A 565,408-nucleotide genomic window follows, 5' to 3' on the forward strand; every position below is an offset into this window, starting at 1 on the left:
CAAGCTGCCAACAGCCTTGCCGGGTGGCTCCGCATTTGATGCTGAGGAGAGGCTCATCTGCATGATTCCCAGGCTCCTCTGCTGCTGCTTATTTTCTTAGAAAGAGAAGCCTTTGAACATCACCACCTAAGGGCGTCTTTTCCTCTTGACCTTGGGCCGACATTGCCCTTAAACAGAAGAGCCTGCAGCACAGACGGCCGGCCGGCGGGAGCTGAGATCCCGGAGCGGCCTGTCCCAAAGCTGGTGGCTCTCCGCCTGGGATGGAGCCATACCCACGTGGTCTGACCTCATGGGGTGACCTCATGGTGATTCAGTGGCGTCCACATATTTCTCTGTTTTGCCTTTGCTCCTGTTGGGTGAGGTTCAATTTGTTTGCTTAGACGAGAAGAATCCAACCCGCATCTCATCTGTATCAGAACTGTTCTGGCGGCAGGTGGAGGGGGGAAGGGCACGGGGAGGGGCTGAGGGAGAGAAACCACCACTGGTTCATGGTCCCCCAGTCCAGCACTGGAGACAGCCCCCTGCTTCTTTTTAAATTTTATTAAAAAAATTTTTTTTTTATTGATTTCAGAGAGGAATGGAGAGGGGGAGAGAGAGAAATATCAGTGATGAGAATCATTGATCAGCTGCCTCCTGCACACCCTACACTGGGGATCGGGCCTACAACCCAGCATGTGCCTTTGGCCGGAATCGAACCCGGGACCCTTCAGTCCCCGGGCTGATGCTCTCTCCACTGAGCCACACCGGCGAGGGCTGCCTTTTTCTTTCTTAAGGCCCCACTTGAGACCGTTGGCAACCCCAGGCCGTGGAGAGATTGCTGTCGCTCTTAAACCAAGTGTCAAGTGCGCATTAATATTTAACGCCTGCGGTTTGGAAGAGCTGGAAACTGCAATTAGATAGCAGTGCCCATCTGCCGCCCGCCCGCCCGATGGCCCGCGCGCTCTTCCGGAAGGTTCCTTAACCGCGGCCACAGTCCCTGCGGAGCGAGCTCCGGCTGGTGAAGGAGACCCTGCAGGCCATGGTCCTGCAGCTCCAGCCCCCCAGGGAGGCGGGGGAGAGCGAGGCGGCCTCCTGGGCCACAGCCGGTGTGCGGGAAGCGCAGGCCTGAGGCGTGCGGGACGCGACAAGGGAAAGAGGTGAGTGACCGAGTCATGCATGCCAAGGCTCAGGGGCAGGGGCCGCTCTCACCTCCCTGCGTCCCCCCTGGGCCTGGGTCGATGGCGGAGACCCAGAGCCTCGAGGTCCCCAGGACAGAGGTGGCCAGGCCGGCTCTCCCGAGGCTGAGAGGGGTCCCCAGGTGGGAATGTGCAGGGAGGGGGGGGCATCGGCTGAATTTCCTCCTAAATGTCACTCGGAGGCAATGGGCGCATCCTGCCCAGGATGTGGAAGTCTTTTCACCGGAGCCCCTTTCGGCAGAAGTCGGGGTGAGCTCTCCCCGAGACGGGGCGCTCTCCCTGTGCCGCCTGGCTTTCTGCGGCGATTGAAGTATCTCCTGACCCGAGAGCCTGTGAAAAGGAAACGAAGCGTAGATGTGTCTCCCGCTATTCCGTCCCTCCCTCCCGCAGACGCGCAATCGACGGAGCTGATGGACCCCAGGTCCGGGATGAGCAGCTTTTCGCCGTCCGTCCGTCTGTGCTTCATGCGCATCTCCGAGCGCAGATGAAAACCCCTGAAGATTTCCAGGGAGCAGCGTTTCCGCTTTCTCCTTTTTTAAAAATATATTTTTATTGATTTCAGAGAGGAAGGGAAAGGGAGAGAGAGAAACATCCATGATGAGAGAGAATCATTGATCGGCTGCCTCTTGCACGCCCCCTACTGGGGATCAAGGCTGCAACCTGGGCATGTGCCCTGACCGGGAATCGAACCCTGACCTCCTGGTTCATATGTTGATGCTCCACCACTGAGCCACGCCGGCCTGGCAGCATTTCTGTTTTCTACGTGGCAACGCCTGGCTCCTGGCACCTCCTCGGGGCCCTGAAATCCCCCCACAGTGGGCACGGGAAGGGAGCAGTTAGCCTGTTGCCCACCCCAGGACCATGGACGGCCTCGAAGGTAGGCATGGGATTGGCCTAAGACCTGGGTGATCAGGATGCCCGTTAATTCTCGTGTCAGCCTCAGCGGGTAGGAGTCACAGATGATGAAACTGGGCCGGAGGAGACCGATGGGCTTTGTCCGAGACACAGCGCTGGTCAGCGAGGGGCAGGAGGGACAGGGACCGGTGGGCGCTCTTAGCGGGTGCTCCTCACCAAGTGCCTTCCGTGACTTTGGGGGACCGTGCGCCATGGGCTTGTTTTGTTCGCCTAAGAATGAGGGGTCACCTTGGGACCTGCCTCATGAGCCAGAGAAAAGGAGCCTGGGAACCTGGGCTTCCCACCCGCCTGTGGACCCCCTGTTCTGTAGTCATGGCTCTCGGGTTTCAACACACCTGCCCACCGCCCGCCCTAACCAGCCGTCCATTCCGCGTCCACCACGAAAGCCACGCCAGCAACAACCACTACTGCTTGACACTGGACAGATTTTCTTTTCTTTTTTAATAAGTTTTTTTTTTTTTTTAAATTGATGTCAGAGAGAGGAAGGGAGAGGGAGAGAGAGAGAAACATCAGTGATGAGAGAGAATCATGGATCGGCTGCCCCCTGCACGCCCCACACTGGGGATTGAGCCTGCATCCCGGGCATGTGTCCTGACCGGGAATCGAACCGTGGCCCCCTGGTTCATAGGTCGACGCCCAACCACTGAGCCACACCGGCCGGTCCTGGACAGATTTCCTTGAAAATCCCCATCCAATTGGTGTTTCGAGAAAGCAACGCTGTACTCCTTGGTCAATGAGTGCGTGTTTGTCTAAGCAATTTAATACTTGATTGTGAATACCCTCACCTTACCCAATCTTTGGGTTTTTGTCAATAATTTATTGCCCCATGAAGATGACTCTTTCGTTATGTGAAATTAAAGCGGATATCCAAGTCCTAGTGCACTGTTAACTTTTTTTTGTGTTTTGTTTTCTGGAGGAAAATAGAAAAAAATGTATCAGGTTAATTCATCTCATCTTTCTGTAACAGGATGATTAATTGGACAGGACCATCTCATCTCACACAAAACCTCTCTAATAAAGCAACGCTTTACAATGGTGTCTATGCTTATTTTCCGATATCAGCCAATCACAGAACAATGTGTTTATCTATTCCTGACCCCTGGATTGAGGACCTTGAAAATGACATTACCAGTTATGTGGGGGAGAGCCCAAGTGGCCCACTCACACCACTGGAAGCATTTTTACTGGAGATACTGGCTAAGTCAATTAGGCAAGAAAAAGAAATGAAGGTTACAATTTGGAAAGGAGGAGACACATCCATATTGACGCAACTGTAGGCTAGAAACCCCAGGAGAACCAGCAGAAAACTTTTTACACAATGAACACGCTGAGTAGAACAAAAATCAACCGGTTCTACCTCTGCAGACCGTAACCAGAAGATACAATACGAGAAAACACCCCATCGGAAATAACACAGATAAAAAGCGGACAGCTAGGAATAAGATGACATGGAAAATGTGTATGCCTCAGATGAAGAAAAGACAGACGAGGTGTTTGGGTGGGAAGTCACCCTTAATTGTCCAATCTCTATACATCCTATAGAATAAAAGCCCAATATGCAAATCAACCGAACGGCGGAACGACCGGTCGCTATGATGCGCACTGACCACCAGGGGGCAGACGCTCAACGCAGGACTTGAACGTTGTGTTTACGACGGATCCGTGGAGAAAGGACGTCCTCTGTCAGCTCCCGGCCAGGGTCCTCGGGGTGGCTTCCTTCCACCGAACGTTCCCCCGAAGCTGCTGCAGAGCCCCTCGCCGGGGGCGGGGTGCAGACGCGTTCCCGGGGCGAGGGCTGGGAGGAAGGCAGTGGCGGGTCCAGATGGCACCAATTCGCTCTCTGAGAGGGGCGTTTGCAGGGAATGTGCTCACAAGGGAGGAAAATGAAGGAGTCCCTGGGGACTTTAAACAATCTGGGGCCTCGGATGGGAAACGGAGGCGGCCACCGGAGAAGGAAGCTGGCGGCAGGGAGGTCGTGGGGGCAGGGACAGGAGCAGGCAAGGGACAGCTGGACTCTCGGCTGGTAGAGCTCCTCGACGCCAGATCCGCCCATAGCCCACTCGCACCTACTCCCGGCCAGTCTCTTCGCCAGACAACCCACATCAGTGTGATTCAAAGTGACCATCACTCCTGATCGTTTACACCGGAATCTGACTGCCTTTACTATTATAACACGGGCTGGCCGGTGTGGCTCAGTGGTGGAGCACTGACCTATGAACTAGGCAATCACAGTTCGATTCCTGGTCGGGGCACATGCCCCTGTGGGGGGCGTGCAGGAGGCAGCCGATCAGTGATTCTCTCTCATCATGGATGCTTCTATCTCTCTCTCCCTCTCCCTTCCTCTCTCTGAAATCAATAAAAAAAAAATTAATTTAAAAAATCGTTAGGAATCTTAGAACGGGGCTGAGGACAAAGTCCTTGACTAGAGACCGCCCGCCTATGGCGTGTGATTCATTGCTAATGGGAGGTATAGATAGCCTTGCTCCCTGGGGTCACTGGGGGTGCCCGGGGTAGTGCTCTTTGGGTTCACTGTGCCGTCCGGACCCCCAGCCCTTTGAACAAATCGAATGGAGCGAGCTCAGGGCAAGGACTGGGGGCACATTCCCCATCCGGGCGACTCACTGTGCCTGGGCACATACGTCCCTTTCTTTCCCCTTAAGGAGTCCGCCCGCCGCCAGGGGTGCTGGTGAGGCCCTCGGGGATCGCGGGCCGGGAGCAGGTGTGACCCGATCAGGTGTCGCTCTGCACCTGCCCCCACGCCCTCGGCCCCTCCTGCCCTTCCGTGCCCTCTTCAGCCTGCTCCTGGGCTGGTGTCTGCTCCATGCTGTTCTCCCGCGCCCTCCCGAGAGCCAGCCAGCCGTCTGTGCCAGGTGAGTCCTGGGGCGGACACACAGCCTGAAAGTGCACGCGCGCGTGTGTGCGTGTGTGTGTGTGTGTGTGTGTGAGTCCGTGTGTGTCTTTGGAAGGGGGCAAAGCGAAGAGGAGGGTGTAAGGGGACTCCCGCTGGCCTGGTTTGCACAAAGCATATCCTTGCACAATCGGCAGGTTCCCAGTCAGTGCCATTGGCGTCCGTCCTTGAGGAGGCGGGCCGGCCCCTGCGCCTGCACCTTCTGGGAAGTTCCATGTGGCACCTCCTGCCTCTTGTGCCGTCAGCGGCGTCCCCCGGCCTGTCCTGCCCCTCCTGGCGCCGAAATTCGGTCCCATCCTCAGCAGCCCTGCGGGGAAGGGCTGGGGCTGCAGTGGATTGTGGGAAAATCAGCAGGAGGAGAGGGCCCGGGTCTGATGGGCATGTCCAAGGAGACTCGATTCCCTTGGCCTGAGACCTCAGCTCCCCGTGTCCCCGTCCCCAGTCCTGCAGGCTAAGGTGTGCGTCCAAAATGCACAATTACTCAAGGCCACCAAGAAAGTGCTTAGAAAATGTTAAAGCTTTGGCCCTGGCCGGTGTAGCTCAGCGGACAGAGCGTCGGCCTGTGGACCAAAGGGCCCCGGGTTCGATTCCAGTCAAGGGCACCTACCTTGGTTGCAGGCTCCTCCCCAGCCCCGGCCCTGGTCAGGGCACGAGCAGGAGGCAGCTCATCGCTGTGTTTCTCTCACATCGATGTTTCTCTCCGTCTTGCCTCTCTCTTCCACTCTCTCTGAAAATCAGTGGGGAAATATCCCGGGGGGAGGATTGCCAACAAGAAGAAAATGTTAAAGCTTTGTCTTCATGCTGCCATGATTTTCCAAGGGGAACAATCACTTGGTTTCAGCCGCATGAAATATTCGAGCGCTGTCCAGAGGGCTTCTCGCACTGTCCCGCCTCCCGTGGTCACAGGATGAGATGGGACGGTCGAGCCGAGAGCAATACTGCGATTCTGATACCAGCGGCCGCGTGCCTGTGGCTCTCCCCCCCCCCCCCCCGGCCCCCCGAGGCCTGGCTTTCCTCCGGGGGAGTTTTCTGAAAGATTCCACGGGTGGAGGTATTGCTTGTCACGGTTCGGGGATTATCTGTCTGTCGGGCAGTCTTGCTGGTTTGCTGATTGCGGCGACTCAGGGGCGCAGCTCGCCGGGCTCTAAGGGACAGACTGCGTGTAGTCGCGGCCGCGCGGCGACCGGATGCGATGGCCGGGGTGTCATGCGTCGCTAATTGAAAGATGCTCGTTCCACGGGACTGATACCGGGATATCAGAGGGCCGCCGGGCCACCTTTCGAGGCTGGTTTTCAGCGGAGGCGAGGGGATTACCGGGGCTCTGGAGCCCGATAACCTGTTATCTCAAAGGAATATGTCTGGCGGGCAGGACAGCGCCGTGCTATCCGGGTTTAATTTTTTCACACAAAGGGCGTTCTGCAAAGTCGTCTTTGTCACCAGGAGACAGATCAGGGCCCTAATGCTGGAGACGGTTGGACTCCTTTATCGCCATTTTTCAATTATCTGCTCCCCCCTCCCCCCCCGCCACCCCCAACTCTCTCCTCACCATTTTCTCCATTCTGTCCTGTTATTCGGTTTCTCCCTGCCAAGTCTCTTTCCCTCCATTCTTTCGTTTAATCCTGTTTCCAATTCTCTTTGTATTTTCCATTTCCTCTTTGATGTCTGTCCTCGCTCAGAGCCCCAGGCTGCCGATAGGAGCCCGGCGTTCAGGATCCGCATAGAGTGGGATCTGAAATAATGAGGTCGGGCTAACAATCACGTTTACTTCTGTTGTCGGGCGCTGCGCCCGGGTGCGTGTCTGGGTAGGAAATATTTCTAGCAAGATCCGAGTTAAAACTCTAAGAACAGAGAAGCCAAGCGTTGTCAAGCACCTAATATTTACAAGTTGAAGGGAAAGGCCTACCCGTTCGGAGAACCAACGTCAAGAAAACGGAACCTGAACAAACCAGAGGCGGGCTGGTTACCTCGTACTCGTCCTTTTCAGGAAAGCAAATCTCCTGAGAACATTTTCTAGCTGAGTGATAATTTTCATTGAAAAAAAAACGTAGCACATTAAACTAGGGGAATTCCTTATAATTTAGTATTTGGACGGTATGATACTGTATTTCTTCTAAAATGGTACAAATAGCCTGGCCGGTGTGGCTCAGGGGTTGAGCATTGACCTAGGAACCAGGAGGTCACGGTTCGATTCCCGGTCAGGACACATGCCCGGGTTGCAGGCTCCATCCCCAGTGTGGGGCGTGCAGGAGGCAGCTGACCCATGATTCTCTCTCATCATTCATGTTTCTCTCTCTCTCCCTCTCCTTTCCTCTCTGACATCAATAAAAATATATATATATAGTTTTAAAAAAGAATAACATGGCTCCGGGACAGCATTCGACTCAACACCAACCCCCACCACCCACGTGCCTTGAGTAAGAGAACCGCCCGCAGCTGTGGTTCGTCCCCTTGGGTGTCAGTACCCCCGGCGTCTCTCCTAAGAGGAGATGCCAGAACCCTTCGCCGTCACCCGCCAGCTGTCCCCGCGCTGCTGCACCTCCTCCTCCGGGCAGCTGGCCGGCGGGGTCACCCATCGGCAGTGCCTGCTGACTCTGGAGTCCGGGGTTGGCACCGGGGCCCGGAGGAGTGGGCAGGAGGAGTGGGCTGGGAAAAGGCCACTTGGGAGCCCTGCCCAGACACTCCCCTCTCTGTCACCTCTTGGCCATCTGAGCAATTTGTCACCCCAGGCCCCAGCCACGCAACACTCCATCTGCTGCAGAGCACTGTGGGTAAAGAGCCAGAACCTAGCGGGGCGGGGGGTGGGGTGGGGAGTGGGGGGAAAGATACCGTCATCGGTGCCACACCAGCTGTCTGTGCCCGCGAGAGGGGAGAAGCACCGACACAGGGTGGCCTGATGACCTGGGGCCGGCACTCCGTCCCACGCTTCTGCTGATCCAGCTCAAGACTGTCACCCGGGAGACACACATACACGCCTCCAATTTATTCGGTTGTCGCCCTCGCCGGTTTGGCTCAGTGGATAGAGCACCGGCCTGTCCCTTCCTCCACTGAGCACTGGGTTCTCTGCTCACCCCGACCGTCGATATAAAAATGGTAAGTGGGCCCGGCCAGCGTGGCCCAGTGGTTGAGCATCAACCTAGGAACCAGGAGGTCACGGTTCGATTCCCGGTCAAGGGCACATGCCCGGGTTGCGGGCTCCATCCCCAGGGTGCGACTTGCAGGAGGCAGCTGACCCGTGATGCTCTCTCATCGTTGCTGTTTCTCTCTCTCTCTCCCTCTCCCTGCCTCTCTGAAATCAATACAAATACATTAAAACAACAACTGGTACATGGCAGTGAGACAGGACGCTGTGATGGGCTGTGCCGTCCCCGGAGGGCACTGCCCTCTCCGCCAAGTATTGGCACCGACAGCCAGCCGTCGGCCGCGTGTGATGTCATGATGTTGGAAGCGCTTCAGGCAGATGGCGAGATGTTTCTGTTTTACAATGTAGCTCCCCCCCGCCCCCCGCCCCCGATAGATGTTTATTTGGTATCAGGCTGAGCACATTGAGATGAAGAGCCTGCTCATCTTGTTTTTTTCTTTGCAGAACCTTTTTATTAACTGCCCCGTTTCCCCCGCTCCCCCCCGTCCCGCCCGCCCCCCGAGTTGCTAAGACAAGAACACCTAGAGATGAAAAGGCCGAAAGTTCGCTTTTAAACTTGCCGGTAAACCCTGGGGGCACCGGGGCGTTGCCAACTGGGACGCGATTATCTCAGAAACGGATCCCGGCCGAGTTCAAGTCCAACGCCGGCAGAGGTTTTAAAAATACAGTGCGGCCGTGGGGAGGCGAAGGATCTCGCCTGACCTCACTCCAGCGCGGGAGATAGGATCTGGCCCGAGTGGTAAGGATAGACGGCTGTCCAAGAATAATAACAGTGTCCTGCTGGGAAGCTCTTTTCATCTTGGCTTCGTCGCAAAAATAGAACGGAGCGCTCTGCCCAGTCCGTCCGGCCCCACACCAGGGGCCCCAGGCCTTTCCGTGGCCCTTCCCCACCCACGAACAGATAGGAATGGCCGTGCGGAAGCTACGCCCGGGAGGGAGGCGCGGATGCGGGGGAGGGCCGGGGGCCATGGAGGGCCAGGGGTGGGTTTGGACCTCGGGGATGGGCTCCTGAACAGCCTGCTGTGTTTCAGCGCTGTGTCCTTTTTTGTTTGTTTGTTTGTTTGTTTGAAATATATTTTATTGATTTTTTACAGAGAGGAAGGGAGAGAGATAGAGAGCTAGAAACATCGATGAGAGAGAAACATCGATCAGCTGCCTCCTGCACACTCCCCCACTGGGGATGTGCCCGCAACCCAGGTACATGCCCTTGACCGGAATCAAACCTGGGACCATTGAGTCCGCAGGCCGACGCTCTATCCACTGAGCCAAACCGGTTTCGGCTTGTTTGTTTTTTAAAATATGTTTTTATTGATTTTTTTCAGAGAGAGGAAGGGAGAGGGAACGAGAGGAACATCAATGATGAGAGAGAATCATGGACCGGCTGCCTCCTGCACACCCCACACTGGGGATCAAGCCCCAAATTCGGGCACGTGCCCTGACCGGGGATCGAACCGTGACCTCTCAGGTCACAGTGGTTGATGCTCAACCACTGAGCCACACTGGCCGGGCCCTTCCTCTCTTTCTTAAGAAATAAAAATTTTAAGAAATTACACATGCTTTATTACTTTAAACTGTATACACATCATAAAAAATAGAAAAAAAATGCAAACCAATGTGAAAACATGTCAATGACAGAAAACAACCCTTGAAGATGTGATTCTGCCCAGACCTCCAGGCGCCGACTCCGTGAGCTCGGGGCTCCCGTCGCCGGCGTCTGGATTCCACGGGACGCGGGTCACACGGGGCTGCGGGCCCGGCACCCACTGAACGCTGCCTCTTGTCTCAGTCGGCGTGGCATTGGCCGATGTGCGCATGAAAAGCGACATTTAAGGCTTCGCTGGAATTCTCTGCCCCCAGGACCCTGCCCAGGGCGGGGTCGCGGCCTCCTGGGACTGTGGGAGCCGTGTCCCCAACAGCTGCGTGACCAGCCCCTGGGAAAGCGCTCTCGGGCCCCACAAAAGGAGCCGCTTATGTTACGAAGACAAGAGTGGCTCGGATCGGTCTTGAGCTTTTCATCTACTGGGCTCCGTGCCCGTGGGCCCGAGAAAGCCCTGCTTGTCCGATGGGAGGACCAGCTGCGCGTGCGGACGGTGCCCCGCCCAGGCGAGAGGCTGGCATTTCTGGGCAGGGCTGAGGGGGGTCAAGTCTGAGTCACCCCCTATGGAATCCACCTACGAGGTGGGGACTGTGGGGCAGGAATGTTAACTCAGCCTCCTTCATGGAAGCGGCCCCCAAAAGTGTGGTGTGTGCACGGGGGGTGGGCGGGAGGCACTGGAGTGCAGAAGGAAAGTGCTAGAAGGTCATCACATTGATTTAAAAAAAAAACCCATATTTTTACTGACTTCAGAGAGGAAGGGAGAGGGAGAGAGAGAAACATCCGTGATGAGAGAGAATCATGGATCGGCTGCCTCCTGCACGCCCCACACTGGGGATCGAGCCCACAACCCGGGCATGTGCCCTTGACTGGAATCGAACCTGGGACCCTTCAGTCCACAGTCTGATGCTTCTATCCACTGAACCAAACCGGCCAGGGCTCATCCAAATCTTAAACTCTTGTGTTTTTTTTTTTTTTTTTTTTTTAAATATATTTTATTGATTTTTTACAGAGAGGAAGGGAGAGAGATAGAGAGTTAGAAACATCGATGAGAGAGAAACATCGATCAGCTGCCTCCTGCACATCTCCCACTGGGGAAGTGCCCGCAACCCAGGTACATGCCCTTGACCGGAATCGAACCTGGGACTTTTCAGTCCGTAGGCCGACGCTCCATCCACTGAGCCAAACCGGTTTCGGCTTAAAGAAGAGTTTATCTGCCAAGAAGTTACCGCCTTCGATAAACTATAGGAAAGATGGGGAAGAGGAGAATTCACAGACACAATGAGATGTGTTCCACGAGATATTTGGCTTTTTCTTTTTTAGAACATCCGTTCCTTGGCCAGGAGGAAGGAACGCGAAGGGAAGTCTGCTTTTCTAGAGTCAGCAGCAGACAATCGTTTTCTCCTTGGCCCTACCCTTTTTTTTAATTGAACAGATATTTAAAGGGCTCTACCTTGAAGGCGCGCCAAGTTCCCAGCCTGCCTGGGGTGTCCACATGTCTGTCTGGCCCTGGTTTCTGATAAGAATTGGAACCAGCACCACCGATCTGGCTGGGAGAACAGAGAGAAGGTCGGCAAAGGTCAGCGAGGGCCACGGCGGGTTCTGGGCAACAGCCAAGCCTCTTTCTAGAGGCCTGGGTGCCAGGGTGGAGTCTCACGGCTTCCGGTCACGTCTCCGGACGGCTCGGTGTCCCCAGGTGGCCCTGCCCTGGGCGCTTAAACTAAATGTGTCCTTTGGTTTTCGTTTGTTTGTTTTAAAATATTTTTATTGATTTCAGAGAGGAAGGGAGAGGGAGAGAAACATGAATGATGAGAGAGAATCACGGATCGGCTGCCTCCTGCACGCCCCCCACTGGGGATGGAGCCTGCAACCCGGGCCTGTGCCCTGACCTGGAAGCGAACCGTGACCCATAGGTTCATTCGTTGATGCTCAACCCTTGAGCCACACCGGCCTGGCTGACCGTGTCCTTTGTAACGTCAAGCTCTGCTTTCTCCCCACAAGGGAGGGGTGCACCAGGGAGCCCCCCTGCAGAGATGGGGTGGCAGAAGAGACAATGGCCACTGCTTAGCTGGTGGAACACGGACACGCAGCTGATGTGCTAGGTGAGCCGTGGGGAGGAGGTGGGGTCAAAGGGCAGGGCAGGCAGGAGGCATGGGCGGGGCAGCCAGTGCTCCCGTGATGGGCAGGGCAGAGAGTGTGGGGTCCCCTCTCCAGCGTCCCCAGGAGAGCTGGCACCTGCCCCCTGGCCACTCAGGTGAGGCATCCTCACCGGAGAGGGCGCACCTGCCAGGCGTGAGCAGCGGGACTGAACGTGGCTGCCATGCGATGCAAGCGGCCCCGAAGGCCATTGTGATGGGGAAGCGTCGGTGGCGGGAGGGGGGGGGGTAAGGGGGGGCGGGGGGATGAGGAAAACGAGAAGCATCTCTCACGTGAATTCATCCTGCATTCAGACAGTTCAAGGAGTGTGTCTGGCCGGTGTGGCTCAGTGGTTGAGCATCACGGTTCAACTCCCGGTCAGGGCACAGGCCCGGGGTTGCGGGCTCCATCCCCAGTGTGGGGCGTGCAGGAGGCAGCCGGTCTGTGATTCTCTCTCATCATGGATGCTTCTCTCTCTCTCTCCCTCTGCCTTCCTCTCTGAAATCAATAAAAATCTATTTAAAAAAGAAGGAAAGAAAAGACTGGCTACCCATGTGGTACAGGCCTGGTGGCTGCGGGCAGTGCTCTCTCTGGGCACGATTAGAGGGACGGCTGGGAGGGCCGGGGACACCTGAGCAGCGAACTCACAGCCAAAGCCAGTGGGCACTTGGTGGCTAGAGAGTCCGAGGGGACGGAGATGGAGGGAGGGCGAGGTGCCCTGGGGGAGGGGGGTGAAGGGCCTGAGTGGGAACCCGGACCCGTTAGCGCTGTCAGCTGATCGTGGCATTGGCCTCGGGCAGGGCCAGGCGGGGGTGCCGCAGGGAGACCCAACTCCCCGACAGTCTCGCCTCCGTGACGTCAGACCCCGCACTGCCCAGCTTGGCACGGAGCGGGCGCCGTGGAGGACAGCCAGTGCCATCTGGACCCGCTCGGTGGGCAGCCCTTCCTGAGGGCACCTCAGGGTGTCGGTGAGGCAGGCCATGCGCCAGCAGGTCTTGGAAGGTGTCATTCATAAAACCTGAGACTCAGAGGTGTGTGTGTGTGGAGGGCGGGCGCTGGAGCCAGTTTCCATTCACTCCCGATGCTCAGTGCTCGTCCGGCTCAGCCTGGGCACCTCCCGGGCGCCGGTGTGTGTGGCCTCGAGCAGGGCAGCTGCCCCCGTGGCTCTGGAACTGGCAGAAGCCAGCACCGGCCATCGATGTCTCCCTGGAGGGGAACCTCATGCAGCCCTAAACCATTGCTTTATGTTTCTGTGTTTAAAAATGTGTTACAGCCCGGCTGGTGTGGCTCAGTGGTTGAGCACCCACCTACGAACCAGGACACGGTTGATTCCCGGTCAGGGCACACGCCCGGGTTGCAGGCTCCATCCCCAGTAGGGGGCACGCAGGAGGCAGCCATGATTCTCTCTCATCACTGATGTTTCTATCTCTATCTCTCTCTCTTCCTCTCTGAAATAAATTAAAAAATATTATATATGTAATATTTGACCAGGGGGCACAGGCCTTCTCGCTTCACTGCCACTGTCCACACCCCCAGCGTCTGTGGTGGCCGCATCCCACGGGGGGAAGTGAGCTGGGAGGGGGGTGGAAAGGGCAACCACAGCCCTTGATGAGCTTCTCTCGGGAGCAGGTGGGTTTGACGAGAGCCAGGCTGCGCTCATTAGCTTCCCCGCACGCGAGGGCGGAGGAGGGAGCCTGGCGGGCTCCTGGGGTTGTCCACGGGCGCAGCACAGCCACCCCACCCCGCCCTGGGGCTCGCCCTGTGCACCCCTGCGTGGCCGTGGCCTGGACCGCGGAAAGGAGACGGATCCACCCAGGGCTGTGGCTTGAGACCCGCCTGCCCCGACAGGAACTTCTTGTCCCGGGACCCCACCCCCGGAGCTTCCAGGGCGAGCCGTGGGCTGGATTCGCGCGTCCGATGAGGATTTGGTGGTTCCGAGGGCGCGGCCACACTTGCAGGTAGAGTCCTGCGTTTCCCGGGCCTTAACATGAGGCCAGAAAGAGGCACCGGTTCCAATGTTCGGTTCCTGGGGTGCAAGCGCAGGTTCCGGTCCCCCTCATTCTCAGCCGCTGAAGGAGCAGCTAGCTGCAGGTGCGGGCCCGGCCCACGCCTGCGCCCTCTGGGCTACTCCTCTGGGGGAGCCTCCTATTCTCCCCCGGCTCTGGGGTCTAGAGGCGACGGGCAGCCCACACCCGCTCCTGCCTGGCCCGGGGGTCTGGGGGTGCTCGGGGGGTGACAGGAGCTGCCACAGGCACCTGGCTGCCCGGATCCTGCCTCCCCAGCCCTTTCCCAGCTGCGGCCGGGATCACGGCCTCAGCGCAGCCGCGGGTGGGCGACCCACCCCACCTGCATTTTGCTTCTGGGCCTTTTCGTTTTTGGTTGTTTAATTGATTCCAGAGAGGAAGGGAGAGGGAGAGAGAGAGAGAAACATCCATGATGAGAGAGGATCATGGATCGGCTGCCTCCTGCACGCCCCACACTGGGGATGGAGCCCGCAACCCGGGCCTGTGCCCTGACCGGGAATCGAACCCTGACCTCCTGGGTCTCAGGTAAACGGTCAACCACCGAGCCACGCCGGCCGGGCCCGACTCAGGACATTTCTGAAGAGCCAGGCCGGCTTCGGAAATCCCCACGGCCCCGGTTGGCATTTCAGAGCCCCCGGATGCTTCCGAGAGCAACTTGCCCCCCTGCGGGTTCCTGCGGCCGGCGCCCTCCCACAGGTGTAGACCCTACATGCCCTTCTGGGAAGGACCCAGCCTGCGGCAAGGTCAAGGTCAGGCGGTTGGAGGAAGCAGAGGCCAAGATGGGATGCGAGAGCCGGACCACCCTCCGGCCAGCTCACGGTAGGACCCCATCATCACTGTGGGCAGGTGACCCCTGATTTAGCCCCTGTAGCCCCTGGTGGCCGTGCGATCATTAAACATGTCTTTGCCGGGGAACTAACTAATGTATCCGCAGGAGAAAATCCCTTACGTCGTATCATGTTTTAAGTGTTTGACAAATATGTTGGGGGGGGGGGGCGTAGAAATGACAGGAACCATGGAATTGAAGCTTTGAGGAGAGATCGTAAGAGGTCAATAGTGACTCATCCATGAAAGGCTCGGAATGAAAGCCGGTGGCATGGAAGGTGGCCGTCACCTCCGTAGCTGGGGGTCACGGGCAGATGAGAACCCGGTCCAGGTGTTAGTCATAAGAATGGCGGGTTCCAGCCCAGCCGGCGTGGAGTATATTAAAAAAACAAACAAAAAACTCCAGCAGTGCGGGCGTCTGGGCGGCAGGCGTCTGTGAAACTCATAGCTCAGTGGTTCTCAACCTCCTGGCCCTTTCAATACAGTTCCTCATGTTGTGACCCAACCATACAATTATTCTCGTTGCTACTTCATCACTGTCATGTTGCGACTGTGATGAATCGTCATGGAAATATCTGATCTGCAGGATGGTCTTAGGCGGCCCCCGTGAAAGGGTCGTGCGACCGCCGAAGGGGTCGCGACCCACAGGTTGAGAACCGCTGTCATGGGCACTAAGGTTTGGGTGGAGGCTCCCCTCCCTCTGGACGAGCGCGTGGACTTGGACCCGCAGAGACGACAAACCCGTGTGGACAGGAGCGTCTGTGACCGGGGCTTCCTGCTCCGTCCCTCTCTCTGCCACCGGCGCCGCTCTCAGAAGGAACCCCAGGCCCACAGGAGGGAGGCATAGGCCTCGCTGGGTTTTCAGGGCAGAACGGGACCCCAGAGGGGCCTGGAGCCCCAGGCAGTTCCTCTCAGGCGGCAGGAGCTCCTCTCGGGGTGGGTAGCAGGAGTCGGCCAGGGGAGGGTTGGGAGGCCTTGGGACGAAGACTGCCGAGGACAGACGTGACGTCCAGGGGAGCGGAACCACCGCAGCCTCGCCGGAAGCCGGCGCCTGGGACCTGGCCAACCTTCTGCCACGCGGGCCCTGCCAGACGGAGCAGCAGGCACAGCCACCCAGGCAGAAGACAGGCCGGTGAGCAGGAAGGGCAGATGCCAGATGGCAGAGCCGAGCAGAGGCCAGGCCAGCACCAGCTGTGTGCCAACTGTCAGCAGAGGCCAAGGAGACCAGGCTCCTGGCGAGCCCGGAAGGTTCAGCACAGGGAGCACTGCCCGGCCCACGTGGCTCAGCGGCTGAGCGTCACCCTGCGAACCAGGAGGTCACGGTTCGATCCCCAGTTGTGGGCTGGATCCCCAGTGTGGGGCGTGCGTGCGGGAGGCAGCCGATCCATGGTTCTCTCTGCCCATTGCTGTTTCTAGCTCTCTCCCCCTCTCCCTTCCTCTCTGAGGTTAAAATATATACCTGTCCTGGGGGCATAGACATGAGTTCACAGTCGAGGACATCCTGGCCATGGGACCTTGAGCCAATGACGGGAGCTTTACTGCTCTAAGCAGGGGCTGTCGGGGATACATGAAGTCACGTGTGCGGGGAGGACTTGCAAAATGCACGTGTAAATCTATGCCCACAGCCGTGTGCTGATGCCTCACACGCTGCCTCCACTGCTGGAGGTTAGAGTTCACCTTGAACATGAGGAACCTGGGCTCACTCAAAGGGGCCGGCCGGCCCTCAGCTGTGGCTCATGCGGAAGAGCAGCCTGGAGTGACCTCGCCTCTAACCTTTCGAAAGACGGCAGCAATTCAGCTTTTGTACGAATTTTTTATTTTCAATTGTTGATAACTAATTAAAAAAAAGACTGGATGCTAGGGTGCCTGCCCAGGCTCCCCCCACACCCAGCGGCTCTCTTGCTGGCCACGGGATCTCTACGAGTTAAGGCAATAGTTACCCGGGCTCCACTGGCCCAAAGACAGGCAGGAGCCGAAGTCTGCAGAATTGACAGAAAAAATGGTTTAATATTGAACCGGCCAATCCGGCGAGACGGGGAGCACGTGCCAAAGACCATTTGACGCGGGACAAACTCGCAAGAACCGGGTTAGGAGCTCAGGGGTGTGCGGGGAGCTGGCTGGTCGGGGCGGAGGAAGGGTAATCGGTCGTTTCTTCAGGTCTGAGGACAGCGCTGAGGTCTGCCCGGGGCCCCTCCGTCCGGTCTCACGGGGAATAGCCAGGAGGTCGGTGCGCCTTAGGGCTCAGGAGCTGAAACCCAACTGGGGCCAAGTCGTTACCTTCAGCTGCCAGCGGTCCCGGCCTGTGAGCATGCGTCAGGCCCAGCTGCTGCCTGCTGCTGCCTTGGGGGTTAATGATGATAATATAAATATAAATGTACATGAAAGTGTAAAATAAGTGTAAGTGTCAAGCGAGCAGAGGATCCCGGGACCGATTCCCTGTGGATACTGACAAGTCCATCCCTAGTCTGGGCACCCTAGTCGGAGAGCCTTATGCGCTGTCAGGGAGGGAGACGTCTCGGGGGTGAGAGGAGGTGAGGCTCAGCTGTCCTAAAAGACAGAAGGGAAGACGAGGGAGGCGCTAGCCCAGTGGTTCTCAACCTCCTGGCCCTTTAAATACAGCTCCTCATGTGGTGACCCAACCATAAAACTATTTTCGTGGCTACTTCATCACTGTCATGTTGCTCCTGTGATGAATCGTCATGTAAATATCTGATATGCAGGATGGTCTTAGGCAACGACCCCTGTGAAAGGGTCGTTCGACCGCCAAAGGGGTCGCGACCCACAGGTTGAGAACCGCAGAGCTACAGGCTGGAGCATCTACTCTCTAAACTCCTCCCACCTGGTTCCTGCTGCCACCTGCTTCGGGCAAGACAGGGGTTTCTCCTGCTCAGCTCATTGGCTCACGGTCAAAGGCGGTTTCCTTTCGGAGGAACAGATGCTTCCAGAATGGATGCTACACAGACACGGCCTCCGGGGGGGATGGCCTTGACGGTCACGTTTGAAATCAAAATGGACAGAAAAGATCTGAGCCCTGGCTGAGCGATGAGTGGAGGGGACAAGCATCCCAATTAACCAGCCTTCCCCAGGGCTGTTAGGGATCCCTCTGCCCCTCCCCCATCGCCCCCTCCCTCTCCCCCATTCTCCCCCTCCTCCCTGCCTCCCCTCTTCCTTCCCTCCCTCCTTCGAACCCTTAAGGGACAGTCACTGTTTGCAAGCCCAGTGCTGGGTGTGGCAACACCTTTTCGAAACGATGGTCTTGATATAGCCTGACTCATATGGACGCTTGCAAAATGATCCGTACGGAATACACAGTCACAAACCCAAACGGGCAGCCAAAACGGGGAGACCGAAAACAACCCCCACAGGAGAGAACAAGCGAATTCTCCAGAAGAAGAGGTGAATGAAGTGGAGATGAGGAGTTTACCTGATAGAGAGCTCAGAATAATGATGGTAAAACAGCATGAGAAAAGATACAGTAACGATGAGAAAAGAAGCATCCGAAATAAAGAATGACATGGCACGAATAACGCATTGGGCCCTGCCAGTGTGGCTCAGTGGTCGAGCCTCAACCTAGGAACCAGGAGGTCACCGTTCGATTCCCGGTCAGGGCACATGCCCGGGTTGCGGGCTCCATCCCCAGTGTGGGGCCTGCAGGAGGCAGCCGATCCATGATCCTCTCTCATCATGGATGTTGCTCTCTCTCCCTCTCCCTTCCTCTCTGAAACCAGTAAAAATAATTTTTTTTTTAAAAGACCACATTGGAAGGAATACACAGCAGATTGGAGGAAGCGGAGGATCAGATCAGGGAATTACAACTATTCCTATCTCCCCAAATAGACGGCAATCTGCGACCCAATAAACAATCCTGCCAACGTCGGGAACTTTCAAAGAAGCCAGTTTCCTGCGCAGGCAGCGGGAGGAGAGCATTTGCAGCGCTTATCTGAGCCCCTGGAGGAATCAGCGAGCTTTTCTGTGGGGGGAAATGATGTAGATCCTGGGAAACCCACACCATACAGTTTATGTTTTATTTAGCGGCAGCAAGGAGGCCCCCAGGCCCCCCGACGGATCCCGGGGGGCTCTGGCTTCGGGCCTTGACGGGGGTAGGAGACTCATCTCAGCCATCAGCGTGACACTTGCCCCCTTCCCCGCGGGATCGCTTCCTTTTGGCTTCGGGGACTTTGCGATCGCGGCTGTCAAAACACTCTGCAAAATTTAGTGCCGCCGAAACTCTGCACAGAGATGCTGATTGCTGAGAGCAGGGAGCTGTCTGTCTGTGCGCGCGGCCTGACACCTGGGCACAGGCAGCCGCCCCTTTCTTTGTCCCTAAAGGCGCCTCTTTCCTTCCGGTTGTGTTTACGTGTGTCCAGGCCGGAGAGAGAGCTATTAGGGCTGTAAATGGTGCCCGGTACTGAGATGAACAGCGATAAAAATGGTGCAGGAGGGAGTCAGGGGCCTGGGGTACCCATGTCAGTGGGGTTCCTACGCCAAGGGCGGATTTCAGGGCTGTGGTGACATTGATGAGCCTGTAGCCACGAGGTCTGCGCTCCCACCAGGCAAGACCGGAAGGTTCGTCCCAGCATCCAGTGCCCCACGCAGGCTGCCCTCACCCCGCCGGGCGTCGCAGGAAACAGTGTCAGGCATGGCTCAGGGGTTGAGCGTCCACCTAGGAACCAGGAGGTCAGGGTTTGATTCTCAGTCAGGGCACATGCCTGGGTTGCAGGCTCGATTCTCAGTGTGGGGCGTGCAGGAGGCAGCCGATCCATGATTCTCTGTCATCATGGATGTTTCTATCTCTCTCTCCCTTCCTCTCTGACATCAATAAAAATATATTTGAAAAATAAATAAAAATTAATAAAAAAGAATTGCCCCCAGTGGATATCAGATGACAAAGCAACGCATTTCTCTACCTCCTCTACCTCTCTCTTCCGGTCCCCAAGGGTGGAGTGCAGGCAGAGGCAGGCCAGAAAGCACCGAGGACCCCCCCTCCCCACTCCTCCCCTCACCCCGCTGTCAGCCGAGACAAGAAATGAAATCAGGAAATGCTCACCCGACAGGCATTCTCTCTGTGAGCCGGGCTCGTCTAACTAAACAGCTGGCTGAGGGCAGTCACCCATGTCTCCTACGGTGGCGTTGAAATTTAAGCTAAATCCTGGTGCTTGAGGGATTGAGGGAGGGAGAGCTTTATAAAAAAATACATATTTTTTTTATTGATTTCAGAGGAAGAGAGAGAGGAGAGAGAGAGAAACATCAATGATGAGAGCCATTGATCAGTTGCCAGCTGTACACCCCACACTGGGGATCGAGCCCACAACCCGGGCGTGTGTCCTTGACCGGGAATCGAACCGTGACCTCCTGGTTCATAAGTTGACACTCAGCCACTGAGCCACGCCGGCCGGGCAGCCCCACCTCCTGATGCTAACAGCCGGCGTGTAAGTGAAATACCACTTCCGTGTCCTCTGGCCTTCGAGGACCCCGTGCTCATTGACCTACAAGCTCTCCGAGGACTCCAGGCCAGAGGAGGCCTGGGAAGTGAAAATTACAAACCCAGCACATCCCACTCCGCCCGGCCGCCAGCGTGGAGCGCAGGCCCTCTCCCCGCCGTGTTCATAACCGAATGTGAAATATTTAAATGGCTGTGAATTGCATCAATTAAAATTGTTTCCATTCCAAGTGAGCTCAGACGGCTTGCATGCTTTGACCCAACGTCTTTTTCATGTTTGAGATGCTTTAATTAAAAAGTGCGCCATGATCAGAAGCGTGAGGAAATGGAACATAGATGTTCCTTAAAGTGAAAAATAAATTAGAAAGGTTGAGGTAGAATTCTTTTTAAATTTATTTTCTTAAGATATGTTTTTATTGATTTCAGAGAGGAAAGGAGAGGGAGAGAGAGAGAGAGAAACATCAGTGATGAGAGAGAATCATGGACCGGCTGCCTCCTGCACGCCCCACACTGGGGATCAAGCCCACAACCTGGGCATGTGCCCTGACCGGGAATTGAACCGTGATCTCCTGGTTCATAGGTCAGTGCTCAACCACTGAGCCACGCCAGCCGGGCAGGTAAGATGTAGACGTCTAACATGCACCAGCTTCTTAGGGGTGTTGGGAGGAGTAAGTGAATAAATATCGTGAGCACTTAGACCACGTAGGACAGTGCCTGGCACATAGTAAGTGCCGTGTCACCTATCACGCCTGCCCTTTCAGAATTTGCTTTCTGGGCAGAAAAACACAGGACATGCAGAGGGAAAGGTAACTACTGCTGACATGTGATAAATGCCAAAGGACTCCAGTGACCAGAAATACCGCGAGACCACAGAGAAAGGGGCAGTTGCTCTGGCCTGGGTGTTTAAGAAGGACCCTCGCTAAGCTCCCTTTAAGCTCAAGTCTTGAGGCGTGAACACTCGGCAGCCCCACTTTTGGGGACAATTGATTGGGTTGTAATCCTCTCTTGAGACCTTGGATTCTAAGGTACCTGCCTGACACTTGTGATCCCTTCAGATATGATTATTTTTAAATATATATTTTTATTGATTTCAGAGAGAGCAAGGGAGAGGGGGAGAGAGAGATAGAAACATCAGTGATGAGAGAGAATCATGGATCGGCTGCCTCCTGCACGCCCTACACTGGAGATCGAGCCCCCAACCCAGGCACGTGCCCTGACTGGGAATCGAACCGTGACCTCCTGGTTCATAGGTCCACGCTCAACTACTGAGCCACACCGGCCGGGTGATCCCTTTTGCTATTAAAATGAGGTTGAGCAGATAGCCCCCCTCAGAATGGCGGCAGCAGCAGCTCATCCCTGTCCTCATTTCATCACCATCATCATCATCACCATCATCATCATCACCACCCACAGAGCCTGAGAGGCAAGGTCTCATGGATAACATTGCTTCGATGAAGATGTTAAATCTGTTTGTTTCCAGCTCCAGGTGGGACAGAGAAGAGCCCTTTGGAGAGGAAGGTGACCTCTTCCTGACTCACAGCTTGCCTGGCGGTCTGACAGTTCGGGTTGTGTTGTCACAACGCCCAGGATGCATTGGTGTTGGCTTTTGTGAAACAGGTGAGCAAATTCAACGTGTGCGCTCTCCACCAGGAAAGGACCAGGAAGGGGATGGCTTGAAGGCGGGCCCTCAAGCATGCGCGCAATCCCATGTGGAACTGTGGGGTCTCCTCGCCTCCAGCCCCGTCCTGACCGCCTCTCCCTGGCTCTGGGCAGGACCCCCCCGCCCCTGCAGCTCCCTCCCGCCTGGGATTCCCATACCAAATGCCCAGTCAGAGGCTGGCCGGGGCCACATCTTCTGAATTCCCTTCCGTTGTCAGTAGAGTTGACCTCCGCTGTTGGCTTCCACTGTTGGGCGTGGCGGCGGTCTGAGTCATCACATGAGTGACTGGTGAGGTGCTGAGGACCGTCCCTTTGCCGCTTGGACACAAGAGCCACGGGAGATGGTGCTGTGAGATGGTGGCAGCTTTGCGAAGGACGGCTTATTAACTCTGCCATGGGCATGCAGACACCCATCCATGGAGGTGCACAGGTGAGGAGATATATATGTATGTATTGTCTACATGTGAAATGTTCTGTTAAGGCATCAGATGAGATGGTACCTCCAAGAGCAAGGGAAAGATTGGCCCTTATTATGGGCTGTTTCCATGGTAGCTGACTACCCCCAGGCACTACCCTAATGACGAGTTATTGCTTTTCAGCTGAGACGCGTTGTAGGGAACCGATTAATAATATAACGGGCCTGGCAAAACAACAGGTTAATTTTTCTTTCTTTCGTTCTCCGATGGGAACACACACTGATATTATGTGATCATTTATCTCCACGGCTGAATCACTCCGTTAGCTCTTCCTTCACGGAGTTGACAGAGGAAGGGAAAAGGAGGGTATAGGGACCCTCAGGCAAAATACACTAGTAGGTGGCAGTGTAACCGGACAATCCATGGGCCCGTGTTACCTGTCACGACTTGAGCCAGTGCAGCAGAGACAGGGTTGAGTCCTAGATGAGCGTCTCTTCCTGTCCTGCCGGCAGCGTGGGAGAGTGGCGGGGCACCCACAAACATCTGCTCTGCCCCCCACCATCAGCCAGCTGCTTCCATAGGGTAGGAGGAGGAAGATGACATGGGGAAGTAGGGAAAAGGGTTACGCCAAACGGGCAGTTCACAGGTAATGGGGGCTGGAGATTTGCAAAGGCCTGTGGGTATGCAAAGGGCTGGCGGCTCTGGTCTGCAACAAGGTTGTCGATCTTTCCGTGATCACAGGCAGCTCCCGGAAGGGGAGGAGGGGCCGCGTGTCTGGGTGAGCGCCCAGGCCCACAGGCTGCTCCCAGGCAGGTTAGGCTGTGCCTTCTCCGATCAGAACAACACCATCGTGGCCAACAGAGCGTGATGCCTGTCCTTACCGTCCTCGCTGGTCCCCAACAGCCTGTTTCTGCCCCATCAGCATCTCAGATGCTGCCCTGAGAACCAGGGTTGTAATCAGCGAAGTCCCTTTTAGAAACGCCACACCGAGCGTCCAGCAGCTCTCAGGGCCTGGCCTGGCCCTGCCTGTGGGGCAGAGGTGGGGACGGGCGTTGCTACAGACCGGAACCCAGGCAAGACCATGGCCGCTGCACAGCTAAGATGCTGATGGAATTCTCTCTGAGGAATTAGGGGTACGTTTAGTAGCTTAAGTGGTTAAATCCCCAGATTTCTTGGTGTTTCCACATTCCTAGGATTCCTTCCTCTCCCTCCTTCAGAATCCCACTCCCCAGGCAAGTCTTGACATAAGGTAAGACGTCCAACTTAAACATCATCAACCCAGAAAAATCATCGGGAGATCGATTCCACATGCGTATGTGGGGATAAAACTGTTAATTCCCCAAATGTATACAAATCAGATTATCATCTTTGAAGTGAAGATTTTTCGGGCCACATATTCATTAGGTATAAAGACTGTATAAGGGCCTGGCCGGCGTGGCTCAGTGGTTGAGCATCAGTCTGTGAACCAGGAGGTCAGGGTTCGATTCCAGGTCAGGGCACATGCCCGGGTTGCAGGCTTGATCCCCAGCAGGCAGGAGGCAGTGGATCAATGGTTCTCTCTCATCACTGATGTTTCTCTCTTTCCCTTCTTCTCTGAAATCAATTATATATATGTGTGTGTGTGTGGGGGGTGTATATATATATATATATATACTGGCCAGATTATTATGTCCACCCCATCAGTACTGCATTGACACTTCCAAAAATACTGACTATTGAAAACTTCCTAAGCAAATACTCTCAAGGATTTATTATTATTATTTACATAACTAATTCACTTCATTGTACTGATGATGGGGTGGTCATAATAATCTGGCCACTCAGTGTGTGTGTGTGTGTGTGTGTATAACAAATGGCAGATAAAATTATAATAACTATTTTCCATCCACCCCAGCACTGCTCATATGTGGAGATTGAAAATCAAGCAAATGGAAGCCTGCCACTATTTTCTTAGTTACCAACGATGTATCTTCCAAAGTGGCCATGTCTGTATGTTACGCAGCTGGTAAAGTCGGAGAGTGGAGAATGTCCAATTCTATCAGTAGGTTTGTTAATGTCATAATCCAAGTCAGTTTAAAGTTCAACAGTGAACCAATAGAGACTTTTGTCAACAAGTCCTGTTTTCGTTGGACCAAAGGATGCTCACGATTTTATTAAAATGGAACGGAGGATTGTTTTTATAACAGCCTGTAAAGGAAGACGTGCCAAGGTAAGTGATGTAGAAATCGCTTCAAGTAGATCATAAAAAAGAAAAAGTAGTGACATGTCTGCGAGAAGGGAAGGGAGCGATGTGTTTAGAGTAGCGAGAAGCACAGCTCTTTTTTATGGCGCTGTAATGGACATCGATCACCTTAGCTCCAGGGGTACAGCACGATTCACTGTGATTTCTCACGCACTGAGAAGGGATCACCTCAGTCAGCCTAGTAGCATCCGTCATCACAAATAGTTACACGTCTGTGTGTGTGATGAGAACTGTCAAGATTTACTCTCTCAGTAACTTTCAAGTATATGATACAGTCTTGATAACTGTAGTCACCATGTTGTACATTCCATTGCAGGACTTACTTATGTTATAACTGGAAATCTGTACTTTTTAAAAATATATTTTATTGATTTTTTACAGAGAGGAAGGGAGAGAGTTAGAAACATCGATGAGAGAGAAACATCGATCAGCTGCCTCCAGCACACCCCCTACTGGGGATGTGCCCGCAACCCAGGTACATGTCCTTGACCGGAATCGAACCTGGGACCCTTCAGTCCGCAGGCTGACACTCTATCCACTGAGCCAAACCGGCCAGGGCTGTACTTTTTGACCATATTTACCCATTCATCTACCCCCCTCTTCCTGTCTCTGGCAGCCACCAATCTATTCTCTGTATCTATGAGCTCAGAATTTTTGTTTGCTTTGTAGACTCCACATATGAGTGAGATTCTGTGATACTTGTCTTTCTGTCTGACTTATTTCACTTAGCATAAGGCCCTCAAAAGCCATCCGTCCATGTTATCGCAAATGCCCTTGAACGGTTAAGGGAGACTGGGTCGCCTTCTCAGTTTACCTGGGACACACCCTGCAGTGGGAGTCGTGTGTCCCCGGAAACACTCATTCCTGGGTGAACCAGGACTGTTATCCTAAGTGAAATAGATCAGAGAGGGGGTAGCTGGGGGTTTGGGAGTGACAGGGTGGAAATAGTTACCCTGGCCCGGCTGGTGTGGCTCAGTGGTTGAGCATCAACCTGTGAACCAGGAGGTCAATTCCCAGTCAGGGCACATACCAGGGTGGCGGGCTCAATCCCCAGTGTGGGGGGTGCAGCAGGCAGCTGATCCATGATCCTCTCGTCATTGATGTTTCTATCTCTCTCTCCCTCTCCCTTCCTCTCTGAGAAGAATAAAAATATATTTAAAAAATCGTTTTCCTGGCCGTGGCCCTGGGACGCACCACGGGCTGAGCCAGACAAGCCACCCAATTCCAGGCTCGCAGGAAAGAAGGCAGAGAGGGTGACTTTTCATCACAGTTTCTGCAGAAAACAATCAGTGATGATAGAAAATCTTTAGCCACAAAGGCTCAGGGAAGACAGAGGAATCTGACTCGTGTCCCCAAAGAAATAAACAGCCTTTGCCAATAGGCAGCGGAAAGAGAAAACATTCACACCGTTGCCCACACCACACACCCTATCTCCGCCGCTCATCGCAAGTCTCTGGTCGGTGAGCTTTTTGGAAAGAGGTTGAGGAGATAAGATCGTTTGGGGGGAAAAAACCTTACACGGAGAATTACTGGCCGTCCGTTGGTTTCTCTGCTGGCCTCGCTGCGACTGTAAACTGTGCTTCCTTGCTAAGTGCCCTTCGGACGAAGGGGCCGGGATTCTGTCCTCACGGTGCCTGGCTCCCGCTCCGCCGATAAGTCATGTCAAGATAAGGAAATCCTGTCTCTTTCAAGTTGAAAAGCTGTGATTAAGCATGTCATTCGGGGGCCATATGAAAAGGTTTTCCAATAATCGGTTACCCCAAATAAGCCGTATTACTTAGCGCCGGATATCTGCAGGGAGACAAACAGATGTTGGAGACAAGGAAGAAACGAGGCTGGAAATATCGCAAACACTTAAGTGCTTTAAAAAAAATGCATTTGACTTGGGAGTGAGGGAGGGAGAGATATATGTTTATTTTTTTTAATGATAGCCTGAGATTGCTTTGATAGGGCAGACTCTTTCCACATAACATAGACATGAGCGCTGTGAAATTATTTGCAAGTCTTTGAGGGAAACGATGAGATAGATCTGTGCTAATCAGGGCGTGTGACTCGCACAGAAAACAGCACCTTGAAATCCTCAAAGCCTCAGATTAGAAGCCACAGGTAAGCTGTGTCCTGTCCGGGGAGGTGTGAAGGAGAAAGGAGAACAGAGCCCATTTGAGTCACAATGATTATTGGTATTTTTTTGTTGTTGTTAATCCTCGCCCGAGGATATCTTTCCACTGATTTTTAGGGAGCGTGGAGGAGAGAGGGAAAGACAGAAACACCGATGTGAGAGAAACACATCAATGGGTTGCTTCCTGCATGAGCCCCAACCAGGGCCCAGGCTGGGAGGAGCCTGCAACCAAGGTATGTGCCCTTAACCGGAATCGAACCCGGGACCCTTTGGTCCGCAGGCTGACGCTCTATCCACTGAGCCAAACTGGCCAGGATGGGAACTCAGCCCATTTAGAGTCACGATTATTTTGTTGCACATTCCCCCTGTCCTTCCTGCTGCTCTTCTCGGTGGGATATGGGGGTCTCCCTGGCGTGATGCCCTCACCGCGGCTCCATCCGGGGCCCTGGCAGGGATGGGACTCAGGGTCCCTCCAGCCTCAGCCACGTGTGGGGTCTCCTGCCAGGTCACAGCCCTGAGTGGGTAGCTCCGTCCTGAGCCCGGCCTCCGGACCCCACCACGGATGGAGGTCCGTCCTGCCCCGTGGGGCCGGCCTGGCTCTCCCCCAGTCCCCTGTTGGGATGCGGGGCACCCCGCGCCCATGGTGAGGGGCGGGCCTCTTCCTGCCGCTGTGGATGAGGGAGACGGCTGGCTCTTGTCCACAGAGGTTTCCTCCCCCTGTTTCTGGGATGGCTGTGAGCTTCTAAGTGGGTTATTAATCTCTTTCCTCTGTGTTGGGGGGAAGGGAAGTGACAGCCCGGGCTCCATCCAGCACCTGGAAGCTGCTATCTAGTTGGCTTTCTCAGAAGAGGCACGGAAGACAGACAGGCGGTCCTCCCTGTCTCCTTACACTCCCACCACGCGCCCTGGCCGGTTTGCTCAGTGGATAGAGCGTCGGCCTGCGGACTGAAGGGTCCCGGGTCCCATTCCGGTCAAGGGCACATGCCCGGGTTGTGGGCTCGATCTCCAGTGTGAGGCGTGCAGGAGGCAGCCGATCAAGGATTCTCTCTCATCGTGGATGTTTCTATCTCTCTCTCCCTCTCTTCTCTCTGAAATCAATAAAAATATATATTTCTTAAAAAGAGGGTTAAAGCAAAAGTTCTGTTCTTAAAAACACGAAATAAAACATGAACATCAAACCACCTACCCAGCAAAGCTGGGTCATAACAGCAGTGGCATCGCCTCAATGGAAAAGGGTGCAGGGGGTCTGATGGACACCTTCTGCAGAGCCCTGGGTGGCAGGCCGGGCCCAGAGGCTGGCGACCCGCCCTTCTCCCCCGTGTTTACCTGGTAGCCACCCACGACTGTCCCACGTCACAGCCACACGACCACTCACGCCCTCTGAGAGGCGTCCCTGGTGTCTGCCCAGCCCTGGCCGTGAGCTGTGTTGCTTCACTGGGTCGCGGAGCCAGCTCGTGGGGCGGTTGGAAAAACCACACCGAGTTCCCTCCAAACCAACGCCCGCCCTGCGAGTCTGTGCAGGTTCCCCTCCGGCCCTGCCATGGGCGGGGGCGCCAAGAACCCGGCCGAGAAGATGCGCGACGCGTCTCCTCAAACGGGAAATGTCCGTCAGAGGCATCGTCCGAGGGCAGGGTCGTTGGATGCCATTTACGGTTCACAGGAGGGAGGTCTCCCCTGACAGCCACCTGCCCCAGGCCCTTTGCACTGGCTCTGCGCACCAGAGAGCCGGCTCCCTCCCCCAGAGCAGTGGTCGGCAAACTGCGGCCCCTCGAGTGTGGCTCTTCCACAAAATACCACGTGCGGGCGCGTACCTACAGTGCGATTGGAACTTCGTGGCCACACTCAAGGGGCCAAAGAGCCGCATGTGGCTCGCGAGCCGCAGTTTGCCGACCACTGCCCCAGAGAGAAGGGGGGCAAGCCGTGAACCCCCAAGCTGGCCTGTGGCGGTCAGGGCTGTCACTGGGTGTCTCTGGACAGTCTGTGGCAGGGACGTGCATGCCCAGCGCCAGGCGGTGCCCACCTGTGCCATCACACCCAACAGGAAAGCACGCGGCCTACCGTGTCGCCTGTGATCCTCGAGATACGCTCGCGGCCTGCTGTTTGCACACTCCCCGTGGCTCAGGTGCGGGCGCTAGAGCTGAAATAAACAGGCTCCGTGAGCAGAGGGCCCAGCCTGGGGAGGAAGGTGGGGGAGGTAGGAAGGAGGAACCCCGAAAACATAAGGCATGCCAAGCCACAGGGAAGGCGTGCTCTCATCAGTGTCTGATTTCGGCTGAGGGCGGTGTGCACCCGCCCAAGAGGCCCACGCAGCCTCTCCAACACGCGGATGCAGGGCCCTTCAAAAGCCCCGGCTTGGGATCGCTCCAGCTCAGCACCCCCGGTTCGATTCCGGGTCAGGGCACGTGTCCAGGTTTGGGGCTCGATCCCCAGTAGGGGGCGTGCAGGAGGCAGCTGATCCATGGTTCTCGCTCATCATTGATGTTTCCTTCTCTCCCTTCCTCTCTGAAATCAATAAAAATATTTTAAATATATTTTTATTGATTAAAGAGAGGAAAGAAGAGGGGGAGAGAGAGAGAGAAACATCAATGATGAGAGAGAACCAGGGATCAGTTGCCTCCTGCAGGCCCCCCTCTGGGGATTGAGCCCCAGCAACTCAGGCAAGTGCCCTTGACCGGAATCGAACCCAGGACCCTTCAGTCCGCCGGCCAATGCTCTAGTTACTGAGCCAAACCGGCCAGGGCAATAAAAATATATTTTAAAAAACCACACACACACCAGACTTGGAGGAAAAAGAAGATACAATAAAAAAAAAAAACAACAACGACAAGAAATGAAGGTTCCTTTTCTTTGCCCAGGAATGAGTTAATCGCAGACCGTGGGCGATGGGGAAAGGAAATGAAAATGAAGGGAGAGCAGTAAGGCTGACAAAGGGTTGGCTGAAAAAAAAGAAAGAAAGCCTGGATGGAGGGGAATCTGGGGCTGGAAGCATGGAAATGAGCATGTCTCCAGCAACCCAGCCCTGGGAAATGCTACCGGGCAGCAAACAAATGAGATTATTGTGTTTTTATTTTGCCACAATATGCAAATGACTCCATTTAGCCGCTAACGGGTTGTTACCAAATTCTGAGAAATCCCTCTGTAAAATGTAATATTTTTGTGACAGAATTGTCAGCGGTGCCAGATTGCTTTTCTATTTTGGTTGAGCTCTTATTGGAGCCTCGTCCCTGTCACCGACGCCCAGGTTCCCGGTGACGGCTTTCCTGTCATTTTTGTGTAAGCGAGAAATAACAACGTGCTTAGAAATGTGAGAAATGTGTTAACCTTCCTATTATTTTTCGGTGGCCCAAGAGAATGGGAGGGTGGGCCGCGGTGGGGGATGTCATTATTTCCTGTGATGAATTCTTATTTGTGCTAATATCCCGGAGGGCCCGCATATCTGTTATGAACCACATCTGTTTGTGTGGCTCCCGTCTCCGTAGCCCCTGCCTCGAACCCTTCCACTTTGAGAAGCGTTTGGCCATAACCGACAAAGACTTTGAAGGCCCATGGACAAAGGATTGTGAAGTCACTGTCTACGACATATTGCTCCTCCTTGCTGGTCTCATTCCAGCCATCGTTAATAAAGGAACCCGGAATCTCGGTTGCCTACCATCTCTACCAGGACTCCGTCAAAATGGAATTATGTTTCCTGTGATTTCCCTACATTTCTCTTTTAAAAAAAAATTTTTTTTTATTTTTATTGATTTCAGAGACAAAGGGAGAGGGAGGGAGAGAGAGAGAGAAACATCAATGATGAGAGAGCATCATGGATCAGCTGCCTCCTGCAGGCCCCACACTGGGGATCGAGCCCACAACCCCGGGCCCGTGCCCCAACCGGGAATCGAACCGTGACCTCCTGGTTCCTAGGTCGATGAACCTTAACCGATGAACCACACCAGCTGGGCTCTTTGTTCCATGTTAAAGGTGAATGTTATCTCCCTGAATGGCCCTGGTTTCATAACAGACAAAAGTCAAGCTGGATGAACACAGGGATTTTACGAAGCCGGGCAGAACCGGGCTCGCCTTTGCTGGGACGGGAGCCCAATGGAATACAGGTCCCAGTTCAATTCAAACGAAAGAGCAACAACAACTACCTTTTTGGTGTCAGTATACGGGGCAGGGTTGGGGGCACACGGACGCTGAAATGACCCATCGCCGATCTGAAACTCGAGGTTCGCCTGGCACCCTGCTGGCTCTCTTTGCTCCGTCGTCGGGCAGCTGGGCCTGGACGCCGGGGCAGGGAGCACAGGGGAGACGCCCTGCCGGGGCCACCCCCAGCCGCGCGGGTGGCCCTTGCGCGTTACTCCGACCGGCGGTGCTTCCCCTCATCGACTGAGCAATGGGACAGAGTGGGCAGGCGGCCGCGGGCGCAGACACGTCCAGGGTTTGTTTTCAAAACAAACGAGTCATGAAGGAGGAGGTGTGAGGCCGGAGACACCCGTTTTGGAGGCAGGATAGGAGGCAAATGAGTCCACGTGATCCTAAGGTCGTGATCAGCCCCAGGTGCCTCTCGGCTAAGGAGCCCCCGCGGCCTCCCAGACCAGCACCACCTCTCTCGTCGGGGGGAGGGGCGGGGGCTTTCCAAGGAGTCCTCCTCACCAGGCAAACCTTGAACTTACTGAACTGGTGCCCAGGGGACAGGCCTCGTCTCTGTCTGTCTGCAGGGAGAGGAGCTCATTTTAAAAAAATATATATTTTTATTGATTTCCGAGAGAAAGGGAGAGGGAAAGCATCAATGATGAGAGAGAGTCATGGATCGGCTGCCTCCTGCACACCCCCTCGTGGGGATCGAGCCTGCAACCTGGGCGTGTGCCCTTGACCGGGAATCGAACCCGGGACCCTTCAGTCCGCAGGCCCACGCTCTATCCACTGAGCCAAGCCGGCCAGGGCTCAAGGGGTTTCTTAGGGGATGGAATGGTTCTTTCACCATTGGCAATAGCCTCACAACTTGACAACACAAAGGACCAACCTTAACGAATTCAAATTTAAAAAAAGGAAATGTCGGGAGAGAGATTAAAAGTGGCGGCGGGATAAGGGGGAGCTGCACAGACACGCTCCCAGGACCCAACTGGAGTGACAATTAAACACACACTCGCAGAACCCCCGCCCCGAGTCACCCACGGAGGACTCGCCGGAGAGAACCCGGTCCCCGGGGATGGACAGTGGCCGTCACTACGGTTGGAGACGTCTCCTTTTCAGAGGAGAAGCCAACCCTTTAACGGATGCACATTGAGAGAGTAAACAAGGAGCTGAAGGCAGGGGCCAGAGTCAATGATTTCCAGGGATTCATTTCCTAATAAAAAGCCAAGACTCAGCCCGGCCGGCCGGCGTGACTCAGACCTAGAAGCCAGGAGGTCAGGGTTCGATTCCCGATCAGGGCACATGCCCCAGTTGCAGGCTCCATCCCCAGTGTGGGGCGTGCAGGAGGCAGCCGATCCCTGATTCTCTCATCATGGATGTTTCTCTCTCTCTCTCTCCCTCTCCCTTCCTCTCTGAAATCAATAAAAAAAAAAATATTTTTTAAAAAGCTAAGACTAATCACCCAACTTGTTCCTGAAAAGACTTGGGTATGAGGGAGGGGTGCTGTGCTGTACATTCACTGCTTACAAACACTTCCTTCTCAAAGAATTCTGTCTCTCACTGTCTCCTCTAGGCCGCCTCCACCCTGACCCGCACCTACTAGCTTCAGACGGGTCATATAGCTCAGCTCCGGGTGCCTACCTGCACCCTGAGCCCTCCGCCCAGCCTCCCCGCCCCAGCGCACACTGCAGAGGGGCAGCTGATCTCGGGGTTCCCGACAGACACCAGGAAAGTGCTCCTCCCCCCAGTTCCATCCAACAGAATGACACCTGAGGTTGGGGGCGGGTTGGAAACACTACAAAAAACCCAGGAATTCCGACGGTTCCCCACTTTGCTATCCTTTCTGAAACCCTCCCACTCAGATCGGGGGCCGAACGCTGTTTCTGCGGCCCGCAGCCCGGCGCGGGGATGATGAATGGTTCGGTGCCAGGACACGAGACAGGAAGGACAATGCGGGTACACACAGCCGGCGGTGATTTATGGGCTCCTCTCTCGGGGCCTTTTCTCTCCTCCCAACACCGTTTCCACCTCTCACTTGTCTGCAGTCACCGTTCCCACCCTGAGCATTGGTTCCAGGCCTACCTTTCCAAAGTTTGTTTTATAAGAAACAACTTTCCCTCGCCCGCCGGGCTGGCGTGGCTCAGGGGTTGAGCGTCGACCTGTGAACCAGGAGGTAACGGTTCGATTCCCGGTCGGGGCACAGGCCCGGGCTGCGGGCTCGATCCCCAGGGTGGGGCGTGCAGGAGGCAGCCGATCCATGATTCTCTCATTGAGCTGTCTCATTAGGCAACTGGGCTCAGCCATGGAGCCACAGAGCCACGAAACCACGCCGGGCGGGGGCGGAGGCACCTGGATACAGGGAAGAGGCTGTCTCATCAGGGAAACCTGGGTCCTCCAGGCTCAGCAGGGACGCGCCCAGGGGCAGGCAGGGCGAAGGCCAGGAGTGGGGACCACCTGGGCGAGTGCCAGGAACAGCCGGAAGTCACCCCCACCCCCCGAGCCACGCAGACCACGCCTCCATCTCCCCAGGAAGGAGGCAGGCTGGCCACGGAGACAGCTCCGGGAGCGGGGAGCCACCTGGCACCCCACACGCTCTGATCCGTGTTAAAGGGGCAGCGCTGGTCCCCTGCCTCCCGGGCCATCACCGCGGCTGTCCCCCATCTGTCTGCACCTTAGAAACGGCCATGAATCAAGCCCAAAAGATGAACGCCGTGGGCCTGGGTATTTATAGACGCGCCTTCCATGGAGACCCAGCAGGGAGTCAATCTGCCAGGACCCGTATTTAACAACTCCCAGGAACGCCCAGCCGACTCACCTGCCAGGCCCGGAAAAGGGGGTCGCTTGTCAGAGGAACCCCACGCCTCGCAGACCGTCGTCACCGCCCTAGACATCAGCAATCCGTTTCCCTTTTGTGGGTAAACACGGTCCGTGGAATATGAGCCATGCCCTGGCCGGTGCGGCTCAGTGGATAGAGCGCCGGCCTGCGCACCAAAGGGTCCCGGGTTCGATTCTGGTCAAGGGCACGTACCTCGGCGGCAGGCTCCTCCCTGGCCCGGGCCCTGAAGCGTGTGCAGGAGGCAACCCATCGACGGGTTTCTCTCACATCCGTCTCTCTCTCTGTCTTTTCCTCTGTCTCCCACTCTCCCTAAAAATCAATGGAAAAAACCCTCGGGTGAGGATTTAAAAAAAAAAAAAAAAGGAAAATGAGCCGTGACATCGCTAGGAGCCACACGCCTGCTGGTAATAACAGGGCTCCATTCCTCTATTTGTCATCGGCCCGGATCTGTCTACCTCGGTAGCTGGCACCGCTCCTGGGTTCTTAACAAGAGCGCTTGTAGGGCAGAGGGAGGAGGCAGAGGGAGGAGGCAGAGGGAGGAGGCAGAGGGAGGAGGCGAGTCACACGGGCGCGTAAACGAAGCCGCCAAGTCCCTCCTGGCCCCCAGCCCCGGGGGAAGGTACCGGCTCTCTGACGTGCCCTGTCCCCGAGTGACCGGACGGAGACTTCCTGGGCCCTTTCCGCTTCCGGACCTTGGAGCCGAGTGACTGGCTGATCCGATTGTAAGGATGGGGAGGCGTTATCCCACCTCGTTGATCGCAGCTGTCTGGCGTTGGCTGGCCATTTTCTCCAACAACGAGCAGCTGGTTCCCAATTGGAAAATTCCAGAAGCTGGCTAGTGGCTTTCTGGGAGCAGGTGCACTATGTTTTTTTAAAAAAATATATTTTTATTGATTTCAGAGAGAAAGGAAGAAGGAGAGGGAGAGAGAGATAGAAACATTACTGATGAGAGAGAATCACGGATCGGCTGCCTCCTGCACGCCCCACACTGGGGATCGAGCCTGCAACCTGGGCGTGTGCCCTGACCGGGAATTGAACCGTGACCTCCTAGTTCATAGGTCAACGCTCAACCACTGAGTCACGCTGGCTGGGCCTGAGTCTCTATTTTTATCTCTAAAATGAGAGAACTTGAGTAGATGAGTGATTTTAATTTTTTTTTTTTTAGACACAGAACTCTTTCATTAATAAAAGGGTATTAGTTTCGAATGAGACCCAAACTTAAGCCCCCAAAGCGAATTAGCATGATAATCCGACCAATTCCTAGTGGCTGTCTGGGACGGAACAGAGAGATGAATTCTGTGGCGCGAGAGACGTCTGTGATGAATTAGCGATGTCTGCCGGGGCGCAGAGGGCAGGCGGGCCTCCTGGTGAGTGCCATCCTGTCTGGAAGGTAAATATGATGAACAGATGAAGAGGGGGGACCTTGCAGGCTCCCCCAGGCAGAGACGCCCGGCCCGGGGCCGCTCTCTTTAGCAAACCCTCCTTCTGTAAGATTTTGGAGTTCCACCCTAACCGGTTTGGCTCAGTGGATAGAGCGTCGGCCTGTGGACTGAAGGGTCCCAGGTTCGATTCCGGTCAAGGGCATGTACCTGGGTAGCGGGCACATCCCCAGTGGGGGGTGTGCAGGAGGCGGCTGATTGATGTTTCTCTCTCATTGATGTTTCTAACTCTCTATCCCTCTCCCTTCCTCTCTGTAAAAAAATCAATAAAACATATTAAAAAAAAAAGATTTTGGAGTTCCTCCCAGCCGTGCTCAGCCACTAGGATGCTCAATCTTGCAGGCGAAACAGTAACAACCCTATGCAATAGTTAAGGCTCCGAAAAGAATTCTATGATGAATGACACAGAAATGGTCCCCACCGAACTCCCCGCAGATAGAACGAGACGAACAACTTTGCACTGAAACATCAACAGCCGCCGCAATGTCATTTTTGCCCGAAATCTCGCTCCACCCGAGAGGCGAGAAGTAAACTGGCTTCCAGGAAACCGGTGGGTGCCCGATCGCCGCATTTGGCGGTGGAGCGCCTGGTCCCTCTCGCAGGCACCTGCTTCGTGTAATTGACCGTCTCGGGGGAGGCGGTAAGAGCCGCTTTCCGAGGGATGAAGGCGTAACGTCCCCCCGCAGAGCCCCGGGGCAAAACAAGACGCAGCTGGGCGAGGCGCTGAGCACCGTTCACTGTGCGAAGGGATTTGCCAAACTCGGCGATCGGAGGCCGCGGGAACCCATCGGTGTGCTCACGAGGTGCCTGGGGACCAAGAGGATGGGGGCTCCCCTGTGAAGAGGGTTGGGGGAGACAGCTGCTGGGATGCTCGCCAGGCCTCCAGCACGCGGCTCTCAGAACTCGGTCCCAGTTCCTCGCCTCGCGAACGTTTGCTTAAGAAAACCTGCCAAGCCCGGCCGGTGTGGCTCAGTGGTTGAGCATCGACCTCTGAACCAGGAGGTCACGGTTCGATTCCAGGTCAGGGCGCATGCCCAGGTTGTGGGCTTGATCCCCAGTGGGGGGCGTGCAGGAGGCAGCCGATCCATGATTCTCTCTCATCATGGATGTTTCTCTCTCTCTCTTTCTCTCTCCCTCCCTTCCTCTCTGAAACGAATACAGACATATTAAAAAAAGGAAATAAAAAGACAATACCCCTATATTTCTCCATCCCCACCCCCACTTTGAAGGGAAGCGTTGTTATCTCCGTTCACAACGAAACGCTACTGGACGGCTGGCATATGTGGAGCACTCTGGGCACAGTGATGGACAGGAACCACATCCTCCAGCCGGAGGGAGGTGTCCTCCCACTAAGGGTCCAGCACCTGCGATCAAACCCAGACACATTCCCACGGCCCTGCCAGCGCCCGGGAGGCGGTCTCCACGCCCCGGGAAGGGCTCAGAGCGGGTTCCCAGGCGGGATGCTGCAGACAGGAGCTGGGCTGGCAGCGCACGTGGCTGGCTCGGCTGTTTGCAGAGTTGCCTTGGAAAGCTGTCTGGGCGCTGGTTCTGCCCAGAGCTGCCTGGTGGAGAAATGCCCTGCCCGTGCCTGAGCAGTGTCCTCCTGCCCAGGGCAGGGGCAGCCTGCAGGGAGGAGGGAGGGAGGGAGGGAGGGAAGGAGGGGGGGGGAGGGGAGGGGCCCGCCCGGAGCTCAGGCCTCACCCAGGGCCTGCTGCTCCCTGAACCTGAGTCAAGTATGACGTCTAAGGCCTGGGAGCTATAACCTCCCAGCGGCTCAAATCAAAAAGATTCCTTCTTGTGCCCGGCCGGTGTGGCTCAGGGGTTGAGCATTGACTTATGAACCAGGGGTCACGGTTCGATTCCCGGTCGGGGCACGTGCCCGGGTTACGGGCTCCATCCCCAGTGTGGGGCGTGCAGGGGGCAGTCGATCCATGATTCTCTCTCATCATGGATGTTTCTCTCTCTCCCTCTCCCTTCCTCTCTGAAATCAATAATAAAAAAAAAAGATTCCTTTTTGCTCTAGACCCAGGCCCAGCCCTTGAGGGACAGGGGGCGGGGCAGCTTGCCCAGGAGGCGATCCCCCATTCCCAGGGCCTCCAGGCCGGACCTGGTTGGTTGGGGAGGGGGGGGGTGGGGATGGGACAGTATTTGCGTAGTTGCTCTTTTAGATGTTTCCCACCGCTCCCCACTTTACCCAGGGAGCTGCTGTACAGAACAAATAGCAACGGGTCTGGCCCGTGAGGTGGGGCAGGCGATGGAGGAGGAGGTCTGGGCCGGGATCCTAACTCACAGGATTACCCTGGAGGCGCCGGCGGCCTGTTGTCAGGCTGTTTGATGGAGCCCGAGACGCTGTTGCTAGGTGGTCGGCGACGCGGAGCTTCACCCCCTCCTCCCGCCTGTGCCTCCATGCAGGGGGGTGAGCGGGGAGGGGGCCGTTCTCATGACCCTGAGCCCTGGGAGTTGGCCCGCCAGCTGGGGGTGAGCCCCAGGGGGCGGGTGGCGGGAAGTGGGAGTCGGGGACCTCGATCCCTGCTCCCGCTTTGCTTCCTGGACTGGGGTGTCCTTCTGGATGATTCCTCAGTGTCCTCAACCCTAGGGTTTGCCTCCCTGTCTCCTGGACCTCCTCTCCGGGGGCTCAGGGCTTGCCTGTTGGGGACACATCTCCTGGGCACTGAGCCCCGCTGTCTGCTGGGGGTTGCAGGCACCGGGCTGTGACCACCAATTCTTTTAAAATATGACATCAATATTTCTTTATTGATGTCAGAGAGGAAGGGAGAGGGAGACAGAGAAACATCCATGATGAGAGAGAATCATGGATCGGCTGCCTCCTGCACGCCCCACGCTGGGGATGGAGCCCGCAACCCGGGCGTGTGCCCTGACCGGGAATCGAACCCTGACCTCCCGGTTCGCAGGTCACTGAGCCACGGGGCCGGGCCCTTTTCCCCTTGGGCAGCATTTTCTTGCCCCTGGTTCCCAGGCCCCTCCCTCCCCTGCTCCCTGGCGTCGGGCGTGTGAGCGCATCCAGCCTCGCGCTCCGACCAGCTGCCGCCTCGCAGAGCTGTGAACACGCAGGGCCTGGAGCAAACATTTCAGAGCCGCTCTTCCCCTTCTCTGCATTAATTACCAAATTAATCATCCTTCAGAGGCCTCCGTCCCCCGCTGGTCCCCCGCCGCTCACAGCGGCCTCCTGAGCAGAGCTTCCTGGGATGACGTCGCTTCTCTCCGAATCGGCCGCCAACCATCACCGCCTGGCTGCCCTTTAGCATCCAGAGGGCACTTCGGTGTGTTCGCTACTTCCCTGCACTGAGTCCCACAAGTCTCTGAGTTTGGGGAGATGAAGCTTATCCATCTCAAGTGCCCACAACTGGACTCATTCAGGTCCCCATCCCTACCCCTTTCTTTAATTTTTTTTTTTATTTCAGAGAGGAAGAGAGAGAGAAATAGAAACATCAATGCTGACAGAGAATCATGGATCGGCTGCCTCCTGCACGCCCCACGCTGGGGATCGAGCCCGCAACCCGGGCCTGTGCCCTGGCGGGGAATCGAACTGTGACCTCTTGGTTCACAGGTCGACACTCAACCCCTGAGCCACCCTGGCTGGGCTGCGTCCTCTGATTCTTGACACGGTTTCTGCTCTCAGAACGGGGAGAACCCTGCACCGTGTCGTGTTCCCCTTCCCACCATGGCCTGTGCTCTGCCTCCTTTCTGTCTTATGTTCGATTTGAAGTTATGGTTCCCCCCTTCCTGGTGATTTTTCAAATCCCTACAATTTTATTACTTGTGTTTTCTTGTAAGAACACCACATTCTTTACTGATATCAGATTCTAATTAACACACACACACAAGGTAAATACTTACCTGGAGCCTCAGTTTACCAAGCTGTAAAATGGGGATCCCACGCTGTCCGTGAGGACACCGTTAGGGTTACATGAGGGGACGGAAGTGCAGGGAGCAGTGTCTGGCGCGGGGCAGCTGCAGTAGGAACCCGTCACTGAGCAGCATTCAACGGAGACCCACGTGCCCGAAAGACACTCCCAGCCACTCACGCTGTTGCCCTCCCATCTGCATTCACCCGACAACACCGCTGCTCGTGTGGACTCTTTCAAACGTTTATTAAAAAAGCAAAGTGGACGTTGATCTCGAAAGGAACCGTTAAAAACCAGAAAGCAATACGAAGGTCTCTAGCAGCATCCGGTGGTGAGCCTGCGGCTGGTGTCCGGCCGGCCGGCCGGGCGAGCCCCGCGCCTCGGAGCTGGCGGCCTCCCGCACGCCCTCTCAGGGCGCGGGCCACACCGCGTCCATAACATTAACAATTTCAGGTTAAATAAGCTTAAATAAGGGTGTTAAATACAGGACACTTCATCGAAGCCTCTGTACAAAGACGATGGGGCCTAGTCCGTGTGACCGCCGGCCCAGCGCGCGGGCGGTTCTGGCACACGGGCAGGCGGCCCGCGTCTGACGGCGCCCGCTGCACGCGGCTGAGCTAAGGTCGGGGTGACTACCGAGCGAGCCATTTACAAGGCGGCCGCCTCTTTTGATCAAAACATCAGAACACTGCCAAGACCCAGGCACCGTTTGCTCCTGCAAATAAATGAGCCTCAGTCACTGCGTCCGAGCGAGTGTTCAGCATCAAGCGCACTTGACTCGGCTCCCCGACGGCTGGCCACGCCTGACTTATTGCTATGAGAGTGGCTGTGCGGATAAAACTACTGTACATCCAAAAAAATAGACCACCTTTCCATAGAGTATACGTCTGAGTATCTGCTCCGGGCTTACCTGGCCGTCTACAGCCCGGACTACGGAGCCTTTAACATCTTAGCAGGTCACCTGGCACCCAGGAGGCTAGACTATATACACACCACGTGGTAGCGTCTACAGGGAACGTCTAAGCTGACACCATTCATCTTCAGACCCGCCTGCCCGCTCGCGACGGCCGCGGAGAGAGCCCGGGCCCTCTGCTGGGGCGCGCGGGCCCCACGGACGGGTCAGCGGGGAGGGCAGCACCGGCTGGAGGCACGGCTAAGCCCCCGCGTCTGCCTGCGACGGCCCAGACCCCGGGCGTGTCCCTGGCCCCTGGAGGGGGGGCGGGCTAGGACTTCTTGTCGATGGTGCTGAAGAACCACTCGGTGAAGGTGCGCAGCTGGGCAGCGGCCGTCTGCGACTCCTCCTGCAGCCGCCGGTTGTCCTGGCGCAGGTGCCGCACCTCGGCCTGCAGGACCGCCTTGTCCTGCTTCTCCTGCGGGAGAGACACCGTCAGGCCGCCCGTCCGAGCCGCCGCACCAGCCTGCCCCTTACTCTTCGCTCTTTTTTTTTATTTTAAACAATTATCTTTTTAAAAAAATTGATTTCAGACAGGAAGGGAGAGGGAGAGGGAGAGAAACATCCACGATGAGAGAGGATCATGGATCGACTGCCTCCTACACGCCCCCCACTGGGGATCGAGCCTGCAACCCGGGCATGTGCCCTGACTGGGAATTGAACTGTGACCTCCTGGTTCCTAGGTCGACGCTCAACCACGGAGGTTAAGGCAAGTCCCCTGGACGAAGGCACAGCTGAGCGAACGTCCTCCCAGCACCAAGGTCGGTGCTAATGCTGCTGCTGACCCGGGCATGTCTGTAATCAAGCAAGCACGCCGGCCTCTCCCTGTGCCTACAGCTCTCCCTCACAGCGTAGTCCCCAGTCCCCGAATGACCTTCACAATGACCTTCCAAGGTTGCCATTAAAAGCTAGCAATAACCGAGAGCTTTAGAAGAATCACTGGCGTTTCTAATACACAGCGACAAGCGTGTACAAGGCAGGCGCAGTCCCGGCTGCGGGGTGACGGGCCCCAGGCGGAGAAGGCTCCCCCCCTTGCAGATGACAACAGCGGCGTTTCTAACGGGACCTAACCTGATGGCTGCAGCCTCACGCTGTGGGTGGGGGTGGGGGGCTGCACTTGCTGCTGCGGACACCTCAGTACCTTCTAATGCTTCGAGCTCCCGCTCCCCGACCACCACCTCTTCTTTAAAAAGTATAATCCCTCCGTATCCCCTCCTCCAACAACCCAGTCCTTGTCTGACACACCCACCCTGCCTTCCCTTCCCTGCCCGTCACCCCGTGGGCCGTCTGTCCTCACCGCCTGGACGCGGCCCCTCCCTTTAACCCTCATTTCACGCTCACCCGGGCCCTGCTTCTCGCTCCCGTCTCAGTTTCCTGTCTGGACCCTGAGCTGGCTAAGCGGACGCTCCACCACCTGCACCCGCTCCACCACCTGCACCCGCGGCCGGTGGGGATCAGAGTGCTTCTCTCCAGCCCCTTCCTCTTCCTCCCGCGGTGGGAGGGGCACTGTGTGCGGAGAGGTCTGATCAGGGACTGAGAGCCATGAGAGCGAGCGCCCAGGCGTTACCTTGCGGAGGTCGGTCTGCAGCTGCCGCAGGACCAGCTCCAGCTGGTTCACCTTGCCCGTCAGCGTGGCTGGGGACGGCTCCCTGGCAGAGAGGACAGAGTTAGAGACCCGCCCGCCCCGAGTCAGGCACCGCTCAGGGCGCTGCTCCTTGCTCCCTCTGCCAGCGGTCCTCAACCTGTGGGTTGCGAACAATGAAAATACATCCTGCAGATCAGATACTTACATTATGATTCATAACAGTAGCAAAATTACAGTTATGAAGTAGCAACGAAAATAATTTGATGGTTGGGGGTCACCACAACATGAGGAACTGTATGAAAGGGTCGCAGCGTTAGGAAGGTTGAGAATGGCTGCATCTAAACCATCCCCTGGGGCTGGGGCCCGGCCAGGGTGGGCAGCATGGCACCAGCTCCATAGAGGGGACGTGGTGCTGCTTCGCTGGAACACCTACCCCGCCCATCTCCACGGATCTGAACACTTTCAGAACCTCCCAGGGCACCTACGTTGGTAAGAAAACAAACACGGATGATCCCAATGAATGTCGGGAGACTAGACAGACCCCGTGAAGGAGGCCTGGGAACTAATGGATTCAGTTCCTCCCTCGGCCCTCCTTGGTCATTACCAAGTTCATGGTCACTCGGGCTCATATAAAAGCAGGAATTAGGGTCCGGCCGGCACGGCTCAGTGGTTGAGCGTCGACCTGTGAGCCAGGAGGTCACAGTTCAATTCCCGGTGTGGGGCGTGCAGGAGGCAGCCGATCCATGATTCTCTCTCATCATGGGTGTTTCTCTCTCTGTCCCTTCCTCTTTGACATCAATTAAAGTCTATTATTTTTTAAAAAGCAGGCGTTGGGAATGGATGGCACAGGCGAAGGACACACAGTCCTCAGGCCACAAGCACGGCAAGAACCCGGGAGGAGCTGGTGCATCCCCGACGCCCTTCCTGGAAGGCGTGGGGCCTGGCGGGGCCGGGCCGGGGGGACAGGGTCCTCGGGGTCAGCACTCAGCCTGGCCGCGGAGGCCCCCCGTGAGGTGTCCCGTCTGCACCGTCAGTGACTGGCAGGCACCGACCCGGCCCACAGCCTCCCTTGCCGTGGGGGAGCCTCACACCACGGGCGCCGGCTGCACATCTGGGTGGGCAAGACCCGCCACGGAGCAGAGCGGGAGCCGGTCAGTCCCACCCCGTCCCTTCTCTGGGTCTGAGGGAAGGGGTGACACCGTGGCAGGGGCTCCCGCTGCCCTGGGTCTGAGGGACGGGGTGACACTGTGGCAGGGGCTCCAGCTGCCCTGGGTCTGAGGGAAGGGGTGACACTGTGGCAGGGGCTCCCGCTGCCCTGGGTCTGAGGGACGGGGTGACACTGTGGCAGGGGCTCCAGCTGCCCTGGGTCTGAGGGACGGGGTGACACTGTGGCAGGGGCTCCTGCTGCCCTGGGTCTGAGGGACGGGGTGACACTGTGGCAGGGGCTCCAGCTGCCCTGGGTCTGAGGGACGGGGTGACACTGTGGCAGGGGCTCCCGCTGCCCTGGGTCTGAGGGACGGGGTGACACTGTGGCAGGGGCTCCAGCTGCCCTGGGTCTGAGGGACGGGGTGACACTGTGGCAGGGGCTCCTGCTGCCCTGGGTCGGAGGGAAGGGGTGACACTGTGGCAGGGGCTCCAGCTGCCTGCAGTTATCGGATCCCCGCTGATGACTGGGCTGGGACAGCGGGGGCGGGGCCCGCGGACTCACATACCCCGTGGCGTCCAGGAACTCTTGGCCGCCGGGTTCCATGCACAGAGGCAGCTCCGGGGTGCCCTCCAGGCCCTGCGCGCGCTGCATGTCCGTCAGGGTGCAGAAGGCGGCCACCCTCTGGTCTGGGAGGGACGGAGGGAGGGGGTTAGCTATAGCCCCACCGTTCCGTGCGGAAAGGAACTTAAAACCTCCCTTCACCCCCATCAGTTCACAAAACAAAGCAAACAAACTCAGGCAAGCTGACCACCAGGAAGCACTCGGACCGGCTGCACGGTCCACGCACACAGCCCGACGCCAGCAGGCACAGGCGGAGCCGACGGCTTCCGCTTTCTGCACCCGACAGATGCCGACGGCGCTGGACCCGGGACCCAGGAGACCACGCTCCGCAGCCCCCAGCCCCGTGAGCACAGTGGGGCGCAGCCAGGCCCCGTCACCCAGGCGGCCCGGCCCTCGACGGGCCCATGCAGACGTGCACACGGGGATGCAAGGACAGGTCACGGACCCGGAGCCCGCCCCGCCAGTCACCTAGGTAGGGCGCGTGGTGATAGAGCAGCGCGAGCTCCTCGTCCGCGTCCAGGCCTGAAACAAGATCCAGAGTTTTCCCGTGAGGAGGCCGCTCCGCCTCTGGGCCCTGAGCCTCGGGCCCCCGTCAGGTCCCAGCGACAGGGGCTGCGAGGTACAGCCGTGTGCGTGTGTGTGTGTGTGTGTGTGGTACATGTGCATGCTCTCCTACACCGGGACTAGCTGAGAGCTGGCCTCATGCAGTGCCCAACAGTGTGGTCAGGGCACACATTTCTCAGAAGCTCCTGGGTTTGCTTACATACCCGTCCATGACCCTGGGCAATGCTGCTCAATGGTTAGAGTGCTGACCCGCGGACTGAAGAGTCCCGGGTTCGTTCCGGTCAAGGGCACGTACCTCAGTTGCAGGCTTGATCCCCAGCCCCGGCTGGGGTGCCTGCGGGAGGCAACCAGTTGATGTGTCTCTCACATTGATGTTTCTCTCTCTCTCCCTCCCTTCCACTCTTTCTAGAAAAATAAAGTAAAATGACTCGCTCCATGAAGGCAGACAGCGGAGGTGACGGATGAGCTGCATCATCCCCCCAGGTACCCGCGGAGGGAGCAGCGAGGGCGCAGCCGCCACCTGGCCAGCAGTGCCACCTGTCTCGCCCGGGCCCAGGGCCACTTCTCTTCTGGGCACCAGCAGCTTCCCAGTCAGCGATGCCACCAGGCAGGAAGGCGAACACAACATCCTCCTGCACTGGCCCCCGCTGGCCCAGCTCCGGGGGCTGAGCACCGGCCGGAGGTGCTGACGGCAGGTCCTGCTTCCCGGCAAGGCGAGTGAGAGTCCCCCGTCCTCCCCGCCTCTGTCCTCGGTGCCAGCAGGCGCGCGCCTCGACAGCGGGCATCGGGGACACGGCAGGTGTGGGCGGCGGTGGCGGCGGCGTTTTCAGGATGTGATTAATGGCTGAAGAATGGCACCGGGGTTCCCGTCGGGTGGGCTCTGTGCTTAATTGATCCCATGTCTCTCTCTGGCTGTGGGACGCGTCTTCTAATGAGCTACCTGCTTGCCTGGCTTATGGGGGGGCACGCACTTCCCGCTAATTGGGAAGGATGGTGGAGGCGGAGGCCGCCAGGGGCAAAGGAGGGAGAGGGGGCTGGGGGCGCCCATGGAGGCCGGGCCTCCCGGGAGCTGTGCTGAGAGTAAGGAGGGACGGGTCTCGCAGGCCTCCAGCCTGGCATCTGCTTCCCCGCATCACACCTGGGGCAGGCGCGCTGCTGTCCTGCAGCCAACACTTCCCGTCTTCTAGGAGGTGAGCGCGTTCCGTGACCACGCTGCCCCTGGATGGTCCGCGGGATTGTGCCCAGGATGAGATAAGTCGTGATGGGGTCCAGATGAACGGCATCATGTGGGCACTGCCCACTTCCGCACGGGACAGGAGCGCCAGCAGAGGCGGGCGGGCACGGGGGGGGGGGTGGGCAGGTCTGGCTGCCTAGCGTCCAAGATGACCCTCCGCTCTGTCATGGCCCGAATAAGGGCACGGTCCACACGAAGAAAAAAGATGTCAAGACCAGATACAGGTTTCCTCCCTCGTAGAGAGCCCCATCGCGGACCTGTATGCTACGCAACCCCGTGGTGAGTCGCTCGGCGTCTGTCTTTCTCGTACGTGAGGCTGAGGGTCCAGCCTAAACATCCGAGTGACGATGTCTTCGCTGACTTCATCTGTGTTCACCTTCATTTACACCAGAGCCACGTCCCTGCCACGAACAGAACTGGCTCTGGTGCCACCGCCTCCCCCGGGAGAGCGGGGCGGCGGGAGCCGCGGGAGCCGGAGCCAGAGCTCGGCCGGCCACCAGCCTCACAGGGAGGCTCCCCTTCGGATCTGAAAGGCTGGGGAGTTGGAAGCGAACAGAATGGGACCTGACGGGGCACAGGCGCCGAGCCGCTCTGTGAAGTCGCTCACCCAGCACAGCTCCCAGCGGAGGCTGCACCCCCACAGCTGCCTTCCCGCCGGGAACACTCAGGAGCGAAGCCATGACTGACACGCAACCAAACGGCACAGACACAACCGTGAGGAGAGAGAGGCGTGGGCGGATGGAGTCCCCTAGACAGCTCGTAGGACACAGAGACAGCCGCCCGCACTACACACACACACCACACACACACATACACACACTACACATACACACACACTACACCCACACACACTACACCCACCCACACACACTACACACACCCCAACACACCACACGCTACACACACTACACATACACACAGTCAGCAGGCAATTCCACAGCCACCGAGAGCTGAGGGGGCGAAGAGTTCCCGGACCCAGCGGGGCTCGGGCGCTGCGGGGAACGGCAAGGTGAGCCAGGACCCGTGGGCGGAGTGCGCTGAGCAACGGGTCACTCTCGCCCCAGGGACCCGAGATCCCTCTCCCACCACCAGCTTGTCACTGCACCTTCCAAGCCTGTTTTCATTCAAAACAGCTCATCCCTTCAACCGATGCTCAAGGACACACCTACGTCCTCTTGTGACCTCCTGAGTAGGGCTCCACATCCCCCGCCCTCGCTTCCCTGTGGGCCCACAGCCTGTTCCCTTGACCGGCTGGAGGCGGGACCCAGTGCGCGGATTACTCACAACACCCACACCTGACATCTGTCCACCTGACAGATGCCAATGGGCTCCCCGAGGGTGACGGAGTGATGACTGCGTCATGGGACAGTCGGCCGGCTGCATTTAGGAGTCTGGACGGGCAAAGGGCCATGTCTCGCCCCCACCAGACAAAAGAACCGCGCGCGTAAAACAGACCTGAACTGCTACCGGATAGTTCTGCTCACAGGACGGGGGGCCAGGAGGCCCAGGCCCCACGGGAGGCGCGCAGGGCAGGGCAGGGGCACCTTCCCTCTTAGACCTGGACGGCGGCCTTAGCCTTTACCAGCCGTGGGCAAACTACGGCCCGTTTGCAATGAATAAAACTATTGAAAAAAAAGACCGTACCCTTTTATGTCATGATGTTTACTTTGAATTTATATTAGTTCACACAAACACTCCATCCGTGCTTTTGTTTCGGCCCTCCGGTCCAGTTTAAGAACCCACTGTGGCCCTCGAGTCAGAAAGTTTGCCCGCCCCTGGGTCAGACGGTAGTTCTCATGGTAGAGTGTGGTCATGTACTCACTTATTCATCACATTGTAATGGTGCCGTGCAGTATTTCTCTCCTTGAAGCTTGTTTTTTTTCTTCTTTTGCATAATTTCCAGTAAGCAAGTTTTCAGGAATTAATTAGGTTTCTGGTCAAAGGGTGGGTACATTTTTTGTCATCTTGCCTGAACCGAAACATGAATCATTTTGTAATCTCTGTAACGACACCGGTGGCGGGCATTCTTCATAGCTTCCCGGAGCAGCTGAATCATTTCGATGTTCGCAAGGTGTGAGCTGGCGGCTCCTGAGCGTGGACACTGACACGTGTGGTTGAACGTTTCTCGAGGAGTTACTCATTCTTCTTCCGTGGACTGCGTGTGCATGCACCTAGACCAGTGGTTTTCTATGTTCTAGGTATGGAAGCATAGCCATACATGTTTATTTACCTCCAAAATGTATTCCTTTCTTCTTTGCTTCCTTTAATGTCAAGGATTCCAGTACACAATTACAGGACGTCGTCTCAAATGATACCTTTGGTTTCTGGATTTATCCTATTTTCTTATTAATTCTCATGGAGCTATTTGGAATAGAGTAGATTTCTTTGTTAAGCTTTGAGGGCATCTCTCAAATCTTTTTATTAGAAACTAGACGCCTGATGGACGAAATTCGTGCAAGGGGCTCGGCCTTCACAGCCCCGTATGTTAAAGTAACATTGAAGACTTACAGTAACCTTTAAAATTTTCCAAATGGTTGGAGCTTTGTGCTTGAGTTTAGCTTCTATTTTCCTTACTTAGGCCTCTCCCCGTGGCCTTGAGCTCAGAAACAAGGTATAGGAACGCCGAGGTGTGTGGCCTCGGTGAGGCTGATCCGTGGGGGAGGCACGTCTGCTCGGGGTGAAGCTGGACTTCGGGGTCCCGATCTCAACCCAATGGGTAAGGAAATGGAGGTCAAAGAGGAAAACTAACTTTCCCTGTCACAGCCGGTGCCTGACCTGTGACGCGGGGCGGGACCCTGTGCCCATCTAAGTGACCTGGCTCTCCGAGGAGGGGTTGTTAGCCACAGCGCCAGCCCCTCCTGCTCAGTTCCATCCTCACAGATGTGTGAGCATCCACAACGTTAGCCCAGACCCCCCGGGAACAGAGGCGGTCCCCAAGTTGCCACCCTGGAGGCCGCGAGTCCTTACCTTCAAACGCCCGAGCAGCGTCCACGAGGTGGGACCAGTCCAGTCCCGTGCCCGCGTCCGGGAGGGGCATCAGGCCGGGGTCTGCGCACTTGGACTTATCTGACAGGGACCCGTCGGAGAACCAGAACTCGTCTAAACGAAACAAAGCCAGAGTCAGGCAGATGGCAGCTCGGGGCACGCCCGCCCCGTCGAGGGGCTGAGGCAACTTCTTGTTAAAGATCTCCCGCCCTCCCCCCACCCCACAAAGACACAGCTGGACAATCAGGGGCCTGCAGAAACGTCCCGACCTCCGGACTCGCTCAGAGGTCAGCAGCAGAGACCTGGTGCAGGGGCCTGGCACTGGGCCTCGCACAGATGGGCACCTCACGGAGGTTTCTCCCGGGACCTCCCTCGAGCTCACCAGGACCAGCTCCTGCTTTCGTCTCTCTAACCGGGGAGTTTAAAAGCGTCCTGGAGTCGCCTAAGCTGCTCACCACAAATCTAGCTGCCCGGGGTGCAGCCATTGAAAGGCAGGGAGACGCACTGCGTGTCCCTTAGCAACAGGCGAGGAGGAGAAGGGACAGCATTCTGCCTGCACGGCAGGTCCCGGGGTCGGTCTCCCTTTATCTGCACATACTGGCCTTTGACGTTTAAACTTCTTCTCCTGAAACTCTCACCGCAGGACTGAGTGGCACTGACGGAGGCCAGGGGCCAGGTGCCCGTGGTCAGGGAGGGAAGGGCACCCTGTCCTGTTGGTGTCACTGGTTACTGGCCTGGGAACCGTGTGCCCGAACGGCCACTGAAGAGGTTTACACTGAAACCCCCAGCAACGGGCGCCGAGGCTCTGCCCGCCCGGCTTTGCTTTCATGTCTCCAACCTGATGCGTCCGCCTCAGTGACTTCGCAGGAAACGCACACGAGTCCTGGCATGAATCGCCCGGAACCCGCTGGCGAGGTATCTGTCTCCGAGGTTAGATTAGGATCTTGATCTCCGGAGAGCAAAGATCCTGAACAGGTTCAAGGCTGGAGCGTCGAAAAGCTAAAAATACCCGCCCCGGAGGCCGGGGCTGTAACAGCTCCGCCTGGAGGTGCGGGGGGAGGCCTTCTGATCGCACTGGGGGAGACGGGCTTGCTCCCCTGTAATCTGCACTCTCCTAACTCCAAACCGGGGGCCAGACCCGGACGAGTCCCCACTAGTGAAAGGTTCTCTCTCTGAAGGTCAGACGCTGCCTGGGAAGGCGCAGGTTTTAAAGTGGAAAAGGCTCGGCCCGTGTGGCTCAGTGGTTGAGCGTCGACCTAGGAGCCAGGAGGTCAGGGTTCGATTCCTGGTCGGGACACATGGCCAGGTTGCGGCTCGATCCCCAGCAGGGGGCGTGCAGGGCATATAGCTGGGTTGTGGGTTGGATTCCCATTTGGGGCACGCACAGGAGGCAACTGCAACTGATCGATGTTTCTCTCTCTCTCAACATATCTTCGAGTGAGGATTTAAAAAACAGGTTTAATACAGGTTTTCAAGTTTTCTTCAAAATGGATAGCACTATATTGCTTAACTTTTTTACAGTGTCCACTCTGGGGATTTTATCATATTATAAGGAAACAAACACACCAGCCAATGCTACAGAGTTTAAGAAGTGACCTCCTCACAACCTCACAAGGAGATTATCCGAGGGCCCGTCCAGGCCCCGGGCCCAAGCCCCCCAGCCCCCACTCACTGCGCAGGCTGCCCAGGCCGGGCGCGGGCTGCGTGCGGGGCGGCAGGGTGCTGCGCTGGGGCGGGGTGCTGCTGAACAGGATGTCGCTGGGCAGGGCGTGGTCCAGGGCGGAGCTGCGGGAGCTGGCGAGGGAGGCGCCCCTCCGGTGGCCGCACAGGCTCTCGTCCGAGAGGGTGCGGTACAGCGACCGGCGCGGGGACAGGTTCCCGTAGAAGGAGAACTAGGGTTCAAACACAGGGCGGGAGAACACAGAGTCAGGCAGCTGGAAGCACAGATGAGGTGACAGTAAGTGGGGTCACAGCGTGGAGCCAGCCCGGAGTCGCCCCCAGCACGTGGGTTCCCGGGGCAAAGGCAGGAGGCCTCTGGGCTCTATGGGATTTGGGTACAGGAGGCAGCCGATCGATGATTCTCTCTCACCCATTGATGTTTCTCTCTCTCCCTTCCTCCCTGAAATCAATACAAAAAATATTTATTAAAAATCACTGGTACAGCCCTAGCCGGTTTGGGTCAGTGGATAGAGCATCGGCCTGCGGACTGAAGGGTCCCGGGTTCGAATCCAGTCAAGGGCATATGCCCGGATTGCGGGCTCGATCCCTGTGGGGGGGCATGCAGTGCAGGAGGCAGCTGATCAATGATTCTCCCTCATCATGGATGTTTCTATCTCTCTCCCTCTCCTTTCCTCTCTGAAATAAATAAAAATATATTTTTAAAAAACCACTGGCATAATGTCATTCTGTGAGATAGTGCCGTTAGACACGCACAGCTTTCTCACTCTGAAACGCTAAATGGGACCTCCCTGACCTCGGGAGCGGAGGGACTGTCATTTCAGGCAAGATATCCGAGCCCTCAGGGAACGCTTGGCTTGATGCTAATCAGAAATGACTCCATGTTGATATCAGGCCAATTCTGTGCCAATCAGCGGCCGGTGAGGTTCAATCTAATCTAAACAGTGATACACTGATTGTGAACGCTCGCCTTCCAGGCCACGCAACAGGCTACGAGAAATGGAGTCGGTGAAGTGACACACTGCTGTCCACCTTACAGTATCACTCGCAGGAGACAGTCAGTGGCTGAAAACTTAATCTTAGTCGTTGATCATCACCAGCGGTAAAGGGACCATTACGATGACTGTGCATTAAAGCACAGATAGGGTAAGGAAAGTTCTTCCTAAAGAAGCAAGTAGTCAAATACTAAAAAAATAAATAAAAATAAAAATAAATAAAATCTGGATTTCCAGCTACTTCAGCACACTGACCCACACTCCTCTGACATGAACAACAGCAAGAGCCAGAATGTTTGCATGAAACAAATATAGAAATGCTACTGACACGTGTGGATGCAGCCAGGCGGCTAAAAATACCCCTATTGTACGTGTCCCACTGAGGCACCGGCTGAATGTGTGTGACTAGAGTTCAATTTACACCATGAAAAGGAGGTGGTCTGCCTCAGAGGAAAAACCCACACGTGTCGAGGAGACGTTCATGCCTATGAATAGAAAAGGGACTGGACTTTGCCTACGGCAGTTTGCACCAGCTCACGGCCCCGCATAAGCGACTGGACGCAAGTTAGAAAGAAAAGGCTCAGCCCGGCCGGCGTGGCTCAGTGGTTGAGCGTTAACCTGTGAACCAGGAGGTCAGGGTTCGATTCCCAGTCAGGGCACAGGCCCAAGTTGCGGGCTGGATCCGCAGTAGAGGGTGTGCAGGAGGCAGCCGATCCATGATTCTCTCCCATCACTGATGTTTCCACCTCTCCCTCCCTCTCCCTTCCTCTCTGAAACCAATAAAAATAAGTGTTTTTTTAAAAAAATCACTGGTACGAAGTCACGTAGCGGAGGTTGTCGGAGCCGGGATCTGAGGCCGGGCCCTCGGATTCCAGGACCCCTGTCCATGCGTGAAGCTGCCCTTCCCGGCCTCCAGGCTCGCTCTGCTCACTGACAGAGCGAACGGGGAATGGCCAGCCGGCCCGGAGCTGCTGGTAGGATGGTGAGAGGTAACGCACGCGGAGGCACTCCGGGCATCCCCAAGTCCCCAACGTGGAGTTCCCTTTCGTTTCCAGAAACTCAGCCCCCCAGAGCCGCCGACCTTTCTCCTCCCCTCCTCCGCGAAGGGGCTGTCGGGGAGCATCAGCTTCACAAAGTCCTCCTTCGACAGAACGTGCTGAGTCTCCGAGCCGGCTTCTCCCGCCGCCGTCGGGTGCTGAGCGGCCGGGGACATGAGCTCCATCTCGGCGAACAGCCTGTCGGCGCAAAGGAGAGGGAGGTGAGAAGCGGTGCCCCGCCGTCTGCAAAGCGCCCGCAGCGGGCGTGAGAACGGACATCCTGTAACCAGACTCAACCACTACGCACGCACCACGCACGGCCCTGGACTGCTCAGTCCCGTGGCGTCTGCTACACCCGCTGTGCACCCCCCGTCTGCGTGTGAAAGGAGTCAACTGCAGAGTCAGGCTCCTGCATCATTCAGAGACGAATCCCATCCCCAAGCCCCGGATAAGAAGAAACGCAGCCAGCTTTTACAGGAAGGCTGCGCTTCTCCTCCCCTGCCCGGCTGGTGTGGCTCAGTGGTGAGCATCGACCTATGAGCCAGGAGGTCACGGTTAGATTCCTGGTCAGGGCACATGCCCAGGTTGTGGGCTCCATCCCCAGTGGGGGGGCGTGCAGGAGGCAGCCAATCGATGGATGATTCTCTCTCATCACTGATGTTTCCATGTCTCTCTCCCTCTCCCTTCCTCTCTGAAATCAATACAAATGTTTTTTACAAAAATAAGGTTGCGCCCCTCCTTCCCTAATCTGTGTCAGAAAACACAGTTTCAATCGTTCACCGGAGATCCTCGTGCTCCTGGGAGGACACCCCTGTGCTTCCCAGAAGCCCGAGCCAGCCGGCCACACCCCGGATCTCGGGGACGCAGGGAGGGGCCCAGGGAGCCCGGAGTTTGGGAGTAATCAATCCTGTCGCGTGCCAAGCAGGTTTTATCACCAGCCATTCCGCAGAGCTGCCGGGATAACTAAGGCAGCTGTCTCCCTTCATTATCAGCACATAAAAATGCATTTATGTGCAACAAAAGGCTGTCTGGCTGAGTTACTGCCTCAGCTCTTTTCCAGGGAGGAAGTCCGTTTGAAGAGGTTTGCTCTGGAGACGCAATCTGAGCAACAGAACTCCCTGCGGACGGAGTGAATGAACGGGGTCAGCGAGGTGACCGCCCGTCAGCCCCAGGACCGGAGACATGGCTCCGGGAGGCCAGGGTCGTGTCACGGGGACTAGTTCCAACGCGAGGTGCCGTCAGTGCGACCGCTCCCTGGGAAATGATCGGATGAGAGACTCGCAGACTCGCTCGGTGGAACGGTGATGCCTCTGGGGATCTCTAGGCTTTGGCTCGGTTCCGAGGCGCTCGGGGGTCCTGCAGCCTCGGACCCTGGAGCCACAGCCACACGGACGTGAGCAGACAGCGGTGTGAAAAGCAGCCGTTAAAATGTTTGAAATGTGTTTGGAGACGTGGTTGGCAGGGCATGAAAAAGGGGCCACAAGACGCGCCCTGGCTCTGGGGGGCTCTGCACGAAGCCTCAGAGGGACCCACGGGGGTGTGATGATGAGGCTTCCGGGCAGCGCCCAGCTTCTGACCGAGACGTGGCGCTGGGAGGCACTCCGGGCGCCAGGCCCAGGTGCCGCCAGTAACTGCCGCATGGACATCTAACACCTAGACGGCGGCCCTTGAATAGCACACGGGTCAGGGGAGCCGACCCTCCATGCAATCGAAAATCATGCCTAACTTTAGACTCCGCCCCCAATTGACTAATAGCCTGCTGTTGACTTAAGTAGTCAAGTAACGTAGGTTTTGTATGTTATATGTATTCCATATTGTTTTCTTAGAGTAAAGTAAGCTAGGGAAAAGAAAATGTTACTAAGGAGATCGTAAGAGAAAATTCGTGTCTGATACTGTACACATTTATTGAAAACATCTGCGTGGAGTGGACATGCGCAGCTGAAACCCATATTGTCCAGGGTCAACTGTAACTCCTAATAAAATGCGCTATTCCAGTTTTCCTAGGTGCTGGCATGAAAATCAGTAGCCCCTCCTGCTAAATTAGTAATTTTACTAAAACTGCCAGGTGATGCGACAGTAAACAGGCCCTCCAGGGGCCTACTTCGTGGCCGTGACTAGAGGTGAGCACGGCGGATGCTCCGGAGGGGCCGGTCTGGGGTATGCGCGTGCGTGCGTGTTTGTTCATGTGTGTGTGTGTGTGCGTGCGTGTGTGTGTGTGTGTGTGTGTAGGACCACAGAGGAAGAGTCCCCCCTCCCTGCCCCCCAAACCTAATCACTGAAGGGAAGTCACAGTCCGGCTGAAACTGGGTCATGTGAACAGCAACTCTAATGAACGCACTCGGACTCTGTGGGAACTCAAAATTGTCCTTGAACTTGTTTATTCCCAGAGTCGATGCTGATGCCACCGACAGCATATCACCGATATGTCTCCACTGCGGGCAGCTTTTTGACTAGAAGTACAGAGAGCAGGGGCTGCTTTTAAATTGAGATGCAAAAATCAAGAAAAGAGAAGACTTTTAAAGAGAAATATAAATGCCGACATTTAGAGAGTTTTACAAAGATGTTTCTAGATTGTTCTTTATTTTTTTAAGTATATTTTTATTGATTTCAGAGAGGACGGGAGAGGGAGAGAGAGATGGAAACGTCAATGATGAGAGAGCATCACTGCATGCCCCACACTGAGGATCGAGCCTGAAACTGGGCATGTGCCCTGACCAGGAATCGAACTGGGACCTCCTGGTTCCTAGGTCGATGCTCAACCCCTGAGCCACGCCGCTCGGGCTAGGTTATTCTTTTTTTAGAAAATACGTTCTGTTGGGGGGATACATGCGCTCAGCCCCGGCTGCCTGGAGTCCCCGCAGCCACCTTACCCTGGGCACTCAGGCACCTCGGGCTCCTCGGGCGGGGGGCTGCCTTCCGACTTCTTCCAGCCGATGACGTACTTGCTCACTGCCCCTTGGCGGTGGTAGGCCTTGGACATGGACCCGGGCACCGGCGGGCCGCCGCTGTGAGCCACGATGTAGACTTTGGACGTGTCCAGGGACCCAGTGCTTTTGGAACAGTGAGCGGAAGGGCTGCCTGAGTGGTGTGAGCCGCTGAGGAGAGGACAGACAAAAGGTGCCATGCAAGCGGAGTTCAGTGGTGCTGGCTCGTCCCCAGGCTCACAGCCGCCCGCGGCAGAAGCCTCCGTTTACATCTGCTGCCTGTTGTCCTGTTCCATGTCCCCTGCGTGCGTGCAGCATCCTCCTGCCCCAGGCACGCAACTTGCACTTGAGCATCCTTAGCCTGGGGAGGTCGGGCGCTCTGACACGTCCCTGCCTCCTGCTGCCCTCCTTGCTCTCAGAGGCGGACAGGCGTGAGCACGTAGCTGTGAGCTCGGGACATGCCTGGTCTTGCTCTCGGAGGTGGGCAGCAGTGAGCACAAACACATGGTTTGTTCGTGTGCAAATCTCACAATTCGAGACATAGCTCACCTAAACCCTGCTCCTCTTTCAGGCCCCATTCCCACCCCACCCCACAGGGGAGGCGCGGGGCCCAGGTGACCTCGCAGGTGTGGGCAGCGGGCGGCAGGCACTCACCTGGAGTGAGAGGAGATCTCGCTGAGGTCGCCCGTGCTGCCATCGGCAGCGCCGCTGGTGGGGGCGGGCGCATAGCCGTGGGCCGCGTACAGCTTCGCCTGCTCGTCCTCGGGCCCCGAGATGTCTCCGGAGCCCGCCCACGGCTCGGCCCGGCTGTGGATCATGGACCTGCTGCCCGGCAGGTGCCCGGGGCCCAGGCCCGAGGGGGGCAGGCAGGGCGCCGTGTCGATGCCGCTGTCGGTGGACGCTCCCTTCAGGTAGGTCAGGCCCAGCAGCTCAGGGTCCAGGTCCCCGGAGCCAAAGTGCTTGTCGTCGCTGGTGCTGGAGGCGCTGCTGGACAGCGTGGCGCTGCTCGAGGGGCTGGGGCAGCCCTTGTCCGCCATCTGCGGGGAGAGGAGCGAGGGTGTCGGGGGGCACGGGCCACGCTGGGGGCACACGCATCCTTGCGCCTGAGCCCAGCCAGGCTCCCAGGGCCCAAGGCTCGGCATTTAGCAATAAAGGACATTTTATTATTTTATTATTTATTTATTTATTTATTGTTAATCATCACCCGAGGGTATTTTTCCATTGACTTTTAGCGAGAGTGGGAGAGAGAGGGAGAGACAGAGAGAAACATGGATGTGAGAGAAACACAGCGATTGGTTGCCTCCTACAGTTGCCTCCGCAGCCGTAGGAACCGGACAGCACGGGAAGATGAGTGACAGGAGGAGAGCGGGCTTTTACCAAGAAATTGCCTCGATGACAAATCACAGTGCCAGCCTGGGTCTGAGCGGGAGGGCGGGGGGGCGGGGGTGAGCCTCAGCGGGGTGCCGCCGTCACTGCCCTGCCTGTGCTGAGATGCGGGGATCACAGGGTTAACTGGGGGCAGCCTGAGACCGTCTAGAGCAGTGGTCGCTAACCTTTCGGACCTCACGGACCAGTGGTCTGTGGACACCGGCTGGTGACCGCTGGTCTCGAGTGTAAGGGATGCTGTAGTCACAGGCCAGTGGAGGCCCGAGCGAGCTAACGGGGCAGGTGCTCTGGCGGGGAAGCTGTGGGGTCCCTGGGAGACAGAACAGTGATGTCCCCGTCTGTCTGGCGTGGCCACGCAGGCCCCTTGCACAGCTGGGAACACAAGCAAGACCTGGGCACCGGCCACGGGCTGACCCTGCAACGCGGTCTGTCACTCACAGCCATCGATCCCTCAGCGCGTCCGATGTTCCTGTCACACAGCGATGCCCTCATGACTACACCCACCCGCCTCCCTCTGCTGAGACCGCTCAGATCTGGAGGCGGGATCGAGCAGCTACCGCAGAGCTGCCCAGACAAGGTCAGCCAAGGTCAGGCTCGGCCGAGGGAGGACGGTCCATGTGCTAACGCTCAGCAACAGAGCTCGCCAATGACAGGGAGGGAGGAGGAAAGACAACTCAAGCCGGGAGCTGATCAAATTTCTACACCTTCCAGCTTTAAAAAATAAGCTACTTCAACCCTAGCCTGTTTGGCTCAGTGGATAGAGTGTCGGCCTGCAGAGCAAAGGGTCCTGGGTTCGATTCCAGTCAAGGGCATGTACCTCGGTTGCAGGATCTGGCCCGGGCCCTGGTCGGGGCATGTGCAGGAGGCAACCAATCGATGTGTTTCTCTCACATCGATGTTTCTGTCTTGGCAACAACCAACAATTCATGTTTTCGCGTTTAACTGGAAGTGTTCCCGGAGCTAGTCACCTGTGAGCTCAGCCTCAGGGCCGGGCGGACAGTGAATGAAACCCGCTGTCATCCTGACCCATCAGGGCCGGTCCCACTGACCGACTGGTGACCGGCGGCGGCAGGGCGCCCGACCACACGGCTGCACAGACCCCGTCAGTCCGGTGCCCACAGTGGAGACACCTCACAGGTCACGAGAGGAACACGATTTAGTGACTATCAGCGCTGGGGAGCAGGGTGAGAGGCTGACGGTGCCCTCGTGGCCTCACCAGTAACGACTGTGACCTTTCTCCGAGGTTCTTCATGAATCAAGGAGAGAAAAAAAACCTTGACTTTTATTTATTTTTTTCACCTCGGCTCTGAGAGGCCTGCGGGGTCAAGGACACGCCGTGGAGAAGCCCTGGCGACAAGCTAATGTGACGTGCACAGAGGCGTCTGTGAGGCTGCACGTGACCCGTGTGCGGGGGAGGACTCACGCGGGGAAGGACTCACGCGGGGGAGGACTCACGCGGGGGAGGACTCACGTGGGACAGCTTGCTGGGAGACTCTTTGCAGCTCCCGTCCTTCTGCAGGCCTCGGTCCTTGTAGGCGCCCAGGACTTTGGAGGGTGGGCCGTGCCATTTGGTTTCTGTCACACGGAGAGAGAAGAGGTGAGCACCCGATTTCTGGCGTTAACAGAAGAGCCAAGAACACAGGGGCCCAGCACGTTCTGGTAAAAGTAAACAGGATGGTGGCTCTAGGACTTTCTGGTCTTACCAGCGGACATGCCCCAGGGGTGGCAGGACACGCACCATAAAGGCAATGGGCCGGCCCGGCCGGCGTGGCTCAGTGGTTGAGCATCGACCTATGAACCAGGAGGTCAGGGTTCGATTCCCGGTCAGGGCACGTGCCCAGGTTGCCGGCTTGATCCCCAGTGTGGGGTGTGCAGGAGGCAGCTGATCATGATTCTCTCTCCTCATTGATGTTTCGATCTCTCTCTCCCTCTCTCTTCCTCTCTGAAATCAATAAAAATATATATTTTTAAAATTGTATATAAAAAAAAATAAAGGCAATGTTCCATTTCTATAGGCACCACCAGCCTGACCCGGTCCGATGACCTCGGAGATCGAGCTGACACCCACCAGCCGTGTGCGGAATAAACGAAGGGGGGGGGCGGCGGGACCGGAGCTCCTTATTACCTGGGTGCCTGCCTCCATCCATGGCGTCCTCCCGGTCCCTGGCTCCTTCACACTCCATAGGGCCCGGGCCCTGGTGCTCGAGCAGCAGGGGGGACTGGCACCTGGAGAGCGCACAGAGCTGAGCCACCGTCGCCATGTTCCCAGGCGCCCTGGAGCTCACCCGACCTGCGGGCACCTGGGCACCAGGTGAGCCCACGCTGCAAGAGTGGTCCTCAGCCCACTCGGGAGGCAGCCGTCCGCTCCTCTCTAGCAGGAGGCAGGCAAAGGGTGTCGAAGGCGGGCCCTGCCCAGAGAGCCCCCAATTCCCTCATGTCCACCTGCTCACAAAGACCTTATTATAAGAAAAAGCAGCCCGGCCAGCAGGACTCAGGGGTGAGCGTCGACCTATGAACCAGGAGGTCAGGGTTCGATTCCCGGTCAGGGCGCATGCCTGGGTTGCAGGCTCGATCCCCAGTGTGGGGTGTAGGAGGCAGCCGATTCATGTTTCTCTCTCATCATGGATGTTTCTCTCTCTCTCTCTCCCTCTCCCTCTTCCTTCCTTTCTGAAATCAATAAAAATACATTAAAAAAAGAAAAAGCAGGCAAGCTCGGAATACAGACAAATCAGCACTAGCTGCCTAGATAGAAACCAGGAGCCTCTGGCTGGACAGGCTCAGCAGGGACCGCCTGGCATCTTCACACCCCCTGAGGGCTGCGTATGCTGCGCAGTCCCTGAAACAGGCCCCCCCCCCGGCTCCCGGGCCCTCCTGGGCCCTCCCAGGCCCTCCCCATGCGCACTAGCTCCTTCCAGGCCCTCCCCAGGCCCCCCCAGCCCCTCCCAGCCCCTCCCCATGCGCACTAGCTCCTTCCAGGCCCTCCCCAGGCGCCCCAGCTCCTCCCAGGCCCTCCCCAGGCCCCCCCCAGCCCCTCCCAGGCCCAGCGGAGGGTGGAGATGAGCATACCCATCATAGCCCACTTGCGGTCTCCAGGGCCCACTCCCACCGGGTCCGGGGTCGCTGGAGGATGACTGGTTGCTGGGCGAACTTCTGAAACGGGGACCAGAATCATTAGCCGGGCACCGAGGTCTCTGTGCAGCCAGCACCTGGCCTGGCTTGCGTTCCCAACAAGCCACTGTCACCGGGAAGGAGTACACGTGTCAGGTGGGGCAGGGTCAGTGTGGACACAGAGCGAGACCTCGGGTGCTCACGGCTGGCGCTGCGTCACAGGAGAGACGTGGCCGGAGCACGTAACGTCCCGTGCAGACCGTGTTTCCGTGACACATGGAAACACAGCCATGCGACCCCAGAGGCCGGCGTTATGAACACATCACCATGATGGGTGTGTGAGACTTCACACAAGACATTTTGGTTCTGTGCAGAGAGAAAACCCTCAACTCCACAAAAGTAATTTTAAATGCAACTCACTTGGCTTAAAAGGAGGAAAGCCAGGAAAAGCTCATGATGTGGGCCCCCCCGAACACACAGCCACGGGGAAGATGGGGTTCATCCCTGACGGGGCAGCCTTGTTTCTACTCAGCGCTGCTCGCATGGACCTAGCCCAGTGATGGCGAACCTTTTGAGCTCGGCGTGTCAGCATTTTGAAAAACCCTAACTTAACTCTGGTGCCCTGTCACATATAGAAATTTTTTGATCTTTGCAACCATAGTAAAACCAAGACTTATATTTTTGATATTTATTTTATATATTTAAATGCCATTTAACAAAAATCAACCAAAAAAATGAGTTCATAGGTTCGCCATCACTGACCGAGAGGGTCTGAGCTGACCCGGAGGACCGCAAAGGGAGGGGTGAGCGGGGCCGTGGTGGTGGAATCTGTGATTAGGACCCTCATTTTTTTCCTATTTATTTTCCAACTACAGTTGGCATATGGTATTATATTAGTTTCAGGTGTACAGCCGTGATTGGCCATATGCACTTTACCGGGGGATGCCCTGAGGTTCCCAGGATGCACCTGGCACCGTGCAGTCCCTACAATACTGCGGACTCTGTCCCCTACGCTGCACGTTACGTCCCGTGACTGTCTTACACTCAGTCCCTCGCAAGGACCAGCGTGTCATCTGCTCCATCACAGGGCCAGGGCCAGGGCCAGGGGGCTCCCGCATCCCTGCACCCCAGGCCTGCCTGCCCACCTGTCCGGACAAGCCGACTCAGCACCCCGCAGCCCCATGGGCAGGCCCCCCACAGCTGGCTGCGCCCGACAGGACACCGCGGCCTTCGGAGCTGGCGCCACGGTACCTGGTGCCGTCGGGCAGCTTGCGGTCGAAGGAGGTGCTGCGCGGGATGGCGCCCGGGGCCTGCGGGAGCAGCTGCTGGCACGGCAGCCGGTCGGGCGTGCCGGGGGCGGGCGAGGCTCTGGGCAGGGGCTGCAGGGCCGGGGTGGGCACCCGGTGCCACGTGGTGTTCCTCCGGAAGGGGGTCTTGTACTCGCAGGGGGTGCCCTCGCTGTCCAGCTTGTACTCCACCATGGGGATGCGGCAGAGCTCCGAGCAGCCCCTGCGGGGCGAGAAGAGAGAGAGAGAGAGAGAGAGAGAGAGAGAGAGAGAGAGAGAGAGAGAGAGAGGCTCAGGCATCGGCTTGGCTTCCTCACAGCCCCGTGTGCTCGTCGGGCCCTCAGACCAGGGGCAGGGCCATTGCGTCTGAGAAGCAAGTCGCGGGGGTTCAGGGGACCCCGGGCTGCCGCTGCCTGAACGGGGCGGGTCAGGGAATTTTCCCTGGAACCCACCAAGGTTAAAGGTCGCAGAGTCACATTCTGAATGGAAGGAACGTGAACCTTGCATCTGGGGAAGCAAAGGGCCCCTGCCATCGCTTGTCTGGGTTTCCAGTTGGTTAGGTTTTAGCGTAAGAGGAAGAATAAACAGAGGAGACAGATGGCTGAGTGGTGCGGGCCCTTAATTTGTGCTCAGGCTGGAGTCCTCAGGAAGTGGCTGTAGGTCAGCTGGAGTCCGGGAGGAGGAAGGCGCTGCCAGTGCAGAGTCGGGAGGAGTGGCTGAGAGGAGTGCGTGCGGCTGGAGGGGGCGAGGGTGGGAGATTCCGTTTCCAGCCTCTGCACAGCCATATGCAAATGATTTTTAAATTAAAAAAACTGGCATTCTTCGACCCTAATAAAAATCAGCTATTCTCAAAAGAAGGGCTTTTTATTTAAAATATTTTTTAAAAAAATAATTGTTATTGATTTTTAGAGAGAGAGGAAGGGGGGAGGGAGAGAGAGAAACATCAATGTGAGAGCAGAAAATCAGATAGGCTACCTCTTCCAGGTCCCCTACCGGAGATCGAACCCACAACCTTTTGGTGCACAGAACGAACTTCCAGGTCCCCTACCGGGGATTGAACCCACAACCTTTTGGTGCACAGGACGAAGTCCAACCAACTGAGCCACATGGGCCAGGGCCAAAGAAGGGCTTTATTTTTAAATCTAAATTAATTTCGTTATAATGTGACACTTTTACAGCAACTACTCTTATAAACCGAATATTTCCTTCTTTATTTCTGTGACGGAGACATCATAAAAACACTACTAATTATAATATGTCATCAAACCTGGGCAGCCTTAGTTCTGCTCCGTATGTATGAGAAATTCCTTTAAACAATGGGAAGATGCCTGGCTGGCGTGGCTCAGCGGTTGAGCGTTGAACTATGAACCAGGAGGTCAGGGTTCTGGCTTCCCCCACCGGTTTTCAGTTTTCTTGCCGGGGGACACTTGGAGACAATAGACAAGGCTGCGGGGTGGCTTCCAAGGAAGCTCTCTAACAAATGAATATGTCATCTACTTAGGCTCCCAATTAGCATGCGAGATAGACATCAATAAACACTCAGCTGCAGGGTTAGAAATAAATGTGATTGTTAACTCGGCAGCAGCCTCGAGCCAGCAACTGTCTGAGTCTAATGTGTCTGGGTGTATCCTGCGAGGCAAGCCATCTTGTCAACCGGGGTCACAGCAAACGTGCTGGTTGAAGATGCAACACGACGGGACTGTGAGAGCGACACGCAGCTCCGCTGGCTGGAGCCCTCGGAGGATCTCACATTCACTGCTTCACTCGGACAACCTGCCCGGCCGGCGTGGCTCTGTGGTTGAGCACCGACCTAGGAGCCAGGAGGTCATGGTTCGATTCCCGGTCAGGGCACAGGCCTGGGCTGCGGGCTCGATCCCCAGTGGGAGGCGTGCAGGAGGCAGCCGGTCCCTGATTTTCTCTCATCATGGATGTTTCTCTCTCTCTTGCGTGTACTCAGCGGCCTCCTCCTGCCCCAGGAAGCAGCTCCCACCCTCGCATCCTCGGGCCACAGCTGCTGCCCCTTCTGGCAAGGCCAGCGCCCAGGGGTGTCCGCTCCGCCTCACAGCTGACAGCACCCACACTCGCTGCCAGCCCAGCACGGCACCTGGGCCCCTGAACCTCGGACACCCAGCGCGAGATGCCGGCAAGAAGGCAACAGGCTGCCCCCGAGGCCCCTTCCCGGGCGGTGGCATGTTGTTTCCTGGGAGAACCTCCATTCACCATCACTAACTTGAGCGCTTGCAGGAGAGGCTGTGGGCTCCCCCTCCGAGCCTGACGCCGGAAGGCCCTGCGGGCCCAGCGGGCTGAGCAGTTTCCTCTCCCCTCCCAGCAGGCCGCTCCACACCAACCACCTGCTCTCCATGAAGGAGAGTTTGCGCTCAGGGCTCCAACCAGACCCCCCATGTGTGGCCCAGAAACGGAACAGCCTCTTGGAGTTCTTTTTTACATAGATTTCTATCGATTTCAGAGAGGAAGGGAGAGGGACAGAGAAAAACAACCATGATGGGAGAGAATCATGGATCGGCTGCCTCCTGCACGCCTCACACTGGGGATGGAGCCCGCCACCCGGGCATGTGCCCTGACCGGGAATCGAACCGTGGCCTCCTGGTTCATAGATCGATGCTCAACCACTAAGCCATGCTGGCCAGGCCAGGCTTATTCTTAAAAAAAGAAAAGAAGAAACAAAAGGCATTTGAACAAATTAGCAGGGCCTGGACCGCACGGCCACAGCCTGACCACGTAATTACCCCTTGCGTCTGCTGCACTCTGAGGGGCCCGCTGGTTTCACTTCACTTGGCTGCATCGCAGAGACTCTTGAACGAAACCCAGCCATCAGAGGGCAGGCCTACAACACTCTTCAATGCCACCCGATTCCAACCCGCCACCCACCTCGTCCAGCCCTTGACCGAGTCCCACAGACACCACGCCACTGCCACTCCCACAGATGTCTGAGGTGCTACAGCTCCAATTCTCAGAGAAGGCTCGGAGAGGGCGGACAGGTGACACAGCTCATCAGAGACAGGGTCACCCTCGGACCTGGGGCCTCTGACTCCTGGCTATGTGCCCTTTCCAAAACCCGTGGCCACCTCCTTAGGAAACCACCAAAGAGCCCAGCCAGCATGGCTCAGTCGTTGAGCCCCGGCCTATAACCACGGTTCGATTCCTGGTCAGGGCATATGCGCAGGTTGTGAGCTCGATCCCCGGTAGGGGGCGTGCAGGAGGCAGCCGATCCGTGCTTCTCTCTCATCATTGATGTTTCTCTCTCTCCCTCTCCCTTCCTCTCTGAAATCAATAAAAATATAGTTTTAAAAAAAGAGAGAAAACCACCAAAGAACAGGTAATGTGCCCCACGTGTGCCGTGTTTTTCAGCAGGAGCTAAAAAAAAATAAAATCTTGGAAACAAAGGCGGACAGATCCCTGGAAAGAACTGCCTGCTTCTTCTCTATTATTCACTTTGCAAAAGAATCCTTCCTACCCGTGGGGGTTAAGGCAATGGCTGATATTTTAATGTTCTTTACATCTGTTATGCTAATAGCCTGCTAATAGCTAAATGACTCTTCCCAAGTCATCCAACAAGGTGACAGGGGGAATTGAAGCTCAGTCACTAGACTCTCCAACTCTTTCTTCCTGATGCATAAAAAAATCAAAAGCCTGCGACGGGGAGATACCACACAGGGCGGCTTCCTGGGAAGACTGGGGCGGTGTCGCGCTGGAAGGAGGCACTAAATGAAAGATTAACTCACTTCCCTACAAATGCCCTTGGTTCACAGACATTGAAAGACAGCGAGACTATAGAGCAGCGGTTCTCAACCTGTGGGTCGAGGCCCCTTTGGGGGTCGAACGACCCTTTCACAGGGGTCGCCCAAGACCATCGGAAAACACATGTATAACTACATATTGTTTTTGTGATTCATCACTACGCTTTCATGATGTTCAATTTGTAACAATGACATTGGGGGTCACCACAACATGAGGAACTGTATGAAAGGGTCGCGGCGTTAGGAAGGTTGAGAACCGCTGCTATAGATAGAAAAAGAGACATCAGCTCTGGGCGGTGGCTCAGTTGGTGGGAGTGTAGTCCCATCCAACAGAAGGTTGTGGGTTCGATTCCTGGTCAGGGCACATACCCAGGTTGTGGGTTCGATCCCTGGACGGGGCACGCGCAGGAGGCCACCGATAGATGTATCTTACATCGATGTTTCACTCTCTCTAAAAATCAATCCATCTCCTCTGGGGAGGATAAGAAAAAAGAGAGACAGCAGACCATAAACCCTTTTGAATGAGGACCTGAACCGAAGGTGTCAGATGAAAGCAGCAACCGGCTGCCTGGACCCGAACAGTTCCTCAGCCTCCAGCCCTTCCTTCCTCTCCAAGCACACGGGCCGGCTGGTCTACCCACTGGGCGGTACCCAGCACAGCATCTGACTCAAGGCTCAGCAAGTTCTCCACGAAGCCAGCCATGCCCCTTTCTCCCCGAGAAAGCCCGAGAGCAGGAATAACATTTCATTGCGTGCGATCCTTCAGAGTTAACCAGGAGCCGTCTGATGCCTGAGCTATGATGAAGACATCCCCACCAGGAGAGCACCGCTGGCTGTCCGTCCTCACGGCGTGGGGAGCCTGTCAGGCTGGAGACAGTTCTACGTGCCCAACTAACAGAGAGGCCGAGCTTCGCTGTCACCCCCTGCGTCCTTGTCCCAGGGTCAGTGACAGGACCACATCCCCCACTGCAGAACAGCGTGGACACGGAGACACAGAGCGGGCTTTCTGCCCAAGGGGAGACATGCTGTCAGGCAGTTGGTTGTTGCTACGGTTGGAGAAAAAAAAATTTTTTTTTTTATAAATATATTTTCTTGATTTTTTACAGAGAGGAAGGGAGAGGGATAGAGAGCCAGAAACATCAATGAGAGAGAAACATTGATCAGCTGCCTCCTGCATGCCCCCCACTGGGGACGCGCCCGCAACCAAGGTACATGCCCCTGACCGGAATCGAACCCGGGACCCTTGAGTCCGCAGGCCGACGCTCTATCCACTGAGCCAAACCGGTTCTGGCTGGAGAAAAATTTTTAAGCAGCGAAAATATGAATGGGAAGTCCTGTACTGGAGAACGCTAGGGAGACAAACAGGAGCCCATAAGCGTCAAGATTAGGTCTGTCCTATCTAGTGTGATAAGCCCAGACCCAGCAGTTTCTGGCACAAACTCTTGAAGAGCGTGAACAAGTGAATGAGTGAGTAAATGTGAGGCAAGCTACCTAACATTCCTTCGTAACCCAATGCGTTTACCTCAAGCAGTGAGAGAACATTCTATACATTCCTTTGCAGGGACTCAGAATAGTGAGTGTAGTTCAGTTACTTTGAGAACCTAAGTTCTGTTTTTTGTTTTTTTTTTTCAGGGGCCATACAACACCAAATGTAACTAATCTTTCTTCCCCATACGAATAAATTGGACCTCTAATCTGAAACCTCACTTTAGTCCAGCCCGGCCGGCGTGGCCCAGTGGTTGAACGTCAGCCTATGAACCAGGAGGTCGTGGTTCGATTCCCGGTCAGGGCACATGCCCAGGTTGTGGACTGGATCCCCAGTGTGGGGCGTGCAGGAGGCAGCCGATCCGTGATTCTCTCTCAGCATTGATGTTTCTCTCTCTCCCTTCCTCTCCCTTCCTCTCTGAAGTCAATAAAGATATATTAAAACGTAGCCATGCCCTAGCTGGTTTGGCTCAGTGGATAGAGTGTCAGCCTGCGGAGTGAAGGGTCCCGGGTTCGATTTTGGTCAAGGGCATATGCCTGGTTTGCAGGCTCAATCCCCAGGAGGGGGCATGCAGGAGGCAGCCAATCAATGATTCTCTCTCATCATTGATGTTTCTATCTCTTCCTTCCTCTTTGAATTTAATAAAAATATATTTTAAAAAGTAGTAATAAAAAAAACCCATCACTCTAGTCCAGATTTCCACTCACCATCTGCGTGCGCACGCACATGCGCACACACACACACACTCTCACTACTCATCTAACAGAAGTGAGCTCCCCTTCCTGCTTTGATTCCCACCCTCCCCTGTGCACTTGAGGGAGTTGAATGGCCAGGCCACAGGCAGCAAAATAGCCGACAAGTACAGAAAGCTCCACTCTTACAGAATGATGGGAGAACCACAATTTGGATGCAGGACAACATGAGATAATTTCCACTGTTTTGCATTATATAGAAAAATATGTCATGTCAACAGAGGAGGAGAAATCACACAAAACAGATGCACCCCACCAAGGAACTCCATTTCCATTTTTATTGGACATAGTGGCTAAATCACTCGCCTTGCATAACAACTCATGCGTGATTCTGCTGAGCTGTGACTTCCTTTCTATCCTCCTTTTTGAATGGATTTGCTTTCCTGGAGATGACACTGGCAGAATGTCAGTCCCCTGGGCAGGCCGGGGGCGGGGCCCCACCAGCCGCCCCAAAGCCAAGGTTAATGAAGCGGCTTCCGCAACTCTTCACCTTGGCCCAGACGCTGCCTGCTGGGGGCCTCCTCCCTCTAACCTCGCATCCATGTGGAGAGCGCTATTCCCAAGCCGCTTCCTGCCACTCCTTCCCAACCCGTGTGAATCCACTCAGATCCAATCCCAGCAGGAATTCACTTAATAAGCTCCCCCTAAGGAGACCCGCCCTGCCCTGGGGTTCCCTGGAGCTCAAGCTGAGGGGGGGGCGGGGGGGGCTGAAGGATCATCACCCCGAGACCTAAGAAGGAGCCTGCAAAATGCAGCGTACCTTTTGACTCCACGGTGAATACTTTCCCAGCCAGAGACTTCATCACATCCGCAGCTTCTGAGTCATAACAAACATCTGAGCTCAGGCAGCCGGGATTGGGGGTGGGGTGGGAGGGGGGGGGGGGGGCTGTGAGTGACAGGCCTCGCCCACTGCCGGCAGGAGCAGATGGGCTCCCAGGCGAGTCATCTCTCCCTGGTGCCCTCTGGACAAGCATCAAGCTGACGAAGGGCAGAAACGAACTGACGCGTTTTCACTTCCTCGTCGCCGTGTTTATGGCGAACGAAATCTCTTGCAATCCATTCATGGGGCCATTTTGGTCATCCTTGTGGCTCTTACATTAAATTAAAGACAATTTTAAAAAATCACACACACACACACACACACACACACACGTAAGTGCATGTTTTCCTCGTGCCCCTCCCCGACAAGCACCAAGAGCCAATTTGTAAAGAAAGACGGGCCAGTTTTCATGCCACAAGTGAAAGGTGTAGCTTTAGCTTGAAGCCTATGTTCGCACATGTTGCCGTAGGGCGGATGGAGCTGAGCTATGTTTCCTTTAAAAGATCTGTATTTTGATTTTTCAAATGAGTCCCAGGCTGCCCATTTCCCCTTTAAGGCCCTCCCTACAGTTTCTTTAAAAAAAAAAAAAAAAAAAAATCTAACCACGCAGAGGCTGAACTCCGGCCCGGGTGACATTGAAATGACCTTGCACACGGCTCGCGAGGATGGTTTCTGTTCTGGAAGCTGCCTGACAACAGTGCTTTATCGGGCTCCCAGGCAGCCGCAGGCAGAGCGAGAGTCCCAAACCAACAAACACGTAGATTTAAAAATCTACAAAGTCAAATTCAAGAAGACTGAATCGAAAGAATTTTAAATGGTCCAGGCTGGGCTTAAAACCTTCAAGATGCCGAAATGTGGATGGAGAGGCGGGCCACTCTGGGAGGGCTACTGCTAGGCAAACGGCTAATTCTCGTCCTGGCTACAGTTAAAATACAGAAAGCACTTATTCCAGATTCATCCAGAGGAAAATCTGTCTCTTCAGGGAGAAGCATTACCAGGAAACAAAGGAAAAGCTCTCAATATCCTCAATAGCTTTAATCAGAGACTTTGCATTTGACACAAAGGATTAATTATGCACAGACCAAGGCAGTTAAACAAGTCCTTGGCTTACACAACAATAACAACAACAAAAACAGCCTAAACTTGTAAATGGTAGTTTTTGTTTATTTGTTTTAGTTAACGATATTCAGTACTTCTTAGGAGATTCTACTTTTTTAAATCATAGGTTTTAAATAGCAAACATAATGATAACTTTAACATATTTATTAACTGGATCTCTTGAATGCTTTAAGGAGTCTTACTGCAGGCCAAGGTGAAACATAGGAGAAACATGTTTTGAACCTGAAGGGAGAGCCGGGTAACATTTCTGTCTAATGTTATGGTAGTACTCGACCTCTGGGACAGATAAAAGGACTTGATTTTCCCCATAAAATTTATAGATCTTGAACTCTACCAAAGGAAGAAAGAAATCTTACTGTCTGGAAAAATGTCCTAATAACCGGCTTAAACTTTATTTTAAAAGACTTTCACTTATACACTATCTTGGCTTCCCGGGAATGTGCCCTTGTTCGGAATCGAACCTGGGACTCTTCGGTCTGCAGGTTGACACTCTACCCACTGAGCCAAACTGGCCAGGGCTGAACGCCTGTCCGTATCACCTGCAATGGCCTTTGCACTCCCAGGGCCACTACCTGGTCCCCAGCTCAGCATGTCTCCCACACCTCAAAGCCCCTTCTCTCTCTGACTCGCTCATGCACGCGGGGTTCCCACACATACGTGTATTAAATTTAGTCATTTTCTCTTGCTCATCTGTCCCGTGTCTGAGTATCAGACCAGCCAGAAGAACCTTGAGGGTAGGGGGAAATCTGTTCTTCCCGCACATGGGTCATTACATCTTAAGTAATTACAATGAAAAAGTCATCTCCTCAGTCACACCGGCCACGTTTCAAATGTGCCAGTCACGTGAGGCTGGTGGCTACTGCGGTGGGCGATACAGACAAGGGACGTGGCATCGTGGAAAGTGCTGGGGACAGTGCTAGCTTCTCAGGTGGACGGCAGGGGCTGGAGAAACGGTAAGCAAAGTCCTGGCGCCACAGATAGAAATTTAGCCAGTGGCAGCGGCATCTCGTGATCGCTGAGTGAGAAGCGTTTCTTTAGAGCAGGAGAAATCCAGTGAGAAAGAATCTTAGTGATCTCAACAAGACTCGGGTGGTGGTGAGGCCCGGGGGTGCTCCTGAACCCTCATTTCATTCGCCCTTCACAGCACAGCAGGAGCTGGCGAGGTGATGACCCCATCTTCCAGGCACTGAACGAGGCTCAGAGAGGCTGTGCCTCACACCCAGGGTCACACAGCGCAGGCCCGGATCCCTGAGCCCATTTTCTCTCTCACCACCAGAGCAGGGACTTCTGGGACGGAGCGGGAATGTGACCCGGGCACCACCAGACACGGCAGAAAGCCTACCAGAGCCAGAGGCAGCTTGTCCTTAAGTAGCATTCCTTGCCCGGCCGGTGTGGCTCAGTGGTTGAGTGTCCACCTATGAACCAGGAGGTCAGGGTTCGATTCCCGGTCAGGGCACATGCCCCGATTGTGGGCTCGATCCCCACTGTGGGGTGTGCGGGAGTCAGCCGATCCGTGATTCTCTCTCATCAAGGATGTTTCTATCTCTCTCTCCCTCTCCCTTCCTCTCTGAAATCAATAAAAATATATTAAAACAAACGAGAACGCACAGTCATGCCTCCGTGTGAGGGAAGGGAAGCGCACAAACACGGCATTCACGAAGGCGGAGCAGTGACACAGCCTGCCGTCCAGGGGAGCCAGGGCCGCTCTGCAGCTCGGCGTGCGGCGTGATAGCTCAGCTTTTACGTGGTCACTGTCCCGTTAAATTGCTTAGAAAATGACGCTTTATCGTGTACTTTACACCGAGAGCTGTCAGAGCCCCTTTTAAATCGCTCTGAGGGCTGACAGCCAGGCGACGTGGCGGGGGAGCCCTGCGCCCGTGTTTTCCCAGGACCCCCCGGGGCAGCAGCCCCGCCGGGCTTACCTCCGGGGAGAGCCATCACCGTGCGGCTGGATGATGACCACCTTCACGGTCATGGACGTGCGCAGCAGGTCGATCATCTGCTCGTGGGTCAGCGTGGCCACGGCCACCTTGCAGATCTCCACCAGGCGGCTGCCCTGGCGCAGGCCCGCCTTCCAGGCAAAGCCGAAAGGCTCCACGTCCGCGACGATGCCTTCGAAGTTCACGTGGAAGCCGAGCTGGCCCAGCCCGTTCCTCCTCAGGGTCATTTCCACGGTCTCGCAGCCTCTGGTCACTATCTGAGGGGACAGGGGACGGTCAGAGACGCGGCTGCGGGGTCCCCATGTCAGAGGTGCACACACGGGCCTCGTGCCCGCCCCTCCTCAGCCTCACAGCCTTGCCCTCGAACTGTCCACGTGACAGGGACACACCTCAATCCAAGTTCAGCATCGTTAACCATATGGGCATCAGGCTCAAAATAACAAGAGTTACGCAATGGTTTCATTCTTCTTTTTTGTTTTGGTTAATCCTCACGCAAGGCTATTTTTCCATTGATTTTTAGGGAGAGTGGGAGAGAGAGGGAAAGACAGAGAGAGACATCGAGGTGAGAGAAACACATCGACTGGTTGCCTCCAACCAGGGCCAGGGCCCAAGGAGCCTGCAACCAAGGTACGTGCCCTTGACCGGAATCGAACCCGGGGCCCTTTGGTTTTCAGGCTGACACTCTATCCACTGAGCCACACTGGCCAGGGCAACGGTTCATTCTTTAAAGGCAAATCCACCTTGTCACAGGTGTCCTGCCTTTTCTCAGAAGCCCTGACCTTAGGGCTTGTGACCTTAAGACGGTCTCTGATGATCCCCCCCTTTCTTGTGTCACCTGATTTGGCTCTTAAGCATAGGAATTGCATTGCTCCAGATGGACTATCCTGGTGCAAGAAGGACTCTTTTTAAAATATATTTTTATTGAATCAGAGAGGAAGGGAGAGGGAGAGATAGAAACATCAATGAGGAGAGAGAATCATCGATCATCGACCGGCTGCCTCCTGCACGCCCCCCACTGGGGGTCGAGCCCGCAACCTGGGCATGTGCCCTGACTGGAAATTGAACCAGTGACCTCCTGGCTCATGGGTCACCGCTCAACCACTGAGCCATACCGGCCGGCCGAAACAATGACACGTCTCACCCGTCAAACCCGAAAGCCTGTCAGACAACTTCATTCAACTTTAAAATGGCCCAGAGCACTTCCCAGCTAACGCTGAGCGACTTGCCCCCGGATGGGCAGCAGCAGCGGCAGATGCCAGGGAAGCGGGGGGTGCTGGCCCTGCACCAGCCTGGGGGCACCTGTTCCTGCCCGAGGACCCTCCCCTGTGGACGGATGCCCTCGCTCGCCTGGGCACTGAGGCCTCAGCTCTCATGTGCCCGGCCAGCCAGGCTCCCGGCACCTGCCACCGGGGCGGTGTGGGGTGGCGCTCCTCCAGCGGGCCATCTCTTGGGGGGCACGGGCAACCCCAGGCCGCAGCCCGCGGGCTCTGACACCCCAAGAGGATGCAGCAGCATCACAGAAATGAAACGAAAGAAGCGGTTGCACCCCACTCCGTGCACTACAGCACCAAGGACTGGTCAGGGCCACCCGCAAAGGCCTTCCTGAGAACGGCAGGCCTGCCTTCTTGCCAATAGGAACGCAACTTCTAGTTCAAATCTAACCTGCTCTTGAGGATGGAGGTGAAGGGCAAGCTTTTCCCGGGTCCCCACTCTGCCTGCTGCTGTCTCCTCCTGCCCTGCCACCTGCCACGCCCCACCTGTCACCTCCGACCTTTGTTCAGCCGCTATTTCTTGCTTCTCAACATTCGCAAAGGTGGAAGGATCCTGTTCCCCATTGATCTGGAGTCCCTCACATCCTGACGTGGACTCCATCATTACACGACATAGCCATTCATTCCCTGGGTACCATTCATTCCCTGGGTGCCATTCATTCCCTGGGTGCCATTCATTTCCTGGGCGCCATTCATTCCCTGGGCACCATTCATTCTCTAGGTGCCATAACCACAGTGGACCGTGCCAGTGGAAGCCAATAGGAACCGGGACTGAAGGCCTCCGGACGTAGGGAATGCAAAAGCCGGGAGCACTTACCCCCAGGCGCTGGACCATTTCCCGAATGTCCTCGGGGCAGCCGTCCACCGAGGAGAGGAGGATGCACTCGCCTCTCTCGTAAAACACCTTGATGCTCGTGAGCCCCGACGTCCAGCCGATGACGTCCCGGCAGGAGCAGTTGAAGACCACGTTCTTGGACTCCTTCTCGATCAGCATGATGAACTCGTTGGAGATGCCCAGCAGACACTCGATGTCGGCGGCCTGGCCGAAGTCCCGGGCCACCACGTGCCACATGACGGCCCCCACGCTGAACAGGTGGGCATCCTTCCGCGGCTTGACCTTCTCCTTCTTCTTGGCCCCCAGCGTGATGAAGCTGAACTTGGCCGAGGTGTCCACGGTGGCCGTGGTGACGAAGTTCTCCGCCAGGTCCTTCAGGTACTCCTGCCGCGTCCGGGTGGCCATGGCGCGGAACTTCTCCGATTTGTGGGCCGCGTTCTCCGCGTTGATGACTTTGGCTAAAAGGAAGTCCCGGAACACGGCGGACTTTGGGAATGTGACGCCTTTGGGGATGGGGGGGCCGAACGGGGGCACGTCTTTTGATCTAGAAACGCCAACGCTGAGGAGGAAAGAGAAGCGAGATGAGCGGGGATGCCGAAACCCCTCCCTTCAGGAACCCTTTCAGCTGAGCCAGCTATTTGTAGCTTCCTGTCTTCCTCATTTCTGGATAAGTTTTTTTTAATGTATATATTTTTATTGATGTCCGAGAGGAAAGGAGAGAGAGAGAAACATCAATGATAAGAGAGAATCATGGATCGGCTGCCTGCTGCACACCCCACTGGGGATCGAGCCCCCAACCTGGGCATGTACCCTGACTGGGAATTGAACTATGACCTCCTGGTTGATAGGTTGACGCTTAACCACTGAGCATCCCTGGCCGGGCTGGATACGTTTTTATTTATTTGAGTGGTTTGCACAGCCCTCCTCTGTCACAGAAAGCATAATGCAGTCCACTCTGCTTATAAGATTTATATTTATACCCCAAAAATGCCTCCCGGGTGATTTAATTAAAATAAAAACCTGGGAAAAAATAGGTATTATGTCTGTTTAGGGTTTTTTTGTGTGCTAATGAACCCCCTTATGATAGAAGCAATAAACTAAAGATAGAAAGTAACTGAAAAGACTTGTTTGACCTAAAAAATGGCAGCCAATAAAAATCAAACCAAATACAGCACAGCCCTCGGCTGAAGGTTCCAATCCATTAGGATGGTTCAGATTATTTTTCATAATTACCATTCTGAGGGAGAGATCACGGAAGAATCAGCAATTTACCATGTTTGCACCAACACTGTCTAGTCAAGTAGAAAGTTTATACAGAACAGATACTACACTTCCTTTTCCTTTTTTTTTTTAGCATTAGTGAGTGGATCTGAGCATTAGGCCAGCGGTGTTTCGCTCGGATATGTATAAAAATCGCCGCGGCAGGAAGACCAGCAGGTGGCAGGTATGCTGAGGTAGCACACCGCACAGTAGGACCAGAGAATCGCCGGCTCTGACAAGCTGACTGGGAGCATGGGCATGGGCTGGGGATGTCAACTGGCAACACCTAACGCACAGGTGGGGTTCTCTGCCTTCAGGAGTCCTCACAGGGCCCCCAGGCTCCACCCACACTGTGCCCCGCCTCGGCCCGTCGGCTGTGAACTGGCAGCAACTGTGTTCAGATGATTAAGGGCAGAGCCTTGGAGGGGTGCCAGGCCTCGGACAGTTGTTCTGCATCATTTCTGCTCTTTATCCTTCATAGGTACACATGTGTCCTGAAGTACATATGATTAATCCCACGTTTAAGAGAAGGAAGCAAAGGCTCTGAGAAATAAATAATTCATACCACGCACCTCAACCTCAGGTCAAAGGCCCACTCTTTTCCCAGAACCCCATGGAAGATCAGCTGTTTCTTAGGAAAGAGTTGCCCAGCCCGGCCGGCGTGGCTCAGTGGTTAAGTGTTGCCCTATGAACCATGAGGTCCTGGTTCGATTCCCGGTCAGGGCACATACACGGGGTGTGGGCTCAATCCCCAGTGTGGGGCGTGCAGGAGGCAGTCGATCCATGATTCTCTCTCCTCATTGATGTTTCTCTCTCTCCCCCTTCGTCTCTGAAATCCATAAAAATATATTTAAAAAAAAAAAATAACTGCCCCTTACTTAGGAGGTAAGAAGAAAAGCAGGCCTGGCTGGAAACAGCTGGGGATTCTGGCCCGTGGACGGCTGAGCGAAGCCACCCGGGCCAGGGCAGCTCCAGGTTCCAGCCTGCGGGAGCGCGTGTTCCCAGGAGCCGGCTGACAGGCAGAGTTTTGCCCCTGTGATAATTTCTCCTGCTCAAGCAGCACTGACTCGGCCACACTCCCCCCCGCCCCCCCGCCCCCACCATCCCCCAGGCAGTTACGTTATGGTGCTGGAGGAAGTTTTTAGGAGGGGGAAAAAAAATCAAGGGAATGTATCATGTATGATTCTGATCTGCTAGGCATTTCATTTTCTTCAAAAATGGGAAGGTAATTATTTCTTACAGAAGAAAGCGCCCGCGTGAAGACACTGGGGAATATAATTAGACAACAGGGATAATTATGGGGTTAAAAATAGTAATTGGGAAATAAAACGATCCGGGGGGAGACGCTGTGGAAGTGAGCCGGGGGCGGGAGCCGTCGGGGAGCCGGCTCACCTGTAGCACACATTCTCGGTGCACGGGCTGTGCACCCTGACGATGACGAAGACGTGTTGAAAGTGGGACCGGATGCTCTTTGGAGTGAACGGAAGTGCTCCGGGCTCTTGGAAGACAATGGTCACGATGTCATTTCCTATATGCCTTTTCCTCAGGAGCTGCGGGCGGGACAGAGAACACACAGGCAGTTAGTTACACACGAGGTTTCTGTACAAACAGACTCTCAGTGGCACAATGAGCCCGTCTTTCAGCAAAGGGAAGTCATTGAGAAGCAGGGTCCTCTGGGGTAGCCGGTTCCTGCCCGGGCCACAGGACAGGACCTGGGAGAAGAAATCCCACGCTATGTCCTGCTCCTTCAGCTTGCACACTCTCTCCTTTTACCTTTTATTGATGTCAGAGAAGAAGGAAGAGAGAGAAACATCAATGATGAGACAGAATCATGGATCGGCTGCCTCCTGCACGCCCCACACTGGGGATCGAGCTCACAGTCTGGGCATGTGCCCTGACCGGGAATCGAACCCTGACCTCCTGGTTCACAGGTCGACGCTAACCGCTGAGCCATGCAGGCCGGGCTCCTTTTATCTTTTTACCCTAAAACAATACACGTGAGAGATCAATATGCTTTAAGGAATTCCAAAGCTCGTTAATTCAGAGGAGACAGAATCCTCACTGTGGCCTCGCTCGCCTGCTCCCACAGTAAGGTAAGTTTCTGCAACAAAAGTGCACCACCCTGCTACTGTGGCGCTAATATAGTCAAACTAGCCAACTTCAATTTGGTGTTTTAAGTCTGATTCAGAAACACACAATTCCATCACATGAACAGCTGGAAACCCAATAGTATAGAATCTTAAAAAGCACAGGCGTAGCAGGAGAGGAGGAACCCCAACATTTCAACATGGAACACCTTTACATCCCACCCCAAGCTTCTCCCAGACAGCTCAGGTCTCTGCTTAGCTATCAGCTCCTCTGCAAGGACCAGCCTCCGCAAGCCCAGGCCGGCCTCCCCGCACACACCCGGGCCTGTCTCGGAACACGCTACGAGCTGGCCGACTTCTACATCAGGTGAGGATCCCGTGAGGCCGGGGGGCGTCTCAGGGCCTTCTGATTTCCCAGCTCCTAATGGCCTGCCCAGCCCCAGCAGACTCCCACCACACATTGCTAAATGAATGCACAAAGGAGAGGACTAGCCTGGCTGGTGTGGCTCAGTGGTTGGGAGTCAACCTATGAACCAGGGGGTCACAGTTCGATTCCCGGTCAGGGCCCATGCCCGGGTTGTGGGCTCGATCCCCAGTGTGGGGCATGCAGGAGGCAGCCGATCCATGATTCTCTCTCATCATTGATGTTTCTCTCTCTCTCTCCCCCTCTCCCAACCTTTCTAAAAATCAATAAAAAATATATATTTAAAAAAATTCATAAGCACAGCCCTAACACTGTGTTGTGACGCTGTGACCACCTCGCTCACAGACCCATGCACGGGACCTCGATAGTTCAGGCAAGAAATGCCCCTGACTGCGTGCTCACCGTGTGTGATCTGCAGTTTTAACAGACCCAGTGAGCCTTCCCAAGGTGATGACGTCAGCTCGGGGCCCGGAGGATCCCAGGCAGTAAAGCTCTTTATTAGCAAAAACAAAGCACCGAGCTCGCTCTTCCATTTATTTCTTTGGCTCCACAGAGCAGACATCACTCACTGTGAAGAGCATTCAGTGCAACTTGTAAAACCTTTAAGCCCAGACACACACAGCTCTCACCGCCGGGCCCCTGACTTGAGAGTTCACACAATGAAGGCCTGGGACGGTGGGAGGAGGTGTTCCCCTTCGCCAGGCTGAGTCACACCTGGGAAAATGCCGATTGAAGTCCCCGCGGTCAAGTTACAAACCTGCGAAAGCCATCTCACCGTCAGTGAAGATTTGAAACATATATGAACCTATATTCATACAAACCCAATGAGTCACCTGTATTTTTTTTTTTTAAATGTTGGCTAGATACTGAAGGAAAATGCGTCACTTCAGATGCAGGTAAAAAGTCAGTGACAAACTAGGTCATGTCCACTGTGCCGCCCTCTAGCCATACGACAGCGGACACAGACGGTAATCACAAAGAACAGTTCACGCAGAGAGAAGAAAACGGAAGCAAAAGGTAAGTACCTAAAACAAATTTCCATAGGAAAGCTGAGCCCTGGCCGGTTTGGCTCAGTGGATAGAGCGTAGGCCTGTGCAGACTGAAGGGTCCCGGGTTCAAATCCTGTCAAGGGCACATGCCCAGGTTGCAGGCTTGGTTCCCAGTAGGGGGCGTGCAGGAGGCAGCCGATCAATGATTCTCTCTCATTGTTGATGTTTCTGTATCTCTCTCCCTTCTGTTTTGAAATCAATGAAAATATACTTTAAAAAAAAGCTGAAAACCTTCACTGGGCTACGGTTCTCTTCCCTCGTTTCCCCAGTAACTGAAATACATGATTCCTATGTGCAGTGATAGGACAAGGGATGTTCAGGAACAAACAAAAAGTTTTAAAAAATAGCTAACACATGTCACATTGTGTGCAACGTATCTGGTGAGCAGGGGACCCAAAAGCGAACACGTACCTCACTCAATATCCTTCAAACACAGAAATTCTCAGATTCACGAACAGAAGGCGGAGGTCACGGTGGCCTTGGCAGACGCCCGCCACCCCCAGTGCCCACTGGGCCACACTTCCGCTCTCCAGCCCTCCCAGGGAAGGCGCAGGGAGGCGTGGCCTCATCAGCCCGGGGCCTCCTGGCTGTGCCAGCAATCAGAACAGCTCCCGGCCATCCCTTCCTTCCGGGGAAAGATGGGTCACAGCATACTTCACCACAGCAACATTTAAAGCAGAGGCTAAGGGCCCGGCCGGTGCGGCTCAGTGGTTGAGCATCGACCTATGAACCAAGAGGTCAGGGTTCTATTCCCGGTCAAGGCACCTGCCTGGGTTGTGGCTGGATCCCCAGTGTGGGGTGTGCAGGAGGCAGCCGATCCATGATGCTCTCTCATCATTGATGTTTCTCTCTCTCTCCCTTCCTCTCGGAAATCAATAAACATATATTTAAAAAAAAAAAAAGCAGAGGCTAAGGGGAACTTTAAGGCTAGTTACCTTAACACAGTCAAATGGCTCTGTCCCTTTCGAAGCGCATTCTTTGGCTTTGTAAAGTGGGCCCAACATGTTTTTAAAAGTCAAGTGAGTTTTTAACCATGGTCACAAAATGCACTTTGTAGAAAAAGTCAAGTGTGTGTGTATGGGGGGCAGGGGTGGGGGTAGGGGGGAGAGTCAAGGAGAGTCATTTGGAAGAATAAAATCTAAAACTCTTTGTAGGAGAATAAATTCAGAAAAATGAACTCCCTGTCCATTAGCAGGAAGCTTGAATTTGATTAGAGACTCAAGCGATATAACATCTGGGAAGCTAAGCAACACATTTCTCACTGCTGGCTAGACCTTATCAGACATTGGAGAAGGAATTTCTTGGACTTCTTACAAAAGGTAAGTGGCTTCCCTTGTGATCGGTGCTGGTTTTTTTTTTTAACTGATCAGTGATATTCCGGATAATCAGTCTGGAAGGGGAAGGGGAAAGGTGTGACCGCCCATAAACAAATGTGGCCCCGCAAACCCGGGGGAGGGCAGGCCCCGATCGCCAGGCACTGTTTGCTCGGGAGTCAGGAACAGGAAGTGACACCCACTAGGGCTAACGTCTCCCTCCTCCACGTGACGCTCTTCAGTGCCAAGAGAACCACTCGGGCCCGGCCGGTGTGGCTCAGTGGTTGAGTGTCGACCCAGGAACGGAGAGGTCAGGGTTTGATTCCTGGTCAGGGCACATGACTGGGTTGCGGGCTCCATCCCCAGTGTGGAGCGTGCAGGAGGCAGCCAATTGATGATTCTCTCTCCTCATTGATGTTTCTATCCCTCTCCCTTCCTCTCTCTGAAAATCAATAAAAACATACTTTATAAGATTTTTGTAAAGAGGTTACCCGTGCCAGGCCCCACGCTTCCTGCATCTGTTTTAGACACTTAGCTTAGGGGAGAGGTTTCCCTGCTGAAGTGAAGCTTAGAGCTAATTTGTGGGGCTCTTTCCACGGATGACACCCTGACTGCTCCGCTGAGATCTGTCTGCGGGACCAGCAGAAGGGAAACACCCCGGGGAGACGGGCCTGTGAAAGGGCCTGACCGCCAACCAGGCCTGGAGACTCCAGGACCCAGGAGGAGGGCAGCGCCCCAAGAAGGGCCCCTTAGCACGCCCCGGCCTGGCCAGCTTTTCTTTGTGGGCGTCAGACATTCCAAACACTGAACTCGTTTGCTGTGGTGAGTTCTCTAAAGACTTTTACTGCGTCTCAGAAGCAGCTCTCAGCTTGGTTTATTACAAGAACAAACATGGGGAATTCTATCTGATCTGGACGAGTCGGGACCAGTTACGCAGTCACAGATGCCATGGCGCTAATGAGACCGGAGTCATGGGCACAGCTCATGTGGAGGCCAGTGGACTGGGCCAAGTCGGGGGCCTCCAAATGCAGGCAGCAGCCCAGCTGCTCATTTCAGACACGGATGCCCTTGGTATTCACGCAATGTGTGGGCATGGGAGGGGTGGGTAAGGGATATGGGAAGAGTCAGCAGAATCCTTGATAAATTAGGGAAGCACATGTTCCATGATTGGATATGGCATCATTTACCTATGAACAGGATATTCTTTTTTAAAAAAATATATTTTTATTGATGTCAGAGAGGAAGGGGGAGAGAGAGAGAGAGAGAGAGAGAGAGAGAGAGGGAGAGAGAGAGAGAGAGAGAGAGAAACATTAACAATGAGAGAGAATCATCAATTGGCTGCCTCCTGCATGCGCTCACTGGGGATCGAGCCCGAAACCCAGGTAAATGCCCTGACTGGGAACTGAACCAGCGACCTCTTGGTTCCTGAGTTGACCCTCAACCACTGAGCCACACCCGGCTGGGCCAGAATATTCTGATGACAACTCATGATTGGCAAAATATTCAATGTCAAACTAAAAGTAATTTTACAAAATTATTAATAAAAGAGCCCCTTACTTTAACCATTCAGGCCTTGGTTTTTCATAACATCTTTGGGGTTGGGAACAGGAAAATAAAATGCAAATTAATTCATTTAAATACCAGGCTTTGTATCTAGTCCATTATAAAATAAGTTACTACTGAAACTTGCTGAGCACACTGCACCAGGCATACTTCACGTGCTTAGATGTATTAACTCATCTAATTCTAATTATCACTGAGAAAGGTTTCATGATTAACTCAACAGATGTTTAGAGACCCCTTACAATGGTTTGGGTACCATTCTAGGTGCTTAGGGACCCTTCGGTGAAAAAAAGAGCCCCAGCCGGTGTTGCTCAGTGGATAGAGCGTCGGCCTGTGGACCAAAGGGTCCCAGGTTCGATCCTGGTCAAGGGCATGAACCTCAGTTGCAGGCTTTTCCCAGCTCAGGCCCTGGTTGGGGCTCATGCAGGAGGCAACCAATCACTGTGTTTCTCTCCCATTCATGTGTCTCTGTCTTTCCCTCTCCTACTCTCACTAAAAACCAATGGAAAGATATCCTCAAGGTAAGGATTAACAAAAAAAGAGAGATAAACATCTGTCTTGGGGAGAGGGAGGGTGGAGAGGAAAAGCCTGGAAAAGCTGGCCCAAGGTCATGAGCTAGTAGCCTGAACTCCTACCCAGGAAGTCTGGCTCCGGAGTTCTTGCTCTGAACAACTCCATTCTTCTGCCCGAGCCTTTTCTTGGCGGAGAAGGAAGCCACAAAGAGGAACCGAAAGTCACAGAGTCCTGACGCTAAGCGGCTGTGTACCATCTCGTCCACACAGGCTCACAGGCCCCACACCGCGATCCAAACCCATGGGTGGGGTCTCAGAGACTCAGCCTTCTTCCCCTCCGAGCCTGGGGCTACCCTCCAATCCTTCCCAACCCAGCATTCCTGGGCTGGAAACCCAGACCACGTCCTCATCCCCTAATAATCACCAGCTCTCGCCACCGCCCACGCCTCACTCATGCCCTCCGCCTTAAGCGGGTTTGCCCCCGGGGTGTAGAGTACACAGGGGTCCCCCTGATCCGAAGTCTGCTTTCCATGGCTTCCGTCACCCGCAGTCAACCACAGTCTGAAAATACTAAATGGAAAATTCCAGAAATAAACAATTCATAAGTTATCAATGCGCCCTGTTCTGGGTAGCGTGATGAAATCTCACGCTGTCCCGTTCTGTCCCCCGAGATGTAAATAGTGTCTTTGTCCGGCATCTGCACGCGATGCATACAGCACAGCTCTGAGGGCCACAGTCACATACCTTCCATCACAGCCGATGGTTATAACCGGGCTATTTCATTACTAGGCATTGTTCGTCTCTTACGGCCCTGAATTTATAACTTAAACTTTATCTTAGGTATGTAAGTGGAGGGGAAAAACGTAGCATACATAGGGTTTGGTACTATCCGTGGTTTCAGGCATCCACTGGGGGTCTTGGAATGTACCCCCCTCGGATAAGGGGGGACTACTATAGACGCCCAGGGATCCACATACAGGATCATACATATTCCATGTGTGGGAAGAGCAATTTAAAAAACAAAGCAGTTTTGACAGTTTCCCACCTCTACTTCATCAGCATAAGTTATCCTGTGTCACAGATTCTCACTCAAGTTTCAAAAAAAGGTAACCAAACAGGCCTTTAGGCTATGGAATTGCTAATGTATTATCTAACACACAGGGATATATACGTCTATTTTTATTCTATTTATTTATTTTAAATCTCCAGTCTGGGAAGTTTAAAACACCCATCCACCGCACCATCTCCCATCCCCCATCCCTCCATACACATTTTCTATGTGTAGGACTTTTTAAGGATAGTTTCACCGAAAAAAAAAGGAAAAAAGAGGGGCAGGTCCCGGGAACTCATAAACCGCAGGTGTGAATGGCTGTACAACACGGGGGGGGGGGGTGAGTTCCGGGAACAGTCAAGCCAAGCAGACTTCACACGCAGAGGCGGCCCGATGAGCGTGACAGGCTGATCCAGTTTGGAGCCCAAGGACCCCAGCGAGGACAGAGTGGAGGGCTCGGTGGCTGAACGCGACGGCCGGGCTCAAAGGCCCTGGCTCCCTGCATGATGGCGCTGACGTGCGGACAGATGGCCGTGGCCTGAGGAAGCCCCATGGGAGCGACCACTCACCCTGTTTATCACTAAGTGATTCAGCGGCACCTGGGACAGTGCGCTGATCTGAGTCAGCGTCTTCCCATCCAGTGAATCCTCTTTATGCAAATAAACCACCTAGCCCGGCTGGTGTGGCTCAGTGGTTGAGCGTCGACCTAGGAACCAGGAGGCCATGGTGCGATTCCCGGTCAGGGCACAGGCCCAGGTTGCGGGCTCGATCCCCAGGGTGGGGCGTGCAGGAGGCGGCCGATCCATGATCCTCTCTCATCACTGATGATTCTCTCTCTCTCCCTCCCTCTCCCTTCCTCTCTGAAATCAACAAAAATATATTAAAAACAAACAAAACATGTGCGATAATAATCCCTTTAAAGCCCAAATGATTCAAGAGTCAACGATTCTGAATGCCTTTCAAGAAAAACCTAATAATTCTCTGCAGATTCCATGGTGTGAAATCTGGGCGGGGCGGGCTGGGCTGGCGGTGTGAGCGGCGAAGGGGCACGTACCTGCTGTCTGTTCTTGGGCATGTGCGGCAGCATGGTGGACACGTGGAACATGAGCTCGTAGTCTTTGTACGTGGTGTAGAGGGAGTGCGTCCCTGTAGAGTCGGCTAGAGACAGACAATTACAGAAACAAGTCAGGCAACTGGCCAGTGAGCGCTCGGACACTGAGAACATCATCCTGGCAGAAGGCGATTCCACTGGAGAAACAAACCACTCAACTACGCACAACGGCGTCTTGATGGTCTCCCTTCTGCTCGCACCTCCTGTGTCTGCTGCTCTCCCACCAGGTCTGCAGCCCCCACTGCTCTCACCACGTGCCTCTGAGCCCTCGGCTCCCCCTTCTGCACTCTCGCCACCTGACTCAGGGGACCCCCCTGCAGGGGTGAGGTGCTTCCGCCCCGAGGAGCAGTCATTCTTGCCCAACCTTGTGAGTGTGTGCGTGTTTCCAGCCAATTCTTAGCTAGAACCCGGGAAAACCAAGGACATCTCAAGGCAGCAGGCCAGCGCCTCAGGCGTGGGTGGTGGTTTGTGGGTAAGAGGAGTTTGCCAAGAAAGAAAGAAAGAAAATCAGAAAAGGCCTCACTGAACTTCATTAAAACATGTGGATATGCACAGTGGGGGTCTAAATGATTTCCTTATCTTCATGTATCTGAGGCGAGAGCAACACACATTCAACGTCACAGCCCAACCCCAACTCCGGTGAGTGTGGAGGCCACACAGGGGCCCACACGTGAGCTAACACGTCTCCAGGTCCTGTGATCTGTCCTCTCCGTGACCTTCAAACCCAGACCTGGTGACAGGGGTATGAAGACCTGGCACCACCCTGAGGTAGGCGGGTCCCGGTGGTGACAGCCCCATGAGTGGACGCCGGGGGCGGGGAGCTAGAGGCCCCAGGCCACCTGAGTCCCAGTGCCAGCTTGCTGCCACCCCCACTCATCCCACTGCAGCGGGCTGGCTGCCTTCCCAGACCCTGCCCTTCAGACTCTACTTGCTCCTCTCTCATGAAAAGGACAAGCAATCCACTGCTTGATAAGAAGCAGAATTTTCCAGAATATACCCAAATCCCCTGCCTGGTATGGTAGCTGCACAGCAACCCAACAGCAGCACAAGCACGCGGCCGGAATATTTAGAATATTCTACATCGGATGACCTCAGTGGTTCTCAACCTTCCTCATGCCGCGACCCTTTAATACAGCTCCTCATGTTGTGGGGACCCCCAACCATAAAATTATTTTCGTGGCTACTTCATCACTGTCATGTTGCTACTGTTATGAATCGTCATGTAAATATCTGATATGCAGGATGTATTTTCATTGTTACAAATTGAACATAATGAAAGCATCGTGATGAATCACAAAAACAATATGTAATTATAGATGTGTTTTCCGATGGTCTTAGGCGACCCCTGTGAAAGGGTCGTTCGGCCCCCAAAGGGGTCATGACCCACAGGTTGAGAACCGCTGATCTAACTGAGGCTTCGAGACAAATCTCACATTAGTGGCCAGAAACCCGAGTTTTCAATCGGCCCGTCCACCTGGCACCCGAGGGCCTGATGAAGGTCCCTGAAGGATCATTGGCTTTTCCACTGCAGCTCTGACTCCCGAGTTAACATCGTGAAACCAGAACGGGACCGTGTTCACATTCCAACTGTTAGGAACGAGTGGAGCGCTCGTCCTTGGTGAGCCAGAGCAGGGAGTCGGTTAAAAGGAAGAAGAAAACAGTAAAAGGCTCTCCCTGCTGGTGTGACAGAGGAAGAGCTGGCCCCCGAGCACGTGAGAAACATACACCTGGAGGAAGGTGCGTCCCACGCACGTCGGAGGAAATCTACACTTGACCCCAAACCAGCTGGCCCGGCAGCTCCTGGGGGCCAGGCCGGGGGGCACGTGACCGCTGGCGTAGGTTTCCGGGGCGGCCCCCCTGGGAGAACGGGACGCCCGCCGACACGAAGCTTACTTTTATTGTCCAGCTGAGCCCGGTACTTGCTGAACCCTTTGAGCCGCACGCGCTGGCCCAGCAGGTCGAGGAACTCCTCGAAGGCCGGGCCGGCCGTCTCGTTGTTGTACATCTCCTCCTCCGTGCCCTGGCCGGCCCTGCAGTACAGGATCCCGATCTTGTGCTGGAAGCTCAGCTGAAAGGGGGAAGCACTGCGGTTACTCATCACGGAGCTCAGACATGCTGACTCCCAGGAAGACGAAAACGGTAGAGGCTGAGCGGTCAGCCCCCAGGGAGCCTGCGGGGCGGGGCCCTTGAGCAAATGAGCAAAAGAAGTAACTGTGCAGCCCTGGCCGGCGTGGCTCAGTGGTTGAGAGTCGACCTAGGAACCAGGAGGTCACGGTTCCATTCCCGGTCAGGGCACATGCCCGGGTTGCAGGCTCGATCCCCAGTGTGGGGTGTACAGGAGGCAGTCGATCCATGATTCTCTCTCATCACTGACGTTTCTATCTCTCTCTCCCTCTCCTTCATCTCTGAAATCAATAAAAATATATATATATTTTTTAAAAAGCAGCAGCAGCAAATGTGATTGTATAAACGGCCCCAAGCCCAGGAACCCCCAAATACCATGGAAGAAAAGGCAGCTACCCTGAGAAATTATGTAAGGCATGGCCGGTGGGGTCCGCCAAGTTTCCAAAATGAACGGAATTAACTACTCAAGCATCTACTCCAAACTGTAACTGGGAATCCTTCATCCTGCACTCGCCACAGATTAACGAGCGTTATCTTCCCAGTCGGGAGGAAAAAAGGCCACAGACTTTTAAAAGCTTTCCGTCGCTGGCTCCTAACGTTCCCTTTTTGTTGTGATTTGAGCCATCATAAAAATATGAAATATGAAAGGCTGCAGTAAGAAAACAAATCAAACGAAGGCTGGGGAAGGCCAGCGTCCCAGTGGGCACTGTGATATATGCATATAAACAGAAAACTGTTTGGTTTCCATGAAAGTGACTCTGCCCGCGCAATTAAAGTCATTTCTACATTTCGACTATCTTGCAAAGAAAACATCTGTTAAGTATACAAAGGCCGCGAGGAATGTTAATAGCGATTGAAGAGTTCCGGCTGTAACCCTATCCCGGGCGCTCCCGCGGGTGGGAGCACAGGGCGGCTTTCTCCCAGGCTGGGGGGGAAACGGATCCGTCTTTAGAGCCTCTGATTCTCCCCAAAGAGGGACCCCTTCTCCCTGGCGGTATCAGAGCACTCAATCTCCCTCGCAGCAACCTGAGCCTCAGAAACTGACAGATCAGCAGACGCGACGATTCTCTCCAGCCGTCACTCCGTAACGCTCTCGCTTTTATTCCCTCGCTGGACAAGAGAGCGGCGGATCGGAATTCATAGCTGACTCGATCAGTGAAACGAGGCAAAATGAGACCCGACTCCGTTACCTAACGGCGACAGACAAACCGGGAGAGTGGGGGGGACACTCCGGGGTGGTGAAGGCCGGGAGGAGGGGGGGCGATGCGGGCTGGAGGGGGCCGATGGGGGGAAAAAGGGGACATCTGTAATACTTTCAATAATAAGATTAAAAAAATAAAAATCCCAGGTCAGACGTGCACACACCTGACCTGGTAGAAGCCCCGCAGGGCACGGCTCAGCAGGTGCTACACGACGAAGCCAGCATGTGTTGGGACCCAGAGAGAGGCATTCTGGGAAAAAGCAGCAAGAAAAGGAGTCCAGGCGCCAAAGAGAAACGATCCGAAAGGAAAGGTGGATGGGAAACGCCAAAGCATTGAGAGACAGACCCCCCTCGGCCTCAGGACACGCACCCCCCGGCCTCACAGGACACGCACCCCCCGGGCTCACAGGACACGCACCCCCAGGCCTCACAGGACACGCACCCCCCGGCCTCACAGGATACGCACCCCCCCGGCCTCACAGGACACGCACCCCCAGGCTCACAGGACACGCACCCTCCGGCCTCACAGGACACGCACCCCCCGGCCTCACAGGATACGCACCCCCCCGGCCTCACAGGACACGCACCCCCAGGCTCCCAGGATACGCACCCCCCGGCCTCACAGGACACGCACCCCCAGGCCTCACAGGACACGCACCCCCAGGCTCACAGGACACGCACCCCCCGGCCTCACAGGACACGCACCCCCAGGCCTCACAGGACACGCACCCCCCCGGCCTCACAGGACACGCACCCCCAGGCTCACAGGACACGCACCCTCCGGCCTCACAGGACACGCACCCCCCGGCCTCACAGGATACGCACCCCCCCGGCCTCACAGGACACGCACCCCCAGGCTCCCAGGATACGCACCCCCCGGCCTCACAGGACACGCACCCCCAGGCTCCCAGGACACGCACCCCCCGGCCTCACAGGACACGCACCCCCGGCCTCCCAGGATACGCACCCCTTGCTCGTCGAGCTTGAGCAGCTGCTCGGGGACCCTGGGGGAGCTGGCGGCCTGCCGCAGGCACTGGATGTTCAGCTCGGGGATGACGTACTCCAGCACCTCCTTGAGGGGCAGGCCCCGCGCCGTGCCGTGCCGGGCCGTGGAGGGGACCGCGTCTTCCAAAATCGCTCCTCTCAGCGTTGTGAGCTGCAGGGGCGACACACGAGACCTCAGTGAATCTTTTTTTAAAATACATTTCTATGGATTTCAGAGAGGAAGGGAGAGGGAGAGGGAGAGAAACATCCATGATGAGAGAGAATCATGGATCGGCTGCCTCCTGCACGTCCCACACTTGGGATGGAGCCCACAACCCGGGCGTGTGCGCTCTCCGGGAATCGAACCATGATCTCCTGGTGCATGGGTCGATGCTCAACTACAGAGCCAGGCCGGCCAGGCAGGTTTTCAATTTTATTTTTTTAAATAAAAAGGTGCGGACACTCCCTTTCAATGATCTGAAAGGTTGTAACAGTTCTCATTAAGAAACCAAGGCGATGCTTTTCTGAAACAACCGGACGTGTGGCATCCCAGGCTCGGCCCAGGACTGTGGCCACGGGGCACCGTTACCTCGCTCGTCCTGAACGCCACCCGGTAGTTGAACTGCGACGCCTCCTTCTCCTTGGCGTCCTCCACCTTCTCCCTCCGGATGCTGACGGCCACGGGGCCCAGGTGCTCGTCGATCCCGAAGTAGTTCTGGTGCTCTGCGAGGGGGGGACAGCGCGTGGTCAGAGGGCGGGGCGGGGCGCCTCGCGGCTGGAGCGCCCACTCTGAGAGACCACAGGCCTCGGGGACACCGCTCCCCAAATGAGTGATCACACCTGGATCCAAACCCGATGTGCTTCACATGTCATTTTCTTTTCTTTCTTTTTTCTTTTTTTTTAATATATTTTGATTGATTTCAGAGAGGAAGGGAGAGGGAGAAACATCAATGAGAGACAGAATCATGGATCGGCTGCCTCCTGCACACCCCACACTGGAGATTGAACCCACAACCCAGGCATGTGCTCTGACCAGGAATCGAACCGTGACCTCCTGGTTCGTAGGTCGATGCTCAACCACTGAGCTATGCTGGCTGGACTCATTTTATTTCTTTACTGGGACAAACAGTGAAATCAGTGTGGGGTCTCACAAAGACAAGGGAGGCAGGTTCTGAAAAGCTGCTGGGCGCCCTGCGAGACCAGCTTATTTGACCAGCAGCGAAACACAGGACGTTTCTCGGTGAACGGCCACATCAAGCGTGAATTCCTCTTCCCAGGGAAGCCCAGCGCTCAGGCTCCTAGAGGGTACAGTCCTGGGCATGTTCCTAGAAGGCTGTGGGGTGGGAACCGTGGCCTCCCCATCATAGGAGGTTGGAGGGGGGGCAACCCACCAGCCCGAGCGTTTCCCACGGTGGTCACAGGGATCGGACGACAAGTCACCAGGCTGCTGGTTGCGTGTGGCTGGGCAGGGCCTCCCTGCTAAGGGCCCTGGACATCAATGGGGCTCTGCTTATGGAGGCGAGATGGCCGGGCGGAGGGGTAGGCCTGAGTCGATGTGTCCGCTGGGGGAGGAACTTGCGTCTTAGGACAGTCCTCCCGTTAGGAATAGCACTCAGTTCCCCCCACTGAATGTAATAGGGTCCAATGCCCTATTAATGTTCTTCAGTGACTGTATGAAACCAGGAGGAGGAAAAAGAAGCCACCAGGCGTGAAATCGAAAGCAAGGCAGCCTGCACCCGCCGCAGGGGGGTCCCTGGGTCTGTGAGGTGCACCCCGCCCACGGTGGCCCGTTAGTGAGACTTAAGTGAGCGGGAAACCCTTCTCCAGGCTGCTTTCCCTGGGCCCACCCGCCATATGGTTCGCTCAGCTTTGCCTCTTTTCATCGGTGATCCATTAGAATAAAGTGGCACCTTCCCGCCCTGCACCAGCGGCGTGCGCAATGGTTTCTTGGGAGAGAAGTTTACTTAAGAGCCCCCTGGCGCCCGGATGATGCGTGCTCTGTGCCGGGCACTCGCTGTGCTGGGTCCCCTAGACGAGGTATTTTTACTCTGATCCCATTTGACAGGTAATGAACTGAGGCCCAGAGCCAGGACCTGTCTCCGACTGAGCTGGCACGTGAATCCAGGAGCCGGACTTTTCAGAACAGCCTGCACGTTTCCTCGAGTGAGGCCGCCTCGCCTGCCAGCCACAGGCCCCGACCACCGTGAGGGTGAGGGACGCTCCTGCCGACTGCAGCCAGCAGCGCCCCAGCCACAAGCAGAACGTGGGTGCCAATAAGGGTGATAGGAAAGCCCGGCTGGCGTGGCTCAGTGGTTGAGCTTTGACCTGTGAACCAGGAAGTCGGGGCTCCATTCCCGGTCAGGGCACATGCCCGGGTTGCGGGCTCGATCCCTAGTGTGGGGCGTGCAGGAGGCAGCCGATCCATGATTCTCTCCCATCACTGATGTTTCTCTCTCTCTCTCCCTCTCTCTTCCTCTCTGAAATCAATACAAATATATTTAAAAAAACAAGAATTTCAACCTGCCTGCATCCCTGAAATCTTGTGGGAAGAGGATGGGAAGGAGGAATCAACGTTCTCGCGCTGGCATAGCTTTGTAAGAAACAGAGAAGAAAGCCAACGACAGGAGCAGGAGAGAACCACAGCACAGGCCTCTGAAGCAGCGGGCGGCGGGGGGAGAGGTGGCTAAACCACGGCCGCCGCGACACGCGCACGCCCCGATCTGCCCCGGGAAACCAATTCGGCTCCCCTACAAAGGATTCTGAAAGATCCGCACTTCTTTTCTCAGGCTCGTGAATAGAAAATCCCAAGAAAGAGATGAGTCAGGCACTGGGCCTTCTGCAGGGCGCGCAGGGGACCCAGGGCACCGCGGCATGTCACAGCCGCCACGGCTTAGCCAGCAGGTTTCGGGGGAATTCCACGGGATGTCTGTGCATTTCCGGGAGGAGAAGACAGAGGGGAGATTGGAAAGCGTAACAATTCCCCCGCCTCGAGGTGCTGAGGGCAACTCTCACGGCGGAGCAGGAGGGGGACGGACAGGACCGTGCGAAATGGACGCTGTCTGTCACGCTGATCATACGGTTCTTTCAACAACGGTTTAACTCTCCCAGTGCATCCCACAGCCCAGGAGGGGCTGTGAACGCATACAACTGGAAAGGTGAAGCAGAGGTGCGGGGAAAAGCACAGGAAAGGCTAGAGGAAAAACCGGACAACTACCTACTGGAAACAGCGGGAGAGACTGCCCTGAGGAATCGGAGAGGGACAGAGTGAATTGGGAAGTCGTCTTACAAAGCGTAAATCTCGCCCGGCTGGCGGGGCTCAGTGGTTCAGGGTTGACCTATGAACCGGGAGGTCACGGTTCAATTCCCGGTCAGGGCACAGGCCTGGGTTGCGGGCTCGATCCCCAGTGTGGGGCGTGCCGATCAATGATCCCCTCTCGTCACTGATGTTTCTCTCCCTCTCCCTTCCTCTCTGAAATCACTGAAAATATATTTACCAAAAGAAAGCGTAAATCTCCCTCAAGTCTAACACTGCGATGCTCACAAACTGGCCGAGAAGAAGAAAGGGGCCTTTGCACATGGGGGAGCACAAATCAGCAAAGGCAGGAGACGGGGGTGTCTGGAGAGGGGACTGGTCTAGAGCGACGGGAACCAGCCGTGGACAGCGGCCCTGGAGGGAGGTGCTGCCTCCCTTGTCCCTCCCAAGCGGCCCTGAAGGATGCTCGCTGGGACGTACCCTCGCCCGCTCGCCCGCACGCCGGCCCCTCACCTTTCCCGTAGAAGAACTTGCGGTAATAGTAGGCCCCGAGGTCAATGTGCTCGATGATGTAGCGCTTGACCTTCTCCCTGTGGATGGGCTGGTTCTCTCGGGGCACCTCCAGGACCGACACGCCCGCGTTCGTGCAGTGAGAGCTGAGGGAGGACTCGAAGGAGCAGTTCTCCCCGGCGCCGAGCGCGGACGAGCTGGCCCGGCACAGCGCGATCCTCCGGTCCCCCTCCCCGCCCGTCTCGTTCCTGAAGTGCGGGCAGCTCAGGACCAGGTCGTTGCTCTTCCCGTCGCCCTCGTCGGCGTCCAGGTTCTCTTTGGAGTTGAGGTCCTCCTTGCTGCCCAGCGGGGACTCGCAGGCGCCCGTCGGGCCCGCGGGCGCCTGCGTCTGGGAGGCCGCGGAGGCCCCGGTGGTCATGTTCTTCCTCTTCCCCACGTTCGCCCGCGTGGCCATGGCTTCGTTGATGTTAAACAAAATGCTCTGGACGTCGTAGTGTGCAAAACAGCGCTGGCAGCTCCACGGGCGGACGCCCCGCTCCGGACGGCCGTCGTCCAGGTCTGGCGTGAACTTGAACGTCTCGTGCTCACTTCTCACCGTGCGCAGCTTGCGGAAGAGGGACGTTTCCACGGACTCCGACTTCAGCCTCCGCTTGAAAGGCTTGTCCCGGTCCCTGCCCCTGAGGAAGGCGCCGTCCACGCCATCGAATCCTGAGATGCGGACGAACTCTCCGCGGGAGATCTGCGCGGCGGCGTGCAGGCTGGGCGACACGCCCGGGTCGCAGGAGAAGAAGCCAGGGAGCCCGAAAGGGGCCGCGGCCTTGTGGTCGTAGTTCTCTACCCGGTACCCGCGGAGCATTGCGAAGAAGTTCTCCCCGGACAGGCCCTGCCGGTCAATGGAGGAGGTGCTCCCGTACTCCCGGTGCAGCGCCGCGCCCGTGTTGGGGTTCACCGCGTGCTGGTCTAAGACGTCCTCGGCGTCGATGTCGCTGATGGTGACGTCACTGTTGCTCCTCTGTCTTATGGGGTGCAGTCCCCTGTGCGGGGAGTGGACGAAGACGTCCCCGGCGGTGTACTTGGCCTCCGCAAAGTCCAGCTCGAGCGGGTCCTCGGGGTGACCGTTGCCCTGGCCATTCTGCCCGACGGAGGCGACGCTGTCGTAGCTGCTCTGGGACTGGCCGCCCCACAGCGCCTTGCAGGCCAGCTCCTTGGGGCAGTCCTTCTTCGGGGGCCACTCCGACACCCTGGCCCGCACGCCCATCTTGGGCACCGCGGGGGCGCCGTTGGCCGGGCCGCCACCCTCACTGGCGCTGGAGACGCCGAAGGGGGCGGCGGGCGCCAGGCTCCCGTTGATGGCTTTGAACTTCCGAGCGAAGTAATCGTCGGACTGCATGGTTCTGGGCGGGTCCTTGAACTTGGAAGGGGCCCTGCCCAGCTTGTGCTTCTCCTCCTGCGGCTGCCGCAGGTCACTCATGGCGGCGGGCAGAGCGCCGCGTCTCAGCGGGAAGACGGCCAGGGAGCCAGTCACATGGCTACTGGGCCTCGCCACGCAACGCAGAGACGCAGAGACGAGGCTTCTCCTAGAGCCGCCCTGGCTCTTGCTCCCCAGAAGCAAACAGCATCCTCAGAGCGCAGTTTCTCGGGCCCCGACGTGCGTCTCAGGGATATTTTCTACGGCCCCGCGCTTTTCAAAAGGATCCCTCAGACATCCGGCCGGGAGTACTTCCTTCACCTGAATGACAGAACAGGAAACAGCGTTAACAATGCCAGCTCAAGCCCAACACGTGCTACATGCGGTTTCTCACCTGTCCTGCTCCCCGCCTCCCGCCCACCTCCGATTCCTCCAACGTCATGAAGTTGCGTCTCCCTGCCCCGCTGCCCATCCGCTCCTCCTGCGGGCACGCTGCCCGCACCGCCGACCTGGCTGATGGACGGCACAGCACATAGTCGGCAGGAGCGTCTCAGGGCCTGCCCGGGGCATCTGCAGCCCCAGCCGCCCCTGGGCAGAGCTCGCCCTCTGCTCCCACAGCCCCTGTCTGCACCGACCAGCACAGTGTCCTCATCTTCCGAATGTCTCGTTTACCCAGCAGCCTCCTCCACGGCTAATTTCAAGCTCCGCTCCCCCGGAACTATGCCTTGAATCTCTGTGTCACGTTACCGACTGATGTAGCCTGGCTTAAACCGGGTCAGCAAGCAACATTTCAATCAGGTATCTTGAGAGTAAGGCGATGGGCGAGCAACTGCTAGAGTATTACCAGCGAGTCTTTGAGACCAGTGTCACAGTGAGTTATAACTGAGCCGCTGGTCAGGACTGCACCTGCAGCAAAACCACAAAAGGCACCCATTATGAGCCCCATTCGAGAAAAAAAACACCGGTTAAAATTACATGGCAGACTTATCATAAAGCATAACTACCGTAAAAATGCTTCTTTTCCATATCACAGCCCATCAGCTCTAATACTAACATGCACAATTGGGCAGGGAATAAAAAAGAGGAACAAGCCATCCCACAGTCGCTGTCTCGGGGCCAGGGAGGTGAGCGAGGAGCTGAGGAGTGCTCCCCCGAAGGCCTGATCACCTGAAATGCACTCCCCATAAAATCCAGGTATATTCAGCCTGGTACTGAGTGAAGCCCTGGCTGTATAACTATAAAACAATCCATTAACTCCCACTCGCCTCGCAGCAGACGACTAAATATGAGACAGTTTGATAAGTGGGCTATTATTAAGTAACAATGGCCATAAATGGATATAGATGTTCAATAATAATCACACTGCTGACTGCTTTTGGCAGATTCGGACATGAAAATCAGTTCTTAGGCATTTATCACGGACTAAACATTGGAGCAGTACCAAAGATAAATATTTGGGGGCGTGGGAATATTAAGAAAGAGCAAAATCCTCTTCCTTGGACTTTTATCACACAGGGGTAACCTATGACTTGTGAAAGAACATAAAGTATTTTCTTGGTGCCCTAGCTGGTTTGGCTCAGTGGCTAGAGCATCTGCCTGCGGACTGAAGGGTCCCAGGTTCTATTCCAGAGAGGAAGGGCGAGGGAGAGAGAGATAGAAACATCAGTGATGAGAGAGAATCATGGGTCGGCTGCCTCCTGCACGCCCCACTCTGGAGATCGAGCCTGAAACCCGGGCATGTGCCCTGACTGGGAATGGAACCATGACCTCCTGGTTCATAGGTCGATTGTCAACCACAGAGCCGTGGCGGCCGGGCTAATTGCTCATTTTTAAGTCAATTCGTTTGTCAGTAAATATTCATTCATATATATGAAAATGTTATAAAATTCATAAATCCGATTTTTCAGCTAATATTTTTAGAACTTTCGCTACAGAAAACAGAGAGGTAAACACATTGCATCCAGATCTCACTGGATCTTTACAATGACCTATTGAAGTAGGTATAATGGTTGCCCTTTCACAGCTGGGAACTGAGGCCCAGGAGGAGAGTAACTCTGCCATGGTCTCACCTGGCAGGTGGCAGAGCCAGGAGCCCTGCCCAGGGCCCAGGTGCAGAGACGCGGCTCTGCCTTCACGGCGCTCGGGGCGTGGAGGTTGGTGACCAGCGAACAGGCTGCTGTAAGTGCGTGTATTTCTCCTACAGCAGATGGTCAGAGAAAAGGTGCATATGCCTAGGGGCCTAAATTAAGATACCTCAGGGCCCACGCTAAGGTTTGAGAAGAGCCCAATATATGAGTTGAGATCTGTCTAAAAACTCCGTCATTGCCCGGCCAATGTGGCTCAGTGGTTGAGCATCGACCTCTGAACCAGGAGGTCACGGTTCCATTCCCGGTCAGGGCACATGCCTGGGTTTTGGGCTTGATCCCTAGTAGGGGGCGTACAGGAGACAGCCGATCGGTGATTCTCTCTCATCATTGATGTCTCTATCCTTCTCTCCCTCTCCCTTCCTCTCTGAAATCCACAGAGATATCTTTTTAAAAAATGAGCAGTTAAAGTGAGTAAGAGACATAACAGCTCTCTGCAAGGAGCACAGTCATGTTTGGAAAATAAACTGTGGTAACTGCTGATGTGTGTGAGAAGCAGAATGGCAACACAGAGCGGTAGTAACTGACTCGCAGCAGTTAAGCTGATTCTGCAGGAGGTCCACAGAAGCTTCCAGAAGGTGAAAGCGATGCCCAAAACAATCACCCGGCAGGCACTGGTTCTTCCCAGCGAGAACTTCTATTTAAAATCTTTTAGGACCGTCACTGTATTATAATGAGATTATCATGGAGCTTGTAACTTTCCCGAGTGTCAATAAAAAACAGAAGCCCATTCCTGCTGGGAAGTCACTTTCCCTCATCCATCCATCCATCCATCCATCCACTTGGGGGTCAAAAGCAGAATAAACGAGGAGCTGCTTTGTTTAATGGGATATTTTGATCGTGGAATTTCTCAAGTAGACAGAAGAGCAGCTGTGGGTACAGAGTATTCCCGGGACACCCTCTAAACCAGAAAGAGATAAAAAGGGAGGGCCCTGCCCCCCATTCCCTCAGGAGATTATTAGTTCTATTTTTTAGCAACATGGCCCTGAATTACAGATAACACAGTGGGAAGGCATGCCTCCCAATGAATAATTTAAGCCGAGGCATTTGCGTCTTAGGAACACTCAGCAAGAGAAAAAAAAAGAATTTCTATGACGCGCCAACCGACCGGGGCTGTACTTGTGTTGTTTTCATTTTGAAATCACAGGAAATAGGCTGTTCTATTATTTGGATGAAGGTGTGGTGACATCCGGTGACCAGGAAGGTTGGGACCTGAGCATTTTATAATAAAAACCTGGTAGGCTCAGGGCCTATAAAGCCATCTTCTCGGGGCCACACAGGGTAGAATCCTCTTACTGGCTTCTCACTCACCCTATTGAGCACTAAATCCACAGCGAAAACACAAAACTAAAACCGATCAATAGTATTGGAAACGGAACTGAACATCTGCAGCCACTGCCTTCAACGAGCTCTTTGTGGAAACGCACCCACAAGCCATCAACTCGGAAGACGCTTCCTTTCTGCTCGGCACAAAGGCATGAAAGCGAACCTGCCCACCCACACAACAGTCTAGTGTCTGATTCCTGAAAAATAGTAATTTTAGCCGCAAATACCGAACGAGCCCCATTCACTCACCACGCACTCAAAGCCATCGCCGCATTGTTGGCGTGTTTATCGGAATTGCAGGGTGGCGACTTGTTGAGCAGCGTTATGGGGTTTATTATCTGATACAAAACCTTTTCTGGGTCCGGTATTCAGTTCCACTCCGCACTGTACTGGATGGTGGGCCTGGGGCCGCGAACGATGAATGACAGAGCCTCCTAATCCTCACAGCTTAGAAGAGAGGCACACGCATAGCAAGGAAGGAAGAAACGGAGTTAAAGGAACAGGCCTCCACCGTGACCAGCACATGATGAAAGTGGTCCACGTGCATGTGCCCACACGTGTACGTGCTCCACGCTGCTGAGTCTGGGGATGGGCTCCCGCGTGGCCAACAGGAGGCAAGAAAGCAGATCGTCAGAGGCCTGTGTGCCACGGCGCAGGCCCTGGCCGGGGGCAGGCGATGTATCATTAGCAACGTGTGAAGCCGTGTTTCACCCCCGACCTGGGACTTGGGAGAGGAGTGCTGGTTCCCAGATCTCAGCCTCAGTCTCACTGTGATGAGGCAGAAGCCCTCTGACCCTGACACTGGGGTGACCCAGCCTGCTTTTCCTGTCTGCTCCCCTGTGGAACCAGAACTGGCATCCGGCTGGGGGGAGGAACCCCATTCACTGTGCCTGCATTCACAGTGCCCATTTGCAAGGCCCCAGTGGCAGGCAGGTCTGCCTGGCTATGTCCGAATCTGCAGTCCGGCCACCTAGGAGTACATAACTATTCCACAAATAAATGGAAAGACATCCCATGTTCATGGACTGGAAGACTTCGTGTTGTTAAGATCGCTCTACACAAAGCGATCTACAGACACAATCGCTACCAAAATCCCAATGACTCACTTTCCAAAAACAAAAAAAACCCACCCTAAAATTCATAGACCCTCAAGGGACATCAACCAGTGCAAACCATCTTGAAATCGAGGATCGAAGGTGGAGGTCTCTCACGAGATCTGGTTTCACAAGCTTCTACACCAGCGGTTCTCAACCTGTGGGTCGCGACCCCTTTGGCGGTCGAACGACCCTTTCACGGTGGTCGCCTAAGACCACCCTGCCTATCAGACATTTACATGACGAGTCATCACAGTAGCAACATGACAGTGATGAAGTAGCCACGAAAATAATTTTATAGTTGGATCGCCACATGAGGAACTGTATTTAAAGGGCCAGAAGGTTGAGAACCGCTGTTCTACACAGACCCAGCGATGAGAACAGTGTGGTTCTGGTCTAAAGAGCCGTGCAGACCAGCCTGTTAGACGAGAGAATGAAAGGATCCTCGACGTGGGTGCCAAGACTCTTAGGCAGGGACAGGACAATCTGCTCAACAAATGGCACCGGGGCCACCGGTGCCCACACGCGGAAGAATCGAGGTGGGCCCTTCCCTCTCCCCAGACACGAAAATCCACTTCACACGGAGCACGTGGATCTCAATGTGAGAGCTACACGGAAACACGGGGCAAAAGCTACATGACAGCACGGCAATGCACTTGGCGATGGTCATTGGCTATGACACTAAAAGCACAGGGAACAGAAGCAGGGGTAAGCTGGACTTCACCCCAACCAAAAACTCTTGTGCATCAAGGGACACTCTCAGCAGAGTGATGTGAAAGGCAACTTGGGGGGTGGGCGAATGTGTGTGCAAGTGACATGTCTGATGAGGGAACTCCTACGGGACACAGCGTCCCACTGAGCCCAGCTGCTGCCTCCGGCGTGGACCCCATCACCGGAGACCCCATCACCGGAGACCCCACTGTGCACAGGTCCTGCTCCAGCCAGCAAGGGTCCCAGTTAGGGGCTTCGGGGAGACTCCCCATCCCAGCCACCCAATCGGCCCCCCATGACCACACCCCCCGAACACGGGAGGTTCCGTTTCTCACAGCTCAATTATTGCCCTCCTGGATTTGAACGGGGCATGACGCAGATCGCTCGCACAGACCCCTGCAGGCTTTGACGAATGGAAGACATCAGCTGTAACTGGCAGCTTTAGACGCGGCCGAAAGTGGCCATCGGCACTCATCAGTCTAATACGAGACGACAGCGCGGAATTACTTCCGCTGACAACTCAGGTTTGACCCCACGGGACTGTGTGAGATCCATCCGTCCAGAGAAAGATAAAGGGGGGGCTGAACAGGTGGCTGGAGCATCAAAGGGGCGAGGCTCCAGTCGGCCAGCGTCCACAAAGCTGGGAAACACCTGCCACGCGTGTGATTTTGAAGCGGTCACAATTCCACGTCTCTCTAAACATCTACTGTTTAATCTGCCTCTCCCTCATGAATGTCTGGCTTCAGCTCAAATTGAGTCAACGCTGTCATTAGAAATTTCTATTTGCACATTCCCACGGTGACCCCCACGCTGCCAAACTCGAACCCTAAGAGCGAGGAGAGAGCCAGTTTTCTGGAGAAGTAATTACAGAACCCACTTGTTGCGGACAAGCTGCTCTCCCCCGTGACGACTCCAGCAAAAGGAAAATGAATGCGAGCGGGTACATCACTGCCGTGATCACAATCATGCTGGTCACGAGGCTCCTGGCGGGCTTTGCGCACGGACCCCGGAGTGGGCGGTTGAGACGCAGTGGCTGCTGCATTCTCAGGCTCACAGGTGAGGGCTCAGAAAGAAATGAGACCCAGCTGAGGGCGACCATCCACCCCAGGGACCATTCCCAGAGACTACACACCACCCCATTCGCCTCCGCATCACCTCCTCCCCCCCAGCCCCTCCCTCAGCTCATAATTCGTGTGGAGCCCAGAATAGCTGTATTGTTTGGCATCCACCCTCCCACGATATTAAGGCTCAGAGCAGCCAAAACATTTGTGTGATAACCCCAAACAATGATCAGCTCAACCAATTCACTCATTTATTATTTCAACAAACACTTACTATACATGTCCTGTAAGGCAGGCGACTCAGTGCCACAGGGGTGCCCTGAAGAGGGACACATCGGCCCCCCTGTCTGGTGAGAGTGGACGCGCACCCCCCCACCAAGGTCCCAGCTCTGACCAGGGCAGTGGGGACACGTCACTGGCCTTCCAGCCAAGTCCTGGTCATGGTTCGATTCCCAATCAGGACACATGCCCGTGTTTTGGGCTCGATCCCCAGTGTGGGCCGTGCAGGAGGCAGCCAACCCATGATTCTCATCATTGATGTTTCTATCTCCCTCTCCCTTCCTCTCTGAAATCAATAAAAAGATATATATTTTTAAAAAAACTATGATATGATTGCAACTGGCATGACATTTGGTGAAAGCTTCCGTTACCTGGAAAATTCACGTCAGTGGGCCACGCTTTTCCTAATGATTGCAAATCTATGAGGGCCTGCGCAGGGCCTACATGCTGGGGCCTGAGGTCCAGACGTGGGCACAAATACAGAAGGAAAGGCTAATAAACCTTTTTTTTAAAACTGAAAATCTACTAATCAAACATGCATTTCTTTTTTTTTTTTTCAATCCTCACCCAAGGATATGGTTTTATTGATTTTGGGGGGGGGAGGGGGCGGGAGACTTCAGTTGGTTGCATCCTGAATGCTCCCCAACCAGGGCTCGAACTCCCCACCTTCCGGTGTACAGAACGACACTCCAGCCGAGCCACCGGCCAGGGCGAACGTACATTTCAAGGTCAAACACACAAAAGCCATGACCACTAGCATGTCTCTTCTTGCTCACATGTCCACTTTTGTTTCTCTACGTCCTAACTCGCCACATCACTGCTGCCTCGGGTGACAGTGACCAGCAGACCCCGGGCCCTGTGACGCCCGGACGCACAGGGAAAGAGACGCCCAGGCAACACGCTTTGGCGGTGAGCACGGTGACAGCGACTCCCCCTTCGCTGCTGGGCAGGAGCAGGGACTACGCCGAAATGCCCGAGGAGGCACCACGCTCCTAGCTCCCCGTGACATGGAGTTCGCGACTGTTCTCATCTGCAGCTGCCTCCTCTCACTCTGGACTCTTGTTGTCGCATAAAACGTGTATCAGTGACGCCACTGCATCGCGGCACCGAATGGCATCTTGCGGAGCCGAGGGGGTGCGCGTCCCTCACGGGCCCATCTGCCTGAGCTCAGCAGAAGGTGGAATCATCTCGATGGTGGAGAATATGTGGTCACATGACAGCCAGTAAATACTGACACTGATCAGGGTTTTACATAGGAGTGTCCTTCTCCAGCCGGGTCCCCAGAAGTCAGACTTCACCACCAAGCCGGGGTGGGGGTGCTCTTACCTCCTGCATTTTCAGACCAACACAGGAGCTACAATACGAGGGCAGCTTTGACTTCATCGACCAGAGGCCGTGCGGAAATATTTAGGCGGGAAGTCCTGCTGACGGCAGCAGTATTTTCAACCAGGAAGGCAGATACGTAGCCTCACAGGAACCAGGCCAATGTTTGAAAAAACAGCCCGTCCTGCCGTTCCGAGCACTAAAAATTGCGGCCGTTGTTGTTGCCGCCGCTCGGGTCAGGAGCAGTGGCGGCTCTGACAGGCCCATTTCAGGGTACCACCCCCATCTTCCTACCCAGACAACAGGACCCAGGGCTGGGAAACCCTCCTCCAACCTCCACCAGGGATGAAAACGCTGTTCCCAAAAGTTATTTCAAATATTCAAGAATAGCCCTGGCTTGTTTGGCTCAGCGGATAGAGCGTCAGCCTGCAGACTAAAGGGTCCCGGGTTCGATTCCGGCCAAGGGCACATGCCTGGGTTGCGGGCTCAATCCCGTGTGGGGTGTGCAGGAGACAGAAGATCCACGATTCTCTCTCATCACTGATGTTTCTCTCTCTCTCTCACCCTCTCCCTTCCTCTTGGAAATCAATAAAAATATAAAAAGAAAAGAAAGTAAATGGAAACCACAGGTAGTGCTCAGGCAAGAGCGCCAGGAACTAGGGGAGGGGAAAGCTCTCGGGGAGCAGGCGAGGGGTGTGCAGGGCCCCAGGGATGGTGCCACGGTGTCTCTGTGGAGAGAAAGGGCGCATCCCTCCGGCTGTGCTCCGCCCGACATGGGGTGAGGGACACCTGGGTGTGGTTGGAGCAAATGATTCATCGCAGAGTGAACAGGAAAAAGTGAAAGCTGGAAAGACTAGTTATTTCGGCTGAAGAGTGGAGAGTGAGAAGCCGGGCCAAGGCATTTTAACTCTATCTTTTTTTAAAATATATTTTTATTGATGTCAGAGAGGAAGGGAGAGGGGGAGAGAGAGAGAGAAACATCAATGATAAGAGAGAATCATTGATGGGCTGCCTCCTGCACGCCCCACACTGGAGATGGAGCCCACAACCCGGGCATGTGCCCTGACAGGAATGGAACTATGACCTTCTGATTCACAGGTCTACGCTCAACTTAGAGCTTAACTTTACCTTGAAATCAACAGGTTTTAAAGTCAGAGAGAGGTTTCATTTATATCAAGCACTTAGCCCGGTGCCTGAGGAGTAAACAGTGATTACATGTGAGCTTTTATTAAAACGTTAACAACACACGTATCATGCATTTACACCGCATCACGCTCCCCTGGACTCTTTTAGGCATAAACTTGACCCTGAGCTTGGCGGCTCTCGCTGACCTCTGGCACTGGTGTCTGACACCGCCCAGGGAACCAGGACGTCCTTGCTGAATAACGGGGTGCACAGTGAATGGACTGTCGCGGTGGGGAAGCGGGGGGGGCACTCCCACAGGGCCCATGGCATGGAGAGCGGGTCCCCGGGTTTGATACCACCTCCCGGGCACCACGGTGCGTCCTGCCCCGGGCCAGCTACACGTGGGCACTGGCCAGGCAGCCGGGGAAGAGCCAGCGCCCAGGGTGCAGAGGGCGGAGCTGTCCCACAGCCTAGAATATTTATACTCCTTCCCCTCTGGGCATCTACTTAACGTTCTCCTCCTCTTACAAAATGTAGGCTTAACTCCTCTTCTGCCACGAAACTCCTTTTAAATATTAACCTTTTCTGTGCTTTGTGGGCGCTTCCTGCCGCGGCTATCAGACTGCGAATTCTTCGAACAGAACACATTTCTGTTCACTAAGAGCGGGCGCCATCAACGAGCCCATGAAAACCTTCTGGATAACAACGAAAGTCAAACTTGCGGCAAGCCGTGTTCATTCATTCATCCGAGCACCCACTGCCCACCTCCTACCTGGCAAGGCCCCCGCCCTGACTTCAGGGAGCTTAGGGTCTACCCGAGGAGGCGAGGTTAAGCACAAGTCTTCCCACAACACTGGGGTCAAGTTCATCGCCAGGAAAAGATTTGTTTTTCCCACAGGATGACGATGAAGGACCAAAATGGATGCGTTCTATTTTAAATTTCTATCTTGATCCCTGTCTGTGGCCCTTGGAGACAGATGTGAAGAGGCACTAAAATCATGTGTGCATCAGAGGAGGGAGCCACAGTCAGATATAAGCCCCAGCACCCAGCAGCAGGAGGGTCTGGGACTCCTGACGGGACCTGGACGCCCGCCACGCGGAGAGGGGCTCACCCTGGAAAAGATCTGGGAAGCGGCCGGCTCAAAGAGGCCTATGGAGTCAAATATTCACATTTAAAGAGTTATTTTTAATAGGCAGACTCCCTCCCCAATGCTTCCCCCTGAAGAGTTTCCTCCTTATCCCAGGAGACGGCCCTGCCACGTGCTGTCTGCTGAAGCCCAGACGATCCTCCTTCTAACTGGGCGCTACATGAACGCACATCCTGACACCCGGGTGCGCGTGGGGTGTCTGCCTCCAAGAAATGCAATCTGTGCCCAGCGCGTCTGCTGTGCGCCCGGCCTGGCAGCTGTCGCTGCTGAGCGGGGTGCTGTCCCCAGGCATCCCCGCAGTCCGGCGGCTTAATTTTATCGACAGACTGAAAAGGCCCAGCTATTTTTATTACAACCACAAGGAGGAAGTGATGTCCAGCAGCGCAGGTCTCGGTGAGAGCACGTCTGCACACCACCGAGCCCGACGCACAGCAACGGCTGATGTGTAACCCACCTTCCCTGCGGCTGAATGTAAGCTAGTCCTTCGCACATGGGAGGCTAAAGGGCCGGACCGGGGTCGCGGCTTCACCGAAAATGGGCAGATGCGAAAAAGAGCCAACCTGCCCACTCAGCCTTTGGAAATTCCAAATAAACTGGCGAGGCCTGGCCGGCGAGGCTCCGTGGTTGAGCGTCTACCTATGAACCAGGAGGTCGCGGTTCGATTCCCGGTCAGGGCACGTGCCCGGGTGGCGGGCTCCATCCCCAGTGTGGGGCGTGCAGGAGGCAGCCGATGCATGATTCTCTCTCACATCATGGATGTTTCTCTCTCACCCTCCCTTCCCCTCCGACATCAATAAAAATAGATTAAAAAATAAAAAAGATGTTATGCACTGAAACAGCCAGGCGGAATATCTTTAAATACATTATTATGTTGACGGCCACACAGCACCGCTGGCGTGGACCACAAGCCAAAACAAAGCAGCAGCTTCGTGGGAAAGGTGAGTCCGGGCAGCATCGATCCAGCAGGGCTCTCCTGGGAGCCGATCCTGGCATCCAGGGAGAGGGGCCCTGGGCCACTGGACTCGCTCCTGAGTCCAGGGATGGCCCGCATCACTCAGCCCCTGTGCCGCCTGCACATGTGCCCGGCAGCCTCCAGCCCCTGCCCTCCAGCAGGCAGAGCGCGTGGGGCTGAGAGGAGGCCGGCACTCAGGTTCCCACGGCGGTTATGTTTGTTTTTGTGAATGACGAGGCAGACCTGCTCGTCACACACCCAGGCTAGTGAGCCCGGCTCATGGGATGATGGTCCGAGAGATGGATGCACTGGTAGCGCACTGGAAAAAACAAAAAAAAAGGAACTTTTTTGAAAGCCACATGATCATCAGTGGTTTTGACCAAACAGGCAACGAACAATTGACTGAGCAAGACTGGACACAGTTGGGCTTCACCAGTGCGGCAGCCTTGGCAGGGCCGGGCCAGATCTCTGCAAAATGTAATTTGCAAAACCCAGCCCAAGGCTACCATGACCTAAGATTCACTTGATGTGTTAATTTCACACTCTAGAGTCCTCATCCCACCAGTGGGCGGGTGACCTGCAGGGTGGGAGGGAGGGGTGGGCCTGGATTTACCCAGCAACCCAGACCTCAGCCTCCAGCCTCCAGCGAGGCGGGCGCGGCCTCCCTGCTGCCAGCCAGCGGGACAGCGAGGAACATTCTGGAAGCCGGCCAGCTGCGCCAATTATTTTCCCCATGCAGCGCTCCATCACTGGCACCAGTGTCTCCTGTAATAGGCTCTTTTCCCCACATCTTTATACAGAGAGGATGCTTTCAATACGGGAAACAGCAGAAACTCAACACCCCAGCTCCATTGACCATCCACAGGGCTCTGGGCTCCCCGGGGCAGGGGGGGGACCGGGGGAGGGACCAGGCCTGTGCCCCTGAAAAGAACTGTGCCAGCATCTATAAAGTAAGTGCATTAAATGTTCTAGCGCAACGATACTGTTTATAGCCCTGGCCAGTTTTGGCTCAGTGGATAGAGCATCGGCCCTCGGACTGAAGGGTCCTGGGTTCGATTTCGGTCAAGGGCACGGCCTTGGTTGCAAGCTAAATCCCCGGCCCTGGTTGGGGCATGTGCAGGAGGCAACCAATCGATGTGTCTCTCTCACACTGATGTTTCTCTCTCTCCGTCTCTCCCCCTCCCCTCCACTTCCACTTCCTCTAAAAACAAAATCAATGGAAAAATATCCTCGGGTGAGGATTAGAAAACAAAACAAACAAAAAAAGATTCTGCTTATAAAGACATCATGAAAATAATCTGAAATAATGAGATGTTAGGATGCTTTAATAGAAGTGCACCACAAGAGAATATATAGAGAAGGCTCACAACTACCAGTATATAACGAACCACACACGGGCACACAGACAAATCTATTCATAAAAAAGGATGAAGGAGCCGTGACCAGTTTGGCTCAGTGGATAGAGCATCGGCCTGTGGACTGAAAGGTCCCGGGTTCGATTCCGGTCAAGGGCATGTACCTTGGTTGCGGGCACCTCCCCAGTAGGGAGTGTGCAGGAGGCAGCTGATCGATGTTTCTCTCTCATCGATGTTTCTAACTCTCTAGCCCTCTCCTTTCCTCTCTGTAAAAAAATCAATAAAATATATTAAGAGGGAAAAAAAGGGATGAAGCAAAAATGCTACTGATTATTACCTTTCAGTTTGGGCACTTGGGGTGATTTTATGTCCTTATTCCTCACCAAGTGTTATGCATGGAGTACACGTCACTTTTAATGGGGATCCCCCCTATTACACAAACATCCATATCCTTCGACTTCGCAATAAACAAAGGGGAACACTGCCCAGAAGACACGGGAGACGTGGAATCCAGCATCTTCCTGCGACAGGGCGGGTGAGGCTGTTCCTACAGGGTGACAGGCCCAACAGTTCTTGCCAAGGAGAAACCTGAATCTGTAACACCAATAGGAAGGGGTTCAATACTGTCAGTATTTCTTTAAATATATATTTGTTGATTTCAGAGAGAAGAAGGGAGAAGGAGAGAGAGATAGAAACATCCATGATGAGAGAGAATCGTTGACCGGCTGCCTCCTGCACGCCCCACACTGGGGATCCAGCCCGCAACCTGGGCATGTGCCCTGACCGGGAATCGAACCGCGACCTCTTGGTTCCTAGGTCGACGCTCAACCCCTGAGCCACACCGGCCGGGCACAACACGTCTTTTTAGACAGAGGGGCGTTTTCCCAGCACCGCTCTCTGCGCATATCTTAGCACATTTCCAAAGGCACAGGAGACGGGATGAAAATTAACAACCTAGCAAACACCTGCGAGGCCATGTGTGTGGAGAGCGGGGCCATCGAGAGCCGCAGACATCTGGCATCACCCGCCAGACTGCCAACCGCTGCATCTCTAAGCGAGTCGGCCGCTTTCTAAGGAAGAAACCAACCCGACAGGGCTGGCTGCGAGGCGGAGCGCCTCCGTGGAAGGCAGACAGAACCAGGCAGCCTCAGAGGCTCACAGCCTTTTATAAACCTATTGTGTAGTTAGTGCCTAAAAATAGCATGGCTGGTGGTGGGGGGAGAAGGGGGGGGGCAGATCCCACTGAGGAGTAATTCCTGCACACTACGCCGCCAAACAATAGGCTGGGAGTGGGAAAGGATGGCAACCATCACAGCGGCTGCGCCCAAGCCCTTGTGACCGCCTCCTGCCCTGGATTCACCCAGGCCCCTCATGGACACAGCAAACCGGACAGCCCAGAGGGAGAGGGGGAGGGGCAGAGGGACCTGAGCCTTGGGGTCCTGCCCCCTGTACCCTCCCGCCCCACTGAAATAGACATGGAGGTGATGATCACACCCTAATAATCGAACGCAGACCCTTCCGAATTTCCCGGACGGCAAAGCGTGGTTCTCGGCCCTCGCTGGCTCATGTCCAAGGAAAGTGCTGTTATCGAGGAAAACCAGTTATTTCACTTCCGAATCAAAATCGCTCCGCGGCCCATTGTTCCTCGCTGAATGCTTCCTTTATGAAATCTTCCGCTGATGTCTCCCCCGGAGAAATGTTTAATAAAACAAACAGAGGAACGAAAACAAGAGCGCGCTGAGGCTCCAGCTACGAAATTGCATTGTGCTTTGTGAGCGCCCTGCTGGCTCCCAGGTTCCCGGGCGGAGGGTGTAGCTGCTCTCCCCCACGGGGATGTGCAGAACTGCGGCTCTGTAATGCGGGCCATGAGCGTTGTTCACCTAACAACACTGTCGGAGACACAAAACACTTGGCCTTGTATCTTAAACACTCTGTGAGGGCGATTCCCAATATACCGGCTTCCACATTAGTCACAGGCCCCTTTCCAAGGTCAGGCGGCATCACCACTTCAACTCAGAAGCTGCTGCCCGTCCGGCGTGGCTCCGTGGTTGAACGTTGACCTATGAATCAGGAGGTCACGGTTCGCTTCCGGTCAAGGGCACATGCCCGGGTTGTGGGCTCGATCCCCAGGAGGCAGCCAATCAAGGGTTCTCTCTCATCATGGATGTTTCTATCTCTCTCTCCCTCCCCCTCTGAAACCAAAAAGCATAATATTTAAAATAAATAAATAAGCCAACCAAGAAGCTGCTTACATTGAAGATTCAACTCATCAGGTAAAGATCCGGCCTCCATGACCCTCAGGGCCAATCACTGTACATACTGAGTGCACCGCTCCCATGGCCAAGTGCGCTCTGAGGGGCTGGTACTTCCCGTGGGGCTTCGGGCCACGGGTAGGTCAGTCACCCAGCATCCACTTGAGTATGAGAACTGTCTCCTATGGTTCTTGCCCACATTCTTAAAGCTCTGTGAGGATTCTGTCTGGTCTTACAGAATAGCAGTACGTTCAACTTTATGAATGGTCAAAACACGGGTATGCAGATGCTATCGATGTAATTGTACAAACCCGTCTTTCTGGTTCTTCTCTTATCTGCCTGCAGAAAGTGGAATGGCATGCTCAAGTCTCGGTGAGATAAGACTACCCCATGACCTAACCTTCTCCTGATGTCACCAGCCCTTGGGGCGCAGGGTGAGGTCTGACAGTCTGGCTTCTCCGGGCCCCACAACTATGTAACCGTGAGCAAGTCAGTTAATCTCCCTGGGTCTCCATTTCCTTATTTGTAAAACGTGGCCAGCAATACCTACCTCAAGACCTGCTGGGAGATTAACCAGGTAGGCGAAGCACTAAAATATTCTGCACCATCTCGTGAACAACCAAGGCTGTGGAAATAAAGACGATCAAGAGGCCTAAGGACTAGACCCTGAATGGCAGGGGAACAACATAGCAAGACACTCTGGGTCAGGTGACAATGCCGGAATGCAAATTACAGGTTAGGTAGAAGTGATGAATCCACATTCCAGTACCCTAACTTGGTCACTGCACTATTGTTAACTAAGTGAATATCAGTATTTTTGAGAAATGCACACTGAAGTAGGTACTTAAAGGGCCATGATGCATATAACTCATCCTTCAACGGTGCAAAAGCGTGCGTGTGCGTGTATGTGCGCGCATGTGTGCGCAACAGACAGACAGACTGAGAGGAGGATGGAGCTGTGCTTTGGAGAATCTGAGGCCAGAAACGAACTGCGGCAGGGATGTGGCTTCCTCGGGCTCCTTCCCAAGCCCTCCCACCTCCTGTATTACAGCAAAGGCAGTGTCTGTGAGCACGGCAATCGGGGAGCAGTGGCTCTGCCTTTGTTCTATGTCGGGGGAAGGTATTTAAGGTGACACCACTGGCCCCAAGCAGAGGCAGCTGAGTAGCACCCAGCAGCCTCGGCCTCCTGCACCCCTCCGTCCACCACCTTCAGAACGAGCCACCCCGTGCCTCTGGCCTGCGGACTATTTTGAGCCAAAGGCCACTGAGACCCTGAGGCCCCAAGGGAAACGTCCGCCTCCTCTTCAAGACCTGGGAGGATTTAAATTAGGAGCCCTGTCCGTTACGATAAGAGCCATCACCAGAAATAACACGTCTGACCTCTCCACAGGACACGGCACACTGCTCAATATCTGACTGAGCATCTGCTCTTCTGCTGCCACGCCCCCGCCCCTCTGCGGCCCAAGGTGACCCTGGGCCTTAGCTCAGCAAGTCACATACGCATCACTTCCCCTGTCTGTCTCGAACCTCCACGTAGGTGCGGCTCCCCAACATACACAGAGAACGAAGCTTTGTCCTTTTCTCTGGTTCATCCGTCTCACGTAGGTCTCATGGTTAGACCAGCCGAGAGGGCTCTGAAGGGAGCGGCCAGTGTGTTCCTGCCCCGCACTCTCCTGGCCGCTCTCAGGGCGGGCACCCCAGCCACGCCCACTCCTCCGCCAGGGCAGCAGCCTGGGCACCGACCTATGAACCAGGAGGTCACGGTTTGATTCCCGCCAAGGGCACCTGCCCGGGTTGCAGGCTGGATCCTCAGTAGGGGACGTGCAGGAGGCAGCCGATCAGTGGTTCTCTCTCATCCCTCTCTCTCTAAAAATCCATAGAAACATATCTAAAAAATAAAAAAATACGAGTTCAAGTCCACTAAAGCATCAAAATTTTAGAGCCCACTTTTTTCTCTAAAGAGGCTGTTTTTCTACCGTTTTATGCTGATGTATTAGAAAACCCTGGATGAATTTACACAGGGAGCCTTTACAAGTCCTGATTCCACAGTCTGTTTCCGTGGGTGACCTGGTCCCTTTCTCTGCTGCCGCTGGAACCTTGAAGGATGCTTAAAGGATGCTTAAAGGATGCGGTAGCCGCACCAAGCACAGGACCTTTCCTTCCTCCCAGGCAGCAAACATCCTCCAAACAATGGCTGCCCCGGCTCCCGGCTGCTTTGTTTGCCCACAGGAAAGGGAACCACAAATTCTCCCAGTGGCTTTGCCCCACTTCCTACAGAGCAGGTGGTTACATGAGGCCCCGGGCTATTGTCTTGCGCCTTGTTTTGGCTTCAGAGAGAAAACTGAGTGAGCTTTGGGCAGCCCAAGGTCTTCTCCAGCCAGGAAGCTGGGCCCTGGGGTGGGGTGGGGGGAGGGCTATCCCTGGTCCCCGCCCCCTGATGAGGGGCCGCCTCACACTCCAAGGGCAGATGGGGGTCTGGCCCCTCTTCTCACCAGCAGGTTCCTTAGCTGTTTTCCCAGCGAAGCACAGGGTTCGGAGCAAGTGAAGGCAAATATTTACTTTCCACTGAGGATAGAAACATTCCACCAGCTCAAAAGACTGCTTCTCTCTTTTTCGTTTTAATATATTTTTATTGATTTAAGAGAGGAAGGGAGAGGGAGAGAGAGAGAGAGAAACATCACTGATGAGAGAGAATCATGGATCGGCCGCCTCCTGCACGCCCGCCGCACTGGGGATCGAGCCCGCAACCCGGGCAGGTCCCCTTGACCGGAATCAAACCCGGGACCCTTCAGTCCGCAGGCCAACGCCCTATCCACTGAGCCAAACGAGCTAGGGCTGTAAAGAACTAAGCTACTGTGACTCCTGGGATGGCCTTGATGGGGTGCAGGAAAGTACTTCCCACACATGAGATAAATCAGGAGGGCTCCCAGGAGGCAACGTCCCCTGCTGAACTGGGACGAAAAGGCTGCGACCGCCAGCAAGGACTGCAAAGCCCAAACTTTCCGCCAAGCCAGCCTCGCCAGCCGCTCCCTCCTGCCACTCGCTCACACCCAAGGGTGGTTTCTCCGCCTGCTTGGGTAGCGGGCGGAGCAGCAAAAGGCTGAGGTTGTCTGAGATTGCACCCCTCCCCTCTCCCCAGTGTGTGAAACACGATGGATGACACACTTTCATCGTGGGAAGCAGGAACACTGTCACGGGCAGAAGGATGCGCGTGGTGAACTCATGGGCATCGCCCCGAGCAAACCCCTCTGGGAAAGGAGAGGACATTGCACTTGGCATGCACCGCTGACTCCCTCCTCCCATCATTATTTACCATCTCCGTGGAGACTGGCAAAACATTCCAAATAGGAAAACAGCGTCCCTGTAAGGGTGCACGGCATTTGCTATGCTAAGGGCGGACCACTGATCCAGCCTGAGGCGCACTCCGGATCGGACACGCGTCCTGGAAGCGCTGGTACCTGCACTGTCCGCGCAGGTGGAACCAAGTTCTAACACAATGGCGCCACGATGCCATTTTAAGACTGGGGACCTGTTGTACACCTGCAACAGTATTCATCAAGTCAACGAAAGGAAAGAATAAAATATATTTGTGGCCCAGCCAACATGGCGCAGGGGTCGAGCGTCGACCTATGAAGCAGGAGGTCACAGTTCGATTCCCGGTCAGGGCACAGGCCCGGGTTGCAGACTCCATCCCCAGCGTGGGGCGTGCAGGAGGCAGCCGATCCATGATGCTCTCTCACCGTGGATGTTTCTATCTCTCTCCTTCTCTTTCCTCTCTGAAGTCAATAAAAATCTTTTTCTTTTAAAAAGATCTTAGTGACACTGAGCAGATTCTGGATTTCAAAGGTAAGTACTAATAGCAACCGTGATGAAGTAGGAAAGTCTAAAGGCAAACAAGTGACTACAGGTGTCCGCCAAAGTTAGAAACGCCAGCTGGTCATGTGGCTACCTGCGCTGTGTCCGTTTTCTGCCACTGAGTGGGGCAGAACCCTGGGTGAATTTCTTGGATCACACTTACATATCATTTAGGCGAAACACAGATGAACATCTGTGATGAGCTGGCAAACAGACAGGAGGAAAACGAGAAGGGGAAAATGAACTGGTAAAGATTTTCCTATTCCGGGCCTGACCACAGTGAGGAAAGAAGAAAGCTCTACAATCACTCTGCTCGCTGTCTGTGTGCGGAAGAGGACGCATGCGCTGATGCGAGGTTAGCATTCAGTGAACGGTGAGGCACGTTTCCATTTCGGCTCAGATTTTAGACAATCGCGCATCTACTCCACTGCCAAGTGCATCTTCACGTCATAGACACAAAGGTAGAAAGGTAAAGCCAACTTATAGGGCTGATACACAATTGGGGGCGGAATACAACGAAACCATTTGAAATGGAATAGAAGAGAATAAATGACCATCCATTGCGATTACCTGCTGTACTGGAGAAGCGTCTCGGTGTCCTCAGTGCCTGTATAGTGACTTTTAGCGACAATTCCATAAATGTAGGCAGCAAGGTACAGTTTTCCAGAGGATAATGCTCATTCTAGCTGAGACCCCTTTTCCCCCCATAAAAAGAAGATACTTTACAAGCTCACCCATGGACTCGGTCATCCTATCGCCAAGGAACTATGTGGGCCTGGTTACACCCGCACACAAGGAGCTTCAGTTTCGAAGTGAGTGGGGGAAGGAGCGGACAGGCCGAGGGTTAGGGATGACTTTGCATAAACGGACACTGATCAAAGACGGTCCTTCTCGGTCATCCTCTCTCCGCCTCCCCCTTCCTTCCTGTTTCACTGCCTCCAAAACTCTTCCCACTCCAAGGGCACCAACAGCGTGACGCCCGAAGCTCTTTGCACACAGAGAAGATAAAGAAATACAACCACCAGCCCGGCCAGCGTGGCTCAGTGGCTGAGCGTCGACCTATGAACCAGGAGGTCAGGGTTTGATTCCCGGTCAGGGCACATGGCCGGGGTTGCGGGCTCGATCCCCAGCAGGGTGCGTGCAGGAGGCAGCCGATTCATGATTCTCTCTCATCATTGATGATTCTCTCCCTCTCCCTTCCTCTCTGAGATCAATAGAAATATATTTTAAAAAATACAACAATGAAACACACATGGAGAATAAAGGAGCAGGTACCCCTTACTCTTAACAACCCAACGAGGAGGAGAGGCAAAAGGCAGGCTCTGAGCATGCACATCGCAGCTCCCGCAGACACGGCGGGGGGCGGGGGCAGGAAGGCAGGTTTGGTGATGATACAGCTGCTCAGGCGCTGGAACGGAATGAAACCCTTCCCAGGCCTGAAGCAGGAAAAGTGTGACGAGCGAGAGCCTGGGAAAGGAGGCGCCTCTAACACAACAGCCATGAAAGGACACCGGGCGGGGGGACAGGGCTGGGTTCGTATTTCAAAACAAAGGCGGCAGGAAGAGGAGGCAGTGGTGGCTGCGCGTGGCTTCCTCGCTCATCCAGGAAAATCCCGCGTGGGCGCGGGGCCCGGCCCCGGCTCTCCGCTCCGAGCTGTTCGCTGAGCGCGTGACAAGGCAGGGACCTGGGGCCCACTCGGGTCCTGCCCACACCACGCGGTCCTGATGGTTCTATCACAGCGAAGTCGATTAGAAAGACACTCATAAAATAGATGTCTAGGCTGCTCCCGTCCCCAACGCGGGAGCAGACATCCAATAAAGTACTTATTAATATTTAATCAGACATTTTCATTTTACCCAGACAAGCCCTTCATCTCCACGATGTCTCTGCGACTGGGGGTTTCTGAGGAAAAGAGCAGTTGATGGAAACCCGACCTCCTCAGAGGCTCCATCCAACCTGTGTGTTTGTTCTAAGTTCCCAGAAGAGCCCGCATAGCAGCACACACAACCAGAAAAGCGGCCCGGCCGGGTGGCTCGGGGATTGAGTGTTGACCTATGAACCAGGCGGTCACGGTTCGATTCCCGGTCAAGGGCACATGCCCGGGTCGCGGGCTCAATCCCCAGTGGGGGGCGTGCAGGAGGCAGCGGATCCATGATTCTCTCTCATCATGGATGTTTCTCTCTCTCTCTCCCTCTCCTTTCCTCTCTGATATCAACAAAAATGTATTTTAAAATATATTTTTTTAAATCAGAAGACTGAAGAGAAAAATAAAATGGGGCAAAATACCCACTCCAGCTATCCTGAATACCTTAAATTTATAACCAACAAACCAAAAAGACAAAGGCGGCAGTCCTGACCCAGAAGCGTGTACCGGAGTCCGCACTACCCCCGAGATCAATTTATTTTAAGAACGAAGATACCCATTGACAGAAACGACAAGGTATTCTTTTAGGCACCAACACCTTTCCAGGCGGAACACATGTTCGGCACTTCACACAGAAAACAAAATAAACTGCAATGCAAAAAAAAACAAAAAAAACATTGGGAAAACGGGAGCTAGTGACACCAACAGCCCAGTCAATTTCATACCCAGCCTAGCTCTGTCCTTAAACCGGGCACATCTCCCAAACAGGGAATCACAGGTCAGCGCTCTGAGCTAAAATCAGCCCAGGCTGCAGCGGTAACTGTCGGAGTAGCTCTGCCCGGTGACAGGGGCCTTGATGGGACGGGCAACAGGCCAACAGGGGCCAGGGGAGCTAAGGACGATCCCGGGCTCACGGGATAGCGCGGGGAGGGGCTGCGCGGCTACGTTTCACGCCTCTTTATTACGTTCCTAACACAAGAAAAAAAAATTACCTTGATAAATCTGGCTTTTAAGAACCTACTAGATTTATAATACAAGCGCTTCGCTCTCACTCGAATTATTCCGACTGCTACATCTATTTCTTGAGTGACGTGCCAGGCGCCGATTCAGGTGATGGGGACGCAGCCGCCGACACCCCCTGGAAGTTCCTCACTCGGTCCCTCCCCATCTCACCGGCCCTCCCCAATTTGTAAGAGTGTCAAGGAGCCCGAAGAGAAGGATTGGAGAGTCGGGACCTTCGTGGACCATCCTGAAGGCAACTCCCACAGGAAGTGAACGTTAAGAAAGAGGGCAGCGGGTGAGCTGAAGTTTCTGAGCCGTCGAATGACTGCAGACAGCAGCCCCATCTTGAATTCCTGAAGCCACACGCGCCGTGACCGTGGCTTCTCTTTCGGGACAGACACACGGCGAAAGCATTTACACGCGGGGGGCTCCATTCATCTGTAAGTGTCCCGGACGACGAGCCTTGGGGGGCAGGGCAGTCACACTGTATGTAAGTTCACCCCATTAGCTCACACACGCTCCCGCATTCACTGCTCTGTCTTTGCCACCATCGGCTGGGCGACTTCTCACTGAATTATTGATTACCTGCCAATTAATTACCGGAGTGACATTCAGCTGGCTTAGCTCTGCGGGGTTTTTTTTTTTTTTTTTTTCCAGCTTCACTTTTCCGTACCCTTCCGAGTACAGTTACAATAATTAGAAACCTAAGAGGAGCGACTAAATTCTAAAAATATCCCAGGAAAAATCTACAAATAAACCGGCTGTCAGACACGTCAATGGGCGAAGACCTGTCTTCCCCTGGATTTCGGACACGGATGCTTTGCGTCCCTCAGTTCCCTGTGAGGCCCACAGCCGCCCTGTGCGGATCTCAGAACACACCGGCCGCAATGAACCCAGGAGGTGGCGAAGCAGGCAGGCGACCTCTCACTCCCAGGGGCTTGAGGCCCGGGGACAATTTTAAGTCTCATTAGCCACAGGAGAGCACCCGAGCACATCACCCCTTCTCCCCGTCCCCACTCTCCCTCCTCTAGCTCAGGGGTCTACTGGGCAGACTAGCAAGGGTTTATATATCAAGGCTACCCAGGGGGTTGTGGGCTCGATCCCCAGTGGGGGGCGTGCAGGAGGCAGCCGATCGGTGATTCTCTCTCATCATTGATGTTTCTATCTCTCCCTCCCTCTCCCTTCCTCTCTGACATCAATAAAAATATTTTTTAGAGAAAAAACAACAGCCCATAGGAGCGGGAAGGACTAGTCGTGTGTGTCCTCAGTACAGTTTAGGACAAACAAAGGTATGAAAATGTTGACCAAGTTAGCGGTCCGCTCAGAGGACAAGCCACTAAGAGTCAGAACAGGTTCCTATGGGGGGAGGTTTGTTTGGGGGGGTGTGGGGGGCAGAGTGCTCACCACCTCTCCTGCCCTGCCCGCCCTCCCTCCAACGCCCTGCGTGTGAAGCATCAGCCCCAATGAGAAAACAGTCAAGTGTGTTTGTGTGGAAAGACTTCGCAAGCCTGAAATGAGTAACTGCCTGTTACAAAAATATTCCCCATGTGACCCTCTACTTCCTTGGCCAAACTGGAAAATAATTCAGCTTTTTTTATTTCAGGGAGGGGGTTTAACGAGAGCACAGAGATTTTCCACAGCGGGCAGCGGGGACCGGGACCAGTCCTGTCGCATGTGACTGACTAGGCCGGTGCTGTCGCTGCTCTTCCTCGCCCCTCTGTGCTGCTCCTAGTTGGGGGGTAGGAGGGTGGAGTCTGGGTGGGTGCTGGGAGGTCCTGGGTGCAGGGCAGCAGCCAGGCCAGGTGGGCACTGGGAGGTCCTGGGTGCAGAGCAGCCGGGCCAGGTGGGCACTGGGAGGTCCTGGGTGCAGAGCAGCCGGGCCAGGTGGGCGCTAGGGGGTCCTGGGTGCAGAGCAGCTGGGCCAGGTGGGTGCTGGGGGGGTCCTGGGTGCAGAGCAGCCAGGCCAGGTGGGTGCTGGGGGGTCCTGGGTGCAGAGCAGCTGGGCCAGGTGGATGCTGGAGGGTCCTGGGTGCAGAGCAGCCGGGCCAGGTGGGTGCTGGAGGGTCCTGGGTACAGAGCAGCTGGGCCAGGTGGGCACTGGGAGGTCCTGGGTGCAGAGGAGCAGGGCCAGGTGGGCGCTGGAGGGTCCTGGGTGCAGAGCAGCCGGGCCAGGTGGGCGTTGGGGGGTCCTGGGTGCAGAGCAGCCGGGCCAGGTGGGCGTTGGGGGGTCCTGGGTGCAGAGCAGCCGGGCCAGGTGGGTGCTAGGGGGGTCCTGGGTGCAGAGCAGCCGGGCCAGGTGGGTGCTGGGTGGGGATGGAGCTCAGTGCTCCAAGTGGACCCCACAGGACAGCAGGGAGCCTGGGACCTGCCCAGAAGGCCCTCCCAGGCCAGCGGTCCCCGTCGGGGCACAGGGACGGGCTGTGTCCAGCTGTGACTTCAGGCCAAGCTGGCTTACCCTGTGACCTGTGGGACTGCCTGCCCAGCACGCCTGCCTCTGGCTTTTGTCTGGAAGCTCCTCCCCCTTTCGGCTCCTGCTGCCCTTCACCCCTGCCGTGGCTCTCTTTCCGCTTTCCGCTCCCACCAGGAGCCACGAGAGGAGGAAGCGCTGGCCCTCACGGGAACGAGGGAAATCCTCCCGGGCCCTGGCGCCAAACCACTGCCGCCCAGCTGCCAACAAACAGGCTATTTCTACCCGAGCGATTGACAGGAGAGAGCTGAGCCAACTGGGCCCCAGACAGCACCCAAAGTCAGTTCTCATGGCTTTGTTGTTGTTGCTTGTTTGTTTTTAAATATGTTTTTATGGATTTCAGAGAGGAAGGGAGGAGAGAGAGAGAAACATCAATGATGAGAGAGAATCGTTGATTAGCTGCCTCCTGCACGCCCCCTACTGGGGGTCGAGCCCACAACCTGGGCATGTGCCCTGACCGGGAATCGAACCGTGACCTCCTGGGTCATAGGTCGACGCTCAACCACTGAGCCACACCAGCCGGGCCATCTCTCATGTTTTCATGTTTAATGTACTAGGAATATATTAAGAAATAAAACAACTAAGATGGTAACAGCCTGGGTCTCTAGGCACCACCTGCCACCAAGGGCCACTCCCAAGGGTGCTGTCGGGGTCCGGCCCTCTGAGTCAGTGACCTGGGCCCTGTCTCTTCTCTCCCATGAATCCCTGCGGGAAAGGGGCCGCCAGGATCAGGCACAAAGAGGGCTGCGTTCTATTTCCAGTCACTCACTCCTGAAAATAAACCGCCCGAGCAAGGGAAGGAGCGAGGAATGCGGAATCATCCGTCCCCGGGCACGCGCGCACGCGGTCTGATAGCAGGAGGAATGTTTAGCGCAGACATTCGCAGACACTTACTGTCTGAATTAAAACGGGGAGCGGCACGGATAGGAGCCGCTGAGGGATCGGCCGGGCGAGATGCTACTCCCCGATCTGCCAGCCACAATCGCTCCCCCTCATCTCCGGAGGTAAACACGGCTCCCCGGCCCAGCTGGAGAGGGTGGGGGGGTGCTGCCACTTGTTTGTAAAGGGTCTTTATTTGGGGAGAGGATTGTGCCCACCGCAAGTTCACATCTCAACAATAACCGTCATATTCTCTCCGAAAGGAAGACAATGCACCTGCTGGTTGGAAATCAGAACCATTTCTGGTTTGTAAGTGACAGGCGACAAAAGCTGAGTTAGCACACGGTCCCTGGGCCGCTGGCCGCCAGCATCGGGAGACTGAGGAGCTCTGAGTCATCAACACAAGGAATGTTCATTGTTAACCAAAACCTTGGTCACTGATAAGGTTCCTGGAATTGAAAAAAACAAAACAAAAAAACTATTTTTTTTTCAGAACCTTTTTATTCTGTCCTCAGAAAACTGGCAACAAGACTAATTTCTTAACATGAAATAAAAATGAGCACTAATATTTCCCACTTCAGTTTGTGCTTCTCACAGGCTCACCAAAAAAAGGACAAATGAAAATTCCATTCTCTCCTTAAACCCTACATTTCATCCTTTTCTGTCTTAGCACAGGGGAAGTGGAAGAGGGAGCAAGTTGGTCGTAAGTAATGAAGAAATCAATAAACATATCCTTAGATGAGGATTAAAAAAAAGAAAATAGCCTGGCCAGTGTCGCTCGGTGATTAAGTATTGTCCTATGGATCAGGAGGTCACGGTTCGATTCCCGGTCAGGGCACATGCCTGGGTTGTGGGCTCAATCCCCAGTGTGAGGCGTGCAGGAGGCAGCAGTCAATGATTCTCTCTCATCACTGATGTTTCTCTCTCTCTCCCTCTCCCTTCTGCTCTGAAATCAATACACACACACACACACACACACACACACACACACACACACACACATATATATAAATTTATTAAATTACTAGTTAAACTCCTGTCTTACAGTCAAAAAATGTTCCTTTGCCTCCTGGGAGGCCTGGTGCTGGGCCGTGTCTATGAGTCCTTGTGTGGCTGGGACAGGGCCGAGGCAGGGAGACAGCCCCCCACTGCGCGCACGTGACCTGTGGGCTGGGCTAACGTCAACCCAGACCCTCGTGCACATAAGCTGGACAGTATCTGGGGCGTTCCTGTTACGGCCTGACCTAGAGGACATCTTCCATTAAAAATGTAGCTCTGCAGCCCTGGCCGGTTTGGCTCAGTGGATAGAGCGTTGGCCTGGGGACTCAAGGGTCCTGGGTTCGATTATAATCAGGGGCACATGCCCGGGTCGGGGACTCAATCCCCGAGTGGAGGGCGTGCAGGAGGCAGCCAATCAATGATTCTCTCTCATCATTGATGTTTCTACCTCTCTCTCCCTCTCCCTTCCTCTCTGAAATCGATTTAAAAAAATATATTTAAATTAAAAAAAAAAGTAGCTCTGTAGAATAAGGAATTTCAAAATAACTCTTAGAGCTGATTTCCTGTCTCTAGGGTGCTTTTCATAAAATGATGTATTACGGTTTCGCTGAAATAATGAGAGGGAAGCGCTGCAAACAATCTGGAACACGTTGCCAGGCATCTCGAACGTTCGCAAAGTGGCAAGGATTTCCCAACAAGTTGTCAAAATAAAACGAGAAGACAGAAATTCTCAGCAACACAGAACAGAATAAAGACATCCCATCAGAAACACAAACCTTCGCGGGAAACGAGCAACGCGCACGGGGCTGGATGAGGGTCTGTAGAAAGCTGGCTTTCAGCGAGCCAACAGCGGGACCCCCTGACGAAGGGGTGCTCATTCTCTGTGGGCACGGCGAGGGCAGGGACCCTGCCTGGGCGGCACCGTCTAGTTCATCTGATGGTCAATGCCAACCGCCAGGCAAGCTCAGGCCCTCAGAAGGCCCTGCAGCTGCTTTCCTGACCTCCAACCCTCTAGTGATCTCTGGCCCCTGGCATCCAGGACTGGGCCGGCCCCCCTGTTTCTCAAGGCCCAGCCCCTCCCATCTGTCAATGACCTCATCGCATCCCGATAAGAGCAGACGCACAGGGCCTGCCTCTCACTTCCCCACGCGCTGATAACAGAAAAAGGGAAGATAAAACAGACCCAAGGAGGGGGGAAGGCAGCCAGGCGACCACGTGCTCGGCGGGGGAGGGGCTGCGTGGCGAGAGTGAGAATAAAAATGAGCAGCTGGTGCTGGGGGAGGTGAAGGCACAGGGCCCTGGAGCCAGCCCGGGGCTGGGGTCCCCCTGAGGAGCCTGACAGGGGTCCTCACCCGAACCTCACTCCTCATCACGCGTCGAAGAGCTCGGTCTGCAGCGACGGTGCCCCTCTCCTTTTTGTTCCCGAAAGTTCCGTCCTCATTCTCGTCCTGGGACGAGCACTAGGAGGAGCCACGTCCCAGCCTGCCTCCCAGCCTCCTTCTCCCCACCCCTCTGAGGTCTCAGGAGCGTCCACAGGCCTCAGAGTTCTCACCACAGTCTCGGCCGGGTCTCCCGAGTTAAAGACACTCTTCCCGAGATGCAGTCAGAATCCCTCCTGAAGTCACCTAATGCCACTGAACCGCTGCAAAGTTCAAGTCCCCGAAATCCTGGATAACCAGCTGCTCAGAGGACAGGGGCACCCGCCTCCCGCCTACCGCAGGTGGCCTGTGGGCAGGTGGCCTGTGGGCAGGTGGTCCTCCCGTAAGTGGCCCTGCTCGCAGGTGAGGCACTCAGCCCAGGCTCCAGGTCAGAACCACTGAAGGGCTCTGGGAAGCGCCGGCCGCACGCATTCCACCTAAATCAGACTCTCTGGGCCGGGCCACCCCATCTGTGGCTTTTCAAATGCACCCCCGTCTCCCGTGACGATGACGCCAAAGCACGGCCACGTCTGGGAAGACACAAAAGAGACACCAGGCAGGTGCGAGTTCTGAGGGAGGGACGGGCCGGCTGACCTTGGCCATGGCTGGTTCCCATTGACTGTGGGAGTGTCTGCCCTCCCCAAGCATCACCTGGCCGCCCAGTTCCAAGGGCCCTGTCCCTCAGCACAAAGCCGCCCTGTCCCTCAGCACAAAGCCGCCCTGCTGGTGGGAGCCCTGGTGGCGGCTAGCGAGGGGTCAGGCTGGGTCCCCTGTCTTCCCTGTCACTGCCCCTTTCATTCACACAAAGAGCCCTCGCCCCATCTCATTCAATTTCCAGTCCGAAGAGCACAAAGCCGGGGGCAGAGAGGGCCGGCCTAACTCTTAGGAACTGGCTACAAAGGCTAAACCATAAAGGACAAAAGGGGCTGGGTCCGTAAGGACAAGTGAAGATGTAGCAAAAAGTGTCACCCCAAAATAACATCCCCTCCAGCCTCCCACCCGCTCCACGGGGAGGGGCGCAAGCACAAGGACAGGTGGAGGTCAGAGCACACGGCTCCCCGCTCCGTCACTGCTGCCACTGGCGCACCTGACTCTTTTCAGCTGTCACCTTCCCCAGGGAGGAGAGAAGGCGGGCCTGGACACTTTCTCCAGCGCACAAAGCTCGCCCCACACTCCCCTGGGCTGAGGTCTCGAAACCGCCTCCCTTTCCCTGCAGAATCCCCACGTTCAGATAAACCATCTAAACCAACTCCCAGTGGGGCAGGGACTACGTTTAGACTTAACGTACCCTCAGAATGAGAGCTGTGCAGGGAATGACCGTTTTCTTCCAATCAGTATGCTTAAAAAACAAACAAAAAAAAGGAGCCCGGCCGGTGTGGCTCAGTGGTTGAGCATCCACCTCTGAACCAGGCGGTCACGGTTCGATTCCTGGTCAGGGCACATGCCCGGGTTGCGGTCTCAATCCCTAGTGTGGGACGTGCAGGAGGCAGCCGATCCATGATTCTCTCTCATCATGGATGTTTCTCTCTCTCCCTCTCTTCCTTCCTCTCTGAATAAAAATATATTAAGAAAGAAAACCTGGCATGGAACAGCATGGAGTGGGGGGGGTCCTGGATTCGGATTACACACTCTGTTTGAAGTAAGAAACAGAGTTGCTGGTGGTCACCTGGAGCAGAGCCTCTGCGGGCAGGCCACCTACCGCGAAGCAGGTGACAGCCCAAGGAGTCTCACGCTCTCTTCTCTCCCCGACTATCGCACCGCTTGGCAGGAGGACTGGGACAGCAGAACGCTGACAACTTTCCAGGAAGCTCTGCCAGTGAGAATTTTGGCCCCAGGTGCATGGATACCTGCTGCAGGAAGCTGCATCGTCCTCTGTGCACGGTCAGATCCAACGTGTTCCCAACCCTGGGAACCCCACCGGCCATGCTGTGCGCCCCTCTGTGCCTGCCCCCGCGGGAAGCAGCCGTGCCGGCTTCGGAGAGGCTGGCGAGGGTGCGCAGCCTGGAGCGGGGCTGCCTCCCCGGGGGTTGAGACCACCCCTCCGTGCCCAGCTGCAGCGCTGAGCAGAGCCGCGTATCCGAGTTGTGCCAGGCCTGCCTGAGCCTCCCGCCGAAGGGACTGTCACCACAGGACACAATGACAGGGCTCTGCAGAGGCGCCGGGCCGGAGGAACCCCACACACCATTCATTACGCCCGTATCTACCTCGGCATCTCCTGTCCGAGATAAGCAGCAGCTTCCAGAATGTGTGTGACTCACGCTTATCAGATGGAAAAGTATAACAAGGAAAGTTCGAGTGATTGGAAAGGAAACCTTTGCATGTACGCAGGGCTCTTGCCAGAATCCTGGGCACGAATCCACGACGGCGTTTACCGCCTTCCGAGCGGCACCCTGGCCCTGAACTAAACCTCGGGCCCAGGGGGAGCGGAAGCTGCGCTCTAAACATGATACCCACTCTGAGTTTTTAAAGGAAGGGGCAGCGCTGGTGACAAGAGTTAAAAAGAATTAAAAAGCATTTGTTTGCCCGGCCAGTGTGGCTCAGTGGTTGAACATCAACCTATGAGCCAGGAGGTGACAGTTCAATTCCTGGTCAGGGTACATAACGGGGTTGTGGGCTCGATCCCCAGTAGGGGGCGTGCAGGAGGCAGCTGATCCATGATTCTCTCTCATCATTGATGTCTCTTTCTCTTCCCTCTCCCTTCTTCTTGAAATCAATAAAAATATATTTAAAAAATAAGATAAAAAGCATTTGTTTGCACATCTGTGCTGAGCTATATTAAGCAGAATAATAAAGTACGTCCTGAAAACAGAAATTTTGAAATCAACTGTTTTTTTGCCAGTTCCCCTCCCTAATAGGTTAGGGCCAAGACACATACTCCCTTTTAGGTTCAATCAAGTATTTCCAGCTTCTTCTGGTGACTCCACACTATGAGGGCAGGATTGCCTCATCTGGGCAAAGGCCGTGCCGGCTGTACCCAAGGGCTGAGTGTGACCTGGTGAGACAACTAGGATGGCTGAGAACCAACTCCTCACTGTCTGGAGCTGGGGTTTTTGTTGGTTTTCATTGTGCGCCGTTTTTTGCCTGAGGGTCTCTGTTTATGTAATTGCCTAAAAGAGATGACAACCTCCATTTCCCCCCCAATATTCTTTTATTGATTTCAGAGAGGAAGAGAGAGGGGGAGAGAGAGAGAAACATCAGTGATGAGAGAGCATCATGGATCGGCTGCCTCCTGCACGCCCCCTACTGGGGACCAGGAGTCGAACCGTGACCTCCTGGTTCACAGGTTGATGCTCAACCACTGAGCCATGCTGGCCAGGCACAACCTACATTTAAGAGACGCCTGCTGGATGACACAGTGTGGCCGTCTCTGAGGTCCCCGTGCAGTCAGCAGAGGCTGGTCCGACGGCGCACAAGGCGCCCAGTTCCCGAGCAGGCGGCCCGGAAACTCGGGGAATAAAGGGCCTCAGGACACCCGGGCCACAGCCACTGAGCCGGCAAGTGACGGCGGTCCCGTCCGTGTCCTAGAAAACCGGTTACATAAGGCGTGATGAAACCCTGCAGGCCTCTATAAACAGTTATTGTTTTTCATGACAGAAATACTTCCACTCCTCCCTAAGGCCTAACTCCAGCAGCCCGCTTCCTGTGACCAGGGGGGCCCGAGACTAACCTACTAAAGGGGAGGTGGCTTCAGCAGCAGCCCGCACTGCACCCCTAAAGCAGGGAGGAAAACCATGGGGGAGGGGTGCCATGGGGAGCCCACCCTAGCCCAGCCCCAGACCAGGCCTCCCCCAGGCCAGACCTGGGTCAGCCAGCGATGAAGGCAGCGCAGGCTTAACCTGAGGCCCAGGGCCCTGTGCAGGGGCCAGGTAAAAGGTGCAGGGCGTCTCAGGAAGCAAATTCTAGGTCCTCACCTACCTGCCCCGCTCCTGGAAATGATGGGCACCCCGTCTTCCCCCGTCTCCTCTCCCATTGAACCCTCACATGGCGCCTTGTTCCCAAGTTTAAAACTTATTCTAAGTGCCCGGCCGGTGTGGCTCGGTGGTTGAGCGTCCATCTACGAACCAGGAGGTCACAGTTCGATTCCCGGTCGGGGCACATGCCCGGGTTGTGGGCTCGATCCCCAGTGGGGGGCGTGCAGGAGGCAGCCAGTCAATGATTCTTTCTCATCATTGATGTTTTTTTCTCTCTCTCCCTCTCTGAAATCAATAAAAAATATATTTAAAAAAATATTTTTTAATAAAAAAAAATAAGAAGAGAAAATACGGGATTCTGATTCTCCAACAATGCACTCCATCTTCTTACACAATGGCACGTGGGCACTGCTGTCCCACCATCGGACTCGGTCACTGCTGTCCGACGCCGCAGGCAGAGCTCAGGGGACAGGGCCCGTTCAGGCCACGCACCTGGCCTCGGACGTGTGATGGGAACAAGTAACGTCAAGGACGTAACACTGAATCTGTTTTACAGGCAGCTCTGTGACAGCAGGAGGATGGCCCGCCTGGTCTAATACTTCTCATCTACACGCACTGCAACTTGATGGATAGTAAGAGCTGACTTCAGGGCTGCTAAGCAGACATAATTCTGAAGTCGCGCTTCCATAAGTCACATAGACGGACTCACACAGAGACAGCCAGCCTTTGACACTGCACTTAATTTAATCAGCCACTTTGGCATCTTAATAGAGCCATTAACAGGTGCGAAAGAAGAATGAGCTGTCTTTTCGAGACCTTATAGCTTACAAATTAGCTAATTTTTATTTTTAATGTAAATGTCAAAAAGCATAATATCGAAGGCTAGCAATTATACTGCTAAAGAGATGGGGATGTTATGGAAGGCCAGGGCCTCTGCCCTCACACATAAAAAGAGCATTCATGGTGTTTTTAAAGTAAATGCCCAGGTCTGTAATTTAACGCATGCCAACTGAGAAGGACGCCCCATTGAAAAGGATTGGTAGCTGTGAAGATTAAATAAAATAATGTATGTAAAAGGAAGTCATTCAGTGTCTTACCAATAAATTAGATTCATAATAAAAAATAAATTCCTGCCCAGCTGGCGTGGCTCAGTGGTTGAGTATTGATCTACGAACCAGGAGGTCACAATTCAATTCCCAGTCAGGGCACATGCCCAGGTTGCGGACTCTAATCCCCAGTAGGGGGCGTGCAGGAGGCAGCTGATGCATGATTCTCTCTCATCATTGATGTTTCTCTCTCTCTCCCTCTCTGAAATCAATACAAATATATTTTAAAAAACAAATTCCTGAAATTAAATTATAAATATATATGTATTTTTCCTATGTAACAAGTTTAAACGTTAAAAGGTTTAAAAAAACTATAGTGTTTAAAATCTAACATTCAAGATCGGCAAATAATTTTCAAAGGAGTTCTACCTACATGACAACTAGCTTAGATTATAAATGCTTTCATGGTAAAGAACATGTACCAAAAATGTATTTATCAGACATAATAGGTACCTAACGTATGTTTGCTAATTACTTGCCTTGAAAACTTCTGTTAAATATAATCAAAAGAACAAATCAGGAAGATTACATAATAAAATAACCTAAACTATATTGAGCCAGGAAACTATACTAATAGTTTTTATTGATTTTTAGAGAGAGAAGAAGGGAGAGAGAGAAACATCAATAGGTTGCCTCCTGTACTAGTACATGCCCCAACTGGGGATCAAACCCAAAACCCAGGCATGTGCCCTGACCAGGAATCGAACCCTCAACCTTTTGATGTACAGACGTCGCTCCAGCCAACCGAGCCACCGGGCCAGGGCAGACTGACACTATTTAAAGGATATATATAACTGCATCATATAACTCAAATATTTTAATGCCACACTTTTCCTATCACAAAATTCATACGTTCATTTTAAAAACACAGCAAAAGAAATGCAAAAAGAAAAGAAAATGGTAATTACACATAACACCACCACAAGCAATAACCACTGTAATTTTTTACTGTATCCCTGTTCTGTTGATGCATATGCACATTTAATTTCCCCGTGAAATTGGGATCTATTATATATGCTACTTAGCGAGAAAATGTCTTCATTTAATATTCTGTGAACATTTTCCCCTGTCATTAAATGGCCTTATAAAACAAGACACTTAATTGACTTAAATGACTTGATCATATGGAGAATCATAATTTAATATCTTACTGCCAATATTTTTCCAGTTTCTCACATTATAATTAATACTGCATTGAGCGCGCTCACACATGCATACATCTTTGGGGCCAAATGTGCTTATTTCTCTGGGGTGAGTGCCTCACCCCAAGTCCCCACGCAATTACTAACCTTCTCCTTTCTTAAAATTCAAGGAGCTTAACCTGGGAGAGGTGGAGTGCTGAGGGCAGAGGTCAGGAAGGTGCTGGAACCTTTCTTTCCCCGCCCATCTATTAACCTTTGACCCCGTGTCACTGAAGAGCTGCATGGTTCCAAGTCTTCAGGGGCAGGTGTAGGCTCAGCTGGTAATCTCCCCACTTCCCCCCCACACCCACCCTTCACCTCTGGAGGGAAACGGACACAGAACCCGAAGGCAGTTTCTCACAAGAGCCCCAGTGTCGGGGGCGGGGAGGGGGGGGCCCTACTGCACGGAGGACTGACCACCTGCAAGACTGAAATAACAGAAAACAGCCTTGCCGGTGTGGCTCAGTGGTTGAGCGCCGACCTATGAACCAGGAGGTCACAGTTCGATTCCCGCTCAGGGCACATGCCCGGGTTGCGGGCTAGATCCCCAGTGTGGGGCGTGCAGGAGGCAGCCGATCCATGATTCTCTCTCATCACTGATGTTTCTATCTTTTCCTCTCCCTTCCTCTCTGAAATCAATACCAAAAGAAATTGTTTTTTAATAAGAAACGGGCAGCTGCTAAGAAAAAAAAAATTTCTTTTCTAATGGTCTGTGTTCCACAGTGTTCATCTCCTTTCTCTGAAAGCTCCGGGGCAGGACACCCACCCCCAGGAAACCGGGGAGACCGGTTTGGCAGCTGCCGAACTGGAATGGTGACTCAGGGCCCATCATGCCCTTCAGCGCTGGAACTCAACCGTGATGTTTTATGGGCAGTTGTCAACGGTAACACAAAAGTACACACATTCCAGACAGACCCCTTTTGCTCATCAAAAGACAACTACGCGACGGTTACAGAATAAATTGTTGGGCCTGGCCTCCAACGGCAGATCAAAGAGACATTCTGAATGACATCACTGAGTTCCTTCTGATAAACGTTTAAAATGAATGCACTGAACTGGAGAGAGTGTTTTAAAATCCCTGCTTCCATTTCCAGCGCCTCATCAAACAAAACACAGAAACTACTGCGATGCGCGCTGGCCCCTGCAAACAGCATGCCAGCCTCCTGGGCCTGACTGGGTAAGTCCGTGTCACTTACCACCTTAGAGTCTTGTCTGCCACAGGTAGTATTCGTTCAAACTGCATTATTAGCGTGTAATGTGGGGAGCTGCTCTTTCACGCCCGGAATAAAAAGTTACGCATGTAAAGGTGACTCATGACATTAATCTCCTACCCGCACCATTTCTGTGAGCTAGCTGCACACTTCCTTAAGCGCTGGCCTTTCTTCCTATATTTCTTGTGATTATGCATAGGAATGCAATCTTATGTGTTAACGCTAACAATAAAACTTTGGGCTTTGGTGTTGTTAATCCTCACCTGAGGATATTTTCCCACTGACTTTTAGAGAGAAGGGAAGGGAAGGGGAGAGACAGAGAGAGAGAGAGAGAGAGAGAGAGAGAGAGAGAGAGAGAGAGAGAGAGAACATTGATGTGAGAGAAACACGTCGATTGGTTGCCTCCCACATGCCCCAATTGAGCCTGCAACGGAGGTACATGACCTTGACCAGAATCGAATCCAGGACCCTTCAAGTCCAAGGGCCAGTGCCCTACCCACTGCACCAGCCCGGCTAGGGTGGGGCGTTTTTATTTTGTGTTATTTTAGCACTGAGAGTACTCACACCCAAAGAAAGTCAACTCAGTTACAGGTGTCAGGAAGCAACATCCTTGGTTATTTTTATAGTTTTATTAATAAAATACATTTAAAAAAATACTACTGACCAGATGAACTTCACAATGTCTCACTCAGAGAAATGACTGCAAACACGATTCTTTTGAGTCTCTTAGGACAATGTTTTAAAGCCCCTCGCCTGATGGTCAAGCTGCAGAAATCCCAGACAGGAAGTCACAAGCAGTCACGGGGGGCCTCCAGCAAGCCCCCACTTTTGCCAGGGAGCCAAGGGGTTCGCAAGGTTCTACACATCCTCTGAAACACCGACGGTCTTCCAGCCATTCTGGAGATCAGTTGGAATCTAAACATTCAGAAGAATGCAGCAAGGACTAAAAACTCTGAACAAGCGAGAGAGAGAGCTAGAAAGCCAAGGTCAGGAGGGTCGGGCTTTTAGAAAGGAGCCAGTTATAATTCCAGAACCAAGAAGACACAATGGCAGAAAATTCTAGATGGAGGTCAACTTGGTTCACATCTCCATTCAGGGAGCAACAGAATATGAACTTTCAGGGGCCAAGTGCCTTTTTTTTTTTAATATATTTTTATTGATTTCAGAGAGGAAGGGAGAGGGAGAGAGAGAGAGAAACATCAATGATGGGCTGCCTCCTGCACCCTCTACACTGGAGATCGAACCCACAACCCAGGCATGTACCCTGACCGGGAATCGAACCTGGGACCTCCTGGTTCCTGGGTTGACACTCAACTACTGAGCCACGCCGGCCAGGCGCCAAGTGCCTTTGAATCCAGAGAACACACCCAGCACCTGAGCGACAAGAAGCCAGCAGGGCTGGAGCACAACCTTGGACGAATCGCCCACAGGATTACAGGCTCGACCCAGAGCCTTTATTCTGAGTCCAGCAATAACAGAGACCCTGGGTGGGAGGGGCTGTGGGAACACCACTTCCAGGAGGATTTCTAGAATATTTGAAATTCTGCCCTCGCCAGTTTGGTTCAGTGGATAGAGCATCGGCCTGGGGACCAAAAGGTCCTGGGTTCGATTCCGGTCAAGGGCAGGTACCTCGGTTGCAGGGTCCTCCCGGGCCTGGGCCCTGGTCGGGGCAAGTGCAGGAGGCAACCAATCAATTATTTCTCTCACATCGATGTTTCTCTCTTGTTTTTCCCTCTTTCTCCCACTCTCCCTAAAGATCAAAGGGAAAATATCCTCTGGTGAGGATTAACAACAACAACAAAAAGAGTATTCCAAACTCTCCGGCATCTCCTCCCCCTCTTCCCGTGAAGACCTGCCCCCTGAGAAAACTTCCTCCTCTGCAAACATCCCCGTCTGCCTCCCAGCTACCCAGCCAACAAACTTCGTATGGGGAGAATCAGGAGAACCAGGCTGCCCGCAGGGCTGCCGATCCTTCTCATCACAGTGAACGCAGGCTGGAATAGCGCTGTCCCAGGGCAAAGGTCAGTGTCAATGTTTACCCATTGATGGAAAATCAGTGCGCACACACGGAGAGGCATGTTAACACCGGGCCGCGTCCACCCAGCACATCACAGGCCGGTCTCCCTCCCTACACGGGAGCGCGATGTTTCAGCTGAGCCGCCCGTCCCCAGCACGGATGTAAACTTGACCTCGCTGATTAAGCTCAGCGCTGCTTTTGTTCACGACAAAGAAAAAGATGTAAAAAACTCCCCCACGGCCACGGTGGGAGTCGCAGGCACCCCGTCTGCAGCTGCTCGGCCCCAGCTTCTGCCCCCAAATCAAGGGAAGGCCCGCGACAGGTCCCCCTGCTCCCCGCCGCCCTCAGCAGCTGTGTTCTTATTGCTCCGGAGGGCCCCTGCATCCCTCCACGCTTAAATTATTGGCAACAATCAGCAATGTCAGCATAACCCGTCTGTAACGGATCCTGAGCAGACGACAGCAAAGGGAGGAAATGAAGGCAGCATCCAGCTCACCCCGATGCCGCGAGGCACCGAATACCACGCACACCGGGCAGCCTTCCCATCCTCAGAAAACGTACGGCTCGTTTCTCCCCACCAGGCGTTGGTTCCGGCCTTGCATTTGTTCGTGGAAAGTGACAAGCCTATCGCTAAGTTTTACTCCCTGGCAGATCTTCATTGAAGAACATGGACACTCTGCCCAGCCGGTGTGGCTCAGTGGTTGAGCGCTGACCTATGAACCAGGAGGTCATGGGTTCGATTCCCGGTCAGGGCACATGCCCGGGTTGCGGGCTTGGCCCCCCAGTGTGTGGCGTGCAGGAGAAAGCCAGTCAATGATACTCTCATCATTGATGTTTCTCTCTCTCTCTCCCTCTCCCTTCCTCTCTGAAAGCAATAAAAATATTTAAAAAACTAAATAAATCATCAACTGAGAAAAGCTCTATTAGAAGATTCACTCTGTTGCCAGAATGAAAGCGCCAGAAGAGCAACACCCCTGCGTGTCCTCACCCCCATACCCTGCGTCCTTCCTACAATGGGCGGGGCACCCAAGAGCACGCAGTCAGCATCGGACACCCGAATGCCCACGCGCACCTGAGCGCCCACAACCCACCAGGCAACCCAACGCCACAATGCAAAATAGTCTTTCCTTTAGGTTTACGACACACTCTATACAGCCTTAAGCAAATCACAGTGGGGTGGGGGAGTGGAATAGAACTTATCAGATAGACAAGTTCATCGCCACTTTGACAATACTGCCCATCACGTCTCCTTAATGTTGCTTTTGCTGATAAAGCCCATGTTTTGAGTTGCAAAACCTAAACCAGTCAAGGAAGTAAGTTTGGTTTTAGGCAGAGCTGGTTGACGGGGGCAGTACTGCCAGCAGAAAGGTCACTGCACACGAGGGCCGCTCAACAAAAATGCAAATCCTCATCCTTTCCAAGGCCTAACCCTGCCCCCACCGGCCCTCCGCCCATTCCTGGCCGCGCGAACCCACCTTACACTCAGGGACCAGGGAGCCCTTCCCTGAGGGAGTCAGTGCCATCCACCCGGGTCTCACTGCCACCGGGGTCTTTTGCTAACACACCGGACACACGGCCATCCGCCCGCCGGGACACTGACAGTTCACGGGAAGTGAGCTCACCCCCCCAGGAGCAGCCGTCCAGCCTACAGGGCCTGGCTGTGCAAATGTTTCCGAATCCGCACAGTCTGACCGCAGGGTAACTGGGAGGCACCTCGGAGGCCTGCAAGGCTGCGCGCTGGTAGATTTGCTGACTGTGCCAGACGCTTCCTGGGGGAGCGGATGGGGGGGCAGGTGACAAGGTCCCTGCCCGCAGGGGTCTCACACCCTGGGGCGCCCTGACTCACTTGGGAACTCAGGATGCCAGAGGTGAAAGAGAGATCTCATTTCAGCCTGGATTACCCTCCCAGCCCGCCAAACAGGCCTCAGGCCACTCCATCTCCTGCAACAGCAAGGAGATCCTACTTCTGTGCTCCCAGGAGTTTGGAGAAGTTATCGCCTCTCCCCTCAGGTTTCATGTCCCAGGAAAGGAGGAGGTGAAAGTTCAGTCTGCAAGTGGCTGAGGCTAGCTGGACGGCACAGAGAGCAAGTCCCCGCTATGGTTACGCTGCTCCACAGGCTGGGAGCCTGAGTCACACGCTCCGTCCCCGCCTCGCCTCCCAGGTGCTGCAGCGTGGGAAGGACACGCAGGGCCGGTATCGGCTGATGGGATGACAAGGAACAGGAAGATCAAAGGCAGCGTCCCCTGGGACCGTGCCTCCCATGACACCCACATACCCAGTGCCCACCGTGCCCCCCGAGACCCCGCTCCTGCAGGAGGGGCGGAGCGCCAGGGGCCCGGGCTGAGGATGCATTTAGAAAGCTCCCAGCCCCAGACGCGCGGCGACAGCAGCCATCAGACATCACCCGGATCTGCCGGCCCTAAAATTAGCAGAGCAGTTACTGCCACGCCTGCGTCAGAGCCTTCCCATGGCCCGCCGCCAGCTTTAAACAAGTCGCCCACTTACTCCACCAGGGACACGATATCCTGGAGCAGCGCCAGCAGAGCAGGTCAATGGCTGCTCCGCTCCCAGCCTGGCTGCTGAGGTTTTATAATTCACTGCCAGGTGAGCAAAGTCCTGATGGGCTACACCTGCAACGGCAGGGGGGTTGGGGGGGGTCGGAGGGTGGGGGCCAGGGGGGTTGCAAGCACTTATTCTTTGGGTGAGTAAAGTACTGTGTGTGATAAACCCTTCTGAGTACTTTTTTTCTTTTTTTATATATATTTTTATTGATGTCAGAGGGGAAGGGAGAGGGAGAGAGAGAGAGAAACATCAATGATGAGAGAGAATCATGGATCAGCTGCCTCCTGGAGGCCCCCAACTAGGGATCGAGCCCCTCCCCGACCCCCAACTGGGGACCAAGCCCCCAACCCGGGCATGTACCCTGACCAGGAATCAAACCATGACCTCCTGGTTCATGGGTCAATGCTCAACCACTGAGCCACGCCAGCTGGGCCCTTCTGAGTATTTAAATGGCTGAAAGTTATTTAAGGGCTCCCGTTCCACTGGCTTAAACGCAAGTCTAGCAAAGTTTAAATGCAAAACAAAACCCGTTTTCCGCGGGTGGCGCTTCTTCTCATCTTGACAAAGACTCGGGAGCTAAAGGAAAGTTGTCTGCGCCATCACAGGGGAGCCCCCCGCTCCCCAAGGAAGAACCGCTAACCCGAGTCAACCAGCTGGCCGCCTACCCGGCTGCAAAGTACAAAATTTCCCATGGACGGCAGACGGCCCACTGACAGAACAGGCATGTTTCAGATCAGGCGACACGCGCACTAGCCCAGCCCTGGGCCACCGTGGCCCCTTTCCGGGCAGTTGGGTGGGAAGGCCACCATTCCCACATGCTGGCACCTTCTCTCCTCCCTCCCTCTCGCTCCCTCCTTTCATTCATTCCTTTCATGATTCAGGGAGACCAGCCATTCCTCACAAGGCAGCTGTGGGCCGGAGGGAAGAGCCTTGAAAACTAAGATTCAGAAAACCACGTGTTCTCTCTCATTACACCTAGCTTCTGCATCAGTAAAGGGAAATTCCCATCAGCCTTATAAGGTTCTCTCTTATCAGAGCATCCATGAAAGTCAATACAATAGCTGCTTTTAAATTTACCTTTAGCGGTATCTCTCCCAAGTTCTTTATTCTGTGCCTAAGTCAAAAACATCAGCACCCCTCACTCACTCTTCTCATCATTTAAAACTTTTTAAACAGGAAAACAGATCAATTATTCCATGAAAATGACTTACAATAACTCTTAAACAATTAGGCGATTTTAATGTTATTTAGGCTAATCTCTCAGCCTTCCCTACAGCTTTCACCATAGCAGTCCTTAATACCCAAATTTCAACAAACAGGAGTTAGAATGAAATCCCCCTAAATTCACATAACATAGGAATTGGTACGTCAGAGCAGCAAGAAGAAAAGACTTCTATCTGCAAGATGAAAACTAGGGTTTACTGAGCACCTACTATATTTAAGGCATAAGGAATATTCTAATGTCCTTGGCTGTCCTTGAAAGTACAGACTCACTGAAGGTACATGACACACCACTGATGGGTTTTTAAAAACCATCATTTCCTGTAGAAATTATCGCGGCTCATGGGCAGGGAGATAAACGCCGGGTAATCATTGACAGTCGCCTCGAGTAACGAGCCCACAGCTGGGCTTTTTGGTTCCTGATTCCAACAGGGCAGCACTTGTCAGTTGGGACTAGACTTTGGAAGCTGGGAAGGTGCAACCCACACCTTCCCGTGAACGTCAGGTCCCCCTTCCGCTCAGGGCACCCAGTCTCCCGGACCCACCCCGTCCGATGGCCGTGCTGGTTCTGATGGAACCTGGAACCCGGGGATCCCTGCTGTCACCTTCCGCAGAGCTGACTCACAGGCCATTTCAAATAACCCAGAAAAGACCTAACATGAGGTATAAAAGGTCCTCGAGTTAGATCCTTTACAACAGAGACAGGACTTTAAAGCGACACTACTTAGGTCAACAAAAGCCAGGTACCCGGCTCTCGCATGTGCAAACCACGGCTCTCAATCATTCCCTAAACAAATATTTGTCTGCCAAGAGCCTGTTCTGTGGCCAGAACCGCTGGAGAGCAGGGAACAGGAGTAAACCAGAAACATCCCTGCCCAGACAGCACTGTGCCCCATGGAGCAGAGACAGAAGGTAAACACGCAAAATCAATATGCAACAGAAAGCCAGGCAATGGTGAGTGCGATGGGTTAGAATCAGGCCGCACACGGGGGCGGGGGGCTGGTTTCGTTTGCAGCTCTGTGCACAGAGGCGGTGGCTTGGCCTCCCCAGAGAGGGGGGGACCCCTCACCTCCCTCACACTGGGGGAGGCTGCGGGCTCCAGTCCTAGCCAATAATACACAAGCAGGAGTATACTATTACTTTTGTACTTTCCACGTTATACTTAACTTTTTAAAATATATCTTCATTGATATCAGAGAGGAAGGGAGAGGGAAGAGAGAGAGAGAAACATCAATGATGAGAGAGAATCATGGATTGGCTGCCTCCTGCACACCCCACACTGGGGATCGAGCCTGCAACCCGGGCCTGTGTCCTGACCGGGACTCAAACCCTGACCTCCTAGTTCAGAGGCCGACACTCAACCACTGGGCCATGCCAGCCAGTCTGTACTTTCCTTTCAGAAGCTCCTGGATGAGCAAATGATTGGTTAGGTCTTCCACGGTGACCCTGGGTCTGCTGTCAGCTCTGGACGATAGCACAGCGCTTCCTAAACAGCTGAGTTCAACCAGAAGCATTCCAAGAATAGCATCCCCCATTCCACTGCCCACCCCTCCCCGCCCCCAAATGAAACCTCAAGCTCAGCAACCCACAACCCGTTCTGGAAGAGAACGGGCCAACATAGTCACGTCCTCGGGAAAAACACACACACAGCAAATGCTGGGCCCATTAAGGGAAGAGGGTGTCTGGAGCCGCCCCTACAAGAACCCCCCCCACCCCCCCAGGAGCCTAGAAATTGCTTCCAGGTAGCCAGGAATGCCCACCAGAGAGGGTGAAGAGCCGTGGTCTCCAGGCTGGGCCCACCCATTTCCAAGGGTAACTCAGGTGCCCTTGAGGCCCAAAAGAAAATGCTCCGACTTCTGTTTGTTTATTGATTGAGTGATTGATTAGTTCAGTTTTTTGGTTTTTTTTTTTTGTCGAGGGAGAGTGAGAGAGAGAAAAACGTCGATGTGCGAGTGCACATCAATCAGCCGCCTCGCGCACACGCCTCACCGGGGAATCGAACCAAGGGCAACCCCTCAGGGCACAGGACCACAGCCAACCAACTGAGGCACACAAAGTACCACCCTTCTTAAAATGTCTAATTTCATGTTTTATCCGCACTTTAGCACGGTAGAGTTATATGCATACATATATGTAATGTGTTGTACACATACACAAGCAGATGTATGGACACAGACATCCGTAAGGGTGCTGAGCTGGGTGACTTTGTACAGTGAGGATGCACATTGAGAAAAGTTCCAAAACCGCACTACAAAGAAACAACTGCTCTTTGGATTAAGGCCTTACGCACGTGCAACAACAGCATTTGTCCTGAAGGAAGAATCAAAAGTCTTCCTTACCATTATTTATCAGACACGTTAATGCAAGAGCTAGGCCTGAGCCACGAGAATATGCACCATTCAACAGGGAACCCAGTGCGTTACCACAGCATTGCGAGAGGACAGGGCACCCCCCACCGTGCTGTGCTGCCCCTACTGCGCGCGGGCTATTCAGAGCTGAAGACAGTGGAGACTTCCCTGCAGGCTCCAGGGAGGCCTTCACCGCGCCCTTGAAGGATTTAAATTAGGGGCCTTGCCCAAAGTAAGAGTTATCTCCAGAAATCACTTTTTATGGCCTATGGATAGGGCAGGACAAGCTTCTAATTACTGGAAACCTGTTCTTTTTATCACCCTGAGAATGACCTCCCTCCCAACTGAAGTCCCAAGCTGCCTCGCCTCACCCTTAGCTCAGAATGTCATGGGTCCCCCGCTTTCCCTTTCTGTCTCGGACTCCCCCACCTACCTGGGGTTCCCCTATGTACATAAGTAATTACATTTTGTTATTTTTTTTTCTCTCGTTCATCCGATGTGTCTCCTGTAGACTGAATGATCAGACCAGCTGGAAGAACCTTAAAGGCAAGCCTCTCCCTCCCCCACATGGACCAGGACGCAGGCTACGCTGCCCTAACCATCTGTGGGAAATCTTCAAAGGCAACCAAAGAGCCTACTTTGCACGACTTTCACGACTTTCACGTCAGACAGCTTCTTCCAGCAGGTGTAGCTGCGATGCGAAAGTGGGAAATTTGGAGTGAACCAATGGGCATAGCTGGAGAGGCCCCTAGAACTGTTTATTTGTGCAACAGGAAGAAGAAAGTACCAACTAATTAAAACACGGGGGGGGGGATGGGGAGAGATTATGGTTCTCTCCCCACCCCCCATATCTGCAAGCAACTCAAAAGCCATACCAAGCCACCAAAACTAGTTTAAGAAAGTCCAACATCCTGATATTTTTTTTTTTTTTGCAATCTTTTCAGTGCCTAAGATCACAGATAACAAGGTGGCCCTAGTCATTCAGACAGTCGTTAAATATTTCTTCATCACCAATACTGTGCACAGTATGGTTCGGGTTACTAGAAACACGAAATCTGACATTTCTTTCTTAGAATAACTTGGCCAGAAGAACCAGCAGAAGAGGTATGACATGGTCTTGGAGGATAATTATGTGGAAGAGGTGGAGCGATAGACTAGTTATAAGATATTATTAAGTGCATGAATACTTAACTGTAACCAAAGACGTGTGACTCCCTTGTAAACCTAGAAGGAAGTTTCTAGAGATACAATTCACGGTTTGGCCAGTTTAACAATTTATCACTGATCAGCCAGTTTAACGAAGATTTAAAAAAACAATCTGATCGCCTTAGCTGGTTTGGCTCAGGGATAGAGTGTCAGTTCGAGGACTGAAGGGTCCTGGGTTCGTTTCCAGTCAAGGGCACATACCTGGGTTGCATGACCCCTGGCCCTGGTCAGGGCACGTGCAGGAGGCAACCAATCAATGTTGTCTTTCTCACATCAAGGATTCTCTCTCTCTGTCTCTCCCCCTCCCTTCCACTCTCTCTAAAAACCAATGGGACACCATCCTGGGGTGAGGATTAAGGACAACAACAGAAAACAGTCTGATCTAATGTGCAAGCAGCATTTCTTGGGGAGGGCAGACAAAGGTGCTAAATATTAGAATCGATCTCCAACAGGCACCATAGGAAGAACACGCTAAAATAAGGTAAAACGAAGCACAGTGATGTTGGGCTGCAATGACATTCACACGCGAGGAGAAGGCGTGGCTTCATGGGGGCACGTGACTAAGGACCCAGGGGCTGCAGTGAAGAGCAAACCAGAGCCTGAGCAGCAGGACCATGAGAAAATGAATGCAAACTTGGACTCCACCAGTACACGCAGGACACGCAAGGGAGGAAGGGCACCCTACCCCACAAGGTCAAGTTGTAGAACGCGTCAGAGCCCCACGCAACCTTGACAGGTTTTGTTCCGTGGGAAACTAAAATACCTCGAGGAGATGCCTCTGTGTGCTGCTGACCACCAAGTGTGAAGAAGTGGGTAGACTGAGACTCAGTGCTACGGGCAAAAGAACCTTCTGGTCATCAAATCATCAGAAAGGCCCACCAGGCGTGGCTCAGGGGTTAAGCATCGACCTAGGAACCAGGAGGTCACAGTTCGATTCCCAGCCAGGGCACATGTGCAGGTTGCAGGGGTGCATGCGCATGCGCATGTGCATATGGGGGTGCATACATGCCCACGCGTGGAGGTAATTCCCACAAATGTCTTCTCTGGATGGGAAGACCTTCTGGCCTCTCATTTCCACTGAGTGGCGATATATCTCGATGACATGCATGGACGGTAGACAGTAATTGCTGTTGTTACTTTTCCATGCAGGAGCGTCAAATACTGACAAATACGATGATCACTACAATTTGCTCTCTGTGCTACAGGTGGATGAAAAGAAAACGAGGAACAACACAGCACTAAGGCCTGTCTGGTTACAGAGACGCTAGGACTCGACGCCACTTCTCTCAACTGCACCTTTTTTTCTTTCCTGTCACGGAACGTGGCTATACAGTGTTCTACAGGGACATCAAGAAGCAAACTGGGTGACAACAAACATGAAATCGCTGTGAACCAAGTTCAGAAAGTATCCAGACAATTTTTCTCAAGTGTGAAGCATTTAAATGCCTATCACACTCTTATCCTGCCTTTCAAAGGAGTCGGGTTTTTTTTTGTTTGTTTTTTTAAGGAGTAAAAGGTTTGGAACAGAAAAGCTATTTCTGAGTCATTGACTTCAAGGTAAACCAAGCATGAATGTTCACATACAAACTTACCACAGAAGCCAAAGAAAGAAAAGACACCATCGTGAAAAATATGTCCTATCTCAATCAGTAGTCAGAATGACTCTAAGACGTTTACTTTAAGTGTTAAAGAAACATAGAATTTGGGTGCTTAAAGAGATCATTGGAAATCCTCCATTCCAGACTCATTTGCAACAGGCAAACTGATACTCCTTGTCCCTCGTGCCCAGTGCTCTATCCGATCACCTGCAGAGGAATTAGGTACCTAAATAGAAGTAGAAATCTGGAATATGGTTCCTGTACTCTTTAGGGCTGCACAGCCTTTTTCATTCAAGTTCAAACAGATGGGGGTGGGGGGGGAGGTGAAGGGGGGGGAAACACTTTGCTTTTCAGTTAACAATGCCTGAATTTCCTTCACATTCAGCATATCTATGAAAGGATTTTAATCCTAAATCCTACATTCAAAGACTCGATGTCTTTCCCAGACTAAAAATAAACAACAAAAAAACACAACTTTGCACTGACCGTTATGGCGGGGGGAGGGTAGCCATAAACACAGAAGGGGCCTTTGCAAAGTAGGCAGAAAATATGCAACCCCTTTTAAGCTACTTTTGATGACCCAGCTCAGCACTTTTTAAACCAGCTTCAATTACCAGACAATTGCCCTTCAGGACAGCTCACCAGTATTTCTTCACTTTCAAGAATAGATTTTTGAGATGAGTAACCCATTACCCCTTCGCCTCAGGTAAAAAGATCCCCCGCTGGCAGACAGGTGTTTTACTGAGCTCAGGTCTCAAAAATTCTTCAAAATACCATTGTAGTCCTGGGGTGGGGGAGGGGGGGTGAGGGATGGGGGGTGGGGGTGGGAGGACTGACAAACCCATATCACACAGCTCTAACTGCCAAATCAAGATGCTCTGATAATCCCCCTATGACATTCCATAAAAGTAAAGCTCTCGGAGAAAGCCTAAAATTTGAAAACAGAAGAAGCATTTGAGCTCAGCTGGCCTAGCTCAGGCGTTGAGCATTGACCTATGAACCAGGAGGTCACGGTTTGATTGCGGGCTCGATTCTCAGTGTGGGGCCTGCAGGAGGCAGCCGATCCATGATTCCCTCTCATCATTAATGTTTCTCTCTCTCTCTCTCCCCCTCTCCCTAAAATTTATATATGTATATATTAAAAAGCATCTGATTAAAAATATACACGTAGCCCTAACCGGTTTGGCTCAGTGGATAGAGTGTTGGCCTGGCCTGAAGGGTCCCAGGTTCGATTCCGGTCAAGGGCATGTACCTTGGTTGTGGGCACATCCCCAGTGGGCGGGTGTGCAGGAGGCAGCTGATCAATGTTTCTCTCTCATGATGGTTCTCTCTCATCGATGCTTCTAATTCTCTATCCCTCTCTCTTCCTCTCTGTAAAAAATCAATAAAATATATTTTTTAAAAAATAAAAATAAATAAAATGATAAAAATATACACTTAGACCAGCTGGAGAAAACCGGGCAGCTTCGCCTCCATACCTGCAATTTATCTCCTGCTTTCTTTTCAGGCCCAAACGCTTACGCTCGTTATCCGAATTGGCGTCGCCCCATCTATAGGTAGCATGTGGGTACTGATAAAAGCTGTTTCTGATTCCATTTCCCATTTCCCAGATGTTTGCTAGCGAGTTCTTTTTTTTTTTCTTCCCCCTTCAGCTATTTATGAATACGCTCTGATTTAGAACAAACAAACTCAACATGTTATATTTTAAGCTGAGCGAGACACACAATAAATGACAGCTACCAAGATAATTGCAAAATATCTCTCCTGCTTATATAAATACGTTTGCCTACCTAGGCAAGATTTGGGCAGGTTGCCGTGGTCTTGCTTTAGGTAAAAAAAAAGCACTTATGACAGGTAACAGAAGCGGCTGCTGAAATGGCCAAGTGCAGGCTATTGTACGTCTCATAAAAGGGATTGTGCTTAAAGGCGAAAAACCAAATATTAATTATCAGCTGGGGGGGGGGGGGAAGAAAGCTGTTCCGTAATTCTTGGTATAAAATCATGCACACCTACGTCGACTACATCCCTTCCCCAAATGCATCCGTGGTGGAGATTTTAGCCTGAATCAATTCCATTACCGATGGTATCCAAAACTCAAGAGGGTTCCTGCCTCCCCGTGAATACATTCTCATCCACCTCTCCGAATCCAGCAGTGAACTCTGAAACCCGGGGGTCAAACCTCAGTGGAACTGTCTGAACAGAATTACAGATCTCGCTGGAGAACTCCGAATCCTTCCCATGAAGTCACAACCTGACACGGACATCCTTAAACCCTGGGAGGTAGAGGCAGGACCCGAGCTGCCTCTTCACATTCATCATCCTAGGCCGCCTCTTGGGGATCTCCATAAATCCTGGTTTCACAGGGAAGTAACACAGTTCTTAGAAAGTGACGCTACTGGAGTTTTTGCCCCCCCTCTCCCATTATTAATTATAAAACTGGAAGGAAAAAAAAAAAACCTGATTGCAGAGACTAGGCAACTCGAAAGCTCAGTTGCCTCCACGCCTGTCATAAGAAAGCCATCTAGTGTTAACATTTAGCAATGAGCGCTGCAGACAAAAGAGGCAGGAAAGACGTCTCTGAGCGACTCATTTGGAACTTACTGAGCAGACCTAGGAGAACCGGCCAAGCCTCTTTGTTTTTTTAGAAAATAAAAATAAAAAAAGGCCACGCTTCTCAAAACCAAGTCGAAACCTGAGCAAAAATCCAAAATCTCTGCCATTGCATGTCTGTGCGCCCAGCGCACTGGAGGGAGGTTTGCAGCCCGCGCGCCGGAGCCGGAGCCGGAGCCGGAGCCGGGCGGCGGCGGCTGGATTCATTGCACCGGAGCCGGTTAATGATGACATATCCCTCCCCGGGGGGCGATGCCAACTTGTGTCCCTCCCCGCGGAGCCCGGGCTCCCGCTCCCGGAGGATGCACCGAAATGGATCGCGCGGGTTTGCCGCCCGCTTGCAAATTCATTGGAGGTGCCCGTGGGGACCCGACCCGGGGGCCGGGCGCGGAGGGCGCCGCGAACCTGGGCGCCCGGGCGGCGGCGGGGCGTCCGACTCCCAGGGAAGGTCGCGCGCAGTCCGAGGGTCGCCGGCCACTCGGGGTCCCGCAAAGGGGGGCACGGGGGGGGGGGGGACCGGCGCGGCGGGGGCTCGGGCACCGGCTCCCAGGGAGGGAATCGCCGCGGCAAGTTCGGCAACAACCCCGCCCGGGCGCCCTTTCCCCTTCCCTCCGGGGTCAGTCACCGAGGAGGCGCCGGGCACCCCGAGGGGGTCCCCCTTCGTGCGCGGGTCAGAGACGGAAATAACCTTCCAGCCGATCGATCGGCAACTTTGGGAGATCGGAGCGGCGGCGGCTCCGCTTGCACCGGCGGGACCCCAGCGAGCCGGACCCCAGCGCCCAAGCCCCCCAAAAGCGCCCCGCCGCCAGCCCCCCGAGGCGCCCAGGGGCAGCCCCTCCCCGCGGAGCAGTCCCCGCCGAGCCCGGCCCGAGACGCCACCCGCGGGCTCCCGTCCGCTCGCCCCAACACGCACCTCAGCGACGCGGCCGCCGGGACCTACCGGGGCCGCAGCCTGGCCGCCCGCCGCCGCGCTCTGCCCATCGGCCCGCGGGCTCCGCGAGAGGCGGCCGGACCCTCCGGGAGGCGGCGCCGGAGCTGTCGGCCTGCGATCGGGCGGCCGGGCGGCCGGGCAGCCGGGCAGGGCGCGCGCGCTGCTCCTCCCGCGCCGCCGCCGCCGTCCGCGTCCTCCTCGCGCTCCGCCGGCTCTGCCCCGACTCCAGACGCCGCCGCCGCCCGCCCGCCCGCAGTCCCGCCCCCCGCCCGCGCCGCGGCCTCTCATTGGCCGCCGCTTGCAGGCCCCCTCGGCCCCGCCCTGCCATTGGGCGCTGGCGCAGTCCGTCCCGCGGGGTCTGGGGCATCGGGAGCAGCTGGTGCGCGGTTCCCAGACCCCGGAGCCGGCGGGAGGGGAGGGCACCGGAGCGGCTCGGCCCCTGCCCCGGGCCGGGGCTGCGGTCTCGGGGAGAGGGTGCAGCCACCCTGGGCCTGAACCCCAGAAAGCCGTCGCCGTCCTCCTCCGGACCCCTTCGCCTCTCCCGCAGGGAGACGTGAACCCCGAAGCGGGCCCCGAACTGGCCCCTGCGCAGTCGCGACCCCGCTCGCACCCTCGGGTCGCTCAGGTCCCCGCGCCTCGAAGCTCTGGGTGTCGCCGCCCATGAGACCCAGGCAGCCGCGGGCGCTGCGCGGGGACCTGCCGTGGACGCCGCAGGGTCACCGGTGACCCCAAGAAGAACTGCACCACCGTGTTCACCAGACCGCAGAAGGGCAGTCCTACTGTGTGCCAGCCCCTACACTGTGCCAGCCCCTACTGTGTGCCAGCTCCTACTGTGTGCCAGGCCCTACACTGTGCCAGCCCCGAGGACCAGGCGGGGAGCGCTCTGGACCTCCCAGGCAATGCCCCTGCTCACCGTGGCTGGGGTGGGAGGTTGCACTGAGAAACCCATAAATAAATAGAACTTAAGAATGAGGTTCTGTAGGTGGCCGAGCTCAGAGATGCTAGGAACAGGAGACCTTTCGGGGTCAGGAGGGAGGCTGGGAGAAGCACACAGTCCGCCCCCCCCTCCCCCGACCGCCGGGCCCCTGCCGCCAACCCCAGGAAGCAATGCTCCTGAATCTTTATTCCCACCAGGAAATGGACGATTTATACCCGTCCTCTCTATCTTTTAAAAGTATATTTTTAGCCCTGACCGGTTTGGCTCAGTGGATAGAGCGTCCGCCTGCTGACTCAAGGGTCCCAGGTTCGATTCCAGTCGGGGGCATGTGCTTTGGTTGCGGGCACGTCCCCAGTAGGGAGTGTTCAGGAGGCAGCTGATCGACGTTTCTCTCTCATCGATGTTTCTAACTCTCTATCCCTCTCCCTTCCTCTCTGTAAAAAATCAATAAAATATATTTTTTTAAAAAAGTATATTTTTACTGATTTCAGAGAGGAAGGGAGAGGGAGAGATAGAAACATGTAATGAGAATCATGGATTGGCTGCCTCCTGCTCGCCCCACACTGGGGATTGAACCCACAACCCGGACATGTGCCCTGATGGGGAATCGAACTGTGAGCTCCTGGTTCATACATCGGTGCTCAACCACTGAGCCAACCCACCTAAGGTTCCGTCTTCTCCATTTTCCTTGAAGATGTCGCTCACCCAGGGGGAAGCAGGGCCTGAAAGGATTCGTTGTAGGTGGTTTCACACTTGCTTTGGTTGCGGAAACGTTAGAGGATCTCTGGAGATTTTTTTTTTTAAATATATTTTATTGATTTTTTACAGAGAGGAAGGGAGAGAGATAGAGAGTTAGAAACATCGATGAGAGAGAAACATCGATCAGCTGCCTCCTGCACATCTCCTACTGGGGATGTGCACGCAACCCAGGTACATGCCCTTGACCGGAATCGAACCTGGGACCTTTCAGTCCGCAGGCTGACGCTCTATCCACTGAGCCAAACCGGTTTCGGCAATCTCTGGAGATTTATGTAAGCTAGACTGGAGCTGACTCCGCCTACATGGTACAGGGGGGTCCCAGCCCCCCAGCAGGAGTGGCCTGGTATGGATAGCTCTCACTTACCTTCCAGCCCCACCTTAGGGGTTCCTGAGCCGGGTTTAGGGGGCGCTGAGCTTCCTGAGACTGGATTGGGGTTTCCAGATCCTCCCTTTCCAGAGGCAGACTTCTTCCTGCAGATGTAACGTCCGTGCCTGTCACCCACACGCCCAGAACATAACCTGAGAAACGTTAGAGGCGGCCCCTCCCACCTGTATTTCTCCCTGACCTAACGCGTGGACAGATTGTCCAATCTTCTCGTCTCTTTATAAAATATGGGTACAATCCGTGGGAAGGGGAATAATAAAAACCTGCCACAGAGCAAGGCGACGACCTGGGGAAATTCCTGCATTCTCCGGGTTTGGATGGGCACCCAACTGTCCCCCATCATTCTCAGCATCTACAAGATTGTCATTTCCTCGTTCAACAGTTGTGGAGACCGGGGGACGTTCCAGAAAGTGCTCGGCACAGCGGATATAAAGCTACCTAGGACGTAGACCCCGGGCTCCAGGAGCTCACAACGGGTGGGAACAAAATCCCGCAGGGGCAGCCATGGAGGGACCTACTTCGCGCCATGGCCGATATCACCCGCACATCTCACACTGCATGTAATTGCACGTGTGGCATTGTCTCTCCCACTGTTCTGTCTCAAGGGCCACCAGAATAGAACTTCAGCCCTGGCCGGTGTGGCTCAGTGGATAGAGCGTCCGCCTGTGGACCAAAGGGTCCCGGGTTCCATTCCGGTCAAGGGCACGTACCTCGGTTGCAGGCTCCTCCCAGGCCCGGGCCTTGGTCGGGCACGTGCAGGAGGCAACCCATCGATGTGTTTCTCTCACCTCGATGTTTCTCTCTGTCTTTCCCTCTCTCTTCCACTGTCTCTGAAAATCAATGGGAACATATCCTCGGGTGAGGATTTTAAAAAAGAAAAAGATGACATGTCCCACAGGGCGCTAACTCCTGAGGCAGTGACTGCCTGACTCCGTGGCTTGTCCCTGTGGTGGCAGCTACCATTGTCCATTGTCTGAGAAGCACATTCGGCGTGTCCCCCGATGTCCCACACAGAATGAGCCGATCAGGAGGTCCCGCCAGACACTCTCAACGACCGTGTTGCCCGCAATTCTCTTCCTCTCCCCGCTTCCCACTCGCCTCCTGGGGTTTGCAAACTCCAGTGGAAATATCCTAAGTTCTTTGGCCACTAGCAACTTTGGTGGCATTTTATAAAAGTCCATGAGGGTTTCTCAGAACTCAGGACCCATGCTACCCTCCATCATCAGAATATTCCCCCAGGCCGGTGTGGCTCAGTGGTTGAGCATCGACCTATGAACCAGGAGGGCACAGTTTGAATCCCAGTCAGGGCAGGTGCCCGGTTGCAGGCTTGATCACCAGTGTGGGGCGTGCAGGAGGCAGCCGATCCGTGATTCTCTCTCATCATTGATGTTTCTATCCCTCTCACCCTCTCCCTCCCTCTCTGAAATCAATAATAAAAAATGAAAATAAAAAGGAGCGGAGAGGAGGTGCCCAGGACCACCAATCAGTGGTGCCCACAGGGAGAGCAGGGAGGCCAAGATGCACCCCGCATCTCAAACCTGCCTGGCGAGGAAGGGAAAAGAGGGCAGAGCTGGCAAGAGGAGGCGCAGTGGCCAAGGAGCAGGAACCAACCGAGCCAGGCATGCGTGGAAACAGCCGTGCCCTTTAGCCAAACACAGGTTTGTTTGCTTACGGAACCAGCACTTCCATGGTGCTGGGTCCACGCTGGTCCGGTGTCCTGCTTAGAGGGGTGCTCCTCCCACATGGATGAGCCCACAGGCCCGGCCGCATCCTTCTTTCAAAACAGAAACCTCTCGCCCGGATGGCGTGGCTCAGTGGCTGAGCGTGGACCTATGAACCAGGAGGTCACGGTTCGATTCCCGGTCCGGGCACATGCCCGGGTTGTGGGCTCGATCCCCAGTGTGGGGTGTGCGGGAGGCAGCCAATTCCATGATTCTCTCTCATCATGGATGTTTCTATCTCTCTCTCCTCTCCCTTCCTCTCGGACATCAATAAAAAATATATTTTAAAAAAACCAGAAACAGAAACCTCTCACCATAGAAACATGTTAAGATATGATCTTGTGCAGTAAAATAGGTAGCCAGTTCTGCTGCAATTTTATTGCTTTAAATATAATTTTAAAAAATATGTGTGTGTGTGTGTGTTTTTTAAATATAATCAACCACTGAACCACTCTGGCCAGGCATCTGCTACAACTTTAAAAACTGGTTGAGCTGCAGCGGAGAAAGCCGGCTGCTGGGCCTGGTATAGCAGCAGCCCTGATGGACAGTTTCTTCTCCATGCAGCCCCGTGGACTCATGTAGGAGTCGCTACACAATGTACTAAATATCACACCGTCTCCGCAGGAGCCCAAGAAGAAACCCATCTAATAAAAAAATCAGTGCTGCCATTATATGTGGAGGACCACTGAGTGCTCAGTTCTGCTTGGGGATGCGGAAGATTATTCCGTCTAAATATCGAGACCATCCTCAAGGAAGCACAGTGCAGCTGAGCTGGCACCTTTCCATCGGAGATGATGCTAAGGACAGCGCAGCCCTCGCCGGTGTGGCTCAGTGGATAGAGCCGAAGGGTCCCGGGTTCGATTCCGGTCAAGGGCATGTACCTCGGTTGCAGGCTCCTCCCCGGCCAGGCCCTGGTCAGGGCGCATGCAGGAGGCAACCAATTGATGTGTTTCTCTCACATCCATATTTCTCTCTGTCTTTCCTTCTCTCTTCCACTCTCTCTCTCTCTCTCTAAAAATCAATGGGAAAAATGTCCTCGGGTGAGGATTAAAAAAATAAATAAATAAGAACAGTGCAAAGGTGGTGCATTCACATTTTAATTTTGTCCAGATGAGTGCCGTGGACATCTGGAAAGACAGTGTTGATGGAGGGGTCAGAGGTCAATGACTGATACCTTTCAGATAAAAATGGTTTCTTATTTTCTTTTTTTAAAAAATATACATTTCTATTGATTATTGATTTCAGAGAGGAGAGGGGGGGAGGAGAGAGAGAAACATCAGTGATGAGAGAGAATCATGGATTGGCTGCCTCTTGCACGCCCCCTACTGGGGATGGAGCCCACAACCCAGGCATGTGCCCCGACTGGCAATCGAACCGTGACCTCCTGGTTCATAGGTCGATGCTCAACCACCGAGCCACGCCAGCTGGCCTCACCTCACCTCACTTTAAAAAAACAACAACACCTCAACTGCATGTGATTCAAATGCATCTCCCCCCCCCCTCTGTCTTTCCCTCTCTCTTCCACTCTCTCTAAAAGTCAATGGAAAAATACCTTAGGATTTTCTCAGGAGCCCTCTGGTGTCAGCCACTCCTGGCTTGTTTGGAAGCTCCTTAGATGCACGGTTTCATTTTCCTCGTCTGAAAATGGGGTTTCCTTCCCTGAGGGCGGCAGTGACAATTCCACGTGACTTGGCCTGCAGGGCCTGGCACAGTAGCTGGCACACCGTGGTCCTCACTGCGAGTCACCATCTCTCCCCCTTCCACGCGGGACCCGTAGGGAACCTGACATGGGGGAGGGCTTGCTAAGCAACTGGTGAAAGAATGAAGGAGCAGGTGGAGGCGGTGCGCTGAGATAAAGCCCAGCATTTCCTTTCTTTCTGCCAGAGGAGATTTATACCTGAGTCCTCCACATTTTTTATATTTTTGTTTTATCCTCACCGGAGGATATTTTTCCATTGATTTTTTTTTTAGCGAGAGTGGAAGGGAGGGGGAGAGACACAGAGAGAGAAACATCGATGTGAGAGAGACACATCCACTGGTTGCCTCCCATGACCGGAATCGAACCCGGGACACTTCAGTCCGCAGGCAGACGCTCTCTCTACTACTGAGTCCTCCAGATTTTATTCCTGCTACTTGGGACTTAGAGTATCCTTTGATCAGCGGTTTCGGCTCTACTTTCAAGAAATAAAACAAGGTGGTAACATGTAAATTGAATTGATCTGTGAGCGCTGCTAGTCTATACCACTAGGTGGCATCTATTAATAATAACTCAAAACTACCGCATCCTAAGCTGGGTAACAATTCTAAAGAAATTAATACAGAAAAGGCCAGGGATCGAGCCTGCAACCAAGGTCCGTGCCCTTGACCGGAATCGAACCTGAGACCCTTCAGACCGAAGGCCGATGCTGTACCCACTGAGGCACACCGGCCAGGGTCCCCTTGAGTGTTTTTCTCTTCGAGTGTGGACCACGGTCCTAAAGAGCTCTGTGTTTTCTGTGTCCAAACCACCGTGGCACACACTACTCCAAACACACTTCCGGTTCAAAACCCTTCCTGAGTTCCGAGCCTACATTCCCTTCCGCTGGCTGACATGTAGGCCTCCCGCCATCTGGCTCCGTCAGCTCCCTGCCTCTCTCGGTAACAGTGGCCACTGCAGGCTCAGCCCAGACCCGCCAACAGCACTGGCACATCGGTGGCCGTGCCCTGCGGGAGGTGGCAGAAGCAGCAGGGCCTGTCGGGGGCCGGGGGCAGGGGGGAGGGGGGCCAGAGAAGCTCAAGGAGGTGCTGGAATGGGACAGGTGTGGCTTTATCCAAACCCAGAACGGAAGCTGCGGTCCTACTGGCTGCAGGGGCCCAGGAGCTGCCATGCACCTGGTGGGAGCCCCAGAGACACGGGTAGAATCAGTCTTGTGCACTGAGGCCCCCCCTTGAACTTGCCCATCACGGTACATAGGTGGGGGTGAGAGCCAAAGCAAGATCTGTGAGCCTGGCTGGCGTGGCTCAGCGGATGAGCATCAACCTAGGAACCAGGAGGTCACGGTTCGATTCCCGGTCAGGGCACATGCCCAGGTTGTGGGCTCCATCCCCAGTGTGGGGCATGTAGGAGGCAGCCGATCCATGATTCTCTCTCGTCATTGATGTCCCTCTCCCTCTCCCTCTCCCCTCTCCCTTCCCCTCTGAAATCAATAAAAATACATTTAAAAAAAGAAAGGGAGACCTGTGATTATCTGAGCATGGCCCTCGGTCCCTGAAGACAGCCTGGGCATCTGTGGTCACGCTCAAGTTGAATGTCTGTGTCGCCACGTGGTACAGATACCATCTCCAGTTCCTTGTTATCACTGTAACAGGTACAATCCATGTCTCCTTTCTCTAACCACATTGGATAAGAGACGTAGATAGATCTGTCAGAGCGGCTTGGCCACGGCTCAGGAGCGCTGAGGGCTGCTATGCGGCCTGACTGGTTTTTGAGTGGACAGCCCGGAGGTGGGCCGGAAGCAGACATTTTTGAACCTCTGAGGCATCAAACCTGGAAAATGCAAATGGGCTTTAAAAAATTTTTTTAATGATATATTTTATTGATTGTCTTTTTTTTTTTACAGAGAGGAAGGGAGAGGGATAGAGAGTTAGAAACATCGATGAGAGAGAAACATCGCTCAGCTGCCTCCTGCACACCCCCTACTGGGGATGTGCCCACAACCAAGGTACATGCCCTTGACCGGAGTCGAACCTGGGACCCTTGAGTCTGCAGGCCGACGCTCTATCCACTGAGCCAAACCGGTTAGGGCACAAATGGGCTTTTTTTATTTTTTAATCCTCACCTGAGGATATCTTTCCATTGAGAGAGTGGAAGAGAGAGGGAGAGACAGAGAGAAACACTGATGTGAGAAGAACACATCGATTGGTTGCCCCCTGCACGCACCCTGACCAGGGCCTGGTCTGGGGAAAAGTCTGCAACCGAGGTCCGTGCCCTTGACCAGAATCGAACTCAGGACCCTTTGGTCTGCAGGCCGACGCTCTATCCACTGAGCCACACCAGCTAGGGTGGCCGGGAACCCTTTCTAATGTTAGTGCGTTGGCTAAGACCGCTTCTGACTGCCTAGTAGTCGCCCGGCCGGGGACCGTCTCTGTAGCTGGCGTTCTCCAGGCAGGGAACAGACGTGGCACCTGAAGTTCGCAGCAGCCCCGACGTCATCGGACATCCGACGGCCGAGGTCATCAGTCAAGTGCCCCAAACATGCAGCCTGGCCATTCATTACCAGACCCGCTGTTGACTATTACTCAATAGTCTCCCCGAGTAAAGCCCCACCCCAAAGAAGATATTATAACCATGTTTACGTCTATCTATATAGCTACACACACGTTCATGGCTCAAAGAATACACCACACGCCATTCCATCGCCCTCGTTCAGCGGTTTCTCAGCGAGGACCTATCCAGCCACGACTGACAACACACAATTATCACCGTCAGGATCCCCACTTGGAAAATTGACTGGTATTCACGTGGAACAATAAGATCAAATTTGCTGGCACTTGACTCCCAATCATGGATACAAAGAGGGAATCGGACGCAGGGCGGTCATTGTGTGGGAGATGGGGCTGAAGGGGGAGACTCCGAAGAGGGAAAGTGCTCCGTGTCAACTGTAAACATGTCTTTTAAGCGCTGAGCTCCTTTGGCCCAAACCTTCTGCTTCCCCCTTTCTGGAAAGTGACACCAGTCATCTCGGTCTCCTACGTGCTGTTTGGAGATGAGAGGATCCCTGTGGCATCATCACTCAACTCTTGGCGTGTACCAAGAGTATGTGATGGATTGGTGGATGAATGGGTGTATACTGAACTCTTTTTTAAAAATACATTTTTTTAGTGATTTCAAAGAAGAAGGGAGAGGGAGAGAGAGAGATTGAAACATCCATGATGAGAGGATCACTGATCGGCTGCCTTCTGCACGCCCCCAATTGGGGACCAAGCCCGCAACCCAGGCATGTGCCCTTGACCGGAATTGAACCCGGGACCCGTCAGTCCACAGGCTGACGCTCTATCCACTGAGCCAAACTGGCTAGGGCTATACTGAACTCTTACTGTGTGGTGGGCACCCTCTCGGGAAGGGGGCTGTCATGCCCGAGGTCCAACGCATAGTTGAAACTGGTTCACATCTAGCCCTGGCCAGTTTGGCTCAGTGGATAGAGCACCGGTCTGCAGACCCAAGGGTCCCAGGCTCCATTCCAGTCAAGGGCACGTACCTCGGTTGCAGGCTCCTCCCTGGCCCAGGTCCTGGTCAAGGCGCATGCAGGAGGCAACCCATCGATGGGTTTCTCTCACATCGATGTTTCTCTCTGTCTCTCCCTCTCCTTTCCACTCTCTCTCTCAAAAAAAAAAAAAATCAATGGAAAAATATCTTGGGGTGAGGATTAACAAAACAAAACTAAAAAAGAAACTGGTTCACATCTAGAGTCTGGGGATGTAAAATTCCAAAATAGCGCAGGGCACGTGACAAGGATGGAAAGCGAACTGGGACCCATGCCCATTCATTCATTTTCTTCCCTTCACCCAGCCACCCATTCATCCATCAATCTATCACATCCTCCTGGTACACGCCAAGCATTGTGCCAGGCCCTGTGGTTGCAAAGATAAAGGAGAGCTCAGAACATTGTGGGAGAGACAATAAGTAGACGAATTCTCCTAAAGCAAAAAAACGTTGCGGGGACTTGAATCCCTTCCAGCAGCCGGGAAGGGGTGGGGTGCTAAGTCAGCTCCCGCGTCAGCTGTAAACAGTGCCAGGTGCTAACCAGGTGGGGAAGGAGCCTGCTTTGGATTGAGCCGCCCTCCCAAGGTCCTCTCCAGCTGTCACTTTTCTCTGATTTTCACCGATTCACTCCCTGACTCTGACAAAGGCAACATTTCCCCGAATTTTAACTTTTCCACTGGCCGCGGCTCAAGGTTATTGTATAACAAGGTCATTTTTAACGAAATCCAGTGAAGTGTTTTCTAGTTTAGAGCTAACGGGAAAATAATTCTTCTACTCTTTAAGGTGAAATCTCCTTAACCTAATTTGACATGTACCACTTAAAGGTTTTAAGCTGGTCTTTTTATCTGAAATGGTTGCTTCACTAAAGGATACATCTTTTAAATATATATATTATTGATTTCAGAGAGGAAGGGAGAGGGAGAGTTAGAAACACCAGTGAGGACAGAGAATCACTGATCTGCTGCCTCCACTCCCCACACTGGGGATGGAGCCCACAAACCAGGCACGTGCCCTGACCAGGAATCAAACCGTGACCTCCTGGTTCATAGGTCGATGCCTAACCACTGAGCCATGCAGGCCAGGCAGGTTACATCTTTTTTTTGTTTTGTTTTTTATTATTTCTCCCACTTTTACATTCCGACTGCAAAGATGAGCAAGGAGCATTCAATTTAATTGACAGATACGAGGAAATGTGAAAGTTAAAGTCTCTGAATACCACATAAACCCATCTAATGTGGCATAGACATAATTTTCAATCCTCCTTAAATTCTTAAATACCATCTGATCCATTCAGTGATTTCAGTCTGAATAAGCATTTTTTTTTTTTTTTTACTGAAAAGCAACCTGAGCATAACCACTTGACCTTGAAATTTACAGTCAGCGTTTGTACTAACAGAGTCATTGAACTTTATACAGAAATTCCGTTTGAGAGAATACAGATGTTATTACCACTCTTGTGTGCAGGTTCTACTGATGTGTGCCTACAGAACTATTATAACCCGCTCTCCCGTCCCCTTTCAGAACATAAAACTTGCTAACCAAGCCTTTCTGGCTTTTTCCAAAGGAAACATGACATTCTATCAAAACATAATGCAAACCCGGCTGGTGTGGTTCAGTGGTTGAGCATCAACCTATGAACCAGGAGGTCAGGGTTCGATTCCCGGTCATAGCACATGCCCAGGTTGCAGGCTCAACCCCCGAGTAGGGGGCATGCAAGAGGCAGCTGATCCATGATTCTCTCTATTCATTGATGTTTCTCTCTCTCTCTCCCTCTCCCTTCCTCTCTGAAATCAATAAAAATACATTAAAAACAAACAAACATAATGCGGTTTGTGGCTGCTGTGAGAAATAGTTTCTTCCAGGAACATAGACACGGCTACTTTTTTAAAAAGCAGGTGAAGGAAGGAGACGGCAAATCTGAGTTCCCGCTTGGGAATGGCTTGGACACCATTTCACAGAGAATGTGACAATATTAGCCGTCTCTGTTGCCGCCCAGTGATTCACCAGCGACCATTTCCACGCCCACGATTATTGCTCTTCATAACAGAACATTCATCATTCAGGAAAGACGGGTCCTGCTGCCAAAAAGTTGACAAGGAAGACTCTCCTACACAAAGTCCCAACTTTGCCGCTGAGGGGAGATAAACCCATTCAGTCCACCTCGTGCGTAACCACCGGACTTGCCAGGCGATGCCTTTCTTCCCCCACTGAGCTGGGAGCCAGTGGTCCAGGGACTAGCTCGGCTCTGCCCCAGACCTGCTGTGGGATTTGGGACTTCACTCTATCACCCAGAACCTCAATTTGTTTTTAATATATTTTATTGCTTTCAAAAAAAAAAAATAGGGGAGAGAGAGAGAGAGAGAGAGAGAGAGAGAGAGAGAGAGAGAGAGAGAGAGAATCATGGATCGGCTGCCTCCTGCACACCCCCGACTGGGGATCGAGCCCGCAACCCGGGCAAGTGCCCTGACCGGGAATCGAACCCTGACCTCCTGGTTCATAGAGCTATGCTCAACCGCTGAGCTATGCCGGCCGGGCTCAATGCTATGATTTTATTTACTCAGCTCTTCTATAACGTAAGTGAGCACATGTGATTACTAGAATGCAACAACCAAAGTAACGATGAGCATGACCAGCTGATTTCATAAGACACCTGCTGATCGACCGTATGGCGCAAAGATGGCTGCAGCTCCTACCGGTTCCAGCTCCTGCCTGCTCCACCCCTGCTAGGAGATGCCATTTATGCCCATCCCCCCGGAGCCTGGGCAGGCGCCTGTGGCTGCCTCGATGCGTTGAGCGTGGTGGCATCGAGGCTGGGTGGTACAAATGCCACGCACCTGGCCCCGGTTCTCTTGCTAACGCTCCCCCTGGGACTCCAGCCGCCATGTTGTGAGGAAGCGCAAGCAGCTTCAGAGAGACCCACACGGAGGAGAACATAGGCCCCCCTCTTGCCCCGACAACCAGTCATGCGAGTGAGTGAACCATCTTGCAGTGTGTCCTCCCTTCCCCTCCTGAGCGTCTCAGCTGACACCAGCTGGAACAGGGACAAACCAGACCCACAGAGCCGTGTCCAGATTACAGATCTGCGAGCAGAATCGGGGGTGGCTGTGGCTGTGGGAGCCACGGTGCTTTGAGGTGGCCTGTTTGTTCCACAGCAACGGGAAACCAGAGCACAGCTTCTGGGCAGGGAACACGGGCTCGGGATGCGCGTGGAGAGCAGCCGCGGGAGACCTGACCCGGGGGGCCGGCGCGAACAGGGCTGTGCTGGCTCGCACAGCAGGAAACAGAGGCCGAGCCTGCGGTCTGGAGGCCCAGCTCCATCAGGACCATCGCCGCTGAAGACCTCTGGTCCTTTGCCCCGAGTTTGTGGTCTCGGTGGAACAGGGCAGCTGTCCCGGCTCCAGGCACCGTGTCTGTGTGCAAGGGCCGGGCAAAGGAGAAAGGGGAAGAGGCCCTGGCTGGTGTCGCTCAGTGGATAGAGCGCTGGCCTGCGGCTGAAGGATCCCAGGTTCGATTCCGGTCAAGGGCACATGCCCGGGTTGTGGGCTCGATCCCCAGTAGGGAGCGTGCAGGAGGCAGCCGATCCATGATTCTCTCTCATCATTGATTCTTCTCTCTCCTTCTCCCTCTCCTCTCTTTTTCTCTCCCTCTCCCTCTCCCTTCCTCTCTGAAATCAAAAATATATATTTTTTTAAAAGGACAAGAAACGGAGACCTTGAGAAATAATAGAACTTGCCCAAGGCACGCGGTTAGGCAAGGTCATGGCCGCCGGGCTCTTGGCTCCCTTGGCAGCCGTTAACCCGTACGGGTTCTCTCCAGCCCCAGCACATCTGGTGGCTCGGAGCTGGGCATCTGTGTGCGATCCAGCTTCTCAGAGCGTGTCGACTGGGAGCCAGTTGGATGGAAGTACAAAGAGAACAGAAAACTCTTTTTCCTGGGCAGCTGGAAAGTTTCACTGGGCATTTATTTTTAGCATCGTGTGTGCACGCGGGAGCCACCATGGCAACAGAGGCAACAGGAGAACCTGCTGGAGACACTCACAGGGACAAGGGACGAGCACAGAGCACCGGGGGAGGGGGAGGGCGTGGGGGGGGGGGCGCTGCTTTAGCTCCTCAGGGAATCGCTGGACACGTCCCGCCACTAGGAACGCCATCACCAGGGAAGAGTCCACTCAGAATCAGCAGGACTCCCCTCCATTTAGGCCAGCGGTTCTCAACCTGTGGGTCGCGACCCCTTTGGGGGTCGAACGACCCTTTCACAGGGGTCGCCTAAGACCATCGGAAAACACGTCTATAATTACATATTGTTTTTGTGATTAATCACGATGCTTTCGTTATGTTCCATTTGTCACAATGAAAATACATCCTGCATATCAGGTATTTACATGACGATTCATAACAGTAGCAACATGACAGTTATGGAGTAGCCACGAAAATAATTTTATGGTTGGGGGTCACCACAACATGAGGAACTGTATTAAAGGGTCGAGGCATTAGGAAGGTTGAGAACCGCTGATTTAGGCCGTAAGTGACTGATGAGAGCATCCATGTGAAACTACCTTCCCTCCCTCTTCCCCTCCCCCCCAGCACTAAACCATGTGGAAATAAAACTAAAACAGTGACCTCCGACCTCCAGGTCTGATCACCTGGCTTGTGTTGTTTCCTGCGGTTCCCATGCAACTTCTGGACCACGGAGCGTCAGGAGAGGCAATGAACCCTTCAGGACGGCGGCCATCCTTTGGTGAACTTGGCAAAGGCGCGCACCATCTCCCTTACCTCATCCAGGATGAGCCCTAGGCTCCCTCCCTCCCCTCAGGTCAGGTGGCGGGACGGGCTGAGGGGCTGAGAGAGGATCTGCAGCTCAAACAGACTTCGCATGTGTCTCTTTTCCCCGCGTCCAACTCTTCAGTTACTCGTGGGAAAGAACCCGGGCCCATTCGGGAAATTCTCCACTTCCTGAATTTCTCTGTCCGGGGCTCAAACATGGACAGACCCAGCCCCTGGTCTGTCAAGGTCACGGTTGGTACATTTGGGGTTAAACTCTCGCTTCCTAACCTTCATACCTAACACCCACCACCATGCCACTTCCCCACTGGGGGGTAGCCACAGTCACTGAACCCAAGCTACGCAGCTGGCGAGCTGGCTGAGCCCATGAGGTGGGATCTACGTCAGCCCGATCTTGCTCGTTTAGCATTTCCCTGCTTGGGCACTTTTTATGATGACTTTTCAGAAAACCTTGAGCCAGGCCGGGGTAGCTCAGCGGTTGAGTATCGACCCAGGAACCAAGAAGCCCACTGGTTCCATTCCCGGTCGGGGCACATGCCCGGGTTGCGGGCTTGATCCCCTGTCGGGGGCGTGCAGGAGGCAGCTGATCCATGATGCATCTCTCACCGATGTTTCTCTCTCTTTATAACCTCTCCCTCTCTCTCTAAAAAAATCAATAATAAAAATCAAAAAAATAAAAAGAAAACCTTGAGTGTTTCTAATTAAATTTGGTTCCTTTCCAAAGGAGAGAAAGATAGGAATTACGTTGAACTTGTGCTTCAGGGTTATCTTGAAACGTGATCGTGACCCATAGAATGTTCCTCATGGACACGTCTTCTATGATTTTAAACGCATTTCGGTACAAACCTAAGTGTCATGGGAAGAGCCCTGGGTGGAGGCCCCAACAGTCCTCCCATTCAGTCGCATTCAAGACCCGGGGACAGCGTTGCTCACAAAGAGCCGTTTAATAAATAATAAATAGAGCCAGCAAAGAAGCCCATCATTATAGTCACGTGGCTGGGAAACCTCTATTGATCTCGACTTCCCCACAAAAACCACATAAATATATAATGGGGTTATTGAACCAGCTTCCTGCGAGCAAATGAACTCTGGCATTTCTCAGGGGGTATCCATGGATATCATGGAACAATATCCTAAAAATAAAAGAAGGAGACATAGAAATAAAATAAGAAGTCTGTTCTTCTCTGAGCCCAGAGGCGTAGGATGGGAGGAAGAGTTTCGATGTCTTTCTACTTGCTGTTCCTAACAGATTCTAGGAAACATTGTCCATGCTCAGAAGGGGAAGAAATCCGCAAAAGGAATATTCATCATTTGTTGATCCCCCCCATAAATTTCCAGACACAGAGCATAAACCCCGTGTCCTATTAGGGCGAGTCAATTGCCAATTTAAATCTCTCGTCAACTACTGTGCTCACGAGAGGCTAAGCCGGGATCCAGAGCAAATAAAAATATATTTTTTTAAAATTGATTTCAGAGAGGAAGGGAGAGGGAGAGAGAGATAGACGCATCAAGGATGAGAGAGAATCATGGATCGGCTGCCTCCTGCACGCCCCCTACTGGGGATGGAGCCCACAACCCGGGCATGTGCCCTGACCGGGAATCGAACCGTGGCCTCTCCGTTCATAGGTCAACGCTCAACCACTGAGCCACGCCGGCTGGACTCATTCTTGAGCATGGCCAGTGTGCCTAAGTTATTACCATTCACAGCGGCTCCATCCCAGGCACAAATGTGGGACAGTAGGCCACCGGGGCAGCAGCAAAACAGAAGCATTCGGCGGAGGTTCCCCGTCAGTAGGAACGATGGTGTTAAGAGCGGAGCCTGTTGTTAATTTAAAATATTCGCAAGTGTCGGTATTAGACGGGAAAGCTGTGAAGGGAAAGCAAATTCCCCTACACATGGCAGGTTGGGAACTGGCCACCGGATACCCTCTCCACGAAGGAGATGAGACTGCATTTCAAGTCGTACGGTTCCGTCTGCCAAAAACCCAAAGCCTTCCTTGAAACAGATTGGTCTCCAAATAGATAGTGTACAACTTTGAATTCGACATAAAACAGCTGTGGAGCCCTAGCCGGTTTGGCTCAGCAGATAGAGCGCCGGCCTGTGGACTGAAGGGTCCCGGGTTTGATTCCCGGTCAAGGCACATGCTCAGGTTTTAGGCTGGATTCCCAGTGCGGGGCGTGCGGGAGGCAGCCGATCCATGATTCTCTCTCATCATGGATGTTTCTCTCTCTCTCTCCCACTCCCTTCCTCTCTGAAATCAATAAAAACTTTTTTTAAAAAGCCCTGACAGGAGACGGTGGTGTCTTCTCACCTCCAGCCGATGGAGGCCACGCTGCCGAATGCTACCAGAATTCCCCATTATTCAAGGACAAGCTAGGACCACAAGGGTTTATGTGAAATCTCGTGAGTTTTCAGCGTGAGCTGCCATTTCGTGTCTTTGCGGCGTCTGCGATGGGTAGCTCCGGTATTTTGTGGTGACTTAACGTTAACTGGGATCTCAGACCATGAACATATGTGGTTTAGTCACCGACAATGCCTCAGGCTGTAACCGAGTTGTCTGCCTGACTCAGCTCGCCCTCCAGCATCCTGGGGGGTTTCTGCGGTGCAGCTACCATTGAGTTGAAGCCGATTCTAAGTAATGAGCTGCCTGGCCAACCGCTATAACTCATTGTAATGGACAGAACCATCCCATAGATGAAATTAGAGATATTTACCTTCCTAAACTCAGGCACAAGCCAAGTCACGCGACTTTAATAATAACAAGGGAGTGGTTATCATTTCTGCCTCGAGTACAAGGCACTCGGGAGAGAAACGTGAGCTTTGAAATTGCCCGTGGGGAACTTGGCAAGCCTCTTGGAGAATGGTCAGCGCTGGGGTGCGGTAGGCAACACCATCGATTGGCGCTCCTGGTCATGAATAGTCCCTTTCCACGTCTACGTGCTGTTGCTCTAGTGCAGTGGTTCTCAACCTTCCTAACGCCGCGACCCTTTAATACAGTTCCTCATGTTGTGGTGACCCCCAATGTCATTGTTACAAATGGAACATCATGAAAGCATAGTGATGAATCACAAAAACAATATGTCATTATAGATGTGTTTCCCGATGGTCTTAGGCGACCCCTGTGAAAGGGTCGTTTGACCGCCAAAGGGGTTGCGACCCACAGGTTGATAACCACTGCTCTAGTGCTTGGCGAGACAATCAGGGACCACCCGGCCGGCGTGGCTCAGTGGGTGAGCATCAACCTATGAACCAGGAGGTCACGATTCGATTCCTGGTCAAGTGCACATGCCCGGGTTGCAGGCTCAGTCCCCAGGGTGTGGCCTGCAGGAGGCAGCCGATCCATGAATCTCTCTCCTCATTGATGTGCCTCTCTCTCTCTCCCTCTCCCTTCCTCTCTGAAATCAAGTAAAACATATTTTTAAAAAACAAAAAGACAATCAAGGACCAATAGCAAAGGTGCCCTGCTGTGTGTCCTGGGGGGCCATCCTCCCACCACGCACCGAATGACAAGCACGTCTGACATGAGGCTGGCGGACACCGAGCCCATGATGGCCTAACGGTGAAAGGTCTGATGCGAACGGCCGTCTCGCAATCAGTTCTCATTTAGATCCAGGGGTTGACCTCCCTGGAGCCAACTGGAAACGCACACGGCATGTGATTTATGTTAGGGGCAGGGAGATGGGGCGGGGGGAAGCCCATTAAAGAAGAGAATAATTGAACCCAAGTGCTGTAAGATTGGGGGCGATGGCAATTATCTCGTGTTGTCCCTTTTCTTCTAGAAGGGCCGATTACTGCCACGTAATTTATGGGCCCAGAGAGAGCCATAAAGCCACGGAGAAGAGAAAACAGATGAATCCGGGTTATTAAACAACGTGAGGTAAGGCTGCGTATAGATTCCCCATCCCCTCCTTTTGTCAAAGCTCCCTGGAACTTAAATACAGGGCAGGAGAAAACAATGGCGGCTCGTTATAAAGACTGCCCTGTCCCCTTCGCACGCATTTTTACCGATGAAGAAAAACCACGCCATCACTCCAGCCCTTTTCTTAACTGAACTCTGTGTTTCCATATCTTGGACAGTTTAATAGGGCCTGGAAAAGGGATGTTCATTTGATAGACTTGAAAACCATCAGCCAGAGAGGCAGCAGTGTTCATATTCCCGTGTCTACGTTGGGGAGCTATTAAAAGTGTTTTTGCAAACACATGTCCCGACTCTTCACCGCACCTCCCCACCCAGGGCGTGTGGGGAGGAGGGAAAGCAGGCGTCTACCAGCTGCAGCCACAGCCCGCGGAGCCAGAGAGCAAATACCAAATCGCGTCCAAGAGAGAATACCAAGAGCCGGCCAATAGGAAATAGAAGGAGGAGCCTGGGTTGGTTTGGGGAAGCTGGAGTGGGGGGGTCACGGGGTTGGAGAACCAAGACAAGGGTCTGGGAATTAAACAAGTGAGAGTGGAGGGAGTGGCCGTTCGATGCTTGAGATTGTGATTAATACTTTCCACGGGGAGGAGCCTTGGAAAGGAAACAAGATGGAAGAAGAACTGCATTGGTCATGTTTTTCTTCTACGAGGCCTGGAGCATGCCTGTCTTCTATGTTTTTTTTTTGTTTTGTTTTTGTTGCTGTTGTTAGTCCTCACCCGAGGATATTTTTCCATTGATTTTTAGAGAGAGTGGAAGGGAGAGGGAGAGACAGAGAGAAACATCCATGGGAGAGAAACACATGGATTGGTTGCTTCCTGCACGAGCCCCGACCAGGGCCCGGGCCTGGGAGGAGCCTATAACCGAAGTATGTGCCCTTGACCGGAATCAAATCCAGGACCCTTTGGTCCGCAGGCCGATGATCTGTCCATTGATCCAAACTGGCCAGGGCACATGGCTATGTTCTAGAAGAGCCTGCTCTAAAGTCATTCTCTCTAGGAGTGTTTGTCTCCTCAGCTCTCTTGCATTTGGCCTGAATATGTACATTTTGTCTCCTCAACATGAATATACCCAGCATGCATCACCTAAATTGTTGCCCAATTCAAAGTTTATCAGAGTAAGCATGAATTAGCTATCAGACATCTATATATTCTGAGCACAAATATTCTAGATTTTTCCATATTGTCTTAAGATACGCGGATGTAAAAACTAATATTCTAAATAAAAGCATAGTGAAATTAAAAAGCTAAATAAAAGCACATTATGTTTTTCCTTTCTAGAAAAGCATTCTGTTTCATTCTATTGTTTTATTTTCTTCATGCTTTTAGGATTTATCATTATTTTTCAAAGTATCATACTCTCATGTAAGCTATATACTGAATTCCTTCCTTCTTTCCTTCCATAATGAATTAAAAAATATTTTTATTGAGAAGGATAGAGAGATAGAATCATCAATGATGAGAGAGAATCATGGATTGGCTGCCTCCTGCACGCCCCACACTGGGGATCGAGCCCACAACCTGGGCATGTGCCCTGACCGGGAATCGAACCGTGATGCCCAACCACTGAGCCACACTGGCCGGGCTCCTTCCATATCTAAGTGAATATTTATTCTACTTTAACTACAGACTTGCTGTATGGGTCTGTATGAATGTATATGGTAATCTTTCTCAAGACTTATGAAGCCCTAACCGGTTTGACTCAGTGGATAGAGCGTCGGCCTGCGGACTGAAAGGTCCTGGGTTCGATTCCGGTCAAGGGCATGTACCTGGGTTGCGGGCACATCCCCAGTAAGGGGTGTGCAGGAGGCAGCTGATCGATGTTTCTCTCTCATCGATGTTTCTGGCTCTCTATCCCTCTCCCTTCCTCTCTGTAAAAAATCAATAAAATATATTTTTTAAAAAAAGACTTATGAAAGTGTGGTTGTTCTTTAAGAAAGCCAAAGTAGCATCAAGTTATTTTTTAAATAAGCAAAGCTGTGCTTCTCTACTAGGTTATAAGCTCCTGAGGACAATTAAAGGCACATTCTACACATTTTGTATTGTTGGAATCTAGTGTAGTAGGATTCTAATTCCAAATAGGAATTATGTAATAAATCAATGAGCATTTATTGGTGAATGCTTTGAATATGTGACCGTGCTCTTGCGTGTGCGGTGTCATGTGTGTGCGTGTGTGTGTGTGCGCGTGTGTGTGTGGTGTATATGTGTACATCTCCACATGCTGTAGGCCTCCCTTCTCTCCTCTGAATTCCTTATATTCCAGCCAATCAGGATTACTTATTGTCACCTAATAACCTCATACCTTCTCTATTTTTTCCTTTCTTCATTCAGAATTCCTTTTATTCAATCAGTTGTTTGCCCAAGAAAATGGTTCTATTTTCTAAGTGCTGAAAGAAAGTATCCAGTGAAAAGGTCTTCAAAAATTAAGATAATAGCCCGGCTGGCATGGCTCGGTGGTTGAGCATTGACCTATGAACCAGGAGGTCACGGTTCCATTCCTGGTCAAGGACACAGGCCCGAGTTGCAGGTGTGATCCCCAGTGTGGGGCGTGCAGGAGGCAGCTGATCCATGGTTCTCTCTCATCACGGATGTTTCTCTCTCTCTCTCCCTCTCCCTTCCTCTCTGAAATCAATAAAAATATATTTTGAAAAAAGAGAAAGAGGAGGGACAGGCTGTGGCTCCCCCAGAATGGCCCTGTACCAAGGAAATTAATGAAGTTCATTGTGAATATGGGGTAAGCTGGAAAGGCAGCACGGATAGTGGAGATAGTGTGACAACTGGTTTTGAGGATTTGGGATCTGAATCCTTATCTTAATTTGATCCCCACGGTGGCACGTGTGAGTCTCCTCGGGCCATTTCCCGGATACCATCCTGTTTTTTGCCTCTGGCCATGTCTTGCTTCTTTCTGGTTGTGATCCTTATAAAGATGGTCAAGCGATTTTTTTTTTTTTTTTTACTTCTGTAGGAATTTCTTCAAAGATTAGGCACATTATGTTTGATTGAGCCAGGAAGCGGCAGAGAAATGAGGAGCAGATGTTGACGGTTGATTTCCAGTTGGTTCATCCTCCATCAGCTGGCAACCTACGCTCACTCTCACTTCGGCTACAGTTCCCCTTTCAGCCAATACGTTGAGTTTTAAAAAAATTAGCAATGTAAATGAGACCAACACATCTGGATGTTAAGTGAATTGGCCAGATGCTTTGGTGGTTTCTCAATAAAAGCCAGAAAGGAAAAAAGGGTAAGAGTGTAGGCGGGGTAGATCCCCCCACCTCCTCCAAGTCCATGGGAAAGGACACTGTGTGAATCACTATTGACAAGGTGCAATTAAAGGGATCATCAATTCTGGAACTTAGGCCTGAGCCAAGACAAGTGGCCTTCCTTGTATTGAGGACAGAGGGAAGGTTGCGTCAGACTCTTCTGTATCTAGAAATTATTGCTCAATTACTCATAATTTTTGAATTATATTTCTATGTTTTCTTGGAGCCAAGCCAAGGTATCAGTTCTCTAAGCGAGCTGGATACTTTGCCAAATTGGAAATAGATTTGTTTTCCATGTTGGGATTACTAATGAAAATCGCAGGCATAAATTCCCGCCCCCCCCTCCTTTAAAAAAATAAAAGGGGGGGAAAAGGGGGGGTGAAATACATCTTGTTTTGTCCAATTTCTTTCTTTCTCAACACGACACATGCTATTGAGTAATTTTCGAACAGTTTTGGGGAGAGATCTCATTTGGGGATAAAATTGTGTTCCCATTCAGGCTCTTTGCTTTTTAGCTTTGGGCAACTTAACCTTTGAAAGCTTCTGTTTTTGCTTCTATGAGATAAAAACAATCATAATGACCGTGTAAAGTGATTTTGAGAAATAAATGATTTCACAAAACTCGGAGCACCTTTCCTATGAAACCTGCTCTCTACTGTCTGTGATTTGCAGGTGAGTAAGTCAGTTGGGGGTAACGACCGCCCCGCCCAGACCTAAACATCAGGTTTACCAAAAGCTGCTGTCGTGGATTTAAGCAGAAAGAAATGAGATCAGAATAGAAAATTATGCTGCAGACTTGGGGTGGTGAACACACGATATAATATACAGATGATGTGTTCTAGAATTGTACATCTGAAACCTATATAATTTTATTAACTAATGTCACCCCAAGGAATCCAAGAGAAGAAAGAAAGAAAATTATCCTGCAGATCTGTATGTGAGTTAATGTGATATATTCCACGTGTATTTTCATTCATTCATTCAACAAGTATTCACTGAATACCTATTATAGTCAGAAATGGTTCTCGCTTGCCCTAGCCAGTTTGGCTCAGCCTGCGGACTGAAGGGTCCTGGGTTCTATTCTGGTCAAGGGCCCATGCCCGGGTTGAGGGCTCGATCCCCAGTAGGGGGTGTGCAGGAGGCAGCAGATCCATGATTTTCTCTCATCATTGATGTTTCTATCTCTCTCTCCCTCTCCCTTCCTCTCTGAAATCAATAAAAATATATATGTATTTTTTAAAAATTAAGTCCCTAACCGGTTTGCCTCAGTGTATAGAGCATCAGCCTATGGACTGAGGGGTCCCAGGTTCGATTCCAGTCAAGGGCATGCACCTTGGTTGCAGGCACATCCCCAGTAGGGAGTGTGCAGGAGGCAGCTGATCGATGTTTCTCTCTCATCGACGTTTCTAACTCTCTATCCCTCTCCCTTCCTCTCTGTAAAAAAATCAATAAAAAATATTTTTAAAAAAACACATTAAGGTGCTCAATATGAATTACATTAAAATCAGCTCGATATAGTGAATACCTGGTATTGGGAGTGAAGTACAAATGCCTTTAGGCACACAGACGCCCTGCTGAGATTTGAACTCACTCCCTCACCCCTGATGCCCAGGGCGGTGCCCCAGGCTCCCACTGGTCCTGCCCAGAGCCCTCTGCTGTGCCACCTTCTGCAGGCGCAGCTATGCTCCCAGCCTTGCTCATTGCTTCTGGAACCTTCTGGGCACTCTGGCTTGCCTTGTCCAGGGCTCCCCCCGCCTGCCCACATCCGCAGAAGGTGGGGTGCCCCTCTCGCTCCCCTGAGAGCGACCCGTCTCAGCTGGGACCCAGTGACAAGGAGGCAGCCTGGTCGCCCCTCCCGGCACCTCCTCCATCAGAGCGCCCTGCACACCGCCAGGCCCCGAGGGACCCGGACAGCTCAGTTTTCTGCCAACACAGGTTGTTTCAAGAGGCCAAGCCCTTTCCTCGGAACATTTTCAAACACAAGGCACCCACAGAGCAGCCTTTACACAGAGCAGGAGAGCGGTCTCCTCACACCTCGGAGAGGCTGTGGGCCCCGGGTGAGTCATCCGCCCACCGGGAGGTGGGGAGCTCCTGTCCCCCCAGGCCCTGCGGGCTCCGCAGGCTGGGACGCTGTTCCTGCTGCCACTGCCTGTGTGCGCCTTGCGCTCCGCTCACGAGCGGGTGTGCAAATGTGGGTCCCCCGTGTGCATGCACCGATGGAGTCCCCGGCCAACCGTGTCTTCCTAGCTTGGCAATTAGCTAATTAATTGAGAGCCAGGGTAAACAGTGGAGTCCAACGTCTAAACTGCATTAATTACTGTTTATAGAATCCAGGGGAAGCCTGCAGGGCAAGGTACGATCTAACTGGAGGTCCTTGTGATTATGGCCCTGGTGGCTGCAGATGCCAGAGGAGGGGAGGGGGGCAGGGAGGGCTCCAAACAAAACTCATCAGGGGGCTGGCTTCCCAGCTGTGCCAGGAACTACACTTCTGGAAAAAAAATATACATATATTTTCTGTTGATGTCAGAGAGGAAGGGAGAGGGAGAGAGAGAGAGAAATATCCATGATGAGAGAGAATCATGGATGGGCTGCCTCCTGCACGCCCCCTACTGGGGATGGAGCCTGCAACCCAGGCATGTGCCCTGACCAGGAATCGAACCGTGACCTCCGGGTTCATAGATCGACGCTCAACCACTGAGCCACACTGGCCGGGCCCAGGGACTACACTTTAAAGAAAGTCACTTAGTGTGTAAATCTAATCCAATATGCAAAAAAACAAAACAAAACAAAAAAAAACACAATCAAAATACTTAAGATTCTTGGTCAGAGGCCTGGGGTGACCAGAAGCCAGAAGTGCGTCAGTAAGCCAGCAGTGGTGTCATCGCATTCCTGGTGTCCAGATGAGGAAGGTTTTATTTTTTATTTTTAAATATATTTTATTGATTTTTTTACAGAGAGGAAGGGAGAGGGATTGAGAGTCAGAAACATCGATGAGAGAGAAACATCGATCAGCTGCCTCCTGCACACACCCCAACTGGGGATGTGCCTGCAACCAAGGTGCATGCCCTTGGCCGGAATTGAACCCGGGACCCTTCAGTCCGCAGGCCGACGCTCTATCCACTGAGCCACACCGGCCAGGGCCAGATGAGGAAGGTTTTAAACAAACAGCGCATACACTGGCATGCACCTAAGGCTTGTCCTTCAGCCATACCAGGGGGCTTTGCCGTTATTCACGCCAACGCAGTGGACATTTATTCAACGCCAACTGCGCTCCGCACTTACAGGAAGAAAAAGATGAGAAAAACACTCGTTTGTAGGCAAGCTGCACTCTAGCGATGAAGCTGAGACATGGACACAAACAACTAGGCCCTGGGACACGTGCTAGAAAGTGCTAGAAAGTCCTAGAAAGTGCTAGAAAGTGCTAGGATTAAGGTCCAAAAAGAGACTAAGATTGGCTGAGGCATAAGCAAGGTTTTGTGAAAGAGTTGTCCATGGATAAAAGCTCTGAAGGATGGTAATACTGGTGTGTTATTTGTTTGTTTGTTTGTTTATTGTTGGGGTTTTTTTTTGGGGGGGAGGGGGGTACAGGGGGAAATGGGAAGCGATGTAAAATGCCTTCAAATCAGAGGAAGCAGAAGATACCCTGACATCCGCCAGGGACTCTGCGAGGCTTTCCCTGCTCCTCCTTCCTTCCCCCTTTCCCCTCCCGTCCGAGCCTTCCCCGCCCATGAAGTGCTGAGTGAAGTCCCGCCACTTCCTCTGTGGAAGGCGGTGTGTTTATCGGGGTGCAGACCGCGCGGCGGGCGAGCGAGGCGGGGCGGCTTGTTGGATCCAGAACTGGAAGGACTGAGATGGAGGCGGGTTTGGCAGGCGCTGACGGTGTAGGCAGACAAAGGGTCAGTGTGTGCAACCGATCCATCCACTTCTTCTTCTCATTCAACAGGCGTGTGTTTAATGCCTAATGCTTTTTTGTGTGTGTTGTTTTTGTTTATTTTTTTTTAATTGATGTCAGAGAGGAAGGGAGAGAGAGAGAGAGAGAGAGAGAGACACACATCCATGATGAGAGAGAATCATGGATCGGCTGCCTCCTGCACGCCCCGCACTGGGGATCGAGCCCGCAACCCGGGCGTGTGCCCCGACCGGGAATCGAACCGTGACCTCCTGGTTCCTAGGTCGACCTTCAAACACTGAGCCACGCCGGCTGGGCTCCGTCACGTAATTCACCTGCCGAAGAGGCGTGAGCAGATCCGCATACTTGACCTCGAGATCTGGACCTTTTTGGAGAGCAAACTTCCTTTACGTTGTCCCCGGCGGCTTTCCCTACGCCTGGGCCCGCGAGGCTGCCAAGTGGGGTGACCATGAAGTGGCCGCAGAGTAAGCCACGGAGCAGAAAAAGAAGAAACACCCCCGTTTTCGCACTTTCGGAAAAACACAACTCCGGTTTTCGCACTTTTAACAAGTTGGGAACTTGTTAAAGCTTCTTGTGATGTGGCTGGAAGTGCAAAAACTGCTTTCCATGAGAGGAGAGAGAATCACAGGCCCTGAGCTGGGAATTCTTGCTGCTGCCCCTCTAAGCCAGGCTTGGGTTTTGTTACACTCACCTTTGGTGTAGCCTGGAGGGTTGCACGTATTGTTTCCCATATAGGATGGTGGTCGGAGGGTCTTTAAATCTCCAGGCCCTGCCCTGGCCAGTTTGGCTCGGTGGATAGAACATCGGCCTGCGGACCGAAGGGTCCTGGGTTCAAGTCTGGTCAAGGACATGTACCTAGGTTGCAGGCTCCTCCCGGACCCAGGCTCTTAGTTGGGGCTCATGCAGGAGGCAGCCTTTCGATGTGTTTCTCTCACATCGATGTTTCTCTCTGTCTTTCCCTCTCTCTTCCACTCTCCCTAAAAATCAATGGGAAAATATCCTCGGGGGAGGATTAACAAAATAAATAAGTAAATACATACATAAATCTCGAGGCCCTATCGCCCCAATGGGTATCACCACAGATGTTCATGGAATTCTGCACTCCTCTCTGAGCAGGAATATATATTACACTGAACTTCTGCTCTTGGGTGAAGATGAATATTAATCAACATAAAAGAAACTGTGTTGCCTTTGGATTTCCAAGTTGTCTTATCTATAAATCTCCTATAAAAAAAATTACTGCTCAGTTGACAATTGCCAGAATTGTGTGTGTGTGTGTGTGTGTGTGTGTGTGTGTCTGTGTCAGTATATTTTTATTGGTTTCAGAGAGGGAGAGAGAAACATCAATGATGAGAGAGAATCACGGATCGGCTGCCTCCTGCACGCCCCACACTGGGGATCGAGCCCGCAACCCGGGCACGTGCCCCGACCGGGAATCGAACCTCGACCTCCTGGTTCGTAGGTCGACGCTCAACCCCTGAGCCACGCCGGCCGGCGAAACTGCGTTTACTTTGTTTAGCCTGGTGTCTTTCCAAGCGTGGTGAGCACAGATAACGTCTGATCATCCCGGGAGCGAGTCTCTCTTGGTACCCATGTTGGGAAACGTCGCCTCTCGAACATCCCCCTGGAAGTGTATGGGACCCCACACCTCTCTCTTCAGTAGGAGGCGTGCCTGTTGCCACAGGATGAGCTAATAGCTCACGACAGCTCAGCCTCCTGGGAGCAGACAGATCGATGGGTTCCCGTTCGGGCTGTTTCTCCCCTTCAGAAGGCCCCGGGCCGAGGCAGCGGCTTTCTCCAATCTGCCTCCAATTTGCACGTTCGCCCACCAATCTGGCTTTCAGGTAAAGCGGGGATGAAAACAGTCTTTTTTTCCATGGAAATCTGCCTTTTATAAATGTCTGCCATTTTCTGGCTCCGGATCAATCAGAAATGCCCCGACAAGAGCTGTCTTTGGAGCCTTTGGGGGTTTTTCATCACCGTCTCCGGAAAACAGCCTAAGATGTGACTCCCAAGTCGACAGAGCTTCAGGTTGGTTTCATCCCACCTCTTCGGTCCTCCTTCCAACAGGGAGAGGGAACTGGGGAGAACGGGAGCCTTCGGAGTCACATCTGGGGAGCAGGGAGGGGAGACAGAATCGCACTCTATCGAGGAATCTGGGCAGCCAAACCCCCAGAGGAACTGGTGCCTCTGGTCACATCTCTCAGGGGGGACTGGAGCGGGACTGGGGGTGCAGGCGGCTCCTCCTCCACTGGGCGAAGCAGGAGGAGCTATTGGCAACGTACTTTTTCTCCTGACAACCTTTCACATCCTGTAACTTCAAATTCCTCCCGTGGCCCGGCCGGCGTGGCTCAGCGGTTGAGCATCGACCTAGGAACCAGGAGGTCACGGTTGGTTCGATTCCCGCTCAGGGCACATGCCCGGGTTGCAGGCTCGATCCCCAGTGTGGGGCGTGCAGGAGGCAGCCGATCCATGATTCTTTCTCATCATGGATGTTCTCTCTCTCAGCCTCTCCCTTCCTCTCTGAAATCAATAGAAATTTATTTTAAAAAATAATGGAATAAATGTCGGCAGTCCCTAAGGTGAATGATGAACCCCCCGGGGCGGGGGGGCCAGGTCCAAGGCGAGGCACACGTGCCAGGGAGTGAGACAGGGCCCCGGCTGGGAGCATTCCCGGGGGGAGGGGAGGCACTGGTGAGCCAGCGCCGTCCTGCCTGTCCCCCTCCCTCCCTACCCCCCCCTCACCCCTGGAGAAGCTGTCTGTCACCTCGTAACTCGCAGGTGTGTGTTTGTCACGGCTCCCTGGGCGTTGGTTCTGGATGACAAAGCACAGGTGTTGGCAGCACCCTCTGCTTCTCACCTCCTCCTCCTCCAGCCCCTGGAAGACAGGTCTCACTGCCGGGCTCCCGGGAACCACCAGGTCAGGAACCAGACGAAAGAGCTCACCCAAGGGGCTGTCCTACGCTAGTGCGACGGGGTGGGGGGCCCCAGCCTCAGACCTGTGATACGGTGGATCTCCTCAACTCAGCAGGCCCCCAAGTCCAGCTGCCTTCCCCCCCCCGCCCCCGTAACTTCAGCCAGCCTGCCAGGGCCTCCCGCTCTGATCAGCCCTGTGAGACGGGACCCCTGGGAGGTGTTGGTGTGGTTTGTTAAAGAAGGTTTTTTGTTGTTGTTTTTTAATCCTCACCTGAGGATATTTTCCCATTGATTTTTAGAGAGAGTGGACGGGAGAGGGAAAGACAGAGAGAGAGAGATAACGATGTGAGAGAGACTCGTCAATGGGTTGCCTCCTGGACCGCCCTGATCAAGGTCCAGGGCCAGGGAGGAGCCTGCAACCACGGATCCATGCCCTTGACCGGAATCGAACCTGGGACCCTTCGGTCCACACACCCACGCTCTATCCGCTGAGCCACACCGGCCAGGGCTAACGTATGTGTTTATTGATTTTTCAAGAGAGAGGCAGGGAGGGAGGGCGAGAGAGAAACATCGATCAGTTGCCTCCCGCACGCACCCCAGCAGGGGACTGACCTTGAACCCAGGGCACGTACCCTTAACCGGGAATCAAACCGGCGACCGGTTGGTGCGTGGGTCGATGCTCGACCGAGCGAGCCACACTGGCCAGGGCTCCCTGGACACTTTTCATCTGCCGGCTGAGCGAGCGTGACGTCCTCGCGAGTGATGCTCTGTTAATCCTTCTCTATTTGTCAGCCCGGCACTGCTGTCGGGAAAGACTGATGTCCGTGAGCTGTCCAGTGGCCCGGGAGCACAGGGGGAGCGGGACAAATGTTGGCAGTTTTCACAAGACCGAGTTAGTTCCCAGCATCTGCCAACGGCAGCCGACAGCGGTTTTCCTGTTCGGTCTCGCGGTGCCCTCGGGAATACTAAGGTACCGGAGTCCCTTCCGTTCTTCGCAGTTCTTCTTCGTTTTTAAAACCAACCTGTCCCATCTTGGGTGAGTGATTGCCTCTGCAGGCTGGGTCCGAGCCCTCGGACCCGGGCTCGGGGGTCTGAGATGGATGTTCGCGTTGTCTGGGGTGAGACGTCCCCGGCTCACCGTGTCCATTTCCCGGACCAGCTCTGAAGCAGTGATTTCCCCCAAGAGCCGGGCAGCAGGAAATGAAACTCGGGGATGACAATATGAGCAGGGGGCGGTCCGGTCCTCCTGGCCGTCCTTGCTCTCCGGCTCTGTCAGTAGACAGAGCTGGGAAAGAGGCATTTTAAAGAGAGAAGAAGGGCCATGAGCATCATGCGATGGCCAACTGAACTGGAAGCGAGAGTCTTTTTAAAAAAATATATATTTTATTGATTTTTTACAGAGAGGAAGGGAGAGGGATAGAGAGTTGGAAACATCGATGAGAGAGAAACATCGCTCAGCCGCCTCCTGCACACCCCCCAATGGGGATGTGCCCGCAACCCAGGTACATGCCCTTGACCGGAATCGAACCTGGGACCCTTCAGTCCGCAGGCCGACGCTCTATCCACTGAGCCACACCGGCCAGGGCATGGCCTTCCTGGGTGCGTAACTGCATCATTCCAGTCTGTCGCCACGTGGCCGCCTCTTCCTGCATCCAGCACCGTCCTCGTCTCTTCTCCTGTCGTGTTGGATGGAGGAAGGTCTCCCCTGCTCCAGTGGGACCTCATAGGAATGAGTGACGCTTGCGTAACCCTGGCGGCCAGCCAGGTCCCGTTCTGAAGTGCTGGGGGTCAGGACTCCAAGCCATCATTTTGGGGGGGGGGGACACAGTTGACTCTATCACACCTTTCTTCTTCTGTGGTGGTGGCCAAGGATTCTGGCTGATTTCTGTGTTCTCACTGCCCCCTGTTGGTCATGTTGGCTCTTCCAGCACCTTCTTACCGAGTTTCGAGGATTAAATGCCTTCCCTCGAGCTCCCTGGGATGGGCCGTTGCTTGTCCTTCAGGCACGATGGAGACGGCCTCTCTGTGGGTTCACTCAGGTGATTGGAGTCCACACTGAGGTCTCTTTTGGTTCCAAAAATAAATGCCCAAGTCACTGGGTTTGAAGGGCTGGACACTTCAAATAGGACTTCAGTAGCACGAATGTGGTTCTTGAAAATAGGAAGGGTGAGAAGAGAGAGAAACTGGAAGCAGAAAGCACACTCCACTGGACACTGGCTGGGCGCCACCTCCACCTGGCTGGCCACCTTGATTACGTGTCTCTGAATGAAGGTAGATGGGACATATGCCAACTGCTGCAGTCATTAGAAATTATTCTTGTGTGTATTCTGTTAATGGTAGTTGAGAGAGTATATATATGTGTGTTTATATATGTATTATATATCATATAATAAATGGCATTTTCTATAATATGATATGTAATAACTTTTATGTATACATAATAATTTGTATATATACATATACAGTGATCAAACTTTTTTAAAAATATATTTTTATTAACTTCAGAGAGGAAGGGAGAGGGAGAGAGACAGAGAAACATCAATGAAGGTAGAGAACCATTGGTCGGCTGCCTCCTGCACGCCCCGCACTGGGGATCAAGCCTGCAACCCAGGCATGAGCCCTGACTGGGAATCGAACCGTGACCTCCTGGTTCATAGGTGGATGCTCAACCACTGAGCCACGCTGGCCGGGCTACAGTGATCAAACTTTGTATTGCCAAGGCCATTTGAAATGATTGTCCCTGTTTGTCAGGCAGACTTCTGATAAACATTCCTACCAGGAGAAAAACCCTGAGTCGCAGGAAGCAGAGCCTGGAATGGTTTACACTTCAGCGGTTCTCAACCTTCCTGATGCCGCGACCCTTTCATACAGTTCCTCATGTGGTGGTGACCCCCAATTCCATGGTTACAAATGGAACATCATGAAAGCATAGTGATTCATCACAAAAACAATATGTAATTATATGTGTGTTTTCCGATGGTCTTAGGCGACCCCTGTGAAAGGGTCGTTCGACCCCCCAAGGGGTCGCGACCCACAGGTTGCGAACCGCTGGTTGACAGAAAGCCCTTCACCAAGCACATCCCTTCTCCTCCGGCCCTCGCTCTCCAGGTCGGGGATCTACAGTGAGTACGTTTACAATGTGCTTAGCTGCGTGGTTCCCCAGCCCACAGAATATGACAAGCGGGAAGTTCGAAGAGAACAAAGGGTAGCACCAGAAGTCGGAAGCTAATAGCAGGAGAACTGCCTGCCGTGGCCAAAGACACATGGAAATCACGAAGCCAGGGCACCAGGTGACCAGCGAGAGTGACACCCACTGGGCGTGGCCTGATGCATACGGGGCTCATTAGGTGGCGTGTCTCCACTGAGAAACCAGAGACCTGAGTCAACCTGGTCCGGCCTTTATTTTTATTTATTATTATTATTTTAATCCTCACCCAAGGATAGTTTCCCATGGATCTTTAGAGAGAGTGGAAGAGAGAGGGAGAGACACGGAGAAACATCCATGTGAGAGAGACACATCGATGGGTTGCCTCCCCCATGCACCCTGACCAGGGACGGGGAGGAGCCTGCAACCAAGGTACGTGCCCTTGACCGGAATCGAACCCGGGACCCTTCAGTCCGAAGCTGACGCTCTATCCACTGAGCCACACCAGCCAGAGCTCCCGCCTTTTATTTTTGAACTAAAGGCCCAGTGCATGAATTCGTGCACGGGTGGGGTCCGGGCGGCCCTCCCCGATAGGGGCAGATCCAGTGGGGCTGACCCGGGGTAGGGGTCGCAGGCGGTTGGCCAGCCGGCCCTGCCCCCTGGTCGAACTCCTGGTCGAGGGGACAATTTGCATATTAGCCTTTTACTATACAGGCTAGAGAAGGTTTAAGTAGTTAAACAAGTGGCTGGAGGCAAAGAGCTTCTTGCCTGACTCTGCGATGGTGAGTGCAGGGCATGAGGAGGGTAGACTAAGCACAGATGTCTCCCACCCCGGACCTCCCCTCACCCCCCCCCCCAAAAATCCTTTTAAGTGACGGGAAAAAGAAATCTTTTCAAGACGAAATTCCTGACAGCACGGGGAGAACAGGGGTGGCACGGAGGGGTCCTGAACTTGTGAGGAATTCCTGGAAGACAGAAAGCAGATGGGATGAAACGGACACGGACTGAGGAGCCCACAGCCCAACACATGCACAGAACAAAACCCCACGGGGGAGGTAAGAGCAGCTGCAGAGGAACCCCAAGCTCAGTGTCGACAATTAGAGAGCAGCCCTGGCCGGTGTGGCGCAGTGGATAGGGCGTCGGCCTGCGGATCCAAGGGTCCCGGGTTTGATTCCGGTCAAGGGCATGTACCTCGGTTGCAGGCTCCTCCCCGGCCCGGGCCCTGATCAGGGCGTGCGCAGGAGGCAACCCATCGATGTGTTTCTCTCATATCGATGTTTCTCTCTGTCTCTCCCTCTCTCTCCCACTCTCCCTAAAAATCATTGGAAAAATATCCTCAGGGGAGGGTTTTAAAAAATTAATAAATAATATAAAATTCATATGGAATCTCAAGGGACCTCGAATAACCAGAACAATAAATAATAATAATAATAATAATAATAATAATAATAATAATAAAACAATGAGAGCAGAAGGGCCCTCAGCAACCACTGGGGTAATGAGAGGACCACACGTGGAAGTCGTCAGCAGCGGCTCCTCCTCAGGGAAGAACAGACCCTCACCGGCTCCTCCAGGCATTGACCAATCTCATGCTTCCCCTCCAGATGTAAGTGGACAAGCAAGGACCCCAGACATGCGGCGTGGAGACCATCACAATAAAAAGGAAGGCGGAGCCCGGCCGGCGTGGCTCAGTGGTTGAGCGTCAACCTATGAACCAGGAGGTCACAGTTCCATTCCTGGTCAAGGGCACGTGCCCGGGCTGTAGGCTCGATCCCCCGTGTGGGGCGTGCAGGAGGCAGCCGATCAGGGATTCTCTCTCCTCATGGATGTTTCTCTCTCTCTCCTGCTCCCTCTCTGAAATCAATAAAAATATACAAAAGAAAAAAAGACAGTTCCTTGGTCTCCATTGTGGTAACCATCTTGTCTTTAACCTCACACCGGGGGAAAAAGGTGGAACAAGCCATGTATGTGCCATAGTTGTCCGTCAGAGGCAGCCTCCAGCACATGGGCCAGCTGCCCTTGGATTAGAATGCCTTGGGCATCGTAGGAATTTGTGAGACCGTGCTTTCCAAGGCCGTCATTGGGAATAAGTCTGGAATCCTGAGAGAGGCGCTTCTCCTCCTGTGTTCCTGAATCCCATCGCTGCCTTCCCTTTCGGTCTGGTCTGGTTTGGTTTTGAATCTTGGCTTCCTAGACTGAACGAGGGTTTTCTTCGATGGACAGCGAGGCCAGACCTTCCCAAACCATCCCTGCTCATGTTCCACCCAGCACATATTTAGAAGCAGAACACAGTTCCTCCGAGATCCCATTCTCCGGCAGCGCTTTCCTGGGTGGATGCAAATCCTCTGAAGATGTAGGAATCCAGTTCCCCAGCCTCGCCTGGGAGTTGCTGAGCCTGAACACACACACACACACACACACACACACACACACACACACACACACACACACACCCAGCCTCCGCCTCTGTGTATCAATTGGCAAACAGACCTCTCCCGGTGACAGGCCCAACTACCTGCTGTTTTCAATTACTTCTCGCTTGATAAATGCAGGGGAAGCGGCTTGTGTCGTTTCTGCAAACCCCATGCAGGGCGGGGAGAAACCTTCAGGCGTCGCCCCGCTGTGGGGGGACTTTCAAAGGCATCTGCCCTGACCGTGGGGAGGAGGGCCTGGGAGGGATTTCGTGTTAATAAAGTTGTCTTACAAGAGGATTTGCTCCTGGGCCCCACTCCCCCCACCCAAGTTGCTTCAAAGTGGTTTCTATTTTGGGGGCATTCACTCTGGGGCGACCAAGGAGACCTATATGGGGGGGGGGTGTCTCTGGCGAGAACTTCTGTTTCTAAAGCTAATCTAGACTCTCTCAGGAAGGGGGTTCGGTGGCTGGTTGGAAGTGTCTGTTGAGGGCGTTTGCTGCTGTTAGTTTGAACTCCTTGAGTCTTAAAAAAACATGATAAAACATGTGTGTTTCCCCTTCGGAGAAGGGACTGCCAAGCGGATAGAGAAAAGGGAAAACTGGTCCGGCCGGTGTGGCTCAGTGGTTGAGCTTCGACCCATGAACCGGGAGGTCACGGTTCCATTCCAGGTCAGGGCACATGCCCGGGTTGCGGGCTGGATCCCCAGTCGGGGGTGTGCAGGAGGCAGCCGATCCAGGATTCTCTCTCATCATTGATGTTTCTCTCTCTCTCTCCCTCTCCCTTCCTCTCTGAAATCAATAAAAACATTTATATATTTTCTTAAATGGTCATCTGCATCCTGAATCATTTTTATGTACTATTTAGTCCAGTTTAATGTACTTTGTGGTGCACAACACACATGCTAAAATTTTAAATGATCCCATGAAAATATATATAATGGGATATTCTAATATCGCCCTTCCTCACCCTAGTGGGTCACCCCAAGGACACACCCGTTTTGGCATCAGCAGCCTCAAGTGTTTGACTGGCTTGTCCATGGTCACGAGAGGGAGAACAGAGCTGGCACTGTGGTCTTCCCATTCCAGGTGGCATTGTTTGTGACCTGTCTCCTTCCAAATATATGCTCTCGAGAACTGGGCCACGATCGACTGGGTTAATCGTTTCCACTCCTGTAAACTCTACCCTTTGAAATATCTGGTTACCACAAATAGCTGAACTTTAGATTTCAGGCTGACATGAAAGGCACACGTTGGCTAAACTTAGAATCCCTGGAAATGGCTTTGAGGTTATTTCAGAGGCAAAGCTTTCACTTATTAATTTGCTGCCAGGCTGGTGTCACCCTGGCTGAAACCTCTGGTGTATTCTTAGAAAGGTCCCCCACCCCTCCCGCACGGTCCTAAACCAATGTTAAAAAACCTAGAATCAGCCCAGCTGGTGTGGCTCAGTGGTTGAGCATCAACCTAGGAACCAGGAGGTCATGGTTCAATTCCCAGGCAGGGCACATGCCCGGGCTGTGGGCTCAATCCCCACTGTGTGGCATGCAGGAGGCAGCCAATCAATGATTCTCTCTCATCACTGATGTTTCTCTCTCTCTCTCTCTCTCTCTCTCTCTCTCTCTCTCTCTCTCTCTCTCTCCCCCCCCTTTCCTCTCTGAAATCAATAAAAAAAATTTTTTAAATATATTTTATTGATTTTTTACAGAGAGGAAGAGAGAGGGATAGAGAGCGAGAAACATCAATGAGAGAGAAACATTGATCAGCTGCCTCCTGCACACCCGCTACTGGGGGATGTGCCCACAACCAAGGTACATGCCCTTGACCGGAATCGAAACCTGGGACCCTTCAGTCCGCAGGCCAACGCTCTATCCACTGAGCCAAACCGATTAGGGCAATAAAAAAAATTTTTTTTTTAAAGCCTAGAATCATAACACAAAGACCCTTCTTTAGAAACATAACTTTGTCTTCTTGTTTTGGGGGGGAAGAAAAGCCGGCAGGGGAGGGCCGTTGGGGGCGACCAGGCCTGCATTGGGTTTTCCTAACCCACCATCCCCCAGTTGCAAATAACCTTACAATCCCATCAACGGAATCTCTGAAATGGATCTAACTGGATCTGACCAGAATTCTAAATGAAATGTCCTAAGCCCAGAGCGTTTATACTTTAGAAAGTGCTGAGAGGGTTCCTGGACAGTTATTCCCTTGACACTTGGGTCAGTCTGGCTCTGTCCTCATCAGAGCCCCAGGTGCAGCATGTTTTCTGTCTCATTGGCTCTGGGTTTCTCTTTATTTTAAAATATATTTTATTGATTTCAAAGAGGAAGGGAGAGGGAGAGAGAGAAACATCAGTGATGAGAGAGAATCATTGATCAGCTGCCTCCTGCACACCCCCTACTGGGAATCGAGCGTACAACCCGGGTACGTGCCCTGACGGGAATCAAACCGTGACCTCCTGGTTCACAGGTCGATGCTCCACCCCTGAGCCACGCTGGCCGGCCGTGTTTGTACCATTTTATAATCCCACCCACAGTGCACAGATTCCAATTTCTACACAACCTGGCCAACACGTCATTTTATTTTCTGTGACAGCAACAGCAGCCATCCTAATGGGTGTGAGGTGTGACCCTGCGCCTTCATGAGCGGCCTGGGGAATGAGCCGAGTGGCCAGCCCTATCTATCCAGTCTCTCTATTGATGGCAAGGAGTGCTGCCCCATCACTGGTCAGGCTTTCCAGGGCGGGGAAGCAGAGAAACAAAAGAGAAGGCTGAGGTTGCAAAGAGAGGGAGCGCTGATTCCAGAAAGTCTAGGCTACGTGAACACGGCGTCTATTTTTAGCGGGGCCGGATCCCTGCTTCCTGCTGGGGTTGCATACATTTCCAATAACTGTTGAAAAGAAGCAGAGCTCACAATCGCAGGGTATCGAGGGCAAGCCCAGCTGTGGCTGCAGCGGGGCCTGCCCACTGCCGTCGGGTGGGCCCCCCCCCGCCGCCACCATCCCTCCTCCGTGAACGTTCACACCCGCTGCTCCCCGAACAAAAGGAAACCCGCAGAGACCCCACGTCACAAAATGGCCCTGGAGAGAACAGCACTTAATCCTGTTTCCTTTAATCTAACAACTGAAGGCCACGGATCAGTCAACTGTGACCGAGCAATCTAAGGCCCATGGGACGCAGTGGGGTCTCTTTGAAAAGGCCCACAAGTTCTCTGAAGTTGTCTTCGGCTTCATAAAACTCTACTCTGGCCCTCACGGGTTTGGCTTGGTGGATAGAGCGTCGGCCTGCAGACTGAAGGGTACCGGGTTCGATTCCGGTCAAGGGCATGGACCTTGGTTGCGGGCACATCCCCAGTAGTAGGTGTGCAGGAGGCAGCTGATGGATGTTTCCCTCTCATCGATGCTTCTAACTCTCTATCCCTCTCCCTTCCTCTCTGTAAAAAAATCAATAAAATATGTTTTAAAACAAACAAACAAAAAAACTCTACTCCGCACGGAGCACGCTGCGCATGGGGAGGAATCAGAGCTTTCTTGTCAATATTCACATTGTACGTTTTTAGCTCAGATACTCCCCAATCTGTGTGTTCTACACAAGCAAGGCCCAGAGGGATTAGATTCTTCATTTACACACACACCACATATGTACACATCCCCTGGACAGAAGCAATTCGCTGTGTTCCCTGTAAGAGAGAACGTTATCAAAGAGCTTACAGAGAACCAGGGCCATGACTCACATGTGTGAGAATGATACCACAGAACAGAAAAATGGTGCACCAGGGATTGAGCGTGACAGGAAAGGTTACTCCAGCCAGGACCAGGAAATGACTTCAAAAAGACTTTGAGCCCTCGCCGTTTTGGCTCAGTGGATACAGCGTTGCCCTGCGGACTGAAGGGTCCTGAGTTTGATTCCGGTCAAGGGCACATGCCTGGGTTTCGGCTCAATCCCCAGTAGGGGGCATGCAGGAGGCAGCCGATCAATGATTCTCTCTCATCATTAATGTTTCTATCTCCCTCTCCCTTCCTCTCTGAAATCAATAAAAATATATTTTTTTAAAAAGGCTTTGAGTTGCCCAGCTGGCATGGCTCAGTGGTTATATGAAAGGGATAAAGAGGTGGTTCTGCAGAGTGACAGCAGAGGCCCCTCCCCCTCTCCTTTTGTATGTATGTATTATGCATATACTATCTTTTCAAATTTTTTTTCATGCCCTTAACTGGAATCAAACTTGGGACCCTTCAGTCCACAGGCTGACACTCTATCTACTGAGCCACACCAGCTAGACCGTATAAATATAGTACATTTTAATTGACTTCTCTAACTTTCCACCAGCTATTTGAGGGCACAGTTTACATCTAAAGGTTGTTGGGTTTTTTTTAATTAAAATATGCATGTATTTATCATGTCTTGAGAATTGGCTCTGTAGGTACCCTTGTCACCTGGTGACACCATGATATATGTACATATCATAAAATAGTGAGTACACAGTGTCCCCACGTTTAAATAATACAGGAATCTCTAAGACCAGATCCCAGCCAACTTCCTCACCCTTCTTTCTTTTTTTTTTAAAAAAATATGTTTTTATTGATTTCAGAGAAGAAGGGAGAGGGAGAGAGAGAGAAACATCCATGATGAGAGAGACTCATTGATCGGCTGCTTCTTGAACGCCCCCTACTGGGGATCGAGCCCACAACCCAGGCATGTGCCCTTGACTGGAATAAAACCTGTGACCCTTCAGTCCACAGGCCAATGCTCTATCTGCTGAGCCAAACCGGCGAGGGCCTCACCCTTGTTTCTAGCATTTATATGGAACCATGTGCTCTTTCCTCCTTCATACGTGTGGTTTCCTATTCTCAGGGCTGGATTTACAGCTGTTTTCCCTCCGCCCAGAATACTCTTCCTCCCACAGATCTCAGGCTGGAGCTCTCTCTTTAAAGTTTAACTCAAGACCTTTGCAAATTTTAAATACACACACACACACACACACACACACACACACACACAGTCGATTCCAGAGAGGAAGACAGAAACATCAACGATGAGAGATCATGATCATCTACCTCAGTGCTACCTTCATTACCCAGACGGAGGTGACTGCAGACAGTTCACTGACCCTCCGTAGCCTGGGGTCTGGAAAGGGAGCCCCTATTTCCTTTCAATATTTTTCCAGACAGGTTTGACCTGACACCAAATCTTGCACGGGGTCTGCAGTGCTAAAAGCATGACCAAAGCAAAACATAAAGCATGCATTTTTGCGGCTGCCACTCGGAGCCTTGGTATTAACATCAGCAATTGCACGAGGGCAGGTCTGCACGGACAACTACATTCAGCGGCGAAAATCCCTGCAACAGCCACAGCGCAGACCTCCGGGGGCTGCCCCGCCCGCTGAGCAGCCCGGACGCACATGCGCAGGCGCCGCTTCTCCCGCTCTCGCGAGACCCGAGATTTGCACAGCCGGCGTCAGCGTCTCCCAGGGCAACAGCAATGGCGGCCCCCTTGTCCGAGCGGCTCTTCTCGCTGGAGCTGCTGGTAGACTGGGTGCGTCTGGAAGCCGGGCCGCCGCCGCCGCCTGTAGTCGAGGCGGAGGAAGAAGAGGAAGAAGAGGAGGAGGAGGAGGCATCCTCGCGCTCCCTGTGCCCCGCGGTGGCCTTCCGCCTGCTGGACTTCCCCACGCTGCTGGTGTACCCTCCCGGGGGCCCCGCCGCCGCCGCCCCGCAACCCAGGCCCGGCCTGCTCAGCTTCGGTCGCGGCAAGTCCTGCCTCTTCCGCCTGCACCCCGCCACCCTGCGCTGCCGGCTCCTCGCCACCCCGCTGTACACCCTGCTGCTGCGGCTGCCCCCCGGGCGCCCGACTCCCGCCCCGCGGCTCCTGGGCACCTGCAGCATCTCGCTGGCCGCCGCCGCCCTCCAGGTCCTGGGGCCGGCCGCCTCCTGCTGCTCCCACGGGCATCGAGGACGCTTTCCTCTGCACAACCACGTGGGGGAGCGGGTGGGAGACATTTCGCTGGCCTACCGCCTGACCGACCTGGGCAGCAGCCTGCTGGGCCATCTGGAGCGGCCAGTCCCTTCCATGGCGGGTGGGGTGCAAGATCGGGGGGTACGGAGGGCCGTGGAGGGCAGCTCCCCAGCCCAGCAGGAGAGACAGCTACCGCAGCCAAACGCGGACCCAAGTCCAAGGGATCCTGATGGGCCTCCGAAAAGTTTTCACAGCTGGGAGGCACAGAGGGATTTGAAGAAAGTCGTTTTCCACCACGAGGCCCACGCAGGTAGCACGGGGTCTGTGGAGAACGGCAAAACCAAGTGTGTCTGTTCAAATGCCAGCGGTGTGGGCAGGATTAGCCCCCCAGACCAGGAAGTCACAGACTTGGACCTTGAGACGAACACATTTTGCCCTCCTCCCCTGTATTACACCCACGTGACCCCAGAAAAAAGGCCTCCCCAACGGGGTACGGTCACCATTAAGCCTCAAGCGAATGGATCTGAGGAACTGGATGGTACTTTTCCAGAAGCAAAACTTGTCAATCCCCCAACACATATTCATCTTCTGAACGGTACAAATTCTGCAGCACATGAGACTCCTGTGGTGCTTAATCCTCCCAGTGCTCAGGACGTAGAAGCAAGTCATCAAAGTACAGGTCACCCTCAAACGGAGCAAAATAGAATGAATACCATAAGGCAGTTGCCTTTGTTAAATGCTTTGTTGGTTGAGTTGTCCTTGTTATACAACCAACCTGTCGAAAGCCCTATGCATATCCACCCTCACTTAGCCTGGTTATATAGAACTGAGGAAAAGAAATCACCAGAATCTTCTGCCAAATCCATAGCTAAATCTGAATCAAGGAAAGAGACGTTTCCTGTGGGAAAGGATGAAAAGCCAGTGAGCCTTCAGTATAAAAAGAACCAAGATGAAAATCTTAAGTCAGGTAAATATTTTGAAAAGAACCATGGTGCTCCCTCCAAAAAGGCTCCCAGGGGTAAGCTACTCTATGGTTTAACAAATACACTTAAGCTACGTTTAAAGCAAACAAATCCCAGTATGTTGGTGGTACATGAAAAGCGAGAACAGTATAGAAAGATGCAAGTGCAAATGTTTGGTGCAAAACCTCGAATCCCATCATCCAAAGTCAAAGTACTAGGCTTTGCAGAACAACACCAGAAGCCACACCAATTGCCTAAAGATAAGTATTTAGAAGCAGATACATCTTTCACTGAAAATTGCCATTCTTCAAAGCTGGTTAGTGGAGTTGTTGACGACCCTAGCACAACCAAAGAAACGCAACTGAAATGTGCAACCGAAAAGACAGTTGACGGTGGTGAAAATCGAACCAATGATGGTTCATTGGAAGAAATTGTGAGTCCTGCAAATCCCATCGTTCCAGAAAGATTTGCTCATACAAATATTTTGGAAGGAAAAGTGGCCAGGGAAGTCCAGAGTCCATTTGCTTTCCAACAGGTCGCAGCTGTTGACAAGGTTGTAAGAGAGAAAGATACAGAAGACAAAGCCACCGATAATGACGTTCTTACAGCTGATGCGAATGAAAGTCAACCAAGTAAATATAGTTGCTCTGAAAGCATCTCAGAACTAAACTATTCAGATGACTTCACCAGCCCTTGCTACTCTGAAGATTTCTGTACCGATGATACCAGTAGAATTTTACAGGCTCATGATAGGAGGTCATCAGCAGAAAATCCAAAACATAGTCAATATAACAGTAAGTCTAGCGCAACTAGATTGTCCATAAGGAAAAACAGCCATGAACAGAGTGTTATTCCTACCCCACCTTTTTCAGCCGGATCACCAGTGCACTCATCTAAAAGATTTCACATTTCGAAGACTCGAGATGAAAGTTTGGAGGAAGCGTCTACGCTTTCTACCAGTGACTTATCTTCATGTTGGACTGAGGAAAAAGAAAACCAGCTAGACCAAAATAGCGTGAATCCTTCTAAAGTTACAAAGATGGGTGAAGACAGCGCTATGAAAACAAGAACGGATTGCAGGTCTTCAGAAAGAAGCCAGTCAATTCGGACATCCCAAGTGAGTTCTTACCTGCCATCGAATTTGTCAGAAGGCGGTAAATCCGAACGCTTTGAAGAAGACAGCGATGAAATTGCTTCACTAAATATTTCCGAGCAATGCAAAGATATTTGCGAATTACTAGTAAATAAACTTCCAGGATATACGGTGTAAAATCTGGTTTTTTTTATTTTAAAGCATTTAACTTTTATAACCTATGTGTATGGTTAGTGAAACAATTTTTAATAACTTTGTTTTTAGCCCATAAATAATGTGAATAATTCTTTTTAAGAGATATGTTTGTCATTTCTTTGATTTTTAGTGCTCTGCATTAAATCTGACAGTGTTGATCATGAACTCACCCTATAATCTGGTAAGACTTAAGTTGTTTATCTTATAAAAATAAAAGTATCTATTTTCCTAAACTATCTCTCTCTTCTTTTTTTAAGTATGTTTTTATTGATTTCAGAGAGGAAAGGAGAGAGAGAGAAAAACATCAATGATGAGAGAGAATCATTGGTCAGCTGCCTCCTGCACGCCCCCTACTGGGGATCAAGCCCACAGCCTGGGCATGTGCCCTTGGCAGGAATTGAACCCAGGACCCTTCAGTCCACAGGCTGCTGCTCTATCCACTGAGCCAAACCGGCGATGAGGCTGTATCCTCTTTGATAACAGAGACTGACAAGTGTCTCATTCCCCCTCCTGTACCCAGCTTTTCACACAGCTCCATGTATTTGGGTGCAGCTACACTTGATAAATGTCTGTTCGACACATAGATACTTAAATAGTCAAGCGGGGAAGAGCGAGTCGTGTTTGCTTAAGAGGTTCACAATAAGTGGCAATGGAAATGGAAGGAATCATCTTCTTAGAGAGGGAGAGAGAGAGAATATATATTCCTTTCCCCCGGGGAACGATCAGCATTCAGATGTTCTTACGCTGGGGAGGATCCAGGAAAAACACTTTGCTTGAGAGGAAATTTCAATTACACGGTGGAGATTAGCGTTTCAGCCCTTGGGGATAATTACAGCCATGTTTCCCATTATATATGCCCAAGTAAGACAAAAGAAAGACACGAAACCCCAACGGAAAAGCATTGCAACTGGTAATCAAATGGTTGCCTTTATTGCAGTCCCAGGAAAATCATTTCAAAGCCTCAGTGCTTTGCTCTAAGACCCGAAGACGCATCGCTTAATAATGTGGTTAAAAACTCAAGTCTTGCCTCCCAAAACACTTGGCTTGGGCAGGAATGTTTTCAGCTGTCAGGCTATTACTAGAACCATGAAACACAGGGATGATGTCTGGCTAACACACAGATGGATGTGTTATTTGTACAACTTGCCACTTGGTATTCTTAGCCTTTCGTTGCTAATTCCTCACTGCGGTGTGATACATTCTGTGGCTAGAGATGTGCTGTGCTTATTTATTAAATACTAGAGGCCCGGTGCATGAAATTTCATGCACTGGCGGGGGGGGGGGGTCCCCTCAGCCCAGCCTGCACCCTCTCTAGTCCGGGACCCCTCGCTCCTTACTGTCCACCTTCAGTGGCGGCGGGAGAGGCTCCCGCCACCGCCACTGTGCTCACCAGCCTTGAACCCGGCTCTGGCTGAGCGGCGCTCTGGGAGCGCACTGACCACCAGGGGGCAGCTCCTGTGTTGAGCGTCTGCCCCCTGGTGGTCAGTGTGCGTCATAGCGACCGGTCATCCCGCCGTTCGGTCGATTTGCATATTAGGGTTTTATTATATAGGATGTTTTTATTGATTTCAGAGAGGAAAAGGGAGGGAGTGATAAAAACATCAATGATGAGAGATAATCATTGATTGGCTGCCTCCTCCACACCCCCTACTGGGGATCGAGTCTGCAACCCGGGCATGTGTCCTGATCAAGAAGCAAACTGTGACCTGGTTCATAGGAAGATGCTCAACCACTGAGCCACACTGGCCGGGCTAGAGATGTGCTTTAAACTCCTTTTTTATTGCCTAAGTAACCTTCTAGAAGGCTGGGTTAAACATCTCTTAATCTTGCTGCTCAGACTCCATTCATTTTCTTTGGGTGACATGCTTATGGTAAAGGAAATATGTCATAATTTATACAACTGTTTTACCTAAATATTTCTGTTTCCTTCTAGGACGAAGCCGGAAGGAAATCAAATGCAGTCAGATCATCTGATGGGACAGTCCCTGTTCATTCCTGGGTTATTCCAGCGAGAGAAAGAGCCCGTTCTCACGTCAGACCCCAGCTGCCTTTATGGTGAGTCTGTGGAAGAGAGAGGGAAAGACAGAAACATGGAGGTGAGAGACACATCGATGGGTTGCCTCCTGCACAAGCCCCAACCAGGGCCCGGGCCGGGGAGAAGCCTGCAACAGAGGTACATGCCCTTGACCGGAATCGAACCCGGGACCTTTAGGTCTGCAGGCCGAAGTTCTATGCACTGAGCCAAACCCTCCAGGGCAGCTGGGGATTCATGTAAATACAGTCTTAAGTTAAATGAGGGAAAGATAGATATATACTTGCCAAAAGTTGACATGTTATTTATGATGGTATCCGTGGTATAACTAGGAGTAATAGATTAAAATGAAGAAAAGGACATTTTTCGAAGAAGTTAAGAAAAATTCCCTAGACAGCGAGACCTACTAGACTGTGAAATAGGCTTTCAAATGCAGTGATGGAAGCACAGGCCCCCGGGACATTCTAAACAAAGGACGCTGGCTGGGCAGTCCTTTGCGGAGAGAAATTCTGCCTGCAGACCTGGAGCAGGAAGCGGGCAGGGGATGGAGATAGGACACTGTGGCCACTCGCAGGCCCTGTGGTCTGCAGGGAGGGGTGGGGGGTAGGCTCAGGTCCAGGGGGGGAGAAGCAAAAACAGTGCCTCCAGGGGGAGGGGAAGTACAAGAATCAGAATGAACAGGGCCGCAGGCGACTGTGTCCAGGTCTGTGCAAAAGGCAGCTGGAACCAAACTTTGGCAGTGGAAACTGAGTTTGAGTGGAGACAGTAGATCCAGATCCAGAGGAGCTTGCTGGATTAAAAGCGTTTAACGGTGGCATGAGCCGGCCAGCATGGCTCAGAGTTTGAGCATTGACCTATGAACCAGGAGGTCATGGTTCGATTCCCGGTCAGGGCACAGGCCTGGTTTGCAGGCTCAATCCCTCTCATCATTGATGCTTCTCTCTCTCTCTCCCCCTCTCCCTTCCTCTCTGAAATTAATAAAAATATATTTTTTTAAAAAGACGATGAGCTTTGCCGTAGGCGGCAGGACAAGTCAGAGGACAGAGAGGCTAGAGTTGGGGCAACCCTGGAGGAGCCTCTGAGAGCATGACGTAGCGTACTGGCTTTCCAACATTCTATGCAAGTGGGGAATATGTGTCATGTGATCACACACACACACACTCCCCTACACATGCACATGGCTGCCACAAAACAACATACAAAATAATGTCATGTTTGATGTGGTTGAAATTACTTTTGTATTTTCTTTCTTTCTTTCTTTCTTTCTTTCTTTCTTTCTTTCTTTCTTTCTTTCTTTCTTTCTTTCTTTCTTTCTTTCTTTTTTTAGAGATAGGGAGAGGGAAAGACAGAGAGAAACAGCAATCTGAGAGACACATCGATTGGTTGCCTCCTGCACGTGCCCCGACCCGGGCTAAGGATCAAGTTTGCAACCGAGGTGTGTGCCCTTGAGAGGAATCGATCCCGGGACCCCTCAGTCTGCAGGCCGCTCTATCCACGGAGCCAGACCAGGTAGGGCTGTTTCATTCCTTTCTAATGCTGGCTGGGATGCACACGATTGATTTCATGACCGTGTGATGCTAGTAGGTCACAGCCTGGCCCAGAGGTGAATAAACGCTACAGTCAGACAAGGCAGCGAGCAGGATGCGTGCTTGAAGAAGGTGGTGGAGTACAGGAAGTTCCCCGAGGCCGACCCCCCCCCCCCCCCAGACCAGGGAGCCTCAGTCAGTCACGTGGAGCAAAGGCCCTGTGACCTCAGAGAGGCCTCGTGACCTCCGGGAAACAGTGCAAATTGCCCATTGACACCTGCCAGGGTCTTCCTTGTTCCTTCCAAACTCAGGACTCACAACGTTTTTTAGGAAAGTTGCTAGGGACACAGGGTGTGGGAATGGGTGAAACACTGGCTGGATTGTTTTGATAACTCAGAATAACGCCGGCACACTACAGAAATCTATATCTTGGGCAGGAAATATGCGGGGAGCCTTCTGATCTAGGACGCGGTCGGAGGGGTAAACATTAATCACACCGAGCTTTTCACATCCCCGACTGTTTGCTCAGTGACAGTCCGCTCTCGCGATCTTTACAGCTCCTGGTAGCCCAAGTCTCCCGGATAAATGTGTTTATAAATGGCTCTACTTTCCCATGGCTCTTCCCCCGGCAGACATTTCCCTGTCTTAGCTTCCTAATGGGCTTGTTGATCTAATTCTCCCTTCATTTCTTGATGGGTTTAGAACGATCCTCTCTGGGACTCATTCTTCTCCTGACAGTACAATAAAAGGGCATTTTCGTCCTTTTTCCCTCTGGCTGGCAATAGCATCTTCTTTCCCTTTCTGGTCCTTTAATTGGCGTTGTTTATACCCGCAGGGACCCCTCTATTCCTCTCCCTTTCCAAAAACACTGCCTCTGCTCACACCTCATTGGTCTCGGGAATTCCCCCGTGAGCCCCTGCTGGCAGCGCTCGGTCCCTTGTGCCCTGGAAGCTCATGTTCAATCTTGAACGTTGGCTTCCCCTCCGGGTCTTCATTATGCGTTTCTGAAAGTTCTTCAGCTTCCGTGCAGACGTGCGGACGGCAGCCCAGGGGTTTCACTGAGCGGACCCTCTCGGAAAGACCTTTATAAGCCTTTAAAGCAGCGGTTCTCAACCTTCTGGCCCTTTCCATACAGCTCCTCATGCTGTGACCCAACCATAACACTATTCTCGTGGCGACTTCATCACTGTCATGTGGCCGCTGTGATGAATCGTCGTGTAAACATCTGATCTGCAGGATGGTCTTAGGCGACCCCTGCGAAAGGGTCGTTCGACCGCCAAAGGGGTCGCGGCCCACAGGTTGAGAACCGCTGCTTTAAAGGGTTTGTGCTTTTTAAAAGGCAAAACGAAGCAGTTGTCCCAGGGAGCAGTGTTGGTCTGCTTTCCGGCTCAGCGGGACCCGGTGACAGTGACAGTGCTGGGTCTGTGTGGACGAGCTGGACGAGCTGGACGAGCGTGAGTTAGAGGTGGACAGGCTTGCCTTTTCTCTTCTTTTACTAGAGGCCCGGTGTACGGATTCGTGCACCGGTGGGGTCCCTCGGCCTGGCCTGCGCCCTCTCGCAATCCGGGACCCCTCCGGGGATGTCGGAGTGTCAGTTTCGACCTGATCCCCGCAGGCCAGACCAAGGGACCCCACTGGTGCGTGAATCCGTGCACCGGGCCTCTGGCATGCATATAAGATCTTCGATTAATCTCTTCCCGCCCTCCCCCCTCTCCTCTTCCCTCTGAGATTCATCAGTCTGTTCCAGGTTTCCATGCCTGTGGATTCCGCTCCTGCGTTGAGCGTCTGCCCCCTGGTGGTCAGGGCGTGTCATCGCTACCAGGTCGGATGGTTAGACAGTCACTTAGGCTTTTATATATATAGTTTTTTTTTATTTCAGAGAGGAAGGGAGAGGGAGAGAGAGAGAGAGAAACACCAGTGATGAGAGAATCATGCATCGGCTGCCTCCCGCACGCCCCTCACTGGGGATGGACCCCGCAACCCGGGCATGTGCCCTTGGCCCAAATCGAATCGTGACCTCCTGGTTCATAGTTCTTTCTGTGAGTATTTGGGGCTGTTGAAAATTATAAAACGGCCCTATATGAGAACTACTCTGTGGATTAGACAAAAAGAGAAACGAGCCTGGGAGATCATGAATTAATTTTGGCAAACCATTTTGTAGAGAAATGTTTAAAAATGGCAGAAAGAGAGTGAGGGAGAGTGAAGCACTAAATAATAGAACACAGCAGAGGGCTATGGATTGACATATGAAGACTTTGTTTTAATTAATATTTTAGGTATTTTATTTCCCGTTCTTGATTGAATATGCAAGTCAAGTCTGAAATCGGGGGGGGGGGGGTGGTGTAGCAATTGTACACAAATTGCAGTGGAATGAACTGAAACATGCTAAAGGACTGTCATTCTGTAATTTTCTGCTTTTGTTCTCTCGGGATGGATTTGAGGATGTTTGCCAATAGGGTGGGAAATCACTTGTAATGGCATCGGGGGCGGGCGATTGGCTCTCCCGTGAATGGGCGGGGTCAGCAGGCCGCCCCGGCACCTGCAGCCACTGCACCTGCCCGTCCTCCTCCTGGAAGGACGCCCTGAGGCCGGCTTTCCACGGCTTTCCACACTCCGCTGCCTGTTAGAAGCTCTGGGGAGCGGTTACAGCTGTCAGTGCCTGGGGCCCACTCGGCACCAATTACATAGCACTTGGGGGGATGCGGGCCAGGCATCCATCCCTATTTTCTCAGATCTCTCCAGGTAATTGTGATTTACAGACGGAGTGGAGAACCATTGCCCTTGGGAGAAGCCAGCCAGTAAATGAAATTGCCTGTGAGCCTGACAGGGACAAAAGAACAGAGAGCGGACCAGTGGGAAGAGGGGCCCGAGGAAATGAGTACGAGAGAGAAGAGCAGCGGAGGATGCTCACATTTGGTCCAAAGTGGGAGAGAGACCGGAGCATCGCTGTCTCTGACACTGGAAGCCCAGAGATCCAGCGAGGAGCTGGGCTGCTGGTGGAATTCCCGGAGCTGTGTGGTCCCTAAGAAGTTTTATTTTTTAAAATATATTTTTATTGATTTCAGAGAGGAAGGGAGAGGGAGAGGGAGATGGAAACATTGATGATGAGAGAGAATCATGGATCGGCTGCTTCCTGCACGCCCCACACTGGGGATTGAGCTGGCAACCCGGGCATGTGTCCTGACCAGGAGTTGAACCGTGACCTCCTGGTTCATAGGTCGACGCTCAACCACTGAGCCACGCCGGCCGGGCCCTAAGAAGCTTTAAAGCACCGTGGGCAAAGGGCCCTTCAGACAAAGCTCCTGAGTGTCTTTTTAGTTCCAAAGAACTCTAGCCAGTGGGCAGCGAAGCTTCCGAGAGCCAGGATTTCTCCAGAGGGGAGCGAGGTCCCCAGGCAGGCAGACCAGGTTTCTCCTGCAGGAGGCAGTGAGAGAGGTAGAGGAGCCAACCCCCCAGGCAAAACTCTCAGTAATAGAGACCCCAGTGATCTTCAAAAGGCATTTATGGCCCAGCCAGTGTGGCTCCGTGGTTGAGCGTTGACCTAGGAACCAGGAGGTCACAGTTCGATTCCCTGGTAAGGGCACATGCCGGGGTTGCGGGCTCCATCCCCAGTAGGGGGTGTGCAGGAGGCAGCCAATCGATGATTCTCTCTCATCATGATATTTCTATCTCTCTCTCCCTCTCCTGTCCTTTTTCTGAAATCAATAAAAATATTTTTTAAAACACACCAGGAGAGGATCGTGTCTGTCAGGAGTGAATGCTAATAACCCCTCTGGGAAGAGGCTGGTGTGTTCAGGGGAGGTGGAAGAAGGAAGCTAAATAGAAGGGGAAGGTTGACAAGACGGCCAGATAGTCATCCAATGGGATCTCTGGGGTATGGGCCGCTGTTCCTAGAATGGATTCTGCAGACCTGAGCGGCCTTGGAGCCTCCAGGAAAATGCCAGATGGCTGTCTGTGCCACTGGTGCTCCTCCCTAGGGGGCAGGCCTGTGCCCATTCCTTTTGGCAGGTAGAGGTTCTCTGATGGTGGGTGACCACACACAGGGTGGTGTTTTCTCAACCAACAAGATAATGTTGGCAGAGGGATTTTGCCTCCTAGGAGCAAAGGTGACGTGCGGACATGGGCATGCATTCCCAACCAGGGGGAGCTGATCTGATGAACTCATTAAATACCATGAGGTAACCGCTGGCTCCAAGTCCTAAGACACAGATCCCAGCTAACTCACGTAACACGCTAATTTTCTGTCCCGATGGGATCTTTGAAATGAGTTTTTAATGATTATTTTCACAAAGCACCTATGGATCTTCAGATCTCGGGACACTGCTGGCTTGATTCTGTGTGTTCGTCAGCCAGCATGATTGCACATCCCTGGCAACGAGGAGCCCTGAATTCCCAAACTTGTCAAGTCCCCCATTTTCAACACCCGCTCTGCGTTTGTTGGTATCAGCCACAGCCTGTCATTCTCCACTCAGAGCGAGTTTGCTGGTCCCCTGTCAGCACTCACACAAACAAGCATCACTCATCCTCCCGGACTCATCCATCCAGGCCTTCTCATTCGTCAGGCAGCTGTCACCGGAGGCAGCCCCGTTCACAGCCTCTCTTGGCTGATTCTGGACTTGATGCACCCACGCTCTGTCCTCGAGCCGTCACTCTGCATGAGGGGATGCTCCCGAGGTGGACATGACCACCTTTCATCCCCTGCTTCCAACGGACATTGGTCCTGTTATGAAGTCACTGGTGGATAGCATTTGTTCTTGCTGTGACCTGGTAGACAATTGTACGGTAACATTGTAAACTGACAACAATTGGCACCCAAATTGCCATCCTTCTGTTATGTCCGAAAGAGAAAAACAAGCCGGGTTGGTGTGGCTCCGTGGCTGAACATTGACCTGTGAACCAGGAGGCCATGGTTCGATTCCTGGTCCAGGGCACACGCCCAGGTTGCAGGCTCCATCTCCAGTAGGGAGTGTGCAGGAGGCAGGCGATCAATGATTCTCTCTCACCATTGTTGTTTCTATCTCTCTCTCCCTCTCCCTTCCTCTCTCTGAAATCAATACAAATATATATTTTTTTTTAAAAAAAGAGAAAAACAAAAGGCAAATGTACCAGGAAACAATAGGAACAAAGGGAAGACGTTCGTTAGTGTTGAGTGGCCAGCACCGCGCGGCTGGAATTCCAGGAGCAACAATTAGCTCTGAACTCAGCCAGTTGTACTAAATGCTTCCCTTTTGGCTCATTTTCGTGGCGGGAGTGACTGCCTCCTATGTGTTTTCTGTGCAGTTTCTCTCCAAGGCAGCTGCCTGCCGTGTTGTTTCCGTTCACGGTGCCTCTGGGACTCGGAAATAGATTGAGTCCTAAGGAGACATTGGGAGGGACGTGCCTGAATGGCAGCTGTGTTGTTTGCAAGGCCCTGAGGTGAGAGCTGGACGTGATGATCGGTCCTTCTCCCCATGAGCCTCGGGGATTCAGACACCGGCAGCACTTGCAGCTGGTGGTGCCACTTCCTGGGTCAGCAGTGTTTGCCCACAGTCAGGACGCTTCTCACAGCCACAGAGGGTCAGCCCTGGAAGAAGCTCTAAAGACCACCTATCCTAGCTGGTTATTATTATTATTGTAAATATATTCTTATTGATTTCAGAGAAGAAGGGAGCGGGAGAGAGAGAAATCAAAGATGAGAGAGAATCACTGATCGGCTGCCTCCTGCATGCCCCGCCCTGGGGATCGAGCCCGCAACCCGGGCCTGTGCCCTGACCGGGAATCGAACCGTGACCACCTGGTTCATAGGTCCACCCTCCACCGCTGAGCCACGCCGGCCGGGCTGTACCTATATTTCTTGACGAGCTCAGAGTGACTTGCCATTGAACAGCCCCCTGCGCTTTCTCCTCTCTCAGCATTTGGACGAGAGGACTGCAGCCCAGGGAGGCCTCGCAGGCACACGGAGGGGCAGGGGGCTTTCTCATGTCCCAGGTGAGGAAACCCGAGATGCATGGAGGCGACAGGATGGCCAAGGTCAGACAGGAGCCGAAGTGGAAGTGGACGAGTCAGCAAAGTCTGGGACGGGGAGGAGATGTGATGGGGGGAGGGGGGGTGATAGATACACTGTCCAAGCAGAACCACGTGAATGTGCAGTGTAAATTCTTCAAATTATTAAAAAAACACACACGCAAAAAAATTCCCCGATTGACACCTAATCAGGAATGTATTGTGCAAGCTGGGACACTGAAGGTCGAGGCTTTGGAATTAACGCTGCAAATGTCCCTTCACCTGCCTCCTAAAATACAGCCAGCCCGGCCAGTGTGGCTCAGTGGTTGAGTGTCGACCTATGAACCAGGAGGTCACAGTTCAATTCCCAGGACTCGATCTCCAGTGTGGGGCGTGCAGGAGGCAGCAGATCAATGATCCTCTCTCCTCATTGATGTTTCAATCTCTCTCTCCCTCTCCCTTCCTCTCTGAAATTAATAAAAATATATTTAAAAAAATAAAAATAAATAAAAAGCGCTCTTCTCAGTGGTGCTGTTTTGTGAATTCAATGAGATGATGCCTGCAAAGCATTAAACATTGAGCTCTACACACAGTGGACTCTGTTTCTGAACTGGTATCAGAAGCTTCCGGTTTCAAAATGGAAACCATAGTGAGTTAGAGGAAAAACACTTCATAAAAGTTATCTATCCCTTTAAAACTTCTCCCCAAATCCCAAAGGCTTTGGGGGGGAGGGGGTTGGGAAAGCAAGTCCCAGGGCTTTAAGGGAAGTGAATTCAGCAGAGGACAGTGGCTCCTCTTTGAGACATAAGAAGAAAGGGAAGATTAATTTTCTCCCCAACTTAAAACAGTGCCTTTGTTTGTGTAATTAAACTACCGCCTGTTTGTGAGACCTGGCAGACAGGCAACATGTGCACATCCCAAATTTGCAGTTGAACAAAACATGTTTTAAATAAAGCAAGGAAAGCATGAATTTTAAGTCTGCTTGTTTACATTACGGTAGGAGATTATGAGGAAGTTTCGAAAAGCTCTTCGGTTTTCTAAGGAGGACTCCTGGCTTCGAGTTCGTGAGAAGCTTGCCAGGAATTGATATCCATGGAGGCCTAGACGGGTGCTCAGAAGCTCTGAAACCCGGGCACCTCCGGCCCCATTCACCCTGGCCCAGAGGCAATGAAGTCAGCCCTGATGATGTGACGGTGGGGGGGGGGGGGGGGGCTGGGGAGCGGACATCCTGCCCAAAAGAGCACAGAGATTTAGAGCAAAAGTGCACATTTCTGCCATTTTCCTTGGCATGAAAGGAGCCTGGAGAGTCCTTTGAAAGAAACTCACAGAGCTATTGATTGCTGAGCCCTGTGTAATGTCGGTCTCCACCCCTCCTTCCCTTTGTTTTCTCCACTTTTTTCCTCTTTTTTTAAGTGGAGCTGGGATTCCAACTCAGGAAGCTTGTCTTCAGAAACTTGTTCTTTTAAAAAATATATTTTTGTTGATTTCAGAGAGGGAGGGAGAGGGGGAGAGAGAGAAAGGAGAGAGAGAAACATCAATGATGAGAGAGAATCATTAATTGGCTGCTGCTTGCATGCCCCCTACTGGGGATCGAGCCCGAAACCTGGGCATGTGCCCTGACCGGGAATCGAACCGTGACCTCCTGGTTCATAGGTGGACGCTCAACCACTGAGCCACATTGACCGGGCACATCAGCTGCTGTTGATTGCAGCTTGTATGGAAGTGAAAGATGAACCTAGGTCAGTGATGGCGAACCTATGACACGCGTGTCAGAGGTGACACAGGAACTCATTTTTTTGGTTGATTTTTCGTTGTTAAATGGCATTTAAATATATAAAATAAATATCAAAAATATAAGTCTTTGTTTTACTATGGTTGCAAAGATCAAAAAATTTCTATATGTGACAGAGCACCAGAGTTAAGTTAGGGTTTTCCAAAATGCTGACACACCGAGCTCAAAAGGTTCACCATCACTGCCCTAGGTGCAGGGCCCTACATTACCAGCAATGCCTTATCACTGTTGCAGAGATGATGGTGATGGCTACAGGGTACACGTCTAAATGTTTGTAGACGATTCCTTTTTAAACAGCAAGAGACAGAGGCCACCTGACCGGTGTACACGTCGGGCCCCGGCAGTCCCATGTGGCCACAAACCAATTAAGTCGCGCTCTCACTGAAATTGCTTTCTCAGCCAGGATGGAGAATGATTGATCACAAGTCACAGGCTACACGTGTTGGGCTGAAAGAGTTTGCAGGTAAATCTGGCCCCAGGCCACGGCCACTTCATCGCGCTGGCGGAAACGCCGCGTTGAGTGGCTACGTGAGGGGGAAGCCACTTCATTCTTTGCACGGGGAGATCCCCCAGCTTGGTCTCGCGTTTGTCCACGCTCGGGGCCTGGAGACAAGAGGGGGAGCTGGTCTTCCTAGCAGAGCTGAAGCGGGGACTCCGCCTGATGAGCGTTCTCACCCCCTGTGGCTTGTAGGAATCGCCAGATTGGGTTTTCTTGGCTTTTTTTTATTTTTCAATTGCAGTTGACAATAGTATGTTGGTTTCAGATAGCGCAGGGGTTGAGACATTTGCATACCTTACGCAGTGATCCCACCTGGCACCATGTATAGTTATGGCAGTATTGCTGGCTGTATTCCCTAAGCTGCACTTTACATCCCCATGACTATTCTGTAACTGCCATTCTGTACTTTGCAATCCCGACATCTTCTCCACCCTGTCCCCAAACTCCCTCCACTCTTGCCAGGGGGTGATGGTGGTGGTGAGTATACTTTTATTGATGTCAGAGAGGAAGGGAGAGGGAGAGAGAGAAACATCCATGATGAGAGAGAATCATGGATCGGCTGCCTCCTGCACGCCCCACACTGGAGATCAAGTCCACAACCCGGGCATGTGCCCTGACCGGGAACGCAACCGTGACCTCCTGGTTCTTAGGTCATCGCCCATCCACTGAGCCAGGGCCCGATGGGCTTGCCAGGGAGTTTTGAACCAAAGAGACCCAGATGCCCAGGACTCGCCAGGACCAATGACTCTGACGCTGTGCAGGTGCAGCCGGGCATCGGCGGGTGCAACCAGGGCATCCCCCTTTGCAGCTGTGGCTGACTCCGCGGGGCAGACAGTTGGAACCCTTGGCAAGGCCTCCTCCTGAGGAAGCTGCCAGGACTCATGTGTCCTTCAGGGCTGTCCCCCAGCCCGCGGCCCGCGGCCCGCAGCCTCGGGACCAGCAGCCCCCACGCGCGATCCCAGGGCGGAATCCAGCGCCGGCGCTCGCGTGGAGCAGCCCTGGCGTCGTCACTAACCCCCCACGCGCGCCTCCTGGCAAACACCCCACGCGAGCCCAGCACCGAGGCTGGGGCACATGCACGAGCACGGGGCGGGACCACCACCCTCCCAGCCCCGCCGGCGCACCCCATCCCCGAGGCTGAGGGCGCATGCGCAGACTGAGGCCCGACGCGGGAAGGGCGCGGAGGGCGCCTGCGCAGCGAGGGCGGTGCTTCCGGCCGGCGGGGGCGGGGCCCGCGCACGTGGTGGGCGGGACTTAGGCCGCGACCCTTTCCGGGATTGCGTCCGTGACCCGAACCCGGCCGTGACCCCCTCTCCGGCGGCTCCTTTATGGCCCGGCACGTGTTTCTCACGGGGCCCCCAGGTAACCCGCCTCGTCTCCGCCTCCCGGAGGCTGAGGGGTGCGCATGGGGGCGCGCGGGGAAAGGACGCGCAGGGGGGGCGTGCCGCGCGGGGGGGTGCGCATAAGGGCGTGTGGGGTGGGGGGGCCGCCTGGGGCGTGTGGGGGGGGGGTGCACATAGAGGCGCGCGCAGGGAGAGGGCTCGCAGGGAGGGGTGAGCGGGGGGGTAGGGATGCGCATAGGTGCGTGTGGGTTGGTGGGGGTGAGCATAGAGGCGCGCGCGAGCAGAGGGCGCGTGGGGAGGGGGTAGCGCGCATAGGGGATGCGCATAGGGGCGTGTGGGGCGGTGGGGATGCGCATAGGGGCGTGTGGGGCGGTGGGGGCGTGCTTAGGGGCGTGTGGGGTGGTGGGGGCGTGCTTAGGGGCGTGTGGGGTGGGGGGGGTGCACATAGAGGCGCGCGGAGTGGGGGCTGCCGGCCTGGGCTCTGGGAGCTGGCCATCTCCCTTCTCGGATTATGGATTCTGTGGGTGCCCACGTGGGTCTCCTGGGCACTTAGCATTTCTCCCAGGGTCAGCTGTCCCCCCTGGACCCACCTTGGAGGCCGTCTCTGCTCCCGGGAGCCCACTCTGCCTGCGCACAGGGCAGTCTGACAGCCGGGACTCAGTGGGGTTTTCTTTCTTTCCTCAGGTGTTGGGAAAACAACTTTGATCCAGAAAGCCAGCGAGGTTTTAAAGTCCTCCGGGGTGCCCGTCGATGGGTTCTACACGCAAGAAGTCAGGCAAGGAGGCAGGAGGATAGGATTCGACGTGGTCACGTTGTCCGGCCTGCGGGGACCCCTGTCTAGAGTGGGGTACTGAGATTTCTCCTCTCGGGTGGTGCGTTCCCCCTGGGCACAGCGGTGAGCCACGTGCTCTCTCCTCCCTGGAAGAATCTCAGGCCCTTGGAATTCTTAGAGCAAGAAAACAGGTTGAAGTCATCATCTGAAAAACAGTATAAAAATACCGCCTTTCACTCAGGGCTTATTCCACGGGCTGATGCGCTGTTCTCGCGCGTGATCCTAGTCCCGTCTCTCACGATGCTTTCCAGGGCTGGTCGGTGCTCCCCGGAGCGTGGGGGGTGGTCTCACCAGGCCTGTGGCTGATGGTGGGCACCCTTAGTGGTAGCCCTGCTCTCAGCTCTGCACACTTCTGCTGTTTGTTTTGAGAGAGAGAGAGAGAGAGAGAGAGAGAGAGAGAGAGAGAGAAGAAACATTGATCGGTTGCCTCCTGTATGCACCCTGACCAGGGATCAAACCCGAAACCTAGGTGTGTGCCCTGACCAGGAATTGAACCCCCAGCCTTTTGATGCACCGGACGATGCTCCCATCGCTGAGCCACCTGGCCAGGGCTGGGGTGGGTTTAAGGATGACGTAGCCTCCGTGGAAGGTCAGAGGTCAGTGGGGTAGCCAACCACCAGAAACCCGTGCAGGGGCCTTGCAGCGGGACTCACTGTCTCTCCAGGGCAGGGCCTCCGCCTGGAACGCGGGAGTGCCGGGTCGGGCAGTACGTGGTGGACCTGGCGTCCTTCGAGCAGCTGGCGCTTCCCGTCTTGGACGTGAGTGTGGGTTCTGCTCCTGGAGCCCGTCTGTTGCGGTGCATTGTGGGAACTGCTGGCCCTGGATCGCAGGGGCTTTGCGCTTAAGGAGAGGCCCGTTGAGCATTTTACAGTTTAAAAGTCTTGCCCTGGCCGGTTTGCTCAGTGGCTAGAGCGTCAGCCTGCGGACTAAAGGGTCCAGGGTTCGATTCCTGCCAAGGGCGCATGCCCGGGTTGTGGGCTCGATTCTCAGTAGGGGCGTGCAGGAGGCAGCCAGTCAGTGGTTCTCTTTCATCATTGATGTTTCTAACTCTCTCTCCCTCTCCCTTCCTCTCTGAAATCAATAAAGAAATATATTAAAAATAAAGAAGTCTTCAAGCGATTGAGCCTTGGTAAGGATCCGCCACATAATTTGCTGTTGCGCTGAAGTATAGGTGGATTCCTTGTCATGTAAATTCAGCCCTGGCCCTGCATGGGCGGGGGCTACACAAGGATGGGAACCTGAGGAGCTGGGGGTCATTGGGACTCCTGGCCCCACCGCTGTTCCTAGTGGGGTTTTTTAAAATACCGTTTTATTTCAGAGAGGGAGAGAGATAGAAACATCAATGATGAGAGGGAATCATGGATCGGCTGCCTCCTGCACGCCCCACACTGGGGATGGAGCCCGCAACCCAGGCATGTGCCCTGACCGGGAACCGAACCCTGACCTCCTGGTTCATAGGTCGATGCTCAACCACGGAGTAAAGTCATCGGAAAGGGGATCCAGGATTTAAAGGACACAACCCCGCTCACTTCTTTCTTTTAACCAAGACGCCTTTTCTTTTAATTTTTCCTTCTTTCCACCGACCCTCATGTTGCAGATTATGAGACACAGGCCTCTGCCTGCAGCAACCCCCACCCCCACCCCCACCCCCGCAGACAAGGTTATTAAGAAGGGTTGAGGCCTGTCTCATGGCTCTAAGCCTCAGGCACAGGGCCCTGCCTGCTTCCTGGGTGTTTGTGAACACACAGTGTGGCTCTTACTGAACTGTCCTGGGGGAGGACCAATTGCCCGGAGAACCAGGAGGGTCAGGAGTGGGGTTTTCTGGGCGGGACAGTCTCCAGGGCAGAGGGATTTGCAGCGCGACCTGTCTCGCGTGGACTGGGAGGTGCTCTGTCTTCCTGGCGTAGCTCACTCCCTGGTGTGACGTTGCTGCGTGACGGGGGGGGGGGAGGGGGGGGTGCGGGGGTGCCTAATGGGCCTTGGGTCCCAGCGACCGTCTGTCCTCCCAGGCAGGTGCCGGCAGCAGCCTGGGGCCAAGAGTGTGCGTCATCGACGAGGTGGGGAAGATGGAGCTCTTCAGCCAGCCCTTCGAGAAGGCTGTTCGGCAGACCCTGGCCGCCCCGGGGACCGTGGTCCTGGGCACCATCCCGGTCCCTAAAGGGAAACCGCTGGCCTTCGTGGAGGAAATCCGGAGCCGGGCGGACGTGCAGGTGTTCAGCGTGAGTACCGACGCCGCCGTGGCTGCGGGCGGAGTGAGTGGGTGACCTGAAACCGCAGTGGCTCTCAGTAGACCGTGGCTTTGAATGGCCCCCCTTTTAGCTCGAGGACGGAGTGTGGGTGAGCCTCCCTTTCGAGGAATTGACCTCCACTCCCTGTGCAGGCAGACCTCTGGGAGGCCTCGGGGCCCAGCTGGCTCTCCCGACTGAGGCTGGTTCTCAGACGGAGAGCCTGGATGCTGAGGAGCCCCCACCTCACACCTGGCTCACACTTGGCTCACACCTGGCACCCGGCTCATCCTTGGTCCCTGGTCCTACTTGCGGGCTCTTGTTCTAGAACAATCATGTCAAGCTCAAAGGCTAACAGCCCCAATAAACAAGGCAGGCGGCCCGTGGGCCGTGAGTTTGACATGCTCGTTCTAGACCAGTGGTTCTCAACCTTCTGGCCCTTTAAATACAGTTCCTCATGTTGTGACCCAACCATAAAATTATTTTTGTTGCTATTTCATAACTAATGTTGCTACTGTTATGAATTGTAATGTAAATATCTGATATGCAGCATGGTCTTAGGCGACCCCTGTGAAAGGGTCGTTCGACCACCAAAGGGGCCGCGACCCACAGGTTGAGAACCGCTGCTCTAGACCATTGGCGGCACGAAGGGAGGAAAGGGGCTCTGAGGCCTCCTGCTCCCCCCCCCCCCCCCCCCCGCAGGTCACCAAGGAGAACAGGAACCACCTCTTGCCGGATATTGTGAGGTGCGTGCAGAGCGGCGGGAAGTGAGTGATGGGCCGCCCACCCGTCCAGCAGCCCGGCCTGGGGGCACTGCGCCCCCCCACCCCCACCCCACCCCCCCGGCTCTGAACCCGAGTGGGTTTCCGCAGGGAAAGCCTGCAGGTGTTTCCCATAAAGGGTTCAGGGGGCGAGTCGTCCCCCACGCTGGCCCCCCGCAGGCCTGGTCACGGCCGTGCGTATCCCTCGGCTGTTTATTTCCTCTGCGGTTGTGCGGCTGATTGGGGTAAATGCTGAGATGAGGAAGGTTCCGGCACCAGATGGGATCCGCCCCAGTGAAGCTGATGAATGTGTGGGGGGGAGGGGGGTGACTGCCTCGTCTGTTCTGCACTTCGCCGACGTGAAGCCCTCCCAGGTGCGTCTGCATCGCGTGCAGCCTGAAGCGTGAAGTTACTTGATTGTTAAAAAGGGTTATTTTGAAAGAAGAGCCTTTCGGGCCCTCCCCCCACCACCTTTTACTGTTCACTTGTTTGCTTATTTGTGAAATAAAAGGAGCGTGATGGTTGCAGACGTGGGTGCTTGTGTGGAGGGATGCAGCGTGGAGCGGGCCCCTTGGCGCTCGGTAGGTGTGGGCGGGGTCAGGGGTCAGACCAGGGCTCCACCTAGGCCCGGTCCTTAAACCTTTCTGTGCCTCGTTTCCCGCCCCGAAAACGGGAAATGTGTCGTCACAGGGCGGCTGTGGCCACTGTGGGGGGAAACCCCCATTCCCCCCCGCTAGCTCCCCGGGGAGCCCAGGCCAGGCCGGGCTGTCAGATGGCGGCAGAGAGAGAGGGACAGCCCGCAGCCGGCATGGAGGAGTCACTGGTCCCCGGAGTCGGAGGCTAGCACTGCCCTGGAGTGGTCGGGGCCGTGGTGTGATTCAGTTTTGTGGGTTTTGGTGATTTCTGGTGAAGATCTAGGACTTTCTGGGACTTTCTTAGCAGTTAGCATTAGCTACGGACCTGGCCGGCGTCGGTGCCGGGTGTGCAGTGAGGAGCTGTGTACGACTGTTTCCACTGTAAGTGTTCCTAAGTACTGCTCTTCCGAAGGGAGGTTCCGTGGGAGTGATGGGTCCCTCAGGGCGGAAGCCGGCCTGCAGCTCGGCCCTGGGACACAGGGTGGGAAAAGTCCCGGGATCGGCCCAAATGCTCCTCCCAGGAAAGGAGTCATTTTAAGAAATGACAAGTTTCGGCAGAACGCAAAGAACTGGAAACAGCAGTAACTACAAACCCTTTAATTCCAAAAATACAGGCGTGTGCAGGTGGCCCGGGACCCGGTGGGGACTCCTTGGCCTGGGGAGCAAGCGTGTGTCCCGCGAGGACCCGGCCCGGCGGCTTTGGGACGCCGCTCTGGCGAGTGGGGCACCGCCTCCCTCCCCGGTGCTGTCCGTCCGCCCGGGCTGCACGTCCAGCTCTCACGCGGGGATGTGGGCTGTCACACGGGGCCGTGGACATGGCTGCATGCACGTCACCATTCACACGCACCTAACATCGGCGTGGACGCTACAGAGCAGTGAGTGTCTGTGCGTGGACGTGACCTCAGCGCCTGGCCCGTGGCTGGTGAGGTGGGGTGGCCACTAGCTACTCTTGGTTGGTGACGGGAGTGTGCAAAGGTCAGCTGGTCAGCATGCGGGTGTCGGATTTCCGTCGGGCCGGGAGTGGCGGATGGGCTCTGGGCTTTTGTTTGAATCCAAATTCTGGAGATTTTTGGGCCTCATTCCTGCTGTAGGGCAGTGGGCGGGAGGCCTGGTCCACTGGTTTTGTCCATCGTGTGAGATATTGTTCAAGAACCTGAGATAAAGTCAGTTTCCACACCAGCTCTCACTCGTCCACGGGGCGGGCCCACGTGGATGACTGTTGGCTGCTTTTGGTTTTGGGGGGAGCAGAAGGGAGAGGAAGGCAGGCGGAGCCGTGGGGGACTCGGTCTCTCCCACTGCGGGGCCCCTCCTGGCCCTACTGCTCGTCCGAGGCGCTGTGCTGGGAGGCCGTGTCGTCCAGGCCCATGTCCTCCTGGCTGGCCCTCCTGCAGACCACGCCGAGGCCCGCGGCCCGGCGCCCGCCACGCTGCCCCTGCTCGGCGGCCTCAGTGGGGTCGCACGGCTCGGAGAAGTGCTTCCGGAGAGAAAAGAGAAGCGGACGGCTCAGCAAACAGGTACGGCCACTTCCAACGCGCGTGCGATGCTGCCCGCCCAACCTGCTGCCCGCCAGCGGCAGGGGGTGAGCGCAGGGGGACCCCAAGGGGAGGAAGGGGGCCTCATCCACCTCCAGTAACTGCCCTGGGGCCGTGAAGGAGCCTGGGAGCCTAGTCCGACACGGATGTGCGTACCCCGTGCCTCCCATGTGCCCTGACGCCTCCCGCCCCGGGACAGGAGAGGGCGGCCGGGTGCCGGGCACGCGTCTCCGTAGCTGGCTGGAACCCTGGCTGATGGCAGTCCCCTGGGGGGTGTCCCCGGAGCTCTCTCTAAAGTGTAAGCAGACAGGTAGGCGGCCTCGGCACTGAGCTGACCTTGCGCGGGAATCGGTGGCGATGGAACCCAGTGCTGACTTGTGCCATGCCCTATCCCTCGGGCAGGGCGTGGTCTGAAGAGAACGAGGTGGCCCCTGCTCCCGCTGCTGGATGAAGGGGCACACCCCCAGGTGGGCGCAGGCTCGGGGACTGAGCTGTGATACCCGCCTGCCTAGCGTTACCCAGGGCGTGACTAACGTTTGTCAGCCTCAGCGCGGCAGACGCCTCCTGGCTGACCTGTCATCTGTCACCAAGGGGGCAGAAGGGGTCTGGGGCAGCTGGACGGGCCACCAGCCAGGATCCCGGCCCCCTGGGCGCCCCTTACCCTGGCGGCCTGGCCGGCGGCCCGGGCCGAGGGGCCGAGCGCCAGGTTGACGCTGCTGGAGGACTGCGTGTCGCTGGTGGTGCCGCCCTCGGCGGCCGAGAGCCCCGAGATGACGAGGGCGCTGGAGAAGCTCCTCTTGCCGAAGAGGAAGCTGAGGGTGGAGCTGCTGGAGGAGCCCAGGCTGGATCGGACCAGGGCCTCGGCCCGCTCGCGGACACCCAGGTGGCCGGTGGTGGCGGGCGGCGGCTGCGAGTGCAGGGACGCGGCCGAGGAGCGCAGGGAGAGCCGGCTGCCCTCGAGCCGGGGGGCCAGGCCGTGGGCCGACGAGGACGTGGGGAGGAAGGCGGGGCGGCTCTCCAGGATGGGGCCCGACGAGCTCAGGAAGGGCGGCCTTGGGCTCAGCGCCCCGCGGGCCTGGACAGACTGGCTCCTGCCCTTCCTCCGGCCTTTAAAGGAAGCAGCGCGGGTTGGCACGCGGGTGGGCACCCACGTCAGCGCCAGGCAGGGAGGTGGGCGTCCTGCTCTGCCTGGGCCCCACGGAGGTCTCCCTGAGAGCCACACGCTGACCCAGACCCCCGCAGCCCCAAGGCCGGCGGGAGGCATGGGTGGGGGCAGCAGCCAGGGTGAGGGACCCGCCCCGTTTGCCAGGATTTTCCTGGCTTTGACAGTGAAGTCGCCCGTTCCTGGGAGTCCTGGTCCGACACGCCAGCAGCGTCACCCACCCCTGGTCACTAACCCCTGTGCCTCCCACACGCAGTGACAGAACCATGAAAGGGGCCACCCCCACGGAGCTGCCTGGGCCACAGGCCGGGGTTACCTGCGCTGGGGGGAGCGTGGTCGCCCAGCGTGGGGGTCTGACAGGGCCAGGCCCCTCTGCAGAGTCCCTACTGATACTCGGACAAGCTCCTCTCACGGAGGAAGGGGAGGGAGGAAGGGAGCCGGCGAGTGAGAACGGGGACAGGATGTTAGTTTCCCTGCAGCCGGGCAGGGCCAGGCATCTGCTGGGGTTTACGCAGCGCGGGCTGTGCCCCGAAGGCTCGGCCGTCACGGCAGGTCCGTGCCGCTGCCACTGAGGGAGGACCACCCGGTGCCCAGCGCGTTCCAGAGACACATTCCGAGCCTCTCAGCAACACGGCCCTGGGGGTCACGGGGACCCAGGCCTCTCAGCAACACTGGCCCTGGGGGTCACAGGGCCCCCGGCCTCTCTCAGCAGCCCGGAGTCCCGCTGCACCCACCTGTGCTCCGTGTCCCTTCCCGGGGTGACCAGTGGTGGGTCCCCTCTTTTCTGGGCTGCTCCGTGCCACCCTCCTGGCTGCCCCCACTCAGGGCGCTGTTGCCGCCTGCAGATGGGGCCCCCCCTCCGTCCCCGTCCTCAATGTTGCCGCCAGCACGCTGCTCAGCATGGCAGTCCTTGCGCATCCTGTGATGGAGAGACGCTGCCGGGGTTCTTTCTCCCCAGGACATTCTAACACCCCCAACGCCCCCACCCACGTCCACGCCAGGAGGAGCCGCGCTGCGGGTGAGCTGCACGCCTGGGCGGCAGGCGGAGAGAGGGCTCTGGTCCCCAGATCTCGGTCTAATGAGGAAACCCCCGCAGCCGCACCCGTGAGCTCCGGCCTCAACCTCCACAGAAAGTCAGCTCTGAGCCGGAGGACAGGGGCCCCATTCAGGCAGAACATCCTCGAATTCACTCCAAATAACCAGAGACTGCCCGCTGGCTGGCGTGGCTCAGTGGTCACGTGTTGACCTATGAACCAGGAGGTCATGGTCGTATGCCAGGTCAGGGCACATGCCCGGGTTGCGGGCTTGGTCCCCAGGAGGCAGCTAATTAATGATCCTCTCATAGTTGATGTTTCTCTCCCTCTCTGAAATGAATAAAAATAAAGGAAAAAACAAAAAACTAACCAGTGACCGACACAACCAGGGGAGGAGACTGACTGAGAGGTGAGCACTGGGGACCCCGGCCTGGTGCTGGGGGCAGGTGTGGGTCCTAAAGTCCCCGAACCTCTGCAGCTGCGAGCGCGGGAGAGAACGGACGCCCCTCTGGCTGGGCTGCTCGCCGACCAGCCCTGAGACTGCTGACTGAGATGTGTGATCTGTAGGTGGCGCGTGGGGGTGGTGGCTGTAACACATGAGAACGTGGCCGTGGCCGGGAAATCCCAGCTGTAAGCCGAGCGCTCGTGCCGGCCCCTCTCCAGCGTCCAGGTGATGGTGTGGGGCCGGGACCTACCTGAGCCACTTGGTCCGGAACCAGGCCCTGAGGCCGTCCAGCGTGACGGGGCCGCACCAGAGGCCCCTCAGCTGCCGGTGGGTGCCCAGGTAGGAGGTGGTCAGCGGGGAGACGTACATGGGGTAGCCCAGGGGCTGGTCGCAGGAGGAGCAGATGAGGTTGCGCAGCACCTGCCGGTTGTTCTGGATGCTGCCGCGCTCCGGGTTGCGGTTGCGCAGGAAGATGAGCTCCTGCTGCTGCCCGGCCCACAGGCCCCGCACGCACTCCTTGTTCACCTGCGGGCGGGAGGGGGCAGAGCAGGTGGCGGCGGCCGCGCCCTGGGCCCACCTGCAGCCAGAGCCGGGCTCCGGTCTGATACCCATGATGCACCGCTTTGGCCCAGAGCTGGCTGTGTGGCCGGGCACCGCGCAGGCCTCCCCGGGGGAGCGATGCCACTCCCAGGGCAAACATGGAGCCAAGGAGAGGAGGTGAGTGTGTTTCAGCCAGTGGCCAGTGGTGGGAAGATTACGGAAGGAGAGCCCTTGGGAAGGAAGTTCCCGTGCCCAGGAGTAGTTCTGAGAGAAAGAGCTGGAATTTTAGGGGATTAGAAAGTCTTTTTTTTTTTTTTCATGGGAGGGGGGAGAGAAACATCAATGATGAGAATCATGGATCGGCTGCCTCCTGCACGCCCCCACTGGGGATCGAGCCCACGACCCGGGTGTGGGCCCTGACCGGGAATCGAACCCTGACCTCCTGGTTCCTAGGTCGACGCTCAACCACTGAGCCAGGCGGGCTGGGCTTTAAAGATAAGTAGATGTGCCTCTACCAGGGCTTGCTGAGGCCCTGGCCTGCGCACTGGTCATCGGAGGCGGGAGTGGCCGCTCTGAGACTGTGTGAACAGACGCCCGTGCCAGCCCCTCCGGCCGCTCACACCCCGGGCCGGAGCCGGGACCCACTCGGTACCTTGATCACCTTGAAGCGGAGGAAGCTCCGGTGCAGCATGATGACCTTGTACTCGTCGGCGCCCTCGTCCACCACGTGCCGCAGGGTGAGCAGCTCCGCCCGGTTGGCGAGCACCGCGCCCCGCCAGGCCGGGTCGCCCTCGTGGCAGATGACCACCGTCCGCTCGAAGGACCGGATGGCCTCGAAGAGGACCGCAGGGTCCTCGTACTCGTCGGGGCAGGTGAACTGGTCCTGGGGGGAGGGCAGGGCCGAGGCTGGGGGACGCGGCCAGGACCCACTCCCAGGCCTCATCCCTGCTCTTTGGACCCTGAGCTGGACAGAGGACGCCTCGTCCCCCATCCCAACCGCTGGACCTGCCTGGGGAAGAGCTGCATGGGTCACGTTCCCTGGACTTCCCAGGACCGTGGGGCGCCTCTGGTTGGTCCCCTTCTCTAGCCACTCGCCCCACCCCCCCATGCTCGTCAGCATCCCCAGCCCTAACCGCTCTGCAGGGCAACCTGCGCTGGCCGGTCGGGAGCATGCGGGCTGCCTCGGTGCTCCGTCCCCGAGTCACAAACCCCCTCGTGAACGTCGTGCGGGGAAGGGGACCGCGTTCTCAGAGCTGAATTCCTCTCGTACGGCTTCAGGCTGGTCCTTAGAAAGGAGGGTGCTAACCTGGTGGAGCTTGAGGGCCATCCTGATGGCCGGGGCCACCACCTTCTGCAGCAGGTCCATGTCGGCGAACACCCACTCGTCCCGGGCGGCGACCCTGAAGTCGCCCTTGAAGAGGGCGTGGAGGCCGTGCAGGAAGGAGTCCAGGCTGCAAGACAGGGTTTCTCAGGGAGTGTCCGTCGGAGCTGCGTCAGGGTCAAGTCAGAAGGTGTCCCAGCGGACGAAGCAGAGCCGTGCCTACGCTGGGCTGCCGTGCAAGGCTGACCTGGGAGTCAGTGTTCCAAGTCACCTGGTATTTTTTTCCAAAGATTTTCTCATGGGTTTTGAGAGAGAGAGGAAGGGAAAGGGAGAGAGGGAGAGAAACCTCTATGTGAAAGTGAAACCCATCGCCTGCCTCCTGCACGCCCCACACGGGGGGATAGAGGCTGCACCCAGGCATGTGCCCTGACCAGGAAACGAACCAGCCACCCTTCAGTGCAAGGACGACGCTCAACCACCTGAGCCGCACCGGCCAGGGCCATCATCTGTCGTTCTTTAACATTAAATATGTGAGAATCACTTGTTAGGTCACATAGGTACACCCAAGGGCACACTTCTGATTTTAAAATTACACAAGGATCGAGTGCACACACACACACACACACACACACACACACACACACACACACCATGAGCCGCTCATGCATTCAACATAAACTATAAACATTAGCGAACTGAATCCATCGTTAGAGAAAAAATAATGTATCATGACCACGTACAGCTTAGAATGGTAAGGATGTGGAAAATGATTAAACATTTCACCCAGAGATTTAAGGAGAAGAATATCACCGGAATGTGTGCCCCAGATTTTGAAAGACTTCGCATTCTTTCCTGATAATATCATGAGAATAGCTCCTAAAGATCAGTATCGAACAAAAATGGGGAGAGCATAGAAGTGGGCAGGCAATTCACAGGGGAAAAAAACTGATTGACCAATAAACATGGAGAAAGAGTCTTAAACCCTCACCGGCAATAATGGAAATACAAATGAAGGAAGAGGGAGATACAGGATCTTACCCATGAGACTAGGAAAATGAAAAGGAGGAACTGTCCAGCGTTAGTGCGGCTGTGACACAGCACCCTTGGAGAGTGTCCACCTCGGGCAGCCTTTTGGGGGACCACTTTAGCTGAGTCTCTTAAAATGAGGCTTCGAAATCATTTGAGCGCCAGAATCAATTCTTTGCAAGCCCACCCATGTACTGAACTCTAGCATATGAAATGCAGGGCACAGCTGTTGGGTTGAAGCAGAGATGGGGCTCCCGCCCCCACAATCTACCCAAGAAGTCAGAACCTCATGGATCGAAACACTAGCCTGGGGCAACATACATACTGGCCTGGTGCACCATCAGTCACCTGCAAGTCACGGCTGCACTGAGAATGGGGGGCAGGGCTCACAGGGGTGGGCCCCCCGGAAAGCGAGCCTCCCCCCAAACCACTGCATCGCTCCCAGACTGATCTCATCGCCGCCTTTGGAACGCGAGGGGCTGTCACAGAGGATTAGGAGCTGTTTGAAACCCAGGAAATCCCATCAAAACCAGGCTCGGAAAGCAGCTGGAACGCGTGGTGCTTAATCAGGGAAAATAAATAAAGCCGGGCAGGCGAGGAACACCTGGTCAGGGACCTCAGCGGAAGCTACGCCGAGAGCCGGCCCGGGGAAGCCTTGGGAAAGCGCTCGGCTCAGCCCGCAAGAGCGAAACCTCCGCGGCCTTTGGTTTGCAATTTGTACAGGAAATGGAAATTTCTAGAAACCTGCGAATCGAGGGACGTGCCGATCACGGCCGGGGTGCTATGCCTCCAGCCGTGAGCCCTGTGAGCGGAAGGCCAGGGGCTCCCCTGTGAGTCAGATCAGACCTGGGTGCAGGGTGAGAGGCTGGGAGGGTCAGGGGAGCTTCGTTTTGCTTTTGTTCTTTAAGAAGAGACACTTGGGCTGTTTTCACGCAGAGAGAGCAGGGCCCGTGGAAAGAGAGTTTGAACAAGAAGCAGGGGCCTGCATTCGGCAAGGCCGCCAGGCAGAGCAGGGTGCAGACGGGAGCAGGGACGTTTACTGAGCAGGGACCTGGCCGGGCTTTCATGTGCACGATCCCCTCGCATCTGCCCAGCAAACCTGCACGGACCCTCACACAGACGCCCAGAGTTCCGGGGTCTGGACTGTTCCCCGTTAACACCAGGTTCAAGTCTAACGCTCGAAGGGGTCACTGATCGGTCTGTCGCTGCCCTACAGCGTCACTATGGAGGGACAGTCTGAAAGACGCGGGAGCAGCCCACGTGCAAAGTAAAATGATTGAAAAGGTCTGTCAAAGCCAAGCAGTGCCGGTGCCTGTCCACCCCCCGCCTCCCACGTACCTGAGAGCCATGCTGTGCGCGGCCGTGCCCAGCGCTCTCCTCCCCAGGATGCAGAGGGCGAAGGCCAGGGTCACCAGCGGGGAGTCCTCGTCGCTGTCCAGGGTCTGCGAGGCCTGAAAGAGCAGGGATGTTACCTCGCCCGTCACAGCTGCCCGCGTGCGCCACGGCGTCACCCGTGTGCGGCCGGGGCACGTGAGGTCCGCTCAGCGTCAGCAGCCTCCGCCGTGAGCGGCTCTGGGCCGCTGCTTCCTGCCTGAAGGCGTCTCTCAGGTGGCTCACATGCCAAGGAAACTCACGTGAGGGAGAGGGGCTGGCATGTGGCTTGCTGACCTCATCGCCGGGAAGTTTGCATGTGGCACCTCAGGCCATGAAGATGGTCAGAGATTAGAGTCAACCCAATGCCCACCTTCACCCTGTCCGTGCCCACCTTCACCCCGTCTGTCCCCACCTTCACATGGTCCATGCCCACTTCACTGTCCATGCCCACCTTCACCCCGTCCGTGCCCACTTCACCCTGTCTATCCCCACCTTCACACTATCCATTGCAAAGAGGCTTTCTGTTGTCCCTCTGATGAGAGCCACTGAACTGACCAAAGTCCACAATCGGCAACTAAAGTACGCGACTCGCCCGAGTCGGCTGTAAGAGGCAGCAGGAGGGGACGTGCAGAGGGCATTTAAAGCCCAGGTGTCTTTAGCAAGAAAAGGGGAACGAATGACCTCAGGAACCAGCTGAGGGGAGAGGAGAGCCGTCCCGGGAGCAGTCGACAATCCCGACAGAGGCCCTTGTGGTTTCCAGTGAATTCCCCTCCGAAAGGCCAGCGCCTGGCCTGGAGAAGTAAACTGAGGCAGGAAATGAAATCCAGGCCCTGACCCTGAGCACGGACCACGGAGACGGGCCTTCAGGCTCCTCCATCGGAGCTACGGCCGGTGAGCTCTTTCCATGGCTAACATTTACCAGATGCCAATGCTTTTCTGGCCTTTATTTTATTCGTCTACCAGGGAGGATAGGAGAGAGACTGGCTGTACAGTTTTCCTGGTTTCTTTTTTAAAACAAAACTATTAATTTCATAGAGGAAGGGGGAGGGAGAGGGAGAGAGAGAGAGAGAGAGAGAGAGAGCGAGAGAGAGAAACATCCATGATGAGAGAGAATCATCAATGATCAGCTGTCTCCTGCACGCCCCTCACGGGATGGAGCTCACAACCCGGGCATGTGCCCTGACCAGAATCAAACCGTGACCTCCTGGCTCACAGGTCGATGCTCAACCACTGAGCAACACCAGCCGGACAGTTTTCCTGTGGTTTTTTTTTTTTTTTTTTCACTTAGAGTCAAGGCCCCAGCCCCACCCGCCCCCTCTCCCCATCCCTCCCCCACACACACCTCCTGTGTCCTCCGCGCGCAGTGCTGGATCCACTCGAGGTAGACGCTGCAGTAGCTGGCCCGCGTGACGCCCTGCAGACACGGCACGTAGTCCTCGTCGATGTTGATGTTGAACACGGCGAGGTCGCGCTCGATGTGATGCCACTTGGCAAAGGGCTGCAGCGCCGTCAGGAGGGACGCGTTCTTGATCCAGGAGAGGAGCTTGGGGGACGTGACCAGGTAGTAGATGATACTCTGCGGGGAGGAACCAGGTCTGAGCCCTCGCAGCCGCTCCGAAGCCAGAGGGCTTGTTAGTCACTGGAGCTCCTAACGCCAGTGGCTGTCAGAGAGGCAGGGGACACGCGATGGCCACATGTGTCCTGTGTTTCCTGCGGGGGTTAGTGACAGAGCCCACGGGAGACATTCCCAAACCTCTCTAAGGGCCCCTGCGGGGACGAGGGAGGGGGAAGAACAGGATGTCACAGACGGACAAGGACCGACTCTGGGGGGAGAGAGGACAGCCAGCCCTCTCCTGGCTGGGACGCACGTGAGACCCTGGCTTCTGTGGGCGCCAGGCTGGGCCGATCCCCCAGGGACGGGCAGACCCTCCTCCAGGCCTTGCCACGCAGTGTTTGATGGACTAAAACAGCAAAGCTGCACTCGGCCCTCTGAACCAGGAGGTCAAGGTTCGATTCCCAGTCAGGGCACATGCCCGGGTCGTAGGCTCAATCCCCAGTGTGGGACGTGCAGGAGGCAGCTGATGCATGATTCTCTCATCATTGATGTTTCTATCTCTCCCTCTCCCTCCTGAAATCAATAAAAATATATTTAAAAAAAATAGGTCGGCTCAAAGTTACAAGCACATGAGGCTCTGTGACCATGGCCAGAGTGCCCGCGTCTCAGCTGACAGTTACAGGGGGGAAGAAGTGTGTGTGTCCACACATCTGGCTCCAGCCCACATCTGGCCTCGTTTCCCCAGTAGGTCCTAATCACGTGTCCCCGACAGGAATAACAAACAAATCAAAAGAAGGTCGTTTCGCTTTCCACTCATTTCCAAGGAATTAAAATACCCTCCACGGATGAAGTCAGACTAGTAAACGAAGACTTTGACCTCCAGAGGTCAAAACCCCTTCCTCCGGTTCTGGCAGAACCCTACAGCCTTGACCTTGGAGCGTGACCCCAGCCTGGTGCTCAGCTCTCCCAGGCGAGGGGACTGGGGACCGTCCTTCTCACCAGGAGGAGAGGGGACACACCAGCTGGCTGCAAACCGTACCCCATTTCCACTTCATTTAGGCAGAAATTCCGTCCGGAATGCGGACGCTGTGAACCCCCCTGAACCTGTCAGGACGAGATGGACAGGCCGCTGAGTGAAACTGACAAGGAACCAACTGCACGTGAGAACCGACCGCGTAGACCCCGATCCGGGCTGGAGGCAGGACCCCTTCTGGCGGGACCCTCCGGCTCCTCATTTTAATTGCAGATCAGCGAGCCCTCTCACTCCCGGGCCGGGCAGCAGACCCCCGCGTCCCTGTGGGCCAGCTGCCAGGCCAGCGATAAGCCATCTCCTTTGTCCAGAGACAATGGCACTGGGACCCAGGCGCCTCGGGAAGCCGCGTCTGGACCCACAGGAGGGTTTTAGACCCGAGCGAATGGAGAGATGGCGGGGACCCAGGGGACCCTCCGGCCCGGCGAGGAAATGACTTCAATTGGATGCGTGGGGGGCCGGGAGCTGACCCTGTTCATTGGGAGATCAAACAGCCCTTCTGTGCGAAGGAATTAGCCTACGCTTTCCTGCCAATGAAAAACAATACGGAGAATAACATGGACCCCGTGAGAGCTGATGAGTTTCAGAGCCACGAAGGCGCCTGCAGTGAGCCAGGAACCAAAGAGGGTGTTCCTCACCTTTCACCCCACAACGCTGCTCCTTCTAACGGCCGCGCAGCCTCCCGAAACCCTTACCTCCCGCCACCGGGGAACGAGCGCGGGGAGGGACAGTCCCGAGACCTGGACCCCGAGGTGGCCTCACGGCGAAGGCGGTGAGGACGAACCACGCGTGTCTTAAAGATTCCACCACGGAAAAGGGCGTCACAAGCACTCCTGGGTGCAGTCACGTCGGGGTGTGGTACGCGTTGTTGAACCTCCGACCTCACAGTCTGTCTTCTGTCTCCTGTCACTGTCGGCACACGCTGGGGCGCCCTGGGGCAGCCCCTCCAAATTTCCAACTGTCCTCTGAGCTGGTGAACTCCTGACCCTCCGCGCCTGGGGTTTTTATCTTGTGTCTCATCGTTGCTGCCTCCGCCTCGGCTGGCAGGGAGTTTGGGGTCCCAGGTGAATGGGGGTCCTCACCTGGAATGGCTCTGAGGATGCTCCCATCATGCAAAGTGCTCCCTCGGAACAGGAGCCACCCCAGGGCCGTTCCGAGCCGAGGCTGACCTGGGCCCTCCCTGCCCTGAGAAAACACCTTCGCCCCGCCCAGCTGTCACCCTCCGACCTGGTCCTCCAGGGATCTGGGTCCAAACCGGCCCGTCTTCCGAGCTGCATGTGCATTGGGCAGACGGCACCGAGCAGGTAAGTGATGGGCGCTCAGTCCCCACGCGCGGAGGAGAAGGGCTGCTGCGGCTAATCGGGAACGGGTCGCTTAGCTCTGTTTTTGAGTTAAGTTTAGCTTAGGACGTCATTCTGGTCATTCTCAAGGGCAAATGCACAGAGCATCTAAATCGACACTTGTAATGTGTAATCGGCTGGTTCATGTTTTCAGGATGTTGCCACTCATCACCACCAGCATTACCATAACTGGAGCTGTGTTAGAAGCGAAACAGCCCCGCTGGCGTGGCTCAGTGATTGAGCATCGACCTATGAACCAGGAGGTCACAGTCTGATTCCCGGTCAGGGCACATGCCTGGGCTGTGGGCTCAGTCCCCAGTAGGAGGTGTGCAGGAGGCAGCCGATCCATGGTTATCTCTCATCATTGAGGTTTTTATCTCTGTCTCCCTCTCCCTTCCTCTCTGAAATCAATAAAAATATATTTAAAAAAGAAGCGAGGAGACAGACCTGGGTGAGAAGCGGACTGCCTGTTAGAACCTGACTCTGGGCCTGGACTCCGGCTACCCCATGGCCCTCGAGGGTTTTTCACAGGCCCGGCTGAGCCCCGCGGCGCGTACCTTGACGTAGTAGCGGATGAGGATCCTGCGCAGGTCAAACACCTGCAGCATGGTGGCCGCGTTGTTGTCTAGGACGCTGTAGCCCTCCAGGATGTACTGCGTCCGCGTGACCTCCCAGGTGAGCCAGCGCAGGTGGAAGGCGGCGTTGCAGGACAGCAGGTGGGGCAGGTGGCCGGGCTGGCAGCAGCAGCAGCCCCGGTCGTCCTCGTCGCCCTCCATGATGGCCTCCACCTCCCTCTGCTGGCAGTAGGTTCCTGGTGGAGCAACGGGACGTGAGTTTTATACAGAGGCCGGGGGGGAAGGTAGGGGAGCCTGTGCTGAGAAGGGAATTCCCTCCTGCCTTTTTTTTAAATTATTGATTTCAGAGAGGAAGTGAGAGGGAGAGAGAGAGAGAAACATCAGTGATGAGAGAGAATCATTGATTGGCTGGTTCCTGCATGCCCCACACTAGGGATCGAGCCCACAACCCGGGCATGTGCCCTGACTGGGAATCGAACCGTGACCTCCTGGTTCAGAGGTCGATGCTCAACCACTGAGCCATGCTGGCTGGGCCCTCTTGCCTTTTTTGAGGGACGATGACCACTTATAACTGGATGACGGCAGCTGGGCCACGCTATTTCTCATTCTACCAGCCAGGCGTGCAGTCCTTCCTCGTTAGTGGGGACTTCTTAAGTTTTATGTGATGATAACTCAAGTCACTGACTCCCAGCAACCTCCACACCCAGGCGATCCTCACCTCGGAATTCCAGCCCTCGGAGCTGGAAGGTGACGAGGCCGTTTCCGACCTCGATCAGGTGGACGAAAGCGTTGAGGTAGTCGGAGGCCAGGATAAAGCAGTCGCCGGAGCTGTAGTTCCCCCAGCGCCCAAGGATCAGGTCTCCGCAGAGGGACTCCTGGAGGGACCGCGTCAGGTGCTCGTAGAAGATGGAGTTGAGGTTGTTGTCATCACTCGCTGAAGACAGATGAGACACATGCCAGGTGAGTGCTGGGTTCTGTGCCCTCAGACCCAGGAAGCAGAGTGGTCATGTGATCAGGGCTAAATCAGGCTTTTCAGATACTTCACCATCTCAATGGATGTGGTGGGACCCACCTGTTTTTCCCTAACACATGTTCTACGCCGTCTCATCTACACAATTGGACTGAAGTCGAGTTAAATGCAGAACACCTACAAATCCGTATCTCCCGCAGGGACCCCCTGTCTGAGCTCTAGACCAGCGGTCGCCAACTTTTCAGACCTCAGGGACCACCAGTGGTCCACAGGTCACCGGTCGGCAACCGCTGCTCTAGACCTTATACCCACGTGTCTACTTCTCCTGTGTATCTACAATGCCTCACCTTCAACATGTCCCAGGCGGGCCCCTCTGTTCCCCAACTCAGTCAGCTGTAACCTTGGGGCCTTTGCCCGCTCCTCCACGCCCAAGCCTCTCCCTTTTCCTTTCTCCTAACATTTTCTGCATCTTCCTACCTCCCTCCATTTCCAGGACCTCTGCCCTCTTCCCAGCTACATGATTGTCTCAGGTGGACACCGACACCTACCTGGTGGGTCGCCTGTGTATCTTCCCTGGGACCTTATCTAGTGGATTCTCTACACCCAGGCTGAGTCGGCTTTTCAAATCGAACAGCTGGGTGTGCTAAGGCCCCTGGTGGAGAATCAGTGCTCTTAAGATAGTGCTGAGCTTTCTTTTCTTTTTATTTTTCTTTAATCCTCACCTGAGGATATTTTTCCATTGATTTTCAGAGAGTGGAAGAGAGAGGGAGGGACAGACAGAAACATCGATGTGAAAGAAGCACACTGATTGGTAGCCTCCTACACAAGCCCCGACCAGGGCCCAGGCCGGGGAGGAGCCTGCAACCGAGGTACATGCCCTTGACCGGAATCAAACCCAGGACCCTTCAGTTCCCAGGCTGATGCTCTATCTACTGAGCAACACGGGCCAGGGCGAGACAAGATTTCTTCACGTCACCTGTCATAGGGACCCATGTCACTCATCATCCATGTGGGCTGAGCCATGTCACGGAGTCTTATGTAGCGTCAGCACGCTTGGTTTCTATGCAGAAGAAGCTGCCTGACCTCCATTTCATTCCTTTCCTATGATGATTCTCTGACACTAGAGATGTGAGTCTCCGGCAGTTTTAAAGGAAGGGCCTGAATGAGAAATTTAACTTTTGCCTAATTGTCCAAATGATTTGATGTTTAAATGAAACAAAGCAACTTAATCCACCCAAAGTGGAGACCTCCTCAGAACACACTGACTACATATCTGCATAATTAGATTAAAATGAGATAAAATTATGCATAATTAAAGGCACAGTGCACTCAGGACACTGTCCATCTGCCCAGTATCAATGGCCCTGGAAGGTCACCGCGTCCCACAGCCGCCCCGAGAGACAGCTGTACCCACCCCCACCTTGTACTGCCAGGAAGTTCAACGAAAAGTAAACCTCTCTCTCCAGGTTTTCTCAAATTTCATGATGAGTTCCAGTTAGTCATGTGCACGCAACTCAAATACAGATAATGAGCGGCCTACAGTTCTCCCCAAACAGAATTCCTGGCCCGGGGGAGGGGGAGGGGGGTAAAAATAGAAGTTAATATTTGCATTCTGATACGAGAAATAAAAAGGAGGCAGAATGATGGCAAATTAGGTAGATTATGGAAAGAAAGAAAAAAAAGTGAAATAATGTTCTAGCAGGTCAATCCTCCCATAGCTTCATGCTGAAGGAAAGTTCTGGAGGCCTCTGGACCCTAGAGCGTGGATGGTGGGATGACCTGCCTTTAGGGACAGGCCACCGTCCGAGCCCGCTGCGTCACCACATGATGTTTCCTAGGAGACCAAGCTGCAGCGTCTGTACGTGATGTTTATCGCACAGACACAACCATGTCTGAACGAACAGAGGCGTTCGATGCTGAGTTAATTCTACGTGACGACGAATTCACTTCCACACAGAATCGGCCCGTGTGTCCCGCCTGTCTGCCCAGCTTTATCGTTACGTCGGCGTATTGACCAAGACGTGCGTGGTCTCCGCGGTAATTTCAAAGAGCAAGTACTTCATCCCCCGGTTGGATCAAAGGACTCCACCCACAGGACAAAGGACATCGTTTGAATAAAAGAGAAGGAAGGGGACGTCTCACCTGGGTCCCTCTCCATCTGGACGGCCAGCCTGGTGTTGGAGTTATCCACGCGCCTGGTACTGTAGGGGCCACAGAACAGGGAAAAGTCACAGTGAGACCCCCGCAGGCCAGAGAGCTGGTTTGCAGACGTGGCCGTGCGGGTGGGGAACGCACAGGAGGTGAGGATGATGGCTCCAGTTTGACAATGCTGCAGCGAGGGGTCCCAGGGAACAGAGAGAGGGAAACGCACAGGAAACACGCGGAGGGAAGAGATGACGAGTTCTCAGGGTTAGGGAGCACGGCCTTGTGCCTGCTCAGTGTTGAGTGCCGATCCAACCAACAAAAGCCGGCACTGGACTGCCTCCGAGTGTCCCTCTCAGAACTCGGTGCACCCGTAGCGCCTTTCTTTGCCACGATTCCAGAGATCATGGCGAGTGCTCAACATCTCCGCCACTTGCTTTCAAGAGTTAGGAGGCAGCCCAGCCAGTGTGGCTCAGTGGTAGAGCATCGACCTACGAGCCAGGAGGCCACGGTTCGATTCCCGGTCGGGGCACATGCCCAGGTTGCAGACTCGATCCCCAGTGTGGGACATGCAGGAGGCAGCGGGTCCATGATTCTCTCTCATCATTGATGTTTCTATCTCTCCCTCTCCCTTCCTCTCTGAAATCAATAAAAATTTATTTAAAAAATAAAAAGAGTTGGGGGGTGTCCTTACAGGCCTTTCTTGGGTTGAACCACAAAACAGCTCTCACCAATTTAGGAGAAGACAGATTGGCGGTAGCCATGGTAACAAGCGGCAGCCAGAACCAGTTTAAACCTCTTCAGTTATGACCGCTCACTGCAGTCACAGCTTCCATAATCCAGCCAGTCCATGGCGGCCCCTTGATTTCAGAGCCATCAGGTGAGGGACAGACTCACCCCAGAGGGGTGACCGCCAACGACAGTCTCCCCAATAACTGCCTGTGCAGACGGTGCCACCCCACCGATGCCCCTAAAACGCCACCCGGCCTTGAGTTTCCCATGTCCCCGAGACCCTCTGCTCAGACAGCCGCCAACCCCAACACGCTGTCCTATTCCCGCGTCACGTCTCCTTTGAAATACCCTCAGATCAGCCTTGGAGATGAGAGAGCCCGGGGGGCAGGAAACAAAGCAAACAACAAACTCTCTCTAATGAAGGCCCAGATCCCAGGCCGACACAGGGAGTCCCTAGATGGAATTTTAATTTCACCTTAAGACCTAGGACAAATGGAATTTTCAGCAGCGGAATCAACAATTCTTAAAGTGGGACTGAGCTAAACGGAAGTCATTTACCAAACTCCGCAGGGAATTCCAACACCTAACGCAAGCTGTCTCCCCAGGAGGCGGCGGGATGCAGGCGCTACTGAGATCTGAGCAGTCATCGCTAAACTGCCTGCATGCCCAGGGCCCTGCCCCCCACCCGCCCCCACATACACCTCTGAGAAGGGCCGGGGTGTCTGAGCTCTTCTCAGCGCTTTCCCTGCACATGTGGGGCCCCCACTCACAGGTGCCAACTAGCTCAGCGACTGCGTTTCTGCCCCACTGCCCCACGGCGTGAGCGTCCATGCTGCTGCTCAGAGAGCGAGTGGGCTTGCTGTCTCCTCCCGGACCGCAGGGGGACAGGGTGTGGGGCTGCTATCTGACTGCACTGTTTGACTCGTGAACACGTGGCCCTGTGGCCAGACTGTAAAATCATAAAGGCAAGAGTATACAGTCATCCACCAATACCACCCACGTCTCCAAACAGGAAGCCGGTCATACACGCGCTGTTTTCTCATCGAGGGCTGCGGCCCTTAACAAAGCCCATCGCCAGGGACCTCTCCCTTCCCAGGAGGGCGATGGTGATGGCTGGGAACCGGGGCTGGGAACCTGGGCTGGGAGCCTGGGCGGGGAACCTGGGCCGGGAACTCTGAGCCGGGAACCGGGGCCGGCTCCAGCAAGCTGTGTTCTGTCAGGAGCCCAAAGCCCCTGGGCTGAGCCCCTGAACTGGGGACCCCCATGAGACACCTGCTCCCCGCCCTGTCCCCCTCCCTCCAGCAGAGCAAAGCAAGGAGCCTGGGCCTGCACCTAGAGGAGGAAGCGAGCCTTAGGGTCTTACTTGTAGTTCTTCTCCCAGAACTTCACCGGCCGCACGTACGACGTGATGAAGAGGACGCTCCCGAGGAACGGGCTCAGCGGCGTGGAGAAGACGGACGTGGCCAACGTCTGGAAGAAGAGCAGGGCCGAGTCTGGGAGCCGGGAGCTAAGGCAGGTGGTCTTTTCACTGTTCCATTTCTGAGCATCACTGAGATTCTGACTGGCTTATAGTCCAGCCGTTTTCTCGCCCAGAAAGAAGGTGGCCGCGGGGTTTCATTTAGGGACGACCAATGAGACACAGCACGCTCGGGGCAAGCAGGCAAGACTTGACCGTGGTCGCTAAGGGGTGACAGGGAACTGGGGCTGAGACAGCGGGCACCTGCGGCCTCCTTTTTTTAAAAAAAATAAATTTTTTATTGATTTCAGAGAGGAAGGGAGAGGGAGAGAGAGAAACATCAATGATGAGAGAGAATCATGGATCAGCTGCCGCCTGCACGCCCCACAATGGGGATCGAGCCCGCAACCTGGGCCTGTGCCCTGACTGGGAATCGAACTGTGACCTCCTGGTTCACAGGTCGACGCTCAACCACTGAGCCACGCCGGCCCGGCCACATGCAGCCTCTTTATGTCCTATCGACAGAGCCAAGAGGTCAACCTAACAGGTCCATGGTAACACCTTTCAAAGCTGCCTTGGACCCAGTACATTTAAAATGACAGCATCAACGTTAATACTTAAAAAAAAAAAATCAGTAGAAGCTCAAAAAGAGTAGGAAGCAGCCACCCTAAGATACACACTTAAGATCGTCTGGCTGCATCTGGCTACTCATCCACACGTATTACAGGGGCGAACAGTCTCGTCTCTCCCTGGGGCTTACCGGCTCGGAAACTGACAGAGGCTCCCGCGGGAGGAAACAGGCCGGAACTGGAAAAAGCAATTTACCAAACAGCGCCCCGCCGGCCCGAGAGCGAATTCAATTCCCCAGCGGAGCTAACCAGCCCCCTCCTCACCCCAGGATGGACCCGCAGGTCCTAACAGAGGGATACAACAACGAACTTTTCCAAATGACTCCAGCACCCAGGGCTGGCATGCAGGGGCCTGAGAGCTGCGTCTGGAGGGCCTATCTGTCCAGTTTCCTGAACCATCTATCCCAGGGCATCCTGCTCGCATGGCGCTGGGCTCCACCCTGGCAGCTGGTCGAGGCTGGGAAGGTGGCCGTGACTAGCGGGGGTCACCAGAGAGAGAGCTTTAGGAGCCAAGCACGGAGACTGACCGAAAACGGCTGCAGTTCCAGGAAAGGGCGGTCACACGCTTACACTTTAGCCACTTTTCCCCGTAGCTTGTTCTGCCGAACAACCTTGCGGAACGTTAGAAATCTCAGTGCCGGTCTAAGAATAGACACACAGAACAATGTGCACTGTGAGCCGGCTCGTGGTTTGCTTAGAAAAGGGTTTTTTCACACATAAATCTGCAGGAGGGCATTTTAAATTAAAAAAAAAAAAAATCTAGAAAAGCCCTGGCAGGTTTGATCAGTGGTTAGGGCATCGGCCTGTGGACTCAGTTCCATTCCCAGTCAAGGGCACGTACCGTGAGCAGCCAATCAACGTGTCTCTCTCACATCGACGTTTCTCTCTCCTCCACTCTTCTTCCCTTTACCCTCTCTAAAGACAAAACAAAACGAAACAAAAATGGAAAAAGTATCCTCGGGCGAGAATTAAAAATAAAAAAAATCTAGACTACGGTATCACTAATGATGACCCCAAGTACTATTCCATCTCTGCACACGGAGTTCAGGTCCCAGGGACTCCTTACAAGCGTGCGTGCGAAAGGAAGCCAAGCCGTCCTCAACATGAGCCAACGACGGGCTGCCAGGGCCTAGAACTGGGGTCACAGACATCGGGGGGATACGATCCACCAGGGAGGCTTGCGAAGGTGGGGATCCCAGGGTCCACCCCTGAGATATGGGGTGTTAACATAGGCACCAGGCTGAGGGGTCTATTTAGCAAACTCCCCCAGGGGTCCCGGTCCAAGTAGCCCGGAACCATATCCTGGGAAACAAAAATGTAGCAAGTATTAAATCAGATGGATTGCCCGGCCGGCGTGGCTCAGGGGTTGAGCGTTGACCTGTGAACCGGGAGGTCAGGGTTCGATTCCCGGTCAGGGCACATGCCCGGGTTGCAGGCTCCATCCCCAGTGTGGGGCGTGCAGGAGGCAGCTGACCCATGATCCTCTCTCACCGTTGATGTTTCTATCTCTCTCCCTCTCCCTTCCTGTCTGAAATCAATAAAAATATATTAAAAAAAGAGAAAAGCTTACATCCAGGAAATGTGGGTAAAAATAGCAGCGGAAAGGATACGGGGGACTGCAAAGAGCTGCGCAAACACGTGGAACGACGAGCCCCAAGCCATCTGCCAAGGAGCCACGTACGCCATGACGAACTGTAACTTCTGGAGCAGGTCCCCGAGCTGAAAGCAGAGGAAAGAGATTCATCAGAGGTGAGGACCATGGTGCAGGGGCGTCAAGGTCACTGGAACACGGGTGTTCCGGCTGGGACGGGCGACTACTGCTGGCCTCTCCCTCCTACCTCCCCTTGTCCTACATCAAGGCACCTGCTAAGAATAGGTTAGAACAGCCCGGCCGGCGTGGCTCAGTGGTTGAGCATCGACCTATGAACCAGGAGGTCACGGTTCAATTCCGGTCAAGGGCACATGTCCGGGTTGCAGACTCAGTCCCCAGTAGGGGGCGTGCAGGAGGCAGCCGATCCATGATTCTCTCTCATCATTGATGTTTTTCTCTCTCTTCCCCTCCCTTCCTCTCTGAAATCAATAAGTATATATTTCAAAAAAACAATAATTAACCTGTGATGGATGCCAGGGTAAAGACTGCAAGCATGAACAAGATGACCTTATGTGACGTCTGACCCCTCGAATACCCTAAACAGGAAGTTACGGAAAGTTACTCCCGCTGGGTTCCGGGGCAGGACTATGTCCTGGGAGGTTTCCATCCGCCTTCTGAGAAGGCCTGGAAGTAGGTCAGGCCGAGCAGCCACAGGCAGACAGGCAGCCCCGGGGCCGGCCTCGTCTGCCCGGCTGAAGCCCTAACGGGCCCCACTGCGCGGCACTGTGACTGCACGCATCCGTCACAATTCTGTTTTGCTGAGCTCGGAGGCTGGTATTTCCACGTAAGCAAAGCCAGGAACGAGAGTCTCACTCTCATGCTCCGACGCGGCCGAAGTGAGAGCCACCGAGAAAGGGCAGACGCTGCAGGGAAGGTGGGGAGACCCTTGGGGGGCCCAGGGGAACGGGTTAAGGAGCTCAGCTGGGGTTAAAGCCAGAACAAAACAACTGGGGAAACTACCAGACATTTTGAGGCAAAGGTAGTGCTATGGGGAGTAGGAAAATGAGCAAGAAGGAACGGGTGGACATGGATTCATGGCATGAAGGGACCAGATACACAATATTCCATTTCCAAAGCTCTAGGGGGAAAAGGGGATCGACGAAGGCCCATGCTGGTTAATACAAGATAAGGAAGAAGGAGTAGGGGTGGGGGAGACAAAGAAAAATCACAAATATGCAACAAAAATACAATAAAAAGCATCAGTGATCACAGTAAATGTAGACAGATACAACCTGCCTATTACAATATAGATTCTCAATCTGGATTAAAAAGAAAAATCCTGCTTTTATAAGTGCTTTTATAAGAAATATTAAAATAACTCAAAAAGTTTTAGATAAAAGAATTTTAAAAAAAGACACCAGCCCTGGCCAGTTTGGCTCAGTGGCTAGAGCGCCGGCCTGCGGACTGAAGGGTCCCAGGTTTGATTCTGGTCAAGAGCACATGCCAGGGTTGCTGGCTTGATCTCCAGTGGGGGACATGCAGGAGGCAGCCGATCAATGATTGTCTCTCATCACTAACGTTTTTCTCTCCTTCTTACTTCCTCTCTGAAATTAATAAAAATATATATATTTTAAAATTAGACAAAATAGACTTTTATTCTAAAAAAAAAAAAAACAGGCAGTACCTAATGATAAAAAGGAAGAAGGAAGAGTCACCAGAAAGATAAAATAACTGGAGTGAATATACTTAAACCCATAATTGTAAGATATCCAAAACAAAGATGGACAGGATTAGGGTAAGATGAACAAATGTATTATAATAGGGAGAGTTTAAGACATACATCTCAGAAAATGATAATTTAATAAATAACCATATAAAATAGTTTGCCAACAGAATCAATAAGCTTTATCTAAGAGATAAGTATATTAGATCCTTGCAGCTAACCAAAGAGAATTATATAATTTTCAAGCATATGTACACTTACAAGATATAATTTCCTAAACTAAAAAGAAGTCTTAACCAAGGCTAAAAAAATGATACCATGCAAATTTCTTTGCAATTAAATTAGAAGTTAATAGTAAAAAGAGGACAAAATAGCAATAGCCATAATAACCACAAATTTTGCATTTGAATATAACCACAAACACAACACTGAACTAACTGAGAGTAAATGGTAGTCAAAATGACAAAATATTTAAAAATGAATGACAGTGAAAAGCAGTAGTACCAATCCTAACTTGTGGGTCTCAGCTAAAGCAGTTTACAGAGGAAAATACGTAGCCTTCAGATGCCCATCATAGAAAAACTTCACGGTTCACACTGGGAGAGTATTCTTTCATATTAAAGTAAACAAGAATAATATACAAAAAAAAAGAATAATATACATGTTCTCACCTATTAATATAAACGCAAAATTCCTCAATAAGATATTTACCAAATAAACCTATAAACGTACAAAACATATGATCAAGTTTGGTTCATCTCATCATGTTTTAACATTAGAAGAAATGTCAGTATATTTTAAAAAGGAAGGAAGTAAAAAAAGAAATACCATAGGATGCTCAATGAATGCAGGAAGAATATTGGAAAATAAATTCAACTCACTCACGAAAAGCCCCTTGCACCCCCATAATAAAAGCATTTTCCTTAAGCCTGATGAAGACTATGAGTGCTGTATGGCAGTAAACACCATATTTACTAATAAATGCAAAACCACAGAATTTTTCAGGCAAGAGGTATCAAGCAGTAGGAATCTGATGAGCCTACAGCAATAAAGTGAAAATAGGACCTTGAGGGCAGGAAACACTCAGGAAGGAGAGAGCCACCAGGGGGACAGTTTGTCATCCGTGAAGTGCACTTTGGAAAATTGTCACGAAAAAGAGAAACGGGGCTGCAGAGGGAATGAGCGCGCCCAGCAGGAGAGAGCTACTTAGGCAAATGAGTGGGAGCTAATGAGGGAAGTGCGACAGCCTGGGTCCTGATGAGCCGGCCTTATGCAGCCCGACGATTCAGACCCCAGCGGGGCGGGACAGGAAGCCCCAGCCAGGGTCCTAGTTCATAGCTGCTCGTTAGCGTATCCGTGCATGCAAATGAAGTCACCAGGGCACAGGGGCATGTTACAAGCGGCCAGGAGGCAGGAGCGCACACCTCTCACAGGTCCCGTGGAGACCCCCAAGGATTAGGGCTTACATGGAATCCTGAGTCGGTGAGCGTTTCTGGCAGTGCACGGGGTCAGGGGTGGGTCCCCTGAAGGAGGCTAGGGTGGACGACCACAGGAAGAATCAGGTGATGGTGAGAGAGAGCTACCCTGTTCTTGGGGTGCAGTGTGATAATAATAGGGTTTATGGGGCGCTCTGCCTTCCTTCCAGTTCCTTCATCCTTTACATCCAACTTCTCTCTGATACATGTTCCCCATCGTTGTTTTGGGTTTTATTTAGCCTTTAATTCTCTGTCTATTTTTGTTTTGTTTTCTTGTTGTTAATCCTCACCCAAGGATATTTTCCCACTGATTTTTAGTGAGAGTAGAAGGGAGAAGGAGAGACAGAGAGAAACGTTGATGTGAGAAAGACACATCGATGGGTTGCCTCCTGCACCAGCCCTGACCAGGGCCCGGGCCGGGGAGGAGCCTGCAGCCGAGGTACCTGCCCTTGACCGGAATTGAACCCGGGACCCTTTGGCCCGCGGGCTGACGCTCTACCCGCTGAGCCACACCACCTGCGTCAGAAAACCAAGCAAGAGGCCATCGGTCAGAAATGCGCCTTGGAGACCCAGCGAGGGCAGGGCCGCGGACTCGCCTTGCTGAACAGGATGGACGCGAGGAAGAAGTCCAGCAGGAAGCCCTCGGACAGGCCCCGGCGGTCGAAGTGGAAGAAGAGGACGGCGAAGCCCAGGGGCGCGACCTGGCGGCCGGGGTGGCAGAAGGAGGCGCGCAGCAGCTTCATGCCCGCCGCGATCAGCAGGAAGGTGTCCCAGCTGCGGGTGGAGACGGAGGACAGTGAGCCGCGCCGGCGCCCAGGGCTCGCGGGATCCGCATCCCCTGCACCTTCTGCACCGGGTCAACGGGGACCACCCTCCCCTCACAGAGCGGGAACCGGCGTCTCGGAACTGGGGTCCCCTGTCTCAGTGCTCGCCGGCGGAGCTGGGATTACACTCAGCCCCGAGGGGATCTCCAGCAGGGGCTTCCCCTTGAGGCGGCTCCATGGCCCCCGAGGCCTTGGATCACCCCCTCCTTCGGAAGGACGGGAGCTTATCTGCAGGCCTAGGGCAGAAACAGGCCTCCGCAGTCCCAGCGTCCGCCCTCCTTACCCAGCGAGGCTCACTGTCACCCCTGGACCGAAGCCTGGGGTTCTAAGTACCAAAGACAGGGCCTCTTGCCCTGGCCTCTCAGAGCCAGGTCTGGACCGGGAGGCAGGCGGGCAGGAGGTGACGGGGCCATGCATGTCAGTGTCTGCCGCGCGTGACCAGGAACCTGCTCGGATCCCAGGACTCAGAGGCCTTGGGGCTTAGCCTGCTCGGCCTGTGACAGACATTCCGGATCCATCCTCACCCCCCCTGAAAGGATGAGCAGGTGTGGCCCCGCCCGCCTGGGATCAGGCATCAGGGTTGACCTGGGCACATAACTGAGCCATGTGGCTCCCGAGCACATCTGGGACAGCATCTTCCCCAGCCTCCTCTTCCAACAGCTCACTGGGCCAGAACCCCTCGGGCAGGACGACAAATCCACACATGATCCGGTGGATTTCCGTCGGTGAACCCAGAGTTAATCTGCATGAATGGAACCAGGGATTCCACTGCACACGGTCGGTGCTTCTGCCCCGGGGTGCGTCCCCTGACATCGGCGAGCAGGGACACCCCGCCAGCACTGCAGGCCAGCGCACTTGCTGAATGAAGTGACACGAAGCAGGAACTCGGGGAGCCCCGGCCTCACGCCTTCCCGTGAGCGTTCACTGTCTACGCAGGATGATTCTCAAACCCGACAGTCATTCCCGACACCACTCCCAGCTCCGCCTCCGTCGGCACCCGGCTGCTCTGCAAACGCCCGCCCCCACGAAGCTGACCTCCCGTCTAGAGAAAGTTCACTCGGTCTCGCCAAGGCCGTGAGCCCCGCCGGGAGGAGATGAGCCATCACCCACTTACTGGGTCCCGAGCCTCCGGTAGTTGCTGATCGAGAACGCATCGATGGTGACCGCGTTCAGGATGATGGCTGGGTACAGGACGTACTTTTCAAAACACTGCAGCCGCACGTAGAGCCTTTCGAACCACATCAAGTGGGCGGCGTCTGCGGGAGACACAAACCCGCCCAGGACGGCCACGGATCAAGTATGTGTCTTCAGGCGCATGGGACATAGGCAGTACCTCCCCTTTAATTCAACATAATAAGCAATACCCCCCCGTTTAATTCATAAGGAGTAAGAGGTCGCTGTAACATAAACAGTGACCCAGCAGAATGCCTCCCGATCTAGAGTCGGGGCTCAGTAAATGTCCATTTTTATTTCATCCTGTTCAGGGGCCGGGGAACTGTGAAATGGAACTAAGAGGAGCTAAAGTTCCTGAATCAGGTTCCCTTGCAGCCTATCAGAATAATATTGATTACAAAACCAAAGTCACTCTCACTAGAACAGCCGTTCTCAACCTGTGGGTCGTGACCCCATTGGCGGTCGAACGACCCTTTCACAGGGGCCGCCTAAGACCATCCTGCATATCAGATATTTCCATTATGATTCATCACAGTAGCAACATGACAGTGATGAAGTAGCAACGAAACTAATTTTATGGTTGGGTCACAACATGAGGAACTGTATTTAAAGGGCCAGAAGGTTGAGAACCACCGCACTAGAACATTCCCCATGTCAATCACTCCTAAAAGACAACCAGTTAGATCAGGCTTCCTGCTCCGCGAAACCCCTTTTCTGATTCCTCAGTTTAGAGGAGCTCGACGCTGTCCGATCGGGGCCGTCACAGCCAGTGCGACGCAGCCGCTTAGGAAACACGTGGACAGAGTCCTGTCGACATCTGTCACCAATTCAGAGACACACGACCCCCTCAGCCAGGTCGCTGCAAAAATATGGAAATGAAGAGGAACAGAAGCCGCCCTCATCCGCAGCGCTGTTAGGAAAACGCCGACTTAAAGGAGACGTTTGAGCGGCTCCTGGCCAGAGAGGCCCTGGGTACCGGGGGTTGGGGGGGTGCGATCGGACTTTCAAATGCTGGTCACATTGACTTTCAGATGTATAGGGTGTCCCAAAATTCACGCAAGATTTGAATTTTGCGTGAGCATTAACAACAACAACAAAAAATAAAAGCCTGATTTTACTTGGTTTATTGAATCAGATTCTAATATCTGTGGCCCTTTGATTTCAATCCCTTCCATTTGATAAGCATGACCAAGTACCAATGATGGCCCAGGAGCAGGGACAATGAAGACCAATGAAAATCGCGGCTTTGCGGATGTGCCAGCAAAGCCGTGGAGGCCACTGACCCGATGTGCTATTCCACATATAACCCTATCCTGTATACTTTATGAATCAATAAAAAATTTACAACTTTTAATTATAAACCTGTGTTTTCTATGAAAATTACTTCTTGCGTGAATTTTGGGACACCCTATAGGAGCAGCCGCCCGACTCCCTCTGGGTCTGAGCCTCCAGCTGAGAGGACAGCGGTCACCTCTCTGCATGTCGCACGCACCAGCCTCACGGCGACGCACTGCGTTCGGGGAAAACAGCTGAGGTCCTGGTGCGCCGCACGGGAGCCCGTCACTCACCCGTCACTTCCCGCTGCCGGTACTCCCTGCTCCTCAGCACGGGGTGTGCGAGCCACATCCACGGGTGGTGCTTGCGGAGCTGCGGGAGCAGGTAGTGGGTCACGAAGCCCACGGCGCCGGCCAGGGCGAACAGCACGAGGCTGAGGAAGGGCTGGAGGACAGAGGGCGTGACCGTGAGCCGGCTCGGCCCCGGGCCGCCCAGGGTGACACAGGCCCCCGGCCTCCCCCGTCCCCCTCAAAGCACAGACGCAAGCTCGGGCCTCGCCTCGGGCCTGGGAACGGTGCCTCCTTCATCACGAGCCCCCGCTCTGGGCTGAGGACCACCCAGAACCAAGAAGGTGGGCGGAGGACCGGCCCGTGGAAGTCGTGAGGCCAGGGGGGTCTGGCCACGGAATACTTTTTTAAAAAAAAGGAGATTGAAGAATAACAAAACTGCCCGGCCGGCATCGCTCAGTGGCTGAGCGTCGACCTATGAACCAGGAGGTCACGGTTCGATTTCCGGTCAGGGCACATGCCCGGGTTGTGGGCTCCATCCCCAGTAGGGGGTGCACAGGAGGCAGCCGATCAATGCTTCTCTCTCATCAATGTCTCTCTCTCTTCCTCTTTGAAATCAATGAAGATATATTTAAAAAAATAACAAAACTAGCTAATGGATTCTGCCTCATTGAAAGAATTCATAAATATGCAACATTTTTATAGAGACAGCAGCTGCCGTCAGAGCCTCAAGCCGCCAGTCCCACTGAGATTTCTCTGCTTCTGTTTCTCTACCGAATCTCTTTGGTGCTGTGACCTGCGTGTCACTCGCTGGGGCCTCACTCAGCCTGTGCTACTGCTGCTGACTCACCTCACAATGGTGGGGCCCACAGGCAGGCAGCAACACAATGCCCACTGGGGGAGAGAGAGGGTCAACAAAGAGCCGAACCCGTGCCCTGGCCAGAGTGCTCAGTGGTTAGAGAGTCGGCTCCCGGACCCCAGGGTTGCAGGTTTGACCCCCAGTCCTGGTTGGGGATGTGCAGGAGGCAACCTATTGATGTGTCTCTCTCACATCGATGTTTCTCTCTCTCTTTCCCCTCCCTTCCTCTCTCTCTAAAAATCAATGGAAAAACTTGGGTGAGGATTACCACCCCCCCAAAATGAGCCAAACCTGCCTGCAACATGGGCCAAGCCTCAGCCGGGACCCAGTCCCCACCGCCCAGGGCCACCTCCCAGGCCTCCCAGCCGGTTCCTCTGGTTCCCCGTCCCCTCCAGCCCCGTGCCGCCGCGGGAAGGGGACCAGCACGTGGACACGTACGCGCAGGGACAGGAAGACGGTGCTGGCGCTCACGGCGAAGGACAGGACCGCGGCCACGGAGCACAGGACCAGGTCCGACTTCAGGACGTCCTTCTGCGGCGAGAAAGCGGCGTCAGGGTTAGGTCTCTGTGTTTCTCTCGGCAACCCTGCCACCAGGCAACTCAGGCCCCAGCGCAGGGACCCTGGCCAAGCTTCCCTGTGGGGAAGTCTTTATAATATACTATTAAACTTCAAAGAGCGGAGTTCCTCTTCCTTATACTTCTTTTTCAGATTTTTAAAGCTTTTAGCTGCTATTCTTTTTTTTTCTTTTAAATATATTTTATTGATTTTTTACAGAGAGGAAGGGAGAGGGATAGAGAGTTAGAAACATTGATGAGAGAGAAACAGCGATCAGCTGCCTCTTGCACAATCCCTCCTGGGGATGTGCCCACAACCCAGGTACATGCCCTTGACCGGAATCGAACCCAGGACCCTTCAGTCCACAGGCTGACGCTCTATCCACTGAGCCAAACCGGTTAGGGCATCTTTATTATTATTATTATTATTGATCTTAGAGACAGGAAGGGAGGGGGAGAGAGATAGGGAAAGAAAGAGAGATACAGAGAGACTAGAGAAAAAGAGAGAAAGGCAGAGAGAGAGAGAGAGGAAGAGAGAGACAAAGAGAAGAAAGAGAGAGAATAAGATGGCCAGAGAGACACAGAGAAACAAATCCAGACACAAGGAGGGAATCTCATGCTCACATTACAGCACAAGAATATGATGCATCAAACCGCGAAAGCTGAATCCGATGGTCTCATTAAAATATTATAATTGGCCGGAAGCCTCGCGGAGAAGGGCACACACATCCCATGACATCCCCTACCAGGACGGCTCTACCTCATGCCAAGCCTTCCAAAGTGTGCGAGACCCAAGCAGGCACCTCCAGCCACACGCACGAGAGGCCATCGGGGGCTGCTGGCTGCAGCTCCCTGCTCCACGCGTGACTTGTGCCACAACAAAGCAGAGAGCTCGGCCGCCAGTCACGACACAGAGGACCCCCCCTGGGGGAGGGGGAGACCTGGGGCCGCGGCTGTCACTGGCCCTGGCCCGGCCATGCCAGCGCGATCCTGCGTGTGCGGCTCCCCGCGTGCCATGCGGTGCCTGGACTGTCCCCCGGCACACGAGTCTCACCACCGAGTCCCTCATCTTCCCCGGGAGAGGGTCCTCCGCCAGCTCCTCCGGGTCCGGGCCGGAGCGTTTAGGAAACCATCTGCGCTGAACGAAGGACCTGGAAGCGGGAGGACACGTGTTTGACTGTTGGGAACGTGGCCGTGGCCGTGGCCGAGGCGGAGACCTCAACGCAGACCCCACACTCACAGAGACGACCCGAGGCTCTCTCTTGCCCCCTAAGGAAGAGGGTCTTGGCTGAGGCAGGCGCTTCTCAGATGCTCGCCCATGGGAAAGGCCGGGCAGGCTTGGGCTGTGGGCTCTCCATTCCCTTCTCACCTCCACCACCATGCACCCCTCCCCCACCCTGCACCTCTCCCCATCCCTGCACCCCTGCACCCTCCCCCACCCCTGCACCTCTCCTCCATCCCTGCACCCTCCCCCACCCCTGCACCTCTCCTCCATCCCTGCACCCCTGCACCCTCCCCCACCCCTGCACCTCTCCTCCATCCCTGCACCCTCCCCCACCCCTGCACCTCTCCTCCATCCCTGCACCCCTGCACCCTCCCCCACCCCTGCACCTCTCCTCCATCCCTGCACCCCTGCACCCTCCCCCACCCCTGCACCTCTCCCCACCCCTGCACCTCTCCTCCATCCCTGCACCCTCCCCCACCCTTGCACCCATCCTCATCCCTGCACTCCTCCTCAGCCCTGCACCCCTTTCCCACCCCTGTACCCCTACACCCTCCCCCACCCTGCACCCTTCCCCCACCCTGCACCCCTCCCCCACCCTTGTACCCCATATCCCCTGCACCCCTGTATCTCTGCATCGTGTGCTCGGGAGCACAGAGGCACTGGGATGTGTGCTGGCAGCTCAGGGGTTTCTGGTCAACCTGCAATTCCCCCCCCTTACCCCCCTCTCCCAGGGACCAGCTAGGAAGAGTGCGACCCACCCCCCCTCAACCGTGAGAGAGCAAGGCTGTAGGGACCCATGCACAGTGTGTGTGTGTGTGAGAGAGAGAGAAACTCACACATGTGTGCGTGTTACAGCACAGGCATATTATCATCGGTGTGTGTGTTACATCACAGGGCATGTGGTTCACACGTGTGTGTTAGAGCACAGGTGTGCACAGATGTATGTGTGTGTCCCAGCACAGAGCGTGTCTCAGCTGTGCGTGCGCTGCAGTGTGGAGCGTGTTTCTAGCGCAGGGAGTGTCTGCCTGCATCCAACTCGGGGCGCGGTACTCACAGGAGCACGGACGGGTCGCTGCTCTGCCGGCTCAGGTGGAAGGACAGCGAGACCAGGAGGCCGCAGAAGGCGGAGAACAGCGCGGGGATGTGCTGGGCGCTCCAGGGCTCCTGGGGGGAGACCGCAGAGCCCGTGCGTGAGCTGCTCATGGGGCTCAGAACCAAATTCTCGAGTGGGCGGGTCACGCGTGCCCACATGATAGGTGTGACTCTCCGATAGGCCGGCAAAGCCGGCGCTGCCCTGGGCAGAGAGCCATTTCGCTGCGCCAGCCTCACTTTCTTAGAAATGAAAACGCATCTCCTGTCCGGCTGGTGTGGCTCAGTGGTTGAGCATCGGCCTATGACCCAGGAGGTCAGGGTTCGATTCCCAGTCAGGGCACATGCCCGGGTTGTGGGCTCGATCTCCAGTGTGGGGCGTGCAGGAGGCAGCCGATCCATGACTCTCTCATCATTGGTGTTTCTATCTCTCTCCCTCTCCTTTCCTCCCTGAAACCAATAAAAATCTATTAAAACGCATCTCCTTTCTCCCCCACAGGGAAGGCGCAGGGTCCCGGCAGCAGCATCTGGCAGGGAGCCGAGGCCCAGGGCCTGCAGCTGGAGAGTCGGGGGGAGTCTGGCTCCAAGGCCCGTCCCCCCACCAGCCCCGCTGAGGGCTGCCCGAGAGCCTCTGACCGCCCTCGTGGGCCTTGGGTTGACCCTCACAGGTCACCGAGTCTCCACTGTCCCTCCGTCGGTCCCTCCCCCTCCCTGTGTCCAGTGGGCCAGGTCCCCACGGTCTCAGTCAGGGCTGCTGCTCACAGCGCCCGCTCGTGGGGACGTGAATGCCAATCCCGCAGCCCTCCCTCCACAGACCCGGCTCCTCCACATACCAGAGGGTCCCTCTCAGCCACGGCAAACCAACCCCACGGTGGTCCTCCACTCGGTACTTTCCACGACTCCTCATCGATGACCTCATAAAACCTCCTCCACAGGGAGGGACGGAAGCCCCTAGGATCGGACCCTCGTCCACATTCCAGCCCCCTTCCTCACACTGAGGGTACGCATAGCCCCCAATCCGGGAAGGCACCCCGCTTCCCATCCCCCTGCCTTTGCAAACAGGGTTCTCTCTGCCCAGAGGGCTCTTTCACTCGCCCTGCCCACACCACGGTGCCTGTGAACTCCTACCCATGCTGCAGCAGCCAGCGTGAAAAACCCACCGACTTAGTGCCGTCTCCCTGACTTCCAGGGAGAAGCGTTGGCCCCTGTGAGGAGCACACGCGTGAGGAAGGCAGACACGGGTCTTGGGAAAGGAAGGCCACGTGAGAAACTGCAGCCAGGAGTGACAGGCGATGGGACAGCAAGGTGCGAGGTGCCAGGCACTCAGAGGGCAGGACGCAGAGGCTTGGGGGAGTCACGAGCGTGGCTAAGTGGGGCCCCGACAGAAGAAACAGGGGGGCCTGGTCCTCCCCCTGCGGGGCTCCGGCCAGGGCAGGCTCGGTCCGCGGTGCTGGTGGGTGGACGACGCTGCCCGAGGCCTCCTCGCATACACCTCTCCACTCCCCGCTCTGGCCACCGCCCATGGCGTCCCTCCTCTCACTTCCTGCCTGGCTGGTCCCAAAAAATTCTAGGGAAGAGCAAGACTCCAAAGGCAGAAACCTGCTCCATTCCATGTCCTTCCATGGACCCTCTGCGCTTGCCCACGCTGCCTCTTTAATCCCCAATGCCGTGCAGCCCAGGAGAATGCAAACGCTGGGATCATCTCTGGAAGGATCTAGAAACCCCGGCCCTGGGAGTGACTGTCAGGCCACGACACGGAGAAAAGGTCGGCCCAGGCGTGGGCAGAGGCGACTCCCTGCTCGTCGCTCCTGGAGGAGCGGTCGTGTGGACGGCACTTAACTGCTCGGAGCTCTGCTTGCTGTTCCGTGACAAGGTGACAGTGACCTTTCTGGCAGATAAAATTGAGGGGTTGGACCAGAGTACCTCTCAAGTCCCTGCCAGGACTCACACGATCCCAGGACGAGACGCCTGCCTCAGGTCTGCGGTTAGGGTTTGGATCCTGAATGCGGGGGAAACGGACAGACGGAGCTGCGACCCTGCGGCACCTGGGAGGGCCTGGCAGTGGCGAAGGAGGCTCCGAAACCCGGAATTACAAGGACGCGCCTCCACCTCTGCATCCCCCGCCGCCGTCACTAACACAGGACCTCCCGGCCAGGGGCCGTAAAACGCAGACATCACGGTGCGTGGGACACCCAGCTAGTTAACCACCCAGACACCTCTCCCTCCCGGGAGCAAAGATTCCGGTGGCTTCTGTCCATCACTGTCAACTCTCGCAGCCAACGAGGGAGTCCGTTTAGGTGGGACTTGCTACGTCTCGGATGAGTCAAAGGAAATATGAAATCAGAAGAGGAGCCAGCCGAAACCGGTTTGGCTCAGTGGATAGAGCGTCAGCCTGCGGACTGAAGGGTCCCGGGTTCGATTCCAGTCAAGGGCATGTACCTTGGTTGTGGGCATATCCCCAGTGGGAGATGTGCAGGAGGCAGCTGATCGATGTTTCTCTCTCATCGATGTTTCTAACTCTCTCTCCCTTCCTCTCTGTAAAAAATCAATAAAATATATTAAAAAAAAAAAAAGAAGAGGAACCAAATGTTCTCCTTAATTAACATTCCAGGGAGCAAAATCAACCCCCAGTCCCCCGATCTGTCCTCTATCGAGCAATAGTAAAAATGCAAAAAAACACAGCCGACATGCTGACATGGGCGGCAGGGCCCCTCCGTCCAGCAGCGCAGGGATGGAAGGAAAAGTCAGTCCTGGGGAAGTGGAGAGCAAGCACAAAAGGCAGAAACAAAAGCCTCGTTAAACCGGCAGCAGGGCCCCGGGTCCAGGTGAGGCGACGAGATTTCCTTCATCCGAGGGGCGCCCTTGCGGATTGGCTCACCGCGTTCCTTCAATTTGCAGCATTTAACAGGCGTTGCACTGAGAGCGGAGAGTCCGTCTGTGACTACCCGGAGCCTCAGGGCTTACACATGAGACGGGAGAGATGCAGATGGCTCCATTTTTACCAAAATGTTTCAAAATATGGACAGAACGTGAAGAATCTGGAACCACAGGCCAGATCGCTTCTTGCAGGCGGTATTGCTCTGTGCCGAGCCAGGGGACACAGGGCCACCCTGGGGTGCCAGGACCTTTCCGAGGCGCCCAGCTCCGTCCGGTCCCAGGCGTGTTTCAACCCATAAGTGAACCCCAGAGCCCCTGCGTGCGTGCCCTTTCCTGGCACAGAGCTGGCCGTGTGCGCTCCAAGAAGAGCCCACTTACGATGGCCCGACGGTCACTTACATGGACAGCACGTCTCAAGCCAGGATGAACAAAGGAAAAAGCGATTCCAGCAACAAGCCTTTGGCTCCTGACCGACCGGGCCAGAGAGACGCCTGTGGGGGAGGCCCGGCCTGGTGGGCCCTGTGCGCCCAGGTGTCTGAACACCCGGCCTCCCCGCCAGGCCTGCTGCCCCTGACGCTCGGAGGGTCCGTGTCTGTCTGGCCTGGAGGCCACATCTGATTCCCGGGACCATCAGGGGGCGCCACGGGTGCTGGGAGAAGGCGGGGCGTCCGCTCACCTACCTTCACGGCGCTGAAGCAGAGCGCGTGCAGCGCGGTGGCGGCGGCGGCGCTCCGGGCCACGCTGCAGACGGCCGACGTCATCCCAGAAACAGCTGGAACACAAGCAGCAACAGGCCTTCCTAGACCACGGTCCCCACAGCCGGGGCGCGGGGTCAGGGCGTCGGGGAAGGCCGCACACTCAGGCATCGGTGCCTGGGTCCGAGTCTCACCTGCTCGGCCCAGAGGCCCCGGGAGGGGCAGCCACACGGGCCTGCACAGGGGCCCACCGACCACACGCGCAATGGCACAGCCCAGGCTCGCGTTCACACGTGCCACCCTGACATCCACTCACTCTCGTTCACACACATCCCGGCGCGTGGATTCTCCGAGGAATGGCCAGCGGGGCCCCCAGCCCCCTCCACGGCTCCGAGAGCCCACCCCTCCCTGGTTCCTGCCTGGCTGGACCCACCAAGGTGGGCCCCTCTCGGTTGGGCCTTGACCAAGCCCACCTGAAGCAGGTCAGGCGCTCAGATCAACGAGAAACCACCACCCGGGTCCCAGGAGTTCCAGCCCGAGGCTGCTGGGCCGACCCGGCACCGGAGGAGGAGGAGGACGAGGAGGAGGAGGAGGAGGAGGAGGAGGAGGAGGAGGAGGAGGAGGAGGGGGAGGACACGTACCAGAACCCCCGAAGACCAGCATGTCGATTTGTTCCAAAAGGTAAACGCAGAACGTGTTGATCTGCGGGAAGAGGCCCAGGAGGGACATGGCCGGGAAGCAATACAAGAACCCTGCGAGGGCACAGACAGAGGGGCGGTGAGGGGGTGCTGCGCCTGGACCCGCCGTGGTCCCCCTGCCCGCCCACCACGTCCCTCCCGATCGCCCGGGACCCCGCGGGCCGTCTAGGCTGAGCCCAGCGTGTGCAGTGGAAGCCAGAGGCTGCTCTGAGACGAGCCCGCAGAGAGGCCCCGGCCGCCCGGCCTGAGCGTGACCGCGCGATGCTGGGAGCGGGCTGGCCTTCAGCTCACCAGGCGGATGTGGGCTCGAGGCAGACGAGGGTGGGAGAAAGCGGCCCGGGAACGTGACAGGAACATGGAAACCCCAGGGTGGCAGTTAGGGGGGCTCTTCCTGTTGGGGACGGAGCGGGGGGCAACAATCGGAGCCCAGGGGGGCCCTGCTTTGTGTGTCTGTCCTCGGAGCCCGCGAGTGGCCAAGAGTCCTGAACACTGTGAACGTCCGCTGGAGCCCGGCCAGCGTGGCTCAGTGGTTGAGCATCGACCTATGAACCAGGAGGCCAGGGTTCGGTTCCTGCTCTGGGCACACGCCCGGGTTGTGGGCTCGATCCCCAGGGTGGGGCGTGCAGGAGGCAGCCGATCCATGATTCTCTCTCATCGTTGATGTTTCTATCTCTCTCTCTCCCCTTCCTCTCTGAAATCAATAAAAAATTATTTAAATAAATAAACAAACAAACAGCGGCTGGAGACTCAGAGTTCAGTCTTGACTCCAGACTCCAAGGGAGCCAGGGAGGCTGGTGATGAATTAAGAGACTCCACACACTGACGCGGGGGCACGGAGGGCCGCCTCCCCCAGCCATCGCCACGCACTGCATAAAGCATCCATGTGCACACAGCTTGGCGCTCTCTCTCTCTCTCTCTCTCTCTCTCTCTCTCTCTCTCTCTCTTCCATTTCCGCCGGGTTTCACAGAACCACGGAAACTCGTGTTAGTAATGCTAGGGCGCATCTGTCCTCCTTGCCGTCTCAGTGTACTGGGTAGAATGTCAATGGAGTTGGATCCTGGTAATCCTCAATAAAACAAAGGAAATTAGATTTGAAACCCAATAAGCCAAGCACAGGGATTATGTCTAAACCCTATACATCAACTAGTCAACAGCGGGAGTAGATGCGGGGGGGGGGGGGGATAGGGGGGAGGCGGGGGGAAGGGGGGGCGTTCAGTTATTGCTGAAAAATCGGAAATGCAGGCTTTCCCGGTGAAATGGTAGGAATGGGAGATTTCCGTGTCCTCCTCTCGCTCGCAGTGGGTTAAAAGCAAGCAAGCGAGGGGGGTGGGGGTGAATATTGACTGCAAATAAATTTAATAGAATTTCAGGATGATAACCATAAAAAAAAAAAAAGCAAGCGAGGGACGAATCCCTCTAGAGCAGGGCCGAGAGCTGGGCCAACTTCGTGAGTAAAAGGTGACGGACGTCACGAACGTGGCCATGAAAAGGGGGCCTTCGCTCGGCATGGGGTCACAGTTGGATGCTCACGGTGAATCCGTTGCAATGTTTTCAGTGGCGAGATCTGAACTACCGTCACCGGCCAAATAATGACATTTTGGCCAACAAAGGCCCACATCCGTGACGGTGGAGCCTCCAGCCGAGGTGTGTGGGCTACACTCGGGTGGCCGGTGCCATCGCCTGAGGACACTTCTCAGGGCCAATCGCTTCCCTATGTGGCACTTGACGGTACAGTGTGGGGCACAGGCAGGTTTACAGTTGTTGGTAAGGAAAAATTACGCCATGATTAATACATAATAATACAGCCCGGCTGGCGTGGCTCAGGGGTTGAGCGTCCACCTGACTGGGAATCGCACCGTGACCTCCTGGTTCATAGGTCGATGCTCAGCCCCTGAGCCACGCCGGCCAGGATCAAGACCCTTTAGAACGATCCGGCACTGGAGGCTCTGGGGCCATGGCACCCACAGTCCCCCAAAGGTGGGCAAGCCCAGAGGAGAATACACAGCTTCACCCCATAACCTCGTGGGGAAGTCTCTCCCATCGGGGAGTCACTCAGAAGGGACACGGAGCCCAGACCCTTGCTCCCCCACATTCCCGCCCACACCCCCGGAGAGGCGCTCACCCAGGAGGAAGTCCCTGGCGGACTGGAGTGACCCCGGGGAGCACAGCTTCAGGCCATACACGACGTAGGTGGGGGGGTGCCTGGCTTTGGCCCCTGCATCGAGAAGCAAAAGAAGGCCACACAGCACACAAAAATAGATTGGTCTGCTGTATGCAATGATTTGGTTGTGTCCCTAGAAAACAAACACAGTGTCTGGATGGCACCTTTCCTTTTGATTAAGCGACAAAATTCTCACAGTCAATTGCTTAGCTATACTAATAAAAGGGTAGTATGCTAATTAGACCGGACGTCGTCCAGACAACCTTCCGGACAAAGCCACGGTGGCGGGAACAAGGCAGAAGTGGTTAGGGGCGATCAGGCCGGCAGGGGAGAGCAGTTAGAGGCGATCAGGCAGGCAGGCAAAGTAGTTAGGGGTGATCAGGCCAGCAAGCAGGTGAGCCATTAGGAGCCAGCAGTCCCGGATTGCGAGAGGGTGCAGGCCGGGCTGAGGGACCACCCCTCTCCCCAAACCCCCGCCCCCGTGCACGAATTTCGTGCACCGGGCCTCTAGTACCATGTAAAACAACTTACACCATAAAACACACACCCCCCCCCCCACCCAATAATTTATACACGGGAAACACCAGGAAAGGGGGGGAGGTGCTGATTCTGTCAAATAAGAATATCAAAAAGCAGGTTTGACCTCATGGATTCTGCAAGCTTACCCGAAATTTTAATTAGCACCTTTGGATACAATCTAGATCTCATTCAATGCTTTCCTAACAGTGAAGGCTCCCTTGCACTGTTCTTCGTGTGCAAGACTAGTCTAAACCGTTAAACTAGTTTAGACCACTAACTTAGGCTACGTGGTCTACGCTGAGCTTCGCTGTTAACAGGAAATGGAATTGCGTGTTGTGGGCTTCCTTCTCCTGTCTTTGAAAGCGAGACGATGCCCTAGCTGATTTGGCTCCGTGGAGAGAGCATCGGCCTGTGGACTGAAGGGTCCCGGGCTGGATTCCGGTCAAGGGCATGTGCCCAGGTTGTGGGCTCGATCCCCAGTAGGGGGCGTGCAGAAGGCAGCCGATCCATGGTTCTCCCTCATCACTGATGTTTCTCTCTCTCTCTCCCTCTCCCTTCCTCTCTCTCTAAAAATCAATAAAAACATATATTTTTTAAGAAAATGAGGTAGGGAGAATATCTTTGCAATCCATGAACGCCTTTGCGTATAACAAGCAGAGATGAAAGTGATAGGGTTTCAGACGTGAATTTTTAGCCGCTGCCTCGAACGTGTTATATTTATGTGTCTGCAACAAGCAGAATCCGAAGTAACCGCTTGAGCTAAAGCTGACCCGAACGTGTTATATTTAGAAATGCAATTTAAATCGCCGCTGCCGCTATCATGGCAGCGGCCCTATTCCGAGACCATCCTTTAATAGGAAGGGGGAGGGGCGGGCTGTCTGTGGGGGCTGGCGAGGCTTGGCCCCGAGTCCCAGCTCGGTCTTCAAGGAATAGCTGCGCGCGTGTGAAATTTCCTTTTGGATCTGCGTAGGGCATAGGTTAATGGGTGTGGGAATACCGTCTCAGCATTAAAAAATGGAAAGCAAAGCCCTGGCCAGTTTGGTTCGATGGATAGAGCGTCGGCCTGCGGATTGAAGGGTCCCGGGTTCGATTCCGGTCAAGGGCATGTACCTTGGTTTGGGGCACATCCCCAGTAGGGGGTGTGCAGGAGGCAGCTGATGGATGTTTCTAACTCTCTCCCTCCCTTCCTCTCTGTAAAAAATCAATAAGCTATATTAAAAAAAAAAAAAAAAAAAGGAAAGCAAATCCCAAGTTAAACCCGAATGCGTTTCTCATCGAGCGAAGAGCAGAGTGAACGGGTTGGCACAGAGAACCGCTCGGTGTACGAACGCACCCGCGTCTGCGAGGCTGCTCCCAACCGACTCCGCTGAAGGGAAATGTGATGAGGCCGCCCCCTCCCGCCTGCCCTGGTGCTCCCTCTCACGAAAAGGTTAAAAATGAGACCTTCGAGGACCTGGAAGCCTTCGGCCGTGAACGAGTGTGAGACACCGTCTGGGACCGGCCGCGTCACACCTCATTTACTGGGCGTGGGAACCCTGTCTTCGCATTTGTCATTTCTGAGACGAAACCCAAGGCTCCCTGAGAGAGAGGCTGCCCTCGCCACCCTCACGCCTCATCTCCCTTCCCGGACGCATCTGGGTCCCCGAACAATTCCGAGAGCACCGCCAGCACACGCACGTGAGTCGCCGTTATCTGCCTGGGCCCCTCGGCGCACCTGCTAATAACAGTTCCCTGCTCCCCTTCCTCCCTTCCTCCCTCCCTTCCTCCCTTCCTTCCTTCCTTCCTTCCCAGGCGAATCAATCACCGAAAGCCCCAGGTGGACTGTTTTCATATACATATAAATAGATATTGATTTCAGAGAGGAAGGGAGAGGGAGAGAGAGAAACATCCATGATGAGAGAGAATCATGGACCGGCTGCCTCCTGCACGCCCCCCGCTGGGGATGGAGCCCGCAACCCGGGCCTGTGCCCTGACTGGGAATCACACTGTGACCTCCTGGTTCATAGGTCGACGCTCAACCACTGAGCCACACCAGCCGGCCTCTCTTTTGCCTGCTGAGTAGATCAGCGGTTCTCAACCTGTGGGTCCGCGACCCCTTTGGCGGTCGAAGGACCCTTTCACAGGGGTCGCCTAAGACCATCCTGCATATCAGATATTTCCATGACGGTTCATCACAGTAGCAACATGACAGTGATGAAGTTGCAACGAAAATAATGTTATGGTTGGGTCACCGCATGAGGAGCTGTATTTAAAGGGCCAGAAGGTTCAGAACCGCTGGAGTAGATACTGGCCACTCCCTGTCTCCATCCCACGAGGACAAGACAAGCAACGTGTCTCCCCGGACACTTACGTGGATGGGCGAGGCGGGGTCGGGCTGGACGCTCTGGAACACAAATCAGAAGGGGCTGTGTCAGCACCTCTCGGGCTCCCGCGCGCCCAGCGGGGGGGTTTGGGGGGGCGGGGGGCTTGCCTTGAGCAGGGAGTACTGGCAGCTGGCCATCACCAGGCAGAAGAGCAGCACCCACAGGTCTTTGCAGAAGCCGCGGCTCAGCGTCACAAAGCCCAGCAGCGACACCAGGACGACGAGTGAGACCGCCAGCACGTTCTCCTTGATGTCCTCCGTCCTGCGCGGGGCGGGGAGGTACAAGCAGAGGGGGGACACGGTGGGCGTGTCTGTCTGTCGCCAGGGAACCCCGTGTGCTCCAGGCAGACAGAACCCCGCCAGCCGGGCAGCTCTCTCCACGCCTTCACACCTGCCGACAAGGCTTCAAGATTCTGTCTCTCTTTTTTTAACACGATCGTAGCTTTAAAAAAAATCTTTGTTGTTGAAAGTATTACGTATGTCCCCTTTCCCCTGCATGGACCCCTCCAGCCTGCCCCGGTTTCTTTCTTTCTTTCTTTCTTTCTTTCTTTCTTTCTTTCTTTCTTTCTTTCTTTCTTTCTTTAATATATTTTATTGATTTTTTACAGAGAGGAAGGGAGAGGGATAGAGAGTTAGAAACATCGATGAGAGAGAAACATCGATCAGCTGCCTCCTGCATACCCCCCACTGGGGATGTGCCCGCAACCCAGGTACATGCCCTTGACCAGAATCGAACCTGGGACCTTTCAGTCCGCAGGCCGACGCTCTATCCACTGAGCCACACTGGTTAGGGCTCTTTCTTTCTTTCCAAACACAATTTTAACCCCCGATTTCTCTCATTGAAAAGAATGAAGAATAAGCCCATTGGGTCTCCTTGGCCGCTAGAGAGGGTTTCCTGGGAGAAGTACCTGCTCCTCCCACAAGAGCGCAATGCGTCCCAGGTAGGGCCTCACCAGTTCCTTTAAATGGGGGGTAAGGGGGAGCCTGGCCGGTTTGGCTCAGTGGACAGAGCGTCGGCCTGCGGACCAAAGGGTCCCGGGTTCGATTCCGGTCAAGGGCATGTACCTCGGTTGCAGGCTCCTCCCCGGCCTGGGCCCTGGTTAGGGCTCGTGCAGGAGGCAACCAGTCGATGTGTCTCTCTCACATCGATGTTTCTCTCTGTCTCTCCACCTCCCTTCCACTCTCTCTGAAAATTAATGGGAAAATATCCTCGGGTGAGGATTAAAAAATAATGACAACAAAAATGATAAATGGGGAGGGGTGCACTTACACCCGGCTAAAGCCAAGGTTCATTTTCAGTCTCGGCAGCCAGAGCCTGGAGCCCAGTTTCAGGGACCCGAGAACTCCAGCGAGAGAGATGACAGTGCGGGGGGGTCTGGCCGAGGGGGTCATGACCCCAGTCTCCTTTGGCTGGCTTTCTCGGGGGGAATGGGAAATAGAGGGGGGCGGGTAAAGAGGTGGGCTCACCCACAGGTGGGGTGGGGGGGCTGTCGGTGGGTGTGCAGGACAAACAAGGGAGGGTTAGGGGGTTGACACAAAGGGGCTGAGGCTGGTCACAGAGCCTCAGGAGGATGGGGAGGCCCTGGGATGGGAGACAGCGGGGGGATCTCAGAGCCGGAGAAGGTTTGGGGTCACCTGAGGGAGTCAGAGGGCACAGGAGGGGTGCACAGAGGGTGGGATGCTGCTAAGACGTCGGCGGGAGGGCCGGGTGCAGGAGGCGCTATGGGAGGGAGGGGTGGCATGAAGTGAGAGAGGATGACCTGGGCAGGCCATTCACAAGGATTCTGAGTGTATTTCTCACCTCGTCAATTTCTGCTCATGTACTATTGGCCTTTCCCGTTAAGTAAGATTTTTTTAAAATATATTTTTATTGATTTCAGAGAGGAAAGGAGAGGGAGAGAGAAACATCAATGAAGAGAGAGAACCACTGATCGGCTGCCTCCTGCATGCCCCCCACTGGGGATGAAGCCCACAACCTAGGCATGTGCCCTGACCTGACCGGGAATCGAACCCTGACCTCCGGGTTCATAGGTCGATGCTCAACCACTGAGCCACACCGGCCGGGTGGGCTCATTTCTCCCATTTTAATTGCTAAGCGACCATGTCTGTCCTTGTCCGGATCTCACTGCTCTGACAGGTTTGCAGCACAGACGTGTGCGACCCGAACGTGTTCCCGAGAACCTCAGCGGCCGTGTCCCCCTGACAGGCGTGCACATGCGCCCGGCCACGCGCCCGCAAGCTCGGCCCCTTACCGGTCCAGCAGCGCCAGCAGGGCCAGGCGGTCGTACCAGACCTTGATCCACTTGCCGGGGAAAATGAGGAACTTGTAGAACTGATCGCGGTTGAACTTGCCTGGGGCCGAAGAGCAGGACAAGGCTTCCAGGTCCTGACTCTGGTGCTGCCGGAGCCGGAGAGAAGAGAGAGACGGTTCACACCGACCTGGGGCTGCCGTAGAGGCACCTCGTCATTTAAGAGAACGAAAGGCAGATGTTCACGTTCTGGGACGTGAACCAACGTCGTTCATAAAGGCGGAGCCCAAAGACAAGGATAATGGTCCCCAAAAGGCCTCTCTCACCCACACACCTCACTGCCACGATGGTGCGCCATTTACTGTGCTACTCACCATATCACAGTCCTACTGTTTTATTTATTTTTCTTTCTTTGTTTTAAATATATTTTTATTGATTTCACAGAGGAAGGGGGAGGGAGAGAGAGATAGAAACATCCATGATGAGAGAGAATCATGGATCGGCTGCCTCCTGCACGCCCCCACACTGGGGATCGAGCCCACAACCCGGGCATGTGCCCTGACCGGGAATCGAACCCTGACCTCCTGGTTCATAGGTTGACGCTCAGCCACTGGACCATGCCGGCCAGGCTCGCAACACTAAAGCCAAGGAACTTCCCCAAAAGGAATTCCTAGGAACGACCAAAATTCAACAAAAGATCTTAAATGATTTAATTTGTGAAAGGCACGTTATTTAATGTTGAGATAAACATGCCAATCTTCCTAAGAGTAAAAAGACTCTTATTGCCAACGTGTGAGGCCTGATATCAGAAAAACTGGAATTTTTCTAGAAAAAAAAAATCTAAACCAGTAAGACAGAAACAGGTGGGGAAATTTAGGCCCTGGTTTAACATGTTTGAACCCCAAATCCACCTGCGATGGACTCTCATCCAGCGGAGAAGAGTTCAATTTTGAAAAAAACAAAACAAAACAGGCTTCATGGGTTTGTCTGACGAACTCGGAGCGAGGGGCCTGGGAGCCTGCATGAGGCTGGCACAGGGACACGAGAACCCGGCGGGCTCGGCCCTGGCATCCGAATGCCGTACGAGGACCTCCCGCAGACACCACGATGGTCACGCTGATTCAGAATCACGAGCGGCAGCCCAGGGCCCAGCTGGGAAAGTGGGGGGACCTCGGTGAGGCCGAGGGACCGGCAGGTGGAGGGAGGGACAGGGAGGACGGAGAGGAGGAAGGAGGAACCCAAACGTACCTCCGCCGACACCCGACGCGTTAAAAACAGACGTCGTTAAAACAGCCCGTGACGGGCACTGCCAGGGACTGCGTGTGCCATGAAGAACCAGTTAATAGTCGCCCCATTCATTCATTATCGACGAGGAATACGATGCTCGTACTGCTCAAAGTCTCAGGAAACTAGAGACTGTCCTCTTTAAACCTAACGTGTTCCAAAATGCGGCTGCATCGCCGCGTGGGGGTCTCCTGGACGGAGAGTGACACAGCCACGACCCAGGGACGTCGCACTCGGGCCAGACCTGCCCGACGCGGCCAGGCACCCCCCCGGAAACGGGGCCCGGACGCCTGCCTCCACGAGGCTCCCGCACAGCCAGGGGGCACCTACCCGGGGGGCGTCCGGCTGGGTCCTCTGCGCCACCATCAGCAGCAGCTGCTGCTGGAGCGGGCTCACCGAGGCGTCCCCCGAAGAAGGGTCGGGGCTCCCGGAGCTGGTGCTGGAGGAGCTGGCCGGAGCGTCTCTGGGGACAAGACAGAAGCTGGGTTACCCTCTCCTGTTGTCCTGGGGTCGCGTCTGTCACACACAGCGCGGGGCACTGGGGCCCCCGACGTGGGCAGTGAGGCCAGGGAGGAGGATGGATGTGTGTGTGCAGAGCCTCTTCCGGGACAATCGCCCGGGCTGTCGGGGTGCCTGGGCCCCCAGGGCCGTCTGGGGTGACAGCCTTCGTGTTCTCTATTTTTTTAAATATATTTTTATTGATGTCAGAGAGGAAGGGAGAGGGAGAGAGAGAGAAACATCCATGATGAGAGAGAATCATGGATCGGCTGCCTCCTGCACGCCCCACACTGGGGATCAGGCCCACAACCCGGGCATATGCCCTGACCAGGAATCGAACCCTGGCCTCCTGGTTCCTAGGTCGGCGCTCAACCACTGAGCCACACCGGCCGGGCAGAAAGGTGCGCTTTTGTACAGGCAGAGCTGGGCCTCACATTGACGGTGACAACATCCCACCATACGGTACTCAGGGGGTTTCATCCATCCACGCTTCTCCAAGTAGCAAATAATCAAAACACCTCTGCTTCTGTCTGTTCTCACTGACGTGGAAATAAACACCTGAAATGCTTCATCTTCGCCAGATCTCAGAAATCACAGCCCGCCAGCCGAGGGAGGGAGGGAGGGGGGGAGGGAGCAGGGAAGGGAAGGGAGGGAGGGAGGGAGGGGAGGGAGGAAGGGGAGGGAGGGGAAGGGAGGGGGGAGGGAGGGGAAGGAGGGAGGAGAGGGAGGGAGGGGCGGGAGGGGAAGGGAGGGGGGGAGGAAGAGGGGGAGGGAGGGCCTCCCTATCTTGCCGACTCTGTCTTGTGTCTCAAGCTCTCTGTGCAGGGCATCTCTACAAAGCAGCCCGTTTTGAAACCCCCGGCCTCCTATTTAGACTTTTAACAGGGATTCTTGTTTCACAGTCTGCAAACAGCTCCTCTTTCCCAGGTCAGCAGCATCCATCTGTGCCTTTGAGATGGAGGAACGGCAGAGGGGGAGCCGGGCAGGGCCGCCAGCACGGGGTCTGGGCGCCACCAAGTGGCTGCCGGGGCTGTGACGGCCAGAGCTGAACCCCACTGTGTCAGGGCTTCTTTGGGGGAGGGGCAGAGGAGGTGACTCTGAGGACAGGAGTCTACCCCGAAGCAGCCTTGGACACCTCCCACCCTCACGCCTCCTGCCTGGGTGAAGGCTGAGCCTCGAAGGCGAGAGAAAACAAAGTGAGGACTGCTGGGGGGCGGGGCGGGGGGGGGGAGGTGGAGAAGGCGCTGAGGGCAGCCACAGAAACGCAGAGGAGAGGGCACGGCATTGGGGCAGTAGGAACCCCTCAACCGCTCATGGTCATCTTTTTTTTTTTAATATATTTTTATTGATGTCAGAGAGGAAGGGAGAGGGGGAGAGAGAGATAGAAACATCAATGATGACAGAGAATCATGGATCAGCTGCCTCCGGGGGATCGAGCCCACAACCCAGGCATGTGCCCCGACCAGATTCAAACCCGGGACCCTTCAGTCAGCAGGCCAACGCTCTATCCACTGGGCCACACCAGCCAGGTCCAGGGATTATAATATTAAAGTGCCTCCTGTACGAGTGAAAATGCTGTAGAGGCCAAAATGCTGGAACACAAGTTAGCAGGGAGGACAGAAGGCACTTCACCACCTTAAAACCCCAGAAAGTGAGTCGTGAGCGTGCTCCGAAGGGCTCCCACCTGCCCGAGCTCAGGGTCTCTGCTCTCCGAGGTCATGGGAACGTGGGTCCCTGCCCTGCCAGCTACCCTCAACCTGGGCGTGTGCCCTGACGGGGAAGCGAACCCTGACCTCCTGGTTCACAGGTCGGCGCTCAGCCGCTGGGCCACGCCGGGGCCGGGCTAGGCTTTCCTTTTCTTTCACACGAAACCCACACACTTTGGCACCTACCAGTGGCCGAGCACATCCACACCCTCACCTCGGCTACAGTCAGAAGCAGCCACGCGACAGCTCCCAACCCTGAACGCAGAGCGCACTCACCCGGCGGGAGAGAGACCGTCGTGACTTGGTGGCTGGGGCGGGGCAGGGCCATCTTTCTGATTTCCAGACTTTAAATAGCAAGATCTAATTTCTCCTGTAAAAACACAACATTTCGGCCAAGAGTATTACGCGCAGTGATCTGTATGATCATCTCAGCTTATACCGTTTTCAGGTTAGAGGGGACGCATTTTGAGCTGCTTGAATAAAAACTGCGCCCTGGTCAGTGTGGCTCAGTGGGTTGAGCGTCGCCCCATTACACCAAAAGGTCACAGGGTCAATTCCGGGTCAAGGGCACTTGCCTGGGTTGTGGGCTCGGTCCCCAGGAGGAGGCGTGCAGGAGGCAGCCCATCGATGTTGCTCTCTCACGTCAATGTTTCTCTCCCTCTCCCTTCCTTTCTCTCTAAAGTCAATAATAAACACTTTTTTTTTTTTAATTGGCAATCTAGGTCCATTCCTTACATTTCTCTACAAAATGTGCAAGTTAATCCGTCTTGTTGTACTTCTCTGATAATCATGCTTAGACAAACCTGATGCCAGTTACTTATCCCTTGCTTTTGATTAATTTGTACCATCTCTCAATTCACTTTTACATATTTCCTGCCTTCATTTCTTCCTTCCTTCCTTTCTCCCATGTTAAATCCTTTTTATAACAAGGCACCAAAATATATCAAGGCCATATTTTCAACATATATCCAAAATTACTGACTAGGTCCTGGCCATTGCCTTCCTGGAGTTTACCACTGTGAGGGGGGAAATGCCATTAATCGCACGATCGTTAAGTCGGTAAAGAATTACAAGCTGTAAGAGGATCCAAGGAAGATGAGAAGCGGGTGTTTGGGGGACACGAATCAGGACCCGACCAGGTCCGAGGCGTTCAGGAACCGTCTGCCTGGGGAGCTCTCTTTGGACGTGAGATCTGAAGGGTGAACAGCGCATGGTGGGCGTGGGGACACCGCGAGTGCAAGGGCCCTGGGGCAGGAGAGAGCGTGCCCCGTTCTAAGAACCTTCCATGTGAACAATCGTAGGACTGTTTCTCTGTCCCCAAGCCTCGTGCTCAGGCCAAGGGACCACGTGGGATCCCACGGAAGCCGCCTGCTTGCCTCTCCTTCCTCATGAGGGACCTGCTCCAAAGGCTCACCGTGCTCGTCGATGAAGACGTGCATGGCGTCCCCGGAGCTCTCCTCTTGCACGGACGTCTCGGGCCCGCTGATGACTTGCAAGACGGAGCTGTCTTGCTGGGACGTGACCCTGTAGATGATCCGTCTCTGCCGGTTGCCCTGGAAACTTAACAGACACGCCAGGTTCAAACGCCGGCAGGAACGGGACTCCTCGGCAAAGCATGAGAGGGCGCGGCTGGCGAGTGAGGCCGCCTCTCGCCGGGCCCCCATACGCAGCTAGACAAGAAGCCAGTTCTCCTTACAGGGCCGTGACCTTGGCGGGCTCCGTGCGCGCGGGGCTGGGGCTGGCGAGCTCTTGATTCTGCATGTCCGGTTTCCCATGCTTGGCGCTGCGGCCACTTTCCGGGATTTCGTTCTTCCTCTCCTGGGAGCCGTTATCTGCAAAGCATGGCTTGACATGTTCATGTTAAGATTGAATGCGAAGTTCACGTGCAAGCACATGGAAATAAGTTACCCAAACCGAAACGAAGGGTAGAGAGAAAATCTAAATGGCTCCTGTGAATTCAGAGTGCCTTTGGTTGACTGCGTAAATACCTAAACCAGCGGTTCTCAACCTGTGGGTCGCGACCCCTTTGGCGGTCGAACGACCTTTTCACAGGGGTCGCCTAAGACCATCCTGCATCTCAGATATTTCCATGACGATTCATCACAGTAGCAACATGACAGTGATGAAGTAGCAACAAAAATAATTTTATGGTTGGGTCACCACATGAGGAACCGTATTTAAAGGGCCAGAAGGTTGAGAACCACTGAAATGTATCTGAAAACAGCGTATGTGTGGGAGGCATGATGTAGACGTCGCCAAGCACATCTGCTTCCCGTGCAGATGATGCAGGGACGCCCTTGACGTCGCTCCCGGGACCCTGGCCCCCCGGCTGAGCATCACCCACTCAGGTCCCTCAGGCACAAGTGGGCAGCATCGGACGAAAACCGTCACGTCCACAAACCTGGCCGTTCTGGAGCGAGGGCCCATTTCCCATTTTAAAAACGGACCCGTCTTTCCCCCTCACGCGTTCTCCAAATCTAAGCTTCCAAGCTCACTAGACTGGGTCCCTCCAGGAGGCAGGCACTGGTTAGGTGCCGCCGCTCAGGGCCGGCACCTTCAGCAAATCCCAGCGCCGGGCGATGGTCCCACTACGGGCAAAACCAAACCACAGAGGCAGACCCCACGGAGAGACCCCGCCTGCCCCGGGGGTGACTCACCTCCAGGAAGCCCGCCGTCCTTGCCCGGCTCCGGGGGACCACGCCTCCGGCCGGGCGCGCCCACCTTGGCGGTGCTGATGGACTCCAACAGGGAGACAAACTCCAGGAAGTTGGACTCGTTGGGAGTCTGTCCCTCCTTCGCCTCCAGGTCGGACTTGGACGTGGGCATCACTCTCTCCTTCTCGTGACCAGCCTCGGCGGGGCTCCTGCTCAGGAAGACCTCGGTGCCGCTGTCCACGCTGAGCACCCGGGCGTGTCGCTTCTCCTGGCTGCTCTTGCACGACGAGGGGTCGAGGCTGGCCTGGCTGGCCCTGCCCCGCTCGCCCTCGGGGGGCGCCGAGTCACAGGGGCGTCCCGGGGAAGGACTGCGGGCCTCGGTGGCATTGCCCTGGTCCCCGGACTCCCAGCCGGTGGGCTGGGCAGAGGGGGCCTCCACCGTCCATCTCTCAGGCGCCCTCTGGTCCCCGTCCTCAGACAGCTCCAGGGTGATGACGGGGACTCTCTGCTCCACGTCTGGGGGACCGGTCCTCCCGGGGCCGACCCCCTGCAGGTGGAGCGAGCTCTCCAGGTCCGTCACGGAGCCCCGGGCGCTGCTCATGGTGATGACGATCTTAATGGGCTCGTGCAGACTCAGCGGGTCTCCGGGCTCAGAGGTGTCAATCAGAGTCACGGCCACTTCTCCCTCGGAGACGTCCCCTTGCAGGTTCGAGGGCGGGTCCGCCTGCTGGGTGGGGTCCGCCTGCCGGGAAGCGTCCCCCGGCGGGTGCCTGGGGTTGGTGATGACGGCGTGACACTGCGGCCAGCTGCGGCTCAGGCTCTCCAACTGCCCCCTGGCCGAGCCCTGAGCATCATTCCCGGGCTCCGGAGTCAGGACCGAATTCTCGCTCCCCCACGGCTGGAAGGAAACGCCCGTCTTCAGGGAGACCTTCTCCTCCAGGCCGCCCTCCGACCGGTGGCGGAGAGGGGGCTGCCCCCTGCCCCCTCCGCCCCTCCCTCTGTCGGCTCTTCCTGCCACGCCTGGCTTCGCTGGGACGGCTGGCAGGGTCCCGGCTTCTGGCACGGGGGCTTTAGAAGGAGGGGAGCTGTCCGTTTTGACGCCAGGTGGGGTGGGTGCCACGGGTGCCACAGGCTGGTCTTCTGCCAGGATGACACCTGCCATCAACAACAACAACTTTATTCACACTGGAAATGGATGGAGAAGGGCCCGGGCCAAGACCTGACAGCAACAGAACTGAAAACGGCACCAGCGCCAAAGCGAATGAACGCTTATTTGAAAAATGTCACCTTCGCTGCGAAAGTGTTCTTGACATCTCTGTACTGAAAAAATATATAATAATTCAGACTTTGTTTGGCTTCTGCTGTTTTGTGGCCGTGGGAGCCCGGCTGGGATGGGTTAAAGTACCTGTGTGGGCCCGGCCACCCTGGCTCGGTGGTTGAGCCCATTTCAAGTCTGAATGTTGACGATACACTTACTCTACGCCTGCTATGATGCGCACTAAGGAATGAGGACCGAACTGGAGAAGGGACAGTGAAATATGACCGACACAATGTCACACGTTGGATGCGGACGTGACATACAGATTCCGATGAGAAATCATTAAAAGGAAGAGTAAAAGAAAGGAAGTAAGCCGGAACCGGTTTGGCTCAGTGGATAGAGCGTCGGCCTGAGGACTGAAAGGTCCCAGGTTCGATTCCGGTCAAGGGCATGTACCTGGGTTGCGGGCACATCCCCAGTAGGAGATGTGCAGGAGGCAGCTGATCGATGTTTCTCTCTCATCGATGTTTCTAACTCTCTATCTCTCTCCCTTCCTCTCTGTAAAAAATCAATAAAAATATTTTTAAAAAAAAGAAAAGAAATGAAGTAAAACTATAACTATGCAGCCTGAGGCATGGCTCGCATTTCCAATGATTTCACGGGGATTCTCTTTGACGACATTGTTTTTCACTTCGCGGAGGACCGTGCTGAGATAAAATATTAAATGATGACCACAGACACTCTACCTTTGAGATCTTCCACTGTTTCCTGTGCCGGCAGCTCCTAAGTAAAGGAGAGAAGGAAAATCAATACATGACTCAGCTCACTGCCCACTTCCAGGCAGTCAGCAGCCACTGCCCTTCTCAGTGACGCCGCTTAAGCCTCCAGTAAGATGGACAGCAGGAAAAAAACCGCAAAATCATCCACATGGAGACACCCACCTACGACCACTGCCCTGTGATAAAAGGGCGTTCTCTAGCGAACGGCCATTCAGTCATCCCTGGGCTGTAAACCAGCAGGGAGGAGGTGCATGCAGGAATGTAGCATAGGCCCTGGCCAGTTTAGCTCAGTGGATAGAGCGTCGGCCTGCAGACTGAAGGGTCCCGGGTTCAATTCCCGGTCAGGGCACATGCCCGGGTTGTGGGCTCAATCCCCAGTGTGGGGGCGTGCAGGAGGCAGCCGATCATGATTCTCTCTCATCATTGATGTTTCTATCTCTCAATCCCTTCCTCTCTGAAATCAATAAAAGTAAAAAATAAAAAAATAATTTTAAAAATTCGAGTTTTCTTTAAAAAAAAAAAGAAGGTAGCATATGGAGAAGAAATAATGTCCTACTTTATACTATAGTGACTAGAGCCCAATAAAATTAATCAAGAAAAGGGGTGATTTATGCCTGGCCAGTGTGGCTCATTGGTTGAGCATTGACCTATGAACCAGGAGGTCACGGTTCAATTCCCGGTCGGGGCACATGTCCGGGTTGCAGGCTCGATCCCAAGTAAGGGGCGTGCAGGGGGCAGCCAGACAATGATTCTCTCTCATCATTGATGTCTCTCTCTCCCTCTCTCCCTTCCTCTCTGAATTCAATAAAAATATATTTTTTAAAAAAGGGTGATTTATTGACTTTCTAACAGACAGGGTTGGATTAAGGTGGAGAGGTGGAGCTGACTCCACGAGAAGGGAGAGGAGAAGAGAGGGGAGTGAAGGTCTGCAATGGGCTCTTCTGGCGAGAGAGGCAGGCCGGGCCGGTGGGAGTTTCCAACACATGACCGGGTGTCTCTCCCACGGTCCCAGCACGGCCCCGGGTCACCTTCTCGCTCCGAGACGGGCTATTCCACAGGCTCAAGGGCCAGGGTTCACAGCGAGGTGCAGGTAAGCTCAATCACAGTGCACGCGCCCAGTCCCGGCGGGCTCTGCACCTGGCACCCAAGAAGGGACAGGGAAGCCCACACTCACCAGCAGCCCGGAGGAGCGGTGAGAGCCGGAGTTCTGCCCCTGGGAGCCGCAGCGCAGGGGGGGCGTGCAGCAGTTCCGGTCGGCCTCTCCCTTCTTGCCATTGCTGGTCAGCTGGTTATTGCTAACCCAACAGGAGAAACAGGAGAGCAGTGAAATTAGCAATCAGAACTATGACACTTTCCGTACTGGTCCCCAGACAATTCTTCCCCAGACTCCATTCCGTCATAATCACTGTATGCAAATTAAGTTTTTAAGACAGAGTAATAAGCATGACTTTAAAATAAGACATGTGCCTGGCTGGTGCGGCTCAGTAGGTGAGCGTCCACCTGTGAACCAGGAGGTCACGGTTCGAATCCCGCTCAGGGCACAGGCCCGGGGGGCGGGCTCGATCCCCAGTGTGGGGCGTGCAGGAGGCAGGCGACCCATGATTCTCTCTCATCGTGGATGTTTCTAGCTCTCTCTCTCCCTCTCCCTTCCTCTCTGAAATCAATAATAAAAAAAAAATATATTGTAATCAAGATGAAAACATTTAAATGGTGAGCCGATGCGGGAGCGGGCCGTGCTACCTCGGGGCTTTGTGGTTCGGCGTGTGTTCGCTGTGGGTCTCTCTGTGTTTGCTGGACTTGTCTTTCTTTCCGGAGGGTCTCCGCTGAATTGCTTCTCCTTCGTCGAACATGAGGTGGAGGCGGTAGCTGACCAGTTTGATGATTGTGAAGACTATAGTCACTGAACTGCAGTAGAGAAACGCCGTGACGGCGCTGGGAGGAAGGGCCTGGAGGAGAGAGAAGAAAGGAGAAGGTCGCTTGCTTAGAGGGCCGTCTTTCTTTTAAACCTGAAAGCACTTTCGGACTATTTATGGAGCACAAACTGGACAAGATTTCAAAGGACCATTCTTAGGACTTTTCCACCTGCGACACCTGAGGAGAAAGAGCGGCTACCCTTTCGTCTTTTAAAAAAAAGTCTTTCTTAGCCCTAACTGGTGTGGCTCAGTGGATAGAGCGTCGGCCTGCGGACTGAAGGGTCCCAGGTTCGATTCCGGTCAAGGGCATGTACCTGGGTTGCGGGCACATCCCCAGTAGGGAGTGTGCAGGAGGCAGCTGATCTATGTTTCTAACTCTCTATCCCTCTCCCTTCCTCTCTGTAAAAAATGAATAAAATACATTTTAAATAAATAAATAAGTCTTTCTTAAAGTTCCTCAGGTTCTGACATAGTCCATGCTGCATGGAAATCAATAAAAATATATTTAATATAAAAAAAAGTCTGAACAAGGTTGCACGGTGTGTAGGAACCGCATTTTGCTTATCCATTCATCGGTCAATAGACATTTGGGTTGATTCCACAAGACCTTGCTTTCATTTTTTTTTTTTTTTATATAATCTGATGTGAAACTGCTGGATCCTATGGTAATTCTGTTTAATTTTTTTAAAATATATTTTTATTCATTTCAGAGAGGAAGGGAGAGGGAGCGAGAGATAGAAACATCCATGATGAAACAGAATCACTGATCGGCTGCCCCCTGCGTGCCCCCCCCTGGGGACCGAGCCCGCAACCTGAGCATGTGCCCCGACCAGAATCGAACCGTGACCTCCTGGTTCCTAGGTTGACCATCAACCACTGAGCCACGCCGGCCGGGCCTGTTGAATTTTTCAAGGACCCACCACACTGTTTTCCACGTGACTGCACCACTTTATGGCACTTCAGGCTTATTAATAACGGATGGGTATGACTCTCCATCGCTTGAGCAGCCTGGAGAGATCAATACCGGCTCCCCGAGGACTGGCTATGAAAAGCTCGGTGCCCCAGTGAGAATAAGCCGCTTCCACGGGGACCGAAGAGGAGTATTCCACTTCAAACTGACAAATAAAGAACCGTGGGAGGCCCGGGTCTGCAGGGCCAAGGGGAGGCCGGGCCAGGGAGCAACGCCTTTCAGCATCGCCCGCTGCCGCCGCTTCCCGCAAACCCACTGTTTCAGGCAGGTGAGGGCAGGAGGCAGCAAGTTCAGAGTCAAGTGAATGACGGAGAAACTGCAACGGACGGTGCCTCTCAAGGTGAGAATAAGGAGGCCCCCGGAGCTGGGAGGACCAGAAGCGAGTTCAGAGAAGGAAAGCATGGACCACATCCTTCCATGGCAGAAAAACCTAAGGAAAACTAGTTATGGACCCAAATGGGGAGTGGCTAGACTATAGCAGTAACAGCTGCTATGCATAGAGCGCCCACTCTATGGCTGGTGCTACGCCAGCAGTGACAGGCTCTCCCACTTTGTTATAATTAGAAACGAAGTGAGTGCTGACAAAGCGAGTCTCTGAGGCTGAACCAAAAAGGAGAAGTGGGAACAGAGCAAGTCTGGCGGGAAGGAAGCGTAGCTACAGCACCCAGAGGACAGGCTTTCGGTGTGAAAATCACAGAGGATGTGCCCTGCCTGGGGGCTTGGAGAATGGGAAGGTTCCACCCATTTTTTCCACGGCCCAGCTCTTCCTCTGACCAAGCCGCCAGGGGGATTTTTATTGATCCCCCTCTGAGCGCCTCTACTGTTTTGGGGGTTCATGTGCTCTCGTGTGGAGCAGCTCAGGCAGCACCAGTCGGGGGGAAGGCCAGAGACCTGGTCACAGTGGGAACCCCAGGACCTCGGCTAACATTCTCAACTTTCCCCTCATTCTCTAGATGGCCGTGGCCAGGCCCTCTCCCTGGGCGCAGCTGCTAAAGCTATTAAGTGAAACCCATTATCCCCATTTCAGAGGTGATACAACGGAAGAAGTGCCCGGCCAGTGTGGCTCAGTGGTTGAGCGTCCACCTATGAACCAGGAGGCCAAGGTTCGATTCCCTGTCAGGGCACATGCCCAGGTTGCGGGCTCCATCCCCACTAGGGAGAGTGCAAGAGGCGGCTGATCCATGATTCTCTCTCATCATGGATGTTGCTATCTCTCTCTCCCCTCCTCTCCCTTCCTCTCTGAAATCAATAAAAATATATTTTTTAAGCAAAAAAAAATGGAGAAGTGACGTGACTCACACAAGGTCACACAATTGGTAAACACTAGCCAGGCACCGTCAGAACTCATTCAGGGTTAGGGTCACGGCCGGGTGCTTCTGCCCTAAACCTCCACAGGGACCTGCGTTATCGCAGACAGGTTAAGTACAGGTTAAGTGTAATAAATCAAAGCTTAAATGTCTCTGATGACAAATGCATCGTTCAGTCTGTGCAAAAGGACATGAGGCTGCCCTAACCGGTTTGGCTCAGTAGATAGAGCATCGGCCTGCGGACTCAAGGTTCCCAGGTTCGATTCCAGTCCAAGGGCATGTACCTGGGTTGCGGGCACATCCCCAGTAGGAGATGTGCAGGAGGCAGCTGATCGATGTTTCTCTCTCATCGATGTTTCTGACTCTCTATCCCTCTCCTGTCCTCTCTGTAAAAAATCAACAAAATGTATTTTTTAAAAAAAAAAAAGGACATGAGGCCGATAATAAAATCTAAGTGGAATTCTTTCCAGAGGATCCAAATTGGCTTACTGTTTGGGGGTGTGTGTTTCTGTTTTTGTTTAAAAAAAAAAAAAATGGAACGCTTCACGAATTTGCATGTCATCCTTGTGCAGGGACCATGCTAATCTTCTCTGTATCGTTCCAGTTTTAGTGTATGTGCTGCCGAAGTGAGCTGGGGTGTGTGTTTGGAGCACTTCTCATACATATAGAGTTTACGGATGCGAATAAATAATTTTCCACAATATCAACCAAAGCTAAGGCAACTCTAGGGCGTAGAGCTAAGTACTAATGCAATTTTAACGTACACAGTCCACGTCCCTACAGTGAATTCTCCCTACAGTGGACTGCCTGGAGGGAGCACGCTCAAGCTAAAATTGTGCAACACCCAGAAAGGTTCCAGGCCCCTCAAATCACAGAACTCCGAGTAAGCCCTGGCTGTCAGCAAGCAGCAGATATCATTTTGGGCCCGCATTCTTGTAAACTGAACAAACCGAAAAAGAAGTTAACAGCCTTAGCCGGTTTGGCTCAGTGGATAGAGCAGGTGGACCAGAGTTTGATTCCGGTCAAGGGCACGTACCTCGCTTGCAGGCTCCTCCCCGGCCCGGGCCCTGGTCAGGGCGTGTGCAGGAGGCAACCAATCGATGTGTTTCTCTCACATCAATCGATGTTTCTCTCTGTCTTTTTCCTCTCTCTTCCACTCTCCCTAAAAATCAATGGAAAAATATCCTCGCGCGAGGATAACAGCAAAGGAGTGTGGCCCTAGATAGGCCAATCACCAGGTCAAACAGCCAATAAGTAGCCAAACAGACATTTAAACCAGGTCCGCGTGCAATTCCAGGTCAAGCCAGACAGATCCATGGCTTTGCGAGTGGCATCTCATTTAAGCCCCCAAATAAACACTGTACATCTGATAGTGTCATTTTTCTCGTTTTTGAGATAAGAAACTGAAAAGTATCCGACAGGGTACGTAACCCCCAAGGCCACAGAACTCGTGGGAGGTGGACCCACAATTTAACCCAGCAGCTGGACTGCCGAGCCACGGTCAATTACGTTTTCGGAATAAAACCTTTCAACAGGCACATCGAAATTACACTCTGGGCAGTAAAGGTGAGTAAGCCGTGGGGCTTTTCGAATGAACCGCTGTTTCAAGCAGGTGTCTCCAATGTGCCTCAGAGGGTCATCCAGGTCGTCCCTCAGCGGGCACTCCGTTGTGGGAGCCCTACTAAGCCCGCAAGCCCCACTACGTGCCGTAACACTTTGCTCAGCATGAGCAACGTCAGATGTGCCCGTTGTCCTGTCTGTGCAGGTTTCTCCACTCAGTGGTGTGCTAAGTGGAGCCGCTCCCCAACTGAACCTGCCCCCTCAAAGCAAAACAGGAAGGGAGGCGAGTGGGAGAACGTCAACGGCTCAAGAGGTTTGAACACTTCATTCTGCCTCTGGGCCACCGTGCAGAGTATTTACATCAACACTGCCCCCCGCCCCCAACCAGCCGAGAGGCCCAGCACAGGCCCCGACTCCCCAGCTCCCAGCAGAGGCTGACTCATCCTAACATCCAGCATCACAATCCGTCAGGCCTCCGATGCACCCAAAGTCCTTTCCCCCTCTTTTTCTGCCCGGGAGTCCCGGTCCCCCTTTTCCCCTGCCCTTTCCCTCTCAAATTCCTGAGGACTTTCCCCATCCCACCTTCTGAGTATCAGGGCCAGCCCTGTCCATCAGAAGGCAGACCCATCGGCTTGGGCAGCTTTTCCCCTCATCCTGTCTCCCCTCCACCCAGTCCCCCCTCCATCCTGTCCCCCCTCCACCCTGTCCCCTCTCCATCCAGTCCCCCCTCCACCCTGTTCCCCCTCCACCCAGTCTCCCCTCCATCCTGTCTCCCCTCCATCCTGTCTCCCCTCCATCCTGTCTCCCCTCCACCCAGTCTCCCCTCCATCCCGTCCCCTCTCCACCCTGTCCCCCCTCCATCCTGTCTCCCCTCCACCCTGTCTCCCCTCCACCCTGTCCCCCCTCCATCCTGTCTCCCCTCCACCCTGTCCCCCCTCCATCCCGTCCCCTCTCCATCCTGTTCCCCCTCCACCCAGTCTCCCCTCCACCCCCTCCCCTCTCCATCCTGTCTCCCCTCCACCCTGTCCCCCTCCACCCAGTCTCCCCTCCATCCCGTCCCCTCTCCATCCCGTCTCCCCGGCCTTAGGCCGCCCCCCTCACCAGGTGCAGGGCCAGGGGCAGCAGCAGCAGGAACAGCCACAGGTACAGGTGGCAGCTGTTGGTGAACTTGCTGTGCTCGGGGTCATGGTACCAGCCCCCGGTGAGCGCGGCCCACACGCCCTGGCGGAGCAGCTGCAGCACCTGGGACCCCATGCCTGTTGCCGGGGGTGGAGGCCCCGCGGCCCGCCGCTCGCAGGCCCAGGGCGCGCTCAGCTCTAACACCAGGGTCGCCGGGCCGCGCCCCCGCCTTCTCCGCAGCCCCCTCCGCCTCCCCGCGCCCCACCACGGAAGCCCGAGCCGCCTTCCTGCCCCGACGCGCGGACTGCGGCGCCGGAGCCGGCTGCTGCCGCCGCCGCCGGGCAGGTGAGCGCCATGTCCGCAGGAGGAAGGATTTTCCCATGATGCGCCGCGCGGCGGCTGGGAGGATGCTCCAGGCTCCGCCCAGCGCCCGCCCAGCGCGCACAGCCCCGCCCAGGCCCCGCCCAGGCCCCGCCCAGGCCCCGCCCAGGGGGAGCCCCTCCTCCTATCAGGGGGCGTGAGGGCGGGCTGGAAGCGGTCCATGGGGAAAGAAGGGACATATGTAATACTTTTTCCCCCCCTTTTATATTTTATTTTTTACAGAGAGGAAGGGAGAGGGATAGAGAGTTAGAAACATCGATGAGAGAGAAACATCGATCAGCTGCCTCCTGCACATCTCCCACCGGGGATGTGCTTGCAACCCAGGTACATGCTCTTGATGGGAATCGAACCTGGGACCCTTTAGTCCGCAGGCCGATGCTCTATCCACTGAGCCAAACCGGTTTCAGCAGGGCTGTAATACTTTTAACAAGGAAGATTTAAAATAAGTAAGTAAATAAGTAAATAAAAATCTATCTCTGACCCTGGCCGTCTTGGCTCAGTGGATAGAGCAACGACCTGCGGACTGAAGGGTAGTGGGTTCGATTCCGGTCAAGGGTATATGCCTGGGTTGTGGGCTCGATCCCCAGTAGGGGGCGTGCAGGAGGCAGCCAATCAATGATTCTCTCTCATCATTGATGTTTCTAACTCTCCCTCTCCCTCTCCCTTCCTCTCTGAAATCAATTTTAAAAAAAATGTTTTTTAAAGCAGCGTGATCTTTACTCAGTTGTAACACTGGGTGGCACCAGAACACTGCTCCTCGTACAGGAAAAGGCAGAACCTTCGCTGGTCTTACAAAGCAGGAAAAGACTTTGCACAAAGGGTGGATTCAGGACTCCAGAAAGCTCGCCCCAAATGACAGCGCCACTGTTCCCAGATGACACTGCTCATGTCTCGTGAAGGTCAGTGTGTATTGTGTGTGTGTGTTTTGTCGGCGACTGTTACTTATTTTTTTAAATTATTTTTTCTAAACCTTCTTTACAAATGAGTGTCCCTGGAGAACAGATTAGAAATAATGGAACCCGAGGTAGATTCCAAATTATAACTAAAGAACTTCTCAGAAATAGAGGAGGACTTCACCTCGACATTAAAAGAGTACCTCATGCCCCCACCCCCAAAATAAGAAACAAAAATGTACCTTCAAATAGATCCTCAGGCAATTACATCTGCAGTCACAGAGTAAGGGCCTTCATAAACTCACTCGCCCACAAAAACAGAAAATACAGGCAAAGCAACTGAAATCAATCACTTCAGAATCCTGGAAATTAACCAAAGCCAAGGGCTGAACTACAAATCCTGATTACAGTACAACACACCGGGGTGCAACATAGCTGTTAAAAACAGCGAGGCCCGGCCCGTGTGGCTCAGTGGTTGAGCATCGACCGATGGACCAGGGGGTCATGGTTTGATTCCGGTCAAGGGTTGTGGGCTCGATCCCCAGTGGAGGGCACGCAAGAGGCAGCCGATCCATGATTCTCTCTCACCATTTATTCTCTCTCTCTCTCTCTCCCTCTCCATTCCTCTCTAAAATCAATAAGAATATATTTTCAAAACACACACACACACACACACACACACACACACACACACAAAACATTGGTTGAAACAAGACCACAGGGATACAGAAAAGGTCCGTGGTGTAAGTTTGACTTTCGCTGTGTGTCCCAGTCTAGTTCAGGGACCTTACACCCCCCACATAGAACTGGTGTGCAGGAAACCATGGTTTTCATGGCGATTAAACAGCATTACCGAGTAAATCTGTTCAGAGTAAAAGTCAACGGGGACCCATGAGTCCACGAATTGGACAGTGTGGTCAGGAACATCAATTTACTGTATGTTTTCTCATGTGACTAGCGAGCTGCTGGCACTTCATAAAAAGTAAACATAGCTCGTTTATTCACTATCATCTCAGGAGGGTGACCTGCTGTATTGTTTAATCATCTCTGTCTTATGTCCTCTGCTTCATATGTCTGGCAGGGTCTGAAGAATTAGAGATCGGATTTGAAAAGAGTCCAGTCAATGACAGATAAAACCGAATGGAACAGGACAAAATGTGCAAAAATGGCAACCCAACGTGGAAGAGCAACCTTCCTATCTCGGGTCCAAGGTCACGGCTCTGTGGTTTTGCTTCGGGAGGCCTGTCTTCAAGGGTGTAAACAGGACCTTGGATTTCTGGGAGCGCTCAGATATTTACATTGTTATATTATTCCCTGAAGCGGCTCATTGTCCCCGCGAGCAGCCCCGGCCGTCATCTGTAACGGGAAACATGGGCGGGCAAAACTCCAGTCTCGTCCACTGATTAAAGTTACAGAAATTCTGAAATTCGCGATTACGCTGTCCAGCGCTGAATGCCAGCTGGAACCCTGAAGATAAACAGCAACCGGACACACAGACTGATTTCAAAGCTGCCACACGTACAATCCGTGCCGCAAAGTGTTAACTTATTGTTGCTGTGTCATTAATCGTTGTTATTCTTCAATTCACCCACATGTTTATTTTTTAAAATATATTTTTATTGATCTCAGAGAGGGAGGGAAGGGGGGAGAGAGAGAGAAACATCAATGATGAAAGAAAATCATTGATTGGCTGCCTCCTGTGCACCCCCTATTGGGGATCGAGCCCGCAACCCGGGCATGTGCCCTTGACCGGAATTGAACCTGGGACCCTTCAGTCCACAGGCTGACGCTTTATCCATTGAGCCAAGCTGGCTAGGGCCATTCCTTATTTTTTTTTTTAATGCTATGCACACTTCTTTTTTTAAAAAAAAATGTTTTTATTGATTTTTTAATTACCTGCTAAGCACCTTCCCAAGCCTTGACATGTATTAATTCAGTCTTCCCAACTGCCCTATGACCTTCACACTATGTGTTATTGTTCCCTTTTTACAGATGAGAAGACTGCGCCACAGAGAAGTAACCTAACTTGCTCAAGGTCACACAGCTACTAAACGGTATAATTGAAAAGATCCAAAGAAACTGGAAAGGTAATACATTTCTCTTTCTGTGATTCACTGTTAGTGGTAGTAAAGAGCCCACACGTCAGGGAACTCTGGCCTACTACCGACTCATTTCTCCAGAGTTTTTGTCGTTATTTCTCTTCTATCTTTCCAGCCTCATGTGGCACAGGAGCCTCTTGACCTCCAGCAGTTCCCTGAGCCACCACTGACTGCATCTCCTGTCTTTGCCCACGCGGCCTGGAATGCCCCCTTTTCTGGGAGTCCCCGTCACACCCAGCTCCAGGGACGCGCGCAGCACCCCCTAGCGACCGGAGGCATACTAAATGGCTCCTTCCCTTTGAGTCCAGGACACCTGGCTGATTCTTCTGCCCTGGAATTTTATTCTCTCTTTAAAAAAAAAAAAAAAAATTATATTTTGATTTCAGAGAGGAAGGGAGAGAAAGAGAAACATCAATGATGACAGAGAATCATGGGTCACTGACTCCTGCACGCCCCACATGGGGGATGGAGCCAGCAACCGGGGTGCCCGACTAGGAATGGAACCGTGACCTCCTGGTTCATAGGTCGATGGTCAACCACTGAGCCACACTGGCCGGCCATATGCATAAACCGTAAAGACAAACGCGGGGAATAGCGACCTCTGATCTGTAAAGCGCGCTGCTGGGTGATCTAGTCGGTCTGGCTACGTGGTGGCTCCAATGCGCGCGGCCGGGCACACGGGGCTGGGACCCGCTCAGGTTTGCTCAGCCGCCTGCACTGGGAAGGCTGTGCCCCCCGCCCTCCAGGGACGCCCTCCCGCCACTGCTCTTTAGGGACGAGGGGACTCCCAGAGCCTCGCCGTCGGCTTCGTTTAAACTTTCCCGCAACATTTCGGTGCCTTCGGCGGGCTCCGCCTCCTGGCCACGTGGGCGCGCGCACCGGAGTCCCGAGCTGGTACTGCACCTCCGGTGGCGTGGCTCCCGCGCCCGGGGTGGGCGTGGCGGCCCCGGCGCTGGGGGCGGTCCCGGAGGGGGTGTGACCGGCCCGGTGCTGCGGGCGGGTCCGGCAGGAGAGGGGGCGGGTCCTGAGGGGCGGGCGCAGGCGGCGGCCAGGGCGAGGGAGCGGCAGGCCCGCCGCAGGCCCAGCGCCACCATGGAGCGACGGCGCCCGCGGGCGCGGGGACCGCTGCGGCAGCAGAGGCGGCCGACGAGGAGCGGTGGCTGAGGCCGGGGTCCCCGCGTGGGCCCGCGATCCCCTGCCGCCCCCGAGTCCCGATCCCTGCTCCCTGTCTTCCCGGGGCGCGGCGGCCACCCCGCCGGACGATGCGCGCCCGCGGCCGCCCCGGAGGCTGAGCCCGCCGCCCGCGCCCTCGCGGCCGCCCCCGATGGCCTTGCCGGGCGCCGAGGGCGTGGCCGACCGGCCGGGATCCCCGGACCGCGGCGCCCCGGCCGGCTCCGCGTCGTCGTCGTCCGCCTCCTCGGGCGGCTCGGCCCCGGCGGGCACGGGGCTGTGGGCCGCGCTGTACGACTACGAGGCGCGCGGCGAGGACGAGCTGAGCCTGCGGCGCGGGCAGCTGGTGGAGGTGCTGTCCCAGGACGCCGCCGTGTCGGGCGACGAGGGCTGGTGGGCCGGCCAGGTGCAGCGGCGCCTGGGCATCTTCCCCGCCAACTACGTGGCGCCGTGCGCCCCGGCCGCGCTGCCCGCGCCCCCGCCCGCCCTCCCGCCGCCGCCGCGGCCCGGCTCGCCCGTGCACGTCGACTTCGAGCGGCTGGAGCTGAAGGAGCTGATCGGCGCGGGCGGCTTCGGGCAGGTGTACCGGGCCACCTGGCAGGGCCAGGAGGTGGCGGTCAAGGCGGCGCGCCGCGACCCCGAGCAGGACGCGGCGGCGGCGGCCGAGAGCGTGCGGCGCGAGGCGCGGCTGTTCGCCCGGCTGCGGCACCCCAACATCATCGAGCTGCGCGGCGTGTGCCTGCGGCAGCCGCACCTCTGCCTGGTGCTCGAGTTCGCCCGCGGCGGGGCGCTCAACCGCGCGCTGGCCGCCGCCAACGCCGCCCCGGAGCCGCGCGCCCCCGGCCCGCGCCGCGCGCGCCGCATCCCCCCGCACGTGCTGGTCAACTGGGCGGTGCAGATCGCGCGCGGGATGCTCTACCTGCACGAGGAGGCCGTGGTGCCCATCCTGCACCGGGACCTCAAGTCCAGCAACAGTGAGTGACTGGGCGGTTTGGGGGTGGGGGGAGGACTGGGTACAGAGGCCATGCCCCGCGCGGCCCACCCCAGTGCCCGAGCTGGGCGGGCCTCCCCCGGCCCAGTGCCAGGTGGAGGGGGCGGGGGGAGCGAGGAGAGGCGAAGCGTGGCTGCCCGCAGTACCTCCTGGGCAGGGCTTCCAGGTAGACCTTAGGTGACCTGCTTTGGGTGCCTTTTTCAAAATGCGCACCAGCCCGGCCGGCGTGGCTCAGTGGTTGAGCATCCACCTATGAACCAGGAGGTCACAGTTCAATTCCCAGTCAGGGCACATGCCTGGGGTTGCAGGCTGGATCCCCAGTGTGGGGTGTGCAGGAGGCAGCCGATCCATGATTCTCTCTTATCATTGATGTTTCTATCTCTCTCTCCCTCTCCCTTCCTCTCTAAAATCAATAATAAAAATGCGGGTGAGACTTGCTTGCACACTTATCACGTGTACCATATCAGCATCTTCTAGAAACTTCATGGTGCTGTTTGGCCTTTAAGTACAAGGGTGGTTCGTTCATTTGGGCAGAACTTTGCAATCCGAGGCCTTCCTGGAATCATGCGGAACCTTGGCCCTCCGTCTGGCCCAGAGGCCTTCATGGAACTGCCTCTTCCCTCAGTTTCCCAACTGGGCATTGCGATGGCTCTTCTCCCATGTGAAATGCCTTCTGGCCTCTGAAGTTTCCAGGTTTGCCTCGGCCGCCTCTGCACGTGAAGTGTGGTTTTCTTACTGCTTGGGTCTCTGCGTGTCCGGGAATAGTCTTAGGACAAGAAACACCAGTTTGCCCCACGGTGCACGGTGCGTGTGTGGGTTGATGACGGGCGAGTTCGTTGTCCTTGCGCAGCGGCTCGACTTGCTGAAGACTTGGCCTGTATGATTTTCTTTCTAAATCTCGGTCCGGTTTCCCGATGTCCATGAAGAACTGGCAGTTGAACTGAACACAAATTCGATTCTATTTCACCATCTAGAAGAGCTAATAGCTCTCGCCGGTGGGTCTCAGTGGATAGAGCGTCGGCCTGCGGACTGAAGGGTCCCAGGTTCGATTCCGGTCAAGGGCACATGCCTTGGTTGCAAGCTTGATCCCTGGCCCTGGTTGGGGTGCATGCGGAAGGCAGCCAATCCGTGTGTCCATCTAACATCGATGCTTCTCTGTCTGTCCTTACCCTTCCCTTCCACTCTCTCTCAAATTCAGTGGAAAAATATCCTCAGGTGAGGATTACCAAAAAAAAAAAAAAAAAAAAAAAAAGCGAATAGAGTTGCTGTCTTCAGTTGGTTCTTCAAGATGGGAAATTACTCAATATTCTTAGGATGAGATGAAATCTTAGAACAGATTAGAAGATACAGTCAGAACTGGCATTGGCCGGCCACGGCTGCGTGCGTCCCAACCTCGTAAAACCTGCTAGGACAGGCGCTAACTCGACTGGAAACGCTGTCCTCCTCCAAGTTGCGGAAGGAAGAGGGGCAAGGAGAGACAACACACGTGTTGTATGTGTGTGTAGATATTTTCCCCACTCAAAATCCTTCAGCCCTGCAATTTCCTTGAAAAGGACTACTTGGCATTTGGGTGATGGGAGTTATACGTAATTCCAGGGTGGGTGGCTACATGTAAGCACCGAATAATTATTTCTCTTAGGTTTTATTTTATGACTCCCACTCACCCCCCATCTTGTAGTTTAGATGGCTTAAGTGACGAGAGCAAAGTCTAACAGAATAGGGCAGAGAAAAGTGGCCCTGGTGGTTGTCTGTATCAGAAAATGACAGAGGTCGCATGAAGGGCGCTAGAATTACTTTCCTTTGGCCCGTATATAGTAGACACCGTACATATTTTTGTTGTTGTTGTTTATTTTTAAAATATGTTTTTATTGATTTCAGAGAGGAAGGGAGAGGGAGAGAGAGAGAGAGAGAGAGAGAGAGAGAGAGAGAAACATCAGTGATGAGCGAGAATCATGGATCCGCTGCCTCCAGCACGCCCTGCACTGGGGATGGAGCCCGCAACCTGGGCATGTGCCCTGACCTCCTGGGTCATAAGCCGCTGCTCAACCACTGAGCCACACCGGCTGGGGCTAAATGAAAAACGTTTAAAGAACTAATACTATTAAATAGTAAAAAGAAATAACATGACCCCATGGAATAATAACTGCGGTGAAATAATTTTTATGGACCGTGGAACAACTTGAACAGGGGAGCCATCTCCTTCTGGGTCCGTGGTCGGTGTGATGTCATTTGAAGGTGATTATATGCTGCAGCTTCCTTTCTGAAAGTCTTTTTTTGCCGTCAAAATGAATCGCCAGACTTCCCGGAGCATTTTCATTTCTAGAATTGTCCGGCAGGGTTGCCTGTGTGTTAAATTTCTGCACTTTTAAGAAGGCCTGCGTGGCTCGGCCACTCGCCAGGCCAAACGTTTGGTACAATGTGGCCATTATTATAGCTCCTGAATGACTGCGACGCGGACATTTTGAATAGGGCCTCGGACGTGCAAATCACAGCGCCTGCGACCTGGCTTACGCTGTGGGGACACTGATGTTACTTGGTCGAGGAATCAGTACGGATACTTCGGTGCTTTCTTGTGTGCGGGGCGGCCGTCACTTCTTGTTCTATTACAGAATGTTTTGTTTGACTTTATTGGTTGTTTGCTCATGGTGGGAGGGAGTTCATGAGAGTGTCAACAAGGTTTTGAAAACCAATATTGAATTTTTTTTCTTTTTCACCCTGTAGTCCACTCGGGTAACGAAGAGTCAGTGTAAGACTCCTTGGAACCAAGTGAGTGGAAGCCGTTGCTTAAAACAAATGTTTAGATTTGTCGGAGGGAGATGCGGCTCTTGACAGATGTTCTCTTTCCTCTTTTCTCCTCGGTCCTTTTCGGTGGTCTCCTCTCGCTTGAGACCACATTTATGTTGAAACAATAGCCCAGATATTGTGACGGTACAAGCCCTTCTGTCCCTTTTCTAACAGAGAGAGAGAGATTGCACATTGAGCCCAATTAGCAAGTGTTAAGCATCATTTATGTCGTTAAAATATGCTGGGCCGTGCCGGGCCGGCGTGACTCAGTGGTTGAGCATCAACCTATGAACCTGGAGGTCAGGGTTCAATTCCAGGTCGGGGCACATACCCAGTTGCGGGCTCAGTCCCCAGTAGGGGGTGTGCAAGAGACAGCCAATCAATGATTCTCTCATCATTGATATTTCTCTCTCCCCCTCTCTCTCTTCCTCTCTGAAATCAATAAAAATAAAAAAAATTTGGAAAAAAAATAGAGAATAGAGGGTGGTGAGGGGCAGAGTGATGGGTGCAGGATGGAACTCAAGGGAAACGACTCTGAAAATGTCACACAAATGGAGACACGGACCCGTGGTCGGCAAACTGCGGCCCCTTGAGTGTGGCTCTTCCACAAAATACCACGTGCGGGCGTGCACGTACAGTGTGATTGAAACTTTGTGGCCACACTCAAGGGGCCAAAGAGCCGCATGTGGCTCGCGAGCCGCAGTTTGCCGACCACTGGACCAGGAGGAGGCATGCGTCAAGCTGAGATCCAGGCAGAGGGGGCTGAGCCTGGGAGAGGGTGGAGTCGAGGTGGGAGTGGAGAGCGTGGGCCAGGTCAGCATGGTGGGCTGTCCACCTGAGAGCTGGTCCAGGGCGGGAGCCTGTGTACAGAGGAGGAGGGGGAGGAGGAGGAGGAGGAGGAGGAGGAGGAGCGGGAGCCTGGGATCTGATTTCTGTGTTGACGTGATTACTCTGGCTGCTCTGGAGGACAGACTGGGAAGTGGCCTGAGTGGAGGCCGTCGAGGTTGCCCAGACCAGAGCAGACATCGAAGGCCGCCGAGGTGGTCCCGGCCGGAGCAGGCGTTGGCGTGGCCGAGCCAGGCAGCCGTGGCAGTGGTTTCCAGAAAGCTCCCCGGGAAGAGGAAGGTGAAATCGCACACTATGGCATCCGCTGATGGTTGGAGTGATTAGGATGCCGCCGATGTGTTGTATTTATGTTGGCACAATTCAGGGTGGAGAGGAGACGGCATGGCCTGGCTGTGGTTCCTTATGGTTATTCTTTTTACATATTGCCGCATGGGTTCCGTCTTCTCTCCAAAAAGCAGAAAGTAGACATTCCATGAGGCGCGGAGCCACACGTTTCGGTAGCCGCTTGCTTGTATCATTTCTCTTTCCGTGATTAAGCAGTTTTTATCCTGCGTATGTTCGCGTTCTGGGAATCACTAGTATCTATATCAGCGGTTCTCAACCTGTGGGTCGCGACCCCTCTGGCGGCCGAACGACCCTTTCGCAGGGGTCGCCTAAGACCATCCTGCAGATCAGATATTTACATGACGATTCATAACAGTAGCAACATGACAGTGATGAAGTAGCAACGAAAATAATGTTATGGTTGGGTCACAGCATGAGGAACGGTATTTAAAGGGCCAGAAGGTTGAGAACCACTGGTCTATATTATTCTCTACCAGAGCGTCGACCGTCTCTAAATAGATATGTATTATGGAATGCAATTTAGAGCTCTCACTAAAAAAAGAAAATTACAGCCCTAGCCGGTTTGGCTCAGTGGATAGAGCGTCAGTCTGCGGACACAGGGTCCCAGGTTCGATTCCGGTCAAGGGCATGTATCTTGGCTGCGGGCACATCCCCAGTGGGGGGTGTGCAGGAGGCAGCTGATCGATGTTTCTCTCTCATCGATGTTTCTAACTCTCTATCCCTCTCCCTTCCTCTCTGTGAAAAATCAATGAAATATATTTAAAAAATAAATAAAAATTAAAAAAGAAAACTACAAAGAGAATCTAATTTTTTTGGCTTTTCTCAATACAATGTAAATAAAGGAAGTATTTGAGAAAATTATAGCAAATGTTTCTGAAGCTTTTAAGAGCCACTTGGAGGAGCTATTAATTAAGCTCCGATCAGTTAGCAGACTGCATCGTCTCCCTTCTCCCTCTGCCCCTTTCCCTCCGACGTGTAGCTCCATGTCCCCCCCGCTCCCCCCCCTCCCCGTGCCCACTTCCTGTTCCAGGGCCAGGGGCAGAGCAGCCCAGGTACCTCAAGGGTCCCAGAGAGCAAATCTGCTTCTGAAACAGAATCAGCTCAAGGGCTTTTTAAAAAATATATATTTTATTGATTTTTTACAGAGAGGAAGGGAGAGGGATAGAGAGTTAGAAACATCCATCAGCTGCCTCCTGCACACCCCCTATTGGGGATGTGCCCGCAACCAAGGTACATGCCCTTGACCGGAATCGAACCTGGGACCCTTGAGTCCGCAGGCCGACGCTCTATCCACTGAGCCAAACCGGTCAGGGCTGTATTGATTTTTTAGACAGGAAGGGAGAGGGAGCAATAGAAACATCTGATGTGTCATCGATCGTCTGCCTCCCGCACGCCCCCTACTGGAGATCAAGCTCACAACCCAGGCATGTGCCCTGACCGGGAATCAAACTCCTGACCTCCTGGTTCCTAGGTCGGCGCTCAACCACTGAGCCAGGCCAGGCGGGCCAAACTTACTCTCTAGTGGACATTTCCGCCGTCACCGGCAAAGCTTTCGGCTCAGTAAGGCAAGAGGAGAGGGGGGCCTCCCTTAGTCCGGAAGGCTGTCCGTGGGCCCTGTCCTCACGCGGCGGGCACACGGTGAGCTTTTCCAGAAGGCTCCGTTCCTGGAAGGACCGTCGGTTTTCCCGAAGAGAACAGCTACTGGAAGTCACTCAGCCCCGTGTTTGAATATTGGCGGCGTCACTTCCGAGCCGTGTGACCTTGAGAGGTTATATAACCTCCTTGGACCGGAATTTCTTGATTTCTGATCCGTCTGCTGAGTCCCTCTCTTGGAGATCGACAGAGTCCTGTAGAAAAGAAATCTGTGTCTTGTTTCCTTAACCTTTTGAAGTCAGTTGGGTAAATACTGGCATGGTTTTTTTTTTAATCTATACTTTTTTTTTTATTGATTTTTTTTTATTGATTTTTTTTACAGAGAGGGAGAGAGATAGAGAGTTAGAAACATCGATGAGAGAGAAACATTGACAGCCGCCTCCTGCACATCTCCTACTGGGGATGTGCCCGCAACCCAGGTACATGCCCTTGACCGGAATGGAACCTGGGTCCTTTCAGTCCGAAGGCCGATGCTCTATCCACTGAGCCAAACCGGTTTCGGCTAAATCTATACATTTTTATAGATTTAAGAGAGGAAGGCAGATAGAAACATCAGTGATGAGAGAGAGTCATGGATGGGCTGCCTCCTGCACGCCCCACACCGGGGATCGAACCCTGACCTCCTGGTTCCTAGGTCAACGCTCAACCTCTGAGCCACAGCAGTCGCTTTTTTAGGGAACAGAGAGTAGCCGAGTGTGGCTGGGATGAGAGGTAGACAAGGGGATTTGTGGGCAGGAAATAGGCATTGATCCTGTGCCGGACAATGAGGGCCTTGATTCGTGCAAAGATGTGTCCACTCTCTGAGGGCAAGAGTGAGCCAGGGAGGGTTTAAGGGGAAACGCAGTCAGATCTGCGAAAGATAAACATCAACAAAGAAGAGAGACCAGAGCATGGGGTCATTGGCTGTATGACTGGACCAGCCTAGATCAGCAGTGGGGCGGAACACAGTATAAAATCCTTACGCGTTGGTTTGACGTAAGCTGTTTATCATTTATGACCGGGCCCGGTTTTCACAGTAGCTGTTTATTTAGTGATTTCACTTCAGGGCACTTTCTCCCTCTGGCTCACCAGAGTTAGAAAATAATGACCAGCCCAGCCACGGTGGCTCCGTGGCTGAGCGTCGATCTGTGAACCAGGAGGTCAGGGTTCGATGCCTGGTCAGGGCACATGCCCTGGTTGCGGGCTCCATCCCCAGTCGGGAGCGTGCGGGAGGCAGCCGATCCATGATTCTCTCTCATCATGGATGTTTCTATCTCCCTCTCCCTTCCTCTCTGAAATAAATTTTTAAAAAATACCTATTTTTTTTTTTAAAAAGATGGTATGTAAACAAATGAGTGTGTCTGTGTTCCAATAAAACTTTATTTACAAAACAGGCATTGGACTGGATTTGGCCCAGGAGACACAGTTTGCTGACTCCCAGCATATGTCAGGACATTTAATGAACTGTAAGACAATCTAAATGTAAGCTGGTGACAATATACTCATTTTTATATATTGCTTAGAAACACTTTGAGTTCTTTATTCTTTTTTTTTTTAATTTAAATACTTTATTGTTTTTTTTGTTTTTTTTATTTTATTGCTTACAGTCTTACAAAGGGTATTACATATGTGTCCCTTTTTTCTTTATTCTATATATATATATATATATATATATATATATATATGTATTTTATTATTGACTTCAGAGACGAAAGGAGAGGGAGAGAGAGAGAAACATCAATGATGAGAGAGAATCAGGGATCGGCTGCCGCCTGCACACCCCACACTGGGGATCCAGCCCGCAACCCGGGCCTGTGTCCTGACCGGGAATCGAACCGTGACCTCCTGGTTCCTAGATCGACGCTCAACCACTGAGCCTCGCCGGCCGGGCTCACTTTGAGGGCTTTAAATATTTCCTGATTTTTCGAGTGTGGACTCACTGATACCTGAACGTTGTCTAGGATGCTTTATAACCTAGGAGCAGGATCATTAGTCCTTCTGCAGAAGACTGTGCCGTGCGATCACCTATGTATTCAGCGGCGGGGGAGGGGGCAGGGTCCTGGCAGTTTGGCTGACTTGCTGGATCGGGCCAGGCAGCAGGACCAGGAAACAGTCCTGGGCTTTGTTCTCTGTAGGAATGCGGCCACCTGCGTGTTTGGCAGGTCTGCTGGTACCTGGGGGGGGGGGGGGGGGGGGAGGTTTGATAAGTGGAGGGTCAAGGAGGAGGCACCAAGCACCGAATTGCTACTGTAACTGTTTCATTCCCAGATCACCTGCCAGTTGGGGAAATAGCTTCATTGCACATAATCCAGTAGTTGGTGATTATTATCCATAGTTAATAATAAACTATGAATGAACATGCTTTCAAATTTAAATTTTACGAGGTTTAATTTTATGTCAAGGGGCCAGATACACACACACACACACACACAGATAGATAGATAGATAGATAGATAGATAGATAGATAGATAGAGATAGATATTTATGTATATATGGTAATGGGATTACCTCTGAAAAAAATTCTAGACAACAATTCATTTTAGTAACATGTTATCAAGAAATAACATTCATCGTAGAGACTTATTGGGGTGATCACTTTGTAAGTTATATAAATGTCTGATCGCTATGTTGTACATCTGAAACTAATATAATATTATGTGTTGCCCGGCTGGCGTGGTTCGGTGGTTGAGCGTCGACCTATGAACCAGGAGGTCACGGTTCAATTCCCCGGTCAGAGCACAGGCCAGGGTTGCGGGCTCCATCCCCAGTAGGGGGCGTGCAGGAGGCAGCCGATCCATGATTCTCTCTCATCGTGAATGTTTCTCCCTCTCCCTTCCTCTCTAAAGTCAATAAAAATATATTTTTAAGAAGAAATGTAAGAAAATTTGGTGCCATTTGATAAACTTAGGAAGTTAGCATTTATTCCCTGTACGTGGTTGTTCCGAGTTGAAATCCACGGAGTCACCTTACACCTCAGACTGGGGCGTTTGTTAAATATGTCGCGCTCCCTCCCTTGTCGCTTTTCTCAACCTGTTTTTTTTTTTTCCTTATGACTTTTTCTTGGTGATAATATATTCGTGGTTAAAGATTAATCGACAGGATCCCATTAGAGTCCAGTGGAATTTGGACACAGCAATCCCATAAATGTCGAGAAAATAGAATGGAGACATTGTAATTGCCTTTTGTTAAAAAAAAAAAACACAAAATAATAAATACACCTTAGAGGCCCTCATTCTGGAAATACCCAACCGAAACTTCAAAGGCGGCGGTAAAATCAAGTGGCTCACGGTTGAGTGGGTAGGCCGGGTGCAAGGGTGTGAAGGCCGATTGCGGAGAGCAGGGGCTCGAACCCTGCTCGCCGGCTCACTCCCAGGAACCTCCCGTCTCTGGGGCCGACAAGGTTGGATTTCCTGGCCCGCACGGTACACCTCCTGGTGGGCAGCCCTCCCTGCCAGTGGCAGGAAGCGGAAGTTGGCACCCACCCTCGTGTCCTGAGGCTGAAACCTGGCCAGCTGCCCCATTCTGCTACCTGTCGGGAGACCTGGCTATTTTTTTTTTTGGTTTCGGTCACTTTGCCCAAAAGATAAGGAATGTCAGGAATTTTGCTGGACTCCTCGGAAATGGGCTCCGAGACACAATGGGCCTTTCACGGGGCTCGATGCTTGGCATCCAGAGTGTGACTCGAACGTGTTTCCTGTTCGTGCCAAGGGTGGCAGCGCTCGGCTCCTATGGAAACTTCGGACCTGGGAGGGCCAGGCGTCCCGAGTCATCGGCACAAGGGCTGCTCCTGGGACGTCGTACCATGACCTTTACTTAGAAATGCAATGAGTTTTATGTGTTTAGGTTTCACTTATTTTAGAGCTGCCTGTCTTTGGCCTTGGCTTCCCCCGGGCTTCCCTCTGTTAAGCAACACGCTCACGCCTTCCTGCGTAGGAGAACATCAAACACAATAGCACTTCCTCAGTATTGGCGACGTGTGATAAATCCTCACCCAAACATCTCTCTGGCTTAAAGAGAGAACCGTAGCCCGGCTGGGGTGGCTCAGTGTTTGAGCGTCGACCTATGAACCAGGGGAGGTCATGGTTTGATTCCCGATCAGGGCACAGGCCCGGGTTGCGGTCTCGATCCCCAGTGTGGGGTGGGCAGGAGGCAGCCGACCCATGATTCTCTCTCATCGTTGATGTTTCTCTCTCTCTCTCTCCCTCTCCCTTCCTCTCTGAAATCAATAAAAATATATGTAAAAAACAAAGAGAGAACCATACAAAATAAATGAGAACCTGAGACCACTTCCAGACCTGTTGGTAAAAGTGTGTGTGTGTGCGCGTGTGTGTGTGCGTGTGCGTGTGTGCGTGCGTGTGTGTGTGTGTGTGTGTAATCCTTACGAAATGCTAACTGCCGTTTCACTGTTCTAAGCACTTACATGAACTCACAAGATACTGTGTTGGGTGATATTGGGGGAGACCTGGGGGGGCTATAATATGCATTCCCTCCTCCCTCCCTTCTGATGTACATACGATCAGGGTTCCCACACGTCGAGGAGACAGCAGTACAGACCCCACCCCACCCCCAAGCCCGGGAGCCTGCCCTTTGTCATGCTGCCTCTGTGTGGACCAGGGGATACTGGTCCAACGACAGGAAGTCAGAAAGGAGGACATGGGCCCCGGGCTAGAGAGAGCTCTCCGAGGATGGAGGATGCTCTTGTGAAAACTGATGCACCCCGTTGGCTGAGCGACGTAAACTATTAGGACCGTGAGCCCTGGGGTCAGACTGCCTGAGCGTCCCTGCTTCTCAGCTGCGGGACCTTGGACAGATGACCACGTGGCTGGCTTCAGTTTCCTTATCTCTCGAGCCCAGATCATTAACAGTGCATACCGATAGCATCAGAGCGGGGTTCCCTGATTCAAATACCTGTGAGCGCCCGGCCGGCGTGGCTCAGTGGTTAGCATTGACCTGTGAACCAGGAGGTCACGGTTCGATTCCTGGTCAGGGCATGTGCCTGTGTTTCAGGCTTCATCCTCAGTGTGGGATGTGCAGGAGGCAGCGATCCATGATTCTCTCTCATCATTGATGTTGCTCTCTCTCTCTTTCTCTCTCTCTCTCCCTCTCTGAAATAAAGGGGGATGGGGAAAGAGTACTAAGCTGAACTATGTCTGTGGATTTTTTTCCCAAAAACTTGTAACTTCAGGCACCAAGGCCCCCCTAGCGCAGTGATGGCGAACTTTTTGAGCTCGGCGTGCCAGCATTTTGAAAAACCCTAACTTAACTCTGGTGCCGTGTCACATATAGAAACTTTTTTATATTTGCAACCATAGCAAAACAAAGGCTTATATTTTTGATATTTATTTTATATATTTAAATGCCATTTAACAAAGAAAAATCAACCAAAAAAATGAGTTTGGGTGTCACCTCTGACACGCGTGTCCTAGGTTCGCCATCACTGCCCTAGCGGTTATGATATCAGTGATGTCAGGAAGCTAAAACGCAAGTTCATTCTTGTGTGTCCTCCCCACCGCAGGGAAGATTGTGTTGAACATGCCCCCGGGGGAACATTGCGACGGGAGAAGACGATAAAAATCACGAAAATATCTGACCTTTGTGTTTTTTGTTGTGGCTGTTTCTGTTTGTTTTCAGTTCTGCTCCTGGAGAAGATCGAGCATGATGACATGTGCAATAAGACGCTGAAGATCACGGACTTCGGGCTGGCGCGGGAATGGCACCGCACCACGAAGATGAGCGCGGCGGGCACCTACGCCTGGATGGCCCCGGAAGTCATTAAGTCGTCCCTGTTCTCCAAGGGAAGTGACATCTGGAGGTGAGCACCAGGCCCTTCGCTTTTGCAGATGTTTTCAGACAGGGTCGCCGTCTGTCCTTTCCATGAGCCCCAAAGTCCTCAGCGATTCTGAGCATGACTCAGTGATTCTGAGCATGACTCAGCGATTCCAAGCATGACTCAGTGATTCAGAGCATGACTCAGTGATTCTGAGCGTGACTCAGCGATTCTGAGCATGACTTAGCAATTCTGAGCATGACTCAGCAATTCTGAGCATGAAGGGTAGTGGAGGCCTTTTGGGATGGGGTTTTATAGTTTTGATCGTATCATCACAGGGGAGCAGGTACCTTAAGGTTTTTAATGGTCTTGGCTTCCATTTGATAGGAGAACCTTCTATGGGAGGTTTGATTAAAACTGGTTATAATTGGCAGCCGGCGTGGCTCAGTGGTTGAGCGTCGAACCAGGAGGTCACGGTTCGATTCCCGGTCAGGGCACATGCCCGGGTGGCGGGCTCGATGCCCAGGGTGGGGCGTGCAGGAGGCAGCCGATCCATGGTTCTCTCTCATCATGGATGTGTCTATCTCTCTCTCCCTCGCCCTTCCTCTCTGAAATCAGTAAAAATATATTAAAAGAGCAAAACAAAAAAGAAAGAGAACAGCCACATTAGTCCCCGTGGGGTGTGGGGCTGGCCCCGCCCGGTTCAGTCATCGCTGCCCCTGAGCCCTCCTGCTCAGTAAGCAGCTGAATGCCTGTGCTGGAGGCGCCGCTGATTTCTGGGGTGCACCGCTGCTTTCTGGGGACGCCTGTGTTTGGGACGTTAGCCTCTCACCTGGGATGAGGGCCGTGGCTTTCTAGGAAGAGCCGGTCCCTGGGACCGCTGGAGGCGGGTGCGGATACCTCTGTCCCCCAGCTGTGTCCCAGTGACCTTGGTGGTAACCTTGCTTTCCAGCTACGGAGTGCTGCTGTGGGAGCTGCTCACGGGGGAGGTCCCCTACCGCGGCATCGACGGTCTCGCCGTGGCCTACGGGGTGGCGGTCAACAAGCTCACCCTGCCCATTCCGTCCACCTGCCCCGAGCCTTTCGCCAAGCTCATGAAAGGTACGTGGGCACCGCTGTCTCTGGGGGTCTGTGGGGGCAAGGGGAGTCCTTCGTTACAGCATATATATATTTTTTTATTTTTTTAAAATTTATCTGTATATATACGTATGTTTGTTTTTTAATCCTCACCTGTGGATATTTTCCCATTGATTTTTAGGGAGAGTGGAAGGGAGAGGAAAAGACAGAGAGAAATATTGATGTAAGAGAGACACATCGATGGGTTGCCTCCTGCACATGCCCTGACCAGGGCCCAGGCTGGGGAGGAGCCTACAAGCGAGGTGTGTGCCCTTGACCGGAATCGAACCCGGGACCTTTTGATCGATAGGCCAATGCTCTATCCATTGATCCAAACCGGCGAGGGCAAGCATTCTGTATTTTTTTCCCACCAAGAAATGTCTGTGGTTCTAATTTTCAAGGGCTTTTAAGTACTTACACTATCTTAGAGTTAGAAACCTTGTCTTTGATCTAAGATGTCAGGTCACCTTTTGATGAAGTAAGTGGTGTAAGAACAGTCCCGTTTTTATCGGTGACTCACTGAGGTACAGAATTCAACTGAACGGTGATAAAGTTTTCATCAAGAGCACTCGTGGAATTCACAGACAGTGTGGAGTTGTCCCCGAACCTGCTATTTTAAATCTAACCTAACGGTCAAAAGCGTTTCACAGTCTTAGCTGGTGTGGTTTTCCATGACCTGATATCTTCGGGGCTTCTCTCTTAAAAATTCACTGACTCTTTTTGTAAGCGGCAAGTTCTTTTGCTTAATTATTAGGATATCTCTTAGAACCTTTCTTGCGATTATAATGTTTTAGAGCAGTGGTTCTTTCTCAACCTTCCTCATGCCGCGACCCTTTCATACAGTTCCTCATGTTGTGGGGACTCCCAATGTCATGGTTACAAATTGAACATCATGAAAGCACAGTGATGAGTCACAAAAACAATATGTAATTATAGATGTGTTTTCCGATGGTCTTAGGCGACCCCTGTGAAAGGGTCGTTTGACCCCCAAACGGGTCTCGACCCACAGGTTGAGAACCGCTGTGTTAGAGGCTTTGGTTTTCTTGAGCTGAGTTATAGAACTCTCTGTCAGTAAGCCATCTGGCCAGGGCAGCTTCATGGCTGGGCATCAGTACACATGTCCACATCGTAATGTTATATAAGATAGACAACACGAGCCTTATCTGGTAGTCATTATTATGCATGCCACTGGCATGGACACTAAAATAAAATGTTCAACATCATGAATAGGCTTGCCCTAGCTGGTGTCACTCAATGGATAGAGCTTCGGACTGTGGACTGAAGGGTCCCGGGTTCGATTCCTGTCAAGGGTACATGCCCGGATTGCGGGCTCGATTCCCAGTAGGGGGCGTGCCGGAGGCGGCTGATCCATGATTCTCTCTCATCATTGATGTTTCTATCCCTCTCTCCCTCTCCCTTCGCCTCCGAAATCAATACAAATATATATTCTTTTAAAAAAGAACGACCTTTAAAAAAAAAATCATGAACGGACTTAAAAAAAACCTCCAACAAATACTGTCCGCGGGGGCTGACCATCTGAACTATGCGGAGGGACGGTTTTGATGAGATCCTTGTTTGTTGTAGAATGCTGGCAACAAGACCCTCACATCCGCCCGTCCTTCGCCTTAATTCTCGAGCAGCTGACCGCCATCGAAGGGGCGGTCATGACGGAGATGCCCCAGGAGTCCTTTCATTCCATGCAGGACGACTGGAAGCTGGAGATCCAGCATATGTTCGATGAGCTGCGAACAAAGGAGAAGGTGAGAACATGCACTGAGCCGCCTGACACACGCACACGTATGAAGCTGATGGGAGGACAGGAGTCACGAGCCGTCGCGGGCATTCTTCTAAAATGTTCCCAGACATTAGTATTTATTGATTCCTGCTTTCTAGTTCAAACAAAACAGAGCTGTATTAGAAATGTGTGATCGGCAAAGAAAAAAGTAGGCCCGGCCGGTGTAGCTCAGTGGATAGAGCGCCGGCCTGCGGACCGAAGGGTCCCAGGTTCAATTCCGGTCACGGGCTCCTACCTTGCTTGCGGGCTCCTCCCCAGCTCGGGCTGTGGTTGGGCACATGCAGGAGGCAGCTGATCAATATTTCTCTCTGTCTTTCCCTCTCTCTTTCACACTCTCTAAAAAAATCCATTGAAAATACTAGTCTCCTCAGATGAAGTTAAAAAATAAAATTAAAAATTTAATCATTCCGATGGCATCCAAAAACTCAACTCCACAGTAGCCGGAATAATGAGAAGAATGGTTGCTGGTCTCTCCCACCTGTTAAAAAACACATCAGGCCCTAACCGGTGTGGCTCAGTGGCTAGAGCGTCGACCTGCAGACTGAAAGGTCCCAGGTTCGATTCAGGCCAAGGGTATGTACCTTGGTTGCGGGCACATCCCCAGTAGCGGGTGTGCAGGAGGCAGCTGGTCGATGTTTCTCTCTCATCGATGTTTCCAACTCTTTATCCCTCTCCCTTCCTCTCTGTAAAAAAAAAAATCAATAAAATATATTTTAAAAAATAAGAATAGAAAACCCATCGGGAGCCCAGGAAGAAACTTGGCTCAGGCTTCGTCCGTGTCTTTATCGGATACCTCCCAGGTCCTGGACCTTGCACTTCGGTCAGTGCTGCGGGCGAAAATGACCGAGCGTGAACCAGTGTAGCGCGCGGACGTGTTATCTAGCAGGAAAGGCAGACGGGGGACCATTAAACCAGCAAGTAATCATACTAATAATAATGACTCAGGCCAGCCCGGATAAGGGAGGCGCAGGCTCCTAGGACACGAGTTTATCTGGTGCCGCAGGCCAGGGGCCTGAAGGACTGAGAGTGAGGGAGCCGGCGACTGGGGGCCGGGAGGGGGCAGTGATGTCCACCGAGGACACACTGTGCCCCAAGGACAAGGGTCAAGGGCGCTGGGAGGAACTCAGAATGGCCGGGGACACTGCTCGCAGGACCTCCTCTGTTCTCCGGCCGCTGCACCCCGAAAGGTCCCGGGACAAACACTGTCTCAGGCAAAGGTGCCTGTTTCTTAGTAAAATGCTGAGTAAGAGTTAAGCGTTCGCCTTAGAACCAGGAAAGTGGTGGCTCTTGGTGGCCTGGGGCCGGCTCCAGCCGCCAACCCCACCCCCAGCCCCAGCCCGGGCCTCAGGAATCAAGCGATCCTGGGAAGTAACCTTCCATCCCAAGTTCTCGGAAGGATTATTATCAGCGATATGATTCCCGTGTTTCTTGGAAACTTGAATATAGTTGGTTGACTTAAAGTGAAACAGAAAAGACTGATGTTTTGGGGTCTTTTTTTGGTTTGTTTATTTTGTACTTCTAAATTGTTTACAGGAATTCTAAAATTAGACGTTTCATTGCGAAAATTTTTTAAAAAAGAGAGAGAAATGTGGGGGAATGGGAGAGGACTTGGAGGATAAAATGAAAGTTGAAATCACAGAATTTAAAATTTGGGAAGTCATGTTAATAAATCATGGTTACTTTAAGCTACGTTGTTGAATTACTTTTAATGAATGATCATTGTATCCGTGGAGGTGTATCTGGTGAGTTGATTCTCCTTCCATGTGGCGTAAACATCAGGAAGCATGCTTATAGGGGATGCCCCCTTGCTCCCTTCTGAGGTTTTGTAGTAGTTCCTTTGTTACCCTTCGCGCCCACTTTTTAAAAAAATTTTTTTTATTGATTTCAGAGAGGAAGGGAGAGGGAGAGAGAGAGAGAAACATCAGCGGTGAGAGAGAATCATGGACCGGCCGCCTCCTGCAGGCCCCACACTGGGGATGGAGCCCGCAACCCGGGCCTGTGCCCTGACCGGGAATCGAACAGGGAATTGCTGGTTCCCAGGTTGACGCTCACCCCTGAGCCACACCGGCCGGGCTGAGCTCACTTTTTAGCTGTGCCAATCCTGTGCCTTTGCTTGTTCTCATGAGACGAGCGCAGTGCCGCCTGAAATACGGCCTTGATGGCGTCCCGCGAGTCTTCGGTTCACGGTGAAAGCCTGTGCCATCTTCTTTTTGCTTTTCTTTCTCTCTTGCTCGGAGCTCTCCAGCGGCGTCCTCTGGCTGGAGGGCGGCCCGGGTGCGTGCGCTATCTCCCTCTCTCCTTCGCTGATTGCTCAGGGTGGGAGGCGTCCGACTTGGGATTAATGGCCGGTCCCTTGGCCGGGCCCGTGTTACTCAGTAAACGGCAGCCTCCGCAGATACCGGCTCCTCCCTGCATTCCTGGCGGCTGATCTCTGTGCGTCTGCCTCTGTGTGCCGGGCGCACACGGTGTCTTTGAAGGCCTGGCACCGTTAATGATTAACGTCTGCCCCTGAGTCGGGGTTTGCCATTCGAAGGGCCTGTGCCAACCAGGCAACTCGGCCAACATGGCTACTGAGTCACCTCAGCCACCAGGAGACGCTGATGGTGCTTCTCAAGTTCAAAGCACCGCAAGGGGTTCGAATACCCCCGATTTTTTTTTTAATTCTTTCTCTTCTGAATGTTTAAAATTCATTCAAAGGAAGAATGTTCTGGCTGCTTTCCCTCTGACCTTATTTTTTTGCTCTTATGAAGTCTTAGCCCAGTGATTTTTTAAAAAAAATACATTTTTATTGATTTCAGAGAGAAAGGGAGAGAGAGAAACATCGATGATGAGAGAGGATCATGGATCGGCTGCCTCTCGCACGCCCCACACTGGGGATCGAGCCGGCAACCCGGACATGTGCCCTTGACTGGGAATCGAACCGTGACCTCCTGGTTCACAGGTCGACGCTCAACCACTGAGCCACACCGGCTGGGCTCTTTGGATTTCATTTAGAATGGATCATACGCATCTGTGCTACGTGTTCGTGGACATTTGGTGTGTTAGGTGGTTAGAAGGGTAAGAGGTAAGGAGAGAGCAGTGTGGAAATCGAGTTTAAAATATCTGTGGCCCTGGCCAGTGTGGCTCGGTGGATAGAGCGTCGGCCTGCGGACTGAAGTGTCCCAGGTTCGATTCCGGTCAAGGGCATGTACCTGGGTGCGGGCACATCCCCAGTAGGGGGTGCGCAGGAGGCAGCTGATCGATGCTTCTCTCTCATGGATGTTTCTAACTCTCTATCCCTCTCCCTTCCTCTCTGTAAAAAAATCAATAAAATATATATTTTTTAAAATATCTGTGATGCCTCTCTCAGTTGGTGATGGGCCGTACAGGCTGCCGGCCGCCGATGGCGCCTTCCCGTGCGCCCGCGGTGACCGGGTGTCTGGGCTGCAGAGGCGGCCTCTGCCGGGCCGTGACGTGACGCGGTGTCGCGGTGTCGCCCTGTCCCAGGAGCTGCGGTCCCGCGAGGAGGAGCTGAGCCGCGCGGCCCTGCAGCAGAAGTCGCAGGAGGAGCTGCTGAAGCGGCGGGAGCAGCAGCTGGCTGAGCGCGAGATCGACGTGCTGGAGCGCGAGCTCAACATCCTCATCTTCCAGCTCAACCAGGAGAAGCCCCGGGTCAAGCGGAGGAAGGGCAAGTTCAGGAGGAGCCGCCTGAAGCTCAAGGACGGGCACCGCATCAGCCTGCCCTCAGGTGGGCCCGTCCGCAGGCCGCCCCGGGCCAGCCGCTGGCTCGGTGGTGCGGCCGGGGCCCCCGGAAGCCATGGGGAGGGAAGGAGGTCCCCAGACATGGCACATCTTCCGTTGCTTCCGCAGTGCGTGGTCCTCGTGCTGTCAGCCACGAGCTGCCGCGTGAACCAGAGCGTGGCACACGAGTATATATTTTATTATATTTTTAAAAATATATTTTATTGAGTTTTTACAGAGAGGAAGGGAGAGGGATAGAGAGTTAGAAACATCGATCAGCTGCCTCCTGCACACCCCTCACTGGGGATGTGCCTGCAACCAAGGTACCTGCCCTTGACTGGAATCGAACCTGGGACCCTTCAGTCCGCAGGCGGACGCTCCATCCACTGAGCCAAACCGGCCAGGGCTGTTATTTTATTATTTTCTAAAATATGTTTGTATTGATTTCAGAGAGGAAGGAAGAGAGAGAGAGAGAGATAGAAACATCCATGATGAGAGAGAATCATGGATCGGCTGCCTCCTGCACGCCCCCACACTGGGGAGGAGCCTGCAACCCAGGCCTGTGCCCTGACCGGGAATCGAACCTGGGACCCTTCAGTCTGCAGGCTGACGCTCTATCCACTGAACCAAACCGGCCAGGGCGGCATGCGAGTATTTAACTCTCCGGTAATCTTGCTTGTAGGGATTAGTGGATTTTCTCCTTGTGAAACCAAAGGAGAATTCCCGTGCAGCTGATCGCACGGACCCCGCATGGCGTGGCGAAAGTCCGGGACAGCTGTCACTATTTCATCGTTAGGGTTATTGCTTCCTGGGGATCATTAGTGTCACATGGTCATTTGGGACAGGGAAGATGCTGCCAGCACCTTCGACAAGATATATCAAATAGTTTAATTACTTCCATCTGAGGGTTTAAAGTGCATTAGGTATAAAAAAAGAACCAGGAAATCCAGGGAAGCTTTTAAAAATGTTCTTAAATCATTGTGATGGGAACATGAAGGGATTACATGTGTCAGGAGATGCCAAGCAGAATAGAAAATAGCACACAGCCCGACCAGCGTGGCTCAGGGGTTGAGCTCTGATCTATGAACCAGGAGGTCACGGTTCGATTCCCGGTCAGGGCACATGCCTGGGTTGTGGTCTCCATCCTCAGTGTGAGGCGTGCAGGAGGCAGCTGATCCATGATTCTCTCATCATGGATGTTTCCCTCTCTCCCTCTCCCTTCTTCTCTGAAATCAAAATATATTTTTTAAAAAACCCACAAATACTAGGTGATTCTTTAAGGTAATAAAGTAAACTATGGTTCTGCAAATATGAAACGGACATGTGTCCGAGATTTTTCTCAACTCACTGGCGAATGAGGGGACCCGTTCCAATTGGTTCGATAGAGTTAGCGGGACCAGGTCTTCTTTATGGGCCATTAGTAAAGGAATGCGAGGGTTCGATCGCTGGGTTAAATACCAACCTGGTTAATGCCCGGAATGGCAATAAACCGTAACCTTTGGGATTGTCTTTCTGGCCAGACAGAAACTATTTGCATCATCCCCAGACGAACTCTCCACGTTAACCTCTGCCCCTCCTGAGCTGTAACAATACCCCAGTCACTCGCAAATCAATCAGAGACCAAGGCACTGCCAGAACACCCAGGATGTCCCTTACTTGTGTCTGAGTTTTAAATATATATATATATTTTTTTTACACTTTACTAAGACAGTCTCCCCTTCCATCTGCTACTATTGCTCTTTCTTTCATATATTCCCATAGTTCTTTGCACAGCTCTGTCGGGACTCGTACCCTCCCTTACAGGTAGGTAATGGTACCTACCATTTGTCAAGTGCTGTGACCACAAAGTACTTTTATTTTCTTTTTTGTTAATGATTCTTTTTTAAAAAAATATACTTTTATTGATTTCAGAGAGGAAGGGAGAGAGAGAGAAACATCAATGATGAGAGAGAACCATTGATCGGCTGTCTCCTGCACGCCCCACACTGAGGATAGAGCCCGCAACCCGGGAATCGAACCGTGACCTCCTGGTTCATCGGTGGACGCTCAACCCCTGAGCCCGCCGGCCGGGCTCTCTGGCAGTTTTTGCTCGGATTTCTATGTGCCGGAAATAACTTCAAACCAGGAAATCTCAGTTCTTTCTCTCCCGTCTGACAGATTTCCAGCACAAAATCACCGTGCAGGCCTCTCCCAACCTGGACAAACGGAGGAGTCTGAACAGCAGCGGGTCCAGCCCGCCCAGCAGCCCCACGGTGATCCCGCGGCTCCGGGCCATACAGCGTGAGCGCCGCCCCGCCCCTGGGCCCTGTGTCTGTTTCTGTCATTGGTTCAACTGGTTGTAACTGAGCATTTGACATGGACGAGGTGTCCCAACTATTGGGAAAACAAAATTTAGACTCACATTCCTAAATCTAGTTTTCTTCCATTGATAACATTTTTTTAAAGTATACTTTTATTGATTTCAGAGAGGGACAGAGAGAGAGAGAGAAACATCCATGATGAGAGAGAATCATGGATCGGCTGCCTCCTACACGCCCCCTACTGGGGATGGAGCCCACAACCCCGGCATGTGCCCTGACTGGGAATCGAACCGTGACCTCCTGGTTCCTAGGTTGATGCTCGACCATTGAGCCACACCGGCCGGGCTTGGCTCTTATTTTCCCCCCCAAATACAGTGAAATTCTAACTGTCACAGAATGTTAAATAGGTAAATAAATAATCCAATCTTTGCTACTACTTTGCCTAGATTTTGTACCTTTTCTTCTTATTTCAACTTTTGTGCGAATTTTCTCATTAGAGAAAGCTCACCAGTGAAAGGAATCATTTGTTATTTTTATGTTTCTTCATTGTTTATGTGTTTTGAGCAAGGTAGTTTTTTGGGTTTTTTTTTTTTTTTTTACAAATGATTTGATTCTTTTGACTTTAAAGTTTCTTACTTGATGAATGAGTGATGCTCCCTATTCAGTGACTTCGGATGAAAGCAACAGGACGTGGGGAAGGAGCACAGTCTGCCGACAGGAAGAGTTTGAGGATGTGAGAAGGAATTTCAAGAGGAGAGGTTGTACCTGGGGACCCAGTTCTATCCAAATGAAAGAACGAACTGATTGCAAAGAAAGGTGCGTGTGCGCCACCTGGTGGCTTCGGAGGGTACTGCGACAAGTGGCAGCACCCTCTAGAGTAAAAAAACACAAAATTAGACTTATTTGTGGAATCGAATGAACAAAATAAACTGATGAACAAAATAGATCCAGAAACATCGAAGCATAGAACAGACGGACAAATCTCAGAGGGAAAGGGGCGAGGGGGAAGGGAAGAGATGAACCATAGAGCTTACAGGTGTGGATGCATAACCTAACCCCGTGGTCGGCAAACCGCGGCTCGCGAGCCACATGCGGCTCTTTGGCCCCTTGAGTGTGGCTCTTCCACAAAATACCACGTGCGGGCGCGCACGTACGGTGCGATTGAAACTTCGTGGCCCACGCGCAGAAGTTGGTATTTTGTGGAAGAGCCACACTCAAGGGGCCAAAGAGCCGCATGTGGCTCGCGAGCCGCGGTTTGCCGGCCACTGACCTAACCCATGGACACAGACAGCAGTGTGGTGAAGGCCTGGGGAGGAGGTGGGAGTGGGATGGAGGCAGTCAGTAGGGGGGGGGAAAAGGAGGACCTATGTAATACTTTCAACAATAAAGATAAATTTTAAAAGTAAATTAAGATAAAAAGTTTAAAAATTAGGGTACTGTAGAGCTATCTGGATATGATTTCCATTTCTAGGATGAGTGTATCACACTCATTCATTAGTATTTAAAGTTACGTCGCTAAATCTCCGACTTATTATCTGCCTGATTTTTAAGGTTTTATTTGTGCTTCGTTAGCTCCTCAACACCTAATTGGCTATGTGTTTCTGTTACATCAAAATAATAAACATCTTGCCCTTGCTGGTTTGGCTCAGTGGTCGAGCATCAGCCTGTGGACTGAAGGGTCCTGGGTTCGATTCCTGGTCAAGGGCACGTACCTCGGTTGCAGGCTCCTGGCCCAGCTCTGGTTGGTGGCATGCAGGAGGCAACCGATCGATGTGTCTCTCTCTCACACATCGGTGTTTCTCTCTGTCTCTCCCTCTTCCTTCCACTCCCTCTAAAAATCAATGGAAAAAAATATCTTCATGTGAGGATTAAAAAGGAAGGAAGGAAGGAAGGAAATAAAATAAGTGTCTTTCTCTCGTAGGATAAGACCTCTCTCGGATGGCAACAGTCCTTGGTCAACCCTCTTCCTAAAACATCACAAAACCATGCCGTTGGCATCGTTGTTTGTGGAACAACCAGGTACGTGCAGCAGAAACAGAATTTGCTTCACACCCTGCTTCTGGGTGTCCTAGAAGCGGTTGAGCAGCCTTAGCATATCATTAGCATATTACGCTTTGATTGGTCGGACAGCCGACCGGTCGGCCGGACACTTAGCATATTAGGCTTTTATTACGTGGGGTTCTCTGTGCCTGTCCAGACAGAGGGAGTCCTCCGAGAAGCCACCCTACTTCTTTCTTAGAATCTTTTGATCCCCGTAACTCCGCCTCCTAGAGCAGCGGTTCTCAACCTTCCTCATGCCGCGACCCTTTAATACAGTTCCTCATGTTGTGGGGACCCCCGATTTCGTGGTTACAGATTGAACATAACTAAAGCATAGTGATGAATCACAAAAACAATATGTAATTATAGATGTGTTTTCCGATGGTCTTAGGCGACCCCTGTGAAAGGGTCGTTCAACACCCAAAGGGGTCGCGACCCACAGGTTGAGAACCGCTGTCCTAGAGGCATCCCAGGACATATTGGGCTCACCATTAATCTATGGATTTCCTTTGACAACAGCCTCTCCCCTCTTTCGTGTAGATGCTGGGTAGATACTTTGGGGTTTGGTTACCTATACTAGGTGCTCAGTGCACCCGAGGGCATATATTTTTCCATTGATCTTTTAGAGAGAGAGTGGGAGGGAGGGGGGAAAAAAACAGAGAAACATGGGTGTGAGAGAAACACATCGATTGGTTGCCTCCTGCACGTGCCCTGACCAGGGTCCTACAACCGAGGTACGTGCCCTTGACCGGAATGGAACCCGGACCTTCTGGTCCACAGGCTGACGCTCTGTCCACTGAGCCAAACGGGCTAGAGCTATTGTGCGTGTAGTTTAAAGGACTTTCCCTGGAAGACGCTCCTCCTTGGTGCATCTCTGCCTTTCTCAGGTGCTTGCGAAGATCCCAGACCCTCTGCGGACGGATCAGAGCCCAGAAAACCACAGCAGATCAAACCCTCCGCGCCAGCCCCGGCGGACCCGCCTCTGGGGAAAGACGGGCAGCGAGAGAGCCCGCTGGAGACTGAGAACTTGGAGGAGGCTGCCTCAGCCGCGGGCACCCCTCAGGGGACCCCGACCCACACTCTGAGCAGGCCGCCCCCCAGGAGAAGGACGGAGGGCGCCCTGTACAGCTGCACCGCGCTGTTGGCGGCCGTGGCCCTGGGCCTGGACATCCGAGAGCTGCCCCGGGCGCCGGCCGCGGAGGAGCCGGGGCCCAGGGAAGAAAGGAAGAAACGCGAGGGCATCCTGCAGCGGGCACCCTGGCCCCGCGGGGCCGCCGATCGCCCCCGGGCATCGGCCACGCTGCCCCCGCCTGGCACCCTGGGTCTTCTCTCCAGGCCTTCCCTCTCCACCAAGTGCCTGCTGCAGGCGGAGGGCGGGGATTCCCTCGAGGGCGGTGCGCACAGCATGCGCGCCCCCGACGTGCCCACTCCGGGTGTCTGTCCTGCCGCAGGAGGGTGCCAGCCCGCCTCCCCACCCAGACGCGAGGCCGAGAGCGGGGTGTGGAGGCACCTGGGCCCCCCCTCCTCGGAGCCGCCTCGTGGGAACGCGCCTCCCTGTGCTTCGTCGAAGAGAAGGGCAGCGAGTCACAGGCGGACGGTGTCCGATGGCAACGCCTCTCTGGCCCCAGGTAGGCGCTCGGAGGGAAGGTACGGACACCACTGTAGGCGGCAGAGTGTCGCCCCGCATCTGGGCGCCGGACAAGCGATGGCATTTCCCAGCGTCTCCATTCACAGATGTGTTTCCTCCAGGCACACAGGCCTTCGAATTCTACCCTACGCCTTCCTTTCACATCATCTGGATTCTGGGAAAAGGATAATTAAACGTCAGTCACTTAAACATGTAATCATTAATAGCACCTTAAATCAGAAAGCCCACGCGAGCCCGGCTGGTGGTCAGGTTTCTGTTTTTTAAAAATATATTCTTATGGATTTCGGAGAGGAAGGGAGAGGGAGAGAGAAAGAGAAACATCCATGAGGAGCGAGAATCATGGATCGGCTGCCTCCCGCATGCCCCACACTGGGGATCGAGCCCGCAACCCGGGCCTGTGCCCTGACCGGGAATCGAACCGTGACCTCCTGGTTCCTGGGTCGACACTCAACCGCTGAGCCACACGGGCCGGGCTGGTTAGCTGTCTGATATGCTTGTGTCGGACGTCCCGGTCCCTGATGGCACTGTCTTTGCTTTCTCAGCAGCTGCTGCCACGGGAGCTCCAGGACTGCCCCCCGAGCGGGTGTGGGGGCCCCCCCACCCCTCCTGGCCTCACAGGAACCTGCCCCTCCAGGCCCTGCCACTGGAGGCCCCGCCAGGAAAACACAAGGCCTTCACCCCTGTGCCTCCCCCCTCCGCCCTCCCAGCCCCCGCGGACGCCCCCCAGGCCTTCCCGGGGAGGACTGAGCCCGCGCAGACCGACCCTGGCCTGGGCGGCGGGGCACCGACCCCTGGCTGTCCCCTCGCAGCCCGGGACAGAACTAGGTCGCTCGGGCCCTCCTTGCTGGACGCCGACGTGCAGGGCCAGAGCCAGGACTGCACGCCGCCCCTGTGCCGGGTGAAGAGCGGGAGCGGCCGGCCGTCCGTCTATCAGCTGGAGAAGGAGTTCCTGTCTTAGTGCCTTATGTGATGCAAGCATTTCTCTCTCTTGGGAGGTGAACAATTAAAACACTGCGTCTGTCTTTGAGTTGTTTCGTGATGCTGGGTCTCGCAGAGCGGCGGCCCCGCGCCTGCAGCGGTCATGGGTCCGAGAGGGACATGGACGTGAGCCCTGCAGGCCGACCGGCTAAGGAGACGGTGTTGCCGCTGGATTCCTGCCCAGTGACGTGAAACACGCTCCAATGTGAGAGTGTGTGGCCACGCCAAACGCACAGCTCTGCCGGGGAGAGTTAGGGAAGCACAGCGTTTAATCCTGCTGCTCTCCTGTCTGCTGTCTGTGAGCTGACAGCGCAGGAAGTGGTGGGTCACCTTGTCCCCTCCCTCCCTCCTTCCCTTTCTCCCTCTCCTTTGGTTTTTTTTCCCCTTTCCTTTCCTTTCTTCTCACCTTTCTTTCTCTCTCTAACTCTCTTTTGTGCAACAAAAAGCCAAGAAGAGGAATGTGCTATTAGTAAGTAAAGGTGCCTATTTTTTAAGAAATATATTTTTATTGATTTCAGAGAGGGAGAGAGAGAGAGATAGAAACATCAATGATGAGAGAGCATCATGGATCGGCTGCCTCCTGCACGCCCCACACTGGGGATGGAGCCTGCAACCCGGGCATGTGCCCTGACCGGGAATCGAACCGTGACCTCCTGGTTCCTAGGTGGATGCTCAACCACTGAGCCACGCCGGCCGGGCAAAGGTGTCTATTTTTTTAAAAAAATGGTAACCAGAATAGATACAAAATCCTATGTAAGGGCCCTAGACCCAACAGTAGGGTTATAATGGGTAAATACATCCAATTCTCACCTGAACTTTGCACTATTTCTCTCTTGGAGGAGAATCTACTGAATGTAACTTACACATTTTACCCATTCGACGGCCAAAGCAGATGTGCACACGATCAGACCTTGGCGTTGGGGCTCCGTGCGATGTGTGAGCCTGAGACCTCCCTCCCCGGTCCTCCCCGTAGAGAGCGGGGCTTCCGGCTCCAGTAGCCAGGGGTTCCACCCCCAGAACAGAAAGCCTTCTCCTTTTGTGGCAGAATCTTTAAAAACGGACACGCGTATCGTTGCGTTGTACGCATTCAGGTCACGTCATGTCACTTTTCTCTGTTTCAGTGCGTCGTTATTTGAATAACCCCAAATACAGTTGGAGAGAAACACTGCCAAGTGCGGAAACAGCAGCACTGTTAGGATTCAAGTGCCGTGTAGCTCTTTCACAGCTCATTTCATTCTGGATTTTTCCCTGAAGAAAACAACCTTGTGTTGTAAGATTTCTCGCAGCAGAATCTCAGGTGCTTCTTGCGCTGTGCCGTGTTACCTACTGTCCCCTCTACGATGCGGCTTTACTCTAGGGTGGGTGTGGAATTAATACCTGGAAGAGGCATAGAGACCATGCACTCAATTGTGTTTCTACCAAAGTACTGAGGGAGGGGGTTGTGATGGGTGTCCATCCGTCTTGTCCCTGACTTCCGGTCCTGTTTTCTTTTTCTAATATGTATTTTTAGTGACTTCAGAGAGGAAGGGAGAGAGAGAAACATCCGTGATGAGAGAGGACCACGGATCGGCTGCCTCCTGCACGCCGGGGATCGAGCCCACAACCCGGGCATGTGACCTTGACCGGGGAATCGAACCGTGACCTCCTGGTTCCTAGGTCGACGCTCAACCCCTGAGCCACGCCGGCCGGCTCCCTGTTCCCCTTTAGCTTGATTTTAGTCAACTCTGTTTTAATGACTCTAGAAGGGAAGCCATTTAAAGAGATAATTACCAGAGACGCTTTCCACTGTCACGTCTCTGCAGATGGCTCTGTTCTCACTGGGATCTCTTGTACATTGGCGATTCTCTATGTGCACACTGACCGGAAGCTGTTATTTATTTTCCTGGAGACCTGTAGCCCCCGGAAAGATAAATTAACCCGATCCCTGTTAGTCAACACTGAAGGTGCTTCCCCCTGCCGAGACCCAAGGCCCGGGCCTGTGCGCTGTATTATGAGGCCGCGCGCGTGGGAAAGGTGTTTACACACGTTGTCTATTTTTTTAATAAACTTTTTTTGATGGCTGGTCTCCATGCTCAGTGGCTCTGATCGGCTGGCTGTAGCTTGTAACCGTTTTCTTTGTATTCAACTAGGAAAGGTACGTTAATAAAGATCTTTGATGCTGAATAAGCCGGTATTTCTCCGTCTTCTGGTCTCGGGGCTTCGAGGGGAACTGGGGTACAGAGGAGCTGGGGTGCAGGTGTAGCTGAAACTCAGGGCTGGATGGTGCCAGCTGTGGTCAACCTGGCCCCCAGGCAATGCCTTTCAGTGGGGACCAGCGGACGAGGGATGGGTTCTGGGAGCCCATCCCCTTTTATTGCTTTCAGAGAGGAAGGGAGAGAGATCAAAGCATCAATGATGAGAGAGAGTCATTGATTGGCTACCTCTTGCACGCCTTGTTGGGGATCAGGCCCACAGTCTGGGCATGTGCCCTTGACCGGAATCGAACCCGGGACCCTTCAGTCCGCAGGCCGGCGCTCTATCCACTGAGCCACACCAGCTAGGCTATTTTTGGAACATTTTGATGGTTCCTGATTGTTCATGATCTCACATATGTGTGTGTGTGTATATATGTTTTATATGTGTAATATGCATACATATTGTTTATGAAGTCTTGTCTATAAATCTTGGCCTCTGCCTCTCTGATTCCCTTTTCTTAGGCGCCCCATGGAGGCAGGGTACACAAACTCTGCCACATGTGCAGTCGCCTTTCCAGGAAAGGCACCCCAATCCTCACCACCATGGGGCGGCTCGCTGGCCCTCCTCCTTTCACAAGAAACACCCCTTGGCAAACTCCGTCCCTCTGGGAGTCGCGCGTTGGGACCTTGTGACTCTTCATGTGTTAAAGAGAGAGCTCTGTCATGGGACCTTTCCACGCTCTCCTGGGCTTTCGGTGCCTCTTGTGGAGGGTGCGGAGGGGGGCAGAAGCTTCTAGTAGGAATCCGAGGTGCCTGGGGCTGGGCCCACCATGATGGGGACCCCAGGGCTCACTGCTGGGTCACCGGGGCCTGGACAGCGGGGCATAGCCCACAGCACAGGCACAGACACACACTCTATTCGAGTCCACAAAGATATGCACACTTCCACGCACACTCACAGACACGTGTGCAAACACTCTCACATGCACACACAAAAACGCTCTTGCAGATGCTCACACACGCACGTGTACACTCACAGACACACACACATCTACACACGTGCATGCACACCCCCATGTGCACACGTACGTGCACACACCCACACGTATGAGCGCGCACACACGCCCACATGTGAGCACACTCACAGACACACGCTCACGCACACACACGGGTGTGCACACAGACACACAATCTCACAGATGCACACACGGACACACTGTCAGGCATGCACGTGCACACACCCTCACAGACACACACACTCACTCACTCATCCACACGCGCATGCTCTCACCGCCCACCAGGGGCCAAACCGGTTCTCCCACTGAACCCAGTGCAGCCGGAGGAGCCGCCCCCGCCCAGCCTGGCGCTCGGGCCATGTGCGCGCGCGGTGCCCGGGGCGCTCGGGTTACCTGCGCCGGCTCCACGTCAGCGCCACCTCCCCGCCACTTGGCGCCCCGAGGAAGCAGGAAAGAGGGAAGAAAGCCCCGGGAGCAGCCAATCGGGGCGCGGGCTGGCCGCTGCGGGCGGGGCGGGAGCGGAGCGCCAGGCGGCGCGGGGGACGGGAGGTGCGCGCCGGGGAGGAGGGGGCGCGGGCCGCGGGAGCGCAGGGCGGGCGCGGGGGGCGGGGACCGGGGCGGGCTCGGGGCGGGGCGGGCGGCGCGGGGAGCCGATCGCCGGGTGCGGGCGGGCGGCCGGCTCGGCGGGGCCGGCGCGGGAAGATGCTGCAGTCCCTGGCGGGCAGCTCGTGCGGGCGCCTGGTGGAGCGGCACCGCTCGGCCTGGTGCTTCGGCCTGCTGGTGCTCGGCTACCTGCTCTACCTGGTCTTCGGCGCCGTGGTCTTCTCGTCCGTGGAGCTGCCGTACGAGGACCTGCTGCGCCAGGAGCTGCGCAAGCTCAAGCGGCGCTTCCTGGAGCAGCACGAGTGCCTGTCGGAGGCGCAGCTCGAGCGCTTCCTGGGCCGCGTGCTGGAGGCCAGCAACTACGGCGTGTCGGCGCTGGGCAACGCCTCGGGCAGCTGGAACTGGGACTTCACCTCCGCGCTCTTCTTCGCCAGCACCGTGCTCTCCACCACCGGTAGGAGCCCTGGGCCCCGGCCGCCCGGCCCCCTGGCGCGCGCCCCCCTTCCCTGCGCGCCCCCCGCCCCCGCCTCTCCGATGCGCCCACCCCCACCCCGGCCACCTCCCCTCGCTGGGAGACTGGCCCCGGCCGGGCTCGTGGGGCCGGAAGCTGGGGAGGTGGCCTCAGTGAGTGGACTGGGTTTGCCGCCGGTAACTCTTGGGAAGTGGACCCTAAAGCCTTCGGCCTGGGTGGCTCCAGGGGCTTTCATGGGCGACGTCTTTTTTTCTGGGTTCCCCGACCCCCAAGGCGTCTGGTTGGATGGGACCCTCACCGTCCTGGCCTGGGCCCCGGGCTGCGGGGAAACTCCGAGGTCCCAGGGCGCGCACCTTCCCCGGGACCCATCCCGCGCGCGCACAGGCCGCAGACTCGCAGGATCACGCGTGGCAGGGTCACCTTCCCGCGGGCGCCGTTCCCTGGGTGATGCATAGGCTTGTGGGCTCCTGTCTACCTGGGGGGCGGGGGGGGGCAGCTAGGGGACCGAGTGCCATCACTCTGCTCCTGGGGCGACCTCGGCATGCAGGCCGATCCGGTTTTGTTTGTTTGGTGTTTTTTGGTTTTTTGTTTTATTCAGAGGAGGAGGAGGAGGAGGGGTGAGGGAATGCCACGGATCTGGCAAAATGGGGCCGCCCTGATTCAGCAGTATTTCAACTTTCGGGATGGGAAGCCAGCCTGAAACTTCCAGGCGCACTCGCCAACCTCGCAGGACTCACCCAGCAGGGCGGGCGGAGTGGAGGAGCGCCCCCGCCCCCGGTGACCGAGGCCGCCCTGCGCCCCGGGGCAGCCAGCGCTGCTGGGCTGGTCTCGATGAATGGAGGCTGGGTTTCCCCTGCGGCTGAGCCAGGCACATACACCTGCCCGGAGGTGCGCCTGGAATGTGTCTTAGAGAGCGCTCAGTGCATTTGGCCTTTTGTGTTTTGTTATTTGTTTTTAAAATATGTTTTTATGGCTTTCAGAGAGAGGAAGGGAGGAGGAGAGAGGGAGATAAAAACATCGATGATGAGAGAGAAGCATTGATGGGCTGTCTCTTGTTCGTCCCCCCCTCCCCCCACCGGTCCCTCCTCCCACTGGGGATCGAGCCCACCACCCAGGGCATGTGCCCTAACGGGAAATCGAACGGTGACCTCCTGGATCATAAGTCCATGCTCAACCACTGAGCCACACTGGCCGGGCACAGTCTGATCTTTTGAACTATCATCCCGACTTGCACAAGGTCACACACTTCCCAGCGGCCAGTGTGGTTCCCCTGCCAGGAGTCCTTTGCACCCCATCCCCTCTCCTTGGCAGGTGAATCTACTTTGTTACTTCAACTCTGCCTTCACCCACCCCCACCCCCACCCTTCCCACCTGCCAGGGTTGGTTTGTTTTGAAATCCCTGGGCTACATCCAGTATTTGGGTAATTATTTGGGAATAACTGCTAGTACACTGTCGGCTAGGATTCTGTAAGACAAGGATTCAGAAGTCTGGGGTGAAGGACTAAAATGGAAGTGCATTTACCCCGAAATAAACAAGAAGTCTTGGGGTTTTTTTGTGTGAATTTTTTAAAAATGTGTTTTAATTGGCTTCAGAGAGGAAGGGAGAGGGAGAGAGCGACAGAAACCTCTGTGGTGAGAGGGCATCATGGATCAGCTGCCTCCTGCACACGCCCCACATTGAGGATCGCGCCAGAGCCAGCAAGCCCCGGCAGGTGCCCTTGACGGGAATCGAGTGCGGGACCCTTCAGTCCGCGGGCTGAGGGTCTATCCACTGAGCCAGACTGGCCAGGGGAGTGGACCTCTGACTGTTGGTATTCCGATCGCATTGTAGTTCCCGAGAAAGCCTGTTATTCATGCAAAACAGGAGTTCATTTACGAAACCAGTGCAAGGGGCACTTAAGGATAAAAACTAGGTGGAAATGGGGCCTCTTAGGGTTTGTAAAATTAGCAAAATCAATGGATTTTTTTTCATGGATAGGACAGAGCTGGATTTGCTCAGGTAAGGAGAATGCTAACAGAATTTAGAATCTATCCTACACCCAGGATGTTTTTCTGCTGGTCTGGTACTGACCTGCTCATGACACATCTGAAGTTCTGGATGGTGTCAAAACATGGGTTTTGTGGCAGAGGATGAGCCGGTTTTTCGGGTAAAGCTAGTGTACTTCATGTCTAGGAAGATGTTATCCGAAAAAGTACCAGACAACTTGGGTAGATACTAGACATGCTGTAGGTGTGTGTGTGAGAGAGAGAGAGAGAGAGAGCGCTTTGTTGATGGATAGTCACTGAGATAATTGTCACCCAGCCCATCAGCACGGCCAGCCCCTGTCTTGCCCAGAATAGAAGCAGTGGGCACCCCTAGGTGCTGTTCTCGGGGGTCCTCTGGTCTCCGAGGCCCCTGGGTGCACTAGGCCAGCAGCTTCTCACCCCAGAAAGTGCCAACGTCCTTTCCGGGGAGGAACTGAGTCCAGTCTTCCTGGCCTGCCTGGAGGAAGTCTGGGGTTGGCACCTAGGAGCTACTGTTACTGTTATAAACGACTGTGGCTCGAAAGAAATCAAGCATTTGCTTTTATGCCATAACTATACACCTGGCCAAGAATACCAGCTTTGCTTGTCCAGTCACCTGGGCGGGGGGGGGGGGGAATGGGTGCCTCCGAGGTCAGGTGGTTTTGCGGACGGTGGGGTTGGCGCACGGGAAAATGGGAAAATGCCGATGCTCAGTGTTTGGACCCATAACAGTGGGGTTTCAGGTGTCGGGCATAGTCGGAGGGCGCAGGGCTAGAGCTGATTCTGACGGGACGTCATCCGATACCGATGGCAGCCACATCCATGCGGTACCGGCGCCTGCAATTTCTCCGTTGCCTGGGCCGGGGTCTCCATTCAAAAGCAGGCGACTTTGGGGGCACCTTGCCTTCCTCCGCACTTTGATCTCCTGGGTTCAGGCTGTGCTCTGACTTCTCTTGTTCATTCTGGGTGTTGTCATCAGAGTTGGTGGAAGGGTTTTGCCCTGACACAAGGCCAGGTTGAAAAGAGGTTATGGGGGGCGTTAGGGGTGCAGAGAGGGACCCCATCTGAAAGGACGGGGTCATTCTCTCCCTGAGCAGGAACCAGACCCTCAGAGGGCTTGTCTGTTAGTTTCTACTGTGTCTTTCCCTTTTTTGGTCTGTGAAACCGAGTCAATTCTTACAGGAAAAGATTGCTTGGATTGCGTCAGACATGGACGATGGCATTTATTTATTTTTAAAATATATATTTTATTGATTTCAGAGAAGAAGGGAGGAGGAGAGAGAGATAGGAACATCCGTGATGAGAGAGACTCACGGATGGGCTGCCTCCTGCACCATCGGGGATGGAGCCCGCCACCCGGGCCTGTGCCCCGACCGGGAATCGCACCGTGACCTCCTGGTTCCTAGGTCGGTGCTCAACCCCTGAGCCACACCGGCCGGGCTGCGCAGTGGTTTGTAACTGGCGACTGTCTCCTCGATCCAGATCAGGTCCTGACCGTGTGCATCGGCCCCCGGGGCTCAGGTGGATGGTTCTCAGCGAGGTTTACGGAGCATTGGGTTCACCGGGGGCTGGTCTCCCACCTGGGGCTCTGGTCTGCCTGTCTGTGTGTCCATCCGTCTGGGAGAGGGAAGGAGGGACAGTCCACACCGTGACTTCATAAAACGCATAGCGGGTTCCTGGGGAGAATTGCTAAGGAGAAACGATCCACAGCAAAGGGAGTCAAGGAGATGGGCCGGTCTCTTCCGGCCGCCTAGCTCTTTTCTATTTCTAGGAAGGAAATAAGAAAGCATCGTTGTCCTAACCGGTGTGGCTCAGTGGATAGAGCGTCGGCCTGCGGACTCAAGGGTCCCGGGTTCGATTCCGGTCAAGGGCGTGTACCTTGGTTGTGGGCACATCCCCAGTGGAAGGTGTGCAGGAGGCAGCTGATGGATGTTTCTCTCTCATCGATGTTTCTAACTCTCTATCCCTCTCCCTTCCTCTCTGTAAAAAAATCAATAAAATATATATTTTTTTAAAATCGTTTTTTCCCCCCAACAAGACACCTCAGCATTGTAGGACTCTGTTAGCTTCAAATAAGCACCCAGTTTGTAACAGATGGGAAAGGTACCAGATGACCCTGGGGGCACCCCGAATGATAGTCCTCCCTCCGTGTGAAGTTTGCTGAGTTACCATGAGTCACCGCAGACTGCCACCTCAGCACTGTGGCTCCCCGCTGTCCCGGTGACCTGAGCGTCCTCTTCTCAGACGCTGGGTTTCCTTAAAAAATAGATCCTTATTGATTTCAGAGAGGAAGGGAGAGGGAGAGATGGAAACATCCGTGATGGCCCTAACCGGTTTGGCTCAGTGGATAGAGCGTCGACCTGCGGTCTTAGGGGTCCCAGGTTCGATTCCGGCCAAGGGCATGTACCTTGGTTGCGGGCACATACCCAGTAGGGAGTGTGCAGCAGGCAGCCGATCGATGTTTCTAACTCTCTATTCCTCTCCCTTCTTCTCTGTAAAAAAAATCAATAAAATATATTTTAAAAAAGAAAAGAAAAAAGAAACATCCGTGATGAGAGAGAATCAGGGATCGGCTGCCTCCTGCATGCCCCCTACTGGGGATCGAGCCCGCACCCCGGGCACGTGCCCTTGACCTGAGTCCTTCAGTCTGCAGGCCGACGCTCTATCCACTGAGCCACACTGGCTAGGGCGTAACTGCTGTATTTTTTATGTCTTCCCAGGCTGTGAATAATGGGGGGGGGGGGGGGGGAGAACGTGAATGTCTGAGACTAGAATGAAAAGGTTAGGACATTCTCGTAACTGAAATTCTTTACGCATTTGGACACCGGTTGCCAAGGGCACTCAATTATTTAAAGACCCTGGCCCGGTGGATTAAGTTCGTTGTCGGAGCCGCAGAGGCTGTGCCCAGCTGCTCTGTGTCCGACCGCCCCCCCTGAGGAGTTCAGACCAGGGGCAGCCCCCTCACGCCCGCGGGTCCCCCAGCTGTGACGCGGGCCACCACAGCCCGACAGGCACCCTGGCAGGCGGGGGCAGAAGAGCCCTGCGCTGTCACAGGAGGACTCGGTGGACAGCAATCTGTCGTCCCCACACCCACCTCGCACTCCTGCCTCCGCAGTGTATCTTCTGCTTAAAAATGGAACCAACAGCCCGGCCGGTGTGTTCAATGGTTAGAGCGCCAGGCCTCGGACCAAAGGGTTGCCGGTTCGATTCCCGTCAAGGGCACGTACCTCGGTTGCAGGCTCGATCCCCAGTGGCGGGGGGGGCGTGCAGGATGCAGCCGATCCATGATTCTCTCTCATCATGGATGTTTCTATCTCCCCCTTTCCTTCCTCTCTGAAATCAATAAAAATATATTTAAACAATTAATTAAAAAAAGAAACCTGGTCGGTTTGGTGGGCGACACAGAGGAGGCCGTACACGTACAGCCCAGGTTCCCGGAAGAGGGCGGAGCCCGGTCTGCGAGAGGTCGTGAGGTCGTCAGGGTGGCAGCCGCCCAGGGCCCAGGGCCACCTGCTGGCTGGCAAGTGGCCACAGGAGGCCTGAGGGCGAGGGCAGAGGCCTCGGTGGGGGAAGTACTGTTTGCACTTGACTCTGTGGGCGGCCAGGAGCCACTGTCGGCTCCTGACCCTGCCCTGTGACAACAGCCCGGCCTCAGAGAGGGACGGCTGGGGCTGGGCCACGTGGCACTGAGGGCTTGTTTTTTGTTTTAATGTATTCTCATTGGTTTCAGAGAGGAAAGGAGAGGGACAGGGATAGAAACATCCATGAGGAGAGAGAATCATGGATCGCCTGCCTCCTGCACGCCCCTCACTGGGGATGGAGCCCACAATCTGAGCATGTGCCCTTGACCGGGAATCGAACCGGGACCTCCTGGTTCCCAGGTCGACGCTCACCACTGAGCCACGCCGGCCGGGCGGAGGTGTTTGCCGTCACCGAGGACAAGGTGTCCTGTCCCGAGGCAGAGCGACTGCCCGGGGGACCATCAGGGCGGGCAGAGAGTCCGGAGATGGGGCGGGGGACCCTCAGGCTGAGTGGGGGTGGACATCCATGGGAACACCCAGGCCCTGGGGCACCGGGGGTCAGGGAGATGGCCCCGGGCGACACCCCCCCCCATGTCACAGCGTGAACCCTGAGCGGCCACGGTGTCCCTATACGAGGGATGTGTGTGTGTCTGTGGCAGGAACATAGATGGGAGATGGCCCAAGCCCCAGCCCTGTGCTCCTCCACCTCCTCTCACCGGAGCGGGTTGGCCGGACCCCAGCTTTCAGGACAGAGGCGGGGGGCTCTGGGAGCTGGGTCCCTCACCCCCAATTCTCAGTGATTCCAGATGGTCCCTGTCGTGCGTTCGTTTGTCAGGGAGAGGGATAGAGAGTTAGAAACATCCATGAGAGAGAAACATCCATCAGCTGCCTCCTGCACACCCCCCACTGGGGGATGTGTCCGCAACCAAGGGACATGCCCTTGACCGGAATCGAACCCGGGACCCTTCAGTCCGCAGGCCGACGCTCTATCCGCTGAGCCAAACCGGTCAGGGCTTGAACTGATTTAGAGAAGTTCTCAGTAGCAGGGCCCTTCCCCACATCCTGTTTGCGCTGTTGAACAGGCGTTGACGCCCCAAAATCTGAACCTCAGCTCCGCTCCTGAGGGGCCGCACTGTGGCTTGAAGCTTTTGTCTTGAAATGCAAGGCAGGTGTTAGAAACAAACCCGGTGTGACCGCTGGAAAAAATGTCTCCGTGCCTTGGGCTCGGGTGAAGGAGAGCTGGCTGGCTTCTGTTTCCTCTCGAACTTTCTTTTCTCTGACCTGTTTTTAAGATTGGTTTGAGAGAGGAAGGGAGAGGGGGAGAGAGAGAGAAACATCCATGAGGAGAGAGAATCATGGATCAACTGCCTCCTGCACGCCCCCACTAGGGATCGAGCCTGCAACCCGGGCCTGTGCCCTTGACCTGGAATCGAACCGTGACCTCCTGGTTCATAGATGGATGCTGAGCCACGCCGGCCGGCCGGGCTGGGCACCACTTCTTAGTCCTGCACGGAACCGGGCGCCGCTGCTGGCCACACGTCCATCCTGGAGGCTGCGGCCACGTGCCGATGTGCCTGGCTCCCTGTCCCTTCTCAGGAGCCAGAGTCTGACCCTGACCCCCACCTCTGCCCTCTGTGGCCCCGGCCTGTCTTCCTCGTCGGCTTCCGTCGCAGGGCAGCTCTCGGAACTTCGTTTTCGGGAGCCTCTCCCCTCCGACCCAGCCCTGGCCTTGGAAGGGATGAGCGAGGAGGCCGTGCGCTCTGTTCTCAGAAATGTTTTCCGGCCTCGTCCGCCTGCAGCTCGTTATCAGCGCTTCCTCCTTGGCCCTCACCAGGGGCAGGCGCGTTACTGGCCCCTTGGGTAGGACTGTGCTGGTCATTTCCATGAAAACTGTATTGATGACGAATGCGTGACTCACATGGACATGGCAGTGAGGTCTATGGGAAGCGGGGGGTCGAGGGGGGGCAGTTACCAAGGTGGTTATGTGTGACCCTTAGAAATCGACCCTATCCTGGAAGGACTTGTCATTGGCATCCTTCTGACAGGCATGAAACAGTAAAAGTATGTTTTTAAAAAAACAGCATTTTAAGCCCGGCCGGCGTGGCTCAGTGGTTGAGCACTGACCTTTGAACCAGGAGGTCACGGTTCGATTCCCGGTCAGGGCGCATGCCCGGGTTGTGGGCTCCATCCCCTGTAGGGGGCATGCAGGGGGCAGCCGATCCATGATTCTCTCTCATCATGGATGTTTCTATCTCCCTCTCCCTCTCTCTTCCTCTCTGAAATCAACAAAAATATATTTTTAAAAGAAAAGGAAAAAGAAATGACCGGCTCCAGGAATTCTGCAGAAGTGAGGATGCCTCTCCCGACGGCAGATGGGCCCGGGGCCCTGCGGAGCTCTGTGAGGTGCTGACAGATGGTGGCCCAGTGTGGGTGGCCATCTCCTGGCTGCACAGCCCCTGGCACAGGTGGGGGCATGGGGCCCAGCTGGGGAGGAGGAGCAGACGAGATGAATAACCAACCGAACTCTGCATCCCGGGCTCTGGGATGGAGCTGAGCCTGGAGCGGGAAAGTGTGTGATGCCAGAGAGCACTATTTTCAGAGAGGGAGGGATTCGCCAGACTCCGCCACCCAGCTGTCCTCCCCGCATTTTGCTCCGTGGGGAAGGGCGTGTGTCCACACGAGTGACAGGTGCATTCTTTCTGCTGCCTTGGGGGTGTATCCGAGGCCGTGAGTCACTGGGGTTCCTGGCCACCTGGGATAAATGAAGCGCGTGGCCTCCCGTCCTCAGCCTCCGGCTCAGCTGTGGACGGGGCCTGTGGCTTCTTTGGTGGAGTCAGTCTGGCTCTTCCGCGTTCCCTGCTGCTGTCTGTCTTTCCTTACTATGATGGGTAACTGCCCACAAAACAAATAATTCCACTCCCTGATTAGGCAAATAAAACATAACCTTTGCTCTGGCCGGTTTGGCTCAGTGGATGGACCATCGGCCTGCAGACTGAAGGGCCCCGGGTTCGATTCCGGTCAAGGGCACGTACCTCGGTTGGAGGCTCCTCTCTGGCCCCGGCCCTGGTCGAGGTGCGTGCAGGAAGCAACCAATGGATGTGTCTCTCTCGCATCGGTATTTCTCTCTCTTTCTGTTTCTCCCTTCCCCTTCCACTCTCTCTAAAAATCAGTGGGAAAATTAACAACAACAAAAAACACTTCCACCTTCATTTTGCTCCCACGTATGTCTGACCATGAGAGGATCCTTCCTCCGTGGCAGGCGTGCGCCCTGGCCCTGAGCCGCCCCGTCTGCTATGTGGACGGCTTTACGCATCCCTCTCACATGGTCTGCCCGGCTCGCTTCCACCCCTCCTGTACTTGCTCTCTGAGCCCTGCACCAGGCCCACTGCCCTCGCTAACCCGTGGAACTGCAGGCAGGGTTCCAGGGGCAGCTGGCAGTGCCAGGAACGTGGATTCAGGAAGCTACACTCAGCCCAGCTGGCAGGGCTCAGGGGTTGAGCATCGACCTGTGAAACAGGAGGTCAGGTCACGGTTCGATTCCCGGTCAAGGGCACCTGCCCGGGTTGCAGGCCCGATCCCCAGGGTGGGGCGTGCAGGAGGCAGGCGATCCAGGATTCTCTCTCATCACTGATGTCTCTCTCTCTCCCTCGCTGAAATCAATAAAAATATATTTTAAAAAACAACAACAGTGAGGAACCCCCGCTCAGAGCCATGGTTCTCAACTTCCTGGGAGTCTCAGCCCTGGAATCTCACGGGAAAAGGCACGTGAATTTAGATGTGCAAGTTGCACACGATTTCAGTGGACTCCTGGCGCCCCGTGGCGCGTGGGTAACCGCGTGTTTTCCAGGCACGGATGGGCGACCTTGACTGCCACGTGGACCTGCAAAGAGCCGGAATGAAGCAGAGAATTTGGGGGGTCAGAAGTGCGAGGTTTTCAGAGGCCTGTCTTCCTAAGCAGGTTATAGATCTTAGGAATCTGACTTGAAGCCCATTTTCAATGACAATTCCAGACGTGAGATGGGGTTTTTTTGTTTGTTTTTTTGCAGAAACCAATTTTGGGAAAATATGCCTTTTGCTGGCTTTTTCCTGAACGGACTTGTTCAGACATGTTAGTCTTTCAGGGCGAAGTGCCGGTGAGGTTTTAACCGTCCGCTGGGCCCCACGCCCTGCGGGGTTCCCTCTGGCTGCCGCGTGGACCGCCTGGAACTGGCAGGGACTTGGGCCTGGTGGAAAGTAGGACCGCCGGCCCTACTGCGTGCGTTTAATGTTACACCTGCTGGGACCGCCTGCCCTACTGTGTGTATTTAATGTTACACATGCTGGGACCACTGGCCCTACTGCGTGCGTTTAATGTTACACATGCTGGGACCACCGGCCCTACTGTGTGTGTGTTTAATGTTACACCTGCTGGGACCACCGGCCCTACTGCGTGCGTTTAATGTTATACATGCTGGGACCACCGGCCCTACTGTGTGTGTGTTTAATGTTACACCTGCTGGGACCGCCGGCCCTACTGCGTGTGTTTAATGTTACACATGCTGGGACCACCGGCCCTACTGTGTGTGTGTTTAATGTTACACCTGCTGGGACCGCCGGCCCTACTGCGTGTGTTTAATGTTACACATGCTGGGACCACCGGCCCTACTGTGTGTGTGTTTAATGTTACACCTGCTGGGACCGCCGGCCCTACTGCGTGTGTTTAATGTTACACATGCTGGGACCACCGGCCCTACTGCGTGCGTGTTTAATGTTACACCTGCTGGGACCGCCGGCCCTACTGTGTGCGTTTAATGTTACACATGCTGGGACCACCGGCCCTACTGCGTGCGTGTTTAATGTTACACCTGCTGGGACCGCCGGCCCTACTGCGTGTGTTTAATGTTACACATGCTGGGACCACCGGCCCTACTGCGTGCGTGTTTAATGTTACACCTGCTGGGACCACCGGCCCTACTGTGTGCGTTTAATGTTACACATGCTGGGACCACCGGCCCTACTGTGTGTATTTAATGTTACACATGCTGGGACCGCTGGCCTTACTGCGTGTGTGTTTAGTGTTACACATGCTGGGACCACCGGCCCTACTGTGTGTGTGTTTAATGTTATACATGCTGGGACCACCTGCCCTACTGTGTGTATTTAATGTTACACATGCTGGGACCGCTGGCCCTACTGCGTGTGTTTTTAATGTTACACATGCTGGGACCACCGGCCCTACTGTGTGTGTGTTTAATGTTATACATGCTGGGACCACCGGCCCTACTGTGTGTGTGTTTAATGTTATACATGCTGGGACCACCGGCCCTACTGTGTGTGTGTTTAATGTTATACATGCTGGGACCACCGGTCCTACTCTGTGTGTGTTTAATGTTACACATGCTGGGACCACTGGCCCTACTGTGTGTGTGTTTAGTGTTACACATACTGGGATCACCGGCCCTACTGTGTGTGTGTTTAATGTTACACATGTTGGGACCACCGGCCCTACTCTGTGTGTGTTTAATGTTATACATGCTGGGACCACTGGCCCTACTGTGTGTGTGTTTAATGTTATACATGCTGGGACCACCGGTCCTACTGTGTGTGTTTTTAATGTTACACATGCTGGGACCACCGGCCCTACTATGTGCGTGTTTAATGTTACACATGCTGGGACCGCCGGCCCTACTGTGTGCGTGTTTAATGTTACACATGCTGGGACCACCGGCCCCACTGTGTGCGTGTTTAATGTTACACATGCTGGGACCACTGGCCCTACTGTGTGTGTGTTTAGTGTTACACATGCTGGGACCACCGGCCCTACTGTGTGTGTTTAATGTTACACATGCTGGGACCCTACTGTGTGTGTTTAATGTTTGTTTTGTGGAACCGGTGGCATCTTAGAACCTCTGGAAGTGGCAGGAGGGGAAAGATGTGATGGTTTCTGGATGTGCCATGTGACCAGATAATTGCACAAACGATTGGAAAAGCAGTCAGGGCAGCTTTTGTCTTCATTTTCTTCCCCTTGTCCGATGTCTGCATCTTCACCGAGTAGGCACTGTCCTTCCGCTGTGCCTGGTCGGCTGGTCCTGGCTCCCTCTCCTTCCCTGTTACCACAGGCTCCGAGTCCGGCCGGCGTGGCTCAGTGGTTGAGCATCGACCTAGGAACCAGGAGGTCACGGTTCGATTCCCGGTCAGGGCACAGGCCCGGGTGGCGGGCTCGATCCCCAGTGTGGGGCGTGCAGGAGGCGGCCGATCCATGATCCTCTCTCCTCATGGATGTTTCTGTCTCTCTCTGAAATCAATAAAAACATATTTTAAATGCCTACGTGACTAACTGTGTGCTCCTCCCCCGCCCGTCTCCCGCAGGCTATGGCCACACGGTGCCCTTGTCGGACGGCGGCAAGGCCTTCTGCATCATCTACTCCATCATCGGCATCCCCTTCACCCTGCTGTTCCTGACGGCCGTGGTGCAGCGCGTCACCATCCACGTGACCCGCCGGCCCGTGCTCTACGTGCACCTGCGCTGGGGCTTCTCCAAGCAGCTGGTGGCCCTGGTCCACGCCGTGCTGCTGGGCGTGGCCACCGTGTCCTGCTTCTTCTTCATCCCGGCCGCCGTGTTCTCGGTGCTGGAGGACGACTGGAACTTCCTGGAGTCCTTTTACTTCTGCTTCATCTCGCTGAGCACCATCGGCCTGGGCGACTACGTCCCGGGGGAGGGCTACAACCAGAAGTTCCGGGAGCTCTACAAGCTGGGCATCACCTGTGAGTACCCGGTGCCGGTGCCGGTGCCGGCGCCGTGCCCATGGGCCACGCTCCGCCTGGTCTCCCCACGAGCAGCCGTTCCTAGAAGCCCCGGTTGCTTTCTCGTAGATACAGTGTCAGTTCGCCATCCATCCCTGTTTCATTGGATCGGGTTTCCCCCTTCAGAACACTTTATGTAAAAATCATATTATTTCTTTAAAATATATATATATATATTAAATATATTTCTTTATTGATTTCAGAGAGGAAGGGAGAAGGAGAGAGAGATAGAAACATCAATGATGAGAGAGGATCATTGATCGGCTGCCTTCTGCACGCCCCCCACTGGGGATCAAGCCTGCAACCCAGGCATGTGCCCTTGGCCAGAATCGAACCTGAAACCCTTCAGTCTGCAGGCTGATGCTCTATCCACTGAGCCAAGCCGGCCAGGGAAATATATATATATATATATTTATTTATTTATTATTGATTTTAGAGAGGAAGGGAGAGGGAGGGAGAGAGAAAAACATCAGTGATGAGAGAGAACCATGGACCGGCTGCTTGCATGCTCCCTACTGGGGATCGAGCCTGCAACCCGGGCATGTGCCCTGACTTGGAATAGAACCGCGACCTCCTGGTTCATAGGTCGACGCTCAACAACGGAGCCTCGCCAGCTGGGCTCTCATTGATAAATTTCCAATTTCGCCGTCACTGTTTCATTGGATCTGGATTCCCTTCCAGAAGGCTTTATGTAAAAATCTTATTATTTCTGAGAGTCATTTTCCCCAAGCACCTTAAACGTACAGATCAAGGCCCAGCCAACGTGGCTCAGTGGTTGAGTGTCGACCTATGAACCAGGAGGTCACGGTTCGATTCCCGGTCAGGGCACATGCCCGGGTTGCGGGCTCGATCCCCTGTGTGGGGCGTGCAGGAGGCAGCAGATCGATGATTCTCTCTCATCATTGATGTTTCTGTCTCTCCCTCTCCCTTCCTCTCTGAAATCAATGAAAATATAATTAAAAAAGAAAAAAGGACAGGTCAATTTCTTACTCATAATAGACATTATAAATTACCGTGTAAAAATGTGCCACAGAAGGTACTTGAGAACCAACTTTTAATTGAAAAATGTTTCTCTGCAAACAAGTCCCAGGATTGCAGCCAGGTGCAGGCAGCCATGCTCTGTAATGTACCAGACACATCTTTTTTTTAAAAAAAAATATTTTATTAATTTTTTACAGAAAGGAAGGGAGAGGGATAGAGAGTTAGAAACATCGATGAGAGAGAAACATCGATCAGCTGCCTCTTGCACACTCCCTACTGGGGATGTGCCCACAACCAAGGTACGTGCCCTTGACCTGGGACCCTTCAGTCCGCAGGCCGACACTCCATCCACTGAGCCAAACCGGTCAGGGCCCAGAAACATCTTAAAACAGTTGCTTATCTTCTTGGCCACCTGGTTCTCCTTTGAAACGGAGACCGTGCTAACCGTTTTCAGAATGTTATGTGTGGAACATAGGCAATCCATTTCAGGTGGCCAGTGACCCATCATTTTTAAACAGTTTTTACAAATTCCATGCGATCCCCTGGGAAGCTGGGAAACCCAGTTTTAGGGAACCGTGGAGTCACATCAGAATGTCCGTGCGCTTTTCCTTTCGGCCTCATCAAGGACGTTGCCAGGCTCCATCCAGCCCTGGCCAGGGCATCGAGTCAGCAGGCAGCTGCCCTACCTGGCCCCGGCTTGTTGGCCTAACCTGACACAACCACGTGTGTGTTCGCATTTCTAAGTTCCGTAAATATGTACCAAGTAGTTACAAGGAGATTGCATATTTCCCCTAGTGACCATAATTATTTTTATTATTCTATGTATTTTTTAAAATATATTTTTATTGATTCCAGAGTGGAAGGGACAGGGGGAGAGAGAGAGAGAGAGAGAGAGAGAGAGAGAGAGAAACATCCATGATGAGAGAGGATCATGGATCAGCTGCCTCCTGCACGCCCCACACTGGGGATGGAGCCCGCAACCCGGGCCTGTGCCCTGACCGGGAATCGAACCCTGACCTCCTGGTTCATAGGTCGAGGCTCAACCACTGAGACGCGGGCTTTGTCGCGCAGGTTACCTGCTGCTCGGCCTCGTGGCCATGCTGGTGGTGCTGGAAACCTTCTGCGAGCTGCACGAGCTGAAGAAATTCCGCAAGATGTTCTACGTCAAGAAGGACAAGGACGAGGACCAGGTGCACATCATGGAGCACGACCAGCTGTCCTTCTCCTCCATCACGGACCAGGCGGCCGGCGGGAAGGAGGACCAGAAGCCCGACGAGCCCTTCGTGGGCCCGGAGCCGCCCGTCCACGCCGACGGCCCCCCCCAGCGCTGAGCGCGGGCCTGGTCCTCCTCCCGCACCGGGTGGGGCGGGGCAGGGAGAGGTTTCGCTTTGTTCGTCTTAGGAGAATACAAAAGCCGAAACGATATTGTAACAAGCACCCGCCGTCGGTCATATTCGAAACGAGACAGAAAGTGGGACGGAGAAAGCTTTTGCCTCCCGAGGACTGATATCTGAGGACACGGGGTATGGGCCTGTCATTCATCCGAAACACGATGATCCAGACTGTGGAGTGGGGTGAGGACGGCTGCGGGTAGAAGCAGGTTTTCTACTTTCCATTGGGGACGTTGGGGTTTGCCTCGAAATCATCTAGCGGACGGCTCAATAGCAACGTGTATACTGAAAAGCAAATGGGAAGCCTAGAGATTTGTTTTATAAATTTATGTGTATGGGTTTGCATGCGCCCGCCCGAAATGATTATTTTTGTAGAACCTAAGATAACCCTGTTATTTATAACGCATAGGTGCCCATGAACTGTGTACATACCGGGTATACATACGTTCATCCCGTGGACAGCGGGGCCCAGGTTGGCGGTTCTCAGCAGACCTCCTCACCCGGGATTGTGGCTATCGTGTCTTTGGATTCCCCTTTGTACTAAAGACCCGAGCGGGCGCGGCTGCGGTACGATAAGGGGGGGAACCCACGGGAGAGCGAAGGCCTGGCGTATTCCGCTGCAATAAACGTGTCCGTCCTCTTGCAATAAATAGTGCTCTCAGGTGCCTGCGCTGCCGGCGAGCATTTCTCCAGAAGTGAACGGCCGTGAGAACGCGGTCTGTGAATCGGGTGAGATGTTGGTTCCGAAAGTGCGCCGTGACCCGCAGTCCCCTGGCGCTAGCACGCGGGACGTGACCACAGAGGCCCCACGTGACGACATCCTGTCAAATGAATCGGAGACTCTACATTTTTTAAAAAATATATATTTTTATTGATTTCAGAGAGGAAGGGAGAGAGAGAGAGAGAGAGAAACATCCATGATGAGAAAGAATCCACTGGGGAATAGGGGAGGCCGGGGGAAGGTTGGGGCGGGGGAGGGAAGGAGACATATATAATACTCTTTGTAATACTTTAAGCAATAAAACAAAATGAAATTAAAAAAAAAAGAATCGTGGATCGGCTGCCTCCTGCACGCCCCACACTGGAGATCGAGCCCGCAACCCGGGCACGTGCCCTGACCGGGAATCGAACCGTGACCTCCTGGTTCATAGATCACGATGCTCAAACACTGAGCCACGCCGGCCGGGCAACATAGATTACCTCTTGACTCACCAAAAAGTGTAGGACGGTGTTTCCTAGGAACCTCATTAATAAAATAAAATAAAAAGGTGAGTTGGTAGGAGATGCTGGAAATAGTGCAACAATTCAGGGACTGTCTCCTGTCCGCACACGCACACGCACACACACACACACAGACACACACATGCGTGCGCACAGCACCGGGCTCTCCGTAGGGGCTGGCGGGGTTCCCGGGGGGCAGAAGGGCTGGACATAGGGCGGGGCCCTCCTTGGGGCCAGTGCTCCCTGGACGCTCTCCCCCTACAGCCCCTCGACTAGAACCATGTCCTGTGTCCCCCACCCCATCTGATCTCGGGGTGCCGGGAGCCTCCAGGAACGTCCGATGGAGTAACGGTGCCTTCCCAGTCTTAGGATTGAGTTTGTTTCCGCTTTGCTCAGTATTTTTATTTTTATTTTTTTTGCAGAACAGATACTAAGATAGAAGCGTGTACCTCCTCCTAAATTTAACTGAACCAACAAAGCCCTCCGAGGTGCCAGGGCTCGGGGTGCAGGCCTGTTCGTTAGCTCGTGCGCCCTCTAGTGGCTTTCAGGAGCACAGCACCAAAGTTCAGGCTGAAACAGGACAGCAGTTACTATTCTGCACTTCGTTGGTTTTCCGTAAAAGTTAGGGCTGGTGCTATGGAAAACAGCGTGGGGTTCCCTCAAAAAATTAAATATGGAACTGCCATTGGACCCAGTGATCCCACTTCTAGGAATATATCCCAAGAAACTAGAAACACCAATCAAAGGAGATATGCACCCCTATGTGCACAGCAGCACAATTACAGTAGCTAAGTTCTGGAAACAGTCCGAGTGCCCATTCATAGACGAGTGGATAGAAAAGCTGTAGGTCGGTTACACCGTGGAATACTATGCAGCCGTGAAAAAGGAGCGCTTACCCTCTGAGACAGCAGGAGGGACCTGGAGAGCATCATGCTGAGTGACAGAAGCCAGTCAGAGAAAGACGCGTATCCCATGATCGCACTCACACATGGAATCTAAGTAACAAAATAAACTGATGGACGGAGTGGATCCAGAGCCATGGAGGCAGGGGACAGAGTGGGAACCTCAGAGGGAGGGCAGGGCGGGGGGTGGGGGTTGGGAGGTCATCAACCAAGGACCTTGTGTGCAGATATGCAAAACCCAAGGGCACAGACAATGGGGTGCTGAAGGCCTGGGGCAAGGGGTGGAGGTGGGCTGGAGGGGAGCCAATGGGGGGAAAAAAGGAGACATATGTAATACTTCCAACAATAAAGATTTTTAAAAATAATAATGATAGCTCATATCTACTAAATACTGGCCTTGACCATGTCCCAGGCCCTAGTCTACGTACTTACACGTATTTGGCTCATTTTATCGTCACAACCATCTTATAAGGCCACCCCCTTCACACAGAGGAGAGAACCGAGGCTCAGAAAGGTTAGAGATGGGCCCAGGGTCCGCACGGCCTGAGTGTGGCGAATCCATGGGCGAGGCTCTGTTCACATCTGCCAGTAGGGCCCGGTCCGTGTGTCCGTGGGAGCAAAGTAGGGAATCGCAAGCTCATGAGTCTTCAGTCGGTATTTGCACGAGCGGTTCTCAGACAGGGTGCCCTAGGCCCACTCTCCACTTATTTCCTTCTTTGATCTCTCTCCTTGGGGTTTTGTAATTTCCCTCCGAGGGATGGTGCACGTAGATTTACACCTAAATAGCTCATGTTTGTGCTCATGTAGATGGTGTTATTTTTACATTCCGATGGTCCATTGCTGGTATGTATACAGGAAGTGAATCGGCTTTTGTACATGAACCTGCAAACTTGCTGTAACCGATATTTGTTCCCGGTCAAGTTTTATTTATTTTTTTTAAATATATTTTATTGATTTTTTACAGAGAGGAAGGGAGAGCGATAGAGAGCCAGAAACATCGATGAGAGAGAAACATCGATCAGCTGCCTCCTGCACATCTCCCACTGGGGATGTGCCCGCAACCCAGGTACATGCCCCCGACCGGAATCGAACCTGGGACCTTTCAGTCCACAGACCGAGGCTCTATCCACTGAGCCAAACCGGTTTTGGCTCCGCAGTCAAGTTTTCGTGCACCGTTTGAGGTTTTCTACAGAGAGGGTGATGTCATCTGTAAACAAAGTTTTACTTCTCCGTTCCCAACAGAGACACTTGTTTTTTTAAATAAGTAGGTTTATTTTTAAAATACATGTTATTGATTTTTTTTACAGAGAGGAAGGGAGAGGGATAGAGGGTTAGAAACATCGATGAGAGAGAAACATCGATGAGCTGCCTCCTGCACCCCCCCCCCCCGGGGATGCGCCCACAACCAAGATACGTGCCCTTGACCGGAATCGAACCTGGGACCCTTCAGTCCGCAGGCCGATGCTCTATCCACTGAGCCAAACCGGTTAGGGCCCCAATAGAGACACGTTTAATTTCCTTTCCTCGTCTAATTGCAGTGGCTCGGACTGGTGAGAACAGACCCCTGGCCTCTCTCCTGTCCTGAATAAGGAAGCTCCTAGCTTCTTTCCATCATGATGTCAGAGTTTTGTCGCTGTCCCTTACCCACGATTCACTCGAGAAAGCCCTCCTCTATCCCTACTTTGCCGAAGCAATATCATTTTCATATCAAAAGCGTACAAAAAGTAGTGTGTACAGTTCGATTCTGATTTTGAGAAGAAAATACTTTCTATTGGAAAAGCGTGTGGAAGGCAATCCACTGATAAAGGCGTCATGGGGAGCCGCTAGAAGGGGTATTTTTTTTCTTTACGTAGTTCTGTATTTCCGAAACGTGCCCTGATGAACATATATGTATTTTATTTTTTTTAACAACAGAACAATAACGTTATGAAAAGCGATGACCTGTTCTGGAGAGCTGGCTTGCAGACAGGAAATAAGACGATTAAAGACTAACGTAGCCAAGCTGGTGTTGCTCAGTGGTTGAGTGTCTGCCTATGAACCAGGTCACGGGTTCGACTCCCGGGATTTCGGGCTTGATCTCCAGTGTGGGGCGTGCAGGAGGCAGCTGAGCCATGATTCCCTCTCATCATGGATGTTTCTCTCTCCCTCTCCCATAAAAATGTATTAAAGAAGAAAAAAGAAAAGAAACGGAACGGAACTGCTCGACCTGGAGCAGGAGGGCCTGGCAGGTCTTGGCTGAGGGGAGGAGTCGCGGGGCGGAGGAGGTGCCTGGTGCCTCTCGGAGCGCAGTGCACGCCCGGGCCGCGGGGAGGGGCAGCAGCGCCCCCACCTGGCGCCGGCGTCGCGGGCTGGCGCGCGCCCCCAGCTCAGGTGCGTGGAGAGCAGAGCGCACCCCGCGCGCCGTGCTCTCCGGGGGCCGGGCTCCCGCGGGCCGTGCCGGGCGGCGGGACGGTGAGGGCGCGGCGCCCGAGCGGCCCTGACCCCGCCGGGCTGCAGCGGGAGCCGGGGCTGGAGCGGGGGAGCCGCGCCCGCGCCGCGGAGGGAGGGAGGGGAGGGGGGAGGCGCTGGGGAGGCGCGCGGCGCGGGCGCGCACAGGCGCGCGGGGCGGCGCGGACCCTCGCGGGCAGCTCGCCCTCCGCTCCCGGGTCCGCGGCTGCCGGCGGCTCAGCCCGCGGCCCCTCCGCCTCGACTCTGGGCGCCCGCGGCCGCACCCTGCCGCCGCCGATGGGGATCCGAGAGTTCCCCGGCGGCGCGCCCCGGGGCAAAGGCATCGCCACGTGAGTAGCGCCTGGAGCGGGCGCGCGCGCGGGCGGGCGGACGGGCGGCCCTGGGCGGCTGGGGTGCCGGGCGGTGGGGGGCTCGGGAAGGGGCGGCGCTGCCCTGCAAGTTCCCGACGGCCTGGCCCTCGCCGCTCGCCACCCCCCCGCCTCCGCCTTGCCCCAGGCGCCCAGGACCGGGCACCGGCGACGGCACCCGACGCCGCCGAGGCTGCCGGGGAGCTGGGTGGGCAGCGAGCGGGGAGGGGGAGCGCGGCTTGGCGGTGGCACCGGCCCCTGGAGGCCAGACCGCGCCCCTGCTCGGCCTCCGATCCATCCTCACCGACCCCCCTTCCCCCCCGCATCTCTCCCGCCCGCCCGCCTGGCCGCAGTGGCATGAGAAGGTCCCCGGACGTCAGCCCGCGGAGACTGTCGGACATCAGCCCGCAGCTCCGGCAGCTCAAGTACTTGGTGGTGGACGAGGCCATCAAGGAAGACCTCAAGTGGTCGCGCTCGGTGGAGGACCTCACCGGCGGGCCCGCGGGGCTCACATCCATCGAGGAGCGCATCCTGCGCATCACCGGCTACTACGGCTACCAGCCCTGGGCGGCGAGCTGCAAAAGTAAGGCCGCGCCTCCCGGCCCCCTGCCCCCTGCCCCCTGCCCCCTGCCCGGCCGGGGGTCCCCCCTGCCGTCCTGGGAGCGCCCGCAGCCGCCCCCCTGCGCCCTGACCACAGGCACAGACCCAAGTTGGCAACTTTGGGGGAGAGGCCTGGAGATGGGGGTTGTCGGGGGGCCTTTGGGGATTTCTGATCCATTCTCTTACACTCCAGGTCCCCCCCTTCCCCGTTCCCCACACACCTCCCTGTCCGATCCCTTGCTGGTGAGGGGTCACCCTGGGAGACTTCGGGGACGGGGAGTCCTGCACTGTGAAGCTTCCCTGTGGACCTGAAGGTGTCACTCCCCAGTGTGGGGCTTGGCTGGAGACTGCGCGCTCAGCTGGCCTGGATTTTAACTCTCCCTGTTCCTCTAGGCCAGTGGTTCTCAACCTTCCGGCCCTTTCAATACCGTTCCTCATGCTGTGACCCAACCATACAATTACTTTCGTGGCTACTTCATCACTGTCATGTTGCTACTGTGATGAATCGTCATGGAAATATCTGATAGGCAGGATGGTCTGAGGCGACCCCTGTGAAAGGGTCGTTCGACCGCCAAAGGGGTCGCGACCCACAGGTTGAGAACCGCTGCCTAGGCCTGGATCGCGGACAATGTTTGGGCCTTCATTTGAGCTCATTCACTCCCTTTGCCTCGAATTTTTATCCGTCCTCCCTGGAGGGCTGGGCGTGGACCCCTCTAGGTCCGGTCCAGATACCTGGTTGGTGTCCGGTGGAGCCGCCGAAACGTTCCTGGGCCGATGGGCCGGGCTGGTGGCTTTGACAGTGTGGTGATCAGCGATGCAGGCGTTACCTGTGTGTGAGCGGGACTCCCTGGGGGGACATTGCTTTCTCTGGGTTTGGAAGGCAGAGGGTGACGACCACTCACTCGGGGTACCCCTGACTGCAAACCACACGGAGGGGGACCCGTCCCCACGGCCTGTTTCCTGACCACAGAGAGGCAGGCAGTGACCCCTGGGGTGCGTGTGAGACATGCGTGACACGGTTCCATTCATGATACAAGGCTAGCAGCTTCGTGATCCCGGGATATGTTTCTACCCTTTGTTGCTTGACATTGGAACATATTTTGTTGGTCCTTAGGGGGGAAAAAATCCAGCTCTCGTAAATTAATCACAGTCCGTTCTAAAAATACATCCACTTTTAGCGTGTGTGTGTGTGTGTGTGTGTGTGTGTGTGTGTGTGTGTTGTGGTGGTGGTTTTATTTTTCCCCTAAAACCCCTGGTTTCAAGTCAAAGGTCAGTGGTGTGCTAGCAGTTAGCGGGTTCCTTTTCAGTCCTTTGCAGGAAGAAACGTGGGACTTCAGTGTTTTCTCTTCGTGTCCTTGTTTCTGAAGGACGGTGGCGATTGCGTTGAACTCTGTCTAAAGGTCGCCCGGGTCCCCTCCCATCTCCTGCGTCTGCTGCTAAAATTGTTAGCTGGTCAGAAGCTGGCTTTGGGCTCTAGAAGGAAGACAGAGGTCCGCGTTCCCTTTTCAACTGGAAAGCCCTGGCCGTAGAACCACAAGCCCATTTCTCCTGGACACAAGCACAGGAGGCTCGGATTGTATTTCTGCCTCTGAAATTTCTGTTAGAATCCTCTGTCTCGTCTTCCTAGCCTCTGCTTCCCGAGTAACCGAAGACAGTGGTATCAACCGCAGCCTTCATGGGCCCGTCTGGTTAGCCCGAAGGTCATATAAGGCTGGTCATTGTCATTCCGTCTGTGACCTTGGGAGCTCACGGCAGTGTTTGGTACACGCATGCTTTATCATTAAGACAGGGGAATGCGTTGGCCGGCCGGTGTGGCTCAGTGGTTGAGCATCGACCTATGAACCAGGAGGTCACGGTTCCCTTCCCGGTCAGGGCACAGGCCCGGGTTGCGGTCTTGATCCCCAAGTGGGGGGCGGGTAGGAGGCAGCCGATCCATGATTCTCTCTCCTCATGGATGTTTCTATCTCTCTCTCCCTCTCCCTTCCTCTCTGAAATCCATTTAAAAAAAAAACCACAAAGACAGGGGAAAGGCCATGTGGAGAGATATTAGCAGACAAGGCTACGGTGAGCATAGGGCCGTGAATAAAATCAGCTCACCCCACTGTTTCCTCCCATGAAGACCTTTCTTTCCTCCAAGCTGTTTCCTTTTTACTAAAACACTTTACTAGTAGGTGAAACCTGACATTTTGACGAATTAATTGGATTTTAAGTTTAAATTTAGAGAAACTAATGTTTGACTATTTAATACAGCCAAAGACCCCTTAGAGCAATACTTTAGCTGTTTTGAAGAGAGAGAGAAAAAAAAGATTCATCGAGAGCCTTATCTATACGTTGAAATCAGTGAGTTATTGTGTTTGTTGCTTAGGCATCGCGCTCAACAAACTGGGAGACATGCTCACAAAATAACTTATTCCCCTGGTCTCGGAGCACGTTACCTTTCCTGGCCTCGTGGATCAGGAGGAAATTATATTTCCTGTCCTCATTGCAGAGCCCAGAGAGGCCTGTACCGTGAGGCACCTGGTCCGTTGTTTTGGTCGACGAGGGAGACAGGCCTTTGAGCAGCTGTCTAGGACGTGGGCACGCGTCCTGCTCTCGTGCTGCGGCTTGAGGTGGCGTTGACCTTGACAGCATTCGAGGCGAGAGAGATGACTGACCTGCAGGAGGCTCAAGGGCGTTGGGGCCTCTGAGCCGTCTCAGAACAGTTGTCTGGCTTGACAGATGTTTCCTGTGACATTCAGAGTTCCTCCTGTCTGTGGGGTCTCGTCCACGGGCCTGGATCAGGTGAGATTCTATCAGGGAATCATTTTTATCCTTCTGCACCATCCTCTTCTTGGCGATGGAGAGTTATAAAAATTTGGGCTACGTCCTCCAAGTTTGATCCCCAAGGGTCGGAAGAAAGATGTTTCTGCATGAATGTGGACTCTGCTTCCTTTTTTTTTTTTTTTACAAGTTGAGTCTGCTTGTTCCCAATGAACGTATATTAAGATGTTCTCTTGCCGAAACCGGTTTGGCTCAGTGGATAGAGCGTCAGCCTGCGGACTGAAGGGTCCCAGGTTCGATTCCGGTCAAGGGCATGTGCCTGGGTTGCGGGCACATCCCCAGTAGGAGAGGTGCAGGAGGCAGCTGATCGATGTTTCTCTCTCATGGATGTTTCTAACTCTCTATCTCTCCCTTCCTCTCTGTAAAAAATCAATAAAATATATATATATATAAAAAAGATGCCCTCCTCTGGAGAACCCGGTGGGCCAGGCTGGGGCTTTAGAAAATCCCTGCGTGCTCATGAACGCGCTCATTTGTAAATGGCATAACCAACCATCCCTCCACCTATCCATCCACCAGCAGACCGTTCACTGCTTCTAAGGGGGCAGCAAATGCGGTCCCTTCCAAGTACACGGCACAGTCACTGTTTCCTAGAAAATTACGTAGAGGGAGACAAGACGGACAGGTGTCACTCCACGAGGCCCCACGCTCTCCTGGACCATCTGTCTCACAGGCGCACACGTGTGCTCGTTGGACGAAACGGCTTGGACGGTCTTGGATCCCCCCCCCTCCCGCTGACCTCATGACACTAACCATCGGTTGCATCATGACTTCTTGTAGGGCGTCACCCACAGCCCGTGAGCAGCAGGCTAGGGGGTGGGGCCCCTGGCAACTTCTCTCTCTCTCTTCCTTTAAAAAAACTCAAGCTCAGCCCAGCCAGCGTGGCTCAGGGGTTGAGCATCAACCTGTGAACCAGGAGGTCACGGTTCGATTCCCGGTCAGGGCACAGGCCCCGGTTATGGGCTCCATCCCCAGGGAGGGGGGGCGGGCAGGAGGCAGCCGATCAGTTATTCTCTCTTATCTTCATTGTTTCCATCTCGCTCTCCCTCTCCTTCCTGTCTGAAATAAAAAAATATATATATATTTTTTAAAAAAACACAGCAAAAACCCCAATTGCTTAAACCATTGGTTATTGGAGACTGACTCAATCCCCAGCCTTCCTCGGCTCCCTGGAGGGGGATGTGGGACGGAAAGTTCCAACCTCTCCTTAGCGTTGGTGCCATGGCAACCAGCCCCCCCAGCCCCCGCCTCCGGGCTCCCCGCAAGCCAGGTCTTTAGTACAAACTCAGGTGTGGCTGGCAGGAGCTCACCCATTCCCCTTCATTGCTCTTATCAGGAAATGTCAAGGGTTTGAGGGGCTCTGGGCCAGAAATGCGGGTGAAAACGAAGTATATAATTCTTTCCTTTTTTAAAAAAAAACTTTTAAATTGAATTTATTGGGGAGACATTGGTTTATAAAAGTACATAGGTTTCAGGTGTCCGATTCTGCAACCTGTAATCTGTGCGTTGTATTGTGTGTTCACCACCCCACGTCAAATCTCAGTGTTAGGCTCCATCTGATCACAGCTCCATCCATCCATCCATCCATCCGTCCATCCGTCCATCCGTCCGTAGAACATCCTTAAAGAAAGCCATTGGGGTTCCCATAACCCGGGGTGTGCCAGGGAGGGGTGGGGCCGGGACCCTCAGTCCGCTATGCCCCGCCCCCTTCGGGAGTCAGCTGGGGGAAGAGTGACCAGGAGAAGGGGGTCAAGGACTTTGAGATGACCAAGGGCCTTTATGGCCAGCCACGGAGGCGGTACTGTAAGCAGCTCCATCTCTGAGCATCCTCTGTAGCCAGGGGTGGCCACGGGCGGACCGTGGTTTTGGGCGATGAAATATACATGAAATGCCTGAGAGAGGAGTCTCTTGCTGCCCAGAAGGGAGAAGCCGGCCGGAGAGAAAGTTCTGGGTTATCCTCGTCCCCCTCCGCCCTGCCCAGATCCGGACACAGTGCCACCGCCGTCACCATGCGGATGGGAACTCCCCGATCCGCTGGCAGGGCAGGGGGGTGGGAGCCGTCTGGGTCTCGGCTGGCATGTCCCAGCCGCACCGGCCTGGGTGGGATCGTGTGTGTGTGTGTGTGTGTGTGTGTGTGTGTGTGTGTGTGTGTTTCCGGTCTTCTTAGCGCAGGAGGGAAGCCAGCCGCCTCGGTGTCAGCCAGTGCCGCCTGGCTTTCTGTGCTTTGCACCTGAGCTCATTTGTAACCGGGACAGCTCTCCAACTCCGAGTTGCAGAAAGAATGATTGAAATTCAATCAAGCGGGCCTTCCTATTGATCGGAGTCGCTCACCAACGGAATAGATTTCTTTTATCTTGTTCTTGGGAGCGGCCCTTCCTCCGTGCCACCCCCACCCTGGGCCCCATGTGATGGATGTCCCTGCCAGCCATCGGGTAGTCAGACCCTGCGGTCACCTTGGTCCGTCCTCCTGCCTCCTGCACACCTCATTGCCCGACGCCGGGCGGGTCCTGTCTCGTCACCTTCCTGGGGTTGTGGTCCAAAGTTATACAAATGATGGTGGCACGTGTGAAGTGCGAGATCTTATTTTCATGTCACCCTTTCCCCCCGTTTCCGGCTGCCTTGGTTAAGGCTCTTTTTAAAAATATATGTATTTTTGTGTTGACTGCAGAGAGGAAGGGAGAGAGAGAGAAACAACAATGATGAGAGAGAATCCTTGATCGGCTGCCTCCTGCACATCCCATACTGGGGATCGAGCCCTGACCAGGAATCGAACCCGGGACCTCTTGGTTCATGGGACAACGCTCAACCACTGAGCTATACCAGCCGGATTCTCACTCTTATTGCTTTAGCACTAGCAAGAGGGAGTGATAGAGACACAGTAGGTATGTAGTGTTTATTGAATGAATGAATGAATGAATGAATGAACAGTAGGTATGTAGTGTTTATTGAATGAATGAATGAATGAATGAATGAATGAACGAACGAACGAACGAATGAACCCATTCATATCTGGAAGGCCTGTTTAGTGAGGGCCATATGACTGTCACAAGGATTTCGGTGGGACACACTCCTATAAGTTTAAACCAGGTGACATTCGAGGTCCTTTATGAATCTTGGTCAAGGAAGAGGAGAGTGTCGAGGTAAGAGTGAGAGGATGGGTTGCAAGAGAAGATGCTTGCGGAAGTATTTTAAAAATTACGAAGTAGAAAAACAAAATGTTGCTAGGCTGTCCATCGCGATATCCCAGTCGGTAGCTGTACCACAGGACTGAAATCCCAGAATTTTTGGAGGAGAGAGAGTTAAAAATTAGTTCCAAGTTACACTCTAAAAGAACAAAAAATACAAGCAAAGGTCTTTGAACCTCACTTAAGTTTGACTCGGCCTCTGAATTCTAAGCAAACATACGAGCTGCCGCCCTAAACCTTACCCTTTTTTTCCACGGCGGAAAATAGAAGCACATTTCGGACAGCTGTGTGTAAATTTTCTTTTTATTTTTGAACTGTGGATATGATCAGGTACCTCCCCCAAAATGAACGAAAACAGTGAGGAAAACACTTCCTGCTTCCTGGAGAATGGTTTACTTTCCATTCGCCGTTCGTCCCTGGACACTGTTATAAAATCAGACTCGTCTGGCCCAGCCGGCCTGGCTCAGTGGCTGAGCATCGACCTATGAACCAGGAGGTCACGGTTCGATTCCCTGGTCAGGGCACATGCCCCGGGGGTTGCAGGCTCGATCCCCAGTATGGGGCGTGCAGGAGGCAGCCGATCCATGATTCCTTCTCATCATTGGTGTTTCTCTCTCCCTTCCTCTCTGAAATCAATCTATACTAATAAAAGCCTAGGTGGCCCTTTCGCCCTCCCGTGACACCCTCACATCATCACAAGATGGCTGGCAGGGAGGGTAGTTGTGGGCGATCAGGCCAGCAGGGGAGGGCAGTTGGGAGCGACCAGGCTGGCAGGGGAGGGCAGTTGTGGGTGAGATCAGGCCGGCAGGGGAGGGCAGTTGGGGGCCATCAGGCTGGCAGGGGAAGGCAGTTGGGGACGATAGCGCCGGCAGGGGAGCAGTTAGGTGTCAATCAGTCTGGCAGGGGAGCGGTTAGGGGGTGATCAGGCAGGCAGGCAGAAATGGTTAGGGGCAGTCAGGCAGGCAAGCAGGTGAGCAGTTAGGAGCCAGCAGTCCCAGATTGTGAGAGGGATGTCTGACTGTGGGGATCAGGCCTAAGCCATCAGTCGGACATCTCCCGAGGTGTCTCAGATTGGAGAGGGTGCAGGCTGGGCTGAAGGACACCACCCTCACCCCCTGTGCATGAATTTCATGCACCGGGCCTGTAGTATATATATATATATAAGGAGAGACGTTATCTTCACGCCTTCTTTCCTGTAAGGATGCAGTCAGGTTGCGAGAGGGACTTTGCCTGGCCTGGGGAGGCAGGAGGTGACGGGGGACAGGTGTGAGGGGGACAGGCAGAGACGCTTCTGACAACAGCCCTGTCGAGCCGAAAGAAGTCACATTCGTTCCTTCTGTTACCTGGCCCTTGATTGCGCTTGGGACCCGGGGACCTAGGGCGGGGACTAACGGGACCATTTCCTTCGGAACGGACCTGGGTTGGTGCATATCCCTCCTGCAGGTGTCATGGTTGAAAAGGGAGTCATTTCACAAAACCTCCGCAGTCTGATTGCCCCTGCTCGGGGCCCTGCCGGGAGTGGCTCGGACTTCCCTGCCCTCTGCTTCTCAGCGCCCGTCCCTCGCTCACGGATGGAGCTGCTCCCAGCCTGCCCTGTCTCCGCCGCCTCCTCATGGACACCCCGCCTCTGAGGTTGCTGACCTCGGTGCTTCTCTCGAAACCGCCTCATCAACAGAATTCGATGAGTCAGTAGCCAGGACTGATGGCTTCAGATGAAAGGGAACACCCCCCCTCCCCCCCTTGCTGGTTTCCTCCGTCCTAAGCGATAAATAAGGTGCTCTTTTTGCAACTGAAATTTCAGGAGCCGAGGAAAGTGCCCCAGGGGGTGGACGAGCCAAATCTCTGTGGGTCTCCTGGAGATATGGGGCCGGTGGAGTCCGGCCGGTGGGGTTCGGGGTTGAGCATTGGCCTAGGAACCAGGAGGTCACGGTTCGATTCCCGGTCAGGGCACAGGCCCGGTTGCAGGCTCGATCCCCAGTGTGGGGCGTGCAGGAGGCAGGCGATCCATGATTCTCTCTCATCTCGGATGTTTCCCTGTGCAAATAGCCCCTGCTGCTTAACCCTGAAGATGTAGGACTAAGAGGGTTTGGAGAGGTTTCCTACCCTCACGCCCTCGCACTGCAGGTAAGGACATGGGGTCCCAGGCCCTGAGGGGGGCCTGCCCAGGATCCTGCCGCTCAAGCAGAGAGGAGACCAGCGTGAAGTCTAGTCCAGTTTATTCTCCACGTCACCCGGCCTCCCGAAACCTCTGCTGGGGCGTGGGCCTGGGTCCATCTGCCCCGGGGATGCGGCATCTGCTCCTGGCACAGCCTCAGGCCGAGGGAGGATTAGTGGTTCTGCTAAAACCCGGGTCCCTAATTGTGCCTCTGGGGAGGACAAATGATTCACGGCCCAGTGAATCAGAGGGAGCCAGTTCAGAGCGAATTCACGGGCAGAAAAGGCTGTCGGTTGCCTGGTTACCAGAGTGACAAACACGGAGTGATTTGTGTTGTGTGTGCCGTGGGGAAGGTTGCCTCATCGTCACGGTCAAGGCTGAGATGTGGAGGTCAAGGCCCTCTCTCTCGGGCAGAAGGGAAACCGGTCACTTGGGGTGGGTGGTCTCACCACGGGATCGAGAGCGGCCAGGGGCGCAGCTGGCCGTCATCGTGTTCACAAGGACAGCTGGCCCCTGGCCGGGTGGCTCCGCTGGCTGGAAGGTCGTCCCGTACATCGCAAGGCTGTGGGTGTGATTCCCCGTCAGGGCGCGCACCTCCGTTGCAGTTCGATCCCCGGTCTGGTCAGGGTGCATACAGGAGGCAACGGATCAATCGGATGTTCCTCTCTCACATCCATGCTCCTCTCTCTGTCTCTCCCCCCCTTCTTCTCTCTCCCTTTCAAAACAAAATCAATAAAAACAGCTGTCGGGTGAGGATTAACCCTAGAGTGCCGGGGGGGGGGGGGGGGCTATCGAGCTCTTCCTGTCTTTCGCCAAAAGTGCCGGGAGCGCTATCAAAGCTTCCAAATGGCGTCCAGTTCTAAGTCTGCTTTTATCAGGGATGATGATATTGCTAGATATGTCAATGTAGTAAAGGCTTCCTTAAGTGTTTGAATATGTCACTTCATTTACTTGCGATTCATAATTTTTTTTCCTAAACTGCTGTAAAATCAGCAAAACTGCCTTGGCAATTTTAGCATCGTTCCTAGGCTATTGGTTGGCACTCAGAGGGTTAAAATTGATGATGATGATGATGATGATGATGATGATGATAGATCGCCGTTCCTGAGCCCTTACTGTGGATCATTCATAGTGCTCCTGTCATCCCCATTTTACGTAGAAAACGGCCGGCGCCCGGCCGGGGTGGCTCAGTGGTTGAGCGCCGACCTCTGACCCGGAGGCCGCGTTCCATTCCGGGTCTCCAGCCCGGCCGATGTTAGAGATCCGTTAGGATGAATGAATCCGCGAGTGGAACTACGTGGAGACGATTCCCCCTTTAAAGCAGAATCCTTTCATGGCGAGGACAATTCCTCTGCCTCACTCACCATGGGGCGGCGTGGCTAACAAAGCCCCTGGTTTATACAATCGCAAAATCCGTCCTCTTAGCCACAAAAAAAAAGCTCTAATCTCCAGGGAACACGGGTATTAAAGATTTTAAAAGTGACCACGAACGCACAGAGAATAACAGAGGTCCTCACTCGGCAGAGAATTCACGAGGGCCGGTGGGCACCCCGGACTGCCCTCCGTTCTGTTGGTGGAAAACAGCTTCCGATGCCTGATTTCCATGATGCCTAATTTGCATAATCGGGCATGGGGCTCATTGGGATCGCAGTCCAGTGAGGATCTACAGAAGGAATTTTCTTTTAAGCAAAAGTGTGGAAAATGTGTTTATTTATTTTAATCTTTATTGTTGAAAGTCTTACATATGTTCACTTTCCCCCCATTGGCTCCCTCCCGCCCCCCGCCTCAGGCCTTCAGCACCCCACTGTCGGTGTCCGTGGGTCGTGGGCCGTGCATATCTGCACACAAGGCCTTGGTTTATTACCTCCCACCCACCCGCCCTCCCCCGCCTTCCCTCTGAGGTTCCCACTCTGTCCCCTGCCTCCATGTCTCTGGATCCACTCCGCCCATCAGTTTATTTTGTTCCTTAGACTCCACATGTGAGTGCGATCACGGGAAACGTGTCTTTCTCTGACTGGCTTCTGTCACTCAGCATGATGCTCTCCAGCTCCCTCCTGCTGTCTCAGAGGGTAAGCGCTCCTTTTTCACGGCTGCATAGTATTCCATGGGGTCAATGTCCCACAGCTTTTCTATCCACTCGTCTCCTGATGGGCACTCCGCCTGTTTCCAGATCTTCGCTACTGTAATTGTGCTGCTGTGCACATAGAGGTGCACACACTCTTTCTCTACAGAAGGCATTTCAGTGTTTGCCTTTCATGTAGGTTTTGCTTCAGACTTAGGTCTCGTGTTATCGTTAATGAGAAAATCACTTGCGACTCTTGTTCCCGATGGTAGGCGATGGCAGGGAGCCTACGGCTGGTGAGCGAGGCTCTCCAAAACTGGGAATGTGCGTGCTGACATCCGGATGTGGGTGGCCCGGGACTAGGTGCCGTAGAGAATCAATTCTCCGGAAGGACGTGGGGACGCCCCTCACATCATAGGGGAGACGGGGGTGTGAGCCATTGCGGTGTCTAAGGGGAGCATGGCCGTCCATGTCTGGGTTCGACTCCAGGCGCGATGTTGAGCGCCCCTCTGTGCCCGGAGGAACGGAGGAACGGAACCGGAGCGGAGACAGATCCAGGATTCCCTTCCAATGGAAATGGAACCATCAAGCTACTCCTAGTGCTTGTGGGAAAGGCGACTCAGCACATTCTCAAGCTTTTGAATGAAGCTGCCGGGGGACCTTTGTCTTGATTCACAGGTGGCTGCCCCTCGGGCTGTTGTTGCTGTAATTGGCACCAGGGGGGGATGGCTGCTCCTGTCTGACAGCGACAGCGACATTCCCCTCCAGGGCTGATGGTTTCATTTAGGGAGAGACAGAGAAAAGAAGCAAGTCCTGGAGGCAGCAGGAGTGCAGAGAGCTCGGGGCTTGCAGAGAGCAGGCCGCTTGAATACAGAGCCCAGGACAAAACCCTGGATAAATGCCTCTGAGAAGCCCTGCCTGGGTGGCTCAGTGGTTGAGTGTGGACCTATGAACCAGGAGGTCTGGGCTCCGCTCCCCGGTCAGGGGTCAAGGGCACATGCCCGGGGTTGTGGGCTCGATCCCCAGCGTGGGGCGTGCAGGAGGCAGCCGATCTGTGATTGTCTCTCATCCTTGATGTTTTTATCTCTCCCTCTCCTTTCCTCTCTGAAAAACATTTTAAAAAAAAATTTAAAAAGACAAAGCAAAACAGAAACGCCCTAGATCCTTCCTCGCTCTCCCCCCCCAGCCCCCGGCTCCTGTTGACACAGGGATGGATGGGGTCCCGGACACGGGGCTGGGGGCCTGGACGGCGCCCTCTGGCCTCACCCGGCATCTCTTTGCCCGTGTGTGTCCGCCCGAGGCCAGCCGCCCAGTGAAGCCCCCTTATTGCCCGAGTCCGGGGGTCCCGCTGTATCCAGGGCACAGCTGTTAGCGACGCGTCAGAGGAAATGGCCCAGAGAATAAAGCTGCAAAGCCCCGTCCATTTGGGCCTCCAGGGTGGGTCATGACGGAGCCATTTCTATCAAAATTAATATTTGATCGAGCGTGGCGGGTAGGCGAGCCCCGGAGAGGAGGCGGGGTGGGTAATGGACTGGGGGAGGTGGCACCAATTCTGTGCGATGCCGTGGAGCTAATTGCCTCTTTGCAGAAAGCCTCCCACCACCTGCGAGTCAGAAAAGACTCCCCCTGCATTCAGGGGCGAGGGTTGGCAGCCACGGATGGAAAAAGAGCCCAGAGGATGAAAAGGGCCTCAGTGACAGCCGTGACCACCTTCCCCAGGAGAGAGAAAAAATAGGGACGGCGTGTCTTTCTGGGTCCGTGGCTGGCGTTAAAAATAATCCCACATGGTACAAGCGCTAGCACCCCGTGGCCGGTCTGTGGAGGTGCACGGAGCATCCATTATTCCGGCAGATCGCACGATTGCTACTGAGTTTGACTGCATGTTCTCCCAGGTTGTAGTCTCACCTCTGTGTTTTGCATAACTAACGGCTTTTGTGTGTTTTTTTCTTTGTTTTTCGGAGACTCTATTTTTGTGAAAGCATACAAAGGCATTGTCTGCCCAGAGCTCTCCCCCTCCCCCCTCACTCGCGCGCCCCCTCTAGGCCCACGTCCCCTGGGGAACGAGTTCGCTTATCCGCATTTCTGGTAATTCTCTCCACCCGTCTAAATACTACGCTGATGACTTTATTTTTTATCAGGAGCCGTTTCAAATACACCAAAAGGCACCAGAAAAGCAATAGGACCACCCTCCGGCTCTATTGAAGTCTATGTTGCCTCCTCCCTTGCCTTTTTTTTTTTTAATTTGATATATTTTTATTGATTTCAGAGAGGAAGGGAGAGGGAGAGAGATAGAGACATCCATGCTGAGAGAGAATCACGGATCGGCTGCCTCCTGCACGCCCCACACTGGGGATGGAGCCCGCAACCCAGGCATGTGCCCTTGACCGGGCGAACCGTGACCTCCTGGTTCATAGGTCGACGACGCTCAACCACTGAGCCACACCGGCCGGGCTGCTTTGTTTTTTTAAGGAAAAGAAAGTTGCAGATACATTTCAGCGCCCCATCCCCACCCCAGATCCCATCACTTGGGGTCTCCCTCCCCTCCACAGGGCAGCCAGGACTTTGAACTTGATGTGCGTTTCCCCACCGCTGTTCTCAAACGCTTTGGTCTCCGATTCCCCTGCTATTCTTCACATTTGTTTACCACGGACCCCAAGCTGGTAACTGTCAAGGTTCCCCGTGTTTGAAACAAGGACGGAGGCATTTTAGAAATCGTGGTGCATTGATCTGAAATGGCGATAAACCCGTTGCACATTCATGTTTCAAGTCATCTTTTTATACAAAACCACTGCATTTTTAACGCAAAAGAAGAATGGCATCGCTTTACACTTGGAGAATTGGGCTCCATCGCAGACAGCTGGCTGCTCCCAGCGCCTCCGTGTGGAATCAGTGTGATGGCGGCCCCGGTCGTGTGTGGAAACGTGTACGTGTCTGTTCCCTTGGGAGACACGTGAGTTCAGGAAACAGCTGAGATGCCAGAGGGGTGGGGGGACCCTGAGAGGGAGTTATGGAGCTCATGCCACAAGGAGGACCGGCCGGCCTCTGGGCTGCACACCTGTCTTACTTGGCAAGCAAAGTGCAGCAAGTGAGCCGATGTGTCCACACACACACACACACACACACACACACACCCGTCTTCAGGAGACCTGGTCTGTTCAGGCTGCTGGGCGGCCCCCACAGGCCCTGGGCTCGCCCCGCTGTGGAGGAAGTCAGGGTGGGGGGCGGGGGGGGGGGATGACGGTTCTGGCCTGGCCTGGCCACACACAGTTCTTGGATCCTGGGAGACTCATTTAGCATCTCTAGCGTCAGTTTTCTAACGTGTGCGACGTGTCTCGGGCTCTAAGGATTGGGCACCAGGTGCTCATGTACGCGTCCTCCCTCGTCAACTCTCTGCAGACCCCTGCCTCCCTGGGACCAGGGGGGCAGCCATGACCTCATGCGTGGGCAGTCCTCACGCTCGCCTCCCGGCACCGTCCTTCCGCCCGCCCGGACGTGGATTTGGGAGCAGAAGGCTTCATCCGGCCCCGTGGGGAGCTCATCTCCTCCAGCATCGCTGTCCCGCCTCCCTCCCGCCCTGCTCTGTGCGATGGGTTTTGTGGGCGCTGTGTTACGCTTGGGGGACTCTGAGCGGACCCGACATGGCAAGTGAGGGCTTGAAGTGAGGGGTCAGCGGCTCGCTCCCTGTCTACGTGCAATCACACGTCTCTGCATGGGTGCCCACATGTCTCCATCCGTGCACATCAGACGGGGAAGAAAATGCGCTCTTTCCCCACCACCCGCCTCACTCTGTCACGGGTCACAAGGCCATTTGCTGCTGAAACTCCCGTCTCTTGCGTCACCTTTGCCCCAGCAGGTTCTTGGCTGGTTGGCGCCTCTTAAACCTTCCTTCCCGAACGGCCTGCGCCCTCGGGGATCCCGCCTTGTGTCCCAGGACCTTTTACTGCGCTCCCTGGAGTCACCCGTGGCCTGGCCCACCCCGGGGAGACTGTGGGAGGGCCCCAGGTCCGGGTGTCCGCACCGTGTTGACTTCTGACTGTACTCAGATGATCTCTGTGTGATCCCGAGATTTTTTTTTTTTAATATATTTTATTGCATTTTTTACAGAGAGGAAGGGAAAGGATAGAGAGTTAGAAGCATCGATGAGAGAGAAGCATCGATCAGCTGCCTCTTGCACACCCCCCACTGGGGATGTGCCCGCAACCCAGGTACATGCCCTTGACCGGAATCGAACTTGGGACCCTTCAGTCCACAGGCCAACGCTCTCTCCACTGAGCCAAACCGGTCAGGGCCCAAGATTTTTTTAAGATGCATGTTCACTTTCATTTTTTGTTGCTGCTCATTTTCTTTTCCACCCCGTTCCCCACCCATGCCTTACCCCATTGGGGTAACAACATAGCCAATATGTTCTTCAGATTGTTGTGTGTGTGTGTGTGTGTGTGTGTGTGTGTGTGTGTGATATGAGATCAACAAGTGAGAGATTGCGATATGCTGTGTTTTCTTTTTTTAAAGTATGTTTTTATTGATTTTCAGAGAGAGGAAGGGAGAGGGATAGAGAGAGAGAAACATCCGTGATGAGACCTAGCTGGTCTGGCTCCGTGGATAGAGCGTCAGCCTGCAGACTGAAGGGTCCCAGGTTCGATTCCGGTCAAGGGCACATGCCCGGGTTGTGGGCTCGATCCCCAGTAGGGGATGTGCAGGAGGCAGCTGATCCATGATTCTCGTCATTGATATTCCTATCTCCCTTTCCCTTCCTTTCTGAAATCAATAAAAGAAAATATTTAAAAAAACAAAAACAAAACCATCAATGATGAGAGAGAATCATGGATCGGCTGCCTCCTGTGCGCCCCCTTACTGCTGATTGAGCCACAACCGGGGCGTGTGCCCTGCCCGGGAATCAAACCAGTGACCTCTTGGTTTTGGGGTAGACCTGTTTCACCACTGAGCCACTCGGGCCGGGCTGTGCTCTGTGTTCACCCTATCACCCCCTGTAGCCTTTGAAAACCCATATTCTGTGGGTGTGAGAAGGGCGATCAGATATAACAGGCCAATTTATCATGCAGTGGCCGCACGCAAATTTAAGGAGAACAAATTCTGTGTGCCATCTTACACCCCCCCCCCCTCCAATATGTAGCCATCATAATGAAAACGTTAAAAAATTAGGTCTTTGTCAGGTTTTTTTCCTCTTACTTTCATATCAGCCCATTCCCCCCCCCCCCCCCCCCCCCCGTGCATGTGGAGGGAGTGCCTCCTGAATCATTGTATTGCTTAGTAGTATTTCTAAAGGTTTTTAAGCCTTTAGAGGTAGGGCCCTGCCTGCGGTGATGACAAGAGGAATCCACCAGGGGGCAGACCAAGCCAGTGTTTTGTTAGTTTTTATGATTTCAGGGAGGAATACTACTTTGGGACAGATTGACTCATAAAGGTTTCTCTCAGGACGAATTCCTTGTCACCCACTTTTATTTATTTATTATTTTAAAACATATTTTTATTGATTTCAGAGAGGAAGGGAGAGGGAGAGAGGGAAAGAAAAAACGTCAGTGATGAGAGAGAATCATTGATCGGCTGCCTCCTGCACGCCCCCGCACGGGGGACTGAGCCCGAATCGAACTGCTCATAGGTCGACATACAACCACTGAGCCATGCCGGTCGGGCCCTGGTCCCCCTGTTTTAAAGGGTCTTGGTAAATGGCCGTGGCCCTCTGTGTGGAAACTGTATTCATTGGACTGTTGTTTTCTGTGTTGGTCGGACAGGGGGCTGGCCCTGTGCTTGCTCAATTCTGAGCAGCCACACACGCAAGGCAGCCGGCTCTACAGACGGAGCAGCAGGCAGAGAAGTGCTACCTGCCCGAGATCAGGAGGAAATGAGGGAGCCTGGCTGGGTTTGCTCAGTGGATAGAGAGCATCGGCCTGCTCTGAAAGGTCCCAGGTTCGGTGCCAATCAGAGCACAGGCCCGGGTTGTGGGCTCCATCCCCAGTGTGGGGTGTGCAGGAGGCAGCCGATCCATGATCCTCTCTCATGAGTGATGTTTCTATTTCTCACTCCCTCTTCCGTCTTCTCTGAAATTAATAATAATAATAATGATAATAATATATATTATCTGTGTTGATCAGACAGTGGGCTGGCCCTGCTCACGGGGCAGTTCTTATAGTCACACTAAGGCGGCATCTCTTTCCTCCGGTCACTTTGAGGTGGCCCTGCCATGGGGACAGTCGCCCTCTCCAGATCTTGGCAGGCCAGCCCGTCCTTGTTGGGTGATGCCCAGAGAACAATCAAGAAATCCAGTTTGCAGAGTCATGCGCAGCACACCTAGGCCTGGCCATCCATCCCCCAGGGACACAGAGAGGGGAAGTGACTCTCCATCCTGCCCATGCTCCCCTGACCTGCTGGCCCCCAGAGTGTGGTCCTCACGTGCGCAGCTCAGCGTCACCAGGGGCAGCCTTCCCTCCGATCACATGACTGCCCGAGGGGGACATCTGTCACCCAGCGAACCCACACGGACACACCATCCCCAGACGACATTAACATTAGGCCCCTCTGGGTATAGAACACTCTATGGGTTTGCACAAAAGTGTCATGGCAACCCCTGACTTTTATTGTCTCCATTTTTTTTTAAATATATATATATATATTTTATTGGTTTCAGAGAGGAAAGGAGAGGGAGAGAGAGAGAGATAGAAACATCCATGATGAGAGAGAATCATGGACCGGCTGCCTCCTGCACGCCCCACACTGGGGATGGAGCCTGCCACCCGGGCACGGGCCCTGACCGGTAGTCGAACCGCGACCTCCTGGTTTGTAGGTCGACGCTCAACCACGCTGGCTGGGGTGTCTCCATAGTTTGGTCTTTTCCAAAATGCAGTTGGAACCAGACAGTAGGTAGCCTTTTTAGTTTGACTTTTTTTTTTTTACTTAGTGAAATGCATTTAGTGTTCCTCCATGTCTTTTCCTGGCTTATTAGCTCAGTTTTTAGCACGAATATTCCATTCTTTTTTTTAGCAATAATACTCCAGTGTCTGGATGAGCCACAGTCAGTACACGTATCCTTTCACCTACTGAAGGGCATCTGTGTGCAGGCTTCCCGGTGGACAGTGTCCGGCTCCTTTGGGTAAACGCCACGGAGCAGAATTGCTGGATCTGATGGAAAAGGCGGGTTGAGTTTTGTAAGAAAACGCTAGATCGTCTTCCAACGTGGCTGCACCACTTTGCTTTCCCACCAGCAGCGAGTGAGGGTTCCGGTGGCTCCAAGTCCTTGTCAGCACTTGGCGTTGTCAGGGTTCCGCACTTGAGACGTGCTAATGGGTGTGCAGTGGCACCTCGTCATTGTTGCTTTAATTTGCATTTTCCCGATGACCACGGAGGCAGAGCATCTTTTAACGTTGGTATTTGCCATCCGTGTGTCTTCTTTGGTGAGGTGCCCGCACGGTCCTGGGCCCATTTTTAAGTCACCTTTGCCCCTTTTGCAAGGGAGTTGTTTGTCTTTTTATTACTGAGTTGTCAGAGTTCTTTACACGTTTTAGACGCCAGCCCCTAATCAGACGTGTGCTCGGCAAATACGCTCTCCCGCTGTTGGCTGACTTGTCACTTTTTTTAAAAAGATCTTTATTGATTTCAGAGAGGAAGGGAAAGGGAGAGAGAGAGAGAGAGAAACATCAATGATGAGAGACAATCATGGATTGGCTGCCGCCTGCACACACCACACTGGGGATCGAGCCCAAACCCTGGCCATGTGCCCTGACCGGGAATTGAACCGTGACCTCCTGGTTCCTAGGTCGATGCTCAACCACTGAGCCGCGCCGGCCGGGCGACTTGTCACTTTCTTGATGGTGAGAAGCATGTGCGTGTGCCTTTGGCCTCCGCCCACCTTCCTGACAGCCTAGCTCGCCTTCCCTCTCCCCCACACGAGGGCTCACCTCCCAGGAAACTTGCCCGAGGAGCTGGGAACCGCTCGCATCGTCTATCTCAGGGCGGAGATGGTTTTTCCTAGAGGCACACCGTCCATCCTTTCCTGAAAACCAGGAGTCACGTGAAAGGCACCGTAAGCGTCCTGAACCCCGTCCAAGTGTAAAACCGAACTCCAAGAGCGAGCAGCTCTCTGCTGTCCCACCAGAAGCGTCTCTGAGTGCGGGCAGGTCCCATCGAGCGGGGCTGCTGCTGGCTTCCTGCCGCTGCAGCTGCAAGACGCGGCGTCACTGGGCGCGTGCACTGGAGGGTTATATTTAGGTGCCTCTACTTACTGTTCCCAGAATAGCCATCGGTTTTTTGTTTCTCGGTCATCTTCGTTTTTTTGTGTGTGTTTTTTTTAATTTATTGATTGCAGAAAGGAAGGAAGAGAGAGAGAGAAATGATGAGAGAGAATCATGCGTTGACTGCCTCCTGCACGCCCCCTACTGGGGATCGAGCCTGCAACCCGGGCATGTGCCCTGACCGGGACTCGAACCGGGACCTCCTGGTTCCTAGGTGGACGCTCAACCACTGAGCCACGCCGGCCGGGCTACATTTGGTATCTGTAATTAGCTCCAAGGACACTTGAGTTAACTCCTTTGATCTTCCTCATTCCCATCTTATTAATGAGTCGAACGCAGCCCCCAGGGGCTGTGGGAAATGTGTTCAGTCCTGCGAAGGCCCCTGCTGGAGACAGAGCCCCCCCCCACCCCCCACCCCCAGGGCCATCCTTCCCGCCCTCCGTGTCTTAGGTTGCTACTCGTCCCAAATTAGAAGTCCTCCGCCCGTCGCGCATGCCATGCCGGCCGTTGGAATGAGCAGTCAAGGTTAAAGCCAAAATCGATGAGCTCTCTTGCATTTCCCATAACCCGGCCTCACACGGAGCTGCTGCCAGGCTCGGTCCTCGGGGCGGCAGGTGGGGAATTTGAGACTTGGCCGCGGCCTTGCACGTGCGTAGACCGTTTGCTCTGGACGGTGTGTGTTTTGTGTATCGTGTTCATTTCTGTTGTTTCGCCAGAGGAGCGCGCTCGCAGGAAGGGGCGAGGTGCAGGTGGAGAAGGGCCTGGTGTAGACAGGAGCAAGGGAGGAAAGGAAGCTCACGCGAAGGTGGGGGGGATGGAATTGCGCCACCGGGTGTCCATTTGACCAGTTCCTGGTCTTCCTGCCTTGGTGTCTTCATTCATTCATTCATTCATTCACTCATTCATTCGTTTGTTTGTTCACGGTGCTTACCGAGCAAGGTCCCTGCCTCACCGCATTTTCAGCCTAGCAGGAAGCCGAAGCAGGTGTACAAACAGCCCAGGGCAGGCAGAGGGGGTACAAACAGCCCAGGGCAGGCTGAGGGGGTACAGATCACCCCAGGGCAGGCAGAGGGGGTACAGATCACCCCAGGGCAGGCAAGAGGGGGTGCAGATAGCCCAGGGCAGGCAGAGGGGGTCCAGATCACCCCAGAGCAGGCAGAGGGGGTACAGATCACCCCAGGGCAGGCAGAGGGGGTACAGATCACCCCTGGGCAGGCAGAGGGGGTACAGATCACCCCTGGGCAGGCAGAGGGGGTACAGATCACCCCAGGGCAGGCAGACAGGTGTCCAAGAACCCCCTAAGGGTCTTGGGACAAGTTCCCCATGAGAGGTGTGTGGTGTGGAGGCTACCACTAGAGGGCGCTGCAGAGACCCTTAAAAACCCTTCCTGGGATATAGCCCGAGACAACCCCCGAATCCCTGGCTTTGGGGGGCACTCTGTCCATCCCAGCTGTTCCCGAGGGCAAGGAGGTCCACATCTGGCTACGAGAGGCGCTTCCAAGAACCACTCCCCCTCCCCCCCGAGAAGACCTGGGGGTTTGCAGGCAGGACGTCCCCAGAAACAGCCGGCAGGTGCCACGCTAGGGAGACCCCATCGCTCTGAGGTCACCCTCCACCTCCACCTCGCCACCGAGTTCCCTTTGGGGGCACGAGAACAACGTCGTACAGTAGATACCCACTTGGACCCAGGAAACCGGGTAGCGTGGGCGCTTCTGTAGGTCTGGGGAAGGACATCACAGCCCCCACAAAACCTGCCTTTGTTCACCACGGAACCTTCAGGCTCCCGGCGGAGTCCTGGGACCGGAGCAGGTGGCTGGGCGTGTGCCAGTGAGACGCCCACAGGCCCTTGGAGTTCTGGGGCCGCACGAGCTCTGTGCACCCCAGCTGCAGGGGCAACTGAGGACGTACGGTTACTCGGCCAGTGACGCAATAGGTATGCCATTGCTTTTTTTAAAAAAAAATATATTTGTATTGATTCCAGAGAGGAAGGGAGAGGGATAAAGAGATAGAAACAGCCCTAACCGGTTTGGCTCAGTGGATAGAGCGTCGGCCTGCGGACTGAAAGGTCCCAGGTTCGATTCCGGTCAAGGGCATGTGCCTTGGTTGAGGGCACATCCCCAGTGGGAGGTGTGCAGGAGGCAGCTGATCCATGTTTCTCTCTCATCGATGTTTCTAGCTCTCTATCCGTCTCCCTTCCTCTCTGTAAAAAGTCAATAAAATTTATTTTTTTTTAAAAAAGAGACACATCAGTGATGAGAAAGAATCATGAATCAGCTGCCTCCTGCACGCCCCCTACTGGGGATTGAGCCCGCAACCCGGGCATGTGTCCTGACGGGGAATTGAACCGTGACCTCCAAGTTCATAGGTCGATGCTCAACCCCTGAGCCACGCCAGCCTGGCTCTGTCATTGCTTTTTGGCCTGCATCCTTGGCCAGTAGGTTACATCCGGGCCTGAGCGGGGGCAGGGAGTCCAGCCCCTGCAGAGGCGCATGCCCGTCCCGCTATGGCAACGGGAACCCGGAGCGGGGCGCAATGCAGCTTTCTCTGTCCCCCAGGTGGTGGGGCCTGTCCGGACTGGGGCCGTGGGCAGCGCTGAAACCTCCTGGGACCTTTGCTCTCTAGTGGCTGCTCTGTTGCTGCAGCCTTGGCCTCTTTTTTTTCCCCCCAAAAGAGCCGTCCCCAGGGGCCACACGGAATCATGTGCCCGTAGCCCTGGCCGGTTTGCTCAGTGGATAGAGCGTCGGCCTGCGGACTGAAGGGTCCCAGGTTGGATTCCGGTCAAGGGCACGGACCTCAGTTGCGGGCTCCTCCCTGGCCCCGGTCCCCGGCCCTGGTCAGGGCACCTGCAGGAGGCAACCAATCTATGTGTTTCTCTCACATCGATATTTCTCTCCTTTTCCCTCCCAATTCCACTCTCTCTATAAAGCAGTGGGAAAACATAGGAGAGTGAGGATTAAAAGAGAATAAAAAATGTCCCCGCGGAAGTTAATGCGCGCCTGGGGAGCTTTCCTTTTGCCGGCTCTTCCCGCAAACCCGCTGCAGAGAGAGGCGGCCACTCTCCAGCTAAACCTGTGGAGCCTCGAGGTCAAGTTCTCGGGGGTCCCCTCCAGCGCGCCGGACCCATCAGCCGGTGGCCGGCGCTCGCCCGCCCGAGGCTGCAGCCAGGACCCGGCCGGGAGGGAGACGCTGGCTGCGCGGTGGGCGGGGGCGGGGCAGGTGCGCCGGGTGGGCGTGGGGCGCGCACTTGGCCGTGACGTCGGAGTTCGCAGCAGCCCCGGCGGGAGGCGTGCGCGCCCGGAGCGGCGGAGCGGCGCGGCGGGCCGGGGAGATGCGCTCCGCGGGGCCAGGGCGGCCGCAGTGAGCGCAGCGACGGGAGGGGGACCGGAGCGCTGGCCGCCGGCAGGGCCTGCAGGGTGGAGGCCGCGGGCACCCGGGGCGCTCGGCCGGCCCCAGGATGTAGGCGCTCGCGACTCCCGCGGGCGGACGGCTCACCATGAAGAAGCATTCGGCCCGGGTGGCTCCGCTCAGCGCCTGCAACAGTCCGGTGCTGACCCTCACCAAAGTGGAAGGTAGGGGCGCGGGCGGGGCCGGGGGTCTGCACCCCAGCGGGGTCGCCCCCTTTCCCCGCCACAGGGCCATGGGGCGCCAGGCCTGGGAGGGGGGCTGCCAGCTCCGGGGGAGGCGTCCCCGCAGTGCAGCTGCCTGCGGAGGCGGCACCTGGCAGCTCTGGCGCCCTGAGCTGCAGCGAGGTCCACAGGCAGCCGGGGTGCGCCTCACAGCGCGCAGCTCCTTGGTGCAGGCCCCCCCCCCCCAGCCCCCCGCACATCTGGCAGCGCAGCAGCGTGGCCTCGGCTCCTTCCTGGCGTGGCCTGGGCACTCACTGGGCAGGAGGGGCCCGCCCGGACACTAGCCAGTGCCCCCCACGCTCACACACGCTGGCGTCCCTGGTCCCTGGTTTGGAGCATCTCCTGCTCCACGCAGAGCCAGGTGTTGCTGAGCCGGGAGAGGCCCGGTGGCTGCCCAGGCTGAGCTGTGCTGTGACCTCCCAGCCCCAGCTGCTGGGGACAGGCAGGGAGAGCAAGGCCACCCGCATGGAAATGCGTTCTGGCCCCCAGTCGGGCTGTGGAGCAGGGACTGGGAGAGCGAGCCTGACTTAGACCTAGCTGCCACCTGCCTGAGTGCAGGAGCTCGCTCTCCCATGTGGAGGGAGGAGGGAGCAGAGAGAGACCCCCCTCCCCTCAGCCCTTGCTCCCCTCCCAGGAGGCAGAGTGTGGGATGAGAGAGCTGGCCAGGATGTCCAGGTGAGGGCTGGGAAGGGCCAGTCCATGAGTGGGGAGCAGAACACAGACCCCTCAGGCCCGGCTGGTGTGGCTCAGGGGTTGAGCATCGACCTATGAACCAGGAGGTCACGCGGTTCGATTCCCAGTCAGGGCGATGTTGCAGGCTCCATCCCCAGTGTGGGGCGTGCAGGAGGCAGCCGATCCAGGATTCTCCCTCATCATGGATGTTTCTATCTCTCTCCCTCTCCCTTCCTCTCTGAAATCCATACAAATATATTTTTTTTAAAAAAAGAAAGAAAGAAAGCAGACCCCTCAGTTAAGGTCCTGGGCCTCTGAGCTAGCAGCCCTGTGCGAGCCGCGTGCAGGGTGGCCCCGGCTCCTGCCTGCTCCCAGACTGCAGGCGGGACTCAGAGCGCTCACCTGTTGCAACGAGACTGAAGACAGAGAGCAAGACGGAGGCCGGCCAGGCAGAGGCTGCCTGTGCCATCCTTGTGCCGTGTGCCCATCCTACAGATGAGGACGGTGAGGCCCAGACGTGTGGCTTGGTTGGTGGGGAAGCAGGATTGTCACCCAGGGCTGGCGGGTCAGAACGTCGTTTTGCACTAACTTGCGACCACTTACCTACGTCTCATTTTCTGTCTTTAGGGGGTTGGGTGTTGTTTTTCCCTCGTCGCTTTGGTTCAGTGTGGCTCTGGGTGTATCTGTTGGAGCTGTGTGCGCCTTGCGTGCCTGCCTGGGAGTGTTGACTCATCTTGTTTGGCCGCGGATGCGCAGGGCGCGGGGGTCCCCACACTGCGGCTGTCTGTGTGATGGCAGAGCGACGGCCGGGAGTATTTATTAGCTGCGGAGTGTTTCTAACAAGGAGGGGGGTGCGGGGAGGCACCAGCGTGGGGGACACATAAACCTAAAATAGGCAACGTGCTGCGTGGTGGGACTCCGGCGTGGGAGGTGGGGAGGATGACTTCATTTACCCAGCAGGCACCTCACCGGGCCCCCCTCCGTGTCCTCCGGGCACTGAGCAAGGCCGTGGGATTGCAGGAATGAACGATAGTGGCTTCGTTCTCTTAAGGACGTTTCAGGCTAGTGGGGGAAAGTGCATAGATAATTAGTTATCTAGTAGTTATAGGTAGATTAGTTAACTGGTACATATGCATAGCTTAGCTATCTAGTGCATGCATATAGGTAGATTATTTATCTAGTAATATAGATTAGCTATCTAGTGCAAATAGGTAAATTAGTTATCCAGTAATATAGATAGGTTAGCTATCTAGTGCATATAGATTAGTTATCTGGTACATAAGAGATAGATTAGCTATCTATCTGGTGCCTAAAGGTAGACTAGTTATCTAGTGCATAAGAGATAGGTTAGTTATCCACTGCACATGGGTAAATTAGTTGTCTAATACAGGTAGTATGTTCTGGTTCAGAGCTGAAAACAGTGTCCCAGGGACACTGATCATTGAGCAATCTGAGGAGGCTTCCCTGAGGAGGCGGCCTTCTGAGGTAGAGGCGTAGCAGCTGAGGTGAGACTTGTCAGGTGCAGAGGGAGGGGAGGGGCCGTTTGGGCAGGAGTGGCGGGGGGTGTGCTGGCCCGGCCCAGGGCACTTGGAGGATGGGGCTTGAGGCTTGAACCGTGGTTCCAGCCGGGTGGATGCCGTGCCCTCTCTGACAGCCACTCTTGTTTTCATGTCCTCATCCTGGCTTTCCCATGGAGCACAGACACTGGACATTAATCAGCGACACATCCTTGCAGAATAGTATTTCCTGGGATCGTCTGTATTCCCATCTATCTATATAAAAGCCTATTGTGCAAATTGTCCCTGCGGCAGCTCCATCAGGAGACCGATCGCTCGCTATGATGTGTGCTGACCACCATGGGGCGGCACGGAACGAAGGAAGGCCACAGCCCGCAGCTGGAAGGCCCCGATCGGCCCTGATCACCGGCCAGGCCTAGGGACCCTACCCATGCTCGAATTTCGTGCACCAGGTCTCTAGCATTCAATGAAATTGCATTCGGTAGGAACCGGTAATTGAGAGCAATACAATAAATCCCCCTGGAGGCCAGCGGCAGGTCGCCTGTGGAGAGAGTGAGGCTGTGGGGTCAGATGGACAGGAGGCGGTGCCCATGGCTCCCGCTCAGCCAGTCCCTGTGGCTAGTGATCCCAGCTCTGTGAGCGGCACTTCTCTCATGTGCAGAAGAGGATGACAGTATGTCCCTCTTATTTTCCTTTTTAAAATATATTTTTATTGATTTCAGAGAGGAAGGGAGAGGGAGAGAAACATCCATGATGAGAGAGAATCATCGATAGGCTGCCTCCTGCACGCCCCACACTGGGGATCGAGCCCACAACCCGGGCCTGTGCCCTGACCAGGAATCGAACCCTGACCTCCTGGTTCCTAGGTCGACACTCAACCACTGAGCCACACCGGCCGGATCTTCCTGGGGTTTCCGTGCTGCCTACGAGGGAGGCTGTCTGCTTACAAGGGTCAGACTTCTTCTCCGCCTTCCGCTCCCCGGTCCCTCCCCCTGCATGTGGCCGTCTGGATTTAGTGCTTGTCCATTCATCCCCCCGCCCCCCCCATCTCTCTCTCTCACCTGACTTGTCACCCCACCTTCACCACCTCCCTGCCTGCTCTGCACCTGGCCCGGAAGGTCCCTGCCCGCGGCGGTGGCTCAGTGGTTGAGCGGCAACCTATGAACCAGGAGGTCACGGTCGATTCCCGGGCACAGCAGGGGTTTTTCAACAGCCGGTGTTTCTGTAAACGGAGGCCGGAGGCTGTTCCGGACAGGCCCCGGGTCGCCCCAGAGGAAGGTGATGATGCAGTGACGGCCCGGGGGAGGGAGAGGGGGTGGCTGGCCTTGAAAAGCGGGAATGGATGACAGGCAGAGACAGGGAAGAGTGGGGACGCGGGAGGGAAGCCAGGGACCTGAGCTGGCCGCCTTCGCGGGGGACGGGTGGCAGGCGCGGCCGAGGTTCAGCCTGCGGGGGAGCCAGGAGAGATGTCACCCTTAAAAGCCTTTCTGGCGAGGGATTCGTTCTCGGTGGTGAAGACCTCGTGTGCCTCGGGGAGGCGTGTGGAGGGAGGGACGCCGGCGGCAGGTCGCGACTCCCATGTCAGTCCCAGCTCCCGGAGCTGGTGAGCCATCGGACTGGAGCCCAGCCCTCCGTCTCCTGAGATGAGACTGGAGGAGACAGGCCTCACGCCGGCTGTCAGCAGAGACATGGCACGCCTACTGAGTCACTTACGAGCAGAGCTCGGGGGCGTGACCCGGGGCCACTGAGAAATGGGGCTGGGTGTGCCTGTTTGTGTGTGTGTGCCTGTGCCTATGCATGTGTGGGCTTGTGTGTGCATGTGTGCGTGTGCATGTTGCATGCATGTGTCTGTGTGTACGGATGTGTGTGCATGTGTGCCCGTGTGCATTGTGTTTGTGTAGGTGTGTGCAGGTGTATGTGTGTGTGTGTTTCTGTGGTGTGCTTGTGTGTGTGCCTATGCATGTTTGAATTTGTATGTGTATGTTTGTGTGTGTGTGCCTGCTTTGTGTATGTGTGTGCATGCTTAGACATGTGTGTACATTTGTGCAGGTGTGTGCTTGCATTTGCATGTGCGTGTATGGGGTGTGTGCGTTTGTGCATGTGTGCCTGAGTGTGTGTGTGTGTGTGTGTGTGTGTGTGTGTGTGTGTGAGCTGTGGTTTGCAGGTAAAAGGCCTCGGCAGGCCCTGGGCGTCCCGTGCAAGCCTCGTTTCCCATCACCTGTTGCTCCGCCGGCACCGGCACCGGCACCTGCCAGGCCACCAGGGGCAGCAAGTTTAGTCCCGCCTCCTGCACAGCTCCCCCGATGCCCACGTCGCACATAAATTCACTGAGCAAGGATTTAACGAGTGGATGGCATCAACAAAACCCAAACTGCATTTTTGGGAGCTGAATGACACTTGCAAATGGCCCTGAAGAAAAGCTGCCTTCCAAGCTCCTCATTTTGCAAAAGCTCGTCCTGAATGGGCTCACACGTCGTTGATCAACACCTGGGAAGTGGTCCTCTTCCCCTGGGGCCGGCCTGGATAAAAGGGGGGGCTCTAGTCCCAGAGCAGCATCAGCCGTGTCCTCTTGGGGTGCACTGCCTGCCTCATGTCCCACAGGAGGTGCCAATAAATCTTTGTTGGATCAGAGGCCCCCAAACCTAACTGGTCCGCCCAAGAGAAATGACAACATAGACGTCACACCGAGACGTATATGTGAGGGTTCCTGGCGGCATGAGTCACAGGAGCCAGAAACTGGGAGCAACACACGTGTCCCTCCAGGGACGAATGGATGCACACAGCACAGGCCGTCTGCCATGCCGAATGACGGGCGCTGCCCGGCCAGGGTGGCTCAGTGGTTGAGCATCGACCCATGAACCAAGAGGTCGCTGGCTTGATTCCTGGTCAGGGCACATACTTGGGTTGTGGGCTCGATCCCCAGTAGGGGGCGTGCAGGAGGCAGCCAATTGATGATTCTCTCTTACCGAAGTTTCTATCTTTCTCTCTCCCTGTCCTTTCCTCTCTCTCTAAAAAAAGTAGATAAAACATATTAAAAAGAAAAAAAGAATGACTGGCACAGGCTACAGCATGGGTGAACCCCGGTGCCATTATGATAAGTGAAGGAATCGGGTGCAGAGGCCTGCATGGTCTGCGAGTGTTCAGAATCGCCGAACCTGCAGAGGTAGAGACCAGATTTGTGGTGGCTGGGAGCTGGGGTAGACATGGGGCGTGATTGCAAACGGGCATGAGGCTCATCGTGAAGTGATGGGATGTTCCAAGACGGGGTAGTGGGGATGGCTTCACCCTTCCGTTAATTTACTAAAATCCATGAACTGTGCTCCTCCAAGTGAAGTTTTTAAAAATATATTTTGATTTATTTCAGAGAGGAAAGGAGAGGGAGAGAGAGAGATAGAAAAGAAACATCAGTGATGAGGGAGAATCATGGATCACCCGCCCCCTGCACGCCCCGCACTGGGGATCGAGCCCGGCCGGGCAAACAGACGGTCTTGAATCAAGATTTTGCCTCATAGAGTTACAGGGTGTCCCAAAATTCATGCAAGATTTGAAGTTTGCGTGAGCATTAACAACAACAGCAAAAAATAAAAGTCTAATTTTACTTGGTTTATTGAATCAGATTCTAATATCTGTTGCCCTTTGATTTCAATCCCTTCCATTTGATAAAGATCACCAAGTACCAATGATGGCCCAGGAGCAGGGACAAGGAAGACCGATGAAGACCATGGCTTTGCGGATGTGCCAGCAAAGCTGTGGAGGCCGTTTACCCGATGTGCTATTTCCACACATAACCCTATCCTGTAAGCTTTATGAATCAATAAAAAATTTCCAATTTTTAATTATAAACCGGTGTTTTCTATCAGCATTACTTCTTGCGTGAATTTTGGGACACCCTTTAGTACGTTCCAGACAGCATGCTATGCAACACCTGGTTTAAGGCTGTTAAAGCTGCTGAAAGCTTTATTTAAAGTGTAAACAAAATAGAGTAAGTTTGACCCCGGTGTATTCTGCCCTCCCCGCCTCACCCCCGGAGTGGAGACGACCTCCTAGCGCCGTGGGCCCGGGGCTGCGGGCCTGGTGCCAGGCCAGCGGGAAAGGCCAGCCCGCCGGCTCCCGGGAGTCCCCATCCGCCCGTGGTTGCCCCCGACGCAAGGCACAGCTCTGTTTAGGTTTCCGGCTGACCGACAGGCACGCCATCCGGAATGAGAAGCAAACACTGGGGAAGAACGCCGCGCCGCGGCCTGTGGGCACGGGGCGCCGCTGATCCGGAAGTTACACGCTCGGGGTGCGAGGCCGGCCTTGCCCAGCGCCAGCTGCCCGCCGCGGTTTCTAAGTAACGCTCCCAAGCCGGAGGGAGGCCGGCCCGCCAGCGGCAGGAAGCCAGTTAGAGCAAATGAAGAGAGAAGAGGGCCTGGCCGGTGTGGCTCAGTGGATAGAGCGCCGGCCTGGGGACTGCAGGGCCCCGGGTTCGATTCCGGTCAAGGGCACGGCACCTGGTCGGGGCGCGTGCAGGAGGCAACCCAAGGATGCGTTTCTCTGACATCGATGTTTCTCTCTGTCTTTCCCTCTCTCTTCCACTCTCCCTAAAAATCAATGGGAAAATACCCTCAGGGGAGGGTTTTAAAAAAGAGAGAGAAGAGGGAGCCCAGCCAGTGTGCTAAGTGGTTAGCGCCAACCAGGCTGCTCAGTGGTTAGTGCCAACCAGGTGGAGAATCTCGGTATCTGTGCCTTTAAGTACTGGACAGGGAGGGGCTTCGGGGCAGGTCCTGGGGGCGTTCAGAGGTCCAGGCGTGAGGCCTCAGGTGGGAACCCAGCCCCCGGCACCGCCCCGACCCAGGCCTGGGAGCACAGCAGCACCCGGAGCCCACGCAGGCTACACGCTGCCCCTCCAGCCGTCTGTGTGTCCTGGGGGAATGGGGGGAGGGTGGTATCCCAAGGCCAAGGCCGCGCACACAGGCCACCTGTTGGGATGCAGATTCGGGGTCTGGGGTTGTGGGTGGGGCCCGAGATTGTGCATTTATTTCCAGCAGGCGGGGGTCGGGGTGGTGGGGGTGATGCTGCTGCCTGTGGGCCACAGGTGGGGGGTCAGGGTTCTGGAGATCAGGAACACCCGAGAAAATGTCTCTATTTTTATTTGAAATTTTATTTTATTGTTTAAAGTATTACAGATAGTCGTACATATGTCTCCTTTTTTTTTTTTCCCCATTGACCTTCCCCTGGCCTCCCCTAAAATGTCTCTATTTTTTAAAATATATTTTTATTGATTTCAGAGAGGAAGGGAGAGGGACATCCATGATGAGAGAGGATCATGGATCGGCTGCCTCCTGCACGCCCCACACTGGGGATGGAGCCCACAACCCGGGCCTGTGCCCCGACCGGGAATCGAACCGTGACCTCCTGGTTCCTAGGTCGAGGCTCAACCCCTGAGCCACGCCCACCGGTCGGCCAGGTGATGACATCTATTTAAGTGTCCGTTCGGGAGGCTGCCGAAGGCCCCTCCCGTGTCCTCCTGGGCGGCCGGCCATGACCCTGGTCTGTTTTGTTTCAAAAAGCTGCCTCCACACACCCTGTCCCTCCCCTCCCCAGGTGTCTCGCCTTGACCTTGGCCAGGGTTGTGGGTGGGGTGGGTGCCCGTTCCGGGAAGATGTGGAGCCCGCTGACCTGAGCGCCTTCTCTCCGCAGGGGAGGAGCGCCCCCGGGAGGGCCCGGCCCCCGCGGAGGCCCCGGCGGCGGGGTCGGAGGCCGGGCGCGGGAGCCGCCGCTGCTGCCGCTGCTCGGGGCCCCGGCTGCGCAAGCTGGGCTGGGGGCTGGCCGTGGTGCTGAGCGTGTGCACCTCCTGGGCCGGCGCCACGCAGCTTGCCAAGCGCACCTTCCGCACCTTCGACGCGCCCTTCACCCTGACCTGGTTCGCCACCTCCTGGAACTGCCTGTTCTTCCCGCTGTACTACGTGGGCCACGCGTGCAAGGCCCCCGAGCGGCCGTCGGTGAGGCAGCGGTACAGGTGGGTCTCCCACGGGGGCAGGGGGCTCCTGGGGCAGACCTGACAAGACAGGGGTCCCCCGATGTCTTAGTGGGACGGCCGAATTCTCTCTCCCTCCCCGCCCCCCACTTCTCTGGGGTGGAGAACACCTGTACCTCCACCTCCAGCCCCTCCCTCCACGCCCCCATCCCCCCCCCAGGCCTGGGAGCTCCCCTATATGAAGCAGGAGAGCCAGGCGGCATCTTCTAAAATGGCCGAGAGCAGCGGTCGCCAACCGGTGGTCCATGAGGTCCGAAAGATTGGCGACCACTGACCTAGAGGGTGCCGGGCTGGTGTGGCTCAGTGGTTGAGCATCAACCTAGGAACCAGGAGGTCACAGCTGGATTCCGGTCAGGGCACAGGCCCGGGTTGTTACCTTGATCCCCAGTGTGGAGCGTGCAGGAGGCAGCTGATCCATGATTCTCTCTCATCGCTGATGTTTCTCTCTCTCTCTCCCTCTCCCTTCCGCTCTGGAGTCAATAAAAATATTTTTTAAAATAGCCGAGGGCAGGTCCCCAGGGAGGGTGGGAGTGGGGCGCTCTTTGGCTCCAGCCGGCTCCTCGGGATGACGGTGGCTCTCTGTGGCTCTCTGTGGCTCAGATCTGTCCCTTGCAAGGACTCGATGACTCATTCCCCTCCCAACCCAGGCGCCCCCTCGCGTGTCTGAACACCCTGCATGTGACTGTCACACTCAAAGCCGCGTCTGGCCTTCGCTGACTTTATTTTCTCATACGGAGCCCACTGGTTTGCTGTCCCTTCAAAAAGAGGCTGCCTGGCTGGTGTGGCTCAGTGGTTGAGCGTCGATCTAGGAACCAGGAGGTCACCGTTCGATTCCCGGTCAGGGCACATGCCTGGGTTGCAGGCTTGATCCCCAGTGTGAGGTGTGCAGGAGGCAGGCGATCCATGATTCTCTCTCATCATTGATGTTTTCATCTCCCTCTCCCTTCCTCTCTAAAATCCTTAATATATATATATATCAATGTGTGTGTGTGTATATATATATATATATATATATATATATATATATATATATATAGACAGGTGTAATCAGAGAGCCCTGCTTTATTTTTGTTTATTTTTAAAAATATATTTTTATTGATTTCAGAGAGGAAGGAATAGGGAGAGAGAGATAGAAACATCAATGATGAGAGAGAATCATGGATTGGCTGCCTCCTGCACACCCTCTACCAGGGATTGAGCCCACAACCTGGGCATGTGCCCTTGACCGGAATCGAACCTGGAACCCCCCCAGTCTGCAGGCCGACGCTCTATCCACTGAGCCACACCAGCGAGGGCCAGAACAGTGCTTTTAGAAGAAGGGCCCTGGTGGGGCTTGGTTAGCCACAGGCCAGCCTCACACACACGCCCCCCAGGAAAAAGGATTCTGAGTAGCTTCCGGAGGCCAGGCCCGCAGGAGCCTGGAACCAGAACCGGAACCGAGCCGGCCTGGGCAGGCTCAGGGTCAGCTTAGCCAGAAATTGCTAGAGAGACACACAGTGTACCTCCTCTGAACAGCGGCCAGACACAGGCAGGGACTAAGAGGGTTAGAAACTGTGATAGGGCCCCAGATCGCCCTGAGGCCAGAGGGAAGTGATGGGCTGCTCTTAGTCACCGACGAAAGCGGTGTATTTTACAGTTAAGTGGCCCTAAGTGAGTTTAGTTTGTAATTGGGAGTTCTGGCTCGGATCTGCTGCTGCTGCTCAAACAAAACAGTGGGCGTATGGGCCCTCTTTTCTTCTTCTTTTTTTTAATATATATGTTTTTAATGCTGTCAGAGAGGAAGGGAGAGGGAGAGAGAGATAGAAACATCCATGATGAGAGAGAACCACAGATCGGCTGCCTCCTTCACGCCCCCCACTGGGGATGGAGCCCACATCCCGGGCATGTGCCCTGACCGGGAATCGAACCACAGCCTCCTGGTTCCTAGATCGATGCTCAACCACCGAGCCACGCCGGCCGGGCTGAGCTATTTTATTTCTAACGGGGGCCACAGAGCAAAGGGACTTTCTGGCATTTGCATTGTCCGTTAGGACATTCCTCATAGGCCTACCTCCGCTCAGGAATGGAGGGCCTGTGGGAAACGCAATCACTGGACATGACGATGCCTCGTTTTTAAAGCAGAATCAGACCAAATCCTCTTCTATACAAAGCATCTCTGCTGAATGCGTCACAGAGTCACCAGACACAGTTTATCTACTCCAGGCACGAGCCAGAGCAGGCTGGGCCACCTGCCCAGACACCCGCGGGCCGGTCCTCTCAACCAGCGGTCGGCCGCCAACCGGTGGCCCGCAGACCACTGGTGATCCGTGAGGTCCGAACGGTTGGCGACCGCCGCACCCCTGCAGGCCGGGGGCTGAGCAGGTTAGGGTCTGCCGCTGAGGGTCCCTGGGAAATTTCAGAGGTGTTTTCCAGCCGAGGTCACCGTACCCCAAGAGACACCCAGCTATTCACGGGTCCCCTGTAACTGGCGGGCCTGGGCCGGGAAAGGGCATGTTGGTTGGGTGGCCACCCCGCCTTCCTTCGAGTTGAGTTGGTCACAGGAGGCAAAGGTCAGATGGAACAGGATAAGCCGCCTTTGGTGACGTTCGTGCAAATCCTGTTCTCGGGCCTCTTCTAAGTAGAATGATCGTCATTGCATTTCCCTCCTTGGCTGTTGTCTGCGTTGAGCTGAGCAAAAACAAAATGATTTGTGTACTCAGTGTCCCGCTCAGGAGCACGGCGGGGTCCTTCCTCGCGCTTCCTGTCTCAGTGCCTGGCGTTATGGCACTCGCGTTTAATGAGTTCCTCTCAATCGCACATGCATTATTAATTTATAAGAAAATAAATGAAAAGCGCTGGGAGCTACAGCTCCCTCGCCGCAGGAACGTATCGTCAGAACCGTTTCGTGGCATTATTTGCTGCTTGCTGCTCTTGGGTTTGGGGGGAAGGATGGGAATTTTCGCAAAGAAAGGCTTTAAGCCGGGCCGTTATGGCTCAGTGGTTGAACATTGAGGTGTGTGAACCAGGAGGTCACAGTTATATACATGTCTATAACTGGCATTCTCGGTCGGGGCACAGGCCCGGGTTGCGGGCTCCATCCCCAGTAGCGGGCGTGCAGGAGGCAGCCTGTCGAATCTCGCTCATCATGGATGTTTCTTTCTCCCTCTCCCTTCCTCTCTGAAATCAATACAAATATATTTTACAAAAAGAAAGGAGGGCTTTAAGTACCCCACCAGAATAGGGGGGCAGGCTGGTTAATATTTCATTATGAATTAGGGTTGGGGTGTTGGTCTTTCAAATGGTTCCTTTTGAGCGTCCGGTTTGGTGAATTTTTGTGGAAGTTGGGTGAACGCTGGTGTGTTTAAGCTCAGACAGTGCCCTTGTTTCCTGGCAAAGATGTTTGTGGTGGGGAGCAGAGAGTGGCCTGAGGGATAGGAGGACATTTGCATTTTGCAGAATCCGTTTTGGGGGGGAGGTGAGGCTTAGCAGATCTTCCTTAGAGAGGAGGGAGGGAGCCACGCCCCCGGCTCACAGCAGTCCCACGTGGGCAGTGGGAGTCACAGCCACGGAGAAATTATATGAAAGGAAAGAGCCCGTTTACAAGCTCAGCCCAAACCCTGTTAAGTCCCCCGTCATAAACAACGGGGTTTTATAGGGCCGCTGTGAAGAGGACATGAAACTCTGCTCAGACTCAACAACATCACCGTGTCAGCCTCCCCGCGTGCGTGTCTGAATTAACGGGGGCCCAGCGAAAACACCGAGAGCTTCGCGTTAGGCCGCGGACGAGGCAGCCCCGTAACACAGCCGCTCGGGACGCGCTGGCCCAGAGCACCAGCTGCTTGCCGGGAAGCCGCGGGGTGAGGGCATGTGGGGCTGAGGCGTGTCATGGACATGTCTGTAACGGGCATGGGAAACACACAGGACATCGGTGTGGGGCTGAGGCGTGTTATGGACATGTCTGTAACTGGCATGGGAAACACACCAGGACATCAGTGTGGGGCTGAGGCGTGTCATGGACATGTCTGTAACTGGCATGGGAAACACGCCAGGACATCGGTGTGGGGCTGAGGCGTGTTATGGACATGTCTATAACTGGCATGGGAAACACACCAGGACATCGGTGTGGGGCTGACATGTGTCATGAACGTGTATATAACTGGCATGTAGAAACACACAGGACATTGGTGTGGGGCTGACATGTGTCATGAACATGTCTATAACTGGCATGGAGAATTCACCAAGACACCCAGCAGCAGCCCTGAGGCACGGAGAGCTTTGGCATCCGACACGTGTGGTATCTCACACAGTGAGGGGACACAGAGAGCTTCGGCCCGTGAATGAATCAAAATTAGATCTTTTTTTATTTTTGGTCAGATCAGGAAAAAAATAATACAGGTTTTGGTGTGCCACAGAATTTTAGTGATCGGTTTATGTGGGCCATGGAAGGAAATGGGTTGCCAGTCACTGGCGTAGCAGGATCATCTGAAGACATTTCAGCCTCAAGAACCTTTTGTGCTCCTCAGATAGCATTTGACGCCCTTTGTTTTATTTTAAATTTTCATCTCTCATAACCTTCCTCACCAAAAAGGTGTGATTGTTGACGTTTTACAGTTTCCCAGTGAAACCATATCAATTTAAGTTAAACACCCAAAGCATGGGCAGATTACAGATAGATAGACAGACAAACAGACAGGTAGATAGACGATAGATAAATAGGGAGGTGAACGACCATATGCAATGACAAAGAAACACCTCCAAGAAATATTGTTCAGTGAAAAAGCACCATAGCCCTAGCTGGTTTGCCTCAGTGGATAGAGCGTCAGCCTGTGGACTGAAGGGTCCTGGGTTCGATTCCGGTCAAGAGCACATGCCCGAGTTGCGGGCTCGATCCCCAGTAGGAGGCAGCCGGTCAGTGATTCTCATCATTGATGTTTCTGTCTCTCTCTCTCCCTCTCCCTGCCTCTCTGAAATCAATAAAATATATATATATATACGGCAAGAAACTATAAGCCAGATGCATGCTGGGCACAGCTTCTGGCCAGAGCCGTCTCCTCAGTTGTGCGGACTCTCTGATCGAGGCGGAGTGGGACTGTTTTTATTCTCGGGCGGGGGGTTTTTCTGTTAGTCAGGCTGCTGTATTCAGTGGCGTCTTTGTTTTGATGCCGGTCTCCTTGCCTAGTGCAATCACAGCTGCAGGACAAAGCCAGGTGCACCCAGGCCCCTCTCGTTGAAAGCTCACTTTGACAGCGATTGCACGGCCGTGTTTTGAGGGCTTGTGGAAGAAGACGTTGGGATAGGAAATGGTAGTCTAGGTAAGTAGGGCAGGTGCCAGCGTTTGACCTTGAGACTGTAGAGGCCCCGTCTCCGGGAAGGTCGTGGGGATGGTGTGATTGAATGTTCTCAGGTCTGTGGGCAGGGCCCTCAGTGCTGGTCACTGGGATGGCAGTTCCCGGGGCATGGTGTGCCCAGGAACTACCCGGGGGCTGGTTCAGGTGTGGGTTCCAGGCTTGTATCTAGAGACTTCCTGGTACCTTCTGCCCGGAGGACCCGGGCTCTGAGTTTATAACAAGGGCCCGGTGCGCCCACACCTTCTGGGGGAGGCTGCTGTGGGGATTGAAAGCGAAACTTCACCTGTTCTTTCTTCAGCTTTTCTCACTTGGAGAAAAACTCCCCCGGTTTAGACCGACGGAGCGAGGCCTCGCTCTGTAACTCAGCTCCCCGTTCGGTAATGGCATCTGGGACGAAGGAAGAGGCCACGGTGCTCCGTGCGCCCCGCTCAGGGTCCCCGCGAGCCCGCTGGACGGAGGTTTGGGTCTTGGATTCCAGTGTCCTTCGTGTGGGGGGCGGGGTGCGGGGTGTGGGGGGTGAAGACAAACCGGCCTAGGCTGGGGATTAACCTGGGGCTTGGGGGGTCTGGAATTCAGCGATCTGGGTGCGATGGGCAAGTCTCTCAACCCAGAGCCTCGGCTTTTTCACTTACTGAGAGGGGAGAACTGAACCCTAAGTCACGTGAGGACGATCAGGTGACAGACTCGGGGACGAGGCCCCGAACGTCAGCCCCTCGCCTCTCCCTCTCCGGCGCCTCCATCACAATTGACCAGGAGCAGGGACAGGCTCTGACCGGCCACTTCCGCGCCTGCCCCTCTCCTGTGGCCCCCAACACGGCGTGGCGCCCCTGGCAGGGACGCGGTTACCAATCCAGAGGTCAGTGTGGGCAACGTCCCGTTCTTTTACATGAGGCCAAACCAAGGAAAATGGAAAGGCTTATGGGAAAATGTCTTTTTCTCTTAAAGACAGAAGTCATTTTATGAAGTACCCTTTTGGCTGATGCAGTGCCAACCAGGGCTTGGGCCTGGGGACCATCCAGGCTGCCCTGTGGGCTTCCTTCTGATCCTCTCCTGGCTTTTCCCTTCCCTGGCCCTCAGGAGGGCCTGGGGCATTGGAGGTTGGCAGACCCGGGACCCGAGGGTGCCAGAGGCCTCCCTCACCCCCATCCCATCCGCCCGCTTCCTGCGGGTCAGCCGGGGACACGGTGCAGCTTCAGGGACGGGTTCCAGAAGCAGGTTCTGGCTGTGGCCCCCGGCGGGAGGAGAGACCCCGGGCAGTTGCCAAGGCTCGGCTCGGCCCCCGCCTTCTCCTTCTCGCTCCCCCGGGTGGGGGCTGGGCCTGAGGGAAGCAGGGTTGTTTGTGTCCTGACATTAGCTGGTTCCGTAGAGCTGATGAGTTATCAGGCGAGCCGCTGTTTGCCTACTGGGTTTGGTCTTGGGTCAACAGTGGGCCGTTGACATTTCCAGGTTGTCACAGTTTTGGGTTACAGCTCGTATTGGGAGCAGGTGTGCCCGTGGTCACGGGGCTTTGTGTTTGGTGACTTTGCTGATGGCATCAAACCCACACCCACAGGATGTTGCTGGTGAAAGAGGAGCTGCTGGCCCGGCCGGCGGGGCTCAGGGATTGAGCGTCGACCTAGGAACCAGGAGGTCACGGTTCGATTCCCGGTCAGGGCACATGCCCGGGGTTGCAGGCTCCATCCCCAGTGTGGGGCGTGCAGGAGGCAGCCGATCCATGATTCTCTCTCATTGATGCTTCTGTCTCTCTCCCTCTCCCTTCCTCTCTGCAATCAATAAAAATATATTTCAATCAGCCAATCAGTCTTGGCCAGCACGTGCCTCAGGTGGTAGGAACCAGTGGCTGGGGCCTTCCGTCTGCCCAGGAATGAGGAGTGTTAGGCTGTCATATCCGTTAAGTGGAGGTCAGTCAAGAGGGCACCTCTTGTGCTCCCTCCCTTGTGCCCAAGAAGAGGTCTCTGGCAGGTGGGTTGATGGTCTTCCTCTCTCTCGGGTTCCCTTGCAATGAAGGTCTGTGTGGGCAAGCCAGCTGACGCGGGTGAGGGCACAGTTTGGGGTCTCCCGTCAGCACCAGGCTCACTAGCCTCGGGTCAATTACCTTGGTCTCCTTAGAACTAAAATCTGCGCAGCGGAGCTGTAATCCCTCAAAGGGCCACCAGAGCTCCACTGGGCCCAGGAATCTCACCTCCAGGGTGGATCCCCACGCCCCTCCCCACTTCCCATCAGCCACTTGGGCTGCCAGCACCCAGCCATGTCTGCACCCCCTTTCCCCCCATGTGTACATCCATCAAACTTTGCAGGAATCAAAGGCAGGTTCTTGGAGGGGGTGTAAGCTTCTAGCTGGCTTTGGATGGCTCCTGTCCCAACATGAATCATTTTTTTGTAACAGTGAGTCAGAGAGAACTTGGAAATCCTACTTCCACTGTGTTCCCGTAAAAAGGGTCAACCTCTTAGTTAAAAGAGGTTGGCATTATGGGCACGATCCTTGCACCACCTTCTGTTGAAGCATCGGGGGCCAGCCTGACGTGCACAGAGGGAATAACACGACATCAGATCATTGTGCGATGTTCTCTTCACTGCACATCCATAAATTATATATATAAAAGCCTAAGAGACCGTTAGGACCAAACAACCAGAACAACCCGTCGACCAGTCGCTATGATGCACACTGACCACCAGGGGGCAGACACTCAACGCAGGAGCTGCCCTCTGGTGGTCAGTGCATTCCCACAGCCAACCTCCGGCGGCTGCTGCCCCCCCAACCTGCCAACCTCCCGTAGCCCCTCCTTCCAGCCAGCCAGCCAGCCCCCCCATAGGCCTCGATTGCCAGCCAAGCCGAGGTACTCTACCCATGCACAAATTCATGCACTGGGCCTCTAGTAATGATAAATAAAAAGATCCCACCCTTTCTATAAGTGCTTTAAAAAAAAAAATAAACACCTGGCCCCTGTGGCTCAGTGGTTGAGCGTCAATCTATGAACCAGCAGGTCGTGCTTCGATTCCCGGTCAGGGCACATACCCGGGTTGCAGGCTCGCTCCCCAGGGTGGGGCGTGCAGGAGGCAGCCGATCCATGATTCTCTCTCATCACGGATGTTTCTCTCTGTCCCCTCTCCCTTCCTCTCTGAAATCGATAAAAACCAAACCAAAACCAAAACAAAAAAAAAACGAAAGAGAGAGACGGGCATAGGAGATCGTGCGACGGTAATAACACTGCCTTCTCTCCTGTTTTAGGGAATGCTGTCGGTTTTTTGGAGGCAATGGCTTGACTTTGAAGGTGTTTTTCACCAAGGCAGCCCCGTTTGGTGTCCTGTGGACACTCACAAACTACCTGTACTTACACGCAATAAAGAAAATAAACACCACAGACGCCTCCGTGCTCTTCTGCTGCAACAAGGCGTTTGTGTTCTTGCTCTCGTGGATCGTTCTCAGGGACAGGTTCATGGGCGTGAGGGTAAGTCCTGGCTGCCCGCCTCCCTCCCGCGCTCATGCCGACCACCGCCCGCCCATCGGCTTGCTCGTTCGCTCCGTGCGCTGGCCCCTGAGCCTGAGCGGCTGGCCGCCCCGCTGCCCATCTGGCGGCGGCAAGGACCCCGGCAGGGGGCCCCTGTTCTCCGTGTGCCTCGCAGACCTTCTTGCTTGCAAACCATACTCGACAAGCACCCATGAACGCACCTTCCATTTCAGGCTTCTCCACAAGCATTCCCTAAAGCGCGTGCCCATCGGGGACCCGGCCTGGGGAGGGTGTGTGGCCCTCACCGGTGTGGCTCCGTGGAGAGCGTGTGGGCCTGTGGACTGGAGGGTCCCAGGCTCGATTCCGGTCAAGGGCATGTACCTCGGTTGCAGGCTCAATTCCCAGCCCGGTCTGGGAATTGACAACCAATCATGTGTCTCTCGCACATCGATGTTTCTCTCTCTCTCTGTCTCTTCTCCTCCCTCCTATTCTCTCTCTAAAAAAAAAAAAGGGTTTCCCTTGTGTCCTAGAGCTGGTCTCGCCTGGCTGTCTTGGCCCTGGGGCCAGTGTGGGCTGAGCTGCAGCCTCGGCTCCAGGCCCAGCTGAACCAAGGAGAAAGGAGGTGGCGTCAGTGATGGACTTTCGGTCTCTAACCATCACTCCTCCTGGGAGAAGGCTGTGACGGCCGCCTGACAGCTCCCGCTGTGAGTGGTGCTGGGTTTCCCTCGTCTCATTTTTGGGAGTTCAGGGAGCTGGTGAGATCTGGGAGGCCCAGCAGCTGGCCAGGGAGACAGGCAGGGTCCCCTGGATAAACCGGTGGGGATTCGCACCCAGGACCAGGCCTGCCTGCTGCACGGGTTCTCCCAGAACCTTCCCCTGGGTCGTTTCCAGGGACTGAAGGGAGCTGACACTGCCCCCTGCTGGAGGGCTGAGGAACAAGCTTGAGTCTCCCAGACATAACGGTCTGTGAGTAGTTGGCAGAGAGGACTCGTGTTGTTAAGACAGTTACTCAGGTCACAAGGGCTGCGGTGCCAGAAAAAACAGGTGCAGGTCACATGACCAGACCAGAAGGAACAGGTGCAGGTCACATGTCCAGACCCAAAGGAACAGGTGCAGGTCACATGACCAGAACAGAAGGAACAGGTGCAGGTCACATGACCAGACCAGAAGGGACAGACTCAGGTCACATGACCAGACAAGACAAAACAGGTGCAGGTCACATGACTAGACCAGAAGGAACAGACTCAGGTCACATGACCAGACAAGACAAAACAGGTGCAGGTCACATGACCAGACTAGAACCAACAGGTGCAGGTCAGACCGGAAGGAAGCCAATGTGTCTTCTAAGGGCGGGCAGCCTCTTACGGCCTCGGGTGACCCGGGAGGATGGCCGGATGGCTGGTGTCACCTGTGATGCTTCCGTGCACTCTTCCTGGCTGTTCAGACTCAGGGCCCTAACGCAGCGGGGACTCCAGCCCAGCGTCAGGCTTGCGTCTTGGTTCCTCTCTGCGAGCTGTCGGGCCTGGAGCCGGTAACTTCCCGTCTCTGAGCCGCAGCCACCTCATTCCACACTGGCCGCTCCCGCTCACCTTCTAGAACCGTACGAGGAGGTGAGGCAGGCCTGGCCCGTGGAACTCAGTGGGTTTCTGTGTCGGTGAGAGGGCCGATGGGTCCCCACTTCTCCGGTTGGTGGTTGGCAGCGGCAGAGGCCTCCCCGTTTCAGGAGGCAGTTTGGGGCAGGGAGAGCGGCCACAGCGTGAGAGCGTGGGGGCCCCGGGGCACCGCCTCCGGCCCCTCCTAGCGGAGGCCCGCCCGGCTCTGGCCAGGCGCTGGAGGAGGGAAGGGACTGGGGGAGCCAGCCCAGCCCCCAGCTCAGGGGAGGCGGGAGTGGGGTCATCGGCTGCACCCACAGCCCGTGCTTTCCAACCGGGAGAGGCTGACGGAGGAGCGGGAGGCCCAGCTGAGGTCCTGGGCTTTTCTCTTTCTTTTTTTAAAAAAATATATTTGTATTGATTTCAGAGAGGAAGGGAGAGGAGAGAGAGAAGCATCCACGATGAGAGAGAATCATGGATCGGCCGCCTCCTGCACGCCCCCCACTGGGGATGGAGCCCACAAACCCGGGCATGTGCCCTGACCGGGAATCGAACCGTGACCTCCAAGTTCCTAGGTCGATGCTTAACCACTGTGCAACACCAGCCAGCTGCCTGCTCTTTTGTCAGTTCCTGTTCTCTTGTTGGGAAAATCGCTGTTAACTCACTGCCTCTTTCTCTTAATGAGGAGTTGTACGCGGTACACGTGGTGTTTGAACATGCAATACATATGTGTGAAGTGGCTAAAACGACTAATCCCGGAGAGGTGGGCAGACAGACGGGAGCGTGTCTCTGCAGAGGATCCCCGCCTCTCTCGGGAGCCTCGGTGCTATGTGTCGATGTGTCGTCTCGGGAGAATATGGCGGGAGGAACACACTGGAATAGGTCTGCCACGCAGGCGCTGCCTGAGCCTAAACTGTGTCACCTTCACTAGCAACTCGACATCTAAACCGCCAAGGACACTTGGAGTCGAATCTCGAAATGCAGCCGGCGGTGGCTCGCTGTGTGAGTCATCCTTTCCTGTTTGTGTAAATATAGACGCTGACTTTGCAGGCTGACGGGCCCGCACGCTGTCTTTCCTGCTCTGCCACACACCTGCTCTGTGACTCTGGGCAACTGCCTGCACCTCTCTGAGCCCGTTTTCATGTCTATAAAATGAAATGCGTGAAAGTATCTCCCGACGTTGAGGGTTAAATGAGAAAATGCATAGGAGACGCTCATCCCAGGACCGCTCCCTACATGTGAGCCATGTGACAGTGTGAGAGCGAGCAGAGGTCAGCTTTGAATGACTCGTAGAGCGAGAAAACACCCGTAAACCCAGGGTTGAAACTCGCATTGCACACGCTGGTTCTGTGCTCCCCGTGCCCACACCCCACCCCCAGCGACGCTGCTGGGGCTCCGTGACCCCTCAGATCAGAACTTGGACTTCCCGCCCAGATGGTGTGGCTCAGTGATTGAGCATTGACTTATGAACTAGGAGGTCACGGTTCGATTCCTGGTCAGGGCACAGGCCCAGGTTGCGGGCCCCATCCCCAGTGTGGGGCTGCAGGGGGCAGCCAATGCATGATCCTCTCTCATCGTTGATGTTTCTCTCTCTCTTCCTCTGCCTTCCTCTCTGAAATCAGTACAAATACGTTTTTTTAAAAAGAACTTGGACTTGCCCTTTGAGCTGGCACACTTCTCCCTGGGGACCTGTCCCAAAGTCACTATCCCCCGTGCGCTTCGATGCTTTCCTTTGCACGACGGGCGTGTGAGCATCTCCCTGGCACCCCCCTCCCACCTGCGGCCTGTACCCACCACAACAGGGTGGAGGGAGCCATGAGGGAGGGCCCTGCAGCAGCTGAGAAGGGTGTCGGCACCTCGAGGGCTAGTGCCCCGTCTGTGGCCCTGCAGGCAGAGACACACGCCCCGTCGGAACACCCTGCAGTGAGCGTGTGACACGGGCCCTGATCTGCGGACCTCGCAGGCCCGGCTGTCGGGGTGCAGAGAAGAGAGGCCACATGAGGTGCTGTCAGAGGGCTGGGAAGGAGCGGGGAGGGCACGGCCAGGCGCTGTCTGCCAGGCCCTGCCGTGACCAAGTAAGTAGCTGCCACTGGGGTGTGGCACCTCCTTCTCATGTTCCCAAGAATGAGGGCGACGGGCCACCGGGTGATGCTGACCGTGGTGCCCTCCTGGCCAGCTGTGCTGCGGCCGCGCCAGGCTCTGTCCCATCTACCCAGGAGCAGAGATTTACAGGAGGCAGCCTTGGCTTGTTGTTCAAAGAAGGAGCGAGCCCTGGCTGGTGTTGCTCAGTGGGTAGAGCGTCGGCCTGTGGACTGAAGGGCCCTGGGTCCCATGCCCGGTCAGGGCACATGCCCGGGTTGCGGGCTCGATCTCCAATGCGGGGCGTGCGGGAAGCAGCCGATTGATGGTTCTCTCTCATCTTTGATGCTTCTCTCTCTCTCCCTCTTCCTCTCTGAAATTTTTTTTTTTTTTAAAGGACCGAAAAGGAGGCCCATTCCCCTCAGCTCCCGAGCTCTCGGGAACATTCGGCCTCGTGGGCACGCAGGGTCCCTGGGTCTCTGCCCGCCCTGACGCTGTCGCCTTCCTCCCCCGCAGATCGTGGCCGCCATCCTCGCCATCGCCGGGATCGTGATGATGACCTACGCCGACGGCTTCCACAGCCACTCGGTCATCGGCATCGCGCTGGTGGTGGGCTCCGCGTCCATGTCCGCGCTCTACAAGGTAAGGCGGGTGCGTGGGAGCCTCCCGCCGTGAGGACCCGGGCCTCAGCGTGGCCGCCTGGCCGGACGCGGGGACCTCGATGGTGCCTGGGCCTTAGGACCTCTGTCCCCGGTGCCCGAGCTCCCGGCAGCCTTGGCTCCAGCTCCCCAGACCCTCCCATTGGTGGCCAAACCTCTGTAGCATTTGGGGTAAAGTGGGTGTGGCCATGGGTCTTCAGGGTGAGCTTGGTGACGTCATTGTTCAGCGAGGACTGGGGAAGGTCAGGGACCCTCAATGGCCGGCTCAGTGTTTGGTGAGATAATTTCCCACCAGATCGGACAGGAAAGGTTCCCTGTAGGGTGCGGCTTCGTCATTTAAATTTTTTAAAAATATATTTTTATTGATTTCAAAGAGGAAGAGAGAGGGAGAGAGAGAGAGAAACACTCATGATGAGAGAGAATCATGGATCAGCTGCCTCCTGCACGCCCCCCACTGGGATGGAGCCCGCAACCCGGGCCTGTGCCCTGACAGGGAATCGAACCGTGACTCCTGGTTCATAGGTTGATGCTCACCCACTGAGCCGCACTGGCCGGGCCAGAGATGGATTTGTAGGGTCCCCAAGAGGCGTGTGTGATCGTGGGTGATATTTGTCACTCGTGTGGCTGCCTCGTCTTCACCCTGAAGCTGGGGTGCAGTGTTGTGAATGCAACGCGGACAAGTGTGAACCCACGATTCGTGAGGGGCTCCCTCTCCAAGCCGCTGGAGAGGAATCCACTGTGATGTCACTGGATCTGTGATGTGGGCGGTGAGCGCCGGTCTGGCCGCCCTTCCCTGCAGGCCTGGCGGTGGGACTGGCTGTCAGGTGGCTCCGTCCTGCGGTCCAGCCCCGGCTCCAGGGCCTCGCCTCCCCGGGCCCGGCTGGGCCGGCGGGGCCTGCAGCCTGTCCGCTTCCCCGCAGGTTCTCTTCAAGCTGCTCCTGGGCAGCGCGAAGTTCGGAGAAGCCGCCTTATTCCTGTCCGTCCTGGGCGTGTTTAACGTCCTCTTCATCTCCTGCGTCCCCGTCGTCCTCTACTTCACCCGCATCGAGTACTGGAGCCCTTTCTCCCACATCCCCTGGGGGCACCTGTGCGGATTCTCCCTCCTCCTGCTCAGTGAGTGGCGCGCCTGCCCGCTATCCCCTCCCGCCATCCCCGCCCGCGATCCCCGCCCACGGTGACTGGGGAAAACACTGTGTGTATATAACAAACACCAACATTCATCTCCCTGCTTTCCTTTTTATTTTTTAAAAATATATTTGTATTGATTTCAGAGAGGAAGGGAGAGAAAGAGAAACATCCATGATGAGAGAGAATCATGGATCAGCTGCCTCCTGCACACCCCACACTGGGATGGAGCCCACAACCCGGGCATGTGCCCTGACCAGGAATCGAACCGTGACTCCTGGTTCATAAGTCGATGCTCAGTCGCAACCCGGGCATGTGCCCTCACTGGGAATCAAACTGTGACCTCCTGGTTCATAGGTCGATGCTGAGCCACGCCCGCTGGACGCTGGTAACATTTATTGAACATCGATAAGTGTCAGAGTTCAATAAATATGATCAGCTATTATCATCATGAATGTCATGGTCATCATTACTTGATAAAAGGCTGGTCTGGTGCGAGGCAGAAATGCAACCAGGAGGCGCCTCTTCGTTTCAGCCTAAAATGCAGACCCCAGCACGGCCAGTGTGGCTCAGATGGCCGACCTAGGAACCAGAAGGTCACGGTTCGATTCCCGGTCAGGGCACGTGGCCCAGATGTGGGCTCGATCCCCAGTGTGGGGCGTGCAGGTGGCAGCCGATCCATGATTCGCATCATGGATGTTTCTCTCTCTCCCTCCCTCTCCCTTGCTCTCTGAAATCAATATAAATATGTTTAAAGATAAGAAATAAAAATGCAGACCCCAGGCCCCTGCTGACGCAGTCAGCCCCGCGTCCCTGCCAGCCAGGCGGGGAACAAAGGGTGCGGAGACCCATCCTCGTCTCTGGCGCCTTCTCACTGGTCACCTTCACTACATTTCTCTTCCTTCTTTAGGGAAGGAGGGGAGCTGAGTCATCAGGAAAGTCCTTAATCCCCACATCCCAGAGGCCCCCCCCCCCCCACTCCCTGAGTTCAGGGGTCAGAGCCGAGGGCAGTGATCCGAGCAGCCGGGGTCAGACGGAGGCCGGCCAGGGCCAGTCACGAGTAACCGCTTCTTACTCTGTTTCAGCGTTCAATGTCGTGTTAAATTTCGGAATTGCTGTCACCTACCCCACTCTGATGTCTCTGGGGATCGTCCTCAGTGTGCCTGTGAACGCAGGTGAGTCTCTGCTGGGCTGTAGACAGACGCACGCAGGCGCATTCATCGACACGCACACGCTCCCGCACCCAGAGCCCATTGGCAGCTGCCTCCTCACCCCAGATCGCTTGTCTCTTCTGTCATTTGGGGAGGGACCAAGTATTTATATTTATTATTTTTTTTTCTTTTTTTTTCTTTTTTAAAAATATATTTTATTGATATTTTACAGAGAGGAAGGGAGAGGGATAGAGAGTTAGAAACATCGATGAGAGAGAAACATCGATCAGCTGCCTCCTGCACATCTCCCACAGGGGATGTGCCCACAACCCAGGTACATGCCCTTGACCGGAATCGAACCTGGGACCCTTGAGTCCGCAGGCCGACACTCTATCCACTGAGCCAAACCGGCTTCAGCTATTTATATTTATTATCTGCACAAGTCCCGTTCAAGTTTGGGCTGCAGAACGTAGCGATGTGCATACATGATGGATGAAATAATGCTCTTCAGTTCTAAGAATAAAGCATGTCGTTGGAGAAAACATGGAAAGTACCAGAAATATAAACGATCATGTGTTCGTTGTCCCGACACCCACAGGTGGCCACAGGCAGGCTTTGGTTTATTTATACAGGGTGGGGCCAGAGTAGGCCTACAGTTGAGAGCAGGTCACACAGAGTTTATTCTTGTGTGTTTATTTAGTAATTATTGTATTCTTTTTTCTTTTAAGGGAGAGGGAGGGAGAGAGAGAAACATCAACGATGAGAGAATCACTGATGGCCTGCCTCCTGCACGCCCTCAACTGGGGATCGAGCCCCAAACCCGGCCATGTGCCCTGATCGGGAATCGAACCCATGACCTCCTGGTTCATGAGCTGACTCTCCACCACTGAGCCACGCCTGCCGGGCAATTGTATTATTTTTCATAGGCACAACTGTCAACCTGTGTTTGCCCGCCCCCTGTCTATTTGCCTAACAAATCCGTGTCTGAACCGAGGTGAGTTGGGAGAATCCACTCCAAGTTCAAGGCCTCCCACCAGAGGGAGTGAAGGGTGAAGTGCCTGAGGCAGCCCCTGCCACTGGGCACAGAGCCAAAGTAAGGAAGGTTCTGCCTTAGCCGGTGTGGCTCAGTGGATAGAGCGTCAGCTTGTGGACCGAAGGGTCCCAGGTTCGATTTCTGGTCAGGGCGCATGCCCAGGTTGTGAGCACGATCCCCAGTCGGGGGCGTGCAGGAGGCGGCTGATCCATGATTCTCTCTCATCATTGATGCTTCTCTCTCTCTCTCCCTTTCCCTTCCTCTCAAATCAATAATAATAATTATATATATGGAAGGTTCTGGGGCCATGAGAAGACAGCTCCCCGCCCACAGCCCGCCGCCCTGCGAGGGCCCATCTCGTCCCTTGTCCCTCTCGCGCCTGGCTTCTCGCTGAGTAACCGCGTTCTCTGCCCCCGCAGTGGTCGATCACTACACCACCACCATCGTCTTCAACGGCGTCCGGGTCATCGCCATCGTCATCATCGGCCTGGGCTTCCTGCTGCTGCTGCTGCCCGAGGAGTGGGACGTCTGGCTGGTCAAGCTCCTCACCCGCCTCAAGGTCCGGAAGAAGGAGGAGCCGGCGGAGGGCAGCGGGGACCTGGGCTCCGGCCCCCAGAACAAGAGAAGGGCCCGGCCCTCCTTCGCCCGCTGACCCGTCCCCTGGACACGCGGGGACGCTGGCGCGAAGGGTCCGGAGGTCTGTTCCTGGCGGCACCTCGGTGGGCAAAGGTGTACATACCTGTACAGTCTGGGTCCCCTGGGGACGTCCCACGGGACCCATGGGCATGTCCAACCCGCTTGCTCTTGTCCACATCAGACCTTCCACTTAAGGTACCGACTCGACGCGCACGAGAGCAGAACCCGAGTTCTTTTTAAATGAATGTAAAGCGAGTAGGAGCCATCCTGGCCCCGGCCAGGTCTGGGGGCCACAGGTTCTGGTTGAGGCAGGCGGCTGTCCTGGGTCTTCTCGACCGGAAACTCCATTGCACACTGTGATAACTCCCTAGCGGTGGGACTCATTGTTGGTTTCAGACCGGAGCTGGGATCTTTATTTTTTAAGGAACCAGAAGATGACGAAGTTAGTTTGGATGGACAGACGGATAGGCAGAGGGGACACGCAAAAGGGGAATGGACATCGAAAGCCATCTCTGTGCCAAGCCGGGGGGCGAAGGGGGGGGCGGGTGGAGGAGGTCAGGCCTGAGCCGGGTAACGTCGGGGGGCGGGGGGTGGGGAGTCATCTGAGCCCCGCTCGCTGGCTTTCTCTCGCGTGTTGGTCCGAGGCCCCGCCGGAGACGTTCCAGTGCCTTCTACAGAAACTTCATCTTGGCCTATGTGAAGCGAGTGATGTTCCCCGTCACTGGCGCCGTCTTATCGTTGAGATGTACACATCTTTAAAAACCAATAAAACCACATGTGATGGGCGTGTGTGTGCGTGCGTGTGTCCAGCGTGTGTCTACATGCTGACGGCGGTGTGACGGCGCGGGGGTCGCGCTGTGACCACGGAGGAGGGGGCCGCCGGGTCGCTTCTGCTTGGGGACGGAGATGGAAGCGTGGCCTCCCGAACCCGTGCATCTTCTGATGCGACGCTTCAGCGCCAGGCTGTTGATCCCGCCGTCTCGCTCTGCGTGGAAATCCTGTCTGTGATGGACCCGTGAAGAGGGACCAGGGGGTGGGGTGGGGGTGGGGGGGCGTTTAGAGTTTACTATTTTTTGAAGTTTACATTGTTACATACGAAAGGGAAACCTTATTTTGAAAATGTTGTCATAACCCAAAGGTGCATAGGGGGCACGGGGCCCTGGCGACCTGAACTTTTTAACTGATAATTATTCTCCATCTCCATGACCTGTTGGGCCAAACAGATGAATAAATGGTTTAAAAAGAAGCGTGTCGTTGTCTTGATGGCGACGAGGGGACGCTCCCAGCGCACCCGTTCTGCCTTCCTTGCCTGCCTTATGCTTTCGCTCCCTGCAAGGCACCCAGACCCACCCGACTTGGGGAAGGAAAGACAATTTTGACTGTAAAGACAGATTTTGATTTCCGTGGAGTGAAAGGCAGGCAGGCAGGCCTCAAGAAAACAAGCCCTGAGCCTGGCCAGCATGGTGACATTGAGGACACAGCGCTGGCCCGGCCAGCGTGGCTCACTGGTTGAGCATCGACCTCTGAACCAGGAGGTCAGGGTTCGATTCCCGGTCAGGGCACATGCCTGGGTTGCAGGCTGGATCCCCAGGGTAGGGCGTGCAGGAGGCAGCTGATCCATGATTCTCTCTCATCATTGATGTTTCTTTCCCTCTCTCTCTCTGAAATAAAAATATGTATATTTTTAAAAAGCGCATTTTTTCAAAATCTAAGAAGGGAGGAATCGAACGTGCCCAGATGGTGCACGCTCGGCTCCGCCCTCCTCCCGGGGTACAGGTCCCACGTGGCCGCCAGGTCGTCAGGCAGTGCCCACGCCTAAACCTTCCGGGTGGCAGAAGGCAAGACTGAGAGCTTCAGGTCCGGGAAAGGGGCGTAGGGCGTCCCAGCGGAAACCGGCGGGGGGGGCGGGGCCAGCCACGTGACCCCGCCGCTGGGCGGAGCCAAAGGACGGCAGCCTAGTTCCAGGCACCGCTCTCTCGCCCAGCAGGGCGGAAGTCCCGCCCCGGATGAGAGCGCTGAGCGGGAGTCCCGCCTCCTGGCACGTCGACGGCGGCCCGTGAGGGTCAGTGCGCGGCCAGCGATTCCGCCCGGCGAACTGCTGGCTGGTGGTGCCGAGGTCTATGTCCCTGAGCCCAGCCGGCGGGGCGGCGTGACCCCGGCGGCGCCCGGACTCGGCCCGCGTCGCCCTTTCTCCCTTCGGAGCGGACGGAGAGGCAAGTTTGCTGTGGGCCGGCGGCGGGGACCGAGGAGGTCGCCGACTCTCGCGAGCTGCGATCCCTCGTGGGCGCGCCGCGTCCGGCGGGTTGATTTCGCCCCGCGCGCTCAATTGGAGGGAGAGCGGGTTGGTGCGGAAGGGGAAGGGGGTGCTGCTGCCCCGTTTTACCGACGGGGACACTGGCTGGAGAGTAAGCGAGCGCCCCTCCGTGACCGGACCACGGGGGCGTGGCGCTGGCCCGGCCCCCTTCCCCCCCTGCCCGCCGCCCTCGGTCAGCGCCTCCGGTGCGGGCGCTGCGGGCTGATTACTTTCAGCTGCTCCATGGAAATCCTCAGGCAGCCCCGCAGGCCTGGCTCCGGGGTGGAGCGTTGACCTATGAACCGGGAGGTCAGGGTTCATTCCCCGTCCGGGCACGTGCCCGGGTGGCGGCTCGATCCCCAGTGGGGGGCGTGCTGGAGGCAGCCGGTCCATGGTTCTCTCTCATCATGGATGTTTCTCTCTCCCTTCTTTGACATCAAACAGCGGTTCTCAACCTGTGGGTCGCGGCGACCCCTTTGGCGGTCCAGTGACCCTTCCCCAGGGGTCGCCTCAGACCATCCTGCATATCAGATAATTACATGAGATTCATAACAGTAGCCACATGACAGTGATGAAGCAGCAACGAAAATTTTATGGTTGGGGGTCACAACACGAGGAACGGTATTTAAAGGGCCAGAAGGTTGAGAACCACTGAATTAAAATAAAAAAAATAAACGCCTAGGCTAACTGAGAAGAGCGGGGCTGGTGGGAAGCGCCGTGTTTTCCTTCCTCGTTCACGGCCCGTGTTGCTCGCCGGCAGGAGCCCGCGGGATGGCGGCGCCGACCATGAAGGAGCGGCAGGTCTGCTGGGGCGCCCGGGACGAGTTCTGGAGGTGCCTGGACGAGCACGCGGACGACGCCTCCCGGTGCCAGGCGCTGCGACGCTCCTTCGAGGCGAGCTGCCCGCAGCAGTGGGTAAGCGAAGCGCCGGTGGACGGACCGGGTTCTCTTTGCCTTTGAAACGCACGGAGGTTGCTCGCGGGGGTTGGGGGGGGCCTTCGGGGGGCAGGTGCTGATTTGGGGGCTGCGAGATGAGGTGCTGGCCGGGGCGTTTGGGCCCCGCAGGGACCTGAGGAGCAGAGGGCACCCGGTGCGGTCAGCCAGGCCGTTGGCTTGCATCAGGCCGACCTTTGGGAAACGTCCCCTGACCCTCGAAGGATCATTGAAAAACGGAACGAAGACATGAACGTGGCCCCCAAAACCCACCCGCTAAACCGGGAGACTTCTCCGGGGGCTGCCTGCGGGGCAGTATTTCATCTGGGGCAGGAGGAGGCCCATTCATGGGCCTGGAGCTGCCCTCACAAAGGACACATGCCCAGGTGCCCCCCCAAATCTCAGCGACCCAGACCCAACATGTAATGGAAATGTGCATGGGACGGGTTCTGCCCCCAGGGCCTCCCTGACAGGTGTCCCCGCCCTGCCCTGCGGGTCCTTGGTGAGGGAGGGGCGGTGGGCGGGGACCACAGCATTGAGCCCATTGGCGATCACCTGTAAGTGGCACACGCCTTCGTTAACGCCCGGCCGGATGGCTCAGTGGTTGAGCGTCGACCTATGAACCAGGGGGTCACGGTTCGATTCCCCGTCAGGGCACATGCCCGGGTTGTGGGCTCCATCCCCCGTGGGGGGCGTGCAGGAGGCAGCTGATCAGTGATTCTCCTCTCCCTTCCTCTTTCTGAAATTAATTTAAAAAATAAAAAATGAGTGCTGTTGCTACAACGCGGAGGTGGCAGCTGCAGCTCAGAGCGTGGAGGTCACGTGCTCCGTGCTGGTCAGGGCGGCCGAGCTGCAGTTCCAGGTCAGGCCCGGCCGCCTGGCAGTCTGAACTGATTTGTCTGCTTTTTCTCGCACGTGCCGCTCCCCGGCTCCCAGGTGTTTGAGAACAGATCGCTTTAGAGGTGGGAGTGGCTTTAGGGTCTTCACGTCTCACACCTGGTTTTTGGAGCGGAGCCTGAGGCTTGAAGACCACAGGGTGTGGAGGGCGGGTCCTGTCGGGGCCAGGCTGGGAGTGAACTCAGTGGACACAGGTGGCGTTGGGGGGACCTCTTCGTCCGTAAAACCAGCTGGATGCACCCCCTCTCGTGGACTTACTAGGAAGGTCCCATGTCTGACTTGGCATAAGCTGAAACCTGGCCTGTGTGGGGCTTGCTGATTGGATTAGATGATGAGTTAGGCCCCCAAATGCATTTCCGGTGATTCCCCTTAGGTCACTGAGAGAACTGGCTTCAGTGGAGGTGAAAACTACGAGTTTGGGCTGACATCACACCTGAGTCCTTTTAGGGCCAGTGGTTCTCAACCTCCTGGCCCTTTAAATACAGTTCCTCATGCTGTGACCCAGCCATAAAATTATTTCATTGCTACTTCATCACTGTCATGTTGCTACTGTGATGAATCGTCATGGAAATATCTGATATGCAGGATGGTCTTAGGCGACCCCTGTGAAAGGGTCTTTCGACCGCCAAAGGGGTCGCGACCCACAGGTTGAGAACCACTGCGTTAGGCTCTGATACCATTACTGACCATGTGACCCTCCCTCTGATCCCCCCCCAAATGTGAGCACCGAGCACAGCAGGGGACTAAGGACGGGAGGACCTGGCCCTGGACACGGGAGTACGTAGGTGAAGAGCGGGGTGCTGGTGGGCCCCACCCTCACCAACCCCCACATTCTCCCAGGAGATCCCCGACAGTCTGGCCATCATTTGCCACGCAGGCTGCATGGAGGAATCAGGTGGAGATTTTAAAAAACAAGTAGCTATGTCCCAGCCCTCGCCTATTTGTGGAAATGGAACCCAAACTTCTTTTAAAAGCTCTGGGGCTCGCAGGTGTCTGGTGGATGAACGCGGTGGGGAATCGCTGCGCTGCCCCCATGGTCAGCGCGCGGCAGGCCCCGACCCCCACTGCCCTCTCCCGCCCGGGGCTGTGGACCCTCCCCGCCCCTGCTTTCAGGGCGGCTCTGGGCCCCCCGACCCCCACTGCCCTTCCTCAAGCCTGTGGCTGTGGACCCTCCCCCTGCTTTGGGGGCGGCTCTGGGCCCCCCGACCCCCACTGCCCTTTCTCAAGCCTGTGGCTGTGGACCCTCCCCCTGCTTTGGGGGCGGCGCTGTGCTCTGCATGGGCAGTTTGTACAGCCGGCCGGCGGCTTCTTTGCTCTGCTCTCCGTCCACACACACAGGCCGGTGCCACCCGGAGGCCTCTCCCTCCGTCCCTGCACCCTGGTCACAGCTGACAGGCTCCTCACACGCGTCACCCGTCATTTATCCTCCCAGTCCCCGCGACCACTGGGCCACACTGGCCAGGCTGTAAGTCTGGTATTGCCGAGTCCAGCTTGCTGATGTTTTGTTGAGTATTTTCGCATCAAGGATATTGGCCTGTAATTTGGGGCGGGGGGGGGGGGGGGGTCATGTCTTTATCTGGTTTGGGTATCGGAGCAATGCTGGCTTCCTAGGATGAGGAGGAAGCATTCCTTCCTCTTTGATTGTTCTTGAAGTCATTTAAGGATAGGGATTAATTCTTTAAATGTTTGGTGGAGTTCATCTGTGAAGTCATCTGGCCCCAGGCTTTTGTTGTTTGTGTTTTTGTTTGTTTGCTGGGAGTTTTTGTGATTTCTGCTTTAATTTCATGACTAGTCAACAGTCTGTTCAGATTTTCCATTTTTTCCTGGTTCAGTCCTGGGCGGTTATATGCTTCTAGAAAAACTGAATTTGTTGGCATCCTTAACGTTTTATATTTTCTGTGGTATCATTTGTCACTTCTCTCATTTATTATTTTATTTGGGGTCTTATTCTTAATGAGTTTGGCTAAAGGTTTGTCAATTTTGAATTTTGTTTCTTTTCAAAGAACCAGCTCTAAGTTTCATTGGTCTTTTTCTTTTGTGGGGGGGTGTTGTGGGGGTGGTGGTTCTTTTTCTGGTTCCTTTAGTTGTAAAATTAGTTTGGGATTTTTCTTGTTTCTTGAGGTGTATAGCTATGAACTTCCCTCTTAGAACTGCTCTTACTGTATCTGTAAATTTTGAAAAGTTGTTTCATTTGTCTCATGGTAGTTTTTTTATTTCCTAATTGATTTTGATTGCTTTTTCAAGTGTTCAATAGGGTCTGTAACCCAAAAAGGTTGTGACTTATTAGTCTACATCTTTTTCCAAGACTTTTATACATTAATGCACTGCTGTGAAATGGTTCTAGATCAGCGGTTCTCAACCTGTGGGTCACGACCCTTTGGGGGTCAAACGCCCCTTTCACAGGGGTCGCCTAAGACCATTGGAAAACACGTATATAATTACGTATTGTGTTTGTGATTAATCACTATGCTTTAATGATGTTCAATTTGTCACAATGAAATTGGGGGCCACCACAGCATGAGGAACTGTATTAAAGGAAGGTTGAGAACCACTGTTCTAGAATATAAATGACTTGGATCACTTATACAATTTATATTGAATAATCTGTTACATTTAAATCCGTGCTGTTGTTTACCCAAGCTGCATAACCTGACCTTAATTTCAAACTCCTTTTTCTCAACAGATAAAATATTTTGACAAAAGAAGAGACTACTTAAAATTTAAAGAGAAGTTTGAAGCAGGACAGTTCCAGCCTCCAAACACCTCTGCCAAGTCCTAGGCTGCCCTGGCCTCTCCGAAAGGTAGACTCTTCTTTCTGGACATTTCCCAGTGCCCCACGGACTGTGGGAGCTGGTAGACACCAGTGCTTCTGCATATGTGACTTAATAATGAAAGTGATCAGACAGTGGAGAACTGAAAGAGTGCTATGAAATATGCTCAGTTTTAATTTAGTAAGAAATCTATTTTAAGAAGAAAATTAAAGCCTATTTTAAAAATACATGTACCTGTTTTTTTGGTTAGAGGATGGCATTAGACAAATATTGTAGATACTGAAAAAATAGGTTGTCATATGTATCCTAGGAGTGACCATTTTAATAGCAGCACACACCAAAAAATGGTGATTGGAAGAACTTAAACTAGATAGCTAAAATGAGACTGTCTACAAACAGCTTAGCTAATATACTCAGTGTTGGCACAAGGAATGATTTTTCCCAAAAATCAGTAACAAGGCTGTCCTCTCTCACTTCTATTCACTACTACACTGGATTCCTACCTACTTCACTAAGAAAAAAATAGTTTCTAGGAAAGAAATGATCTTTTAAAACTATGGTTTTATCTCCACGATTGCTTAAAACATTTTACTAAAGAAGCAATACAATTTAGCTAAATATGTTTATTAAAGAGGACAACATAGTAATATGTTTAAGGCACATGAAAAAGTTTGGCATTAAGTTTTAAGGAAAAAACACATTATTTCAGTAAATTCAGAATTTGTTTCATTTTTCCAAATACTTTTGAACTGTTTCAGTAGCAGCGACAGCTCTCAGCGTGCGGGGACCTCACGCCTGGGCCCCTCGCCTGCCCAGCTGCTGCCGGGCGTACTCCCAGATGAGCAGGGCTCCGCTCACGTGGACGTTGAGCGAGCGGGTGATGCCCTGCTGAGGGATCTCCACACACACGTCCAGCTGCTGGATCAGGTTGGCAGGGATGCCTTCACGCTCATTTCTGGTGAAAGGGGAGAAGAAAGGTTACTTTCCTTGTAATAACCGGCATTTTCTCAGGCATTCTGAATGTTAATACTCGGAATGTCTGAGAAAATGCCGGTTAACTGGGAGAAAGGAAGATGAGGACAAAAAGCGTATGGGGCAATCCTGTGGTCCCTGAGCACCCCACACGTGAAATGAAGTGAAAGGTGGGGGGGCTTTCCAGAAACATCTGGTCACGGGGTCGAGCGCAGGTGGTGTCAGGTGCCGTGAGGGTCCGATAAACTCCGGTTTCTGAACCGTTTTCTGGCTGAGCTGTGAGGGGGTTCTCACCCCAGCAGCAGCAGCGACCTCTCCGGGAAGCAGTACTGGGTCAGGGCCGTGCTCCGGGCCGTCTGCTCCACACCGATGACCGTGTAGCCCTCCGCCTGCTTCTGCCTCAGGTAGTTCGCCAGCTGCGGTGGCTTTACCTTCACACCCATTTAAAAGAGCAGAGAGTAAGTCATTCAGTCACAGCCCCGCTAAGAGTAAAATCAGAGTTAAAAAACTTACTAAACTGAGCTTAAGTCTTTTAAAAATGAGTCCTGTACCAGCAAGGCATGTTTTCCTGAAAGGGATCCTACATGATTGATTTCTAAAAACACAGTCACGTGGAAGATGATAAAGGAGAACAGCATTGGCCGCATTTTACTTCAGTGTTAAAGGCGGGGCTACTGTAAATTACTGCAAAGGGGCCGAGACACGAAGATGGAGAACTACAGACCGAGCCAATCCACTCGAACAGTGAGTCGCTGCCACCCACCTCCACCAGAGGCAGCCACTGCTCCGCGGAGACGCTGAGCTGCTGGAACTGCTTGTCGCTGACGCACTGAAGGCTGCCGACCACCAGCGCTGCCGCCCCGAACACCTCGCAGGTGCGGCACAGGCCTGCGGAGCAAGCGGCGTCACCGTCCGCAGCACGAGGCTGGGCCCACTGTGTCCCCCACCCCGTGGCCTCCCCCAGCGGCTCACGCCTGGAAGGCAGCCCACACGGCCGTGCGCTGACGGGCCGTTGGCAGGATCTAGAGTCTAGCGAGCCCCCGACACGGCTACCTCCTAAGTTGGTGGGCTTGTCGATGAGGGAGGCCACGACGACCAGGCGGCTGATGGCCTTGCCGAGCTTGGCAGCGCGATCCTGAAAGGCCAGCTCCAGGTCGGCGTCGGGAGCAGCGTGTCTCCCCGGGATTACCTTCTTCTGAACGTCAGTCCACTCGGATCGGTTGTCTGCTTCACCCGAGTGAGAGCCTGGGCAGGAAAGAATCCCCTATGGCAACCAGTCCCCTCATTCTGCACATGTTACGTCACTGCGAGAGCCACAGGGGAAGCAGTTCACCGAGAAAGGACAGGAAAGGAACGGCCTGTGAGGGTGACGGCGGGTGAGTCCAGCTGGGAGGCATGGAGTGTAAAGAGCTATGGAGTGTCCCGCGCCGGGAGAGCCGGGCAGAGGGAGACCCGAAGTTCAGTGAGGCCATGGCTAGGGGTTTGGAACGAGAACCAGTGGGCTGGCGACGAGAACGCAGACCTCGGCACACAGCTGTTAGGGTCAGTGGTGGCTTTAAAATGGTGGGGCTTGGCCCTTGGATGGCTCAGGGCAGCGTGGCTGAGGGAGAGCAGCGGGAGGTGGTCCTAAGGGAGCCGGGGAGGAAGGCGATGGGAAGTGGTGGCCAACCAGCGAGGACTAGAACCAAGCTCTCTGCTTCACTCCTAAACGGGGCAAGAAATTCCATAATTGGGCCCCTTTTAAAATCTGTATTTTACAGAAATATGTAGTGGGAAACTGAATATGAACGATATTTCAGAGAAATATATAAGGAAGCAGATGAGGCTCCTGGCTTTTCATAGCAAAGCTCAGGCCCCTGAAAGTACCTTCGGTTACACCACTTTCCACCGCCTCTGCTGCACGGGGAGCCTCGCGAAAGAGCTTTTATCAGCCGCCTGCTGTCACCGCAGCCACGGCCTGAGCAGGCAGCAGTGGGAAAGGGGAACCACGGCCTGAGCAGGCAGTGGTGGGGAAGGGGAACACTTCTGTCACCTGCATCCTGCTGAGCCCAGTCCCCCGGCCTCAGCTCGCGCAGCTGCGTCGCAGAAAGGTAGCGATGAGCCCCTGCCCCTGAGGGAAGGTCCGTGAACTTGGCAAACTTGTCGATGGCGATCCACTCGTCTTCAACAAGGCCTGCAAGGCGCGGAAGGATGTGAAATATGGTCTGAAAGAAAAGTGTAAAATCTAAACGTTCCCCCTAAAAACATAAAAAGAGCAAAGAAATACATAACTGTTTAAAGTACAGCCTATTCTTACTAACGTATTTTCCCAAACTATCCTGTCTGGTCAAATTACCTACTTTCTGTCTTGTAGCAACTGCCTATGTGTCTGACCAGCTTTCCTGAGAACCTGGCGAGCAGCGGGTCTCGCACGCGGGTCCCTAATGCGCTCACAGCCCCGGCTCTGCACGAGGCAGAGCGTTTGGAGTCAGTGCTGGTGCTGGGCAGCGTGTGGACACGTGCTGTTGACTGACCACCACCTTTCACTGCCACCAGCTAAGCCATCTAGCCCCCCTTGGGTCCATCTCCTCATCTGTACAGTGTGGCTAAAATGGGGTAAAACAGCACATGGAAAGTGTCTGTAAACTGCGCAGTGGAAACAGTTTAGTCATCACGTAAACAGTCCTTTCTTTTTCTTACCTATGGGAACTGAGAACCGGGAAATCACCAAAGGTCAAAGGCCAGGAGGAGCGGAAGCACAGGTAATAGGCAAGTTTAAAATGAAACAGTAAGTTTAGATCAACATGCAAGTCTTCATAAAAGTCTTTAGCATGAATACGGTTTTCTTCATGCAACATCTGTGTACATTTAAATTAGCATCATGACTGCAACAAGATAGTAAGCGGGTACCAATATGGCTACACATGTACGAGACGGAGTCTGACACAGAGTTAGGGTTCCTCCGGGAGTGGAGAGTGAAATACACAACATGAGGGGGAGGCCGTCCGAGGCAGGAAAGAGGAAAGCAAGGACTTACTCCTGCGGGAACAGTAGCAGGTGGGCAGGTGGACGTGACCTAAGAGGCACTAAAGGCCGCAGAAGGAGGCGGGCATAGCGCCTGCGCACAAAGACACAGAGCAGAGCGGGTGAAGCATCTGAAAACCCTGGACAATGTCTGCTGTGACGTCACGGAAAGCAGCTCATGCCCTGTGACGACCATCACAGGCAGAGCTGTCCTTTTTAAAGGGCGGGGTGTTAGTGACCCACCGGAGTAGTTCAGTGTGCACAGCAGCTGAGACGTCCAAGTTCTTTAGAGGAAAAGAACAAGGTCGAATGTTTTAATTCAGAGAGAGAGTAATGCCATTTCTACGAGGTTTAGTCACTTAGATACCAAGCTGACTGACTAGTTGTAACAGACCTGTCTGTGGTTCTTGACGTTCACTACGTGAGCACATTCGGGGTATCGCCTGCCATGCAGGTTCAGTCCCCAGGACCTAGACAAGGTGATCAGCAAGAGTCCATCTTCCTGTTCTTTTAACAATGGGCTTCGTGACCACAGAAATCTCACCTGCACAAGTGTTCTCACTCACTCCCTTTTAGTGTCAGAACAGGTTTCTGTTCAGTTAAACGCTGCCCTTCCCGTGTGTACAGCCTGACTACTACCTGAGAGTGACAGTGACTGGCAGGCTCACTGCGCAGGCGTGGAATGAGGCAGCTCATCTGCATACAGTGACGCAAACGCAGAGCTTCACAGCGCGAAGGGGAAGCAAGTGAGGGGAAGGGTGAGCTAGTCGTCACCCTTCAATGACTACGGCAAAGGAAGCGTCAGGACTAACGACAAGAGCATTTGCGGGACCGTCTGCTCACCTCCAGGCAGTAGTCCTGAAGCGGGTGAAACGCTGCGAAGAAGAAATGGTCTTGGATGCGCTGCCAGTTCCTCTTGGCGTTCCTAAGGGTGGGAAACACCGTGAGGCACGGGCAAGGGAGGGGAATCAGGCTCCTTCCAGGCTTACCCACCGCAGGGTTTAGAACGGAGGGAAAAGTGTGTTTTATCCTAAGGCTTATACACCTCTATCTCCAAGGTCAACACACTTTAGAAACTGACACTGCGTTTGACCTTCTGAAATGAGATGCAAAACAAGTAACTCAGAGTCATATGACTCACAAGAATGGGACCCAGGTCTGACCTCCATCCGAGGTGACGGGCACCTGACAACAGGAAACACCTGGAGCGCCTGGCAGACATGAATGCTGGGCGGAGGGGCTCTGAGAGGGAGCAGTGTGAGGGGTCGGGGGGACCCTTCAGTCTCTGGCATAAACTGCTGAGAGAAAAGCGTCGCCCAAGTCCCTTTTTCTGCGCTAAGACTCACAGCCAAACTGGTACCAACTCGCACAGACCACAGGTTTCCTGTGCGCAGGTCTGGGGTTCCTGGTGCACCTGTCACAGTGGAGAGGGTTCTGTCTGACCAGGCGAAGCGCTGACTCAGCGCCCTGTCTGCTGCAGGCTAACTTGGTCGGGCAGAGGCCCGACAACATGGCACTGACTTCCATCCCCGTTCCGGGCGCCCCGTTTGCTGCGTCCAGCCTCTGTGCGCTGACTTATGTAAATCAGTGAGTGTGCTGAGCGTGCAGAGACCTTTCCGTGGACCCCTGCGGCCTGGGTCTCGGCGCTGTGTGAGCCCTGGCACTCCTGGTGGTGGGTCAGTGATAACGCAGTGAGACACCACCTTAGACACGGCAGAAGCGATGCCTCCCCTGAGGGGCTTTGTAACACCCCGCTCAGGCGGTCAGGGGAGCCGCCAGCAATCCGAACTGCACCTACCCTGCACAGCTAACGGCCCCGCAGCTCTGCCACCCGGCTCTACGCTCCCACGTGGCCTCGGCTGAGCCGAGGGGCACCGCCTGCAGCCGTCCCGCCTCACCCGCCTCACCGGAGGGCTGCCGGCGCGTGCTTACCCTGCTCCCGGCGTGCTCTCCACCTGACTGAGGCTGGACTCGATCACGGACGCCAGAGCGTCCAGCTCCCCCATCCGCAGCGTCTTACACATGCCCCAGGCTTTGTTCAGCGCCACCAGCGCGTACAGGCGGACACTGAAGTTGTGGCTGAAGCCCCACTGCAGCGCGATGACCAGGGCCTGCCTCAGAGCCAGCCTCTGCAGAGAGGAGAGGAATCACTTCTTCAGTGGCCAGCGGCCGTGGCTGGGTGACCGCAAGGGGGACCTGGCATCACTGCATCCCCGACGGGCTCCGGGCTCCCCACCCTCCAACCGAGACAGATGGACGGGCTGGCACGCGGTCCCCAGAGGCAGATCCCGTGACCCCGCGGTACTCCCCACCCTCCAGCACGTGTGCAAATTAAAATAACTTAGCGTCCTATTTGTACCACGTGCTAACTCGACGGTCAAGGCAAAGACCCAACAATATGGTAGAGTACCCCGCCCGACGGGCTTGTAGCCAGCTGGACTCACTGGGAGAAATTGCAGAAGACATGAGGAATGTGTTACACTTAAAAAAAAACTAGGACAAATATTAAAAGTTCTACTTTGATAGTCAAGTTTAAACTCTTCTTACAATTTAATCTCACCTTTTCTGGAAGGTTTTGAGTAATGATGTCCAAATGTGACAAAACCGATAAGAACGTACAAATGCTCGTTTTAAGGTGTTCTTCACCCTGAAAAGAAATCAGGTAAAACGTCATTCAGGGCTTCTGTGCCATGTGACATGCGGGGCCAGCAGGGGGCAGTCTCTCCCTTCACAGCTGCAGCCCAGGTACAGAGCCAAATGCCAATACACGCAACCAGCCAACTGTGAGGCATTGCCAACTTCCTGGGAAGTGAGTGGTGGGTGAGGGTGCTCATCTGGGGGGCGGTGAGGCCTGCAGGGTGAGCACTGGCTGGAGGGGAGGAGCCGGGGAGCAGGGAGCGAACAGGCAGACAGCAAGACCAGCAGAGACACAGGCAGGTGGAGGCAGAGGCAGCGAGTGGCAAGGACAGGGCTCCGACATTCAGGGGGCCTTGGCTTTGAAAATCCAGGATGAAAAGCCAGGGGAGAGCGTTGAAGTGGGTTCAGAAACCTTCCCACTAATTGTCATTGGGAATCACATCAGTTTGTGACGATAAACTGACGAAGCCACAGACTGAAGAGGCTGCAGACACTGCAGCTCCAGTGGTGGAGGCGGCGGGGACTCGGTGTGGAAATCGGACTCTCAGGAGCCTGACTGTGACTGTGAGGGGGTGACTGCAGGAGGGACAGAGCTCGGGGGGCAGCTCCATGGACAGAGGGTGGACACGAGTGACTTTAGCAGCCGTGGGGGCATGTGGTGAAGGAGAGACCGAGTATGGCCGACTGAGAGCAGAGGCCTGCACCGTAACCCATCACGACCTTGTATCAACTCCTCAGAGATGATTCGGGTGCAGGAGATGCTGGGGGGGGCGAGGGACAGGAAATAGAATGGAATAAACTGACGTCTGTTCCCAGCTGGGTGAGAGAGACCCTGAAGATTCTCATTAAAGCTGCGACTTCGGTGACATCTAAAATTTACCCACTGGAAATGTCTTTAAAGTGTAAGGAGCACACTTAATTCTTCCTCATTCTTATTTCTAAGATCAGACACCACTTGGTAAGTAAGACTGTAGCACTGACCTATTTCCCTTCTTACTAACGAAAGCCTTTCCATCGTTATTCTGTTAGAGCAGACCAGCTCTCAAGGTGAGCCAGGCCTGTCTGTCTCTTCAGTTAATTTCAAACACAACCTAGGATGTCAACACAATTGGGCAACTGAGAGTCAAGCAGCAACTAATGAAAGTGAAACAATCTCCCAGCACAGTCCACATCTTTTGTTAATTTAAAAAAATGGGAAGAAATCTCCTTTACTTACACAAGAAAAACAATCCCAGAACTTTGGAAGAAACTGAGGAAATTTGTGAAGAATCAGTATAATAATCCATTCGATGTAATACTTGATGGACGCTTGGTTGTTGATGAAACCAGCCTGAAAGATCTTGTCAATGATTCTATTCAAGAAATTCTGAGAAAAATAAAGTTAAATTGTGTTATGGTTATTAATGGTCTTAAATTTATTTTTACTGAAATATAATTAACATATAACAATGTATACATTTAAGGGATAAAAATGCTGACTCGATGCATTGACATATCACAATACGATTACCACCGTGGCATTGACTAACAACTCTATCACATCACATAATTATTTCTTTTTTTGTGGTAGGAACAATTAAGAACTAGTCTTTTAGCAACTCTGAAACTGGTTATTAATTTTAACTTTAAAAATGCACTAAAAAATACTGCTAAAAAAAAACACAGCTTAAAGTTTCATTGTAAGTAACTCTTGGATCCACCACTCTGCAAACAATGGCCTTAAAAACTGTTGACAGACATAATGATGAGGTCCTTTTACTGACAGTTCACGTTTTACGCGGACATCAATCTGTGAGAGTTTTTATTCTCGGTATTTTTACAGGGAAGAGAAAGATTCAGGAAGGGTGAGTGACTGTCTCCAAGCCACACATCTGGTAAGCGGCCGGATTCAGATCAAGATGTGCCGAGATGCCCAAGTCAGCGGGCGGCAGACGGAGCCCAGCAGGAGCAGGCCCCGCCCCATCTCCTTGGATGACTGCCCCACAGCTGCCCAGTTCTTCTGGCCGAGAACCTGACCCCACAGTCCTCCCCCGCACCCCATCCTCCTCTTCAGAACCGCACTTCCCTCCGGGTAACTGAGCACCTCTCAGTAGCAGGTAGAAAGCATCACCTCCTCGTGTAAACGTATGTATTGTGTGTATTTCTTTATTTTAAAGAAGAAGAATGTACCTTAAGGAGGTTCTAACTGGCGGAAGAGGAGCAGAAAAGCCCATTTCAAGCCCCCGTGCCGGGCTGTAAAGTGGAGCGTGCGCCTGGGTTAGACCTGGTTGGGTCCCACCTTCACTGTCACTGCTTCCTAGACGACGCCACTGCGGTGTCCGCAGTACGGAGCCCACAGCAGGCACCCTCCCAGCAACCAGCTGCCGAGGATCGGGGGCTCGGTGAGCTCTCGATGGCATATGGAACTTTAAACGTTACAGCATCACGTTAAAGAACTGAAGGGAAGATCGTCACCGGGCCCAGGTGAACCAGTTTCTGGTTTATTTCCACAATCCCTAACTGCCTTCGCATTCTTTGTTAAGGAGTGTTCTGAGTGACTTCACTTTTAAGAACTGAAGTGTAAGTGCTAAGCAGATTACTTCCTCGTTTTCAAAGAGCAACATGACAGTCTCCACTGCAGATTATTCACACGGAACCCTTATGCTAAGGGTACAGCTGCAGGGACCGCTCACCTGGTCGAAGCGGGGGAAAAGCACCAGCAGGGTCTGCCACACTCGGTTTTGCACTCGGTGCTGCTGGGAGTTCACGTAGCATCGCGTCCTGGACGAGGACACCAGTGCCTCCTGGGGGGGGTCCACAGGGGGTCACTCGCTGACTCTGTGGCTGACGAAACACCAACCACAGCTTCACACTCAGCCCCTGGCCCTCCAACCGGCAGAAGGACAAGAAGACACTTGTTTAGTTTCCTTTCACAACAGTGCGTTTCGTTACTTGACTCGTCTGCTTTTAAAACTAGAAAGGAGCTATGTCATTGTCCAGCACAGTCTCTGAGAAGCCTGCTTCCTCCTCTGTGGCGGGCGAAGGGGGAGACAGATACGGGACATGGTTCTCAAGGCACCAATACCTGCACAGTCCCTCCTGCAGACAGTGCGATGCTCATTATAAATAATTCTGCAGATTCAAAAAAGTAAATTCTTTGCATTATGGCAATTTCTAAATTTTTAGCTTTTTACTCTATTTCTTACATAAAACAATGGACGGATACATCACACTAAATGTAACTGGTTTTGACTGGTACCGGAAAACACACAGAGGGAAGGTTAGAGTACAGGAATCACTTATTCTCAAAAGCAACCCTGAGTTGGACAATCACAGACTTAACTAAAAATATGGAATATAAATCTCATGAGCTTTTTGATAACAATATTTAGAAACATTTTGTCAACAAAAAGATCAAATACTGGATTTCGACTTGTTAACTATACAAAAACAAAGATGCTTTAAAGTAACAAAAACGAAACACATTTACTTTCTCTAACAGCTTGATGGCAAGGTCTTCCACAAACGCCTTATGGGACGCATTGGAGTCATCTAACAAGCACAGGAATTTGACAGCACAAACTCTGACATAGCGGTCCTCTCTTTTGGTACTAAAGGTATGAGATGACAGTCTGTGTTAATACACGTTCGCAACATAAAAATACCTCAATTATTAGCTTCAGGACAACGTAACAAATGTCAAAGCCTTCCCAAGGTCTCCAAAACTACGTGGGTCCACACTTGAGGACAGTCTCTGTAACTCAGGATGGACAGTGGAAGGTAACGAATGAATGCAGGAAGTCAGAACAGGCACACGGAAACCACACGCACAGCGGCCCTGGGCCAGCAATACCTCATCTGTGGACAAAACAGGTCAGAGCTCATGGAGCTATTCCTGACTGAGGACCATGAACAGCTCTGTCCGCTCAGGGGCAAGACTCCGCCTCCAGTGCCACAATGGCTCCTCCGTCCTACCCCAGCACGTTCTCTACGTGAAGGGCAAACTACATCCCAGCACGTTCAGTATCCGAATGTGGGAAGATAAAATAAGTGAAACTGTCGCCCAGCCAGGGTGGCTCAGTGGGTGAGCATCAACCTAGGAACCAGGAGGTCACGGTTCGATTCCCGGTCAGGGCACAGGCCCGGGTTGTGGGCTCATCTCCAGTGGGGAGCCTGCAGGAGGCGGCCTGTCAGTGATTCTCTCTCATCATTGATGCTTCTACCTCTCTCTCCCTCTCCCGTCCTATCTGGAATCAATAAAAATATATTTTAAAAAATTTAACAAACACAGAATGCTTCTCACGTGATGTTAAATTGTGAATATCCCATTCATGACAAGATGTGAGAAGTCCTCGTACTTACTTTTCAATAACAACATTTGCCGCACATTCATGTCCAAGATTTTCAATAAAGGCCTGTACGTCCTGAATGAGTCTTCCCATAAAAAACATTTGACAAAGAACAACAGGTTTTAGACGGAAAAAAAAAATTTAAGGCCCCAAATTTAAATGAACTAAAACTTTGTATTCTGCTCATTGAAAGCCTCAAAATAAAAATAAGCCTACCCATGTAGGTACTTAATGTGAGGACAGGCTGAAATAATGACAGCTTTACCTCTGATCCCGCCTAAACACAGTTCCAAACACACAAGCCTCCAGGAGCAGCTCGCTGTAATCGGCAGCATTTGAAAAAGACCCCTGGGACACCTCAGGAGCAGGAACTACCCACGACTGGCAGCAGTGAGTTACCAGTATATTGAAGACTCCGGTTTTTACAGCCGACATTTCAATCATCTGGTGCATAATCTGGAATGAAAACAATGGTCACTGTACCCTTTGACCAAGTTAGTTGTTTTGTTTCCAAAAAAATTACTGTTGCTAGAAACTGTCTGGGAATGGCTTCAAATGGTAGTTCCCACATAAGCATCAACAGTCCAAAAAATTAAAAATTCTTTATCATTAGAACTTTGCAAGATGCTCAGCAATCACAGACTACACATTTTCATTTCTCAGTAATGATGTCACTGGTGGTGAATTCACCTAGAGCAGTGATGGCGAAACTTTTGAGCTCGGCGTGTCAGCATTTTGAAAAACCCTAAATTAACTCTGGTGCCGTGTCACATACAGAAATTTTTTGATATTTGCAACCATAGTAAAACAAAGACTTATATTTTGATATTTATTTTATATATTTAAATACCATTTAACGAAGAAAAATCAACCAAAAAAATGAGTTCGTGTGTCACCTCTGACGTGTTGCGTGTCACAGGTTCGCCATCACTGACCTAGAACTTTCCACAGGAAGCACCATCCAGAGAGGAAAAGGAGGGAAAAATACCTCCCCCCAGCACAGTTTCACAGCTTCTCTGCATTTTGTCAGTGGCCTCCCTTCCCGAGTCAGCAAAGCCCTGGGCCCCACGGTGTGTGCGGGGCCAGGAAAGGGCTGAGCGGACGGGAAGTTTTAGGTATTTTTTACCCCAATTAAAAGAAAGTTACCTCTTTTATTTTGAAATATGCCTGGCCCTTGATTTTTGCAGCAATGGTAAGAACTTTGGTATCAAAAACAAACTGAACAAAAGCTTTTAAGTTGGACCAGAACACCAGCTGAGTGTTGCTTAGAGTCGATATAATTTTCCAAGCCATGTCAAAGGCCTCTATGCAGACTGGCTCAGAGGAGGCCAGAAGCTGGAGGGAAAGAAAAAGAAATACATGACCACCACGCAGCTTCAGGAACGGTATCAGCCTGCAGTCATTCCCTAACCCCTGGCTCACTGTCTCTACCTGGGGAACCAGCAGTTTCATGCAGCGAAACACAGGCAAAACGCGATCGGAGGGGAGGACCGTGAGGGCGGCGAGCGCAGCCTGCAGGGTCTGCGCTGGCGTCTGAAGGGCGGGCAGCACTGGGTCCAGGAGCGCGCCCTCCGAGGCGGGGGGAAGGGCGCGGTGCGTCTTCAGCAGGAAGGCGAGGCAGGCCCACTGGTCGTGGACGTACTGCGCAGCTATCCGGCCCCAGCCCGGGGAAGACGCCGGTTCTTCCAGGAGACTGAAACAGAGAGTCGCGTCACTGCTGTCCTTCCTCACGTCTGGCTCAGCTCCGTTAAGTCCCTACTAGGCATCCTGTTACCGAAACAGGGAACACACGAACCTCAACTTCTAACTCCCGTAACGATAGGCATTCCCCCACGTCATGACTCACTGGAAACTAAGTGTGGAAAGTTCATGGGTGTCCGTAACGGAGACGAACAGCGTGGGACCCGAGACCTCCCTGAACGGAGCGTCGGGCGGGCGATGCCCTGGAACAAGCATGGGTTCCCACACGAGCAGCTGGACGCCTCGCGGACACACTGCCCCCCGAGGGGACACACCTGCTCTGCTCCTCCGGCTGCGGCTTCTGCAGCCTCTGACCCAGCGGGAGGGCGGCGAGGAGCTGCTCCGGGGGCCCAGCATCCGGAGTGTCCAGCTGCAGCTCCGGCGTCTGGTCGAGGGCCGCACACACCTCACACACCGCGGCCAAGGCGGCCATGCTGACCGCCCTCTGCACCTGCCTCCCGAGCGTCGGCACCTGAGCAGGAAACCGTGCCGTCACTCACCCGGAGCCGAGTGGTGTCAAGACGGCCGTCACCACTTTCCTAGGCACCTGACACGAGGGGAACCCTACCCTCCTCAAATACTACAGACAAAGGGAATGATTCTAAAGTCAAGTTTCAGCAGATGAGTTTTAGGATCAATCTGTATTCCACGTAAGCCTTCCCCGCAGAACTACAAGATTACCAGCCCGCTGTCCGTGTCCTGCAGGTGCCGGATGGATGCGTTCCTCAAAGGAGCAATGATTCTCAGGATGGGGCTGCCTCGCTCCCCCCGCTTCCCAGGGAGGCCCGCCAGCTCAGCGAAGACCTGCAGGTACAGGTGGCAGCGATCCAGGTCTGCAACCTGCGACAGACAGGAACATCAACCAGCAGGGCCCACGACTGTCACAACAGGACGAGGTCAGACAGGAGGTGGTGTGTGTGAAGCGCTCACACACGCTGAGAAAGGCCATTCCCCAGGGGCCCTCCACGCTGTCCCCACGCAGCCAGGCCTCCTTCTCGGAGAGCCCGCGGGGACCCGCCTGCTGCGCAGCCCCCTCACCAACCACCGCTGAGGGCTGTTGCGGGGAGCGGAGCAGCTCCCCTGGCCTCTCCGAGCCCGAGAGGGAGGGACCGGGATGAACAGCGGGTCGTGGACCCGGCAGAACAGGACTCAGTCCCGTTTGACCTCCCGCCCGCTCTGTGGTCTCTGGCAGCTCCTGAGGCCGAGCTCCTGTCCACACGGTGGGGAGGGTCACGTGTGCCCACCCCAGGGATTTTGAGAGACTGAGCGTGCTGAACGGAGGGCACCGCGTGGCGATGATTAGGCCGCAGCTATCGCTGTGCCCGGCGAGGCCTGCTCTGGCCTGGAGGAAGCAGAGGCTTCAGGAACCTAACCGGCCTCACTGAGCACCGCTCATGCAGGCACTTTGCCGGTGCGGGAGGTGCTGGGGTTCTAGCAGCTGGTGGGTGACAGTGCATTTGGTGAGAGGGTGGGCCTGGGGAAGCTCCTGGAGAGCCGATGGGGGCTGCGAGAACACCTGAGAGGCAGGTTCGACTCTGGGTCAGGGCACACGCCCAGGTTGCCAGTTGTGGAACTGATGGACGCGATGAGACAGAACCACCCTGTGGACGATCCTAACACCCAGCACCTCCCCGGCGGGGTGTGAGCAGGAGGGAGCTGCACGGTGTCTCTCTCTCCCTCCCTCCATCATCAATAAAAACTAACATAAAACAAGAAGGATGAAAGTCACCCCATGAACACTCACACTGCTCAGTTCATTCATAGTGAGTCTCCTGAGGAGGAAGCTGGAGATGCTCTCTGTGGTGGACGCGACCAAGTCCTGAAGGAGAGGAGGCACCGCATCTGTGCGGGGAAAAGCGTGCAGCTGAACGGCAGGAACCAGCTGTTCGGTACAAGACACCGCAGTCTAGTGAAGGACAACTACGGTAAGCATGTGGGCGAGCCACTGACCAAAAGCGGATTCTAAAAACGTAACAGTCACCTCACCGTGGGGAGCCTGGAACTGACCCTGGAAGCCCTCTGGGGGTTCCGGCCCAACAGGCGGCATTCGGTTCTGCTGCCATCACCCAAAATACCAGAACTCTGAACCAGCTCTCCTCTCCCATAAGCATGTATTAAAACTAACCTCATCGATATTATCCTCAGGTTTTACCTAAAACCAGTGTTTCTCTAGAATTTTTAAAACTTTAAATTTCTTCAATCCAAATGAAAGTGGTCGGAAAGGACTGGGAAGCCAGGCTTACGCTCACGTGCTCATTGCTAGTGCCCACGGCTTCCCGCCGATGCGCACACATCGTGGTCTAAGGACGGAAGTAAGAGCGCCACGTTCCATCTGCTACTGCGGTACTTTCTATGGGAAGGATTTTCTGCTTAAAGGCGCTCAGAGATGGACATACTTAAAAAATGAATATAAAAGTACTGCCATTCTCATGGTTTAGATTACTTTCTGCAGCACCTAGCCTAGAGGTAATTGGAAATGGATCTTGCTTTAACATATAAAATAGGGATCATTGTCAAGGGTCTAAAAATCAAGGAATAAACAATTTTTTAAAAAAACAAGCAAATGAATCCCATTCTAAGCCAACAGCAGCCAACAGATGTCAACACCGCAGTGTCAGCCCGGGGAGCTTGGCCCCTCCCGCCCCGCCCCGAGGAGAGACCAGGTGAGGATCTCCGCTTATTCTAAACACCAGCGAGGTAGCCAGCGAGTTCAGAGACCGTCCTCACCATCGCGGGCGCTGGCGCCCTTCGGCGAGCACGTGCGCAGCAGCGTCACCAGCGCCTGCAGGCACCTGTCCGTCTTCCGCAGGGGCAGGTAGGCGTTCGAACCCAACTTGGCGAGGGCGTCCAGGAGGGGCTCTAGGAACAGCCTCAGCACGTTCTGTGTCCTCTGCCTCTCACTAGACATCGAGAAACACCAAGAATTTCCAAAGCATCAAGAAACGACCTCCCTGTCGTTCGTGGAGCTGATGGGCTCAGTGGGGCAGAGCCACCCCTGTGGCGAGCCCAGCACCAGCGCCTCTGGACTGACCGCTCCCCGACCTGCTGGCGGAGCCCGGGTCTGTCCTTCCCGGGAGAGCAGCGAGGCACCAGGGGAAAGCTCAGGAAGAACCAATGTGCTCACTCTGGGCACAGTAGGAAGCACAGTTCTATCTGCAAAGTAAAATGCCAAGGCCCTGCCTCCCAATCAAAGACACACATGCTAGTCCAGGCGAGGAGACCAAACATGTTAAACATAATATACATATATATACACACGTACACACACACACACACACATCTATATATGCATTGTGTGTGTGTGTGTGTGCATATGTATATCCTATATAGCAATATAAGCCCAGCGACCAAACAGCAGAATGACCAGAACGACTGGTCAACCAGTCGCTATGATGCGCACTGACTACCAGGGGGCAGACTCTCAATGCAGGAACCTGGGCTGTGATAGTTGTCTCCTCACCCCAGGTTCTCTCTGCTGCCTCCTCCGGACTCCCACAGGCCGCCCCGGGCTCCTCCTCCTTGCTCCCTGCCCCCTCCTCTGGACTCCTGCAGGCTGCCCCAGGTTTGGAGAGGGACTGAGGCCTACTCCGCCGCCTCTCAGTGCTATTGTCCCTGGGCCGGCCCCAACCAGGTCCCCTGGAGAGGCGAGTGCTCCAGTTCCACGGAAGATGCCGGACCAGGGAGCAGCTGCTCTGAGGGCAGATCCACAGCCGCTCGGCTGACCTGGATGAGCGACGCTCCCACAGCGGGCTGATCCCCGCAGGTCACGCCCTCCACCAGTGCACAAATCTGTGCACCAGGCCGTGTGTGTGTGTGTGTGTGTGTGTGTGTTAAAGATCTATGAAAAACTGTTATAACCAACTAGCACTAAAATTGTCTAGAAAAGAGTTGATGTAACCAAAGTAACTGCATATCATGCAATACACGGCCTCAGGAAGCTACTTTTTGCAACAATTATCATCTAAGAGAACTGATCTGCTCACATCTTCAAAATATGAGACTGTTTTATCTTTATTCCTTTTTTTAAAATTATTTATTTACCAAGGAATTAAATAGATCATTTCTTCATCTAATCTTATCCTAGGATCTTACGAACCATTCTTCTAATATTCTTATATAAAACCTGGGATTACTGTAGTTTAACTTTCTCTAACAGTTACCAACCTGAGAGCCTTTCGCACTATTAATCTATTGTTAACTTATAATTAACGTGCTCCCCGTGCCCCAGGCCCTTCCTTTCCTGCCCTGTGGTCAGTTCCAGGCCAACCGGGGACAAGGCTGAAGGTGCCCCACACACCTGAGCAGCCTTTTCTGGGGAAGCTGTTTTCAAGCTGAGAAGCGCTTACCTGTGTTGGACCTTCCTTCCTTCCACGTCCACAGCCAGTAAGACCATCAGAGCAACCAGCCTGGCTTCCGCCCAGTCCGGCATCCGGCCGTTTTCCCCTGCTTCAGGAAGGACAGGCGGGTTTGCAAGCATTAACAGAACCTGCCAAAGAGGAGGCTTCAGAAACAACGGCTCAGTGACTGTCTCACCGACACTCAATTATAGCAGAGCGCGGCCGAGGTGACACGGCTTGTGTCACACACACTGAGATATGAGTAGCCCATCTCGGCAGGCCTAGTCCCTCCATCCTTCTCTCTTTCCATTCCATTCGGTAAAGCCCACATCTTGATCTGAAAACTAGACAAAGTTCTTCGAAAACCCTTTGGTTATACCAATCCAGAAAAGTAATCTCAGACTTACTTTCCCAAGCAGGTGACCTAATATACTCTTGAACGAGGCTCTTGACGTAAGCGTTCAAAGAGCACGTCTCCTGAAGTCCAAGGGAGCCACAAGTTGAGGGTCGTCCAAAACAGCTTTCATTAACACGCAACCAGTCACAGAGCTGGGAAAGACAACGTTATTACTTTATTTTAAACACCTACCCGAACAAAGCGTTCCTGATTCCCCGAAGCCAATCTGTTTTCTTCCACAACAAACTGAACTGAAATGACTGAATATAACAAAGTCATAAAACGTTTTCTGCCACAACTAAGTTGCACAGAGAGTGTCAACAGAAAACGTATGCGTGCTTTCTACCCTCCGTCCAAGATTTTATCAACTTCACGAACAGGCCTTTAGAGTACCTCATATAAAATGCACATGTGATAAGCTCTTGTAAAGAACACGTCTGTGAAAAATAGCACATTATGTAAAACAAATTACAACCTTAAATTAAAACTCATCCTAGCTTCACGTACTAAAACAAGAATGTTTATTTTTGAGAGAATGTGAATTTGAAATGTAAGTTATAATTAAAGTTCCTGCCTCCTCACAAGTTTATTTTCTATCCTATGTGCATTTTAAAATACATTAATTTAAAAGAGAAATTCGGTCCTGGCCCTTCTCCATTACACCTTTTAGAAGATTTGCAAAATTAAGTCACAGAACTTCCCAGAATTCCTCTTTCATCATATGTAACTGTGAAATCTATGTTCTCAACTTTCTTTTTCCGATATATCTTGATGTGCAAATGCATACATGAAGTTAAATATAAAGTAAATAACTAGGTCTTTCTAAAAGGTAAGAATTAAAAAAAAAAAAAAGTTTTGCATCCATTAAGGTAACCCCAGATACATGTACGGAGACATAATAATGATGAAACTAAGAATACACCACCTGACCAAGGACAAAGCTGATGAGTGAATAAATCAGTCGAGACTAATACTGGCCCCCAGAGGGGCCAATGAGGGAGCCGCTCAGCCCGTGAAGGAGGCCTTAGCAAGCAGAGACGTCTAGCAGTGAGGCCAGCTAGTGCTGCTCTCTCCACAGCAGGTACTTTACGCTCCTCTCACACAGGCTAGTGATGGAGTCAGTCAGCAAACGTGTTGGTAAGATTTCAGAGGCCTTGTCCTCAGACCCTTCCCGTCTCACCTCTGTCCACAGTGCCGTTCCCCGGCCCAGGGACTCCTCCTGTCGCAGAGACATGAGAAACGCGGAGATGTCGGACAGCGACACTTCCTCCTGGGGGGGCGGGGGCGGATGTGTTTTTAATAGTTACTCACTTTAAATCTTTTAATTGAATAAAAGAAAATCACCATAAAAGCAACTAAGTATACTAAAGTACATTAGTGAAATATTTTTAAAAAACCTATTTTTTAAAAAGAAAATATTATTTGACTTCTGAAATGAAGATATTGATTACAACCAACCCATTATGTAAAATAAAAGATTGTTTTATAAATGTATTTTCCTTAAAATCAAGGTTACTATCTCACAGATAAGATGGTCACTACCTAAACACAAAACTTCCTACAAGAAATTACTTATTACTTAAATCAAAAGTGATTCTTACTCTTCAAAGCTAAAAAATGACCCCTGGCTTAAAGCTACCCAGGCTTTTACTCCCTGAAGGTTGTGAGTCTTGAACTAAGGCCCCTTGCTCTAGGCCAGGGGCCCGCAAAGCCACCCACAGCCTGTTTTGTAAATAAAGTCTTACTGAGCACAGCCACATTCATCCACTCACCAACTGTCTATGGCTGCTTTTGAGGGTTGTGCCAGAGACCGTATGACTCGCAGAGCCTTAAATACATACCGGTCCCCATCACCACCACGCTGTTATGGGGGCTCCGTAAAAAAAACACTAAGGACAGGACACATCCCTGACGTCGATTCCCTGGGAGACGTGTGGGGAAGGAGGAGACAGGGACAGCGCCTGAGCGTCCTCTGCCAGGGGAGCCCCCGGTCTCAGTTCCCAGCGACATGCAAACTCCTCCCAGGGAGGCTCCTGAGACCGGGGTATCCCTGATACAAGACACTGTGCAGAGCCACTGCCCACACTCCAGGTGCCTGGAGGCAGCCGTCAGGACAGGCCACGTGGTTTGTGGGAACACTGCAGGCAGAGAGCCGCTCTCATTGGTCGGAGAGGGAGCCCCCTCCAAGTACGTGTTCCCGGTGTCAGCCAGGGGCCGACAAACAGGGCTCGCAGGCCTGCTATGTCCACTTCCGCACACCCACCCGCTCGGAAAGACGTGCACGCACGTAAATGAGATGCACTTACCACGTCGACCAGGTTCATGGCCGCGTGGAGCAGATGGCACTGGGCGGCCCCGCGCAGCAGGATCTGGTGTGTGGCCATGGTGCACTGGAGGACGCCCCTGACATGACAACAGAGTTCACCCCACATCCACAGACGGCTGCAGTCAGCTGTTACTGACAGGCTGGTGCAACAGCTACCACTATGACTCCCCAGTAAGGTCACTAATAGAGCTCCATTTCAGTAGCAAACACATCTCTTTTAAAAACAATGAGACCAGAAATGAAGATCCTTTAAAACAAGAATTTTATACTTAAAAAAACAACAACTTTGTAGTCTAGTTTCCTACATGTCAACGTAATAAGAAAACCTATTGGCCTTATTTTAAAGTGGTTATAGCATACACTATGGCACATACTTAAATTAGTAATTCATAAAACAAAATAAGTTCAATTAAATTTTTTTTTAATAAAATTAAGAGCGCAAACATCCAAATTTGAATATTAACTAAAACCGTTTGCTAGAGCCTGGGCTGGCGTTGCCAGTGGTTAGAGCCACCCCACCCACCAAAGGGCCGCGGGTTCGACTCCCGGTCAAGGGCACAAAGCTGGGTTGCAGGTTTGATCCTCAGGCCCGGTCAGGGCATGTGTGAGAGGAAACCAATAGCTGCACCTCCCTCACATCAATGTTTCTTTCTCAATCTCTCTCTCTCTCTCCCACTTCCTCCCTCCCTCGCTCCCTAAAAATCAATGGGAGAGCCATCCCCAGGTTAACAGGAAGCCCCAGCCCCCCAGGTGAGCACCCAGACCCAGTACCTGAGGGCCAGGAGGCCTTCCAGACCCAGGGCTTTGCATCGCGGGACGCTGGCCAAAGCCTTAGACAGGAACAAAATGGGAACAGCACACCACTGTCTACTCGACATCTTCCGGATCCATTTTAACAAAAAACTGCCTGAAAGAAAGAGTTTTAAATATCACCGTTGCCAACAGCACGTGACCACACGCTCAACATCATTAGCCATTAGGTAGGAAAAGCAATTCAAAGACCCTAATGCGATGAACTTCACACCCACGAGTCCACTGAGTCCGCTGTCTTCAAAGGACCGGCAATAGCCAGGAATATTCACATACACATTTTGGCATAAACAGTGCTTTCCATTCGTGACCTGGGGCACAAAGTCTCCCAAAAAGGCAAGTGCATTTCTCTTTCTGCTTTCCTAAGTCAACGGCTATGAAGGGGCTTCACCACACGGATATTCTGTTTGCACCTTTTCCCTAAAGCCTGGTTCTTTCTTCCTTCCGCCCATTTTACTGATTTTTGAAAGTCAATAGAAACAAGTAGAAAAGGGGGCACATGGCCACACCCCTCCTGACGGCCCGCCATGGGCTCACGTCAACACTGGGGCCAGTCACGTAGGAACGTGTGCCTAGTGTCCGCGCGCACCTGCATAAGCCTGACAATGTGCCTATCCTCGAAAAAGGAGACTATTTTGATAATACTGAGTATAACGGTCATAGGATGGTGCTTATAACCAATATACTAAAATAAATAAATCTTTAAAGGTAACACATTAAAAAAAGAAAACCTTTACTGCACATACTCTTTAGTTCTTCTGGAAGAAGAGAAACATAAGCAGCTAAAAATCTCTGTAGTTTCAATCCCAATGGAGACCCACTTCCTATCTGCTGGCCCGGCGACCTAGACAGAGAGGAAGGACACACATTTAAAATGTATTTACAAATGAGCATCATGGAAACTAAATGGACTGTGGCCCAAAGTTCTTTTAAAAAAACAATGGGACCATCTTTTATTTCTGAACCTACTTTTTATTTTTCAGTAAAATGCTGAGGATTCTTCCAATTACAAAAACACCAGGACCTTCTAGGGCAGCGGTTCTCAACCTGTGGGTTGCGACCCCTTTGGGGGTTGAACGACCCTTTCACAGGGGTCGCCTAGGACCATTGGAAAACACATCTATAATGACGTATTGTTTTTGTGATTTATCACTATGCTTTAATTATGTTCCATTTGTAACCATGAAATTGGGGGTCACCACAACATGAGGAACAGTATTAAAGGGTCGCGGCATTAGGAAGGTTGAGAACCTCTGCTCTAGGGAAATGGACCTGGGTTAATAACGTGCTGTGCTAAGTAGGCACGGACTTCCTTTTCATGACACTTTCCCTGACACAAATGTATGGAACTAAGTAGTATCACTTTTTAAAAAGTCTAAATATGATCATTTAAAATGACATTTTATTACTTCCAATATATAATCCAAGGCTTTTAAATCTTTGGGTATTAAATAGAAGAAAGACATGTTAGGAATAAGTCACTTTTGTAAGAGCACTTGTTTGTTAACATCTACTAAAGTCACCTTTTCTCGCTACATGGTTCTCCAGAAACGTCACCTGCTAACAACAGAGCGCTAGAGAATGGGCCTCTCGTCGTAGCTGTGTCTGTGGCTTTAGAAAGGCTGGCTTTCCTGCTCCCCGGCTGTCTAATCGCTTCAGACAACTAGTCAGTCATGAGTTACTTGAAAACTAAAAGTAATCGGCAAGTCAAGCATTGCTATCCTCCTTCGATATTTATCAGATGCGACTAAATACCAATATAAGTTAGCACTAAGTTAAACTTTTTAAAGAAATTGACGGTGGGAGGTTTTCCCGTTTAGAGGTGTACCGTGTGGAAGACTTGCAAGCATGAACTTAGACTAAATTAGAAAGACAATTTCAAAAGCGAGGGAAGGTTTTGAAGATATAATTCAAGAATATAGATAACGCTCAGAACACAGGCTAAGGCACAACACAGACACGCTTCACACGCCCACCTTTCCCTACGGCTACAGGTGGCCAGTGTCCGGCAACGGCTGCCGCACCAGACGTGGAAGAGGAGGTGAGAACGAAGCCTGTGGGACGGGACTGGGGCTGGACGGTTGGTGAGAACCCCTGGCTTTTAATGCGGCGTGTGGACAGACAGACAGACACTGAACTAGAGAGGGGTGGGCCAGTCTGCTCAGCAGACAGAACTGAGAAACAGATGCGCACACACAGGGAGAGAGAGCGCGATTGAGCAAATGTGGTAAAACATTAACATCTGGGGAATGTAGACAAAAGATAGGTGGGATTCTTTGTATTATTCTCAGGACTTTTAAGTCACAAGTTAAAAAAAAAAGTGTAAAGTGCTGGTTAGCCAGTCACTACAATGTCCAAGAGGGCCGAGAGGAGGGAGAACGGAGGTGAGAAAGGAGGTTGTGTAAGACATACCTTCCCAAGCCCAGGACGGAAGGGCTCAGGGAGGAAAGGACACCAGGAAAGAGAAGGAGCGCTTGATACAACAGCAGAAGAAAGGCAAGAAGAACAGCAAACAGGAGAGGCGACAGGATAAGAAAAAGCTGAATGTCTACTAGGCAACATACATTATGTGCCAAATGCATGAACCAATCTGGTCATTTTGCATGAACACGTTGAAGTTATTTATCAAATACATATGACCGCACTGCTGCTAAATCACATCGTGTGTTTACCTGCCATAGAGAGAGCTCTCTGAAAGCGCGTCCATTAATGGTCCAACAATAAACTAGAAGGAAAAGTATCTGATGTTAAGTCGGACCATAACTTGGAAGTGAGCTTGCCTCGGCTGCACATCTACCCAGGGTGCCGAAGAGCCGTCCTAAGCGCAGCTGACTTCTTGCGCTGTGGGCTAATTTACGACAGACAGTCTTGGAGGGTCTCAAAATAAGTTGAGAATTTTCTCACCTGATAAAAACGTATAAAAGAGAGAGTTCACGTTGGGTCAAGAAGGAAGAAAGGGAACCCAAAACAGAAACACATGGTGGAAATAGAGTAACAAAGGAAACACGGAAAGATACCCAAGAGAAAATTTAAGCCCCTATGCCTCGAAGATGGGGGGAGGGGATTATACCTTCAAAAATATAATAAAAATATGTTACTAGACATTGGTCAAAAACACAAACAGGAAGTGCAGGGGCTGGGGAGGGGGAAACTGAGGCACACCCAACACTATAGCACGTAAGAGAGAACTGGGAGGAAAGGCTGTCGTTACCTCCGAAAGCTCCGGTGAAAACGGAAGCACCTTCGTTTCGTAGAGCTGCAAGAAATGGGTAACCCCTTCCTTGGCCAGGATTTTGTTCTCGCTTTCCAACATTCTTTTGTAGACACACAGGTGCCAGGAGGGGTGCAGGAGCCACCGTCCTGCGGGAGAATCTCGGGGTGACACTGGGCCCACACTTTGCTGGTCCACGTAGGCTATACAGTCATCAACAAATACCCTCACAGCACATAACTTCCTCCCGACTCCACAGAAGTGAGTTTGTGTTTAATCCCATCCATGGAACTTACAATCAAAATTATTTTCTCATGGAAAACGGACGAAAATCAAGTGAAAAATAGTACATCTGACTCACCCCTTTATCCCAGTCCTTACCATAAATCGGACACTACTAACTAAACTTCTAATTGAGTGAGAGGGAAAATGGGATGAATATGTACTTTAGAGATAGTGACTCTTTTGACATATCCTTTAATTCCATTAGAAAAAAATTCAGCATTTTTAACTCATGGCATTCTATAAATAAATCGGTCCATTATTTGTAATTTACACCAAGACACTTTGACAATGGTGATTTTTCAAAACCTGTCATTGCTATTTAATTTAGTTTGCCAAGAGCTCTGGGCAAAACATAGTAATAAGAGAATCATTTTAATAGTAAATGTCTAAGTGAAATCACAACAGCATTCAATTATATGCTAGCCCCAAGCAAGACAATGGATTCTCAGTCTGTGGAAAATCCAGTATCTCAGGAAACTATAGCAATCAGCTCAATAAAGCTCAATTCCCAAGGAAATCTATTAAAGTTGTAACGTCCTAGAGTAGGCACGAAACTCTTTACATAGGTTCTCACGTGTGAACATGGTAATGCAGAATTTCATCATTAAAACACTGTTAGCATTTCACTGATCTAAACGTAATTTCATAAAATACTAAAGGAAGCTCTAGCTTCATTTTATTTCTCCTAGAAAGCTCTCATAATAGAGTATTCAAGGCTTAAACACCATATTTGAAATTATATCTTGGAATTTTCTGTTCCTGAGAAGTCCAAGGTATAGAACTGAAACCCCTAAACCAGGGGTCCTCAAACTTTTTAAACAGGGGGCCAGTTCACTGTCCCTCAGACCGTTGGAGGGCCGGACTATAGTTTAAAAAAAGAACTATGAACAAATTCCTATGCACACTGCACATATCTTATCTTGAAGTAAAAAAACAAAACGGGAACAAATACAATATTTGTATTTGCATGTGGCCCATGGGCCATAGTTTGAGGACCCCTGCCCTAAACAATAACTAACAAACAATGACACAGATATATTTAGAGAATAAGAATGGAAAGCAGTTAAAATATATAATAACAAAGAGCTACTATTTAAAGTGTAGAATACAGCGTCATTAAGACATGCCCAGAATCCTTCTCTTTTAAGGATATCTGCTGACAACTGCAGAGCAGAGATCTGCTGCTGGGGAGGTGCCTGCGGGTGTGGGAGGGGCTGGAGAGGCTGCACCTGAGATAGGGCACAGGCTGGCCACAGTGGAGGCTGGGTGATGGGTTCATCATGCAAACTCTTCTCCTTCTGTAAATGTCTGACGTCTTCCGTCATCAAGTGTTTAGAGAATTGCCCGTGTCTCTAAATCACAGGAAACTCTGCCGCCATTTAAAAACCATATTCTCATAGACTACCTAAGGCAGTGGTTCTCAACCTTCCTAATGCCGCGGCCCTTTAATACAGCTCCTCATGTTGTGGTGACCCCCAATTTCATTGTTACAAATTGAACATAATTAAAGCATAGTGATTCATCACAAAAACTATGTAATTATACGTGTTTTCTGATGGTCTTAGGCGACCCCTGTGAAAGGGTCGTTCGACCCCCAAAGGGGCCGCGACCCACAGGTTGAGAACCGCTGACCTAAGGTGATATGCAGATACATTTGGATAGACTGCTAAGTGAAGAAAATGTTACCATCAGTGCAGAAGATACACTATGCAATGTTAGTAGCAGATTCTCACCTTCTTTACACTTTTGTGGTTTTTCCCAATTCTAACATCAAAGGGGAAAAACAACAAATGTTATTAAGAAATCAACAAAAAGTAACCATTACCGGTTTCCTCTGACACCGCATATTCAAACAGGCTGTTTAGCTTTGGCAAAACTGGCTTTATCACATGTATCTGAAAACAAAAGCAAAAAGCCACATGAAATGAAAATCAGCCTTTAAAATCTTACAGGAATTTTAATCTATTTACGTAACAGCAGCCCTCCTGTTTCCCACCCCTATGGAAAAAGTAAGCAGATGCCTAATTCTTCTAGTTTTTAAGTAATAAAAATTCAAGTATGTAAGAGTATGACAAAGATAATGATTATAACCTAGAATACAGTGACAGCAATTTGCATATAGACAGTGAATATCATACATTATGTCACAAAATCCTCAACTGTTCTGAGAAATAGGGCTGGTCATACGTGTATATTACAAAGAAGAAAAAACACAGAGATACATTCTCTACTCACTCGAGTTGCTCAAGGCCACACTTTTTTTTTTTTAAATTTTAAAAAATATATATTTTATTGATTTTTTACAGAGAGGAAGGGAGAGGGATAGAGTTAGAAACATCGATGAGAGAGAAGCATCGATCAGCTGCCTCCTGCACACCTCCTACTGGGGATGTGCCCACAACCAAGGTACATGCCCTTGACCAGAATCGAACCTGGGACCCTTCAGTCCGCAGGCCGACGCTCTATCCACTGAGCCAAACTGGTTAGGGCAAGGCCACACATTTAGAAGTCAAGCCAGTTCAATGTTCTTCGTGCTTAGCCTGTGTTGCAGGTTCCAGTCTAATTTATGTATCTTCCAAATATACATAAACCAGTTTCTAAATAAACAGTGGGGGTATTATGGATCTATTGACTAAGGAAAACCAGAAAAGTTTATTTGAATTTAGAAATGCTCTTTCTTTATTCCTCATCCTTTAATTCAGTCCACAGTGCTTGCTGCAAATGTGGGCAGAGGCCTGGGCGATTCCACCGCTGGCTGCACCCCCAAGAGGTCTGCAACTCACAAACAGGGAACCCCTAGACTGGGGTTCTCAAGTGTGGTCCCCAGAGCAGCGGCAGGGGTGTCTCCTGGGATCCAATAAAATATTCAAATTCTCGGGGCCACCTCAGACCTACCGAATCAGGAACTGGGGAGCGGGCCCAGCTATTTATACTTTAACAAGCCACATGGGGGATTCAAATGAATGTTCAAATTTGAGAACCGCTGCACTAGATTCGGTCATCTTAGGAGATTCTGCTCAACTTAAAAACTTTATGATTCTACGAAAACTGATTTGAAGTCCACTGACAATGATTTTTCAAGTTTCCATCCTTAGGACCAGGTTGGCACAGATATAACAATTAAGAAAAAAAACAAAACACCTACAAAATTAAAAGGCAATTATTTACTTAGTAACCATTTACCTCAGAATAGCTTTAATCCTTTGAGTGCCAACCAATATCCTGGAACCTAGGAACGATGCTAAAATTGCCAAGGCATTTTTGCTGATTTTACAGCAATTTAGGAAGAAAATTATGAATCGCAAGTAAATGAAGTTACATATTCAAAAACTTAAGGAAACCTTTACTACATTGGCATATTTAGCAATAACATCATCACTAATAAAAGCAGACTTAGTACTGGACGCCATTTCGAAGCTTTGATAGCGCCCCCGGCACTTTTGGCGAAAGACAGGAGCGCGATTGCGCTCCCCGGCACTCTAGGGGTTAAGTAAAATTTTCCTAAGTGTGTATTTCTTTGGAGATTATTCATAATGTCGAGGAACTAACACTTCAGAAGTATCAAGGGAGGATCGAATAAGACTAAATTCTCTGAATGATAACTTAAGTCAACTGAAAGTATTCTTTAATTTTCTGGGTTGACATCCCATTTTAAATTGCATTTATGCCAGAAAACAAGGCACACTATATCCAAGTTGGTCTTTCTGTATTGCTTCTACAGAATGTTTGGGGGGCGGGGGGAGGGAAGAGCTGGATCTACGTGGGATTTGTTAAAATACGGAAACTTACCTGATTTCCTTCTAGAGTTTCCATTATTAAAATATAGTTTTCCCAAAACTTGAGAAGCTCTTCTTTTTTTTCCTCAGACCACCAAAACAGACTTGGGCCTGTTATAATGTGAAAAGGAAAATTAGTTGGCAAATTTTACGGGTTTCTTAACAATACTAGACCTTAAAGTTTTGCCACTATTATCAAATGCTGTCTTCTCTATTTAGGAGGAGGTCCAAAATAAAAGCCTAGACAGAAAAAAAAATAAAATATATATATATATATATATATATATATATATATATATATATATATATATATATATATATATTTCAGAAAGGAAGGGAGAGGAAGAAATAGAACATGAATGATGAGAGAGAATCATTCATTGATCGGCTGTCTCCTGCACGCCCCACACTGGGGATTGAGCCCACAACCTGGGCCTGTGCCTTGACTGGAATCGAACTGTGACCTCCTGGTTCATAGGTTGATGCTCAACCACTGAGCCACCCTGGCTGGGCAAAAGGAGATTTTTTTTAAAAATTAAAATTGCTGTTTTGGAGTTCTGGGTAAGAGTGACAGATTTGAACACATAAACTCTACTTTCTCTCCCTAAGAACCTCTTTGTATCAATAACAGAGTTTTTAAAGGCAAAAAAACCCCACAAAAAACCAAGTGGAATGGAGAAAACAGGAACAGACAACGGCGATGAAAACCAAGCAGACTCAAGAGTGAGCATTAAATTGGCACAAGGAAAGCAAAGAAAATTTTGATTTACAAAATCCCCCCAAACCTAAGGAACTGACGCAAAATTACTTCTGTGAGCGGAGCAGAGAGCGAAGCTAAACTGCAGGGGTTTGTGCAGTGAGCCCAAGAGGCGTCCGACCCAGGCCCCGTCCTCCTGAGCAAGGAAAAGCCTGGACTCTGTTCTCTGGAGAAGGCCTCTGAACTGAGATGCACTGCACACAGCCGAGCTCAGGGTGAGCAGCCATATAAAACTGGGGGTCAGGTGAACAGGGGTGCATCCTGGGCGCCGAGACCCCCCCTTCCACCTGCCCCGTCACCATCACAGCCCCTCAGGTCCCAGCCTGCTGACCTCGTTGCAGGTTCGATCTGTTGGGCTGCATGCAGGAGGCAATCAGTCGATGTGTCTCTCAACCCCCCACCCCCACCCGCCCTTCCTAAGAAAAGCAATGGAAAGTTTTAAACTTACATGAAAATCTAATCTGCTCACAACTTCAGACAAAAATCCCTGACCAGTAGTAAATGAACAAGTAGCTATAGTTGAAAAAGTAGACATTTCCTGAGACAATTTTTGAATCAATCCATTTCGGACTTTGCTAGCTCAAGGATGGATTTAAGATAAGAGAAGTGTATTTTCACACATTTCAGTAAACCAACCAATCAAATGTCACACACCAACTTCACTGAAGGGAGGGAGGCCTTGCTATTGCATCTACTCTTTTCAGTAAGAAAGCAGTAAGAAGCACAGCTCAAGATGTAAGAAAAGAATTTAAAATCTGACTCATTCTATTGAACCAATGGCAAAAAAATACCCTAAACATGCTGACTTAAGGACCATACAATTAACAAACATTAGTAAATCCTGCTCCTCAATTACCAAGGAAAATTTCAAAAAAAAAGTGATGGTTTCTATTACAGAATTCTAACTCAAGACTGAGTTCAGTCCTAGCCCGTTTGGCTCCGTGAGTAGAGCTTCGACCTGCAGACTGAAGGGTCCCGGGTTCGATTCTGGTCAAGGTCACATTCCCGGGTTTCGGGCTCGATCCCGGTGGGGGGCGAGCAGGAGGCAGCCGATCAATGGTTCTTCTCTCATCATTGATGTTCCTCTCTCTCCCTTCCTCTCTGAAATCAATAAAAAATCAAAGACCAAGCTCACCTGGTCAGTACAGGTGATTTCCAATCTGATGGCAGCTAACTGACCCTGCTTTTCTATTGGAGTGGACCTACCCCCATACGGTGCCCACGTGGGCCCAGTCCCTAAATCCCCAAATGATCCCGCGGGTCGGGAAGGCTGGGAACCCCACCCCCTTCGGCTGCAGTGGCTGGTGTCACTCTAGATGAGGGCCCCCGGGTTTTCGGGGCGCTATGGGGACCACGGAAGTAACCAAATTGGGCCTGGATGGGAGAGACGACCTCGAGGGGCTGGTTTCCAAACCCAGGCACCTCCCTCCCCTCCAGCCGCGCAAAGCAGGGCAGGGAAGGGCAGGGCCGGGCCGGGCCGGGGTCGGGGGCGGGGGTGGGCAGGTACCGTTTGCTTCCCCGGAGCCGCAGGTGCAAGGGACGCCCTGCTCCGCCGACACCTCCGCCGACACCTCCGCCGCCCGCTGCAGCAGGTACCGCGCTTGCTTGCGGGTGAGCGCGTCCTCGGCGTCCGCCAGCCCCGCCTGCACCGTCCGCCAGAACCGCGCGCAGCGCCGCGCGTCCGGGCCCGCCTCGCGCTCGCCGGGCGCGGGCAGCAGCCGCTCGGCCAGGGCGCTCAGCACCTGCAGCCGCGGGCCCACGCGGCCCGGCCCCGAGGGCGCCACCAGCCCGCCCCACACGGCCCGCAGCGCCGCCCCGCCGCCCCGGCCCAGCGCCGGCAGCAGCCGCCCGGCCGCCAGCGCCGCCGCCTCCCCGTCGCCGGCCAGCGCCAGGGCCAGCGCGGCCTCCGCCACGCGCTGCAGCAGCGGCCCGTCCTCGCGGGGCCGCAGGCAGGGCCCCACGGCCGCCAGCACCTCCACGGCCGCCTCGGCGCCCCCCTCGAGGCCGGGCACGGCCCCCGCGGCCCGCAGGTCGCGCAGCGCCTCCTCGGCCAGCATGGCTGCTAGGGGCGAGCCCCCCGCGAGGCGCGCGCAGGTCCGCAGGGCCGCGCCGGCCGCCCTCAGCAGGCGCCGGCGGGACGGGGCCGGCGGGTCTGCGTCCGGGGCCCCCGCGGGGCGGGCGCGCAGGCGGCGCAGCAGCGGCACCAGGTACCCGGCGGCGACCTCGCGCGCGGCCTCCGGGAGCGCGTCCCCGCCGCCGCGAGCCGCCTCGTCCTCCAGCCGCTGCAGGAGAAAGTGCAGCGTCTCCACGCGCTCCGCGGACGCCTCCCCTTGGCACAGCGTCCGGAGCAGGACCCGGGGGTCCCGGCTCAGCTCGAGCAACGCTTCCGCGAGAACCCACTCCATTTGCCCCGCGCGCCGCCACCGACCCCGGCGCGTAAAATAGGCAAGGCCGAGGGCGTGCGCGTGCGCGGCCGCCCAAGCAGAGGTGTGCGCGTGCGCGTGCGCGGGCGGCTCAAGCGGAGATGTGCGCGTGCGCAGCCGGCCCAAGTGAGGGTATGCGCGTGCGCGTGCGCAGCCGGCCCAAGTGAGGGTATGCGCGTGCGCGGCTGGCTCTGGAGCTACCACCGCTCAGCGGTCCAGCTGTGCACGGTGTGCAACCTGGTCCACGAGCGCTGCCTGGAGGCTGGACCCGCCCGCCCTGTTTGCCTGGTTTCTTAGTAAAACGTCAGTGTAGTATCTCCACCAGCTCCATGGATTCCTCCTTGGAGATCGTCCTGCCCGAGGGCCCGGACTCAGTCAGGTGTGCCTGTGAGGTTGTCCATCACAATCACCTGGAAGCTTATCTTCCAAGAAGGCGCAGGCTGGCGCCGCCCGCGAAGAAACGGACACAGCTGGGTCTGAAATGGGTTGCTGACATCTGCATGAAAATTAAGAAGGACAATGATTTCGAGGGCCCAGCCAGGTGTGGCTCAGCGGTTGAGCAACGACCCAGGAACCAAGAGGTGGATTCCTGGTCAGGACACATGCCCGGGTTGTGGGCTTGATCCCCATTAGGGAGCGTGCAGGAGGCATCCCATCCCTGATTCTCATCGTCGATGTTTCTATCTCTCTCCCTTCCTCTCTGAAAATAAGAAATACATATTTTTTTAAAAATGATTGAGAAGTACTCTCTCTAGCTATGGGCTAGACTCGAGCTAGGGCTGAATAATGCCCATGCCAGCTCTGCAAGTCAAATGCCGAAGCGGACTCGAGCGTGCAGATCTACCCACACGCTGTGCTCCCACGTGCAATCTCAGAAATAGTCCTTGTGTCAGGATGTTCGGTATTTCTGACAGCGCCTGCTGCTGCTAGATGCAGAAACAGAAAGCCATGTTAGCATGCACGGTGCTGGTTTGATGTCTGGCTCAGACCCAGGCAAACGGAATCAGTGAGGTGGGCTTTCTTTGCATTCTCCCCCTAACGACCTCCCAGTCTTAGGTGGAGAAAACATACTCCCACTTTCAAAGACCTTGCCATGTAATCCGCACAAGGGATAAAGCATAATTTAAAGTTTTTAAAATATATTTTTAAAGTCACTTAGTTTTATAGTTTAGATTATATATTTTTTTTCAAGTTATTTAAATTTAAACTTACCCGACATCATATAGGCAAGGTTTTCCCATATTTCCAGTCATTTACTTTTCAGTGACAATGTATAAATGGTTCTCTTGTTCTATTCCATTTAGAATGAGGCAGCAAACATCCATTGCTTTCGACTTACAATGTGCCATAAATACCAGTTGCCGTCAACAGTATGGTCTCCATAAATCTATTAACCAAGCTGGGCAACAGCCTTGAGCACTTAACAAATCAAGATATGCAAATATCAGGTGCTCAATATCAGTAGTCATTAGAGAAATGCAAATTGAATCTGCCATAGATACCACTTTCTACCCATTAGAATGGCTAACATTTAAAAGATTGAAAACACCAAATGACAAGGGCCACGGATATGGAGCGATCGGAACTCCCACACATTTCTGGCAGGTTTGTAAGTGGTCCAATCGCTTTGGAAAGCTTGTTTCTAAGAAAGTCAAAATATACCTACTTTGTGATTCGGCATTTCCACCCCTAGGTGTTTGCCTCTAAAATAAATAAAAATATATGCCAACAAAAATGTTTGTACAAGGATGTTTTTGATATTACTCATTATTACCAAGAGCTTGTAACAATCTAGAATGGATAAAAAAAATTGTGGTGTGTTCATATAATATTGCTATTTAGGAATGAGAGAGAATGAATGACTAACCCATAAATCTTAACCCATAAATGAATGACTAACCCATAGATTTATGCAACATGCATAAATCTCAAAGACATTGCGTTGAACAAAAAAGCCAGGGACACCAAAGTTGACGTACTGCATGATTCTATTTACATGAAATTGAATAGCAAACAACAGTCATCTACGGAAAGAAATGAAAGCAGCCTCGAAACTGGAGGTTGACTGAGACAGGGCCTAAGGAACTTTCTGGGGTAATGAAAACAGTCTATCTCGAATAGGGTGTTGGTTTCACATTTGTCAAAACTCCTCTGATTGAACCCTTACGATCTATGCCAGCCGTGGGCAAACTACGGCCTGCGGGCCGGATCCGGCCCGTTTGAAATGAATAAAACTAAAAAAAAAAAAAAAAAAAGACCGTACCCTTTTATGTAATGATGTTTACTTTGAATTTATATTAGTTCACACAAACACTCCATCCATGCTTTTGTTCCGGCCCTCCGGTCCAGTTTAAGAACCCATTGTGGCCCTCGAGTCAAAAAGTTTGCCCACCCCTGATCTATGCATTTCGCTGAGTGTGAGCTTTACCTCCATTAAAAAACCAACAACAACATTAAGCCCAGCTGGTGTGGCTCAGGAGTTGAGCATCGACCTATGAACCAGGAGGTCACACGGTTCGATTCCCGCTCAGGGCACAGGCCCCGGTTGCGGGCTTGATCCCCAGTGTGGGGCATGCAGGAGGCAGCCAATCCATGATTCTCTCTCATCATTGATGTTTCCATTTCTCTCTCTCTCCCTCTCCCTTCCCCTCTAAAATCAATAATATATATATATATATACATATATATTTTTTCTTCCTATATAATAAAGAGGTAATATGCAAAATTATATATTTCAAAAAATTATGTTAATGGAGTAAAAGCATGGATGACGCACGCAATGTCAGCCCAGAGCCACCAGATGGCAGATGGCATCCACTGTTGCAGGCAGGTGGCCTTGGGCTGGGACCAGCGCTGGTGCAGGCCCAGGGGAGCCCGTCCTGCGACGCTTTCCCCCATAGAGACCTGTCCACAGAGGAGCTCGTGAAAACCGCCCTGCACAGCGGTCTCCTCCTGTCCGTCCGCCCTGGACACAGGGTCTGAGCTGTTGTCCCAGGCCCATCCGTTTCCAAGGCATCTGGAGGCCTGGAGCCTTTTGCTTCCCTTCTAAAATCCACCCTCCTGGTGAAATGGAATCTCCAGCGGGGGGAGGGGGGGGGAATCTCTCCAGGATTGTTTATTAGGGCAACCACATGTCTGGCAGGAAAACCAGGCCTGCGAACACTTACTCGGGCGTTCTGACTGCCAGCGCGGTGGGTGCCGGCTTTGACGTAATCCCCAACCTCAGCCGGGGAGTTCATGGTGTTACTCACCCCGCTGGGCACGAAAGGAAGGCTTGCATGTGGGGGTGGTGATGGCTGGCCCAGAGCGCTAGAATGAGGCATAAGGGATGCAGGCCACCCAAGCAGTGAAGTAACCCCCCAGAAACGCAGGGCCTGGAGTGGAACGGAAGCGGGGCAAGCAGTCATTCCCGGGCCCTTACTCAGGGTGCTGACAGTCCCTCCGCCTGCGGTGCGCCAGCCTCCTAACGGGTGTTACGGAGACGCTACCAGGAAGTAGTCGGCATCTAGCAATTGGAGCGCGATGGTGGCCCGGCGCTGGGTCCTCAGCACTGGGCCCTGTTTTTCTGTTCCGTTCCAATAGCAATGAATGATGGAGAACCTAGTTTTTGAATGGAAACTCCATTCCCGTGCCCGGGTGATGCTGGAGAGCTATTACTAGCATTTCCTCCTTTGTTGCTTTTTTTCTCGGATGCAGGGAGAGAAGAAGCAATACTCAAACACAGTATGGCCCGTAGTGCTGACCCACTGGACACTTGGGTGACTCACGAAAAGCAGGATCTAATCTTTACGTCGGGATGGATGCATACGCCCGACGTGTTTTAGAAGCACTTTCTTAGTTAATCTTCGTGGCAACTACTTGGGGGTTGGCAGTGGTCCTGTGTTTCAGATGAGGAACCCAGGCTCAGAGAGGTTGAGCAGATTGCCCAATGCCACACAGCTAGGCAACGTGAGAGCTAGGACCTGGGACCAGCTCTTTCTGCCTGCAAGGCCTGGCTTTGGTCTCCTGCACCAGGGCATTTCATAGACTCACAGAACCTCCAAGTTGGGAGGGACCTGGGAGGTCACTTAGATGAACCTTCTAGACCAGGCAGGCACCCTTTTCCATGAGTTGAAAGTCAAAATGCACATAAATGTGCCTGAAATCAAAAGCTGATCGAGCCCGGCCGGCGTGGCTTAGGGGTTGAGCATCAACCTAGGAACCAGGAGGTCACGGTTCGATTCCCGGTCAGGGCACAGGCCTGGGTTGCGGGCTTGATCTCCCAGAGGTGGACGTGCGGGAGGCAGCCAATCAATGATTCTCTCTCATCATTGATGTTTCTATCCCTCTCTCCCTCTTCGTTCCTCTCTGAAATCAATAAAAATAAATTACAAAAGCTCCCTGGGTACTAGGCAAAGCTCACTGAGTGGGGTGCAGGGAGGGGACCGGCCTCAGGCCACACAAGTAGGGTGCCCGAGCCAGAAATACACACAGCACCCTGTGCCCCCCTGGGCCCTGGCACTGCCTGCCCTTGTCCTCGCCACCTCGCACGTCTCACCATGCCTAGCTCTGTGTGAATTTGGGGAGGAAACCCCAAACCGGGGTTCAGTTTTCATTACATGCCCGAAACTTGGCCCGAGCTCATGAAAACGCTCCCTGTTGGTGGGGGAACCTGCAGGCAGAGGAGCTGGGTTTCTGCCCCGCATCCGCCCCCACCGGGGCCGGGAGGGGTTCCTGGGCCTGAGCGGGGACCAGGTGCTCACTGGCCCGGAGTGGCCCGCGGCCACCAGGACACCACCACGCAGGCCACAGCTGCTGCCAGTGCCTCGCAGCTCAGACAGGGCGACTGGGGGTGAGAGACAAGGAGGTGATGATTGAGGGAGCCTGCCTCTCCATTTGCAAATGAAGTTATGGAAGCTGCAGGGAGATTGATATTGGTAATTAACTGGTAATGGCTGTGTAAAGCTGCCTGAGTCGGAATTCCTGTAAAATACTGAAGGGACCGAGGCCCTTTGGAGAAATGTCTTCTTGTGTAGCATTTTCAGAAGCAATTTGGGTTTCTGTAGCACTTATTTACTTACTTAATATATTTTTATTGATTCCAGAGAGGAAGGGAGAAGGGGAGAGAGAGAGAGAGAAACATCCATGATGAGAGAGAATCATGGATCGCCTGCCTCCTGCACGCCCCGCGCTGGGGATCGAGCCCGCTACCCAGGCACGTGCCCTGACCGGGAATCGAACCGTGACCTCCTGGTTCCTAGGTCAACGCCCAAGCATTAGGCCACACCGGCCGGGCCAAAGGTATTCTTTTCATGTACAGTCCGAAGTCAAGGCAAGGCCGGGGGTGGAAGAGGGAGCCCACATGATAAGACTAAACATCTACCGCCCTTCAGCACAGCAGGTGCTGGGCACACGGAGTCTCAGGAGGATTAAAAACAGAAGATTCCATCCGTCATTCGGAGACGCGGACTTTAAATGCAATTACTGTATCTAATTAGCGGCTTCATCTTCGGTGCCAGTGAATCTGGAATGTAATCTCTGATTGCACAGAATGGAATACTAAGCAGCTGACTCCACGAAAGGGCGGGTGTAGCTCGTTGCTGACGGTTGGACGGTGTGGTCCAGTGGGTTGATCATTGCCCCTCGTACGGCTGGTTCGATTCCAGGTCAGGGCACAAGCCTGGGTTTCGGGCTCAATCCCCAGGAGGGGGCGTGCAGGAGGCAGCCGATCCATGATTCTCTCTCATCATGGATGTTTCTCTCTCTCTCCCTTCCTCTCTGAAATCAATAAAATATATTTAAAATAAACAAACATAAAAATCAGGAGGTCAGACCCCCAAAGTCCTTGCTGGAAATCACAGTCACCAAACTCAGCCAGCCACACCATCCCAGCCCCTGGGGGATGCATGGATATGGGGGAAAGGGAGGAAGTGAGGGACAAGGAAACCGTATTCTGGTTCCAGGAGCCCTATGGGAGGTTAAAGCACCCCTTCCCGCCTCCTCACACATGTCTAATCTATCCCCCCCCCCACACCCCCCGCCACCCTCCTTGTCGCCCAAGGGCGAGGGAGCGAGTCTAGCTCAGGTTCACCCAGCACCAGCCGGTTCTCTGCCTCTGGCCCCCAGCTCTGTGGGGCAGCTCCTTGCCATCCCCTCATCCCCCCAGGTCCTGCCAGGGGACAAGTACAGGCTGGGGCCGTTGCACCCCGGCAGGTCTAAGTGGGGTGCAGAGAGGAAAGCTCTCCTGTGCGCACCCAGTGAAGCGAAGGAGGGTCAAGTGTCCAGGAGACACCCCCTGGAGGGAGCCCCATTGTTCCTGCTCACGTCCACATGCGTGTGGCCTGCACGGTCCTTGAGCCTCTCACACGCCACTGGATAGGGGCGAAGAGGGTGCAGGTGCCAGGCTGGCCCTGCCCTGGAGGACAAGCCTGGGGACGGTGAAGGCTGAGCCTGTGCACAGAGGGGGGGCTCCATACCAGGTCTGACCCAGCGTGGCCACACCAGCCTGGCCACTTAAGTTCTCTGGATTTGGGAGTTCTCACTTTTTAAAAAAAAATATTTTTATTGATTTCAGAGAGGAAGGGAGAGGGAGAGAGAGATAGAAACATCAATGATGAGAGAGACTCATTGATTGGCTGCCTCCAGGAAGCCCCCTACTGGGGGTCGAGCCCGCAATCCTGGCCTGTGCCCCTGACCAGAATCGAACCCGGGACCCTTCCGTCCACAGGCCGACGCTCTATCCACTGAGCCAAACCAGCTAGAGCGGAGTTCTCACTCTTAAACGAGGAGCTTACATTTCATGAAATCTCTAAAAGTTCATGTCAAGCGTTAAAGCCGGTGGTCCTAGCCCTAGCCAGTTTGGCTCAGTGGATAGAGCGTCAGCCTGCGGACGGAAGAGTCCCGGGTTCAATTCCAGCCAAGGGCGTGCACCTCGGTCGCAGGCTCAATTCCTGGCCCTGGTGGCAGCTGATCCATGATTCTCTCTCATCATTGATGTTTCTCTCTCTCTCTCTCTCTCTCTCTCTCTCTCTCTCTCTCTCTCTCTCTCCCCCCCCCCTCTCCCTTCCTCTCTGAAGTCAATAAAAACATATGTAAAAACCCCACAGATTTAAGCGGCTCAAACTATGTATGTGCTGTGATGAATTACCACAGCAACTGCCCCTCAAGGTGAAGGAGGGGTGGGGTGGGGGGGTAACTGAACTTCGGGGAGCTGTGGTCCCCGTGGGGAGAGCAGGCAGGGGTGTGAGCTCGAGGCTCCTTTCACCCACTTGGATGTGGTCGTTTTCAGTGAAAAAATTCCCAGATGAAGGTGGCGATCGACTGACCCGGTCGGCCAATAAGGACACGGGAAATGAGGGGACCGATGTCACGTGGGCCACGGGAGACGATGGCTCTCGGCCGGCCGGGGACGCACAAGGTCACCGCCCACACGGTCTTCTGTCTCGCAGACACCCTGAGAGCGAGGTCAGAGGGCAGGCCATTCGAGGGGGCCGACTCCAGCCAGTCTCCGCCAGCGGTTTTGTTCTGTGACATGTCCCCCCGCCCCGTAACCGGATCATGGTTGGGTTCGGCTAAGCTGGGGAGGGAAGAGGGCTTGGCCTGAGGGAGATAAAAGCAGGGAGAGGCGGCTCCTGGCACTCTCGGCTGGCGGCCCAGTCTCTCCCAAAATAGGTCCCCTCCAGGCAGAAGCAGAAATCGAAACCCCCCCCCCCCCGAACCCCCCTGGAATGCTTTGAATAGAACAAACACGCATTTCCACGGAAGACACGCGTTTCCAAAGATCCTAGCAACAGGGTGCACAGCTGCTCGGCCACCTGAGTGCGTTTGGAAAAGGGAAAGCTCTTCGCATTAAAGATGCAGGAATGTCTGTTGACATATTAAGGAAACAACCTCAGGGGACAGCTGACGAGGCATCACCAAGGGAACCGTGACGCAAACGGGTCCATTTTTACGGGCTGGCGCGCGGCCAGCCTCCCGGGCTGATGGCTGATGTAATGCTGATCTCTCTCTGGGTTCGCGCTGCTTAGATATCAGCCCGGGTGGCTCCGGCAGCTGCAATCAATACAGGCTCCTTTTATAGAAGATAGTAAAGGAGAGAGAGAGAGAGAGAGAGAGAGAGAGAGAGAGAGAGAGAGAGAGAGACAGACGCCAGGCCCTGGTGTGCTGAAATCCTACACATTGTGCTAAAAATAGGAAAGGAAGAGACAGGTTTCGCTAGAAGCAGCACCTTAGCACACTCGGATGTCTTGCTTCTCCCCAAGTAAGTCCAGTTGTCTACAAAAGGTATTGCATTTCATCACACTCATTATTTTATTTATTTTTGAGAGAGAAACAGCGATATGTGGCTCCAATTATTTATGCATTCATTAGTTGATTCTTATAATTGCCCTGACAAGGGATCGAACCCAAAACCTTGATGTATCAGGATAACACTCTAGTCTAGCCCTAGCCGGTTTGGCTCAGTGGATAGAGCGTCAGCCTGTGGACTGAAGGGTCCCAGGTTCAACTCCAGTCAAGGGCACATGCCCAGGTTGCAGGCTTGATCTCCAGTAGCGGGCGTGCAGGAGGCAGCCAAAAAATGATTCTCTCTCATCATTGATGTTTCTTTCTCTCCTTTCTCTTCCTCTCTGAAATCAATTTTAAAAATGTTGGGTTGTTTTTTTTTTGTTTTTTGTTTTTTAAAGGATAATGGTCTAACCAACTGAGCTGCCCAGCCGGGGCTCATAACACTCTTATTTATTTATTTTTTTTAAAGCATAACTAAAGAATAGGCCTAATTCCCAGCTGGGCTAAACGATGATGGAAGAAAACAGAAGGCATTAGGTGGGAATGTGAAAATAATGATGTTTTTCATTATTGAATAAATGGACCGGTTCCTTTTAAACTTATGTGTAAAAGATTGTGTTTTAAAAAGGCCTTTCTTCGAGACCACTGCTTTTCAGTTATTTCAGAGTAAATAAGAATGAGAGTGACGCACGTTTTCATCAGTCTGGGATCGAATGCTCCCGTCACGTGTCCTCTGTCGGGGATTGAGGCCACTTCTCATGTCCTCTGTCGGGCTCAGCGATTTTAAATGACCAAGAGTGATGAAGAAGAACTTATGTTTATATATGTGGATAGATAGATAGATAGATTTCAGAGAGGAAAGGAGAGAGAGATAGGAACATCCATGATGAGAGAGAATCATGGATCCGCTGCCTCCTGCATGCCCTACACTGAGGATCGAGCCCACAACCCGGGCATGTGCCCTGACCAGAAACTGAACCGTGACCTCCTGGTTCCTAGGTCAACACTCGGCCCCGGAGCCACGCCAGCCGGGCTCGCTGACTAATTTTTAACAATCATAATGAAATGAGGGGGAGGATGAATGAAGTCTACACGGATGTAGTGACACCTGAATGTGATAAAAAATGGCGCATTATTCGTCTTTAACTGTTTCTCGCACCTTTGAGGTAGGTCTTATTTTCTCATTTTCTCCACCTAGAGGACGTTGGAGCTCCGGGGGGTCTATAAACCATTTGGATTTGGTAGGAGAAGTCGATGGGGGTGTGTGTGTTTTTCTGGGAAGCGGGCTCCTATCTTTCACTAGATTCTCAGTGACGTCAAGGGCCCCCACGAAGGCGAAAATGGATTGATCTTAAGGAGTTCGAAACCCTTCACAAATCTGATCTCAAGTGTCCTCCACCTCCACTTAAATAGACACCCATCTGTGGCTTTCCTTTGGCAAGCTTTTGTTGTCGGCCTCTACATCCTCCCCGAAAATGCTTAAAAAATAGACTTAGCACCACATGGGGCCCGGGTGTTATTTGTTGTGTATGAACTGGCTGAGACGGAGGGTGTGTCACGGCTGTTCGTTTCGTCCGAATTCCCCTCTCAATCCATCTCACATTGACTGCGTTTTATAAACATGGGACATACTGAGAAATACTAAGTTGTCCACACATCTTGCGTGGTTCCCACTGAAGGCCTGCTAAACATATAGTATCCGCATGTCAACGTGGCTTTCAAACACAACAAGAATCCCTCATTTGAAAATTCCAAGGAAGCCCACAGCCCAGACCAGGTGGTTTTGACAAGTTTCACTTCCCGTTGCTCACTTCCCCGTGACTGCACGTGTCCTTGTGTCGTGTGTACATGGTGCCTCAAGCATTTCATATACAAACATATCGTATAGCCCGGCCGGCGTGGCTCAGTGGCTGAACATCCACCAATGAACCCGGAGGTAGGTCACGGTTCGACTCCCGGTCAGGGCACATGCAACCCAGCTCGATCCCCAGTAAGGGGCGTGCAGGAGGCAGCCGATCCGTGATTCTCTCTCATCATGGATGTTTCTCTCTCTCTCCCTCTTCCTTCCTCTCTGACATCAATAAAAATATATTTTTAAAAATAATCTTAGTCATGTGACTCGAAGCCTGTGTGTGAACTCGACACAGGGAGACCGGGGAAGGAACCATCAGCTTCTCTCATCACCAATCTTCTTCCTGCGTCAGCAACTTCAAGCTGAGAGGAGGCGGGTGGAGAGCGTCCAGGAACCGAAAGCTCTGAGGTGTGCAAATCATACGCAGGGCTGGCTTCTGGCTTCCAGATCATTCGAAATGCTCGTTTGCTTTGCATGGAAATGACCATGGCCCCGGGTCGAGGTTCAGAACCCAGGGGAGAGTTTAGAACCAGGACCGGCCTTATGCCCATAATGGGCAGCTCAGGGGACTAAGGAGGGAGCAGCCGATGGGAGGACAGTCTAAATGTCAGTTCATTAAGAAACCAAAACTTGCTTATTCGTTCTCAGTAAAATCTCTATATATAAAAGCCTAAACGACCAGCTCACCGGCTGACCGGCTGGTAGCTATGACGCACACTGACCACCAGGGGGCAGACCCTCAATGCAGGAGCAGAAACCACTGGCATGGAAACATGGAACAGACTGATGAATTTCAGAGGGAAGGGGGAAGCGGGGGGAAGAGAGTAACCAAAAACCTTATATGCATACTAGAGGCCCGGTGCATGAATTCATGCACCGGTGGGGTCCCTCGGCCTGACCTGTGCCCTCTCGCAATCCGGGACGCCTCAGGGGATGTCAGAGAGCTGGTTTTGGCCCAATACCTGCAGGCCAGGCCGAGGGACCCCACCACGTGCACCGTGCCTCTAGTAAATCCTATACAATAAAAGCCTAATATGCAAATTGACTGGACGGAGGAACAATGGGTGGAATGACCGGTCGCTATGATGCACAGTGACCACCAGGGGGCAGACGCTCAATGCAGGAGCTGCCCCCAGCCCGCAGGCCTCAGGCCAGCCAAGGTGGGTGCCAGCGGGGCCCCTCAATCGCCCTGCTGGTCGCCCTGCAGATGGCTCTGATCGCTGGCCAGGCTAGGGACCCTACCTATGCACGAATTTCATGCACCAGGCCTCTAGTAAATAAAGAAATAAATATCCCCACCGGTGTGGCTCAGTGGTTGAGCATCAACCTATGAACCAGGAGGTCACGGTTCGATTCCCAGTCAGGGCACAGGCCCCGGTTGCGGGTTCGATCCCCAGTAGGGGGTGTGCAGGACTGGACGCCCTGGTTCATAGGTCAATGCTCAACCACTGAGCCACGCCAGCCGAGCCACAGTTTGCTCTGGGTCATCATCTTGTTCGAGCTTCTGTGGCAGCTGGACTCGCCCCAATTCACAACCTCCTGGGGTGGCCTCCGCCACCAGAGCACGGACGTCACAGAAGCCCCGGGGCCCAGACCGCGAGCTGACAGGCCACTGTGCTTCCTGGGGAGTCGAGAGGGGGGCCTTCCTTCCACGGAGAAAGGAAAAAGCCCCAACGACGAGGAAACTGAATTTAAGATCCCCCAGAGATGGCCCCGGCGACAAAAACAACAGCGCTCACGTGGGAACGTCGGCGCCACAGGGCCCGCGTGGGATCGGAGACAGACGCCCCCCCCCTCCCCGGGAAGGGGAGCCGTCCTCTTTGGCTGACTCCCCTGGCTCGGTGCTGCCTACCATTCTGCAGCGAGGATCCAGGAACATGAGCGAAGGAAACGGAGGGAACGTGTCCTGGGAGCCCAGCTGAAGCCAAGAACAGGACAGGCGATGCGAGCCGCGTGGGAACGCGGCCAAGAGCCTGTTCCCGGGCCAGCTGTTTTCCAGCCCAAACCTGTCCGATGGCTCAGCGTGGACTGCGGTTCTGGGACCCGTTCTCCACGGGAAAGGAGCCCTAATGAGCACTGGCACCTTCCACCGGTTCAGTGGGGCCCAGGGCGCAGGAACAGCAGCTGCTGCCAATCCGGTTCTGAGAGGAAAGAGAGGGAGGGCGGGAGGGCCCGGCTGGCCAGCCGGCTGGTGTGGCTCAGTGGTTGAGCATTGACCTAGGAACCAGGAGGTCACGGTTTGATTCCCGGTCAGGACCCATGCCCGAGTTGCAGGCTCGATTCCCAGTGTGGGGCATGCAAGAGACAGCTGATCAATGATTCTCTCATCATTGATGTTTCTCTCTCCCCTCTCTCTCCCTTCCTCTTTCTGAAATCAATAAAAATATATATTAACAAAATACAAATAATAAACGACACCCTACATTTATAAAACCAAGAGGCTGTGGGTGAGGAGGGCTCGGCGGTGCTTGCGGCCTGGTCTGTGCTAACAGGATGGTCCGTTCACGCTCACACGCATCCTCTGCCCCATGTCCTGCCCAGGCTCCTGGGGAAGAGGCGTGGGCTCGGGGCCCTGGACACCGTCCCGGGCAGCCTGAGTCACCCCGTGCATCTGAGTCCCAGAAAGAGGCCGCTCCGTTTGGAACCAGTGATGCCGACACCTGAGTCCTGAGCAGGAGGGAGTCCGGGGCAGATGGGGTTGTGACGAGAGGGGTCGGCTGGTCTCTCCGGCCGGCGCACCCTGAGCCTCAGTGGCCTGCCTTTGGGGGCCCACCCTCTGCTCCTGAAATAGCCTGTGTGGCTGATGGGCCTGCAGGACCCGAGACCTGGCCCGGGGGGCCTAGCAGTCCCGGGCTCCGGGGCGCCCCTCCTGCCCGCAGGTTCCCTCTGCAGCCAGAAGAAAAATCCACAGCCGGTCCCGCAGCCCAGGGACGGGAAGGGGCAGCCCAGGGCAGGGCGTGTGGCTTTCCCCTTCCAAGCGCGTCGGTTGCACTTTTATTGTTTTTCCTCCCGAGACGTTAGATCGTCTCCAGGATGAGCCGTCCCTCTCTTCTAGAATTTCCAGGAAGCCCATCGCCTCCCACGTGTTAGAGTGAAACGGAATCCAAACCGAAGTTTGGGGCTCTTTCTCCCGATTCAGGAAAAATTGGGAGCTTGGCAACGCGAATGGAAAGACACACACACACATGCACACACACACACACACACAATGGCCGTGGAATCTTGGGGTGTTTTTCTCATTTGGGCCGCGGGTGTACTGTTTATAAAGCGCACAGGAGAATTCCAGCTCAGAGAGCAACTGCTCGGAGAGATAGAAACCCTTGTAATTCATGTTGTGCATAATGGCTTTGGCAGGCCCCGGCGCAGAAATTTCCAGAAGTGTTTGCGTGGCAGCCGCTCGTAGCCAATTCACATTTTTTTTTTTTTTTTTTGGAGCGGTCCTGGCCGGCCGCCCAGCCTACAGAAAAAGTCTTGTATCTCCCCGAGCTTGGCTGGCCTTGCTGATGCGCTTCCAAGCGGCATGGCAGCCTGGGCCGGGCTCCGTTTCCAGGGCCAGAAAGACTCCTGCTACTTGCGCTGTTCCCAAAGACCAGATGTGCTGAATGCAGAGCGAGCGCGGCCAAGCCCAGGGTAATCACAGAACCCGTCATTAACATTTTCTAAAAACGAAAAAAAAATGCCATCGGAACACCAGATGACTGTTTGCCTTTGTTTGCTTCACGCCCTGTTACTGGAACCCTCGGGGGATGGGAACAGGAGGGGGGAGCGGGGGGGGGGGTGGGGGGGTGGGGAGGCCAGCGCTGGCAGCAGCTAAGGCAAACGGCAAACACGCTGTTTACCGTCACACCCTGCACCTCTGAGCCGCGAGTGAGAAAGTCAAGGCCCTGGGGTGCCCCCCCCTCCCTTCCCCCCCCATCCCTGCATCCCACCGCCCACCACCCCCTCCCAGCCAGGGCTCTGCAGGACTGGCTGTCACCCCACTGGAAAGCCCTGGAAAGTTGAAGAGGACTGGGATTTGACCTTGAAGGGGAGGAAGGTGGAGGGGATGGGAGGGTGAGCTGGGACTTGGCAAAGGGAAAGATATGCAGGAGTTGAAGCCGTGCCCGCCGCTGCTGGCAGCATCAGAGGCGTCTGGGCGGCTTGGAGAGACGAGGAAGCCGTGTGGCTTGGTAGGAGCCCTGGCCGGGCTTCTGTGGGTAAACCTTAAAGTATTTATTTTATTTTTTATTTTTTTATTGATTTCAGAGAGGAAGGGAGAGGGAGAGAGAGAGAGAGAGAAACATCAATGATGGGAGAGACTCATGGACCGGCTGCCTCCTGCACGCCCCCCCACTGGGGATCAAGCCTATAACCCGGGCATGTGGCCTGACCGGGAATCAAACCGTGACCTCCTGGGTCATAGGTCGATGCTCAACCACTGAGCCACGCCGGCCGGCTGGGCGACCTTAAAATATTTCTTCATGCAAAACCTCCAATTTCATATCCTCCCCCCATCACTCGAATTCCTTCTTTTCTCCCCTCCCTCCTTTCCTTCCCTCCTTTTCTTTCTTTCTTTCTCTCATAGTTTTCCGGGATCCAGTGGGAAAAAAACTGTGGCTGGCAGCCTCGCCTCTTGGTCTGATCATGGTCACTCCTGCTATCTGCCCTCTCCTCCCCACCCCACACCCTGGGGACTCGATCCTCCAAGTCCCTAGGCCTTCCATTTTTCTAGTCCCTTCCCCAAACTCAGAGTTCTGAAAAGACCATTCTCGCCTGGCCGGTGTGGCTCAGTGGTTAAGCATCAATCTATGAACCAAGAGGTCACGTGGTTCAATTCCCAGTCAGGGCACATGCCCGGGTTGCGGGCTCAATCCTCAGTGTGGGGTGTGCAGGAGGCAGCCGATCCATGGTTCTCCCTCATCATCGATGTTTCTCTCTCTCTCTCTCTCTCTCTCTCTCTCCCTTCCTCTCTGAAATCAATAAAAAAATATATATTTTAAAAGCCACGGAGAAAGTCAGCCCCACGCCGGCCTCGTGTCTGCCCGGGTGGACGCCCCCCTGCCCGGCCAGCAGAGCCTCTGAGGACGCGGCTGGCTGGCGAGAGCAGGGGTTCGCACTCATGGTTGGGGGACGGGAAGAAAGGGCCGGCCCCCGAGGAGGGTCAAGGGCGGGCTGTTTTGTTCTCTAGCAGCAAAACAGAGAGGCCACAGGAAACCACCCTCCGCGGAGGGCAAGTGAAGGCTGAGCCTGAAAACAAAAGTGGAGCGCGTCTCCTTGGAGCTGTTTATGTTACATAAGTCAAATAAACACAGGCAGGCGAGGACAGCCTCAGCCTTGGCGGGGGCCAGCGCCGCGGGGCCCGGGGCCCAGGGCCCAGGGCGGGCAGAGGGCGTCTCCTCCAGCCGCCGGTCAGAAGCGCTTCTCCCCAGCAACCACGCGGTTATAATACCAGGGGACACACCAGTGCACCTGAGCAGGGCAATCTGAATGCACGCAATAGAGGGGCGTCATTGCAGGACTTGTCAGTGCCTTTCTTTTCTGCAGCAAAGGAAATACATCCTCATCAGAGCGACGAGAAGAAGCAAAACTGACACCAGAAAGGCTCTTTTCTTTTTCTTTAAAATACATTGGTTTTAGAGAGGGAGAGGGAGAGAGAGAAACATCGATTATGAGAATCATGGACCGGCTGCCTCCTGCACGCCCCACACTGGGGATCGAGCCCGCAACCCGGGCATGTGCCCTGACCGGGAACCGAACCATGACCTACTGGTTCATAGGTCGGCGCTCAACCACTGAGCCATGCCAGCCAGGCCAAAAAGGCTATTTTAATTTGCAAATAAGGCACCTGAGCTGCTGGGAGGATCAGCAGGGGCCCAGAGCTCTCGGGCAAGGGGGAGGGACGGGGTGGGGGGCACTGGGCAGGCAGCCAACTAGCCAACTTCTGAGACTTCAGCCCCGTCGGGCAGTGCCACGGAGACTGTGTGAAGAAGGGAAATAGGAAAGCTACCAACTCCGTCCGTGAGCTCAGGCCCAGCAGCCCCAGGGCGGCCCGAAATCACGGTCTTGAAATCGAGAGAGCAGGCGAGAACCTTCTGCCGCGGGCAGTCTCCTGTGGTCTGCCAGGGACGGGAATAGAAATAGCAACTGAGAACACAGCCTCGCACGGGCTGAGGGCATCCATGGCCAACAGCTGCCCCTTAGTAGGCACTGGGGCCGTGTGAGGGGATCTCCTCTCTCTGAGGCTTGTGTTTAAAAATATATCTTGCTTCTGCTCAGGGGTTCGATTCCCGGTCAGGGCACATGCCCAGGTTGCAGGCTCCATCCCCACTGTAGGGTGTGCTGGAGGCAGCCAATCCATGATTCTCTCTCTCTCTCTCTCTCTCTCTCTCATCATTGATGTTTCTCTCTCTCTCTCTCTCTCTCTCTCTCTCTCTCTCTCTCCTCTCCCTTCCTCTCTGAAATCAATAAAAATATATTTTAAGAAATGAATAAATACTAGTAAAGCGCTTGGCAAGCGTCAAAGTCAAGATCGGGTGCTGAGCAATGCCCCCCTCGCCCACCCTAGCAGATGCATGACCTGTGCGCCCGCGGCCAAGTTCCGCTGACGGACCGCGGTGAGGGCTGTGCCCCTGGCCGGCTCCGCAGGGAGCTGCCTCGGCAGGAACCCCCGACACCAGGCAGGTCCCAACGCAGGCTCCGGGGAGAAAACAGCAGGTGATGAGCTGGAAGGCGGGAGGCTGCCAGGATCCACCCCTGGGCGCCCAGCGCCTGGCACCGCTTCTCCGAGGAGAGGCCGCGTGACCAGGTCACGGCAGGGTCAAGTGCGAGTCTGCCTCGGGGAACCCCTGGGGACTCCTTGTGGAAAACAACGGGCCCGGCAGCGCGACAGCTGCTTAAGGAAAGGGGTCCCTGGGGGAGCTCCCTGGGAGCCCTCTGCTTGCAGGAGGCGGTTGCCAGGGACACAGGAGGCAGACAGCGGGCGGGGCGGGAGGCCCAGGTGAACGCCAGGTTGTCAGTGGTCCCCAGCTCCGTGGAGACGTGAAATCGAACAGTGAGGATGAGGGTGACGAGGGTGACAATGGTCAGGGTTGGTGGGGCTTGAGGAACCGTCCCGTGAGCCGTTAGCCACATAGGCACCCCCACTCGTTCAGTTTGGGGGCTTTTGTTGCTGTTGTTGTTAATCCGCACCTGAGACAACTTTTCCATTGATTTTTAGAGAGCGTGGAAGGGAGGAGAGAGAGAGAGAGAGAGAGAGAGAGAGAGAGAGAGAGAGAGACATCGGTTGGCTGCCTCCCACCAGTGCCCTGACAGGGGCCAGGAATCGAACCTGCACCCAAGGTATGTGCCCTTGATTGGAATCGAACCCAGGACCCTTTGGTGCAAGGGCCAGTGCTCTATCCATTGAGCTAAACTGGCCAGAGCTTTTTAAAAACAATATATTTTTATTGATTTCAGAGAGGAAGGGAAAGGGGGAGAGAGAGAAACATCAGTGATGACAGAGAATCATGGATGGGCTGCCCCCTGCACGCCCCCCACTGGGGATCGAGCTCACAGCCCAGAGATGTGCCCTGACTGGGAATGGAACCGTGACCTCCTGGTTCATAGGTTGATGCTCAACCACGGAGCCACCCCGGCCAGGCAGTTTGAGGGTCTTTTGAACAAAACACAACGCAGGTTTTTTGGCTGCCAGACAGTCGCAGCTACGTTCACCTCTGGTTTATGATGTGGGCGGATGGGTGGGGGGACATAGAGCCCAGGAAGACGCGACCCCGTGAGGAGGAAGGTGAGACCACCAGGCGGCACCCTCCGGGGGCGCGGGAGCCCCTGCCTCTGGGCCAGGGGCATTCCTTCTCCCCACGGCCCTGGACTTGACTCCTGGCTCAGCCACTGCCCGGGAGTGTGAGCTGGGGCACGTCCGTGCGTCTCTGTGAGGCTCAGCGTCCTGGCCCCTAAACTGGAGTCAATGACCTACCTGTCAGAACGGTTCCAGGCCATCAAAGGAAGCAGGTGACCCGGGCGGCCCGATAAATGTTTGCTGAGATGGCAAAATCGCAGTCTGTATACAGCAAGGCCTCTTATCTCCAAGGGTGTTGAGCCTCACAGTCACCTGGCGGGGAGAGAGGGGGCGGGGATTCAGGAGGCCTCCTGTCTCACCCCCGGGGGTTGGGGGCGGTTTGCGGGGGCAGGGCCCGGAGCCCAGATGTCCCTGCGGGCCGGTGACGGAGGCTGACGCACCGGCGTGTCCCCTGGACCCGGAGTGTGGGCTGCAGGGCTGTTGGGAGCTCGGCAGTTGGCAGATGTGCCTGCATCTCTCTGAGGCCCGCACTGCTCCCCACTGCCAAGGGGCACCCCTTCTCCCAGGCCCCCAGGGTAACCCCCCAGGGAACCGAGGGCCCAGAAAAGGCACCAGGGGGGAGCCGGCTCATTCTACTCTTTGTTTCTTTAAAAAAAAATTATTTATTTATTACTTTTTTGTTGTTGTTGTGAATCCTCATTTTTCCATTGATATTTACAGAGTGGAAGGGAGGGGGAGAGACAGAGAGAGAGAAACATCAATGTGAGAGAGACACATTGATTACTTGCCTTCCGTGCACACACACACCCCCCCACCCCCCACTGGGGCCTGAAACCGAGGTTCGTGCCCTTGATCAGAATAGAACCCATGACCCTTCCGCTCATGGCCGACGCTCTACCCACTGAGCAAACCGGTTAGGAGGTTCTAGTCCAGCGGTTCTCAACCTGTGGGTCGCGACCCCTTTGGCGGTCGAACGGGGTCGCCTAAGACCATCCTGCATATCAGATATTTCCATGACGATTCATCACAGTAGCAGCATGACAGTGATGAAGTAGCAACGAAAATAATTTTACGGTTGGGGGTCACAACATGAGGAACTGTATGTAAAGGGCCAGAAGGTTGAGAACCACTGCTCTAGTCTTTCCCGATGAACCTCCAGTTGCCACCACGGGCGACTCCCGGGCCTGCAGCTAACCTGCCTGTGCGGGCCGCCTCAATGAGCTCATTGGAAAGCCGTGGTTTCCGCGGTCACCTCTGTTCTCCCTTCCCTTTCTTCCCAACTCCCAGAGGCGGCTCCTGGGCGCTGAGATCTGGGGTCACACGCCACCTGGGCCCGAACAAGTCTGCGCGGCTGCCACCCTCCCGAGAGGGCAGAGCGGGTGGCGCTGGCCCCAGGCCGCCCCGTGTGGGCTTCTCGGCGGCACTGCCTTTGGCCGGCGTCTCATCCTCGCTCTTTATCGCCAAGCCCGTGGGGCGAGTGACAGCGGCATCGCAGCCTGAATGGGCTTGTCTGACGGAACAGCTTTCATCCCGGGCGCTGCTGCCCGCCTGTGAGGGAGGAACTCGGCGCGGAGGGCGGTCATTGCACACCGATTCCTCGCTGTCCTGTGCTTTGGGTTCCAACGCGTCGCATTTCGATCGCCCACCTCGCTGCGAGCCGTGAGGGAGAAGGCGGGCCTCGCGTGTGGTTAATATGTTTGTAAGAGACACACGCGGAGGCCCCACTCGGCTCTGAAGCAACAGCGCTCGGAGCTGACCAGCAGGCGAGGAGCTCTGCCAGGAACAAACAAGCACATTCAGAGAGTCCATGACTGCCCGGCTGACTGGCTCAGTGGTTGGGCACCGACCTATGAACCAGGAGGTCTCGGTTCGGTTCCCGGTCAGGGCACATGCCCGGGGTTGCAGGGCACATGCCAGTGAGGGGCGTGCAGGAAGCAGGCGATCCATGATTCTCTCTCATCATGGATGTTTCTATCTCTCTCTCTCCCTCTCCCTTCCTCTCTCTGAAATCAATAAAAACATATTAAAGGAATAAAATAAAATCTGTACATTACTTTCACATTAAGAATATGAGCAAGTTACTTTGATATTAGAAATGCACTAAAAATACAAGAAAAAAATTCATGTCAAGATATAAAATGAAAGCCTGGATGGTGTGGCTCAGTGGTTGAACATCAGCCTAGGAACCAGGAGGTCACGGTTCAATTCCCGGTCAGGGCACACGCCCGGGTTGCAGGCTCCATCCCAGTGTGGGGCGTGCAGGAGGCAGCCGATCCATGACTCTCTCTCATCACTGATGTTTCTCTCTCTCTCTTTCCTCTCTTCCTCTCAGAAATTAATAAAAATATATTTAAAATAATAATGATGATGTTCATTTTTACAGGAACTCAGATAAGGATGATTACACCTTGTGCCCCAGGCCCTCTAAATAGATCTCCACAGGAGGGCAAGAATTAATTCAATTCCAGGCCACAGCACCGCCCAAAGCTCCACAGGGTGGCATAACGGGACCAAGTCCCTGCCGGGGAGACAGAGGGAAAGCAGATAGATGCGTTCCCACCCCAGGTATTCACGCCCACGCCGATTGCGAGGGGGGAACTCGATGGGCCAGGGGCTGAGCCAGTGCGGCGGCTCTCACGGTTTATTACACGCAATCTGCAGGGATGCTGTTTCCACACTTAATGGCGATCCCATCCCGAGTCACTGTCTATTTCCCATCTTCACCGGCAGCACAGCCACCCCGAGCTGGCGCTGGGCCGTAAATACCGGGTCCCCTAAAGCCACTGCCGCCTTCTATAGGGTGTCCCAAAATTCACGCAAGATTTGAATTTTGCCTGAGCATTAACAACAACAACAACAACAACAACAGAAAATAAAAGCCTAATTTTACTTGGTTTATTGAATCAGATTCTAATATCTGTTGCCCTTTGATTTCAATCCCTTCCATTTGATCAGCATGACCCAGTACCAATGATGGCCCAGGAGCAGGGACAAGAAAGACCAATGAAGACCGCGGCTTTGCGGATGTGCCAGGAAAGCCGTGGAGGCCATTGACCCGATGTGCTATTCTATCCATAACCCTAGACTGTATACTTTATGAATCAATAAAATATTTACAATTTTTGGTTATAAACCTGGGTTTTCTATCAAAATTACTTCTTGCGTGAATTTTGGGACACCCTATAGCTGCGCCTTTTCGTGTGTGCATGTGTGTGTGTGTGTGCGTGTCTGACTCCCGCGCACGCGTTGGCAGCCTTCCAGGCTCAGGGAGAGGAGAAAGCCATCCTGAGCATCCCAACAGCCTCGTTTTGATCTGCGATACCGAGCAGCTCATTTCCACTTCACAGGCCCTGCTGCGAGAGACAAATCCCAGACGCTGAAGGGGCGGGAGGAGCGGAGGGCCCGGGAGGCAGGGAGGGCGGCTGGCGGAGGGAGGAGGGCGCGGGAGGGAGGATGAAAGCGGAGCAGGGCCGCGTGTATGAAGCTGTTTTTCTTTTGGTGAAAAGGAGCACTTATCAGTGATTTCATAGATCACGGGAGAGATGGCTTCCTGCCAGTTTCCAAGAATGCAAACAAGCCCACTGACATCATTCGCTAAAAATAGCCGGGCGTCTGCCGTAGGTGAAGCCATAACCTCGGGAGGGGACGTGGTTCTCTCCGGTTACATGTTTATGATGATCGGGCTGGCGGGCTCCTGTCCTCGGTAGGATCAGGGCCGGGTCCAAGGAGGAATGGGGCGCGAAGATCCCACAGACAATTTTGGGGGTGATGGAGGGAGCCCCGTGCCCGCTGCCTCCCCGGATGCCCAGCGGAGCCTGGCTTTGTGGGGGGAAGAATGGGGGTGGTGCTTTGGTTGTTGTGGATTTTCAAAGCCCTGGTGTGGCCCGGCCGGTGTGGCTCAGTGGTTGAGCGTCGACCTAGGAACCAGGAGGTCACGTTTCAATTCCCAGTCAGGGCACATGTCCGGGTTGCGGGCTCCATCCCCAGTGTGGGGCGTGCAGGAGGCAGCCGACCCATGATTCTCTCTCATCATCGATGTTTCTATCTCTCTCTCTCCCTCCCTTCCTCTCGGAAATCAATAAAAATGTATTAAAAATAAAAATAAAAAGCCTGGCGTGTGTGTGTGTGTGTGTGTGTGTGTGTTTGCACGCACTGTATTTCCACGTCTCCAAACCAGTAAGGAGACTTCCCTGGCCAGGTTGGCTCAGTGGATTCAGTGTCAGCCTGTGGATTGAAGGGTCCCAGGTTCGATTCTGGTCAAGGGCACGTACCTCAGTTGGAGGCTCCTCCCCAGCCTGGGCCCTGGTCGGGGTGCGTGCAGGAGGCAACCAATCAATGTGTTTCTCTCACATCGAAGTTTCTCTCTGTCTCTCCCTCTCTCTTCCACTCTCTCTAAAAATCAATGGAAAAATACCGTCGGGTGAGGATTAGCAACAACAACAACAGAAAAACACCAGTAAGGAGAGCTGGCTGAAGACAACCAACTCCAGGCTCAGGGATGGTCATGAGGTAGGGGCAGAGGCGCGTGGCCACAGGGGAGAGTGGGGGTGAGGTCTGAGGGGGAGCTGGCTGAGTTTCTCTGTTCTGTAGGCCGGCAGGTGAGGATGGATGCTCATTGGATGGGTCTGGACCCCACCCCCCCACACCCCTCCTCCTCCTGGGCCTCGAAGCTTCGATTCCACCCCAGAGCCGATGTGCAATGAGACCTGAGACGCCTGCCTCCTCCTCTCCCCGCTAACCCTCCTCCCGGCTCAGCCCCGGGGTTCACCCTGAGGAGGGGATGCCAGCCTCCAGGGCCTGGAGGTACGGGCGGGCGGAAGGGGCGGCTGGAGGGAGAAGAGGGGAGAAGAAAATCAGTGCGGGGAGACATCACCATGTCTCTTCACAGTCAGGGAGGCAGGAGCGGCGGTTACCATGGCAACGGGTGCCCGGGCAGCACCGGGGGAAGGAGAGGGCCGGGTAGAAGGAGGAAAGAGAAAAAGGCACGGAACACGTTTGAAGCATCCAAGGGGGAAGCCATGGCGCGTCTCACTTCCCACGGGAGAGAGGACGTTACGGAGCCCAGAGGACGCCCGCTGCCACCACCCTGGGAGGGGCAGGGGCGCCCGGACGCTGTGACCCCACGGGAGACTGCGTGCTCCGCGGGGCATGGCCGTGGCGGCCTTGGGGAGCGACCTTGGGGATCAGGCCCTTGCTTATTTCATCACCACCTGTTCTCCTCCAAGAGGAAGGACAAAGCACTTTGCTCCAGGAAGCAGCCGCGCTGCTGTTTAAGGCAGAAGCAGAACATCAGGAACCCGGACCGCGTGGCTCAGGGGTTGAGCGTCGACCTAGGAACCAGGAAGTCTCGGTTCGATTCCCGGTCAGGGCACGTGCCCGGGTTGCAGGCTCCATCCCCAGTGTCGGGTGTGCAAGAGGCAGCCGGTCCGTGATTCTCTCTCATCATGGATGTTTCTCTCTCCCTCTCCCTTCTTCTCTGAAATCAATAAAAATATGTTTAAAAATAAATAAAAAGGGCCTTGTGAGGCTGGGCCTGTTTGGGGAGGACAGGCTGCTGCCCCAGGGCCATGGCTCGCCGGGCCCCGCCGGGCGGGAGTGGGTGGGTGGGTCGGGGGAACACGGAGGAGAGGGTGTTTCTGGTGACGGAACCGTTGCCGGGGCCTCCAGCCGGGAGCCTGCACCAGCCTGCGGCCGGGAGGGAGGAGGCCCGACCCGCATTCTCACGGCCCAAGCCCTGGATTCCAGAGGACTGCGCTCCTAGACGGAGGAAAGACAGGCTCCGGCCCTCTCTCCTGCCCGGGGACCGAAACACCGCATTGCTCCTCTGGACTCTGGTTTCCCCGCTGCCTTTCCTATTGTTTCCAGATGTTGTCAGAGGAGGAGCCGGCCTTTCAGACAGACATCTTTGTCTTCCGGCTGATTCACCTCCTGAGGTCTCATCGGAGCTATTTTTTTCAAAAAATATTTTTTTTATTGGTTTCAGAGAGGAAATGAGAGGGAGGGAGAGAGAGAGAGAGAGAGAGAGAGAGAGAGAGAAGCATCAATGATGAGAGAGAATCATCCATCGACTGCCTCCTGCACGTCCCCCCCTGGGGATCGAGCCTGCAACCCAGGCATGTGCCCTTGACCGGGAGTCGGACCAGGGACCCTTCAGTCCGCAGGCCGACGCTCTATCCACTGAGCCAAACTGGCCAGGGCTAAGTCAACTCCCCTTTAGAAAAAAGCATCACTTGTAGTAAACAGTACGGAGGGCTGTGCGCTTCCCTTCATGATGAATAAAGTGACGTGCGGCCACGCTGATGGAGGCGGTGTCACAGGGAAGTGCGCCAGCATTGGACGCTGCTGGAACCGCACGTCTTATCAGGGAGCCCTTTACACTTGAAATATGCAAAACGCACACGAAAGTTTAGCCGCGGAGGTAACATTAAATATTTAATGCCACAATTAAGTCTTATTAACAGCCGGCTCTTTCTATTATCTTGCAGATTAAACCTTCACAGCGACATATCGTCTCTTTCGTCTCTATCCCTGAAGCCGTGTGCTTTTCGTCATGATGTGGGAGGTCTTTTCGTCAACATTGGATGACTATGGGAAGTTCACATCAACAAGACTTGGTACTTCCGATGTAACGACTCTACGGTGATAAGGATACATGACTGTTTGATACCGGGCTCTCTCGGCAACAGTCACGTCGCTGGGTTTGTCGCCGAGGAGGGGAGACGCGGGTCCGAGGAGGGACGAATGGCTAGCGGCACGTTCCGCCATGCGTCTTGACTTATTTATTTAATCTATGATCCTTCAGGGAGCCGCACTGTGGGAGGAACCTGTTTGCAAACCGACAACGAAACCTGATCGGTAATATTTTCGGTTTAATCCTATTTTGTGGGAATGACGGCTTGCCTATCTCTTCAGAGGTCCTATTTGCTTCCCGTTTTTGCCTCGTTTGTGTCCTCGTTTGGTCTATCAGAGTTTATTTTTATTTCTTTATAGATTTTTATTGATTTCGGAGAGGAAAGGAGAGGGAGAAAGAGATAGAAACATCAATGATCAGAGAGAATCATGGATCCGCTGCCTCCTGCACACCCCACACTGGGGATCGAGCCCACAACCTGGGCCTGTGCCCTGACCAGGAACCGAACCATGACCTCCTGGTTCATAGGTCGATGCTCAACCACTGAGCCACACCGGCCCAGCGGGTCTACCAGAGCTTAAACAGCTCGGCCCCTTCCCTCTCCGGGACATGAAGGCTTACCCTGATGGTCTCCAAGATTTTTCCTTTTGTGCCAAAGGATCCAGGTTTTCCATCCTGGACCAAGTGAAACAAATGCATGCAGACCTCCTGGCTTTGGGTTAGGACAGTGACTGCAGGGAGCAGGCGGGAGGGGGTCGATCCACGCGAAGCGTGCGATGCACCTGGCGACCCTCTGCCCTGCGCCACGTGCGTGCGGCAGCCGCATCCCCCGGCACCACACCTCGGGGCCGTCCGGGAGCTGCGTCCCGTCCACTCCCACTCCTGGCTCGCACACCGCAGACTGCTGACCTTCAACAGAGCTTTTTCTGAAACCTTCGCGCATCTTCCCTGAGGAGACCGTGGGGAGGATGATGCGATGTGGTCTGGTCGAGGTCAGGCCTGCAATGGCACCGCAAAGCACGTCTGGTCCAGACCCTGCTCAGCTTGCGAGCGGAGAGCGGGCACCAGAGCGCAGACGGCGTCGTGCGGGTCAGAACAGGGCGCCCCTCGCCTTCCTGCCAAAGCTCTCTCTCTTCTGCAGGGGCGTCTGCACTTTCAAAAAGCCACAGCCTGTGCCCAAGAGCCCTGACCACAGAAGTGCGCAGCCGGAGGCAGGAGAGGGTCGAGTAATTAGCGACCTGCAGGTAGGCCAGAGGGACCCATGTTCATGTCATCCAGAACCTATCGGCCCTGGCCAGCCGGCCGGCGGGGCTCAGTGGTGGAGCGTCGACTTAGGAACCAGGAGGTCACGGTTCAATTCGGGTTGCGGGCTCGATCCCCAGTGTGGGGCTTGCAGGAGGCAGCCGATCCATGACTCTCTCTCATCATTGATGTTTCTCTCTCTCTCTCTCCCTCTCCCTTCCTCTCTGAAATCAATAGAAATATGTCTTAAAAAGGAAAAGAAAAAAGAAAAAATATCCTCAGGTGAGGATTAACAAGGCAGAAGAAAAAGAAAAGGTGGGAGGAGATGTCATCTGGTCCCAAACTCAAGTCCGGGGTAAGTCCCTCATTTGCTGGTGAGAGGATGGGGGTACACTGAGGGGTCACCCGGGAGAGGCAGCCCTGAGACTGTTTGCTCACAGACACTGCGACACCAGGCCCAGAGCTCTGCTGGCTTCTCCCTGTGCTGAATACCAATTATTTCTCTTCTGCCGGAAACCCAGCATTGACCTTGAAAATCGCATGCACGTTGGTAAACACATTCCGGTTGCCTCACCAGACATGGAAATCTGGGCTTTGCATGTGACCTCAAGACACACTTGCTCCCGGAACGGCCGCCTCCAGGTCTCAGCCCAGCTGGGCCGGCGTCCAGTGGATCCGGGGCCCAGGAGGGGAGGAGAAGAGTCGGAAGGAAGCTGATGCCTTCATCCGAGGCCCTCTGATCTGGAATCCGGCTGCGCTCCCCGGGCCCACGCCCCCCAGCTTCTCCCAGTCTTCCCTCCGGCATCTTAGGACTTGGGCTTTGAGCCACTTAATCTGACAAACGAAAATCACCCTGAAATCGGAGTGAAAAAAAGGGATCGGATGTTGTCCACAGTGGACGCGGGTGAACCTGGTTTGCTCTGAGCCCCTGCAGTTCCTTGCTCTGTGCGAGGTGCAGGAGCATGTTCGACGGCAAAGGCCGGCAGGCTTCCGACGGTGACTCAGACGTCAGGAATTTGCTTTGGTTTCCTGACTGGGTTGCCTTGTTTATCAGCCACGGGGCACGAAACATGCCACAGCAATGAACACAGTTGACCTGTCACACGGGGGAAAGGGAGTGCTCAGCAGGCTGAGTCACTGCTCGGCTGGAGGTGGGGGTGAGACACCCCTCGGAATCCAGAGCCGGCTGCCAGGCTGCGGGCTGAGTAACAAAGAGAAGCAGGTCTCGGGCTGACCGGACACACCCTTCGTCTTATGAAATCCCGGGCTTGTAAAAAAAACCTGCAAGTGAAAATGTCTGAAGTAGCTCTAGGTTCACTCTTCTTTTGTTTTTGTTTGTTTGTTTTGTTTTTTAATCTTCACCTGAGCATATTTTTCCATTGATTTTTAGGGAGAGTGGAAGAGAGAGGGAGAGACAGAGAGAAACATCGATGTGAGAGAAACACATCGATTGGTTGCCTCCTGCACATGCCCTGACCAGGGCCTGAGCCAGGGAGGAGCCTGCAACAGAGGTACCTGCCCTTGACCGGAATCGAACCCGGGACCCTTTGGTCCACAGGCCAGGGCTGTAGCCACTGAGCCAAACTGGCCAGGGCGACTCTTCCTTTGTAACAAGAATTGTGCTCAAGGTTGCGTGGAAGTGGGGCATTTAACTAACAACTGTGGCCAGGGTGACAGTTCTTAATCCAGGGAACCCTCTCTATACAACTTCACATTTGAATGCATTTTGGGGGAGTCTGAGTTCTGCATTAGGGGGAGAGAGAGAGGGAGAAGCCTCAATGATGAGAGAGAATCATGGATCAGCTGCCTCTTGCACACGCTCCCCACTGGGGATGGAGCCTGCAACCTGGGCATGTGCCCTGACCGGGAATCGAACCCCGACCTCCTGGTTCAGAGGTCGACACTCAACCGCTGAGCCACGCCAGCTGGCCTCATGTTCTCTATTTTTAAAAATAGACATATGAGGCGGGAAAGATAGGAGATGCCTACTCCACGTAATAGATAGAAGTCAAGTCTAGTTCGCTACACTTCACATTGAAATGTCAAAAGAACACTTTTCAAACTTTTTGCCCATGGAGCAGGGAGAGATGTTTAAAGGTTAGACCTCCCCCCCCCCCCAAAAAAAAAGTAATACTAATCAAAGAAAGACTGATGATACAGGTGAGGTGTTTGACCAAAGGTCGCTGCCACACCCAGCGAGGACACACACCTGGTGGGATCTGGGTTTTCCCAAGAGCCTTTATCTGGGTGATTAGGGACTGGGGGATAGAGCAAGGGTGAACTTGGCCAATCCTTTGCTACCTATGGGATCTAGTACACATGACCACACAGGTGTCATGAATGCCTGGAAGAAATGGAGCAGATCTTTTCCTTTTAAATATATTTTTATTGGTTTCAGAGAGGGAGAGAGAGAGATAAACATCAATGAGGAGAGAGAATCATGGATCGGCTGCCTCCTGCACGCCCCACACTGGGGATCCAGCCCGCCACCTGGGCATGTGCCCTGACCGAGAATCGAACCTGGGACCCTTCGGTCCCCAGGCTGATGCGCTATCCACTTAGCAAAACTGGCTAGGGCCCCCCAGTCTTTAAATCCACAGATAGCAATGCTATAGGATAGAATCCTTGGGTCATAATAAACAAACAGCGTATGGAGACGCTCCCTAAAGCAGGCCGTGGGAGAAGGATGATAAAGTCAAGGTCATCCGAGGGCAGATGTGGTCCCTGCTTTAACCTAACCAGAGAGACCATTACGATTTTGAAATGATGATATTCCCACAGGGGACTCAACCCAGCTAAGCAATGGCAGCCCAGCCGGTGTGGCTCAGTGGTTGAGCGTCGGCCTATGAACCAGGAGGTCACAGTTCGATTCTCGGTCAGGGCACATGCCTGGGTTGTAGGCTCAACCCCCAGTGGGGGGCGTGCAGGAGGCAGCCAATCCATGATTCTCTCTCATCATTGATAGCTCTCTCTCTCTCTCTCTCTCTCTCTCTCTCCCTTCCTCACTGACATCAATGGCAAATGTAACCACAACTTCTAGAGAAAAAGTGACTATTTTACCGAAGGGATTCAAAACCTTTTGCCATGTCCTGGCCAGCTAGCCAACTGGCCGCCCCTCTTGGGCCTGGGGATTGGGCTCCGGGCCTGGCTCTGTGGGTTCTGACCACCTCCCCCGGGAGTCCAGGCTGCTGTCCTCCCCACCCCCGGGTCCTGAATCCCAGCTCCCAGACAGTGATATCATCCATTATCAGGCTGCAGAAATAGCTGTCTCCCATGCAAACACACTTCCCCCTTATTTCCTTGGCGTTACGTCCCCCTGACAAATGGCTGGCAGCTTCAGGTAGGAAGTACAGCTCAGTGCAGCTTCAGAAAATTACAGAAAAAAAGGGGGGGGGGGGGCGAGCTCTAGCCAGTTTGACTCAGTGGACAGAGCGTCGGCCTGTGGACTGAAGGGTCCCGGGTTCGATTCCGGTCAAGGGCACATGCCCGGGCTGTGGGCTTGATCCCCAGTGTGGGGCGTGTAGGACGCAGCCGGTCCACGACTCTCTCTCATCACTGATGTTTCTCTCTCTCTCTCTCCCTTCCTCTCTGAAATCAATAAAAATAGAGTTTTTAAAAATAAGGAAGTGGTGGGAATGTCTGAACTAGGAGTCGGGGGCTGAGCCTCACGGTACCCCCCGAGTCCTCGGAACCCCAGACACGGCCCAGAGCGAGTCCCTCCCCGAACAGGTGCACAGAGCCGTCCTGGCTCCATCCCCTCCCTCGGCTCTCGGACTCCCTGCTGCATCGGGTGGAAAACAGCTCCGGACACTAGAAAGTCACTTAGAGGCCATCTCGGAGACACCCACACCTGATGCTCGAGCCGAGAATAGACAGTCTTCTATTTTGCAGGTTCCCAGGCGGTGAAACATCGATTTTCTTACGAAGAGGCATCGAGTCTAAATATTTTAAAGACCTTTCCGTCTAAGGTAAGTCCGAGGGCCTGTGAATAACGCAGGAGCGGAATGTAGGCGCCCCCCCCACCCCCACTGTGTGCTCAGGAGGGTTGATTTGATATCTTAGTTATTTTCACAGAGGAGTCTCGCGTCTCTCTCATGCGCCCCAAGAATAATTTTTTAAAACATTTTGTATTGGTTTCAGAGCGGAAGGGAGAGGGAGAGGGAGAAAGAAACATCCATGATGAGAGAGAATCATAGATCGGCTGCCTCCTGCACGCCCCAAACTGTGGATCGAGCCTGCAACCCAGGCACGTACCCAGACCGGGAATCAAACCGTGACCTCCTGGTTCATAGATCCAGGCTCAACCACTGAGCCACACTGGCTGGGCTCTCCCAGAATAATTTTCAAATCTGTTCTAGAAGTCCATGCATGACACAGCAGGTGACCATCTGGCCTCTGAGTCGGGCGTGCATGCATGCCCCTGTGTGCCTTTATGTGTGTGCATGTTTTGCCAGTGTGTGTGCCCATGTGTGCCTGTATGTGTGTGTGACCATCTGTGCATGCAAGTGTGTGTGCACCCCTGTGTGTGCATGTGTGTGATCGTGTGTGTGCCCATGTGTGCCTATATGTATGTGCGCATGTGGGTGTGCCTGTGTGCCTCTGTGTGTGTGCGCTCATGCATGCCTGTATGTGTGTGTGACCACCTGTGCATGCCATCGTACGTGCATCCCTGTGTGTGCATGTGTGTGATCGTGGTGCGCCCCTGTGTGCCTGTATATGTGTGTGCTTGTATGTGTGTGGGCGTGTCTGTGTGCCTCCATGTGTGTGCTCATGTGTGCCTGTATCCCTGTGTGCACATGTGTGTGGGCGTGCCCATGTGCCTCCGTGTGTGTGTCCATGGTTGTGCCTGTATCCCTGTGTGCACATGTGTGTGGGCGTGCCCGTGTGCCTCCATGTGTGTGTGTCCATGGTTGTGCCTATGCCGGCAGGGAGACCCGGCAGGACAGGCGAGTGAACTCTGTTCCCAAGCACAGGCAGGGCCTCACTCTGACGCGGACACGCCCGTGGGGCGGGAGGGGTGCAGACCCGGTGACACCCTAAGCCAGGAATCCCTTTCACCCACTGCAGACCGGGCATAGAAATATCTCCGCGGGCATCGCTCCCAAGGGGGGAGCCGTGCACTTTCAATGCCGCCTGTTCCAATCAAACTGCGCTGGGAGAGGAGGGTGTCAGACTGCACCGGGGTGCACTTCCAGGGCCTGGGAGGAGAGCGTGCCAAGTGGCCTTGGGGGACCCAGAGGGCCGTGCTGGCATCTGCCTCCTTCTGCAGAGAAGGGAGGTGACGCAGGGAAGGGGACAGTCTCCCCCAGTTACCAGTTCCCTTGGGAGGCCCGGGGCCAGCCCGGCAGCTGCTACCCCACACCCAGCGGGGACCCCTCCTGACGCCCCCCTCCCCTGCCCTGGGTTCCTGCTTCCTGCCCCAGCCACACGGGCACCATGGCCACCCCTCCACCAGCCTGCTTTGCACGCCACCCAAAAATAACAACATTTGATACCGGGCCTCTTAAGGCTTTGGCCGGGGTCGTGTTTCCAAATTCTTGACTTAAGTATTGTACATGAGAGCTCCATTTTTTTTTTCCCCAGTCGGGCTATTTTTTCCCTCCTTTTTTTTTTCCCTCTCGAGATGTTGGGAGAACCCCAACCCAGGAATCGGCACTTAATGGGTCACGGGGTATGAATGGCCGCGTTGAGATGTAACACAGAACCCTTTGTACTATGAGGCAACTGGACCTAAAAAAAGTGCCTCCCCCCGCAGCAGCCAGCACCGAGCAGGGCTGCGGGGGGAGGGGCAGCGCTGCCGAACACAGGCTCCGTCTATATTTGTCCACTACGGACATCTATTTACAGCCGGGCCGTGCACACAGGACACCCTATTCCCGCCAGAGGGGCTCACAGGACATCAGTCCGCATATATTTTTGTGCTGCTGATGGTGCGGAGACATAAACTCAGCGGGTAAAGTGACTGTGTGGGAGGGCGAATGCTGGGCTCTGGGTTCACAGCCCGAGCCCCAAGCTCTGTGATGGCCACTTCCTCCTCGGCCTGCAAAGTTTCTCATCCGTAAACCGGGGACCCACATGCCTGGTCCCTGACAGTCGGCTCTCAGTGACACGCGATACTTTGAAAAAAGCAGGAGATAAAATCTGAGGGCTCCCCTTTGCTTCGAGGCACTGTTTCAATATGAGATGGTGGCCAGGACGGTGTGGCTCAGTGGTGGAGCGTCGGCCTAGGAACCAGGAGGTCACGGTTCGATTCCCGGTCAGGGCACAGGCCCGGGTTGCAGGCTGAATCCCCAGTGAGGGGTGTGCAGGAGGCAGCCGATCCATGATTCTCTCTCCTCATTGATGTTTCTCTCTCTCTCCCTCTCCCTTCCTCTCTGGAACCAATAAAAATAGATCTTAAAAAGATAAATAAATATGAGATATTATCCTGACTAAAGTACATTTTCATCAGGGGGCCCAGTTCTTTGATGACGCTCTAGCATGACCCAAAGTATCTACGAATTTGCAACCCGTCGTCGTTGGAGGTGGAGACCGCAAGGGACCCCGAAATGGACTCAGGATCCCAGGCCCGCGGGCCTATTTCTGGGTGATGGCGGCAAGCCTTGGGTGGCGTTGTCAGGACGCCAGTTTGGGGGGCAGGGAAACGGACCGGCTGGAACGCAGGGCGTGTGACCCAGCAGCTGACAAGCGCAATCATTCTCAGAACCCTGTGGCCCCGAGTGAGTGCCCGCTACCGAGAAGCGGGTTTTTGAGAAACAGCAAGTTCAGGTTACAAGCCTACTGGGCAGAAACTTGAACTCCGGGGGCTGGCGGCGTGCCCCGGGCGCGCGGGGGGTGGGCCGGGGTTCTGGCCATTGAGTGTCCTAGGTTTAAATTCTGAGCCCGTAAGCAAAAAGAAAAAAAAATGGTTGGAAGGGTTCCCTTACCTTTTGGAAACTGCAAAACAAAACCTCCTTTGGCAAAGAGGCTCTTTCTTTGTAGGCTCTCCTGCTGGCTGCGGGGGCAGGGTTTGAATGTCCCAGTGGCCTGAATGGCCCGCTTCCGGTGGGTGGTGTGTGTGGGGGGAGGTGGCTGGCTGGGGCAGGCGGGGTTAACACTCTTGTTCGAGCTGTTGGACTCACCAGAAAGTTAACAAAAATAGTGGGGGTCAAAGCAGGGCCGTGCTGGGAGGGTTCTACTCATCGGTGGGGTTTAGTATTTCAGGGGCTGGTGTTTGAGGGGTTGCCAGGGCAGGGAAAGCAAGGAGGCGGGCGGGCAGGGCTGTGTGGTCCTAGTGCTCCGAGCTCGGGGGCAGCCCCTCTGACGCCGGGGACCGCCCTGAGCATGCACCTCATCCAACACGTTGCAGACTCCCCAGGAGGCTGCACCGGTCTCCTTCCTGCCCAGGCTCCATAAGGGAAGGCGACGTTCTCCCCCAGCCAGGGAAGGGGAGCCTGAGAAACAGCTTCCAACAGGAGGTCAGGGTTCGATTCCCTGTCGGGGCACGTGCCCGGGTCGCGGGCTCGATTCCCAGTGTGGGGCGTGCAGGAGGCAGCCGATCCATGATTCTCTCTCATCATTGATGTTTCTCTCTCCCTCTCCCTTCCTCTCTGAAATCAGTAAAAAAATACATTTTTAAAAAAATTTCTGTACCAATGAGGCCCCAGAGTGTTACTTGTCAATACTGGGAAGAAAAATGGTAAAAAAGGAGGAGATGGGATTTAGAGTTCGAAGATCTGGATGGAAATAGAGGCTTTGTTAGGAGCTATATGCCTTTAAGCGAGGCACTCGGCGTTTCTCTGCCTCCGTTTTCTGTTCCGTAAAAGGGCTCCTGACATGTTTGTTTTATAGGCTGTTACGAGGATTCAATGACCGGAGGGAAGCAAGGCCTTGGCCATCGCGAGGCGTGGTGTGAGTGCTCAGGAGAATAATGTCTTTTTCTGCACAGCTTAGAATTACGGCCTGTTACGGAGCGGCAGCCTTGCTGAATTCCCCCAGCGTCGTGCCCCTACCTGCCTCCGTCCCTAGCCCAGAAAGATGCTCAGGTCATAGGAAAACTGCAGAGGTCCGCCCGGCGTGGCTCGGTGGTTGAGCGTCGGCCTAGGAACCAGGAGGTCAGGGTTCGATTCCCGGTCAGGGCACATGCCCGGGTTGTGGGCTCCATCCCCAGTGGGGGGCGTGCAGGAGGCAGCCGATCCATGATTCTCTCTCATCATTGATGTCTCTCTCTCCCTTCCTCTCTGAAATCAATAAAAAAAATATATCTTTTTAAAAAGGAGGTGGAGCTGGAATTTCAGCATCAGTCTGATTCCAGAGAGAAATGTGTGGACAGAAAGACTGAGTGAGCCTGTGAGTGAATGAATGAATGACTATGGCCAGATGTAGGTTCTCTTCATGCCATTTTTTCTCTCCAATCTCTCACATGCCATCTCGTTTCCTGCCTGTGAGTCCTCTCGTCCATGATGAGTTCTGACCTCATTCCATAAAAGTCCTCCATCCCCATAAACTCACCGATGAGCGGTCCCAGGCTCAGTGGAGTCACCGATGATTCTCCGCTCGGGTAACGTTTGTCAACGGGACCTTGAATGCGTTTCCTTCGGTTGCTACAGATTTGTGGTGTTCACCATCTCTGAAGGCCCATCTGCAGAGAACTGGGATTTATAAGAAAATGAAACGATTTTTTTTTTACAAACCCAACATTTTTACTGAGGTCAAAATCCAATGAAGATGTCCTTTTGTCATCACACATCGTTTTTCTTGATTATTTTTTTAAAGGCAATATTGTCAAATATATCCTCATCCCCCACCCTCCCTTCCCTACCTGCCACCAGCCACACTAATAGCATGCTTGCTTTCATTTTTTAAAAGAGTCCTTATCCTTTTTACAAGATATTGTTATGGATGTCAGAGTGGAAGGGAGAGGGAGAGAGAGAGAGAAACATCCATGGTGAGAGAGAAGCATGGATCGGCTGCCTCCTGCACGCCCCCTACTGGGGATCGAGCCCACAACCCAGGCATGTGCCCTGACCGGGAATCGAACCGGGACCTCTTGGTTCATGGGTCGATGCTCAACCACTGAGCCACACCGGCCGGGCCCATCCTTGCTTTTAAATCTGTGAATGGAATTGGGTAAACATTTTCGGGTGGTTGATAGTTAAGCTGGTCCTCCACTAAACGAATCTGAGCACAGAACCTTTTAAGAAAAAGATTAACATCCTTTACTTATGGTCTGCGTTTTCACTTTCTTCCCACTAGGACTGTACACCGCCAAGGTGATGATAACTCACAGAGCACCTGGTCCCATGGGTGTCATAGGTACAGACTCAGGCCCAAGAGACGACACACCTTCTATGCCAGCAGGGGGCGCCCCTCCCCTCCCGTGCAGTGGTTCTCAACCTTCCTAACGCGGCGACCCTTTAATACAGTTCCTCATGCTGTGGTGACCCCCAGCCATAACATTATTTTCGTGGCTACTTCATCACTGTCATGTTGCTGCTGTTATGAATCGTCATGTAAATATCTGATATGCAGGATGTATTTTCATTGTTCGCGACCCACAGGTTGAGAACCGCTGCTCCAGTGTGTCACAGCTGTGGGCTATCACCCCCTTTCCTAGAACCGAAACTCGACGTGTCTAGGGGTACAGTTCACCCTGCCCAGGTACCTAATGGGCGTCACATATACCCAGTGCTTTCTCACGTCTGGTTGGCCAATGAAAAACCAAAAAAAAAACCAAACAGTTCTAGAGGTTTTCCCAGTTGGATTCCTGAGCCCCAGGGAGGTAAGTACACGGCAATTTAAATAAAATCAAGAAATAGAAGCACGATAGTGAACTGAATGGCCTGAAATGGCCTCCCGACGCCCAAGAACACGAGGAGATTTCCTGACCTTTGTCCCTGGGCGTCTGTGGACCTGGGACAGAAGTGGGCCGTTCTGAGCCTTCTCACACGCACTCGAGTTCACATCTCTGGGCACAGTTCCCTCGCGGAGATCTCGGAGGTGACTGCTGAGTCAGACAGACCAACAGCCACAGGACAAGAAGGTCCCAGGAATCCAACGGCACCCTGAAAAGACTTCCACGTTCCCCAATAAAATAATATAAGGAGCAGACTGTTTTGTATGACTTCCACTTGGAGATTCTAAAAATGGGTCCGGCCTGGGTGGCTCAGTGGTTGGGCTTCGACCTGTGAACCATGAGGTCCCGGTTTGATTCCCGGCCAGGGCACAGGCCCGGGGTGCGGGCTGGATCCCCAGGGTGGGGCGTGCAGGAGGCAGCTGACCCATGATTCTCTCACCATTTATGTTTCTCTCTCTCTCTCTCTCTCATGCCCTCTGAAATCAATAAAAAACATTTTTTTTTAAAATAAGTGGGCGACTGACTCCCCCGTGGGCATATCCTGAGTCTGCGTAAGGAGCACATGTTGATGAGCCTGCACCAGGCACTCGCTCCTAAGTCGGACGCACCTCATCACGACTGTTTACCCCGCCAGCCGGGAACACTTGCCTTATTATAGCCACAGACTTAAAAAAAGAAAAAAAAAAAAGCAGCAGCACAATTTCCAAAAAGGGAGTAACATTTGGGGCAGCTCTTCCTGTGCCTCTCCAACTTCTCCGACGGCGGGTTGGGGGGCCTGGCCGTGCAGCCCGCCTGTTTGATCTTTTCTGGGCCACAGGGGCGCACGGGGCGCGGGCCTCGCCGGGAGCCGGGCTCTGCCTTTATTTGGTTCAGCGCGCAGGGCAGGCCCAGTGCCTCCACGTGCCTGGGGGCCGGGCTCCTAATTATAGCAGCGGCAGCTGAGCAGCCGCCTGGCGCTGGGGCCCCCCTGGACGCAGGGCGCAGGGCAGGGGCAGGGACCGGGGAGGGGGTGGGGGTAGGGGGGAAGGCAGGGTTGCCGCCGGGGTCCCCAAGTGCACAAAGTGGGCGCGGTCTGTCCAGGAAAAGTTCTAGAAACAGCCAGCCAGGGAGCGCGGGGCGTCCGGGGTGCTGGAAACCGCCAGGGCCTCCTCTTCCCCTTTCCTTCCCCTGGGCGCACAGGGCACCGCCAGGCAGCTGTTTTGTTCCCTTTAGAAACGCCATTCCGAGCCACAGTGAGAAGTAAAAACAGAAAAGGCTACAATTGGATCCTCTGGGACTCACCTCGGGTGTTTGCAACGGTCCCTGATTTGCGTAAAGATAGCGGTTCCAGCGTGATGGGCGCGGGCGGAGTGAACTTGGCGCAGGACACCCCCTTGGACTTGAGACCGTGCGCCCAGGTCGGAGTCCAGCCCGGGTCTGGGGTGCAGGTGCCAGGAAGAGGCTCAGGGCTCCCGGAGAAGGTTCCGCACCTCCTGGGAGCAAACAAGCTCTGGGAGGTGGCGAGCGCCTCTCCCTGTGCGCGCACCTGTGGCGGACCTTCTGGGCCAGAGCCCAGGTGATGTGCCTCTCAATAGCTGTTAAAGGCCTGAGCTGTGGTGCATGGGCCCAGGGACTGAAGGGTCCCAGGTTCAATTCCAGCCAAGGGCACATACCTATGTCCTATGTAGGTTGCCCACAGGCGTGTGCACTCCAATCGATGTCTCCCCCTCTCCCCCCGCCCCCTCCCTTTCCCTCTCTCTAAAAATCGTTAGAAAAATATCCTCTGGTGAGGATTAACAACAGCAAAAATGCAGACATTTACAGGTGTTAGGTGATAACAGCAAGAACCATATGGGGCCGATGGAGTGAATATTGCTCCAAAACTTCTCTAATGACTGTCCCCCTCCCGTGAAATCCTGATTTCAGGGATATGTGGGGCACAGTACGTCTTTATCTTATGTAACACACACATACAAAGCTAATTGAATGGCAGTTTGGAGGCAGAAATAACAAAATGGGGGTGGGGGGGTGGGGAGAGGCTTTTAGCGTGGGGTTAAGGCACCCAAAGGCCTAGATTCAGTGGTTGGCAAACTCATTAGTCAACAGAGCCAAATATCAACAGTACGATTGAAATTGCTTTTGAGAGCCAAATTTTTTAAACTTAAACTATATAGGTAGGTACATTGTTATTAACTTAATTAGGGTACTCCCAAGGCTTAGGAAGAGCCACACTCAAGGGTCCAAAGAGCCGCATGTGGCTCGAGAGCCGCAGTTTGCTGACCACGGAGAACGCAGAAGGCCCCAAGCCAGCCAAGGCTGTGTGTAAAGAAGTGCTGATTTATTTAGACCCAGACAGTCCTTACGCCTATGGTCCATGTCTCTGCACAACTCTCCGTACTATGGTTAATATTTTATTTAAAAATTTTTATTGACTGATTTTAGAGAGGGGAAGAGAGAGAGAAGCAATCGATTAATTGTTCCTATGCATTCATTGGTTGTTTCTTGTATGTGCCCTGATCAGGGTTCGAACCCACAGCCTTGGTGTATCTGGATGACGCTCTAACCAACTGAGCGACCCAGCCAGGGCCGTTAATAGTTTAAAATCATACGATGAGAAAGGTACATTTTAGTAAGTTGAGGCTCACTTATCAGAGTCTCTCCATACATTGAAATGCACTTAGAACCTTACTTCCAGTGAAATCTATCAGAATTTATTTTCCCTGGAGATCTAAACAGCCATTTACAGTTCAAATACTGAAGTGCCATAGGAAAGATATGTTCTAAATGGCAGAGAAATAGGCAGTGACCTAAACCTTTATGGGCTAACGTTGCTCCCTGAGTCTACCTGAGTACGTAATCCAAACCCGACTCCTGCCTGGCTGGCGTGGCTCAGTGCTTGAGCGTCGACCTAGGAACCAGGAGGTCAGGGTTCGATTCCCGGTCAGGGCACATGCCTGGGTTGTGGGCTCGATCCCCGATGTGGGGCGTGCAGGAGGCAGCCGATCCATAATTCTCTCTTATCATGGATGTTTCTCTCCCTCTCTCTCCCTCTCTGAAATCAATAAAAAATATTTTTAAAAATAACAACCCCGACTCCTGGTGTGCGGGAGGCCTGTCCTCTCATGGGCATCTGGATGTTAGCTGATGGTGATGATATAGTAATTACTAAATAAAAGTAAGAGATGGGATCTACAGATTACATAACACGGCTCATTTCCCCCCCAAATAGAAACTATATTTAGAGATATTCAAATGTGACACTGTTACTCTCTGCAGGATGTCTTATCTCAGCATCAAGGGCTTCTGCAGAGTGGCTGGGAGATTATGCAATCGAACTTGTAACGCCCATTCAGAGGGTGAGCTCACCCGGAGCGCGGGTGCCTGCGAAGTAAACAGGAATGCCGTCCGTCTTGCCTCCAGACCTCGTCTGCCCCCGGGACAAAGTCACCTCCGGGAAGAGTCTCGGGGCTGATTCTGTGATGAATTTTACCTGCCTGAACAAGACTGGATGCACTAGGGATCTGAGTTTTAAAGGGCTAGTCTACCTTTTTAAAAATCGATTTTTTTCAAGATTGTATTATGCTGGCCAGCGTGGCTCGGTGTGACTGGCCTGGCTTGCAGGTTGAGCCTATCTAAAAACCAGGAGGTCTTGGTTTGATTCCCCGTCAGGGCACATGCCTGGGTTGTGGGCTTGATCCCCAGTGTGGGGTGTGCAGAAGGCAGCCGATCCGTAACTCTCTCTCATCATTGATATTTCTCTCTCTCCCTTCCTCTCTGAAATTAATAATAATATATATATATATATATATATATATATATATATATATATATTTATCTCCCTCTTCCTCTCTGAAATCAATAAACATATATTTTAAAAAAGATTATTTCATGGAAGAAACCATTTATACCATTGTAATAGGGTTATTCTATTAAGAAGATTTCACTCAATTCCCAACCTGTTTCTCAGATCCCAAATAAAAGAAGAGTTTCATGGCCCAATGTCAAAATTATTCTAAAGAGTGATTTGCCTACGGTATGCTTTTTGTCCTAACATAACTTTCGGTGGCTCCTATAAACTGTTTTATGCGGCTCAGTGCCAAAAGGCAGCACACAATATTAAATGATAAAAGCAGGTGTAGACTTCATATTCTATAACTAAAAAAAAAAAAATGTTAGACCCCAAGTTCACCGAGGAAAGCTGTATTGTCATGGGGAAGGAGAGGTAACCACAGGTCGATGGGTTAGCACAAAGCTCACTGTTAAATTGGGTACAAATGAATTTGTGAATGGGAAAGAGGGACGGTGTGGATATCCCTAATTATGGATTCGTCTGGGGTTTAATAGAGAAATCCATAGGTAATCCATAAATCTGGTCATTTCCCATCTTCCAATCCCTTTAAGTAATTTCCAAATCGACTTTTCTGTTATTTTCTTGCGCCTTTTAAATCGCTGAGGGGATGGCTCACCACCTTGGAGGGAAATGCAGGCTGCCCGTAGAAACAGCAAAATAGTTGAAAACCCGGGCGGCCACGCCCACAATTTCTATTTGTCTGTCATCACATGTCATCATCATCATCCATGCCAGAGCTGCCGGAGGCCTGGCCAGTGGCGCTGAAGGAGTTAAACAGCACCCCCAAGCCCCTCATTTCTAAAACCTCAGCGGACGGATGGAAGTAGGTAACTGTGTTCCATTCACGGGTGACTGTGACCTTGGGCTGTGACAGCGGGAAGGCGTGTCTTCTCACTGTTCCCGTAAGAAAAGGCAAGCGAGGGAGGGTGACTCAGGCCTTCTCGTGGCCTGCAAGCCACGGAGCGTTTTTTTCTGAATGATCCCGCGTCTACACTTCATTTCACTCTTCACTCACCACATGAAACCATCTATCCATCAGAGGCAACGCGGCTTGGGGGGAGCCAGGGACTTAAAAAAAGCCGTTCCGCATTTTCCCTTTAACTACTCGCACACCCCCCCCCCCCCAACGGCCCCCCCACGCAGCTTTGGGGTATAAACAAAGACATCTGCCACATCAAGAGCCTGGGTTGTTTTGCGTTTTTTAAAACTGGAAACTGAAATGCGATCATCAACGTGTCCTTTGAAAGGAGCTTTTGAAATTTAAAAGTGACTTCTGCAACCTGCACTATTTTAAGTTTCAGTCAAAATGAGCCCTCGCTTTTTTTTTTAAGAAAGTTTAACATTTCACTTAATCATGAAACGAAACTTGTGTGGCACGATCTATAATTTACTGTTTAAGAACACTGTTTCTTGAAAACTGCCTTCAACAGGCTCCTAAATATATGATTAAAATATAACGATGAGCCCTGCAAGTTAGTGGACCATCCCTAATGAAAATATATCCCAGGACCCATGATCTGTTGCTATTTAATTTAAAAACATATATATATATTTTTAAAAAGGCCTTGGAAAATGTCCAGTGCTCCCAATTTTATTTTTATTGAATGCTAAGTCTGTGTGTGCCCACCCTGTCCTCTATCTAACTCCTTAGAAGTTTCACAACTTCCTTTCCTGGAGACGTCGGCCAAGCCATTGATCGACAGGGTAAAAGCTGCGGACACCTAGACTTGTCCTATGTGACAGTAAGTGTAGTAGCTTGTAAAGGCATCTCCTTTCATCTCTATAAATCCCGGCTTCGCAATATCCATGAACCTCCTGCATGACTTTGGCCCTGACTCTCTATTCCAGAACTTTCCAAAGGGTAGGCTTTTTTCTTTCTTTCTCTTTGGCCTTCAAGTGCATTTCATCTGGCCCCGCAGGGCGGCTTTCCTCCAGAGCTTTCCAGAGAGCGAGCAGTTCCATGTCCTGACAGTGTCTGCGATGTCGTCACTGCCTTCCCTTTCCAACCTGCTCTTGCGGCCCCGCTGGCTCGCTGCAAACTCAACCATAAACAAGCGTTTTCTGGCTCTGGGTCCTCTATCCAGTGGCCCTTTCCCCAGTCCCTTGCCCCCCCTCCCCCTCTTTTTTTTCCTACCCTCAGTTCCAGCCAAACCCCGACCCCTAACCCACACACCCTTGAGCCCTACTGCCATGCATGATGAAAGCAACAGCCGTTTCTAACCTTACTTTTAAAAAAACTTAAAAAAAGGCCTCGGAAAATATTCAGTGCTCCCAAGTTTATTTTTATTTAATGCTAAACGTTTAAAGAGAGAGAGGAAAAAAAAAGTACTGTAAATCTGACACATGACAGAATGCAGGTGATATTTCCACAGCGTGATTGTTTAAAATATAATCATGTTCATAGCTGAGATTACACTCACTTCGGTTTGACATAAGTTGCATCATATATAGAAAAAGTTATCACCTTCCACTTAAAAAAAAAAAAAAGTTAAGGTTAAAAGGTGGCACACTTTTTAAAATACTTGGTGGCCAAGGAAAGGGTATATAGTAAAAGTTGTAAACCACGTGTTCATTCCCATAACTTTTAACGTGAGGCCACATGAAAGAATACATGTGTGAAATCCTGTAAGTCGGGAAAGCAAAAAAAAAAAAAGGGGGGGGCCAGGACGCCCATCCCGTAATATTCTGAGTATTAAAAGCACAGCTGACACATTAGGATCTGAAATCTGATACTGCCCATGTACAGTAAGCAGCTTTCAGGCGTTTTATCCAGCTGTGGAAAACCATACTGTCATCAGGTACAACAACAGATCAAACGCCTGTCCCGATGTCAACCTTTTCACGTAAGGCCAGAAAAATCACCCTCCCCGATCAACACTTTCCAGCTGCCGGTCTCCCATCGAGGCCACCCAGGGGCCAGGCGGACGCATGCACATCTTACTTATTTTTTAACGGGAGTCACCTCCACACACAGCCCTGTAAAACTGTTTGCGTCCTTCCCACTTCACCATCAGCAGAGAAAAACCAGAGGCAGTCTTTTCCACAGCTGGATAGATGTATACAGAACAGCAGGAGGGTTCTAGATCATTCTTTTTGGAAAAGCTATCTGTGCTAAGATTGCAAAACATACAGATAAGCTCCCACCAATTAGGTCAAATGACGGATCAACGTGTAACATCTACGAGGTCAAATTCCAGTTTAGAATAAAGTGCCTAGATACACATGGACACAACAGACCATAATGGTTGAATTCTTTACACATGTCTCTTATGGGCATGGAAAACAGACTTGTCTGCCTGTGTACATTACATAAGAGAAACCAGTTGGGTCTGAGTCATAGCTACTCCAATTAAAAAAAAAAAAAAGAAACTGGTTAATCATGCAAGTCTGTGGGCCATATAACAATGACTAGGAACATGAATTTGCACAGCATTAATAAGTGCACTCATTAAAAACACTACGAAAAAGACTGTATTTGGCGCAGTATCTGATTTTCAAGTGTTAAGAACCCGACCATTAAGAAAAATCTTTTTGAGCACTTTTCGAAAGACAAAACACAGAACTAAAAAATAACCCCAAGTGGGTAAACAATCTGTTTTCAAATGCAAACAAAAGCTGGGTTGTGAACGATACACCACGTTACGTTGCAACAGACCTTGAAAACGATGATTCAGCCTGATATTAGGGCCAAGTTACACACACCTGAACATCAAAGGACTTAGAATCGTGCTCCCGTGGATGTGAGAACAGCACAAAGAAAAACCAGCATCGCTCCGAGACAACTATGTCTACCACAGCTGATGATTTATTGGTTTAAAAAAATCATTTTACTGATGCAAAATAGTCATCAAAAGAAATTAGTTTACAAAAGGCTTCTGAAAAGAGTTGGGAGAGGTGGGGCCTGTTATGTAAAACCTTTTAATTTTCACTAGTTTATCTTTTTTTTTTTCCCCCCAAAGAACTGTTATTATTCACTCCACAGGTAAGAGGAAATGAGTGTCCTCCGCCCGCAGCTGGGCTGTCAATGACATGGCCCCTGGCAGTCCTGGCAACCAGCACCCTGTGCGGCGGCTGTCACTGTACCATGACTGCACTCAGCACTTGCAAGAGACAGGGTGTAGGTGACGCTAGCCACAGCCACAGCGCTACAGGTCAATGATAAAAACAAAACAAAACACGAAACAGAAACGAAACCAACCCCACCATCTCCAAGTTCACGGGGACTGGAATTCCTATTGCAACTCTTTCCAAAGGCCAAGGCGCTGGCAACAACAGAGCGCGGGGTGTTTACAACAGAGCTCGGGGCCGAACCAGGCCCCGCTCAAAGATGGCAGTGCCATCTGCACCCCGTCACCACCCTCCGTCACCCGACTGTGTCTTATGTAACCGACTAGCATGCAGCATGAGAATCTTACAACTGATTGCGTGGGCAGTGAGCAGTGGTCAACTTTGCCTTAAAAATCAAGAAAAAGTCTCCCTCGAAACCACACCGTCCCCCAAATTCTCTCAGCACCAACTCCCAGGCAGTCCTCAATGTCCCAACAACTGAACTTGAAAAACAAAACAAAGACGGACTCAAAAATCTATTTTCCCGTTCCTTTCAGGGGACAGTGTTTTGGGGGTCAACTTGGTGAGGTTGCCCAGTGGTGTGCCCACTTCACAAGGGTGCCCCTGCCAACTCACTTCCTTTCCTTCTCCGCCAGTTGGCCTCCGGCCTGCGACAGGAGTCAGCCACAAGGAATAACGGACAGTAAGGCAATCTCACAACGTCAGAAAATGTATTTGGCTTTTTTTTTTTCTTCTTTTTAAAGTAAGTGCATTACAAATACAGCTAGAAGCAGTTGGGGGGGGGGGGCGGTTGCCAAGTGCTCTAAAAAAGCAGCGCAAGTCACAGCCTACATGGAACCAGTCACTGTCACCAAGATGATGAAGCACAGAGATAGGCTAATAACGTTAACAAAAGAAGAAAAATGCCTTGATAAGTACATACCTTTTGTCGTCAAAAAAAATATATATATAGAAACACAATGTATTCAAAAAAAAATCATCAAAATTATACAGCCATGTTTATGAAGTCTACATTTCCCTTGTCTTGGATATATATATATAATATATATATGTGGAGATTATATCTATACAGTTCAAGCAGTTTTCGTTAAGGATAGCCATTGGGTTTTTCCGAAACCGGGAAGTCACGAGTCCCTCTCTTTTTTCACTTTCACGTCTCCGGCCAGGATGGTGGCGATCTCGCCTTGCATGAAGGCCCAGGGGACGTTGGAGCCCACCAGGGGGCACTTCTCCCCGCTGGGGCAGTAGACCTCCCCGCTGGCCCCCTGCTGCTTGATGCTTTGTCTGGAGCAAGGGAAGCAGAACTTGTGGGAAGGGACCGACGGGCACTGCACGAAGTGGGTGTCCTCCAGGCGCTCGTGGCAGAGGGTGCAGCACAGGGGGGCGCTGGCCGCCAGGGAGGAGTCCGGGAGGCTGGCGGGGTGCACGGGCTCCAGTCCTCCGGTGCCGCCGGCCCCCTGGCCCCCCACCTCCCTGGGGCCCAGCCTTCTTTGGTTCATAGAGGACGGAGAGGGTGGGCTGCTGCTATTCCTCCTGGTGGTGGAGTGCACCGGGTTGGCATCTTTGGAGGCATGGCTGCCCCCCGCATTGTCTGCTACTAGGATCAGGGCTGCCATGGGGGACTGGCCGTTCTGGGCAGCTTCGGGCGGCGTGGTGGTCCGGTTGGAATGGGGCGAGGCTGTGGGCGGCGGCGGAGACACAAACGAGGGTGTCGGATTCAGGGGGATCTTGAGCCCTTCCGTGGACGTGGACAGCCACGGCTGGGCCTCCCCGTTGATCTTCGGGGGGCCGACCTCTCCTTCCGGCTCTGGGGAAGTCTTCCTTTTCCTTGCTGTTCTTGACACTGAAAACCACAAATAGAAAAAAAAAAGGGGGGGGAGGGGGGAGAGAAAAATAAATGAACACACACTTGGAAAAGGATCTTTTCCTAATGCACCTGTCTGCCCTGTGAAAGCCTGCGTGTGTGTGTGTGTGTGTGTGTGTGTGTATCTGTATATAAAAACCCATGTAAGTTTCAAATGCACGTGCAACTTAAAACACCCATGCTCACGGGGCTGGCTCCCTAGCAGTTTCTTTAAAAAGCCACCGAAACTGGCCCACAGACGCCTGCCTATTTTTACGCATTGCACACATGTCCCTGGCTTGACCTGTTGCCTGGGGGTTTGAAGGTGGGGTGTCCCCCCCCCCCCGCCCCCCCTCCCGGCTGCTCCCATCCAAGAACACATTGCTGGGGAACTGGGGAAGGAAACCCTGCGTCAGGCCCTGCAGCCCCGCCTGACTCATCTCTGTTGTGCTGCTTCAGCACATGAACACGTTGCCACCGCGCGCTGGTTCCGCCCGCCCGCCCCGGGGCGCGCAGGAAGTTGGCTGTTTGTTGTTTCTGGGTTGGGGCTGGGACAGATGTGAATGGAAAGATCCGCCCCCCCCTTCCCTGCGCCACGGCCCGGATCCCCCTTCCCCTCCCCCGGGGCCCCCCACCGCACCCCACGGCCGCCCCTACCTGCTTTGGACCCGTTGGCCCCGTTGGCCTCGAACCCCAGCAGCCGGCCCGCGCTCAGCGCCGAGGGCTCCTTCTTGAACTTGCTCTCGAAGGCGCCCGCGTGGCCGTGCTGGTGCAGCGCCAGCAGCGTGTCCCGCACCGTCTTGGGCCGGGCCACCCAGTCCTGCTCCCCCGGCGCGCGGCCCTTGCCCGCCGCCTCGGCGCCCAGCTCGGCGGACCCGGCGGCGGGGGCCAGGCTGTCGGCCGGGCCGCGGTGCGCGGGCGGCGCCTTCTCCTTGGCGCTGGCCGCCGCCTCGCGCGGCTCGTGCTCGGTGACCGCGCAGCCGGACACGGACGCGGGCCGCTTGTGCACGCCCAGCTCGGCGGGCGGCGCGGAGCCCAGGCCGGCGGCGGGGCCCGACACGGCGACCAGCGAGGCGGCGGCGCGGCCCCCGAGCCCCAGCGCGGCCGAGCCGTTCATGAGCGGCACCAGCGTGGGCGGCACGGCGTGGCCGCGGCGCGGCGTCGGGCTCTGGCGGTTCAGCTCGGGCGGCTCCTCCAGCTTGGAGAAGCCGTTGGGCACCAGGATGCCGTTCACGGGCGGCGGCTGCGGCGTCGGGGGCTGCGCCAGGCCCGCGGCCGAGCGGGCGCCGCCGAAGTCGGGGCCGAGGCGCGGGGGGCGCTCGGCGGCCAGCGGGTAGCGCTCCAGCGCCTGCGGGGCGCGGGCCGCCTCGGGGCCGAGCTGCGGCGGCTGCAGCAGCAGGTCCTTGGCCGAGAGCGGCGGCGGCTTGGCGGCCGCGGCGGCGCCGGGCGTGGAGCGGCCCTCGGGGAAGCAGCCGTGCGCCCGCTTCAGCTGCCGCGCCGTCTCGATGACGAACTCGACGCGGTCGGCGCCCTCGTAGTTGACGCAGCCGCGGCACACGGGCTCCGTGAAGTCCCAGATCATGGCCCAGGGCATGCGGGGCAGGTCACACAGGTAGCAGGACTGGCGCCGGGACGCGGCCGCCACCGCCACCGCCGCGGCCATGTCCGCGCCTCCCGCCGGGGAGGGGGCGCTGCCGCTCGCCGCCGGCCCCGCGCGCGCCCTCCGGCCCCCCCAACCCCGCGGCTCCCCCACCAGCGGCGGCGGCCGCAGGGGCGGCGGCGGAGGCAGAGCCCGCGCGGGATCGGCGCCCGCGCAGCGCCCCCGCGGCACGAGGGGCGGCGGGCGCGGGGCGAGCGGCTGCAGGCGCGGCAGCACGGCCCCCCGGCGGGCGCGGGCGGGCGGCGGGCGCGGCGGCGGCGGCTCGGCCGAGACGGCGGGCCTCCAGACCGGAGCGAAGACGGGCCGCGCGGGCGCGGACGAGCGCAGCAGGTCGCGGCGGCGGCGGGCGGGCGCGGAGTGCGGGGCGGCCGGGGGGCGGGGGCCGGGGGGCGGCCGCGGGGGCAGGCTCAGCCCGAGCGGCGAGGCATGCCGCGCCGAGGAGGCGGGCGGGCGGACGGCGCGGGCCCCGGTCGCCGCGCTGCTCCCTCCGCTCCGGGCGTCGTCGCTCTCTAGCGCGCGCTCAGCGCTCTGCCCGCCGCTGCGCCGCCGCCGGGGCTGCCGAGCTGCCGCCGCGCCGCTCCACTTCTACGGGCTCGATTCTTCGACAGCCCCGCACGGCGCCTGCGCGGGCGGCCCCCCTCTCCTCCCCTCGTGCGCGCGCGCGCCCTGCCCCGCGCGCCCCCGCGTCCGCCCCGCCCCCGCGCGCAGACCGGGTGCCGCCGGGAGAGCCCGTTCCGCACGGGCTGCGTGTCTCCCGCCGCCGGCGACCTCGACCACGCAGTCGGGGCGCCCTCCCCTCCCGGCCAGTTTGGGGGAGATCGTGCGAACCATCCCGTGTGTTAAAAGGGAGGCCACTCTGTGCCTTGATTGTCACCCTGTCCGGAGGCAGCGTGGCTCCCGGGTGTTAGGAGTTGCACTTGGACTGTTGGGGGGGTGCTTTACACTCGCGTGTGTCTTAGGGGTCTGGGGGGAACACGCCGCGGGACCTCAAGTTTTCCTAACCCAGGAGACTGTCCCCTAGTCTGGGACCTTCCGGTAGGCTGGGGCGCAGAGCGAGCTCCCCGTCCGCCCGCTTCCCCAGCGCGGTCCTCGCGGGTCCAGCGCCTGGCCTCTTATGTAGGTCCGAGGCGGGCGCATGACGTGGGCGCGGGGCCCGAGCCCGCGTGCGCCGCCGCCGAGTGCGCACGCTCCGCGCAGACGTGACTCGGCGGCGCTGGCGGCCTCCCGGCGCGCACGCACATTCCAGGGACCCGGCCGCGGCCAGCGTGTCGCGTCACTGCGCAGGCCCCGCCCCCGACGCCCAGGCCCCGCCCCCGACGCCCGGCTCCTGCAGGCCCCGCCCCCGGCCGCCTTCCCCGCCCCTCCCTCTTCTGCTAGGCCCGCGTGGATGGGGACGGGGGTGGGGGAGGGCGCGGGCCGTGGGGGTCGCTATCGGGGGCGGAGCGGATGTGCACCCCCCACGCCTCCGGGGCCCGGCTGTAGCCGGATGGGGTATCCACGCCTGCCGTGAACCGTCGCCCTTGCGCCCCCGCCACGGTTGGCAGCCACAGCTCAGCCCAGGCTGCACCGAGCACTGGAGTTGCACCCTTGCATCGCGAGGAGGAGCTGGCGCGTGTTGGAGTGAATCGCTCTGGCTGGTCGTTACTCCTGACTGATAGACACAGGCTTAGTCACTCTCGGTTGGGGCTTTGACACTTCAAACGCTGCGAGGCCGGCCTCTGGAGCCGCTTTTGTTGGAAAACAGGCCCACATGGCTCCTGGAGCCTGGAAGGAGCGGGTTAGGTGTGGGAAGAGCAGGGTACTAATTATATCATCGTTCCTTCCACCGGATTGGTAGGTGGAGAGAGAGAGAGAGAGAGAGAGAGAGAGAGAGAGAGAGAGAGAGAGAGAGAGAGAGAGAGAGAGAGAAATCCTGCCGACGTCCCTCCCCAGCTGCTGTTGAAAATGGCAGGTTGCTTCAAAGGATTAACCACAAGGAAGAGGAAAAACAGTGCAGGGAGCTGCTTAAGGCGCATGAAGAAACCTGTTCGCGGTGGCCCAGGAGACGCACGCATTGCCAGACCTAAATGTTTGCAGGCGAACGCTGCTGCCTCTTTTCTCCCCGGGGATTTCCAGAGAAAGGGGGCGCCCGCCAGAAAGGCCTTCCCCTCCGGATCCCGCTCCCCTCCTCGCTGGGGAGGCAGCTGGGGACCGCGTGGGCTTGCTCACTCCCCGTCCCTGCTGTCGCACCTCTCCCGGGACCTGTCCCTTTGGTCCCTCTCTCCACGGAGACGCATTGCCTCACCCCAGAACGTGTGCCACGTTCTAGCACGTGGCCTGGGCCCGGGGGTGGGAGAGGTGTGTGTGTGGGGGTGCATTGCCCAAAGCCGATAAGGCCTAGCCTTCGTCCTGCAGGGCGGTGAGCCACTGAGCACCCCAAAGAGCTGGCCCCACCAGGCAGAGCCGGAAACATCACAGAAGGAGGCGTTAGAGCCGTGGCCTCATTATGCACATTTACCTACGAGCAGCACTATTACCCTCAATGGAAAGCCCAGGGGAGGAACAGGGAGATGCGAATCCTGCCCAAAGAGGTGCCAAGGAAGGGTTTCTGTAGTAGAACAAAGCTTAGCTTTTCTTCTCCGCATGCAGAGCAGTTCCTTTTTATTCTACACCCACCCCCACCCCCCCACCACCGTTTAATGTCGAAACCGAGTGGATGTAACTTCCCTAATGCAGTGCCTTCAGGAACATGAAAAGGCTGGTTTTATGGCGTCCCTGGGCCATAAAAGGATCCGGGATCAAGGGGGTTAAGGCCGGCGGGCCCTGGACCCAGGGCAGCGATTCCTTATATTGTACCGAGTCTTTCCTGCCGCCTGGCCTTTCATGTCGCTCAGAGCGGCTCTATCATGTGTGCTAAGTAAACACAGCTTTGTTTTCGTCTCCCACCCCCGCCCTCCCTTCCCTCCCTCCTTCCCTCCCTCCCTGCCAGCACAGCGGGGCTGGATGCCTTCCAATGCCTTCTGCAGCGGGCACCGCCTCCTCGCCTCCCCCCCCCCCCCCCCAGCACAGAACCGGGGTTTCTGGGGTGAGGCAATGCGTCTGCAATTCGCACAGACAAGGCCGTAATTGTGATTGTAGCTCCTCATGTGATGGCTTATGAAAGAGGAAGTGGCTATGGTTGAGTCACGTAGGTTCTGCCCTCCTGCTCGAGGCCCCAGGGCCTGGCAGGAGAGAATCCTGGTCATGTTTGCCATTCACAGTCAAGGTTGCCAGGGCGGCTGCAGCGAGCAAGCTCCCACCCGGCCCCGGTCCTGCGCGGACAGGCAGGCCGAGGCCCCGTGCAGGGTGGCGGGGGCAGAGGGTGGAGACGGGCTTTTTACCCAGAAGGCTTGAAACGCTGCGATTTGACTTAAGCACTAAAGGAAATATCCTGCTGGGAGTCTAAGCAACAGCCCTTGCCAGCTCTGGTTTCTAAGATTTAAAAGAATGCAAACAGAAATCAGGGTGTACAAACAAAAGGAAAGCCATTCCGTGTGATCCCGACCAAGCAGGAGTCAGGGAAGTGACGGGAAGGGTAACCCAGAGGGAGCAGCAGCTCAAAGGCAGGAACAGATCTGACAGCCACAGGGCCACACGGCCACACTCCGGTTTCCATGGGCTTCCCCTGTGTGAGCATTAGACGCCCAAGATCCAAACCTGGCCCAGCCGGTGTGGCTCAGTGGTTGAGTGTCGACCTATGAACCAGGAGGTCACGGTTCCATTCCCAGTCAGGGCACAGGCCCAGGTTGCGGGCTCGATCCCCAGTGTGGGACGTGCAGGAGGCAGATAATCCATGAGTCTCTCTCATCTTTGATGTTTCTCTCTCTCTTCCTCTCCCTCCCTCTCTGAAATCAATAAAAACAAACAAAAAATTTTTAAAAAGATATGAGAGCCTTCTAAGTAATAGCGGCGTTTTATGAGATAATGCCACTGTTTTTTCCAATTGCACATATACTGTCTTAGAAACACTTTCCCTTGTTTGACCTCTCCCCGTAGCCTGCCTCCCCTGCACACAGAAAGTATTGAAATATTAAAAGTTTTTTTAATCCTGACCCAAAGATATTTTTCCATTGATTTTTAGAGAGAGTGGAAGAGAGAGGGAAAGACAGAGAGAAACATCGATGTGAGAGAAACACATCGATTGGTTGCCTCCTGCACGCGCACCGAGGAGGGCCCCAGGCCGGGGAGGAGCCTGCAAGGGAGGTGCATGCCCTTGGCCAGAATCAAACCTGGGACCCTTCAGTCCTCAGGCCGACGCTCTATCCACTGAGCGACACCGGCTAGGGCAGCATTGGCATATTAAAGAGACGTGTGCATGTGGAGCAGATAAAGGCTCTGGGGAGGGTCTAAGAATCAGACCAGACAAAGTCACAGGCGCGCTCACCATCCGCGTTTCCACACGGAAGCCGATTGATCGTCACCGGCCTCCGTGGGCCCAGGACCCCGTGGGAGGAAAGCCTGGGGTCTCGATGTAGGCTGCCTGCTTTTCTGTGTCAGAACCTAAAGAGCGGACTGAGAACTACAGACAACGGAGAGATTGAGGTCACACACTCGCTGGGCCTGCAGGGAGGTTTGCCGGAGACCTGGGAGGGGCTCAACAGCCATCCGACGCCAGAAGCCGCCCTCCCTCCCTGCCTTTTTGGAAAGGGCTGCTGAAATGCACTTTTCTGGCAGAATATCTGCATGAGGGTTTAGCTTCTATTTACGACGCTCACTACACTCCTTCCAAAGGAGGAAAGGGGCTGACAAAACAGTGGACGGACTTCCCGGGTAATGTTGGAGAATATTAAAATGGTAACCCTGCTCTCATCAGCTTACTTAAACACGTAACTTTCCTGCACACACGTTCACCAGCAAGGGAAAAATGAGAAGACGTTACAATTCTAAAAGGTTAAGGATCAACGGGACGCCTCGGTTTATTTAATTTTATCTTTCATACGGGCATTCCCCAAAAGATATTTCAAGCCCTAACTGGTTTGGCTCAATAGATAGAGTGTCGGCCTGCGGACTGAAGGGTCCCGGGTTCGATTCCGGTCAAGGGCATGTACCTGGGTTGCAGGCACATCCCCAGTAGGGGGTGTGCAGGAGGCAGCTGATCGATGATTCTCTCTCATCGATGTTTCTAACTCTCTATCCCTCTCCCTTCCTCTCTGTAAAAAAATCAATAAAATATATTTAAAAATATATATATGTATTTTTTTTTTTAAAGAAGACAATGAGGACTTTGCCTTGAGACAAAGAAAATGTGCAGACAAGAGCTAGAACTCAGGTTTTCCAAACTGCAGTCCTTTCTCCAGCTCACTGGTGGGCTGCCTCCGAGCTCTGCTGCCCGCCCAGGTCCTTTTTCACATACATGTAAGTATCTGCACGGGAGACGCCGAGGAGCTCCCCACACACCTGGCACAGGCCCAAGCCCGGCCACCTGGACACTCCGGGCCCGTGTTCCTGAGGGGACGCAGGGCTGCTGAGCTTGACGTCATTTCTGCTCCCACCTCCCGTGTGGTGGGTGGGCAACGGGCATCCGGGAAAACCCGACCTAGCCAAGCCTGACCTTCTTCTGACACACGCGGTGTCACAACATGCGCAGAAACACGCCAGGAACTGCCCGCCCGTTCCTTGGGGGCACTCCCCCATCCACATCAAGTCGTGAGGTTCCATGGCGACCAGGTTCTCACGTCATCTGAGAACACTGTGTCTGCGTGGTTTGGGCTCGGATCCCGGGCCAGGGGTGTCTGAACCACGGCCTATGCTTAGCGTGCGTCCGCCAGGGCACAGACATGTTATCAGCATTGATATGCCCAACTAAAGCGCTTCAAGGCTCATGGAAAATCCACAAGAGACTGCCATGTACACACATGCATATATGTGTCATATACATGTGTAACATGCATGTGTGATGCATGTTTTATAGATGCAATACGTGTGTGACATGCATGTGTAATGTCTAGGTGTACTATATGTAATGTGTGTGTAATATACATGTGTAATGTATAGGTGATCTATATACTAGTGTGTGATATGTATGTAACATATATGCAACGGGCAAAGATTCGAAGTGCTGCGCACAGGCCTTCCGGATGACTTAGGAGGGTCTCACTGAGTTGAACAAGAAAAACAGTCGTTCCGGACGCTGACGGGCCCTGGGCTGAGCGGGTCAGCAGGGTCCGGAGACTCGTTTCGAGGTGTTTGGGGTTTTCTGACCCAGCTTCACGCTTCACCGCGGTGCGGCTTCTGGGCTGGCTCTACACCGCATTTCTAAAGGATGCGACGAGAGCAAGCTCGAGGAATTCTGATGTTTTGAAATAAATGTGCTGTGACTTGGTTAATCTAGTGAAATGTCATGTGCATCACCTTCTCTGACTTTTGTTTATTTGGGTCCGATTATGGGGGGAAAAAAAACAAAACCTCAGGTTTGTTCAAGTCTATGTTTTTCAAAAATGGTGGTGGTGGGAAGCACTTGGGCGATGAGGTTTCATTTCCACTATTCTTTTTTTTTTTTTTTTTAATATATTTTATTGATTTTTTACAGAGAGGAAGGGAGAGAGATAGAGAGTTAGAAACATCGATGAGAGAGAAACATCGATCAGCTGCCTCCTGCACATCTCCCACTGGGGATGTGCCCGCAACCCAGGTACATGCCCTTGGCCGGAATCGAACCTGGGACCTTTCAGTCCGCAAGCCGACGCTCTATCCACTGAGCCAAACCGGTTTCGGCATTTCCACTATTCTTGAAAAATCAAAAAAAGAGCTATACTTTTCATGTAAATGTTACTCAGTGTATATTTTATTTATTTATCTAATATATTTTTATTGATGTCAGAGAGGAAGGGAGAGGGAGAGAGAGAGAAACATCCGTGATGAGAGAGAATCCTGGATCGGCTGCCTCCTGCACGCCCCACGCTGGGGATGGAGCCCGCAGCCCGGGGCATGTGCCGTGACCGGGAATCGAACCTGGTTCAGGGGTCGACGCTCAACCACTGAGCCACGCACACCGGCTGGGCACTCGGTGTTTTATAAAGCGAGTGTCCCGGAGCCAGAATTCCAGCGGCTGGGAGGCAGGCAGCCCCTCTCCGCCGTGGCAGGAGACATTCCCGGGAAAGCCCGGAATGCCGAGCCCTCGGCCCGAGGGACCCAGGTCAGGACTTGCCGCTTTGGGAGTGCGTCCAGCGGTCTGGGCTCAGGAGTCGGCATGCCGAGCTTTTGACATGGTTTTCTGTTGGCAGATGACCTCGTGATTATGTTCCTGTGGTAGGTGTGCCGGCCAACCTCTCCGGTTCCGAGGAATATAAAAAAAAAAAGACACAAGACCCACCTCTGCCAAGTGCCCAGGTTTCAGCATAAAGTGACGGGTGCTGGGCCTGCGGGGTCCGGCCTAGGAGCCCTGTCGCGGTTCCCGCAGACGTCCGTCCAGAGGCAGCCACGTCGGGGCGAATGCGTCCTTCTCCAGGGCTCATTCCCGCCGCTGCTGCTGCTGCTGCTTTTATTTTCATTCCTGCGTCTTATGGTGTCGCCATGTTGAAGAATGAAAAATTACAGTTATTGCAAAAAAAAAAATAAAAATGTCCGTGTCTCAGGAGCTGTCATTTCCCCAGGAAAACGGAATGGTCATTTCCATTTTTATTTTTTATTTTTTGGACAAAGGATGGAAATGGACAAATACGTGGCTGGGGTTTCCTTGTCCTGACTGAGACGCAGTGTTCCCATCAGGCAGGAGAGAGAAGTTAGGTGCCAGCCAGCTGTCACACTCCACAGAGCCCCTGTTTTATTTTATTTGTTTATTTTTTATGTATATATTTTAAATATATTTTTATTGATTCAGAGAGGAAGGGAGAGGGAGAGAGAGAGAGAAACATCCATGATGAGAGAGAATCATTGATGGGCTGCCTCCTGCATGCCACCCACTGGGGATCGAGCTCGCAACCCGGGCATGTGCCCTTGACCGGAACCAAACCTGGGACCTTCCAGTTTGCAGGCCAACGCTCTATCCACTGAGCCAAACCGGCGAGGGCAATTTTTTTCATATATATTTTTATTGATTTCAGAGAGGGAGGGAGAGGGAGAGAGAGAGAAACATCCATGATGAGAGAGAACCATGGATCGGCTGCCTCCTGCACGCCCCACACTGGGGATGGAGCCCGCAACCCAGGCACGTGCCCTTGACCGGGCATCGAGCATGAAACCTTCAGTCCACACGCAGGCTGACGCTCTATCCACTGACCAAAACCGGCCAGCAGAGTCCCTGTTTTAGGTCGTTCTGATTCACGGCTTGGAACATTGCACTACATGAGTATACTGTCCAGTGCGGGGCCGGCTAGATTAACAGTACATGCTGTGCTCCTACCCCCGGCCTCCGAGAGTTCATGCAAAGGTAGCCGACTCAGACCCCTGCCCACACTGGCCTGCGTGTAGCCCACACGCTAGCAGATGTTCTGCTCATTCTTTAACACCGCAGGAGTCTTCACACGCCCCCCGAGCAGGGAGGCATGATCTTGGGCGATGGTTAAAAAGGAGAGGTCTCATCTCCCTTCCCTTTCTGGGGATGGTTTTTTATGTGTCAGTTTTATGGGCAAATTTCCCAGGGACGTCTATACAGCGAGAAGCTAGGGAGACACACAGGACCGGCAAAACAGGGCCGGAGTTCTTCTCAGATATTTCACCTTGCAGGTCACGAGGACAACTTGTAAAATCCTTTTTTTTTTTTTTATGCTTCTATTATGGCACATAAATGATGACATTTTAGGAGAGGCCAATAAAACCAGCACAGGGAGGAAAGTCCGTTGCTCTCTTTCAGCTTTCCCTCGGCGGCGTAAGTTAACCAGTTTGATGGCAGCGTTTCAACACCTCCGACGGGGCGCCGTTGTTTACGAAGTAAGAGCAACAATCTCCGCGCAGAAGGCAGGCTCGCCACCCGGGACGCAGGTTGTGTGATTACACACACGGGCAAATTCTAAGGTCAGGAGGCGCTAACCATTAACCAGAAATACGACCTGTCACTGTTGCTGACTGGGTCACCTGCCCGATAAAGGCCACTTGCATTTTCTGTGAGGGTTGGGAGGAATATTATCAACCTCAGAGCCGTTCCATCCTCACCTCAGGAATATTCTAATTAGATGCCGGTTGACGCATTTGGTGAAAGCAACAAACCAGGAAGAAAGCGAAAATTTCCTCCTAACGGTGGCTTTCTGCTGCCGATTGTGAGAAATACTTTACCAATTCAGACTGCACAGTCTCATACCTGCCCCTGAATATCACTGCTCTCCCCAAACTTACACTGTCCACGCTTGGGGCTGTATACTGCTGGTCTGAGTTGTTCTAAGATCTCTCTCTCTTAAATATATTTTTATTGATTTCAGAGTGGAAGGGAGAGGGAGAGAGAGAGAGAGAGAAACATCAAGGATGAGAGAGAATCATGGATCGGCTGCCTCCTGCACGCCCCACACTGGGGATGGAGCCCACAACCCGGGCATGTGCCCTGACCGGGAATTGAACCGTGACCTCCTAGTTCAGAGGTCTACTTTGTACTCAACCACTGAGCCACGCCGGCCGGGCAGACCTCTCTACATTATTTCAGGCATTGCTTTTCTCTTGCAGGTTTTGCTGTGTGAAGGTGATCAGAAGGGATTTGGGCACAACAGCCAATGGGGACAGCTGGGGACAGGAGTGGGGAGGTGGGCGGGAAGTTGGGGGTGGGGGGCAGTGGGAAGAATACAGTCAAAGACTTCCCAGGAGGAAATGGGGGCGCCGTTAACATCTGCAAGCGGGCTCTGTCTCAACTGTAGATCCAATACAACCGTATCAGTAAGGGAAGAGCTTTGCACGTCCAGCCGAAGCCTTGGGAAGGTTTTCCGAGGAGAGTTTGCCCTGCTCCGTGCCAGTCAGGACTTTTGGGGACGAGGAACTGAATTCTAAATTCACCCAAAGGAAGCCCGGCCGGGGTGGCTCAGTGGTTGAGCGTCCACCTAGGAACCAGGGGGTCACGGTTTGATTCCCCGTCAGGGCACGTGCTCGGGTTGCGGGCTCGATTCCCAGGGTGGGGCGTGCAGGAGGCAGCCGATCCATGATTCTCTCTCATCATGGATGTTTCTCTCTCCCTCTCCTTTCCTCTCTGATATCAATAAAAATATATGAAAAAGGAAACGAACCCACCCAAAGGGAAATGACCCAGAGGGCAGCCACCAGGTCTGAATCACAGAGCGCCAACGACGAGTTAGAATCTGGGAGCGTGGACCTTGGCCCCCCGGCGCGCACTCTCCAGGGCAGCAGAGGGCGGTGACCCCGGCCGCCCGCTGCGTCCACCGATCTGAAAAACAGCACCTGGAACGGACCGGCGCAAACAGCCCCGCGCCCCAAGCGCACAGAGGAGCAAGGACACACAAGGTTCGGAGGTCACCGGCTAATCAGAGTAAATACGGGGGCGGATCCCAGTCTTTGGACTAAAAACGGTTTGTTACCTTTCCCCGCGGTGGGACGTGGGGTGGGGGTGGGACGTCTGAATCACAGAAAACGCATGCGATGAAGAATCTTGTTTCGCCCTGGCTGGTGTTGCTCAGTGGTCAGAGCGGGGGGGTCCTCAAACTTTTTAAACAGGGGGCCAGTTCACTGTCCCTCAGACCGTTGGAGGGCTGGACTGTAGTTTAAAAAAAAAAAACAACTATGAACAAATTCCTATGCACACTGCACATATCTTACTTTGAAGTAAAAAAACAAAACGGGAACAAATACAATATTTGTATTTGCATGTGGCCCGCGGGCCGTAGTTTGAGGACCCCTGGGTTAGAGCGTCAGCCCGGGGGACCCAAGAGTCTCAGGTTTGATTCCCAGTCAAGAGCATGTGCCTGGGTTGCGGGTTCGCTCCCCGTCCCAGTCCCCTGGTCAGGGCGTGTGCGGGAGGCAACCAGTGGACATGTCAATGATTCCCCTGGTGTCTGTCTGTCTCTCTCTCTCTCTCTCTCTCTCTCTGTTCTTCCCTCCCTCCCTTCCACTCTCTCTGAAAAGCAATGGGAAAAATATCCTCTGGTGAGGATTAACAAAAACAAAACAAAACAAAACAAAAAAGGAATCTTTTTTCTCACGTAGTTTCATATATTTAAGGATGTTTATTTACATTTCTCCACATTTATTTATTGATGTATTTATTATTTTTTAGAATCTATTTTTATTGATTTCAGAGAAGAAGGGAGAGAGAGAGAAAGAGAGAGGAGCATCAGTGATGGAGCCCCCAACCCGGGCCTGTGCCCTGACCGGGAATCGAACCGTGACCTCCTGGTTCATAGGTTGGCGCTCAACCACTGAGCCACACCGGCCGGGACATTTCTCCAAATTTAATTCGACGAAGGAAAGCGCAGTCTCTGGGGCAGGCATCCCGATTTGAGACCTCCACCCCCGAGCTCAGTGGCTCGATTTTCCGTGTGGCCAGGATTCCTGCTGAAGCTTCCAGCAGCCCCCCCCCCCCCAAATGCCAGCGGGGTACCCTCGGGCCAAATGAATGAGGACTTTCTGGACGGAGGACGACAGATGAGGTCCCGCTGGAAAAACAGACGGAGGAGGGAGCGCGTCACGGCCCCGAGCTTCGAAACACACGCCCGCGGGCTCCAGGCAGCGTTACAACTCAGATCTCACCACGCGTGATGGATCGTTTCACTTCCAGGACCTCCTCCAATTCCCCTGGACCGCGGCCAGCCCGGCATCCGCAGGCGCCCCCGGGGATGGTGCGTGCATCGCCCCGCATCCCACCTCCGAGGCCAGGAGCCCGTGCCCACCTCCTCCCCACCCCCCGCCCCTGCCCGCCCCAGTGGGCACAGGAGACGGCAGCTCATGGTGTTGTCCCGGAAAAACACATACCAAGTGTGCAAGCCTCTGTGGACGGTGTTTTATAATAAGTGGGTCAGGAGGGAAAAGTACTGCGGCCGGTTCTCTGCTCACCACACGGCTGATCGCAGATGGAGCGGTTTCGGGCTGCACGGCAACACAGCCCGGGCTCCCGGAGCAAACCCAGGTGTCTGCGTTTCACATGCACAGCCTGCAGATTTAAAAATATATATATATATTTTTAAATATATTTTATTGATTTTTTACAGAGAGGAAGGGAGAGAGATAGAGAGTTAGAAACATCGATCAGCCGCCTCCTGCACACCTCCCACTGGGGATGTGCCTGCAACCCAGGTACATGCCCTTGACCAGAATCGAACCTGGGACCTTTCAGTCCGCAGGCCGACGCTCTATCCACTGAGCCAAACCGGTTTCAGCAAAAAAATATATATTTTTAATGATCTCAGAGAGGAAGGGAGAGGGAGAGAGAAACATCCATGATGAGAGAGAATCATGGATCGGCCCCCTCCTGCACGCCCCACACTGGGGATCGAGCCGGCAACCTGGGCCTGTGCCCACGCCAAGCGAAAACCAAGGCAACCAATGTATACGTATATATATGTGCACACATGGTTATTACTACTATAGTATATAATACTAAATACTATTAATATATTGCATGTAATGTAGTACCTGTATTAAACATGTTTATAAAAATATGTATTTAAAACAATGTCAGGTAGTATGTTACTCCTTCAGGATGAGTTTTCCATCCGTCTATCCAAAGCGGAGTGTGGGGCGGGGCGGGGGCGGGGGGGGGTGCTATGTCTCCAGGATTGCCTGGGCCTCATGGTGAAAGGCTCTGAAACCTGGCGTTCTAAGAGCTCAGAGTGAGACTGGCTGGTGTGGCTCAGTGGTTGAGCGTCAACCTCTGAACCAGGAGGTCACGGTTGGTTCGAGTCCCGGTCAGAGCACATGCCTGAGTTGCAGGCTCCATTCCCAGTGTGGGGCGTGCAGGAGGCAGCCGATCCATGATTCTCTCTCATCATGGATGTTTCTCTCTCTCTGCCTCTCCCTTCCTCTCTGAAATCAATAAAAATGTATTTTTTAAAAAATAAAATAAATAAGGTGTTATCAACCCCTGTCCGTTGTGCGAGGTGGGTGATCAGTCCCTCAAACGCTGCATTCAGATAGCGTATGTCTCTGCAGTTTTGGAAATGTTGATTGCTCTGTGGATTGAGCTGGCAGGAGAGAAAAAGGCTTCAAGTCTCCATCAGTGATCGACTTTTTCCGCTCTTAAAATTGTTCTCAATGTATCGAAGGCAGCGTCTGCTCCCCAGGAAAAACTGTCCTCAGAAATGGGCTTCAGGGGCCCTGGCTGGGGTGGCTCAGTGGATAGAGCGTCAGCCTGCAGACCGAAGGGTCCCGGGTTCGATTCTGCTCAAGGGCACGTATCCCCGGCCCCCTTGCGGGAGGCAACCAATCGATGTGTCTCTCTCACATCGATGTTTCTCTCTCTCTGTCTCTCCCTCTCCCTTAAAAAAAAAAAATCAATGGAAAAATATCCTTGGTTGAGGATGAACCAAAAAAAAAAAAAAAGAAAGAAGTCTGCCTCAGGGGCCATCTGCTATCGGGGACACCTTCCTCTCCCTCCCCCCGTCCCCTGGGCGAACTGGTCACAGATGTAATCGAGGCAAGGCCGGCCTTTGAGGATTTCCTGGCAGGCTCGGCAGGGAGTGCGAGCAGTTAGTCACCGGCCGGCGTGACCTTCGGCGCTGGATGCTCCTCATTTATGACTTTGTTCCGAGTCCTCCGGGTCCCTGACAAGCGGTTGGCTGCTGGGCTGGCCTTCCAGAAAGATCCGCGCGCTGGCCCCTGGACCACGGTGTATGTTGGCCCCCGCGCGCAGAGCGGCCACGCGGGACGCCTCGCCGTCAGCAAGTCTGCCCCGTGTTAAAGATTGACCCGAGGGATGACGGCGTGTTTACCCCAGTCCCGGGGCAAGTCATGTGCAAATATTTTTGGGGACATTTCAGCACACACCCCGGGGACGCCCTCCTTCATCTTTCTTGCCGTGAACGTGGGCGGGGGAAAGCCAGCCATCGGCAAATATTTGGCGAATGTTAAAATACTACTCACCAGAACGGCTTCGTGTTCTGATCATGTGGCTTTATATCTGTTTAATAAATTCAACAGTATATGACCTTCATTTTTATTTTACTCTTGTTTTTTAAATATGTTTTTATTGATGTCAGAGAGGAAGAGAGAGAGAAACATCAATAATGAGAGAGAATCATGGATGGACTGCCTCCTGCACGTCCCACACTGGGGATCGAGCCCGCAACCTGGGGATGTGCCCTGACCGGGATTCGAACCCTGACCTCCTGGTTCATAGGTCGATGCTCAACCAGGGGGCCACCCCTGCTGGGTCCCTTTGTTTCTTTAAAGATGCTAAAGCTGGGGGGTGGGGAGACAACCACAGCAACCACCAGCCCCAGGGGGTAGCAGAGCAGGAGCACAGGGAGGTCACAGGCTCCCAGCTGCCCTGGGCTGGAATCTGGCCCCTGAGCAGGGAAGCCTCCCGCCACCCCCACCTGTGCTGCTGGGGCCCACACAGGACTGCCTGGAGCAACATCAACTATTTTGCAAAAAGAGAACCCCAAAACGTCTGGGTGTTGAGAAGGTTATGTGTGTCCCCACTCCCCGCCCCCTCCCCGGGGGGACCGTTAGGGACGGAGGCCAGAGCTTGCGGGAAGAGAGCCCCCGGGCTGCAGGGAACCCGGTTGCATTTCCCACTCTGACGCTGTTTAGCTCGGGGACAACATTTTTTCGGTCCTGAAAAGAATCCACTGTGGTTTCCCGCCTACTGCCTTCCCCTGTAATCACCGCCTGCAAGAGAGAGCGTCTCACCATTTTCCCATAAAACCAACAATGAGGATGTCGGGTAGACATTCCTGGTTTCTTTTCTCCCAATGTTGTCTGTTCCCCCGACACCAGCCGGGCTGCTCCGGGCAGGCCAGGGTGCCCACCGTCCCCACTCGCCCCTCATCCACTCCCACTGGGGGCTCCAGCCAGGCCTCGACCGCCCCCCCGCCCCCCGCCTCGGGCAGAGCCAGCTCAGCACTCCCTGGCTAAGGAGCAGCCTGGTCGCCTGGGGTGCTGCCAGCAGCGGGGAGCTTACCACTTCCTCCTGCAGGCTCCCCCAGATTCCTGCAGTTCCTCCTTGGAGCTTCCCTTCTCCCAGAGACGCTCAATTCACCCACCAAGCAACAGCGACGACCAGACCCAACCGACCGAGCTGCACGGAGGCTCAGCTACGTCGTGTTAGTAGGAAATCACTTCGCACCTGCCCTGTGTACGCCCCCCAAAGCCGGTTCACGTGGGGGAGGCACCCCATCCTCTCCTTTCCCCAACATCCTGCAAGGGACTCCTCCGGCCTCCCAGCTGTTTTCTTTTTTTTAATATATTTTTATTGATTTCAGAAAGGAAGGGAGAGGGAGAGGGAGAGGGAGAGGGAGAGGGAGAGGGAGAGGGAGAGGGAGAGGGAGAGGGAGAGGGAGAGGGAGAGGGAGAGGGAGAGGGAGAGGGAGAGGGAGAGGGAGAGGGAGAGGGAGAGGGAGAGGGAGAGGGAGAGGGAGAGGGAGAGGGAGAGGGAGAGGGAGAGGGAGAGGGAGAGAAACATCAATGATCGGCTGCCTCCTGCACGCCCCACACTGGGGATCGAGCCCGCAACCTGGGCATGTGCCCTTGACTGGAATCAAACCCAGGACCCTTCAGTCTGCAGGCTGACGTTCTATCCACTGAGCCAAACCGGCTGGGGCTGCTGCCTATATATATATATTGATTTCGGAAAGGAAGGAAGAAGGAAGAGAGAGAGATAAACATCAATGATGAGAGAGAATCATTGATCAGCTGCCTCCTGTATGCCCCCTACTGCGGCACCGAGCCCGCAACCCAGGTATGTGTCCCAGCCGCTTTCCGTTGCTGATCTCCTGCCTGCAGGTTGGCTCACACCTTGGCTCCGTGTGCTGGTGAGGGATCAATTGTCTCTCCTCCTCCCCCCCTCCCCCCGCACCCTCCATCCAGGGCGGGGGTGGGTGAGCAGCGCCTTAGTCAGAGCCCCTGGCTTCTTCTAAATTGTCCTGCTCCTGACTCACCCTGTGAGCATGGACAAGTCACTTCCCTGTCTCGGCGCCCCGAGGCCGCCAGCTTCCCAGGCTCTCGGCCCAGCGAGAAAGGACGCGCCTAGACTGCACAGGCCGTCCCCTGCCCGTGGGGCCACCACCGAATGCATTGTCCAGCCGTCACTGTGGAGAGCGAAGGGGGTGTTGGTGACTAGGCTGGACAGGCTCAAACAGGTTTGTCCCTGCAGATTCCAGACCAGGTGGCGAACCTATGACAGAGGTGACACGCGAGCTCATTTTTTTGGTTGGTTTTTCTTTGTTAAATGGCATTTAAATCTATAAAATAAATATCGAAAATATGTCTTTGTTTTACTAGGGTTGCAAATAGCAAAAAATGTCTATAGGTGACACGGCACCAGAGTTAAGTTAGGGTTTTTCAAAATGCTGACACGCCGAGCTCAAAAGGTTCGCCATCACTGATCTAGGCCTCACGTCGGAACCGGACAGCCAAGGGGTCCGGGCTGCCTGTCACTACTTGGGGACCCACTGGGGATGGAGCCTGCCACCCGGGCCCGAGCCCTGACCCGGAATCGAACCGTGACCTCCTGGTTCCTAGGGCGATGCTCAACCACTGAGCCATGCAAGTCGGGCTTTTTTTTTTTCTCTGTCCAGTTGGAAACATGTGGGTTCATTGCCTGGGTTCCTCGGCTCTGAGCTGTCCCAGGCGGCCTGGGAAGGCCCGGAGCATGGGAGGCCGGGGTCTGAGCCCCAGGGAAACATGGCAGCAGCTCCGATGAGTTGGAGTGAGTCACCGGCCAAGACCTCTCCTAGTTCCTCAAGGACAGGCCCCCGTGGGGTGTCACCCGAGAGCCCAGCTGGGGAGGCCCGGGCCGCCCCGATCGGCGTACGACAGGGAGGGTTGCAGCCCCGATCAGCACCCAGGCCCCCAAAGCTGTCGGGAGACCCGGGGGTCTGATCCCCATCTTCTCAGCTCCCTGGGAATCAGCCCATTGCAACCTCCCAGGCACGCCTCCCACCAGCAGCGCCTGCCCTGCAGGCAGGGAAGTGCCACTGTCGACATCCCATCACACCCAAGGAGGGAGCGAAACGCCGTGGCATGAGTCAGGTGTCACCCTGTGCCCGGGGGGCGGGGGCGGGCTGTTCTCACGCCGGGTGCTCCGCGTGCTTTGCCGTTGGCTCAGGGCCAGAGCCCCTGTGACTAAACCAGGATCCTGGCCAACGTCACCTTGGAACCGGACGGCCAAGGGCTCCGGGCTGCCTGTCACTTGAGCCAGTGCAGCAGAGACAGGGTTGAGTCCTAGATGAGCGTCTATTCCAGTCCTGCCGGCAGCGTGGGAGAGCGGCAGGGCACCCACAAACATCTGCTCTGCCCCCCACCATCAGCCAGCTGCTTACATAGGGTGGGAGGAGGAAGATGACATGGGGAAGTAGGCAACAGGGTTATGCCGAATGGGCAGTTCACAGCTAATGGGGGCTGGAGATTTGCAAAGGCCTGTGGGTATGCAAAGGCGGGGGGTCTTCAAAGGGCTGGCGGCTCTGGTTTCTGCAACGAGGCTGTCGATCTTTCCGTGATTATAGGCAGCGCCTGGACGGGGAGGAGGGGCCGCGTGTCCAGGTGAGCGCCCAGGTCCACAGGCTGCTCCCAGCCAAATTAGACGGTGCCGTGTTTAATCAGAACAGAGCAATCACAGGTAACAGAGCGTGATTCATATTTCTCGCCATGCTAGCAGGCCCCCAATATTCCATTTCTGCCCCTACGAACCTGGGCGGCCTACACCCTTTATTACCAAATCCAGAGGACACGTACGACAAAATGGACACCCCGCACCGACGGGTTCATGAATGTATCCACTTAGCGAGGAATTTTCCATTTATTTCTTTAAACAAAACAAAACAAAAACAGATCCTGCACCTGCTTTTTTTTATTTTTTAATACATTTTTATTGGTTTTTAGAGAGCGTGGAAGGGAGAGGAAGAGACAGAGAGAAACATCGATGTGAGAGAGACACATGGGTTGTGCCTCCCGCACACACCCCGTTCAGGGCCGGGGAACCTGCAACCGAGGTACGTGCCCCTTGACCGGGAATCGAACCCGGGACCCTTCAGTCCGCAGGCGACGCCCTAGCCACTGAGCCACACCGACCAGGGCTTTCGAGTTTTTCAAGACCACAGAAGCTCAGAGAGGGAACCATAACACGTTGTACTTTCAGGGGAAGGAATGTGTGGTCTGTCCCACACTTGGAATAGGTTTTGACATTAGGTAATGTTACAGCGATGTTTCACAAGGGCGCCTGGCCCTTCCCTCGCTCCGTATCATCCACAGGTCGGTAGACAGGCCTCTCTCCCACTCCCATTCGCCCTCGCTCGATCCCCCTTCCCCCCCTCGCCCTTCACCCAATGCAATTTCCAAAAAGCCTTTGTCCCGTAATCGTCACAACCTCTGCGTGTACCAAGTCCCTCCCTGACAGGGTCCCCAGGCCTCTCGCGTGCATTTCTCAGGACACTGCCAGGCGGTAGGGGCGGTTCCCCGGAACAGAGAGGTTACCGCACCGTCCAAGGTCACACAGCCAGGAGGTGTCAGCGCCCGGATGTAGCCACCTGACCCCAAAGCCACTCTGTGACCCGCGATACCAACTTCCTGGGTCCCTGTTCTGCACCTTTTTAAGAGATATATTTTGATTGATTATAGAGAAGAAGGAAGAGGGAGAGAGAGATAGAAACATCAATGATGAGAGAGAATCATGGATGGGGACCCCCAGCTGGGGATTGAGCCCACAACCTGGGCATGTGCCCTTGACCGGAATTGAACCCAGGGCCCTTCAGTCCACAGGTAGACACTCTATCCACGGAGCCAAACTGGCGAGGGCTCTGTTCTGCACCTTTAACGTCACGGATGTCAGACAAGGTAGGATTTTAGTGGGCGTCGTTGCCGGGGGCCCTGTGGTTGCCCTTTGAACTGGAATGTGAGTGAGGTGCCCACCACTCCAACTTTTTGTGGTTCAGGGTTCGGGTGGCTGCCTCTGTGGGCGGGCGTGGCGCAGCCCGGGGAAGCTCGGTGCCTCTCCCTGAGCCTCCCCAACCAGGGCTTGGACCTCTGCCTTGCAGGACAGCCTGGCCTCAGGCACTGCACGGCGTTTGCTCACGTGACGTCAGTGCCAGGCCTCAGTGAGCACAGGGTGTCCCGTGGGCCTGATCTCATTCTACGCTGCGGCAGCCGCTCCGTCTGTCCGTCCCTCGAGCGGCACCAGGAGTTCACTCTCTCCTCCCCTGAGGCCTCGGGTCCTGTCTGTTTACTGACTCACAGAGTCGGGGTTTGTGGAGCAGAGAGCTTCATGGAGAAGAGGACGTCGCCAACCATGATGTCTAACAGCCACTATGGTCCGGACAGCGTGGCTCAGTGGTTGAGTGTCGATCTATGAACCAGGAGGTCTCGGTCCGATTCCCGGTCAAGGGCACATGCCCGGGTTATGGGATTGACCCCCAGGGTGGGGCGTGCAGGAGGCAGCTGATCCATGATTCTCTGTCATCATTAATGTTTCTATCTCTCTCTCCCTTCCTCTCTGAAATCAGTTAAAAAAAAAAAAAAAGGGCCTTATCTCCAAATGCAGTCATATTCTGAGGAGCTGGGGGCTAGGACATGTGAATCTGGGGGACACCGTTCAGCTCATGAGGGTGGCCTTAAGGAGAGCTAGGGCTGCGGTGGGCACGGAGAGGGGGCTCGGGAGCCTGAACCCCTACCAGGGCTCCCGCGAGTGTGAACAGCATTCCTCTGAGCCCTGGCGGTTTCCTCGGAGAGATTGTAAGCGTCCCCAGTTTGGAAAGGGAGCGGAGTGTCCCGCCGGCCCCAGCTCCGAAGAGGCCTGGGATGGAAAAGCCGCCTGTGCCGTCGACGTGCTGGTTCCCGTGTGGCTGAAGGAGAGGTTTCTGTGATGACTTCAGAACACAGAAAATCGCTGTAAATAAGACGGTCGTTGGCTGTTTTTCGTGTTACACAGCGCGTTCGATCACGGTCAAATGGCAACCTTGACATTTGGGGCAGGCAGCAGGCAGCCAGGGGCGTGGGTGGACCTCGGGCGGGGCCGCCGCCCAAGTGAAAGTCATTGAAGAGCCTTAAGAGGGAGGGACACGGAGGCTCTTTATTATTATTATTATTATTTTAATATATTTTTATTGGTTTCAGAGAGGAAGGGAGAGGGAGCGAGAGAGGGAAACATCCATGATGAGAGAGGATCATGGATCGGCCGCCTCCTGCACGCCCCACACTGGGGATGGTGCCCGCCACCCGGGCATGTGCCCTGACCGGGAATCGAACCGTGACCTCCTGGTTCCTAGGTTGACGCTCACCACTGAGACACACCAGCCGGGCTTGAGGGGTTTAGCAGCGATGGAGGCTTCGTTTCCCGTGCTGCCTGGCACACGCCCGTACCTGGTGGGTATCTGCTGCCACACTGACTTCTCTCCCCTCTGGGACGAGCTGCAGGGCCTGCTGGCCTGGCCTGCTGTGTCTCCCCGGGCCTGGCTGGTTGCGACGACCTCATGTTTTCAACGTTGAGAAAGAAATCAGGCCCCGATGGGCTGAGAGGCGCTTCCCGGGCCCGAGGGGCAGTCAGCACTCACTTGTGCCCATTTGCACGTGTCGCTCGCTCACGTCCCCGGGAGAACTCGCGGTTTTGTCATCGGCGCGGCAGCGCTAACGGACTTGACCTCGCCTGTGGACCCTCCGTTCGCTGCCCCTCCTGGGACGGTAACGATGGTCAATATCGTTTCTCTCTCCCACTGGCAGGGCGTGCTGCCCTGGGCGGAGAACCCTCGACGGGGGGCGGGGGGGGCATTCTCAGCCCTGTCTCCCCGGACCCAGCTGCTCCCTAAGAGGACCTGGGCTGGTCACCTGCTCAGTCCTTTATCTTTTTTATTTTTTTTTAAAAAAATGTATTTTCAATCCTCACCAGAGGGTATTTTCCCATTGATTTTTAGAGAGAGTGGAAGAGAAAGGGGAAGACAGAAAGAAACATCGATGTGAGAGAAACACATCCATGGGTTGCCTCCTGCACGAGCCCTGACCAGGGTCCAGGCAGGGGAGGAGCCTGCAACTGAGGTACGTGCCCTTGACCGGAATCGAACCCGGGACCCTTCGGTCTGCAAGCCGGTGCTCTATCCACTGAGCCACACCGGCTAGGGCCTACGTCCTTTCCTTTTGCCAAAAGTTCTATTGTTCTTTTGCGTGAGAAGGGTGACTCAGTTGCAGCTTCTAATCGTCTTTCCACACCTTCTGAATGTTTGTGCATTCTATTCAGCTGCATTTACGGTCTGGGTTTTTAAAATACAGTGGGGCCTTGACTTACAAGTTTTTTGAGATACGCGCCGTCTCTCAGCCAATTTTTTGCTTTGAGTTGCGAGCTAAAATTCGGGTTACGAGCCAGCTTCAGATACCCCACCGCTAGCTGGCGCAGCGAACGAACATCACAGTGAACGCCACATCAGCCCAGCATCACGTGTCTCACTCGTTCACTGTTGATTTGACAGACGAGTAATTTGAGTTACGAGCTCCGTCACGGAACGAATTAAACTCGTAAGTCAAGGCCCCCCTGTATATATTTTTTAAAATTGATTTCAGAGAGGAAGGGAGAGGGAGAGAGAGAATCATGGGTTGGTTGCCTCCCACCTGCCCCACACAGGGGATAAAGCCTGCAGCCCAGGCACGTGCCCTGAGCGGGAATCGTACCGTGTCCGGCCCGGCCTCGTCCAGACACCTTGTCAGGGCAGGAGGGCTCAGCCTCCAGGAGCTCAGCCTGAAGTTGCCATCCAGGCGTTCAATCGCCGGGTACTGTCCCCCCAATTCCCAAGCAGGTGTGAGAGCCAGACCCCTGTGCAAGCTGGGACAGGACCCTCCCGTGCCTTCCCCGGTTCCGGGCAGACCACCAGCAGTGCGGGGCGCAGTCCACATGCCTGCTGAGTCTTTCATCTTGATGTTGTGTCTAATTAAAGGATCCCAGAAAGCCAAATCCTAAAGGAGGCTGGGATTGAGCCAGGCCCTCAGATAACACACCTACTTGCCATCAGCAGGGGCGCCCCAGAAAGGCGTTCTACTGAAAGGAAGGGTCCCCCTTCTTTGTCTCCAGCTTGTACAATGGCCTTGAGATCGTGACCTATGACACCAGCCCACCTTCATTATTTTTAAATATATTTCTATTGATTTCAGAGAGGAAAGAAGAGGGAGAGAGAAACATCCATGATGAGAGAGAATCATGGACCAGTTGCCTCCTGCACGCCCCACACTGGGGATCGAGCCTGCAACCCGGGCACGTGCCCTTCACCGGGAATCGAACCGTAGCCTCCCGGTTCATAGGTTGATGCTCACACCACTGAGCCACGCCGGCCAGGCTGGGTTTGTTTCTGAAAACAACATTGTATTGTGTTGAAAATATCCCGTAAAGATAGGCCTTGGTACAAACTGTGGGAATGCGAGGTTTAAACATAGCTGCATCATTTTAAAAGAAAAGTATACCCCGGACTTAATGAGGGTGATGGGCTTTCGTTTAAACAAATAAATGACTGGTGTCGGCTACCCGCTCTCAACAAGACCGTCCTTGGAAACGCGACCATCATTCTTCCCATTTCAGACACGATGCTGGGCCCAATTCCTGTCCTTTCTACACGGCGGGCTCCTCGGGAGCCGAGGTTCGGGCGGGTTGTTGCAGCCACTTTTTTGGCAAACGGGGCCCACGGCTGTCCACTCTGCCGCCGTGATGGCTGGGCCCAGACATCAACGGCGGCGTTTCAGGCCCATAAACTTGGCCGGTATCCCTCGGGGCGTGAGCCTGGCACCTCTCTGGATCCGTCCATAAGCTTTTGAAAAGCCCAAACAAACCATAAGGAAATCCTGCGCTCGGGAACAAAAGGTATGAACGCTAAGAAAAGACACGCACCGCCATTGTCTGGCCGGCCAGGATGTGAGCCGCTGCCGTGGGAGAGAGATAACGCCGGCGGGGCCGTGATGGCGGGGCCGGGACCATGGAAACGGGTCCGCGAAAACAAGACAAAAACTGGGAGGAAGCGGCGCTCCGTGAGCTTTCGGGGAAGCCGGCGGGAATGGGGGGGTGGGGGGATCAGAAGAGCAGCCCCCCCCAAGCTCCCCGCACTCAAAGAAATGGAGACACAGGGCGGAAAGTGAGAAGACAGCGGGACTGACCGAGTTAACGTTTTCAGGAAAAACACGGGGGTCTGGAGAGAGAAAGGAAAGGAAGGCGATTTCATGCCAGCCAAAGGGGACCAGGGTGTGTTTTTATAAACACGTTTTCCTTTTTGTTCAGGGGGAGGAGTGTGGACAAAGGGAACACGGGCCCATTTCATGAATGAGGAGGGAGTTGAACGCTAAATGGCTCCAAATTAGCTGAGATTTTCACCTGCTTTTTAGCTCAACCGGGGTGGCTCAGTGGTTGAGCGTCGACCTATGAACCAGGAGGTCAGGGTTCGATCCCCGGTCAAGGGCACAGGCCCGGGTTGCGGCTCCATCCCCAGTGTGGGGCGTGCAGGAGGCAGCCGATCGACGATTCTCTCTCATCATGGATGTTTCTCTCTCTTTCCCTTTCTCTTTCTCTCTGAAATCAATAAAAATACACTAACAAAAAAAGAGAAAAGACCAAGTCCATTGCTCAGTGATGACCCATTTTCTAGAATGCAGATCACTGCGTTCCGAAGCAGGAAGAGCGCAGGTGAGCGGTTCTCGGGTGTCGATAAGGCAGACCTGCCGACAGGGCGGGGCAGGGTGTCCCCCGTGTTCCCTGGAGACCGAGGCACTGGCAGCCCGTCCGTGGCCGCAGCTGCTTTCTCCCGTCCCCAGGCACCGCCGGTCCATGGCAGAGCTAGAACGCAAACACCAACTCACCCCTTCATTTATTTATTTTAAGGCTAGAGCCCTTCTTTGTATTGGAAGATGCGCTTCTGACCGCCAGGCCACAGGTACAGGCCTACCCTGTGTCACGGAGTGGTCTTGGGGGCCCCCCCGATAGCTTCGCCAGCGCCTCCGAGGCCACCTGGCCTGCACCCTCACCCTCACGCATCCCGGCCACCTGCTCTGAAGCGCGTTCAGGGTCAGGTTTCTTTCCTGCCTGCGCTGACGGGTCGATGGGAGTCAGCAAAGGACAGACGGTGCCCAACGAGCATGCCGCCTGCGTCTAGGCTGACTCCGCTGGGACGGGAAGCCGGGGGCCGCTGGCCTTGGCGAGGCCCTCGCCGGTCCCTGTGAGATAGGAACTGAAAGCCGCTGGGTGCTGGGTGCTGGCCGCCCGCTGAGGCCGCCCCGGCTGGGTTTGAAAGGCAGCGGCACTGGGGGTGGTGGGGGGAGATACGCGGCGTGCCATTTCCCTGAGCTGATGTGTCCGATTGTGTGCCACGGGGACCCGTTTTATCTCTCTCTACAGATCGGTGTGATTTTATGACCACCGTCGCCATGGCAACCAGGTGTCCAGACACTCAATGGGTCTCACGGATATTAGATCTCAGCCGAGCATCTGACAGCAGCCGCTCTCAAGCCATTCTTGCCCACGGCAGGTGGGCAGGCTCAGGAGAGTGTGTGTGTGTGTGTGTGTGTGTGGCGGGGGGGCCGGGGGGGGCGGGGACCGGCCCAGGGCCCAGCTGGGCGTAGGGACATCGTGATGGGAGAGGGACCTTTTTTTTGATCCTTTTTACTGATGATCCAGAAAAAAGGGCAAATCGCAGGTACATGAAACTCCCATGAAAATCAATGCGAAAATGTTCCAAGGAGCAGAGACCAGAGAAATGATGTCAGTGGCCGTGGAGGAAATAGCAAAGTGAGAATGGTCCTGACAATCCCACGGAGGGACCTGTGGGGCCAATATTCCAAAAAGAGAAGGTAGGAGAGGCTCCCAGGCAGGCTGATCGGGAGAGAAAGAGGGCAGTTACATTTAGAGCAGGGCCCAGCCGGCGCGGGGCTCCGTGGGTGAGCGTCGATCTGTGAACCAGGAGGTCACGGTTCGATTCCCCGTTGGGGCACTGGCCCGGGTTGTGGGCTCGATCCCCAGTGCAGGGAGTGCAGGAGGCAGCCGGTCCATGATTCTCTCTCTCATCATGGATGTTTCTCTCTCTCTCTCCCTCTCCCTTCCTCTCTGAAATCCATACAAATATGTTAAATAAACAAATCAATAAAAGGAAACCACATTCTCCATGAATGAAGGAAGCAGCAGGAAGAAGGTTTTTGTTTTTTTCCTTTTTGAAAAACATGAGTAAGTTCCTCAATATGTTTGAGATTATTTAGCAAATTCTCTGAAAGAGGCCTCGGGTCACTAACCCACAGCTCACGGGGGCAGAAACCACAGTCTTCCGACGTCCCTTCCCACCCGACCTCAGAGATGGCCGGCTGGACTTGGCGGGGGTCTCTTTTTAAAAATATTTATTTAATGTATTTTTATTGATTTCAGAGAGGAAGGGAGAGAGAGAGAGAGAGAACCATTAAGGAGAGAGAGAATCATGCATCGGCTGCCTCCTGCACACCCCACACTGGGGATGGAGCCCACAACCCGGGCATGTGCCCTGACTGGGAATGGAACGGTGACCTCCTGGTTCCTAGGTCGATGCTCAGCCACTGAGCCACGCCGGCCAGGCAGGGGGTCTCTTTTTAGTTAACCATCAACAATCCTTAAAAACTCCAGGCCCTGGCGTGAGCAGTCCCGTCGTCGGGATGTGATCAGAAGGCCCTATTTCTGGGCTGTTATGAAACCGAGGTTTTGATGTGTTGCCAGGCTGACGGGGAACGCTGGGACCGCGGCGAGCGCTGCTCGGAGGAGCCCGGGCCGGCCCCTGTTACATAAAGCCTTCCTAGCAACCCAGGTTTATCGCCGAACGGGAGGCTGCAGTGGAAAAAGCAAGCGAGTTAATGCAAAACATGAGCCAGCCGCTCTCGCTCTCCCGGCTGCTCTGAGGCCGGCCAGCACTTGTGGGAGTGACTTAACCCCTGGCAGCCCTGGGCGTGGGCAGCTCAGGGTGAAGGGCACCTTCACGCAGACCTCACGGGACACGGAGCGGCTCCTCTGGCCTCTGAACCTCCTGCTTATGGAGAGTCACACCAAGGCGTCCTCTCCCTGCTCTCCGGCGGCTCCTGCCCGCCCCCGGCCCGCAGGAGCTGCAGAAATGCACACGGCAAGGTCACACCGCCCGGCCTGCCAAGGCAGCCGCGTCTGATGAACCCCAGGGGATGAGCACCTCCTTTCTGGAAGCTGGGATCCCAAATGATGCAGATTAGGCCCGGCGGGTGTGGCTCAGTGGTTGGGCATCGACCTATGAGCCGGGAGGTCCCGGGTTCGATTCCCAGTCAGGGCACATGCCTGGATCTCCAGGGTGGGGCGTGCAGGAGGCAGCCGATCCATGATTCTCTCTCATCATTGATGTTTCCCTCCCTCCCTCTCTCTTCTTTCTTCTCTGAAATCAATAAAAAATATTTTTTTGTTAATTCTCACCTGAGGATATTTTCCCATTGATTTTTAGGGAGAGTGGAAGAGGGGTAGGCAGAGAGAAACATCGATGTGAAAGAAATACATCGATTGGTGGCCTCCTGCACGCACCCCGACCAGTGCCTGCGCCGGGGAGGAGCCTGCAACCAAGGTACATGCCCTTGACCGGAACTGAACCTGGGACCCTTTGGTCCGCAGGCCGATGCTCTATCCACTGAGCCAAACTGGCCAGGGCAAAAATATATATATATAGTTTTTAAAGTGAGAACACAAGATGGAGAACACAGCATCAGACCCGCCTGCACGGTGGGCCCAGCCACAGGCCCCTGTAGCAGTGGGTCTTACTGGGCCCACTGACTCCTCGTGAGATGGGGGCCCCCACCCGCTGGCAGGTGGGCGCCGGCCTGTGGACCCCGGTGCGGGCGAGCCTCCGGTCCTCTCCGCAGCCAGCATGGCCATCCTGAGCCAGTTTCAATGGAAATGAGATCAATCCGACTCATTTTTCTCTCGCCGGCTCCCGGGTGATTCATGAATTGGAAAACTAGTTCATGAATCGGAGCGGCAGGCAGGCGGGGAGCTTGGGTGCGGCCAGGAGCCTCCATCCCTCGGGGAGCCCGGCCGGCCGTTGCATAACGCGCCCCCGCCTGCCTGGTCGGCTTTTACCAATTCACCTACTTTCCTTCTGGAGAGGGAGAGCAGGACGCTGCGCGCTGGCTGTGCGCCCGCCGGCCTCTGCGGGCGGCTTCCTGCCCTTTGTCTGCGTGGCTGTGGGTCCCCGGACAATGGTGTTTGTATGCACGCTGTGTGTGTGCGCCTCTGTGTGTGTGTGTGTACGCGCACATGAATGTGAGAGCATGTGTGAGTGTGAGTCTCTGTGTGTGTGCATGTGAGTGTGTGCATGTGCATGTGTGTGTGTGAGTCTGTGTGCATTTGTGAGTGAGTGTGTGTGCATGTGCATGTGTGTGTGTGAGTCTGTGTGCATTTGTGAGTGAGTGTGTGTGCATGTGCATGTGTGTGTGTTAGTCTGTGTGCATTTGTGTGTGTGCATGTGCGTGTGTGTGTGAGTCTGTGTGCGTGTGTGAGCCAGTGTATAAGTGTGTGTGAGTGTATGTGTATGTGCATGCATGTGTGAGTGTGAGAGTGAGTCTCTGTGTGTGTGTGTATGAGTGTGTGCGTGTGTGCAAGTGTGAGTGTGTACGTGTGTGTTTGTGTGAGAGAGAGAGACCGGCCGTGGGCCCTTTAAACCTGAACGGGAGCCAAGCTCCTGTCTCGGGGAGCCTGGCGAGGGAGCGGCGACGGGCAGTTGGAAACCGCAGCCCTGCGCGCGCTGATTGCAGGCTGCCGAGGAAAACGAGATTCCTATCTCCCAGGAATTCAGTTATAAAAATAAAATACAACGTCTGGCTCGGTTCAGCCAAACACACAAGCACCGGGGCGTTTTCATGTAACAGCAGAGCCGGACACGAAGAATGACCTAGAACATTGCATCTAAGGACAGGCAGAGGAGGGGGCGCCGCAGGAAGGAAGTGGGAACGCGTGTGCGTGTGCATGTGTGTGTGTGTGTGTGTGAGAGAGAGAGAGAGAGAGAGAGAGAGAGAGAGAGAGAGAGAGGCAGACACAGAGAGAGGGAGAGAGAAGGAGAGAAGGGGGGAGAGGGAGGGAGAGCCACAGCGCTGGCACATGCGTGCAGGGGATGATGTCATGGGCAGTTGGAGGCGAGAGCAGAAAAACAGCCTGGGCTGCGCTAATCCTGTTTGCTGCCCTGAAGGGAATGGCCGGCGGCCAAGGCCGGGAGTTCTGGGAAACCATATTCGGGTGCCAAACCCGCTCGGCCGCCAACAGGAGGAACTGACAGCTTTGTTCTCTGTCCCCTGGCCGCCCGCCAGGGCCTCGCTCTGCTCCGCAGCGTGATTAGCCTGGCCGGCCGCCAGCCCCACTCAGAGGCCCTTTCTTCTCCCCGAGCCCCCGGCCCGCCCCCCCCCCCACCCCGGCCCGCCCGCCTCCCCCCCCCCCCCCCCACACCCGCTCCCTCTGCCAAACAGGCGCAGTTGCCATGGCGGTGGAAAGTAAAGTTTAAAAAACACGCAGCCGGGTGGGAGGCACGCCTTGATCCAGATGTGCCCCGGGCGCAGAGAGGAGAGGCAGGGACCCCGTGCCCAGGCCGGGCCTGGACGAGGAACTGGGGGCCTCGCTGTCGGCTCGGGGTGACTCCAGGATAAACACGGGGACGGTGGCAGGGACAGGGACGCTGGCTGTTTACAGCGACAGGGGCTGGCCCCGGGCCTGCAGGCCTCCCTCCCCCTTCCCGAGGCTGGTGCAGTGCGTAATGTGAAACGGAAAATGTCATGATTTCCACGGGGAATGCAGCCACAGTTCTGAGAAAGCTCCAGAAACCCGGGCCCACAAAGCGCCAGAGCGGGCAGGAAGCAGGGGGAGGGTGTGGACCAGCCCAGGGGCCCCTGGTCCCCACGGTGAACCCAGGGCGCAAGAGCGGGCCTGTGGCCACGGCCAAGGGCTCTGCTGGCTGCCAGAGCGCTGCCCAGCCCTGACCGCGGGCCCAGGACAAGCTGGGGGTGGGTGCAGCAGGGGAGGGTGCTGGGTCTGGGGTGTGTGCAGGGTCTAGGGTGCAGCAGGGGGCCTCAGGGTCTGGGGTGCAGCAGGGGTGTGTGCAGGGTCTGGGGTTCATGGAGCCTGGGATGCTGGGCCTGGGGTACGTGCAGGATCTGGGGTGTGTGGGGTCTGGGGTTCATGGGGTCTGGGGTGCTGGGCCTGGTGTACATGCAGGATCTGGGGTGCAGCAGGGGAGGATGCAGGGTCTGGGGTGCAGCAGGGGTGTGTGCAGGGTCTGAGGTGTGGGGGGTCTGGGGTTCATGGGGCCTGGAGTGTGGGGTCTGGGGTGCTGGGTCGGAGGAGCCCCAGGAACCTGCCTGGCCCCCGAGTCCTGCCACCCGAGGCCGGGGCCGCCCTCTGCCGCTCACAGCAGCGCTGACAGTTTCATGTTTCCAGGGGACCCTGCGAGGAGCCGTCTCCTATTGTTAATCCGGTTCCTTTTTCACCTGCTTGGAAAGAGGACCATCGTCTCCCGGGAGGTGACACGTTGTGATCACAGGCATGGCCCGGGCGGGCGGGAGTGGGCAGGGCTCTGAGCCAGAGGCGACTGAGAAGGGGAGGCGCTGCCAGCTCCACCCCCTGCACAGCCTGACCCTCCTCGCCCTCGGGGCTCAGCGAGGTTCTCAGAAAGGCCTTCCCTGGTCCCAGATGCGGGGGGCTGACTCGGCAGTTTCCTGGCATCCTCAGGGGGGAGACCGAGGCCAGAGCAGGGCCCGTGGCCTCCGGGGGAGCCGGCCTCCAGGGGGGCCTCCTTGGCCTTCAAAAGTGTGTGTGCCTGACGGGCATGGCTCAGGGGTTGAGCGCTGACCTATGAACCAGGTGGTCAGAGGTCACGGTTCAATTCCCGCGGGGTCGGGGCACATGCCCGGGTTGTGGGCTCCATCCCCAGGGTGGGGCGTGCAGGAGGCAGCAGATCGATGATTCTCATCACTGATGTCTCTCTCTCTCTCCCTTTCCCTTCCTCTCTGAAATCAATAAAAAAATAAAAATTAAAATAAAAGAGTGTGTGTGATCGACTCCAGGCCCAGGGAGGGACATGAAGGGAGGTGGGAAGGAAGCAGCCAAGGTCGTGGGGACAACGGTGACAAATAGGAGACAGCTCCCAGAAGCCCCTGGGGCGGCGGCTCCCTCTGGAAAGAGTCCGCCACCTGCACTGGGGGCACCCCCGGGGCCGGGCAGCGCCCACGCCCTCAGGGGGGCAGTTCCCTGGCCGCCCCTGCCAGGCAGAACCATGCCGCCTCCTGGATCCAGGCCCCCACGCCCCACCCCCTGCGGCACCCACACTGGAGACCAAGCAGCCCTTACAGGTAAGAGAGAGAAGTCAAGGCTCTGAACGGATGGTGTAGACACTCAGAGGTGGGGATGGGGATCAGGGGGGTGCTCGTGGCACCTGCCTGGCCCCCATCCACCCACCTGGCCCCGCCTGAGATCAAGGAGCTTGTAAAACCTGCAGGCGAATTCCTGAGCTTTCCGTGAACACCACCCTCCCCTGTGGCAGTGAAGGTTCCCAGCCTCCCTGGAGGCTCCCATCCCTCCAGCTCCTTCCACCCCGCAGTGAGAGGGCGGCGGGGGAGAGGGAGAAAGGATGGGGGGCCGAGGGGGGGACAGCCCCCAGAAAAAAGGCTCCTCTCCCTTCCTCCAGGAAATCAGCTTCAAGGTGGCGTCACTCACTCACGCGTTGCTTTCCATTTACAGATAAAAAGAGAGGGGCGCGGGGGGGAACACAGATGTAGATTACTGAGTGATGCTGAGTGGCTCCCCTGCTGAGCCTGTCGCCATGGCAACACACTCTGGCTCTGGACCACTTTGGGAGGGGAATGCAAAGACCTGCTAGGAACCATCACGAAGAACAGCAGAGAGTCCGGGCCTCGGGGCCGGGCGGCGTCTCGGGAAGCGTTTTGTGCAGCTGCGTCCTGCCCCAGGTCCCGGCTCCCCCCGCACGTCCCAAACCCCCCCACCTTCCACAGCGGGTGGCGTTGCCCCGGCTTCTTTTCCTCGCGCACACCTTTCCGTCCTCCCGAGGGCCTCTCTACGCCCGTCTTCCCTAACGAAGCGGAGGCCAGGCCCTGGGATGTTTGCTCCAAACAGGCTCTATTTATTTATTCTTTATGGATTCCAGGAAGGAAGGGAGAGAGGGAGAGAGAGAGAGAGAGAGAGAGAAACATCCATGAGGAGAGAGAATCAGGGACCGGCTGCCTCCTGCACGCCCCCCACTGGGGATCGAGCCCCCAACCCAGGCATGTGCCCTGACCGGGAATCGAACCGGGACCGCCTGGTTCCTAGGTCGACATTTCACCACTGAGCAGGCCAGCAAACATGCTTTCTCCGACATGTGTATTCGTGTTTGCTGCACTGAACCTCACGTCTGCAACATGGACTCACTCAACTCCCTGGGTCTGTCGCATGTAAACGTTGAGCCCTCTGAGTGCTTCTGTGTGCTCTGGGTCTGGAACGGGGCTTCTCCCCAGGTAGTGAGGTCACCGTGCCTGGAGGTAATCAAGCAGAACCTGGACAACTGCGCCATGGATTGGTGACCAGGCTCTCGCTGAGGCCTCCACAATGTCTGAGATCTGCGGCTGCAATGAGGTTGCCCGGCACCCCTCCTCTGGATACCTCACCCGGACACCTCACCAGGCTCCTGGCCTTGCAGACATGAAACTCGCCTTCCCCCAGACCCGGCTCTGGAGTGGTCCCTGTAGGCCCCTGCCCGGGGGATCAGCTTGTGGCCCTGCAGGGAGGCTCCCTCATCACGGGCTTGGAATGTCATGGCTGTTGCTATCCCCCTTCTCCCCCCCTTGGCTGCAGGATAAATATCCGAGACAAGGGACATGGTTGCACCACCAGACGGCATTCTCCTCGCGCTGCCGAGGGTCATGCTTTGAAAATACCTCTCGCGCTGTTTTCATGGCTTGTTAACCTTTTCCTTCCCAAAACAAGGCCCGTGTTTGGTTTGGCTCCTGCCCGGGACCGAGGACGGGTCTGAGTTGGATGCCAAAGGCATTTTTCCCTTAATCTCATCACTGGGGCGCCAGGCCCGTGCATTCTGTCCAGGGCTCGCTCCGCCTGCAGCGATTTCCTCTCGGACACGCTGGCTCTCGGGGAGGCTGGGGGAGCAAGTGGGTTTGGTTTCGTAGGGAAACGGGAGAGAAAGCCAAGACAAAGGCAACAAAAGCTAAAACCGAACAAGGCTGCGCTGGGCCGGGGAATTCTGATATAAAACGGACCCACCCTGCGGGCCGGCGTGGCTCAGGGGTTGAGCATCGACCTAGGAACCAGGAGGTTGTGGTTCGATTCCCGGTCGGGGCACAGGCCCAGGTTGCGGGCTCGATCCCCAGTGTGGGGCGTGCAGGAGGCAGCCGATCCATGAGTCTCTCTCATCATTGATGTTTTTCTCTCTTCTCTCTCTCTCCCTCTCCCTTGTTTCTATCTCTCTCCCTCTCCCTTCCTCTCAGAGATTAATAAAAAATATTTAAAAATAAAACAGTAGTCTTACTATAGACACCTTAAAGAGGAACAGAGGGGTGGTGAGGGAGAAAAATAAATTAATCGAAGTCACCCGGCAGTGAGCCCATCAGAGAGGAAAGACACTGGCACTGTGACCAAGGCGGTGGGGAAGGGGAATGCCCACATAGCAATGCCCTTGGTCAGGGCCTTCGGAAGCAGACGAAGGTGTGTCTCGCTGCCTGGTGGCCTTTCGCCTCTCGCTCTGCTCTGTCCATGCCGGACGGAGAGGCTGAGAGCTGGGAGCGGGACTGTGCATGGGCTCCGGCTGATACCGGAGCTGTTTGCTCTGAACAATGTGGTTCTGTTCCTTTGTTGGCTGCGGCCGGAAGCAAAGCTGTTAATCAGGAAAGGAACAAACACCGAGGAGCTGGCTGGAGCGGCACGAGGTTCTGCACGTCGTAGACGGACGGACTGGCGAGGGCCGTGGGGCCGGCGGAGGGGGCTGTGGGGGGAGCTGGGGCGATCCCTGTGCTTGGAGGGAGGAGCCTCCAACGACACCTTTTCCAGAGCCGCCCTGAGGCCCTGCACTGGCCCTGGGCTCCTGCCAAGGTGCTCAGAGCCATTTCTCCGAGGCCAGGAAAAAGCCATCTATTATTTTTCAATCATTTATAATTTGCTTCCCCCAGAACAGGGGCTCCATTGGCTGCCGTCTGAAGGGCAGGGAAGCCGCCAGCGGAGAACCCTGGCTGGTGGGAGTGCACCTGCCCTGTGCCAGGCCCCACACGGGGCACTGCCCAGGCTGTACCCAGTTAAAGCACCCACGGCCTCACTGGACAGGCTGGGGGTGGGGGTGAGGGGGGGCGCTGCAGCCAGCTCAGAGCCCCTCGGGTGCCTGTCCCCCAAGCCCACAGTCTGGGACGTCAAGGTGCCAGCTTGAAATGGACGGTGAGGGAAGTATTTATACCACGGGCATTGGTATTAGAGGCGCTGGGTAAGCACGTGCCCGGTTTGTAAGGGGGAGGGGGGGGGAGGAGAATGAAACAAAAACATGACCCACCCTCGGGTGCCCATTCCACGTCCTTCCCGCCACATACACTTTCTCTACCGAGTAGAAAATAATTTCTCGCCCGGCCGGCCGGCGTGGCTTAGTAGCAAGTCTTGACCTATGAACCAGGAGGTCATGGTTCGATTCCTATCAGGGCACATGGCCGGGTTGTGGGCTCGATCCCCAGTGTGGGGCGTGCAGAAGGCAGCCGATCCATGATTCTCTCATCATTCGTGTTTCTAGCTCTCTCTTTCTCTCTCTCTTCCTCTCTGAAATCAATAAAAATATATATTAAAAAAAGAAAATAATTTCTCTACGTCGGAGCTATTACCAAAGGGAGGGCTGCTCTGAGAATCTCATCGACACAGACTTGGGGGACATGGAGGGGCGGGGAGACCCTCTCCCCGATGGTGGCTGGCCCCAGGGGACTCTGGGAAAAGCTGTCAGAGAGCAGACGCTTCAACCACTGAGCCACGCCGGCCGGGGCGGTTTTCCCCTTTAAAAGGGTCTCTTCCGGCCGCTCATGCACTTTCGCTCGCTGACTGTCCCCACGGGTGCGGGCGAGTCCCTGGGCACTGGCTCTCGACCGACCTCTTCATCGGGGGACGCCGATCGGCCTGCCCCCCGGTTCCCACGCCCCGGGGACGAGGACGGGCTGAGGGCCCCGGGCTGCAGATGAGCTTCCTGACATCAAAGCGAGAACTTGCTGAGGCTTCTGTCTGTCTGACTCACGGTGAGCAGGAGGGATGCGGGCGAGCGGGCGTGCAGAGACCGGCGGGCACGCAGCCCGAGAAGAGCACTTCCTGCAGCGGATGCGTCCCCGTCGGTGGGCAGGTGTCTCCGGTGCCACTGCAGCCAGTGCGTCGTCGCAGGTGCGTGGTGCACAGTACGCTCAGCTGAGCCCCCGAGCAAAGGTCTCCTGGATCACGCTGAGCCTGAAGCCGCTGAGTCAGCACCGTGGGCCGCGGTCTAGGGCCTCACGGCAACTTCTGGACCATCAGCGCTAAGGAGATCTTAGCGAGCATTGAGCCCTGGCCGGTGTGGCTCAGTGGACAGAGCATCGGCCTGCGAACTGAAGGATCCCGGGTTCGATTCCGGTCAAGGGCACATACCTCAAGTTGCAGGCTCCTCCCCAGCGCGAACCCTGGTCAGGGCGCATGCAGGAGGCAACCAATCGATGTGTTTCTCTCACATCGATATTTCTCTCTGTCTTTCCCTCTCTCTTTCACTCTCTCTAAAAACCAACATAAAGATATCCTCGGGTGAGAATTAAAAAAGAAAAAGAGAGAAAGAAAAAGAGAGAGAGAAAGAGAGAGAGAGAGAGAGAGAGAGAGAGAGAATCCATCCAGCCCCTCAGGTTCAGACGAGAAACCCAGGCAAAGGCCCTGAGCGGTGAGAGGACCTGTCCGCATGTTGCTTATGTCAGAGGCAGCCCCAGGCTCAGGGCTCCTAGGGGCCACCCCGCTGTCCCCCCATCTGTATCTGCCAGCCCCTCGACCTTGCCCACCTGCCTGATATCTCAGAGCGACCACTGCAGGCCGGGCCTCAGGGCCACCCACGGCTCTGGCCTGTAACCTTGTCCTTGGCTGACCCTCTCCCTCAGGCCCCTGCCCAGCAGACCACTCTCTCCGGCCTCGAGGGGGGATGCACGGCCCTTCCCTCCTCCGCTGATCCCCGGGGCTCAGGACGCCCCTTCCTGCCTTGTGTACAGTTTTATCAGGATCGACATCTGTCCCCTCGGATGCCTGAGTTGCACTAACACTCCTCTGGCAGATGAGTGAATGGCTTGCTGTGTGGCCCTGGACCCATGGCTCACCCTCTCTGGGCCGCCCCTGGGGCCTGTGGAAGCAACACAAAGGCGTTTCCATCGGAAGCCCGATGCATGTTCAAAGCGGGCAGGTCCCCCTCCCGTGTTCTGACAGTTGGGCTCGCGTTGAAACACGCGGAGACGTTTTCAAACACAAGGCCTTTGAGACGCCATCCCCACACTGTTGACACGCTGGGTTTTTTTCCTCCCCGAGCGAGAGCTGGGCTTTCACTTGTGCAGGACCGTGAACGCGCCCTCCGCTTCTGCTCAAACAAACCCTGTGCCAGGCACCTCGCTCTGAGAGCGAGCTCCCTCCGCGTAGCTCGGGGTGGAGAAAACAACCCCGGCCACAGGCTGATGGGCTTCTGGGGACACCTCCGCCCACCGACAGACACCCCTGCAAACGCAGCCGCCGGGTGAGTCACGGGCGCCCTGCCCCGCGCACGCCCTCCGGGGAGCAGGAAGCGGGTATTTCAAGCCCTGAGGTGCCACAGGTTTTCAGATGTGCCCCCAGGCGCTCGGCTGGCACCTCCCCACCAGCCAGCCATGGCCTTGCTGAGTGTGGCCCGGCCTCTGCCAGCCTCCGCGTGTTTGTTCTCCTTGCGCTGGTTTTGCTTTGATGCTAGCAAGCTGGGTCGAAACAGCCCGGAGCCAGCGATTTTATAAAACCAACAAAAACTTAAAAGAAAAAAAAAAAAGTTAGCGACAGCCCTCGGAGCCAGGCGGTTGGTGGCCTGCGGGGCCAGGCAGATGGTGCAATAGGATGGCCTCGGTGGTGGCCCGCGGGGACCCAGCCTGGGGGCTCTGTGGCCACAGAGAAAGCAAGGGGCCCGAGCCAGCCAGCGCTTTCACTTCTAACCCACGGCGTTAGCTGGGGGTGATGTCCTCACCGCTGGGCTCCTGGTCCCCGGAGGCCAAAACACACAGGGGCGGGGCCACAAAAAGACACACGGCTGAACCGAAATGGAATGACTGGAGATGAACGATTTTTAAAAGAAGAAGAACTTGAGGGCACTGAGCCAGGCGGCCCTGGGAGGAGTTACAAATCCTGACCTTGTTTGGTAAAGGAAGGAGGCTGGGGGGGGGGGGGGGCGTGGCGGCTCTGGGCGCCCGGAGCTCCTGCCAATGGCCTTGGCTGGGAGCCCCCAAGGGGGGCGCCTCAGGCCTGAGTGGGAGGCCTCAGCCCCTCCGTGTGGGGGTGTCTCTGAGAGCAGGATGCTGATGCCGGTAGAAGGGATGTGGAGGCAGTGCGTGCACACGAGAATCCACTTTGCACTCGTATTTTTATCGTGATTGACAGTTTTCTTACAGACATGGAGTCTTTTGGAAAATGGAAGTCCAGCCTTGAACATTCTTTTTTTAAAATATTTTTAAATTTTGATTTTGGGAGAGAGAGAGAAACATCAATGATGAGAGAGAATCATGGATCGGCTGCCTCCTGCACGCCCCCCACTGGGGATCAAGCCCACAACCGGGGCACGTGCCCTGACCGGGAATCGAACCGTGACCGCCTGGTTCACAGGTTGACGCTCCACCCCTGGGCCACGCCGGCCGGGCCGAGACAGTTTCTTGTTTTGTTTTTTTTTAAAATATATTTTATTGATTTTTTACAGAGAGGAAGGGAGAGAGATAGAGAGTTAGAAACATTGATGAGAGAGAAACATCGATCAGCTGCCTCCTGCACATCTCCTACGGGGGATATGCCCGCAACCCAGGTACATGCCCCTGACCGGAATCGAACCTGGGACCCTTCAGTCTGTAGGCCGATGCTCTATCCACTGAGCCAAACCGGTTTCGGCCAGTTTCTTGTTTATAATAATGTAGCGGACAGAGTCCCAGGACCCTTCAGTACGCAGGCCCATGCTGTGTCCACGGGTGCCGCCCGCCAGGCATCGCTCTGAGCCCTTCAGGGGCACTGGGTCCTCATGCCGGGTCCACGCAGAGTGTCCGCGGCTGGTGACGGCTGGCCACCAGGTGGGCACCGAGCCTGGGGCCCGGATCCCAGGTACTTTACAGTGAACGGGTGAATATAGGGGCTCCCCTTCCAAATACCAAGTCAGGAAGCCCCCCGCCCCCGAGCCCTGGCTCGCGGTCAGTCCTTCTGCGGAGAGAGGGCTGCCTCTGTGATGGCAAGGGCCTGGCCCAGCAGGTGAGGCTGTGGCCCCGAGTTCTGCCCATCCCGTTGGCCTTGGCCCTGTCTACGTCCTGACCCAGTGACGTTGAGTTTCCAGAGAAGAGTTCGGAGGAGACAGAAACACGTGCAGCCTTGCGGGCTCGGCTCGGACCAGGACCGTGGGGCCGGCACAAGCCCAGTGACGCTGACGTATGGGAATCATCTCGCTGCCCTGGCCGGTGTGGCTCAGTGGATAGAGCATCGGCCTGCAGACTGAAGGGTCCCGGGTTCCATTCCGCTCAAGGGCACAGGCCGGGGTTGTGGGCTGGATCCCCAGTGTGGGACGTGCAGGAGGCAGCCGATCCATGGTTCTCTCATCATTAATGTTTCTATCTTTCCCTCTCCCTTCCTCTCTGAAACCAATAAAAATTAAAAATTAAAAAAAGACTGGCCTTCTCAGTGGGGTCACTGTCCACCTGTGGCTGCTGGACTTTCTGGAATAACAGCAGGGAACCAGTGCCCGGGCTGCCTTAGAAGTCACGGCCTCTTCTGTCCGGTCCGAGAGGCGAGGGCCAGGCCCCAGCGGGCGAGATGGGCTTTGGGCCGGAGAGAAAAGAGACACATGGAAGGTCCCCCAGGCCCCAGGGAAGTGGGACCGAGAGAACCTCAACCGCCAAGTTCCGCAAATTTCACAAGTCTGTTACACACCCCACAAGTGCTGTTGCGTTGCTTAAAAACGATTTAATTTTTGCAATTTCCCCAAGAAAGGGTGCCCCACATGAAAAGTGATGTTTAAGAAAAATAAAAAAATAGCTGCTACTGCGAATCGGCCTGATGGGCTACTGGGAACGTGGCCATCGCCAATGGCGGCCGACAACGGTGCCACGCGGAGACCGACGCCGAGACCCACGGGATCAGCAGACACGGCCCAGACGGCGCAGGGCACTGTTTTAAGAGCTTTAAGTGTATTTGTTCATTTTTAAAAAATATGTTCTTATTGATTTTTAGAGACGTGGACAGAGGAAGAGAGAGAGAGAGAGAGAGAGAGAGAGAGAGAGAGAGAGAGAGAGATGTCAATGAGAGAGAATCATGGGTCAGCTGCCTCCTGCACGCCCCACACAGGGGATGGAGCCCACAACCCGGGCATGTGCCCTTGACCGGGAATCGAACAGTGACCTCCTGGTTCATAGGTGACACTCAACCACTGAGCCACCCCAGCCAGGCTATTAGTTCACTGAATCCCTACAATAGCTCTACAAGGTGGGTACCACGGAACCACCCACGTCACAGTGGGGAAACTGAGGCAGGTTAAGGCGCACGCCCAAGGTCGCCAGCTCCTGTCAGCGGTTCTCAACCTATGGGTCGCGAACCATGAAAATACACCCTGCCTATCAGATATTTACATGACGATTCACCACAGTAGCCACATCACCGTGATGAAGTAGCCACGAAAATAATTTGATGGTTGGGGGTCACCACAACTTGAGGAACTGTATGAAAGGGTCGCGGCGTGAGGAAGGTTGAGAACCGCTGTAGGGGATGCCCTGGGGTTTGAGCACTTCGTCTGACTTCCAGCTCCAGGGTCTGTGCGGAACCTAGACGCTGAGCAAAGACGACGACGACGACGAATCGGACCATGTCCGACTCTCCCGGGGGCGGAGGGAGGGGGCGGTGGGCAAGGCACGGAGGGGGAGGAAGCCCAGGCTGCCCTCCAGGAAGCCCCTCTTCCCTCCGCGTCCGACAGGCCCTGGGAAGACTCCTTTCTCCCCAGAATGGATCTCTCCAGGGATGGACAGGCTCACCCACCCCTCCTGGTCCCCACACGCTGTCCCCAACCCCATTACGCAAGCGCCTGTCGCCGGGGGTTGTGGCAGCCACGTTCGTGGTCACGGTTTTCAACTGCAAAGGAAAGAGGAAACCACGTGAGGGGGAAGCACGTCTTGCCAGTGTCACGTTCAAGCCCAAGGGTGCGGGAGACGTGGTGTGGAGCGGGCTCTGCAAGGCCGGAGGCCGGGGTGGGGGTGGGGTGGGGTTGCTCCAAGGAGGATGAGGGGTGGTCAGGGCAGAGCAGCCTCTGAGTCGACTTGAGGGGGAGCCTGCAAGGGTTAGGGAGGGGGCACGTGCTCCGGACACTGACCCTCCCCCTGGAGGGCCGGGTGCTTCCTGGGAGCTGCCTCTGACTCTGGAGGGTTCTGGGGTTTAGCCTCCTTTAAGGGAACTGGCTCTTCTGAGAAAAATTGTCAAGAAACAGAAAGGTCAGCCCAGCCGGCAAGGCTCAGTGGTTGAGCATCGACCTAGGAACCAGGAGGTCACGGTTCGATTCCCGGTCGTGGAAGGCATGCAAACACTACCAATGCAGTGAGGACCTACGGAGCTAAGATGGCAGAGACCAGGCGAGAGCAGAGGGTGGGCTCGGCGCCCTTCTCCCGGGCACGTGCGATGCCCAGGCAGCAGCCGAGACGCAGGGGCGCTGGCAAGTTCACCAGAGCTCCCGGGAGTCTGATGGGGCTGCGATGGCCGAAAAGGAACTCGGGGTCCAGCAAGAAGGAAGGCCAGGTTAAAACCTCCTGACTTCCTTTATTCTTTTAAAAATATATTTGTATTGATTTCAGAGAGGAAGGGAGAGGGAGGGAGAGATACAAGCATCCATGATGAGAGAGAATCATGGATCGGCTGCCTCCCGCACACGCCCCACATCGGGGACCAAGCCCGCCACCCGGGCATGTGCCCTGACCTGGGAATCGAACTGTGACCCCCTGGTTCATAGGTCGACGCTGAACCACCGAGCGACATCTGGCCGGGCCGGAACCCGTTTTTACAGAGCTCGGTCCTCGCCTGGATGGATGTGATGTAAAATGAAGCAATACGTTTCCAAACAACCCATGAGTCAACGTCAAAAACCACAGTGGAAACTGGAAAATATTCCGTGAAACGATAATAAAACATATCCCAACGTATGGGGCGCAGTCAGAGCGCGCTTAGGAGAGATTTACGGCTCGGACGCGTCACTGGGAGAGAAGAAAGGACGAAGAAACAACGACCCAAGTTTCCGTCTTCAGGCTTTAGGAAAAGAACAGCAAAGGAAACCCCAAGATAACACACGGCTGGAAACAATAAGCCGCGGGAGTTAACGAAGCAGAACACAATACGCAACAAGGAAGACCAACAAAGCCAACAACCGCCTTTTCAAGAGACGAATGAGACGGATAAGCTCCCAACAAGACTGATTTCTTTAAAAGAGGTTGAGACGCAAATATGAATATCAGGAATGAAAAATAAATTTAAAAAAAACACAAAAAAACAAAAGACCTAACAATATAGCCTGCAGCTACTAAATAAGAGAAGAGGCTGTTCCGAACTAATTTATGGTTTTCTATCCATTAAATAAATGAGATCCGTAATGAAAACCTTTCCTAAAGAAACGTCAGGACCAGATGGCTTCCCCCGAGAATCCTCCCAGATGCGGAAAAATGAGCCCTGGCCGGTGTGGCTCCGTGGATAGAGCGTTGGCCTGTGGACTGAAGGGTCCTGGGTTCAATTCCTGATCGAGGGCACGTACCTGGGTGGCAAGTTCAATCCCCTGCCCCAGTCAGGGCCCGTGTGGGAGGCAACCAACGGATGTGTCTCTCTCACAGCGAAGTTTCTCTCTCTCTGTATCTCCCCCTCCCTTCCACTCTCTCTAAAACCAAATAAACAAACAAACAAGCCCTCATCGGTGTGGCTCAGCGGATAGAGCGTCGGCCTGCGGACTGAAGGGTCCCAGGTTCGATTCCGGCCAAGGGCACGTACCTTGGTTGCGGGCACATCCCCAGTAGGGGGTGCGCAGGAGGCAGCTGATCGATGCTGCTCTCTCATCGATGTTTCTAACTCTCTATCCCTCTCCCTTCCTCTCTGTAAAAAATCAATAAAATATGTATTTTTTTAAAAACCACAAAACAAACAAAATAAGAGCTCATGCCAGTGGGAATCGTCCCCTGGGAACAAATCCCTGCTCTCTAGGGCCTCTAGTCTGTCTCCCAGAACCTGGGAGGGAGCAGCAGGTTTGGGACGGTGGCCAGTGCCCGAGAGGCACCGAGCAGCTCTCCACCATCCCCGGCCTCGCAGCCACGGAGGCCGAAACAGGCAGGTGCTGTGAGATGGGCGGACGGGGCAGCTTCCAGTGGACCCGCCTGCCCGTCTTCTCTCTGTTCGGCTAATCTCCCACCAGCCCCCTGGAGCCTGTGGAGGTAAATAATTATGAGTCAGTGTGGGAGGCAGGGGGGTCCCTGCTCACCTGTAATTATCATCTGGCAAGTCCCTGCGGAGCCCGGGAGTTTCCCAGAGGCCACTGGGGCCGTGACTGCAGAGGGTGAGCCAAAATGGGTCCCCGGGCAGCGTGTGGCCTCGGGACCCAGAATTCACACTCGCAGAACCGGACACACGTTTCACCACGAGGCGGCAGGAGTCCACGCCCCGCCGGCCGGCGTGGCTCGGTGGTTGAGCGTCGACCTATGAACCAGGAGGTCACGGTTTGATTCCCGGGGACGGCCACACGCCCTGGCACGTGTGGGCTCAATCCTCAGTGGGGGGCGGGCAGGAGGCAGCCGATCCACTGATGTTTCTATGTTTCTCTCTCTCCTTCTCCCTTCCTTTCTAAAATCAATAAAAATATATTTAAGCATAATAGAATGACACATGCGGCTACATTTTATTTCAGGGACTTAGGCTCTATGGCAGCGGTTCTCAACCTTCTGGCCCTTTAAACACCGTTCCTCATGTGGTGACCCAACCATAACATTATTTTCGTTGCTACTTCATGACTGTCATGTGGCTACTGTGATGAATCGTCATGTAAATATCTGATATGCAGGATGGTCTGAGGCGATCCCTGTGAAAGGGTCGTTCGACCGCCAAAGGGGTCGCGGCCCACGGGTTGAGAACCGCTGCTCTATGTGGAAACGCTGACCGAGGGCTGTGAGCGCCTGAGGACGTGAACTCTTTTTTTTTTTTAACATAAACATAAAAATTATCAGTGTGAGATTTCACACTTTTTAAAAAAATCCTCACCCAAGGATATTTTCCCACTGATTTTTAGAGAGCATGGGAGAGAGGGGAAGACAGGGCGATATGTCGACGTGAGAGAAACACATCGATTGGCTGCCTCCCCTACATGCCCCCACCAGGGGAGGAGCCTGAAGACGAGGTATGTGGCCTCGACCAGAACCGAACCTGGGACCGCTCAGTCCGCAGGCCGACGCTCTATCCACTGAGCCAAACCGGCCGGGGCTATTTCACACTTTTTTTTTCACTATCTGACCTTGAACAAGTCGTATGAGCCATGTGGACAGCGCCATCTCAGACGGTGACACCTCACATGTCGAGGGGTCAGTGTGCCCCACTGGGCGGGCGCTGTGACCACGGTGTGAACATGAGGCCCGGCTGCCCGCACTGCTCCCCAGGGTGCCTGGGGGGGAGGGGGTAGCCTGGAGAGTACCCAGGGCACAGAGCGCCGTCTGCTGAGTGTGGCCCGTGCCCGGACGCCAGGTCACAGGGCATCCGGGAACACAGCAGGTGCACCTGGCAGGGGGCCTGGCTCGGTGCCGCCTCAGAGGTCACTCGAGGTCACTGCCAAGGGCGGAGGACACCCAGTGAGGCTGCCTAACATGGAGATGTTTGGTTCTGGGCCCGCGGGCGGCCGAGCTGGCCCGGAGGGCCTGACAGTAACCAGGACCCCACACCTCTTCCCTCATACGCCCAGTGGGGCCTCCCTTGTGCTTTTCCTGCGGAAGGAGAGCGAGCCAGCGAGCAGGGGTCTGGACCACAGCCCGCCCGGCCCCTGGCCACCCCCACCTGCCGCAGACTCGCTGGGAACGAGGGGATGTTTGCTCCAAAGTGGCTCTACCCCCGGGCGCCATCCAGACGCTGAGCTGGTCCCCGCTGCTCAGACCTTCTCTCCCGGGTGCAGAGGGGATCCCTCCACACTTTCTTCTTCCTTCTCCTCCTCCTCCTCCTCCTCCTCCTCCTCCTCCTCCTCCTCCTCCTCCTCCTCCTCTCCTCCCCCTCCCCGGCAGGGTGCCTGCCGCCTGCCAGCTTCAGAAGGAGGTCACCCTCCCAGCATCTGGGTCGTGCATCCGGGGCTCTGGGGGCTGAGGGAGACCTTCCCAGGCTGCCCCGCTTTAATTTTTCTTTTAATATATTTTTATGGATTTCAGAGCGGAAGGGAGAGGGGGAGAGAAACATCCATGATGAGAGAGAATCACGGATCGGCTGCCTCCTGCACGCCCCACACTGGGGATCGAACTCACAACCCGGGCCTGTGCCCTGACCTGGGAATCGAGCCGTGACCTTCTGGGTCACAGGTCGATGCTCACCCACGGAGCCACGCCGGCCGGGCTAAACGGAGGTGCAGCCTGGCCTCCTTGCAGGGTCCCGGGGTGAAGGGCGTGCTCACTGCAGCAGCACTGCTCAGCGGGTTTGACCTTGGCCGGCGCTGAGGCCCAGGACCCCCGGGATGCGAGCTGCGCCAGCTCCTGGCCCAGGTGCGGCTGAAGGTCAGCGCAGGGGTCAGGGGTCGGGGCCCGCCTGCCCTGGGGCTTGTAGATAATTAACGTGTTCCTTTCTGTTAACCGGAGCCTTCACCGCGACTCCCAGCCCTTTGTGATACTGGGGGCGGAGGGGGGAACATGAAGGCGTTAACCTTTAATCCAGGGAAATGCCATAAAAGTCAGGATGGAAAACCCAGCCTGAGAGAGGGAGGAATGCCCAGGCAGTTTGAAAGAGGGGAGGTGGGGGGGGGCGGTTTGGGGTGGCACGGAGTGAGACCATGAAGCATGCGCCCTCAGAGCCAGGTTTTATCTTTTTCCTTGTTTCATTGCTCTAAGGACACAGACTAGGGACAAATAACAAACAGGGAACATTACGAAGAAAGCCAGCCTGGCCGGCAGGGCTCAGTGGTTGAGCGTCCACCTATGAACCAGGAGGTCACGGTTCGATTCCCGGTCAGGGCACATGCCCGGGTTGCGGGCTCCATCCCCAGTGTGGGGCGTGCAGGAGGCAGCCGATCGATGGTTCTCTCTCCATATTGATGTTTCTCTCTCTCTCTGAAATCAATTAAAAATATATATATATAAAGAGAGAGAGCCCAAAATACGGAAGGGACAGGAAGTGGTTTGGTGAGACCCTACAAGAATGAGCGCGGTCCATGTGGAGTTTGGGGCCATCCCAACTGGCGGAGCCCACAGTGCGAGTCCACCCCATTCCTCTGGGCAGAAGCTGGCCACCTGGACGGTGATCAGGGTCCGGGACAGGGGAACGGCCTCGATCAGGCAGCAACGGCGGGCGTCCCTGCTGGGCTGGGCCCCACCCGGGTCCCAGCACTCCCCACCCCGATTGAACTGCGCAGGTGGGACCCGCCAGAGTGTGAAGGGCGCCTGCATAAACGCGATTTTATGGCTCAGGGCTCGGGGCTCGTGAGCCAAGCCAACAGAGAAGTCTCAGGAATAAAAGGGGCCATAAAATAATTACCCGGGGCTTTGAACTCACCTTAAACACCACCTTCCTTTCAAGGCCCTCGTGTGTTTTGCAAACAAGTCTGGAGCTGTCATGGTCTCCCCTTTGCCCTGGTGGGCAAACTGAGTCAGGGTGTGGCGAGGGCTGGGGGGCACGCAGGGCTTGCTTCGGGGGCCGGTGGGGAGCGCCCCCCACGCCCCCTGCCCCGTTCTGGGCTCACAGCTGCAGGTGCAAATGGTACCCTCACCGCCAGCAGGTGGCTCGCCGTCTGGCATTGACACCGACGTTAACACACAGACCCGTGTCCCTGCTCCCCGCACACCAGGCCCTGCCTCCTCTCTCCGCAGTCCTGGGGGTGGCTGTCACCCAGGAGTGTAACCAGGACGGACGACGACCATGACCTAGCGCTGGAGGGCACAGGGCTGGGGGCTGGTCCGGAGCCTGCCCTTGACCCACCAGGGACGCAGCTCAGAGGCCAGAGGTTTTCATTCGTCCCTCCGGCCTTTATTTCAGAAGATCGGGGAGGCCGGGCACAGAAGCGGGGAGGTTCCCCTTAGGAAACAGTTTGGGAGACCAACAGCAAACGGGCAAAACCGGGCGGTGACGGGTGTTGCTAAAACCATGGACGCAGCGAGGCCTTCTGAGCCGGCGGTGCCTGGTGGCCGAGCCCTCTGCCCCATGGCGCTCACACCATCGGTTATCAGCAGCCAGGTCCCGGCTCTTGGAACTCCTCCCTCACCAAACCGAGCGGGGAGGGAAAAGGGAAAACCTCCCTGGCTTCCCAGCCCGTCCCCAGGCAGCTACACACAACGCGGGGAAACCTCACCAGGAACGGGGTTCGCTGGGAGGGTAACTGGTCACTCGCAAGTCAATCCAGAAGTTTCCCGAAACGAGCAGGAAGCAAAGCAGGCCAGGGACACTCCGCTCTAACCACAGCCGCAGCTGTGCACAGCGCAGGCACCCCCCGGGCCCGCACCCACTGCCGGGGCCGGAGAGCAAGGAGCCTGCATTTCCTGTTTCCCTGGTGGACAGCGGAGCCCAGTATCAGAAGTGGGCTCAGTCCGGCCGGTGTGGCTCAGTGGTTGAGGGTCGACCTATGAACCAGGAGGTCGCAGTTCGATTCCCCGTCGGGGGACATGCTGGGATGGTAGGGTCGATCCCCAGAGCGGGGCGTGCAGGAGGCAGCCGATCCACAATTCTCTCTCATCATGGATGTTTCTCTCTCTCTCCCTCTCCCTCCCTCTCTGACATCAATAAGAATATATTTTAAAAAAAGAAGAAAAAGCAGAGCTCTGCCCTGGGATGGTGGTGTCCCATGCGGGAACCTCTGTCCCGGGTGAGGGCGTGAGTGCAGAGCAGCGGACGGAGGCTGGTGGCCCTGCGGGCAGGACCCTGGGAGGCCGGGAGCCCCGGTCCCCTTCCAGCACCTTCTGTGGCGGCCTCGCCAGACGAGGAGCCAGCCAGTCTGAGGCGGGCCCTGCCCTGCCTTGGCTCCTGGCATCGCCTTCAGCAGATCTTTCAACTTCCGTGACTCAGTTTACTCCCCTGCCAAGGGGAGATAATGACCGAGCGCGGAGGGCTGGGTGACGCGCTAATGAGGGTGCACAGCGCTCCGGGGGGTCGGGCTGTCTGGCTGGGAAGGGAGTCGCGGGTTGCTCAGGGGTGAACAGGCTTCCCAATCGGGACTTTCAGCAGGCAGCCCGTTCCCGGGGTTCGCCAAACCACCGCCCCGGGGCACCCCGCACCCCCCTGGAATGCTATTACCCATTGGTTTGTTGATTGACTGACCCATCTGTTTGTTGACCGGTTGACCGATGGCTGGTTAATGCCGCTGATGGAGGGGAAGCTCTCGAACAGCCCACAACACCGTGTACCAGGCACTTGGTGTCGCGGGAGCCAAGGGCATGGCGGGATTCAGAAACCAGACGCCCAAGCCTGTGTGTTTGGTTTTTTTAGGGATTGAGGACAAAGAGACGATGGAGAATTGTTTTTGGCCCAACTGGCATGAACGTCGACCTAGGAATCAGGAGGTCAGGGCACAGGCCCGGGTTGCGGGCTCGACCCCCCAGTGTGGGGCGTGCGGGAGGCAACCGACCCATGATTCTCTCTCATCATGGATGTTTCTCTCCCTCTCCCTCTCCTTCCTCTCGGAGATCAATAAAAATACATTTAAAAAAATCAATAAAAATATATGATAAAAATAAGATAGAAAGCATGTGCACAGAAGAGTCACAACAGCAGCAATGGACACTGTGTTTCTCATTCAGAGTCAATACCATGTCCGATCTGAAAAGGAAGGACGGGGGTGCCTCCATCTAGTCGTAGGGAAGGCCTCCTGCTCGCATCTCCCCTCGCAGCCCTCGCAGTGAGAGGCAGGAATAAGAAAATGAGTGTGTTTCCTTCCTGGTCCACGGGGCTAGCTTTCCCCTGTCTGGAGGGCAGAACATTCCAGAACATTCCAGAACATTCTAGAACATTCCAGAACATTCCACATAATGAGCCTGGCAGGTCCCTGGAGCGGACAGCAGCCCCCAATGCAGCCCAGCCGACTTCCCTCCCCTCACGGGGTGACACAGGAAGTGATCCCCAGCTGCCCGCCTGCTGACTCAGCCGTGGGAAACCTTTGACAGTCATCTGACTTCACGTCCCTGCTGCTCCGTTGGGTGAAGACGCTTTTTATTTTCTGGTAAATCCGATCTCTCAGGGGCAGGAAGTGCCCCGGCAGCAGAAAGGAGCCGCGGGTGGAAACCTTTGCACCGTCCGAAGCCAGAGCCCCTGGGTGCACGGGGGGGGGGGGGGGAGTGGGGGGACCCCCTTGCTCCCTCATTGTTCCCTTCGGTGCTGAGCTACCCGCCCAGTGTCCGCGCATTCCTATGATTTGTAAAAACATCTCACGTTTGCTGTTAATCCTCACCCGAGGATATTTTTCCATTGATTTTGTTAGAGAGCGTGGAAGGGAGGGGGAGAGACAGAGAGAAGCGTCGATGTGAGAGAGACACACGTTGACGGGCTGCCTCCCACAAGATCCCGGGCATCAGGCCTGCAACCGCGGGAAGTGCCTGTGACCAGAATCGAACCCGAGGCCCTTCGGTTCGAGAGCCGACACCCTATCCACTGAGCCACACCCACCAGGGCAAAAGCATCTCCTATTTGGGTGCTAACTAAATCCAGCCACTTGCACCCTCCAGTCACGGGTGGCACGGAGCGTTTTCTTTGCACGCGGAACCCAGGTCCCATCTGACTAAGACGATGAGAACGCCAGAGCTGCCACGAGCGTGGTCAGGGCTCCCGGCCTGCCTCGCGAGGGGCCTCTCACGTAGAGGGAGGTCTCAGAGTATGTCACCCGAGCCCCGGCTTAGTCGATCGTCGGGAGTTACTTATGTAGGAACTAGAGGCCCAGTGCACGAATTCGTGCACCGGGGGGGTCCAGCCAGCCTGCCTCCATCAGGGCCAACTGGGCCAGGCAGGCCGGGGGGAGGGGCCACGGGCAGTTGGCTGGCTGGCCCCGCCTCCTGGTCAAACTCTGGGTTGAGGGGGACAATTTGCATATTAACCTTTTATTGTATAGGATGATGGGCTTTGTGGGGGTGTCCCCTCTGCTGTGGCTCTTGGTCCCGTGCTCTGCCGTCACCGACGTTACATTCTTAATAATCAGTGAGCAATAATTAAGAATTGCTCAGCAGTTCTGGTTCTCACTGGGCCCTACAAATTATGTATGTCCTCCCCTCCTCGCCCCACTCCCCACCCCCAGGACCCAGGACCCCTCAGAAGGAAGCAGGCCGCATTCTAGACAATGTGTGGCCAAGTTCTTTAAAGCAAAGCAAACCACTAGGCAGAACAATCTAGGGGTGACGACGTGAAAGAATTCATACGCGTCTCTCCCACATCGATGTTTCTCTCCCTCTCTGTCTCTACCTCTCCCTTCCACTCTCTCTAAACATCAGTGAGAGAATATGCTCGGGTGAGGATTCAAATCAATAACAGTAATTCGCACAAATGTCTCGGACAGGGTTTTCCAGCGGCAAGTGCTCGAGTCCTCTGTACACGGCGAGGGGAGGGAAGCCAAGCTCCCTGAGGGGCAGGGCCAGGAGGGAGCCACACTGTCACCAAACAGCAAACACCAGCTGACGTGCCCAGCGCACCAAGGAGCGGAACAAACGCGAGGAGTGAGCAGAGAGAGGGCTGGTGTCGGGGAAAGCAAAACGTCTTTCTCAGCCGCGTCGACGGTAGCCGTCGTCAGCATCACTGCGAAGTCTAGATGTGGGTACCAATCAAACCGGAAACACGATGGTAAGTCAAGTGGGGGAGACGTCAGTCCTTGAGGTTGGACAAGGGCCTTGTAACAGGTGACGATGAGGAAAAACCACTGTGAACGGTACCTTGATGAGTCTCATATTTTTTTTTTAAAAAATAAATATATATATTTTTATTGATTTCAGAGATGGGGAGAGAGAAACATCCATGATGAGAGAGAGAATCATGGATCAGCTGCCTCCTGCATGCCCCCCTCCCCCCACTGGGGATGGAGCCCGCAACCCGGGCACGTGCACTTGGCCAGAAATCGAACCCGGGACCCTTCAGTCCACAGGACAATGCTCTATCCACTGAGCCAAACCGGCCAGGGCTGTTTCATCTTTTTGTTATCAGAAGATTCTGGCAATATTAGGAGGTGCCCTAAAAGGCAGGAAAAACTAGCCGTTCTAGTATGAAACTAACTAATTTACTTTTTTCCCCCCAAAGACTCAGGTAGATGGCCTTCAACGATAATGCATTCCATCCATTAAGATCGTTTTTCACTATTACCCTGACTTTGGAAGAAATGTAGAATTAATTGGCCTATTTGTATTACATTTGCAACCATCTGGGTCCATTAGACCAAAAAAAAAAGTATCAAACATCTATTAGAAAGTCCCATTTTTAGGACTAAAAAATTTAGAGTTGCAAAAGGCCTTGTAATGTCAGAGTTAAAATAGAAACTTTTCATCCTCAATTTCCGAGGTTTTGTGGAGTGGGATAGAGGGAGATGGTGAGTCAAGATGAAGTGGCAGATGAGAGAGAGAGAGAGAGAGAGAGAGAGAGAGAGAGAGAGAGAGAGAGAGAGAGAGAGAGAGAATATGATGTTTCACATCTATGTTGAGTCCTGAGGGTCAAGTTTATCATAGATCTGAATCATTTTGTTTTGTTTTTAAATATATTTTTATGGATTTCAGAGAGGAAGGGAGAGGGAGAGAGAGAGGCAGAATCATCCATGATGAGAGAGAATCATGGATCGGCTGCCCCCTGCACGCCCCGCACTGGGGATCGAGCCCGCAACCCGGGCATGTGCCCTTGACTGGGAATTGAACCGTGACCTCCTGGTTCCTAGGTCAACGCTCAACCACTGAGCCATGCTGGCCGGGCCTGTACAGTTTTGTAGGAACTACCTATGCCTGTCCTAGCTGAGATAGAAAGTCCAGATTCCCTGGAAAATGAAGTGAATGAGCATCTGTCAAGAGCCTCATTGGATGTAAGTGATGATTTCCGTGCAGGGGTCATTCTTGCACTAGCACTGGAGTGTGGAGTCTCCTCGGACGTCTTTCAAAATTAACCCTTCAGCCATCCCAGCACAGCCTCCCATGCTGGGGGGTGGTATAGGGACTGGAGGAGGGGTGCAGCTAGGCCTCTCTGTCTGCTGTCCTGGCCGGTGTGGCTCAGTGCACAGAGCATCGGCCTGCAGACCAAAGGGTCCAGGGCTGGATTCCGGTCAAGGGCGTGTACCTCGGTTGCCGGCTCCATGCCCAGCCCTGGTTGGGGTGCATGAGGGAGGCAACCCACCGATGTGTCTCTCTCACATTGATGTCTCTCTCTCTGTGTGTCTCTCCCTCTCCCTTCCACTCTCTCTAAAACCCGCTGGGAAAATATTCTCCGGGGAGGACTCACAACAACAACCAAGACACGAGAACAGCCTTCCGGTCATGGCCTCCACTTAGATTCTTAGATTCTTCCTCCTTCGAAGATTCCCCGGCTCCGATGGCCACCCGTCTGCCCCTTCCTCTTTCGGCCCGCAGCCGGCACTCGAGTCCACGGTGGCGCTCCCCTGGGCCCGAGGATGTCATTTTGTGGAAATAAAAGCAGAACCTGCTCCTTCCGCTTTCCCGTGGGTGGAAGGCTGAGGCCCAGCTGGGGCTGCAGCGGTTCCCAGCTGCTACGTGCCCTGGACGAGCCTCCCGTCGGGACCAGCACCCACCTTTGCGGGTCCAATAACTCTGGCTTCATGAAACCGCAGGTCCAGCCCTGGCCGGTGTGGCTCAGTGGATAGAGCATCGGCCTGCGGACTGAAGGGTCCCGGGTTTGATTCCTGTCAAGGGCACATGCCCGGGTTGCGGGCTGGATCCCCAGTAGGGGGCGTGCAGGAGGCAGCTGATCGGTGATTCTCCCTCATCATTGATGTTTCTCTCTCTCTCCCTTCCTCTCTGAAATCAATAAAAATATATTTAAAAAAAACAAACAATACTCAGATCCACTCACTGCAAAAAGGCAAAGAGGAAGCGGGTAAGACAGGTATGTCGTGGGTCGTGAAGACAGTGGAGACGGAGGGAAGGGAGGACAACAATGTCCGCGTGCAGGCGGCTTTCTAGAAGAATCTCTGGCAAGCATCCTTCTCCCACACTTGTCCCAGGAGCTTAGGACAAGCAGCCAAACTTTCAAACTTCAGGTCTTTAGGAGCTGCTGGGAGCTGTCCTGCCTCAGGGACAGACAGCCAGTCAGCGGAATAAACTGCGGAATACAGAAACAGACCAACCCTAGCCAGAAGCTCGGGGAATTACAGGGCGACACGTCTCATCACTGGGGGTGACTCGGGAAATGCTATGAAGTCAACTGAAAAAGAAAAGTTAAGTTTGAGCCATACCTCATATTTTGTCACATCATCAACCCCAGATGGATCAAAGATCCTATATAATAAAAGTGGAATATGCAAATTGACGACGGAACGACTGGTTGGCAGGGGTGGGGCCGACGAGCAGGCGGCGCCAGGCCAGCCAAGGTGCGTGACAGCAGGCAGAGGGAGGGGATGGCTATGGTGGTGGCAGAGGGGTGCTGGGGGTGGGCAGGGGTCCCCTGATCAGCCTGCCCAGTCGCCTCCCGCAGAGGGAGGCCAGACTGCGGCTTAGGCCTGCTCCCCCGCAGGGAGCTGTCAGTCGGACATCCCCTGAGGGCTCCTGTACTGCAAGAGGGTGCAGGCCGGGATGAGGAACACCCCCAAGTGCACGAATTTTCATGCACGGAGCCTCTAGTGTAAAGATAAAACACACACAAAAAACACACGAAACCATGAACATACTAGAAGAAAACATTGGCAAATTCATGTAGAAACTTGGAGTATGAAAAGCCTTTCTTTACCCACAGTCTATGTTTTACAAATGGCTGTATTCTACTACCTACTTTTTTAAAAAAAATCCTATACATACACAATAGAAGCAAAATCAAAAGACAACAATGATAGGTAAATATTTGCCACTCCAATCACAGACGGCCAGCGAATTTCCCTAAACATACAAAGAGCTCCTGGATATGGTGAAGAAAACAGATCAAGCCAACAATACAGTGTTTGTGGACACGGGCAAAGGAGATGCAGGGGCCTCTCATCGAAAAGGAAAAGCAACCGGCTCTTAGGAGAATGACCTGAGCCTGAGCTGCCCGGGCTCCCTTGAACAGGAGCCCAAAGCAGACCCGCAGGGAGATGCCGGAGCCACGGGCCCCGGAGGAAGAGGGTCTCTCAGGACACCGACGGTCGCGCACGGGGGTCTGGGATACGTCGTCCATGTCACACACACACACACTTGGACACTCCTACCCACCGGCACTGACCCACACACCCAGGCAATGGCCCCCGGGGCACTGTTTGGAGCCGCGGAAGGTTGGGGCCAAACCCAACGGCCCGTCAATAAGAAACTCGTCGGGTAAATCTATGGCGCATCCACGCGCAGGCCACTGTCAAGCTGTAAAAACGAAGGAAGACGCTCTTTCCACACAGATTGGGAAGGTCTCCAAGACACGCAATCCAGTGAGAAGAACCAAGCCCAGCCACGCTGGCACAGAACGCTCACGCGCCAGGCTGGCCACATGGGCATGTTATGGGCGTCTTAGCTTGCATGTCTCTTACCGTAGGTGAGACGGAGGGTCCTGCCACTCTTTTAGGAGCCGTTGCGTTCCCTGTTCTGTGGAAGGAAAAAAGAAAAAGGAAAATGCATGTGTGCTCTCACACTCTCTCACACACACACACACACACACCACATTTGCTTGTAGTTGATAAAGACGCCTAAGAAACTAACGGTTGAGTTGGCGGTTGATGGGAGCAAAGGTAGCAGCCAGGTTTTCATAGTTTTGAACCAAGAAAAGGAATTATCTGTTCAAGAATGAAAGTAGCCCAACACTTCCCCAAAGTGGACCTACAGATGGCCAAGGGACGTATGAGAAAATGCTCAAAGTCACTGATCATCAGAGAGACTCAAAACGACAATGAGGTACCACCTCACACCTGTCAGAATGGCGCCCATCAATAAATTAACAAAAGACAAGTAGCTGGTGAGGATGTGGAGAAAAGGGAGCCCTCGTGCACTGCTGGTGGGAATGCAGACTGGTGCAGCCACTGTGGAGAACAGTGTGGGGTTTGCTCAAAAAATTAAATACGGAACTGCCGTTTGATCCAGTGATCCCACATCTAGGATTACATCCCAAGAAACCCGAAACCCCAATCAGAAAGGATATATGCACCCCTGTGTTCACAGCAGCACAATTACAGTAGCTAAGAGCTGGAAACAGCCCGAGTGCCCACCCGTAGACGAGTGGATAGAAAAGCTGTGGGACGCTGACCCCGTGGAATACTATACAGCCGTGAAAAAGGAACTCTTACCCTCTGAGACAGCAGGAAGGACCTGGAGAGCATCATGCTGAGTGACAGAAGCCAGTCAGAGAAAGACACGTATCCCGTGATCGCACTCCCATGTGGAATCTAAGTAACAAAATAAACTGATGGACGGAGTGGATCCAGTGCCATGGAGGCAGGGGACAGAGTGGGAACCTCAGAGGGAAGGCGGGGGAGGGTGGGTGAGTGGAAGGTAATCAATCAAGGACCTTGTGTGCAGATATGCATGGCCCACGGGCACAGACAGTGGAGTGGTGAAGGCCTGGGGTGGTGGTGGGCTGGAGGGAGACAATGGGGGCGGGGGGGGGGGCGGCGGCTGGAAGGGACATACGTAATACTTTTAGCAATAAAGAATTATTTAAAAAATAAAAATAAAATAAATAAAAGTAGCCCGGCTGGTTTAGCTCAGTGGGTAGAGCATCTCTGCCTCCAGCATTTGACCCGCACCCTGCCAGGCTGGCCTGGGGTCCCCAGGAGCTGCGCTGTCCTGGATGGTAGCCCCTCACCCCGGGCAGCCCCCCACCACAGGTGCCCCAAGCACTTCAAACACGGCTGTTTGAATCAGGGTTTGCTGAGAGAGCCTCAGACTCACACCAGACTCCAAACGCTACTTCATATGAAGAAGAAGAAGAAGAAGAAAAAAACCCACGCAAAACATGCTTAGTAATAAGTTTTAGCGGGATTACTTAGGAAAATAGCATGTGAATCGATAGGGTTAAAGGAGACACAGAAGATTGATTTCGCCAATTTCCTTTTGCATTTCTGACGTGTGGCTACTAGGAAATTTGAATGTGTTCTGCATTATATTTCTATTGAACACAGATGCGTGTGGAAAGAGAGTATTTTTAGTCCGGGAGAGGCAGGGAATCGTTCTTCATTCAGCAAAAGTTCATTGAGCCGACGCTCATGAAATACATGGGGAGTCGGGCAAAGCGAGGTGCTGCTGGTTACGGTGACAGGTACACATTTATTAAGACAGGCGCCTGCTCCCCGGGGCCTGCCTTGTCGAGGACTGGACACTCACACATGCCTCTGGGCTCCAAAACAGAGCTGAGGGCCGGCTCTAAGTGAGGCCCGAATCGCACAGTTCGGGGATATATAGAAACAGGCAAATGGGGAGGAGCCCTCGGTGAGTTTTTAGGAGATCAGATCGGGTTCTCTAACAAAACAAAACAAAACAAAATTATAGTAGCTGTAAAGAGAGAGAGAGAGAGAGAGAGGACTTTGCATCTGAGGCTCTCTCAGATTCTTGCTTGAACCTCCGAGTCCAGGGCTGATGGGGCAGCTGCACCTTGTCCAGGACCCAGGCTCCTTCCATCTTGTTGCTCTGCCAAGAGGCCAAAGCCCGACACCAAGCTGGCAGGTCTGCCAGCGAGAAGGGTGGGAAGGAGCCAGCTCCTGGCACCAAGGGGTCCACTTAAATTCAAGGAAGGCTAGGGGTCATTTCGCTTTTAAACACATGCCCAGCTCAACCTCAAGGGTTCTATGACCACCGGAATCAGAGGAGAGTGGATATGGGGGGGGGCAGCTCTCATTCTCAGCCACAGGAGTATTATCCGAGCCAAGCCTCGATGCGTGGAGAGAGCTCAGTAGGTGGAGAAGGGGGTGCTGGGCTGGAGAAACAGCGGTAACAAAACCGCCACCGCGGGCCACCGTTTCCTGTCTTTTGGGGAGCTGGTGGAATCTGACCCTTTGTGTCTGGGCGCCAAAGCCCTGAGCCCGCACGGGAATAAGGCAATCCTGGGATTTAGGGCAAGTGAGTCCCTTCCCCAGTATGTCTGAGCCGCGGGGGGAAGTGCTGGGAGAGGTGGATATTCCAGCCAAGGAAAGGCCCTGTGGTGGGTAAGCAATTAGGGACCTTTAAGGTGGGCTCCAGGCAGGAAGGGGGGTTTCATTCTGCCTCCTGCGTTTTTCTTATGTTTAATATATTTGTATTGGTTTCAGAGAGGAGGGGAGAGGGAGAGAGAGAGAGAGAAACATCAATGATGAGAGAGAATCATGGACCAGCTGCCTCCTGCACGCCCCCTACTGGGGATCGAGCCCACATGTGCCCTTGACCGGATTCCAACCCAGACCCTTGAGTCCACAGGCTGATACTCTATCCACTGAGCCACACCGGCCAGGGCCATTTTTCTTATTTTATTTTTTTTAAATATATTTTATTGATTTTTTACCGAGAGGAAGGGAGAGAGAGAGAGAGAGTCAGAAACATCGATGAGAGAGAAACATCGATTAGCTGCCTCCTGCACATCTCCCACTGGGGATGTGCCTGCAACCCAGGCACATGCCCCTGACCGGAATCGAACCTGGGACCTTTCAGTCCGCAGGCCGACGCTCTATCCACTGAGCCAAACCGGTTCCGGCTTTTTTTCTTATTTTAAATAAAAGAGGCTCAGACCACAAAGCTCATCCAAGCAACAGACACGTCCCTGCCTCAGGAAGGCAGCCAGGGAGCCCATATAAGACTTGGGAGTAAGAAAGCTGAAGGCAGGCCCGGCCAGCCTGGCTCAGGGGTTGAGCCTCGACCTAGGAACCAGGAGGTCAGGGTTCGATTCCCGGTCAGGGCACAGGCCCAGGTTGCAGGCTCGACCCCCAGTGTGGGGCGTGCAGGAGGCAGCTGATCCATGATTCTCTCTCCTCATTGATGTTTCTCTCTCTCTCTCCTTCTCCCTTCCTCTCTGAAATCAATAAAAATATATATATATTTTAAAAAGAACTGCTAGAGACATCACTTATAATAATAATAATAATAATAATAATAATAATAATAATAATAAAGCAACTGTAGGCCCTGTGGAGCTGCCCTGCTGCTCCGGTTCGAGCCACTGGTTTCAAAGGCAGATGCACACACACTCTTTCCAAAGAGCCCAGGAAGGACTGCAGACCACAAGCCACGGCCACAGGCCACGGCGCCTGCGCCGGCCGCCTCGCCCGGGCCGCCTTCCAAGAAGGGCAGGGACGGCGGAAGCAGCCTGGGCGCGTCAGAAGTGGTCAGCGCCGGGGACAGCTGCAGGGAGGAGGGCCGCTGGGGAAACAAGGCTCTGGCTGAACAAAGTTCACTCTTGTTTTCCAAGAACTCAGAGCCGGGTTGAGCCACCCCCGAGATCAGGGCAAGGAGCAGGGGGCTGACCGCAGGCTCATGAGCTTGGCCACCCGACAGGGACCGACCCATCGCCGTCCCCCCGGGCAGAGGGCAGACGGCCGCTCGCTGTGAAAGGGGAGAGACGGACAGGCAGGCAGAGCGAGACCCAACCGCGAGGGCGAGCGAGATGACAGGAAACCACCAGAAGGCCTGTGCTTCCCCCGAGCTGTGCAAATCCACTGAGATCCCCTCTCATTGATCACGGCGTCTCCAGCACCCAGGGCTGCTCGGCCCTGCAGGACCCTGCCTTTGAGTGTAGTGAGCTCTTGGCCCGGCCGGCCTGGCCCAGTGGTTGAGCGTCGACCTATGAACCAGGAGGTCACGGTTCGATTCCCGGTCAGGGCACATGCCCGGGTTGTGGGCTCCATCCCCTGTGTGGGGCGTGCAGGAGGCAGCCGATCCATGGTTCTCTCTCATCACTGATGTTTCTATCTCTCTCCCTTCTCCTTTCCTCTCTGAAATCAGTAAAAAAATAAAATAAATTTTTTTTTAAAAAGAGCTTCCTAGGTAGCTAAGGCAGTAGGTCTACTGAGAAAGAAGCTATAGAAAGAAGAAAGAAAGAAAGAAAGAAAGAAAGAAAGAAAGAAAGAAAGAAAGAAAGAAAGAAAGAAAGAAAGAAAGAAAGAAAGAAAGAAAGAAAGAAAGAAAGAAAGGAAGGGAGAAAGGAAGAAAGAAAGAATTCACTTTCTTGAAAACAAAACAAGCATCATGCGCGGCCATAGCTCTGGCCTGGCCCCGGAGGATCCTGGTCCCCAGGAGACCGGCCAAGGGCTGGCCTTCTGCGCTCAGAGCCGGCGGCCGCAGATGCAGGGAGCAAAGGTCAGGGGGTTGGTTGGTTTAAGCGGGTCAGAGGCAGCGTGGGGTGGACCCTCGGTTTCCAATTTCCTGTGCGAGGCTCTGACCGGCCTTTCTCGCGCCCCCCTCCGCGGTGGGGACACGCAATCACCCCCAGGCAGGTCCCCCGTCGCTACGGAGGGTTTGTCTGGGGGGGGGGGGGTGTGGGAGTTCCAAGTCCGAGCTCTCTGTCTCTAGCCTTCCCTTCCACTCTCTCTAAAAATGAACGGGAAAATACCCTCTGGATGTTATCAAAACAAAACAAAACAAACAAGGGTCTCCATCACCCCCTTCCTGCCACATCCACCAGGGGGATCCACTTAGGGGCGCCCCCATTTCCTGAGGCTGCCTCTCGGCCTGAGGAGGAGAAGCAGGTGGGGAGCGGTGAGCACACCCCTGGCAGCCAGGAGGCACAGCCAGGAGACCTCGCCAGCAGGTCCCGGGCAGCTGCCTCCGCGCCCAGGTCCGGGGCCACCTGCACAGCCTGCTGCGGCGGGGGCCCCGCCAACGGGGGTGGGAGGGGAGGGGACAGCCGCTGGAGCCGGCCTGGCTCCCAGCACCTGTTTGCCTGGCACTGCCCCTTTAAGGACTCTCCAAGGGGACCCCTGTCCATTGGGCAGAATTGTGACAAGTGGCCTCCTGAGCTTTCGGGGACCTCCAGGCGCTCCTCCCAGAATGAAAGAAACGATCCCCTCGCAAGGCCATGGGGGTGGCGGGCCCATCACTTCCCAACTGGGCCTCAGTTTCCTCATCTGTTAAATGGGCGTAATCCTGGGCACCTCACCAGGCGGTGGGGATGATTAAACAAACTCCACCTGGTCCAGGTGACGCCCTGTAGACCAGCGGTTCTCAACCTGTGGGGCGCGACCCCTTTGGCGGTCGAGCGACCCTTTCACAGGGGTCACCTAAGACCATCCTGCAGATCAGATATTTCCATGACGATTCATCACAGTAGCAACATGACAGTTAGGAAGTCGCAACGAAAATAATGTTACGGTCGGGGGTCACCACAACATGAGGAACTGTATTTAAAGGGCCAGACGGTTGAGAACCACTGCTGGAGACGCTTCCAGAAAGAGAAGACGGAAGTCTTCCTCCGCACAATCAAAATAAAATGGAAACGACTTAAGGAACAGAATCCGAACAGCGTGGTGCTGGCTGGACTCCGTCCCTCTCTCCCGCCCGCCCTCCACACGTCTTCTTCCTGACACCTTCAGAGGGAGACGGTTCTTACGCCCATTTTACAGATGAAGACATTGATGCGAAGGCGCGAGGGCTTCCCCAGGCGGCACAGGGATAGAGCCGAGACCTGAGGCCAAGGTCACAGGGCTCCCCCCTGCTCCCGCCGCCCCCACGATGACGCCTTTCGGCTAAGAATGTCCCAATTCCTCATCCGTGGAGAATGACCGCCTCCTTGAAAACTTGGAAACGGACACCCCTCAGAGCAAGCCCGTCCCCGAACTCGGGGTTAATGATAAAGCTGGAAAAACACCGGAGACTGCGTGTTCCCGCGCCGCCTTATCAATATGTGACTGCGACTCGGTGCCAAGTCAAATTTCTCCAGAACCGGGGCGGCCGCGGTGCCTTGTGAAAGAGTAAATCAAACTTTGCTCCCAGAGAAAATCAAACACTCCCCTTTCCACGCGGGGCCGGCCCGGTCCACTTCCTGGTCCCGCTGTTGACTCCGGTTGTACCCGAGATAAGGGACTGCGTACTCCCTGGCCCCCCCACCCCCGGGGGGAGCGCCCAGCCCAGGTCCCCCCAGGAATGCTGGGGGGGGAGCGGGGGGAGGGCCGCCTCCAGGGGCACCCACTTCTCGTATCAAGGAAAGGGGTCGCTCATTGCCATTTCTTGGCCTTGATCCCTCACGGTTATGGGGACTGGGTGCGGGTTTGGGGGGTGGGGGCAGGGCTGCACTCTGGGACCCAGATGGCAGGGAGGGTAAGAACAAAGTTGACAAGTCGGCTCTAGTCCGGCAGCAAAGGTGTTCTTTTCTTTTCTTTTTTTTTTAAATATATTTTATTGATCTCAGAGGGGAAGGGAGGGAGAGGAGAGAGAGAGAGAGAGAGAGAGAGAGAGAGAGAGAGAGAGAGAGAGAGAGAGAGACAAAAACATCCATGATGAGAAAGAAATCAGCGATCAGCTGCCTCCTGCACGCCCCCTACTGGAGATGGAGCCCACAACCCGGGCACGTGCCCTTGACCGGAACCGAACCCGGGACCCCCTCAGTCCGCAGACCAGCGCTCTGTCCACTGGGCCATACCGGCGAGGGCTCTGGAACTTTTTTCGTTAATTAATTATTTTAGAGAGAGAGTGGACGAGACAGAGAGGGAAACATCCAGGTGCGAGAGACATCTCAAGTGGCCCCGAGCCAGGGATCAAGCCTGCAAGCCGGGCCTGTGCCCTGACCGGGAATCAAACCAGCGACTTCTGGATTCATAGGTCGGCGCTCAACCACTGAGCCACACCGGCCGGGCTTGGGGAGTGTTTTTTAAACCATCGCCCCGTTCTGAAAGATCTGCCCGTGGTGCGTCCGCCTCCAGGCAGACTCATGAAACTACCCGCCTTGGAGAATCTGCTAGAATACATGAGGGTTCTAGCTTGGGGGTTTCAGGGTGGGATTTGAGGGGAGGGGAGGGAGTGGGAGGGAGCTGCTCTGTCATTCTAAACTCCCTAAGAGCATGGGCGAAAGTCCCTTTCTGATCACTCGTTTTTTTTAAAAAAAAAAAAATGACAAAGTCACACAAGAGAGGAAATGAAAAGGGAGACTTGCAGACGTCTCATCCGTCCAGAGAACCCTGAGCGGGAGTCAGGGCCACCGGGTAACTGTCGCCTGCGGTCCCCGCTCGCGGCCGTCCCAGGAGGCCTTGCGTCACAGCCCCCAGATCAACAAGGAAGCTCCATCCCCCCGACCACGGGCCCACATGTTGCCCGAGAGGGTTTTCAAACAAGAGGCTTTCCGGTTGCAGGTCCTACAGGTTCCTCAAAGGAACGTGGCGCTTGCAGCAACCGGGGGCGTGGGTTTCAAAACTGCTCGCGCCGGCCGGGCCCGCCCTGGCACAGACTTCCCTCCGTGCCAACTGCTGACACAGAAGGAAGCCATCTGAGTTACACATTAAGCTGTACGGTTGGAGTATCTGTGCCAGGCCCTGTCCCCGCGACCTTGACTCCGATAACCACACGGAAGAAAACTCAACAGAAACCGTGTTGGCTGCCAGATGGGCGTTCGTTCGCACAGCAGGATGCTTGATCGTGGGAAACACGTGGCCCGCGGGGCCCCTGTCCTGTCCCAGACCGTCACCGTTCATGGCAAACGGTTACAAGCCATCCTAGGGTGTGCAGCAAATCTATTAGAAGATTTTATTCTCTTTTTTTATATATGTTTTTATTGATTTTTAGAGAGAGAGGAAGGGAGAGGGAGAGAGAGATAGAAACTTCGACGAGAGAGAAACCTCATCGACCGGCTGCCTCCTGCACGCCCCCTTACTGGGGATGGAGCCCGAAACCCGGGCATTTGCCTTGACCGGGAATCGAACCAGTGATCTCTTGGTTCATGGGTTGGTGCTCAACCACGGAGCCACACCGGCTGGGCTATTGGACATTTTTATTTTTATTTTTATTTTGGTTAATCCTCACCCGAGGATATTTTTCCATTGATCTTTAGCGAGAGTGGAAGAGAGAGGGAAGGTCAGAGAGAGACATCGAGGTGAGAGAAACACATCGACTGGTTGCTGGGAAATCAATGCAGAAAAGCATGGAGCGAGGCTGACAGACACGAACCGCCTGGTCTGCACCCTCCCTGGCATGCCAGGCAGACTTGTTTTTCTCTTGAGCAAAGACACGATTCCGATGACAGAGGGCACCGCAGAACTGATGAGCTCAGTCCACAAACTGGCGGCTCTCTTTCCTGCCCAGCTCAGCAGCTCGAGAGGCTGGCCAAACCTAGCAACCACATTTGATAGCCGTCTCCTGGTTGACCCTCTACCCTGGCTGCGGGCGACCTGGCGTGGCTGAGGCAGCGCCTGCAGAATTCACCCCCGGTGCCCTTGCTAGAAGCTTCTGCCCAGCTCGGCGCTCATAGTTCAGACCTGAAGTTAACTGAGGGCTTCCAGGAGGTGGTGCAGCTTTTGTTTTTGTTTGTTTGTTTATTTTTAAATATATTTTTATTGATGTCAGAGAGGAAGGGAGAGGGAAACATCAATGATGAGAATCATGGATCGGCTGCCTCCTGCACGCCCCCTACTGGGGATCCAGCCCGCAACCCCAGCATGTGCCCTAACCGGGAATCGAACCGTGACCTCCTGGTTCATAGGCCGACCCTCAACCACGGAGCCACGCCGGCCAGGCAGCTTTTGTTTTCAGGAACTGCCCAATCAGAGCGAGGATGGACAGTCAGTGACCTTGATTCTGCAGCTGGGACCTGTGACCTCTCCCCTGACCTCACAGACTCCGCCTGGCGAAAAGGAACCTAGCAGACACTTATCTAATCTCACACCTTTGGGTCTTTGGGGGTTAGAAATAACACTTAGCTCATCCAAAAAAGCACACGTCTTCCAAAAACAGCCTGCTCTCAGTCTAAGCACGCGGCTGTGCTATCTTCCTTTGTTTTTCTGCATCCCAATAACCCTGCTCACATGGACATGTTGGGATAGATGCTGCAAAGTCACTAGTTGTGATTGTTATGTTTGCAGGAGGTGCCCTTCAGCGTACTAAAAATTCTCTCTTCCCGGCCGGAGAGGCTCAGGGGTTGAGCATCGGCCTATGAACCAGGAGGTCATGGTTCCATTCCCACTCGGTCCCTAGTGTGGGGCGTGCAGGAGGCAGCAGATCCATGATTCTTTCTCATCATGGATGTTTCTATTTCTCTATCCCTCTCCCTCCCTCTGAAATCAATATATATATTTTTAAACTCTCTCTCGCCCTAACTGGTTTGGCCCAGTGGATAGAGCATCGGCCTGTGGACTGAAGGGTCCCAGGTTCGATTCCAGTCAAGAGCATATACTTGGGTTGCAGGCTCGATCCCCGGCCCTGGTCAGGGCACGTGCAGGAGGCAACCAATCAATGTCTCTCTCTCACATCGATGTTTCTCTCTCTGTGTGTCTCTCCCCCTTCCTTCCACTCTTTCTAAAAATCAATGGGGGAAAAATATCGTCCAGGGAGGATGAACCGAAAATAAAATGAATAAAATTTAAAAATCATATCATTTCCACTTCTCCCTTGGAAAAGCCATTGCTACAAAACTCCACAAACAGTTTTCTGGTCCCTGCAGACCGTGGTCACGTAGGACTCTTGGGCCTAAGCAGTGGTTCTCAACCTTCTGGACCTTTAAATACAGTTCCTCATGTGGTGACCCAACCATAACATTATTTTCGTTGCTACTTCATCACTGTCATGTTGCTACTGTGATGAATCATCATGTAAATATCTGATAGGCAGGATGGTCTTAGGCGACCCCTGTGCAAGGGCCGTTCGACTGCCAAAGGGGTCGCGACCCACAGGTTGAGAACCGCTGGCCTAAACACTCCGGCCGGGGTTAGAGGGAGCTTGCAGGACGATTGCCCAAGCACCTCACGTTGGCTGTGTAGACCCCGCTCCGCGCCCTCTCTCCCGGGAGAAGCATTGCCCAATGATGAGATGTTGCCTCTCCCGCTGTCCACTCCCACTGACAGCCGTCCCCAAGCCTGTGCCACCAGGCCTCCTTGCAGAATGGCGAGTTCCCTGCCACCCGGGGCCTTGCAGCTCAGATGCCAACGAGGGCACTGGGTAATGGGTACTTTTGTTTTGTTTCAGAGAGGAAGGGAGCGGGAGAGAGAGCTAGAAACATCAATGATGAGAGAGAATCCTTGATCGGCTGCCTCCCGCACGCCCCCAACTGGGGATGGAGCCCGCAGCCCAGGCCTGTGCCCTGACCGGGAATCGAACCGTGACCTCCTGATTCCTAGGTCGATGCTCAACCACTGAGCCACGCCGGCTGCGCTTGAAATCCCTTTTAAAAGCACAAGAAGGAGTTCGCTTGATGGGGACCGCAAATGGTTCATGGAGATTGCTCTGGAGATGGCACTGCCAGCGACCACAACACACAGACTCACACGACACTACATCTCAAAGACACCCGGGCCGGACAGAAGCTAGCGGGCGTGTTCTGCAAGGCGGAATGAGGTCACTCCACCGAGCCTGCCTGATGACGCAGCCTGAACGAGGGGGAAAAGGCCACCTTTCTACATACGTGTGTCTAGGCAGGCGATGTGACATATGCATGCGATTCGATCAAGAGCTCAACCTTGATCACCAGAAAGTTGATTGGTTCTCTTGCATATTCAAGCTGGCCACGGGGACGAGAAACACCACACGAGACTTTTGTAACCTGCTCGTTGGGAAACGGGGGGGCGGGGGGGGGCGTTGCTTCAGACTGGGAGTTGCATGGGGGTTGGTGTCTTCAACCCACGGCCTGCCAGCCTCTCCCATGGCTGCTCTGCTTAAGGCGAAAGTCTCTCTCTTTTTTTTTAATCCTCACCCGAGGATATTTTCCCATTGATTTTTAGAGAGAAAATGGAAGAGAGAGAGAGAAAACACCGCTGTGAGAGAAACACATTAATTAGTTACACCAGGGCCCCGGGCTGGGGAGGAGCCTGCCACCGAGGTACGTGCCCTTGACCGGAATCGAACCTGGGACCCTTCAGTCCGCAGGCCAACTCTCTATCCACTGAGGAACACCGGCCAGCCCTGTGCGTGCCCTGCTCTGAGGCACACCCTCCTCTCCCCTCACTTTTACAAGGGAGGCAACTGAGGTCTCGAGAAAGCGAGTTATTGTCTCGAGGAGAGAGAGATGGAGGGAAGGCCTGGCTTATTTGGCTCTGCATGCCTCCTTCTCGTCCTTTCCCCAAGCAGCCGCTGTAGGTCCACGCTGGCCCCTGCGGCCATACCACGGTTTCTATGACAGCCTCAGATTTAGGGAACTGGGGGGGGGGGGGTTCAGGGCCCGCGTGACTCACTGTGTGGCCATCGCTTCCTCTTCTCCGCGCCTACTCGTTGCTTCTGGCTGTGATGGTCAGCTGATGAAGGATTCTCTCTCATCATCGAGGTTAAGTTCTTGATTTGATCGCAAACACCGGAGGCTACCACCAAACAGCCTCGCGGATCCCGATCAACACTAGTCAGCGCACCTGCTGAACGGCTCAGCGGCACAGGCCGCGGGGCGGATGGAACCTCATCCGTTTTTTGTGTGTTTTCTCTCTCTCTCTTTAAAATATATTTTTATTGATTTCAGAGAGGAAGGGAGAGGGAGAGAGAGATCTCTCTTTAAAACATATTTTTATTGATTTCAGAGAGGAAGGGAGAGGGAGAGAGAGATCTCTCTTTAAAACATATTTTTATTGATTTCAGAGAGGAAGGGAGAGGGAGAGAGAGATCTCTCTTTAAAACATATTTTTATTGATTTCAGAGAGGAAGGGAGAGGGAGAGAGAGATCTCTCTTTAAAACATATTTTTATTGATTTCAGAGAGGAAGGGAGAGGGAGAGAGAGAGAGAGAAACATCAATGATGAGAAAGAATCATGGATCAGCTGCCTCCTGCACGCCCCACACTGGGGGATCGAGCCCGCCACCTGGGCATGTGCCCTGACCGGGAATCGAACCGAGACCTCCTGGTTCCTAGGTCGATGCTCAACCACTGAGCCACACCAGCTGGGCTCCATCCATTTTTGATGCATCGCCCTTGCCCAGGCGAGCACATAAAATACAATGGGGCCTTGACTTACGAGTGTCCCGACTAACGAGTTTTTTGAGATACCAGCTGTCTCTCCGCCAATTTTTTGCATTGAGTTGATAGAGTAATTTGAGTTAACGAGCTCCTTAACGAGTTCGGTCTCAGAGCCAATTAAACTCGTAAGTCAAGGCCCCACTGTAGGTGATATGACAGCAGCCATTCGGAGTTCCTACTCCATGGGACAGCTGTCAGCATAAGAGGTGGAAAGAAACACCCCCAAGCCAGCCATGCTGGGCACGTGGCCGGCACACGCAGGAAAACAACCCAAAACACCTCAGGGACTCTGCTGACCGCCATCTCTGAGCTGCGGTCACCCCCAACAGGTGGGCTAACCTTCCTCCATGGCGTTCTCTCTCTAATTAAGACGCGAGATTGGCCCCGCCCGCGTGGCTCCGTGGCTGAACGTGGACCTAGGAACCAGGAGGTCACGGTGCCATCCCCGGTCAGGGCACGTGCCGGGTTGCAGGCTCCATTCCCACCCAGTGTGGGGCGTGCAGGAGGCAGCTGACCCATGGTTCTCTCTCATCAGGGATGTTTCTCTCTCTCTCTCCCTTCCTCTCCCTCCCTGTCTGAAATCAATACAAAGTCTTTTCTTAATGCGATCTTGGAGGATCACGGCTGAAACAGGCAAATCCTATGATCCAGGGGCGGTGAAAAGCGCCGTGTGAGGCGCGGGAGGCACATCTGGCTTCAGGAAAGCACATCTGCCAGCAGCAAAAACACGCGGGAGGGGCCCATCCGGCTGCAAACGAACTGCAAATTGATCAACATTTCGCGTTTGTTTTTTACTGAATAAAAATTAACTCGGGGCCGTGGCCAGAAAGCAGAGCGAACCCTGCCACGCGGGAGGTGGAGGGGGTCTTTCTCGGTCTCGGGGTGACCCACCCCAGCTCCAATCTGACATATGGACAGGCCCTGGGGTCCAGACCACAGAGAGGGGGCGCTCCTGGGACCGAGGCCAGGGCTTGAGGGAGGGCGGCCTTGGGGACTCCCCTGCGGGAGCTGAGGAAATGGGGCGCCCTCCCCCATCCGGGGGTCCTGCATTTCCCAAGAAAGAAGTGCCAGGTGGGCGACTCTGGGCAGCGCAGGGGGCAGGCGTGGGGGGCGCAGGGGCGAGGAGCCAGCCTGGCAGGGAGCCTCGCGGGGTGCGGGGTGCGCGGTGGATGCGGTGGAAAGTGGGCGGAGGGGGACGTGGGGGAGGGGCGCAGGGGGCGCGGGTGTTGGGGCGCAGTGATCACCAGGCCGGGCAGTGGGGGCGCAGAGGACACGGGTGGACGCGAGTGGGCGGTGGGGGCGCAGGGGGCGCGGGGCTGGGGGCGCGGGGATCACTGGCAGGCCGGGCAGGGGGCCAGGGACGCAAGCGAGGACCCGGCGCGGGTAGGGGGCGCAGGGGACCCGGGTGGTGCTGGGGACCGACGCAGAGGAAAGGCTGCTGGGGGCGCAGCAGGCGGGAGGCGGCGCCACTGGCCACGTGGGGGCCTGTCTCCCGCCCCCTGGGGCCCCGAGGTGCCTGCAGCGCCCGCCGGTCCCCCCCCCCCCTCCGGCTGTTATTACTCATGGAAACCCCCTGTTTCGGGGAACCGGGCAGCTTCAAACTCCCCCCAGTTCATGGCCCTTTGGGTCCCCGGAGAACCGCGCAACAGGCAACGGACTGTGGGCCCCAGGTTTCCACGCCGGCGGCCGGGTTTCTAGTAAATGTTAGGGAGTGGGCGGCTGGGAAGCCCTCTGGCCCCCGGAGGGGGCGCTGCGACGTCGGCAGGATGTGGCTCCCCGCCCCCCTCCCCATCCGCACCCGCCGGTTCCTCCCTCCCCCTCCCCCTGCCCGTCGGCGCGTGGCCCAGGGCAGCTCTGGAAAGTCACTCCAAGGCTTGCAACAGAGCGACCCCGAGCAGGCCCACATTGTCAGAAATGCAGGCTGGGGTCGGGGCGCGTGGCCACTGCACAGGGGAAAGTCCACAGCCGACCATGCGTGGGACTTGGGGGGAGGGGGCGCGGAGGGACTAGGGGAGGGGGGCCCCTGGACGCCAACAGGGCCGCTGGCTTCACCCCTCTCGCATCTGGGGGCACAGACCCCTCCATCCCCGCGTCCGCCTGTGAGTCCTGCGCCCCGTGTGACGAATGCAGAACAGCCAGAGCCGGGAGTTCCAACCCTGCGCAGCAGGAATGTTTAACACACGCAGCACCTGCCGAGCACTCCGACCAATAAAAATATATTTTAAAAGAATCTGGAGCCGCCCCTCTGATTCTTTTTTTAAATATCTTTATTGAATTTAGAGAGGAAGGGAGAGGGAGATAGAAACATCACTGATGAGAGAGAATCATGGATCAGACACCTTCTGCATGCCCCCTACTGGGGATCGAGCCACAACCCGGGCACATGCCCTTGACCGGAATCGAACCCGGGACCCTTCAGTCCACAGGCCGACGCTCTGTGCACTGAGCCACACGGGCCAGGGCCAGCAGCGTTGACTTGAGGGGAGAGGCTGCCCCTCGAGGAGCACAGGGCCCACGGGGAAGTGGAGTGTCGCGGTGCCCCCGGGACAAGCAGGTGTGAAGACATGGGCTCCCAATGGGGAGAAGCCCTGTTCGCCCCGGACCCTCCCTGCCTGCCTTAGTCTCTCAGAGATGGAGACGGCTTTCGAGCGTTTCCTTCTTGGCAAAGCCACGCTTGTTAAGAAGCCGGAACCCGGAGCCCGGCGTGGCCTTGGGTGTCCTCTCCGTTGCAGATCGAACGTTCCCTGCCCCATCGGGCCGGTCACACACCAACTGTGAGTCACACACAGGCACTGAGCCACTGGGGTGGGGGGGAGAGAAGGGGGGACGTTTATCAGCGGCTGCATCTCCGCAGAGGACAGCCTGGCCTGATGGCGGGCCGAAGTCATAGCGTTACCTGCACGCGCATCGCCTGGGAAATCCTGGGATGGTTTCTGGCCGATACGGACAGGAGCAGGCCCTTAACAACGGCCACACAGGCCGGTGTCTCCAGGGATGAGTCATGCCCGTGAGGCCTTGTATCATCAGGGCTCCGTCCCCATTGGCCGGAGCGGCTGGAAGTCACCGGGTCATTGGAAAGCATGCCTGGTCACCGGCATTTATGAAATCTCAAAGCATGCGGAGAGAAGGCATGAGTCTAGAAGCAGATAGCGCTGTCTTTTCTTATCTGACAGCTTATAAACACAGTGCTGGCCCGGCCGGTGTGGCTCAGGGGTTGAGTGTCGACCTAGGAACCAGGAGGTCAGGGTTCGATTCCCGGTCAGGGCACATGCCCGGGTTGCAGGCTCGATCCCCAGTAGGGGGGTGTGCAGGAGGCAGCTGGTCCATGATTCTCTCTCATCATGGATGTGTCTATCTCTCTCCCTCTCCCTTCCTCTCTGAAGTCAATAAAAATATGTATATTTTTTAAAAGATAAGGAGACAGTCTCACTGTGATCGAGTGACTACGTGGCAGCCCCAGGCCCAGGGAGTAGGTACGTGGATGGGTCAGTGATGAGTGAATCCACGACAAACATCGAAACTCGTCCCGGAGCCCTGAGGGCTGCACAGGCGACCACGCCCCCCTCCACAACAGCCTCTCGGAGATCATTAGGGCGCTGAAGTGGCAAAGGGCCCCTGCTCCTTCCCAGGGACGCCGGGTCCACTCTGGTTGTGTTGGCCGAACAGAGAGAACACGACCCCCTCGCCCTCCCCCCACCCTCCTACCCCCCCCCCCCATGAAAAGCAGACTTTCGTGCATGCTCACCCTGCAGCTCCCGGGGGGCCCAGGGGACACCCTCCACTGAGGGTCACGGCAGCCCCAGGCCACACACCAGCTGGCATGCCCCCCCCCACCCCCCACCCCCCCACCCCGTCCCCCCCGCACATCCAGGCCCAGCCGGGTGAGCCGCCGGCCACAGGCAGACCAGCCGCTGTGTGCGGACAGGGTGAGGCTCCGTCCCCGGGACACTGTGACACCCACGAAACGAGAGTGAAAGTGTCCACATCCTCAACGGCGTCCCCTGAAGACACTCCCTGAGCCCGAAGCTGCGGCCAGAGGCGGCTGAGAGGAGCGGAGATGGAGGCCGTCAGCTTCCTGCCCGCCAGCTGCCCCTCCGTCGTTATTATCAGGGGAGCGTCGGCCTCTTCGATCTTCAGAGAGATTTCCAAATGGCATTTTGGGGACTGCAGAGGGGTCAGAGTTCCTCCCCCGTCACCCAGAGGCCCAGGCCAGCTGACAGTCACCTGACCCCCGTGGGGTGCGTGCCCTTTGAACCAGTTCCCGGCCCAGCTCCCGGGCGCCCCGTGAACCCCGGTCAGCTCTGGATTGAACAACAGATGCACAGACACGGGCGTCCACACCCCGAGGGCCTCCCACGGGCTGGGTCCCGGCGCGGCCGCCCTCGGCCCAAACACACGGGCTCAGGCGGCCCAGCCTCGACTCTCAAGTGTGCGGCTCAGAGCATCGGCGGTATTTCCTCTGCCCGTGGAGGGATTTTCCTGGGGGTTTTCTTCGGTTTCGGTTTTGCCAAGCTGCTGAGAACGGCTCCTTTCTCCTTCCTGCCCCGGCTGCTTCGATCCTCCAGGGCTGTGTCACTCACAGCTGCGGCCCCGACATGTGTCCCTCCAAATGCAACCGAAAAACCCCCATCCTCTATGGAGTGCCAAGCCTTGGGCTCCAGGACTGGGGATCCTGCCCCCCAGGCTGTGCCCCTCACCACGGGTCCAGGGGAGCCTGATCGGGGGCGTCAGGAGCTGTGAGCCCCAAGTGGTGGGCTGATATCCGTCTGCCCAGGATGGGAGCCCCCTGTTCAGGAAAACCCTCCCTCCCTGCACCAATCACAGGGTCCAGATGTGAGCCGTCGGCTCAGAGATCCTCCCCGGCCACAGTGACCGAGCCGTGACGGCCACCGGGCCCCGGGGAGGGCCTCTCGGCCTGGGACTCCGGCTCTGGGTCCCCCTGGCAGAGAGGCAGCGAGGTGTGCAGGCGGTGGAAGCTGCCACCGTGCCCATCCCCTACCAGGCACGGAGGCCGATCCAGGACACTGACCTCAGCGTTGGGCCTCAGGTGGTGTGTCCAATGGTTAGAGCGCCGGCCTGCGGACTGAAGGGTCCCAGATTCGATTCCAGTCAAGGGCATGTACCTCGGTTGCATGCTCGATCCCTGGGCCCCAGTCGGGACGCGTGCAGGAGGCAACCGATCGATGTGTCTCTCTCACATCGACGTTTCTCTCTGTGTCTCTCCCCCTCCTCCCTCCCTTCCGCTCTAAAAAATCAATGGAAAATACATCCTTGGGTGAGAATTAACAACCAACCAATCAATCAATCAATATAGCCCTAGCTGGTTTGATTCAGCAAATAGAGTGTCAGCTATGGACCAAAGGGTCCTGGGTTCAATTCTGGTCAAGGGCTGGCTCCATCCCCAGTGTGGGGCGTGCAAGAGGCAGTCGATCAGTGATTCTCCCTCATCACTGAGGTTTCTCTCTCCCTCTCCTTTCCTCTCTGAAATCAATAAAATAAAAACATTAAAATAAACCCAGCAGCTGGTGGAAGACGCTGTGAGAAGTTGAAGAGCCCCAGGCAGGGCCGGGTACCAGCAGCAGGTGCCCTCACGGCCCCACCCCCTCGCAGTTGTCGCACGGCCCCTTTTGGGAGCCCCAGCTGGTTTCAGTCGCACGTCTGAGGCCTGTGGCTAATAATAGCGCCTCACTTAAAACCCTGACATCGGATGCGCCGTCCTGACGGAGCTGATGGGCTGGCCTCGGCGCTGGCCATGAACACAGGAGGGGACAGAGGACAGAAATGACCTGGGAGGAGACACCAGCATCCGGGTCATCGGGGCAGGGAATGCGGACCCTGTCGTAATTCTAAAAGGGTCTCAACGTCTCTGTCTAGTCCATACTTTTCCGACTGTATTCGCACGGGCAGAGGCCATCACCTGGATAAGGAAGTGTTTCTTAGAACAGGTACCAGGTGGCGGCCATGGAGGCAGCATCCTGACCACAGACCCTGGGCAAGCTCAGCCAGCGCGACCCCCGTGAGGACGGAGTGGGGGCGGGGGCAGCCGCTGCACACGGGCCCTCCTGTCGTCTCCTTGGCTGAGTGGACACACGGACTCCGCGAACCGGCTCAGCTCGGCTCCACCATCTCACATCTGCGCAGGCTAAGCCCTCAGGCCCAGCCTCTCCCCCAAATATGACTCCCAGCCCGGCCGGTGTGGCTCAGCGATTGAGCATCGACCTATGAACCGGGAGGTCAGGGTTCGATTCCCGGTCAGGGCACATGCCTGGGTTGCGGGTTCGATCCCCAGTGTGGGGCGTGCAGGAGGCAGCCGATCCATGATTCTCTCTCATCGTTGCTGTTTCTCTCTCTCCCTCCTCCCTCCTCTCTGAAATCAATAAAAACATATTTTTAAAGAATATATGACTCCCAAATACGAGGGAGCCCCGAGGTGGGCACAGCCCCGGCGAGGCCTCAGCTCCCACGTCGCTGGTCCCACGCCTGAAGCCACGGGGCGGCCTCCAGTCAGAGGGGCTCCCCCAACCTGCAGGGGGGCCCGGAACCCAGCTCATGGCCTCGCTCACCGGAAAGGGCCAAAGGCGGGCCAATCACCACCCGGGTCAGAGCCTCCGTGTTTGCCTCCAAGTTCAAAGCCTCCCGCTGCAGCCGCAGGGGCCCCTGGCTCCCCTGTCAGAGGCGATGCGATCCTGAGTCAGGGAGGAAGCCGACGCTCACTGAGTCACCGGCCACTTCCTCCCGCCTGCGGCCGCCCGGCCAGACCAGCGCTTCCAGGGGCGGCCGAGTGACCGCCGTCGGAAACGCTGATGCCCGAGGCAGAGCCAGGGGCCGCTCACGGGTGCCTGGGTGCCTGCCACCGCCGCTCCCCGCGTCCCCCCCCCCCCCCCCCCCGGCATTTTCCACAGCAGAGCTGCACATCTGGTGACAGCCCCCCGCCCGGCCTGCCCGGCCCGGGGCTGGGTCCTCTCTCACTTCCCTGTTCAGGGCACAGCTCCTCTTTCCAAAGACATGAGTCATCGCCACAGAGCAACGGCCAGGGAGCGAGCCCGGAAACCAGTGCCTGCCAGGCCTCCACCGAGCAGCCCCTCCGGCCCCTGGTGCTTGTGGCGCAAGGTCACGGCCAAGCCCGCGGGCGGGACTTCCGGGCGAGGCACTCACCTGCTCTCCTGTCCACCCTGCACCAGGTCACGGGAAGCAGGAAGCATTGCTTTTGTTTTTTTTTTAATATATTTTTATTGATGTCAGAGAGGAAGGGAGAGGGAGAGAGAGAGAAACATCCCTGATGAGAGAGAATCATGGACCGGCTGCCTCCTGCACGCCCCACACTGGGGATGGAGCCCGCAACCCGGGCCTGTGCCCCGACCGGGAATCGAACCCTGACCTCCTGGTTCCGACCACTGAGCCCTGCCAGCCGGGAGGGCACCTCTGGCTGTCACCTTCCAGTCCTCGGCGGAGAGAAAGGGGCGGACCCACTCAGGGCCCAGGGAGAGGAGTCAGGTGGGTGGGCAGAGAGCGGGCAGGGGGTCAGCTCTCGGCCTGCGGAGCCTTGCAGTCGCCACCCAATGCCATTCCTTGTATGACCAGGACCCTGTGGCCTTTCAGATGCCCTCGACAAGTGCCCCGAATTGACCGACAGAATAAGACCGGAGGCAGCCGGGAAGACACAGAATCGACGGACATACCTCGATGCGGGGTTGGGGGGACGAGAAGAGAGAAAACAAAGGACTAATGTACTTACAGGCATAGCCCATGGTTACAGGCAATAGGGCGGTGAAGACCTGGGCGGGGGGAGGGGCTGAGGGGATGGGGGTACGGGGGGGGGGGGGCGGGGAAGGGGGAGGGGGTACCTGTAAAGCTACCAGCCAGGGACCACCAGGGAAGTGAGGCAACCCAGGAGAGGGATTCGGTTCGCTTTTTCATTAAACAGCAAGTTCTTCGGATTCCTAATCGGGAGCTTTCACACGTGCGTGAAGGCGACCACAGCTCATTTCCTGCAGCCCCTGGCCCCGGGAGGGGTGACCTCTGACCCCTGGTGGCGGCCTGCAGAAGACCTTCCTGGCTCATTTGCATACACGGCGCTAGAAACACGCTGACACATTTTTCTCTTTTCACATAAAATTCTGACTTCCCTCATGAAGTAGGTGTTAACACAAGAGCTCAAAAAAACAAACAAACAAAAAAACCAACAGAACCAGGCCAGGAGGAAACTGGACATTTTTTCCCTGCTGTTGGCAAAGAAACTCTTCTTTTTCAAATATATTTTTATTGATCTCAGAGAGGAAGGGAGAGGGAGAGAGAGAGGGAAACATCAATGATGAGAGAGAATCATGGATCGGCTGCCTCCTGCACACCCCATGCCGGGGATGGAGCCCGCAACCCGGGCCTGTGCCCTGACCGGGAATGGAACCGTGACCTCCTGGTTCCTAGGTTGACGCTCAACCACTGAGCCAGGCCAGCCGGGCAAGGAGCCTCTTCCATCCAAGTCAAGAAGCATGTACTGAGGAACCCCTGGGAGTGGCCGTGGCCTAGGCAGTCAGCCCCCGCCCTGACCCCAAGGAGCGAGGTGGGGGGAATTCATGCTGGATAAGGCCCACAGGGGAGCCTCCCCCAGCCCCATCTCGGCCTCCCCCGTTCCAAATTCGGTAGCAAAAAGGACTGTCAGTCCTCAAAGCGAGAGGCAGGGTGAGCCCACTTCCCCGTTTGTTGACCATCGTTCTAAACACCCTCTGCCCGCCCTGGCGGGTGTGGCTCAGTGGATAGAGCGTCAGCCCTCAGACCGAAGGGTCCCGGGTTCGATTCCGGTCAAGGGCATGCACCTCCATGGCAGGCTCCATCTCTGGCCGGGGTCAGGGTGCAGGCGGGAGGCACCTCTCTCACATCGATGTTTCTCTCTGGGCGCCTCTCCCCCTCCCTTCCCCTCTCTCTAAAAGTCAATGGAAACATATCCTGGGGTGAGGATGAACAGAAAAAAAGAAACTGTTAGATACCCGATGCCCACAGACATCAGAAACGCCCTGTGACCTCGAGGGGGCGGGGCGTCGTGTTCTGGGTGATTTTAGACCTTTTTCATGCTTCAGGGAGGAGGCAGGGGAGATCTGGGGCCGCACCAAGGATGAGCCGGCGCCGCGTCCGGGGCCCAGGGTTCCATCGGGGGTCCTGGTCGTGGCCATGCCTCCCTCCAACCGAAGCCGCCGGGACCCCCACGCCCCAGCATCTCAGGCGGCTTCCAGAAGATTCCGAGGCCTCCTTCTCTCTGGCCGTGGTTCCCAGCCTTCCCGTGGAAAATCCCGGAACCGGCCATTTCCTGTTTTTGTTTTGCTTTGCTCCCCCACGGGGTGCCCTTCGCCCTTTTGTCCCTCGTCGAGAACCTCGACTCAAGCTGGGAAGCAAGTGACCACCAGCGGGGGTTGCAGGAGGTTCCGTCTCAGCTCCCTGGCTCCCTGGGTGCGCTCAGCAACCACCCCCCACCTCTCTCTTTTTACTGATTCTTAAAAAAAATTGATGTCAGAGAGGAAGGGAGAGGGAGAGAGAGAGAAACATCCATGATGAGAGAGAATCATGGATCGGCTGCCTCCTGCTCGCCTCCTACTGGGAATCGAGTCTGCAACCTGGGCCTGTGCCCTGATTGCGAATCGAACCCTGACCGCCTGGTTCCTAGGTCAACGGTCAACCACTGAGCCACACTGGCCGGGCAGCAAACCCTTCCTCTTAAGGCCCCAGTTGCGTCCTCACCCAAAAATGGAAAAACTAAAAAGACTGAGAGTTGGCTCTTGGGGGTGTTCGCCCAACATAATGGAAGCGCGCACGTGAGGAACACTCGTTCCGGGTCCTGACACCTTTAGTTTGGGGCCAAGAGTCTCCTCTCGCTTTGTTTTGACAACCAGACCGGCCAGGAGGCGCGTGTCCCTCCTCCGGCCCCGCATTCCCGGGATTCTTGGAGCCCGGGCGCTGGCTGGCGGCCACTTTTCCGAGACTCTTCTCGGCTCTGCAGTCCCCTTCCCAACACGGTCTCTTTGCTGGGCCCTGTCTCTGCCTCCCACTCCCGGGGGGCAAGGACCCGATGGGGGGGGCGCCGAGCTGGGAGGCCGCCCCCCAACCCCGGCCAAAGGTGGGGGGGCGCATGGGCAGTGGCTCTCGGTCTGTGGAACAGGTTGGAAACGCCAGCGGCCCCCTCTCCAAGGGGGAACATGTGACCCAGTCAGACAAAGGTGTTAGCCATGTGCCCCTTTGACGGGGAATTTCCCCAAACACATGTGATACAGACAAAGCAAAAGGAAGAGATACACCAAAAGGGACTTTGTATTTATATGCACGGCCCATGGACACACACGGGCGATAGGGTGGTGAGACGGGGGGGCGAGGAGGGGAAGGAGCTGGGTAGAGGGAGATAAAGGGGGGATAGGAGATATCTGTAATACTATCAACAATAAAAAATATAGATTTTTTAAAAAGGCCCTAGCCAGTTTCGCTCAATGGATAGAGCATCCACCTGCAGACTGAAGGGTCCCGGGTTCGATTCTGGTCAAGGGCACATGCCCGGGCTGCGTGCTGGACCCCCGGTGGGGGGCGTGCAGGAGGCAGCCGATCGATAATTCTCTCTCGTCGTTGATGTTTCTATCTCTCTCTCCCTCTCCCTTCCGCTCTGAAATCAATAAAGGTACTTAAAAGGAAAAAGAAAGAAGTGGCTATTGGGAGCAGTGAAGGGCTCTGGGTTGGCACCGGCACCCCGGGTGACCTTGACAAATACACTGACCCTCCCTGGACTCGGCCCTGCCCTCCCTGATGCCGCGAGAGGCGCACGGGGGGTTGGGGGGGGGGGGTAGGCCCAGGCCGGGGCCGGGGGAGCCCTGGATAGCTGGCTCCCTCACTGTCGGTGGGGCCGACTGGCTCTCCCCGAAACCCTACCCCGAGGGAAGGTCAACGAATTCGCATCACAGGAAAATCTGACGTCTGCTCTGTTCTCTAAACTGTTTTCCGTTTCCAAGAGATTGCTGCGCCTTGCTAATAAGCAAAGGCCTTGTTTTTCCACCTTCAGTCCTATAAACATCAAAGGGGGAAAAGCCTTGTGATCCATCAAACACCGGTTCCAGCATTTTTGAAAAGTCAAGGGGAGATGAAACAGATGACCCTCCAGTTGAAAAAGAAAAAAAGGAAAGAAAGAAAAAACGTGGCCTCACTCCAAAACCCGGAATACCTTGAGTTATCGAATCTCCACTTTCTCGGCCGAGGCCTCCGGGGAATATTCCAGAACCGCCCAAGGCCCGCCCCGATACCGCCAGGCCTCTCGGGCCCCGAGACGAATCAAACCCTGAGTAAGAAAGCCAAGGTCAAACCTCAGAGCAGCGGCTCTCAACCTTCCTAACGCCGCACCCCTTTAGTACAGTTCCTCACGTGGTGGTGACCCCCAGCCATGAAATTATTTTCGTGGCTGCTTCATCACTGTCATGTTGCTACTGTTATGAATCGTCATGTAAATATCTAATCTGCAGGATGTATTTTCATGGTTACAAATTGAACATCGTTAAAGCATAGTGATCAATCACAAAAACAAGATGTCATTATAGATGTGTTTTCCGATGGTCTTAGGCGACCCCTGTGAAAGGGTCGTTTCACCCCCAAAGGGGTCGCGACCCACAGGTTGAGAACCTCTGTCTCAGAGCGAAGGCGGGGGAGGGTGGGTGGGTGGAAAGCGATCAACCAGAGAACCTGTGTCCATGGTTTATATGCATGAGCCATGGACACAGACAATAGGGTGGTGAAGGCCTGGGGTGGGGGTGGGGGTGGGCTGGAAGGAGTCAGTTGGGTGGGGGGAGAGGAAGGGGACATACGTAATACTTTCAACAATAAAGATTTTTTTTAAAACAAAGACTCCACATTTTTTTTTAAAAAAGCCAAGGTCGAAGTCAGAATGCATGTCAGTGAAGCCAGAATATAAAATTCAGATCTCTGCCCTGGCCGGTGTGGCTCGGGGGATAGAGCGTCGGCCTGCAGACTGAAGGGTCCCAGGTTCCATTCCGCTCAAGGGCACATGCCCGGGTTGTGGGCTCAATCCCCAGTGTGGGGCGTGCAGGAAGCAGCCAATCCATGATGCTCTCTCCTCATTGATGTTTCTACCTCTCTCCCCCTCTCCCTTCCTCTCTGACATCAATAAAAAATAATTTAGAAATAAATAAATGGACTAAAATTCAGATCTCTGACTATATATATGTATTTAATTTTTAAGGGGGCCACAATCAGGGGGAAGGGAACCATCTCCCCCTGGTCCCCCTGAGCCGGGCGTCTGCTGAGGGTGAGGGGACATGGGGGGGCGGGGGGAGAAGGGGAGGGAGGCGTCAGAGCTAGAAATCTCCCAGAACATCCGCACGCACCGTCCACCCTCCATCCCCTGGCCCCTGGGTCTCTGCGGCGGCTCAGACTCCTGAGGACAACGTCTGGTCAAAACATTTACAGTCCTGCCAGGCCAAGATCCATGGGGCTCGCAGCCCAGCGTACACAGCCTTTCACGGGAAGATGGAGAGAGGACGCTGGCCGCTTGGTGACAAATGAGCTGGTCTTGCCAGGCGTCACTTAAAGAATGCAAGAGCCCGTGCTCTGCCTGCGTGGGCTCCTACAGATACAAGTTTTATAACTTCACTGACAACTTTTGATTGAAGCTTCATTAAGAGGAATGGAGCCCGGGCTGGTGTAGCTCAGTGGTTGAGCATCGACCTATGAACCAGGAGCTCACGGTTCGATTCCCGGTCAAGGGCACAGGCCTGAGTTGCAGGCTCCATCCTCAGTGTGGGGCGTGCAGGGGCAGCCGATCCATGGTTCTCTCTCATCATTGATGCTTCTCTCTCTCTCTCCCTCTCCCTTCCTCTCTGACATCAATAAAAAAATATATATTTTTAAAAAAAGAACACAAAATGCAACATGACCAGAGCAAGGCCTCACCCTGTAGAACACCCCAAAACCGGTCTTGCACTGGAGTTTTTCACCAGGCAGCTAGGGTAGTAATGGTGAACCTATGACATGTGTGTCAGAGGTGACACGCAAACTCATTTTTTGGGTTGATTTTTCTTTGTTCAATGGCATTTAAATAGATGAAATAAATATAAAAAATATAAGTCTTTGTTTTACTAGGGTTGCAAATAACAAAAAATGTCTGTATGTGACACGGCACCAGAGTTAAGTTAGGGTTTTTCAAAATGCTGACACGCCGAGCTCAAAAGGTTTGCCATCGCTGTCCTAGGGGATGCCCAAGTGTGGGTCCCCAAGCCAGAAAGCGTGTGGGAGCCTCGAATCCGGCAGGGGATTTTAGTGGGGTCCCCCAGGGGACTCAGGGGCCACTTCACCCCGGGTGCTGCCCCACCTTTTCCTCTCTCCCTCCCACAGCCTCTCAGTCTAGCAGCCCCGCCCACCTCTCCCCTGCATCCAGACAGGGTCGCCTTCAGGGCGTGGCCGTCTCTCTCTCCCCCACTGTCAAGGCCCGGCCAGGGCTTGGCATGAGGCTCAGGAATATGCATTTTAAAAAAAATACGTTTCTATTGACTTCAGAGAGGAAGGGAGAGGGAGAGGAGAGAGAGAAACATCAATGATGAGAGAGCATCATGGATCGGCTGCCTCCTGCACGCCCCACACTGGGGATGGAGCCCGCAACCCGGGCCTGTGCCCTGACCGGGAATCGAACCCTGACCTCCTGGTTCATAGGTCGACGCTCAACCCACTGAGCCACATGGGCTGGGCAGGAGTGTGCAGGTTTAACAGGCATCCCAGTGACCCCGATGCTCCTGGATTGGAGTGGGGACCAGATCTCCGAGGGCAGAGGGCCGGCCTCTCCCCCGGGCTGCATGGCCATGCCTGCTCCCCCGTGCGCTCCCACGTGCGCTCCCACTAACCTCACCACTCGCCGGTCAGGAGGCTGCCGGACACGCAGGGGAGCCGGGCTTCTGGGTCCCAGACCCCGCGAGCGGCCGGAGTCCGGAAGGCGAGTGAGTGTCACCGTGCTGAGTCCCCCCCGGATGCCGCCTGCCCGCTCTCCGACGGCTTCCTCTCCAGAAACCACACAGGACAGTAAAAGCAGAGAAAGGGACGCCGTTAGCCCCCAGTGAAGGTTATTTTGAATGAAAGTGGTGCGTTTTGACTCACAGGGTTGAAACCGGATGAGCGATGAGTCAGGGGAGCAGCCACCGCAGCGGCTCTGAGTGAAGGTGAGGTGCCGGCGGGCGTGACGTCTGGGGCCCCGGCTTCCCACGCTTTGCAGCGCGACCGTCGGGGCCTGGGGTCGGTCTGGGGCATCGGCTGCCGTGTCAGCTCCCAAGGACGCTGTGTTGTCACCGGTGGGATTCCCCGGCCGCCCACACGGCCGACCCACCCGCAGAGCAGCTGAGCCTGAGGATGCCTGTGGTGACATCATCGCCCCTGGCGCCCAGGTCCTGGCTGGGAGTCACTGGAGGGAGATACAAGCCATCGGCGCGCCCCCTGCTCCCAGGCGCCTCCCTGACGCTCCCACCCGGTCGCCCAGCTCTCAAGAGGCAGCCGCTGCGAGGGCAGAAACGTGAAACTGAAGTTGGCCAGACCTAGCCCGGCCGGCGGGGCTCGGTGGTCGGCCTATGAACCTGGAGGTCACGGTTCGATTCCCGGTCAGGGCACCTGCCCGGGTTGCGGGCTTGATCCCCTGTGTGGGGCGTGCAGGAGGCAGCCGATCCATGATTCTCTCTCCTCATTGATGTTTCTCTCTCTCTCTCTCTCCCTTCTTTGAAATCAATAAAAAAAATATTAAAAACAAAAAAACCTTTGCTTGGAAAGAGTCCCAGGCAGACGAGCTTACACGGCGTCCCTGGAAACCGACGGCTTTCCGGGCCACCCAGGTGCAGCCCCAGGCCCGCTCTGGGGGGAGAGCGGATTGTGGGAGCACAGAGGCCTCTTCTTGCTCCGCCTGGGAAAGCAGCAACTGCTCTGGGCTCCTCTGTCCAGGAAACGCGTCAACAACGCGGAGAAAATTCAGAGAAAAGCAACGAAGATGATGAATGAGCTGGAAGAGCCAGCAGTGGCCCTGGGCGGGGGGGCACACTGCCTGGCGGGGCAGGATGGGCATCGTGCGTGGGGAGGGGCCGCAGACACAGGAAGGACTGTTCAGCTGGGCCCCAGGCATGGGTACTGGGGAGTAACGGGAGTGAGAGGGAAAAGGGGGGTTGTCGCCCCAGCCGCTGTGGCTCATTGGATAGAGCATCAGCCTGCAGACGGAAGGGTCCCAGTTCGACTCAGGTCAAGGGCACGTACCTCGGTTGCAGGCTCCAACCTGACTCTGGTTGGGGCGCATGCAGGAGGCATCCAATCGATGTGTCTCTCTCACATCGATGTTTCTCTCTGTCTCTTTCCCTCTCTCTAAAAATCAATGGGGAACTATCCCAGGGTGAGGATTAACAAAACGAAAAAGGGGTGTGTCGGCTGAGTGCCAGGGGACGGGAAGGAAAGCGTGCGGCTGTGCTGCGCGTGCAGAATGGTGTTTGGGCAGCTGGGGAGCCCTGAGCGCTGGGGGGAGCCCCGGGCCCTGGAATTAAACCCCTGGGCAGGTAGAGGGAGGGAGGCCCCTGAGCCGCTGCCCCCCTGGGCCCAGCCCTCGGTAGCCCACGCCCCGGAGTCACTGGGAGTCATGTCAGCATCGCCCTCCCCACAGCGGCAGGGCCTTGGGCGCAAGTCTTCCTTCCTTGGTCCCTAGAAGCCACTGGACCCATTAGTGATGCTCCACCCGCCTGTAAATCACCTCCAAAGCGATATTTTTTCTTTTCTTTTTTAGTTTTATTTCGAGGTGATGTTTTTCCATTGATTTATTTATTTTTTATTTTTATTGATGTCAGACAGGAAGGGAGAGGGAGATAGAAACATCAATGATGAGAGAGAACCATGGATCGGCTGCCTCCTGCACACCCCACACTGGGGATGGAGCCCGCAACCAGGGTAGGTGCTCCGACCTGGAATCAAACTGTGACCTCCTGGTTCCTAGGGCCACGCTCAGCCACCGAGCCACGGGCCAGGCTGCTCTCGGCCTTTTCACCTGCTCCCCACGCAGGGCACGTGGCCCGTGTGGAGGCTCCAGCCACACCTGGGCGCTAGCTCATCAGGAGCCATCACAGCCACCTGTCTTCCTCCAGGGCCCAGGCTCTTGGGCATGACCGGCTCCCGGTCTGATTTCAGGAGCTGGCAGGAGCCAGCGCCGCCCTGCAGGCGGGAAGGCAGGGCGGGGGACAGAACCGAGCCGCCTCGCCCGAACACCCCGTGCCCTCGGCTCCTGTTTCCCGGGATTGAGCGCTCCGGGCTGCTTGTCCGCCCGCGTGTGTAACAGGGCACCTCCTGGTTGTGAGAAAAGGGAAAGCCTGTAATCCACACCTTGGTATAGAAATGTGTGTTTACCCAGGTGAGGGGACAGGGAGTGATCTCGGGGCCAGCTTCCCGCTCTGCACCCCACCCTCAGCCCAGGGTACCCCCCCTCCCTGGCCACCCAAGAAGGGTGTAGGAATTCCTGTTCGCACACCACGTGGTCCACAAAAATCTCTCTTCACAAAAACCAAAGAACAGTATTGTGTTTGCATGAATATGTGTTGTTAGCCCGGCCGGCGTGGCTCAGTGGTTGAGCATCGACCTATGAACCAGGAGGTGATGGTTCGATTCCCAATCAGGACACATGCCCGGGTTGCGGGCTCCATCCCAGTGGGGGGCGTGCAGGAGGCAGCCGATCCATGATTCTCCCTCATCATTGATGTTTCTCTTTCTCTCTCCCTCCCTCTCTCTGAAATCAATAAAAATTTAAAAGAAAATAAGTACATTAAAAACAAACAAACAACAGGCGGGTTTGGACAGAAGAGAGGCCGTCATTCCCACGGCGAGTGCCTGTCAGAACAGGAGACGTGCCCGAGCGCCGACGGGAAGCGAGAGCAGCCGCAGAAGGGCCCGCCCGCCCGCCTGTGGTCCTCGGGCATCGGCGGGGCCGCTCCTGGGCCCTGAGTCACTGGATGGGCATGTGCCGCCAGGACCAGCGGGGCGGGCAGCGGGTGTGGTCTGTGCGGCAGGTTTGCATGGACGCAAAACACATTCCCGGCTCCTCGCGCCTTTCGACACGTGCAGTTTCTGGGGCTGGATGACCCTGACCTCGGGAAGATCCCTGATGACTCACCCGTCGGCCCACTCAGCCCCCAGGGAATGGCCCGTGGGGCACGCCTCCTGCTCAGCCCGGGGGAGCCCACGGGGACAGGGCTGGGCCCCAGGATGGCCCCACCGGGAGGGCACAGCCCCTGGCCGGCCGCGTAGGTGGAGCTCTCAGGTTTACAGAGAGCGAGCGAGACAGCCGACCCAGGAAGAGCCACCTGTGTCATTTCCTCGGGTCACCACAGAGGGTCACACCTGTCACAGCATCCGAAAGAGCCTGGCCGTGTGGCTCAGTGGTTAGGCATCAACCCAGGAACCAGGAGGTCACCTCGATTCCCGGTCAGGGCACATGCCTGGGTTGTGGGCTGGATCCCCAGTGTGGGGCGGGCAGGAGGCAGCCGATCCATGATTCTCTCTCATCACAGGTGTTTCTCTCCCTCTCCCTTCCTCTCTGACATCAATAAAGATACATATATATTTTAAAAAGAGCTCAGCCAGCGATGGCAGCGAGGCAGCTCCCGCCTGTGATTGGCCCTTTGCCCCCTGAGCACGGGGTTCCTTTCTGGAAAGAGGGGCGGAGTGAGGTGTGGCCAGGGACCCCAGGCCTCGGGGCTCCTGGGCCGGCTGCCTCGCACGGCCTCGTTTCCAGAAGCTTCCCTCCGCCCTGCCCCGTGGGGAAGGTGCCAGGCCACCCCACGGGCTTGGCTGGGGAGCCGCCTGCCTCCTTCCTCCCAAGTGCCCCAGCCCGGGCGCTTCCCGAGGTGACGCGTGACCTGGATCCGCGCGGTGAGGTCACGGCGTTGTCTCAGCCGCCTCCCGCTGCGGCCTGACTCACGGCCGGTTCCCAGGAGCAGCTCAGGCAGCAGCGGACGCCTCCCGGGCCGGGCCGGGGTGACCACACTCACAGCCACCGTCCGCCCAGGTGCCAGGCCCGCCTTGCCCCGCTGCCCCCGCAAGCACAGTGGCAGGGGCGTGGGAAAGTGGGGCGGGGAGGGGGGTGGAGGCCAGAGGACCGGGCTCATTCCCAGCCCTCCCTTTGCTGTTGGCTGTGGACGGAGAACCTCTCTCAGGTGCTGCCTCTGCATTGGAACCCGCCAGCCATGCTGTGAGCTGTGGGGGGTCCAGTGAGGACGCAGCCGCGAAAGCACCGATCAAGGGACAGCAGTTCTGTCCGGATGAAAACAGGACCACAGTTCGGCCGGTGTGGCTCAGTGGTTGACCTATGAACCAGGAGGTCACGGTTCGATTCCCGGTCAGGGCACATCCCCGGGTTGCGGGCTCGATCCCCAGTGTGAGGCGTGCACGAGGCAGCCGATCAGTGATGCTCTCTCATCATAGATGTTTCTCTCTCTCCCTCTCTTGCTCTCGGAACGCAATGCAAATCTATTAAAGAAGGAAAAGAAAAGGCGGCTGTCATCCCCCTTCGGTCATTCCCTGTGCACAGCTGTCCCTCCCCGGGGGACGCTGGTCCCTGGTTCAGCTCCTGCTGGTCCTCCTGTGGGTGCCTCCTGCTGCCCAGCTAAGGGGGTCCTCTCCCGCCCGCCCCTCCCTCCTGCCAGGCTCTCCCGTTCTGTGTTTTACTTTCCTCGTAGCACGTGGCCCTCTCCAACATGGTTCCTCCTCCTTTTATTTCTTAAATCTTCACCGGAGGTTTAAGTTTTCTTTTCTTTTTTAAAATTGATTTTAGAGAGAGAGAAATGGAGAGGGAGAGAGAAACGATGATCGGTCGCCTCCTGTACGCACCCCGACCAGGGATCGAACCCGCGACCTGGGCATATGCCCTGAGTGAGAACTGAACCTGAGATCTTGGGTGGACGGGATGACGCTCCTGCCCACAGAGCCACAGCGGCCAGGGCCACATGCTCTTTCCTTCATGTTGTGTTTGCCCATCTGTGCCATGTCAGCTCCCCAAGGCCGGGGGGGGGGGTCACGCCAGCCTCATTCCCCATGTACCCCGGGCAAAGGGCTGGGCCACCCCCTACGAGCCCAGGAACTGGGAGCAGTCCTTGCTTGCAAAGTCCCGACACCTCCCGGGTCACCCGCGGCCAGTGCCAACGCCTCGGACCGCAGGCCGTGACCCAGTTCCTGGGTCTGCGGCCGATGCCCTGAGCCTCCGGCCTCCGCCTCCTCCCCGAGGCCGCCCAGCGCCCCCGGGGCCGGGACAGGCTGAGTGCGGCTCTGACCCAGAGTCCGGGGGGAGGGCACCTCCTCCCCTCCCTGGCCCTGCCACCTGGCCGGGCAGGTTTTCAATGTGCCCATCTGTACGCCGGGGACAAAGAATGCTTTGTCACCCCACCTACTTCTCACGGGTGTTATGAAACCACTGTTTGCTCGGAAAACACTTTGAGCAACTTGGGGAAAGGTGCCCGTGGCTCCGGTGACGCCGCTGCACCCGGTCCAGGCCGGCCGGCCGTGCCAACTCGTCATCCGGTCACCACCTCGCCCGCCCCGGGGAAGGGAGGTGCCAACCAGCCCCCCAGCTGTGCTGCGGCCCCAGATGAGGCCCATGGGGTGTGTGGGTTCCGGGGCTGCCTGATCCACAGATTTCAGCAGAGGACCGGGCAGAGGCCACCGGGTGCCAGGAGAGCGAGGTTACCTGGGGACAGTGTGTCTGAGCTCACGCGCAGGCGGGCGCGCTGGGAACACGGGCTCGCGGTCCTGGCTCCCGGCCCGGAGGGCAGATCTGAACCTGCAGGCGCTCAGGTGCCCCTCACCGGCAGCCCGGGCAGCTGCCACCCTGTTGTCCTGACAACCACACCTGGCAGTCTGCCCCCCGGGAGGGGCAAGGCCCAGCACTGACCAGGCACATGGTGGGGGAAGCCCAGACGCCCGCAGAGCCAGGGGACAAGGGTCCAGCTGTCCTTCTGCCGACAGTCAGGACGTCCCTTCCCGATGTGGGGTTGTGAGGACGAGAAGAGATAAACCAAAGACCTTATATGCTTACATGCACAGCCAGGGACACGGGCATAGGGTGGTGAGGACCTGGGAGGAAGGTGAGGGGCTGGGAAGGGGGGGGACTGGATATACCTGTAATACTGTCAACAAAAAACAGGCCTGGCTGGTGTGGCTCAGTGGTTGAGTGTCGACCTATGAACCAGGAGGTCAGGGTTTGATTCCAATCAAGGGCACAGGCCCGGGTTGTGGGCTCGGTCCCAAGTGTGGGGCGTGCAGGAGGCAGCCGATCAATGCTTCTCTCTCGTCATTGATGTCTCTCTCTCTCTCCCACTCTCCCTTCCTCTCTGAAATCAATAAAAATATATTTTAAAAAAATAAGAGACTTCCCTTCCAACCAGACACTGGACTCTGAGCTCCCCACAGGCCCTGCTGCCCTGGCGGGCCAGGCAAGGCGCAGGCCGGGACCCACAGGCCACGGGCACCGTAGACGGTAACTCCCGGCTGGGCGGGGCTGGCTGTATACGGTGGCGTGTCTGCCTGTTACTCATTCTATTTATTTTCAGCCGAAGCGGGGGAATCTTCTGAAGATGAGTCAGAAAAAAATCCTCCATTGTTATGGAGGCAGAGGCGGCTCCCGAGGGCGCCTGCACCTTCGCTGTCGGCACAGACGGGGAGATCGAGGGCCCAGCAACACGGTCAACACCGCCGCGGCCTTCCTGGCGCAGTCCCTCCAGCCGGGGCCTGGACCTCGCGCCAGAGCACGCGGTGTGGCACCTGCTGTCCCCTTCCCCGGTTGACAGTGTTTCAGGCCCTGGCTGGTGTGGCTTAGTGGACAGAGCATTGGCCTGTGGACGGAAGGGTCTTGAGTTCGATTTCGGTCAAGGGCACATGCCCGGGTTGCGGGCTAGGTCCCTGGTAGGGGGCGTGCAGGAGGCAGCCGATCAATGACTCTCATCATGGATGTTTCTCTCTCTCTCACTCCCTCTCCCTTCCTCTCTGAAAGCAATTAAAATGTTTAAAAAACAAAAACAGAAACAGTGTTTCAGCTAAAACACTGGAGGGAGGCTTTTCCCTCCTCGTGAAAGGCTGGTCCTCCGCCCGCAGCCCACGCGTCCTTAGTCACAGCGCCACGGATGCCCCAAGTCCGACGAGATCCCCCCTCACCCGGCAATCCCCCCTCGGCCCCGTGCCCGGCAGGAGCGGTCAGATAACCACGCCGACTCATTTCAGCTGGACGTGGCCTCGCACCCGTGTCCGTGTCCGGCGTCGGCGAGTGTTCGGTGAACGCGCTTGTTTTAGGGGATCCGCTCCTGGGCCACTGTCCCCGGCAGCCCTGTCCTCTCTGGGGCGCGCGAGGCCCTGCCCCCCACTCCCCCGAGGGAGCTGAAGGAAGGCCTGCCCTGCAGAGCCCTTCGCAGGGTCTGAACTCCTCCTCGGATGGTTTTGTAAATGCGCTCACTTGTCTTGTCTGCTCCCCACCCCCCCGGAAGGCTGCGCTGTTTTGGAAAAAAGGGGGGTGAGGGTGTGTGAGTTCATTCCCCGAATCTCCGAGCTCCCACTGATCCCCATTCGAAGGCCACACTCTGTTCCCGGGTCACACGAGCAAATGCTTCTCTCTCCCCCTCTCCTCCTCCCTTCCTCTCGGAAGTCAATAAAAATGTATTTTTAAAAAAATGTTCAAAATGGGACTTGTCGCATCTGCTTGCCTCCGACAGGTGGCCCTTGGGCTGCGGCGTCAGGCCGCCTGGGCACCCTCTGTGGGCACCTCCCGTGGGCATCCGCCCCACCCCACCGTGGGCAGCAGGCAGGGGGCCGGGGCGCGGTGCTCGCTGGCCAGGGCCGCCTCCGCCCGCCTCTCCTGCAGGCCGCTGGGCGCCCACATGTCACAGGACTTGTTCTTAGAGTTACATTTTAACTGACAGAGTTAACAACAACCGGGATCTAAAATTGGCAGCAGAAAAAGGAACTGAGGAAGTAAGTCATGGAAAAAACCACAAGGGAAGCCACGCCGCACCAGGCATAGGCTCTGCTGTGTTTTTCCTTCCTGTGTGTTAGTGTGTATGTGTGTGCACGTGAGTGTGCATGCATGTGTTGGTGTGTTAGTGCATGTGTGGGTGAACATGTGTGTGATATTGTATGGGAGTGTGCATGTGTGAGTATGCATGTGTTGGTGTTACTCTGTGTGCATGTGTGTTAGTGTATATGAGTGTGCATGTGTTAGTGTATGAGCATGCGTGTGTGTTGGTGTGTTAGTGCATGTGTGGGTGCACACGTGTTATTGTATGAGTGCGCATGCATGTGTGAGTGCGCATGCGTGAGTGTGCATGCGTTGGTGTGTTATTGTGTGTGAGTATATATGAGTGTGCGTGTGTGTGCATGTGTGTGTTAGTGAGTGTGTGTATGAGCATGCATGTGTGTGTTGTGTTGGTGTGTTAGTGCATGTGTGGGTGCACACGTGTTATTGTATGAGTGTGCATGTGTGGGTGCACGTGTGTGTGTGCATGTGTTGGTGTGTTATTGTGAGTGTATGAGTGTGCATGTGTGAGTGTGTGTGATCTGAGGGTAGAAAACATTTCCCAAACACACTGTCCTGGTGTCCCCGGCATGAGCTGTGTTGTTTACCAGGCGCAGCTGCGGAAGGGCTGGCGGCGAGGTCTGCCATGTGGCTGCCCAAGGGGCTCGTCCTCCGTGTCCCCAGGACACAGGTTTCCTCCCACACCCTCACCTTGGGCACCGCGCACCCGAGAGAGGACATCCGCAGCTCCGAGGGACCTGGGTGATGGCTGCCTCCTGGCCCTCGAGCCGCTCCTCACACTGGAGACCCGCAGGGCATTCAAGTGACACGTGCTTTGTCGTGTTCAGTCACTCGAAATCCTCACACAGACACAAAACAAAACAAACACGTGTTTCGAGACTCATTTCACAAATACCTGGGAGCTGGAGGGGCCTGGGATCCGAGCAACATCAGGGCAGTTTCTGCAGTTTCTGCACTTCCGAGTGCCCGCAGAGCCTGCGGGTCAGCCTGGTCCCAGTCTGTCCACCCCCGGCGCTGGGCCCAGGACACCTTGGCATTGACCCCTACCCCCACCCCAGGGATCCTGGCTGCAGCTCACCTGCACCCTAGGCCACGCTCTCAGGGCCGGGTGGGGCCTCTGCTGACCTCCCGCCCCCACGGGGCCTAATGAAGCCGGTAGTCACCTGCTCCCGGGTCTCCTGGGGTAGCCGCCCGGCTCGGGGTGGCCAGGATGCTCCTGGGTTGAGGCAGCACCTGCCCGGCTGCTCCCGGGTCAGCGGAGGGTGGCTGCCCACCTGCACTCCCGCAGGTTGAGCCCTGGCCCCTGCCCAGGGTCAGGTGGCCCCAGGCAGGCAGAGAGCACATCTAGCGCCAACAAGGGGACCCGGGAGGCCTCGGCGCCTGGGCTGCAGGGGCCACTCTAAGTTTGGCAACGGCCGCCTCATAGTTCACACGGTTTCATAAGCCTCCAAGCCTGGCCGGTGTGGCTCAGGGGTTGAGCGTCCACCTGTGAACCAGGAGGTCACAGTTGGATGCTTGGCCAGGGCACATGCCCGGGGTTGTGGGCTTGATCCCCAGTGTGGATCAAGGAGGCAGCCGATCCGTGATTCTCTCATCATGGATGCTTCTCTCTCTCTCCCTTCCTCTCTGAAATAAAAAAGAAAAAAAAAGCTGGAGAGGATCTAAGAGAGGAAGCAGAGGGGCTTGTTTTCTGGAAGGTGCTCCCAGCGCCCTCCCCTGCTCACAGCCAACCTGTGTTAGCCACTGAGCCACGGCAGCCGATCCCCGGCTCTCCATGCCCTCTCCTGCAGGGGAGCTGGGAGCCCAGAGCTCCCCCACACAGAGAATGATCCAGATCCGAGGAACGGGATACCTGGGTGGGAGCAGAGAGCGGGCAGAGGGCTCTCAAGTCTCTGCCCTCCGCAGGGCGGGCCTGGGAGCAGGGCAGCAGGAAGCGGCTACAAGAAATGGCTCTGCTCTGTCCGTGTGGAGGGAGGTGGTGGAAATGACAGTTTGCAGAGGATCTGAAGGGGAAGCTGCTTCTCTCTCCAGCTCTAACAGCGCCACCCAGTGGCTCTGCAGGGTGGGTGCAGGGCAGAGGGCACCTGCTCACTGCCACCACCAGCCTGTTGCCCCTCAACCAGGTAGCTGAACACGTCCCTAGAGCCGTCTGCAGGAGGCAGGGCAATAGCCCCCGTGGGCACGCACAGCAAACCCCAGTGGGCACCCCAGTTCAGCCCCCTCCGCCAGGCGCTGCCTTCTATTTATTAATCCTCACCCTGGGATATTTTTCCATTGATTTTTAGAGAGCACAGAAGGGTGGGTGAGAGACACACAGAGAGAAACATTGATGAGAGACACACACATCAATGGGGAGGACCCTGCAACCCAGGTACCTGTCCTTGACCAGAATCGAACCGGAGACCCTTCAGTCCACAGGCCAATGTTCTATCCACTGAGTCAAACCAGCTAGGGCTTTTTAAAGAATATATATGTATTTTTTATTGATTTGAAAGATAAAGAGATAGAAACATCAATGAGCCCTAACCGGTTTGGCTCAGTGGATAGAGCGGCGGCCTGCGGACTGAAGGGTCCCAGGTTCGATTCCAGTCAAGGGCATGTACCTTGGTTGCGGGCACACCCCCAGTAGGAGGTGTGCAGGAGGCAGCTGATCGATGTTTCTCTCTCATTGATGTTTCTAACTCTCTATCCCTCTCCCTTCCTCTCTGTAGAAAATCAATAAATTATATACAAAAAAACAAACATCAATGAGAATCATTGATGGGCTGCCTCCTGCACGCCCCCTATTGGGGATGGAGCCCGCAACCTGGGTATGTGCCCTGACTGGGACTCGAACCATGACCTCCTGGTTCATAGGTTGGTGCTCAACCACTGAGCCACGCTGGCCGAGCTGTGCAGATGCCTTCTGACCAGCAGCCAGCAGCTTGGGCCGACTGCACTCGGAGCCTGGGGCACCGCAAACTCTCCATCGAAGAGTGGCCCACCCCTGCAGCAATGCCCTCCCTAAATGCGGGTGTCTACGTGTATGTGCTGAGGGACAATGAAGGTGATGCCCCGTGAAGCGGGGAGGCCAGGACGGCGCAGTGCCTCGACTGGTCACCAGGTGGCGCCCGAGCACGCCAAGCAGATGCTTCCCAGAAAGGCGGGGGGGGGGGGGTGGGTGGGTGGGGGGGGGGGTGGTGTTTGGGGCCCAGGGGTCTCAAGGAAGATTGTAGCAACGATCCTGCACAGATGAGCCGGCCTGTATTACCCAGGGTTCTCCCGGGAAACAGAGCCAACAGGACATGTATAGAAAGAGAATTACTGTGAAGAATTGGCTCGTGCATTGCCGAGGCTGCAAGCCCAGAATCTACCTACGGTGTGGACCGGCAGGCTGGAGACCCAGGAGCACTGATGGTGCAGGTGAGGTCCAGCCCTAGCTGGTTCGGGTCAGTGGAGAGAGCATCGGCCTGCACACTGAAGGGTCGCAGGTTCCATTCCGGTCAAGGGCAGACTCATTCCTGGCCCCAGATGCAACCAACGTGTCTCTCAGATCCATGTCCGCACCCCCCAACCCTCCGCCACCTCTAAAAATCAGTATGAAAAAAAAAGATGAAGCCCAGAGGCCATCTGCTGGAAATCCCCTCTTGCTTTAGGAGCCGGGTCTTTTGGTTCTAGGCAGGCCTTCAGCTGATTGGATGAGACCCACCCGCATTAGGGAGGGCAACTTGCTTTACTCAAAGTCCACCAATTAATTTCAATGCTAATCTCATCCCCAAACACCCTCCACTGACGCTAAAACTCATCACTGCACACACCGTGCTGGGTCCAGAGTGGCCATCATCTTGCTTGGAGAGACTCTCTCCCTCTCCTCTTTCATGGAAACCAAAGGTCACATTGGTCAGTGTGTCCCCCCCACATGCATCCCCAAGAGGGCAATGCAGGGAACGCGACCCTTGAAAGTGGTTACAAGTTAACTTCCTGGAGTCACTATCCTAACTTGTGGGGCTTAAATACACTGTTTCTTTCCCTCTCTCTAAAAGTCAATGGAAAAATATCCATCCTCAGATGAGAATTTTTTATTTAAAAAAGTAATTTAATTGGAGAAGAGTGAGTGGGAAGACTCTCAGCCAAACACAGCAAAGAAAGTCAAGGGCAGGAGAGCTAGCAGCAGCCTTGCTAACTGGAGTCATGTTTACATTCCGGCGTCAAGGGGAATGTTGGCTTTTTTAGAGGAAGTCTCCCCTCCCCGCCGTGGAGCGGACGGGCTCAGTGGTCCCGTACGGGAGCCCGTGCTGGGGGAGGCACGCACTGGCGGTAGCTGCTACCGCTAACTCGCCTTCTTTCATAATTACTCATTATTCTTCGTGCTGTTTTTAAACTATTCTCAGGGGGTAACCTTTGATCTGTGTTTATGCATTGTTGGTTTGCATAATAAGAGGCCTGTGTGTAAAGCTAAATCCGTCCATTTGTAGTAAACTCACAAAACTCCTGGAGGCAGAAAACATATCTAGTCATGATGAGCTCTTAGCCCTTTCCATTTAGTTCTGGAGGGTCGTTCCCACAGGCCTTTGACAGATTTACGGGTCTCCCCCCTTTCAAGTTCAAAGCAGGAACTCTGTGCTCCCAGAAACAGGACCACGCGGGGCCCGGCCAGCATCAGCCGGCATTTCAGGTCCACCCTCCATCGCTCAGGAGCCACCACGTGAAGGCAGCCCGGGACATGGGGGTAAAGTGAGTCACCGGCCTGCAGGCCCAGCACCTGGCTGGCTGAGGGGTGAGAATTAACAGCAAAGTCAAAAGGTAAGTTGGTGATGACGTGAAGGGAACCCTCATGCACTTTTTAAAAACTGATTTCAGAGGAGGGAGAGATCAATGATGAGAATCATTGATCAGCTGCCTCCTGCACGCCCCACACGGGGGAACGAGCCCACAGCCTGGGCATGTGCCCTGACAGAGAACTGAACCATGACCTCGTGGTTCATAGGTCAATGCTTAACGATTGAGCCACGCCGGCCGGGCCACCCTCATGGACTTTCAGTGGGGACGTCAATTTGTCAGCCGGTATGGAAAACAGTATGGAGGTTCCTCAAAAAATTAAAAACAGAACTACTGTGACCCAGCGATTCCACTCGGGGTGTCTGTCTAAAGGAAACGAAATCACTACCTCAGGTGTCTGCTCTGTGTTCACTGCAGCATTTACGGGAGCCAAGCTGTGGGGCCAGCCTGTGCCTACTCGTGGGTGAGTCACACATAAAATGATACCGTCGATGGAACATTCATCCTTATAAAAGGAAACTCGACCACATCTGACATGAACGAACCTGTGGGACATGCTGAGTGAGTAAGCCAGACACAGAAAGGCAAATACTGCATCTCACACACTGAATCTTAAAAAATCAAATCTGAGAAACCGAGTAGAACGGTGTTAGCAGATGAGCAGGGCTGGAGTGGGGCGGTGAAGGACAGATGCTGGTCAGAGGGGACTGCAGTTAAGGACTGTACACTTGAAATCTGTATAGTAATCTTTATTCTCCCCACAAACACAAAGAAGGTAACTGTGAGGCGACATGTTAATCAGACTGAAGGTGGTAATCATTTCATGTATATGTACATCAAAACATCACATGGTACATCGTAAATACATACAAGTTTTATTTGTAAATCGTACCTCAATAGAGCCGGGGTGGGGGAGCCTGAGCCTTCCATTTGCCATGCGACACTGGGCGGGTATAACTGCACGAGGAGACGGAGTTACACACCCCGGAGCTGCCCGCGCCCAGCTCCAGCCTCTCCTTCCCAGGTGGGTCTCTGTACCTGCTGCTGGAGTCCTGCCTACGGGACTGCCATGGGAGCTTCTGAAACCACTGCGTGCCCTACGGGAGGGGCCCGAAACAGCTGGTGACAGGAGAGCCAGCCTCTGCCAGGACCAGAGCTGCCCTCCTCCCGGGGAGAGGACGTGAGCAACTGCAGGTGCCCTGTGAACCCTCCCGAGGTCACGTGATCGTGCCCACTGCCCTGGGGACGATGCCTGTGTGCTGCTGAGGAAACGGAGGCAGGTGCTGGCTGCGGACCCCCAAAGACGCCTCCTCGACCCAGGAGCAGACAAGGCCGCTGGGTTCCGTCTGTCCAGTGCTGTGTGCAAAGGCAGGGCTCCCCCACCCCGAGCTCAGCCCAGCTCCAGGGGGTCGCGGTCTCCCTGCACATGCAGCCCACACACCACGGACTTTTCCCCACTGTCCTCCCTCCAGCCTCGAGCCCCAGCTCCTTTGTCAGTATTACATCAAAACACGTGACACCTCAGTATCAGTGGACATTGAACAGGATTCAGTGCCCCCACGAGGCCTCCTGGGCTGTTTCTAGAACACATTGCAGCCTTTAAAAGGTGAAGAAAAAAATATTGTATATATCATAGTGATCTAGAAACCTTGTACTTAAAAAGGGGGGGAAACATTTGATTCACCCCAAAACACAAAACTGGAGTCAGATTTGAAAACTCACAGCTACAATGCTCCGGAGTGGAATTTCTGCTCAGGTGGCGTCCTGCCTAGGAGACGACCATTTCTGGAGAAACCCTCGCTCCTGGCGTACACTGAAGTGGACTGGCGATCCTGGACATGAAGTCTGAGGACGACAGTCTATGCTTCACGTCTGGGTGAGTACCGGCGGCTTCTGTTAGCTGACCTTCTCATCCCATTGAACCCCCCTGTTACAGAGCTAAAGCGCACGTCTGTGACCGGACACAGCAGTCATTCTCTAATAAAGGTCACCTGTCACGTGCTCCATGCCACCACGGAGCATCCGTGTCCCATTCATGTCATGGCCCCACACCAGCAGCAGCTCCAAGGCCTGGGACACTGTTAGCAGCGCGGATGAGCCTGGTGCCCAGCCAGCTGTTTAACAAGCCTCCAGGGGGCTCTGGCTCCCGCTGAGGGTGGGAAGCCACCACTACCAAGATCCTCACCTGCCCAGCTGCCAACACCCTCAGATGCTGGAACCCACACACACTCGGGTACTATGACTTTGTCACCAATTCAGAATCCACTTCTGCAAATAAGCACCAAGCCAACGTTTTCTCCAAGCCCTTTAATCGTCACGTACACAGGTGAGCCACAAGCAATCAGAACACTGCATTTATGTTACAAGAAAGGAAATTTCATGATGTCTGCAGGGTACACCAATGATCTCAGAATCTCTTTGCAGTAACATTTCATTCACACACTCTGGTCCACAGTTGCCTCAAAGGGGCCAGGGCAGGCAGACTGCCCGCTGTGTGCACTGCACCAGGTGCACTCAGGGCTAAGTGTGAACGGAGTCCTAGTTATGTCATTACAACGGCACTGCCACCATCCACCAGGAAGGCCTGTTTTAAATGCTCTTTCCCATTAAGTATAAACCGTGGAACCAAACAATAGATCTCTGCCCAAAGCAGCAGGCCCACGGGCACTCATTTCCATTGCCAACGGTTCCCCCCAGCGGCCACGCGTGCACACAGGACACGCAGCGGCCATCCCTGTTCCAAGCCTGGGCTGAGCACCACTCAGCCTGCGTCAACGTGGCTGCCAGGTTCCAGGAAACTTTGGCAATGATGTGCCCAGGGAAATATATGTTTGTCTGTGTATATATATATTCTATATGCATAAAAGCCTAAGGGACCCTTACGACCAGTTGCTATGATGCGCACTGGCCACCAGGGGGCAGACACTCAATACAGAAGCTGCCCCCTGGTGGTCAGTGCACTCCCTCAGCCAACCTCCTGTGGTCACTGGCCAGGCTGAGGAACCCCACCTGTGCACGAATTCATGCACCGGGCCTCTAGTACGTATGTATGTATGTATGTATGTATACAAACACACACACACATTTACCCTCATACCCTTCTATGTCTAAGCTACCCTTAGCCCTCCAGCCAGTCCTGTTTTTGTGGGTCGGTCCCTGCTCTTTCCCCACCTGTGCTCCCTCTGACCCTGTGCTCAGTCCTTTCTTCCTTCAGGCGGCCCCTGTTCTGAACACTGTTTGGGCGGGAGCAGGAGGGAAGACTGTTTCCAATCACTGACCAACCACCACTCCCTGCTTTGGATCAGGGGTCCTATTAGTAAAACTGACTCACCAGCATGTTTGTACTGGTCACCCCTCCCCCCAAAAAGCATGCTGGGTGTAATTAAAAAAAAAAAAAAAAAACAACACACCAGTTTACAGGTGAAGTCATTAGAGGTGAGTCACCTAGTTCTAAATTCATAGATGAGAACATGGAAGTTCAGAGATGCAATGTGACTTGCCCAAGCCCGTGCAGCTCTCTAGGCAGAAATTAGAACCATATTCAGACTCCCTCCACTACCACAAAACCCGAGTTCACGGTAAAGAAAGGTTTGTAAGTAAAACAAGATAAAAAGCCTAGTGCACATAGAACAGGCCTGGGCTCTCCCCACAGAGGTCCAGGCAGAAGGAAGGCAGCCTGCCACCTGAGAAACACCACTCAGTTCCACACGCCAGGCCCTGGCGCAGGCCTGACACTGGATCTGTGACCGCAGACGATGTCACTGTTTCAAAAACAAGAGGTCCATTACCTCCAGGCTTTGCAAGTCCCCAGCCACAGGCTCCACCTTATTCTAATCATAAGATAAATGAATCAGATTAAAGGATCAAGGAGGTACATTAAGATAAAAGCAAAGAAACATTTTTACAAGCATATCATCTCAGTACCTTAAAGGTTAAGTTTCAGATTAATTTACAAGAATAGTGACAAAAGCACATGATTTCAGTGAAAATCAACACATTATACCTTTAAAAAATATCTTCAGAAATACGAAGTCAGGCAAGCATGCAAAATTCAAAGAATAAAAAAGTGCAAGGCTTGACTGCTCCTCAGGAGAAGGCTGAATCTCATAATGCTGAACAACGAAATGAATTAGAAGCTGAGAGGGACACTTCTCTGAACGGGAGTACCAGTCCCCTCACTTCATCATGAGGAGAGTGGGAGGCCCAGCAGCCAGGTTAGATGCACACAGACCTAGTGCCCAATGCTACCTGCAACCACGTGTACCCGCAGGACCAGCAGGGAAATACCCAGAGCACAGTAGCTACTGCCTTAAACCACACACTTCCAGACTGATACACACGGTGGGGAAAGCTAATACAGCACAGCAGCACATCTCACATATTTAAGAGATTAAATGCAAAGAAATCATCTCAAAGACTTTAATACCCAGCTTTGATAGACACAATCCCATTTCCAGCCAAATGTTCTAGCTTATAAAATGTGCCTTCTTCAGCCTTCCCCTGCTTTTTTTTGCCTTTCAAAACTGAGCACTAGATATTTTGGATGTACATTAATATGATGTTATGTGTCCATTTTAATTACATGTTTTAGGAATAAACAAAATCCATGATGTTTCGGTAACTCATAGTGTATTTATAAAATGAAAAGCTCTCTATCAAAATACACTCTTCACTGGGAAAAATAAATAAAAGACAGATGGATCTACACAAAGTAAAAATCCACTCTGGTAGATTCAGTGTAGGACAGTCCATAGCAAGCGTATTTGCCCTTATTCCCCCAGAGCTGCTCATCCTCCAAGTCAAGATTTTAAAAATATTTTTAATTGAGATCATGTTGACATTTGTTTCTCATTCCACATCATCCTCAGCCAAGCTCTGAGCACTTACAATTCTCTGAAAAAAGAAAAACAAAATTTTAACTCTTACAACGTATAAGCATTTAATCAGATTTCTAAGTACAGCAAAAACGCCCTTTGACTTAGAGAAACAAATCTTGCTAAAGTTTACCCATTCTGAGATTTACTTCAACATTCAACGCTTTATTAGCACCTAATAATGATGACAACTGTCAGTCTCATGACAAAATTCAAGTGAATAAAGAAGGCACCCCATCGCATTGTGCTACATGCCGGCCAATTACATAACTGAAACCAAAATGTATTCGAGATCTCTTCTTACTCCTACGCACACTAAAAATACTGATTAGTGCTAAGAATACCGATCATCCCATGCTCCAAACCTTTCCCTTTTGGGCCTGGAAATGTTCAAAATCACTGCATGAAGAAACACAGTGCTCTCAAATTAGCATTTTGAAAGCATTTCCAGACGACATGAGACAAATAACTGAGTAAAAAGTCATCTTTATCGAGAGGAATCCAGGCCTCATCCTGAACTCACCCATTTTCAAGGCATCACCCTCGGGTCAGTTTTCCCAAAGCCCTACACTGCACTGCCCTCCAAGCGCCAACGCCGTAACGTAGCTGATTCCGATACAGCCTGGGACCACATCCGTCTAAAAAGGCATTAAGGCCAAGTCCTGGGTTTCTCCCCCTCGCCCTTACCTCTGTGGGAACCTGTCTTTCCTTAGTCCCTTTCCAATCTGGTGGAGTCAAGGTCAGTTTGAAGACTACATTTTACTAACTTTTAATCACACCAAATGTGGACATTAACACATGTAATGGCCATGCCATCCCAAAGAGCAGATGCACTTGGCCCCTGGGAAGGCTAAAGTGAGCAGAACACAGGTTCATCACTGCAGCTTTGGGTCACCGTGAACACACATGGTATGTTGCCCTATTCGAGAGTCGAATAACTCCAACCCCAAAGCCCACCTGGCAGGAGCGAGGCCAGAGGGGTGCAGGGTCTCCATGACATACTTCCAGGCTCTGCCATCTTGGCTCCTGTTCTCTGCCAGCCACTGCCCGAAGGCAGGGTCTCACAGAAGAGGAGGCAGAGAACTAGTTTTACAAAGTAGCTGAGAGTGTCCTGAATTCTGGGATTTGAATACGAGGCCTGAGACTTAACTCTAAGAGACACACTTCCTGACCCACATCTAGGGCACCATCACTAGATCGTAGGCCCAGCCATTAGGGAGGGGAATGTCAAGCCCTGTTATCTGAAGTACTCATTATATGCATGAGTTTCATGATTGCAACATTTCCCTAGGCTCCTCTTTAAATGCTCATGTCCCTACATATTTAATTCTCACATTCTACTTTCTTTCACAGCATTTCACGTCCTTACCTGACTAATGGTTGGCAGCTTGGTCAGAAGCATCTGGAACACTGGTGGCGGGAGAGTCTGCTGTAACACCTGCAGTAACTGCTGGGGCTGGCCGCACACCGCGATCGCGTTGGTCAGGTGGTCCACGCCCTTCTCATACTCCCCTGGAAGAGGGACAGAAAAGTAACGCACAGCCCGAAAAGCCCCCGCCTTCCTCCGGAATTCAACGCTGAAGTCCTCGCCGCACTAACCACTGAGCACACTGGCCTGGCAAAGGCGGCCTCACATGTAAAGATTACTTATCTTCTCTATATCAAGTAAACTTAAAACTCACTCAGGATATATTATGGGCAATGACAATGCACAGGAAACATTCGTTTCTAGAGCCAGTCTCCAATAACACAATCCTCAGTTTATTAAATGTCTAAAACCTTGTCTTGAAATATAGCCACGCACAGCCTGGCGATGGGGATGAGTTCTGAGAAACACATGGTAACGCAAGTCCACCTCTGGGCGAACATCGGATTGCACTCACACCCCTAGATGGTGCAGCCCCTGCAACACCTCCCGTTCCACAGCCTGCACAGCAGGCCCCTGTACTGATACTGACACTGTCGGCAACAGTGGTATTGGCGTCTCTAAACATAGAAAGGCACTGGAATCTCATTCAGTGGGCAGCACAGTAGGGTTTGTAGGGGAGAACAACCAACAAGCTTACTGACACGCGTACCTCCTGTTCACGCGAGAGGCCCCAGAAACGGAGAACCTCACCAATGGGGCCAAAGCCACCACCTTACATACTAAACACCCTCTTGGGCAGAAGACCAAGGCGATGGAGATGGGGGAGACAGGCAAGGGAGGTGACCAGGAAAAGCACAGTGAACGAGGGTAAGATGGTTATAGACGGAAACCACTGTCTTCTGAATTGATAGAGTTTCTAGAGATAAGGTCACCCCTCTTCCCAGTACCAGCAGCGAGACACCTTAACAAATGTAAATGCTTCTACAAAGGGCATCTTCTACTCAGTTTTCTAGTCTTTTAAAGAAAAATAAACATCAGCCCCCCAAAAGGTGTCACTTGTGCTAAAAAACCCATGATACTAAACCTAGATTTAACACCTGATCTAATTGCAGTCCCAATGTCTCTGAGAAACATAATCTTAATGAACCAGCCTGGAATTTTCCTGTCAAGAGTCATAGGCCCAGCTGAAACCGGTTTGGCTCAGTGGATAGAGCGTCGGCTTGCGGACTGAAAGGTCCCAGGTTCGATTCCGGTCAAGGGCATGTACCTGGGTTGCGGGCACATCCCCAGTGGGAGATGTGCAGGAGGCAGCTGATCGATGTTTCTCTCTCATCGATGTTTCTAACTCTCTGTCTCTCTCCCTTCCTCTCTGTAAAAAATCAATAAAATATATTAAAAAAAAAAAAAAAGAGTCATAGGCCCTTCTCCATCCCTCATAGAAAGAAAAGGCAATCTACATGATACCCTCTCCTCCCAAAAGAAAGATGTCCCCAATAGAATCCCTTCTTTTCTTTCACCAATAGCTCCCTGCTTCCCATAAAAATCTTCCATTTTGACCCACCCCGTGGAGGGAGTGCCCTCCTTGTAGGTGCCAGATGGGCTGCTGCCCCGTTCACAAATCGCTCAGTAAAGCCACGAGATCTGCACGTTTACTCGGCTGAACTTGTGTTTGCGACTCTCACCTTGAGCGAGTAACTCTTCCCCCAGCTGGATTTCTTCAAGGAAGAACTTCTGAACAGCCTCGGCGTCTTTCAGGTCAGGTAACTGTTTGGAAGGAGGACATTTACTGACTGATAACAAAATTACACCCCGGGACACGACCTATACACAGAAAGTCATGCCACCAAAAATAAAACCAAAGATGGAAATTTACTCAATAGCACTGGCAAAGATTAGTTTAGTATCTACATTGACACGAATGTAAAAAAAACACACACAAAAACAACGTATTGACCAAATTGGATTTTGAACAATTCTTAGAAAGCTGAGTCAAACCTGAAGTAAAAAAGGAATGCAAATATCACTACCATAAAATATGCACATTGTAATTTTTTATCACCATTATAGATTTTTATGTAATTGTAATCAATATACCTGAAGTAGAGTTTTAAATAATTATTTCTATGAAGTATAGAATATAGGGGTGGGCAATTTACAGTTGTTCGTAAGAAAATATAATAATTACTAAACGATGAGAATAGAATGTGTTTTGTGTGCTCACAACTGTAAACCTACTTTGCCCACCCCCGTGTAATCTAAGCCAGAACCAGACGCCGTCTTACCTTGGACAGTCCAGCTCTCTCCTTGGCAAGCTTCTGTTTCTTCCTTCCTACAAGAAAGGAAACATTTTCATTAATGAAATGAGAACCCAAAGAAGCAAAATGCGGTGGCAGTCACTCACCCTGTTCCCCAAACATTACAGCTTCTGGGGCTCCTGTGACTGCCAGGGTCCGGGAACTGTTCTGGTCCAGGCGCTGTGCACAGTGTGACCCTTCCGGGCAGCAGCTTCCTGCCCCCTGGGCACCAGGACCAGCCCCTGACAAGATGGAGACGGCCCACCCGCAGTCTCCGGAGTCATTACACGCAGAGCCAGCACTCCCTCCCTCCCTCCCACAAAGGACATGGAAAGGAGCAGGAGCGAGGCCTCCACTGCCAGGGCCTTCGTTGCTGAGGAGCCACAGGTTGTTTCCTGAATGGTAAACACCGACTGGCAGTCTCAGGTGGGGAGGGAGAGAACCAGCATTTGAGAGTTTAAAATTTAAAAAATAAGCCTTAATCGTCACTGAGTCAACCCTTAAGACCAAACAACAGGACACCCATCGCATTTAAATCGCCAGTTAACGACCCACCCCTCGGTCTGTGTGTCTCCTCCCCTACAGCAGGCCGCAGGCAGGGCAGGCACCTGGCCTCGCTCTCTTCCCGGTAACACAGGCCTGAGAACAGCACGTGGTTAGAGCTGTGCTGAGGTGAGCACTTGTTAGCGGTGCCCCGTGTAAAACATGCATAAAGCACTTGTGACTGATACCGCCAAGGAGCTGTGCTCACTAAAACACCCGAAGTCACGACGACCCCCAGGAACACGGGGACTGACCGGGAGACACACTAAGAAAGCCAAGGCTCCAACACTTACTCCTGGGGTGACCTCTGGCAAGCCAGCCCCTGAACGCCCCAAAGACAAGGCACCCCTAACGTGGCCACTGGGAGAAACAAAGCCGCGATGAAACCAGCACACGCCCCCCACAAACCCAGGTCCCACGCATGGCTGACTGCCCAACAGGTTACTATGGTCAGGGCGCCTTCTTTTCTTCTCGAACCCTCCACACCAGCTTAACCACACAGCCTCCCTTGCCAGCCCTCGCCCTCTACGACAAAGGCTACCACGCGAAGGCCTGTACAATTCTGGCCGTTTCAACAGGAACATATAGGTCAAAGTTGACCTTGCACATTAATCTGAAGAATGCCCTATTTTTCTAACAAACTACCTTTCCTGGGTATTCACCACTGGGCAACTAAGTGTGGGGAAAAGAACACACGACATAGTCCACCCTCACTGCGCTTAGGGTTTTGATTGGCCCTCTTTAGGCAGAAAATGAGGGATTCCTAAATATCACGGCAAGACGAGAGGAGACGCGGAAGACTTTCGGATAAAACTGACACGAAGACACGGGATGCTTGGGGCTAAGGTGAGAGCGCTCTGTAAGTTTTCAACACTACGTGCCATGACGCTGTCTAAACAGCATTTCTTAGCTTCTTTAACCCTCACAGTAACACTAAGACATGTCGACTGTCATCCCCATTTTACAGAGAAAAGTGACCAAGGTCACCACTAGGAAGTGGTGGATGGGGGCTCACAGAAGGCAGCTGAGTCCAGAGCATGTGGCTCCTCCATCCCTCGAAACGCTGCAGAAGTGAAGTCGTTCCCATCAAAACAGAAGCACCTCAGAAATGAACATGGCGAGTGTGTGGAATAAGCGGAGAAATACAATTTGCTAAGCCAGAATTTGTGTAAAATGACAAAAATGGTAACAAAACCCAGTAGAAGCTGAAACTTAGGCCCATTAATATCCAATTTTATAGCTGTTCTCTTAGGGGGTGGAGAGTGTGTTGTTGCTGAACGTTGAATACAGTTAGCAACTTTAAAGGCTGCTTAGTTACTCTGAATTTTAGCAATAAGATAAAAGTTCTGGCCCTGGCAGGGCAGCTCAGCTGGTTAGGAGTCATCCCAATACGCCAAGGTCGGGGGTTCAATATCCAGTCAGGGCACAGACGAGAATCAACCAGTGAGCGCGCGCACCGGCAGAGCAACAAGTCAGTTTCCCTCGCTCCCCCTTCCTTTCTCTAACATCAATCTTTTTTTTAAAAAAGGATTAAACCTCTGAATTTAGTTTCATAAGACAATTTGTTACATTAACTTATTTCCAGATAGAGTTCCATAGAGTAACTATGAGAAAAGGACATGACACATGGTAACAGACTGGCAAACAGATCAGCAAAATCAGACTCTGACTCAGTATTTGCTAGCAGTCAGTCCCAAGGGCTACTGTGTGAACCTAACAAGTTAAAACAAACTCGTCTACTTTAAAAGATGCTCCAACCCAGGCACCTGGCCAGGGCACAATTAAGTACTTTTAATCAGAGTGCAAAACTACTGATAATTAAAGCTTAAAAAAACCAACACACCAAACCCTTTCTTAATGTTATTTTAGACAGAGAGGAAGGGAGAGGGAGAGACAGAAACATTGATGAGAGAGAAGCATCCATGGGCTGCCTCCTGCACGCCCCCCAGTAGGGGTCAAGCCTGCAGCCCTGGCATGGGCCCTAACCTGGAATCAATCAGCAACCTGGACGCTCAACCAACTGGGCCCAACAGCCCAGGGCGTGAAGTAAAGTTTTAATTGCTAAAGAAAATATAAAGTAAATTATATTCATAAACAATCTCCAGCTTTCATCAATTACTATGTGCCAGAGACCGCACTAAACTCTACCTTTATTATATCATTTGACAAAAGTGAAACTAACATCTTAAGTCGACTGCCCAAGCTAATGATCCAAGCCTGGCCACTTAAATGGAAAAGGAATTTTGAAAAACAAAAAAAACACACAAAACATTTCTTCATCTGTCTAAAATGATAGAGGACAAAAAAGGACATATGTAATACTTCCAACAATACAGGTTTATTAAAATGATAGTTGTTACAATATCCTCAACCAAAAATGAGTTTTCTCAAGGTTTTTGACAACAGGATTGCGGCTCCCAAAGGAAGAAAGGGCTACCCCATGCTTCCCGGAGCTGTGCTCTGCAGGGACCCCTGAAGCTGCAGGACAGTGACCTCAGAGCCAATGGCTACACTCAGGGCCAGCACTAATGTGCTTCCCCATGTCAGGAATGGGGGGGACACTTCAAACATCTTCATCTTCTGAAAACCAACCAGAGGCAGATGACATTACCTGACTTTACAAACTAAGAAAATGAAGATTCAGAAATCTCAAGATTACGCCGCTAACCGTGACTAACCTGGCCTGGAAACTGTATCGAATCCAAAATAACATTCTGTCAACCTAAGAAACATTCAAACAGTGTAGAGAATTGTCGTGAGTTTACTTGAGCATGACAACTGCCAGGAGGCAAAATCTCAAGGGATTGAGAAAATGCTCCAGAAAATGGCAGCTTTGCATCTTATTTTCTACATTTTGATCAAAAGAGAAGACATAAGTGGGTTACACGAAATCCACTGGTGATAGATGAGGGAGGCGGGAGAAAGCAAAGAGGGAAACCTCTGGGATTGGATAAAAAATAAAATGATTGACACCTGTACTTCTTTTATTCAGGTGAATACAGGTTAGTTAACAGTCAACAATTAACGAAATAAACAAGGGGATTTGTGGTCTCCGCAGAGCAGCGCCTGTGCTTTGAGGGGCGAGAAAATGGGGAGATGACTTTGTTCTTGCAAAGGCCTGTTTGTCAGGTAAGTTATCCTGGATGCAAAGAGATGACAGGCTAAGGTGGAGAATGACCTTTGTCGGGGGAAAATATTGCCATGAATGGCTTTAAAAAAAAAAATTATGGATTTCAGAGAGGAAGGGAGAGAGAGATAGAAACATCAATGATAAGAGAATCATTGATCCGCTGCCTCCTGCACACCCCCTACTGGGGACTGAGCCTGCAACCCGGGCATGTGCCCTTGACCAGAATGGAACCTGGGACCCTTGAGTCCGCAGGCCAACGCTCTATCCCTAGGGCCGTGAACAGCTTTTTGTTAAAAAGCTTTCATTTCAGACCATCCTTTGTGGTTGGTTTAGGTCTGAGTTTGTCAGGCCACCACGCAGGCCTCCCTTGAGCTGGTCAGGTTGACCATGTGGCCGCTTTTCGTCCACCATTCTTTCCATTAGACGACCTAACCTTAAATTAAACAAATAACCTCCGAATCCCTGCCCTCCTTTAAAAATGCAGGAGTGGGAATCCGATGCCCTGGTTTAGGGGGGTGACATCAGCGCGGCCCCCCCCCCCGCTCCCGCCCCCCATGCCGCGGGCACCAGCCCCACGTGGCCACTGAGCACGTGAGATGCCTTAGCAGAGGCTTAGAGGAACTGCCCGAAACAGGACAATCGCTGCTTTGTACTTTCCGGGCTGCGATCACGTCAACATCCCTTCTCACTTCAGCAAACGGCCTGAGCAACCTCGATAAGTTTCAAAAATATCCCTTATTCCCAACCAATCTGCTGCTCGTCTATTGTTGCAGAGGAGCGCGCCTCCGAAACGCAAAGACCGCAGCGGTCTGGGCGGCACCATTTCCCTCCCCTCCTCCTCCTCCTCCAAGATGTCGCAGGTCTGAAATAAGGCTGAGCCACCGGGAGGCGCAGCCCTTTGGACTCCCCTGCGGTTCCTGTCGCATCCACTCATATCCTGGAGGCACCAAGTGCAGCCACCAAGAGGGTTTAAGAATGCAACGACCCCGCCGCGCTGGGGTCGCGGACCTAGTCTCCTGCTGCAGAAATTCGTAAAATGTGAAAAATATGCACACCCGCTCGGGTGATGAGCATCGACCCCTGAACCAGGAGGTCGCGGTTGGATGCCCGGTTGCGGGCCCGATCGCCAGCGCGGGGCGTGCAGGAGGCAGCCGATGCACGGTTCTCTCTCATCACTGATGTTTCTCTTTACCCTTCTCCCTTCCTCTCTGAGATCCGTACAAGCGTTATTTTTAAAAAGAGAAACGCAAGCAACACGCACCCCCTAAACTATAACACAAACAAGAGTGCATGCATACGACCAAAATGGGGGGAAACAAAATGGGAAAATCGCTCCCGTTTCACCAAAACGGAGGGGTCAGGCCGCTCGCAGGGCCAGGAGCAGCCTGGGGGCGCGTGGCCCCCCTTCCGGGCCGCGGCGTGGGTCCCAGGCGCTCCCACCACGCGGCAGCCCGCCGCCCCGGCCCGCGGGCGGGGAAGGGACCCGGGAGGGTGGCGAGGCGGGGGAGGAAGCGGGGGAAGAGACGGGAGGCGGCAGGACCGCGCGGGGGACCCACTCACGTTCTCGCAGCCGGTTCTTGAAGTTGGGGTCACTCCGTCTCTTGCGGTCAAAGTAAATGCAGTAGCCGATGAAGAGGGCCCCGCACACGCCGGCGGCGATGGCGCTGTTCCGGCCCACCATCTTTCCTCGACCGCGGGGAGAGGTCGGCGGCCGAGGGGGCCCGGGATGAAGCCGTTTGCCACGAACCCTCCGAGCGGACGGCGCCGCTCAAACTGACGCCCGCCGCGAGGGGAAGGGAAAGGCCGAGCGCGCCATTTCCGGCGCCGTCACCAGAGGTCCACGGGCTGCCCGCGGCGGTGCCTGAGAAGAACTCCCTAGGCTGCCCGCGGCGGTGCTTGAGCAGAAGCGCCTGAACAGAAATCCCAGGGCTGTCCGCGGCAGTGCCTGAGCGGAGGCGCCCGTGCCGCTCCTGCGCCTGCGCAGGGGACTTAGGCGGCGTCTCCCGGGCACCGGGAGCGGCGTGCGCGTTAGTGTCCACGGTGTACGAGGACCACCCACTTCCGGGAAAGCTGCCGAACCTGACGCCCCGAGGACACGCGTGGCCGCCGCGCATGTACATACAACTGTGGTTGACGGCCTGGCTGTGCCCGACGGAGATGGGAGGTTGCCGCCGGCACAGGCTTCCATTTATTTTCGTGTGATGCAGGCAGGCCGTGACTCGTTTCAAGTTCAGCCACAGCTCCTTGTGCAATGAGCACCGCGAGCTAGATCCCATATCCGAGCCATGCTGCAATATGGTATCGTGCGTGGGAGAAAACCAAATGGAGCAATGGCTGGAGCAATGTAACTGGTAAAAGATACGGAAGGAAAAAATATAGGAAACGTGAGTTGTTTTATGGCCACAGAAAACGTCCTATATGTGGGGTAACATTTAAGACAAAATTTTGGGCAGGAAGACACGAAACAGAGGGCGTGGTGAGGTGGTTGTCCTCTGCCAGGCTCCAGGGACAGGCAGGTCGCTATTGGAACCCGCAGAAGCCTTCTTTTCTTCCATCTGGCCCTTTATTTCAACTTTTTTTTTCCTTTGACTCAAACTGGCCTCACGTAGTGCCCTGCTTCTACCCCGTCCATCTCCCTTGCTTCATCATTGCGCCCTCAGGACAGTGAGGTCCAACAGACTTAGGAACAAGGTCCTGGGTCTATTGAGACAGAAATTTCTCTCTTTTATTATTTTTTAATTTATTTATTTAGAGAGAGAGGAAACTTCTTTTTGTGTCCCACTTATTTATGCATTCATTGGCTTACTGTATGTGCCCTGACTGGGGATCGAACCCACAACCTGTTGTAGGTGGATGATGCTCTAACCAGCTGAGCTCCTCAGCCAGGGCCTACAGTTTTCAATAAAACTAACCCATGGTAACTAACCTGCCTGCATCTTACAAGAAACGCTCCAAAGGAGCTATGACAATGCAAATAAACTGGAAGTTTCCATGTTCACATTCACTGCCCCAATCAATTCTGAAACTCAATACATGGTTTCACCATTTTTATTACCAGTGCTCAGTGGAAAAAGGAAAGCTTCGAGTTGCTATTTCTGTTTTTTCTGTTTCTTAGTTTGTCCACTTTTCTTCTGTCCTTTCTTTTTCTTCTTGACGAGAACAGCTTTTTCTCCAATAAATAAACTTTTAGAATGTCCTACATTTTTGGAAGCAAAATTAAGTCCCTTCTTCGGTTTACTGACATTCTTCAAACTGGGATTTGAATTTTGTTTTAATTTGTCTTTATTAACAGAACGCATGACTCTGAGTTTTCTCCCCATCAGTTCAGAATTATTTAATTTCAGAGCAAGATGAACAGCATCTGTATTCTGCAATACAAATCAATATATTAATTTCAACCAGAAACTCATCTGCAAAGAAACTAGTCAAATCGCAACTTGAACGGATTAGAGCAGCTTGCACATGGCAAACCCTCCCATTTCCATGTCCAGGAGTCCAGCCCGTGTGGCAGCTGCTGGGCTGTGGTCTCCTTTGAATCATGCTCTGCACGCGTTTCCCCAGGAGGCACTCCAGCTGCCTTGTGAGGTTATCAGATAAGTCACAACCCAACAGGTGCCCTTTTCTCACTGTCTAATGAACTTGCACCTGGCAGCGAGCTAGACAGTCACATGGAATCTTTTACAACCCAATGAACCTCCTTCGCACCAGGCTCTTCTGCAAAAGCCCCGAGGTAACAGGGTGTCATGGTGCCTGAGCTGCTGGACAAGATGTCTCATAGGGTTCCATTCAGATCCCAAATCCTGTTAATCTTTTATTCTAATAGAGAATAAACCCTGACTATACACCAGATGTGCCTTACAGAACCTGAGGAATTTATCAAGACACAGAAGAAAGACCAAGAGCAGAGAAACAGTAAAATAACCACAACACAGTACTGATGGGATCGGAAGGCTGTGACCACCTTTCTTAAAGCTATCTGGAAATATATGTCAAGAGTCTTAAAACTGGTCACACAACTTGACCTCAATAGCAATAGCCCATTGGAATCCCTATATTTTCATTTAATTTAATTTAATTCAGGAATTCGAGGGCAACAGTGATAGTTATGTCTGAGCGATGAAACGCAGCGACAAGCCCTCCCAGTGCATTTCAAAGGCACAGTGACAGTGCAGTGGCCTCCATACCTCGAAGAGCACGTAGCCAAAGCCTCTGCCGACACCGGTCAGCGGGTCTCTCACGATCCTCACGGCCACGATGTTCCCACAGTCCAGAAAGTGGTCCTCCACCACAGCGTCTTCAATTTCTGGAAACAAATTCAACCCAAGTGGAGCGAAGCCTGGAGATCGCTTCAGGGAGCTGGAGAGGTGTCATACCAGCCCCGTGAAAATTAGTGAAGTTACATTCCTGCCTTTTTAAAGTTACTCGTAACGCACACACAGGTACTGCTCAGTGGTTATTTCCGTTAATTTAACAATAAACAGGTACTTTGCTTATACAAACTTACTGTACGGGAGATTCCCCACAAACACCGATCGCTTGTCCCTCTGAAACACAAAGACACAGAGTCACTCACCGGAACGTAATGTGGGGTCACCCTAGAGCCCAGCCTTTCCCTCCCCCCACACATGCCACAGGTGCCCGTCTCCTGTGTTCACACCAGTCCCTTGCTGGAGTCTGTCTCTTCCACCTTCCCCGCAGGAACAGGAGGGAAACTGCAAGAGGGAGTGGCCTTTTGTTCACGGGGAACATGACTGGCCCCTGGCCATGCTCGAGAAAGGCTATGTGCTGTGCTGGGGGTCAGGGCCAGACGGCACATATTCCAGGCTCTGTGGGCCCCATGGTCTCTGTTGTAACTACTCCCTTTTGCCGCTATAGCACAGTAATACCAAACCTAATGGGGTGGTTGTATACTAATAAAACTTTATTGAAAAGAGCAGCCAGCAGGTGGATCAGGCCAGCTTGCTGACCCTGTGCTAGGTCCACAGTCACAGCCAGGGATGTCAACCAGACCTCTGTCACTTCTTAGCTAGGTCACTCTGACACCACCAGCAATTTATGCTTCTGTGGTGAGCTCTTACTCATTCGTTTCAAGAGACTTTAAATATATGTATTTATTGATTTCAGAGAGGAAGGGAGAGGGAGAGAGCGATAGAAACATCAATGATGAGAATCACTGATCAGCTGCCTCCTGCACATCCCTACTAGGGATCGAGCCTGCAACCCAGCATGTGCCCTGATCAGGAATCGAACTATAACCTTTATACTGGGAACTCCTGGAGAATTGAGACTATCTTAGCACAGTACACCTAACACAGAGAAACGGAAACTATTGAATGAATAATTTAACTTCCTAGCCCACCATCTATGAAATAAGACGTTTGCCCAGATGATCTCTCACACACCTTTGAGCCTAACTCTCCACGATGATTTGTACCAGATGGAGGGATTGGGGCCACATTCCTGAAGCTGATGTGACTTTATTCCTGTGTCATCCAGGGACCAGTGCTGTGACCAGAGGGCAGAGGCTGTGCCCTCTGTGCTCCCCTCAGACTGCTGAGCCCACTCCTCTCCAAGACTCTGAGTTCTTTAAAGAACTCGTAGATACTCACAGATGAGGTCTCGGATGCGAGGTCAACTCTAACGCGGAATCCATCGGCGATTTGGGTCCCATTTCTGCTTTAGACATACGAAGGGGAAAGGGCTCTTAAAAAGTAGCACTGAATTACTGTACCATTTGCTTTAAAGTGAAACCAAAGAATTAAAAATACTCATAGCTACTTGAATAATTCTGTGAGACCTCAAAGAGATAAAATTACCTGTTCAATGCTTTAGTAGCAGCGCTCTCATCCTTAAATACTACATACGCATTAATATTTTTCTGATCAGGATGAATTTTACGTCTACAAAAAAAAAAAAAAAAAGACAATGTAAAATTGTTAATCTCAAAGTCACCAAAAGAAATAGCTTGTTTTCTTCTTTCAATCTATACAGACGACAAGAATTCCTGGAGGATGTTTCATCTCTTTCAATAAATAACAACAAAATTAACACACCACCTACTAGTACACAGACACTGGCTGAAACACATCACCCAAGCCTTCCTATTGGTTCTCACTGAGGCTCCTTTTCTAGTAGATTATTTCACAATACTTCCCATGACTATACAGTCTACCTTGAGGCTTAAAGACAAACATTTGACAAATTTATATGCTATTTACAGGCAAAAGGGACCAGTAAAGCATGATGTTTTCTCCAAGTGTAAAAATCTATGAAGCTGGGAGATGGTCTCAATATAACCAAAATAGAAACGAATATAAGACTACTCCGTTTCTCTAATTATAAACTTACTTTATTGCAGCCAACTTTTTGGACATAGTTCCCTCTGCTGGAATCTTTTAAAAAGAAAAAAAAAAAAAGTAAAGAAAATTCATTATTTGAAATATTACTTTAGTTATAATACATTCTAAATATCTGATTAAAAACATTCTATGGCGCCTTGGCCAGCGGAGTTCAGTGGTTAGAGCATTTCATGCTCCTACAAACACGACTATACCTGGTCTACAGAGTGAAGTCAAATACCATGTACTCGTATAAATTGACTTTAAAAAAATACTTCACCTTTCTATGTTCACAACGTAAATACTGTATGAAGCAGCCACACAAACCCCCCAGATTGAAAGCCTACAATCCCAGAAACGCTATTCAGTAAGTATTAATACTTCTGCTTACTCAACTGACATAGCAAACAAGTCACCCATCTACCCTCCAAAATGCAGTGCTGGCCTTAGCAGTAAGGATATCATTTTACTATGTGAACTCGCTAAGTTATTTAACAAAGACAAGAGTCAGCAATAGGTACGAAAAACGACTTTTCTCTTGGGCTAGATATGAACTCTTGATTCAGGTATTAGGTTTAAAGTCAAGTGCTCATCCACCTCACTAATGCCGCCATGGTAACAGGTCTGATTTCAATGCACTATGTCTCCCAATTATGCAATCATAAGCGGGAAGAAAACATACCACAGAGCGAAATCGCACGGATTCTATTGGCCCATACTCTTTAAAAAATGACTTCAGCTTCTGAAATAAAAAAGCATATATTTAGTTCACTTCCAGAGCATCAAATAAGTGGCTACAAAAAGGAATTTCTTTTTAATATATTTTATTGATTTTTTACAGAGAGGAGGAGAGAGGGACAGAGAGTTAGAAACATTGATGAGAGAGAAACATCGATCAGCTGCCTCCCGCACACCCCCCACTGGGGATGTGCCCGCAACCATGGTACATGCCCTTGACCGGAATCGAACCTGGGACCCTTCAGTCCACAGGCCGATGCTCTATCCACTGAGCCACACCGGTCAGGGCTACAAAAAGGATTTAAGTAAAACTGTCTGACAATCATTTACTGCCAGGTTTTATTTCAAGAACATTTCAGAAAAGTAGGTGACTAATCAGGTTGAAAGACAAACACATTTTACTGAAACATAGGGAAAAAAGAAGTTAGTATCTCTAAGGTACATAACACTTTTGTCTTTCAATCTTTGATAATCTTTACCACATGTAAACTAAGAGGATCAATTCCATAGATTCTCTCATCTTTTCACACTGATGAACTTTAATGCTATCTCACTATGAGAAATTCCCCAGCTGTCTGGAATTAGGACCATGGACGGAAGACAAGTCTGGTGGGAATTTTATACATTCTTCTTATGTCTGGCTCGAGATGTGAAGAATGTATGTTTTACAGCTAGAATTATAATCAATTCTGACTCATAAACAATGTATTAAACATGTAACACATCACACACGCTCCCTTCCCTGGGGCCTCTATTAATCTAACAGAAAGATCAATAACCAAAACTATGCACAAATGTGTTCTGTCCTACAAAATAATCACAAATAAAACGCTAGGAGACATCAGTGTAAGGGGAAGAGGAAAAAACAGGAAGTCAATTTTTTTGTACTGTTTGTTTTTAAAGTGGAATTTAAGGTGTCCTTTAAAAGATGGGCAGGCCCGGCTGGCATGGCTCAGTGGTTGAGCAGTGACCTATGAACCAGGAGGTCACAGTTCAATTCCTGGTCAGGGCGCATGCCTGGTTGTGAGCTCGATCCCCAGTGTTCAGGAGGCAGCCGATCATTGATTCTCTCTCATCATTGATGTTTCTCTCTCTCTCCCTCCCTACCTCTCTGAAATCAATAAAAATATATTAAATAGAAAAACAAAATGAGCAGGATTTTGACCCAAGAGACTGCCCAACGGTGTGACTGTGACAGGAACACTAAAGGAAGAAAAGGGCATGTTCGGTTTAGTGAACCGGACATAACGGAGAAACCTAGGATGCATTCATTCCGTGACACGGTAAACAGCTATGGCGCCGCTAATACGTGCAGGGCACTGCGTCAAGTGCCAGGGAGAGCGCAGTGAAGGAAAGAGACAGACACCCCTGCTCTCAGTAGCACTGACAGGAGAGAAGGCTGGGTCACTGCAATCGTTCAGATAAGATTTGCAAAAGCCTGAATTGGCCAGTGACTATGGCAGCGGTTCTCAACCTGTGGGTCGCGACCCCTTTGGCGGTCGAATGACCCTTTCACAGGGGTCGCCTAAGACCATCCTGCATAGCAGATATTTTCATGACGATTCATCACAGTAGCAACATTACAGTTATGAAGTAGCAACGAAAATAATGTTATGGTTGGGTCACAACATAAGGAACTGTATTTAAAGGGCCAGAAGGTTGAGAACCACTGGACTATGGGAACAGAAAGGAGGGGTGGATACTGGAAGCAATCGACAGAATGACTTATGTAGTCACATATGATGAAGTGAGAAACCCATGACTTCTTGTTGTGTGCTCACTCCACAGAGGAGCATTACACACAGTTATAAATTATTCCCCTCTCTGAGTCCGTACCATCTACAGACCACACACTCACCTTCTTATTGCATGTGACAGGCAGATTGCCCACAAACACAGTCCTCTCGTTCTTTAACCTCTCTTCTTCTGGGTTCATTTGCGTTTTCTTCCTTTGATTGACAGCTGTGTCATCTTCATCACCAAGTGTTTTTCTATCTGCTACTGGAACACCAGATTGAGAAATTTTCCTTTTCTGCCCTTGTTTCTGGTGAATTTCTTCTTCTAAATCAGCACTTGCTAGAGCATTCTCTCTTTTTAAGGCAAAAAAAGGAAGAAGAAATAATAGTCATGAGAGTCAGGTCTAGTATTTGACAAAGCACAGTGTTTAAAAATATTCCCCACCTACTTCTGACTTTCCTAAATTTAAACATACCATTCACAAACATATCTACTTTTTAAAAGTGACCAGCATCTTTAGAAAATTCAACAGTCAGAAAAAGCACCATTTTTGAAGATATGTTAGGACTGCCAGGTAACAGCAGGAACAGAAGTTCATTTAAACAAAAGTGGGTTCATTTAAAGCCCTTGGAGATTTCGCTGACCCTCTCCCAATGCCCAACCCCATCATCTGCCCTGGAACTCTAGGGGTACTGCAGCACCCCCTGGGGGCCTATAAAGGTCAATACACCTGCAAAATAATGCCATAAAAGCAATCTGGCCAATAGGAAAAACCAGACTTCCTACTTTTATGAGTTCTGTATATTTAAAGGACTGCTTGTTGAATGTAAATTCTGAAACGGCAAATACAGTATAAAGTCTAGGGGTACATGGATAAAGTGAGGTCTGAACACCAATCAGTCCAGTAATAAAACTGATGGGGTATCTTAAGGAGTGAGAGGAGAATGGGGAGTAGGAGTCATTCATTCATTCATTCATTCATTCATTCATTCACTCACAATTTCCTGGGTTCCTACTCAGTTCTAACCTCTGCTAATGCAAAGATAGAAACTATTAAAGGCCTCTTAGAAGTCAAGTCTCTGAAGAGATAAGCAAAATTCATGATAAAATGGTGTAGACACAAAAAAGGAACAAGAGAGCCCTGGCCGGTTTGGCTCAGTGGACAGAGCAATGGCCTGGGGTCCCGGGTTCGATTCCTGTCAAGGGCATATGCCTGAGTTGCAGGCTCGATCTCCAGTAGGGGGCGTGCAGGAGACAGCTGATCCATGATTCATCATTGATGTTTCTCTCTCTCTCTCTCCCTCTCCCTTCCTCTCTGAAATCAATCAAAATATATTTTAAAAAAGAAAAAGAAAAAGAAACAAGAGAAACAAGAACGGCCTCTCAAGGAAAAGGCAGTCTCTCCCACAGCCAGTCCTCAGTAAATGCTGATCACTGTTATTCTCCCATAAGGAGAGGCCCAAGCTGAAATAAAGCAGCAATAAGATTGGCCCAGTAGTAACCACCGCTGCTGCTGTTCAGTACATGGGCTCCTTATCTTTTCAAGTTTTGCATATAAATGAGGTTTTCCATAATACAAATATAAAAATATCTATAATAATAAAAGTGTAATATGCTAATTAGACTGGACGTCCTTCTGGACCAAGCTGCTGCAGGCTGGGGCCCAGGCAGAGGCCCCCTACCCCCATGGCGATGGAGGGGGGGGGGGGGGTCCCTCGCCTGAATTTTATGCATCGGACCTCTAGTATATATATAATTAGGAAATGAGGAAAAATTAAGATGGATAATGCAGGTGCAATAACCTGTTTCTTTACATCTCAATTCCTCACTCAACTAAGAATTCTACCAACCTGTCTGCCAACTTTTTCTCCGCATCAGAAAGCTGCTTCTTCGCTTTCACTTTTTTGGCAGCTTCTCGCAAACGTGGGCTTCCAATTAGGGACGGACTTTCTTCCTCTTCCTCCTCCTCCTCCTCCTCCCGTTGCCGTTTCTTGCTGGTTTCCTTGGAAAAGTTTGAAGTCAGGTGTGAGACCTCATCCTTAACAATTCAGTGCTCATGCCCGGCGCAGGGACCGGGAGGTCAGGGTTCGATTCCAGGTCAGGGTGCATGCCCGGGGTGCGGGCTCCATCCCCAGGGTGGGCGTGCAGGAGGCAGCCGATCCATGATTCGCTCTCCTCATTGATGTTTCTCTCTCTCTAACCCTCTCCTCTCTCTAAAAAACTAATAAAAAAGCACAGTAATTCAGTGGTCTTGGTAAGTTAGCATCTCTCTGTCTCCCCGGCGCGCTCAGCAAAGAAACGTCCCCCGAGATGCACCCCATCCGCCCACGTCAGACACCACGCCCGGCGAGGCGCACTCCTGTCTGAAAGCGGTTCCGACCGGGACTTACTTTGGGCACCGGCACGTACACCGGCGGGCGCTGCGGCTCCCGGGGGCTGAAGAGGGCCGCCAGCCGCCCGCTGCCGCCTGCGCCTCCGCCTCCGCGCCCGCCGCGGACCAGGCTGGCGGCCACCTGTCCCACCAGGTAGTCTCCCGTCGCAGGCCCGCCGCCCGGGCTCTGCGGCCCGACAGACGCCTGAGGCTCTGCGACAGCGCGCCGCCCACCCGCCCGAGTCCCGGCCGGGCCGCGCGCCGCCCCCCGCTCCGCCGCACGCTTCGCCTTCCGCCCGCTGCTAGGCACGGAGGCAGCCATTCTCAGCCCCAGGCCTCCCCGAGCCACACTTCCGGCCGGAGCCACGCCCCTTCCGCTCCTGAGGGGCGGGGCTTCCCCCCTCGGCCGAACTGTGGGCGGAGACAGCTGCGCTGGCCGCAGCAAACACGCACAGGCGGGGCGGGTCCGGACCCGTGTTCCTGTTTTGTTTTTAAAATATCGTTTTTCTTTTTTTAGGTATACTTTTATTGATTTCAGAGAGGAAGGGAGAGGAAGAGAGCCTGCAACCCTGGGTTTGATCCCCAGTGGGGGGCGTGCACAAGGCAGCCGATCAATGATTCTCAGCTTTGATGTCTTTCCCTTCCTCTCTAAAAAAAATAATTAAAAAAAAAATACACATTTGACGCTGTTATAAAAAGAACTTTTACCATTTGCAACAGCATGGATGGAACTGGAGAGCATTAAGCCAAGCGAAATAAGCCAGTTGGAGAAAGATAAATATCACATGATTTCACGCATATGTGGGATATAATGACCAACATAAACTCATGAACAAAATAGATCTATACATGGGGCAGGGGAGGGGGGGGTTAGAGAGCAACCAAAGGACTTGTATGCATGCACATTTGCATAACCTAATAGACACAGACACTGGGGCGGTGGGGGCTTGCCCTTAGGGGTGCGAGTGGAGGAGGGAGGGAGGGGTGTGTGTGTGTGTGTGTGTGTGTGTGTGTGTCAATGGGGGGGGGGAGACATGTAATACTTTAAATAATAGTAAAAAAAATACACATTTGAGCTTACTAGGCCTTGAAATAGGTTTTTAAAAATGTATTCTGCCGAAACCGGTTTGGCTCAGTGGATAGAGCCTCGGCCTGCGGACTGGAAGGTCCCAGGTTCGATTACGGTCAAGGGCATGTGCCTGGGTTGCGGGCACATCCCCAGTGGGGGGTGTGCAGGAGGCGGCTGATCGATGTTTCTCTCTCATTGATGTTTCTATCTCTCTCCCTTCCTCTCTGTAAAAAATCAATAAAATATATTTAAAAAAAATGTTTTCTCTTGGTGGGAAGTTCATTAAATGGGGCAAAGAAACTATTGATCTTAAAAGGTTTGAGGTAAAGTGGTGATTCTCAAACCGAAGCACATTAAAATCACTGGAGACTTTTAAAAAAAGATCAATATTCAGGTCCCACTGCAGCCAAGTAAACAGGACTCTGTGAGGGCGGGGCCTGACCACTGTTTTAGCGATGCCCAGCGATTCCCATGTGCATGAGTAGAGTGGGCTAAAGTATGAGACCAACAAGGGTCCATGTAAATTAAAAGACAATTACAATTTAAAAGGAAAAAAGATTGTGCCCTGGCCTGTGTGGCTCAGTTGGCAGAAGGTTAGATTCCCTATCAGGAAACATTCCCTAGGTTGCCCTAGGTGGGCGTACTGGAGGTAACAGACATGGATTTCTCTCTCTCTCCACCCCCCCCCCTTCCTCCGTCTCTCTCTAGAATCAATTAAAAAAAGGGGAGGGGGGTAGCTGCTGGTAATGGTTTCAAGTATGTTAAAGAAAACAAAAGTTTTCATTTTATCCTGTAGACAAATCTCCAAGTCTTAGGTATTCATCATGCTCAGACTCAAGCAAAACTATACACAAAGATAAAAGGAGGCCTAATAAATCCTGTATCTGGTTAGTGGACTTTTAATTTTTATGGATAGAACATTCCCCTTTCTGTATGTCAATTAACCCCTCCTGACAATACAGGCTGGAGATATATGTTCCAATCAGTCATCACATACAGAAATGAACCAAAATTACTTAATCTTTTAGAAACAAAATCAATGACTCACAAACTATGGCATTTTATTTCAGAGCCTTTGCTTACATTTGTACAATATATTACATAATTCTTCATTGTTTGCAGATCCTAATATATACTTTATAGCTTTTATTCTATAAGCTTTTTCTTCAATGTTTTGCTGTCAACAAATCTTTACAGTCCTGTACAAATTTGAGTAACTTGAAACCATTTTCAACAAAATTAGTTACTGTAAGCACACACTACAAGACTGGAAATGCTTTTCTTAGAAAAGTTGAATGTAAAGGATTCTGACACGTTAGCATCTACAACAAAACGCTTCAAAATTCTCACATCATATTGCCTGAAAACAAATAAAACATGCCAGCCCCATTAAAAAAAAAAAAGTACACAGAACTACAATTAAAACAGTAAAACAGTCTGTACAGTAAAGTACTGTGTATTAACAGTGCCAGGTATTAAATAGCTTGAATGAACACATCCGCAATATACAAATGTCTTACAAAGGTGGAGAATTAAATACAAGTGCCAAACAGAACAGAGGTTGGAATCATACAACATAAAGTCCATACAAGTGGAAACAATTCTGCGTTCATTTATTTTATACAAGGCATTTAATTTCATAGGCCTACTACCCGATTACCTATTTATACTTCAACCTTGAACCATACTAATACAGTTTACTTGTTCCTGAAATCCTCTTGTTGTAGCTCATAATAAAATAAGCAATACAAATGAGTTATCTGTATTTAAGGAAAAGAAACATTTACAAGAAAACACAAAAATATAACTGTTATAATTCATTATGAATAAATATACACTTTGAACTGGCTAAATACAATCTATACATTGTTTAAGATTTAATACAGTTTATTAGCCATTTTCTTTTTTTCACACAATGTATTATATCAAAATTAAAAAAAAATACTGATTTATAGAAAAATGGCAAAGTACAGTAGTTCCATTCCAATTTGAAGGGGTATGAAAAGCCACTGCAAGACCTTTTAGCCTAATTCAAACCTGTAAACATGTTCAGTCTTTTTTAAAGAGAATCTTTAATATTTGGTTACCAGGACTGATGTCTGATGTCCTGTTAACGGCAGGTTTTGAATTTATTACATGTGCTTGACTTATACAATTAAAGCCACCGCAAAGTGACTCTCTTTAAAAAACAATTAGCTTGTACAAATGAAAATAGGTTCATATTTTTTTCATAAATAAATGGAAAAATATCAAATGCTCCAGCTTTAACAAAATACAAGGGAATACATATACAGTAAGTTATCTTACCATTTTCTGGCCACCCAATAATTACGCTTACTGTATTGTCTCTACAGGCAGTGAAAAGCCTCCATTAGCCACAGTGGAAGGCCTTCAAGTCACCAGACACACAATTAATTCCCAGACAAGTTGGAAACAATTATTGCTTGAGGAAAAGCAGTTCATTGTACTTTTTCTTCATAAAAAAAGTGCACTTAAGTGCCAAGTCAGCTTGTCAAGAAACAATTTTTAAATATAAAATAGTGCTTTGTCTGATTTTTTGTGCCACTGTGCAGTATAAAAAAGACGTGGCCCTCACAGCCATTAAGTGCAAAGTGCTTTAGCAAGTCCTGCTGTCACCTGCACTCGACTGACATTCCATTTTGTGATGCGCTGGACATGGAGGGTTCAGCTAACGTTAACATAACAGCAGCTGTTATGGAACTGGATGAGGGTGAAGAAGAGGATGAGGATGTAGCAGCACCTACAGGGACAGGGAAACCAGATCAATAGCGTAACAGAGCGCATTCCCAACAACAAACAGGAGTAAATCACCGGACTACAATTCGGCTGTTCTCCAAAATTATTTCGCTTACAAGGGCAGTCAATGTTACCTACATAGTTTTATTAACCAAAGTCACCCCAATAAATACAATAAATAAATTTTTTTAAAAAACCATCCCTGGCTGCTGGGGCTTCGCTGGGTGGAGCACTGTCCTGTACACCAGAAGGTTGTGGGTTCAACTCCTGGTCAGGGCACATACCCAGGTTTCAGGTTTAATCCCTAGTTAGGGTGTGTGTGGGAGGCAACCAATTGATGTTTCACTCTCACATTGATGTTTCTCTCTCTCCCTCTCCTTTCCTCTTTCGAAAATCATTAAAAAGCATGTCTTCAGGTAAGGATTAAAAAAAAAAAATAGTAAAGTCTCGTCTCACAATCCCATAATATAAAGAAAGGAAAACCAAGTTATGTCTCAAGAAGCT

At 54.2% G+C, this 565,408-nt stretch overlaps 13 protein-coding genes, 3 long non-coding RNA genes and 2 other non-coding genes across 45 annotated transcripts in view; 7 read left to right on the top strand and 11 right to left on the bottom strand.

Moving 5' to 3' along the window:
- Positions 1-39,081: 39,081 nt before the first annotated feature.
- SIPA1L2 (signal induced proliferation associated 1 like 2) lies at positions 39,082-141,576 on the bottom strand. 6 transcript variants are annotated; one of them, XM_059677660.1, is made up of 22 exons: positions 141,351-141,576; positions 90,780-92,505; positions 87,603-87,736; positions 86,997-87,185; positions 84,598-84,772; positions 82,648-82,751; positions 74,987-75,144; positions 72,317-72,893; positions 70,211-70,485; positions 60,319-60,576; positions 59,026-59,109; positions 58,085-58,185; positions 57,431-57,534; positions 55,228-55,610; positions 54,520-54,744; positions 51,694-51,847; positions 49,613-49,832; positions 47,923-48,054; positions 43,626-43,679; positions 43,102-43,222; positions 41,372-41,453; positions 39,082-40,222 (listed from the first exon to the last, which is right to left on the bottom strand). In XM_059677660.1, exons 2-22 carry the CDS (start codon positions 92,245-92,247, stop codon positions 40,076-40,078), a joined length of 5,145 nt encoding a protein of 1,714 aa, XP_059533643.1. In that variant the 5' UTR covers positions 92,248-92,505; positions 141,351-141,576; the 3' UTR covers positions 39,082-40,075. The 6 variants fall into 6 exon arrangements, 5 of the variants coding, with proteins under 5 accessions (XP_059533643.1, XP_059533642.1, XP_059533644.1 ...); XM_059677659.1 differs by having other exon boundaries at positions 141,324-141,576; XM_059677661.1 differs by lacking the exon at positions 43,626-43,679 and having other exon boundaries at positions 141,324-141,576.
- Positions 141,577-164,834: 23,258 nt separating this feature from the next.
- On the bottom strand, positions 164,835-342,761 carry LOC132222560 (uncharacterized). Its single transcript, XR_009450260.1, has 2 exons — positions 342,664-342,761; positions 164,835-164,942 (listed from the first exon to the last, which is right to left on the bottom strand). It is a non-coding gene; the product is annotated as an uncharacterized LOC132222560 (long non-coding RNA).
- Positions 180,186-185,193, top strand: MAP10 (microtubule associated protein 10). Its single transcript, XM_059677329.1, has 2 exons — positions 180,186-183,087; positions 184,840-185,193. The coding sequence occupies exon 1, from the start codon at positions 180,186-180,188 to the stop codon at positions 182,886-182,888; it is 2,703 nt and encodes a 900-aa protein (XP_059533312.1). The 3' UTR covers positions 182,889-183,087; positions 184,840-185,193.
- On the top strand, positions 195,956-200,425 carry NTPCR (nucleoside-triphosphatase, cancer-related). Of its 2 annotated transcripts, none has more exons than XM_059677320.1 (5): positions 195,956-196,099; positions 196,765-196,927; positions 197,577-197,670; positions 198,922-199,131; positions 199,840-200,425. In XM_059677320.1, exons 1-5 carry the CDS (start codon positions 196,066-196,068, stop codon positions 199,906-199,908), a joined length of 570 nt encoding a protein of 189 aa, XP_059533303.1. In that variant the 5' UTR covers positions 195,956-196,065; the 3' UTR covers positions 199,909-200,425. The 2 variants fall into 2 exon arrangements, with proteins under 2 accessions (XP_059533303.1, XP_059533304.1); XM_059677321.1 differs by having other exon boundaries at positions 198,926-199,131.
- On the bottom strand, positions 201,116-258,434 carry PCNX2 (pecanex 2). Of its 2 annotated transcripts, XM_059677775.1 has the most exons (34): positions 258,063-258,434; positions 252,952-253,157; positions 252,386-252,506; positions 251,179-251,215; positions 249,178-250,329; positions 248,217-248,352; positions 247,935-248,080; positions 246,797-246,890; positions 244,647-244,779; positions 243,036-243,181; positions 240,892-241,045; positions 240,772-240,804; positions 237,864-238,035; positions 235,685-235,795; positions 235,029-235,120; positions 231,437-231,546; positions 230,212-230,308; positions 229,042-229,134; positions 227,751-227,901; positions 226,124-226,265; positions 224,782-224,959; positions 221,007-221,115; positions 218,675-218,804; positions 216,580-216,638; positions 214,186-214,401; positions 213,450-213,703; positions 210,310-210,543; positions 208,932-209,044; positions 206,553-206,697; positions 205,899-206,129; positions 204,957-205,231; positions 203,962-204,146; positions 202,727-203,172; positions 201,116-202,007 (listed from the first exon to the last, which is right to left on the bottom strand). In XM_059677775.1, the coding sequence occupies exons 1-34, from the start codon at positions 258,213-258,215 to the stop codon at positions 201,849-201,851; spliced, it is 6,213 nt and encodes a 2,070-aa protein (XP_059533758.1). In that variant the 5' UTR covers positions 258,216-258,434; the 3' UTR covers positions 201,116-201,848. The 2 variants fall into 2 exon arrangements, with proteins under 2 accessions (XP_059533758.1, XP_059533759.1); XM_059677776.1 differs by lacking the exon at positions 252,952-253,157.
- On the bottom strand, positions 255,929-256,033 carry LOC132222720 (U6 spliceosomal RNA). Its single transcript, XR_009450290.1, has one exon. It is a non-coding gene; the product is annotated as a U6 spliceosomal RNA (small nuclear RNA).
- MAP3K21 (mitogen-activated protein kinase kinase kinase 21) lies at positions 262,469-288,630 on the top strand. 2 transcript variants are annotated; one of them, XM_059677459.1, is made up of 10 exons: positions 262,469-263,597; positions 274,854-275,034; positions 275,942-276,090; positions 277,690-277,865; positions 281,387-281,627; positions 283,778-283,900; positions 284,586-284,736; positions 285,842-285,939; positions 286,848-287,588; positions 288,151-288,630. In XM_059677459.1, the coding sequence occupies exons 1-10, from the start codon at positions 262,778-262,780 to the stop codon at positions 288,564-288,566; spliced, it is 3,096 nt and encodes a 1,031-aa protein (XP_059533442.1). In that variant the 5' UTR covers positions 262,469-262,777; the 3' UTR covers positions 288,567-288,630. The 2 variants fall into 2 exon arrangements, with proteins under 2 accessions (XP_059533442.1, XP_059533443.1); XM_059677460.1 differs by having other exon boundaries at positions 288,154-288,630.
- On the top strand, positions 292,404-308,801 carry KCNK1 (potassium two pore domain channel subfamily K member 1). The gene is made up of 3 exons (XM_059677462.1): positions 292,404-292,833; positions 304,725-305,120; positions 307,212-308,801. The coding sequence occupies exons 1-3, from the start codon at positions 292,479-292,481 to the stop codon at positions 307,469-307,471; spliced, it is 1,011 nt and encodes a 336-aa protein (XP_059533445.1). The 5' UTR covers positions 292,404-292,478; the 3' UTR covers positions 307,472-308,801.
- SLC35F3 (solute carrier family 35 member F3) lies at positions 311,068-361,642 on the top strand. 6 transcript variants are annotated; one of them, XM_059677675.1, is made up of 8 exons: positions 311,926-312,024; positions 312,803-313,032; positions 343,009-343,327; positions 351,902-352,121; positions 356,309-356,434; positions 357,372-357,564; positions 358,662-358,751; positions 360,180-361,642. In XM_059677675.1, exons 2-8 carry the CDS (start codon positions 312,807-312,809, stop codon positions 360,410-360,412), a joined length of 1,407 nt encoding a protein of 468 aa, XP_059533658.1. In that variant the 5' UTR covers positions 311,926-312,024; positions 312,803-312,806; the 3' UTR covers positions 360,413-361,642. The 6 variants fall into 6 exon arrangements, with proteins under 6 accessions (XP_059533661.1, XP_059533657.1, XP_059533658.1 ...); XM_059677677.1 differs by lacking the exon at positions 311,926-312,024 and adding an exon at positions 312,033-312,105; XM_059677673.1 differs by lacking the exon at positions 311,926-312,024 and adding an exon at positions 312,246-312,431.
- Positions 361,643-362,426: 784 nt separating this feature from the next.
- On the top strand, positions 362,427-370,778 carry LOC132222557 (cytochrome c oxidase assembly factor 6 homolog). 2 transcript variants are annotated; one of them, XM_059677680.1, is made up of 4 exons: positions 362,477-362,609; positions 363,450-363,604; positions 367,203-367,320; positions 370,616-370,778. In XM_059677680.1, the coding sequence occupies exons 2-3, from the start codon at positions 363,461-363,463 to the stop codon at positions 367,296-367,298; spliced, it is 240 nt and encodes a 79-aa protein (XP_059533663.1). In that variant the 5' UTR covers positions 362,477-362,609; positions 363,450-363,460; the 3' UTR covers positions 367,299-367,320; positions 370,616-370,778. The 2 variants fall into 2 exon arrangements, with proteins under 2 accessions (XP_059533664.1, XP_059533663.1); XM_059677681.1 differs by lacking the exon at positions 370,616-370,778 and having other exon boundaries at positions 362,427-362,609; positions 367,203-367,776.
- TARBP1 (TAR (HIV-1) RNA binding protein 1) lies at positions 367,899-398,322 on the bottom strand. Of its 7 annotated transcripts, none has more exons than XM_059677668.1 (30): positions 397,377-398,319; positions 395,126-395,223; positions 393,162-393,231; positions 391,052-391,200; positions 390,513-390,565; positions 388,583-388,684; positions 387,802-387,933; positions 387,011-387,107; positions 385,885-385,974; positions 384,715-384,856; positions 384,317-384,413; positions 382,698-382,864; positions 381,715-381,812; positions 380,652-380,810; positions 380,246-380,442; positions 379,662-379,923; positions 379,377-379,565; positions 378,496-378,686; positions 378,244-378,315; positions 377,372-377,513; positions 376,575-376,685; positions 375,119-375,268; positions 373,826-373,912; positions 373,198-373,394; positions 372,109-372,190; positions 370,295-370,466; positions 369,316-369,507; positions 369,026-369,150; positions 368,557-368,693; positions 367,899-368,245 (listed from the first exon to the last, which is right to left on the bottom strand). In XM_059677668.1, the coding sequence occupies exons 1-30, from the start codon at positions 398,272-398,274 to the stop codon at positions 368,080-368,082; spliced, it is 4,824 nt and encodes a 1,607-aa protein (XP_059533651.1). In that variant the 5' UTR covers positions 398,275-398,319; the 3' UTR covers positions 367,899-368,079. The 7 variants fall into 7 exon arrangements, with proteins under 7 accessions (XP_059533651.1, XP_059533648.1, XP_059533650.1 ...); XM_059677665.1 differs by having other exon boundaries at positions 382,698-382,870; XM_059677667.1 differs by having other exon boundaries at positions 384,317-384,416.
- Positions 398,323-415,841: 17,519 nt separating this feature from the next.
- Positions 415,842-435,579, bottom strand: LOC132222558 (uncharacterized). 3 transcript variants are annotated; one of them, XR_009450258.1, is made up of 4 exons: positions 433,924-434,844; positions 432,547-432,686; positions 423,436-425,152; positions 421,057-423,165 (listed from the first exon to the last, which is right to left on the bottom strand). It is a non-coding gene; the product is annotated as an uncharacterized LOC132222558 (long non-coding RNA). The 3 variants fall into 3 exon arrangements; XR_009450256.1 differs by lacking the exons at positions 421,057-423,165; positions 423,436-425,152 and adding an exon at positions 415,842-416,495; XR_009450257.1 differs by lacking the exons at positions 421,057-423,165; positions 433,924-434,844 and adding an exon at positions 435,173-435,579.
- Positions 425,110-437,854, top strand: LOC132222559 (uncharacterized). The gene is made up of 3 exons (XR_009450259.1): positions 425,110-425,213; positions 427,948-428,024; positions 437,147-437,854. It is a non-coding gene; the product is annotated as an uncharacterized LOC132222559 (long non-coding RNA).
- A 4,629-nt stretch (positions 437,855-442,483) lies between these two features.
- IRF2BP2 (interferon regulatory factor 2 binding protein 2) lies at positions 442,484-445,919 on the bottom strand. The gene is made up of 2 exons (XM_059677424.1): positions 444,289-445,919; positions 442,484-443,631 (listed from the first exon to the last, which is right to left on the bottom strand). The coding sequence occupies exons 1-2, from the start codon at positions 445,292-445,294 to the stop codon at positions 442,913-442,915; spliced, it is 1,725 nt and encodes a 574-aa protein (XP_059533407.1). The 5' UTR covers positions 445,295-445,919; the 3' UTR covers positions 442,484-442,912.
- A 92,499-nt stretch (positions 445,920-538,418) lies between these two features.
- Positions 538,419-551,714, bottom strand: TOMM20 (translocase of outer mitochondrial membrane 20). The gene is made up of 5 exons (XM_059677367.1): positions 551,455-551,714; positions 546,210-546,256; positions 545,610-545,691; positions 543,928-544,070; positions 538,419-542,577 (listed from the first exon to the last, which is right to left on the bottom strand). The coding sequence occupies exons 1-5, from the start codon at positions 551,573-551,575 to the stop codon at positions 542,533-542,535; spliced, it is 438 nt and encodes a 145-aa protein (XP_059533350.1). The 5' UTR covers positions 551,576-551,714; the 3' UTR covers positions 538,419-542,532.
- LOC132222713 (small nucleolar RNA SNORA14) lies at positions 550,744-550,875 on the bottom strand. Its single transcript, XR_009450284.1, has one exon. It is a non-coding gene; the product is annotated as a small nucleolar RNA SNORA14 (small nucleolar RNA).
- A 1,212-nt stretch (positions 551,715-552,926) lies between the features above and the next one.
- RBM34 (RNA binding motif protein 34) lies at positions 552,927-561,441 on the bottom strand. Its single transcript, XM_059677366.1, has 10 exons — positions 561,098-561,441; positions 560,558-560,709; positions 558,829-559,060; positions 556,915-556,974; positions 556,243-556,286; positions 555,711-555,794; positions 555,504-555,567; positions 554,399-554,438; positions 554,079-554,197; positions 552,927-553,262 (listed from the first exon to the last, which is right to left on the bottom strand). The coding sequence occupies exons 1-10, from the start codon at positions 561,398-561,400 to the stop codon at positions 552,984-552,986; spliced, it is 1,377 nt and encodes a 458-aa protein (XP_059533349.1). The 5' UTR covers positions 561,401-561,441; the 3' UTR covers positions 552,927-552,983.
- Positions 561,442-563,183: 1,742 nt separating this feature from the next.
- The window catches only part of ARID4B (AT-rich interaction domain 4B), a 61,551-nt gene continuing 59,326 nt past the window's right edge, over positions 563,184-565,408 (bottom strand). For all 6 annotated transcript variants that reach the window (XM_059677532.1, XM_059677531.1, XM_059677537.1 and 3 more), the window contains one exon: positions 563,184-564,908. In XM_059677532.1, coding sequence (XP_059533515.1) covers positions 564,781-564,908 — 128 coding nt within the window. In that variant the 3' untranslated portion in view covers positions 563,184-564,780. The remainder of the gene's footprint in view (positions 564,909-565,408) is intronic.

Source organism: Myotis daubentonii, chromosome 20, assembly GCF_963259705.1.
Source record: "Myotis daubentonii chromosome 20, mMyoDau2.1, whole genome shotgun sequence".
Classification (NCBI taxonomy): Eukaryota; Metazoa; Chordata; class Mammalia; order Chiroptera; family Vespertilionidae; genus Myotis; species Myotis daubentonii.

Coding starts and splice junctions, on each gene's coding strand:
- SLC35F3 (XM_059677673.1), top strand. CDS start 312,379: ATGGGGATCCGAGAGTTCCCCGGCGGCGCGCCCCGGGGCAAAGGCATC. Junction 343,328..351,901: donor TCGGTGAGGCAGCGGTACAG/GTGGGTCTCCCA, acceptor CTCCTGTTTTAG/GGAATGCTGTCGGTTTTTTG. Junction 356,435..357,371: donor CCATGTCCGCGCTCTACAAG/GTAAGGCGGGTG, acceptor GCTTCCCCGCAG/GTTCTCTTCAAGCTGCTCCT.
- LOC132222557 (XM_059677681.1), top strand. CDS start 363,461: ATGGCGGCGCCGACCATGAAGGAGCGGCAGGTCTGCTGGGGCGCCCGG. Junction 363,605..367,202: donor CGAGCTGCCCGCAGCAGTGG/GTAAGCGAAGCG, acceptor TTTTCTCAACAG/ATAAAATATTTTGACAAAAG.
- MAP10 (XM_059677329.1), top strand. CDS start 180,186: ATGGCGGCCCCCTTGTCCGAGCGGCTCTTCTCGCTGGAGCTGCTGGTA.
- IRF2BP2 (XM_059677424.1), bottom strand. CDS start 445,294: ATGGCCGCGGCGGTGGCGGTGGCGGCCGCGTCCCGGCGCCAGTCCTGC. Junction 443,632..444,288: donor GGCCAACGGGTCCAAAGCAG/GTAGGGGCGGCC, acceptor TGTGGTTTTCAG/TGTCAAGAACAGCAAGGAAA.
- MAP3K21 (XM_059677459.1), top strand. CDS start 262,778: ATGGCCTTGCCGGGCGCCGAGGGCGTGGCCGACCGGCCGGGATCCCCG. Junction 284,737..285,841: donor CGAACTGATTGCAAAGAAAG/GTGCGTGTGCGC, acceptor TTTCTCTCGTAG/GATAAGACCTCTCTCGGATG. Junction 285,940..286,847: donor GTTGTTTGTGGAACAACCAG/GTACGTGCAGCA, acceptor TGCCTTTCTCAG/GTGCTTGCGAAGATCCCAGA.
- SIPA1L2 (XM_059677660.1), bottom strand. CDS start 92,247: ATGAGTGACCTGCGGCAGCCGCAGGAGGAGAAGCACAAGCTGGGCAGG. Junction 84,773..86,996: donor TCAAGCTCGACGAGCAAGGG/GTGCGTATCCTG, acceptor TCCCCCTTTCAG/CTGAGCTTCCAGCACAAGAT. Junction 75,145..82,647: donor TGCCCAAGAACAGACAGCAG/GTACGTGCCCCT, acceptor TCCCGCCCGCAG/CTCCTGAGGAAAAGGCATAT.
- RBM34 (XM_059677366.1), bottom strand. CDS start 561,400: ATGGCTGCCTCCGTGCCTAGCAGCGGGCGGAAGGCGAAGCGTGCGGCG. Junction 556,287..556,914: donor CCGTGCGATTTCGCTCTGTG/GTATGTTTTCTT, acceptor TCTTTTTAAAAG/ATTCCAGCAGAGGGAACTAT. Junction 553,263..554,078: donor TTGGCTACGTGCTCTTCGAG/GTATGGAGGCCA, acceptor TTTGTATTGCAG/AATACAGATGCTGTTCATCT.
- KCNK1 (XM_059677462.1), top strand. CDS start 292,479: ATGCTGCAGTCCCTGGCGGGCAGCTCGTGCGGGCGCCTGGTGGAGCGG. Junction 292,834..304,724: donor CACCGTGCTCTCCACCACCG/GTAGGAGCCCTG, acceptor CGTCTCCCGCAG/GCTATGGCCACACGGTGCCC. Junction 305,121..307,211: donor CTACAAGCTGGGCATCACCT/GTGAGTACCCGG, acceptor TTTGTCGCGCAG/GTTACCTGCTGCTCGGCCTC.
- NTPCR (XM_059677320.1), top strand. CDS start 196,066: ATGGCCCGGCACGTGTTTCTCACGGGGCCCCCAG. Junction 196,928..197,576: donor GGACCCCTGTCTAGAGTGGG/GTACTGAGATTT, acceptor CTGTCTCTCCAG/GGCAGGGCCTCCGCCTGGAA. Junction 199,132..199,839: donor CGGACGTGCAGGTGTTCAGC/GTGAGTACCGAC, acceptor CCCCCCCCGCAG/GTCACCAAGGAGAACAGGAA.
- TOMM20 (XM_059677367.1), bottom strand. CDS start 551,575: ATGGTGGGCCGGAACAGCGCCATCGCCGCCGGCGTGTGCGGGGCCCTC. Junction 546,257..551,454: donor CAAGAACCGGCTGCGAGAAC/GTGAGTGGGTCC, acceptor CCTTTCTTGTAG/GAAGGAAGAAACAGAAGCTT. Junction 542,578..543,927: donor AGCTGCCAACCATTAGTCAG/GTAAGGACGTGA, acceptor TTCTTTTTTCAG/AGAATTGTAAGTGCTCAGAG.
- PCNX2 (XM_059677775.1), bottom strand. CDS start 258,215: ATGGGGTCCCAGGTGCTGCAGCTGCTCCGCCAGGGCGTGTGGGCCGCG. Junction 235,796..237,863: donor CGCCAGGGACTTCCTCCTGG/GTGAGCGCCTCT, acceptor GTGCCCTCGCAG/GGTTCTTGTATTGCTTCCCG. Junction 231,547..235,028: donor TCTGCTTCAGCGCCGTGAAG/GTAGGTGAGCGG, acceptor GTCTCCCCCCAG/GAGCCCTGGAGCGCCCAGCA.
- TARBP1 (XM_059677664.1), bottom strand. CDS start 398,274: ATGGAGTGGGTTCTCGCGGAAGCGTTGCTCGAGCTGAGCCGGGACCCC. Junction 391,201..393,161: donor TGCGGTGTCAGAGGAAACCG/GTAATGGTTACT, acceptor ATTCTCCCGCAG/GACGGTGGCTCCTGCACCCC. Junction 373,913..375,118: donor TCTGGGATTGTTTTTCTTGT/GTAAGTAAAGGA, acceptor ATTTCTTTTCAG/GGTGAAGAACACCTTAAAAC.